Source organism: Vulpes lagopus, chromosome 3 (genome assembly GCF_018345385.1).
Source record: "Vulpes lagopus strain Blue_001 chromosome 3, ASM1834538v1, whole genome shotgun sequence".
NCBI lineage: Eukaryota > Metazoa > Chordata > Mammalia > Carnivora > Canidae > Vulpes > Vulpes lagopus.
This window is the reverse complement of record NC_054826.1, coordinates 132,980,055-133,556,770: the sequence shown is the minus strand read 5'-3', so window position 1 is coordinate 133,556,770 and position 576,716 is coordinate 132,980,055. Positions and strand designations below refer to the sequence as shown.

At 38.5% G+C, this 576,716-nt stretch overlaps 2 protein-coding genes and 1 pseudogene across 8 annotated transcripts; 2 read left to right on the top strand and 1 right to left on the bottom strand.

Moving 5' to 3' along the window:
- The first annotated feature begins 197,740 nt into the window (after positions 1-197,740).
- On the top strand, positions 197,741-200,504 carry PRMT6 (protein arginine methyltransferase 6). Its single transcript, XM_041749711.1, has one exon. It carries the CDS (start codon positions 197,757-197,759, stop codon positions 198,882-198,884), a length of 1,128 nt encoding a protein of 375 aa, XP_041605645.1. The 5' UTR covers positions 197,741-197,756; the 3' UTR covers positions 198,885-200,504.
- Positions 200,505-269,531: 69,027 nt separating this feature from the next.
- NTNG1 (netrin G1) lies at positions 269,532-576,315 on the top strand. Of its 7 annotated transcripts, none has more exons than XM_041749732.1 (9): positions 269,532-269,562; positions 278,490-279,243; positions 435,986-436,626; positions 495,586-495,758; positions 507,377-507,403; positions 518,355-518,420; positions 520,823-520,882; positions 533,931-534,065; positions 576,039-576,315. In XM_041749732.1, exons 2-9 carry the CDS (start codon positions 278,998-279,000, stop codon positions 576,275-576,277), a joined length of 1,587 nt encoding a protein of 528 aa, XP_041605666.1. In that variant the 5' UTR covers positions 269,532-269,562; positions 278,490-278,997; the 3' UTR covers positions 576,278-576,315. The 7 variants fall into 7 exon arrangements, with proteins under 7 accessions (XP_041605666.1, XP_041605665.1, XP_041605668.1 ...); XM_041749731.1 differs by lacking the exon at positions 269,532-269,562 and adding an exon at positions 270,848-271,558; XM_041749734.1 differs by lacking the exons at positions 269,532-269,562; positions 533,931-534,065 and adding an exon at positions 270,848-271,558.
- On the bottom strand, positions 302,888-303,161 carry LOC121487751 (annotated as a pseudogene).
- Positions 576,316-576,716: the final 401 nt, after the last annotated feature.

The following is a 576,716-nucleotide window of genomic DNA, read 5'->3' as shown; positions in this document are numbered from 1 at the left end:
TGGGATCCTTTAGCCAGGAAAGGGGAAGAAAGAAGTGATAGCTTTTGAAGAAGCAATGTACCCTGACTGCTACACTCATTCTGTTACTTCCCTGTGCAGGGACCGGGTGGGAGGGAGCACAAGAGGGAGAGAAGGGGAAGGAAAGGAAGAGAGAACTTCATAAACAGCTCCAAATTTATGTCTGTATTTATTTTTATATCACATATAATTAGAAATTCCAGATCTCAATTAGTCATCCAGGAAAGAAATTTGGCACTTTCACGAGATTGTTCCTTATTTTATTCTTCATTAATCCTTAAGTGCAGACTTTGTATGGTAACAACTGTTTCTCTTTCCAATATATTCCCTTGGATTTTGCTGCTAAGCAATGAAATTTGTGGCAGAAACTAGGTTTAAAAAGCTCAAACAACTGGTGAATTTATAATTCAATGTCTCTAAAATAATGAGAATAAGCAATATTGAAATTAGCATTTAATGTGTACTTTATATTTTCCATAATCTTTTTGAAATTCATTGTTAATACATCCAAAACTTGAAGGAACGTAAACTTTTTTTCCTCAAAAATGTGATTTTTTTCCATTATAGATTTTAGCTTTGTAGTTTTGTAATAGATTTCAAATTTGTAATAAATTTGAAAATAAATTTGTAGAGCAGTAAAGAACAAGTCCCATTCAACAGAAACTGGAAGGTAACAATTGAAGAACTTCATGTAGCAATGACTATAATTTTTTCCTTCTCTGCTTTTGAAGAAAGTGCTGGTTAAATGGCTGATTGAGAGTACTAGCAAAGCAAATAAAGGCCTTAGTGAAAGAGGAAAGTAAGTTATAAAATTCTCATCCTAGGACACAAAATCAAGCAAGTTGAGGGAAGCTAGTTTTAATTTCTGTGCACATTTCCATGATCCAGAAAGGCTTATTTTGCCCCTACATTAAAAGAAATTGGTGAGTTTCAAAGGAACATTCTCATTAGAGTCTAATAAGATTAGATTTGGACTAAGTAGGTAACAATTACAGATAATGAAAAAGGTATCTAATTGGACCTAGATGTTTGTTTTCTTCAAAATCTTCATCTCTTTGTATAATCTTTTAAAGATAGTGTTTAGGAATCTTCTTTAACATTTTGCTATTTTAATAAAGAGTTCTATTTTTGTATTAAATTACAAGTCTTAGAGTCTCTATTTGTTAACTCAATCTACTCTATGAAATCCAGTATGTGGAACACATGTTCAAAACCATTACTGAATCATTGGCAACTCAATGAGCTTCAAGCAAAATATCTGAATAGATTCCAGGACCTACAAATCAAAGGAAAATGTGGCAGGACTTTCTTTTCCTTCATGGAGAATTGGACCATATACCTAAGAGCACTAAAGAAAGAGAGAGGAGAAAAAGAAAGAATAATTGAGACTTCTGACAGTAAACACAGCACCAACAACTAAAAAATTAAGCCATATAATAGGACCAAAGTACATGGAGACTTGTATTTTGCTCAATGAACATGCAATGAATTTCATTCTTCAACTTTCATCTCCTACCCTTGGTAAGTTGCTCAAGGCAAATATAACATTTGAGCAGGGATTTGGAACAAAGATATGGAATGCCACTTAAGGTCCAGTGTGAAAACAACTTCATCTGTCTCAAATATGGTTTGAATTTGAACCAGTTATTTAGATGTCTTATTATTTTTTTGTAATTTGTTTATCCTTAATCAAATAATCTTGTTATTTTCTGTCATTTCTGGAATCCTTCCATTTTAAATTGTACAGGCTACAGCAGGGGTTTTATTTATTTTCAACTAGGCATTACAGAATTCTCTTGTTTATGTGGCTGGGAAAGTGGAAATTTGGGATGGAAGGTTTAATTAAGACAAGAGTCATTTTATAAAAAGATTTGGCAATGTTCTTTCCCTGAATGATGCTTCAGTAGAACTGCTTCACAAGCAATGAACATAGCAGACTGATTTGATTGTTGAAAAATGAACAAAATCTGCATCAAATCACTCCAGACCAATTCTGAGTTTGAGTCATTTTGCTTTCCTATAGAATTCTAATATTTAAAGATCAGTAAATTATAACTTGAGAGACTGAGATTTCTTTTTAAAGGAAACAAAAAAAAAGGCAGCATATTTTTCAAGTGTTTAAGTGAAATTTTCATTTGTGGGGCATTAGAGAAAGAGCAAAAGTCCTATCTGAGATTCTTTCCTCCAATAGGTTTGCCACTTGAAACCCATTTTAGGACATGGAAATAAAGTTTACAAAGGAAAGTAGCAGGCAGCCTCAAGGGAATTTTGTTTAGCTTCTCTTTCCTGCATTGTATACATAAGAAGTCAGAAGGAAAAATGTTTCTGTCATTGCTTTTGTTATTCTCTCCCTCTCTCTCTTCTCTGTCTCCCTCTTAATCTCAAAAAGCCTCTGGAGTAATCGTGTCTTTAAGTGGTAACACAGCACTCAGAATTCAATTTCTAGACCACAGTTTTATGCAGAAGCTATAGGCAGAAGTAGGAAAACCAAATCTCAGTGAGGAAGTCTCCAGTCAAGGGTTAAAGTAGTCGCCTTAGCTCCTTTTTTGTTCTTTGTTCTGCATCTCATAAGGACACAGAGGTCTGCCAATAGGAATTAATTACTTAATCATAGATAGTACATGAAAGTAGTCAATCACCACTTGTCAACAAATTTTCATTAAAGAAGTGCATTCACCAGGGAGAATGGAACTTGGAAATCCTGGGGAACCAAAAGACAATCAACAAGGATGAATACAAATTGATTAATGAAAGCCGCCACAATCGGTAATAACCTCAGTTTTAGAAGAATTTTTAAAAAGCTTTAAAATCTGACTTTTTGAATTTTGTTTTCTTTTGTCTGACTTTAACTCAATTCACAAAATCCCTCATGTCTTACTAACCTGTTAGGGACTTTTATCCCCCCAACTGAAACACTTCTTAGACTGAAAAATGAAAGATGTCTTTTTAAAGAATAAAGCCTTTAAAAGTACCTACATATAACTTAAGTCCATGCTTGCAGATCAAAGCAAAATGTTAATACCCTAATCATGGTGTTATGGAGTGAATATTTGTGTCTCTCAAAATTCATAGGTTGAATCCTTAATCCTCCACGTGATTGTATTTGAAGATGTAGCCTTTGGTAGGTAATGAGAGTTAGATGAGGTCATGAGGTTGAGGCTTTCCTGATAGGATTAGTTCCCTTATAGGAATAGACCTCTTGCAGAGCCTGGTATGTCTCCACTATGTAAGGGCACAAAGAGAAGGTGGCTATCCACAAGCCAGGAAGAGAGCCCTCATCAAGAACTGAATCAGACAGAAACTTGATCTGGCACTTCCCAGCCTCCAAAACTGTAAGAAAATTAATTCATTAATTTCTGTAGCCACCCAATCTGTTGTATTTTGCTGTAGAGTCCAAGCAGACTTACACACATGGTCTATAGGAAACTGACATTATGCAAAGACTTACTTAATGCAAAGGTCAGCCTGACCTTAGCTCTGTGTGACCTTGAGCAAGTCATTAACCTGTCTTAACTTATTTATTCACTCAAAAGATGGGGGTAAAATAATACTTGCCTTATTCAGTTGGATGAAAATACAAACGTGGTGAGATAAGTGGCTTCACAGAGTGTCTGGCAGGTAGCATCCCCATCACTTCTGTAGGAAGTCATAGCTCCTTTCAGTTGAAAGCACAGAATGTGACCTGATGAATCTCCTGCTATTTTTATAAAACCCCTGCCGATTCCATTCCTTATATCCACCAGTACTTCACTGCACATTAATAAATACTTCGCATTTCTTTTTTATGATGCCAACAAGTATTTCACCAAACAGCTCTTCCAAAGTGTATTATCACTTTGTGGGAATATGATGTTACCCTCTAAAATCTGGTTGTTTTCCAAAAGCCTTAAAACAAAAATCTAAACCCATCTGAATAATGTACCAATAATTCAATATAGTAAATATCTTTGAACACTTGATATACGCTGGAAAAAGCATTGTCTTGGGAGCTGTAGAGCAAGCACACAGAGTGGCTAAGACAGGGCCCTGTCCACAAAAAGCCCAGAATAGTGAAGGAAACAGATATAGAAATAAATGTCCTACAGTGTGATAAGTGCTTTCCTATGCACAACAATAAGACATGGTGAAGGCACCAAGGTTAGTTTTTCTTAGGGCAGACAGTAAAGCCTTCTTACAGATGGTAATGCAATCAAGCAGGTAGCTTTTTCAGTATTGCTTGAACTTCGTACCTTACTTCAGAGTCAAATGAATGAAGTGAACTTATGAGAAACCATTATTTGCAATGTGCATTCTTGATAAATCCACTTGTGTTTTTTTTTTTTTACCTATTCCAGGACCCAACACAAGATACCACATTTCCTTGAACAATACTGAACAATCACATTAGCAAATTATGACTATTATTACTACAACTGCTATTACGATTACCACCATCACCACCACCACCACCACTACAACTAACCTCTTCCATTTGTATAGTTCTCTTTCTTTGAGATTTTATTTGTTTATTCATGAGAGAGACAGAGAGAAAGGCAGAGATATCTGCAGAGAGAGAAGCAGTCTCCCTGCAGGGACCCCGATGTGGGACTCGATCCTAAGACCCCGGGATCACAACCCAGGCCAAAGGTAGATGCTCAACCACTGAGCCACCCAAGTGCCCCATTTAAAGTACTCTTTACAAAATACTTAACACATTTAATTCCAGTCCTTCTCTTTAGGGCTTAATTTAGTCCCAAATAAGGAAACTGGGGTGCAGACAAACTCAACATTTTGCAAAGTTAGGTTTTTTAGGTTTTAGGTTTTTAGGTTTAGGTTTTTTAATGAAGAATCGAAATAAACCACCAATAGCACTGGCACATCTTTCCCCAAAGTGAGGAAGCTAGAAAACAGGAAGCGAGTCTATACCCTCCAGATGCTCTACCCAACTAACGTCCAAGCTTCCACTATACTGCTTCTTAGCTACTTGAAAAAATTAGTTAACATTCTCATTTGCATCAATTAACATTCCGAGAATGCTAACAAATGCTGTTCATAAGCTGTGTTTATACTACATCGCTTTTCCTTTTTTCACATTTTTAATTATGAAAGTAAAATATGCTCATTATAGGCAATTGAAAACTATAGACAAATATTAAGGGGAGAAAGAATTAATCCATAACCTCAAACCCGGAGATATCCACAGTTCGTATTTAACGATATATTTCCTTCCAGCCTGTTTTCCTTTGTTTTTGTGTTTGGGCGTGTATTCTTACTAGGGATTATACTATGTAGATAAATATGTTCTCCTATTTTATTATTTCCATAACATTTTTTGAATAATTTGGGATTTACAGAATAGTCACAAAAATAGTACAGAGAGTTCCAGTAAACCCCTCACCCAGATTTCCCATTTTTTAAAAATGAAGAAATTAACTTAATCATTAACTAACCTACATACTTTCTTCTCTTTTCACTGGTTTTTCTGCCAGCATCTCTTTTCTGTTCTAAGGTGCAGTTCAGAGTATCGCACTGCTTTTGGTTGTCATGTCACGCCTCCTTGGTGTCCTCTGGTCTGTGACAGGTTCTCAGGCTTTCCTTATTTTTCATGGCCTTGACACTTTGAAGACTGCTGTCAGGTAGTCCATCGAACATCCCTCAATTTGGATTTTTAAATATGTTTTCTCATGATCAGTGCCCTTCTCATCACCTCATATCAGGAAGTACATGACATCAACATTATTTATCATTGGCGAAGTGAAACTTGATCTCCTGGTTAATGTGATGTCTGTCGGGTGTCTTCACTGTAAGGTTATCATTTTTCCCTTTCCAAACTCTGTTCGTTGGAAGTGAGTCACTAAGTGCCGCTCACCCTAAAGCCATGGGAGATGAAGTTAAACCTCCTAGAGGAGTAGTTATATAGATTATTTCAAAATTTTTTCTGAGGGCGATTTACCGGTTCTTCATTTATTTATCCCATTGTTTATTTATAGCAGGATGGACTCATGAATATTTATTTTATGCTTTGAGTTATACTATGTTATTTATTTTGTTGCTCAAATTGATCCCTATTTGGCCAGTAGGAGTTCTTTCAAGTTGGGTTTCATTCCTTTGAAATTCCTCAGTGGTACTTTGTGTTGCTTTTTGTTTTTCAGCATTTTCTTACCTTCTGGCACTACAAAATACTCCAGGCTTATCTTGTACATATCCTACCTCAGCCCTAGAGTCAGCTATTTCTCTAAGGAGTCCTGAATCCTTTTACTGAAGAATGGTGTTAAAAAACCAAGATCTGGATTCTAGGTGTTACCATTTAAGTGGAAACACATTATTCACCAAGTACATTATAATACAAGTGAATATGAAATAAAACAATCTATTATTTTATTTGACCTGCAGCTGATGCATCTCTAGTTTTCCTTCACCAAAATTATATTCTGCATAAGTAATATACTGGTTAAGAACCTGGCACCAAAATACCTAGGTTTATATGCTGGCTCTACCACCTACTTGCTGTGTGACCATGGGCAAATTACTTAACTTTTCTGTTTCTTAATTCTTGCAGCACAGTTCTAACATGCATACCTACCTCACAGGTTAATTGTAAGGCTTTGATTACATAAATTGATATTTACAAAGCACATGGATGCCTGGCATCATTAATCTTATCCATAAAGTATATCCTACTTCTAAATAACATATTTTCTTATTATTAATTATTAACTTAAATTTGCTTCAATGGGTATATTCTAAATAACATATTTTCTTATTATTAATTATTAACTTAAATTTGCTTCAATGGATATGTTTTAATCCATATTTTATTCTGTAAGTGTTTTTATTCAATTTCTCATAAAAACTTTACCTGATAGAGCATCCGTAAGATGGCCTCTATGGATTCCTTCCCTTATTGTAAATACATGCTACTGCTCACATCGTGAAGTAGAATCTAGCCCTCCTCACTTGAATTTAGGACTTTCTTGGTGACTCATTTAACCAATCAAATACAGCCAAAGTAATATTTTTGAACTTTTGAAACAAAGTCTTATAAATTTTGACACCTCATCTGGGTCTCTCGAAACTCTTATTTCAGGAATTGCCTATCTCAGAACAAAGCTGCCATAAGGGAAAAGCGTAAGCTGCATGGAGAGGCCAAATGTAAGCCCTCGGGTTGACAACTCCAGCAGAGTTAGAAGCTGACAGCGAGCATCCCCTGCCAGTTATCCTGGATACTCAGCTTAGTCAAATTGCAAATGACTATAGAGCCAGTTGACAACTGATGCCACTTTGTGCACGATGTACAGTCAGTACACAGAACTGTGAGCAGTAATAATAAATTATGGCTTTAAGCTTTATTAACAAATTAATAAAATTTTGGAGTGTTTTGCTATGTAGAAATAAGTAATGAAAACAGATGACCTCTTCATTTGTTTATGAACAACCATTGATGAGAAACTTTATTCACATAAGTAAAGGCAGCAAATGTTGGAAGATTGCTAATAGCTTTTTGACTCCTGGATGGAATTTTCCCCATTGCCAGAACTTAGATCGTTTACTTTCTCTAACTTTTATGTCATGACATTGAATAGCTCTTTTTTTTCCCATCCATTGACCAATGTAATTTTGAAAAACTTTGTGATAATATGCTTGGATTTCAAACCCAATATAACTTTTTCATATTAAGTATTCCAAATAATGGTAAGGCTTTTCCTTACATACAGCCAAGTATTGATCTACTGGATATTAATAATTCTTCATTAAGATTAAAATTTAACATCCACTAAATAGCATTATTAAAGTGTTTTTTGCTCCTTGTTTTTAAGATTTCATTTTCATTTTGAATCTGTAAACTCTGTGCATGCTAATGTTTTTATGGAATCCTTAGAGTTTTCAGAAAGTTCCTCTAGTGGCTGAATAATGTAAAGTTTAGCAAGCCACTAACTATGCTTCAAAAATATTCAACAGGGAATCATTCAGGAAAAAAATGTTTTTGATTCTTACAGCTTATTAATTTTTGACAGAAGTTTTTCTTTGGATGAGCAACACAATTCAGTATGAAACAGCAAAGACTGGCATCTGATCCCATTTCTTCACATAAAGCTGAAAATAGGATGGAGCTGCGTAGATTTTATTAGATTCACCATTTTGATAACATCATTTAATGTGGAATTCTGATCGATAGCAAATGTCTACATCTGAAAGCCTCGCTGTGAAGAAAATAATGTGTTTCTTAAATCTTAAGGTTTATAATATGAGCTGTACGTGAAAGCCTTTACAACTTTCTGCCATTGTTCCCGCACTATCAGGGCAAATTTATGTAGGGTTTCTATCTGGTGTGTATCAAAGCATTCACTTACCAATTTAAACATTTCATCTCCTGTAGGCTCTTTTGGTATTTTACAGAACAAATAAAGTTCTTCAAAGAGTTTCTCTTTAGAGCTTCTCACTAGCACTATTATTAAAGTACTATCCAATCTGTAATGAAACTTCTTTAATCTAAAAGTATTCTGGATTAGTGTGATCTCTGTTATCCAAAATGTCCTCAATGTGTCTACAAATTGCATTAATCAAGAAGTGGTACACTTCCTATTTCCTTTGCATCACTGATCCCATGTATTGCATTAGCAGTTTCAAGGCAGGCTATTAAAACAAAAACTCTACAGTTGATGGAGCCATTCTCTATTTGGGCATTAAAGAGCCTTGTAATTAGTTCTTAGAACATAAATTAATATTGTAAAAATGATCTCATGGAGCAAATTTGTTTCTTGGTCATTTATTTAGTAATCATTTATCTAAACCTTATTATATGACAAGCATGTATCTTTGTCAATGAACAAAATATGCAAAGATTCCTGCCCTTGAGATGATTACATTCCAACAAAGCAAGACACAGTAAACTATATAAAACTTAAATCCCCTAATATGTTAAAATATTTGTTTGCTGGGTCTACCATAACAAGGTACCATAAGTAAGGTGGCTTACACAACAAAAATTTATCGTCTGTTAAAGTCTGAATGCTAAAAATCTCTGATCAAGATGTAGGCCAGTGTTTTTCTCTCTTGAGGTCTGTGAGGAAAAATCTGTTTCATGCCTCTGTTCCAGCTTTTGCCAGAAATCTTTGGCATTCCTTGTTTGAAGACTCATCACCTTGATTTTTGACTCCATATTCACATGACATTCTTCTTGTCCATATCCTAATTTCTCCTCTTTATAAGGACACTAGTCATATTTGATTAGGGGTCCACTCTACTCAAATTTGACCTCATCTTAACTAATTATAACTGCAATGTCATATTCAGAGGTAGTAGGAGTTAGAACTTCAGCATGTGAATTTTCTTGGAGGGACACAATTCAATCCAAATGAATTGTGCTATATACCACTTTCGATAAAAGAAAGTGTAGATCAGAGTGAAGGAACGGAGGAGGGGGCCAGATTGGAATATGAAACAGGTTATACCTTTCCAAGACGGTTTAAGAGAGAATTGGAATAGTAGAGAAAGTTAGCCAAGCAGATATCTAGGGAAGACTCTTCTAGACAAATGAGAGAGCTATAGAAATGGCCCTTGGACCAGAAAGTCGGTGTGGTTGTAGTTGGAGCATGTGATGGAAGAGAGCAACAAAGAATAAAGAGCCAACTCATGTAGAGCTTCACAAGCCATTGTAAATTTTGGCTTCTACTCTGAGTGAAATGGAAAACCAAGGCAGATTTTGAACAGAGTAATGTGATTTGATTTCTATTTTATGGAGTCACTCTTGCTGCCATATAGAGAATAAAATTATGGTGAGTAAGAGTAAAAGTGGAATCACCTGTTAGGAAGCTCTTTCAGTAATCTAAACAAAGATGGTGGTATCTAGAGCTAAGATAATAGTAGTGGAGGTTTGTAGTTATTTTTGAAATAGAACTGACAAGCTTTCCTCACAGAATGGAGTGGCATTCAAGGATGACTCTGAGGTTTGGGATTGAACAACTAGAAAGAAGTGGTTGCTATCAACTGAGCAAAGGAAGAGTGTTGGTGAAGTGGGTTTTTGGCATACTCTGTTATAAAGTAGCCTCTAAACAGCAACTAATTACCCCTACTTCTTAGTATTCATGTTCTTGTATGACTCTTCCCTTCAGTGGATTTGTTTGAATAAATATATTACAGCAAAAGTATTGGAATGTCAATTTCTACATTAAGTTAAAGAAAAAAAGTGACTTCAGTCTTAGATACTTTCTTTCTCTTGTTCTCTCGCTCACTCACCCCTCTCAGGGCAGCCAGTTGTCATGATGTGAGCTGTCTTGTGGAGCATTCATTTGGTAAAGAATCGAGGGAGGCCTCTACCCAAGAGCCAGTGAGGAACTAACACCTTAGTCCAATAGCCTACAAGGAGTAGAACCTTCCAACAACCATAGGGATGGATTTAGTAGTGAATCTTTCTTCTGTCAAGCCTGCAGATGAGACCATAACCCTGTCCAAAAATTTGACTTCAAAGAAGCTCATGACTGACTTTAAGCCATAGCACCCAGCAAAGCCATGCCTGAATTTCTGACCCATAGAGATTTTGAGATAATAAATGTTAATTATTTTAAGCTATTAAGTACTGGGATAATTTCTTATATAGCAATAGATAAGTGAAACATTCTTTTAAGAAGTTCAGCACTTTTTGAGAAAAAGGTTCAAAATGTTTTGAAGTAAGATTTGTTTATAATGATTCATTGGTTCACTGGCTAATATTTTATGCAATATATATATCATATATATTTAAAGTGAAGAAGAAAAGAATTTTAAGGACTTTCAAATGTATACTTAGGAAATTCTCACTCAACTGCTTAATAAGGGCTTAGTATTTCACATCATTGGAATGGTCCTGGGAGTATGATAGCTTTCCAGCTTTAATCAAAAGTTTATCCATTAAGATGGGAAAACATGCCTGTAAAAACCATTTAAATAGAAAGTACTTTAAGGGATCATAGGCTATGAAACATTAAAAAAATGCATTTTGCAAAATATAAGTCTATATTCTCTGCATCCTTAAGAGAATTTAAAGACATATTTTCTTAAATATAAAGGATTAAATATGCATTATGCAAAGAATAAAATGTCAATTTACATTAATGTTTAAAATTCTGAAAATAATATATTACAAATGTTCTTTTTACAAATATTCAGTATTATTTGTTTTGAGGAAATAATTTTACTTTGAGAAAAAATAATTCATTACAAAACTTAAGCAGCATACTTTGATTCATTGTTCATATAAAAATAATAAAAGTAGTTATATAAGAAAAAACACATTTAGAAAAAATATTTAAATTAATTAGGTTTTTTATGTATACCTGATAATAATCATAATTATAATCATAATCATGATCTCTCCTATTTCCTGAGCATGAATGTATGTGTGTCAAGCATTGCTTTATCCACTTACGTGGTTTATTTAATCCTCACAATAACCACCTGAAGTAGGTATCAGCATTATCTCCATTTTATAAATGAGAAATCTGAGTAATAATTTTTATAATTTTGCCCACAGTCAGACAACACGTAATTAGTAAAGCAAAAGTTTGAAGTGAATTGGTATGGTTTCAGGACCCTGCTCTTAAAAAAAACAACACACACACTGAAAAATTAAACCAAAGGGAAGTGATTCAACAAAAAGGTATGAAGAAGGTGATATGGTGAGTATCTCTAGAGTCCTAAGGACTAACACCACAATTACTCTATTCAGCAACCTACCAGAGTTAGTTTCTGAATAATACTCAAATGTTCATAATAATTTTAAATGTTTTTATAATCTTTAATATATATTTTTAATGGTTTCAATGTTCTTTATTATAAAAGCTTTACCTTCACTGCTAATTTGCAGGATTTATGACACACCCATTGGGAAATTCAGGATAGGAAATATCCATTTCATGAAGCTGTGTTTCATAACAAGAACCATTTTGGACTAGATTTTAAACATTATTTTTATTTTTGTTTAAAACACTAATAGGGATTATAGGGCAGGGGTGGGGAAGTTATAGCTAATTCCCAATTCCACTCCTTGGTGACACAGCCACTAACTAGTGCAAGGATAAAGAAGTGAGAAAAAGTGGGAAGAATATATATATATATATATATATATCTGTGTTGTGTTTTTGTTTCGTTTCGTTTTGTTTTTTACGGTTTTTTTTATTCCGGTAAAGAGCTATCTCTCCAAACTATCAGCTCTTTAACTCTTTGCTTGTATTCTATTGAAGACATGATTCATGAGGCCTAGGAATCTGTGTTAGTTCAAGATGCTATGATGATATACCATATCCAGAGTGGCTTAGCAACAAACATTTATTTCTCATGATTCTGGAGGCTAGAAGATGAGGATCATGGTCAGATGCATGGTCAGGGTCTTGGTGAAGGCCCTACTCTTGGTTATGTACTTACATAGCCTTTACTTGGTCCATGCACAGAGACAGAGATCTCGTGTCTCTTCCTTTTTCTAGGGCATTAATCCCATCATGGGGATCTCACCTCATGATCTTATCTAAACCTAATCACTCCCACCTTCAAATGTCACTCCACTGGAAACTAAGAACTTCAATTTGTGAATTTTGAGGAGATACATTTATTCCATAGTAGAATCCAAAAATAACCAACATGGAAGAAGGAGGTAGAAACCTTTCAGTCTGAAGAATTATAGGAGATTATATTGATTATATGGCAACTATTAGGCCTGGGAAATAAAGAATGTTACCATATAAGTCTGTACTCAGAGAAAGAAAACAACAAAAGTAAGCCCCATTTCACAGCCGCATAACTATTCTGTTTCCACCAAAATTTGCACTCCAGAGTGGCTGGATTTTTCTCAGACAGATGCATGAAAACTGGAATAATCAAAACAGTTGCCAGAAAGAAAAAGGGATGAAAAGTCAGGAAAAGAGGTAGAAGTGTCTGGATTTGGGAGGAAAGAGGGATTCCCCTGAGAGTGTGAGCAACATAGAAGATCCAAACATCTTTTTGTTCAGTTTTGAACATCCTAATTCCTATGAATGTTAATTTTGTGTGCTATTACTGTTAAATTTTCCCTGACCCCTTACCTTGCTGAACCTCTCCTCAAAAGAAAGTCCTGGAAAAAATAGTCCTAACTTAAATGTTGAGGACTTGAAAATAGAATGCTGTACAGATCAAGAACAATAACTACAATGAGTGCATAAAAGAGAAGGAAGTAAAGAATAGATAAAAGTAGAACAATTCTAGACTGAAAGGAACGACTACACTTAAAGGTTCTGAACATTTTATTTTTAAAGAAAAATAAAATTAGTACAACATAATACTGTGCTTAAGAGATCAGAAAGGATAAACTTGAGAAGGGGTCATTGGATTTGAGATTAGAAGGAATGGGGAAAGTGGTAGGATTTTGAGAGTTATGGTGAAAGATACCCAAATTCATCAACCCTTGCAGTCAGCGTATTTGACAACAAACATTTTTTAAGATTTTATTTATTTATTCATGAGAGACACAGAGAGAGAGAGAGAGAGAGAGAGAGGCAGAGACACAGGCAGAGGGAGAAGCAGGCTCCCTGCGGGGAGCTTGATGCAGGACTCCATCCCAGAACTCCAGGATCATGACCTGAACCAAAGGCAGATGTTCAACCACTGAGCCACCCACGTGTCCCCGACAGCAAACTTTGATCGGGCTTTTTAAAGAAGAGACGCAGATTGAGAGAGTTTTCACCAAAAAAAAAAAATAATAATAATAATAATAAAGAAAAAGAATTTAAAAAAGAAAGTCTTCACAGTCAGGTAACCTTTGCTATTTATTATCTGGTTTCCATGGCACCAGCAGGATGGAGGAACAAAAGTCATGACATGGCTACTCAGTGCCACTTCCCAGCTTCTGGAGACAGTTTTTGGTTTTTAATTGTTCAACATGTTTTCATTCTAGGCCCAAGAAAAAAATCACTTACAAAGTACTCTCAGAAGGCTCATCACTTCAAGAGGGATGCGGCTCTATCTGGAAGGGAGAAAAGAAACGTATGGGAATGATTAAGAACTCTCAGGTGGTGTTTAGGACAGAGAGACAACAAGGAGGTGCAGTTCCCAGAATGTCAAGCACTCCCCACCCCCTCCCCGGATGTGAGCTATTTGAAATAAATGATATGTCAGTAATTAGGGTTCCCAAAAACATCATTTGCATCTCCACCTCTAACACAATTCCTCTGCTCATAGCTGTAAGACTCCGACCCATGATTTTGGTATCACTTAGTACAGGTGATATAGAAAAAAATAACCACTATTCAGTCATCATTGAGGAGTTACTGTTAAAATATTTTAAACAATATTTTTCATATAATGAGTGGGTGGAATGGTAGAAGGAAATTGTGTATTGTGATGGGAAAAAGTCTTTTCATAAGGGACAGGAAATATTCTAATTCATTGTTGAAGTTAAAAGCAGTTCACATTGTATCACTGCAAGTAGCAAATTCATGCAGCCTTGGAGCTTTGTATACCCACTCCCTTCTACAATCATTAATAACTTTGCCTAAAGATAAAAACTGATAAAAACTAATACATTGACCATGAGCACTGTTGTAATATTTATTAAATAACAGTTCGTAGAGGGAAACTTATCACTCTTCAATTAGTAATTTTTAAGTACTATTTTTATGTTAATCCGTGATTTTATCAAGTCAACTGGCTAGATAGACCCTTATCAGTGAAGGTATCGATATCTTAGGTAATGAAGTAAGCCGGTTTTCAAATTTAAAATCACCTTTTAGCAAAGGCTTTATTTGTGTAGTAGGGTGTACAGAGCATAAAAGGTGATTTATTTGTCCCAATACTTATTGTCACCTCAAAGTGCATTTAATGGAGACATGCTACATTAGCTGTTTCCCAGATTTCAATTCAAACAATTCAAACATTTCCTGAGTGACTTCAAAGGATAAGTCTTTATGCAAGGTACAGCACAATGCAAAAGTGAGTGAAATCCTTTCCCTAGCATTTCGCATTCCAGAGAGGAGCTAAGATGCATGCGCAAAGAACAATAATAAAAATAGAGTACAGGAATTGCTAAAAAGAAATATATGAACAGTTGTTATGGGATCATAGAAAGAATAGAGATTAATGGCTGCTAACCCCAGAGGAACATGATGGTGAGCCTAGTTGAGGAAGGAGAGGGCTCAGAACAGCTTTATTGAAAACAATGGATTTAAGTTGCAGGGGTGCATTTTCTAAGTCATACATCATTCTTCTTTAAATATAGTTGCATTGTGCCTGTATCTAATATTTATCTCACAGGTTTGGGATTCAAGGAGTTTTGCAAAGCCTAAATCATTACGAAGTCATAAAAGAGTAAAATTATTATTACATTATATTATTGCTATATCCACAGCGCTATGCCAGTCACTGTAAAGATTGCAAAAGCCCTGCAAATGCTGCTTTCAAGCATTCAGACAATGTAGGTAAAGACAATATACCCCATGACACACAAGGCAGACAATGTGAGACAACAGGTATTTGACTCCTCGTCGTGATTTTCTGCACTGCCCAGAGACTGGCCAGCAACCAGGGCCCCAGCCAGACTTCTGCATCAGAAGGCCCAGAATGCCAGCCAGGGGCCTCCATTTGTACTCTGGCTCCAGGTAGAAACAACAGCTATTAAGAATGGACCTGTCACCTGTTATGATGACCACGGGGTGTTGTATATAAATGATGAACCAGTGACTTCTACCCCTGAAACCAATATTGCACTGTATGTTAGCTAACTAGAATTTTAACAAAATTTTGAAAAAAAAGAAATGGGCTTGTTATCAATCTAAGGCTCATAAAATACTTGGAAGATTTCTTGTGACCCATCTTAAGAAGCAGGATTCCCAATATGCAATGCTGTGCGGGGTATTTTGAGGGAGGCTAGAAAAACGCCAGCAAAATACCAGATTTTGATATCTGGTTCATTTGATGCTCTCTAACAACGTCACCAGCTACTGCTTACCTGATAATTGTTAAATAAAGCATTTTACTTATATAAAACATCATCGACAATAAGGAGTCACCTCCACCTTCTTCCACAGCGTATTTGAAAATTCAAAAGCCCGGGTTGGACACCTATCATGGGCCATGCTACATGCCACATTAAACCTTTCTGTTCTTTCTTCCTGGGGCTTAGGATATCCTGGGAGGGCAACTCTGCTCCTCATTGACTTCTTTAAAAATGAAAACAGGCACTGAGAAGATTATCACCTACTCCCTGAAGCTACCTGTGTTGCCTCAAGACTAGAGGAGTGCTGGGGGAACGTGATGGCCTGGGAGGGGAAGCAAATGGAGTGAATACACCCAAATCACAAGCCCTAGTCATTTCCATGGTCTGCTTCCCTTTGACTAGCTGGAATTACACACAGTCATGCTCCAAAGAAGCAGAGTTCCCATAGCCAAGTCTACGGGGGAGATCTGCAGGATTTGTCTAAAAAAACAAAACAAAACAAAACTTTAACAAAACTTCGCCACTTCCTGAAAGGACTCCAGGGAGCTGTGTCAATTCAGGTGGCTGTGGTCACTCCCAGGGTATGAAAATAAGCAATCATAAAGTGGTAGCCGAAGGGCTAGAAAGAGTTAATGTAGCTTCCTCAAGTGCCAGACTCTTCCCAGAAAATATCCCAGGTACTCCCAACAGTGGGCCTCATGTGCAGGATTATATTCAGAAAACAAAGTGGGGGAAATTTTTTAAAAAGGAAAAAAAAGAATACCAGAAGATACACTTGAGTGAAATAATGTTTAACTTAATAAATAATGCACATCATAAAATATGTATTTATTTAGTAAACACCTCGTATACCACAGCATCAGTCATCACAACTGAATAATAAATATAGCACCTTAAAATATCTGGCTGCCAAGATGGATAAAAGAGGGAAGAAGCCAGCACATCCTGACCTCAGACTCCACAGCCTCCCCCTGCCTCTGGGGGAGAAGATACAGCGGCCACTGAGTGATTAGGCCATGGAGGTAGCAGCAGGCCCAGAGGCACTGAATAATGGATATCCTTGGAAGCCCTTGGTGGAGGCTGCAAGCTGCCATGGGAGGAGGGGAGAGTGTCGAAGAACCTCAAGGGTCTTGCAGAGACCAGAGGGAAACCAGGAGAGAAGAGCCTGGCAATAAATCTTTTAATACCCAAGCAAACAGGCCACCGGATAAAGGATTTTACCCATTTTAGTTGAAGAGCATTTGCTCCCTTGCTGTAATAGTCCCTCCTGTGAAATGAATGTATTAATGCCAGTAGGTCCAGGCTGAGACTGGCTGACCAAGATCACCCATTCGAAACCATTAGTTGTTTAACCCTGGCTTGCAGATTAGCACAGATTAATTGACAGGGCATACTTTGCCGGGAATTTTCAGAATGCTTTCCAAATGGTTAAACGGAGACACTTTCTTGACCATACAGGGTTCCTAGTGCAAACGAAGGAGTGCTGAGGTGGCACAACTGTCCACGATGGGTTGCAGTTTCCAGGGATAAACCTGCCGTCTCCTATCAAGCCTTCAGGCTGCCGTTGGCTGTGCAGCTGTTATCTTCACATGCTGACACATGTAATCTAGCATCCTCACTTTGCCACAGTCGGAGCAATTGCTTGACAATTTGATTACAGTTTCCTGTCAGCTCATGCACGGAATATTTCTGTGAGCTTTCAGCAATCGCAAAATATTTTGATTTTGCAATGATAGTAATCCATGGAGGATAATGTCTTCAAAAATATTGATTTCTGATAACAAATCAAGATCTGCATAAAGGAAATTGCTTTAAGTGTCTATGAATAAGGAGAAGTTGAAGTATGGAGCCCACGAGGGTGCAGGCTGTGATAACGCCACCAGACAGAGAAGGACTTGGATTGTGGGACTTGGATTGAAGGAGGCAGAGCTTGTGACAGAAGAGCCACCGTTGGTGTTCGGTGACCTGGTAGAGATAATTGAATCACCACTCTGCTGGACCAATAATGGGGGTTTGTCAATGTCTTTTCAAAAACACCCTTTGTCCTTCAAACAACTAAAGGTTGTTGGGCACGTATATTGGTAGAAATTCCATAAGACAGGGAAATAAAGAAGGAAACGTTGTCATTTAGAAGGCAAAATACCGGTTTAATAAATAATTTGCAGATGAACGTGTATTTAAATGAACTAATATTGAATGTTAAAGGTCATAGCTGTCTGTAAGGATTTTTGTCCCTTGTCATAAAATGGAGAGAGGTCTTTTTCAATATATGAGTATGACTGGCTCTTTGTGACCCCTTACTAGAGGTATGAAATAGGATTTGTCTTGAATTACTTATCTTTCCCCTGCAAAGAGAATGTGCCAAGAAAGACCTCCATATTCTTTTTTGCTCCCTCAGAAATCAGTCATTCAAAACAGTTACTTCCAGCATTTTAGACACTTCGACACAATGATAGTTGTCTACAGAGTAGGATAAAACTGAGCTTAGTTCCACAAATGAACAAGATAAAAATGGGCATATGATCAGATTGAAAAAAATCATGGAATTTTAAATGGAGGAAAATGCTCTGAAATGAAAACCTATTACGGTAGCCCTGGAGCTAAAGGTAATTTATAGGTAGACCAGTAAAACATGTGTTCCTCGATAATGCAATCAATCATTTTACCTGGAATCCAGCCACTCAGCAATGTAAGGCTCTAGCATGAAGCTAGAGTTTTTTCAAGCTGCTATTAGTCAAATAGCTTTAATGACTTTTACTTTCAGACAACAGTTAAGGCTATTTAAATCTATAATTTGTCCTACATTTCTTCTTAAACAGGCATGCAACCGTACATGCCGACATTGCTTATATTCAGAACAGCGAAAGCAAATGGTGGTAACACATGGACTTTGAAAGCATAAATTACACAGAAAGTCTCTGTCACTGACATTTCATTTTTGTGATAAAGCATAATTTACATAGAATAAAATTCATCCTTGTAGTGTACCACTTTGTGAGTTTTGACAAACACATATAGCCATGTAGCCACTATCACAATCAGGATGTAGAACAGTAGAACAGTTTGATAATCCTCCCAAATTTCCTCCTGCCCTTTGCAATCCACCCCTCCTACACCCCAGGCCCCTGGCACCCATGGTTCTATTTTCCATTCCTATATTTTTATGTTTTTCATAATATTATATCAATGGAATCATGCAGTTTATGATTTTTGCTTTTAAGTCTGGCGCCTTTATCCAGAAAAATGCAATTGTGACCCATTCCTGTTATCGTGATACCAGCATTTCATTCTTTTTATTGCCAGGTATGGATGTACCTCAGTTTGGACTGATTCCAGTTTTTAGTGATTACTAATAAGGCCTCTATTAATATTAACATACATGCTTTTCTGTGAACGTAAAATTGTATTTAGCTTGGGTAAATACTTAGGAATACAGTTGTTAGGTCATTTGGTAAGTATGTTTAACTTTACAAAAACGGCCCAACTGTTTTAAAAAGTGACTGCACTATTTTGAATTGCCAGAAGCAATATATGGGAGCTTCCGTTGCTCCACATCCTTGCCAGCCCTTGGTATTTTCAGTTATTTTGTGTGCTTGTTTAAGCTATTTTAATAGATGTGCTATGCTGTCATATTGTAGTTTTTATTTGCATTTTCTTAATAACTAATGATGTTAAGCATCTTTTCATGTGCTTATTTGCCATTCCTATAATTTCAAGTGTCTTTGTAAATCTTGTGCTCATTTCTCTTTTCACTGGGCTGATGGTTTTCTCATTACTGCCTTTTGAGGATTCTTATGTAAACTGGATTCAAGTCATTTTTCAAATATGTGATTTCAAATATTTCTCCTAGTCTGTGTCTTTTTATTTTCTTAATAATTCCATACATAGGCAAAAGTCTTCATTTTAATGCAATCCAGTTTATCAATCTTTTTTCTTTTATGTGTTGTGCTTTTGGTAATGTATCTAAGAAACCTCTGCTTAATCCAGGATTGCAAAAATTTTCTTTTATGTTTTCTTCTAGTCTATAAATCATTCACAACATAGTTTAAAATAGACCCAATATTAATGGAAAAAATGGGATAATTTTTTCTAATTCAGAAGAATCCAAACAGCCTTCAGTATTTTGTAGATTTAGAAATTTTGAAATCACAGTCTGTTCCCTAAAACATAACAAATCACACCAGTAATTCATTCATTCATTCATTCATTCATTCACTAAGTATTCATTAATGCCCCTACTATTTTCAACTTATTTTGCTAGATAGTGTTTCAAACATGGTTGGTCTCTTCCCTCAAGAATTTCACATGCTAATATAAGACAGATAGTAGAGAGAAAATTGTAGCACAGTGTGATAAGAGCAAGGATTAAGGTGGTCGCCAGCCACAATAGGAGTGAAAAGCAGGATACAACACAAAATGATAGTACAGCAACCCTGTGTAAGATAGGAGATAAAACTTGTGGCCCTCAGGAGCACATGTTTTTATGGAGGAGATGAAAATATAAATACATAAATAAGTATTTAATTACCAACATCCTAAGTGCTATGAAAGAAAGTTATAGGAAGTGAAGAGAATATATAAGAAGATATAATTTAGCCTAGGAGCCCCAGTGGAAGACATCCTTAAGAAACCAACATGTAAATTGGAAGGTTAGCATAATTAAAAATTCATCTCAGAACAAGAGTGAAAAATCCAACATTCCAGCCTGAGAAAATTGCACATTTAAAGACTTCAAAATAGAAATTAAGTGAACATATTTGAGAAACAGAGAAAAGGCTAGGCTAATAGGGAGTTGTGTAGTGATTTTCTAATTTAAGTTTAATGAGAATCATCCATGAAGCTTGCTTAAAATTAAGATTACCAGGCCCCACAAATAAAGTGTTTACTCAATAGTTCTAAAATAACAAGGTGATTATGATGTGATGTATCAACCACCATACTTTGATAAATTCTAGACTAGAAGGAGAGGGAGAGAGTGGTAGGTAAGGAGACAGGGAGTAAAAACCAAGTTATTCAGAGTCAGGATTGTTGAGCCAAGCTTTATCCTAAAAACCTTGAAAAGCCTTTAAAGGATATAAAATGGGAATAAGTCATGATCCAGTTTGCATTTTAAAAACATTTTAAAATGGGTCCCTGGGTGGCGCAGCGGTTTGGCGCCTGCCTTTGGCCCAGGGCGTGATCCTGGAGACCCGGGATCAAATCCCATATCAGGCTCCCGGTGCATGGAGTCTGCTTCTCCCTCCACCTGTGTCTCTGCCTCTCTCTCTCTCTCTCTCTGTGACTATCATAAATAAATAAAAAAAATTTAAAAAAAATAAAATAAAATAAAATAAATAAATAAATAAAATGACATAATAGAAATAGTGATGTGTATCATCCTTAATTTCTGTCCATCTCACAAAAAGACCACCTAGGAATTATCCATAAACAAGACACCATTACGGAGGTCTCGGAAAAATGAAGTGAAGCTGAAGGCCTCCCTTGGGCAGCAGAGACTGAGAAGAGCCCACTAGAAGAGGAAGGGGGAGAGCTTCACTCTGACCACGTCAACCACTCTCAGACTAGTACTTTGCCACCCCAAGAAGGCCCCCCAGGGCCTCCAGTTTCTCTAGTGATAAAAAGAGAAGCCAAGTGGACATTCGACTTCCCCAGAGTTGCAAGATGCTTCCCAGGAGGACTACTCAGCTCTCACCTCACAAGGATCACTGCAAGACTCTGACAAGCTCAACTGCTTTTAAACCCCTGGTTTCCCGCAACCAATGTTCAGTTCTTAGCAGCCTGCATCCCTGCTGACAGTGGCACCTGAGGCTCTGCCAACCATGGAAGCCCAACAGGTCACCTCATCGGGCTGGGGAGTCCAGTTGGCAGTTCTGCCTGGCTTGAATTATAAGCCACAGGGCCATACCAGCGGTGGAGCAGACCCCCCAGCACCCCCTGGCCGGGGAGCAGGTTTACTGCTCCAGCCTCCCCAGCTGCTGAACCTCATATCTGGTCCCACCACTCTGTAAAGCATAGCCACAACACCCAGCAGCCAGAGAACACATCCTACAACTTGCCCAGACAGGGAACCAAGCCAACAGTCCTTCCCATCTGCTGAGCATCACCTCTGGCCCTTCATGACCAGGAAGCTCAGATAGTGATCCTGAGGAGCTTTGGCATCCAGCCTATGGTATTGCCTAGAAGTGGAGCCGGCCTACAACCCCATTCAGTATGGAGTCCTTGTAAGATCCTGCCCCATAACTGAATAGCCTGTGGCCTCTCCTATACAGGGATCTCAGACCAATTGTGGAACAGGGCCTGCAGCCCCCCGCCACTCTCTGCCAACTAAGAATCAGAGTAGTGACCTTGCCCAACTGAGGAGCATGGTCATCAGTCCTGGTTTCAACAGTGGATAGGAGAGAGAAAGAAAAGAAAGAAAGAAAAGGAAAGAAAGAAAGAAAGAAAGAAAGAAAGAAAGAAAGAAAGAAAGAAAGAAAGAAAGAAAGAAAGAAAGAAAGAGAAAGAAAGAAAGAAAAAAGAAAGAAAGAAAGAAAGAAGAAAGAAAGAAGAAGAAAGAAAGAAAGAAAGAAAGAAAGAAGAAAGAAAGAAAGAAAGAAAGAAAGAAAGAAAGAAAAGAAAGAAAGAAAGAAGAAAGAAAAAAGAAAGAAAGAAAGAAGAAGAAGAAAGAAAGAAGAAGAAAGAAAGAAAGAAAGAAAGAAAGAAAGAAAGAAAGAAAAAAGAAAAAGAAAGAAGAAAGAAGAAAGAAAGAAAGAAAGAAAGAAAGAAAGAAAGAAAGAAAGAAAGAAAGAAAGAGTAGAGCAGGCTTGAACAACTACATACAAACCAAATATAACATGTATAAAACATTTCATTCAATATAGCAGCAAAATATGCATTCTTTTGAAATATACACTGAACATTTTCTAGAATAGATCACATGTTAGGCCACAAAATAATTCTCAATGAATTCAAGAAGACAGAAATATCAAGTATCTTTTCTGAAAACAATGGTATGAAACTAAAAATCAATAAAAGGAGGAAAGCTGGGAGGGAGGTTCACAAAAACGTGAAAATTAAATAACACACTCATGAACAACTAATGTATTAAAGAGGAAATCCTAAGTTAAATTAAAAAATATCTTGAGGGGGAGGGGCAAGATGGCGGCAGAGCAGGGTCTCCAGGTCACCTGTCCTCAGCAAATTACCTAGAAAACCATCCAATCATCCTGAAAACCTACGAATTCGGCCTGAGATTTAAAGAGAGACCAGCTGGAACGCTACAGTGAGAAGAGTTCGCGCTTCTATCAAGGTAGGAAGACGGGGAAAAAGAAATAAAGACACAAAAGGCCTCCAAGGGGGAGGGGCCCCGAGGAGCCGGGCTGAGGCCGGGGCGAGTGTCCCCAGGACAGGAGAGCCCCGTCCCGGAGGAGCAGGAGCTGCACCGACCTTCCCCGCGGAAAGGGGCTCCCCGGGAATTGGAGCAGGATCCCCAGAAAGGCGGGGACGCCCTCGGGCTCCCTGGGACAGTAACAGAGGAACTGCGCCCCGGGAGATGCGCCGAGCTCCCTAAGGGCTGCAGCGCTCGGCGGGACCCAGAGCAGCTCGAAGGGGCTCGGGCGGCGGCTCCGCGGAGGGGGCTGCGGGGCTCCGGGAACAGCTCGGAGGGGCTCGGGCGGCGGCTCCGCGGAGGGGGCTACAGGGCGGGAGCGCGAATCCAACAGCGCAGGCCCCGGAGCACAGGGCGCCGGGACACAGCCCAGGATCCGGCCTCCCCCGGGACAGGCAGAGGCCGGGAGGGCCCAGGACAGCAAGGACGCTCCTGCCTGGAGCTGAGCAGATCAGCGGCCCGCCCAGGAGCCCCCAGGCCCTGCAGACGGAGAGCCCCGGAGCTACTGCGGGAGCTGACTCCAGGGTCCCAGAGCTGCCCCCGCCACTGTGGCTTCCTCCCGGGGCCTCACGGGGTGAACAACCCCCACTGAGCCCTGCACCAGGCAGGGGCAGAGCAGCTCCCCCAAGTGCTAACACCTGAGAATCAGCACAGCAGGCCCCTCCCCCAGAAGACCAGCCACAGGGACCAGTTCCAAGGGAAGTCAAGGGACTTAAAGTACACAGAATCGGAAGATACTCCCCCGTGTTTTTTTGTTTTGTTTTGTTTTGTTTTTGTTTTTGTTTTGTTTTTGTTTTTGTTTTTGTTTTTGTTTTGTTTTGTTTTGTGCTTTTTTTTTTCTCTCTTTCTTCTTGATTTCTGATTGCTTCCCCCACCCCCCCTTTTTTTTCTTTTTTCTCCTTTCTTTCTTTTTCTTTCTTTTTCTTCTCTTTTTCCCCTTTTTTTTCTTCTTTCTCTTTTTTCTTTTTCTCTTTTCTTTCCTTCTCTCTCTTTTTCTCCTTTTCCCAATACAACTTGTTTTTGGCCACTCTGCCCTGAGCAAAATGACTAGAAGGAAAACCTCACCTCAAAAAAAAGAATCAGAAACAGCCCACTCTCCCACAGAGTTACAAAATATGGATTACAATTCAATGTCAGAAAGCCAATTCAGAAGCACTATTTTACAGCTACTGGTGGCTCTAGAAAAAACCATAAAGGACTCAAGAGACTTCATGACTGCAGAATTTAGATCCAATCAGGCAGAAATTAAAAATCAATTAAATGAGATGCAATCCGGGATCCCTGGGTGGCGCAGCGGTTTGGCGCCTGCCTTTGGCCCAGGGCGCGATCCTGGAGACCCGGGATCGAATCCCACGTCGGGCTCCCGGTGCATGGAGCCTGCTTCTCCCTCTGCCTGTGTCTCTGCCTCTCTCTCTCTCTGTGACTATCATAAATAAATAAAAATTTAAAAAATAATAATAATAAATGAGATGCAATCCAAGCTAGAAGTCCTAACGACGAGGCTTGACGAGGTGGAAGAACGAGTGAGTGACATAGAAGACAAGTTGATGGCAAAGAGGGAAACTGAGGAAAAAAGAGACAGGCAATTAAAAGACCATGAGGATAGATTAAGGGAAATAAATGATAGCCTGAGGAAGAAAAACCTACCTTTAATTGGGGTTCCTGAGGGCACGGAAAGGGCCACAGGGCCAGAATATGTATTTGAACAAATCCTAGCTGAAAACTTTCCGAATCTGGGAAGGGAAACAGGCGTTCAGATCCAGGAAATAGAGAGATTCCCCCCCTAAAATCAACAAAAACCGTTCAACACCTCGACATTTAATAGTGAAGCTTGCAAATTCCAAAGATGAGAAGATCCTTAAAGCAGCAAGAGAAAAAAAGTCCCTGACTTTTATGGGGAGGAATATTAGGGTAACAGCAGACCTCTCCACAGAGACCTGGCAGGCCAGAAAGGGCTGGCAGGATATATTCAGGGTCCTAAATGAAAAGAACATGCAACCAAGAATACTTTACCCAGCAAGGCTTTCATTCAAAATGGAAGGAGAGATAAAGAGCTTCCAAGACAGGCAGGAACTGAAAGAATATGTAACCTCCAAACCAGCTCTGCAAGAAATTTTAAGGGGGACTCTTAAAATTCCCCTTTAAGAAGAAGTTCAGTGGAACAATCCACAAAAACAAGGACTGAATATATATGATGACACTAAACTCATATCTATCAATAGTAACTCTGAATGTGAACGGGCTTAATGACCCCATCAAAAGGCGCAGGGTTTCAGACTGGATAAGCAGGACCCATCTATTTGCTGTCTACAAGAGACTCATTTTAGACAGAAGGACACCTACAACCTGAAAATAAAAGGTTGGAGAACCATTTACCATTCAAATGGTCCTCAAAAGAAAGCAGGGGTTGCCATCCTTATATCAGATAAATTAAAATTTACCCCGAAGACTATAGTGAGAGATGAAGAGGGACACTATCTCATACTCAAAGGATCTATCCAACAAGAGGACTTAACACTCCTCAATATATATGCCCCGAATGTGGGAGCTGCCAAATATTTAAACCAATTAATAACCAAACTCAAGAAATACCTTGATAATAATACACTTATACTTGGTGACTTCAATCTAGCTCTTTCTACCCTGGATAGGTCTTCTAAGCACAACATCTCCAAAGAAATGAGAGCTTTAAATGATACACTGGACCAGATGGATTTCACAGATATCTACAGAACTTTACATCCAAACTCAACTGAATACACATTCTTCTCAAGTGCACATGGAACTTTCTCCAGAATAGACCACATACTGGGTCACAAATCGGGTCTGAACCGATACCAAAAGATCGGGATAGTCCCCTGTATATTCTCAGACCATAATGCCTTGAAATTAGAACTTAATCACAACAAGAAGTATGGAAGGACCACAAACACGTGGAGGTTAAGGACCGTCCTGCTAAAAGATGAAAAGGTCAACCAGGAAATTAAGGAAGAATTAAAAAGATTCATGGAAACTAATGAAAATGAAGATACAACCGTTCAAAATCTTTGGGATGCAGCAAAAGCAGTCCTGAGGGGGAAATACATCGCAATACAAGCATCCATTCAAAAACTGGAAAGATCTCAAATTCAAAAGCTCACCTTACACATAAAGGAACTAGAGAAAAAGCAACAAATAGACCCCACCCCCAGCAGAAGAAGAGAGTTAATTAAAATTCGAGCAGAACTCAATGATATCGAGACCAAAAGAACTGTGGAACAGATCAACAGAACCAGGAGTTGTTTCTTTGAAAGAATTAATAAGATAGATAAACCATTAGCCAACCTTATTAAAAAGAAGAGAGAGAAGACTCAAATTAATAAAATCATGAATGAGAAAGGGGACATCACTACCAACACCAAGGAAATACAAACGATTTTAAAAACATATTATGAACAGCTGTACGCCAATAAATTAGGAAATCTAGAAGAAATGGACGCATTCCTGGAAAGCCACAAACTACCAAAACTGGAGCAGGAAGAAATAGAAAACCTGAACAGGCCAATAACCAGGGAGGAAATTGAAGCAGTCATCAAAAACCTCTCAAGACACAAGAGTCCAGGGCCAGATGGCTTCCCAGGGGAATTCTATCAAACGTTTAAAGAAGAAATCATACCTATTCTACTAAAGCTGTTTGGAAAGATAGAAAGAGATGGAGTACTTCCAAATTCGTTCTATGAGGCCAGCATCACCTTAATTCCGAAACCAGACAAAGACCCCACCAAAAAGGAGAATTACAGACCAATATCCCTGATGAACATGGATGCAAAAATTCTCAACAAGATACTAGCCAATAGGATCCAACAACACATTAAGAAAATTATTCACCATGACCAAGTAGGATTTATCCCTGGGACACAAGGCTGGTTCAACACTCGTAAAACCATCAATGTGATTCATCATATCAGCAAGAGAAAAACCAAGAACCATATGATACTCTCATTAGATGCAGAGAAAGCATTTGACAAAATACAGCATCCATTCCTGATCAAAACCCTTCAGAGTGTTGGGATAGAGAGAACTTCTGTCAACATCTTAAAAGCCATCTACGAAAAGCCCACAGCAAATATCATTCTCAATGGGGAAGCACTGGGAGCCTTTCCCCTAAGATCAGGAACAACACAGGGATGTCCACTCTCACCACTGCTGTTCAACATAGTTCTGGAAGTCCTCGCCTCAGCAATCAGACAACAAAAAGACATTAAAGGCATTCAAATTGGCAAAGAAGAAGTCAAACTCTCCCTCTTCGCCGATGACATGATACTCTACATAGAAAACCCAAAAGCCTCCACCCCAAGATTGCTAGAACTCATACAGCAATTCGGTAGTGTGGCAGGATACAAAATCAATGCCCAGAAATCAATGGCATTTCTATACACTAACAATGAGACTGAAGAAAGAGAAATTAAGGAGTCAATCCCATTTACAATTGCACCCAAAAGCATAAGATACCTAGGAATAAACCTAACCAAAGAGGTAAAAGATCTATACCCTAAAAACTATAGAACACTTCTGAAAGAAATTGAGGAAGACACAAAGAGATGGAAAAATATTCCATGCTCATGGATTGGCAGAATTAATATTGTAAAAATGTCAATGTTACCCAGGGCAATTTATACGTTTAATGCAATCCCTATCAAAATACCATGGACTTTCTTCAGAGAGTTAGAACAAATTATTTTAAGATTTGTGTGGAATCAGAAAAGACCCCGAATAGCCAGGGGAATTTTAAAAAAGAAAACCATAGCTGGGGGCATCACAATGCCAGATTTCAGGTTGTACTACAAAGCTGTGGTCATCAAGACAGTGTGGTACTGGCACAAAAACAGACACATAGATCAATGGAACAGAATAGAGAACCCAGAAGTGGACCCTGAAATGTACGGTCATCTAATATTCGATAAAGGAGGAAAGACTATCCATTGGAAGAAAGACAGTCTCTTCAATAAATGGTGCTGGGAAAATTGGACATCCACATGCAGAAGAATGAAACTGGACCACTCTCTTTCACCATACACAAAGATAAACTCAAAATGGATGAGAGATCTAAATGTGAGACAAGATTCCATCAAAATCCTAGAGGAGAACACAGGCAACACCCTTTTTGAACTTGGCCACAGTAACTTCTTGCAAGATACATCCACGAAGGCAAAAGAAACAAAAGCAAAAATGAACTATTGGGACTTCATCAAGATAAGAAGCTTTTGCACAGCAAAGGATACAGTCAACAAAACTAAAAGACAACCTACAGAATGGGAGAAGATATTTGCAAATGACATATCAGATAAAGGGCTAGTTTCCAAAACCTATAAAGAACTTATTAAACTCAACACCAAAGAAACAAACAATCCAATCATGAAATGGGCAAAAGACATGAAGAGAAATCTCACAGAGGAAGACATGGACATGGCCAACAAGCACATGAGAAAATGCTCTGCATCACTTGCCATCAGGGAAATACAAATCAAAACCACAATGAGATACCACCTCACACCAGTGAGAATGGGGAAAATTAACAAGGCAGGAAACAACAAATGTTGGAGAGGATGCGGAGAAAAGGGAACCCTCTTACACTGTTGGTGGGAATGTGAACTGGTGCAGCCTCTCTGGAAAACTGTGTGGAGGTTCCTCAAAGAGTTAAAAATAGACCTGCCCTACAGGTCTATTTTTAAATAGAATTTTAAGGAAGAATTAAAAAGATTCTGAATGTGAACGGGCTTAATGACCCCATCAAAAGGCGCAGGGTTTTGATATCAGTAATCAGTACGACCCAGCAATTGCACTGTTGGGGATTTACCCCAAAGATTCAGATGCAATGAAACGTCGGGACACCTGCACCCCGATGTTTCTATCAGCAATTGCCACAATAGCCAAACTGGAAGGAGCCTCGGTGTCCATCGAAAGATGAATGGATAAAGAAGATGTGGTTTATGTATACAATGGAATATTACTCAGCAATTAGAAACGACAAATACCCACCATTTGCTTCAACGTGGATGGAACTGGAGGGTATTATGCTGAGTGAAATAAGTCAATCGGAGAAGGACAAACAGTGTATGTTCTCATTCATTTGGGGAATATTAATAATAGTGAAAGGGAATATAAAGGAAGGGAAAAGAAATGTTGGGAAATATCAGGAAGGGAGACAGAACATAAAGACTCCTAACTCGGGGAAACGAACTAGGGGTGGTGGAAGGGGAGGAGGGCGGGTGTTGGAGGGGAATGGGTGACGGGCACTGAGGTGGACACTTGACGGGATGAGCACTGGGTGTTTTTCTGTATGTTGGTAAATTGAACACCAATAAAAGTTAATTAAAAAAAAAAAGAGCTTTAAAAAAAAAAATATCTTGAGACAGTGGAAATACGACATATCCAAACTCATGAGACACAGCAAAAAGCAGTTCTAAGAGGAGTTTATAGCTACAAATGCATATATCAGAGAAAAAAAAAAAGAAAGATCTCAAATAAACAACCTAACATTCTACCTCAAGAATGAGAATAAAAAAGAACAAACTAAAACCAAAGTTACCAAGAGGGAAATAATAAACATTAGAACAGAAAAAAAGGAAACTGAGAACAGAAAACAATAGTAAAAATTAGCAAAACTAAGAATTGGTTCTTTGTAAAGATAAGCAAAGTACACAAACCATTAGATATGCCAACAGAAAAAAAAAGAGAGGACTCAAATAAATTCATAAGTGAAAGAGGAGACATTACAACTGATACTGCAGAAATACAAAGTGATTAAACAATTGTATGACAAGAAATTGGAAATTGCGATTTATCAATGCCTAGAAACATACAAACTACCAAGAAATCACGAAGAAATAAAAAAATTTGAACAGACCAATAACAAGAAGAAAATTAAATCACTAATGAAAAAAATCTCCCAACAAAGTAAATCCCAAGGACAGAAGCTTCACAGGTGGATTTTACCAAACATTTAAAGAAGAATTAGTACCAATCCTTCTCAAAGTGTTCCAAAAAAATTAGAGGAAGGAACACTTCCAAACTCATTTTATGTGGCCACATTACCTGATAGCAAAGCCAGGCAAGGACCTTACAAGTAAAGAAAACTACAGAACAATATCTCTGATGAATATCCTTACAAAAATTCTCAATAAATTCTAGCAAATTGAATTCAGAGGCACATTAAAAGAATTATACACCATGAGCATTTGGGTTTAATTGCTGGGATACAACGATGGATCAAGAAATGCAAATTAATTAATGTGATACATCACATTAACAGAAAGGTAAAAATTATATAATCATCTCAATAGATTCAGAAAAAACATCTTCAAAAAAAGAGTAAAATTCAATACCCTTTAAGGATAAAAACTCTCAACTATTTGGGTATAGAAAGAACTCACCTCAGAATAATAAAGACCATAGATGACAAGCCCATAGCTAACACCATACTCAGTGGTGAAATGTTGAAAGCTTTTCCTCTAAGGCCAGGAATAAAGTTAGGGTGATTGTTCTCACTACTCCGATTCAATATGGCACTGTAAGTCCTAGACAGAAGAATTAGACTAAATAAATAACATCCAAATTAAAAAGCAGAAAGCAAAATTTTCTCTGTTTACAGATAATATGATCTTATATATAAAAATCCCTAGAGAATCTACCAGAAAACTGTTAGAATTTAAAAAAAAAAAGATTCAGTAAAGTTATAGGATACAAAATCAATAGGCAAAAATTGTGTTTCTACACACCACAGGGAATTATCTTGAAAATAAAGAAAACAGCCCCATTCAAAATAGAATAAAAAAATAAGTTTAGGAATAAATTTAACTGAGGTTGTAAAATATCTAAATACAATAACACATTGATGAAAGAAATTGAAGAAAAAATTTCATATCCATGAATTAGAAGAATTAGTAGTATTTAAATGTCCATACTACCCCCAAGCCATCCATAGATTCAATGCAATCCCCATCATCAGAATTCTAAAGGTATTTTTCACAGAAGTGAAAAACAATTCCAAAATTCGTATAGAACCACAAAAGACACTAAATAGCCAAAGCAATCTTGATAAAGAAGAACGAGGCTGGAGGCATCACACTTCCTGATTTCAAACTATACCATAAAGCTATGATATATAGTCACCAAAACAGTATAGTAGTGGCATAAAGACAGACACATAGACCAATGAAAACAAAATCAGGAGCCCAGAAATAAACCCACACACATACAGTCAACTAATGTTGGTCAAGGGAGTCAAGAATCCCCAGTGCAGAAAAGACTATCTCTTCGGTAAGTGGTATTGGGAAAACTGAATATCCTATTGAAAAGAATGAAAGAGACTCCTAGCTTACATCAGACACAACAATGAGCTCAAAATGGATTAAAGATTTACATTTAAGACCTGAAACAAAACTCCTAGAAGAAAACAAATAAAAAGTTCCTTGATATTGGTTTTGGCAATGGTTTTGGCATTGGTTTGGCAATTGGGTTTGATACCAAAAGCACAAACAACAAAAGCAAAAATAAACAAGTATGACTATATCAAACTAAAAATCTCTGCACAGCCAAAGAAATGATTACGAAATGAAAAGGCAACCTAAAGAATGGAGAAAATATTTGTAAATCATATGTATGATAAGGGGTTAATAACCATAATACATAGGTAACTATACATGATATCACTTAGTAGCAAAAACAAATTAATCCACTTTAAAAATGGGCAAAGGGACTTGAATAGATATTTATCCAAAACAGATACGTAAATGAGCAACAGGTCCATGAACAGGTGTTCAACATCACTAATCCTTAGGGAAATGCAAGTAAAACCACAAAGAAAAATCGCATCACAAAAGTTAGGATGGCTTATATATATATATATATATATATATATAATATATATATAATATATATTATATATATTATATATAATTTTATTTTTATATTATAATATAATTATTTTATAATTTTATTTTATATTATATATAATTTTATATTTATTTAATATATATATTAAAAAAACAAGACAAGAATTAACACTTGTAAGGATGTGGAGTAAAAGGAACCCCTGTTTACTGTTGGTGGGAATGTAGACCGTTAGAGCCACTATGGAAAAACACTACGGAGGTTCCTCAAAAAATTAAAAATAAAACTACTATATGATACAGCAATCCTTCTTCTGGGTATATATCCAAGGGGAATGAAATCATTATCTCCAAGAGACATCTGCTCCCCCCATGACCACAACAAAGTTCTTTACAATAGCCAAGGCATGGAAACAACCTTAGTTTCCATCAATGGATAAATGGATAAAGAAAATGGGACATATCGGGGATCCATGGGTGGCTCAGCAGTTTGGTGCCTGCCTTTGGCCCGGGGCGTGATCCCGTGGTCCTGGGATCAAGTCCCATATTGGGCTCCCGGCATGGGGCCTGCTTTGCCTATGTCTCTACCTCTGTGTGTGTGTGTGTGTGTCTTTCATGAATAAATAAATAAAATCTTTTTAAAAATTAAAAAAAAAAGAAAATGGGACATATATTTACAATGGAATAGTATTCAGATGTAAAAAATAAGGAAATCCTGCCATTTGACAACATGGATGAACCTTGAGGGCACTATACTAAGTGAAATAAATCAGATGGAGAAAGACAAACACCAAATGATCTTACTTACATGTGGAGTCAAAAGAAAAGAAAAGAAAAAAGAACTCCTGGGAGCAGAGGAGAGTAGATTGGTGGTTCTCAGGGACCAGAAGTGGGATAAGTGGATGAAGGTGGTCGAAGGGTACAAACTTAACAATTATAACATGAATAAGTTCTGAAAATCTAGAGGACAACATGGTGACTATAGTTAACAATATTGTATAACATACTTGAAAGGGGCTAAGACAGTAAATCTTAAAAGTCCTCACCTCACACACACACACACAAAAATGGCAACTATTTCAGGTAATGGATGGTTAACCTTATTGTGAGTAATCATTTTGCCATATGTACATATATCAACCATCACACTGTACACCTAAAACTTACTCAATATATGTCAATAAATCTGGAAAAATAGGGATCCCTGGGTGGCGCAGCGGTTTGGCGCCTGCCTTTGGCCCAGGGCGCGATCTTGGAGACCCGGGATCGAATCCCACATCGGGCTCCCGGTGCATGGAGCCTGCTTCTCCCTCCGTCTGTGTCTCTGCCTCTCTCTCTCTCTGTGACTATCATAAATAAATAAAAAATTAAAAAAAAAATAAAATAAAAATAAATTAAAAAAAGTAAAAAGATATAAAGATATAAAAATTATAGAAGAAAATTTAAAAAAATAAATAAATAAATAAATAAATAAATCTGGAAAAATACTTAAACAAAAATTACTTTGGGGGCCAGGCAGAGAAAAGATCAAAGGGCCACCAAGAGAAGATTGGAAAATCCATTAGGAGCTTGGACCTGACTCACCCAAGTGAGTTCTTGGACAACAGTGGCATGCAGAGATAAAAAGAAATTGACAAAATCCATGAGGCAACTAGTCACTAACTCATCCAGATACCGTGATCTGCTTCTCTTATCGTAGTGATACCAGCAGTCTAAGGAAAGGTAATGGCAAGCCCGAAACTTTTAGTCATTTATTAGCACGTTCCCGAGTCTCTGATCCTTGTCATTCCTGTCACACACGAGAGTGGTTAACCAAACATATTCAAAAGGCTTTTTCTCTGCTCTTCTCTATTTTCAAATTCAGAATTTGCTTTTAAAAAGAATATGTCGGGCATGCTCAAAAACAATAGCCTTCTTAAGAAACTTGATTTTAGAAAAAGATCTCTCAAGTCCTCTGACCTTCTTCATAAAGTGATAATACTAAGGTTTACCTGAAGCTCTTTCTACGGATACATAAGTACTGACACTTAGAATCCAGCCCTGAGCTTCTTCTCTCCTACTACCACGTATTCTTTCCTCACATCGACCCCCTTGCCCCAAATATCTTTGTCTGGTGACATTGCCTGAGAGTCATCAAAAAACATAAGCCCAACCGATATCCATTTTCCCTAATTGTAGAATTGTCTATGTGAGCATAGCTATGAAACAAAGCCATGATAGTGAAGCAGTTTGGGTAGTAAATGCATTTTTGTTTGTTTCTCTGCAGGCTATTTTACCTGACTATTCCATGTCCATGACTCTAGGACCTCTAAACATGCAATGCATAATTACTAAGTTTTGAATTCACTTTATTCGTAGGTCTCTGCTATTTGGAGACAAAAAGAGGAGTTGAAGAGGAAGGACACAAACCCTCTGCTGGATCCTTTCTTCTAATATTTCAAACATTATTACACTTGTGATCTTATCATTGCTCTAGTCTTTCCTCCTTGCCCTGGTCACCTCTCCAAATTATCAATTTCTTTTTTTTAAGATTTTATTTATTTATTCATGAAAGACACACACACACACACACAGAGAGAGAGAGAGGCAGAGACCCAGGCAGAGGGAGATGCAGGTTCCATGCAGGGAGCCCAATGTGGGACTCGATCCCAGGACCTCAGGATCACGACCCGAGCCGAAGGCAGACACTCAACCACTAAGCCACCCAGGCTTCCCAATTTATTTCTTGAGGCCAGCTCAAATCTTACAACTTCTCTGAAGACTTCATAAATGAAGCCATCCCAATTTCATCCATACATCCATTCGGTCAATCAGCAGATGTGTAGGAGGCAGGTGTTTATGTATTAATTGGAATGTCTAAATCCTTTCTTTAACCTCCAGTGCTTGGACATTTTCCTTTTGGCTCATAAAAACCTCATTTACCCTACTCATCTGACTCTTTCACTTGTTGAGGTCATTAACTTTTTAAAATGCATATACAGTATCTCTACATTTAAGTTGGTGGCTCCTTGATGACCTTTCACAGGCAAAGATATGAGGCAGTACTGATCTTCATAATGCTATTTGATCAGCCTAAAGGACCATACTTGATTATGAGATTACCTCCCTCTTGCTTTTTTGTGTTCATATATATTTCTGTTTTAAATACACTCAATGGCTGAAATCAAACAGCAACTCTCTGGCACTGCCAAATTTTCTTAAACCTCTAAGTTGTAAAATGTATGAGACTTTAGAACACTTTTGGTAAAGATAGTCACATTGTACCACTCTTCATCCCAAACAGCTCCTGTCAGAGCACTTCACACACACAGGACACTTACCAAATATCTTAACTGGTATGGTCATTTTTCTATGAATTGTTCTCATCAGAAATCAAAACACTATTCTTCACTTCCTTTGTCCTATGTTCATTGTTTTGGTTTTTTTTTTGACCTGAAGTAATTAATTACATTTATTTATTTTGTATGTGTGGATATTTTCATATTTTTGTATATTTTTTTATTGGAGTTCGATTTGCCAACATATAGCGTAACACCCAGTGCTCATCCCGTCAAGTGCCCCCCTCAGTGCTGTCTTATGTTCTAATAACTGAGTAAGTGATCAAGCATGTGCTAGGTGATCCTATAGGTGAATCAGTTTATTTCTACCACAGGCACAAACTCAAATTTAGTCAAATAAGTACATGTGCTCATAAAAGGATGAGAGAGAGAGAAGGAAGGAAAGAGAGAGCCCGAGAGACAAAGAATTACATAGCATATGAACATTTCAATTGCTATTCCACTCAGTGAGCATATGCCCCAGAGTGAGTGCGAGGTGCAAAATGGAAATCTACCTTTTTCTTTGGTGAATTCACATCCCTCATGTCCCTCTCTCAGTGACTACCTTGCTGCAGTTCTGAGTACCCTAGTTTTCAAAGATACTTATTACATTTAATATAATTCCTGAATTCAATGCAATTACTTCATCTGGGGCTCAACCAAAAGAGAAAAAAAAAGTCTATCTGTTCCAAAGCTAGAGAGAAAATTTGGCTGTACTGGATTTACTGAGAGACAGTATATCTGTTTCCAACTTGGCACCGTCCGAAGGGATGTTCAAGGGCATGCTTGCCTATACTTAACTTTTGCCTCACCTGCCGACTCTAGACGTGACCTTTACTCACGGTGCCACTCCAACGATATGGCACCCACTCTACCCTGGAAGGACTCTTTCTGACTTTGACATTTGATGTATTTTATGCAAGATGTTCTCTGTTCCTAACTGATTATTCAAAACATCGAAATCACCTGCATCAGTTTAAGCCTTTTAGAAGTACTATTCTAGATCACAAACAAATGTATGAAGAAAATCACACACACACACACACACACACACACACACACACACACACAAAAAGAAGAAAGCTTTAATACAAAGGTCACATACACAGGTTCCCAGAGGGGCCTGACAGGTAAGGAAGCAAGTGGAGAATCCTGGATTTTAGACACTGTAAGAGAAACAAGAGTCAGGAGAGCAGAACAGCAGGGGATACCCCGCCTGCTGTTTCAAGGCAGAAATGTGGGACCAGTGTTGCTGATTTTTCTTTTTTTCTTTTTTTTTAAGAGAAGTTGAAAATCCGGATTTATATGTGAAAGGCTACCAAGGAACTTTGAAAAGGAGAATCCTCTGGGTCAAGACCACGGGGCCTAACAAACAATATCAACAGGCCTGATGTAACACAGTGAGCATCCATTTCCAATCTCTGCACTACCATGTCTTTATCAAAATATAGGTGGCTTTTTTAAAGTAAAAATGCAACCATCTGAACCCGTCCAGTGCTTAATTAACATTCTGCAAATGGTGTGATGTGTAGGTTTTTTTCGTATGGAATTTTGCTGAGTCAGGGAAAAAACTGCACTTTTTAATTTGCTTGGAAAAAATGTTTAGTACCTCCCAACATATAAGGACATTATAGCATGTTGCCAAGTCTGTGCCTGGAGGTCTTTCTTTTGATTAATGAGAAGCCCTTGCAGTCACTGTTTACTGAGAAGTTAAGAAATAAAATAAATAGTTTCCTACCCCTGTAAGACAACTTGGTTTTATTCTTCATGGGATCACAGTGCTAGATTATCAGCATACACAACCATAAACACAATTTGCTGGTTTCTCTGTCTTAAAAAAAAATCCTATAGCCCCCAAATCAAGCCTTCAATATGAATCAAGGAATTCTCATTATAGGATGCATTTCTGACAGGGCAAGTCAGTACTTTACAATATAGTTGTTGGCAGAGAATTGTCTGACTTTGTGATATACACAGCATCTGAAGTCATAGCTTGGAGGTTGAACCCTCACATCATTACTCCACACATACCAAACCTCTTTGCTCATTTCTGTAATCGCTCACAGAGCACAGAAACCATCAGAGGGGAATAAGTCCAGGAAGGCAAATTGTGCTTCTTATGGCTATAAGGGATGTAGTGCTCAGTAGAGTGGAATTACTTTTCTGGCAAAATAAATCAGAGGGCTTCCAAAAATTTTTAAACCTCAAATCATGAGTGATGTTTACATTCCTTGTTGGTTTCTAGTTTTACATCCAACATATGGTGAGCAAAATATATCCAAACCCATTCCAGAAATGAAAGGCAAAAACGTCTTACAATTCGATGTGCCCCAAGTAATCTGGTTTCAGAGATTGTAAATCTGCCTCTTATTGTATCAGTCTTTCTGATGAGCATTTTTTAAAAGGCATGTTAAATAGTTCAATCAAAACTATCACTTGGTAATTACTGTCGAGTACTGTAAACTACCTATTGTGGAATGAATGTGAAAACTAATATGGGTTTAAATATAGGAAACTTCTCTTATAGAACTGGAATGAACGCTCACCTTATAGATAAAGGGATACCTGACTTCACATTAATCAAGCTGGGGCAATTCAATGAGTGGCAGGAAATATCTACCTATCATGGTCCTCCCCAAAATAATGCAGCAGAAATGCCCTATTTTTGCTTACCTAAAATGCAAGGGGAATTGACTGCCAATTGACTGGCCATGAGTTTCAAGATGATTGCTAACTCTGTGTTAGTGTCAAGGTCATGGGAAGAGTGATGTACACATACATGCCCAGTAACTTTATAGGAAACACTCTCTATCCCCAATCTTTAGGAGCAGCCATCTCTAACAAAGAAATGCTTAATATCTGCTCTATATTATATCTATTTTATTTTTAAAAAGATTTTCAAATGATTATTTATAGCTCAATGCAAGAGCTATTTGAACAAATGCCTGCATTTTAATTACACAAGTTCAGAGTTCTATGTTGTATTTTTTTAATCTTCAGAGATATATGATGCTGGTGGGTTTCAAAGGTACAAACTAATCCGCACAGTTGGGGTGCTATGTGGCATCCAAAGATCATGAAATTAATGAGGTCAACTTTAAAGGGGCCAAATTTTCTTGAACTGGTTTGATTCGAGCAAAAGGACTCATTTTCATGTAGTCTTAAAACGTTTTTATTAGAGCTATTTAATTTTATGACACTGGCCCAAAGAGTTTTCTGAAAGTCGGGGAAATCTCCTATATTTATCTATATTTCACACTCTCTCTCTCTCCTGTTCTCTTTATATTGAAATTTAGGATCTGACTTATTTATAATTTGCCGACAATCCCATTTCTATTAGAACATTCATATTTGAACATTCAGATATTTAAAGATTTAGGGTACATTTTGAATCTTCATATCAGCATGAAAACCCATGCAAACTCTGTATACATCTCTACAGGTTCATCTGCTTCCAAAACCTATTTTAGAAGCTCTTACTAAGTACGTATAAAATTTTCACCTCTCAATATTAAAGAACAACAAAAACAAACTATTATTCTGACTTAGATATCAAGATACAGGTTTTATTTTATTTATTTTATTTTATTTTATTTATTTTATGATTTTATTTATTCATGAGAGACACACACACACAGAGAGTCAGAGACACAGGCAGAGGGAGAAGCAGGCTCCACGCAGGGAGCCCGACATGGGACTCGATTCCAGCTCTCCAGGATCAGGCCCTGGGCTGAAGGCAGGCACTAAACCACTGAGCCACCCAGGGATCCCAAGATACAGGTTTTAAATTCATTTCCATGCACTGGGAGAGAAGATCGATTAAGTTCTCTTATTATTGATGTTGAGTTAGTCCTCCATGGAGGTTTAATGAAATTATTCATTAGAATACCATTTGAAACAATACAAAAGACAGATACATTTGTTACAAATATTTTAATTGTTACTACAAATAGTGATAGTAGAAGGGCACACCATCATAATCATGGCCTTTCACTTGCCTCTGTCCCTTGCTGGTTAAGATTCTACTGTTAAAATCAATACTTTATTCTTAGGTCTCCGCTATTTGGAAACAAAAGGAGGAGTTGAAGAAGAAAGACACAAACACTCTGCTGGATCCTACTGTAATTGTGGGCACTGGGAAATAAAGTAGTTGACATTGTTCTTACCCTGAGGTAACTTAAAATCTAGTTGGCAAGCTGCAACAACACACACACACACACACACACACACACACACTTTTAAAAAATCCCATTTGTCCTGAGGTCACCCTGGACAGATATGTTTCAGACATTATAACTCACTACATTCAAGTCATGAAACAGACCCTTCCACTCTTGTCTACAGAAGCCATAGGTATATCTATCTATACATATAACACTCTGGAAGTACAGACTAGGGCAGGACAGATGTGGAGCGACATTAGGACCAGGTATGTCTACAGAGAGACACATACAATAGGCCTATGCAAATAGGTGCAGACAGAGGAGGAGGTACAGATATGTTTGTGTACATATCTAAGTGACAAATATCAGAATTTTTCATCACTTGCAAACTTTGAACACATGGGTGTTGAAAATATGGGCCTCAAACTGAAGAAATTTAAAATCTGTCATCTCCCAGGATACACCAGAAATATTTGGGGAGAGAATTAAAAAACCAAGGAAATAAGCCACTGGCACCCAAAAAACAAATAACATACATGTGATTAAAAATCATAACTGATATAATATCTTGTATTGTGTGGAACAAACACTGTGTCACATGAGGAAGAGAATATTTTTAGCCAAGGATTGGCGAAAATTTCACAGCTTCATGGCATGGCCCTGATGTTTGGTAGAATGTTATTAAGTGTGGAATAGTACCTGCATATATACTGTGGAGGTGGGAGAGGGGGACTTACATTTCAGAAAGAGGAACCATGGCATCAAAAATACTAGACCGTACAAACCATTTTAAAAGGACAATGAGCAGATAGCTTGGCTGTGTCAGAAAGTCTGGAGCTAGGCCAAAGCTAAGAGATGTGGATTTTTATTTAGTGATTAATTAGAAATGTTGAAGAGTTTTTGTATGAGAGAATAGAAGGTACAAAGCTTAATTCTTGTATGTTTAATCTCTCTGTGTTAGAGAGGATATATTGGAGGACAGGGACCAAATTTTCACTTGCAATAGATTAAATATAAGGTGATTAAGAACTGAACCAGAATGGTAGGAATAGAAACAGGAAGAAGAGGAGTAGGAGAGGTGCTTTTATTTCAAAGGCATTTAATAATGATTGGATAGATAGGGTGAGGCTAAAGGAAAACACAGAGATGTCATGACTTAAAGGCTAGATACCATAGAGAATGCTCTGCTACTTATTAATTTATTCAAAAAGTGTATTATTTTAACAAATATTTATTGAGGGCACACTATTTGCCAAATTTTGTACAAATCCATGGGGATTCAGTAGAGTTCATAATCTTTAGAAGATAGAGAGATGGCCAGATATCAAATAACCAATATTTAAGTACAGTAATTATATGCACTTATGGAACAAATATTCTAAATGTTTGAACACATATACATATACTATATATTATATATTTGTTATTTAATAAATATTAAATATATATGTATTACATTATATATATAATCTTATATATACATATACACCCATACTCTTCTTCATGAGGTGAAGATTCATGTTATTCAAATAACCAATATATTAATCATAACCAAATAACAAATACATAATTACAAACTCTGATAGGGCTTATAAAGGAAAACAGAGGCAGCTATGAGTTCATGCAACAAGAGCACCTGGGTGAGGTGAGGTGGTATAAGGATGCTGTTCTGAGAGAGTGATGTTAACTAGGAAAATGATGGAAAGAAAAAAAAAAGAAAATGATGGAAAGAGTATTCCTGGGGACAGGAACAGTGTAGACCCAGGTTTGGAAGGGGAAATCATGAGTTCATTCCTAGAAAAATTGAGTTTGATATGTCTTTGAGACATCCCATTGGAAATGTTGAGTCAGAAGATAGAAACATGTGTCTGACACTCAGCAGAGCAGTCTAGGCTGCAGATCTAAATGTAGAAGTCCCCAGCAAACAGATGAGTCATAGGTATGGATGATATCCACTGTAAAGAAAGTTTACAGTGAGAGACTTAACAGAGCTTAGAGCAACCCTTGGAAATCTGCTGTATCTAGAAGTCGAATAGGGAGGATGCGCTGGCACAAGAGACTAGAGAGTTGAGTGTTAGAGTTAAAAATGAGGAAGATGTGCTGTGAGAAAATTAAGAAGGGGACTGTTTCTTACTGGAAGTGCTTAACAGTATTGAAGGCTGTTTAATGGACACAAAGGTTGAAGCCTAAAACACACCTGCTATTGGATCTAATTATGTGAAGGGTATTGGTGGCCTTGCTAAGAGTGGTTTAGACTGAGGGGAAGGGATAAAATCCAAATTATTGTCAGATAAGAATTGAGTGGGAGGTGAGGAACTAGAATGTTAACATAGACAGCTCCATCTGAAACATTTGGCAGTTAACAGACTTTAATAAACTTCCTTTTTGAAAGGAAGAATAAGGTTTTGTTGTTGTTCTCATTAGTTTGATGTGTGCGTGTCTGCGTGTGTTGTTTTTAAGAAAACTGATAAATCAGTTTTAACCAACTTGAGCTTGGGGAGATGGCAGTAACTTAAAATGAAAAGTTTCATGCACCTACACAGAAAAAACTATATAGAGCTCAGGAGAGAGGATGGATGGAGGAATGGATGAGATGACCATCTTCTTAGAGATAAAAGGATACTCTCTGTGGGCTTCAGTAGAAAGCGGGAACAGAGAAGAGCTAAAACCCAGGACTAGTCTTGATGAAATTCTACTTGTAGGAAAAAGGAGCTAGAGAAGCAGATGGAATCTGGAAATGACAAAGAATAACAGTCCATGAAGGAGACAGAATAATGAGGTTAAAACCCAAGGAGGGATGAATTTTAGGAAGTGAGACTTCTAAAGCAACATGTAGAAATTTTCAGATTGTGCTATTTGGCAGTCACCACAACTCAATAACTATTCATTCAAATCAAATAAAAGATTTTCTTATGTGAATGTTTGACAAATGAGAAAGACACCCTTTCAAAATCAGTGTGGGTTTTGAAAAACAAAAATCAGGATAAAAGTAAAAGGTCAATGTTGAAAAGATACAAAGTAAAATATTGTTCCAACTCTCCTCACCCAGAAATTAACTTTAGTTAAAATTTATTTCAGCCATCTCTTTATGTCTTTACATAGGCAGAAGGTAATAAGTAAGGATATATAAAATTAGAACTAGATGCCAGAGAATTTTTATCTAAAGAGACCTAGATGGCCAGATTCTTAGGCAACTAGGTATAGAAATATATAAGGCTTTTAGTAATAATTTTGGAGTAATGAAATCACATCATACAAACCGCTTGAATACAAATATGTAATTAAAATTTTTATTTGAGGGGTACCTGGGTGGCTCAGTGGTTGGGCATCTGCCTTTGGCTCAGGTCATGACCCTGGCATCCTGGGATCAAGACCCCCATCAGGCTGCCTGTGTGGAGCCTGATTCTCCCCCTGCCTATGTCTCTGCCTCTCTCTGTGTGTCTCTTGTGAATAAATAAGTAAAATATTTTAATTTTTTTTATTTTATTTGAATTTAAGAGAGGAAAAAAATCAAGTGGAAATAAAATTCTAGAATTCACATAAATGTTTCTTCAGCAGAGAGATATTAGTTCCTTAACTAGCTTTCTTACTAAAATGTCTAAAAGGTTGTAATCCAGTATTTTTAACTATAAGCTTCAAATACAGACAAATTCATTGAATGTCCATGTGATAGATGAATAAATTAGTCTTGGACTTTTTCCCATTTCCTTTCCTATACTATACATCCAGGATTTCCCTTTATTTTTTTCCATTTTATACTTGATACCACTTAAATTCCATCCTTTAGCTAAGTCACACTCTAGTTACAATTTTATATCAACAGATTCAGAGCTTACTGTTTCTTTCTTTCTTTCTTTCTTTCTTTTTACATTATTTCTCTATTTTTCAGGTTCATTTTGATTTATCTTCTGGTTGGCAAGATGCAGCCAGTAGTTTTCCTAAACATTTTTTTGTTTCATTGTTGTTGAATTCCCTAAGTTCCTCCACATATGAGATGGTCGGTCTATTGCCTTTTACACCTAAAGGACAGCTGGACTGGGTATAAAATCTTGGGCCACAGTAGCTTTCTCTCAAAACTTTTATCATTCTATATATTGTCTTCTGGCCTTGAGTTCTTTTATAAAAGTTTGAGGGCAGTCTGATTGTTAATCTATTTTCTTCCAGTTTGTTTATATGATTATTTATTTGATATTGAAATTTAGCAATTTTACTGAGTTTGGCATTGATAATTCTGTATCATCTTTTCCCATGACACAAATGTCTTTTAGAACTGTAAATAAAAGTCTTTTTTTTTTTGCAGGGACTTTTTCTTAATATATATATTCAAAAGCTTTTATCATTATTCCATCTGGTTTCTTCAGGAGCACTAAATATGCATGAGTGAGATTTCTTTTGCATTTTCTGTCATCTTATTGATTACTATTTTTGCATCTTTGTTATTTTCCATTTAATTTTGTGTGTTTTTCCCCATTCCACTGACCATATCTTTGGCTTTCAATCACTTTCATTATATTTTAAATTGCCTTATTATACGGTTTTATTTCCAGCATATTTTATTTGTTCCTTACTTTTTTTTTTTCCTGAGGACCAAAAGCTTACTTTTAACTTTTCTTCTATTACATAGAGTCTCCTATTTGGGCCCTTAAATTTGTCTTTTGACTTCTTTGAGAATAGAAGAAGCTATTTATTTAAATTCTCCCTGTGTGTTTTTAAGTAAGAATTCTTATGATAGATTTTACTACCACTTGCTTCTGTCTTCTTCCTCCATTAGGCCCACAGTTTATCTGTTGGTTTCTAAGTTTTACTCAAGTTTGGATGAAGTTAACTATCTGCCAAAAATAATGTAGAGGACTGAGGAGAATGAGTTCTAAGATAGGGAAATCCTGGGACACCTGGGTGGCTCAACGGTTGAGTGTCTGCCCTTGCTCAGGGCATGATCCCAGAGTCCCAGGATTGAGTCCCACATCAGGCTTCCTACATGGAGCCTGCTTCTCCCTCTGCCTATGTCTCTGCCTCTCTTTCTCAATCTCTCTCTCTCTCTCTCTCTCTCTCTCTCTCTCTCTCTCTCTATATATATATATATATATATATATATATATATATATATAAAATGAGTAAATAAATAAAATTAAAAGAAAAAAAGATAGGGAGGTCCAGAGACTAGGCTGAAATTTAATGTCTCAAACATTTTCACACCGCACCAGTCTTTCCCATTGTCCTGAATGCATGACTCTTTTCAGTGTGCAAGTAGTAATTGTTGACTCATAGAAAATCCTTTTATGTCAGATGTTCCCTGTGCTGCTGCTTCCACACCCTGCTTCACCCCTGGCACTCTTACAAAGAGTGTGAGGCTTTCTCAAGAGTAATAGTGAGTGCCAGTTGGGTTTCTACTTTAGTGCCACCTCCCCTGCCATTCTATGCTATTAAATTTCTATTCCACAGGGAAGTCCTGTAGTTTTCTGCACCACTATACCCCCTGGATGTTGTCATCTTTAATCAAAGAACCATTGGCCATGCCTTTCTGGATTATAACATTTACTTTTGAAAAATCAATATTCATCCATGTTCAAAAAGGAGTGCATTGGTTCTTAGCATTCGGCCCTCCTCTGGCCCAGATTTTATATCATTTGATAGGCATAGCATTACTTTGTCATTTGAGATTTTTGCCATTTCTTTTTTCATTTTAGCTAGTATTTTTTTCTTCTTAACCTCAACTCATTATTTTCAATAGATTTGAGAAAGAAGGAACAAAATTGTTGCAACTCTGCCATCTGAAACCTGAAGTTAGTGTGCATTAATTTTGCTTTTAGCATGCATTAATTTAAAAGTCCTGGGACAATGCACTTTGATAGTCATGTGGAGAGACATGACTCTTTTTCTTTTTCACTTCTCCAACAGATTTATTTGGAAAGGAATGGATTTTGAGGAGAAAAAACATGGGGCAGAAGTATGGAATAGAAAATAAATACAAATGTAAGCTGTTTTGCTAATTGTTTTATAACCACAACAAATTTGTACAGAGAATGCCCTGTACAAAACAGCACAATAAAGGTTCAAAGATTGAGGTGTTCCCCTAGGCAAGGCCGAAGATTTCAGTCTCTGATGTTTGGAATTTATTTTTATTTTTTAAATAACTTTTATTTTATTTTATTTTATTTTATTTTATTTTATTTTATTTTATTTTATTTTATTTTATTTATTCATGAGAGACACACACAGAGAGTGGCAGAGACACAGGCAGAGGGAGAAGCAGGCTCCATGCAGGGAGCCCGACGTGGGGCAAGCATGCCCTGGGCTGAAGGTGGCGCCAAACCGCTGAGCCACCTGGGCTGCCCTGGTGTTTGGAATTTAGGCTGCAGTCCTTGGTTTGGATGGATCACTGGATGTATGACACAGTTCATGCTTTTAACCAGATTTGAACAGCAGAATGGCCACTTGCTCCAGGTAGAAGTAAATGAAGTGTTTGGTTTCATGTGACATATAACTACCGAAGTTCCTCCCCACAATGCAGTGCCAGGGGGAGTTGTACTTCTTGTCAAACTCCTTCTTAATATGGGCCACAGTGTCCTTCTCTTCCTCAAAGAGCTTAATAGGTTCAAAAAAACTACAAACGCCAAAAAGGACACTCTTCCCTATGAAACCAGGACCTGTAAGGTACATGCAGAAAAACAAAGAGATTGACTTGGACTTAGAAGGAAAAAGTTATTTATCCTGGCGTCATTAAAACTAGAAGAACTTCAGATGGGAGTATTTCTAACATGATACCTGTGAACATAAAGTCTTGTACCCTTTGTCTACTTGATTTTAAGTGCTTATCCTAAACCTATTTCTTATTATGGGAAGAAAGTTTCCACCTAGAAGATTTTATCCCTTACAACCCATTCTCTTCCCCCAACCTGGCCCTGCAGTGAAGTCAAAATGACAGATTTGTGACATCATAATAATTTTTTTCTTCTCCAGGAACAAACTGTGAAGCCATTAACACAGGATGGTGACTTCACTGTAGGATCAACGGAGCAGCTGGCTAGAAAGGAAAGACGGAGCATTCTTATTCAAACACACATATATCTTCAATAATAACCAGGGAAATTGAGAAAATTACTGTCAAAGTAAATTGCATTTTGTATAAATGCCATCTCCTTTCAAGTTTGTCCCAGCATGATCATCCTTCTTTATTTAGTGGTGTTGCCCTTTTCTCCTTAGAGACCTTTAACAAAATCTCCTTTTTTATTTCATGTATCATTAAAATGACTTAAATGAGTAGGAATGGGGCATGCCTGGCATTTATTTTTAATTATTTACATAAATAAAGAGATGTTCTTATTTTACATCTACTGCAGTTCTGAAAATATATTTTTGCTAAGTGGATTTAATGCTCATGTTAGGATAAAGCACTGAACAGGTAATATCTATTCAGTAGTTAGTTCACCAGGCCAACGGTGTATATTTTGATCCAAAAGAAATCCCACAAGTTGATAATGACACTTCAGTAATTATTGTTCATATCTCTATTCAGATCTTTTCTCTGCATTTAAGAGACAAGGTTAATACATATGACAAATTAAACGATCATGCAAGGAAATATGACTAATGCTAAATGAGCAATGCAGACCCCATGCCAGGAGCTCAGAGGAGAATGTCATGACTGTGAAGGCTATGGGAACTGAGAATCCAGGCTCTGGAGTCAGACTATTTAAGGCTCAAATCTGAGCTCCATAATTTAACTGCTAGGTGACTTAATTTCTCCAGGCCATGATGGCCTCAGTTATTGAGGAGGAGAATTAAGCCTACTTCACAGGGTGATTGTGAAATGTAAATGCCTATCTATGGAAAGCACATAGCAAAGTGAAAGCTTGGGAAAAATGTAAACGAATACAAGCTGCCATTTTCAGATGGAAGTGATGAAGGAAGTCAGACTTTAGAATTTTAAGTAAAGACAAGATTAGAAGACAAATATAGGAAGAGAAAACCATTTAGACAGTTCTTGAAATGGAATTATTGAAGGGATGTACACAATATATTTGGGGACTAACTATAACTTATGATTCACAGAAAGGAATAAAGAAAGATAGGTTTAAAGAAGTAAATTGGGGTCAAATTGTGGAAAACATTAAATTCAAACTGCATTTAAAAAAAGATTCTACATTATTCATTCAACAGTTTTATTGAAATCTACTATTTACTAGTTACCTAATAACTGAGAATATAATAATAAGATGGATAAAGTCTCTATCTTTGTGGAGCTTACACTGAGCAAAGGAAAGATACTGCAGAAGGATAACAAATGAGGGCATGATGTGATATACTTTATATTTTGGAATATTAATTAGATGGACATAACCAGAGAAATGAAAGAATGCAGGGATCACAGTTTTCTTGTGGAATGTTATTACAATGACTCAAAAATGATAGGAAGAGATTCAGGATTAGACTAGAAGTAGTGAGGCTAGAAAGAAACACTTGGCAAAGACTGCAAAAGAAAAAAAATCCTAAGACTCTGAGATTAACTGAACATGAAAATGCTGAAGTTCAGAGATGAGCCTGTTATTCTAAATGCAGTCAAACATTCAAGTGAAAATTCACCAGATAAATTTCATGGGAGGTTAATGATTTTCTTTGTTTCTTTCTTTCTTTTTTGGAAGCTATTTTCTTAGCAATGATCGTTGGAGATGTGAGTCAATAAAATACTGAAAGGGGATGTTAAAAGATAAGAAGGAAAGGTGGAGAAAGCTATCACATCCTTAGATCTTCTAGAGAAGGAAGAAAATAAAGCCCAACAGGAAAGAGAAAAGACGTAAGAATACATACTTCAAAACATAGTATTGTCATAGACACCAGGGGCAAATGACAGAAGTGGTCAAATGCGTTAAATGTACCAAAACATCAATAAAATAAGGACAAAGAAAAGACTGTTGAAATTGACAAATGAAGACGTTGTCAGAAACCATTTCAGTGAGCAGACTCACCAGGTGGTGAAAGAAATCTTTAGGTTGCAGGAAATAGAAGCAATAAATACACCCAACTCATTTGGTAAGTTTGGCATTAAAAGATAAAAAGAAGTGTCTCAAGTGTCAGGCAGATGTTATACACTCCTCTTTCCTATTCCAGATGTTAACCATAATCCCAAACAACCATTTCAGAAGTGCCTGTTTTGGATTCCTGGGAAAACTGAGTAAACAAGTGTAAATGGCTTGATGCAGATTCACCAACGTTGCAGAAGAATGCATTCTGCTGATGTCCAGTGATTGCATTATCTTCACAATTGCAGCATGTCGCTGATTTTTAAAATACTACACAAAATTCTGAAGCCCTTAGAAGACAGGAACTATTTTTAAGAGAAAGTCAAAAGGAGAACTGCTGCTTCCTATGTCCCAAAATGCTCCTATCCGTACTGAATTCTAACAGAACGTCTCCTCTATCATAGACAGATTTATGGATGAGTTCCTTTATTACCACACATCTTTCCTTCTTGAAGATGACAGAAACCTACAGCTGTCAATCGCTAATAAGCGTAGTTTTCTTGCATTACAATCCACTCTACAATGTGTTTTCCTTGTAAAATCCCAAGGGTAAAAAAAAAAAAGATATATCTGCAGTCTTCAGCTGACTGCAGTCAAGCTGTCAAATATTTAAACTGATTTGTCTATCTCATGTCTGAATTAGCACATACAGTTCTGGGGTATTTATGTCTGCTAAGGTGAAACCAAAAGAGCACACCACTCTATCATTTCTTTCAACCCATATTATGACAAAAGTTACATCATAATGAAAAACGTAGGGATGTTTCAGATGTGGGAGAAGGCAAATTCTCAAAAAATATTGCATTATGGTAGTGTGATAAATGCCACATAGAATTGGTCCATTATGGCCATGGGTACACAAAAAGAACATTGTTAGGGAGACAGTCTGGGTAGAAAGGCAATCTGCTGTATAAAGAGTCTGAAGATGATTTAGAGTTCACTTGATAAAAATGCTTAATGTTTTTTAGAGAATTATCCAATTTACCACTTCTGAAGACTTTTTTTTTTTATGATTTCCTTCAATAATATCACTATTCCTCAATCTCGTTGCACATTAGAATCACTTGGGGAGATTTAAATACTATCAGTATCTCGGGTACAGAAATCGATACTTTTTAGACTTTTTTGTGGTATTCATTGTGTGCAGCCAAACTTGATTGCACTGTACCTACTGATGAACAAGAGAAGTGGGTATAGCGGGTACTATCTACTAACCATATCTATTTACATAAGAAAAATAAAGTCAAAAAGTTAATAATTTTATGGTTGAAATAAATTTGCTTAGCTATATCATGGCAGAGCCTGACAGGGAATCTCTGTGGTTGTAGAAGGGGTTTATACTGCTTTCTAACATTACAAACATCTTGAGTGTCAGGCCAACTTGTGAAAATAGTCTTTGATGAATCTAGTCCATGTGGGTAGTGCTAAGCAAGAAACACCTGTGAGCAGGAGTATCAGGTGGGAATCTACTAGATTATTCTGGGCACATAGGGGATGCTGTAGATCTACACAGGATGATTAACTCATAAGTAAGGACATAGACTGACTAGACAGCAATGTGAATTCATGGTAACATCTCCAAATTTCTAAGAAAAAAAATCTTAGAAAACCAAAAAAAAAAAAAACCCTACTATATTACTAGACTATTTAGCAATCTTTAGATTTGTAATTCTTTTAATTAGTGGCCAGCTTCAATTTGCTGGTGATGACTACAGAAATCAATCCTGAAAGCATTACTGTAGGTCAATGAGTTGTAATTAAATTTGAAATATCTCTGCCTTGTGATGAAAACACAATATCTCTGGTTGATTAGATACCTGAAAATGTCTGTTAGATAAAAATTCTGTCTCATAAATCACTAAGAAAAGAATGAGTCACACTTGCATGCATAAATATTGTTTAATCTCAGCACTTAACTGCATGTGCATTATTAATTAATAACATGTGTTGCTCATAAACTACTTTTAGTGCTTGTTACCAAGTATAATAGTTGACCTTGAACAGATCCCTCTTTTATAAAGTTTCAAATGGCATCATGCTTCTGAATGTAAATGAATTTGACAGATAAAAGGGTTGTATGTGTGCGTGTGTGTGTACATACTCTTAAAATTCTGAAAAACACAAAGATTTATATTAAGATTTTATCAAAAAATTCTTTATTCTGGTGGAAACTGAATTTGTATAATATTAAAATGCCATCCTTGGTCAGAGATTTAATCCTTTCATCTCAGAATTTAGTCCCTGATAGAAATAACAAAGAATGTCTTATGAAAGAGAACTGGTTGACCTTCTTGTCATTCACTTGAAATCATCCATAGCTTCTTTTAGAAAATTGTCCTGAATCTCTGAGCTATGATTTAAAATCTGAGGATCTGAAATATATAATTGTATTTGCCAGTGTGCAGCTATTTTTTATTATTATTTTGAATCTGTGTAAGTCTTCAGGGTAATGAGTTTTATTATTTCACCTAAGCTTGCTGCCTGCTGTGTCAAGCAGTGCTCCTATTTATTTAAAATGTTTGAAATGCTCTCAGTAATAATAGTTAATCATTTGATACATAAGGACAGATATCCAACGGAAACACCCAAAGTAAAGCAAGCTTAGAAAGCGATGTTGAACAAAACAGGCAAGGGACAAAAAGAGCTGAACATCTTCACTCTCTGGAATCTTGAAGGAATTAGTTATTATGAGCAGCTGAGTTTTCCAGGGAGCTAACATGTACTCCTTTAAGCAATAAAATAGTCTTAAGAGTTACAAGCCTAATACCCACAGGAGCCATGCAGATGGAGTATGGTATGGCTAAAGAAGATGGCAGCTATTCAGCTCCAGTTATTTGAGTTTGTTTTGCTCATTTTTATGCTGATAGTATGTGTTGGCACAAAAGGGATATACAGTAAAATACATGGCAGATGAGTATATGGTGTAATGTCAGCAAATGTATATAACCATCACCAAGATCAAAATAAATAATATTTCCCTTTCCAGTCAATTCCAGTTGCAATTCCTCTGCAATTCCCCCAAAGACAATCACTATTCTGATTCCTAGCATTGTAAGATCATTTTTCTTACTCTTAAACTTCATTATATATGAAGTCACACAGGGTGTACTTTTTTATGCCTGGCTATTTTTCTCCATATGATGGTTTTGAGATTCATCCATGTTGCTGTGTATCACTTACATGTTTTTGTTTTTAGGTTCCTTTTGGGTAGCATTCCAGTCAATGGCTGTACCACAACTTTTTAACACATTCTCCTATTGACAGCATTTGGGTTGTTTCCAGTTTGAAGCTATTATGACTAAAGTTGTTATGATCATTCTTATATTAAGTCTTTTTTGTGGATATATGCACTCATTTATCTAGGTTAAATGAGGAGTAGAATTTCTGGACCTACATGGTTAACTTTATGATAAATTTTCAAAATTTTCCAAAGTGGTGACTATGTTTTAGTCTCATTGGCAATATATGAGTATTCCCATATTGTTGATTGTTGAGAAGTAAGTACATGGGTTCATTATCACCATATCTTCTAATTTTTCCAAGAATTTGGGAGATGCCAATGTTTAGGTGAAAGTTTCTGATTTTTAAACATTGGCCAGTAAGTAATTCAATTGTTTTAAAGAAACTAACCTATTATATTCACCAAACCAGATTATTCTTGTAGGCCACCAATTTGACAATTCTGGTATATTACTTACTTTTCTAACTTCTTAAGCAGAGTAATGTAAACAGCTCCAAATATTTTTGATGACTTAGATTATATATAAATATCAATTATTAATCTGTATTATTACAATCTTGGATAATATCAGAATCTACTGAGGTACAAAAGAAGATCTGTCTCAGTACAAAATAGCCCCTGAAGGTTCTAGGATTTATTCTTTTAATTCTTTTACATCACTTCTGCCTTTTGAAATTTTCTTCTTTGTTGTCATCAGCCATTTGCTAAACTCTCAATGATATAGATATGATCACTCTTCCCATTTCTAATTTATTGCTTCCTAATCTCCTTCTCAGGAATCCAGATAATCACTTTTTCATAAAGAACTATGTGTAAAATGAGGACAGATAAAATTTGAGTGAATGTCTGAAAACTACCCCCTGTAAGGGAGTGTATAAAGAGTAAGAATATGCGGCATAGATTTTATGACATCTATTTTTTTTTTTTTTGGCCTAGAATGGCCTGTTTATTTCCTAGTGCTGAGCCATCTTCTAGAGAGGGTTTTCCAGAGAGCTGAATTTTTAGATAGCTAAAGTATTAGTCTTATGTTAATAAGGGTTTTCACCCAAGGAAGGACAAAGACCTGAATAAGGAACTAGTAGGCAAAAATATAAGATGTTCTCATTAACAAATTTCTTCAGGAAAAGAAAGTGCATCTCCAAATGCATTGGCCTTCCTTTAGACAACAGAGTAAGGTTTTATGGTATTTACTGTGAGTATTTATAAAGGCTGGTATCAACAATCGGTTCTCAAGTAATGCGTTAATTACTACATATTTTTTGGCAATGCAGAAACTATTCCCAATTTCTAGTTTAAGTTTGAAACAATAATAGCTAACAATAATTTATTGTTTATGTGGTTAGTACCATCTAAGCCATTTACATACATTGTTGTGTCTGATCCTCACGCCATGCAATGAGAGCAGTTATTATCAGACCCTTATGCCAGCGGAGGAACCTGTAACCCAGACACATTAGTAAGAAGACTAAATTGACTCAGCTAATAGATGGTGGGAGCAGAAATTGAATCCAGAAAGTTTTCTTACAGAGCCCATGATGTTATCCACAATTTCTGTGTATCCACACATTTCTGTGTCTACATCTTTTTTTTCTTCTAGGTTGAAATTTGAAGAAAATAATTTAATTAATGTCACATTTGCAATTACTTTAATAACTTGCAATAAATCATTGTCACAGTTCCCTACATTCTAACTGAAACTATCAGAAATCACTACTGAATGAGCAACATATTCTGAATAGCTACTTTTAACAAGCCTCTGTATTAAAGGAGAAATTGTTCAGCCGCAGTGCTTGCCTACATGATAGATGCCTTTGAGGTATTATAAAGAAGGCTATAAATGGTCTATTCCATTTACTTTCACAGCCGCATTTTCAATATATTCACAAGTAGGCACTGTCTATGTAAGTTAGTTTGACATACCACTTAGAAAATCAAGTGATTTGTATCCTAGGTGCTTAAAAAGAACAATTAGCATTCTATTAGAAAGAAAAGAATCTGTGCAATTGTACATAGACACAGTACAAGCTGCAGAGTGTTTCCTTGTGCTAAATAATTAATTACATATCTCTAAAAATGTTTCACTTTATTGATTTACTAGGAAGGCTTTTCCATGTTTGCTACTTAGTTCACAAAGGCCTAGCATTCTGACAGCTATAATTAGGAATGAGTAGGATTTCTAAATTTGAAATATTATTTGCTTGGCAATTAACATAACTTTTAATATAAATGTGTGAGTGGGTTTGAATAGGTTCTTAAAAGAAAAAACTCCTACAAGAATACAAAGCATGAGATCCTTGAATGTAGACATTCCCCACAATCTCACTGATCGTCACCCTTCTCCCACTTCTACTAGTATTGAAAAGGTCAGCCTGAGGGATGATCGTGGTTTGGAAAGGCAGCCTCTGCTCTTGGGCTTTCCACACTTATCTCAGGTCTACCAGGCCTTGACAGGAATGAGCTCATGGAGCAGCTGGGATCCCATTACTCATTCAGCTCTTCAGTAGGTCACTGCAAAGTGCCGAGGCATTGTTCTGGCTTCTTCAAATGCAAATATGAATAAAGAAAACATTTACTTTTTCCTAATGACTTAGCAACCTCTTCTCCCAACAGGAACTATTGTTTCTTCCAGATTGCTAAAAATACTAAACATTCTCTCTCTCTCTTTTTTTTTAACTTAAAAAATTAAACTACGAATAATAATGCAAGTGGAAGACTTTGAGTTTAGATATCAATTTTAAGCACGTTGTTTAAAACTTGCCCCAATAGTTCGGAGTAATAATCATTTTTATTTGGTTTTCCGTATAAGCTTTCAAATTATTGTTACACGGTGGAAGACTGAGTAGGGCTAAAAGATTCTAATAATAGCATCAGATGTTTCACAAAGAAGTAAATTTTACAAACGGATAAAATATTTAATGCAGGAGGACATCAGGCTCGAGTCCCGACCAACTTAGAAAAACCCCAATTCAGCTTCTGAATACTTCTCTTTCCGCCAAGATGGACGTATATAGGAACACAGAAGTCTTGACAGGTTCAGCTCATTCATTATCCAAAGCAACTGCCATTATTAGGAACAGCCTTTGAGGTTGTTCACTATATGACATTATGTTTTGACTAAGCGTTCAGTTTTAGGGATAATTAAGCAAATTTAAGCATATCAAAAGCTTTCAGAGCCACCAGGAGTTCCTTTAGTGTTTTAAAGACATCCCACTGAGAAAAGACAAGGCCCTCTTTTACTGTCTCAAACAGGTGCCATCAAATCCCCTTAGCAAAAATCCTGAGAAAATTGTATGTGAGCGATATTATAAGAACATGTTGGTACCATTTCGCTGGGAGATTAATAAGTTCTCTGTGGGGCGGCTCAAGTTTTTAAATGCATTGCATTTTTATGCAGATCATGGATGGCAGTCATCATTCTTCTCCTTAAGGACAAAACAAAAAGAAAATAGGAAAAGAATTAACACATAATGGTTGTATAACATATATAAAGAATAACTTCCTCAGAGAAGCAACTGATAATTATTGGAATATATTGCAGGAATCTGTTTCTCAAGAGGCAGCCAACTAGCAATCTGTGGACTGAATCTGGCCGTCAGACACATTCCTCTACCGGCACTGTATTTTTTAAAACATTAAGAGATGCCATGTGAAAATTCAGGTTTCGTGCTTCTATCAAATGATCAGGGAACACTGTGTTCCTATAACCTTCTGACTGTAATCAGGTGGAGCTGAGCAGGGGCTGTCTTTTACACACTGGACATGCTCTCTCCCATTTATCTTGGTCCTCTCGACTCCCCATTGCCTGCTTCTCTACCTACTTCATACAATGATTTTGCAAGTGTGACTCCCATAGGTAGGCAGCTGTTTTCAACCCCTGTTTCATTCAAGCACACTAGTCACCATGTACTATATTTATGCTCCTAATTTTCAAAAATATACTAGTTCCCTTTACTCCTCAATCTTGACTAAAGTCAGAGAATGAAGTAGCAATGCATTCAAAAGTTTCAGTCTCCAAAGAGATTAGAAGAGAGGCAACCCAAAGCAAACAGCTCCATATAGTCCAAAATCTCTGGGAACCCATAAGGGTTAAAATATTCAGGTTAAGAGCATTCAGTAAGCATCTCCTAAGAACAGCATATGGATAAGAAAATGCTTTCTCTATTTTCACCCTTATGTTAAGTGCTGGATGCAAATCAACACAGGGTGAAATCTCAGCATCTCTCAAGGTCAGATCTTCCTAAGTTCATGTCACTCTTGGGATGTAGTTAGAAAATGTCTTGTTTGAAAAAGGCAAGACATGAAATACTTCCGATAAATAATCCTTTCCAGGAACAATCGTAGGTCTACACATGGTAAATTCTAGACCTTTCTAGCAGTCAAGTTCAGTTGACCAAACTACCATCAGGAATAGAAAAGTGAATCACTATATTACACACCTGAAACTAATATATCACTGATATGTTAACTATGCTGGAATTTAAAATAAAATAATAAAATAAAATAAAATAAAGTATCTGGTACCAACTCAGCTTCTGAAGTATTCAAGGCATCTCTTAGAACTCTACTTTTCAAGCTTTATTTTGCAAATGAATTGTCTAGCGATTCTTATTCAATAGGTTCAGGACAGGGCCTAGGATTTGCATTTCTAACAAATTGTCAGATGATGCTGATATTTCTCACCCCAGAACACATAGTGAATATCCTTGGTCTAGAGCAATCTCATCTAATTTACCTTTTCCTTGATTCTTTCAGTACATCCAAAGGGCCTTGGATAATGTCACTGAATCATGATGGATTTGACCTGTTATCCCCTTCATCCGTTTGGACAGCTATAACAAAATACCATAAACTGGGTGGCTTATAAACAACAGAAACTTCTTTCTCACAGTTCTGGAGGCAAGACATCCAAGATAAGGGTGGCAGCATGGGCAGGTCCCGGCTGCAAACTGTCACCTTCTTGTTGTGTCTTCACATGGTGGGAGTGGGTAGAGAGCTCTGGGGCTCTCTTTTATAATATCAAAAATCCCGTTTATGAGGACCTCACTCTTGTAACTTAAGCACATCCCAAAGGCCCCATCCCCTAATAATCATCATTTTAGGCTTTAGGATTTCAACATACAAACTTTGAGGAGTCGTAAACATTTAGACATTTAGACCAAAGCAGCAGGTAAAGTGCCAGAGAGAAAGAAAGTGAAAAAGTGGGTGGTGGGATAAGCATAAGTCTGAGAAACCATTCATGCAATGGTTTAGGTTGTTTAGGTTGAACTTTCAAACATCACAATAGTTTATCACTAAGTAAGGTTACCAATACCTGATAATAATATTTCAGTTTCAAATTTATCTTTTGATTAAAGGTCATTTGTTTTAATTCCTAGTGATTGTCATAAATAAAAATCAGGTGATGCTAATAATTTCACAAGACTAGTCTGTGTTATTCTGATTGTGAATTAATTTTAATGATCATTGTAAGCGATTGTTAGTAAATCGCCTTTAGGTAATTGCTAATTTTAGATCATCCCAATGCTTTAAAAGTTCAAATTAATTTGCAGTTTATCAATATTTATATTTTAATAAAAATGCTAATTTTTCATACAATTGACATAGCACTTAAATAGATTCTTGACACTCCTCCAAGTTATATAGGTTAAAACAACTGATCGGTTCTAGATTTTTTGTGTGTGATAAATTCCATCTGGCTAATGCAATGGAGAGATTTCAAAGTCATTTTTTTGGTCCAGATTTAAGAATCAATCCTTTAGTATTCTTATGTCTTCCTTCCCTGCGAGGTAACCAATTTAAGTGAAATAAAGCGATTTTTAATGGAATAGACTGTTCAAATGACCCTATTTCCTGAAGAGGGCATTTTCATGAATATTTATTTAATCTCTTTTACTTTTCTCAGGTTTTGTTTTAAATTATGTTCACCAGTATAACCTCGGGAGTTGAAAAATCTATTTTTTCATGAAGGCATTGAATAATAAACATATACCTGTTGCATAAGTTTCTAAGAGATTTCTATAACTTGCTTTTAAAATATTCATGTAATGCCATCCAGCTACAAATAACAGATATACCTCCTATTTCCTTTAGATTTTTAAAAAGTAGGCTGAAAAAAGGGCACGTAGTACTGATATAACTAAAAGGTAAAACAAAATAATTATATTAGTTAGAAAGCTATTACAAATATGAAATATTGATATATTTGCAATGAAATGGAGAGATGTGCATATATACTGAATGCAAAATTTTATTTCTCTGAAATATATAAACAACACAAATAACTTACATTAAAAGTTTGCAGACTGATCGTCCCACAGAAGTTTGTGAAATTTTTTACACTAGTTTCTGCAAGAATAACTCATTATAAGTCTTCCTTACATCTGCTTTAATCAGAGTCATTAAAATCTTTATTTAAATTCTAATTTGGAAGTGTTTTGAGTAACAGAAAGTAATTAGTAAGTAAATTTGTTCCACAAAGATTCTTTTCCCAAAAAGATCACCATCATTTGAGTTAGTGGGAGAGAAAACATATATATATTTTTTCCAAAAGATATTCTATTACAATTCCGGCAAGTCCCAACAAAGAAAATAAAACACATGTAGCACTGGACTTGAGGAGACAGATTTTTTTAGTTACCTTTAGGTACACATGACTCTGGCCAAAGCCACTTTATCGTGCCCCTACAATTGCTGCCAGGGAAATCGCTTTCTTATGCATCCTGGGTTTAAAATCATTACCGCTCACCTTTCACAGAACCAGTGTTAAAAATGCTATTTAATCAGAGAACTTGGCCTGACAACTTTGAACCTCTTTGAGCTGCTCTTAATCATCACTGCATGCTTTTAACACTGGAAGTGCTCTGAGCTTTAAACAAGCTTAAAAAATTAGCACATAGGCTGTACACAGTTTGGAGACTCCTAAGTTAGTTAGCTTCTCCTCTTCTCAGTTTCTGTACTTTCTATGTTTTGGACAATGCGAAATGATGAATGAACAGTGTATAGCATCATGCCTAATATATAGCAATTGGCCCATAAAGTAAATGTTAATAAAACCACCTTTTTGCATGTCTCAGGGATTCCTAGAATAGGTCGTTGGGGAGAACAATGAGAAAGGAAGAAAAGAAATGTTTACTTTAAAGCATGAGGACAGGACCTTAGGCAGAAATAGCTGCCCTGGGGTCATGAGGAGGGGCCCATTATATACTTCCAAGTTTGGAGGGTTTTGGGAGAGCTTAAGCCTCCCAGGGATTTTTGGAAGCAAGATTTCCAGGACCTGGAGAAGACTAGCTATTGTTTGGAAAAGGTCATTTATTACTGTCTAATAAAATCTGAGTAATGAGACCCTTCAGATGTCTCTCGGTGGGTTATATGCTTGGGGTATGACTGCTAACACATATTTTGGGGTGTGGAGATAAAGGAAGTTTCTAAAGGAATTTTTATATGTTAAAGTAGACTTACAGGATACTGGGGGTCAGGCCTTTTGCCTTTTGCCCTTAGCAAAGTGTTAACCTTGAGGCAGCTGTGTTCCTAAAGGAATGTTACCCTACCTGTTTCAAGGACTTGTCAGTGGGCCATAGGTAGTAAGGAAATATGATTTTTCTTGTTGCCGTTGTTTCCCATATCAGTATATCTTTATATTAAATAGTTCACCCTTTAAATACAGATTTTAGAGCCAGAACACCCAAATGTGAATCTTAAGGCTGACACTATCTGTGTGACTCACAAATGTGCTGAGTGTAAAATAAGTAAAATAATAATCTCTACTCCGTGGAGCTGTTGTAAAAAATCAAATGAGGTAATGTATGCGAATGCGCTTTGTGAGCCAGTTCAGTTAACAATTATCATGAAAGCAAGCAAAAAGCTCATTCTAAATTGAAAAGTGGATAGCAACTTAAGCCCTCCTAGAATATCCAGTAATGTCAAAATAATAATAAAATAAAATTAAAATAAATAAAATAAAATAAAATAAATAAAATAAAATAAAATACAAAAGTAGCTCCTAAGCAAATTTCTGTCTTCATACATTTCTTTCTCCAGAAAACCAAATGCTGAGTGGAAAGGCAGCTCCAGCGCTATATAAAAAGCAGCACAGTGCCAGATCCATTTCAATGCAAAACTAAGAATCAAATTGCTATTTCTCACCTTGATATTCCATTCTCAGGGCTGTGGATAAAGGCCACAGGCATTAAGTCTGTTCACCTTGGAATTTCCCATCAACCTTCAAAAGGAACCAAAGCACAGCAAGGTCTGAGCTTATTTTGATTGTAGGTATGAGATCGCAAAGGAAGTGCCTTAACAGCTCTTCATGTGAAAACATCCTGGGGCTTTTAGTTGACTGTAAATTCAATATAATCTTACGCTGTGAGACATCTGAAAATAATACTAATAAAAGAATAACAATAATAATGATAATAGTTAATATTTGTTGAGAACTTAGAGTATACCTATTGTTCCAAGAGTTTCCCATCCACTAAGTTAGTCCTCCTTAGTATACTATGAGGTAGGCATGTATTATCTTTAGCACCATTTTCCAGGTAAGCAATTGACAATAACAGCTACCACTGACTGCAAGCTAGCCTAGATGCTTTATACACCTAATTTCATCAAATTCTCAATATAATTATGTGGCCAGTCTATAAGAAATGAAAGTCAATAATTCCTATTCTTCCTATCATACAATAAAACTCAAATGTCATAAGTGTTTTTCAACAGACAGGGACATTCAGAGTACTTCAGGATATTTACTATCCCTGGTCCTAACTGTTAAACGTCAGTAATGACCCTTCCCTAGACATTTGGACAACCTAAATATTTCTACCCACATGTCAGTCCTTTGTAGGGGACTATCATAGCCTTTTTTGAGAATGAAATTATAAGAAGAATGGCAAAATAGTTCCTTGGTTTTAACCAGGAATAGATTTTAAGTATTTGTTCATTCATCCAATAAATGTTTATCAGGCCTATTGTGTTTGGAAGGCAACTGACTAGATATCACCATGTCAGGAAGAAGGAACACGTATAATCCATGTCCTGGCTACAGCATAAAAGGGAAATAAAATAGGAATAGGAATAACTATTTAAAAGAAATAAAGTGACATGAAATATGAGCAAATGAAAATGTTGTTACATCTTAGGAAAGAACAGTCATTCTTAGCAGGGAAGATATATAGAAGGTTCCATGGAGAAGATATGCCTGGGACCTTGGCTTTTAAGGAAGGCAGGCTCAAGTAGAGCATGAAATGAAGAGCATTCTGAGCAAAAGAGCACACTGATTCAAGGTATAGATGTGACACAGTGTAGGGCATTTTGAGAGACTGTGATGATACCATCATGACTTAAGTAGCCTGAGAAGGGAAAGACAGGTAGGGGGAGGATAATAGGAGAAAAGGATGAGAAGATCAGAAGGAATATCACGAGGGTCAGACTAGAATGGTGAGGGAGAGTCACTGAGTAGAGAACCTTAACAACTGTCTTTTGGAGATATTTATCTGGAAGTTGAATTAAATGTGTTGAAGAGGGCACTGCATGGAGATATGAGTAGAATATGTCCACAAAAAAAAAACCCAATCCGAACCAACAAGCAAACAAGGAACTAGCAATAGAGGAAAAAAGAAGTGGATTCAGGAAATGTTGCAAAGGTAAGCTCAACTCCTTGGCCACTAATTTGATGTAAGTAGGGCAGCTTCATTTACAGTGAGGTTTGAGCTTACGTGAATTCATGGAGCTATTTATTCAACCCAAAATTATGGAATACTTATGCACAGCTGGGTGAAGTACTGTGCTAGGTACCGGATATACAGAGGTAAATGTTTCCCAGACTTCAATAGATGGAAGGTTTTATCAGGTCCAGAAGAAAAAAACAAAGTCAGGAAGTGAAGTAGATTTTAATGACAAAAATAGATACAGTTATGGAAATACTGAGTTTGAAAACCTGGCAAAATTTCCAGGTAGATGTAGCTAATAAGTAGATAAAACCTGTCACAATCCAGCTTTACCATCTCTTTTATAAAGTACTTTCCTGACTCATTTAACAAAATTTTTTTTTGAGTGCAGTCTATGTGCATATCACTGCACAAGGCTCTGAGGATACAAAAATCTAAGTACTATGGACTCTACTGGATTCATCTCTCTCTGATCTGCCCAACTTTCTTTATCACGCCGGTTACCTTAATTCAGGCCTCCATGTCGTCTCAACTCAGTTATTCTAATCAGCCCTCTCGCCTGCAGTTTTAGCCATCTACAAATCTATTCTCTGTACTGGAGCTTGAGTGGTTTTCAAAAACATAAATCTGATCATGACCCTCCCTTGCAAAACACCTTCCAAAACACATATTCCAGCTTGAAAAATAAAGTTCAAATTGTTCAACATGACCCACAACTCCTGACTCTTGCTCACCTCTCCAGAATTTTCTCTCATGATTCTCCCCTTTTGCTTGACTTTAGTCACACATTCAGATTTTCGACTATGCTGTTCTCTCTCTCACTGCCAAGTCTCTGAGAGTGCAGGTCCTTCTGTAGGCACTACCCTAGTTCCCTCTTCATCTGCCTGACCACATTTTATCTTTCAGTTCTCAGCTGAGACACCTCTCCCTATACCCTAGGTATAGATCAGATGTTCACATAAAGCACTTCCATAACAGTATATTTCTCCAATCATAGCTCCTATCACACCACATTTTAATTCCCTGTTAATTCTTAAGTGCCTGTCACCTACTAGTTAATATATCATGAACTCTTCAAAGATTACATTTTATAATTTCTGTAGATTCCAAGCTGACTTTAACATGGTAGGAGTTCAGTACGTTTTTGCCAAGCGAAAGAGTGAATAAAAGCCAGTGCTTTACATATGCTGTCACATCTAATTTTCCCAGCAACCTTGTTATATTAATAGATGATGTGTGTGATACTTTCTGCAGCTTATTAGAAAAGCCAAGTTTCTAAAATTCTACATAGATATAACAAATTCACGATAGCTTATATCATATACCTCCCCAAGATATTCACTTCCACCAATTCTTTCCCATGTTATTCTGATAGCTTAAAACAATTCCCCTTGGGCAGGACATAGGCCACCTTCCTGAGGGTGCTAGTTAAACATACAGATTTCTGAGCTCTACCCAGAACCCTTTAACCAAAATCTCTTAACTACCAAAGTCTGAGAAGTACTAGAATAAAAGAACTCTCATTTGAGCTGACCTGAAAGATTCATTTTCTGTAATGTAACAAAAATCCAAACTGTTGGCCTTGACAAAATTATAATCACATCTGTTCTCAGGAACCTCTATTTTAGGATCGAGGCATATTTCAATTACCAGTTAAAGAACAGAAAATTTAAAAACAACAACAACAACAACTGTATTTCTTGAGCACTTCTTACATAAACATTGTTCTGCCTTTATTCTCTAAGGCAATCAGGTCTTTGACATTATTTAGTAATGCATTGCCCCCTTGAAGGAGCATAATTGATCCTTTGATAGGACACAAAGCTTGTGCTGGGAAGAGGATGTATTTACTGTGTAAGTACATCCATATTTAGAAAGACGCAGCTGATGAGGCAAGTGCTGCCCAGATTAATAGTCACCAAAAAACAAGAAAACTTAGCTTATTCAGAGTTCTCTTAAGAAAGACCTTTGGATTTTTATTTTAAGCCCATCATTAAAAATGTAGTTAGTGCTACTGAATGATCAAATTCTCATGTTTTTATTAGTGTATATGTTTATAACAAAATATGACTATGGAACTGAGAAATTCTTTCATCATTAACAGGAGCTTCCCTATGTGAGAATATATCGTTTTGTTCTCTGAACAGCTTCTGAGGGAAACATATCATGGTGGTTGGAAATTCACAGATCACAAAGGCTTGCTGGACTACATTACAAACTTTAGTTCTGGTGACGCCATTTTGTCATTCCAGTTGTCTCACCTTTGGTATTAGTGAAGGTTCTTTTAACTACAAGCAATAAAAAGTAATTTATTGCTTGTAGTTATCTCAACAAAAAAAGAGTTTATTGAAAAGATATTAAGGTATCTCACAGATTTCAAGGAAGAGTTCAAAATTTTAAAAAGGCCTCTAAAGTTAAAGGATGGGAACAATTCATGGAATTTCAATAGCAGCTCATGCTGTCATCAATGTATCTCAAAAATCAACTTAGTCTTTTTGTCCCTATGTTCAACATTTTAAAATCTAGAGAAGCAGAGTAGTTTATTGACGCATTCCTCTTCCAGCATGATTGCTCTGAAGTGAATGATTTCTGGTCAACAAGAATACTCTATACAAAGTCAAGAAAGAAATGATAGAATGGGAAAAGATATTTTCAATGCCCAAAACTGATGAGGTATTTATGATCAGAATACACAAGAAACTCTTAAAAATTAGTCAAGAAAAAAAAAATAGAGAAAAAGATACAGGAAATGCAAAACAGAAAATCCAAAAGTTTATGAAGCACATGAAGAGATGCTAAAAGATTCTAGTAATCAAACTTGCAAATCAAAGTCAATCTAAACCTATTAGTTCAGCACAAATTAGAAAGGTGGTAATGCCAAGTGTTGGCAGTAACATGGGGCTGTAGGGACCTTCAGCATTATTGTTGGGAGTGTGAACCAGAACAGCTATTCTGGAGAACAATCTGGCTCTGCACAGTCAAAATAGTATGTGTACAATTTACCATTTCCAATTCTATTTTGGATGTATATCCCCAAGAAGCTTGTACAGAAGTCCAAAAGGGGACATGTACAAAGATATTCCCTGGAGTGTTATCAGTGGAAGCAAACTTGAGTGTCCATTACTGGAAGAGCCATAGGTAAAATGTTTTAAATAAATATCATGGGGTTTAATGCACAGTTAAAAGCAACAACTTTGATGTAATCATACCAACATGGATAGATTTAAAGACAGCCTCAGGGTGAAAAGCAGAGGCCGAATAAAGTATGTCATACAGTGCTATGTATGCTAATTAAAATTGCATACTAACAAAACAAAAATACGCATTTTGCAAGAATACATACAAACCAAAAGATACAGGTTGTGTACACTTGAAAATTTCCCTAATGCTGGAGAAAAGGAGGAAGGCAGGCGTTGGAACTGGAGATACACTGAAACCATTAAATAAATGAAACAAGGGAGGGATGTGTATAGACCAAAGATGATAATGAACCTTGAGATATGTTATTAACCAGACTACTCATCACTGGCCTATGTATTTACATATGTTTCATTACTGAAAATCTGGTTAAAGAAATACAAGCAGAAGTCCTTTTAAACATATTATCCTGTTATCTAAAGAAAAATCTAGGTTGAGGGGTAAAGAAGCTAGATATGAACAGAGATTAAAAGTGCCTTCTGTCAGCTTTTGGAAGATCCACAGTTCCTTTTACTATTCCAGCACATTTTACACTATTCTTACCTTATTACCACAATTTCCTAAAACCCCACAGAACCTAATTTAAATTGTACAAACTGTATAAGCATTTTCTTTTCGGCCTGATCTTTCCTTACATTTGTATTGACTTTTACGTCCCCATCATGGCACACTCAACTTTCAATGTCACTTTGTGGCACCTCCATGACTCAGCCAACAGCCTTCTCTACCCTGTAGCATTCACCCACAGGCTTTGCCATTTCTTAGACCTCATTGTCTCATGATTTTCTTCTTCATAGGTCTCTAATAACTTCTTTACAATGTATCCTGCCACCTCCCATTCATCAATCCAGCTACTTTCCACTGCCACTGGTACTTCAAAATCACGGGCATAAATTATTAAGAAACCTGATTACTATTGACACTTTTGATATCATAATCACCAAATTCTTTAATGTCTAAAATCTCACCACTTCTCTCTTAGCAGGTGGCCTCATTTCAGACTCTAGTAAGCATACTGAGCCCACTAGCCACTCTGCCGCTCAGTTTCCCAAATACTGATCATAATTTCTATTTACTCTTCCTATCTTTTTATCTACCTTCTCCACTTCAGTAATAAATTTCAAACCTTTCAATTCCTGAGAAGCTTTGCTCTGATTTTATCTCCTCTCCTGGTAGCTTCAGTTTCTCTGTCTTCATTGGGCCCTCTGTTTTTCTTGAAGTCTTCTCTCACCTTGAAAAAAATCTTTGTGCCGAAATTACCCTTCTATCCTAAACCTTTCCTTCCCTGATCCTATAGGATTGGCTATATTTCTTAAATGAGGCACTTAGACACATAGCATCTTGCATTGTAGCTTAATATCTTTTTTATTTTGGTAATTGTTTCACTGTACCTACCTCTCCCACCCACACATGAAGCCCAAGCATCCACATACAGGGGGACACATACAATTGATTTCTTAGACAGGATGTGAACTCTTCGTTGCAATGTTAAGAACATTGCTCACTCTGTAGACACATCTTTTCAATAGCAAAGACCTGGAAATATAAATTATTTACAACTCTTGCCTGGATAATTTTCACTGTTTCCCAACTGACTTCTTTGTTTCTGCTTCTCCCCACTCCAACTTTCTCTCTTTTTACAGTGCAAATATCTGTATTCCTCTATTGCCTGGAAAAAGATTGCCTTTATGCAATCCTCTAGCATAGCATATAATCGGTTTCAAAAGTGTACCCCAACTCTTCTCTCCACTTTCATCTTCTATCAGAACCCTATTTTTCTATGTGTTTCATGTAGTTCCTATATCAAACTAAGCATTTAGTAAAAACCAATCCTGCTACCTTTTTTTTATTATTATTTTCAAGCTTTCTAGATTCTGGTCTACTGACCTGCAATATCTGTTCTCATCTCTACATAGTAAACTTGTATTCAGCCTTTAAGATCCCTCTCTAATATCATCTTCCTTGTGATTTGCACAAGCATTAGATGAAGAGTCACATTGTTTCTGCCCCCATGGTCTTCTGTAGCACCCTGCAGTTCTGCTATCACAACACGCATCATATGTTATAATAATGACCTAAAGAATATCTGACTTAACTACCAGAGTGCAAGCAGAGACAACCTATCTTATTAATCACTGTATCATAGCATGTAAGTGATTGTCTATTATATAATAGATAATGTGTAAAAAGTCATTGGATGATTAGGAGAAGGAATGAATAAATTAGTCATATTTACCTTTGCATGTCTTCCACTCCACCCACTGCCCACAGAATTATTCCAAGAGTAAGAGTTAGTGCTCAATAAAAAGTTGTTAGGTGGATAAATAGATAAATGAATGAGTTTATTCCATTTTTATTTGCATAGACTTTATGAAACCACTCCTCTTCCCATCTGAAATTGTTATTAACCATTAAAATTCATAAGAAACTGATCTGTCTTAGTTTTATGGGTCCCTGATACATTAAAAATCTGTTAAATATTATATAAAATATATTTATGAATCTATTTTTGGAAGAGTTTACTTTTCATTGTTATTATATCAGGGGCAGAGGAATGGATTAATCATAATCCTTGGACATTATCATTATTGGTTATTAATGCCCTTTTGGATTTTGTTTATCTGTTTGCTTATTTACTGAATCAGTTCTAATAAACTCATCAAACCATCTAAGAATACAATATTGCCAGTGACTTATATCTATCTCTGTATTACTTCTTTTTTTAAAAATTTTTATTTATTTATGATAGTCACACAGAGAGAGAGAGAGAGAGGCAGAGACACAGGCAGAGGGAGAAGCAGGCTCCATGCACCAGAAGCCCGATGTGGGATTCGATCCCGGGTCTCCAGGATCGCGCCTTGGGCCAAAGGCAGGCGCCAAACCGCTGCGCCACCCAGGGATCCCATCTCTGTATTACTTCTTATTCCACACCTCCCCTTCCTGACTGTGCCAGAGTAACCTCCATATTGAATTTTCTTTTATAGTTCCCTTGTTGTTGTTTTTTTCTTTTCTCCTTTCTCACATATAGATGTACACTTAGCTATGGAACTGTATAAAAAGCATATCACATTGCATATATTCTTCGGGGAATTTCTTTATTTCCTGAGCATTACACTATGAAGAATGAGTCAATTTCTGTTTTTCCTATAGCAATATTTTTTTCTTCGGAATGATTAAAATCTATTGCATTATAATTACATTATTAGTTACAGGAGAGCAATGTCTCCTTTCTGAGAAGTCTGAGTCCTCTCAGACATGTGATTTCCAAGCACTTATACAGTGATAAAATTAGTATATTTTTAGATTGAGATTTAAAGGTTATATCTAAACTCTAAGCACATTGCTCATTGATTTATTTTTTAAATAAGACATAAAGTTTTAAGCATATGAGTCTGAAGCTAACTACCCAAATACATCTGGGATTACTCTAGGCTCACTAACAAGAACACAATCTCTTCTTGTCTAATTTGTACATTCAAGAAGTGTATTTTTAGCCTGCCTACTGTGCACCTGGCACTGATTATAATGCCAGGTATTCTTTTGTTTGGTCATTTTCTTGACTTATCTTTTACCAACCTCCCACATAAAGGATGAACTCTACTTATCAGTAACCCCATGTGCAGTGGTTGATATATAATTCCTACCAGCCAGTAGAAAATGATTTTAGCATGAGACAAAAGCAACAAAAGCAACAGAAAATTCTAATGTAGTACCATGAGATTGACTCTAAAGAAGTAGAAGGAAGCAGCACTTGGCTCTACCATTTTTTGACTGAATATTCTTGAGTGAATTACTTAACTTCTCTGTACCTCAGTTTGTTCATCTGAGACTAATGACAGGGTTGTCACAAATATGAGATGATTTAATATTTATGAAGTTCTTAGAAAAATGTCTGTTACATAATACAACCCAATAAGTATGTGATAGGTAAATAAATGATTTTACTGATATTTAATACTTGCTTCTAACTATCTGCATTTGGATTCCTTCTAAAAGAATAATAATAGCAGTCTGTTGGCATTGTATGAGGATCTTTTCTTTTGGAAACAATGATTCTTATCCAACATAACAACTCTGATAGAAGATCTTGTCCTTGATAATTATGGGTTGGAATTTAATTTTGCATATATGCAAATTTCAGGTAAGGCCACTGTGTTGACCTAACTCATTCATGCAGTTATGCAATGAATATTTATTGAGTTCTTAGTTTATGCAGAGAACTGTGCAAGTGCTTCAGTGAATATAAAGATAAATCATATATGGGACTTAACTTGGAGCTGCTTACAATCTAGTAGCACAGATGACATGTAGAGTCATATAAGAAGTAAAGATCAATTGTTATGGGACTCAGGAAAGGGAGATCTTTTACCCAGATAGAAGCACTAAGGATTTCTAAGGAGAATGCAATTCAGGAAGACCCTGAAGGGTGAGCAGAACATGCATAGGGAAAGTGTTTCCAGTGTGAGAGAACACAGGATTGTGTAGTTGGGCAGCAAGTCAGCCAAGTTTGGCTATAGAGGTAGTAAGAATAAACTAGGTTAAAAAGGTAAACTAAGGTTAGATTTTAATAGCTAACAATTATTAAGCATATATCATATCCCAGGCACTGTGCTAACTACTCTGAATATATTCTTGCATATAATTCTCGCAGTAACCTTGTGAGTAGGTACTAATATCATCCCATTTTATAAATGAGGATGCTTCAGGTCAAAGAGGTCAAGAAGATCTCTAATGTCTCAGACTAGCAAGTAGGAAATTTGGGTCTTGATTTAAGTGACTCAGAGACTGGTCTCAGCTGAAACAAATAAACATACTGCCTGAAATTAATTTTGAATTAATTTGTTTTTCATTTTTCATTTATGTTGTATTTCAACCCTTAAAAAAGGAAATATTTCTGTTCTAAATAAGTATCAAAATCTTTGCAGTACAAAGATGTACTATTTAGTAAAAGATGCCAAACCCATATAAAAGAATGTGTATCTGGGATGTTTTTATAGCCTTTAATTCCTTGCACTCCTGATGGAGATTGCCATGCAGGACATTCCTATAAAGGGAATATTCTGGGTATCAATACTTGTGGAAGGAAGAGGGAAAAAGCAGGATTGGGTGGAAGAAATTGTTCTATACAGATTCTCAACAAAGTCCTCAGCCCACCCTATAGAGTGCTTTGCTGTCAAAAATAGCTTTCAGTTTTATCCCTAGTTGAGTTTAGGGCACCATGAGTCTTTGCATCCACTGTTCACCAGTCATTAGATGGAATCCAGTCCTAGAAAAGAGTATGCCTTTGAACACACAAAACTCTTCAGTTCAGGTATTCTCAAGAGTGGCTGACAACTGGGGACTGTGTGCCAGTAGCACTCCCTAGAAATAAGTCCTTCATTCCTAAAGAAGAATCTTCTTGAAGAAGACTCATCAGAGATTCCACCACTGGTAACAGATTAACCCCCAAATCTCAAAGACTTAATCCAAAAGTTAATTTCTTGCTCATATAAAGTCCTATTGGCATTGGGAGTTGGGGGTTGCTCTGGTCATGCCATCATTCAAGAACCTAGGGTCATTCTATCTGCTGTTTCTCTCACCTTTAAGCCTTCAGACCTTTTATATTCTTCCAGAAGAAGGGGAAGAAAAGAAAAGAGAATCACTAGGAGATTTCCATAAGCCAAGCCTGGAAGTGACATACTTCAGTCTTGCCCATATTCCAAAGGGTGGAATGGAATTCAGTCACATGACCATACTTACTGAAAGTAAACTAGGAAATGTAGTTAATCTGTACACTCAGAAAGAAAGAGAAATATGTCCCGACACAACTAGCCAGTCTTTGCCAAAAGGACTTTCTCAATAATACTAATTTTTCTGTCCTTTTATTGTTCTAAGCAACACGCTTTCCAGGTCATACATCATGGAAGTTGGTGTCAATGGAATACCTTAGTAGTGAACGGCATCTTTGAGGTTAGGCAGACCTAGCAGCTGACCTAGACTTGGACAGAACTTAGAAAACCTGCAGGTGTATGAAATAAGGGTCAAAATGATTGGTCAGAAGTTCACCTTTGTTGTGCTTGTTTATCTCAAGTCTGGTTACCTTCCTCAATGTTCTCCCACCAAAAAATTATAATACAAAACACCTGGTTTATTTACACTGGTATTTTCTTGCAAAAATAATCATGTTTTTCTTCTTTTGGTTAGATTCTTTGTTTTTTTAAAAAAAAAGATTCTTTGTTTTTCTTTATTTCATTTTTTTTAGAATATTTTATTTATTTATTCATGAGAGACACACAGAGACAGGCAGAGGCACAGGCAGAGGGAGAAGCAGACTCGCTGAGCCTGATTAGGGATGCAGCCTCAGGACCCCAGGATCACATTCTGAGCCAAAGGCAGATGCTCAACCACTGAGCCACCCAGGCATCCCATGGTTAGACTCTTTAGAGTTCGGGTCCAGGAGTCAAGAGGAAATCACCAGTAGTGCTTACTGTTGGAAGCACTAAAATATACACTAGTGAAATTCTTCAGTAAGTAAAGGGCAAGTGGCAAGAACATAGTAAATACCACAATTCTGCATTCATAAAATTCCAAGTTTTTAATAAACATTTAGCCTAAACCTAGCAGGAAAAGGAACACATTCCTTACTTTTTGGACTTATCTCAAGCTCAGATGGGCTGGCATACAATAATATACCATGCTGGCATGCTTATTTCCTTGAGCTGTACTATACAGCCACTTCTCTCATTCACTTACATTGCTATATTTCTAAAATAACATCCTGTCACTTTTTATCCTCCATTTGTATCATTCCAGCACTTTCCTCTTCCAACTGTAGCATGAAATGTGTATTAACAAGTATAAGACATCCAGGGATTTTTTCATTCATGGGCACCAGCACTGCATTAAAAGCAACTTGAAAGACTCAGACTTGTTATCCTCCTCTTCCTGCCTGAAAAAGCTCGAGGGTCAGACTCTTTAGGTCCATCTGCTGCTACCTTCTAAATCGTATATGTAGTGGTAAGTCTTTTACCTTTACACTCTACAGTCTTCTCATCTTTAGGATGGGGGGGGGGTAATGATAACATGATATCGTGATTTATAATAAGAAATATATATTTGGCCCTTGTCTGTATTTCTGGCACAGAACTCATAAAACCATTGGAATTTCTAAAGTGCTAGGAGTTATAAGGGTGTCTTTTTTTTTAATATTTTATTTATTTATTCATGAGAGATACACAGAGAGAGGCAGAGAAAGGAGAAGCAGGCTCCATGCAAGGGGCCTGATGTGGGACTCGATCCTAGGACTCCAGGATCATGCCCTGAGCTGAAGACAGATGCTCAACCACTGAGCCACCCAGGCATCTCGGCAAGAGTGTCTTTTGGTTGGTTAATGAAGTGACTTTTGGAAAGCACCTAAGGATGGAGGCTAGTTACCAGGGGAGGGACCCAGCCTGTGATGAAAGGGTTGAGACTTTCAGTCACTCCCGCTGAACTCCTGAAAGGATACAGGGCCACAAGGTTGAATCAATTGCCAATGGCCAATGGTTTAATCATGCCTATGTGATGAAGCCTCCTAAAAATTCAAGAGTTCAGAGAACCTCCAGGTTGGTGAACATGTGGAGATGCAGGGAGATGCTCTTGGTGCATGGAAATATACCCTTTCCCTATACCTTGCCCTCTACGTCTCTTCCATCTTGGTTGTTCCTGAGTTATATCCTTTTATAATAAACCAGTGATTTCCCAAGTAAAATTTTTTCTGAGTTCTCTGATGTGCTCTAACAAATTAATCAAGCCCAAAGAGGGAGTTTTTGGAACTTTGGATCAGAAGCACAGGTGGCAACCTGGGGTGGGGTGGAGGACTGACCCTTCAACCTGTGGAATCTGATGCTATCTCTGGGTAGATAGTGTCAGAATTGAGTTGAATTGTAGGACATCTGTTGGCTCCAAGAATGCTAGTTGGTGTGGGGAAAAAAATTCTCCCATATATTGGATCGGGTGACCAGAACCTTTTAGTCCACCATCATACAGAGCTATTGGGGATCATTGGGAATTAACACTCATTTTGTGCCTTCTACTGTTCCTAGTGGTTTGCTTGTTTAATTCTTACATACCTAAAAGCATGAGGCGAAAGCAGTTATCCTCCTGTCTCTTGTTTTATAGATAAGAAGAATGAGGCATAGAAAATTTAAGAAACTTCCAAAGGTCTTACTGATTCTGGCAGGGCCACAATCCGAGTCCAGCCAGTCTGACTCCAGAAATTATACTTTCAACCAACACACTATATACTGAGAATTGAAGCTAATTGATTCGGGGTCACTTAAAATATCCTTGTTGGGCAAAAAAGCACTCTGTATTACAGAACGGGGACCTAAGTAACATCTATGACTTACTGGCTTCAGACCTCCGCTGTTGCTTGCTTCTCCAAGTTAATTCAGAAGTGGAGAATGTAAGTGTTCAAAATCCTTTGAATTCTCCAATGATAATAATGATAATAATCCATACAATTAGAAGTTTACCAGAAGACTCAGTTTACCCTCCTAGCAATTATTCTGTATGAATTCAACAGTTTTAAGATCGCTTTCTTTAAAATAGAAATAACTACAGTGGAAACTATATAGATATTAACATTATAGGGATAACAAGTGAAATCAATCATGGGTCATGACATGAGAAAATCTTCCAAGAACTAAAGTTTTGAATGAGGGAATTATATTTTTCCAAGTACAATTTCATTTTCAATGTGTTCTTTCTTTGTGGCTCCTAGGAAGTGAAAGATAAAGTCCAATTCTCCATTTAAAATTGTCACTTTTTAAAACATAAGAAACTGGAAGTGTCTTCTATTTTTGTTACTAAGTAAATCTTTCTTAAAAATAACTTCTCATATTTACATAGTTCACTTCTCTGAGAAACTCAAACTAAAGCACTCATTGTAACAAATTACCCATGAAATAAAACTTGAAAATGTAACATGACAAAGCATTTAAATTTAGAATTGCATTGGTAAAATACCTCAAAGACTCTAAAGGACTCCTGATTTGATGCTGGTTCTGAGAAAAACTGAAATGGAGTATTATACAATAGTGATGTGGAGGAAAGAAGCTATGGTTCTACTTGTTTTGAAGTCCTATATGCTACTTGGAACCCACTGCTCCGACCCCTAGGATTGGGACCAGGAATTTTAAGGGAGAATATCTAATCCTTTTGGGTGAGGTATAGTGACTCACCCCAAACCGTAACTACTGCTGTAAATGTTGGCCACAAAGAAGTTATTTTCCTGTCTTTAGATATCCTATAGGGTTTTCATTCTTCATATGAAAATTCTTAATGCATTCTACACTCTATCATTGTTCGTGAGCCTGTATCTTCCCTACTGGATTAGACATTCCTGAAGAATCACGCCTTATTTTGTTTTGTCTACACAATACTATGTAGATACCAAGTATTGGATAAATGAATGAATGTGAATAAGTGAATATGGATGGAAGGTCTGTGCATTCCTGTAGAGTAATAGTCCCTAGAATTCTACACCCATCATGTTACACATTCCTAATATGTATGGAGATAACATATGCAGGAGCTGGGGACCGTGAGCCTATACCTGATAATCTATCACTAGCTATCATTTACTGAGTAGCCACATGTGTCAGGCAATGTTTGGATAATCATCACATTTTTTAATCCTCACAAAAATCTTTCAAAATAAGAATATTATCCTCATTTTCCTAATGGAAAACAGATACAGAGAGGTTATGTACCTTGCTCAGTACAACTAGTAAACAACAAACCCTGGCCTAAATTCAAAGCCTGTGGTCTTAAAAAGGCACTTGAAAGGAAGTTTTTTTTCCTCAGAGTACATTATTAGTATTATCCTAATTTATAATGTAATAGACATAATGTGTGAAGGTTAATGCAGTGTCAGTGAACTACTTGCAGACAATAGGAAGATAAGTGTTGTATCTTCAAACCGTTCTTCCCTTGTTGGCAATTTTTTGTTCTTTGTTTCTTTAAAACCTTTATTTCTCAGAATTCAGGGTATCACTCACCACTCCTCCTTTCCAGAAATATAGGCAGAATTTTTACTAGTCACACGGGAAATAAAGTTCTAGCTTATCAAACTGTGTGGTATAAAGTCTTCTACAACTTGATAAGCTACGATGCATAAGAAGGCATGTAGGCCTGAGCCTGAAGTGGGATTTCCTGTTCCTCCCCTTAATGGAAAGTGGCAGGACTTAGCAGATAGGCCCAACCTGACTTACCTGCCACCTCCAACAGAGGCTGACACGCAGAGGGAATTGGAGGGAGGACTCTGGTGAGATGTACTCATTCCAACCAACCTAGAAAGGCTGCCATCCTCAGGCTCAGGTGGTGAGAGGGGTCTTGCGGAATCAATTTCCTGCCTTTAGGGACCACTCGTGATTGCTCCTACAAGTAAATTTTAGTCCAGTGAAATCCTTAATTCTTAGATCATGAGGAATCCAATAAATCACTCCTCTCCACTGCAGAGAGAAGAAAGTAGGGAACAGAGAGGGAGGTTGTAGGTTCTAGTTTCGGTTCTCTCCCTATGCATAAAGCAATGAGGGAAAGAGAGAGAGAGAGAGAAAGAGAGAGAGAGAGATTTCCTTCCCATCCACCCCTCATTGCTGTAATACTAACATATAGTGTCTGTTTTACAAAGCTGATCTCATTTATTTAGATGTCACCTGTTCTGTGTGGCCTTTCCTGAATACAAACTCTAAACCAGTTCTCCCTCCAGATCACTATCACATTGACCCATTTTATTTCCTTCATAGCGTTTTTTACTGACCAGAATTATTTTATTTTTTGCCCTGCCTACTATCTGATTTTTGCCATTAAAACATAACTTACAAAAGGAAGAATTTTTCTTCAGGGACTTAAACAGTGTCTGGCACCTAATGAGTATTCAGTAATTAATTTTTAAATGAAAAAAATGCAGCCTTAGTCGTATGCAAATACATTTGAGCTTATGACTGAGATTGCTTGTTGTTTTATGGGTAAGAGCCACGTCTTGTACTTCTGTTAACATACCCATAGAATTTGCCACTTGGTGAGAAGTTAATAAACATTTGCTCTTGTTGATATATTTGTTCAAGATTTTCTGACAATTTCTTTGATGGGCTCACAGTCTTTTTCCATTAACTACTAACCACTTTTCTCAATAAGAGAAATGTCTGATAATTTTCACTCAAACTGACAAGTGTGCAGTTAAATAATAAATTACTGGTAATAAATGGCTTTCACCAGGCCACACAAGTCTTCTGGGAAGAGGGACACTAATGAGCTTCTCTTAAGAGAATAAATAATACTTCATGACTCATCCTCACCTGTTATTATGAGACCATAGCCCTATGAGTTATCTCCCCCAACAAATGCAGATGATTCTAGAATGATAGAATCTAGGTGAATTTTTTTTTAATTAATAAACTTTATTTTTTAGAGCAGTTTTAGATTTATAGAAGAATTGGGAATGGAGAGTACAGAGTTTCCATATATTCCCTAGCCCCATCTTCCTGTACAGTTTGTCCTATTTGTCCTATTATGAACACCTTGCATTGGTGTGCTGCATTTGTCACAATTGATGAACCAATGTTGACACCGTTATTATTAACAAGACCCACAGTTTACATTAAGGTGCATTCTCTATGCTGTTTTGTTCGATGGGTTTCAGAAAATGCATACTATCATCTGTCCACTCTTACAGTGTCATACAGAATAGTTTCACTGCCCTAAAAATCCCCTGTGTTCCACTTATTCATCGCTCTCTCCTGGATAGAAGCAAGTTTTAAGGAATATTTGTTCATAAAAATCTATTGTAGGCTGCCATGTGACGGCTTCTTTTTTATTCTCCTGTTTCATCTTCTCTCAGGCAGGTCTGCGGTCACAAGCTGCCTCGTTTCAGAAAGATCTAGTGCCAACATGTGGCATCACCCTGCACCACAGAAGCTCCGCAGCCTGCCGCCTGCTGCATGCTGGAACTCAACAAAGTCCCAGTAATCTTTAGGAGAGAAAAGCCACCACATTTCAGGCCTCTGTCCTTTTCTTGTGCTATATTTGGTCGCATGTGGACAAAAGTGGTAGTCTTATCCCGCAGTATCTCAAGGAATCTTCAGTGAGATCACTTTTTTCAAGTATTATTCGCCACAGTTTCCCTCCCTACTACTGAAAGGCTAATTCCATGGGGCAGCTGATCCAGCGATGGTCCTTCAGGCCTTGGCCTGCTGAGTGGCCATGGGCTTGGTGCTGTGAGCCAGCTCAGCAGAAGTTTTCTATAAAGGGCCAGGTAGTAAATGCATCGGGCTTTGCACACCTCACGTGGCTGCTGTCACATAGTCTTTGTTTTCCTTTTGGTTTCTCTACAAAACCAAAAATGTATAAACATCCAAAATTTGAGGGTTATGTAAAAACAGACCACAGGCCAGATTTGGCCTGTAAGTGACCAAACCCTGCTCTAGAGTCAGAACATCCCAGGTGTGGTTCCATCTCTGCCACTCACTAAATATGTGACAGACATGCTTGATCTCCCTCAGTTCCCCTATTTCTAAAAGATGGATAAGGGTTACCACCTTAATAGGGCAAAATGGAGATTAAGCAAGATAATGCTTACAAAGAAGCTCTTAGTACCATGCCTGACATTTGGTAAGCACTCAATAAATGTTACCTCTCGATATTATCATTTGTCAGAAGGACATCTCCCTGACCGCTGGGTCTTTTTACTGAGCAACCTTGACTGACTTCATCTGCCTTTAGGATAAATTCTCTTCCAGGACTTGCCTTGTTCCCCTATGCAAATTGAATCTTTACGGACCTTCCCATCCATCTGCCAGATATGTCCAGATGTGTTTCCTTCCACTATGGAATGTGCTTGGACCTCGGCGAAGACTCCTCCTCCAAGACTGAAAGTAGATAGTAATAGATAAGATGGATATCGCCAATTAATACTTGTGTGGCAAATTACCCAATAACGAGCGGGCCGGGTCAGTTCCAAATGCCCCCTATGACACCTGAATGAACCAATTAGCATAAAAATCAGGATGAGTTAGAGCTAAATCTCATTATGTAATTTCTTGCAGAATTTAGCTACTACCCTGATCAGTTTCCAGTGATAAAAAGGCACATTTTTCTCGTTGGCACAAACTGCAGTTTTTCAATTCAACGAACATTTACTGGCCATCTATTTTGTGAGAAGCATTGATCTGGGCCTTGTAGGGGAAACAAAGATGAACAAGATACAGCTCTACCTTTCGGGAAGAAGGAAAGAGAAGGTGGGTGCACAGTCATGACAAAAAAAAATGTTTAAAGGGGGGACATCCCAGGTGGCCCAGCGGTTTAGCGCCACCTTAGGCCAGGGACGTGATCCTAGAGACCCGGGATCGAGGCCCACGTTGGGCTCCCTGCACGGAGCCTGCTTCTCCCTCTGCCTGTGTGTGTGTGTGTGTGTGTCTGTGTGTGTGTGTGTGTCTGTGTGTGTGTGTGTCTGTGTGTCTGTGTCTGTGCCTCTCATGAATAAATAAATGCAATCTTTAAAAAAAAAAAGATGTTGAAGGAGAAAATGAGGTGCACAGTGAGGCGTTTGCCTAGCGACTGTGAGCAGCGAGAAGGGCTCCGAGCAGCCTGTGGCCGTGTCTTAAACGACGGGTAGGATTTCAACAGGATAAATTCAGGGCGCAGGGACGGTGCAGGGTGGACGCCAGCGAGAGGTGCGGTTGGCCAAGCGCGGCCATCAGGCGCAGGTCGCTGATGCCGAGGCTGGGACGAGAACGACCTGAGAGCATGTGTGTGTTCTTTGAGTCCTAAATTCTTCGCTTGCACACGAGGAAACCAGATGGCAGAGGGATTAAGGGCCTTTGCGGTGCGGCACAGCTGGTGGCTGAGCCCCGGGGCCCCGCGGCCACGCAGCTTCCCAGGCCGCTTCAGGGCCCATGACTGACGGTGGGGGACAGACAGCAGCCGGCATGGACTGGCGGACGCTGCTTCCCGGCCTCCCCTCGGTTGGAGGGATTGACCCTGGAAGCCTTGGAGCCGCGGGGTGGGTGGGCGGCAGGGTGCGCCCGGGTCCAGCAGGGCGGCCAAGGGGAGCCCGAGCGGGAGAGTGTGGCGGCAGGGACGCGGGCAAAACGTGGGGCGCTCCCCGGAGGCCTGGCCGGTGCTGGTCCGGGTGCTGGTCCGGGTGCTGGCGGGTGCTGGTCCGGGTGCTGGCGGGTGCTGGTCCGGGTGCTGGCCCGGGTGCTGGCGGGTGCTGGCCCGGGTGCTGGCGGGTGCTGGCGGGTGCTGGCGGGTGCTGGCCCGGGTGCTGGCGGGTGCTGGTCCGGGTGCTGGCGGGTGCTGGTCCGGGTGCTGGCCCGGGTGCTGGTCCGGGTGCTGGCGGGTGCTGGCCCGGGTGCTGGCGGGTGCTGGCCCGGGTGCTGGCCCGGGTGCTGGTCCGGGTGCTGGCGGGTGCTGGTCCGGGTGCTGGCGGGTGCTGGTCCGGGTGCTGGCCCGGGTGCTGGCGGGTGCTGGCCCGGGTGCTGGCCCGGGTGCTGGCCCAGGTGCTGGCCCAGGTGCTGGTCCGGGTGCTGGCGGGTGCTGGCCCGGGTGCTGGCGGGTGCTGGCGGGTGCTGGCGGGTGCTGGCCCGGGTGCTGGCGGGTGCTGGTCCGGGTGCTGGCGGGTGCTGGTCCGGGTGCTGGCCCGGGTGCTGGTCCGGGTGCTGGCGGGTGCTGGCCCGGGTGCTGGCGGGTGCTGGCCCGGGTGCTGGCCCGGGTGCTGGTCCGGGTGCTGGCGGGTGCTGGTCCGGGTGCTGGCGGGTGCTGGTCCGGGTGCTGGCCTGGGTGCTGGCGGGTGCTGGCCCGGGTGCTGGCCCGGGTGCTGGCCCAGGTGCTGGCCCAGGTGCTGGTCCGGGTGCTGGCCGGTGCTGGTCCGGGTGCTGGCCCGGGTGCTGGCCCGGGTGCTGGCGGGTGCTGGCCCGGGTGCTGGTCCGGGTGCTGGCGGGTGCTGGCCTGGGTGCTGGCGGGTGCTGGTCCGGGTGCTGGCGGGTGCTGGCCCGGGTGCTGGCCCGGGTGCTGGCGGGTGCTGGCCCGGGTGCTGGCCCGGGTGCTGGCCCGGGTGCTGGTCCGGGTGCTGGCGGGTGCTGGTCCGGGTGCTGGCCCGGGTGCTGGTCCGGGTGCTGGTCCGGGTGCTGGCGGGTGCTGGTCCGGGTGCTGGCCCGGGTGCTGGTCCGGGTGCTGGTCCGGGTGCTGGCGGGTGCTGGCCCGGGGAAAGCGGGTGGAAGAGGCGCGCGCCGGGAGCCGGAGCACCTGGGAGGAGAGCGGCGCCGTCAGACGGGCCGTACCTGGGCGCAGACTGCACCTGTGGGGCCTCTGGTGCGTGAGCTCGGCCTCCCTCCGCGCCGATGGTGGGGCCTCACCCATCGCCCTTTTTTTATTTTTAAGATTTAATTTATTTATTCATGAGAAAGAGAGACAGAGAGAGAGAGAGGCGGGGGCCCAGGCAGGGGAGAAGCGGGCCCCACGCACGGAGCCCGACGCGGGACTCGATCCGGGCCCAGGGTCACCCCGGGCCGACGGCAGCGCCCAGCCCGAGCCCCCGGGCCTCGTCGCCCCTCCCCCAGGGGACACAGGCGCAGTGGGCGGGGCTCCGGGCGCCGCTGGCCCTGCTGGCGGCTCCGCACCGCTCGGGGAAAGCCCCTGCTCTGCCCTTTGCGCGTGGACCGCGTCGGGCGCCCCTCGGGCGGGCGGGAGGCTCGGAGCGCGGGAAGGAAGGAGCGCGGGAAGGAGCTCCCAGCAGTGCCCCCAGGGCCCCCCACGCTGAGGCCAGCAGCCAAGCCCGGAGGCGGCGGGCCCCGCGGGCAGGGGGCCCGGCTCAGCTGCCCAGGGGTCACCTGGCGCGGCCGCCCGGCTGGGGAGCCCGCCCCGACAGGAGGCTCTCGGGCCACCGCAGGGAAGAGCTCGGGGTCAGGGACCCGCGGCCTCAGCGCCGCCCCCCCCCCCGCACCTGCACGCACCTGCACGCACCTGCACGCACCTGCACGCACCTGCACGCACCTGCATGCACCTGCACCTGGGGAGCGAGCTCGCCTCGGGCCGGAGGGGATCCGGGAGCCAGGCCGCTCGGCTTACAAGAACCCCCGGGGTCAACAGGGGGGCGTGGAAGCGGGGCTCCTTCGCGCTTGAAGTCCTGACCACCCCCCCCCCCCCCGCCCCGCGCACTGTCCTTGTCAAGAGATATCCAGGAACAGATTCATCAGGAATAATGGCCAGATGTTTGCTTGTTAATGATAGTTCCATAATCAGAAATGCGATGACCATGGGACACTTAATCTTGTCAATTTTTGTGACAGAAAACACGCTTAATTTATCATCAGCTCTGAAGAAAACAGAGCTTTTGTTCGTCTAAACCCAACCGGGAAACAAAACGACCGGACTTCAGCCTCATTTGCACGAGAAGCCTACCACAACTTCGCGTAGGCTGCTCAAACTGCTTGTCCTCCTCGCAAACCCCATAACGTTAGTGTCGGCGCCCTGGCCAGGCGGCTCTGGGACGGCTCCCAGGTGGTGAGCGCCGCGGAGCTGAGCTGGGGACTGCATCGGCGCCTGTCTCACACCCGCACAGGAGGGCAGCCCCTCACCAGCTTCTGTCCTCTCCCCTCTCCTCTGGCACCCCCCTCAATGTGTGTGCGCATGGCGGGGGGGTGTGCTCCTGCACAGCCATTGCCACCATAGTGCACTTCTGTTCTCCAACTATGAACGTGCCCATAGTCTACACTCGACCTGGTCGTGCATGCAGGGTGGTCTGGCTATTTGATGTCCTGGGAAGCCAGCGGAACCAGGCAGGCCCTGAGTGAAAAGCTTTCTCATAAATCCCACACTTGATGAATTGGGTGGAAATGCAAAAATCCTCACAGAGGCAATAAGAGAAATATAAACAAGGACTTGGAATCAGAACTTGGAAATTAGAATTCAGTCTTCCACCAGTTGATACCTTCCACCAGTTGTATATCTGTGGGCAAATTATTTAACCTCTCTGAGCCCCAGGTTCATCACATATAAAACAAAGTTCTTGCAAGGCCCAAGGAAAACATGTAAAAAGCCTGGCAGAGTAAAGACTCAATAAATGTCTATTCCCGTTTCCTTTTTGAAAGATCCAGTGAAAAGACCAGAACCTAGAATCTCAGTGTCTCTCGCTTGGCCTCTGTCTAATTGGCCCACACAACCATGGTCACACGCGCTCCCGTGCTCAGTGTCCCACAAACACAATGCTCAGCAGTCAGGGCCTGTAGAAGAATAATCTGAAGGATAAAGAAACAACAGTGTTGAAACCAACAGCAAGGTAAAAAGGTCATGTTGGGTTTTTTTAATTGTATTTTTTGCTTGTTTGTTTGCTTTTAATTTGAGAGAGAGCAAGAGCACAAGCAGAGGGGGAGGGAGAAGCAGGCTCCCCACTGGGCAGGGAGCCCGACGTGAGGCTTGGTCCCAGGACCCAGGGATCATGACCTGAGCCCATGGCAGACGCCTAACTGGCTGAGCCACCCAGGCGCCCCTAAAAGGTCTTGTTTTAATAACCCTTCAATCCTCTCAGTTTAAAAGTAAGCAAATACACAAAAGTACTAGAGCCATGCTGACTTAGACTATTCAGGCTGCTGTAACAAAACACCACGGACTGGGAAACTTAGACAGCAAACGTTTATTTCTCCAAAGTTCTGGAGGCTGGAAGTTCGCAATCAGAGTGCCAGCATGTTGGGTTCTGCCTAGAGCCCACTTTCTGGCTTGTAGATAGCCACCTTGCAGTATCCTCACGTGGCCGAGAGAAAGATTCATGTCTCCTCCTCTTTTTATAAAGGCATTAATCCCATCGTGAGGGCCCCAATCAAATGACCTAATCTAACTCCAATTATCTCCCAAAGGACCTGTCTCCAAATACTGTCATATTGGGAATTAGTTCTTCAACATGTGGATTCTGGGGGGACACATTCAATCCATTGCAAATGCCATGGAAGTATTGCTCATAAAACTGCAAAATGTAGCCACCTCCTCAGGTTTCATGACCCTGAAAGTGTTACATGATTATTTTTAACAGTAAAATGTGGCTTCATTGGATTATTATTTATTAACATTATTAATAATATTTTATCATCAATAATTTAAAACAGAAATTATCTCTCCAACTCTTCATTTATAAACTAATATCGAGAGCTTTCTTTGCAGAGTCAAACAAGAGGTTGCCCTAATTTAGTTTTTAACTGAATTTGTGTTCCAAAAATAATAGATACACAACAGATAGAACAAAACAGCTTGAAATAGTAATGCAGCTCCATATCCCCCATTACCTTGGGTAATGATGTCAAAATACTTCAAAATGCTATAGTCACCACCAGGACAGCTCGAGTGAAGCAGCAGAAAAATACCATTTTACTCGATATTTGTTACTCTTGAGTATGAGATTATAGCAATGTCAGATGTCCTAGGGCTCTCTGACTTCTGGAACTGAGAGTCTCCTTTACTGTTCCCATTCAACTAACCCAGCAAGCTGTTGAGAAAGTCTCTTCTTCTCTTACCCACATTTAAGTGGCTGGTGTCTACACTTAACGGTAGACACCCTTTCTTATAGCATGGGTTTTATCCATCTTATTATTGTCTCACTTCAGACAGCTTTCCTGAAGATAAGCACCCATGATAAAGGACTACCTGCTGTGAGAGAGAAAGCGGGCAGAGAAGGAGGATAAGAAGAGGAATACAGAGGAATCCCTAAAAACCAAAAAATATTTGTATGTGTAAAATCCAGCAAAAACACCAGAAGTGCAGCAGGGCATACAAAAAAAAAAAAAAAAAAAAGGAACGGGCTTTTGCACTGGAAATCTATATATTGGCAACTTATTACAAAATGTCATTAGGGAATATTTGATTATGCCTTCCCAAATTTAAGATGACAATGCTTGCACCAAATGACACTAATGTACTTATGTAATAAAACAGCCAATCCTTAATGGCAATCTCTGAACCTCATCAACAGCAACGTTATTATGTGAATGAACTAGTCCATCAGGAATTGACATGTACATCTAACCACTTGCTTGAACCATGGCATCAGTGAGTCGTCCTTGAGCCTGCTCTCTTTCACCCCCATCACTCCAATGCACCACCGACTCCTCTCACTCGAACTCTCCAAACACGTCTCTAATCCAATCAATGTCCCTGTGTCTACACTCTTACCACCCTCTTCATTGCCCTTTACTGGGACATCTCCAGTGAAGGTCTACCTTCTTTCTGTACATCCATTCTTTCCTTGCCCTATCCATTCTCAAACAGTAGCCAGAATGATCTCTATAAAACACAAGTCTAATTTTGTCACTTTCTATGCTCCAATCCCTTTAACTGCCTCATGACATTTTATTAGGAAAAAAAAAAAAGTCAGAATGTCAATAAGAGCCTAGAAGTTTCTGCATGACCCGGCCGCTACTTGCCTCGGCAGCTTTCTCTCTTCACTCTCCCATCCCCTCTCTCACTCTCCTTCTTCTCATCGGCCTACTCTCTTTTCCTCAAATAGGCCAAGTTCATTACTGCATCAGCCCTTTGGTACACACTGTTCCCTCTATTTGAAGCACACACTACCAGCTCCAATCTCTTTTATCTGGCTAACTCCTACTGATCCTTCAAGTTTTGCTTTGAATGTTACCTTCTCAGGACGATCTTTCCTGACACCGGAGTCTGGTTTAGGGTCCCTATTATATTCTCTGTGGCATTAGTTATATTTTCTTTGAGTCACTTAGTATAATTGTACAGAACTGTTTGTGTGATTATTGATTGAATGACTGTCTCTCCCACTCTACCCGAAGCACCATGATAGCAGAGACTGGTTCTTTTGTTTGTCGTTACATCTCCAAGCCTAAACAGCATCTACATAGAGCAGCAGTACTTTGTTGAATTAATCCATTAATAAATTCCATTTACTTCTCCAAAACCCAGCAGCTGCATTTCCACATTTCTGTGCTGATCAATGGCTGACGCAGTTTGAGTGCTTGTGTGTCAGGCACTGGGCTAAGCAGGTCACATGCCTTACCTTTTTTTTTTTTAATTGAAGTATAGTTGAAAGTATAGTTGATACACAACGTTACGTGAGTTCCGCGGTCACCACATCGTGATTTGACAATTCTATGCATTTTGTTGTATGCACCACGCATGCCTCATCTTTATGGCAACTGTATAATGTGATGCGGTTATCATCCCTGTTTTATATATAGGAACCTGAATCATTTAAGGTCACAGATTAATAAAGCTGAGATTCAAAGCAAAGCCTTTGAAGGCCTAAAGGCCTGAAGGCTCCTCTGGCCCATATTCTTAAACGACTCTCTATACTGTTTGTTCCCTTGCAAGAGGAGGTCAGTCACACTTTGGGGGGTGGAAGAGCATCGGGAAGAGTGTGATTTGTTAGAGGTGGGTCTATCCATTGCTACTGTTTCACGCTGACCCAAGTACATTGTTTTTCTCTGTATTTGTAATTTCCGTTGACAATTCCCCCCACCATGCCATCCTGAAAGGGGAAAATGTGTTTCTAGTTTCTGCAGGACCCTGGGCGACAGACAGAAATAAATTGCAGCGTGTCTCTTTCATCTCTTCCAGCTGTTTCAGCTTGTTTGTTTGTTTTAAATAGGAATACGTAGGATTGCTCCTATACTGCCCTCTGCACTGGTTTCCCTGCTTGACATTCCTGCTGGTCAAAATTGTGGAGGACAGAAAGAGCAGCGTGCATGCAGCAGAATCCACACCAGAGTGAAGGAGGTAGGGGATATTTCCAAGGGAAATTTAATACACCCTGGTTTGGCTTTAATTAGAATGATGTTGTTTAATTACTTTTTTTAAGGGCTAACCAACTCTCTTATCATCGGATTATTGCAACCAGAAAACGTATCCATTAAAAAATCCTGGAAATAGCCAACTCCTCTGTCTTATAAATACCCCTTCAGCCTTTGCTCCTCCAAAACTGTTCCCTTGGTGACAAGTGTGTTCCCTGGGTGATAACTGATGGATTCCTTCCTCATGTCACTCAGACAATGACTTTAATCTGAAGAAAGACCTCAGCTCCTTCTGAGGCATTACAAACAGGACGTAATCATGGCTCTCCGGAGGATGAAAAATGGAACTTTCCTGTAAGCAAGGAAAAGGCCCAATCTGCTAAAACTTCAGGAAAATGCCAATAGAGATGCTTGAGAGAAACCCTTTCACGCTCTTGTCCATGTCGGCTGGTTCTGCCCTGTGTCTGGACTCTGAGCAAGAAGGAGTGAGATGTCTGCATTGCCCAGAAATGTCACTAGTGAGTACACTTTACTTAGCCTCCTCTCATCACTGAAGTGACAGACTTTTGCAATCCTGGAGGATCCTTAAGATAGCACATCCTGTTAAGCCAATTTATGGAAGAGGGTCTTATTTTTTCCATTAATCTATTTTGGTGGGAGGCTTCAACTGCAGTCAATAATACTCCTTGGCGCTTATTGTTTATTTATAAAAATGTTTATTCTCCATGTACTTTTTTCTGCCTATTAAATATCAGGTGTTTCAAAGGGAAAAATAAAGCAATTAAAAACTCTGAAGCCAGCCAAAATCATTTTTATAATACAATTATTTTTCTCTGATTTCCTGCAGATGATAAAATAGCCTAGTCCACAGGGGCGGGAAAGCAAAATTGATGTCCATCTAAGACTGCTTTATGTTTTTTTTTTTTTTACAGAAATTATTAGGAGACAAACAAAATATGCTAGTGCTAAATGTCCCTTTTGGTCCTCGTTCTGAGAATCCTGTATTATTTTTAGAGTGTTTTAGGTAGGACCGCACCTGGTACATATGTTAGCTTTCTAAATTAATTCCTTCAGATCACAGTTGAAGTTTTATTTTAACAGCCTCCTTTAGCTGCCTTGATATAACTTCACTTCGGTCATTGCTGCCATTAAAAACAGGATTTTGAGAGCTGACGTGTGACATGTTAAAATGCTAAATTTTGGTCATTACAAAACGGATAATCTTAAAGTCACAGATGGATATACCAATAGGCTACCAGAAAGAGGTTTGAATATTCCTGTTCCATTACATTTTAACACCCTTGACTCTTCCAGTTCCTTTTCAAAACTTTACTATTAGTAATCACCTGCCAACTTTCTCTTACTATCTTCTAAATGAATAGTCCAGGGGGACAAGAAAATACAGAGACATTGCCACATTAGTGGCAAGGGAAGTAGAACTGTAAATCCAGAGATGAAAAAGAGAAAAATCTAAATTCCAACCCAAATTCTGTTTCTTATTTCTTTGGTTGTTTTATTCTGAGCTCTCAGGTTGACTTTTCTCAGATTATGCTCTGATGTCCATAGCACTTTTTATTTTTAACCTTCTTAGTACTCGGAATATCCATGATGATAGAGTACTATGACTTTCTAATTGTGAAGACAGGGAATTAGAAGCAGCATTTTGCTAATCCCACATTATGAAGGGAGAATGTTTTCTCTCAGTTTTCAGTCTTATTGCTATTTCCCCAAGACACAACAGTTATTAAGAGACAAAAATGGTAAAGATGACCCAAGTAAGCCCTTCAGAGGCAGACGTTCTTTATCAGTTTTGCTTACCATTACTAGGCATATAATAGGTATTTAATAAAAACTTTATGAATGAGCATACAGTGGGTGACAGGAGGGAGAATGTGACATGAAACTCTAACCATACTACAGGAGTTTCTGCCTCCCAAGAGAGTGGCATAAATTCTGGAACACAGCAAAACACATTGATGAGCCATTTGGTTGTGGGAGAAAAATAAAGCTAGAAGGTAGAGGAGAGAAATGAGACTCAGAACTAAATTATTTCTCTGCATAATTAGCTGCAAATTTGGGTGTTTCCAGGAGGATTGGGAGAGTAGAGAGAGGTCTGCAGAGAGGAAGAGAAGTAAAGTACAGAGTGAAAATCAAGCCCTCTCTAGATGAGCCACGAAGAATGGCTGAAGGACTTTTTAGAATATGGTAAAATCTCAATTTTAAATGGTATATGGGTTGCAATGGAATCTGCTGCCCACAGGCTTCAGTGGATTACTGTTAATTACATAGCCTCGGGTCACTGATGCCTGGCATGAGAAGGATCAGACTGTCATCCAGTTGTGGGGAGCCATTAGAAATCAGTCGCACAACATATTTGCGGAATGAATCCAATGGTAACAGAAACCCAAAGCCAAGAGATGACCCACAGACGTAGAGAAAGACATCTCAAAAGTCAGGATACCCTCGCATATACCTCTGTTACCATGAGTGCAAATATTATTAACTTTTCACTGAAATATGTTTCCAGACTTCCAGATATTGATAACACGAGTGATACGTAAACAAAAAACATGAGAAGTAAGCCTATCCTACACAACATTTTGTCGGCTCTATCTATCTAATTCTGAGGGTTTGGGTGGTTGTTCAAAGTTTTTTTGTTTTCTTTTTTTGGGGGGGTAGATCTCATATATATCTTGAATTACATAAAAATAGCATTACGATCACATTTAATGCTCACATGAAGTATATATAGTAGATATCTATATCTCCATTTCACCAAAGAGAAAATTTAGGCTCAAAAGTTAAGTAACTTGTTCAAAGAGTCAGGAATTTAACTCATGCCTGGCTCAATGAGCCTGAACTCATCTAGCTGCAAGGCCTATGGGTATCCTATTTTTTTTAAAAAATAAGCTCAAAAGAAAGGAGATGTGTAATTCTGAAAAGAAAAATAAGGAAATCACCCACCCCCAAATCAACCCCCCTCCCAAATCAATCTCTGGTTCTGAGAAGAAGTTGGTCAATGAGAGGCCTTTGATTAGACCTGTCTTATGGGGAAAACTGTGAGTCCCAATAGGCTCAGAGATAAAGAAGAGAACTGAGTCTTTCTTGTAACACACAGGATACCCCAAACAAGTTGGGGTAGCCTTAATAGTGCAGGATAAGAAGGAATTTAGCAATGTCATTAAGATCACCTTGAGGTGCACAGTGAAGGCCTAGGTTCAGATCTCTCTGCAATATATACTTCTCTGTGCTTCTATTTCCTCATCTGAAAAATGGGTATTGTAATAATGTCTATACCCCCACAGTGGTTGTGTGGATTAAATGAGATAAAGCAGCTAGGTACTTGGCATATTCACATAATATAAGGCTATTGATAAAGATGATGATGTACAGCATCACCACTCCAGCTAAGATAAATAAAAGTATCTGAGTATTTGGGTTTTTTCTTTCTTTTAATTAAAATTCCTCCTTCTATACTGGATCAGGATTTTTTTTAAGTTTTTTTATTTATTTATGATGGACACAGAGAGAGAGAGAGAATGGCAGAGACACAGGCAGAGGCAGAAGCAGGCTCCATGCAGGGAGCCCAACATGGGACTCGATTGCAGGTCTCCAGGATTAGGCCCTGGGCTGAAGGAGGCGCCAAACCACTGAGCCACCCAGGCTGCCCTCTTTTTTTTTTTTTTTTATCTTTTTTTTTTTTATTTAATTTTATTTTATTCATGAGAGACACAGAGAGGCAGAGACACAGGCAGAGGGAGAAGCAGGCTCCATGCAGGAAGCCCGACATGGGACTCAATCCCCGGTCTCCAGGACCACACCCCGGACTGAAGGCGGTGCTAAACCACTAGGCCACTGGGGCTGCCCTGGATCAGGAGTTTTTATAAGGGGATCAAAGTCTTTCAAGTCAGACCTTTGTCTCAGTATTTTTGATGAGGGCTGAAGGCAAGAAAACTTAATATATAGATAAACTGAGTCCCTCATCTTATGTAGGTGTTGATGGCAAAAGAAGCAGGTTACTATAGCAGGCTATTTTCATTACATGGTAATTGGTTTGAATTGTAAAACAATTTGAACCATAATGCATTCTAAATATGGTAGACCCCGGAGGACCAAGGATATAGGAAGACATGTTTCCTGGGTGAGTAGCTTTGCTTTTGAGAGTTCTCCTTTGCTAACAGGAAAACCATAGCAAAATCCAAGCTAGTTAATATAAAATAAATAAATGAAAATCCTTATATAGGTCAGAAAGAAGATGAGAAAAATGACACCTATTCCCAATCTCACTGACAAAAACACTTTAAAAAAGAAACAAGCAGACACACTGCTGGCTTCTAGGTGTGTTTAACTAATTGGAAAAACACTGAATTTTGAACAGATCCCTCCGTCTGCCAAAGGCCACGTTTTGCCACCCAGTAAAATAGCTGCTAATGTGAATTCAAGCAGTGCGCTCAGAACCAGCTCAGTACCTTACAGAAAAGACACAGAACCATAGAAAGATGATGTGGCCTGTCTCTGACCAACGGATTCTCAGTTAGCCATCACATCGCCAAAGGGTTGACCACAGTGACATGTGGAAGGGGAAAACAAGCACTTGGGAAATAATCAATTTTCACTGCTGTATGGTACTTCTAAAAGGTTGCTACAGTAATAAAATTAGGATGCCACTTTATTATTGCAGTTAAAGTAATTTTATTTACTTTTTCAGTCAAAACATACACACACGGTGGTGAGAGCAATCAGCTGCTGCAGTTGTTAGCTTACTGATTAAATATGTTGTCACTGAACTCTGAACTAATTAAGGAAATTGAAGCTGCTTGTGCATTAGCCAACATGGTATTAACATTGTTAACTGAGGTTTCTGAGCTTGCTTACTCTTTGCTACGGTGTTTTAAATCACTTTTCTTTGTCACTAGCAATTTCACCTGTTCCCAAAACTCATTAGAGCTCTCTTTGAATCTTTAAGGTATATTATTGATAATGGCTATTCACATCTCTTGCCATTTGATTATGAAAGAAGCTCCAGATAAGAAGCACTAGAGAACTATAGAAGCCAAAAATGTCAAATTAATTTTTATAAGTTGTAACTATTTTTTTCCCTTACAGAATGACTCTTATTTGTGGGCGGATCTACAAATTTCATTAGAAGTAAGCCAATGAATGGGCTCAAGGAAGAGCATCAAGCAGCTGATCCTATGAAACCAACCTGAATCTTGAGAACTCTGGGACTCCACTCCCCAGGGCTTCTTTTAGCTGTCTGAAAGTATCCTGGCCAGTTGTATTGCCCCTGTCTAGGCCTTTATTTTTGATAACCCCCTAACCCAGCCATCCCAATACCCTAAAGTTGATTTGTCTATTTCCAAAAGCAGAAAGATGTCAGTAGGTTGTTTTTTCCTGAAATGCTAGCTGTGAAATATTTATTCATTGCTTTGCTTATTCCTTATGCTAGCAGAAAAGCAACTTCAAGGCTTCAGGGATCCGAAAGGGAAAACTCTTGAAGTGCTTCAAAGGAAAGGAAGGAAAGAAAGAAAGATCTAGAACAAAAGTTGAACTCTGTACTGTACCAAACCTGCTTCACCAAGGTTACTTTCCCAAATAAGAAAATACCAGTACTTTGTATTTGTATGATGCTTTTAACTTTTTCAAAGCACTTTTACCTGCATTATCCTGTGGAAACCAGAAGCTGACTTTTATAAATGGAAAGGACACACATAAGTGATCCTAGGGTGCTTCTAGAAGTTCCAAGCCAAAATAGCTATCGGGTTTAATGAAAAGAAAAGTGCCCGGAAGCGAATCAAACCAGTGCTAATCAAGCAGCATGCAGGTTATCAGCAGAAGACAAAGGCTGTCCGTTTAAATGGTTGAGAATTCAACAGTTTAAACAATGTAATAGCAAGTCTAAGCAGGACTAAATGTACAAGGATCAGCTGGAACCACTTTTAGCCAAGATTGATTGATTTGGTTTTTACAACACCAGTCAGCCAAACAAGTAAACAAAGGTTTTTCAACTCCAACTGATTATATTGACTTTAAACTCATTGTCTGTATTTTACTAGATTTTGAAAATTATGAACCCAGGAGATAGAAGATCTGGGACCACACTGGGGGATGGTGGTGGTAGATGCTTGTGGATTTTAAAACACACACACAAAAATAGGCTTCATACACAGCATGAAATAGCAGAAAATAAAATGAGTACAGACAGTGAGCAACACATGCACCCAATATATTAGATTCATTATTTTAAGAATTGCAAGTCTATGATTTAGAAGAAAGAGCTTGGGCAAGTCAGTGGACAGAGTTTTCCTCTAAGATCCCTTGCAGCATGAATAGATTATCACTTGGTGAAGAACACCTTGAAAACATGGTTCATCAGCATGTCTATCTCCATCCAGAGTAGCACGTAGTTGTTTACTTTCTCAGTTAATGGAATGATCATTTATGAAAGAAAGGAAGGAAGAAAAGAAGGAAAAAAGGAAGGGAGAAGGGAGGGAGGGAGGGAGAAAAAGAAAAGAAAGGAAGGAAGGGAAACTTCCTAGAGGCCATCAAATCTATTTCTATACTTTGTTTGGATATAAACTCTCTCAGAATGTTCTATGAGCTTCCAGACACAGTCCCAATACACTCTGGTGGCTGGCCCTTGTTAGCTGCCAACTTAATCCATCAACTGCTTTAACGGAAAGCCCTGGAGAGCTGAGGCAGCCAAAAGTATTGGCCTCTCCCAGCACAGCTGAGGAGACATCCCCTCAATAGCTACGGAGACATGGCCCAGGATTGCTTTTTCACTAAAAGGATGTAATTGCTAATGTAGTTATTGACTTGATGGATCTGTCCCAGCTTAGCTTATTTCATTAGGACTGTTTCCTCAGCCATTTTAGGATGAAATTTCCTAGGTATCTTACTACAAATAAGATGTCTGTCTTCCTTTCCTCCGTTTTTTCCAACATGTCATAATTGATTCATGTTGTCTAAGGCCTCACAATGTACTCAACACAATATAATACATGGTTGTGATCCCTTAGCAGTTTATATTCTAAATGTGAATACAAAAAAAAAAAAACAAAAAACAAAAAAAAACCCACAACAAAAAAACAGCCTCCATATTTGAAATCCCTGAGATGCCTGCGAAAAGCTTTGCTGCTTTCATGAGTCAGTTATTTTAGGGCCACTTATGGTTCATTGATCTTCTTAAACAGTTGCTTGATCATTTCCTTGTTCATCAAAATATGGGCAACGTTGCCAAAGAAACAGTTGTAGTCAAAAGCCTTGGATTTTTCTTTTGTAGGGCATGAGTTTTTGAAGTCATTTCTCAGTTGCAAGTTAGAAGACCAAATACCTTATTCTTCATCTGTTAGCCAAAGAAAGATCCCAGTGATAATAATCCAAAAACAGCTCATAAATCCCAGTCTGATGTTCGCTACAACAGCCTAGGAAGGTTGGTTAATTCAGAGATGGCAGATTGCTTTGATCCAAATCTGAGGAATGAAACCATTCATTATAACTCTAAAGATAGTATTTCTTGGAAGGGGCAAAGAAACCAAAATAAAATGGACCCTACGACTTCAAAATACACATTTTCATGATCGAATCACAAAGTCCACCTGTGTCTGAAGGAGAGTGTAATGTAAGTGAAGGAGTTAATGCAAGGCTTCTCACCCAGGCCCTTGCCACACTGTAATTAAAGTGGTGTCAGCCTTCCACTATAAACTAGCGGTATGATTTTCAGAGGTTTATGACTCAACCATAAAAATTCACTCTGGGCTGAAAACTGACACAAGGCAATGAAACTTGAGAACACAATTTTTGTAGAGAAAATTATTTCCACTCTTTTAAGGTTATAGAAACTTTTTTTAGTCTCCATTCTCACCTAATGAAAATAAATCTGCTTTATATATACAAATTTTCTATGGGTTTATTGAATTTCAATAATCTATGATGTTGGAAGCTCTAAAATATTTATTTTCATGCTCTTCATGGCCCTGAATAAAAGTTTCTGATGCAAGCAAGTATTGGGACTTTGCAGAATTTAAGTCAGGAGAAAGCATAGGAGGGCATCAGATCCAAACCCTCTTATCCATGCGGGCAATTTCCCTGACGGTGCTTCTTTTCTTCCCCTTATTTTCTTCTGCGCATTATTGATATGTTAAGACCAATTTCTTCCTTGGGTTTCTCAAAAATTCCTTTTTAAAAAAATATGTAACACTTCTAGGGAGATGGCAGTAGGCATCCTAGTTGGAAATAAAAAGGAATTCTATTTTTATAAACTGTCACTGGAAGAATCTATGGTTAGGAGGGTAATGTGATTGGTGCTTCAAAGGTCATTAATTAAAATAGCTGTTTGGGTTGTTCTGGATGGAAAAAGAAATATTCTCCCTTTGGGAGGAAAGGATCCACCCTAAAGCAATGGAATCAGAAGGACTGATGTATTTTTCAGGTATAGGATATATACAAACCTATTGTTACAGAAGTTTTGTAAGATAAAACCCTTATAGTCACCAATCATTAGTTCATTTGCATTATACAAGTTTTCACTTTAAGAAGATCTTAAAATCTATGAAGGTCCATTTATAAATTCAAGATTTTTCCCTTGAAAACAGCAAACAAGGATGATTAACCACAAAAAGAGAAATTCATTATTTAAGCATGTTGGTTTCTCTATTCCCGTAAAAACTGTAAACAAAGAAATTCAGATCTAAATCTGTTCTCTGATGAACTGTACATCTTTCTATATTAAACATGCTACTTTAATTCCACTGATATAAAACATTTTGAAAGGTGAAGGATATATTACAGAGATCCTTTGGAGAAAAAAATTTATTATTTTGATTATTTTAAAATATGGGCAAATTAGAAGAAATGAAATAAAGTTACTAGTTAATCAGCATCCATTATGTGTCAGGCAGTTTGCTAGGCATTTTACATTTACATATTACATCTGTTTACACAATGAAGGCAAAAAAAAAAAAAAAATCCAGTTGAAGCTGATGCTTTCTCAAAGAGATTAAAAGAGTCTAAATCTAGACAACAGGGGGAAAGCACCAGATCAAAGTAAATTTCAACATTGCCATTGAAGAATGTTTTTACATTCTTGTGCATACCCTAACATATGCACCAAGTCCAAGGCATAGATTGTCCTCAGAAAGCACATGGAAAAAATTAACCCCTACTCCAAATCCATCAAGCTGTAGATTTGCAGTGACTTAAACTCTCCAGATATTGCGAGGGCAATGAAGAAAAGTGATCTCACAATCTGGGTCCCTTTGCAAAAGCCCTGTCTCCAAATGGCGGAGTTCCACCCTGACTCATTTTTTAAAAGTTGAGCTTCTGCTCCCAAGAAAAGAATGGAATACTCCAAGGGATCAGGAGAATAACTAGAGGGAACTGAAGGAGATTTGGCTTGTGTGCAGCAGGCAAGAGAAATGTTTCCAATGACCCAATTTAAAGGACTATAACCTTGTAGGGCACAGAGAAGACACAGGAGCCTGCAGGACAAGTAGGAGTTCCTTGATCAGAGGTGAAACAATTCAGTTTGACATCACTCTCACTTTGAGGCCAAGACCACCAACAGAGCGCTCTTGGCAAGCTGCACTTAGAATACTTGCTCAAAGGACAGGCTGGACTGGAAACTGGAGTGTGCAAAAATTGCTGATTGGCCGCTGGGATTTTCAGCCACATCAGCACACATAGGAAGGAAGGAACACTGTCAACTTGGCCCTCTCTAAATGCAACGGGCAGGGATGGAAAATGAACATTGCTTTAAAAAATAGGGAAAAATCCTTCTGAGCAGATGGTTTTTGAATACCAAAATATTTTTCTCCTAAGTAGGACTTGGGCTTTTCTCTGTTGTTGTTGTTTAGGGTGCTCACATTAATTTGCCAAATGTGAATACAGACTTTACATTTTCCCTCTAATATTTTCTTTTCTAAAACAAAAAGGTACTTGATCAAAGGTTGTATTATGAGCACTTTTCAGCATTCCTTCCAATCTGAAAGTTTGGACAAAGAAGGATTGAGGTTACAGATATGGCCTCCTTACATTCTGAACTTTCTCATCATGCCAGAACTTATAGTTTCAAGTAAATTATTTGTGAGATGATTATGCACAAATGGATCAAAAACACTTTGATATCTCTTAAGGCCTTTTTTTTTAAAAGATTTTATTTATTTATTCATGAGAAATACAGAGAGGGAGAGAGAAGCAGAGACACAGGCAGAGGGAGAAGCTGGCTCCATGCAGGGAGCCTGACGTGGGACTCGATCCGGGACTCCAGGATCACGCTCTGGGCCAAAGGCAGGCGCTAAACTGCTGAGCCACCCAGGGATCCCTCTTAAGGCCTTTTCATTCATTAATCAATTTAGCTTTTGGACCATGCTTTATATTTTGATGTTTGAGTATTAGGACAGTTGTAGATTTGTGGATGAGCTCTGAACAGATTTTTTATAGATACAAGCAAAAAGAAATTATCATTTAATTATTTGTCCCTGAAACTGTTCAGTTCTCCTCAGCTGAAAAAGCTGCCCAAACTCTTAAACTATCGACTAACCCAATTTTCCCGAGGCTAATTCCTCCTCACCATTAATACTCACAATGTCTTGGAAGCTGGAAAGGAAAAGTGTGAAGTTATGAGCATGATACTTCCCTCTGCTCTCAGTGATATATGCAGTGTCCATCCATTGTCTATGCTGAGCATCAGACTTGTGTACTTCCCCTTTCCCATCATGGATAGCATACCCCCACAAGTCATTGCTCTGAATCCCTGGCATCAGATGGCTCATCTCAGTTTCCTTTTCTTGATTTTTCCTTCTAATCCTAATAAAAATTATTTTTTCTGGAAGCTGTGACCTTGGCAAAGACCAGATCAAGTAAATCATCATCTAGCTAACATTTGCCCTTCAGGTCTCTAATGAGATTCCATTCCAGAAGCCTTCCCTAAAATTTCAGATTGGATGAGCTCTTACTATTATATGCTTTAAAAACCTTGTCCTTTGCAGGACTCACCTCAACTATGATCCTATAAATATTTGTGTAATGTCTATCTTTCCTACTGTCCTATAAGCTGCCTAAGACAGGGAACGTGGCCTCCCTTGTTTTCTGCTTTGCCCTCAGCACCAGGCACACTGCCCAGAATAGTAGGCCCATGTGAAATACTCATTACTGCTGTTAATAGTCACTGGTAATTTCATATATTATTCTTCACATGGAATATTTGTCCTTTAAAAGGAGAGAGGGGAGGCATGTTTATTGGGTTCTTCAAGTGCCAGCACTATGATAGAATTGAGAGTCTTACCTCATTGGTCCACTCAATAACCCTGTGAGGAATGGATTTTTCCTTATTCAGAGTCACATAGTTAAGCTACTGTTTAAACCCAAGTCTGCCTGACTCCTAAATATTTTCACTACATCTTACTTCTTTTGTTCCCAAAGGAAATAATCACTATGATAGAATGCAAGAGGTTCCTTTTTGACTCTTCATTCACATTACAGAGGTGATCATTTATATTATTTATGGGCTTTTAACTGGTGTCTCATTGCACACCCTTCTGCCTTCTAAAATCCTTTGTCTATACAACAGCCGGAGTAATCTTCTTAAAACATAAATCAAGCATGTCACTCTCCTGCCTTAAATCTTCCAGGTTTTTCAATGTACCTAAAATAAAGTTCAAATTTCTCGCAATAGCCAATAAAGCCCTCTGTGATCTGGCCTCTGCCTACTTCTCAGATCTCAACTCCTACCACAAACCTTTTTAGTCACTATACCTCGGTCATACTCATATCCTTAATTCTCTTAGGCTCCACCAAGCTGTCTTTTGCACTCTTCTCTCCTTCTGAAATTCTGCTGTCCTTGCTTCATATATCTGGCTCCATCCTTTTTGCCAGTCAGGTCTCAACTCAAGTTTTACCCCATCAGGGAAACTCTTCTGACCCCCAATCTAAAACAGCACACATACCTTGATCCCTGTCACTCACACCATTCTACCCTGAGATGTTTTCTCACCTAGACAGATCAAATCCTCCCTTGGCTAATTCTTACTACCCAGGCTTCAGACTAATTATTACTTCCTTAGAGAAGTCATCCCTAAAACTCCAGAGAGGAGAGGTCTTCCAGGTGTAGGTTTTGTAGAATGGACCTTTTCCATGAAATTTTGAATGTAAGAAATAGATTTTAAGTAGTTACTTAAAGTAATTATAATTTTAAGTAATTATTTAAGTATTATTATTTATTATATAAATGTATAATTTTTGTTTATTATGACTATAATTATTTCAAGTATTTAAAATTTAAAGCAATACTTTTTAAAATAATTATTAAAATGTTCCAAATAGGGATCCCTGGGTGGCGCAGCGGTTTAGCGCCTGCCTTTGGCCCAGGGCGCGATCCTGGAGACCCGGGATCGAATCCCACGTCGGGCTCCCGGTGCATGGAGCCTGCTTCTCCCTCTGCCTATGTCTCTGCCTCTCTCTCTCTCTGTGACTATCAAAAATAAATAAAAATTAAAAAATAAATAAATAAAAAAAAAAATAAAATGTTCCAAATAAGTAATTTAAAGTGTGATGAGTATTACAAAAGGAAAGTCACAAAATTGAGAAATTACAAAAGAGACCTCTGGAGCATTAGAATATAAAGGCACCTATTCTAGTTTGGATAAAGGAGAGATCAAGGAAAGCCTTCTAATCAAGGTTTTCTAATTAACCTGAGACCTGAAATATGAGTAGGACTTAGTCAGGCATAGGGTAGAAAGTGTGATGGGACAGTGAGGGAAAAATGTAAGAATATTCCAGAAACACATATATATGTTCCAGGCATCCAGAAACACATATATATGCTACCCTCCACCCCAGACATCCACTCACTTTCTGTCCCATTGCCCTGCTCTCATAGAACTCACAACTACCTGAAAATACATTGCTTTCTTTGATTATGGTCTGTCCCTCTAAACTATTAAAAGAAAAATTTCCTGAGAGCAGGAACTTAGTCTGGCTTACCACCCTACTTGAGTGCCTAGAACGGTGGCTATCATTTAGGAAGTAAATGTTTAGAACGCAGTGTTCTAAACAAATGCGTGAAGGGCCTGAAGCAGTAAAGGCAAAAGCGAAGCACTACAAGAAAGGCACTATGGCTGTGCCATAAGATGGGAAGAGATGATGTCATAAGGTAATTTGGGGTTGGGGCAAATGGCTAAACATGGAGCAGAACTGGTTAAGGAAGTTGGACTTTACTGAAAAGTAATGAAAAGATGTAAATTTTAAGTAGCTGTGTTATATGACCAAATATGTGATTTTAAAACATTGCTCTAGCTAAAGTATAGAGACTGGAAAGAAGAGGAGCAAACCTCAAAGAAGAGCAGCCAGTACTGGAAAAAGTTACAGCTGTCCACATGAGAAATGATAGCCTCTTGGACTAGGGCGGAGGTCATGGCAATAGAGAAGAGCAGTAGGATTTAAAAAGTATTTGAGTGATAGGATTGAATTGACGTAATAGATAAGTGGATGTAGCAAGTAAAGGCAGAGAGGACTATGTTGATACCTAGCTCTGAGCCATAGATGAATGATGGAACCATTGCCTAAGGAGGAAAATCCCTGGAGATTGAGCACATTTGGTGCACAGGGTAAAGGTTCAGTGATTCTGTGGTTGGGGGGTGGAGGGGTGGACTCGGACTTTCTAGCGGATACGTCTAGTGGGAAAGTGTACATCCATGCTTAGATTCAGGCTAACGATAAACACATTTAGGAATGATCTGTATTATTGTTGGTTAGTTGGTTGGACTTGTTGTCACTGTATATTGATAAGAGTCTGGAATCAAACTATCTGAATTGGAATCCTAGGTCCACACCACTTTGTTGAGTGGTCTCGGCTGAGCTATTTGTTACCTGCAAGCCTCAGGTTTCTCATCTGCAAAATAAAGTTAGTAGAAGGATTCACCTCACAGGATTGTTTTGAAGGTGAAATGACATAAAGAGGTAATGTGCAAAAAACATAGCCTGGTATAATAGAGTGAGCTCTTAATAAATGTTAACGACTCTTAGCCATTATTAGTCATCTGGCATTATAAAGGCTACCAGATTCGTGGTTTTTTGTTAGATGTTACAGAGACAATGCAAAAGCAACAGAATCTCAAGGGTTAAATTTGTGTAGACCTCATCCAAATACAAAATCACATAGTTCAAATCTTCAACAATAGTGATACTTAAATTCCTACTTACAAGCTGATGCCTTTAGCTGATGCTTTTAATTCTCATGGCATGTACCGACACCATTTTTGACACAATCTATTCCATATTTATTCTGTTCTTCAGACTGTAATTTTGTCAGCTTTAGTAATCGCTTACTGGAATATGAATGTATATTTCTTTATTAAAGAAGCATCCATAGGAATTAAAGTTATATATCCTAAATTCTGGTTATATAATTATTTTTCCTGACCAATCAATAAAAACACATTCAAAATGTAATATTATGCTTCCCAGAGGTGCACAGTGAAATCTGCCACTGAATAAGTGGTTCCCTTTTTATCTATTATAGAGAATATATGTCTAAAAGTATAAGTAGCTTTATCAGCTTCCATGAGCTTGCTCCTTTCCTTCATCAAAAGATACTATGGATTGGAACAAAACACTAAGAGTAAATATAGGGATGGAGGTGTGAGTATGGATGTGTATACACACACACACACACACACGTATTGTCATACACATACCTATACACATATGTATGAAGTAGATTAAAATGGACTGTGAATCATAAAAACTGAGTAGTTTTTCAAAGGTAATGAATCTTCACCCTGGAAGGGTCCCTAAAAGACACATAGTCCAGTGGCCTTGTAACACACATACAGTATCTGAAGTCCACAGGACGGGGTACATTGTTTGAGTTCATGCAATAATCCATGGCAGGGTCACAATTGAGGGCTGGTCTCCTAGCTCCCAAGCTCAGGGCTTCTCCACTATACTGTGATTAACAGATTTACTGTTACATCTTACTTAACAATGATTCTGATGGAACCATAAATATATTTGTTGTGTTCAACATTCCATAGCTCTACTCTAGTAGCTAACCAGATTTAAAAGTTAACCAAAGGTAAATTGATTATCTATATCTCCTTTATTTAACCACGTATTACAATGTTAAAAATAAATAACCCAAGATACACAATTAAAAGATTCATACAGCAAGTCATTGTCTACAAAAGATTTGAAAATAAGGTTGACATCTGTTACAAAAAAGGATTAATTAGGTACTACTTTAAATGATGAATTCTGGCTCCATTTCCCATGAGAACAGTTGGTAAATGTACTATTCTAATTAGGGATTTGGATCAAAATATCATTTTATTCTAATCATGAAGCCTATTAAGATTTTTATTAATACTATCAGTTTTACTAACTATGTACATCACACATGTTTATATGACAAGCACAAATACTTTTTGTCTGGTGAAAAAAACAATCTTATAAATGGTGTAACATTTACAGTTGAGGGTTATTATTTTAGGGCTAAATTGCTAAATTATAATGGCCTTTCATCATAGCATGTTTTCTTCATGATTATGTTATTAAAGATATTATGCCCTTAAAATCTCATAAGATCCTATAAAATGAGTGATAGACAAAGCAAAGCTATACCAAGAGATTTAAATCATGGGTTTGTTTTCTGGGGGAAGGACTAGTTAGTTCCTCCAAAAAGTATTTTTAGAAGACACACGCCAGAGACTCTCATCTACTGTCTTCCCATTGCATCCAAATCCAGTCACGTGACTCACCCCAGCTCCTACCATGCAGCATTTGGAAGCACAGTGCAGATACTAAAAAGAACATAAAAATTTGAATGTGGAGTCCTGGGCTTAATTTGGGCCCTTTCACTTACTAGCTCTGTCACTGTAGGCTGGTTACTCAAGCCCCTCACCTCTTCCTATCTTTATTTGATGATACTATACCCATTTCTCAGGGGTTACTGTGAGAATTACATGAGATAATATATGGGTACAGAATACGGTGTTACTCATTTATTCAATATTTATCAAGTACCTCTCCTAGAATTTGTGAATAGCTGTTATACATTTTCCAAAAGTGAACTAAGCTACCAATAGGTTGGGAGCTTGGGAAGAATGGAGGAAGTTAAAATATAAATATGTGTATGTGTATAAATAAATATTAAACTGCTTGCTGATTTCTACTGATAACATGCTTATTTTTTAATGAATGTTTGATTATTTATTTATGGAGAAGAATTATCCTAATCTTACTTAGAACAATCACAGAAAATTACCTCTCTTTTTACATTTTTCATTATACTGGGCAGGTGGGTAAAACACCAAATCACACCATTAAATAATAGGCATTTGGAAATACTAGTTGCATGAGGAGGCCTGCTCTGTTGTAAATGCATCCTACTGCCACCACTGCATGCTGTCACTTCAAAGGACAAGGAGGTAATGGTGGCCAAGACAGAGGTCACAGTCAGGGCTTAGCTGGGAGAGAGGGTATCTGCTGGATGGATTTTCATAGACAGAAAGGAAGGAGCCTCAAAGAAGGAACATGTGTGTAGGAGGATAATTAGGTAGTGCATCTTTTAAAAAAATCTATCGAAAGTATTTGTTAAGGGAGAGTAGATTGTAAACAGGGAAATCTTATCCAAAAATGTTAAAAATTAGTTCCTTTACATGTGCACTCTAATCTAACTTACATTCATATTTAGACTCATATTTTTAAATTTCTTAAAGCTAATTTCACCCAGTAGGTCAAGTAATCATTTGTGATACCCAGTGATTAGGAAGTTTCCAGAAGCAACACTTTTAGAAATGTGTTCTAAGTGAAAGTGGCTGCCCCAAAGTCATTGCCCACTCACTCATCCCCTGAGCCTGTGGTTGTTCTTCACAGCCACCATGCCCTCAGTCTTAGTAATGAGCTAAGTCTTTGCATGAAGACCAACTTGGAATAAAATTTTGAAAAGGTGTTTACAAGACCCATTTTTAGAATTCAAAATGAAAATAATGTTTATAGAGATCCATAAAAATGCTTATTCTTACTTACTTACTTACTTGGCCGAAGAATGCCGAATGAGAAAAATTGGCACTACATTTTAGCTACTAAAATGTTCATGCCTAGATGTATTTCAGAAGTAGCAATAAAGAAACAGGTATTAGCCTTCAAATTGAATATACATCGCAGGACACATCTTGAAAGTAGTTAGGCCACATGCTGCTTACTGCTACAAATACCAAGTCTGCATCAGTCTATTTTTTTTTTTTTAAGATTTTATTTATTTATTATTCAGAGAGAGAGAGAGAGAGAGAGAGAGGCAGAGACACAGGCAGAGGGAGAAGCAGGCTCCGTGCACCAGGAGCCCGATGTGGGATTCGATCCCGGGTCTCCAGGATCACGCCCCGGGCCAAAGGCAGGCGCCAAACCGCTGCGCCACCCAGGGATCCTTTTTTTTTTTTTTTTTAAGATTTTATTTATTTATGCATCAGTCTATTACCAAAAGTCCCAAGCCCAACCTGCTATAAGCACCCCCTTGTAAATTGCCATCGTTGATCTCTCAATCTCATGAACTGCTCTGGCAAAACTCCACAGGGGATCAACCCAATTACCTGCCTCTAGGCTGCATCTTTGAAGCTGGGCATCAATGAAGAGATTCATGCAGCTGAGTAAATTTGTATCACCACATCTTTAGGATCAGTAACCACTTCTAACAAAGAGGCCCTCTGCTTCTTTTCTGAATCCTGGGCTCTCTCACCTTCTCAAGGAATTTACTTCTTCAGTTGTTTTTTCTCTCCCCTTCATCTTAAACCTCTGCTCTAATTGGATTGTTTCATTAACATATAAGCGTTTTCTACTACTTCTGGTCTTTAAAAAAGTTGTGTGTTTATTTGTTTGTTTTAAGCATCTCATCTTCCCACACTTACTGCTCTGTATTTCTTTCTGTTTGTATTTAAATCCTTTTTAAAAACTTTCCTCTGGCCTTGGCTCTATTTCTGAACCTTCTGTTTGCCTTTCCACTCGCTTGAATCTGGCATCTGCCTCCAACACTCCATCTAACTCATTGTTGCTAAAGTTGACACTGACCTCTATAACGGACTTTGAAGATTTGACCCAAGTGGCCACTATTTGTCAAAACCATGGGCTTCATTGATGCCTTGACACCACAGTTCCTCTTATATTTTTGGCAATTCTTTCTTAGTCTCCTTTGCTCGTTACTCTTTTTTTTTTCTTTTTAAAGATTTTATTTATTTATTCATGAGAATACACAGAGAGGAGAGAGAGAGGCAAAGACACAGGCAGAGGGAGAAGCAGGCTCCCTGTAGGGAGCCTGACGTGGGACTGGATCCTGGAACTCCAGGATCATGCCCTGGGCTGAAGGCAGCACTAAACTACTGAGCCACCTGGGCTGCCCTCGTTACTCTTTTTATCAACATCTCAATGTTGAAGTTCTTTGGGTTCTTTTCTTAGACTCTCAACCTAGTGGTCTCATTCATTCTCATGATTTTAAAAATACTGTCTGTGCTAATGATGTCCAAATTAATATTGCCAATCCTAACCCCCAGAATGACAGACTAATATCCAGTTAACTACTTGACTCAGCCACTTAAATGCCTCAGGGTCATTGCAAATAAATTTGTCCAATATGAAAAGGTTCCCTCTCCTATCCCTTTCAATGGCTTTGCTTTCTATTTCAGATAAAACCCAATCTCTTTAGCATGGCCCCAAACGATCTGCAGGATTTGGCTTCTGTCTAGATCTTAAAACTCCGTCTCATGTTTGCACATGACAACATCACTGAACGAGTTTCAAAAAGGTTCCTAGAGAACACGAACCTTGTGCCTGCCTCAGGTTTTACATGTTATTTTCTCCACTGATACAGCTCCTTCACATCTTCTCACCCATCCGTTAACAGTCTTCACTTAGCTAAAAGCAACTCATCTATTAAGATTCAGTTCAAATATTATACCCACCAATTCTCCAGTCCAACTTAGCTCCCACTCCCCAGCTGTTATTCTGTCTCTTAGGAGCCAGTTAATTTACTTCATAGAAGTTATCACAACATTTAATTATATAATTAAGTGAGTGTTTATGTCCAACTTTTCTAGTAGATGGTAGATGCCATGAAGCAGGGACATTTTCTGTTTTATTTACCATTGCAACATACTGTCTGGCTCAATATCCATGAGTTCCTGAACGAAACAAATAAAAGTTCATTATTAGCTACTTGAGCAGATTAAGCCATCTAATCTTTGTAACAATTATACATATAATGTTCTTGTGTATTAAAAATATAAAACATTTAGTATTTTTGTCTCATATAATATTCAAACAAGGTGTGTGACATGGCGTAACTACCTCCAAAGTTCTCCAGTTTACAGCATCTCTATTTTGTATTATTGCATTTGAAGTCCCAAACATCATTTCTGTTAGCATATAATGCACCTGAGGCTTAGAAACCTAAGAGATTAGTAAAATTCATATTTCTAGTAAGATGGCAGATCTTTAGATTGTCATGCCAAATGTTCCTTACCTTGCATTACGTTGCTTCAAGAATGTAATTGTATAACATTGCTTCTGGAATAAATTTTAGGGGCACCTGGGTGCTTGGTCAGTTAAGCATCTGACTCTTGATTTTGGCTCAGGTTGTGGTCTTATGGTTGTGAGATAGAGCCCCATGTCAGGCTCTGTGCTCAGAGGGGAGTCTGCTTGAGATTCTCTCCATCTCTCTTTGCCCCTGGCCCTGCTCACCCACACTATTTCTCTCTCACGTAAATAAATAAATCTTTAAAAAATGTACTTTTTAAGCCCTTAGAGAAGTGGGGCAGAAAAACAACTTTGACATTTTTTACCTTGAAAGACAATCACAAGAAACATAAACTTTGATGCCAATAATAAAATCGTATTACCAAATTCACTGCCTATACCCCTCCCACCAAGGATAATGCTAAATAATCTTGGCAGCAGAATAAAAGTGTTTAAAATGATTCTATCTAGGGACAAGCTATATCATTTTGATTTCCTGGTTCCATTCACTCATTAAGATAGGATAATGTGCTATGGGAGGAATCCCCCTAATTTTTAGGAGAGGAATATGATAAAAATTATAACTGGTTTGGCCTATTAAAACATTGTCATTGGAGGTGCCTGGATGGCTCAGTTAGTTAAGCAGCTGACTATTGATTTTGGTTCAGGTCAAGAACTTAGAGTCCTGGGATCGAGCCTCATGTCTGGCTCCACTTTTAGCCGGGAATCTGCTCCTTCTCCCTCTGCCCTCTCTTCTTCTCTCAAATAAATAAACAAATAAACAAATCTTTAAAAAATATGCTATCTCCCACATCCTATCCACTCATCAGGTAACCCACATATTTATTTGATAGTTATTTTCCAAGGTAAACATATAGGCAACGAAGTACAATTCGTAAGGTGACGCAGGCAGTTTCTGTGGCATTAGCAAGCAGACTCACATGAGCCATTTCTCAAAGAAGGATTGCTTTACATTGTTGTTAATATGAACAATAATAACAATAGATAACATTTGTTCAATACTAGTAATGGTCGAAGCACTATTCTAAGTTTGTTTTTAAGTGCTCCTTCACTTTATTCTCTAAACCCTACTTTGCTTTATTCTCAACCCACTCTATAAGATAGACATTTTTTTTTTTGCCATTTTGTTTATAGACTGAAGCTCATGGATCATGAAACTAGGCTTCACGATTGCTCAGCTGGTAGGTTATAGAGTTGGAATGTTAACTTAGGCTTATTTACTTAAAATTCATTTTCTTTACATGCTGGGAATAGTAGTCTTCCCTCATCCATGCGGGATAGTTTCCGAGACCCTCAGTGGATGCCTGAAACTGCAGATAATATCAAACCCAATGTACTCTGTTTTTTCCTCTACAGACACACCTATGATAAAGTTTATTTTATTTTATTTTTTTTAAATTTTTTTTTATGATAGTCACAGAGAGAGAGAGAGGCAGAGACATAGGCAGAGGGAGAAGCAGGCTCCATGCACCGGGAGCCCGATGTGGGATTCGATCCCGGGTCTCCAAGATCGCGCCCTGGGCCAAAGGCAGGCGCCAAACCGCTGCGCCACCCAGGGATCCCTATGATAAAGTTTAATGTATTAAACTTACTGGGTCTAATTAGCAGAGCAAGAGATCAATGATAATGATAATAAAATAGAACAAGTAGCTCAATATACTGTAAATAAAAGTTATGTGAAGATGGTCTCGCTCTCAAAATAATTTTGTACTATTCTCACCCTTGTTCTTGTGATGATGTGAGATGATTAAATGCCTAGAAGATGCGATGAAGAGAAGTGAGTGGCACAGGCATCGTGACATAGCATTAGGCTATACTACTGACCTGCTAACCATGCATCTCGAAGATCGTGTGCTTCTGGACCCCATTGACTGTGAGTGACTGCAACCACAGAAAGTGAAGCCACAGGTAATGGGAGACAGTCTACCATGTTGACCATTCTTTGTCCTTTTTGATTAGCTAACCTTGGAACCTGGGAATCTTTACTTAATTAGGAACCTTGGTCCCTTTACTTTCAAAGTAATGATTATGGTTCCTTTTCTGTGTATCTCATGTTTTCCCAGGAATTGTTTAAAACTTCCATTAAGAATGGGTCTGAATAACAATAACAAGCTGGCAATTATGTGAGGTACAGGATGCGCTAACTTTATTTTGGTAAATATTATGCATTACATATATATATCAAATCATCACATTGTACGACTTAAAATTCCACAATATTATATGTCAATTATATCTCAATAAATCTGCAGAAGGAAAAGAAAAAGAAATGGGTAAGAGATATGAGCTTGTGGTCAGACAGAAGGAAATCCAGTTTTTTCACTTACCAGCTGTAGATCTTGGCCACATTATCTTACTTCAGTAAGCCTCAATTTCCTTGACTATAAAATTAAGAATAAAAAATAATTATAATCTGCTTTACAGCTTCTCTTGAGAAATAAAGAGTATATGTCATGCACCAAATATGCTCTTCAGTCCATAGGAGATGCCCAATAGGTAACAGTTTATTATTACATTAAAAAATTTTTTCTTTCAATATCACTTTAGCACTTGTTAGCTGTGTAACTTTGAGAAGGTTACTTTACCTCCCTGGGCTCCATTTCTGTTTATCTAAAGTAGCAATTATATTATTATTACCTGCCCAATCATTCTGTCCAAAATCAATTTTTGTTCAAATGTATACTTTTGAGAATGAAAAAAGACATCAAAATAATTTAAGTAATATGACTTATGAAATAGTCACTAACATTGATTTTGTTTATACTGGTAGGCCTAGAAACTAGTTTTGTACAGAAATAGTTATAAAATGAAATTATTTCTAAAAAGCTAAATAATGTATATGTGCGTTCTTAAAGCAAAGTAAAATGGTTTTATCATAATATTACCTAGATGCATCCTCACAATGGCATCTTTTGGTCAATAGATTTGAAATTCTTGATACCCCTAATTGCTCTATGTAGAACATAATATTTGAGAAAATATTCTGTTTATAGCACTGAGGGCCATAGTCTGTTCAGAGCAAATTCTGCTAAGTGCAAGATAGTCTGAACTTTATTTTTTCATATTTAAATGGAAATATTTCATCTCAAATATTCTTTTGCTCCAAAGTAACAATGTTCAACAGTTTTACAGTTGGATCTTGTCAATGAGTTGACACTTTTTATTATTCTTTCGAATGTTTTGCCAAATTTGAATCCTCGAAAATCACTGATCCTCTCAATTTCATTTTACTGTGATACAGAAAATAAATGTATACAAATAAAAACCAGAGGCTCCATCAAAAGATTTTCTACCAGATGAGATGTTCCAAAATACAATTATAGGATTTTAAAACTAAATCATGTACAACATTTACATTCTTATTTAATTTGCTCAATTGCTTCCTTTGTAGGAATAAATTTTGATGACTACTTGTTTTCATGCTTTGTCTTCAGTAATTGTAGTTCCTTTCAAAGCTTCAAAAATTGAAATTCCACTCTAACACAGTTATTAAATACTTCTAATTGTTTTTTAACAACATGAAATATTAAGGAACTTGGCTACAAAAGAAATCAATATAACTGTAGGACAATTAGAATGACTTACCAAATTGGTCAGTTTAAGCTCAAACATATCTAAAATCGATGTTGTGATGTGTCATAAGAAGAGAAAATATATATTGCCATGATAATGTGTGTATGTTCGGTACTAGCTCTTTCAAAGAAATTTTGTAGCTGAGTTCTCTGTGTATGTACAGAATATTTGTAAATTTGGATAATGATAGCTTATATTTCAAAGGATAGAATACTATAGCTGGTTTGAATTTAAATTATGAGTGTACCTTAACAAATTTCCTGTACATGGCTCCTCCATAAATTTCTTAATTTATTAGGAAACCATTATTTTTAACCATAAATTATGCTACACAAAACTTGTAATCATATTATCTCCATGAAAACAGATACGTCTTTAGTGTTCACTTTTACAAATAAGTTAACAAAGATGTTCCAAATAATGATATATCACTTTCAATAAAATGAACTCCCAGGGCAGCCCAGGTGGCTCACTGGTTTAGCGCCGCCTTTGGCCTTGAACCTGGAGACCTGGGATCAAGTCCCACATTGGGCCCCCTGCATGGAGCCTGCTTCTCCCTCTCCCTGTGTCTCTGCCTCTCTCTCTCTGTGTCTCTCATGAATAAATAAATAAATAAAATCTTTAAAGATTAAAAAAAAAAAAACTCCCAAAAGTTTTACTTAAATTCTGTCAATTGGATTTAAAAGAAATCAAATCATTGCCAGAACATAACAATTTTTCAATTTGAAATTTGATAACTGATATAAATGCATATGAGCTTCTTCTACTATAGAAGTGACATATGTGTATGTTTAATGTGAATGAAATTCTTCTGTTATGAAAGCAACATGTGAATAGCTACCACTGCACACTTTATATATATATATATACAGGAAATCTTAGAATATCCACAGCAAAAATAATTTACAAAAATCATGGGATCTAGATGAAAACTCATGCTTCATAAAGTGATACATAAGTGCATCTTTTGTAGCTAAATATATTAAATCATATTTTGGTCCAGAGTTTGTAAATGAATATTAATTTGGGAGGTTATTTTTGTTGTCACATAATGTGTGTAACACAGGATTTACCATTTTAACTATTTCTAGGTATATGGTTTAGTGACATTAAGTACATTCATAATGTTCTGCAAACGTAGAATCCAATACTATCTGCTATCCAATACTTTTTGATCATCCTAAACAGAAATTCTGTGCCCATTGAACAATAACTCCCATTTTCCCTCCTCTGGGCCCCTGATACCTTCTATTCTACTCTTTGTTACTATGAATTTGCTTATTCTAGGTACCTCACATAAGTGGAATCACACAATATTTGTCTTTTGTATCTGGTTTATATCACTTAGATAATAAACTTAGAGTTTGTCCATGTTGTTGAATGTATCCAAATTCCATTTCATTTTAAGGCAGAATAATAATTACTAATACTAATTTTTGAAGTAACTACTGTTATTTCTGGTTTGTACATTTTTCCTATTGTCAATGACATCATCCACAGTGGCTGAAAAGTGACAGCAAATACTTGTGCAAGTTACATTTTCATCACCAACTTGAGAAATGGGAATTCAGGACTCAGTTTTTCACAATACGTGTTCATTCATCTTCCAGGAAGTGTGTATATGTATATATGTGTTGATGCCAGAATATTCTATCATCAAAAAGTTACCAAAAATAAAATATGTAAAAATTTGTGAATTCCAACTATTCTGTGAATAAAAAATACATTATGATAGGCAGACCAGGCCACTCTCTAATAATGTTTCCAAGTACTCAAATGATATTAACCTTTGGGATTAAGGAACTAGAAATAGGAATTCACAGTAATTTTCACAAAAATCTTAAATTTTCTGTATTTTTCATGAGATGTTATTTTTGTTTTCATTTATTTATTTATTTATTTATTTAAATTCAACAGTTTTCTATTTTATTCTCAGAAATATGCAACCATTATCACAGAGAGTTTAAGAGTTTCACCACCCCCCATCCTTTAGTTATCACTCTTTTATCCCTCTATTTCCCCTATCCCTGTCCCCAGACCTAAGCAACCAGGAATCTGCTCTTTATTTCTATAGAGTTGTCCATTATGGATATGCCAAATAAATGAAATAATATAATATGTGACTGGCTTCTTTCACATTGCATAGTCTTTCCAATATTCATTCATGTTGTAGCATGATCAGTAGTTTATTTTTCATGGCCAAATATTTTCTTGTATGAATAAGCCACATTTTGTTTATCCATTTGTCAGTTTTTGGGCATTGGGATGTTTTCAATTATTTGAGTGTACACTTAGGAGTAGAATTTCTGAGTTACATGGTAATTCTATCTCTAACCATATGAGGAACTGCCAGATACTACTTTATAAAGTAGCTGTATCATCTTGCATTCCCAATAGTGGGGTGTGAGATTCTAATTTCTCTACATCTTTGCTAGCACTAAGATTTTCCTTAAAAAAAAAAAACAAACAAAAGAAAACACAATAAAAAACCTAGTAGATGTAAAGTGTTATCCTATGGTTTTGATTTGCATTTCCTTAATGATTAGTAACATTGAAAATCTTTTTATTTGCTTTTTGGTCATTTGAATATCTTCTTTCAAAGAATGTCTTTGGGTTTTTTAAAAAGATATATATTTTTATTATTGAAGTTTGATTTGCCAACATATGGTATAACATCCAGTGCCCATCCGTCAAGTCCCCTCCTCATAACCCATCACCCAGTCATCCCAACCTCCTACCCACCTCCCCTTCCACTACCCCTTGTTCGATTCCCAGGGTTAGGAGTCTTTCATGGTTTGTCTCCCTCTCTAATTTTTCTCATTCAGTTCCCCTCCTTCCCTTATAATTCCTTTAACTATTTCTTATATTCCCCATATGAATGAAAACATATGACGATTGTCCTACTCCTATTGACTTACTTCACTCAGCATAATACCCTCCAGTTCCATCCATGTCAAAGCAAATGGTGGGTATTCGCCATTTCTAATGGCTGAGTAATATTCCATTGTATACATAGACCACATCTTCTTTATCCATCATCTGTCGATGGACACGGAGGCCCCTTCCACAGTATGGCTATTGTGGACATTGCTGCTATAAACATTGGGGTGCAGGTGTCCCGGCATTTCCCTGCATCTGTATCTTTGGGGTAAATCCCCAGCAGTGCAATTGCTGGGTCATAGGGCAGATCTATTTTTAACTCTTTGAGGAGCCTCCACACAGTTTTCCAGAGTGGCTGAACCAGTTCACATTTCCATCAACAGTGCAGGAGGTTTCCCCTTTCTCCACCTCCTCTCCAACATTTGTTGTTTCCTGTCTTGTTAATTTTCCCCATTCTCACTGGTATGAGGTGGTATCTCATTGTGGTTTTGATTTGTATTTCCCTGATGGCCAGTGATGCGGAGCATTTTATCATGTACTTATTGGCCATGTCTATGTCTTCCTCTGTGAGATTTCTGTTCTGTCTGTGCCCATTTCATGATTGGATTATTTGTTTCTTTGCTGTTGAGTTTGATAAGTTCTTTATAGATCTTGGATACTAGCCCTTTATCTGATATGCCATTTGCAAATATCTTCTCCCATTCTGTAGATTGTCTTTTAGATTTGTTGAGTGTTTCTTTTGCTGTGTAGAAATTTCTATTTGATGAAGTCCCAATAATTCATTTTTGCTTTTGTTTCTCTTGCCTCCATGGATGTATCTTGCAAGAAGTGGCTGTGGTCAAGTTCAGGAAGGGTGTTGCCTGTGTTCTCCTCTAGGATTTTGATGGATTCTTGTCTCACATTTAGATCTTTCAGCCATTTTGAATTTATCTTTGTGTCTGGTGTAAGACAATGGTCTAACTTCATTCTTCTGCACGTGTGCCATTTTCCCAGCACCATTTATTGAAGAGACTCTCCTTTTCCCAGTGGATATTCTTTCTTGCTTTGTCGAATATTAGTTGATCATAGAGTTGAGGGCCCATTTCTAGGTTCTCCATTCTGTTCCATTGATTTATGTGTCTGTTTTTGTGCCAGTACCACACTGTCTTGATGATCATAGCTTTGTAGTACAACTTGAATTCAGCATTGTGATGCCCCCAGTTTTGGTTTTCTTTTTCAATATTCCCCTGGCTTTTCGGGGTCTTTTCCAACTCCACACACATCTTAAGATGATTTGTTCCAACTCTCTGAAGAAAGTCCATGGTATTTTGATAGGGATTGCATTGAACATGTACATTGCCCTGGGTAGCATAGACATTTTCACAATATTAATTCTTCCAATCCATGAGCATGGAATATTTTTCCATCTCTTTGTGTTTTCCTCAACTTCTTTCAGAAGTGTTCTGTAGTTTTTAGGGTATAAATCATTTACCTCTTTGGTTAGGTTTATTCCTAGGTATCTTATGCTTTTGGGTGCAATTGTAAATGGGATTGACTCCTTACTTTCTCTTTCTTCCATCTCGTTGTTAGTGTATAGAAACGCCACTGATTTCTGTGCATTGATTTTGTATCCTGCCCCACTGCCGAATTGCTGTATGAGTTCTAGCAATCTTGAGGTAGAGTCTTTGGGTTTTCTATGTACAGTATCATGTCATCTGTAAAGATGGAGAGTTTGACTTCTTCTTTGCCAATTTGAATGCTTTTTATTTCCTGTTGTTATCTGATTGCTGAGGCCAGGACTTCTAGTACTATATGTTGAATAGCAGTGGTGAGAGTGGGCATCCCTTTCATGTTCCTGATCTTAGGGGAAGGGCTCTCAGTTTTTCCCCATTGAGAGTTATATTTACTGTAGGATTTTCATAGATGGCTTTTAAAATACTGAGGAATGTTCCCTATATCCCTACACTCTGAAGAGTTTTGATCAGGAATGGATGCTGTATTTTGTCAAATGCTTTCTCTGCATCTAAATAGAGAGGATCATATGGTTCTTGTTTTTTCTCTTGTTGATGTGATCTATCACACTGATTGCTTTATATGAGTGTTGAACCAACCTTGCATCCTGGAGATAAATCCCACTTGGTCATGGTGAATAATCTTCTTAATGTATTGTTGGATCCTATTGGCTAGTATCTTGTTGAGAATTTTTGTATCTGTGTTCATCAGGGATATTGGTCTCTAATTCTCCTTTTTGGTGGGGTCTTTGTCTGGTTTTGGAATTAAGGTAATACTGGCCTCATAGAACAAGTTTGGAAGTATTCCATCTCTTTCTATCTTTTGGAACAGCTTTAGTAAAATAGGTATTATTTCTTCTTTAAACGTTTGATAGAATTCCCCTGGGAAGCCATCTGGCCCTGGACTTTTGTGTCTTGGGAGGTTTTGATGTCTGCATCAATTTACTCACTGGTTATTGACGTGTTTAGGTTTTCTATTTCTTCCTGTTCCAGTTTTGGTAGTTTGTGGTTTTCCAGAAATGCATCCATTTCTTCCAGCTGCTCATAATGTTTTTAAAAATCATTTGTATTTCCTTGGTATTGATTGTGATCTCTCTTTCATTCATGACTTTATCAATTTGAGTCTTTTTTCTTTTTAATAAGGCTGGCTAATGGTTTATCTATCTTATTCTTTCAAAGAACCAACTCCTGGTTTTGTTGATCTGTTCTACAGTTCTTCTGGTCTCTATTTCATTGAGTTCTGTTCGAATCTTTATTATCTCTCTTCTTCTTCTGTTTGGTGTATGTTTTACTTGCTGTTCTTTCTCCAGTTCCTTTAGGTGCAAGGTTAGCTTGTGTATTTGAGTTTTTTCCAATTTTTTGAGGGAGGCTTGTATTATGATGTATTTCGCTCTTAGAACCACTTTTGCTGTATCCCAAAGATTTTGAACAGTTGTATCTTCATCTTCATTAGTTTCCATTACTCTTTTTAATTCTTCTCTAGTTTCCTGGTTGACCCTTCCATCTTTTAGCAGGATGGTCTTTCACCTCCACATGTTTGAGTTTCTTCCAAATTTCTTCTTGTTATTATGTTCTAGTTTCAAAGCATTGTGGTCTGAAAATATGCAGGGGACAATTCCAATCATTTGGTATCAGTTGAGACCTGATTTGTGACCCAGTATGTGGTTTATTCTGGAGAAAGTTCCATGTGCACTTGAAAAGAATGTGTATTCAGTTGCATTTGGATGGAAAGCTCTATATATGTCTGTGAAATCCATCTGGTCCAGTGCATCATTTAAAGCTCTTGTTTCTTTGGAGATGTTCTGCTTAGGAGATATGTCATTTGCAGAAAGTACCGTGTTGAAGTCTCCTACTATTAATGTATTATTATCTAATATGTCTTTACTTTGGTTATTAATTGATTGATATACTTGGCAGCTCCCACATTTGGGACATAAATATTGATGATTGTTAGGTCCTCTTGTAGGATAGATCCTTTAAGTATGATTTAGTGTCCCTCTTCATCTCTTACTACAGTCTTTGGGATAAACTTTAATTTATCTGATATGAGGATTGCTACCCAAGCTTTCTTTTGAGGACCATTTGAATGGTAAATGGTTCTCCACCCTTTCGTTTTCAGGCTGGAGGTGTCCTTAGGTCTAAAATAAGTCTCTTGTAGACAGCAAATAGATGGGTCTTGTTTTTATTATCCAGTCTGAAACCCTGCATCTCTTGATGGGATCATTTAGCCCATTCATGTTCAGAGTACCTATTGAAAGATATGAATTTCGTGTCATTGTAATACCTATTCTTTCCCTATTTTTGTGGATTATTTCTTTGGGCTTCCTCTTTCTTTTACAGAGTCCCCCTTAATATTTATTGTAGAGCCAGGTTGGTGGTCACATATTCTTTTCAGTTTCTGTCTATCTTGGAAGCTCTTTATCTCTCCTTCTATTCTGAATGACAGCCTTGCTGGATAAAGTATTCTTGGCTGCATGTTCTTCTCATTTAGGACCCTAAATATATCCTGCCAGCCCTTTCTGGTCTTCCAGGTCTCTGTGGAGAGGTCTGCTGTTAATATGATATTTCTCCCCATATAAGTTAGGGATCTCTTATCTCTCACTGCTTTAAAGGTTTTCTCTTTATCTTTGGAATTTGCAAGTTTCCCTATTAAATGTAGAGATGTTGAATGGCTTTTATTGATTTGGGGGGCACCTTTCTATCTCCTGGGTCTGAATGCCTGTTTCCCTCTCCAAATAAGGAAGTTATCATCTATGGTTTGTTCAGATATACTTTGTGGCCCTCTCTCCTTCTTGGCATCTTCTGGAATCCCAATTATACATAGATTCTTCCTTCTTTTTTAAAAAAAATATTTTATTTATTTATTTATTTATGAGATACACAGAGGGAGAGAGAGGCAGAGACACAGGCAGAGGGAGAAGCAGACTCCCTGCAAGGAGCCCGATATAGGACACAATCCTGGATCCCAGGATCACGCCCTGAGCCCAAGGCAGATGCTCAACCACTGAGCCACCCAGGTGTTCCTAGATTCTTCCTTCTGAGGCTGTCATTTATTTCCCTTAACTTTTCCTTGTGGTCTCTTGTTTTTCTCTTTTTTCCTAAGCTTCCTTCCTTACCATCAACTTGTCTTCTATGTTGCTCACTCTTTCTTCCACCTCATTAACCCTAGCTGTTATGACATCTACTTTGGATTGCATCTCACTAGTTTATTTTTAATTTCGGCCTGATTAGATCTCCATTTTGCAGTAACAAAGTCTCTAGAGTCCTTTATGCTTTTTTCCAGAGTCACCAATAGCTTTATAATTGTGCTTCTAAATTGGCTTTCTGATATCGAAATGAAAGCTCCAATACTGACCACCAAAACATATACAAGATAAAAGAAGGGGGCAGAATGGGAAGGAAGAGAGAATATAATCTCACAGAATGAACCAGCATGGTATTTCACTTGGTTCTGAGTGTATGTTAGTCATGTTTTAGACTGTGGGTCTAAACTGGGTATTAACTTCCACCATTGTAGAACAAAGAGAAAACAAAAAACACAAAACAAAAACACATATCTTGTATATTTCCCCAAATTAATTTGAATATGTTGAAGGGAATATGGAAGTGAAAAATATATCTAAGACATGTAATTGTAGAAATTTGAAAGTCAAAAAGGAAGAAACTTAAAAATGAAGAGTTGGTAAAATATTGTAGTTAAGGTGGGTAAAGGCAAAAAATATTGGAGATTTTTAGTCTGATATAAAAATGAGTTGTACAGAAAAAGGGGAAAAATTTTTAAAAAGAAAAGAAAGGAGGGGTACCCTCTAGTTCTATATACTATGTTCTCTCGATTTTCCCCTTGGTCCTGGAGCTTTCCAGCACTGCTGGGTCTAGAACTTGCTCTTCCCCTGTCCTTCCAGCGGGTCTTCTGGGGGAGGGGCTGCTGTGCTGATTCTCAGGGGTGTGCATCTGAGGGACCTGCCCCCCCACCCCTCCCCCACCGGGTGCTGGGCTCAGTGGGAGCTGTTGACCCCATGAGCCCCATGTTCTCTGGCGCCCCCCCACTCCCAGGCACAGGGTGACACCAGGAGAAACAACACCACTGGGGGCGGCCAGCTCTCCAGACCTGGAGTCAGCTCCTCCAGTAACTACCACGGTCTCCCCGTCCGCACTGGCCTAGGCGCAGGGCGGGGGAGGGTGCTGACCTGCACAGCTCAGGGGTGCGGGGGGTGGGCAGGAGCCTCCGCCGTCCTGTGCCCTCCCCTCCTCCACCCGGCCTGGGGGGCAGCACAGGATCCTGGGCTGTGTCCCCCCTCCCTGCCCTGGGATCCGGGCCTGCGGCTAGAATCGCGCTCCTGGAGGCAGATCCTGGAGGCCGCAGGCAGAGCGCCCCCTCCCGGAGCCCCCCGACCCCCGGCTGCTCCCCAGGCCCCGCCCGCTCCAGCCCGTTACCGAGCTCGCCGGTGTGGGTGCGCTCTCCCCGGGTGCCTGCTCTCCTAGTGGCCCCGGGAGGCTGGAGGCGCCCCTGCCCCCTGCGATCCTGCCCGGTTTCCCTGCTGAGCGCCTTTCCGTCGGGGAAGAATCGCGGATTTTGAAGGTTCCTGCTTCTCCGGCGGGGCTCTCCGGTCCCCGAGCCTCTGCCCCCTTAGCCCGGCTCCTCACGGCCCCTCCCACACTGGATTAGTTTTTATTTATTTTTTTCCTCCTTCCTACCTTGTTAGAAGCGAAAACCCTTCTCTCTGTAGCATCCGGCTATCCTCTCTTTACATCTCAGGTCGGATTCATAGGTTTTCAGGGTGGTTTGAAAGTTATCCAGGTGAGTTGGGGGGACCAGGTGAGGTGAGGACCCTGCTCCTCCGCCTTCTTGCCCCGCTTCTGGATTTTTGTTTTAAAATAATAATGAGTGTCCATAATAGAAAATTATTTTTCTGTGATAGGATTACACTAAAATTTTCAAAGATTTTCCGTGTTAAGAAACAATTAAAAATACATGGTTTTTATTATTACTATAATGCAATATATTATGATAAGGCTATATAATTCAATACCATGTAAAAATGACCTCTACCATATAGACATTTGTGAACAGAAACCTTAAATTAATATTAATTTTAACTATTATTTAGAAATTGAAAGATATGTGCTAGAAATATTTAAAATTTAAATTTATTATTTTTCCAACTCTTCTTAGATATAACTGATACATAACATTGAGTAAGTTTAAGATGTACAAGCTGATTTGGTATGCACAAATGTTGTGAAATGATTACTACAATAAGGTTACATCTCAGTTATATTTTTGTGTGTGGTGAGAACTTTAAAAACTTTAAAAATGTTTAAATTTCTTAGCAATTACAGGTATATAATACATGATTATTAAATATAGTCACCATGCTGTATATCACATTCCCAGAATTTATTCATCTGATAATAGGAATTTCATACTTTGACCACATTTACTCATCTCCCACACGCCCTTGCTCCAGTGACCACCAATCTACAATCTGTCTTTATGAGTTTCATTTTTTTAATATCCATATACAAGAGTATATAATATTTACCTCTCTCTATTTGACTTATTTCAGTTAGCACAATAACCTGAAGTTTTGTCCATATTGTTACAAATGACAAAGTTCCTTCTTTTTTATGGTCTAGTAACACACACACACACACACACACACACACACATCACATATTTATCCATTCATTGACAGACACTTTGGTTGTTCCGTGTCTTGGCTATTGTAAATAATGCCACAGTGAACATGAGGGTGCAGTCATTTCATTTCCTCATTTTCAAGACAGACATTTCATTTCCTCCATATTGTTTTCATAGTAGCTACATCATTTTACAAGCCCACCAGCAATGCACAAGGATCCTAATTTCTGTATCTCCTGGTCAACAGTGGTTCTTTTTTATTTGTTTACCTTGTAAAAAAACAAGTCATCCTAATGAGTGTGAAATATTAGCTCATTATGGTTTTCATTTGCATTTCTGAATAATGACTGATGAGTTAGTTATCTTTTCTTTACATCTTTCTACATATAAGATCATATCAGCTGCAAACAGAGCCAATTTTACTTCTTCCTTTTCAATTTGGATGTTGTTTATTTCTCTTTCTTGCCTCACTGCTCTGGCTAGGGCTTCCAGTAATAGGCTGGATGAGAGTGGTGATAGTAGGGCCCCTTTGTCTTAGCCTGGATCTTAGAAGGAAAGCTTTCAACTATTCACCACTGAATATGATGTTAGCTGTGGGTTTGTAACACAGGGCCCTCACTATGTTGAAGTGCACTCCATCTATACTCAATTTGTTGAGAATTTTTATCATCAAAGGATGTTGAATTTTGTCAAATGCTTTTCTGTATTTATTGAGATGATCATATGAGTTTTACCTTTTTTTTTCCATTAATGTGATCTATCACATTTGTTGATCTGTTGTTGATATGTTGAACCATCATTGTATCCTAGTGATGAAGTTCACTTGATCATGATGTATGATTCTTTTAATGTGCTGCTGAATTCAGTTTGCTGGTATTTTCTTGAGAATTTTTGCAAGGATATTCATCAGAGATATTGCTCTGTAGTTTTCCTGTGTCTTCACCTGGCTTTAGTATCTGGGTAATTTCACCACAGAAAATGAGTTTGGAAGAGTTTCCTCCTCTTCAATTTCAATGTTTTGGAGGAGTTTGGGAAGAATTGACATTAATTCTTCTTTAAATGTTTGGTAAAATCTACCTGTGAAGCCATCTGGTCCTGGGATTTTCTTTGTTGGGAGGTTTTTGATTAGTGACTTGATCTCCTTACTCACTATTAGTCTGTTCAGATTTTCTATTTCTTCATGATGTACTCTAGATACATTGTGTGCTTTTAGAAGTTTATCCATTTATTCTAGGCTGTCCAATTTGTGGTGTCAAATTTCTCATATTAGTTGTTTATGATCCTTTCTATTTATGTGGTATCAGTTGTATTGTCTCCTCTTACATTCATAATAGCTAAAGAATTGTTAATTTTGTTTATCTTTTCAAGGAGCCAAACTTGGGGGTTTTTTTTCTACATTTTCTATTGCTTTCATATTCTCCATTTCATTTATTTCTGCTCTGATTTTTATTTTCTTCCTTCTGTTAACATTGTGCTTAAGTTACTTTTCTTTTAGTTCCCTGAGGTGTAATGCTAGACTGTTTGCTTGAAACTTTTCTTTTTTCTTCATATATACATTTATAGCTATACTTTCTTCTAAGAACTGCTTTTGCTTTATCTCTGAAGTTTTGGTATGTTGTGTTTCCATGTTCATTTCCCTTAAGTTAATCTTTGTTCCTCTTTTCTTTTTTGATCCGTTGGTTGTTCAAGGGTGTGATGCTTATTTTCCATCTATTCAAGAATTGTCTGACTTTCTCCCCGTGATTGTTTTCCATTTTCATACCACGATGATCAGAAAAGATACCTAATATAATTTCAATCTTATTAAATGAACTGAGTCATTTTGTGGCTTAACACACAATCTATCTTAGAAAATGTTCCAACTCTCCTTGGAAGCATGTGTAATCTGCTGCTCTTGGATGGAATGTTCTGTAAATATCTGTTAAATTTTATTTGGTCCATAGCATTGTTCAAATCCACTGTTTTCTTATTGATTCTCTGTCTGAATGATCTATCCTTGTTGACAGTGTGTTATTAAAGTCACCAACTATTATTGTATTGACGTTTATTTCTCCTTTTAACTATGTTAGCATTTGTTTTATATATTTAGGTGCTTCTATATTAGGAGCATAAATACTTATAATCATTATATCTTCTTGAAGCATTGACCACCTTTGCATTATATAATGGTCTTCTTTATCACTTGTGATCATTTCAAGCTTAAAATCTATTTTGTCTGATATAAGTATTTATTACCCCTGCCTTCTTTTGGTTATCATTGGCTTAAAAGACTTTTCTCCACCTTTTTACTCTAAGCTTGTCTGCATCCTTAAAGCTAAACTGAGTTGCTTGTAGGCAGCATATTGATGGATCTTTTTTTTTTTCCTCCATTCTTCCATTCATTGTCTTTAACTGGAGATTTAATCTGTTTATATTTAAGGTAATTATTGGTGGGTAACAACTTACTATTGCCATTGTGTTCATTGTTTTCTGACTGCTTTGTAGATCCTTTATTACTTTCTTCCTTTCTTGTTCTCTTCCTTTATGAAATGATGACTTTTTGTGTTGTTATGCTTTAACTTGACTCTCTTGTCCTGATTTTTGTGTATCCTTTTTTTTAAGATTTTATTTATTTGTTCATTAGAGACACACAGAGAGGCAGAGACATAGAGGAGAAAGCAGGCTCCTCACAGGGAGCCGGATACAGGATTCGATCCCCCAAACCGGGATCATGTGCTGAGCCTAAGGCAGATGCTTAACTGCTGAGCCATCCAGGTGTCCCTGACTTTTGTGTATCTATTACAGGTTTTTCTTTTATGATTACCATGAGGTTTCATTAAAAATCTTACTGTTATAACATCCCACTTTAACCTGATAACAACTTAATTTCTATAGCATACAGAAAACATATACTTTTACTTCTTTCCTTCCCATCACATTGTAGGCTACTGATGTTACAATTTACATCCTTTGTATATTGTGTATGCAATAATAAATTATTGCAGTTACAACTGTAACTGCATTTTTAGTATGTTTATTCTTTTAACTTTCAAACTATAATTGTAAATGATTTACATACTATTACCAGTTAGAGAATCTGATTTAACGACATATTTACCTTTACTGATAACTTTTATGTTTGTTTTTCCAATGCTAATTAGCATCAATTCAATTTAACTAGTAGAACACTATTCAATATTTCTTATTTGGCAGACCTAATGATGATAAACTCCCTCAGTTTTATTTGTCTGGAAAAGAATTTTTCTCTCATTTCTGAAGGACAAGTTGGCTGGGTATACCATTCTTGGTTGATAGGACTTTTTTTCTTTTAATATTTTGAATAGGGGATCCCTGGGTGGCGCAGCGGTTTGGCGCCTGCCTTTGGCCCAGGGCGCGATCCTGGAGACCCGGGATCGAATCCCACGTCCGGCTCCCAGTGCATGGAGCCTGCTTCTCCCTCTGCCTGTGTGTCTGCCTCTCTCTCTCTCTCTCTCTCTCTCTCTCTGTGACTATCATAAATAAATAAAAATTTAAAAAAATATATTTTGAATAAATCATGTCACCTTCCCTGGCCTACAAAGTTTCTGTTGTTAAATTATCTGAAGGTGTATCTGTGTATGTTATCAGTTGTTTTTCTATTGTTTTTCTATTGCTTTCAATTTTTCTCTTTTTATTTGACTTTTGACAATTGACTTACAATATGTCTCAGTTTAGGCCTTTTAGGATTGAAACTTTTGGGAGTGTTTTGTGCCTCATAAATCTGGATGTGAATTTCTTTTCCAAAGTTTCAGAGTTTTTCCATTGAAAACTTAGTTTTCAATAGTTGAAATAGGTTCATTTCTCCTTTCCCCTTCTCTTCTCCCTCCAGGATTCCTATAATGCATAAATTTATTTTATTTTGCTGATGTCCCATAAGTTCTTTAGGCTCTCTTCACAGTGTTTCATTCTTTTTTTTTTCCCTTTGCTCTCCTGACTGGATAATTTCCAATAGGAATTGGAAATTGAATTTTCTTCTGCTTTTTGAAATCTGCTATTGAAGCTTTCTATTGAATTTTTCAGTTCAGTCATTGTGTTCTTAAGCTTTGGTATTTCCACTTAGCTTGTCTGATGATTTCTATTTCTTTGTTAAAGTTCTCATTTTGTTCATGAATCTTTTTCCTAATTTCATTTAGTTGTCTGTATATTCTTGTAGTTCACTGAATTTCCTTGAGACAATTTTCCTAAAGTTTTTTTTAAGAGTTGCTTTATTTTTTTTAAAGATTTTATTTATTTATTCATGAGAGACACAGAGAGAGAGTCAGGCAAAGACATAGGCAGAGGGAGAAGCAGATTCCCTCTGGGGAACCCAATGCAGGACTCGTCCCAGGACCCCGGGACCATGACCTGAGCCAACGGCAGACACTCAACTATTGAGCTACCCAGGTGCCCCTCTAAAATTTTTGTTAGACAGTTCAGTGGTTACATTTTAGGCTAAGTTATGGGAGCTTTATTTGATTCCATTGTAGTGTCATATGTACTTGATGCTTTGTGATCCTTCTATTCTTGGGTTGGCATCTGCCTTTGAGTAAACAGTCTCCTTGTTCAGATTCTGCAGTTTTTGTTTCAGCACAGAAAGACCTTCACCAGCCAGCTCAGCTTAGGGTACTCAGTCAGCTGGTAGCATCTGTGAGCAGATGGAGCTTGCCACTGGAGTCTCTAATTAGATTGGGCCACTGTCCCTGCTCTTGGGGAGGGGGTGGAGTTTGTCACTGGTTGAGTTGGCCTTCTGGCTGGACTCTGTGTTCAAGTAGTGCTGCTATGTGCACTACCTAGTTGGGCAAGTTTTCCATGTTTAGATGGTGCCATTCTCTGGGCTCTGCAGTCACCTCTGGTTGGGTAGGATTGCAGGCTATACTCCCCACAGGGCAATGCCACTGATGAAATATTGCAATAGGATAGGGTTTGGGGCTATACTCTGCAATCCTTCCTCTTCAGGTTTGGCCTCAGGTTGTCCCCACCAACTTGGGTGTTATCCCTGGCTTGACTCTCCATTTGGGCTGTGGGCTGGAATTCATGGTCAGATGGGACCTTAGTCTGTGCTCTGCAATTAGGGCAGCAGACCATGCCTCAAATTTGGGCAGGGCTACAGGCTGGCTTCACAATTCAGTAAGCTACTGGCCATGCTCCTCTGTTGGGAGAGGTTGCTGGCTGGGCTCTCTGATCAAGTGGGGCCTCTAACTATACCCCATGGCTAAGTGAGGCTGGTGACCATGCTCTGAAGCTGAGTAGGCTCACTGTCCTTGCTTCTCAGTCAGGTAGGGCTGCAGGATATGCTCTGTGATTGAGCAAGGTCACTGGATAAGCTCCGTGCTTGGGTCAGGACACAAGCTGTTTAGCCATCCGTTAAGGCCATATCATCTGCTTTACTACTGAGTAAGGTTATAGGCTGGGCTTGGCAGCTGGGTCATTACCATAGGTTGGGCTCCAAAGCTCCTCAGGAAGCTTGAGCCTCCCTGGCTATGTGGAGTAAGAGACTATGCTCAACAGATGGGCAAGGCTGCTGGCTTGGCTCCCTGCCAGGCAGAACCATGAGATATCTTCCACAGCTTCAGGGTTTTGTGGCCACTATTCCTGAAGAGTGGGTCTGGATGCTGTGCTTAGTAGTTGGGCAGAACTGTGAATTTCCTCTCCTGCTCAGGCAAGGCCAGAATATGTGCTTTACAGCTAATGTGGCCCTCTGGCTAGAGAACTAAATAAGGCTGAAATGCCAACCAAGCTTTCTGGCCTGACAGAGTCACTGGCTTCAGTCTGCTGATCTACAGAGATGCTGGCTGGGATCTCTGCTCAGGTGCCACTGCAAGCAGGAATAGGATCTGCCAAGATGTAAATACTAGTTCCTTTAAGCCCTGTCCCCCTTATCCGTCTCTATCTTAACCCCAGTAGTTGAACTCCACAGATTCTCCCCATGATCCCTGTGAGGGATGACCCAAGTAAGTCTCCTGGGAAGTATCCTACAATGCTGGGGAAATTGGATGTCGACCAGGAGGTGTGTGTGTGTGTGTGTGTGTCCTCTTTTTCTCATGGGAAAAAATCGTAGAGCCAGGAAGGCTCTCCTAGTAAGGTACAGTGCCCTCTCAGAAAGGGGGGATATGATTAAAGTGAAAGCACTTCTCTTACCTTTCAAATGCAGTCCTGCTCAGTCTCTGTTGTCCAGGGGAGGCCTACAGCCTCCTCCCTGGACTCTGCAGTTTCATAATGGTGTCCTGTCTGCATAGTGGCTAGTTGGTCTTCATATTAGGAAGATTGAAGTTAGGAACCAGGAACAATCTATGTCACCATCTTGATGATGTCATCTGGTCCTTTAGGCTATTATGCTTAAAATCAACTTTTTAAAATACATAAGGTAGTAATTCCTTGATAACTGTGACCTTTGTTTTGTAAAAAATATTCCAGATATAGAACACCTTTCATTTTGCATTTTTCATGACTGGATTTTTAAGAGTGGTTCCAAAAGTATCTTTAAGTTAGGCATTAGAATATATGCTGTTTCATATAAGTTCATTTCCTTTTTTAGAGGTGAAAATATCTTTTCTCCTTGCTCTGATTTTGGTTTTGCCATTGAAGTTAATATCGCTTTTGCTAATTTAGAGTTGTTGTTTTTTTTTTAATTCAGAGTTTAAATCAATTTCTGATTTCATTTAGAGTATTCCACACAACGTTCATATCTTTCTCTCTTCACATCCCCTCCTTTAAAGTATTTGCAAGAACTGTGGCCTACCACAAACAGACAAACATTGGGAAATGACAGTGAAAATTATTGAGTTGTATTCGAGTACTGGATTATTCAAATAACCTAGCAAAGCAACAGCACACATAGAAACACACGTCACAATTGCTGATTTAATAACTTACTTTGTTTTCAGAATTTGTTGTTTCTTAGAATGCCATTTACCTGTCTGGGAACACCACTCATAAGTTTTTGTATACTGTATTTTTTAAGTATAGATTTATGCTTTGGGATGCCTGGGTGGCTCAGGGGTTGAGCGTCTGCCTTTGAGTCAGGGCATGATCCCGGGGTCCGGGATCGAGTCCCACATCAGGCTTCTGCGGAGAGCCTGCTTCTCCCTCTGCCTATGTCTGCCTCTCTCTCTCTCTCTCTGTCTCTCATGAATAAATAAATAAAATCTTTAAAAATAAATAAATAAACTTATGCCTTTTTTTTTTTCAAGAATGACTCACCATTAACAGCAGACAAGGTCAAGACCATACACTTATAAAATGGCAGTAACTACAAGCATGACTGCCTGATGAGATCATGACTACTTCTTTCCATCATGTTCCTGTCTCTCTTCCCTTGGGCTGGGTGGCTGCCTTTCAAGTGTCCAGAATAGCTGATCTCTAACTTCCCTGGTTCTCAGGCTCTATGCTTGTCCATGACCCATGCCAGTTATCACATTACACAAATGCAAAAAAAAAAAAAAGTAGGCATGTGCTAACTTACCATCCTTCCTGAAACAGAGGATAAAATTATACATTTAATTATATATTTATTCCACTTTCAGAGTAGTTGAACCCTAGAAAAAAATTGTCTAGAGAGAATATTAGTCTATCTTGGAGGTTTGAAATATTGGATTAGGCCACCATTTGAATGTTTAAATATCACGTCAGGAAAAGTAAATCAGATGACCTTGAAGACACTTAGAGCTTTAAAATACTGCTAAGGTTTTGATGCCAGGGATTAGCCCATTAAGCCATTGCCACCGGCTGTAAGCATTATGATATTCTGAGGCTGGTGTGAGCGTCTGTACTGCTCAGGGCTTAGTTACTATGGAAAAAAGAAAAATCAGATTAAGCTGTCAGATCCCCAAATTAACATGTGCACCTAATTGGCTTAGTTTGTTATTATTATTATTCATACAATTACAATTTGTGTCTATAGAAAATGTGATCATTATTTTTAAATTGCTATTTCAGAAAGGCAAGTTATCAATATTAACATTGTGACAGAATTAAAGAAAATTCATAAAATGTACAGAAATACAGCTAAATCCAAAATGGGCATATCAGTACATAAGTAGGAACACATTTTCAAGTTCTTGATATGCTTGGCCTCTATCCCATACCACTAATTACTTCTCAGCTCAAATGGGCAAAATCGTTAGCAATTTGCTTGGCAATAGGTGAAAAGATATGTTTCTTTTTTTCTTTCCCTGTGGAAAATTGTCTGCATTGTACTGCAATGCTGAGCAAGTTATTCTTAGCAGCACGTCTCCTCAGACATTTTATGGCAGCTTGGGGAATATTAAATGTATGATGTATGATTAATAAATAATTACAACTGTGTGTCCAATCTTTAACTCCATATTCAAAAGGAGTTTTGACTGTGTGAAACATTTGCAAGGAGTTCTGAAAACAATATATTTATACATTTTAATTTAGATTTATTCCTGTGTTAAAGTACAAATATTTACATATTCCGTGCATATTTTACATATAGAATTATTTTAACCATTATCAGTATACAACTACCTCCAGGGAGAAATGCAGCAAGGAATTTAGCAGCAGGAAAACATAGTAAACAACAATTTAGGACAGAAGGTAAAGAGCATCGTAAACATGGAGAATCTGAAATTAGAGAAAGAATTTTTAATTAGGTGGAATGTAATCACTCAGCTGGAATTTGTCTACGTTACCAGAACAGGAGCGTTTTGTTATTGTTTTGGAAAGTGCTTTCAAGATATTTCATTAACAAACCAAGCAGAAAATCCCATTTCAGTCTTATTCACTGTTTCACTCTCTCTCTCTCTCTCTCTCTCTCTCTCTCTTTAAGAATACAGTGCAATATGAGCTTAGCTTATCTGTTATTGTGCAGTGATATGATATTGGAATGATTACGTCATTTGCAGCATGGTATAATCTTGGTGGGCTTAGGTCCTGAATTTTCTAGTAAAATCCCAAATTCCTACTTGATCAATTCTATGTGTCATCTTTAGATTCCAAAGTTATGGGCATTTGACTATGAAATAAAAAGCTGTAGCTGGTCAAAAGAACACTTCTAATTCCCACTAGACCACACAGTTTGTGCTCAAAAATGTTTCTTAAGCAATTTGTGTTGCAGTCCCTTCCCTTCCCCCCTCTTATGCAAAGGCATGAATGCTAGAATATCAAACAGCCTCATTCCACAGCTGAACTAGCTATTAGGCAGCATGGCTTAGCAGGTAAAAACAGTTCGGTATTTGTGTGCTTGAATTTGAATCCCAGCTTTGCTAATCCTAGCTCTGTGTGATGCTGGGCAAATGATTTAACCACTCTGTGCTTCAGCTTCCTCTCTTAAATAGACTTCACGATAATGACAATTTCTCATGGAGTTGTTATAGGAGGCTTTGACCAGTTGGCATGCATGATCATTTGGTATACATGACCAGTTGGTATATACAAAACACCCAATAAAGTACAGAATAGTAAATGTGATGTATGTATTGATGAAATAAACACAGGTGAGAAAGGGGAGCATATGAGTTCAAATTCTCTATTAACTCAGTTATTCAGCTGCAGTGCTCTCTTTGTAGTCCAGCTCATAAACCCTAAAAAATGGATTTTGTTCTGTATAAATATGAGAAAGCAAAGTATTGAAGTTGAGAAACTCGCCCATCGTCTCAGCTAGTGACTCCCAATCTTTAAATCTGGATTTCACATCTGTGCTATCTTAACTCTGCTTCCCTAAGGTACCCAGAGATTTTGCAAGCTGATTATTGTCCTATTATATCATGCCTTGACCCTAATTTCATTGTTTGCGAAACTATGTAGCAGGCATAATTTTTAGACATAGGTTGATTGAAAAGCAATGTTTGCCTTCTCACAATAAAGACTAGTGGCTACAGAACCAGATTCTAGAGCAGAAGAGCCTATGTTCATAATATCAGCTCCACCACTGCCTGAGTGACTGTGGGCTAAATCTCTGTGCCTCAGGGTCCTCTTTTGCTATGTGGGCATAATAGTACTTAATTCAGGTTATTTAAATTTTAAATTAATTAATAAAAATAAAGCACTAGAATAATGGCTGGCACATAGGAAGCACTACAGAAATGTTTCTTGTTAATACATTTATCATAACTACTACTGCTCAGGAGGCCTGGGAAGGGTTAGAGAAGAGACATTTAATGGTACTTCATTGATGTAACCATGGTCCCAAAGAAATAAGTAAATGTATTCCCAGCTTTCATTCAAATAGAAAGTCATTTTTCTTGTCAAAAGGGATTTAATCCTCCTTCCTCACAAACCCTTGCTTTAGTGTTAAGAAGGACATTGATCCACAAAGAAGAGACATTTAGAGATACAGCTCAGCTTAGAGATACAGACAGCTGGGGATTATACAGGCCCAACTAATAATAAACAAAAATGTTGAAAGGAGGCAAAGCTCTCCATAAAAACTGCTAAAGAGCCAGTGTCTAATAACTAGTCTTTGGTCAAGCACATAAACAAGAAAGTAAAAGGGAGTGGAAGGGGTCCAACTGACCTGGATGAATGAGAACAATGTCATGTGCAGGAGGTGGAGACTGGAAAAGAGGCATCCCCTTGGTCAAAGCCTATGGAAAGCAATGAGTGAAGAAGAAAAGAAAATTGATTTCAGAAATCTTGTATAGCCTTGAAAGTTGGTCATAGGTATGTACACAGTACATAGCTCTTAGTACAGAATGTAGTCTTAGTTGTTTTCTGTATTTGCAGAATTCTAAGTATAAAAGTCCTTTCAGGTCCTTTCGGTCCTTTTACAAAGAAAAGTTGCCTGAAGAGGCTGAACCCCACTCAGCTGTTTACTTGAGATTCTAGGGTTCATAGTGTACAAAATAAATAGCACTTACAATATTCTCTCTTAATAAGGCTTATTTCTGAGTGGGCTTTTCTTAGGCTTGCCTTGGTAGAGTTTTAGTTTCCCATTTGCTTTGTCTTTTGTTTTCGGGAGAGGAGAAAACTTGAACAGATTTGTTGAGAGACTCAGTGAATGGGTCACTAAGAGGATTGTAGATTTTAATAGACTCTTCTCTTGCCTTCCCACGCAGCTAGCTATTTCCTAAAATCCTAAGTTTGAAGGATTTGAAATAGAACTTTAAATATTATACAGCTGAATCATCAAAGGGTTTTAAACCTGCCACTGGATGAAGGGCAGAAAAAGGACCACCTGATCTAATGCTGTGAATTCTTAGCACTGAGGATGGTTCCCTGGAGCAGAACAGAGAAAAACAGGAAAGGAAATGCTTAATTGAACCAAAATAGGCTACTATGATATACATGGAAAGCAAAGCTTTAAAATGATAAATTAAAATAAAAGGTAAAGACAGTAAAGATGATGTTAACTTTCTTTCCTGGAAGCTGCTAACTTATCTAGGGCAATGGCTCTCAGAGGCTAGAAAAAGCACTGGTCCATAGTGATGTTTTCAATGACCCCCGACAAAGTGAGGACAAAATGGTAAGTTTTTTTCATTCTGTGTTTTTTTAAATTATTATTTAAAGGATTATTCCTTATTCTGGGAGTGTGTTTATTAGCATTTTTGTATTAAATATCCTTTAATTGGAAGAGATGGTGATAACATAAGGTAGTTTATTTTTTCATTTCAAAGCCTTTACTAATCAAAATTAAAGGTCAACACTATAAACCCCTCAATCAAAAAAAATCTGATTTGTGAAAAACAAAATCTGAGACCCAGTAATCTAAGTCAGTTCTTTTCCAGAGAATGAATTAGAATTACCTTAGAAGCAGTTTCAAAATAGACACATCCACTCCCCTCTGCTGTGAGCTCTCAGAAGGAAAGTGGAAAGAGGAGGAAGAGAGATATGTATTTTTATTTAAGATTCTGATACAGACCCTAATTGACATCCACAGTTCTCAAGAGAGAATGATCAACTATCATCCCTGGAAGATTCATATCTTCTTTACATTTGTATTTTTTTTTTTGAATTTATTCACCTCTGTGGACAGGAGACAAATAGTTTTCAATGAAGTTTCCTAAATGAGAAGAATAATATTTCGGGAAACAAGTTTCTCTGCTCCACATAAAAAGGATCTTTGAAGGGGAAGCTTCAAGCAAACGACAATTCTTTTCATAAAGAAATCATAATACAAAAACTCTAGGGATATAACAAATATATTCTTGACTGTGGTGGCAGGCTAAATAAAGTCCTTGAGCTAATTTTAATGGAAAAAGTTTCCACATACAAACTGAGTAAGTAGATATACTCTATAAATATATATTTCTTGTGCTCTAAAAAGCTACATGGGGGAATGCTAGAACAAATATTCAAATTGTGTAAGATGGGTGGAAGTGGAAAAGTAAACCCAGGTTCTTTAACACTGTGAAGCAAAATAAGATGTTTAAGATACTGAGTTCTTCTCTGTCCTTGAATAGATTAGTATCATTTTTTGGCTCCAATTTGGTTGATTTCTTCACTGGCCAAATATATCTATATATATTTATTTATATGTGTCCTTATTTATTAATTGATTTCCATGATGGGCTATGCTTCCTTTCACGTAATATTGCAACTGAAGCTGTATACCCTATTCCCTTCCCCCATCCCACCCTAACACTAGCATAAACTGTTTAAACTCCTATGCAAATCCTACTAATTCTCTGGTGCCTCTTCTGTTTACACAAACAGTGAACACTTAGTATGTGACCAGGCACTTGCAAGGCCCTAAATGGCAATGAAGGGCAATAATAACTTTTAAGCAAATTATGGTTTAGGTGTGAAATATGGCTTAGAAGTCTTGAATAGAAACAGGGAGTTTCATTAGGAGGCTAAGGCAATAGTCTAGGACAATGATTGTCAAAGTGTGGTCTTCAAATTGGCAAAAACAAAATCACCCAGCAACTTGTTAGACATGTAACAAGTTATAAATTTTTATCCCTCATTCCAGACCTACCACATCACAACTTATAGGCTGTGCCCCAGCAGTCTGCACTGTGACAAGCCTTCCAGGAGATGTTGATGTACACCAAAGTTTGTGAACCACTGACTTAGCAGAAGAGTGTTAGCAGACAAGATTACTGGCTGTGGATTGGAAAATAGAAAATACCTTCTACAGATGTTACTGAACTGAAAACATGATGACTGATAGGTGACAAGGAAGAAATGGAATAGCATTTGAAGTTTATGATTTGTGTGATTGGTGCCTAGTGGAGCCTTTCAGAGATAGAGAAATATAGGAAAATATCAGGTTTGAGGTGGTCAGTGTATAAAATAAATGCTTATTTCATGTTGGGATGTGTCAAATATGAAATATTGGACATTCAAGTGGAGATATCCAGAATGGTAGGATAATAGAGAGATTTAAACAAAGGTAAAGGGATTAAGGGTTTAAGGTGAAGGGATTAAGATAAAGGTGATATTAGGAGTGATTAAAGTTAAATAGCTAATAAAAAAACAGGAGGAAGATATGATTTTACTTATACATAGAATATTAAAAAGCTAAACAAATGGACAAACAAAAACTACAAATGAGATATCATCTCCCACCTACAGAATAGCTAAAATCAAAAGCACAAGAAATAACAAGTATTTCAAGGATGTGGACAAAAAGATATATTTGTGTTGGTGAAAATGTAAATTGGTGCAGCCACTGCGGAAAAGAGTAGGAGGTTCCTCAAAAAATTAAAAACAGAAATTCCATATGATGCAATAATTCCACTACTGAGTACTTACCTAAGAAAAACCAAAAACAGTATTTCAAAAAGATATGTGCATCCCTGTGCTTATTGCAGCATTTACAATTGCCAGATATGGAAACCACTTATGTACCCATTGATAGATAAAGATAAAAATGTATAAAGAAGTAGGGTATAGATATACAATGGAATATTACACATCCATAAAAAGGATGAGATCTTGCCATTTGTGACAATATGGATGGACCTAGAGGGTATGATTCAAAGCGAAATAAGTCAGACTTAGAAAGAAAAATATCATATGATTTCACTCATATGTGAAATCTGAAAAACTAAATGAATGAATAAACAAGTAAAAGGAAGACTCAAACCCATACACAGAGAACAAACCCATTGTTGTCAAAGGGAAGGAGGATGGACAGAATGGATGAAGGGTAATGGGAGATATAGGCTTCCAATTATGGAATGAACATGTCATGGGAATAAAAGGTACAGCATTGAGAACATAGTCAATGGTATTGTAATAGTGATAAACAGTAACATGTGGTAGCTACCCTTGTGGTGAGCATAGCATAACACATGGAGATCTTGAAGTGCTAATAAAATAACATTGTATGTCAACTAAACTAAAATAAACATTTGTTTTATAAAACCAGTCTCAAAAATGTAGAGAACAAACTGGTGGTTGCCAGAGAAAAGGTGGATAGGGGGAATGGGAAAAATAGATAAAGGGGATTAAGAGCCACAAACTTCCAGTTATGAAATAAATAAGTAACAGGGATGAAAAGTGAATCATAGGGAATGTAGTTAATAATATTATAATGATGTTGTATGATGACAAATGGTAACTACATTTATTGTAGTGAGCTTTCTGTAATGTATGGAACTGCCAAATCACTATGTTGTACACTCATAACTAATATAACATTCTATATTAATACTTCAATTTTAAAAAAGGTGGAAGTAACTCAAGGAGAATATGAGAAGTGACAGAAACTGAAGATGGAGCCTGGAAAACACGACATTTAAAGACTAGATAATAGCAGAACCTAGGAGAGGAAAAATATGGAATTTTAGAAATTCAATAGTTTCAAGAAGGAGGAATTAGTCCACAGTTATAAATGTCACAAAAAGGGGCACCTGGCTGGCTCAGTTGGAAGAATACATAACTCCATACTGAGTATAGAGAATACTTAAGTAAATAAAAACTTTAAAAAATAATAAATGTCACAAGAAGATTAGAATAAGGAGAGAAGGATACCTGGGTGGCTCAGCAGTTGAGCGTCTGCCTTTGGCTCAGAAAGTGATCCCGGGATCCAGGATCAAGTCTCGAATCGGGGTCTCTGTGGAGAGCCTGCTTCTCCCTCTGCCTGTGTGTGTGTCTCTCTCTCTTTCTCTGTGTCTCTCATGAATAAATGAATAAATCTTTTTAAAAAAAAAGAATAAGGAGATATCCATCACATTTAGAAATGAAGATAGTTGTGACTTTGCTAAGAGAAATTTCAGTAATAAAGAAATGAGAATATAGTAGGAGAAAAAAGGAATGAATCAGGACTTTTGGTTTCAACCCCAATATGTAAAAAGCTTAGAATTCATAACTTTTATCCTTACAACAAAAAAAGTTGGACAAACTAAAAATAAATGACTTTTGTTGGATTCATCAGAGAACTGAGGTTTCAGGGAAAATCATTACCTCAAAATTGGACAGAAGGGGAATCATTCAGTAAGAAAGGGATCAGATATATTTATCTGAAGTAGAAGCCATTGTTAGTCATAAACTGATAGGAACACTTAAAAAGTAATTTTGGAAAATTGCTGGAGGATGACAATGGACTAGAATAAGTGTGAGAAACCCCTGGGAACCTTCATAATATCATAGACACTTCTTCCAGGTGATGGTCTCAATAAAGTTTCTCCCAGAATGAAAAGACAAAGCAACCATCAGAACCAGGCTGTTGTTAGACATCAGTTGATGTGTACAACACAGATGTTAGAATTGTCACATGGGGAATTTTAAAAAATGAGTAATATGTTAAGGGTTCTAGTGGTAAAGTAAACAAACATCTGATAATATGAGAAATGAAAACTCTTAAGAAAGAACCAAAAGAAAATGTTAGAAATCAACAACATTGTAACAAAAAAGAAAGATGATTTTGATTGGCTCCTCAATAGATGCAACACAGGTGAGAAAATAACCAGCAACTGTGATGATAATTCATCAGAAACTTCCCAAACTGAAATACAAAGAAAATAAAAGAATTTAAAAAAATAAAACAGGCATCTAAGAAATACCAGAAAATTTCTAAAAGTGTAACGTGTGTAATTGGTATATCAGAAGAAGAAGAAAATAAAACAGTAATGGATTGTAACCCAGAGTATAAAATAAATACTCATGGGTCTATCATGATATAAATAGATGATTAAATAAATTACTAATGGGGGAAATGGATAAGATGTCCAGGCAGAAAAATTCCAAATAATTATATAGGTGCTTTACCCTAAAAAAAAAAAAAAAAAAAAGCATAATTTCTCCTTAAGAATTGGCTGTGCATTGGAACTTCCTTCCATTGCACAGGTGTCAGGAGGAAAATACAGACTTTTCTATGAATTATTTCAAATTGGATAATCATATGCATTAAAATAAATTTTGGTCCATGCCTTACACCATATAAAAATAATTCAAAATGGGTCATATACTTGAATGCAAAGTCTAAAACTAGAAAACTTTTAGAAGAAAACAAAGAAGAAAATCTTTGTGACATTCGACCAGGTAAGTTTTCTTAAATGTGACACCACTATCATAATCTTTAAAGTAAAAATTTAATCATTTTACATAAATCCAAATTAAGAACTAGTTTTTATAAAAATAGTGTTGAAAAATGGAAAAATAAGTCATTGATGGGGAGAAAGTACATGCAAATCACAGAAATGTTAAGGTACTTGTGTTCATAATATATAAAAACTTACAACTCAAGGTAAGAAAACAAACCAGTAGTGAAAACTGACAAAAGATCTGAATAATTTCTTCACCAAATTGGATATACAAATGACATGAAATAATGCTCAACATTATTAGTAATTAGGAAAATGCATTAAAACCACAAAAATACCCAAACACTCACTAGAATGAATATAATCAAAAAGGCATTCTATATGTTAGAAAGAATGTAGAGACACTGGAATTCTTATACACTACAGGTAGGAATGTAAAAATGGTATAAGCACTTTGGAAAAAGTTTGTTAGTTTCTTTAAAAAGTTAAGCATACACTTAGCATACAACACAAAAAATTTCACTCCCAGGTATCTCCCGAAGTAAATGAAAATATATGATCAGATAAAGACTTCTACATGAATTATTATAGAAGTATTATTTGTGATAGCCAAAACTTGGAAACCATCCAATTGTCTAAAAATAAATGAACCAACTCTGGTATATTTGCGTAATAAAATTCCACTCAGCAATAAAAAGAAACACACACACACACATATAAATGTAAAACACAAAAGAACCTCACAACACTATGCCATATGAGAAAACTTATATACAAAAACTACATATTGTACAAATCCAAATGTTTGAAATTTCTAGAAAAAATAAAACTATGAAGACAGAATCAAATCAGTGGTTGTCTGGTGCTGGGAGTGAGAATGGGGTTAATTCTAAAGGGCATGAAGGAAATTTTAGGGGTGATGGAAGTGTTCTAAAACCAGAATCTGATGACGGCTGCATACCTCAATATATTTACTAAGACTCATACAACTATATACTTAAAATAGGTAAAATTTCTGGCCTGTAAACTATATCTCAATAAAGATATTCTAAAACACAGTGAGTATTTGCTATAGGATACAGAGATTTTACTTACTTGAAAACTTGATTTTACTTACTTTTTTTTTATCTTAAGTAATTTTACTAAAAGTTATGATTCCTTTTGAACTGGCTGAAAGGTCATAAAGGAATTAACCACAAAAACAATTGTGAACATTTTAGAAAAAAATATATTAAGCCCTTCTACTTCCAAATAATCTGAATTCTTGAAATCTAAATAGGCTTCCTAAGATAAACCTAAAGGCTCAGATAGACAATAAATATTTAATGAGCAAATATTTGGACTCCTTTGAACTTGGTGTCAGCCATTGTTCAGTCTCTTTGGTGGGTTTTCTAAAAGTTCTTATTCTTACTCTCCAAATTTTAAGGAACTATATCTCTAGAGTACTTTAACCTCAGTCCATGCAAGGATCATATACTCAACTTCTTTTGCAGTCATGCTTCAATATCAAAGTCAGTACAGGGTGGTCTTTCAAAGTGTCCTGGGTGGGAGTTCGAGGAGAAAAAGGCAAAGCTCTCTAAGGAAGCAGCTGGGTGGCATCCTCAGGGTCAGTTTTCCTTGAAAGGAAAGACATAAGCTCAGATAGAAAGTAAATAGACTTGATGGAGATTTATTTTCCCCTATAAAACTGAGAAACCATTGAGCAAATGTAGTACAAAGAAGCCAGTAAAGAATAAGAGGTTAAAAACATGGCAAAGAGAGAAAATCATTAATAGATCTGGATCCTTGAAGAAACTTTCAAAAGCAAGTAGATTCACTTTAGGCAAAAAGGATTACCTCATCCTCTGCAATGGAGAGGAGTAGAAAAGACAGATGAAATTAAGGAAAACAAATGGTGGTGATGGGGCAAAAAGGCAGCAAGAGCTCTATCCTGGTGGTGTCACTTACTTAGAATTAAATGGAAAGAAAAATATATTTCTTAGTCATTCAGATTCTTCCTAATGGTTACAGACTCTTCAATTAGCTAGTGTGAATGCAGAGTGGTGTTCTTTCTAGCTGAAGTGAATTTATACCTGTAGTTATAACAATCCAACCTGGCAAAAATAATCTTCAGCATCAATCAAGGAGGAGAGGTGTGTACAGTTGGGGGTCTGAGTGCAGAAGAGTTTAGAAAAGCACCTGATTGCAACTGAAGAAAAAGCTGATTGGAATCTATAGGATTCCTGAGAACTTGACCTACAGCTGAGCTTGGAGGTAAGGAGTAAATAATTACCTCATTTCTCCTGTTGGGCATTTTCCTTCAGCTCTTCTCCATAGCACAGGGTGGATGAAAAAAAAGGCTGGTGGTTAGATGAATCCATTAATGCTCCAAGTATTTCCCAGAGGTTTCTCTAGCAACTGCTTTAACTCAACTTGATTGCTCTAGCATCCTATCTTTCTCTGCAACTAGTCCCTACATCAACCTACCACCTTCTAGTTCCATCTGCCACCATATTTTACCTCAAAGTCCTCTATAATTATTTCACTTGTGCATATCTCTTCTCTGTTAAGAGTATTATGTGCAGGGAAAACATTTCTTAGGATTTCTTGGAGTCCCACTTTAGTTCTGAGCAATTAGTAGCACTCAAGATTTGTTAAATTGAAAATAATTTAAAATTATCATGAAATAGCTACAAATAAGCTATTTGGAAACAAAATCTTTTCTAAAATATTACTGATAATTATGTGTGTCCAATCTAATTTCTAATTTATGTTCTGCCACCAAAGAGCTTGATGGCATTGGGCAAGTAATATAACTTCTGTGAACCTCCTTTTCTTAATCTTGGGTTGGCTTAGATAACTTAATGGGTTTGATTAGATAACTTAAAAAATTAGCAATGATTTGTTTTTCCAACTCTAAGTGAGCAAGGGGACTGATGCTAATTGTTTAAAAACCAAAAATAGGTAGATGACTGTAAGAAAGAAGAGAATCAGATTTGTTTATCCCTAGATTTACTATTATAATTTCATGGCACAGAGTATAAGACATATAACATTATTCTGTATTTAAATATTTGTCAAGAAATTAATTTGTTCGCAAATATTCACAGAAAATTTATTTATAATAGTCAAGAACTGGAAGCAATCCAAATGTCTAGTTACTTGTTAGTGGATAAACAAATTGTGGTGTATACGATGGAATACCTTTCAGCACTAACAAGGAATTAGTCACTGCTGCATACAATAATATGAATGAATCTCAAAATTTGTGCTGAGTAAATGAAGCTATGCACAAAGGCTATATTCCATGTATATGAAATTGTAAAGAATTTTAAATAGAAAAAGAAATATATGATATTTTACAGAACAGAAAGCAGATTCTTAGGTGTCAGTTATGGATGACAGAGATTGTCCAGAAAGGAGCCTAAAGGAATATTGTAAGTAATGGTATTTTCTTGTGTTGCATTGTAGTGGTAGATTTGTGCACGTAAATAATGTCAAATGAATGACTGGCAACTGACAGTTTTCAATGTCATATCCCACTCCTCCTGGGTAGGAAATAAAGCATATGAAGGAATGAAGGAATGATACATCCTTCATCTCAGTGGTGAGATTGAAGGTAACAACATGAGTTCATATTGCCCTCAAAAAAACCCCAAAACCCTAATTTGTCTGACTATACAAGATTGGGCGTAAAGAAAATGAATGTGGGGTTTATCTTCAATAGGAAAGCTCTGAAGTAGATAGTTGAGGGGATTAGAACACATCTACTATGGCTGATCATGGAATTCAGATAGTACAGACCAAAATAAAAACAGAGTATATTAGATGCAATGAAAATGAAAGGTCCAATGGAAAAGAAGGACTAGGTGAGCTATAGGTGCAGTAGAAAGGTACAGAAATACTGCCAAGTGATGACAGGGTTCCAAGTTTGTAGAAATGAAATTGAGATGTTCAGAGTAAGGACATTGACTACAGAATTTTGGAAGATACAAAAAGTGGAAGTTGAAGCTGCTAACATGTATTATAAAGAATGTGTGGGAAATGAACCTTTAAGTCAAATAATTACATATTTGAAAAAAGATTAAAGAATAGGTTGGTGAGTCTCCTCCACCCAACCTATAGCTCCATCTTGCTTTTTTATCCATTCAGTCACTCTATGTCTTGGGATTAGAGCATTTAGTTCATTTACATTTAAAGTAATTATTGATAGGTATGTACTTATTGCCATTTTGTTACTTGTTTTATGGTTGTTTTTGTGGCTTTTCTGTGTTCATTTCTCCTTCTCTTGCTCTCTTGTCTGTGGTTAGATGGCTTTCTTTAGTGTTATGCTTGGATTCCTTTCCTTTTACTTTTTCTGTATCTATTATAAGTTTTTGATTTGTGGTTACCATTAGGTTCCTATATAACATCTTATGTGTATAGTAAGAATTGATTTTTAATGAAAATTTTTGTTTTACTATTTAATGTTATCAAAAGAGAAAATAATTTCTAAGAAATGAAAGTTGGTTTTAAAAATAGATGCAGTGATAAAATATAGCACTGTGGAATTGAAAATGACTATTCAAAAATACAAATACATCAATATTAAGTAATTATGCCCGTGATAAATATCTATTTCACATACATGAAGAAAACATAATTTTAATATAATGTCTTTTTATTGCTCAATTTTGAGTCTTTTGGAGCTAGATTTAAGTTTGCTGTAATTTTCACTTGATGATGAAGCTAAAACCTATCTATGAAGTTAGGTTTTTTTTCTCTGAGAAAAGTTGACCCAGGATGGTAGTAAAAAAAAGGAAATCTTATCCATATTAAAAAAGGATTAAGTAAATCTAATGAATTGCTTGAAGAATGGATACTAAGCTATAGTGTAGATAAAAGTTGAGGTTATTGATTTGTTCAAAGTGGAATCTAAAGGCTGAAGTAGAAATCATGGATACATAGCATGAGCAATATTGCTTTCTAATCTGCCCTGCCCCACAATGAAGCACACCATTTCAAGAAGGCATTCAGCTTTGGTTCTCAGATGAGCTTGGGGAAAACAGCTGCAAGAGATACTTAAAAGGGATTCTCACTATAGAAAAGGAGTTCCAATTTCCCTTATAGAAGTCTTTGATTCATGATAAAGTCTATGACTAGGAGGTTAAGTAAAATCTAAGCATTTCATAAGGTTGTAATATATACTTTCCTTTTTGTAGCACTAAAAGCTAATCAACTGCTTCATCAAATAAATATTTAGTAATTATTTCCCAAAGAAAAGTGAATTCTTTTTTTTTTTTTTAATTTTATTTATTTTATGATAGGCACACAGTGAGAGAGAGAGAAGCAGAGACATAGGCAGAGGGAGAAGCAGGCTCCATGCACCGGGAGCCCGACGTGGGATTCGATCCCGGGTCTCCAGGATCGCGCCCCGGGCCAAAGGCAGGCGCCAAACCGCTGCGCCACCCAGGGATCCCAGAAAAGTGAATTCTTTATAAAGGTGTTACAAAGGGCAGACAATAACAGTATCTATTAAATCTTAACTCTTCACTGCTTGCCAAATAGTGTTCCAAGTGCTATGCATTTAGAACATCTAATTGACAAAAAACAAAAATTAAAATCTAAAAACCATTTAAGCTATTATGCTATTCCCATTTTATAGAAATAAAAATTGAGACACAAAGAGATATAAGAAGTTGACATGACTAATAAATGAAAAGGCCAGAATTTGAATACCAATGGTGTGATCATAGATCATAACTCCATTCATTATAGATACACTAGCCTTTTCATATGTATTTTTTACTGAAGTCATCTTTTTTCCACTGATGTATTTATTCTAACATGGTGAAAGTAGAAAAGGGAGCAGGACAAATTATCTCAGCATCTGGATCACTGTCTGCTTGCTCCTTTGACAACCTTCATCAATCTTTCAAAATCTTCCTCCTGGTTATAGGATTTTTCAATTAACTAGCATGAATACAGAGAACTGTCTTGACTAAATGAAGTTTATTTATACCTATAGTGTTACCATGCAGTATGGCAAAATGATCTTTAGCATCAATCAACTCCAACCCCACAAGATAAAATATTCCACCTACTAGGAGAGGCAGAAATAACTTTTACAAACAAAAGTTATCAGTTTCCTTTGTTTCTAACAAAGACTGAACTGGTAATTATCTACCTAAAAATCTGTTTTAAAGAAATAATCAGAATTGTGGACAAAAAATTTATGTAAAAATGTTATTTATAGTAGCGAAATTTCAAAACTATCTAAATGCCCCTACAGAAAAATAATGGTTAAATAAAGAATTGTGGATCTATAAATAGATTTTCATCCACCCACTGAAAATTATGCTTTGAAAAATAGTTAATGTCACCAAAAAATTATCATTATATAGTTATGAAGGGAAAGGATCTAAATACATACAAAAAATAAATTAGAAACATACATTCCAAAATATTACCAGTGATTATATCTTGGTGGTGTGATTATAGGTGCTTTTAATATTCTTTTTTTGTGCTTCTGTTTCCCAAATAACCTACAATATTCATTTTGTGGCTTTTATAATAAAAAAATCTATATTAAAATAGAATTTCATAATTGATTTTTGAACAATATGATATCTATACTTCATACATTGTCCTATAAATAATGCAGAGAGCTCTATATGCAAACATTTTAACATGCTATTTCATTTAATTATTAAAAGAAATCTATGACACTTCTGCTTCCAGTGAAGTTCACACAACATATTGGATTTAGCATCCTGCCTGAAGCAATAAAACAACTGGATAAAATACATGAAACAATGGTTTTAAAGATGCCAGACAACAGACATTGAAGGATATAATTCCTGAGAAATAGAACTTAAATGAGATGATCCTTAAGATTGTCCCAGCTTACTGATTTGAGAAATTTCTAAGACATGACACAGAGGGGTGAGGAGGAGCCCACACAGAAGATAATGATTCCCTGAGGCAAAAACAAGGATTTATGAGTCCAGGGCATCAAAAAAGCCACAATTCACAGGACAGAACACAAAGAAGAGCTACACAGATCAGGAACTCTGAAGATCCACAATATGCAAGGAAACTGAGGACCTAAAATCTAAGAAAGAGCCAGCCTAGACGGAATAATACAAAGCTTGCACAAGACTGGGAATAGTGCCTGTTCCCACAGTCAAACTGGAAAACATTACACTTAACAGGGCATTGGATGGAATCCTGGACTAAATGCTGGTCTGTTTCCATATGACAAATCTTAAAAACAAGATGAAATAGAAAGAAAAAAAAAAGAAAGAAGAAAGAAAGAAAGAGAGAGAGAGAGAGAGAGAGAAAGAAAGAAGAAAGAAAGAAAGAAGAAAGAAAGAAGAAAGAAAGAAAGAAAGAAAGAAAGAAAGAAAGAAAGAAACTGTTTCAAGCAATTTTATTGCATTTCAGAACACACCTCAAAAATATTTATAGCAATACAAAAATACCCAGCACACAGTGAGATAAGATCTACAATGTCGGGAATCAAATTGAAAAAAAAAAAAATAATAGGCTTGCAAAGAAGCCAGAGAAAATAGCTTACATTGAGGAGAAAATCGAAACTGATCTAGAACTGACACAAATGTTAGAATTAGGGGACAAGGGCATTAAAACAGTTATAATAATGGTAGTCCATTTGTTCAAAAAATTAAGTAGGGAATTAGGAAACATTTAAATGAATCAAAATAAACTTTTGGAGATGAAAACTACTCTACTGAGAAGAAAAATACCAGAAGTGTTAATTAGCAGATTAGAACATGGAGAAATAGCAATAAGGTACCCAAAATGAAACACACAGAGGAACAAAAGAACTAAAACGAATAAGCATGTGTTAACTAAATTGTGAAGATAGTTCACATAATGTAATATACCTATAACAGGAGTCCAAAAGCATAGGACAGAGAGGGAAAGTTATAAAAAAAAAATCACCCCCAAAAGCCCAAATTTTATAAATATTGTGAAACTGTAAACCCGCACATGTATATCAAGCACCAGAAATACGGACAAAACTACACAAGGCACCAACTCTAAACACAGCTTGAGAAAATAAAACATAATAATATATAAAAAGAAATACATCATGATGAAGTAGAGTAATCCCAGGAATGTAAGGTTAATTTCACTTTTGAAAGCAGTCAGTGTAATTCATCAGCAATTGATTTAAAAAAAAAAAACATCCATATGACCATTGTGATGAGCAGACTCTAGGATGGTCCCCATGATCCTGACCAGAAGATACTTCACACCTGTGTGTAATTCCCTACCTTTGAGTGTGAGAAGAATCTGGAGACTCGATTCTAATGGATAGAATACCACAAAAATGAAAGATATGTGACAATGTGTATGTGATTAAATCACATAAAATCAGTATTGTTAAAAACACCCTCCTGGCTGGCTTTAAAGAAGCAAAGTGCCACGTTGTTTGTTGCTATATGGAGAGGGTCACTCAGAGAGGTGTTTATGGTAGCTTTTAGCTAACAGCCAACAAGAACGTGAGGGCCTCAGTCTCCAATCTACAGGCAAATGAATACTTCCAGCAAACATTTGAATTTGGATCTGAGTTTGAATGCAATCCTTTCTGATTAAAGCCTCACATCAGACTGCAGCCCAGGCCAATACCTTGACTGTAGTCTTTTGAGATCCTGAAGTAGGAGACTAAGCTAAGTAAGCACCGTCCATACTCCTGATTCTCCAAAAGTGTGAGATAATAAATATGTATTGTTCTAAGCTGCTAAGTTTGTGAAGTTATTGTTAGATAGCAATAGATAAATAAAATGTCATCTCAACAGATGCAGAAAAAGCATTTGACAAAAATACAAAATCTATTTCTGATTTTTAAAATCTCAGAAAATTGAGAATAGAAGAGAACTTCCTCAGCATCTACAAAACACCTACAAACAACATCAGAGTTAATGGTGAAACATTGAAAGGCAAGAATGTCCACTCTAATTACTTCTATTCAAGATTGTACTGAGGTTCTATCCACTGCTGTAAGACAAGAAAAAAAATAATAAATGGCATTATGTAAGAAAGAAAAAAGTAAAACTATCTTTGTTAACAATCAACATGATCATCAACATAGAGACAATATTCTTTACATTAGCAATGCCAAATAAAATAGATTTCATTATAAACCTAACAAAATATGTACAAAATCCATATGAGGAAAACTATAAAACTCTGATTAAAAAAATCAATGAAAAACTAAGTAAATGAAGAGATAATTCACATTACAGATAAGAAGCCACAATACTGGGGGATCCCTGGGTGGCTCGGTGGTTTAGCGCCTGCCTTTGGCCCAGGGCACGATCCTGGAGTCCTGGGATCGAGTCCCACGTCAGGCTCCCTGCATGGAGCGTGCTTCTCCCTCCTCCTGTGTCTCTGCCTCTCTCTCTCTCTCTCTCTCTCTCTCTCCGTCTCTCTATGTCTATCTAAATAAGTAAATAAATAAATCTTTAAAAAATAGAAGACACAATACTGTCAAGATGTCAGTTATTCCTACATACTCTATAAATTAAATGTAATCCCAGTCAGAATCATGGCAAGTTATTTTGTAGAGATCAACAACAGGTTTCCATTCAAAGTTTATATGGAGAGGCAAAAGAGCCAGAATAGCCAACACAATTTTGAAAGAAAAGAACAAAGCTGGAAGACTGACACTACTCACCTTCAATATTTACTATAAAACCCAGTGATCAATATATAAGATTGTATTGACAAAAGAATTGACAAAATAGTTCCATGGAACAGATTAGAGGGCCTAGAAATAGACCCACACAAATACTGTCTTAATATCTGTCAGCTTTGACGAAGGAACAAAGGCAATATATTAGAGAAAAGACAGTTTTTTCAGTAAATGGTGCTTGAACAACTGGATACCCATATGCAAAAAAAAAAAAAAAGAAAGAAAGAAAGAAAGAAAGAAAAAAGAAAGAAAGAAAAAGAAAGAAAAAAGAAAAAAAACAATGAGTTTAGACACAGAACTTACACTCTGTAAAAATTAAGTCAAAATGGATCTTATGCTCAAATGTGAAATACAAAACTATGAAACTTCAAAAAGATAAGAAATGACTTATAGGATGTCAGTAAGTTCAAAACAACAATATTGAATGTCAATAAGTTCAACAATATTGTATGTTAAAAGTATGATAATGATGTTTTAGAAACTGAAAGAAAAAATTTTAGATGCATGAAAGAAAAAAATTAATAAGCTGAACGCCATTAACATTAAAAACTTCTGCTATGCAAAACATATTGTCAGAAGAATGAGAAGACAAGCTACATATTGGGAGAAAATATTTGTTCAAGATACATCTGATAAAGGACTCCTCTCCAAAATAGAGAAAGAACTCTTAAAACTTAACAATAAAAAAATAGGGTAACTGGGATGATTCAGTCAGTTGAGCATCTGACTCTTGATTTCAGCTCAGGTCAAGATTTCAAAGTCCTGGGATCAAGCCCTGCATCAGACTCTGTACTTAGCAGGGAGTCTGCTTGGGACTGTCTCCCTTTCCCTTCCAGAGACCTCTCTCTGTCTCTCAAATAAATAAGTCTTTTTTAAAAAAAGGCAAATAAACAACCCAACTAAAAAATGGGCAAATGTTTTAAACAGACATCTCACCAATGAAGAAGGCATATAGTATATGAAAACATATTCAACATAATAGATTCTTAGGGAATTAGAAATTACAATAACAGTAACATACCCCTGTACACCTATTAGAATAGCCCAAATCAAAAACACTGACAGCACCAATACTGTTGAGGATGTGCAGGAATAGGAGTTCTCATTCACTGCTGTTGGTAATGCCAAAAGGTCCAGCCACTTTGAAAGGCAGCTTGACAATTTCTTACAAAACTAAACATACTCTTACTATCCAACAAGTGTGCTTCTTGGCATTTATCTAGAGGAGTTAAAAACTTATCCATAAAAACTTGCAGTGGATGTTTATATCAGCTTTATTCATAATCGCCAAAACTTGGAAGCAACCAAGATGTGCATTAATAGGTGAGAAGATAATTGTGGTACATCCAAACAATGAAATATTATTTAGTGATAAGAATGAAATGAACTATTATTATTCTTTTATTCTATGTGAAGACCTAGAGGAATCTTAAGGGTATATTACTAAGTGAAATAAGCCAATCTGAGAAGTCTATATATGATTGTATGATTCCAACTACATGACATCCTGGAAAAGGCAAAAATATGGAAAGAGTTTAGAGGTTAGTGGTTGCCAGGAGGCGGGTGGTGAATAGGAAAGAATAGGCATCATGGCAGAACACAGATGATGTTTAGGGTGGGAAAATTAGTGTAAATGGTACTATAATAGCATACATGTGTCATTAGACATTTGCCAAAGCCCATAGAACATACACTATGAAGAGTGAACTGTAATGTAAACTAGGGGCTTTGGGTGATAAAGACATATCATATAGATCTGTCACTTAAAAAATACACCACTCTGGTGGGGGATGTTGATAATGGGGGAGGCTGTGCATTTGTCTGGGGAGGGAGTATACGGGAAATCTCTGTACCTTATGTTCAATTGTGCTGTGAACCTAAATTACTCTAAAAAATAAAATAAAAAATCCTCTTGCCCCAAATATAAAAGCATACTGATTGGCTTTTGTGTCTTTATAACATAGGTTCTGAGTTAATTTTAACATAGGATGAATGTACAAATTGGAAAACCTTCATCCCTTAATTTATACTAGGATACACTTATACTTGGGATCCCACTAAATTTCAATAATGTATACCCTCTACAATCAGAGTAGTCACCATGGACAAACAGGTAAGATTCACCAGAACTACTGCCATGCCTAAATTCTCTATAGCCATAGCATCCATTGCTCTAAAATATTCCACGATGGGCATAAGCACTCTGATCCAACAAGTAATAAATTTAAATAAAATTAATCTTTAGCACTAATGATTAGCTCAATAAAATGGGATTCCATGTACCCCCTGGTCAAAAATAATTAATATGGACCAACATAAATTAAAGCAGGGCCTTTAAGGATTAAAATTTGTTATGCAAGACCTATTTAGAAAAGAGGGAAAAGCACTCCTTTCACTTCTCATAATATACAATATTGAATAAGGCATTCAATAAAAATTTCACCTCTCTTACCAGCCTCAGGTTTCAGGCCTCATAAATGCCATACTGGCTTAAATAAGCTCATAATTAAATAAAATATTGCATATTTCAAATTTCAGTCAAATATCAAAGGTGTGGTTATATTAAGAGTTTGACTCTATTCTTTTATTTCTGGTTATTGGGAGCTTTCAAGTCCTACTCCACTCCCCCACCCACCCACCCACATACCTTCTCCTATTGTCCCATTTCTGGGCAAGCCCAGGTGCTCCCTCCTACAGTGCTTATTAAACCAGTCAAGCCTCAGTCTTTTGCAGGAGCCCTCACTCCAGCCCCACTCCCTAACCACAATAGAACTCAAAGCCCATTACCCCCTCCTTGCTCTCTAAAGCTATTTTCAGACTTGCTTGAGAGCTTGCTCTGCTTTCCTCAGAAAGAGCATGTAAATAACAAATCTCTTCATACCCTCTTGACACAATTGTGGCATTATTAGTCTCGACATTAAATCAAATTATGAGTAAGGAGTTGAGCCCATTTCCTATGGGAGGACCATAACATGCATCAAGCCAATATTCTTAAAATCAGTAAAAAGAAAGAATCAAACATTCATGCTGTCTTTTCTGTATCAACTGCATTCCAGAATAACAAAATGCAGAAGAAATAAAAGGATGAGAAATATCATACTGCAACTCTAATGGAATACAGGGTTTAGACAACAATCAACAATCATCTGTGAAAACCATTAGATAAAAGGTTGATGGGGAAGTTTGTAATAGATTAGGCTGGAACCATCTGAACTGAACTGATAACCTTAAGCTCTGAGATTCAACCAGTTATTATATGTATCCTGATGAATGCAATAGGAAGTATGCAGCACAATCTGTTCAGTATTCTTACTAAAATTATAAGAATATAATTAAGCTTTTAGATTTGATTATTAGCTAATAGAAAATGTAGTGAGTAGAAAAACTTGTTTAAATTTCACAAGACTGAAATTAGTGAAATATATGAAAATTCCATCAGAAAAATCAGCGTGTTTCTTACCAAAAAATGGCATTAAAAATAAGAAAGGGAACTATTATAGATAAGATAAACTAACCTATTGCAATGTGTGGACCTTGTTTGGCTCTGATTCAAGCAAGTCAACTTTACACTGTTTTGAGTTAATCAAAGAAATTTGTATACAGACCAGACATTAGATGATATTGAGAAATAATTATTAACTATGGTAGATATGATAATGGTATGATGATTATTTTTAAAGGGCTTATCTATTATACTCCAGACTATAGAGAAGGGAAAGTGATGTGAGGAAGACTGTTAGGGATACATGTTACTGGAAATTATTAATGTCTTACTTGAGACCTAATAAGTGGGTAGGAAGGGAAAGGAAAGGTACTCCACATGAAACAAATAGCACATGAGGAGCTGTGAATATCAGAAAAACCATAGTGTATCCAAGAAACTAAAAGGCACAGTATGGTTGTATTGTAGAGCTTGAAAGCAAAGAGGTAAGTGGAAACACTGAAAGGCAATTGGAATCTATGTCATAAAGGGCCTTGAATATTATGATTAGAAGCAATAAGAAACCATGGAGGATTTTAAGCAGGAGGATGACATAATGATTCTTTTTCTTTAGAAATATCACTTTAACTGTGTTATGAGGAGTGGATAGGTAGTGTGAAATTTAAGTCAAGGGGACAAAGAAGGCTTTTCAGTAGTACATATGTGGGAAAATGACTCTAGAGTTGATGAGAAATTTTTTAACAATATGAAGTAGAAAAAATTGGCAAGACTTAGTGATTGCATGTGAGGGATCTGAGGTTAAGGAAACAATATAGGGACGGATGATCTCAGATTTCTAGTTTGTGGAAATAAAAAGTGGCATTTTCTTTAAATAGAGATAGGGAACACAGAATAAAGAGCTGATTTTTGGAAGAAAGATCATTTGCAGCCTCATGGAATTTGAAATGTCTTCAACACACATAAGTAGAGAGTTATCTAGTAGTTGGTGGGACATATGAGTTGGAAACTCAGAGATAGATCTTTGACAATCATCAACACAATGTACTTAAAACCATAGGAGTTCATGAGAAGGCCTGGAATAGTGTACTTGGGAAGAAGAAAGCTGGTAAGCTAACCTCAAGAATATTATATAACTAAGAACTAAGGAGGAGGGAGTTTATTTTTAATCACCTGGTTCCAAGGTCTTGCACTTAAAAATGGCCACTGTTTTGTTAAGGTAACCAAGGGCAGATATTATGTCTTGTGTATTTGTGTTTGGTTGTTATTTTTAATTTATTATAAAATATGCAAAAAATTGCAAGATTATACTACTTTTTTATCTATTTTCTTGTCAGGTACCATTTGGTATTATAAACCATGCCACTATAAACATTCTTCCTCATGTCTCCTTGGGCACATACGCAATCGTTTCCTTATCTAGAAGTTGAGTACATGCGCAAGTTTCCTTAGGGTATGTATATAGATATGGAATTCATAGGTTGGAAGTGTTTTGGTCAGTGTTCAATCGTAGAAACAGAACAATTCAAATTATTTTAAGGAGAGAAGTATGTGATATAGAGTATTAAATGATTGCAAAAGGAATAACTCAGAACCATGCCACCCAAATGAGCCTAGCCAAAGAATTTTACCATGGCTACAACCAGGAAAATAGGAAGTCAGTAGGCCACTACTGGAACCATTAAACTGAAAAACAAACAACTACCACTGGGATCCCAGGAACAGGAAACCATAGCCTCAGAACTACAGTTATCTTTTAACTCTAATGAAACTAGTCACTTGCTATTCACTGCTGCAACAAAACAAAAAAAACAAAAACAGAACCAATGTCTGCATGACTTTGCCTGCCAACCAAAACAATACTTCAAAATTTGCCCCGTATCACCTCTACTCTCTAAATATTGCTCAACTATATCAGTTTACAAAACCTAGTGTGTTTCTAGAGCTCCAACTTGATAAGAGTCTGAGAAATGTTGATTTTAGCTCTCAAGCTTTACAGAACAGAATAGCACAGTACACCAACATGGAAATGAAATGTTATGGTATCTTCACTATATCCACCACATAGTATCTGTGCACCTTTTAAACAGGACCATACATTGTGAAATAGATCTCTGTCTAATAGTCAGTGTGAACTATCATAACAAAATACAATAGATTGGACAATTTTACAGCAGGAATTTATTTCTCACCATTCTGGAGGCTAGCAAGTCAAAGATGAAGGTGCCAACCTATTTGGCTCTTGGTGAGAGTTCTCTTCCTGTCTTGCAGATGTCCACCTTCTTGTTGTGACCTCATATGAGCAGAGCCCTTATATCTCTTCCTCTTCTTTTTTTTCTCTTCCTCCTCTTACAAGAACTTTAATCCTATAGGGTGGGGGAGGGGAGGGCATTTGCAGCATCTCATCTAGACCTAATTATTTCCCAAAAGGCCCCACCTCCAAATGCCACAGCTCTGGGGATTAGAGCTGCAACATATGAATTTGGAGGAAAACATTCAGTCCATAACAATCTCCTAAGTGGTTTATCAATAGGTATTCCTACTACTAGAACTGCTCCTGTTGTACAACATCCTCTCCAACACTTGGTATCTTCAAGGGTTTTTGTTTGTTTTTACCCATCTAATAAGTGCAAAATTGTATCTTATTCTGGTTTTAATTTGCATTTTTTGATTACTGGTTAGGCTGAACATATTTTCACATGTTTGTTGGACATTTTAATTCCAACAATTGGAATTTAAGTTTAGATACCTTGTCATGTTTTTGTATTGAGTTGTTAATCTTTATTTTAATGATTTATAGACAGCCTTTGTAAATTCTGCTTCCTAATTCTCTTCTGATCATATGCATTGAAATTATCTTCTAGTGTATGGCTTACGTTTATACTTCTGTTGTTATTATGGCATCTTTTCATGATGTACTTTTTAAAATTTTAATTTGTAATACTTGTTTTCTTTATAGTGTATTCTTTTGGGGTCCTATTTATTATATTCCACTCCTAGATTTATTAGACTATATTTTCTACTAGAGAAGTTCTTCATACCTTCTAAAAGATCTAAAGATTTAATTTGTACAGTAGGTTTTACTAATCTTCTCATATTAACCCTTGGTATGATGGGAGGTATGAATTCTATATATATTTTATTTCTTATGGGTGAATCATTCTTTGAGCACCTTTTTTTCTAACTAGGTCAACCTTTCCCTATTGATAGGAAATGCCACCTCTGTCATATGCCAGGTTTCTGAGTCTGATTCTGAAATCTCTATTTCATCTGTCTCTTCCAGTACCACACATAAATGTCTTAATAGCTTGATAACGTTTTACCTTAAAATCAGTTTTGTCTGAGTTTAACATACCATCCTCATTTTGCTTAATATTTGTCTGTTGTACCCTTTTTATTGTTTCAGTTGCAATTTTTCTGTTTAAGTATATTTTTTTAAAAAAACATAACTAGATTCTTTTCAAATTTGGCCATTTCTTCTTTAACTGGCAAGTTAATCTAGTCACATTTATTGTGCTTACAGATATCTTTCTAGATATATGTCTCATTTTGTTCTTATTTCTATACTTTGGTATTTGTCATTTTCTGCCTTCTTTTGGATTCATCAATTTTATTTTTTCATTATAACTTAGTTATTATTATTCCATTTCCCTCTGCCTCTTGTTTAAGAGTTACTCCCTTGGGGCAGCCCTGGTGGTGCAGCGGTTTAGCGCCGCCTGCAGCCCAGGGTGTGACCCTGGAGACCCAGGACCGAGTCCCATGTTGGGCTCCCTGCATGGAGCCTGAGCCTGCTTCTCCCTCTGCCTGTGTCACTGCCTCTCTCTCTCTCTCTCTCTCTCTGTCGTTCATGAATAAATAAATAAAATCTTCAAAAAAAAAAAAAAAGAGTTATTCCCTCCACTTCTATCATTCAGTGTTTAAAATCTCTTTTAAGCAGTTTCCCATGTGTAACCAATGGTTAAAATGAGACTTTCTCTCTTTAGTTTCAGCTTAAAAAATCTCAAGACCACAGCCAATAAATATGTTTTTCCATAATAAATTCTGTACATTTCTCAGTGCTCATCAAGATTCCCTTTTAATCCCCTTTTATCTATTTCACCTATACTCTCATCCACTTTCCCACTGGCAACCATCAATTCATCTTTATAGTCTGGGTTGTTTTTTGGTCTCTTTTTTTGCTTTGTTTCTTAAAGCCCACATATAAGTATAACTATGTGGTATTTGTCTTTCTTCAACTATTTCATTTAGTTTTGTATCCCCTAGGCCCATCCATGTTGTTGCAAATAACAAGATTTCATTCTTTTTCATTGGTAATATACCATGTATACCACATCTTCTTTAGCCATCTATTATGGACCCTTGGGTTGCATCCATATCTTGATTACTGTAACTAATGCTGCAATAAACATAGGGATGCATACATCTCTTTCAATTAGTGTTTTCATTTTTCTTGGGTAAATACCCAGTAGTGGAGTTACTAGACCATATGATAATTCTATTTTTAATTTTTTGAGGCATCTCCATACTGTTTTCCACAGTGGCTGTACCATTTTGTATTCCCACCAACAGTGCACAAATGCAATAGATGCTAGTACCTCAATATTTAAAAACAAGTATGTTAGAAAACTTATGAAGAATTTGCAAACCTTTTCTGCTATCTCTATAGGCTACCAACAAGCCATATGAGAGAAGGCTGGGGATTCATTAGCAGTAGATTAGAATTGGAAAGTTCATTGGAAGATGTTGTCTTTGCTGTGCTGTTCACTTTCCTTTTGCTCCATCTCCACCAAGCCAAGTGAGATGGAACTAGGGGCCACTTACAGAAATACTTGGAAAACTAACTTGTACTACTTGGAGTTTGTGGATCACAAAGCTGCTATAACCTGACTCTCCCTCTTGGAGAAGTCTGAAGTTGAGTGCTGCATGGAGCCACCCTGATAGCAGGGCATGTAGACTGGGCTATGGTGCAACAGGCTGCCATTTGGACTAACAGATCTGTGGAGAGCCAGACTTCCATGGCTTTTACGTGAACTCTTCTTACCCACAAGGCCCAAGAGAGGTAAAGCAACCCAACAGAGAAAAATCCTTGTGTAGGATGAACTACCAGAAGACAGAGCCTGAAGAGAGATACAACACCTCTCTTGTGGTGGAAGGCACATTTCCCACATTAAGGCTGAGGAAGAGGAGTTCTGCTCTGAGGAAAAGTCTCTGAAAAACCACAAAACAGCCGCATGAAAGAAAGGGCCAATATTTGTGTGTCTGCTAAACACATGACTAAACACTGGAACCTAAAAAATACTGGAACTAAAACTTAACTGTAATATTAAATGTTTATTACACTGAAGAGCAGCAATTCAATCTAGTCAACATAAACAATGTGGAACATCCATTAGAGTCTAATACTCCAACTATTTCTTACATTTTTCCCCTGTCCTCATAACCTTCCTCGGGATGTACCTTATAAGCTACAAACATCAAATGTTTGACAGATGATAAACAGGAAGTTGTCTGTTTGCCAGTGTATTTTTTTAAAGGCTCTGCCAAGACATGTTAAATCTGAAAGTTTGCACCCTCTTAAAAACTTTGTTCCCTTTCTCAGCAGAGGATCTGCTTGCCAGCCTGCCCTTGGACATTTCCTTGCTACTCCTACTTTTCAATTCCCAAGTTCTTGGATTTAACACCTGTGCCTATTGCCCAGAAATAAGTCCTTAAATGGTCAAGTTACCCTATTATGATAAGGCTATTATAGTGAAAGATTGTTATAGCTGATGATCAAGAGTTGACTGAATCTTTAGTTATTTATGTGATTGTGGATTGCAAGATATTTGAATAAAATAAATGGATAACTAAAGAGATGCTCTTTAAAAAAAATTTTTTTAAGTAGATGCTTTTTAAGAAGCCCTCAATTTCCTCTATATTTCTTAAATCATTAATGAAGTCTTTGATCTTCAACATGAAGACCAACCAAAGAGCTCAGAACACATGATGTTCTCTAGCACTACAAATTTTCACAAATTAAACATGTACGCTTGCATGATTAGACTGACACAGTGATGAAGGATAATGCAATTTGTGTAGCCATCACTTAGCAGCTGGCATTACCAGCCAGTCACCATCATTGCCAATGCTCTGTTTCTTCTTTTAAGCTCTTTTCTGAAATCTGAAACTCAATTGACATTTGCTAAAGTGTGAAGCTTCCAATAAGCCTTGGCTCATTTTGGTGTGAAATTAAACTCTTCAAATTGTGTGTGGATCTAGGCTAGATTCCAGCTTCTTATATTCCCTATCTCTATCCATCCTCAAGAATCCTCCTCACTACCACTGTCTCCTTTTGGGGAAATCCCTTTGGCTTGACTTACTCCTTCTTGCCTAATGTACAAAAGCCAGGTGGCCTTCTTCCCAGACTTAATTCATTTGCCAATTCTTTCCATCAACTTCTGAGGAGGACAAAATAGGGGAATCCTTTCCTCTTGTAACTTTGGAAATGTAAGATTTTGTTTTAAAGAACATTAAAGTGAAAATATCTGGGATCTCTAAATTTTCTGTCAGTCTTCTGATTGTCTCTATAATTAGTTGAAATCAACTGCTAAAATAGAAGTAAATCCTCTTACAAAACTTTTTAAAAACTAACAATGTAGCTTGTCTTTGAGGTTTCACATATGCATATGATAAAACAATAAACTTAAAAAGAAAGAGCCCCAATTAAGTATAAACTAAAAAAGTTTTAAACAAAATTTTCCTAACGTGTGATTTGCAATAAGAGTGAAGATTGATTTGAATTTTAAAAGAGTAAGAAAATCATTGCTTTAAGTTCCTAGCACACAGGAACAGGATTATAACAAAATAGACACAAAAGGTCATCATTGATTATGAGACTGTGATTGTTTGGGGACTCTTTCACACAGATATGTTAAACAAAAAAAAAATTAATTAAAGAAATTTAAACAGAAGCATTAAATACCAACACAGTGAAGCTCTTCTCTGAGAAATTTGCTGGGAAAATTGATTTCCATCTACAAACCAAAGGTTCAGACAAAATCTATCTTGCTTCCAAGGAAAACAATTTTTGCCTATAATGTTTCTGTAATACTCTGGGCACCTGGGTGGCTCAGTCCATTGAGCTTCTGACTCTTGGTTTTAGCTCAGGTCATGATCTTATGGGATTGAGCCCCCCTGTAGGGTTCCACACTTGGTGGGAATCTGCTTGAAGATTCTTTCCCTCTGCCCCTCCTCCCCACACTCTGTTTCTCTCTCTCTCTCTCAAATAAATAAAGTCCTTAAATGATCTATCTCTATTTAAAAAATAAAATAAAATATTTCTGTAATTCTCAAACTGAGCTCATTTCTACTCCATTCTACATCATTTATTTGGATGTGTCTGAATCAACACTTCTTCATTTTCATTTTCCAAACCCTTTAATGTTGACTGACATCTTATGCTAGGAGAGACCATGCTGCAGTTACAAATAACTTCTTATTCTGGTATAAGATCAAGATTGGCACAGTTCTCTTCCAAGCGATAACTCCGAGATCTAGGTTGCTCCCATTTTATAAGCACGTAATTCAGAACATGCAACCTCTGAGGTCACCATAATAGGAAAACATAAGACTGAAGTGGCTCATTGGCTCTTCTTCATCCTGCAAGGGGTACACTCACCTTTCATTGGCGAGAATCATATGTGCAAGAGAGGCTGGGAAGGAGAGAGGAGCACACGGTTAGCATGAGAGCTAATCATTTCTGATATAAGACTGAACTTCTGGAGATATGTTCTTGTTTTCTCTCTTTACCTGAGATTTCCTAATTGTATACCTTTCCTCACCATGAAGAACACTGTGTGTGTGTGTGTGTGTGTGTGTGTGTGTGTGTACATGTGTGTGGTTTTATTCCAGTCTTAGCATCTCTTGCTCTTAGAGTACATTGAATTTCTCAGTAACAATTTCTCTGTTCTCGGTAACAGAGTTTTTAGTAGAGTTTACTCTTTCCAAATAATTTGAGTTAGGCTGAAGATAGGGTGGGGGTGAGTGAGTAGCTTGTCAATAGAAACCTGGCTGCCAGACAGCCCAGGTGGCTCAGTAGTTTAGTGCCACCTTCAGCCCAGGGCATGATCCTAGAGACCCAGGAACGAGTCCCACATCAGGCTCCCTGCATGGAGCCTGCTTCTCCCTGTGCCTGTGTCTCTGCCTCTCTCTCTGTCTCTCATGAATAAATAAATAAAATCTTAAAAAAAAAAAAAGAAAAGAAAAGAAAGAAAGAAACCTGGCTGCCTCTCTTTACATGGACAAAGGAAATGAAATGTAGAGCTCAGGCATGGAGTGGTTCTTTTAATTTATCTAAAGAATTTATTAAGTAAGTCTAGTTCTATGGATACCAGAGAGTTAAAAAAGACAAAGTCCTGATGTATCCATTTAGAATGCACCACTGTAAATCTACTGCATGTTATTACTTGCCAACATATATTTTTCATGTTTTAATAAATCACAAGACAGCATTCACAGTCTGACTCACTTGGAAAAAGTAGAAAATAGTTATCATGTTCTTTCAGAGAATGAATTCTCATCAACTAGCCTAGAGACCAGCTTAAGCAAAAATGAATATGAAATTGCCAATACCGTAGAGGAGGAAATGTGTGCTGCTATATTAAAAACATCTTCATTTCATATGGTCAGCACACAGAACCACCAATGGATGATATTCAGCCTGAGTTAAAATGGATGCTAGCCCAGAATGGAGAGAATATGGTAAGAAAAAGAAAAACAATACCAGGAGTACCTGGGTGGCTCAGTCAATTAAGTATCCGACTCTAAATCTCAGCTCAGGTCTTGATCTCAGGGTCATGTTTTTAAGCCTCAGGTTGGGCTCCAGGCTAGGCAAAGAGCCTACTTTAAAAAAAAAAAACACACACACACACATAAGCTTTGGAGTGCCTGGGTGGCTCAGTCAGTTAAGTGTCTACCTCTTGATTTTAGTTCAGGTCATGATCTCAGGGTCAGGGATCGAGCCAGCATCAGGTTCCTCACTCAGCACAGAATCTGCTTGTTTCTTCCCTCATCTGAAAAGAAAGAAAAGAAAAGAAAGAAGAAAGAAGAAAGAAAAGAAAAGAAAAGAAAAGAAAAGAAAAGAAAAGAAATAGCAATAGCAATACAACAACTAAATGACTATAGTATGAAACTATAATGTTCCCCCAGCAGATTAGGACAGATAGTTTAACTATGCAGATCATCATCCTTGCAGACTTTGGTTCACATCTTAAAGATGAGCAAATTGATAAAGAATAAACCATAGTGGGATGTCTGGGTGGCTCAGTGGTTGAGCTTCTGCCTTCGGCTCAGGTCGTGATCCCGGGGTCTTGGGATCAAGTCCAGCATCAGGCTTCCATCAGGGAGCCTGCTTCTCTCTCTGCCTCTCTCTCTGTGCCTCTCATGAATAAATAAATAAAATCTGAATGAAAGAAAGAGAAAGAAGAAAGAAAAAGAAAGAAGAAAGAAAGAAAGAAAGAAAGAAAGAAAGAAAGAAAGAAGAAAGAAAGAAAGAAAGAAGAAAGAAAGAAAGAAGAAAGAAAGAAAGAAAGAAAGAAAGAAAGAAAGAAAGAAAGAAAGAAAGAAAGAAAGAAAGAAATAGTAAGGCCCTCCTGCTACATATGTAAAAGAATGAATGTAATTTGCTGAGCCCCAGGGGTCATATTAAATCACAACCCTGAACAATGTTTCAAAATATACTATGGCATCTAGATAGTCTAGTTTGGTTAAACACTGGAATTCTTGATGCCAGCCACATATACACACGTACACATACACACAGCAACACACAGATCCTGGGTCTCCAGGATCACGCCCTGGGCCGAAGGCAGGCATTAAACCACTGAGCCACCCAGGGATCCCCCAATTTTTTTCAATGCTGAATTTCCTATTTATCATTCTACAGTGAGCCCACAGTGTGGAAAGAATTCAAACATCAGGTGGTAACTTGCTTGATCAGAAACTGGGAAAAACAATTCCTCGTTATCCTGAGCTATCCTAAATATTGTAGGATTCCTATCATCTCTGTTCCCTGCTTGCTTAATCCCAGTAGGGCCCCTTCCATTCAGTCAAATTAACAATGAAAAATGCCCCAATACATTTTTAAATAACCCTGGCAGAGAACCACTTGACCAGGTGGTTTCTGGTAGTTTATTCTTATCTTTTGAGAGATCTCCCACATACCAAATTAAAAACAACAACAACAAAACAAGCAAACAAACTTTTCCTGATTCTTCCATTTCAATAAGACATGTTTTCTTAAAATAGAATCATCAATATTCCCAGACTTTTCTGTTGAAAAGATGTCATTTTATAGATATACTTGGGTTTTGATCAATTACACCAAAGTAAATTGAAGAGACAAAACAATAGACCATAACTAAAGTTCTAAGTGCAGCCAGTGGAACTGAATGCTTGTTAATAAATGTTGACATAGTGTGATTGGTAAGAGCATTTTCATAAATTTGACGTTTCTCTCTACTGTTATTATCTTGACTTTCTGCCTGATTGCCTCTAATTTCCAAGTCCTAAAGTAATTGCTATAAATAGCCAAAATTTCCTAATCTCTATGACATATTTTCTTACATTTGGTCAGGTGCATTATTGCCTAAAAAGTTACTTTTAGCAATACTGCTACAAGATATCATAACTACATTTTTTCACTATTCTGAGTAAAATACTGCATCAAAAAAATTTCATATTTTAAGGATTCAAATTTTATAGAATAGTAAAATAAAATTTTATTCCATGAAGAAGACATATTTTTCTTAGACAAATTGTAACCACATAGATTATTAGTGACCTTTAATTTATTTGATTAAGGTACAGTAAAATCCTTTCTAAGCTCATCATGTTGGTTACCATGGAAGGGAAGCCATTAATGGCAAAAAAATTCAAGCACCTAAATTGGGGTAATAGAAGTATATTGGGCTGAGATGAAGAGGAGACTACCTTAAGTTAGCTACTAGCAAAAGAGAAAGAAATGGTTTTTACAAAAATGAACTGTAACCAACTAAGTATCTACTTAAGCCTATAGCAGTAGCACATGACTAACAGAAAGTTAATTTAAGTCCAAAAAGACTTGGGATATTTTGAAGTCCACAGCTTTCCAGAGAAACAAGTTTGAATTCTTTTGAATATATAACACATCTAGCAGGTAAAATTAAAGGAAAAAACTACTTGATTCTTAGATTTAGAAACAATTTTACTGAGGACGGAACAATAGCTTTCTTTTAAAACCTTTTCTTATGGGAAATTTCAAATAGATAAAATAGTAAAGAGTATGTACATTGAACCCACAAGTATGTATTATCCAATTTCAACCATGGTTATCACAAACCCAATCTTGCTCTTTAAGTATGTTTTAATTTTGAGTAATGTCTATCTGAGTGGATGGATTTACAAAGAGCTTCCCAAGAAAGCCTGAACATAGCCTGGATAATCTCTGGATTTCCAGCTTCAGTCTCTAAAGAATAACTGCATAAAGATTAAGATCCCCAATAAAACATCAAGTTGCACACACCCAACTACTTTTTATTCCTTCAAAAACTCCACCCAAACAGCAATAACTAGATTTTTTTCCCTGACATTTTCCCATAGTAACTAGGAATACGAATAAAATCCTAGAAGTTTCCATAGAGGGGGCAGAAAAAGAAAGAGTTCTTATACAAAGGAACAGGCACCTGAGTAGCCTTGGATTCTCAACAGCAGTGTTCCTTAGCAGGTTGGGAGTGAAGGTGGGGTTGGGGGAGAGAGAGAGACAGAGAGTTATGTGTGTTTGTGTGATGGGAGCAAGAGAAGACACAACTAAACCTTTGCTTTGAATAGCTGGGAGTCCATATATAATGTCTAAAATTTAAAAATCAAAAAGTAACAATATAAGCATTTAGAAACAGCAGGTAAATACCTCATCTATTCACATACACACTCTCCAAGATAGACAGGATAGTTGGTAGATATAGATGATAGATAGATAGATAGATAGATAGATAGATAGATAGATAGATAGACAGACTTTTGCAAGTAATGGGAGTGATTTCTCTGTAAAGGGGGAAATGGACAAGAGAAAGAAGAGAAAGACTAATGCTTTCTATGTCAAATCTTATTCACTGAATTAGTTTATTTGACTCTTAGAATGATTCAATTAGATTAACACAAGGCTTATAATTTTGCTTACAATTTTAAAACTGCAACATTGACTTAAAAAAGAAAGCCTTGTTCAATGTCTTTGTGTTACTCGTATATTGATATGTGTTAATTTTATTTGGAGAGACTCCTCATATTATCCAATCCCCCATTTTCTAACACTGCTGAGTAGCCAGCAGTTTTCTGTGTACATGAGAAAGCTGCTACAGACTGACTTCAGAATGAGCTTTGACAAAAGTTATGAAAGTGAAACAGAAAACAACTGACCCACATAGTGTTTAATATGTCCACTGGGCACACGACATTTAATTAGCTGAAATGTGTTGACAAAGGAAGACCTTCTTGTTGGCTCGACAATTTTACATCAAAAGAAGATCCTACAAAACACTGACTGAGATAGTAAATTGCTGGATTGCTTACAAGCAGGTTCTGTCTACATGTGCTCTATGTTGGGAGGAGCTTAAAGAGCAATACGGAGCTCTAAAAACCACTCGCAGGCATTCAGGAGATGATGATTTTCAGCCACTGGAGACTTAACATGAAAGGACAGGACTGAGTTGGCTGCAGCCCTACTCTGAGTTATGTGCTGATAAGAAGCAGATCTCTGAACCCTTGGTGGCTAAATTAATTTCCTCTATCTCATTTTTTAAATTACTGACAATTACCAATGGCTCTAACCAGCTCCATCGGCACCAGTACCCATGCTCTCATTCTTCCACCACTACCAGAAGATACTAAAAATACAGACATTTAAAATACAATAAGGGATGCCTAGGTGGCTCAGCCGTTGAGCACCTGCCTTCGGCTCAGGGCGTGATCCTGGAGTCTCGGGATCGAGTCCCACTTCAGGGTCCCTGCATGGAGCCTGCTTTTCCCTCTGCATATGTCTCTACCTCTGTGTGTGTGTGTGTGTGTCTCATGAATAAATAAAATCTTTAAAAAAAAGCTTAAAATGAAATAAAAATACAGACATTTAGAGATGAGTAAACTGTGATATAAGTCATAGGGAAATAATGTAGCAATGTGAAGCATAGCTGTTTGTACTCCTTGCATCCCCTATTTTGGAATATGTCTGACAAGATGTGAGAACAGTATGTTCTTTTAAGTAGATTAATATTTAATATGTATAGAGGGCTCATAATAAATCATAAATATGCACACAGAAACTTCCCTGCAAATAGTTCAAAAGAAATGCAAAGATGTCTAAACTAAATGAATTAAAAACCAGGGCACAGAAGTAACAGAAGGATACCATTACTTATGATTTCTGTCACCAGTCATTCCAATCCTTAATATTACACTGGAATTAATCATCATCCTAAATTGTATCTTTATACTAATACTTACTGAAGTTAATACAATGAGAATCACTTCAAACAGTTTTATAATTATTGTAGTTCTCTTACTGCTGGTTGATTTCCTTTGGTCTTTTAGGGTATAGCAAGTTCTGAGCCATCAGCAGGAGGAAAAATGAAATAAAGTTCCAAAATGCACTCCTTTCAATTCTTTCGAGGCTTGTTTTTTTTTAAAAGGTAAGTTACTTATGTCCATCTAGTAATACTCTGGTATTACTAAAAGTAATACTCTTTTAACCACCATCTTTCTGTGAGGTCAGCGGCATGTCTGTGGTTTGATACATGTTTCTAATTCTCTCATCACTTAAAAACTGTAACAGAGTGATAATTAGTATTACCAAATTGTCTGACACTGGGTGGGTAGAGTGCTGGGCCCTTATACTCCTTATAGATCCAGGTAAAATAGGAATTGTCAAATAATCCACATAGGCTCCAAATGATTACAAGCTTATTTGACATATGCTCACAAAGTATTCTTTTCATAATTCATTTTAGAATCCTGTCCAGAGGCAGTAGGGGTAATAGAGTTGATCAATAAAATATCTTTACACTTACTTAAAATATAGATTATTTTTACATAGTTTTCATGATTCTTCTAAGATTTCTGACAGAGGGTCAGCTATATCATCTTCAAGTTTCCTGTTTCATGCAGAATAATTTGTCTGGATTTAGATTGCTGAAGCCCTCAGAGGCTGTACACAGGACATTTCAGAGATGCAGGGAAGCACGGCCATCATGCACAAACTCTTCCATCATTAGGTGAAGGCTTTCCCCGTGGAGATCAACTCAAACATGTCTGGAATGCCCCTTCCAGACTGAAAAGTCTCTAACTCTCCAAGGAATTTGGGTTTCAATCCCTGTCATTGATATTTGTTCTACACTTTTTATTAAAAATAAAGGTAGAGCAGCCCGGGTGGCTCAGCGGTTTAGTGCCGCCTTCAGCCCAGGGTGTGATCCTAGAGTCCTGAGATCGAGTCCCATGGGAGGCTCCCTGCATGGAGCCTGCCTCTCCCTCTGCCTGCATCTCTGCCTCTCTCTCTCTCTCTCTCTGTGTCTGTCATGAATAAATAAATAAAATCTTAAAAAAATAAAATAAAGGTAATTTTTCTTAGACAATAGAAGCAATTTAGCTGTTTCTTTGACATTGGAACTAATATTTCTCAGTTCTTTAATCATTCTGCCTTTAGGTTATAAGACAGTCATTTCAGTCATCTATAGCAATTTTCCTAAGCCTTAGTTCATTCTAGATTTTACAGTTCTTTGGTTTTTTCATATCCATTCTTACCTGGCTGTCCCTTATATCTTATCTTACCATGATTTTTTCCAAATCCCACCCAATCTGAGAAACACCCATCTTAGGTTGGGTCAGAATGCCAAGGAAGCTGACATGTTATACACACTCTTGTCAACTATCAGTGAAGCCTTCTACCAAAGAAATCAATTCTAAAAACATGTCTAGGCTGCCTCTTGTAGGCTGAGAACTCTCCATACTTTTCCTAAGAAAAGTCTCAAGCAAAGAGTTGCAGGGGTTTATGATAGAAAGCTCTTGGGTCAGGTCTGTAAGCACAGGAACTGTATGTGTTCAGTGGATATGAACCAGGATACTGACAGCATTTGCTACAACATGCTAAAATGGATTAATATGTCTTAGAAAGCAGCCATTATTTTTTTAAGATTTATTTTATTTATTTTAGAGAGAGAGCAGAGGGGAGGAGCAGAATGAGAGGAAGAGAGAATCTTAAGCAGATTCCACACTCTGCACAGAGCCCACCAGGGCTCCATCTCACCCCCTGAGCTGAAACCAACAGTAAGCCTGCTTACCTAACTGGGCCACCCAACCTTGAAAACAGCCACTCTTTAGTTCAATGAGATCATTTTCTAAATCATTGTTAGAATGTGTTTTTTGAGACTCCGAATGCTATAAGACATCCCCTGTTACAGCATCAGATCATAGAATCCACCACCTTTTCTTCCATTTTCTGAAAGTCATATCTCTAGTGTCTAGGGTAAACATTTGGGTGATTCAATTCTTCTTTTCCCATTACTCTAGCATAGTAAAGCCACCCCCTCCTAGTTTCAGGTAGCAGGTAAGAGTTTCAGTGTTCTCAACCATAACATGAGCATAATAGGAATATTTATTTACTAGGTTGCAAAGATTAAAGAGATTAATATAAGATATATATCATAGTTCCTATAAAATAGTAAACACACTAGCATTAGCTATTATATTATTACTATTATTAATTACTGCTTTCTCTAAAGATTTTTAAACTTCTACTTCTTTTCTGGGGCACCTGGGTAGCTCAGGAGGTTGAGCATCAGGCTCTTGATTTCTGTCCAGGTCATGATCTAAGGGTCCTGGGATTGGGGCTACCTTGGGCTCTGAATTCAGCGGGGAGTCTGTTTGGGATTCTCTCTCTGCCTCTGCCCCTTGACCCCATGAATACACTCTCTCTCTCTCAAATAAATATTTAAAAATAAATTGTAAAAAAAATAAAATAAACTTCTACTTTTCTCCTTCTTAGTCAAAATTATGCCTGAAAAGTAGTTCCCTTTATCTCTAAAACATTCTAGGACAGGTCTTCTCAGCTTGAGCACTATTGACACTTGGGGTTGGATCAATTTTTTGTCATGGGGAACCATCCTGTACATTACAGGTCACTTAGCAAGACACTTGCCTTCTACCTACTATATTCCAATAGCACCCTTGCCCCAAGTTCTGACAACTAAAAAATGTCTTCAGATGTCATCAAATGTCCACTGGGAGTGGGGCTCAAAAATGTGAGGACAAAAATAAAACATGACACACAAATAAGCAGTCAATAAGTATTTGTTGAAAGAAAGGAAATAAAGAGAAGTAATAAAAAGAGTGAAAAAGGAGGGAAAAGAGGGAAGAGTTAAAATAAGAGAAAAGATGGAAAGAGAGAGGCAGAGACAGAGAGATTCCTTGTGTATGGCAAGAGTTTATCTTATGTTTGCACTTAGCTAGTGAGAGTATCAGAAGATGATCTGATGGCTAAAGTCCCTAGTGCTGCTGCCATATACCGCCTCTGTGCCAGTCTCATGATCAGATTCAGGGATATACAATCTACATACTTGACCTGGGAATTCAGTCTTCTGTTACTTACACTCAATTTCCCCTTTACTCTGTACCCAGATACCCTCCAATCCACCTCAACTTTCAGGTTTATGAGCTCTAGGTAATGTTGTCCTAACAAATGACAATACTTGATCTCTTTTGCTTAGAGCTCTATTATTTTTGATCAATCATCTATAACTGCCTGGTCCAACATGGTAGCTCATAGTCAATATACTTAGTATTGTATAAATGCTGGTTAGTATTTTTTGTTTGATTACCTATTGAAATGATAATATTTTGGGCATATGGACTTTTTTTTTTTTACATTTTACTTCATTAATACGTACCCAGAATTAGCAAACTGTAAAGCTGAAGGCACAATCCTCCAGACTGACAAATGTGCCCAAGACTTCTGACACCAATTGCAAGGAGTTACAGTCCAACTAAACGTTAGGGAGAAAAGAGCCTTCACTTCAGGCATCAACTGCAAGTTCGTAGGGATTTCCTAAACCACTCTCAGTTTTGGTGGTTCACTAAAAGAGTTTGCAGAACTCCCTGAAAGCTATCATACTCATAGTTATGGTTTATTATATGGAAAAGATACAAAGTAAAATCAGTGAAGGAAAGAGGCTCATAGGGCAAAATCTAGGAAGTTTCACTGGTGTCAACATGCACCACCATCTCTTGGCATCAGCGTATAAACAATCACACAGGGTACTGCCGACCAGGAGAGCTCACCCAAACTTTCGTATCCAGTTTTTATTGTGCCTTTTTTACAAAGACAAGATTGATTGATTGACTTCCTACATGGTTGAACTAAGCCTCCAGGTAAACTGATACCCTATGACCCAAAGACTTCACCATAAATCACCTAGTTGATTTCTTCTGGCCTGGCCCGCCTCCACTCTCAGACTACTGGGTATGGCTGGTCCCACCTTTATATCTGCTGTGGCTGGCTCCCACTCTAAACAAAGACACTCCTCTCAGGTATGACATAAATTGACCCAAGAAGCAAGGACAAAAGCATCTCTTGGATAGAGGCCAAATTCTTTACTACACAATTTGGCTACTAGAAAATGTTAAATTTGATTGTGATTCACATTATAGTTCTATTAAATACTTATCTATACCTTTCTAAAGCTAAAATTCTTGTAGTCAATCCTATCATACTAAATCTCAGTAATATCGTTAGATTCATATCACCAAATTGTGTCATTTTCTGTCACCCTAAATATTTATCTTTTTTTTTTCCATTTCCAGTATGACCTATTCAGAAGTTTCTCCATGTTATTCCCTTCGAGATCAGTTTAGGGTAACAATATATTCACATATTTTAGAATCCCTTGTCTATTTTCAGCTGGTCCAGCTGGCAGATCTCTTAGCAAATGAATTTTCTCCATCCTTAGAGCTCCACTTTTCCAGTATGAGCTCATCATTTTGATAATCTTAAACCATTCCCTAGAAATGACATCATCTAGCAACCAAGTTCTTAATTGGACATATCCTTCTTTTCTGTAGTCCATAGCTTTCTAGGTCTTCTCAAGTTTTATTAATCCTTTAAAAGTTATAAAATTAGAATAATCTACAACTTTCACCATGTCCCTTGTGTGAATACTCCAAAGCCACAGCCCTCTTCCCAGTTAGCTGTTTCAGGATCACAGAGGACACTCTCTTGTTCAATACATTGACTATTCATCAGTCTGACATAAAGTTGTTTGATTCATGCACCATGAATACCTTCTTCAATACCTGTGGTATGATATTAAGCAAGAGTGCTAAAACGATGAAATAGAAGGTTTCTGCTTTCAGTGCCTTCTCTTCTTAGTCTGCAGTGGAAACTTAGCAAAAAAGCCTTACCTTACTTACCTGGTCAGTGCATTTTCAGGTTATGAACTCTATGGGATAGGCAATTTGAAGACAGACCAAAGCTGAACTGAGACTACAGACTCCCTGAGGAATTTATTTTATACTATTAATAATCTGCACTTTGTCATAAGAATTTTTTTCAAAAAAGTTGTTAGGTTTAATAAGACCTCAGTTAAGAAATATCCACGCTTGAGGAATGTGTGCTGCAGCAACTGGGTAAAAGCAACTCCATTAGCTGTGTCTTTGCAATTGGGATTCCTAAGTTCTGGGTCTTATGAAGCCAAAACAGTCCATTAATTGTGGGAGGTCCAGGTTTGTCTTCCTCTATCACTTTATTCTGTCGTGGGGCATACCAATTAAAATGTACACACATAGTTTTTATGAACACATTAAATATTCCACATTAAATGGAAATAACAATCACTAATGCAAAACTAAAACCACTAAGTTGTTCTGCTGTGATTAGCTGTGGAGGTGAGCATTGTCTGAGCCTCTGCAGCCTCGAGCAGATCTGTTGATGGCTTCCATTCCCTGGCAAAACCATGGAGGAGGACTCTAATAGATATTACATCAGCACATATGCTGCTGGTTGTCCTTCCTTCACGCTTATTCTGCCCTAAGTGACTTTGAACATCTGCTGTCATTTGGTGAATAATAATAATTATCCTTCTGCTATGTGTGATGCTTCAAGGCACAAACAAATAAAAAATCATTTAGGCAACTGAGATTGCAGAAATAATCACATGGTATCAAGGACCATCTCACCGTAACCATCTTGTGCCCGACCAGGAGTTTGGAAACCCAAGCCTTGATCTCATATTTCTCCTCCCGGGGCACCTGGGTGGCTCAGTGGTTGAGCCACTGCCTTTGGCTCAGGGCGTGATCCTGGGGTTCCAAGATGGAGTCCCACCTCGGGCTCCCTGTGGGAAGCCTGCTTCTCCCTCTGCCTGTGTCTCTGCCTCTCTCTCTGTGTTTCTCATGAATAAATAAATAAAATCTTTAAAAATAATAATATTTCTCTTCCCTTACTGAAAGCTCTTAGGGAAAGATATCTCTTAACTTTTCTGCCTCAAGCATTCATCTAAAGAGTGGGGATAGTGATATCCCCTGTCTTATTGCTTGAGAGTGGCTATAAACATTAACTGAGATTCTCTCTCTTTTTTTTAAGTACTTAAAAAGTCTCTCACAAGCCTTTAGGGACAGCATTTTCTAAGGTTTTGTTGACCACTGCCTCATTTTTTATATTCCTTAAATGACATGGTTTTCCAGAGCCCCACACAATTATTAGTGCCTTTCAAAGAACAGGTTTAAAATTCCTATTACTAGTTCATAAGCTTGAAGCTGTCTTCTGAAACAGAGATCATAATGTTTTGATCACTCATCAAAAGCTATTAAGGCAGCAGTTAGGAATCTTCTGAATGTGCACGCTAGTCGGAGAAACCTCAGAGCTTTGGCTGCAACTAAAGACCACAATTTCCGGAAACTCTTTATATTTCTTCTTCCTTGTTAACAGGTGGTTGTAGTTGTCTCTTCATTACTAAAGCATTGCCTGACAAAGCTGTATTGTCATTGAGTGGTAAAATAACTACCTTCTACCATTATTCTATGCCCATAGAAATGTCTTCTGCTGTTGACTCATTGCAAATCAACACAGTGGTGCTGAAATTGATCACTCACACTCTATTTAGAAAAAATAGGAACGTCATGGCTTTTTGGCATAGGTACCATGAGGAGCGCAACATAACTTTTGCATCACTAATAGTGCTCTATAATTGCCTTAATAGGTCTAATTAGTATATGGATTTTGTTTTCCAAGAGCTTGCATATTTTTAATGGGTTTCCTCTCTTGTTAAATGGTCTAAATGACTTTCTCTGAGGACCAACTTCCAACAGAGGCAGACTGCCTGTCAATAAAAAGACAACAAATCTTAGAATGTTTTTCCCAATGAATCTAAGTTCAAATACTTAGAATATATCACCAATAACAAGCAAATAAACTACAATAGTGAAATTTCAAATCTTTTAAGAACACTTTTCACGATTTTAAGGTTAAATATTTAGAAGTGAGCTTTCAGCAATATAAGTAAAAGTGCTCTGTTAAAAATAGAGCTAAAATGCTAATATAGGTTCAAGATATTTTATAAATTACTATCATCAAAATGTTAAACAATATCTTATAACTGAAAAGAACTTGACTGCTTTCATAAGCATTATTCATACTAATGAATCTCAAATGTTTCAATAAATGGTGGAATACTGATGCTTTAAAGATTTTTTTGATGCTTTAAAGATTCTTATGCAGAGATAAATATTCTCTTTGTTTCTTTTCAATGAACATTTTTACAATTCTTTACACATTGAGTAGAGTACAAAGATTGGTAGAAATTCTGACAATTTATTTCAGGAAATTATTGATTCCATATGTTGCTGCAGAAGAACCACCTAAGGAAAATACAATCAATGTATGAGTACTCTATTTCAAAGAAAGAAAGAAAAAATCAAGAGCTGCTTCTCTCATAGATCATGGATATTCTCTCACAGATATTTGGAACATGGCAAAGTGAAGGAAGAGAACTCACAAGCATTCGAACATTAAAAACTCAACACAATTAACAAATGTTTTTGGAGTGTCCATTAGGTGCCAGACTGCCTTAGGTTCTATCAATGCATTAGTAAACAAAAATAATCTGTAATAAAATGTAATTTATATTCAAATGGAAGGGCATCAATAAACAAATACACAATGTACTGTATGAGATGGTCCTACATTCACAAAGAAGAGCAAGATCTAGGGTTACAGAGTGAAGGAGACACTCTTGTAGAAAGTCCTGTGAAAAAGACTCCAGATAGTAAGAGATGAAAGAAATCCTGACCAAGGGGAGGAGAGTTGTGGCTATCTGAGCTCCTTGGGTTCCTGGACAAGGAAACTAATGTAGATGCCCTAAAGCAGGAGAGTCATTAGCATATTCAAGGCAAGGAATTGAGGTAATTATAGCTGTAACACAATGGGAAATCCGTCTTTTATTAGAATTCTTGTTACTGTGACTTTTAGTTTGCACCAGAGTTAAAACCCCATACCACCCAACACTGTGCAAAAAGAAAAAATAAAAAAAACTTGAACAAAAATGCATTAGCATACTGAGTAAAAATCAAAAATCTGAACAATATGTAGAACACATTCATGTCAATGAAAAAAACACTATTGTATGAGGGACGTGTGGGTGGTTCAGTGGTTGGGTGCCTGCCTTCTGTGCAGGGTGTGATGCCAGAGTTCTGGGATCAAGTCCGCATCAGGCTCCTTGTGTGGAGCCTGCTTCTCCCTCTGCCTATGTCTCTGCTTCTCTCTCTCTCTTTCTCTCTCTCTCTCTCTCATAAATAAATAAATAAATAAATAAATAAATAAATAAATAAATAAATAAATAAAAATCTTTCATGGGCACCCCGGGGGGCTCAGCAGTTTAGCGCCTTCTGCCCAGGGCCTGATCCTGGAGACCTCGATGGAGTCCCACGTCCGGCTCCCTGCATGGCGCCTGCTTCTCCCTCTGCCTGCCTCTCTGACTCTCTCTCTGTGTCTCTCATGAATAAATAAATGAAATATTTAAAAATAATAAAAATAGAAATAAAAAATATATAAGTATTTTTTAAAAATAAAAAATAAAAATCTTAAAAAAACTTAAAAAATAAAACAAAAATGAAGGCACTGGTTTTTCTTTTTCTGATGCCTTAGACTACTATTTAATTACATTTTCTCTGAAAAATTAAAATCCAAGTTATGTTTTATGTGAAAATGAAAACGAAATGCTTAAAAATTCACTCATTACTTGTGGGAAATCAGAATACAGACCTCACAATCTGATAAAACTGAACTTTTATCCTTAAATTCCCTTAAGCATTACTAATAAAGATGCTGTCTCTTGAGGTGTGTGTTTTATAAAAACCAGGTAAAAGGCACTCGATTATAGATTTTGTCATTGGGGCTTCCATAGTCCTGGATTTTATAAGGTTAAAGCATATACCTTTAAAAATAATTTTTAATATATATATATATTTTAAGATTTTATTTATTTATTCATGAGAGATAGAGAGAGAAAGAGAGGCAGAGACACAGGCAGAGGGAGAAGCAGGCTCCATGCAGGGAGCGGGAGGTGGGACTTGATCCGGTGTCTCCAGGATCACACTCTGGGCTGAAGGTGGCGCTAAAGCGCTGAGCCACCCGGGGTGCCCAATATATTTTACTTTATGTCTTTGCTATCTTTATAATAATGTATGTGAATTGATTCTACCATAGATGATAGATGGATGGGGGGAGGGAGGGATGGTTGGATAGATGATAGATAAATGGATTACAGATGGATTAAAGTATGTGTGCATTAAACACATTGAATGATAATGATAATTACTTATGCAAAATTAAAATAAGGTGTTATGTTATTTGCTTGGAAAGTTAGTCTTTTAGTGAGATTTTCTCTATCAATTATCTAAACTGGACATTATTTAGTAGTAAAGTGAGAAGAGAGAAAACAATTCTACTTCAGAGTAGACTTGTAGACACTATGTAGCCCTGGCTCTCCCATTTACCAGTGATGTGATTTCAGCAAGTGATTTCCATGAGCCTTACTATACTCTTCTGTAAAACCAAAATAATAATTTCTTACTGTTTTCAACATACACTATCAACATCTATGGCACAGTAACAAACATCTAATAAGGCACTCGAAAACTGACACCTATTTAATTAGTAGTAGTAGTAGTGGTGGTATTTTGTTTTTACTATCACTGTCACTACTACTAATCAACTGTAGTCTCACTCTGTTGATGGCAGCACAAAAAGACAATGGCCCAGGTAAAATTATAATACGGGACCCTGCCAGGATCTACTGGTTACTTCAGAGAAAGACTTGCTCACCTTGCATTATTCACTTACTTTATAGCAGATGGCAATTTGTGATAAGATTATTCCTGGGAGTTACTGGGAGTTACACTGTGTTGATATATCATTGTTTGTTGGTGAAGGCCATGCTAGCACAAAAGCAAACAGTGACCAACATCTGCAGGATTACAAGCTCAGTGAAGGAAAATAATGAAGAAGGTTGTTCTCATAACATTTTGGTAAACAATTTCTTTTAGAAAAAAAGAAATTTTAATGACTTAGCATTCCTCTCCAGCGAATAATAGTTGCATATTTTTAACACATCCCTTTTGAGAAAATCACATTAATAAAAGAGTTCTATAACTTAAATAATACTTCTTGAAGGACACTTATTTCATTAATCACAACTGTGAATCCAACAATACACATATACACAAAATCCAGGATATATATGGGAACTTATGTCAGAGTGCCTCTCACATCTGTGGGGGAAGATAGATAAAACTATCCAAGAAATGGTTTTGAACCAAGTTGGTAACTGTCTAGAACAAAATTTAAGTTGGTTCAACATTTCACACATTAAAATAGGATAAAATTTCCAAATAATCAAAAGTGAAGCAGCCAATATATTTTTTTATTTATTTTTTTATTTATTTATGATAGTCACAGAGAGAGAGAGAGAGAGAGAGGCAGACACACAGGCAGAAGGAGAAGCAGGCTCCATGCACCGGGAGCCCGACATGGGATTCGATCTCGGGTCTCCAGGATCGCGACCTGGGCCAAAGGCAGGCTCTAAACCACTGCGCCATCCAGGGATCCCTGAAGCAGCCAAATATTTAGTGTGACATTCTACTTCCCTAGTAGCCCCCAAGGCTATCAACATGGAGTCAAGATATAGCACATTCTGAATATAAGACCACCTTCACTCCATTTGAAGTCAAGAGCCTAACATCATACCTCCCAGGGCATCTATCCCTTTGATCAGAAACCCATCCACCCTATTCTCCAATCTAAACTCTTAAGTCCTGAGGGGGCCCCCTGCCTTAAATACTCTCAACTTACTCCATGATGTCCTGTATCTATATTTATGACTCTGACCACACCCAGAACCCCTCACTCTAGTGAGGGGTTTACAATAAGAATCCCCACATCCTCTTCTCAGTCTCATTCTCCCAGGCTATCTAATGGTGAAAACTCTTCTATTCAATCCTTTGAAATTCCTTGCTCCATTAGCAGCAAAATCCTCTTCCCTTCATCTTCTTCACTCAACTGAAACCTAGCTCTACCCAGTGAACCTGCTTTCCCTGCAGCTCTCTCAAGTGGTGGCTGTTTCTTAACCATAACTCCAGCACCCCTGGGCTGTAAGTAACCCAGTGATAGATGTCATCCTCAGTCCTTATTGCTGCTTTCAGACCATTCCTTCCCTAAAATACCCAGCTTTGAATCTACTGCCATCACACTAAATCACTAATTCCTCCCTATTTTTGCTGACATATATCATATGAACTGGGTCATTTTCCCCAACTTCTCAACAATTATTTTCCCTGATGTGATCCTTTTAAAATATGTCCTATATGTCATTCTGCTCAAAACTCTGCACTGATTCCTCATTTCACTCAAAGTAAAATTTTAAGTCTTTAGAAGAGTCTAGAAAGCTGTGGTTTCCTCTCCAACTATTTCTCCCTATTCATCATACTCTAGTCCCACTTGTTGGTTCGCAGGCATACTCTTGACTTAGGGCCTCAATCTGGCACTTTTTTCACCCAGAGATTTGCATGGAAGTTATTCACTTCCCTTCCTCACTTTGCTCAGATGATACCTTCTCAATGAGGTCTGCACCAATTACTTTATTTTTTATTTATTTATTTATTTAGGACTGTAGGGTTTTTATCTGATTTAATCTATCCATTTGATAGAGAGAGAGCAAGCATGAGGACGGGGCAGAGAGGGAGGCAAAAAGAAGGAGAAGCAGTATCCCAGCTGAGCGGGGAGCCCAACATGGGCCTTGATCCGGGACGCAAGAGCTGGGATCATGACCTGAGCCGAAGGCAGATGCTTAACCAATTGAGCCACCCAGGTGCCCCTCAATTACTTTATTTTAAATTGCAACTTATATCCGGCACTTGATATTCCAGTTCCTCTTAACAGAGTATATCTATTTTAATTTTAATAGCATTCATCACTTTCTGACATACTATATAATTTACTTCTTTTGTTGTTATCAACCTCCTTCCACTGGAATGCAAACTCTGCAAAGGCAAGGATATTTGTCTGTTTTGATCACTGACACATCCCAAGTACTTAAAGTAGATCCTAGTACATGAGAGACACTCGGTAAATATTTGATCAATGAATGGAGAACCAATGAAACAAAAATTTAAATGTTAAAAAACTGAAATTATAAAATACTAGAAGAAAATTTTGCATTAGGCTGAGGGTGGAAGGACAAGGGTTGCGTATGAAAGGACTACTTTCTATTGTATCTCAAAACCCTAAATCCACAAAAGGTAAATACATTTGAATGAATTAAAATGTAAAAAATAAGCAAACAAAACAAAACAACCTTTTGCACGCAAAAGGCCATAAGCCAAGAAAAATCTCAAACCACCAAAAAAACTACTTTACTTTTATATTACAGATAAATGTTAATCCTTGTCTAACAAATATGACAACCCAACAGAAAATACCTAAAGGTTATGAACATACAGGTCACACATAAATGGAAATAATCATGGTTTTAACCATAGGAAAAGTCCAACTACTCTCCTAATGCAAATTAAATCAGTCCTGGGATATACTACACTTACCCAACAAACTGATAAAATCCAAAAGCTTGATAAAGCTTTCTATAGGTGAGCGTTATAATAGCATTCTCTCACACTGTTGGTGAAAGCATAAATTGGTACAGCTCTGGAGGCAATTGCCCAGTATCTGACAAAATCACAAATGCACAGACCTTTGGACCTAGTTATTACCACTTCAGGGAATTTATCCTATAGAAATCTATTTGCATACGTGTGACATGAGGTGTGTAAGAGGGTTTTTTTTTTTTTTTTTTGTAATATGATGTGTCCTAGTAAAATCCTAGAAACAAAACAAATGTTTATCAGTAAGACTTTACTTAAGTAAATGACTTAAGTCATTTGCATCAAGTGGAGATGCACCACTTGCATCTCCATCAAATGAAATACTATTCAACCGTATAAAACAATATGGTAGGTTTACATTTCAATATGACAAAAGCTCCAAGATGTAATGTTAGGTGAAATGTGAAAGAAGTAGAACAACGGTATCCTATGTTTAAAAAACAGAGAAAGGAGACTATTAGTATTTGTATTTACTTTCATGTATATAAACAAAAACTGGAAGAATACATCAAAAATTAATAAAAGTTTTACCTATGGAGTTAGAAGGTAGGGATTGGGCAAAGGAAAGGAAAAGGTAGCAGTAAAACTTTTCCTGTGTATCTTTTTGCATTTTTTATATTATTTTTGAGCCACAAAAACATATTACCTAAAAATCAAGTGATGAAACATAGTTGCAGCTCATAGAAATAGCTCATAAGAAAATCATACCAGTACTACATCATTGAAATGCCAACTAACTTCATTTTGTAAACACCTTGATTGAACACTTTGTAGATATCAAATATGAAACCAGAGAGAAAAAACATTTCTCCATTTTGACTCCAGGAAGATTGTGGTGAGGGAGGAACAAGAACCTGTAAAGAATTCATTATTGTTATTTATTAGCTATTGTAGGCCAGCAAACATGTCAGGACTCTAAATAAAACAAGGCAAGAAGCAGTATTAGCATCAAAAACAACCACTGACAATGAGCAATACCACTTGCAGAATGAATAAACAGGTGTATAGCCACTTAAAGCTTAATTTCTCCATAATAGGAACAAATAGATAAATAAAAGAGAAGCCTTCCCACTGAGAGCAAGAGAAATTGGACCACAGAGCAGTAACACAGCACTACTGTTGAAATATCAATCAAGATAGTAGGTGATGAAAATAGAAGGAAAATGTAGAATTGGGGGAAAAAAACATCCTTATATTTAGCATCTCTTGATTCCTTTCTATATACAATTTAAGGCCCTCATGTGAAAATAAGTCTCAATGCCAATGCTCCCACCTTTGGGTCCAAAAGTTGATCGTCAAAAAGTGGTCCATTATGGCTCCACTAAAATCAATTTTACCAAAATCTGAGAAATCAAAGGATAATCAAATTAATTTCTTAAAAAAGTTATTTAAAAAGAATGGAGGAATGAATGTAATTGGGAATGTTTTGCCTAAAGAGGAGAGGGATCAGGGATCCCTGGGTGGCGCAGCAGTTTGGCGCCTGCCTTTGGCCCAGGGCGCAATCCTGGAGACCCGGGATCAAATCCCACGTCGGGCTCCCAGTGCATGGAGCCTGCTTCTCCCTCTGCCTGTGTCTCTGCCTCTCTCTCTCTCTCTGTGTGTGTGACTATCATAAATAAATAAAAATTAAAAAAAAAAAAAAGAGGAGAGGGATCAGAGAAAGAGCAAGTAGATTCAGCATCAACAAGAACATTTGATTACCAATCATTTTCAACCCTAGGAATCAGAGAATAAAAATAAGACATCATACCCTTCAAGGAGTTTAGGACATAAGATATATATATATATATATATATATATATATATATATATATATATATATAAACAAAATTTGTAAATTTGCTGTTTGTGAGTAGACTGGCTTAGAAATATATTATAGAATGCTATATCAATATTAGAAGTATTAGGCAATTAAAAAAAATCCTATGCAATTTCATATAAAAATCTGGATTTCCAACCTTTCTTTCAAATTTGGGACATAGAGGGTTACCAGGTGTTGAGAGGAGCAAGTTTTTCAGGTTCCATGGGGTATATTTTACACTGAGAACATAGGAATCTTAGAACAAGACAGAAAGCAAAGTTGAGGGGTCTATTGGCCAGTTCGGGCTGTCATAATAGAGTACCATGGACTGGATGACTTAAATACAGTAATTTTTCTTCATAGTTCTGGCAGCTGAGAGGCTGAGATCAGGGTAACCAGCATGGTCAGATTCTGGTTAGAGTTCTTGTCTTCACTTGCAAATCACCACATTCTGGCTGTAACCTCACATGAGGGAGAGATAGCCATCTGTCTGTCTCTGTCTCTCTTTCTTCTTGCAAGGCCACTAAGCCCATCATGAGATCTTCCCCAACCTAATTAATTAATGTAACCCTAATACTTCAAGAAGGCCCCATCTCCAAATACCTTTGCATCAGGGGTTAGGGCTTCAACAGGTAAACTTGGGAGGAGGATAAAAATCTTCTTTTCACATAAGCCAAGGTGCACTGCTTGCTGGATAAGAAGTTTGCATGGAAATTATGGAAGCCCTGTAGGAAGAGATATGATTTTTCAATTATCTCTTTTTATTCTTTGTATTTTTTAAAATGTTTTTAGAGAGAGAGAAAGAAAGAGCACAAAAGGGGGAGAGGCAGATGGATAGGGAAGGCAGGCTCCCCACTGACCAGAGGGCCTGACATGGGGCTCGATCCCAGGACCCTGAGGATCGAGCTGAAGGAAGGTGCCCAAACATCTGAGCCAGCCAGGCACCCCTAGTCTTTCATATTTTAAATTTGGTGTACAGAGCTTCCTCAACTTACAATGGGGTTGCATTCTGATAAGTTCTTCATAAGTCAAAAAAATCATATGTCAAAAGTGCATTTAATACACCTAACCTACCAAACATCACAGCTTAACCTAGCCTACCTTAAATGTGCTTGGAATATTTTTACATTGACCTACAGTTAAGCAAAATCACTTTACACAAAGCCTATTTGATAATAAAGTGATGAATATATAATGTAATTTATTGAATGCTGTACTGAAAGTGAGAAAGAGAATAACCATTCTGTGTGTGGCAACATGATCAGTTGTCAGTGTTGTTTACCCTTATGATCACGTGGCTGGCTGGAAGCTGTGGCTGCTGCTGCCCACCATCACAAGAGTATTATAGAGCATATTGCTAGCCTGGGAAAAGATCAAAATTCAAAATTTGAAGTATGATTTCTACTGAATGCCTACCACTTTTGCACCATTGTAAAGTGAAAACTCATAAGTTCAACCATCATAAGTTGAGGACCATCTATACATAAAAATGTTTTCTATTCCAAACTTCAACCTCCAATGTACAAATATAATATCCCCCAAAATCTCATTTTATAACTCTTCTTATTCCTGATCATCACTTACAGAAAAAGTAATGTATAATCCCTTCCATACCAGTTATATACATAAAACTATAAGATCGCTTCACAAACTACCTAAGAAAATTCGGCTTCTTGGGGTGCCTGGGTATATTAGTCAATTAAGCATCCGACTCTTGATTTTAGCTCAGGTCATAATGTCAGGGTCATGGGACTGAGCCCTGCATGGGGCCCCCCACTCAGTGGGGAGTCTGCTTGAGTTTCTCTCCTCCTACTACCTCCCTCCCCAACAAGCACAGATGTACTTGCTCTCTTTCAAATCAATCAATCAATCTCTTAAAAAAAAAAAAAAAAGAAAGAAAGAAAACTGGTCTTGTAAATTTATATTCACTTTCATTTAAAAATTTGGTTTTAGTGAGCAGGGGTTTAGAATCTAGACAATAATTTGACAGATGAGATTAGTTTTTAATTTAGTGATGCTAATACAGTCAAATGAGGCCACAAGTATTACTTTAAAATTAATTACCTGTGCATATTCTTCAGCAGTACGGAAGCATTTCACTTATTTTCCAAAACAGCTGTTAAATTTCTAATTTTTTAAAACATGCTGCTAAAAAATCTGCTTTTGCCCATAAAAGGCACCATATTTACATCTCTATTATTCTCCATTCCAGCGCCTTCTTTTGAAAGCAGGTGGCCTGCATTTCATAATTAGCAAAATACTAAAATAGACCATCAAAATGCAAACTTTGTCAAACTCCTAAAAGAATTTATGTCAGAAAACAGTCCGATCCATAGTGATGAAAGAGCTGATAAAAGCTCTCTACAGAACAGAGCCTCTCTAATGGCATTCCATGTTCAACCTTCCCTTCGGGGGTCCTGACTGTCATAATCCCCAGAGTGGGTTTGGGATCAGGGTTAACCCTGATAAGTGGCAGAAGGACCTTGTCCGTGATAGCAGTGCCTCAAAGCTATCCTATAATCCCATGTGAACCACTCCACAGATCTGAGAGCCACTTGGCCGACAGAGCTCTACTATTTGTTAGGTCTTTGGCCACTTAATCGCTCTGAAATTTAGTTCCCTCATCTGCGAAAGTAATACAATAATAATACTTGTTTCCTAGAATTGTTATTAGCTAAATTCTTAGCATAGGATCCTACAAAAGCAAGGCATTTAGGTGCAGGTCAAAGGGCAGACAGACCACAGGAATTTACTTTCTCCCCAGTCTGAAACCACATCATAATGGTGCTGTTTTAGTTTAGTTTTTTTTTTTTAAGATTTTATTTATTTATTCATGAGAAACAGAGAGAGAGGCAGACACACAGGCAGAAGCAGGTTCCCTGCAAAGAGCCCAATGCGGGACTCGACCCCAGGTCTCCAGGATCACACTCTGAGCCAAAGGCAGACACTGCTGAGCCACCCAGGCGTCCCATAATGGTGCTGTTTTATTCGTTTTAAGACACAAGGTTACAAAGACAAAGAGAACAGAAGAGTTAGAGAAAAGTAACAAACATTTTGAAGCCAGAAAGTAACTACCTGACTGATGGTAACTGAAGCCGACCAAGGAAGGCAAATTGCAAAGTAGGTAATGGGGCAAGTGGGAAGTGACCCTATGTATACCCTGCAACTTCACCCCTGCCCTCCCACCCCACCGCTGCCCCTGCCTGAGGTATAGGAGAAAATAAAGCCAAAATATGAACATTGATGAACCAGTTATCCCATCATTATCGAACCAGGTTAGCTGGGAGACCATTTCTCTCCAGTAAATGTTGACATGGTGACTCCTGAGACACCAGTGTTCTTACCCCTGCACTTCACAGAAGTTGAAAGTCGCATCTCTGTATCTCCATCCAGAAGGAGATTGCAAGAGCTTTCTTAGAACGATCTGATCTCTACCTTGAAAGAGAGGGACCAAAACAAACAACAATAAAAATGCTTCTCTGAAGAAACAGAAACTACACAGGGAAAAGAAATATTCAAAATATTGCTAAGAGCCTGGAAATACAGTAAAAGATAATGCATCTATGAGAAAGAAAGCAAAATACTACCAAAAAAGAAAAAAAAAAAGAACATCAGAGATCAAAGAGCTTCATGGTCTCCTCTCCAGGCAATAGAGTTAAGTAAAGACATCCATACCCCTTGATAAAGATTTCCAAAGTCAGCAAATGGCCATAGATGAGTGTCTTCTTGCTCTGATGCCCTGTTTTCATATCCCTTCTTTATACTCATCCTGACTCTCCATTCTGATTTAGATATCCCTTATCCTATATCCCTTATCCCTAAACATAACCTATACTCACATCTTTCATAGCAAATAAACAATATACCATAATATTTGTCTGTTTGTGTCTATATCCCATACTAGAGTGTGAAGTTTCTCCAGGGAAGGGACTGAACATCACTAACACATAGCTGAGTGTCAGGGATATGAGTAGGTGCTCGATAAATGTTTGTTAAATGGATAAATTAATGGATGAATAAACCACCATCACCTGTGTTGCTATGTCCCCAGAACTGGTAATTCTAAAAGTCCATTATTAGCTTTGGCTAAACTCATATATGCAAATTCCTTGAGGGGGGGGAACAGAAAAATATTTGGGTAGAAGAAGAAAGGATGTAAGAGATCCTTCCTTCAGTAGAAAACACTGATTTGAACAAATAATACCTAATACACAAGAGAAACAACTCTGTGGAGCACCCTTGGATTTTTGCTTCAATTGCAAAGTCAAATACTCTAGTACTAGAATTAAACTTTCAATGTCCATTTGATGCTTTAGAATATTAAAAGTGGTCATATTTGAAGTTATTTTGTTCCTTTTGCTTTTGCATTTTCTTATGTTTACACAGTGTACAGGTAGACTTGGATAATAAAAATTAATCATACGATAAAATATATAAAATAATATAAAGTCAAATGAATGTTTAAGCATATTTAACTTTTTTAATTCTCACTTCTTTACAAAATGTACTTTGAACCAAAAATGGTGAGGATTCTCAATTCTGTTCATGTATCATAAACCATTTTGTCGTGGCTCCTCCCAGATTTATAGACTCAAAATCTATGGGAGACCCAGGCATGTGTATTTCTCACAAGTTGTGAGAACCAGGTGATCCTGGTTCTCAGGCAGGTCTGAGAATCACCATTCATAGTACATGAAGCCTCATTAGAGATCCATGATCTTAATCCAAGGACTCCACCCAATAATTGCTTTCAGTGACTTCATTCATAATTTGTAACTGAGAAGATAATTATTAGTTCTGTAAGAAGACAGGAGAAGGAAAATATATAAAGAATAGGATTTCTCAGAGTGACTACTGAGAGCACAGTTTAATCCAGATCGAAAGTACCTATTAAATGAAGACAATGAGTAAGATAGGATTTATCAGGCTTATTTTAAGTTTATCTTGCTTTTCTGTATTTCTAATTGCTAAGGAGTAATTTCTTAGAGGATTACCTCCATTAAAACCCACCCTCTTATCCTTTTTTGCTAGTAATTCTTTCCAAAGTATATAAAAGCTTATTTCAGTTTTTAAGAAGCTAGAAATCAAATGGATATTCAAGTTCATTTGCCTGGTGTCCTCTGTTAAGAGTTGATATTGAAATAAGAGCTTATAGCCTGTGCATTTGAGCTATTAACCAGGTCTGCTAGCCATTTATCTTTTTTTTTTTTTCTAAACTCAAAAACTGAAATTCTGTTAGTCTGCCACTTTATTATTCTGCACCATATTACATTCAAATAGCATCACTATTATATTAATGTAACAGATCATCTCGGTAATTGAGTATGAATACTATCACTTTGCACCCTTCTAGAGCTATTAATTTCAGTGTATTCATTGTATTTTTGAATGTAGCTGCACAGTAAATAATGTAACACAAAGAGGCTTTAACCTATTCCCAAAGCCTGCAACAAGGATATAAAGCCAGTGGTGTATTAGCTTAAAAAATAGATCAATCTTATCTTGTAAAAAGAAGATAAAAGGTAGTTCTGTCAGAAAGGACAACCATGCTTGAGGCTGTAAACCATACTTGATAATATAAAGAGAAGCCTAGAAGCCTGTGTTAAATTTTGCTTCCTGTCCTTGGAAAAAGTCTTCAAGTCAATGGGCATTTTAAAAACAAGCAATGGATTCAATTATCCAAGTATTTCCTCATGTTGACTATGCTGAGAAAGCATAAGCTCAACAGTAACAACAGTAACAATTATATTGTCATTTCATAGCACTTTACAAAGGGCTTTAATATACATGAAAGTGAAAATTAAATGAATTCTTAAGTATGGTCATTACACTATCCAATGATAACCTGAGGCATGTAACACTAAGCAGAGAACATAACAGTTAATCATCAGAAGAGTAACAATAGTTCCTCAAAACATCAGCAAAGTACAGTGAAAATTAAATATCTGCAGAACCAGGTAGGAAAGATATTGGGATAATGCAAGAATTATCCTCATGTTTTTGAGAAAGGCACTCAGCATCATTTGCAAACCGTAGATAAGCCTGGGTTAAAGGACTGCAAAGTGGATTATGAGCTCTTTGTATTGTTGTTGGTTTGCACCCTTGGGAGCTTTTCAGGTGAAATCTGAAATCGGCCCAAATCTGAAATCGGCCCTCGTTCGTGGAGGGCTAAGAGACCGAAGAAATAGGCCGGCCACTCCAGATGGGTGGCAGGTGTAACAAGCAAGGGAACTTACAAAGCTTGTCTTGCACTCCCGGAAAATGAGTACATCTCCTCACCTGCTAGCCAAAATGTTGAAAGTTTCTATAGAGGCCTTAACCTAGTTACCCTCCAGATGCTCTCAACAACATATTGCTCAAGGATCTATCCTTTCAAAATGGCTCCAACTATGGGATCGGGTGGGTGAAATGGAGCATTCCAAAGACAGGAAGAGGTAGGAGACTCCCATTGTCAAGGTCCAGCTTCCTGGTCAATCAGCAGTCATCTCCTCTCAATGACCTTCTCCCATACTCCACTCCTCTAGAATGGCTCTTAGAATCTCATATGCCTCCATCTTCCATCTTCTGCAGTGTCCGGAGCAGGGAGGAAGGGGTTTCATTAGCATGGAGGTGGCTCCTTCGGTACCCATCTGGCTGCACAGAGGCAGATCCCACAGCAGCAGTACGGTCACACACAAGAGAAAACACAGATTAAGAGGACAATGATCTCCCAAATCAGGGACAACTTTTTCCATCAAGAGCCCCATGATCTGAACCATTGATTTACTAAGTCTCCTAGACTGGGGATAGGATCACTCAGGGTGTTCACTGTATCCACATATGTTTTAACAAAGATGACACATTAGCAGACTCATCAGATATGAACCCACAACCTTCTTCTTAGATAATGGTATTTATCCATGCACCTGTGGTGCTTATTTGCAAGGCAGTAGTAACGTCCAAAACCATCCTATTTTGGAAGACAGCTTTTCTCACTAAAGACATTTCAGCGTTCAGGGCACCTGAGTGGCTCAGTTGGTTAAGCATTTGCCTTCAGCTCAGGTCATGATCTCTTGAGTCATGGGATTGATCCCCACATTGGGCTCCTTACTCAGTAGGGAATCTGCTTCTCCCTCTTCCTCTGGCCTCCTACTCATGATCTCTCTCTGGCCCACTCTCTGTCTCTCTCTCTCTCTCTCTCAAATAAGTAAAATCTTAAAAAAAAAAAAAAAAAGACATTTCAGTGTTCAGGAAATACAGGCTTTGTTGGGTGAATGTGATAACGGCTTCTGTGTATTGGTCTTCCGGGTCATTAGAGGGGACAAAGATGGCAGCCAAATGATTATACCAGAATATGGTATAATCTGGAAAACAGAACATGCTCTTCTGGCCTTGAGAGAGGAAAGTTGGCAATTTTCACTACCATGGGGCAGATTCTCCTCTGTGCTCAGGGAAAACCTAGGTTACAGTGACCAACCAGCCAGGTGGAAACCATGGCCAAAGATTTGTGTCACACATCCATGGGGTCACAGTCAAGGCTACCCAATAAATACGCAGACAGTGTGACCAATCAGTGCCAAACTCATCACTACCCTTTATTTTTTTTTTTTTTATGATAGTCACAGAGAGAGAGAGAGAGGCAGAGACACAGGCAGAGGGAGAAACAGGCTCCATGCACCGGGAGCCCGACGTGGGATTCGATCCCGGGTCTCCAGGATCGCACCCTGGGCCAAAGGCAGGCGCTAAACCGCTGCGCCACCCAGGGATCCCCTCATCACTACTCTTTAATGTAACAGAATGACTACAAAGTTCCAGTGACATCCATCCCCATATTCCTGGTACAATTAGGTTAGTTATATTTAGAATGATTCTTCTGTTTCCAACATAGTGGGGTCCAGGTGCTCCAAGGCCCATAATCAAGGTAAGCCATGCTAACTCATTCCAAATATGACTAGCTACCCATGGCTCCACTGGTGGTATTTTTAGGACTCTCCTTAGCAATTTGATGGGCTGCCTGTAAAGTAGGAGTGACAGAAAAAAGAATGCCTACACTGTGTTACTGATAGCCACAGGCCAGGATTCTGCATCAGTATTGGTGGTATCAGCTGGATTAAGAGTACTAGATCTAGTTTATTCTTCCTTAATGTACTGCTTCAGGATTCTCTAATCCCTTCCATCGAGTGGTGATACCCACCATGGCAATCCCGAAAAACTAGAGAGGAGCGTCTTTTCCACATATCCAACAGTTGTATGGATTCCTTTGCCAGGCATATGAGTGAGCCCACTGCAGAAAGGTATTTCCATTGGTACACAGCTCATGCCCAGATACCACAAGGGCAAAAGAAGTCAAAGGTCAAAAAGGCAGATATTTAGTAGGAAATAGTATGGGAAGGTCTTCATCTTCTCTAGGAATTATACTTGTGGCTTGATATTTTTAGATTTTCATATGGCTGCAGCTTTAGGAGTTTGATCTAGTTGTACATACCATACACATGGTGGCTGGAGAAGGCAGCACTGGCAGTCATGAGAAGACAGAGTGGGGGTGGGATTTGCCAGACCAGGACCCCCACTATCTCCCCTCTTTCAATGGTGCATGTCCCATCTAGCTTGCAGCCAGACAGCAGGATTGGAAATTGAATAGTTCCGCCTCACCCAAGGATACAAAGTATCTCATCCATCCTGGTGGGATATACCATTGAAAATTCTAGTAGACAATGCCTTTCCTAGGCATCATAGGGTGTGGTGTTCCCAGCAGCATAGCATGTTGATCTATGGTGAGGGTCTGGGCAATGGATGTTTCTTGAGACTTCCATACCTTTACATTGTTGGATGCCTTGGCAGGGGTCCACATTCTGGCACATGAGGCAACAGGCCCTTTTGGTTAAGCATTCAAATGTATTGTAGCTTGGAGCAGTACTTTAATCCACCCAGCTAATGTGGTTTTACCTGTTAGTAATTTACTCTGCTGCTCTAATATTCCATTTGTCCTTTCTACCATCCCTACTGTTTACAGGTTAGAGGGGAGATGGAACCTCCATTCAATGTCTTTTGCCCAGTATTACATACTATGACCTTTGAAATGTGACCCTCAGTCATGGTCTATTTGATGAGGATATCCACAAATGGTACTTGGGCTGTATAATTCCTTAATGGGAACAGCCTGGTTTGCATGGGGAGAGGAGAAGCTTGGGTTCGGCCAAACAGTGTCCACACAAACCAAAGCGTGTTTGGAACCCTCACTCAGAGTAAGGGCACCAATATATTCCATTTGCCAGTCCCTCACCAGTTGAAAACTTCAGTAGGTAACCCCAGACTCATTGGCAGTTGTCTTGGGCACTGTTTAGAACACACGGGATGTGCTGTTACTGCGTTTACCAAGTCACTGTATTTTAAGGGCAATCCAGCATCCCTAGCAAATTGTCATTTCACCCAGGCACTACAGTAGCCACTCTTTCTCTGCACCCAACCTGCTGTCTATTGAAAGATCAGTTGCTAGAACTTGTACTGAGCTGGGGCATCAGCATCCTGATTGCTAGGGGAAGTCAGCACTTTATGAGTCAGGATATAAGAAAATTTTGAGGACTGCTTCAGGTTCTAAGAACCTGGGTCAGGCAGACCCAAATCTTTCCATACAAGCTGACGCCCCAAGGGCTTATTCATGGTCATCTATCCTTTAGCTTCCCACTATCTAAGCCATAGAGTTAGAATAGCCTGTCTGTGCAAAGGGTTAATGGCGAGGGCTTATGAGTGATCAACAGCCAAATGGCTCTGACTTGAGCCCACAGGCTGCTGTGGTCTGCTCCTGTTTCTATCCAGATGCCTGACTAGATCCATCTGTATCAATCAGTCAGAATTTCCCCTCCTCCTTTCTATGGCTACACAGGCCCACCAGAGGTAATTTGTGGGACATGTGGAGGATCTACACACTCTATGGAGCCCAGTATCACCCGAGTGTCTAGTCACAGTGGTGCACAAAGTGCTCCTCTTCTGTAAATGGGCTTGTCATTTAGTCTACATGGAAGTTTGAGCCATGACAGAGATGGGTTGACAGAACATATTTTTAATCCACCCCTTGATAGGAAGGAAGTTCTCACCATGATATGCTGTTACTTTGTGAGAGGATCTACCTGGAGGAATGCTGTGTACACCACCAGGAGCTGCTGCTCTATGGGAGTGTATCAGTTTTCTGCCCCTTTTCAGAGCTGGGACTAAAATCCTAGGAGTACTCTCTCCTTCGATTGCCTCTGTCATGGTGCCAAGCCCATGTCTTCCAGAGTCACAGACATAACTAACTCAAATGGTAGCCCTACTTGGGAGATGCTCAGAGCTTTAATCTGTTTTATCAGTATTTTTGTCTTCCCAAAGCCTGCTTGCTGCTCTGACCACCAGTCCCACATATACTTCTTCTTTACCAAGTGGTATGAGGGATGGCGACACTATACCAGGTGGAAAATAAAAGTCCCCCCAAACCTCCAAATCCCTACAAAGGCTTGGATATCTTTTGTGCTCACAGGGGTTAGGTAGGCGTGCATGTCATCAATCACAGTTTCCAGACAATGCATATCTCACCTGATCATATGATTCCTAAAAACTTTATGGTGGTGCCTTAGCCTTGAACTTTTTGGATTTCATGGCCTATCTTCTCCCTCCCGGATGTTCCAGCAGAGTCTGCACAATGTCCTATGGCAAAGCTAAGTCTTCATGTGCTAACACTATATCATCAGTGCAATGGTCCTATTTTATTGATGTGGAGAAAGAGAACAGGGATATTTCTCATGACATTATGAGGCTCTATCGGTTGACCTGGGAAAGCATCTGAAAGGTCCACTGTTAGGGCACTTGGGTGGTGCAGTGGGTTAGGTGTCTGACTCTTGGTTTCAGCTCAGGTCCTGATCTTGGTGTCGTGAATTCAAGCCTCGCATGTGGCTCTGCACTCAGCCAGTGCATACAGGGCTGCTTGACATCCTCTCTCCTTCTCCCTCTACTCCTCCTCCTTGTGAACACATTCTCTCTCTCTCAAATAAATAAATAAATCTTAAAAAAAAAAAAAAAAAGGAAAAGGAAAAAGAAAAGTCCATTGTTGTCCTTCCCATGTGAAGGCAAACTGATCTTGTGATTCATCAGCCAGGGGTATCATGAACATAGTATTTGTTAAGTCCAGTACAACATGGTGTACTCCTAGGACCACAGCCGAGTACCTCTGATGGTGGCAATGTTGGGCGCAACTTCATGGATGGGAGGCACTAGCTTGTTCAGTTCTCAGTAGTCCATAGTCCGACTTTTCATTGGCCATACGGGGCTATTGAAAGTCCTATAGGCAGAGTGCAGAGTACCCACTTGGGGTACAGTTTTTTGATAGTTTCTCCTATTTCCTTAGGCCCTGGGGCAATGTATATCATTTGACAGTTACCATTCTTCCCAGGGGCAGTAGACTGATGAGTCCCTAGTTGGTTTTTCTCTTCAGCACTGGCTTAATGACTCTAACCCAGAGGTAGATTTCACTGATAGAGGTTTGCAGATCTTGTGGAATACTATTGCCCAACATGTTCTCTAGTATTTGAGACATTATAGCCTCATATTTGGTCGGGGAGGGAATGCCTAACTTTGCTTTGTTAAAGCGAACTTCCTGACATAACCATTTATCTCTGTAACCACAGGAAGGGGCCAGAAAACTTCAAAGAATTACCATGTATTAGAGTACACTTGGTCGCAGTGTCAACCAGAGCCCTCACCTTTTGTTTATTTCTGGGGGATCAGTGAATGGTGAACCCAATATGAGGCCTCTGATCACCACCGCCCCGCCCCGCAATGGCCCTCACCTAGAGGCAATACTGGACTGCATCTTATATTTGGGGTGAGAGGCACCCATCCCAAAGAGGACTATTCCCCCAAGGCCTCTTCTGGAGCAGATGGGGGCATTGGGGATGGTAGGGGAGGAACAGGTTTGAACTGTTCAGGTTTTAAGGTTTTTTACAGGCTGACCAACGCAGCATTGGGTTGTCAGTCTGCCTTTTCAGGTGGAGTCCCAGCAGCCAGGAGGTCAAACCACATTTGCTTCCAGTTTACTTTTATAGGATCTTTATAGCTGACTGGGATAACTTTTGGTTTTTCAAGTTCCATCTCTGTCTCAAGTCTTTCCCCTAGCTGGTACTTTCCTGAGATTTGTCGGCACCCTCCAGATCAGCAGTGGATTGCCTAACATCATAAATATTCTATCCCATGACAGGATAGCATGGATATCAGCATCCCATCCCAGGTCCTGGGTTCAGACTGGACTATATCGGCTTCCATTCCTGCAGCAAATGTGGTCCGATCAGATACTTCAAAGGCAGATGGCCTGTCTCATTCCTGACTTCCTAAAACTTTGTTGCACCTCCTCTAAAGATGTCTAGCATTCCATTTGCCCAGAGACATCCCCCTTAATGGGTCAGGTCTCTTGCAGACTAGAACAACCCAATCTATAACAGACTGAGGACCTTGAACACCTGAGCACCATGCAGGTGCTGCCAGAAGGCAGCTGTGTGGTGATGTTGCTCATTTTCTGTGCCTCCTACCTGGTCAGAGAACTGTCATCACCCCTGCACACACACATCCCATAGCCACACTAACTATGCTGGAACACTTGCCCTGGCCTTTTGCTGGGACTTGGCAGCTAAATCAATAAACTCAGTGGGAGTATATTCTTTCATCATGATTGTATCCTAAATTGGGGACTGCCCTGCTGGCTGGGGTTGTTTTGGCTGTGCTGTGCTATTGTGTTTGTATTAGGGGTCAGATGGCATGGAACATTCTGTCTGTTTTACTGTCAATCACATCCTCTTCTTCCCTCTCCTTAGTTTCTCAGGGATTCCACCTCTTAGTGTCCCAATCAGGCTTTGTCACAAGAGCTTAGACCTTAATTCACAGCAGCCCACACCCTCCTCGCTTTGGTAAATAGCACACTAAGTTCTCCAACTTATTATCCTGCTCTCCCACCTTGTCTGCCAGCCCTGAAGCTGAGTAATGGACACTCACATGTCCTTTTTTAATCTCAGCTCTTTGTTCAGATTTCTAACTTGGCTTCTGTCTCAAGTTTGTCATTGCTAGCCAGCCAAACTGCCCACAGGAGAGGCCAGTCCACTGCAGCAACCACTCTCTTCCCGTCTTGGCACAGTGCACTATCTGTAGTTCCTCAGACAGGCGCATCAAACCAGCAGGCATTTTGAAGGCATCCCTGCGCTCATATGGAGGTCCAGAAGCATCTAACATACACACCACCATGTGATGGTGATGGCCAACTTGAGATTTCTCTTGCCCAAGATTCACTTCTCTGGTTTCTTGGCTGGCTTGCATTTGTTGGTTCAAAAATTTGGAAGCTTCTTGGGTAAAATCTGAAACTGGCCCCCATTCACAGAGGCTTTAAGGAGAGATTGAAGAAAGAAGCAGACTGCTCCAGGCTGGTTGTTGACAGGTTTGATAAGCAAGGGAACCTCTGAGCAAGGCTAGTGGACAATCACAAGACTAGTATACCTCTGTACTCACCCGCCAGGATCTTCTGAGTTTATAGAGGTCTTTTTTTTTTTTTTTTTTTTGAATTTATAGAGGTCTTAACTGAGTTCAGTTGCATGTAGTCCAGATGGTCTCAGCCACTCATTACTCTCTCAAGACTGCATTCGGAAGTAGCTCCAGCTTTGGGGATTGTGGGCTGAATACACATTCTAAGGACAAGAAGGGGTAAGAAGCCTCTGATTACCCTAATGCGGCTCAAGTGTCACCTGAGCTTCATAAATAATGTGAAATGTCTGCAAATAAGTGAATACTCTGAGAATGAAGCCAAGCAGAGCTGAGCCTAAGCGAACCCAGGAGAACCTACTAGATTGCAAGTCCCATCTCGTGGAAACAAGGAGCAAAAAACTTTTGTTTGTGACAAAAAACTTTTTTGTGGTGAGCTACTGAGATATTGGGGTTGTTGCTACAGCAAAACCGAACTGACATATACAGATATACTTTCAGAATGAATTATCATTATAGGACCACTACCCACGTCAAGACTAAAACACAACCAGTGCCAGAGGTGTCCCTGTGTCCCTCCCATCCTATACTTTTCCTCTTTCCTGAAGGTGTGTACCCTGATAATGCCGTAAGAAGATTCAGTGACCTGGTTTGTGAGCTTCAGAAACATGTGATCATGTGGTAAGTGTTCCCTCATGTCTAATTTCTTTTGCTCACCATCGTGGTTGTGAGATTCATCCAAGTGACTATATGTAGTAGTATTTTCCTCATTTTCATTGTTTTATAGTATTTCATCGTAGGAATATACCATAATTTGTTTAACCAGGTTTCTGCTGTTGTACAGATCCTCTGAGATGGAGATAATCATTCCTACTGGGAATTTTGTAGTGTTATTTTTTCCTGTAAAGCTCTTTTGACTCTTACTATTTTCTACTTTATATAAATTATTTTATTTTCATGTTATGTATTAAGTATCTAATAATAGCTAAAACATATTGTGTTTAGCATGTGGTAGGCATTGCCAAAATGTTTTATATGCATTATTAATTAATTAATTAATACAACAAATATTTACTGAACACCTGATAGTCTGTATCATAAATGTAGGGGTAAACAAAACAGATAAAAATTTCTGTTTTGATGGCGTTTAGATTTTAGAGAATAATTTCTAATTCTCAAAATCTATGGGATGTGTATTATTACCCGTATTTTCACAATTTGGGAAACCAAGGCACATAGCTGCTATATTCATTTCTTATTTCTTTTCTACTGGATTATAAACTACTTATAGTCAGGAACCAGTTCCCCATATACCCCCAAAGTGTCTAGTTGAGCAACATACATGTAATCATATTAATTATTTGATGGTGATTAACATTTATTTCGTGCTTTCTATATGCCAGAGACAATTCAGTTTTCACAAAACCTATGCGGTTGGCCTTATCATTAGCCCCATTTAGAAATCAGAAAATAGGCAAAAAAAGGAAAAAAAAAAGCTATATAGCCTTGTTTTGGGTCTAGATTCTTTTGCTCTACATTATGTGTGTTGAAATGGATCCATGTGTTGCATGTAACTGTCACTCCTTCATTTCGATTGCTGTATAGGATTTGATTCTGTTACCTCTAAAGCCACTACGGTATATGATATGCTCTTCCTATAAATGACTTCACATAGCGAAGGTAACTGAGCTCATTTCTTCCATCTGGGTTCTACAGCTACTCTATTTCTATACACCAAAGGAAGAAAGCATGATACATTTTACCTAATCTCTACATGTGTTTTATTGAGAAGACTTGTGATGTGGGGATTATTATGCTATAGATTGACTATATTTAAGAATCTTGGGGATCCCTGGGTGGTGCAGCGGTTTGGTGCCTGCCATTGGCCCAGGGCGCGATCCTGGAGACCCGGGATCAAATCCCACATCGGGCTCCTGGTGCATGGAGCCTGCTTCTCCCTCTGCCTGTGTCTCTGCCTCTCTCTCTCTCTGTGACCATCATAAAAAAGAAAAAAAAAATCTTGGTTTACTCACTTAACATTACTGTGCTTCTTCCACATACTTTGCACTGTGCTGGGCTCTAGGAAAGGAAAGAGAAAACAGTCTGTTTCCACCCTCAGGAGCTCCCAATTGTTGGAGGGGGGGGGGGTCATAGAAAGTGAACCCTGGTTGACTGGAACTCCTGGGTTCACTTAGGCTCAGCTCTGCATGGCTTCATTCTCAGAGTATTCACTTCTTGGACCCAGACTAGCAAAGTAGCCACTATTTGGAGTGTGTTGCTTCACATAGCAGGGTTCAGAAACTCAAACATGACAGGTAACCTGTGCAGCTAGCTGCGTTAAAATTTTCTGCTCAGATAGGGTCACAGCTTGTTCAGAACTCTGTTTCTGATCTATTTGGGGCAGTCATCTCCACAGGCCAGGAGCCACACCCCTAGTTCTCTGAGACATAGGCTTATTTGCAGACATTTCACAATATTCATGAAGCTTCAGTAGGAACACACCCACTCTTTATGCTGACTCATTTTCTCCAGCTGAAAGTATTTGGTTCCCTGATTGAAGCCCCCAATCGGTTGATTTTCAGTCAAAGGAAGATGGGGGGGTGGGAATAAGAGAATGATTTGGACTAGGGCCCTCCCCAAGGTCAGAAAGCTTCCTCCGCTGGCCTCGAAGAAGTAAGCTGTCAGGTTGTGAGAGAGCCGGGGCCAGAAGCCTCCCCAAGCTGAAAGTAGTCCCTACATGAGAATCAGGAAGAGGAGGAAAACCTCAGTCCTACCTCAGCAAGAACTGCCTTCTGCCAACCATGTGAGCTTGGTAGAGAACCCCAGGCTCCAAAAAAGGAATGCGGCCAGGCTGAATATTGTGATTACAGCCTTGCAGAGGACCCAGGGAAGCCATCCCTCAACTCCTGACCTATGGACATTAGGAGATTAAAAAAAAAAAAAAAAGAAAGAAAGAAAGAAAAGAAAGTAAGTTTGGCGCTTTAAGCTGCTAAATTTGTAGTCATTTGTTACACAGCAATAGGAAAAAATAAACAAAAAAATAATAGGCCTTCCGGCCCATAAACTCCACCTGGCCTCACCCTGGTTCTGATACACTTCAAATTGTCTGATGTGATCCTTCACAAATTTCAGCATGCACCAGAATTACCTGAAGGGCCGTTGGAACAAGGAAGACAGACCCCCTAGCCCAGGAGTTTCTAAATCATTACATAGAGAGTGAGGTTCATGCTTGTGTGATTCTAACAATTTCCCAGGTGATGCTAACACTGTGATCTAGAAACCACACTTTGGGAATCACAGGTCTATGGTGACTACATTTACGTCTCTGCACTTTAAATGTCCTCAGTAGCAAAATGCTATGAGATCATAAGCATCTGGTTGAAGCAACTGGCTGACTTTCTTTCATATTAAAGGTTTTCTTTAAAGAAAAAAGAGAGAGAGGAAGATCTTATTAAATGTTCATTAAGCTTAATACCTAATTTTCATTAAGCTATTCTCATTATTCCTGTGGCACTTGAGCAAATGCTAATCTCACAGATGTACTAATATGTTACTTCTCCCATATTATAATTTACATTCCCGGGATTTTAGTACTGTTTCCATTATAGTGGCATGATTTATAGTAGAAGTTGTTAAAATGTCATAACCAATATTTGTACTGGAATCTGTTAAGGTACCGCATTCTGTATTTTAAGAGGGCTCAATAAGTTTAAACCAAATTAATAATTATGGATTAAGTTCATAATATCTTTGTTGTGACTACCTAGACAATTCAATACAAACCTTTTTAAAAAGAATTAGACTTCTCACAATAACATCATCAGGGAGCTGTAAATTTGCTATTTGTCTGTTTTAGTAGTAGGTTGAATAGCTGGGCCAATACACCATGGAAAGACACTATACATCAAGAGAATAACATATATGTAGGCTTTTTATGTTTGATGTTCCAATTTGTTTAAATATAAAAACCACCACCTTTTGCCTTCATTTTCTACAAAGGATTTCTTTTTCTTTCTTTCTTTTTTTTTTTTTTTTTTTTTTTTTTTTTTTTTTTTTTAGGTAGAAGTGCTCCTTTCTACGCTGACAGCTTCCAAGTAACTACAGAATGGTAAGAACTACATCACTTAATGAATATTCATATCAAAGAGATATTTATAACGTTTTTCATGTCATTGCTCCCTTACCCTTCCCCAACACACACTTTGAGAATTACAATGACTTCTTGAAATCCTGAAGGAACTACCTTCAACTTTAATACAAAGCTTTAAAATACATTTTTAAACAGGCCTTCACATTAAAGAAGAAAGGAATTTGAAACAAGCATTTGTGGGAGGCAATTGCATCAGCAAACTCAAGATAAAATAATACAGGGGAGAGAGCTGAGAATTAAAAGTGATCTAATAATTCGCTTAAATAAGGCATCATAGAAATGATAAATAACATCATAATAACAAAAACTAAAGCTCTGTGAAGGTAGAGATTTTTTTTTTTGTTTATATCCTCTGTTTCTACAGTGTTTAGTGCAGAGTAGAAGCCCAGAATATTTATTGAATAAATACATAAATGTGTGTGATGTAGAAAATCATGGTTCTCCCAGTCATACAAAACACATCTATGATCCCACGTGCACTCAGGACCAACAATCAGGAATGTGGGAATGGTGCTGATTCCACCACAATGCAGTAGATTCTCAATATAAAAGTGAAAAATCCAAGATCTTGGTTTTCAAATATCCACCACCTGGCATGGAAAGGCCAGATGTGTAAGTGGCTGTGGTACAAAGGGGATAAGTGAAAAAAAAGAATTACATGTAAGTGTTGTCAGTCACAGACTGGTTGAAAAAGCTACAAATAAATAGTAACATTTGAGCATTCTCCAAAAATACAAGCCAGCGAGAGGACAAACCCAGAACAAAGTTACAGAAACGTACAAATTCACAGCAAGCTGTGGATGTCAAACTTTGGAACCATAACCTAGAGTAAGCAAGAAAAACATATGCAGTATACTTGACTGAAACCAGTGAGTATGGAAATAATACTCACCTTTTACTCATTTTATATATTTGATATTTTCTATTTCCTTTTGCTTAATGCTGGTGAAGATGTATTAAGTCAATTTCAAAATACAGTTGTTTGAAAAACATGGAGTTTGAGCATCAAATGGATGTGGTGAGTAGACTACTGAAATGGAAACACAAAGAATACCCTGACAGCTGAGCTCCAATTCTTCTCCCATCCACGTGGTTTGCTGGAGCTACACTCCTTAGAGGAGGACTATGATTTAAAGTCCTTTCCTACTTAAAGCAACTCAGTGCGGCAGAAAAGATGAGTAAAGAAATCTCTCTCTATACCAAGCCAAGGCGCAGGAAGGGAAAGTGCCACAGGGCATTTCTTCTTTACTTTGGGCATAATGTCTAGTACTTACCATTATTCTGTCTAGAAAGGTTAAGAGTGTTTGAAAATAAAACAACTCTCACATCTAGGAGCATCCTAAAATCAATCTGTATCTGGATTTCTCTCAGAGTTTACGAGAGTCAAATTGTTATACTGAACTGCAAAAAAACAAGACTCTTCTTCTTCCCCTGTGAATAGCTATTTCAGTGTTTCCACAACAGTCTTCCTTGAAGACTATTTACCGATCACTCTGTGTGTCAGGATCTGTTCTAGGCTAGGAAACTACAATAGTAGGGAAACAAAAGTCCAAGCTTCTTGGAGTTTATATTTTACAAAACAATAGATACACAAGTAAACACAGAAATTGTAAAAGCTATGAAAGAAATAAACAGTATCAGAAAACAATATATTTAAAGTAGTGAAGGAGAGCCCTTCTCAGAAGGTAATATTTATGCTGAGACCTAATGGATGAAAGAAAGCCCCTAAAGTCAAGTACTAAGGAAAAAAAAAAAAAAAAACAATGTTCCAGGCCCTAGAAGAGCATAAGTGAAGACATGAGCCAGAAAGGCCAGTATATCTTGAGCCTGAGGAGCTGGGAAGAGTAGCATGAGATGAGATGGGAAGCTACTTGACGCTACGAGATTGTTTCAGTACCTAGAATGGGAAGTTAGTGGAGAATGGCTTGGTCTAACTTGGGTTTTTTAAAGCTCATTCTTATAGCTATGTGGACAACAGAATAGATAGAGGTATGATTAGAAGCTAAGCCATGTCTTAGGGACTGATTTCCAGGCAAGCAAAGATGGAAGGTCAGACTAGGGTGCTGGCAGTGGAGGAGAAAAGGAGATGGACTCAAGATACATCTTGGAAGTAGAACCAACAAAACATATTCAGAATTCTCTTAAAAGAGACCATAAGTAAGTGAGTTGAAAACTGGTTGGAGGAGTGAGTGCATTTAAAAGGGGAAGGAAAAGCTTTTGAGGAAGGAAAGAATGGGAGAGGAGTGCACTGAGTAGCAGCTTAGAGGTGACGTATTAAAGCGATCACAGGGATCCCTGGGTGGCGCAGCGGTTTGGCGCCTGCCTTTGGCCCAGGGCGTGATCCTGGAGACCCGGGATCGAATCCCACATCGGGCTCCCGGTGCATGGAGCCTGCTTCTCCCTCTACCTGTGTCTCTGCCTCTCTCTCTCTCTGTATGACTATCATAAATTAAAAAAATAAATAAATAAAGCGATCGCATTTACTTACGACTCCAATCTCATGCCTGCTCTGCACCTCTGTTTTCTTAAAACAAGGAATCAAACTGGGCAGAAAGACAAACTGTTTTGAAGACTTTTAGCCTTAAATGGTTGAGCCCAGGCCACTGGGGGGGGGGGGGGGAGATAATTTACCCGATGAAAATAATGAAGCAAGATTTAACTAAGATCATTTTAGGGGGAAACAGTGGTTCTTACTCTGGCTGCACATTCAAATTCCCCAGGGAGCTTTTATTTTTATTTTTTATTTTTTATTTTTTTTCCCCAGGGAGCTTTTAAAACTTTATGCGCGGGCTCCCGTGAAGTGGTTCTGACTTAATTAGTTTGAGGGGAGACAGAGGCATAGGTAATTTTTAAGAGCTACACAGCTGACTGTGCTGAGGAGCAAGAAGAGAGCCCTCGAAGTACAGCTGAGGGTGTCGGGTCAATAAACGAGAGATTAATAGGGGGAAGAAAGGGGTGAAGGAACTTTAGTCCCCAGATACGGAACAGGCCCGTCGGTTAAATGGACATAATCCGAGACTACGAGAAAATAAAGTCAGTTTTTTTCAATGTCTTTTTTTTTTTTTTTTTTTAAAGCTGGGAGAGAATTTTATTCGCACAGTGCTGGGAACAGACACTCCCCGGACACCGCCCATACTTCAAAGTGTATTTTATTTGTATCGTGAACAACAGGGAGGGAAGAAATGAACCCCTGACAGTTGATGAAAGGGAAACAGAAGAGGAAAAATACCTCGTCCACGCAAGCGATCACGCGGGGAACAGGGCTGCCGTGGGGAAGCAACCGCGAGGGGCTCCGCGGCCCAGCGCCGCCTTCGGCCCGGGCGCGACCCCGAGTCCCGGGTCGAGCCCCGCGTGGGGCTCCCGCTGCGGCCTGCCGCTCCCTCTGCCGGGTCTCTCGCGAGTGGATAAACAGGGTCTTTAAAAAAGAAAAACCAAACAAGGCAGGAAGGGCTGAGCCGTGGAGTCCCAGCGGCGCCCGCCCCGTCACCTCGCGTCCCCGTCACCTCGCGTCCCCGCTGCGGCCTGAGGGAGCGGCGGCGTCGCCCGGCGGGGCGCGACCCGACTGCAGGGGGCTGCCGCCGCCTGGGGCTGGTCGCGGGGGCGCGCTCCTCGGCCGGCCCCGCCGCCCTTCCGTGGCCCGGGGTCTCCCCGCGGCCCAGGGCCGGTTCCCACCCGCAGGGCTTTCTCCGTGGCGCTCACACCGTGCGCACCGCCCCTCACCTCGGGGCGCGGCGGGAGCGGGCGGAGGCAGAGGGCAACGGAGGGGCTGAGGGAGAGGCTCGCGGAACTCGGGCGCGCGGCGCCGACGCGACCCCCCAGGCTCCGCGGCGCGGCGGGGGCCGCGAGGCTGCCAGCGCGGGGCCGCCCTCTGGACTTCTCCCCCGGAAGTGGGCGGTGCCAGCCGGCACTACAAGTCCCAGAAGCCCCCGCTGCCCGGAGCCCGCGCGGAGCCGCGCAAGGGTCGCCGGGAGTCAGCCGGGGCCGCCAAGATGTCGCAGCCCAAGAAAAGAAAGCTTGAGTCGGGGGGCGGCGGCGGAGGAGGGGAGGGAAGTGAGGAGGAAGATGGCGGAGCGCCGGAGGCGGCCCCGCTGCGACCCCGGAGGGCGCGGCGGGAGCGGGACCAGCTGTACTACGAGTGCTACGCGGACATCTCGGTGCACGAGGAGATGATCGCGGACCGCGTCCGCACCGACGCCTACCGCCTGGGCATCCTGCGGAACTGGGCCGGGCTGCGGGGCAAGACGGTGCTGGACGTGGGCGCGGGCACCGGCATCCTCAGCCTCTTCTGCGTGCAGGCGGGCGCCCGGCGCGTGTACGCCGTGGAGGCCAGCGCCATCTGGCAGCAGGCCCGCGACGTGGTGCGGCTCAACGGGCTGGAGGACCGCGTGCACGTGCTGCCGGGGCCGGTGGAGACGGTGGAGCTGCCCGAGCAGGTGGACGCCATCGTGAGCGAGTGGATGGGCTACGGGCTCCTGCACGAGTCCATGCTGCGCTCCGTGCTGCACGCGCGGGCCCGCTGGCTCAAGGAGGGCGGCCTGCTGCTGCCGGCGTCCGCCGAGCTCTTCGTGGCGCCCGTCAGCGACCAGATGCTGGAGCTGCGCCTGGGCTTCTGGAGCCAGGTGAAGCAGCTCTACGGCGTGGACATGAGCTGCCTGGAGAGCTTCGCCACGCGCTGCCTCATGGGCCACTCGGAGATCGTGGTGCAGGGCCTGTCCGGGGAGGACGTGCTGGCGCGGCCGCACTGCTTCGCGCGGCTGGAGCTGGCCCGCAGCGGCCTGGAGCAGGAGCTGGAGGCCGGCGTGGGCGGCCGCTTCCGCTTCAGCTGCTACGGCTCGGCGCCCATGCACGGCTTCGCCGTCTGGTTCCAGGTGACCTTCCCCGGCGGGGACGCGGAGAAGCCCCTGGTGCTGTCCACCTCGCCCTTCCACCCGGTCACGCACTGGAAGCAAGCGCTGCTCTACCTGAACGAGCCGGTGCCGGTGGAGCAGGACACGGACATTTCCGGAGAGATCACGCTGCTGCCCTCCCGGGACAACCACCGCCTCCTGCGCGTGCTGCTGCGCTACAAAGTGGGCGACCAGGAGGAAAAGACCAAAGACTTTGCCATGGAGGACTGAGCGCGGCCTCCTACTCCTCCGCCCCCCCCCCTCGGCGGCCCGGCCCGCGGGGCGGGGGAGCAGGGGGCCGGGGCCGCTGCGGAGCCCGGTGCGCAGGTGGGCGCAGCGCCTCCCCGCGCCCTCCCCGCGCCCGGTTCCCGGGAGGCAGGCCGACTGGAGTCTCCTCTTCCCAGGAGGTTCTCCCGGCGATATTTATTTAAAAAGTGAACCCCGAGGCCCCCAACGATGGAAACAGCTTGTTTATTACTGGGCCTCAAAAAGCATGTGGTACCAAGCACTTGTATTTCTGTTTCTTTTGTTTCGCGGGAAGGAAGCCAAACACAGAGGAAGGCTCCGTGCACATCCCTGAGGTCTCCCACCCAAACCTGAAGCCAGGGAGAAGGCTAACGGGGTTTACCTAGACTCCATAAATTTCCACTATGACTTAAATATTATCTCTCCAGAGCCATATTCTTTCATTCTCGAAATTCCCTCCTTTCCTAGGTGCCTCTAGGCTTCAGTGCTTCTTCCTCCTTGTTTTTTTAAATAAACTTTTGCTTCTGGTAATGAGAGGGAGGAGAGTGAGGAAGCAGTTTGAATTATCCTGTTCTTACACTTAACTACTTCCATAGGGTGCTAAAGTCGAACACATTTCTCCTTTTTGAGTAAAATAGGCCATATATAATTGTGCAGCATACCCCCCCAACATCAACAAGGTACATTTAGGAGAGAAACATCTGAAAGACAGTGAAGTAGTATGGGTTTTTTTTATTCTTGATTTTACTATTAAAATTTAACCAAGGCAGTGTTTCGTGTATGTTACATAATAAAGTTTTGTGTGACTTTTATTAAACCAGTTGGCAGAAGGCTTTCTGAACCTGACCCAAGGGGTTTGTTCATCATATTGGGTAAATTCTTTAGGCTCTTTAAATTAAGGAAAATCTTTTCCCAGCTAGAGAAATGCACTCACTTAAACTCTCATCACTTGGGGAGATCATGTGATCTGGCCTACTTACATCAATTGCAATTTCCTTTTTTAGTGTTGTTGAGTTGTTTTTTTTTTTTTCTTTTTAGCTCAGCCAAATGTGAAAGTTGTGAATTTCGGAAAATCATTTGTAATGAAGTGTGAGTCATGTTATCAAATTTATTTCACGGATGTTTCCCTCCTTATCCCTGTGGCAAATAAAACATTGGCATTCTATTTTTATAGATGAAGTAAAAAGTCTTGTGTACTGCGACTTAATAATGCTTTTGCCTTCTTAATATCGTCAGTTCTTAAGTGTTACAACTCTTTCGGAATATAGCTTCAGGGTAGTTTATGCTTAATGTATGTTTTTTCTTCATACTGGTGGCTTTTGTATGCTGATAGAAAACAGGTGTGAGAAGTGGTCTTTGAAGTAATTCAGCATAGTTTTGTTTATTGTAAATGAGTTTTCTCCTTTATTCATCGCATATTAAAGTACTGAAGTATTATAACCAATTTGCTAAAATGTGGTGTTAACACATGAGATCTTCCATTAGGAGGGGAAACATACAAAATCAATGACTTGACGAGATCCAAGCAATGACAGTGATAGTTGTCACCATTTTGATAGTTAACAGTCTGTGTAAATGGTGCATAGTAAAGTAGGCCTGATTTAAGCTGGAGGTATGAAATAAGTCCTTTTTATTTTTTAGAGTCAACTATATAAGATGAACGTTTATTTAGAATACTAATGCATGATTTTGGGTAGATTTCTGATACTTTTTTTGACTTCCTATAACAATCCATTTGCTATGTGGGCAAACAAAAACATTCTGAATTCCAGTTTTTGAAATCCCTTTTATAAATGTGCAGATACTATGGAGTTCTCATCACCAGTATAAGCATGTAAAGAGAACACCAGTTAAAACCCAGTAATTATAGAAGCAAAAAGTTGGTATTTCATAATGAGGCAAGTAAGCTTTAATATCCTTGTTAGTGTTTCCCAAAAGAAAAATGAATTCTCATAAAAATATAGCTATAAGAGCAATTAGTCAAGAGGCACCATAGCATATCGTTAAAAGCCAGACAGATCCTGGTGGAGCCTAGGCTTCACCACTGGAACCGTGTGACCTTGGGCAAAATACTTAACCTCTGTTTGTCTCCAGTGCTCTCGTGCAAAGGGTTTAACGATCACACCTGCTCCATAGAAATGTGATACGTGTGATACGGGGAATAGAGTAAATACATGTAGTTGATACACACAAGCACATAGTGCCTGGTACACAGTAAGATCTCAGTGATTCCTAGCTGTTGTAATTACAGAAAACTGCAAACCTGAAGCATTTGGACATGTGTAAAATGTGCTACGGAATAAATATTCAACATGTTGATTTTCTTACAGGTCTTGCTTGGCAGTATCAGCATGGCTGTGTACGATGAGCAGTGTATAACGATACCAGGTGATCCAAAGGAATCCCAAGCCCTTTGGAGTGACAACACCTCCAGAAGGACGGGAGTGTGACATGCTCCAATATCCAGGCACTGTCCCTTCTCTGTGAACTGGCTCTGCCTAGGGTCATTGGACCACGGGAAGAGCTGTCACCCCAAGGAGGGAAAAACATGGTGAAGTTCTGCTTGCTTTCTTCAGACAGCTTACATTTGTTTAGCACTGTGAAACTTTCCAAATACTTGCAATTCACTGGACCAATGGACATTTTATTGAGTATGCCAGGAAATAGTCATTGTGATAAGCACTTAGGATACAAACCAGTAAAACAGTTTTTGCTTCCAAGTGGGTATGTTCATAGGATAAACCAAAAAGGAAAATACATAAATAATAATGGGCTCCTGGGGATGCTGTAGGTGTTAGGAACGGCAGGTAATTTAATTACCCTTGCTTTACACACTTGGAAAAAAACACAGATATTGAAAGATTTGCCTAAGGTTACATAGCTAATTCTTAACAGTTGAACACAAGTATATCAGTTCCTACTCCCAAACAACCTCTTCATTTCAGCAAGTTCCATTGGAGATATAGGCCTCAAACAACCACCTTCAGTATATAGGATCTCAAGTTTGGCATTACTAGGCACTCATGAAATAGACCCTGAACCCATTTCCCTAACAGGGCTAGCCAAGCATGGCATTCTTTCTGAGGCCCCCTGGAAACAATGCTCAGTGTAGTAGCAATGAAATAGATGAACTTTTGCCATTCTGGCTATAGGTCCTAGCATCCAATAAAGCGTTCACTCTAATGATTTAATAAACAACTATCTAACAAGTAAGTTCTATGATAAATAATGAAATGTAACCCGCAACTGAGATATAGTAGGAGAATAAAATTACCTACATCAGTAGTTTGCATACATTCTTTAGCCTGGAAAGTAGATGTCAGTCCAACTAAATCTCACCTCTGCTAGAGCAAGGACAAGAAGCCAGCCCTTTAGTCAATTCTAACCTTAAAATTCCTCTCAAGCACAAAAGTGTTACTTATCACATAGATTATGAGATCCCCGGAGAGAAATGTGATGGTAAGGTGGAAGAAGATATAATGAGACTATTTCTCGAGATACTAGATTTGCTTCTAGGATAAGACATTTGAAAACAAAACAAAAATCTGGATCTAACTAAACACAATTTTTTTTTTTTTAAAGTAAGACATGACCAGTAACATTGGAATTGTGCTCCTTTGGGAGCTTTGATGATCACAGTCATTATTTCTGATAATACCTTGAAATGAAGACTGAAGATTTCAGTTGATTGGCTAGCCACCTTTTTAACTCTAAAAACAATCACTTATAACACACATTTAGAATACAGAGAGCTGTGAGAAAGGAAAATAGTCCTCCTTTCTCCAGTCTGTCCCCTGCACAAAAAGGAAGATGGGATGGAATTAAGTCCTTAAAGTGCTTTACAGGCATCCTTGCAATCACATGATGTACGTATTTGTGAAAATTCTATCACATTCTGCAATATGGTGCACTAAAAGTAAATGGGGGAACATTGGCTGGGTGGACAATCAAAACTTTGTAGCCAGGAATACTAAGAATACCAGTAAAAGTAGCAATTAAAGAAAGATGTTAATCCTAATAAACACTGTGGTAAATAAGGTAGTTTGATGGAAGAGCAAAAGGAAGAGTTACTGAGATAAAGCAAAATGCACCAAAATGGAGAGGAGGTGTAATAAACATTTCAAGATCCAGAGCCTAAAAAAAAAAAAAAAAAAGATCCAGAGCCTATGGCCAAATAGTGCCAGGAAGAAAAATGTAGGGTGTGAAACATTTCTTTTTGACGATTGCATTCAACTGTGTCAGTATACTTTCTGTTCAGTAGTCGTTGCCTGGTAGTATGGATAAACCAACCAACAAATAACCAATGTCAGACCTGTTCTGACATTGTCCCTCTACTTATCAATATCATTTGAGTTTATTCATTTACAGAAACATGCATGGCAGGAGAGCATTCTGTCCTTTGTTCCATAAATTAAAGGAATTCAAAAATTCCATTGGGTTTACAGATCTTTTCTTTTTTTTCAGATATTTTCTTTCTAATGCAGGTTTTCTTAAAAGGAAAGTGAGACGAAGGTGGGGCGGGTTACAGGTGGGCCAAAACCATCCTTCAGTATGATTCTATTTATCATATTCTTTTGATCACTGGAAAAGATCGACAGGAAAAGGGAATAGAAATCCTGACATGGGGAGTGAAAGGAAAATAGCTGAGTGTTCAGAAGACTTTCAGACAACGGGATTGAGGACAATAGATATTTCTCCAGAGTCCAAGGTACAGCAGAAAAAATATCTTGAGGTCAAAGAAAACTGAAGTTAGAGAAGAACATGAAGATTAAGATCCCTATGCATGCATTTTGCCCACATCACCATATCTTTGGGCACATTTTTTTCTGAGGTACTGGGCTCAGAACATAACTAAGAGTATTTTGATTGATTACAAATTACTGCTTATTTTGGTATTTATCCTTAACCTCTCATTTCAGCTTAATTTCTAGATTCATTCAAGGACTGTTCTATTTAAGAACTCTTTAATCCTTTCAAATTTGTGAACAAAACCTCCAACCTCCATTATCTCAAGCTATGTGCAGTTTAGTAATGGGTGGTATGGAATGGGATGACATTAGGCCTTTAAAAACAAGCCCTGGGATGCCTAGGTGGCTCAGCAGTTTGGCGCCTGCCTTTGGCCCAGGACGTGATCCTGGAGTGCCGGGATCGAGTCCCGCGTGGGGCTCCCAGCATGGAGCCTGCTTCTCCCTCCTCCTGTGTCTCTGCCTCTCTCTCTCTCTCTCTCTCTATGTTTATCATAAACAAATAAATAAATCTTTTTAAAAAATAAAAACAAGCCCCAAAACAAACAAAAAACCTTGCAGCTTTGTTCTTGATAAAATTATCATATTTAAGAACAAAACATAGAATTCTAACTATCAATGATGGTGGAGAATAGATTAAGATCCACAAATGGTTAAAACTTTCATTTTATGCATTCATTGGAATCAATCTTTTACTAGGAATTTCTATAAAAATAACAAACTGCTTATTTTAATGTGAGCTTCTCACTCTATCACTTATCATCTGGTGAATTATAAAAATAGGAAATATTTAAATGGTTACGAGTGTACAGTAAAAGACAATTAAAAAGAGAGGATTTGGAAAATCTACAGATTACACAGTCCTTGAATAATTGAGAATTTACTCTAGTTAGAATAATTAGAGGAAAACATAAAGAGAATGACAGCAATTACAAGGAGATTTTAACACAAAATGAAATTTAAAACTACCAGGAAATGTGCTCTTTGTAATAAATACAATTTAATATCAGCTAGCTTTGCTTGAACCCCAATCAGGGGGATTTTATAGAGCCCAGACATTATTATAAAGTTGGTTTGCATATAAAGTAATTCCATGGTATTGGGCCCAAGAAAAATTGGCTTTAGGATAGTAAGTTCTTAAATCGATAAGAGAACAGTTGAGTTACTCTAAGCAATCACTTAAGGTTCTTTAAAGGAAAACCAGACCAATAAAGGATGTGGTCATTGCACCATCCCCATAGTGGTATTAATGAAGACACCAAGGTGATATATTGTTCAGTACAAAAATATGAGATATAGTTGTAGGAAGATATCATTTTTCTTTTTTTGATTCATTATCTGATATATTTTATACCAGATGATAATGCATGCATAGAGACATATAGTGAAAATAGCATATGCTGAAACTTTATACCAAATGATATTCAAATGCAGCAGCTACTACTTCTCAGCATGTAGAATGTTTCTATGCAATAATGGCATATTAATCAAACTGTGCAAAGTCCCATTAAAATCAATGATGTATTAACTTTGTTTACTTCACATCAGTTATACATAATAAAATACTGTTCTTTCTCCTAAGGAAATCTCCATATCCATTATAAATTTTCGTTTAAAGGAAACTCCTCCTTTTGTTAGACATGCCACAGCATATATATAAAGCACCCTCATTAATTTTTGAATCATTATTGAGTGCCTTATGTGCTAGATGCATTTTAAGTACATTATCTTATTTATTGTTTGAAATAGCTCTATGAAGTAGTTCTATTATCAATCCCATCTTGCAGATGAGAAGACAAAGGCATGGACTTCGATGAATTTCCTAAGACCATATGGAAAGTAAGTGATAGAGCCTAGGACTCATCTCCTAAAATCTGAGCATCTAACCTACTACACTATCCTATCTATGATGCCTGAGTTCTCAGGAGTTAAGGCTTATCTACAGTCACTTAAAATACGCAGGTCATTGTCTTAGGCCAGGATCCCCATAAGCAGATCTTGAGACAAGGATACATATAGAAGTGTTCATCAAGAAGTGTTCCCAGAAAATGCTAGAATGGTAGTTGGAAAGCAGAACCAGAAGGGAAAGAGATGAGACTAGAGTATGATATTAAACCAAATCCTAAGAAAGGGAATTTTGGCTCAGTCCTGCAGAGATGCTCTGAAGACAGCACAAATCACATCTCAGAACGTCCCCAGTTAGGCAGTAAGGCAGCTAGAGCATTCATACCTTCTCACCCATCAGACATTGGTTAATGTCTACCCCTGGGGAGACACTTCTAGGCACTTCCTACCTCTCCTGGGTGGACACAGCAGTTTTCATGAACTAAGGACAGTCCCCCAGCTAAGGATTACCAGCGAAGGAATTTAAAAGTACAAGGGCACGTAGGTGGCTCAGTGTGTTAAGCATCTGCTTTCAGCTCAGGTCATGATCCTGGGAGTCCTGGGATGGAGCCCCACATCGGGCTCCCTGCTCAGCAGGGAGTCTGCTTCTCCCTCTCCCTCTGTGTGTCTCACCGTCTCAAATAAATAAATGAAATCTTAAAAAAAAAAATAAGTACAGCCGTGAACAGATAAACAAGAAAAAAAAAAAAAAGGTGAGGGATACCCAGTGACACATGAGGAATAAATGGAGCACTGGTAGGATATGGCTACTATCATAAATATACTTTCTGAGACTCCTTTACATCTTAAATAGTTAAATAGTTACAGACACTTTGTTTCATTTACATCCCTCTTTCACTAGTCTTTTAAAAGCTGCATGAATAAAGTATAAATATAATAAATGCATAGAAGGAAAAAGTTAATCTTCCATTTCTCACAGTTTAGAATGTATCTTTCTACTACATCTACTTATATACACGTTTATGTAGGGTTTTTTTTTAATAACTATGTGAACATATTATCCATGTTACTCTGAAAACTATTTTGGGGGTGTTAAATACATATACTAAATGTTCCATGAAGTCAATATATGTATCCATAATTTATTCTTGTTAATAGCAATATGAAAATGTATGGTATGCATAATCCATAATTTATCCAACCAATTTTCTATTAATAGTTGTTTGCAATTCTTTGCTACTACAAATTTTATTTACTTTTCTCTTTTTCAATTCTCCCCCTAACTAAGCTCAGCTTATCCAGTCCCATAACTTTAAGTAGTATACCAGCCATATGCCAATGACTCCCAAATTTATATTGTTAGCCTGGACATCTTTCCTGCATTTGAGATTCATATATATAACTGCTTAATTGTCATCTACACTTGAACCAAATAGCCATCTCAAACCTAACATAACCAAACTGGTTTATATAAATAATGTTATGCATATAATTATATACATAATTTTACCTTATATGTATATATCTCTAACCAGCATATTTTAAAGTTTTACTTGTTTTTTTCAAAACTAATATATATTTATTAAATATATTTTTAAATAGCCAGAATCTCAACCTTATACCCAACTCTATCTTTAGTCAAGAGTTAATACGCTTCTTGAAAACTTGACATCAGATTATGATCATGGGTGTTTATTGATTGTTTGTTGCATGAGACTACTGTTTGGTATTGGCATATCAAGAAGTATAGGACAAAGTCCTGGGCTGACTGAGTCTTAAGCAGAGAGCAAGCATCTCAACTTTTCAAAGGTAACTAGTGTTATAACACAACATATGTTCACTTCCAAATGAATCACAGACAAGTATGATTTTAAGGGTTTGGTCATTGCAAGGTGGGAAAATCAGAGCTGCTCATTGAAAATGGAGGAATGGAACTGAATCTTTCTGGTTCTCAATCATGACAATGTTCTCCACTGGGAACATCCTTTTCTTAGACTATTTCATTCTTTCTCTCTTTTCTTAAAGTTCTCTGTTTAAATGCCACCTCAGAGTGACATTTCCTTGACTACCATAATGAAAATAGTCCTCTTTCCCACAAGATACCATTTTCTCCTTGTTATCTGAAATTTAATTGTTTACTTGTTTAGTATCTTTCTCATAATATAAACCTTGTGAGAATAGGAATCTTGTCTCTGTTGTTCAACACTATCCATTGCCTAGAACATTACCTGGCACAAATTAGGTATTCTGTAGATATTTATTAAGTAGTTGGGCCTTGTAAACCAAATGGAACTTATGTAAGAGGGCAGGGTAGGTATTCTAGGCAAGGACAATGTTTTGAAAAACAAGTGCTTAGCTTTTTTCAATCACACTCTATGAATGGAAATTTCAGCGATACCTGGCATACCAAAAATATCACAGACGGACAGTGCAAATGATTGGGCTTGCCAGCACTAAAATAATCCCTAGTGAGTTTATAGCCTCACTATAAGTGAGTCTTCTCCTAGGTCTACCAATATTCCCTGAGCATACTGAATAAGTAGTCTTGTCAAAAAGGACTTGGTTGGATCTTTAGAAATAAAATTTTGGAAGGCATAAGAAAAATAAAGGTGTTGATAAGACTTTCAAAATGATTGCTTTGTTTTGGGGGATTTCCATGAACAAAAGAGAAAGATCAAAAACTATGACAAAGGTAAAAATTAAATGAAGGTATAATTTATTAAGGTCGATGAAATCTTTTTTCCGAGTTATATTTTAACAACTGGTTTACTCAGATTTGTCCTCAGTTACTCTTTGGAAGTAGGTGTCTCCAGTCTTCTCGACAAGGCCTGACTGGATGATAATCCACAAAATTTCCCAAAAGCCACTGAAGGAATTACAGATCTGTGTGTTCTTCATTCGTTGTCAGCCTCAGTGCTTAATTTATCCCTAAATGCTATGGACAAACACATTCTATGGACTTTTTCTGCACAGATACAGGTTTCCTTCAATGAGATTATAACCATGCATGAAATTCTCCAAACAAAAAGAGACAAATATCTTATATATACCGAGACATTTGGCTTGTGTTTGCAATGCCAATTTAAAAAATATATTGACATGGGGCACCTGGGTGGCTCAGTTGGTTCAGTGTCCAACTTCTGATTTCAGCTCAGGTCATGATGTCAGGGTCCTGAGATTAAGCCCCATGTCAGGCTTCATGCTGGGCATAGATCCTGCTTAAGATTCTCTATCTTCTTCCCTCTCTCTTTGCCTCTACTCCCTCACCTGTTGCTCTCTCTCTAAATAAATAAATAAAAATAACTAAATATATATATTTAGACTATATAAACACATTTTAAATACAGGCAATTTGTTGTGTGTTAAACAATAAACTATTTTAAGAATCTTGAGAGATGCCTGGGTATTCAGTGTTTGAGCATCTGTCTTTGGCTCAGGTCATGATCCTGGGGTCCCAGGATGGAGTCCCACATTGGGCTCCCTGCATGGAGCCTGCTTCTCCCTCTGTCTATGTCTCTGCCTCTCTCTCTCTCTCTCTCTCATGAATAAATGAATAAAATCTTTAAGAAAAACAAGAATCTTAAAAAAAAAAAAAAAACCAAGAATCTTGAAAAATTGTGTTTTTATGGTATCAGTGTTCTCTATATTAGACTGAAATAATTCTGCCCCGACAAGAAATAATCCATGAGCAAACTTCCCCCAAAATGATCATTTCTTTCTAGGATTCAATTTGGTCATCAAGGAATTTACCTTGTGGAGTCCATTTTGCATTTTTCTAATTTACCCTGTTAGTCAAATATGCACATGAGCGCACACATGTGCGTGCACACATGCATGCATGCACACACACTTTTTAGAAATTCTTGAAATAGACCAAGAGGCACAATCTGTTGTGCAAATGTGATTCAATCCCTGAGAAACGTGGTGGTATCATCCCAGTAAACATCATGCAATTCTCTAGCTCCCTTCCTCCATTCATGCTGCCACCCTTGCCTGTGTAGAATGCACATCTTCTCTCTTTTCCTTCCTTGTCCAGCTTTTAAGATCTGCTTAAATTCCACCCTCATACTAAGTATTTCCTCATCTCCCCTGGTGGAAGGAATTTCTTCACAACCTCACGTTATATTTTTCGTGCTTTACTCTTCGGGGCCTTATGGGATCTACTTGAGATCACTTGTACTGTCCTGTGAGGGCCGGGCACATCCCTTACTCATCTTCACATGCTCTATCTTACCCAACATATAGTATTTGATTGCTTTTATTCTGTAATACTCAGTGTGTATCTTCCTGTTCCTCATAAGGAAAGAGAGTGTTTTTGTAGTTTAAGGCAGAATTAATTCCTGGCTTAACTGATTTTACAAAAGGCCTTAGATGAACTTGGCATCCATATGTTAGAAAATTCTATTACTAAAAAAAAATCAAAATGCTGCATCCCAAACAAAAGATGGCATATTTTTAATTGAACAATAACTTTCAGGCTAAGTTTTGTCTAATAAAATACCTATTTATAAAATAAAATTGAACATGTTATTATTCCTAAAAAAAACTTAACCAATCTACAATTTCTGGTGGGAAGAAATTCATCTAAAACAATGCATATGCCAGTTTCTGCTATAATTAAAATAAATTATAATTAAAATTGCTTCAGTATAATGTTTACAGTCCATCCATATCTAATCAATACATATGAAACATGACATTACTATATAGTGTCATTATTTCCAGAAACCTTAAAATAAAAGTGTCTTTAATTGAACATTTGTCTCACAATATATTAACTGTAAGTCACTTTATCTCAGAAAAAAATAAGCAATATTTTAACTGAATCTTGACAAAAATGCATTAAATCTATTTTTTAAAATATTTTATTACTTGCAAGTTTCAGCCTGATGTGATTTTAAAATAGCCATGTTATAAACCGCTGAAAATTGGAGTTTCTAATGGAAATACTGACAGACCCTTAACTTTCAGAAGGACGAATGCCTTGCTGTAATAACATATGCTGATGCCGCCTCAGTCAGTGCAGCAACATGACCAGCTGCTAGATATGGGATTTCAAATAAAAAACTGGGTGAATACTTGCCGAACGATTTTCCTGTCTCTAAGAAAAGTAATTTCTTGTCTTGGGAACTCCTTTTCTCTAAAAAACTGTTGTAACAAACGAGTACAAAGGGCCCCCCTTTTGCTTTTCTCAACAATGTCTCCTTACCTATCATGTCCTCTCCCATTGCTGGTTTCTGCAAAGCGTTCCCATTTCAGTACACTGCATCGCCATCCACCAGTTGGTTATTTAAGCCAAAAAATTAAAGGTCAGTTGTAACTCATGTTACTTCTTCACCACATCTGATTAGTTGCAACTACTGAAGGTTTTACTGCCAAAATATATTTTGAAACCAGTTATTCTTTATCATCACTGCCATCACCTTAGTCCATGCCAATGAAAACTCAGGCCAAGCCCATCACAGTCGTCCCAGCCTCCTAACTTGCATCTCAGGATAACCAACAGTCAATGACGGGAAGTTCTTACTTATAGAATCCCAGCAAATGAAGTGGTAGGAATAATAGCATGAGAAAATCACCATTTCACAACCCATAATTAAATAATCTTTGCAATGATCGATCATTCATAGTTGCTAAAATCAGGAGGGGAGTGGTTAATGGAGAATTTTTCCTTTTAAAAAAAAAAAAAAAAGCTGGGTGGTGCAGCGGTTTAGCGCCTGCCTTTGGCCCAGGGCGTGATCCTGGAGACCCAGGATCGAATCCCACGTCGGGCTCCCGGTGCATGGAGCCTGCTTCTCCCTCTGCCTGTGTCTCTGCCTCTCTCTCACTGTGTGCCTATCATAAAAAATTAAAAAAAAAAAAAAGCTTTATTTATTTATTTTAGAGAGAAAGAAAGAGAGAGAATAGGAGGAGGGGCAGAGGGAAAGGAAGAGAGAGAGAAGCAAACTCCCTGCTGAGGGAGGAATCTGACAGGGCTCCATCTCAAGACCCTGAAATCCTGGCCTGAGCCAAAACCAAGAGCTGGTCTCTTAACCAAATGAGCCACCCAGGTGCCCCAATGGAGAATTTTCTAATGAAGAATCAAACTTCCATGCTCAGAACCCAACTGTGCTAATCACCGAAGTGGGAAAACCTGTTATTATGTCTTAAAACATGATGAATGCAACAGGAAGCATACTTGCCTAAAATATTGAACCTGAATCTAGTCAGGCCTCGAGATTTATGGGAAATATAGGGAATGAAGGAAAAAGTTAAACAATACCATGATGAAGCAATCAGCCAAATCCAGAATGTGAGAATTCTAAAGAAAAACAATAGCCTGATTCCTCCAACAAATCGGTGTTGTATAAAAGGTGGAGATGATGGGGGTGGTTTGTTATAACAATGAAATGCAACATGAGTACCTAATTGAGTCTAATATAAACAAACCATTTGTAAAACTCACACCTGAGGCAGTGAAGGAAATTCAAATATGGACTATATCAAAAATAAAGAAATTATTGTTAATTCTTTAGGTTTGAAAATGGCAATGAAATTGTTTTTAAAAATGTTTGTATCAGAGATACCTAATAAAATACTTGTGTATGAAATTACATGATAAAAAAAAAAGAAATTACATGATATTTGGGATTTTCTTTTTAAAAAAAAGTCCAGGAAAAAGAAGGAGAAGTGAAGAAGGAAGAAGAGCAACATATGTCAATAACTGTTATTAGAGCAGTTCATTGAACTATTTTCTTTTTTGTGTATATGAGAAGTTTTCTCAGAGAAATCATTATTAGAAGATCATTTAAGTTCTTTAGAAAAGAAATGAAAATGACCTTCCAAGGGTGTTCACAGTGGAGAGGGAGAGAAATATACACAATTGAGATATATTTTAAGTTAATAGGAATTGTTAATGATTGAAGGAGAAGGTGAAGGAAAAAGGAGGATTCAATGATGGTTCCTTGGTTGCTGATTTGAGCAACTGCCTAGATAATGGTGCAGTTTACTGAGTGCATTTAGACTGCAGAGGAATAGGTTGGGGATGGATTAAAAACCCAGTTTCAGATGTTGAGACCTGTTTTCCATTGATGCTGCAGGTAATTGCGACATCCTCAGTGGCATAAAGCAACACACATTTATTATTTTATAGTTCTGGAGGTCAGAAGTCCAAAATCAGTCTCACTGAGCTAATGTCAAAATGTCGGCATGGCTGGTTCCTTCTGGAGCCTCCAAGGGACAATCTGTTTCCTTTCCTTCTCCAGTTTCAAGAGGCTGTTCTCATTCCTTGGCTTCTGACCTCACATCCCACACCTTCTTTTCTGCCTGTGTTTCTTTGGTCACATCACCTTCTCTGGCTTTGACCTTCCTGACTATCTCTTATCCTTTTGATTATATTGGGCATATCAGGATAATAATCCAGGGTAAACTTCTTAAGTTAATCACACCTGCAAAGTCTCTTTTGCCATGTAAGGTCACATATTCACAGTTCTGAGGACTAGGACATAAACATCTTTGGTGGATTATTATTTACCTTGTCTCAAAGTCTAATATGTTTGAAGTGTTATCAGGTATCATAGTGAAGATGTCAGACAGTTAGAATGTCGAGGTTAGAAGAGAGAACTGAGTGACTAAGTTTGAGATCATTGGCATGCAGATAGGACCTAAAATCAAGTAATTGTTCAATCTGAGGACTTCCAAATTTAGAGGATGGGGCATCCCAGGTGACTTGAGAATGACAAGTCCAGAAAGCTAAGCAAGTGCTGCACCTGGAAAGCCAGGAAGACACAAAGGATGAACTGTGTTGAATGTGACTAAGGGATCAAACAAGAGAAAAAATATGCATTGTTTTTGGTCTCAAAAAAAAGTCAGTGGGGCACCTGGGCAGCTCAGTTGGTTAAGCATCCAACTCATGATTTTGGCTCAGGTCATGATCTCATGGTCCTGAGATCAAGCGCCCTTGGGGTTCCAGGCTCAGCAGGGAGTCTGTTTGAAATTCATTCCCTCTCCCTCTGCTCCTCTCCCCACTCATGCTCACTCTCTCTGTCTCTAATAAGTAAATAAATCTTTAAAAAATAAAAATAAAGTTAGTAATATTTATTTAGTTTTTATTTTATGCATCTGTTCAAGAAAGGGAGCAAACATAGAAGGGAAAGGCAGAGGGAGAGAGAATCCCAAGCTGACTCTGCACTGAACCCAGAGCCTACTCTGGGCTTAATTTCATGACCCTGAGATCAGACCTCAGCAGAAACCAAGAGTTGTCGCTCAACGAACTGTGCCACCCCGGCACCCCAAAGCTAGTAATTTTTATAAAAGAAGTTCTAACCTAACTGCCACGTCCTGAGGAATGAAATGGATCCAGCGAATGAAGGCAACGCATTTACAGAGCTTCACTGTGAAGAGCAGGGAATTCATGCGAAAGCAAGAGGACAATGTGGGTCAAGGTAGAGGTTATTTTCCTTTTCTCAGGACAGGAGATAATATATGTCTGCTTGGTGACAGAAATGATCTAGTGGAAAGAGAAGGATTAATAATGAAAGAGAAAGAAGGGGTAAACAAAGGAAGGACATCCTGGGCAGGATAACAGAGAGGTTCCACAGCAAAAGAGGAGGACTTTCATGGCAGCACAGCACTTCTCTGGACATGGAGAAGGGAAAACAGAAAAGATGGGTACCATCGGAGGCTGGCAGGTCAGCTTGCAGAGCTATCATGAAGCATACCTGCTTTAAAAGCTCTATTTCTGGGGATCCCTGGGTGGCGCAGCGGTTTGGCGCCTGCCTTTAGCCCAGGGCGTGATCCTGGAGACCCGGGATCGAATCCCACATCAGGCTCTCGGTGCATGGAGCCTGCTTCTCCCTCTGCCTGTGTCTCTGCCTCTCTCTCTCTATGTGACTATCATAAATAAATAAAAATTAAAAAAAAATAAATAAAAGCTCTATTTCCTTAGTTCTAAGAGCTGCAAGTAGACTTAGGGACTCAGCTGGTGAGGGAAGGTTTGAGAATTGATCCACCAAGGGAAATACTGGGAAATTCCTTTCATTTTTTACTTTTACTTATTTTTTTAGCTGGGGGGCAGGGGGCAGAGGGAGAGAGAGAGCATACAGCCTGACAGGGGCTCGATCTCACAACCCTGAAATCATGCCCTGAGCCTACACCAAGAGTCAGACACTTAACTGACTGAACCACCCAGGCGCCCCAATGTGAAATTCCTTTTAAAGGGCCAATCTGCCTGCTACCAAAAAGCAGGTGGGGCAGGGTGCAAAAAAGCCTTCCCCTTGTGATGAGAGGGATTGGGAGGCCAGTGTCATACATCTGATATTCATAGACACATTATTTTGGAGTGATAATTCAATTAGAGTCAAATATAACAAGTGAATTGATTGGAAGAAAATGTTTCCTTTGCGGTGATGCAATGGGAGTTATGCTGGCTGCTTGACATTCATTGCGCAGTAAGGATTTAAATGTTCAACATCTTTTAATGAGTTGTGAAGGAGTAGACTTCAAAGTATGTAAAAACGATAGACTCTTTCTATTGCCCTAGATGAGCATTTGTCCCTAAGCAGTGACATCAGTTAACACCCCAGAGCCTCATAAAAGTAGCTGCTTTATTCCAATTAAAACAGAACAGTCATTTCAACAGTCTTGCTTTACAGACAGAATAATATTTCGCCCATCATCTCCCAGGCCATAAGCACATGATATAGTGGCTGAAAGCTCAAGACTGCTTAGATTCACATTCTCACACAAACAGCAGAAGAGCAAAAATGTATTATCCCTCGACTAAAATCCTCCACCCCTCGCTTGAGGTTTAGGACTTAGGGTTGTAAGTAGCAGCAATGAAGAGTTGGTGTGCTTGAATTCTGTTTTGAGAGGAATGAGCCTTTAGGAGTATCTTTCAATGCAGAACCACAGTTTTATCGTAGACGTGGATATGTCTCAGTCTATTCCTTTCAGAAGGAAGGGGAGGTATGAAATAGTTATCTGGAGGGAAAATGACTTTACTGGGAAAGCATGATAGCACTGTTTATTAAAATACTATCAGTTAGGTTGCATTTTTCAAGAAATATTTTGGGGACTTTGATTAGATTCACAGAAGTAATCTGGGTTTTTTTTATTTGATCCAGAAAATAATTTGATTCAAGACTATCCCCTAAGGGGGAGGGAAGACTATTTCTAAAGGTAGTTAATATCAACTACATGTTGATTTTTTTTTTTACTAATTGTGTTTTGATAAGATAACACCTGATTATATCTCTAAATTGTGGGTGTGGTCTACTATGGTTGCCTGTGTACTGCAAATAATAACATTATTTTGCCTCTGAATAATGCAAAGCTCACGGATTTTTAAAAATTTATTCTTACAACCTTTCCTTTAGAAGAGACAAAGTTTACTATCCCCATTTTTCTGAAAAAGAGAATAAAGCACAGATATTAAAAAGCATTATCCCCAGATCTATCAGGTTTCTTTGTCTTACAGTTTAATTCTTATGCCACAAAATTTGTATGGGTAAGCATAAAAATGCAAGCTAAATGGAGCATTTAGGAGATCAATGAAAGGAGGTTCCAACAGCACCTACTGTCTTCTGAATTCATTTCCAGCAAGATTCACTTCAATTCAACAAGCATGGACTGAAGACCTACCATGTTTAAAGTATCCAGCACTTTATTAAAAGGCAAAAATGTCAATTAATGATCATGTGAAATAGAAACTTGGGCCCCAACCATACTAACTTTATTTAGTAGGTCTTATTTTTTAAAATTAAAAATGACAGATTGCTACCTATGTTGGTACCATTGGACTTGATAGTTTTATTCCTGCTGTTGTTTTGTTAATGAAAATTATAAATTTCTAACTCACTGATTTTTCAGTGCAACAGATAAGATTGTTCAAAATTCTTGTCCCATTCAAAGAAAACAAAACAAAACTGTAACTATGTGTTTCATACTTGACTCTAAATTGAGTAATCAGCTGTCATTCCCTTCCCAGTAGGAGGCCTCCGTCCTATACTTCTTGATATAGCTGGTTCTCCACTGATCCATGAAACTACATGGTTGCTAATTGAAATTTGATGCTTGTTCTGATTTTATTTTAGTACATCCCTAATTAGTTACTCCAGTTTCTCAGATATACTAGGGACTCAATAAATACTGATTACTTTTTGATTATCTAATTCTAACATTTCTGAATTATAGGAATGTTATATAAGAGCCTACACAATGTCTTATAATGTTATAATATTATGTTATATATAAGAGTTTGAATGTTTGAGTAGGCAATTAAGCCAGTTAAGGACCCAAGAGAGATTAGAAGGGATTTTTTGAACAAGATAGTTGAAGAGTTAAAAAAAAATGAAAGAAAAGAATACCTGGTCACTTTAAGAAAAATAACTGGATTACAGTTCCTCTTGTATTATCAGAGAGGGTTATGCCTTTGGCGGAAAATAGGCTTACAGTACTTTTTAGAAGTCCAAAACATCGAGGTCATTGGCTGAGTAAACAGAAAGGTAAGGCTAGTGACATTGGAGAGGAAACATATTTGTATCTCTATCTCTGTCTATCTATCTACTTACCTATCTTTCTGTTTGTCTATCTATCTCTGGAGAGAGGGAGAGGTAAGGCTCATGCAATTATGGAGGCTTGGAGAGTCCAAAATCTGAAGGAGTAAGCTGGCAGGTTGGAGACTCAGGGAAGAGGTGCAGTTCAAGTCCAAAGTCAGTTTGCTGGCAGAAATCCTTCTTGCTGGGGGTCAGTCAGTCTTGTTCTATTAAGGGCTTAACTGATTGGATGAGGCCCACTTACATTATAGAAGGTAATCTCATCCAAACAACACCTTCATGGGAAACATCCAAAATAATATTCAACCAAATATCAGGCCACTGTGGCCCAGCCAGGTTGACACACAAAAATAACCATCACAGGAAATAATTTTTATAGGTGTTCATATTTATAAAAGTAGGCTAAGTGGCAAATTTGGGTTATTGAAAGAGAAGATCCATCTTTTGGTGAGCCGTCTGTTTGTTTACTGTTAATGTGAACTGACTGGAATCATAGCTATTTTAAACCAGCATTATTACAACAAATTACAGGAACTGCATATGCTGAAAAAAAAAACTGGCCAGTAAAACATATTGATGAATAGCTATTGACAGCTTTTATACAGGCGTGCATTTGCAGAAGCAAGTCTATATTTTTGCAACAGGCATCCTTTTCACAAAATTGCGCAGGCCATAGTATGCATTTAGGCCAATCTTAGGGAAAACATGAACCAAATATGCAAGAATTGCTCCAATGTTCACAGAGAGCATCTGGAAAATTGGATCCATATTTTGATACAAGTATATAGTACAGAAAGAGGGATGCACACTTCTGTGGAAAGCATTTGCTTGGGGTGCTATAGTGTTATTTGTTGAAATGCTTAATTAATATAATGGTTTTTTCCCTAAAAGGAATTTAAAAATCATTTTTTCTTCTAGAAATATTTACTTCACATCCCTGCTTTTATTATTAATTTTTTTCTGTTTTATTTTCAGTTTGGGGAGTAACTCCACAGATACAGAATATTGGCTAACTGCATAACGTTCCGCATTTAGCAATGTCTTGAAACATCCTAAAGTTATTTCATCACTTTCCACTCAGGGGCATCCAATGCCAAAACTTGGCATTACAGAAGTTATTAATTTCCTCTCTATGTAAGAGAAGTATCCCTTAATTGACTGAAATAACTTTCTAGTTACTGCCAATAGGATCACTACTGGTTCTGATTTATTCACCTCTTTTATTTATTTATTTATTTAGCAAAATAACCACCATTAAAAAAAAAATCTATATTTGTTCTCATGCCATTTTTTGTCCCAGAAAAGTTTTTGCTTCTCAAGCCCTGCTTAAAAACATCCCTTAAAAAAAAAATCTGGAAAGGACTTTGCCTCCAATGGTTCCAGCTCAGGACCTCTGTCTTTGGGCCCACAGGTGTTCTCTGACGTTGTGTGTGTGTGCACAGAGGGTAGCAGGACCAAATAGATATTTGTGTCATGAATGACCATTGCCTTTGCTGGGCACTCAAAGGGAAAATGGATGTGCCATAAAAGATTTTCTTTAGGGCTTCAGGAGTAGGGTTTCAGAACTATATTCAGTCCATATAGTCCCTGGGCTCTAGCTCCAAGATGCTCTTCTTGATTGACAGATGACTGTCACGATGAACTGAAACCAAGCCCCAGGGAGGTTCTTCAACATCTGGTTCAGTGGTTCTCTGCTATGTCCACCCATCAAGTTCTTCCTTCTCTTGTCACCTTTTGAAAATTTTACTGGACTTCCTTTCTAAGCTTTAAGCACCTCATCTGTCAACTACTCCATTTCTGAAAACACAAACTTGTTTCTCTTCTCCAAAGTATGGTTCATGCCCCAGGTATTCTGTTCTTATCATCAGAATGGCTGTTCAAATAATCTTCTTCTTTACTAAAAGACATTGATGGTCCATTAAAATAAGACCTACAGTATGATAAAATAAGACCTGAAATCATTAGAAAGATGAATACAAGCTTATCTGAAACAGTCCCAGGATAGCAAAAAAAAAAAAAAAAAGAGGAAAAATGAAAGTGTTAACTTCCCACATTAACAGATTGAATGTTCTTATTCTGCTCTATCTATGCAGGAAAATCAAGAGACTCAATAAATGACATTTTCTTTGGAACTTTTGTAAATAAACATTTCTTTTCAAGTGGTTTCTCAGAATGCACCCAGCAGTACTTTTCTGTTAGCAGCTTCCTCTGTGTCCTCTCTAGCAGAAGCAATTTATCTTCCCATCTCCATCGATTGCTATGTGGCCAGGTTATGACACTCTGGCAGCACTGCCTGAACTCTGGATGGGACTCTTGGGTTCTGAGAAGGCTAGAGCAAGGCAAAAGGATGGCATATTTCCCTACCTTTCAAGGGTTGAAAGAGAGAGAGTGAGATGCTGTTGGCTCTCAAATCCTACTGGACTTATTATGGAAGAAAGAGGTAAATGAGAGAAGAAGAGGGTAGGGAAGATGAACAATAAGAAAGAAAGGAAAAAAGAAAGAGAAAAAAGAAAAGATGGAGAGAGGGAAGGAAAGAAAGAAAGAAAGAAAGAAAGAAAGAAAGAAAGAAAGAAAGAAATAGAAGAAAGAGAAAGAAAGAAGAAAGAAAGAAAGAAAGAAAGAAAGAAAGAAAGAAAGAAAGAAAGAAAGAAAGAAAGAAAGAAGGAAGGAAGGAAGAAAGGAAAGAAGGAAAGAGGGAAGGAAGAAGGAAGGAGGGAGGGAAGAAGGAAGGAGGGAGGGAAGGGAGGTTTCTCAGTCTTGGCACTATTCATATACCCTTGGCTGGACAATTCTTTGTTGTGGGGGCTGTCCTACATATTGTAGGGTATTTAGCACCATTTCTGGTTTGTACCCTATAGGTTCCAGAGGTATAATACCCTCAATCAAATTCTGACACCCCAAATTGTCTCTACACATTGCCAATGTCCCCTAGGGGCAAAAATGCCTCCAGTTTGAGACCCACTGACTTAGAGAAAACATATTTGACATATTCTCTAAAAGGAATTCAGAGTGAAGGTCATATACACATTTCTATAAAACTGATAATTAAGAATTTTAAGAATACATTCCATACAAAAAAAATCATGCATGGTATTACAAATAGAATAAGATGTTTTGTAGAATATACATATTAATAAATGAGATACTTACTACATGGAACAAAACCAGTGAAGAGTATGATGCTCCAAAAACTGTGCAGTGGTAAACCACATGTGCCATATTAACCATATGACTGTCTTTCTCGAGCTTATAGAAGAGATTTATACCTCCTTCCTTTTTATAGAATAATCTAGCTGCATATCCAGAGTGTTGAAGGCTTTTTATTTAGAAGATTGTTTTTATTAGCTATTAAAATTCTTATGGCATTTTTATTACCATAGTCAATGTTTGTTTATTGTAAGGCTAGTGAATGTTTTTGAGTTTGGTTGAGCTTTTCCAGTAGGATGGTTCAAGGATGATTTTGACAATTGAAGTTTACAAAGGGATTGTCATCATGTTGTCCAATTTTTCTGGGTATTTTGAATAACCGTCTTTAAAATTGCTGAGATATTATGCTCTAGAAAATGGGCTTGAGTGGTCTGCAATAACAGCTTTTTATTTGTGTTATGAGTCTTAATACTCACAGCATCAACTCTAGTAGCTTCAGAAATGCGATTATGAGCCATTTGGAATTTTAAAAGCATTCATAAATAAATGCATTCTAAAATAGTTCCAATTGGCTAGATAAGTAATGTACATTTAAAAAATTAAAATAAAATAATATCAAAATGCATACACACTTTGGTTAAATAGAGTAAGTGTCCTTTGAGTCATTCAAATACATTCTTTATCATATTGAGTGAACCGTTCAGATATGTTGCTTTTGCATTTTATAGCAAATAGCAAATAGTACACTAGAACCAGGAAATGCCAGGAATAGGAGTAAAGATTTCAAATAAAAAGAGATAATTACTTGACTATTTTCATGAAGAGTAAAAATCTCACACCGGTTGCTAGTTGGTTTTTAAGAAGCCTAATTTATGAAGGACTTTGAGGCAAAAAATACACAAAGCAAACAGAAACTTTTTTTATTATTTTGTGTTCAGCATGGTGGTATTTGGAAAGAACTGAATTAGATGACATAGACTGAAAATTGAGTAATCGTTATTTCTTTTCGTTTCTTATATATTCAGAAACTTTAGAACAGAAGAAGTAGCAAATGCCCTTATTTTCTGAAATCAAAAAATTTTAATTCCCATCCCCTCCTCCCACAATTCAAGAATCCTGAAGTTTGTGCGAACCATTCTGCCACTGCTTGCCCAGGTCTTTGTGGTCCTTTCCACGGCATGCACATGCTTTACTTCTGTGCCAGAGGGGATCATAGGAATAATCCACGTTGAGAATTCTAATTTCTAAATTTTTTTTTTTTTTTTTATGATAGTCACAGAGAGAGAGAATGAGGCAGAGACACAGGCAGAGGGAGAAGCAGGCTCCATGCACCGGGAGCCCGATGTGGGATTCGATCCCGGGTCTCCAGGATCGCGCCCTGGGCCAAAGGCAGGCGCCGAACCGCTGCGCCACCCAGGAATCCCGAGAATTCTAATTTCTGTTGGTACACAGGCAGCCTTCACTATCTGAGGTCCTACCTGGCCCTAGTGTGTTGGTCCAAATGGAAAACAAAACTCCTTTACTGATCTAGCAATACTTGTGTCCTCTTAGGCTCAGAGTCTGGCCAACCTCTGTTATCCTCTCAGATGCTCACTTCCATTCCTCCCCATCCTGAGCAGCCCCATCTTCTTCTCCAATAAACATCTTAAGATGGCTTCAGATAGATCTTAAAGTAGCTGTCAATTGCAGTGGGGCAAGCTGAGGCAAGAACCAAGAGGTTTAGCTTCTCTTTCATTCTTTCTATTCTCTCCTAACAGTGAGAATAAATCAATATTTTAATATATAAATCTTATATATTGCCTCTACCCATATTTCCTTATTCCTCACAAAACTCTCACAATGCACATTGCCAGTCTATAGACACAGAATGATGCCAAGAAGTCTTGTCTTGCTCAAGGTCACCACACTGGAAGAGCTGGGACGGAAACCCAACTCTGTGACTCAAGCTTCTCTGATTCAGTATAAGTGTTAGACTGAGTGAAAGAGCCAATGAAGGACAAGGTGCTATTGAATTTAACCGTTGATGTCCACAGAACAAGAATTTCATTCTCAGTATTTAGTGTTTATAGTAGGTAGAATAATGACACCACAAAGATGCCCACATCCTAATTCCCTGACCTGTCAATATGTTAGATGACAAGGTAAAAAGGAATTAAGGTTTCAGATGGAATTAAGGTTGCTAATCAGCTGACCCTGAGATGCGGAGATTATCCCAAATTACGCTGGCACATCCACATAATCACAAGAGTCCTTAACTGTGGATTGAGAAAGCAGAAAAGTGAGTGTTAGTATGATGTGATATGAGAAGGACTCACTCAGCCATTGCCGGCTGTGAAGATGGAAGGGGCAACAAACCAAAGGTGTACTCAGCTTTTAGAAAAGGCAAGAAAGGGGATTCCTGGGTGGCTCAGCAGTTGAGTGCCTGCCTTCGGCCCAAGGTATGATCCTGGAGTCCCAGGGTCGAGTCCCACATTAGGCTCCCTGCATGGAGCCTGGTAGCCTGCTTCTCCCTCTGCCTGTGTCTCTGCCCCTCTCTCTTAAAAAAAAAAAAAAAAAGAAAAGAAAGAAAGAAAGAAAGAAAGAAAGAAAGAAAGAAAGAAAGAAAAGAAAAAGGAAAGGCAAGAAAATGGAGGCTCCCCTAGAGTTTCTAGAACAGCATGACACTCTGCTGATACCTCAGTTTGGAGGTGAAATCTACTCTACACTTTGCAACTCCAGAACTATAAGATGATAACTTTGTGTTGTCTTTAACCACTAAGTTTATAATAATTTGTTATAGCAACCATAGAAAACTGTTACAGAGTCCATATCAATTTTGTTTTTAAGTATTATAACCCAAATTAGCAAATAATAAGAAAATACTCAAAGAGGTTAGTATTCTGTTATCATTAAGAAATATTCAGCCCAAAGGCTATGCTAAAAATATACAAAGTTTCCAAAGTTTTCTTTTTTATATTTATTTAGGCATATAATTATTTATGGAACACCTGTTATTAACATGGTGTTGAGGAGACGGTGGGGGGCAAAATAGATAAGTTTCCATTCTTCATAGATTTATGATCAGAAAAGCCTCAAAATTTAGTTCATTGAGTGTTATTTGATAAGAAAATTGGTCAAGTAGGATGAGAGTTCCAAAAGAAATTCACAGTAAAGTGAACTATGGATCAAAAGATGAGGGGGCACCTGGGTGGCTCAGTGGCTGAGCTTCTGCTTTCGGCTCAGGTCATGACTCGGGATCGAAGTCCCACGTCCGGCTCCCTGGGGGGAGCCTGCTTCTCCCTCTGCCTGTGTCTCTGCCTTTCTCTCATGAATAAATAAAATAAATTTTAAAAAAAATTTAAATGAGGTGCTGGGGGGACGCCTCGGTGGCTCAGCGGTTAAGCATCTGCCTTTGGCTCAGGGCTTGATCCTGGGGTCCCGGGATTGAGTCCCACGTCAGGATCCCTGCATAGAACCTGCTTTTCCCTCTGCCTGTGTCTCTGCTTCTCTCTCTCTCTCTCTCCATGAATAAATAAATAAAATATTTTTTTAAAAATGAGGTGCTGGAGAGGTGGGATCCACCCCAGAGCCTCTCTTCAGGTTCACCCTTCCAGCCGCAGAGCTCAGCAATTCTTCTGTTTTCTCTTTTCCAGACTCATCATGCAATCTCTTCCTCATTCCTCAAGGTGAGTCATACAGTGGATTTGGTCTTGACAGGCTTTCTTCTTCCTTGCTGCTTCAATGATCTTTTAATATTTTCACTGCTAACCACTGAATTACAATAGCATCAACAACAAAGCCAAGAGGTAAAATTTAAAAGCCTACAATGTTCTTACAACAGAGGCTTTGACTCATTTTCTAGAACTAAAGGCATTCCCCTGCTACTCTGAGAGGGGTTCAGATAGTAACTGTCGATATAATTAAGACCTAAATGTGGATTCAATGTAGAACAAAAGCTACCCTTTTGACCTCAAATGGGCAATTGTGTTTCTGTGGCTCTCCCAAGAGAGGACACTCCGATTCACTAGGGGGCTCAATAATTATGCCCTTTGGGCATTTTCTTTGTAGGACATCAATTAAAGGGCAATTCTAGGAGACTTAAGTCAAGAAGGTGTTTTCAAACTTATTTTGACCAGAACCCAGAGGAAAAAGTAGATTTTAATTTGTGATCTATCATGCACTCATAAATTGAAACAAAAGTTTCAAAAACAATACTTATCCCTTATACCAAACGATGTACTTTAATTTTCTAAATTCTATTTTATTTTAATAATGCTGGCTGATCACAACCTATAATTTTCAAAACACTGCAGCGAGCTAGTGTAGGGGCTGGTTACACAACGTAACAAACACAATCATCACCATCAGTAACTCTAGGTATGAGTCCTGGCCTCAACACCTTCTTAGGTGTGCAAGTTTGTTCAAGCTATTTAACATCTCTGATTGTCTTTCCTGTGATCCAATTTGTGAAGATTAATATTTCAGAGGGGAGTGGCAGGGTCCCCAGGTTAAACAGCGTAATGTACAATGTTAGCTTCATGAGGTCATGATTTTCGTGTATTTCGTTCACTGGTGTATTGAGGGGTGTGCTGTAGTCAGGTCGCACAAGCTCACAAGAGATGATTCTGTACGTCTTCTCCCAACTCTTCACTCATGGACATTCTGTTGATAACTTGAAATCAGCCATCATGAGAGTATTTACACCAGAGAAAACAGCAATTGCTACCAGTCAAGCCCCGCCACCCCAACCCCGGCCATTATTAAGCATTTGTTTGGACACACTTGCCTGTATCCAAGCACCTGTGACAGTGCTTGACCTAGTAGCTCTTAATAAGTAGTCACCAAATGGATAAATGGAAAAATGAATATAAAACACTTAAAACAACAAGTGATATCACCATCAGGAAATACACGTTAATAGAAATGGCCTTGGGGACTCCTTTGTTGAAAAAAGAGCCACGTAAGAAATTGCCTTAAGGAAGTCTTTCCAATAAAATAAATGGTGTCAAATGACCTCATTTCCTGTCCTGTCACTGTAGAACTAGTGAGTTAAATGGTGATTTAAAAAAAAAAAAAAAGCCATTATGAGTTTCTTTAGTAGCTTCCCCCTCCATTCCCACCTTTGTCTCAGCTGCAAGTCACTGACTTCTAAAATGTCAAAAATCAATCATGTTGCACAGCAGATAAACCCCATATATAATTTGTTCACATTTTCTTCCAATGGTGATGAGGAAATGGGAAGTTTGCAGACTAGGACTAACTCTTTAGGTGAGAAAAATGGAGAGATAAACACCATTACCATTCAGCAATACATATTAAAGGATTAAAAATAAAGTAGAAAATAACATCAAAACATTTTCTGATCCTTCCTTGTATCCCCTAAGACTTCCTTCTCACATATTATCACCTTCTCCAAGAAGATTTCTTTTTTTCCAGAGAAAGAATGAGTGTCCCTCTCCTGTGGGCTTCCATGGTATAATATATGGACTTGGGTGTATATACTATATATTTATTACCTAAAGCACAATATAGTTGCCTGTAATTAGCTGCTTGCCCCACACAACCAACTGAAGTTTAATGACTTTATAAAAAATTATAAACAAAAGAGTTTATAATTTGACACTCAGAGTAATGATTCTACCTTCTAAAGTGCCTGGCACATAATAGAAGTTCAGTAATGTTCACTGAATTCGTTATCAAATTATACATTCATCAGTTAGAATAGTGCTTTACACATTAAAGATAAACTTAAGACTTTGGGAAAACTAGACAACTAAAAAAGAAAGAAAGAAGGAAAGAAAAGAAAGGAAAGAGAAAGGGAGAGAGGGAGGGAGGGAGAGAAGGTGGGAGGAAGGATAAGGAAAGGAGATTATCTTTTTGAGCCCAAACCAATGCCCATTTCTCTTCAGACTTAATGAGGAGATGTATGATAGCCACAAGCTGTTGGGTGCTTGTTCCAAGGCAAGAGGAAGGACAAAGATTCTTTGCATAAACTAACCCTGGGGGAAAGTTCAATGGCAAAGGAGCAGAAATAGGTATGTCTTCCAATATCCACTGCATAGTCAAAGAGTTCTACTGAACAGATACCTGGTTGAGTTTCTTTAGAATCTCTACTGAAAAGTTATGTCCACCTGCTTAAATCTGGAGGACTCAGTAATGCTTGACTAAATCTCACTCAGAATCTGGTTACATCCATTTTCAATGTTTGAATACATTCACTCAGGATTGTTTAGACTCATTTATATTTAAACACAATTAGATACAATGAACAGGAAGGTCAAACAAATATGTTTTCACCAATATTTAGTTTAAATGATACATGCCGAGATTAAATGGCAAAACAAGGAACTAAGCAAAACACATCATTAAATTTCACACAGCAGAGTTGATTTGCTTTCCTTTGCACTTGCTTGAGTTTATGTTAAAGAAGTATAATTTTCTGTGCCCCTTGGATTCTGTTAAACCATAGCAGCCAATAGTCACATTAAATCAATGCATATTCTTCGTCTAAGTCCCTTAGGTGCTGTTGAATTGTAATAAATGCAACTCTCTACTTCAGTGAGCTGGGCTGCGGTCCAGGAGAAAGGAAAATCTTGAATTTAGAGTCTTGGCTTATCCACTGCTCGGGAAGACATTTCAAGTTTTAAAGAAGATGCAACTAACCAGTGCATGTAAATAACGAGACTGGAGTTTGTTTTCACGGGGCACGAGACACCATACTCAATTTGGGAAATAATTTTTTTTTTTGTCTTGTTACATTTCAGGTTGTTGTGCCATTACTTGGTTGTGCCTTTTATCATGTATCTTTGGACCAGTATTTTCTATTGAAGCTGCTTTGATTTTTACAAAAACTTACTTTCAAAGCCAATAATCTTTTGTATAATAACTATGAGCTTAGAAAATAAAATATATTCTCTGGTAGTAAAATTATTAGCTGAATGTTCATCACAAAGTGGAGCCTGAAAAAACTCACTTGGGCACATGGGCGGGGGGATTCCGTGAATGGACACAGGATTTTTTTGTTCTAAGGGTTTTTGTTTAGCACCAACAATTTGATCAGAGACTTTTAGATCAATGAGTCCTAGTTTTCATTCATTTAAAAATATAATTTTGGACTTCTGAAACATTTTATGATACAAGTTTAATTAGTTATTATCTTAAAATTATAGTTCACATTCATAGAGATAATTAAATAGTAAATGCTTTATCATAAAACTTCCTATAATTTTCCCTGTTACAGAAAAAGACTACCTCTTTGTGTTAACTAGTAAGACAACTGATACAAAACTTCATTAAATTTGAAAACACAATGGACACAGGAGAGGACAGTGAACATTTGAGGTCAGCCCATGAAAAAAAGCTGTTTCATTTCCAATTTCAAAACACTATACACTGAGATTTATTTTAGAAGTGAAAAAGAAGAATGGAGCCCATATCTTTAGCTTCACACAGACCAAGACTGTGATTGTCTCTTCTCAGCAGCTAGTGAGGACAGAGTTAAAATATCCTAAAGAGCAAGGATTGAGTTCTACTTTTTTTTTTCCCTCCCCCTAGCATCTCTTATTTATCCATTCTTCAAATATTGATTGGGTGTCTGGCTCTCTGCTAACCACTGATAATACTGGGGTGGACTGTATCTTCCAAAAATGGCAGCAGCACTATCTCCCTCCCCTGTGCTCTTCTGCAGTTTGACCTGGCTACTACTCTGCCTGAAGGTGGAGTCTGATTTCTCAATTGGGAATTAATTGGGCTCTTCAATTGGTCTAGCCTAGAACTTGCTCATAACTAATAGAAGGTAATAGAAATGAAGGTGAATGAACTTTGAGACCAGTCAAAGATGACAATGTATTTTCTCCCTTGTTCTCTGGAAACATTTGCTCCTCGGGAAACCAGCCAACATGTTAAGAAATCCAACTACCCTGAGGCTACCTGATGTAGAAACGCCCTGTAGGCAGGCATTCCAGTCAACTGTTTTTGCTGAGCACCGTCTTCCTGCCATGCTCACGAAAACATCAGATGTTCACTGAAACTGTCTGGGCCCCTCCAGACCAACTGGTTTTAGTCAGTGCTACAAGGAGTATGAAATTGTCCAGACTCTGCTTAGAATTCTGACCTACATAATTATGACACAATGAAATGGTGTAAACTTGGTGTAAACTACTAAGGTTTGGGATGGCTATGCTCCAAGAGGTAACTCTAACAACTGCTATTAATAATAGCTAGCATCTATTCAGCTCTTCTTATTTCTTAAGCAATTTTCAGATAAGCACTAACATTAATCCCCATTTTCTAGAGAGGCCAAAGTAAACTTGCACAAGATCACAGAGCCTGGAAGAGAGAAAGCTAGAACTAAATTGCAAGACCTGCATTCTGAACTTCTATGCTCTGCAAAATCCCTGCCCTCAAGGAGCTCCTAATCTAGTAGAGAAATGGGTCCATAAATAATTATAATAAAATGTGATAAGTATCATAATTTGGGCTTCATAAGATGTCATGAGAATTTGGAAGAGAGAGAATATAATTCTCTGTTGAGTGGGAAGGAGATGGGGTAGAGGAGAAAAGACTCAGACTTGGAAAAGGAAGGAGAATTTGATCATGTAGAGATCAGGTGCTTGAGTGAAAGAACATTGGGTTTCTTCTCTCTCTCTCTCTCTCTCTCTCTCTTTCTTGCTCCCTTCCTCTCTCCCTCCATCCCTTTAATGGCAGATAAATATGGCTGAAGCAAGAGAGACTGACAAGATAGAAAAAAAATTGTTGAAGAGGCAAATGAGGAAAGGTTAGCATGGACCATTTCATTCCAAGCTGAAACTTTTGTATTTGTTTTATAAGTGCTAAGGAATCGCAGGAGAAATTTCGATAAAGGAAGCAGCAAAAGAAACCTTGCATTTTTACAATATAATTCTGGTTGCAGTGTAGAAGATGAATTGGACTGAATTTAGAAATAGGTACTCAAATACATATTTTATATGAAAGAATAAATGGATTAATTTAAATTGTAATTTGGTTTCTCTCTCTCTTTTCACTGCCTTAAGCAATTTGCCTTATCACTCACAGCAAAACAATGCAGAACACACAAAGTAATACACAGCATTAGTAATAATGGAACTTTTATTGAACACTTATTATGTGTGCTGTCATTTAATCCTAACAACAAACTACAATGTAAGAATTATCACTATCTCCCTTTTTTGTGGAGGGTGAAACTGAGGAAGACTGTAGCCAAGATTGTATAGCTATTTGGTAGCAGAACTGGCATTCAAGCCAAGGCAGTTGGGTTCTAACTGATGTTACAGATTCTGGGACAGAGTTTAGTAATTGCAGACGCCAAAGCAGATATTTTCACCCTAATTTAGTAATGGTTAACATAGTGTCACAGATAGGCTGATGCTACTGTAATGGGCAGGGGCCCAGCTAAAATACAAAGTTAAAGGAAGGCTGTCTTGGGGAGACTGTACATGAGTGAATTTCAAAGGATGAGTTTGTCCTTCAAACATTCATTCATTAACTCATCAAATATTTTTGAGCAGCTTTGGTACCAGGCACTGTACCAAGAGACTAAGAGAATTAGTTTATTTACTTGCAGCATGTAGAGTCAACAGGCAAATAATTACATGTTAAAGCATGTTGTGAAGAAGTGTGATGTTCTGTATAAGCCCCTCAAAAAGGAATCCTTGCCTAATCTGAAAAGGCAAAGTCTAAACCAAGTGCTAAGGGATGAGTAAGAGTTATTCAGGTAAAGTGGGAGAATGTGATATAGCAAGGCTATTCCGGGCAGAGAGGTGGAAGAGCCTGAGGAACTGCATTACGTCAAGTCTGACGACAGCAAAGAGAGTGCTGAGCTGAATTCTGAGCGACAGCCAGGACCTAATACATGAAGAGTTTCATGATGTCATATGGTCTATGCAACCATCTGAAGGTATTTTTTTTTTTAGATTGTATTTATTTGAGAGAGAGAGAAAATGAGCATGAGAGAGAGAGAGAGAGAGAGATCACAAGCAGGGAGGAGGGGTAGAGGGAGAAGCAGACTCCCCACTTAGCAGAGAGAGCCCAATATGGGGCTCCATCCCAAGACCCTGGGATCATGACTGAGGCTAAGGCAGACTCTTAACTGACTGAACCACCCAGGCACTCTGAAAGTATTTTAAAATCTGGTTAAATTCACTCTGGCCACTGTGTAGGGAGGACACAAGAATGGCAGGGGGGCAACAGTGGGAAAATGTTAATATATTTTAAATGTATTTTGGAAATATCATTGATGAGATTTGGTCATTGATTACATTTCAAGATTTTTAAAAGAAAGGGCATTTTAAAGGGCAACTCACCCACTTACAGATTGTATGACTGGAGAGATGGTTGTACCGAATAGAGCACATGTCAGAAAACTGGACAAGGAACAGGGAGGATGCTGGGAGGACTGGAGGACATGAGTGGGGGATAGGAGAGATCCTGAGTTCAGTTTGGGCAAGCTTAGCTGGAATTACCGAAGGTGAGAATTAATATAGACATTTGGATTTAGGAATGATGTCTGGATTAAACATACAGATTTGAAAATTCTATATTGAAAAATAGACATATGGTAAATGAGGTTATGAAATTGCCCAGGAAAGGAGAGTAGAGTGACTAGAGGAGCTCCTCGGACAGAGAGCTAAAGAACGTTTCTGAGCTGAAGGTGTTAGGAGACAAAGGAAACAGGATTTCCTAGAGAGTTGGCAATTAAAACTGAACAAGAGAGTGTTTCAGAGAGAGCTTTGAGGTAGAAGTGGTTCATAATGTCAGTTAGCTGACATGGAAAAATGTAGAGAAAAGAATCAAGTGTTAAATTCAACCCCTAGGGTGACATTTGTTTTTAGTGGAATGTCAAGGACAGGCCACAGGGAGAAGGGAAGACAGCTCTGAAGAAATTTGGCTGTGAAGAAAATACGACAGTAACTAGGGTGAGATATGTGACCAAGCAAGATATTTTATTGTTTATTGTTTGGTTTTCTTTTCCTTTTTCCTTCTTTCTTTCTTTCTTTTTTTCTAGTGGAGGACTGACTCTAGGCAGTGTTGGAACATTCTAGTCAGAGTTCACCAAGCAGAGAAAGATGAGCGCTTGTACGTCACTTCTGTTCCTTCCACCAAGAAAAAGGAGTTGTTTCAAAGTATGAGATCAAAGACATAAAAGAGATCACAAAGATCAAAATTTGCTTGGAAGGTGAGAACATGACCAGAAAGTATATTGCTGCAATAATTTTGAGAAATCTTTCCCAGAGTCATTTTTTTTCCTCATTACTTCAAATAAATCTGTGGTCATTTCTACAGCCACTCATTCTTCCCCATGAGGATTGTGGTTCTTACTGTGGTTAATAGTGCTAATGTTTATTCAGAGTAGATATACATGTTAAATGTGCCCAATGAAAGTATATTTATTTTCAAGTCTGTATCTCCCAAATATCTAAACCCATTCCTACATTATAAACAAGAATTTGTCTTCTCAAAGTATTGATGAATTTCTAAGAAACACTAAGAACAGGCTGCTAGCTCCCTGTATTGAAATCCCACACTTGATGTGCCACAGAAGTAAGATGAAATTTCTCACTGAAAAACTAACAACAAAAAAGAATCCCTAGGTACATCGTTGTTGGCCCCTTCCCCACTGTGAAACAGGGAAAAGCATCTCTGGCCAGCACCTTAATAGAGGCAAAACAGAGTGGCATTCAAAGCCATGTAGGTTTAGCGGACCTGAGAAAGAGTACAGGCAGATTGTCCAGGTGCTGGACATTTCCTCCACCACAATTATTTCCTATCTCCTCCTGTCAACCCCCAGAGGGCCATGGTGAGGTTGGTACAAACATAAGCAACCTGGTTGTCCATTGCTGGGAGAATGGATAATTAATACGATGGACACACACTATGAAATACCACACCACAGTTAGAAGCAATGGATTAAATGTACATTCACAGACATGGACGAATGGTAACAGGCACCTGAGTTTTCATAAGTGTAAGAAACAGAAAGAGAACTATAATCTATAGTACAATACCATCTACCTATTAAAAAAAAAGATTCAAGACAACATCAATTTGTATATCCCACAAAGATAGGATATACAAATGAACAAGATCTTAAACAGAGCAGCGTCTTTAGTGCATAGAGGGGGCAGGAGAGGAAAGACTAGTGGCTGTAGAAGGAAGGGATCATTAATTACAATTTCAAAAAATAAGTACTGATGATGCTAGTGTGCCATGAACCCAGACCGGTGATTAAAAGAAGTCTCTGTACAGCCATCCAGAAAAGCTAAAAGCCATATAAGCCAGAAACAAATCTGAAACACTCTATAATGAACAGGCAAGGAGGTTTATTACTAACAGGCAAGTTAGTATGATTTGCAGAAGATTGAAACTGGCCCAAATGTAAACAGAGAGGGGAGTAGGCTTTCTGTTCCTGAGCCATTTCAGATGAAGAAGAAATTCAGCATCCGTTCCTCCAGGCTACTATTGATTCGTCAGACTCTCCCTAGTTCCAAAAGGCACACAGTGAAAAGGGTCATAGAGGTACAAAATAAGATTTTGAATGAAGTGACCATCTGGTGAAAGAATAGGAAATGTGGGAGAAGGGTTAAAAAAATCTCAGTAGGCTACTAAAAAACCTCAAGAGATTGATCAATTTTGTTAAGCTAGTTTTGAGATTGCCTTCGTATATTATAAAATATTTTTGAGAGACAGGCCTAAAGGCATTCACAATTAGTAAATACAGAAAATCTATATGCTGGAAAATTTTATTAAATTAATATTTTATACTTGTGTTGAATGTCAATCTTGACCCAAATGATGCCATGACTTTGAGTAGAACAAAAGAGGTTAAAAATGCCCTTCACATGAAAGTTTTATATTCTGACAGCACAAAGGAATGAAATACTTTCTCATCTGAAATAGCAGTTGTCTGGGAGGTTCTTTTATTCTTTCATTGGCACATAGTAAATTGAGTCTTTTCAACAGTAATGCAATTGGGAACTTTAAAGATAATTAAGAAACATAAAATATGTCAGTCTTCTCAAACAGTTGGAATATGAGTTTTAATCTCTCTCCTTCAAGAGCATTAGTATAAATTGAAGCCTATACTCTCATAATTTTTTAAAAAACTGTATCATTTTAAAGATATACCAAGAAAAATGTCTAATAACTGTGTACAGAAAAATAAAATGTGTTTTTTATAAATATCTAATGAGAGCTGTACTCGAAATATATTGCTTATACATGATCAGAAATATTTCTTAAATTTGTTGATATAATGTAGCAAAAAATACAAAAGAAGAGAAAGGAGATCTTCTAATACAAATTAGGTTTGATGACTGGCTCTGATACAAATGTAGGGATTCAGCTCTCTCCTTAATGTCTTGGAGGTCACAGGCAACATGAAAGGATAAGCATGGCTATCTGTCTCCTTCTTAGAATCTTAGCAGCTACACTGATGGCAGTAGAGTGTGACTGTGACACGTAGTCCTTGTAGTATTTGAGTCCCCATAAGACTTCCAAGAGTCATACCTGGTTTATGCAATTTAATAAAAAAAAAAAAAAAACTCTGTGCTTCACAAACAACTTGGGAATAGATGATGCATGTCTCAACTCCACTTCAAAAGAGTAAATTTTTTGGAAGTTCATAGAGGTAAATCTGTATGTGTTGCAATCTCATTTATAAACCACTCTCAGAGTAGCCTTTACTTATTTCCTCTATAATCAGTAACCACATATTACAATATTTGGTCTGTAATCATGGAAACTATTACTCTCAATTCAGAGGTATAGATCCTCATAAGTATATTTATTTCTCCCTTAAAGGATCTTGATACATTAGGGATATAGACCTTCAAGCAATCAACAGTTGACAATCTCCACTTGGACCAGTGTGCTATCAACCTTTTATTGTCAGAGTTCCTGTTCGGTTGCCATAGTGTTCTCCTCCTCAGTATCCATCATCAATACAAAAGTTGAACACCAAGATTACATGGGTCCTACATAGGACACATGGAAATTAAGAGTTCACTTATTGCGAAGCGTCTGGCTGGCTCAGTAGGTTGTGTCTGACTCTTGGTTTTGGCTCTGGTACTGATTGCAGGGTCTTGAGATCGAGCACTGCATCAGGCTCTGCAATCAGTGGGGAGTCGGCTTGAGATTTTTTCCTTCTCCCTCTGCCCCTTCCCACCTCTGCTTGCACACTCTATTTCTCTCTCAAATAAATAAATAAATCTTTTTTTTATAAAAGAGCATACTTATTATGATAAATATCTTATTTTTAAACGTTTCCAACACAGGAATTTTTTGGTATGCCAATTTAAATATTTCAAGCATGAAATAGAGAGCATGTCACTAGATGTCACATACTCAGAATACTATTCACCCTTCAGGCTTACAAAGCCAAGGCAGTTCTCACCATTGACACATTAAGAGAAAGAACGAGTTTTCATTTTGTAGAACTCTATGGAGGATGAGGAGGGCCGCCCTTCTTGGGCATTTGAGCTCTCTTTTCTCTCAAACCAGAAATGTATCATACAGGGTCTCATTTGAGAAAACACCTCCTTGGAGCCATAGCCCGGCATAGCTGAATGGAGAGCTGTATTTTAATTCTACCTTTGCCAATAATTGGTTATGTGAAGTCAGAAGAAAATCTTTAACTCTGTATTCCTCAGTTTGCAAATTTATAAACTAAGAAGCTTATATTAGATTATTTCTTCATATCTCTCGTTTTTACCTATTTCCTTATCCTAAATTAAATTTAATGATTTTTTTCATTTATGTAATAAATGTATCTTAAATATCTAGAGAATGCTAAGTATATGCTAAATATTAAAATACAAAGCCAAAAATTGATAACATACATTTTATAAACCTATCAAAATACCTATATAATATGAGAGACACTATGTTGGCAGCATAGAAAAAATATTTTAAAGATAAGAACAAGAATGAACTCAATCTTTGTGGGATGTAAAGAAAAAAATCTCAGTGAAGGGATCCCTGGGTGGCGCAGCGGTTTGGCGCCTGCCTTTGGCCCAGGGCGCGATCCTGGAGACCCAGGATCGAATCCCACGTCAGGCTCTCGGTGCATGGAGCCTGCTTCTCCCTCTGCCTGTGTCTCTGCCTCTCTCTCTCTCTCTCTGTGACTATCATAAAAAAAAAAAAAAAATCTCAGTGAAAGTATCGAGTTAGACCTTTTTACAGATTTGGGTGGTCAAGGATGCCCTCTCCAAGCCCCTTCACATACTATGATTTAAAAAAAAAAAAAATCACCGAGATCTTGACCATCAAATATACTGAACAAAGCAATATTACCTTTACTAAAAATAATGAAAATCTTAATGTGCAGCTATTTTGTAGTTACAAACTTGCAACTCTGAAGTTACTAGATCACCACAAATATAGTCAAAGGTGAGGCATTTAACGTTTAAGCTCCTTTTTTTTTCACGTGCATTTGTTCAGAACTTTTGGTGGCAAGTGACAGAAACCCAATTTGAAATACGTTATGTAATAGCAGGAATGCAGCTACACTCCAGGGGCAGTGGAAGCCTAGCCTTGGACAATAGAGTCTCCCTACACTCCCTAAGTCACTGATCATGGTTTCATTCTCGTAGTCTGGCTTCCTTCATTTGATGGAAAACATTGCCGCCAGTAGCACCTAAGACTCTTGAGTATCCTCTACGTCCTCCTTCTGTTCCTCCACTCCTCCCCACCTCCTCATTCCTGTAATTCTTCCTTAGTTCCAGTTTGGAAAAGACATTCCTGGCTTGGGTCATGTGGATCCCTTGAGGACAGTCAGTTGAGGTTTGGGGTATGATAATATCATTGGGCCAGTCTGTGCTGGTAACCACCACAGAAGAAGCCCTGGCACCAGGAGGAGATGGTGATATAACAACATGTTGGGGCCCCACTGTTTACTGACTCTGCCATGTTGGAAGACTAACTTAACCTCTCTACGTCTCCATTTCCTCATCTGAAATGTGGAGGAAATACTAGTAATTAATGTACCCAAAGCAATTAGCACAGTATCTGGTACATATTAAAGGCTCAATAAAATAGTAAATACTTACCTTAAAATTCTCATCACCACCACCACCATCATTGTCATCATCATAGAGGTTCCCATTAGAATTACATCATCGGAAAGAAAAAAGGTACATTCCTCAGAAGAACAGAAAGTATTGAATGAGCCAAATAATATTTGTTATTTGCACTGCTACTAGAACATCTTATTCTGAAAATCATTTTGGAACAAGAACATAAAAATAGTTAAATGGAAAAATAAAAGGACTAAACATATGTTTAAAGGAGGAAAGAAGAACAGGGCAATTAGAACAAACTTACAGATAACTAAGAAGAAAACACTTAAGTCTTTTTCATACCATAGCAGTTGAAGAAACCTCTATCCTGTATTTTTCCTTTGGTAATTTAAATGCATTGGAGCTGTACATTTGCTCACAGTACACTTCAAATGCCTTCCTCTGGGGCCACAGCCACAGATGTGGAATAGGTGAAGATGGAGGAAAATAAACCAAATGAACCAAATGTGCATATCCATTTAAAGTTTTGCCCAATTATAGAATCCATATATAATTTATATAAATTACATAATCTAGTATATGGAATGTTTGGGTAGGGTCCAGCTTCTCTTGGGTAAAAATAATCAGGGATTCAGAACCCTCTCCTTGTTTCTCTCCCTTAAATATTGTGGGGACGTGGTTGGAGTTGGAAGAGGGAATGTCCTTGTGGAATTGGCAGGGAAAGTAAGGTGTCTGCATGCAAGTCTAGCTCTGGACCTGCCAACAAGGGATATGCCGGCCCCATTGACATTTGGGGATTCAGTTTCTGCCTGTATTGTCCATGATTTAGTCTCTCTGGTTTGGTCATACCCTGGTAGCCCCGCCTGATTTCTCAATTTCACTGTGATTTCCCAACAACTGAAGACACTTTGGTGTCCCCCAGACCCTTCATCCAGCCCGGGCTAGTGGTTGTCCTGCAGCCCCTGACTTAGTGGGTCTCGGAGCAAGCCGGTGGGCTCTCGGATCAGCTCTCACATCCCTCGGGAACGCCACCTTTCAGAAATCCATGTGTTGTGTTCCCTCATCTCCTTTGGGTTATTACTCAAGCGTCGCTTTTTAGTGAGGCCCATATAAAATTGCATCCCCCACAATACTTCTTATTCCTCTTCCTGTCTAGCACTCACGTCATCTCACATGTAATATATTTTATTTTTGTTAAGTATCTGTCTTTCTCCCATTAGAATATAATTTCCACGGGGGTAGAGATTTTCGTCTTTGGTTAATACCATATAATCAGTGTCTAGAACATAGCCTAGCACAAAATAAGTGGTCAGCACACATTTGTGGAGTGAATAAATGAATAAATAGAAACTGAGAAATGCTTCCGAGTTCCAACTCTCACGTTCTCTGTGCATGTACTGTTTTATTCTCCTAATTCGTCGGGATCCTGCACACAGCAGGCGAGTGAATAGCATAGGCTTGCCATTAGTCTGCCCCTCACTCTTTGCTGTGGCTCAGCTGCTGTGGTTATCAGCTCGCCCTTTGGTCCATCTCTAGGGTTTGATTTTATTCCTCAACTATTACTTGATATTTTTTCTTCCATGCTTTTGATTCCAATTTACTTGTCTGCGATCTGATGCAGCATCCTCCTTATAATGTGTCCTTGAAGATTCTGTATCTTTCATCCCTGCTCCATCCCAATCTGTCTAACCTTGTGCCTGCTCATAAGAAAAATTCCTGCCTTGATAGCTCTTCACTCTCCCTACCTGGCTTTAGGCTGTTAGATTATCAGCTTATTAGCTTTATGCTTAACTCTGGATGTCCCTGTTCATCTCATTTGGACCTTCAGGGAACCATGAACTCATTTGACCCAATCTGAAGTTTCTTTACGTCATCATACTGTATCTAAAAATTGTGGGTCCTTGCTCCATTAAAAGACCAAACTATTATGGATCTACATTCTATAAGCATACTTTGAATATTGCAAGGTTATATAAGCTTGCAACTTTAAAAATAGCAGACATTTATTGAGCTTTTATTATGTGCCAGACACTATGCTAAGCATTTTCTAGATCTTACTGCGTCTTGTTTTCACATAACTTCAAGAATAGAGACTATTGTTTTAGCCCCATTTTATAGACAAAGAAACTAAGATCCAGACAGCCTAAGAAATTTGCCCACGATCACACATTTAGTAAGTAGCAGAGTTGAAGTTCACAGCCAGTTGCGTTTGTCATCAAGGCTTCTATTCTGCAGGACCACACCAAATAGCCTTTATTATTCGTGGCTACCAAAGAGGAATTTTACCACAATTCATTTATCAAATAAGTGAACTGTGTAAATTCAGAAGCAAGCATTCTTTTAATTTATAACAGAGAACAGAAAAGAGCATTTTTTTTTTTTGTCATCAGAAATATCTTATGATTTGGTAAATTCCCAGATGAGTACTAAGATCGGAAACAAATAAATGGATTTCAATGAGGCAGAAATATCTCCCCCCCCCCTTTTTTTTTTTTACCAATATCATCTTTCCTTTACTCATTTTTCATGCTGTATTTCATTCATTCATATCTCACTGATTAGAAAAGACAGCACAGAACTATTTCTCTAACACTCTCTCATAGCCCTTTACATAATGACTTTGGCTTTTAAGCCACCAGGCTGTATGTGTTTTATTTGGCAATGGTTACAGTCCTAATTAGTAGCTTAAATAAATGCAATGGCAACTGACAATAAAGTGCTAGACTACATTAGAGCTTGCAACTCACATGTTGTTTACTAGGCTTATAATGTTCTAATTACCAATATGGTCAGGGACAAAATGCCATTTTCTCCCCCTTTTTACATGGCTCAGCATGGGTAAGCTGAGAAATGTATTAGAAAACAATGTTTCTAATGATTTTATTTCAAAATATGTTTCAGATTTTTCATGCTGAGAAAGTTGCCCTCTGCATTCTTAAACTGCTGAGATGAGCTGAAAACTTAGAATTCTCCTGTGATCATTTCTGAAACCTCTACAATGAGGGAAAGCTTCAAAACACAAATTGCTTAATGACCCAAGCCCCTCCCACTTTGTGTTTCCATGGGGTTGCATTTCTTTCTATGGCTTCATACATGAATGTTTTATTCCTAAAATAGGAGTAGTCAGAAAAGATAGTCAGGCTTTAAGATAAAAGTTAGAGGAATAGATTGTGGCTGCCCCGGGGACTACAGCCACTGCAGTTTACAGCTAAATTTCCTCCATATCAAATCACTCAAGCATTGTTACAAAGTCTATACACACTCTTGCTTTCTCTTTCAGCAAATAGGGTCTTTCATGCCTCTTTCAGAGCAGCGACTACTTTTGTCAACAACCAAAGCAGCTCACCGCTGTGAAAATAACTTGGAGTAAAAACCAACCAACCAAATAAAAAAATATATTTGTTCCTCAAAATTGAAGTGGGACGGAAAATACCTGGGGATATATATTCGAAGAAATATGGTAAGGAGGCTTGCAACACAAAGCCAGGAGCCTTGTTGGAAATACAGTTCTGGAGTTAGAAATTCCTGCTGGATGGAGGCTATTCAGGCACCCCCCGACATTGAATCTGGGATGAATCTTCCAGATGCTGTTGTGCTTTGATAGTTTGGTTGATTCAAGAACAGAGTTCACAGGGAGCAGAGAAGGGGCCCACATGTTTTACTCTGCAATCCCCAGCATAAATGCTTCTCAAGCTCCCTGTTTCCTGGAGTCCAGCATACAACCAGGAATTTATTACACAATTTTAATCATAGTTAGACTGACTGATTGAAGCGATGAAAAGAGGCTGTTATGAAAGGAGAGGTGAAACGTGGAATACATCTGCTTCTGGTTTGAGGACAGAAAGCCCTAGAAGCCCATTAAAGCAGATGTCTGAAGTTTGAACACGTAAGTATTAAGTGACAAAAATAAGTTGTTTACATAAATCCTGAGATAAAATTAGGATATTTGTAAAGTGGTGGTGAAGCTGAGATTACACTAGCCTGCCTCATTTATTCACCATAATCACAGATAAAGTCCTGAAACAAGGGCCCCAGGGCAGGTTCAGAGCCTCTTTCATCCTGGGTGCTTGGTGCATTCACATGGCCTTTGCTGGATTACCTCGAGATGTTTCAGATTTACTGACACTGAAAAATGCTGCTGCATATTCATTATATTAGTGAGATTTTGATCTCACTATCTCATTACAGTAATTACATGATGTCACAAAAAGTCACATTTATTATTGTTTACAGATCTAAATATTCAGTCTTCAGCAGACTTGAAGAAAACAGTCCCTTTCTTTCAGGCCAAGGGATAGCACAAAATGTGTTCTTATCAGAAAGAAACATTCTCAAAGAAATTCCATTTTGATTTTTTTTCCCTTTCTATTGAATGATCAGTTTTTCTAGTTTCTTCCATAGAATGCCTCACATAGAAAATCCCCAATATAAAACAGATTTTCCTAGAGGTCCTATTGCAGCCGTTTGTTTGAAATATAGAAAACATCTTCCTAACACTTGGTATTATTGAACTAATTAGATTCACCCAAGCTACAGTGCCAATTTAGCAAACAAATAGCAGCCTATTTAAATTAACACACATTGTTCTGGTGAAAAAACGCTTACTAGATCCTACTGGGAAAGTATCTTTTTTGATCTTAGTGGTAATCTGACCTTCGTGGCAATTAGTCCAAAAGCCTTTTTCCAAAAGTAAGTCTCTTCTCCAGTGGTTTAAGGATATGATTCTTTTTAGAAAGTAACACTTTAATTTCCTTGTAACCACTTATATTTACACCTTCATTAGGATCCAATAAAAAAGCAGAATTATCAGGATACTAGAGATGATAGAGATAGATACATGTGCAGAGAAATAGTTAGATACAGAGCTTTGTTTTAAGGATTTGACCTTATGTAATTTGAAAACTTGAGTTGGTCAGGTAGTCTCTGGAGGGCTGTTGCCTTGCATCTGATACTAAAACATTGAATAGTAGTGACCTATGTCCCCTTAAGTGGAGTTCTCAAACCCACCAGCCAGCAGAATAACCCTCTTCTTTGCCTGTTAATTCAAAGCCCTAAAGAAACCAGTGTCCAAGCAGCAGTTGGAATGGAATCATTTTTGTGCGGCCAGCAGATCATGGGCATGGGAAACAAAACCTTTTTCCTAGTAGATCACTTAGGGTACAGTGAAAGGATCACATCTACCTCTGCCCTTAGATTCCTGCATACACGGGTCCTGGTTACAGGAAAACAGCATTATCGGACGCCAACTAGGAGCACATACCAATCTGAGAAGACATTACACTAGTCCCCCCAGGTGTTGTTGTTACCCTACTAGCAAAGTTTTCAAATCCTGACCAATCACGCCAGCTGCTTTGAGATAATGGGGAACAAGTTCAGACCCACGGATTCCATGAACACGAACCCATTGCCACATGTCATCTTCTGTAAAATGATTCCCTTGGTCAGAAGTGATGTTGTGTAGACTACCACTAAGGTAGATACGGCATCGTGAAGTCTAGGGCCGAGTGTTTGGGCAGAAGCATTAGGGAAGGCAAATCTACACCCAATGTAAGTATCTATTTTAGTAAGAAATAAATACTGCCTTCTTCATAATGGAAGTTTCCTAATGTAAACAACCTGCCATAGTTTGCTGACCCCGCAGGGGAACAGGGTCCCATCAGGAGTTTATGTTGGTTTCTGCAGCAGTTCTCCGCTAAGACCACGCATTCATCAGTGGGGGCAGCCAAGTCAGCTTTGGTGAGACAAAGTCCACAATGCTGAGCCCTGTGTGACCTCCATTTCTGCTGTCATGGCCATTTATCCCCGAGCCCAAAAGGCAAGGACAAGAGCGGCTGGAGAGGTAAGCTAACTTTATCCACAGAGTGAGTCATCCTATCCACCTGATTATAAAAATCATTTTCTACTATCGTCACTATTTGATGAGCATTCACATAGGACAAATCTTCAACCTCCCTGCTTATTTGGAATGGTCTGCCGCACAACTTTTTCTCAGAACTCCTAATAATCAACTTTTCAATCAGTTCCTTTGAAGTCCCTGACCATCCAGTCAAACCATTTGCTATACTTCACAAATCTGTATAGATTTATACATCATGTCATCCTTTCATCCACAAAAAAATGAAATGTTCAGAGGCACTTCTTGAAGCTCTGCCCACTGGGAGGATTTCTTACATTATAATCCTTCAGGGTCATCACAGAGTAGGGCTGTAGTGCTCTAACTATTTTCCTATGGGTTTTGCCTGCAAATCATGAAGAACTACCTATAAAACAAACCCAGGATGTCTCTTCCTTGGTCAACTGGTTGCGTGGACCTCGCTATGAGACCACAAGTGCTTGTCAAAAAAGAGACAAAGGGCACCTGAGTTCATATAACTTACTTGGCTTCAGGACCAGCTTGGACAAGACCTTGTATGTATTTTTTCTGTTTAATAATGGAGTGTAGCTGTGCACACTCAGCTCCATGGTTTGGTGAACAAGGCATCACATGCAGTTCTTGATGGGTCACAGGTAAGTTGGTGGTCCATGGTCAAGTGATCAGTCTCTCTACTAAAAGACTGTAGCAATGTAAAAGCTGTTTCTTAAAAGAGAAATTATCATCAAAGAACAGAATGGCTTTGTTCCAAAATCTAAAGGGTATTCACTGTGATAAAGCTCTGCCAAAAGCTTTACATAGTATCCCTATTAGCCACTGGCACTTCAAGTACCATAGGATCTGCTGGCCCATGTGGCCTAAGGGCCACAGCAGCTGGCATGTCAGTCTTGACTTGTCCCAGAGCCTTCTCTTGTGAGGTGTTTCACTCAGTACTGGGAGCTTTGTGGACCACTCAATACCGGGGTCAGAGTAGCATGCCCAAATGGGGCTAGGTGTTGCTTCAAAATCCAAAGTGGTTTCTAGGTGATATGCTACTTTCTTAGTGGCCAGATACAGTAACTTTTTCTTCACTTGCAAGGGATAGCTTAATATATACTCCAAGCCATCATACCTTTAGAAATTTCACCAAGGTTACAGTTCCCTGAATTTTCATAGGTTTCATTCCCTATCCTCTCACATGCAAGTATCTTAGCAACTTTGCCTGGGTGGTTGCTACTTTCTGCCTACCAGGCCCAACAAACATAACTTTATCAATGTAATGGATCAGTTCGATGTCCTGTGAAGAGAATGATGATCATATTCTGCAGATATTAAATTGTGACATAGGGCTGGTACACCACTCAGATAGAATAACTAAGGTATATAGCTGGCCTTGTTAGTTGCAATAAAACTGCTTCTTTACTGGTCTTTGCTATCAAGTATAAAGAAAAAAAGAATATTCACCAGATCAATAGCTGCATGCCAGGGGGTATGTTGGTTTGGTCCAGAAAAAAGAAAAAAAAAATTGCAATAGCAGGTGCAATTGGAGTCACTCTCTGATTAAGTTTATAATAATCCACTGTTATTCTCCAAAATCCATCTGTCTTCTTCATCGCAAGTGGAATGGGAAGTCCTTGATTGTGCCGCTAATCTCCACAATTATCTCCAGCAATGCAGTATTACTTCTGGTTTTCCATTTTCATAAGTAGAGACAGTAATAATGGCTTCTCTTTGGACTTTCCTATCATAATAGTTTTAACTCCATAGGTCAGGGAAACACTGTGGGGATCCTTCCTATCACTAAATATGCATATTCCAATTATGCATTCTACAACAAAGATAATAAACACAGAGTTTGTTTGGAGATCCCCGTGTTTCATTGTGAGAAGGTCCTAAACCAAAGGACCCACTTTATTGATTATTTGATCTCCGTAAGACCAAACTCTAGGGACGCCTGGATGGCTCAGAGGTTGAGCATCTACCTTTGGCTCAGGTCGTGATCCTGGATCCTGGGATTGAGTCCCGCATCAGGCTCCTTGTGAAGAGCCTGATTCTCCCTCTGCCTGTGTCTCTGCCTCTCTCTCTGTGTCTCTCACGAATAAATAAATAAAATCCTTTAAAAAAAAAAAAAAAGACCAAACTCCAACTGATGGACCACAGTAATGTTTTAAGTATATAGAAGTTAGTATTAGTTCTAAGCCAGTCTCTATTAATATCCATAAAATCCAATTATTTTTCCCTCACATTTTATAGCCATATTGCAAAAATGGTACCAGATACCCCTGGGGGAATTCTGGGGAAAAAAGTAATGGTATAAATTATTGCCAGTGTACCAGGGTCTTTCCTCAAAGGATTCTTGTCATGTGAACTGGCTCAAGTCTGAGAATCAATGGAGGAGTTATGACTCTGTTTTGGTAATTCAACTCAGATTTCTGTTGGCTAGAACTTTTCCAGTTATAAAGATTAAGTAAGACTCTATGAGGCTACACATCATTTTCAGTTCTAGGGACACCATGAAAACCTGGCCAACCTGTGAGTTAGTCCATGCGAATGGCTGCATTGGCTCCAGTGTTCATTATAGTAACCTGCCACCTGCTTGTTTTGGGAGTTTAATGCTGCTACTTAGTCCCAGTGATGCCATCAAACCCATTGCACACAGCATCCCAGTTTTATGGGAGTAGTTCTGTCATTTCTGACCCAAGAAGAAGAGCTACCACAAAACTCTTCAAAGATGCTATTGTCGGGCAGCCCTGGTGGCTCAGCGGTTTAGCGCCTGCCTTTCAGCCAAGGGTATGATCCTGGAGACCCCGGATCGAGTCCCATGTCAGGCTCCCTGCATGGAGCCTGCTTCTCCCTCTGCCTGTGTCTTTGCCTCTCTGTGTGTGTGTGTCTCTCATGAATAAAAAAAACAAAAAAAAAAAAACAAAAACAAAAAAAAACTTAAAAAAAAAACCGATGCTATGGTCTCCTTACAAATTTATTTCTCAGAACTTCATGAAAAATATGTTCTCTGAACCCTCCAGAGGTGAAAGAGTGGGTCTTAGATAAGAAAAGCACTTTAATATTCTAATCACCCTGTGCTTTTGGATACCTTCCTCTGCAGTATTCCAAGAAACAAACTTATAGCATTTTAACTTATTTGGCATAGGATATTTTGGACCAATATTTCAACCAATCTCCAAAAAAAAAAAAAAAAAAAGAAAGAAAAGTTAGGGCCATTTCCAGCTCCTCTGCTTAAAGCATTAAATCTAGAATCTCTCTTAGTAGACTTATAGCAATATTATAGGTCTGAACAACTTTATATGCCTTCTACCTTGATTCCATACCTGTAATGTCTATTCTTACACATATCCTTCAGGTTTCTGACAAAATAAATTAGCAAATCATACAATTCTCTTGATGAATATTGTGCTTTTTCACAGGTCATGATTTGTACCTTACCCTTTGGGCCCGCTGGAACTTGAGTCTGGCTATATATCTGGAAGGGTGGCAAGGCTAGGTCGAGAGGGTAATCAGCAGTGCATCGCAAGGCAACTGTATCAGGGGTAGTGGGGCATTACAGGTTCCTTGGGAAAGACTAACTTCCATAGGAAGGGACGGAAGGGCTACTTCCACCAGCAAGGAGGACTCAAAAGATTTTAGGATATCGGGTCATCAGAATCTGCCCATATGTCCCATCCTCATTTTTAGGATCTCATTCCTTCCCAATCAATGGTATTACTTTCAGAAAACAGACTCTTCAAGGTTGATAACTCAATTTGCATTATAGTTTAGGCACCTACAGGATTAGACTTCAGGTTTGGTTTTCAGAAATCTTAGTCCCACTGTTACAGCAAACAGAAGTTTTCCTTGAAATAGTCATACAATGTCCTCTATGCAGACCTTGAGATGAGAATTTAAAGCATTGTGAGTTCATTATTTTCTTGCTTCAAGTTCTCCAGCACAGTTAGAAGCAACCAACCAACTCCTTTATACTCTATATTTTTACTATATTATTTTAATATATATTTTTACTATTTTAAAAATATTTTTATTATAATATTTTTGCTGTATTTTTACTATAATATTTTAAAGCTACAATATTTGATGACCCAGAACATTGCCTTCTAAAGGCACTTGATTACAGGTATCTACAGATGATAAATGGAGTCACTGTGATGCCTATGTTATCTGTGATTACCAGTGCCCCCTATATCATGACATACAAGAGCATCACTGTATCTAAATGTAATCACATCAGACAATCAATTCCAGAAAGCCTAGAACCAATATAAAGAACTCATCTTTAAGATTTTGTTTATTTGGAGCCACTTCGCTTCCAGTACCAAATTCTGAATCAAGTCAGGATATCATCAGAGGAATAGAACTGCTAGAGGATGATAGATGATAGATAGATGATAGATAAAGATTTGTCACAGGGAATTGATCTCATGCAGATGTGGAAACTGGAGTTGTTTAAGCAATTTCTGTGAAGCTTTATTCCTCACATTTGATGCTAGAACCTTAAGTCCACAGGACAAGTAGAGTCAGGAAGGAAAGATGGATGAGAAGTGGGGAAGGACAAGAGTAAGATGGAACCCATACGCATGAGCTAAACTCATGAGGATAAGTTTTATCTCCAGGTCACCCACTTGTCCCAGGAGTCAGAGAAGCAGAAGGGAGACCCAGGAACAGTTGGACCCGTTGCACACCAAGCTATTGCCTTAGGCCAGTGTGGTGCGTCAGCAGATCCAGGATGTGTGTCAACTACAAGATGGCTGCCGTCTCATTTATGGCCTCTAGGTCTTGCAAAGGAATCTCTCTTGGGTGCGTTGTAACTGGAACCTTGTAGCAAAGAGAATTCTGGGAAATGTAGTTCAGCCTAACCAATCTGACCCATTATAAAGCCTCCATACACCCTGGGGAGAAGTGTTCCATCAAACATTTTCTGAAGAAGTTTTTGACAGTTGATAGGAAGTAAAGGATGTAAAGCAGTGCTGAGTGACTAAGAGGATATAATGGTAAATAGCAAAAACCTTAATGGAGAAAGTAAACAGCGAAAGAATCTCCTGTGTACCGTGATGGAAATTGAAATTCATCCACCTTATGCTACTATACAGGCTTCTGATTTCCTCTATTGATACTTTACCCACAAGGATGCTGTTTGTTTGTTTCTCATGGATTGTGGTAAAGGTTTCTCTTTCTCATGGGAAGTAGATGTGGGTGGGATATGAGATTCCTGTGGTTAAAAATTCAGACTTTGGCTTCTGCCTCTTTCACTCCTTTGAGCTAATCCTATGTAACTATGTTTCTTCACTTGCAAAAACAATAACAAGCTTATCTATATATCATAAAATTGCTGAGTTTATTAAGCATATAATGGTTGCAAAGTGTTATATCAATACTTAAAAGTTGAATTAATCATTAATATAACTAGATAATAATTGAAAAGTAAATTAACAATAATTATGGCCAGATTATTATGTTCTTGCAGCATTATTTATGGCTTTCATTTCCATGGTAGATTATAAAATTGCAATGTTTTTATGGTACTAATATCTTTACTAATGACATCAGGATAAAAAAAAATTGTTTAAAAAGATTAAACTTTCTAAGTCATTTGCATTTTTGGTAGAGAAAGTAGCCATGATATCTACTGCCCCAATTTCGAACTTCCCACTTAGAAAAGTAAGTTGTGGCATCGAAAGGATGACACACCTCACCTCTGAGTCTGCGCTGATTCCAGGTGCTGTGATGTGTTTTTCAAATGCCCTCTCCGGCTTGTAGGACCTATTCTCCCAGATGTTGGGGGTGTTCCAGCCCAGAAGCCCCTCCAAGAAATGAATTACATCAGTGATTCTCAATGTACGAGCCCTTGAGCGGCAGTATCTGCATCCCTTGGATCACTGGCACCACTTGAGAGAGATGCAAGTTCTCAGGCCACATTCCAGACCTAACCAGAAACTCAAGAATCTATTTTATAAGCTTTTTGGTTTCTGATTCTAATATACACTAAAGTTTGAGAGCCATTGACCTACACTAGTAAGAATTGCCTTGACCTAAGTGCCATTCCTCCCCACCCCTCTATCCCAACTCAGAACAACCCTAAAGGGCTACCCCTAGTTCAAATCTTTACTGAGACTGCCCTGCATTGTGGTCCAAATTCTCCCTTTCCCCAGTTATGCTTGTTTTCTTTCTGGCACGGTGTTTATCCTGCATGCTAATCTTCGATTCACATTCTGTTCCTTGGGAAATCAACTGGCCATAGCTGATTCCAGGAGTAGCCAGAAAGTGCAGACACTGAGATGGGACATTGGAGCTTGATCACCTATCAGTCCCCTGCATTGTGGACCCTATTACTGATGGTAGATGGAGCACCTGGCACAGGGTTGCTGTGAAACTGTTAAATTGCTTCCTGGTGGTGAATGGGGTTGGTATAACAGAAGTAAAGACACTAGTGGGTGCAATGTATCAGGTGTTTGGAAAGTATTAATTATTGTAGTTATAAGGATAATGGAATTATCTGGTTATTGATGAGAACAACTGCTGTTTTGAAAAAGGTTATAAAATTCTGAGTAATTAAGGGATAGCTATGAAAACCTGATGTCCTTTTTGACAGCATATAAAGAGATTCTCGTCTCTTGGTGTTGGCTGGTTAAAACAAACAAACAAACAAATTAACAAATAAACAGCTAGGAACTAAAAGAAGACTGAATTCTCAACCTAAGCAAGTCTACTACGTCAAGGTTAGCACCTTAACTGGAGAAGAATGAGATCCTGACATAAAAGGTTGCACTTGAAATTCTTAAATCTCTAGTTTCCTGTGAACCCTCTGGATTTGCAGAAGTTGCCCACATTTCCCTCTCTGAGGACAGCATGGCACAGAAGCTGGGGTATTAGGAGACAACATATGCATGCTCCCTTGATCTAACCTGGCTTCCAGAACAATAATTAAGGTTGAAATCACATAAATTGAAACATAACCTGGCCAGGGAAATACTAGATCTCAGCACTAAGGGAGGGAAAGCAATATCAAAGAAGATGCAGGACCTGGTCAACATGTACTGGAGGGAACAGGAAGCGTATGCCTGGATACTGATGTTAAGGACCTGGATCAGGGAAAGCAGACTATAAAGTGAAATAAGGACGAATGTATTGTTGTGAGATCATTCCCCTGCAATACGGGACTTGGCATCCTGGCAAGGACCTTCAGGAAAAAAGGCTAACATGCTTGGGGAATGCAATGGCCCATGAAAGGCGCATTGCCATGGCAGTTGGTAAAAGAAGGAAATGAGGGCTCTGAGAAGCGAGCGTGTAAAAGTGGATATAGTGGATATATTACATAAAGTCTAGAAACCCACCCACCACCTATTTATGAGATACCCTATTTACCAAAGTAATAAGGAATGCACTGATCAGCAGCAGCAGGAGATGTTCAGTGCGGGCTCCTCTTTATAAGACAGGCTGGAGGTGTGGTTCTAGAAGCAGGCTCTCATATAGCAATACAAAGACAAGATCTTAAAATGGTCAATGCAAAGTGCTGGTTTCACTAGGCTGCATATTACTAGCTGATCTCACCTTGAGATCTGAGCCAGGGCCTCGAAGAAAAACGCAGGTCACTCTAGGTTGGTAGGTGGCAGTTTGGTAAACAAGGGAACTTACGTATCGGTTTGTCTCAGGTGGCTGCAAGATGAGTGGATCTCTCTCTCTCTACACTCACGCTCCCAATCTTAAGTTTATATAGAGGCCTTAAAAGAGTTCAGTCATGTGTACTGTCTGATGATGGGCACCAACCAGATGGTGTCAACACTACATCACTATCTCAAGTCCGTGTCGTTGGGGCAGCTTCTGTGCGCTGGGAAGGTGAGCAGTGTGCAAGTTCCAAGGACACGGGAGGGGATGGGAAGCCTCTGATTTTTGGGGGTCCAGCTCACAGGTCACTGGAGGTCATGTCCTCTAGATGACCTCCCTCAACAAATAATGCACCATTATAGACATTCAGTTAGTTAAAATATTGAAATGTTTTTGCAACTGGTTGGTAAACAGCCATTGTAGTGAGCACTCTGAAGCTCCCAACTCCCAATATCCCATTTCTCTACACCTAAAGTTTTCATTGTTGGCATAGCACTAAGCAGGAGCTCACGTTGGTTCTGTTTGGTAAGGACCTGAGCTATACAGATTGTTTAGCACTCTGATAGTTTGGAGGGTCTCAGTTTATTAAGCCCATGATGAATATTTGGAAAAAAATGCTCAAATATTCCTTTTATCATGTATATTATGCATGTTCATATTACCAACTCTTAAAAATCACATTGCATCTTTTTTATATTATGATATATTTACAATATTTATTTAAGAAACGTGCACCAGAATGGTGTGGGGGCTATGGTGTTGTGGGAAAAGTGGGGCAGAGGATGGAAGGAAAAAAATAAATCACATGTTCCCTGGTTACAGCCTATGCTGAGAATATCAAATACACAAGCAGTATGTAATTATCCACCTTATTTACATTAATTCACGACTAAGAAACAGTTCTGCTTTTGCAGAACATTTCAGTGTTATATTAGAGCATCCTTTTAAATCCAAAATATTTTTAAACTTTCAATAAAACATGTATTTAAATCCCTTCATTTGCTGACCTATTATTGAAAATCATTGTAGGCAATGAAAATGCTTTTTAATAATCCTCCCAAATCAAACAGACCCCAGCCAAATATTCCCCAAAGTGTAAAACAACAAAGTCAATAGATGAAAATGAATCAGTGATGTTGTCTGGAATTTTAGCTTAATTTTTTGCAGTTGCTCAAATATTAATAACTTGGAGATCTGATCTTTTTAAACCCGCAAAACCTACTTAAGCTTTTAAAAAATAAAAATCTAAACAGAGACTTAGCCCCATGCAGTAGGGAGCTGTCCCAATTTGGCAGAAGAACAAACTAGACAATTGCAAGACGTGGAGGATTGTTATATGGGTGCATTCCTAGAGGGTATGTCCTATATGGGGTCGCTGTAAAGAAACTGATTCTGCATGCTACAGATTCTGGACTGTGCATGCACCCTCTTATTACCCAGTCAGACACTAACATAAATCATTGAGTGAGTGGATCACAATGGTGGGTATCTTGCCACAGGTCTCAGTAGACAGAAGCAAAATGTAAATCAACGAAAAGCAGGAACTGTTTTATTGTCATAGTTAGGAGAGCATTTTCAAAGGCCGAGAAACAAGCATTGAATTCTTAATTAGGAAATGATTGTAATTTTGTTTTTTTGCTTTTCAAAGTGTGCAGTAGGGAGCAAAAAATCCTCAGAACTCTGCTTGTGATCGAAACTTAAACTGCTATCCTACTAATGTTAGAAGTACAAATGGAGGCATATGAATATCATTTTTCTTATTAAAACTATGGTGTAGGGGATCCCCGGGTGGCTCAGCGGTTTAGCGCCACCTTCAGCCCAGGGCTTCATTCTGGAGTCCCGGGATTGAGTCCCACATCGGGCTCCCAGCATGGAGCCTGCTTCTCCCTCTGCCTGTGTCTCTGCCTCTCTCTCTCTCTCTGTGTCTCTCATGAATAAATAAATAAAATCTTAAAAAAAAAAAAAAACACTATGGTGTAGGGATCCCTGGGTGGCACAGCGGTTTAGCGCCTGCCTTTGGCCCAGGGCGCGATCCTGGAGACTCGGGATCGAATCCCACGTCGGGCTCCCGGTGCATGGAGCCTGCTTCTCCCTCTGCCTATGTCTCTGCTCCCCCCCCCCGTGACTATCATAAATAAATAAAAATTTTTTAAAAAAGCTTACCTTCTTCTTCTATTTAAAAAAAAAACAAAAAACAAAAAAACTATGGTGTAGCTCACCACCTCCTGAATTTCTTTTCTTGGTTGGAATTTGCTCTATGGCTAATTTTCTTTATCTGTGCAATGGGAATTATAATGGTAACTACCTTATAAATTTGGGAGGAGTTAATATATACCAAAATATGGAAAATACCGCCTGGTAGGTTCTAAAGTACTAAATAAATGTTGGCTGTCATTATTTTGTCAAATATTGTTATTTTGTCAAATGAAAAGTGTAGTACTTTCTGTACAATAGTTTTGCTACCTTGTAGGAAAAATAGGGTTTTGGGGCCCTGGAACTTAACCAATTTTTATAATGCTGACTCTATGGGAACACGCATTCTCCATCCAGAATTGAGGCATAGGTGTGCACAGTAGCTGGAGACCGTATGAACCAGGCAGTTGGTGATGAGTGCCCAAGGACAGGTGATTACGGCTAGCATTTTCTATATTGGGTCTTATCCTTGGGAAGCAGTTCAGATGACAAGATGCTCACCTTCCCTACCTTCCTTAATTTAATAAGGAGAACAAGAGGCAAAGTGTTGTGAGATCAATCTGGCTAGGTAGTCACCTGTAGGTAAATTCCTTACAGGTCATGTTAAGGCTCTAGTTTTCATCTCAGGAATAACGGAAAGCTACCGAGGGTATAAAGCAGAAACACGGCACATGATTAGATATGTTTATCACATATTAGATTAGATGCTGGATGAGGTATGTTTATAACATACATAATTAGACATGTTTCTAACACGTTGGCTGCCTTGCAGAGAAGCAACTGGTGGGAGCTTAGGAATTGCGCAATGTGAATGCCAGGCTAGGTAGTTACTGTGGAGGTGGGGCGAAAAAGGCTGTTTGAACCAATTGTGCTTATAGTAGACAGGGAGAGCAGACAAAAGTACATGAGATTTTCTTCCTGAGAATTGTATTCAAATGTAGAGTGTTGTACTAACATTTTGGAGCCGATTTCTACATGTGTAAGGCAGGGAAATGGTAGTTAGAGCCCACATAGTGGTTGTGAAGATTACGGGAAACGTGGAAACAGAGAGGCAACAAGGCGACACAGCTAGAGCTAAGATGAAATTCGAGCCATGTGACCCTCACAGGTTCTCCCTGCATGGGGCTGCCATAAGAATTAAATGAGAAGATGCTCATAAAATGCTGAGAATCACACTTGGCCTGGTGTAAGTTCCCACTAAGTGTGACCTACTGTTGTGATTGTTAAATAAAAATCCTTTGTAAATTTCCAAACATCATGCCGACCAAGTTATAATGTGATCCTTCCAACAAATCATATGCCTGGGTGTCCATCACACTTATTACAGGGTCGTTTTAAAGTCCAGTGGCAATTATTTGACCGTGGTTTTTAAAGAGAAAGGGCACAGAGGCAGCAGCCCACATGGGAATGATTTTCCTGAACTCTCTGTGTGTGTCCCCCTCGTTGGTTGCCATGGTGGTTTTGAGAGGGGGCATCGAGAAGGGTGAAATTGGGCTTCAAAGCCCTAATCTGAACAAACAGGATGTGGACATCGGCAGCTCCCTTCCTGACCAGATCCATCCCCAGATGAGAGTCCTCCATCCTCACTCATCCACTGAGAAGGAAACAGCCCCCAGAATGTTGACCCACTACTTTGCAATATTCTTGTTAAGGGCCTAGACTAAAGGAAATAGCTCTTACACCACGGAGGACCAAGCCCTAGGCCAGATTGGGGCCATTGGAGGGCACATTTACCTGGCTCAGATCGTGCTCAGAGACCCTCTATCATCGAAAAATAAACAAAGCAAAGGAAGTTGGGAGCCCAGCACCAATGTTACATCCCAGGGAGATCCCTGACGTCACAGGTTGTGGTCTTCACAGCTCCTGGTGACATCCACCTGCCTGGGTGGTGAGAGCCACCTCAGTGGAAGCAGGAGTGGCTGGCTAGGGGAAGAGAAGCCGTGTCTTTTCTAGCCTTCCCTTCTTGTTCCCATGCTCCTTAATGCAACTTTGTTTTTTGTTTTGTCTTTGTTTTTGTTTTTTGGGTTTTTTTTTTTGTATTTTTTTAAGCACCAGGTGTTAAAGACTGTTTAATTAGGCCAAAACTTGGGAGTAGGCTAGAGAGAATTGAAGTGGGCTGCCTCTAAATCAACCCTAGAAGCCATCCTACAGTATTTATACCCTTGCACACAGTACACATCCAAAACATATTTGTGGGGCTGATGAATTGCCACATTTGGAAGGGGGGTAAGGGGCCCTGCAATTCCATTTCCAGGGGAGAGTTGAGTCATTTGTCCTTGCCTGAAGTTCACATCGCACTTGACACCAGTGGAAACCTCATGTGCATGAAAATCACGCATTGTGCCACAGAGGTTCAGGTGGCAATAAAATCTGGAATGCAGAATCAAAGCGGTGAATTTTAAATTGGCAAAAACAAAAAACCAAAAAAACGGTCCATAAAGGGAGTCAGCTAGAGTGTCTCGTTAATAATACAGTTAAAGAAACTGCAGTGAAATGGGCCAGGTTACATTTCCACAGAGCATCTGCCTCTGAGGCCGTGACCTCCACACCTCTGTCACTTTGCCTAAATGCCCATTCCATCATGAATCTGCCTCTATAGCTTATTGAATAATTGAGAAAATGTGCTCTGCCTCTTTTTTAAAATACCTTTAATTCCTAGCCGCTTGCGATATTACTGTATTATGAACTCAAGCAAAATGCAAATTTGAATATTTCATAAAAGCGCAGACTTGATGATGATAAAGGAAAGAAAAGAGTATCCTCCCACTATTGTTCAAAGAAGTACACAAAGAACAATGAATAGAAATAATAAATCTCAACCAAATGCAACATTTCTTGGTGACCCAGAAGGAGGCTTACCGATTATGACTGAGGCAGATATATCCATTAAATATAAAACTGAATTTGCCACTCGAAGGGTATTATAATGGAGCTTTAGCACAGCCCTGCAAAATCTCCCCAGAACTGGCCTTGCTATTTGACAGAAAAGAAATAAAGCATTATGATACCAAAGAAGGCAAGGATTTTTTTTTTCTAAATCAGTGTGAGACTGACATCTTCAAATTTAAAATGTGTGTGACAAATGAAGGGAGCTAAGTGTTAGATACTGTTGTGATGACCTCCCAGCCAACCTAGGAAGACTAAAATGGAGTTAAGCTAATAATGTAGGGGCTTTTCGACATAATCTTTTGTATCCTGGTTCCTTCAGCCGTAACATGTCTATAACTGCATCTCCTGTTGGGCTCAATTGTACCTATGGAAACCCCTTCTTCTTTGAACACAGCATGGATTCTGAATTGTTTCGTTTGTGTTCTGTTGTATAATCAGAATTTTAAAAAATAAGAGTATTTAGATTTTAAATAGCAATCTCCTGAAAAATGATGTCTCCAACAAGTGATAAGTACCTAATTCTTTACTCCTTACCTCCAATTATATATATTTACTCATTCTACATCTCCTGCATTAAAAAATGACTACCATACTGAGGCAAATATAGTGTGAACATTTATTGCAGAAGACATTAAGTCTTTAAAAAGCTTAGTAAGTTTTATATTCCTGCATTCAAAGTAAAGAGCATGGAGATATAGGATTTGAGCATATAAGGAACTTTAGAGAACATCCACCCCCCAGCATTTTGCAGAGGAAAGAAAGAATCTCAGTTAGGTCTAAGAAGTAGAATTCTATAGCAAAAGAGGCAGGGCTTCAAGTCCAGAGAGTGCTGGGTTCAGTTCACGACTTCATAATTATGAATAGGTTACTTAGGGCTTGGTATCTTCACCTGGAACGGATAGAAGAGTGCCTACATCACAGGCCCCTTTTAAGGATGAAATCAAGTAATGACACCAAGTGCCTAGCAAATGACAAGGTGCGTGCTAAGCATTCAATACATATTCTTTGCCCCTCTTCCCTGGCCTTGGGACACACCCCTAGCCGGTGGCCGAATGGGAATGAAAATATACGTCTGTGGACTCCCACTTATACAACATCCCATCTTTGATGAGCTGGACCGAGCTGTGGCTGAGCAACTCATAGACACCCTTTGTCACAGAAGCTCAAGCAGCTGGAGACATTTGTCTCAAATCCACCAAAAGGTAACAAGATAGAGTGGGGAAGGGGGAGAGCAGCAGAGCACAACTGCAGCACATCCGAAAGTGCAGAGTTGCTTTTTCTCCATTCCCAGTGGACTTCATTCTAATTCAGCTCCAACCAACTTTCAAAGGAGGTTCCAACTATAGAAGAGGCTGCTGAGCAAAGCCAGAAATATCCCCCAGCACCAGCAATAGGCAAATACACTAAGTCCTAAGAAACAAGGGTCACATATGGTCATGGTCACATATGGTCATTATGTCAGAACACTCTAGTAGGGGGAAGGGGTTAACATTTATTGAACACCTACCAGGAATGAAGCACTGCTTTCAGTCAGACAGTGAAATAGGTGTTATTACCCCTGTTTACAAACATAGGCTCAGGGAAGTCAAGGAAATAACCCAGGGGAAATAGGGTAATAAGTGTCCATGTCAGAATTTACAGCAGGCATATCTGACTTCAAAGCTTGAGCTGGTTTCACTGCACTCACAGCCTTCTAGAATTGTTCACTTTAACACACATTGGCTAAGCCTGTTCAAATGAAGCCTTAAGTATGAGTAGTTGGGATTATCATAATCTGATCATAAATCAGTGAGACAGGCCACTGTGTTTGAAGATAGGCTGTTTGGACATCACGCAGATACAGTACTGACCAGAAGTTACCCTTAACTAGAGAAAGACAAAATAGCAAGTCAATGAGTAGGAAGCATTTAGTTAATTAACTAAGTTTTATAGGAAAACATGTTCTTTAACCAATTTTTAAAACTCACTTGTCAGGGGCACCTGTGAGGCTCAGCAGTTGAGCATCTGCCTTCAGTCCAGGTCGTGATCCAGGGGTCCTGGGATCAAGTCCTGCATTGGGCTCCCTGCATGGAGTCTGCTTCTCCTTCTGCCTGTATCTCTGCCTCTTTCTGTGTCTCTCATGGATAAATAAATAAAATCTTTTTAAAAAGTAAAAATAAAACTCACTGGTCAAAGAGTCTAGAGTATGTTCACTAGGAAAAGATGTAACAGTTTCCCCTTAATTCTTTATCATATGAAACTAAATATGTAAGTATTTAAAAAGTGAGACACTCAGGATGGAAAAAAAATTGAGTATTTGGAAAGAAAAAGAACAAATCGAATAACCATGTAGGTTCGAAGATCCAAATAGTGGAATAAATATAAGATATTTAAATGAATTGTTATTTATTTAAAAAGTAATTTTGCTGGAATACTTGAAATGTATTTGGTGTCGTTCAGATGAGTGGTGATTGTTCTGTTGTGAATCATACATGTTCTGTGCTGATGTCAAAGAAGCTCTATTCATTAAGGTACAGTTTGGCCATTGGAAGGAGACCCAGAATAATCCCATATAATCATCAGAGCATAACAGTCCAGGGCTCATACGGTGGTGAGTTTTGTCAGGAAGCCAGGACCATTTATCCTTTGCTCTGCAGCCCTCGACACCTGGTGTCTATGTCATGGTTCAAGATGTTATTCCGGCTCTGACCTTCACACTGCCTTCAAAAAAGAAGGGAGGAAAGGGGAAAGTAGGATAGCTACTTCCCAGTAAGGGTATTTCCTGGAAGTTTTACGTACCATTTGAGTAAGGCTGGGAATGTCCTCAGCTACAATTTTATTACAAGGACAAAAAGAAATACTAGGTAATGGGGACAACCACTATAGTGGCTCAATCTCTTATCCACAGTGTGGATCTTCACGGGGGCAATTTGAAAATTACTCTGTCAGAGACTATTTCAAGTTGTGAAAATTTCGCAAATTTTATAGGACATACTCATTTACTACTGGGCGAGACGTACTCTGGATGTGCACATAGAAAGAAAAATGTGATAAGGTGAGGCAGACCTAGAGCAAATAGATGACCCTGGTGGGTCCTTGCAAGTGAGCAATGACAGTAGCTCTGGCTTAGTTTCTTTGGAACCCGTTATAACCAATAATTTATAAAGATCAGAGACTTCCCAATAAGCAAGGTTGTTTTAAAGGATTATTACATGATGCTTTTTAAGAAGAAAACCAATACTGCAAATGACATGATGATTTATAAGCACATGCAATAATTATTTTGTGATAGTAAATATTTAAGGCTTACATAGTGTTTTATTACACTGAATAAACATTCCAATATAAGTGTCACTATTACACTTACAAATGTCCTATGTCTTTTAACAATCTAAAGTGATGAAAGCTAAATAATATATTGTCTATTTGATTTGCCTCTATATATATGTTAAAAAACATTATAACCCGCATGGATCATTTCATTGAATCCTTTTTGTATCTGTTACGAGTTATGTATTATCCCCTTTTTCTCCATAAAAAAACTGTCAGAGAGGATGAGGCCACTTGTGAGGATCACACCGGTAGGTTTTAAGTAGAAGAGCCGGAGATCACAATGGAGTACTCTGCCTCCAGAGACGAAGATCATCCCCTATAAGAAAGTCCAAACTCAAGGCATAGTCCGTAATGACAGCCCTGGGAGTTTTAAAGCCAGTAGGGACCCTCATGTCACACTTTTAACCAGTGAAAGAAAATTAAAGTGAGATGTGGCTCCAAGTAGGAGACTGTCGCCTCTTCCTCTTTCCCCTCTCCTGATTCCTTTTAATCACTTAGGATAAACACCTTCCCTCCCTCCACCTTCTAACATATCATGGTGACAAATTAATGCCATCACAAGGCCCTGGCAAAGTGCAAAATTTGTTGCAAGATTGTTTTCCCTTTTCTTGTACCCTTTATTAATCTATGGCCAAAGAATGGGAGTTCAAGTCGTGATCTGAGCTGATAACTGAAAATGATCTTATTGAAGTTAGAACGATATGAGCTGGTATTTCATTGAATGTGATTACTCTTATTTTCAATTTCAGATCAATACAGCTTTTGGATGCTCATGCTATTTGATAATATGTTTTTGAAGGGCAGACTAAAGGGTGAGAAAATATTTTCTTAGGTGCTCCCAGACTAGCTGCAGAAAAATCTTTAATTTCTACTTCTTTCTCTCTAAGTTCTGTAAGGACGAACTGATTCTGAGATGATGAATGGTCAAATTAATTATGAATGCTGTTTGGGGTCAAGTTATATTGTTTAAACTAGCCTATCAGAACTATGAGTATAATATGATTAACTTACAGGAAATACCTTTATATATAACAAAAGCAGTCTTTTATTTACAACTTGAAATCACAATTAAGCCTTATTGTTTAGTGTTACAAAACTGTTGGCTGTTGCTGCCCTTTACTGGTTTGTAGTGGTACCACAAATCACAGCTCATGGTTAGTTGTCAAAGGCGTGAAGATCTCCACATCTCATGCATTATTTCAGATAACTCGTATTTGTGAAGATCCGCCAGGGAGCCATCTGAGATGACTCTCTTTCCTTCCCCCGGGTCTCACAGAAACTGTGCACTGCTTCCTCTGTGTGGTCATCCCCCCCTCTTGAAATCAGGTTCATCAGATTTTCCCACTTGTTCTTTCTGTATTACCTCACCTACTCAAGCGGTCATCTGTGTCCTCATTATGGTCAGTGAGCAGAGATTTGCACAAACGTCTAACACATGAATTATAAGTAAGAGATGAGGGTGAGGTAAACATGACAAAGCATGACAAATATGTAAGGGCCATCACATCAAATGCATCCTCTGATACCACTGACACTATTTTCTACTACCTCAAAACGACATTTGAGAGCTTATCAGTGGGTAGGGTGTCTTAATTTGTGATTTTTATTTTAATGCTGCCCTGCAGCAGCTCTAGAGCTACTGATACCATTTTCTGATTATTCTGAAGCATTAACATGTACTCCTTCCTGGTCATACACATGAATGGCACTTAGTATTTTCCCACAATCCCAAATTTAACAGATTTGGGAAAATTGGACCATGAGACAAGGAAGTGTTCCAATTTACCCTTGGTTGTAACGTTGTGGCTTCTAGCCTCTGGGGTACTCAGTTCAGGAGCTTGTCAGCATCAGACAAAATCTTCCAGCCTCTTGTTCCTTGGCATTTCTATAAAGATGTGCAACAAAACTAGAAATCCCATCCCAGTTTCCCTCCTTTTATTTCAGGATCTTAATATGGAACAAGGGACAGAGATGTAATTTGTAGCATCTGTAAACATGTAGTTATGTGACATCCTAAGTGAGAAAATGAGATTCTTTTTTTGATAAAACAAATATTATTTCATGTGCATCCCCCACCTTTCCTAGAGGTGCTCAAGATAATCAACTGAAGCCTTGAATTAAATTGCCTTTTCTGTGAAACATTTTCTTCCTCTCTATTAGTATCTTTGGGAAAATGTTGTAAAAACTGTTGTTTCATCACACATACTCTCTGTCTCCGTATATTTTTCTCTTTCAAAGATAGTAGATAATTTACTTACAGCGCTCGGGCCTATTTCCCCTGCCCCCAAACTAGAATATAAGGCTCATGAGTCTAATCTCTATTTGGTTCACCGCAGAATCACAAACTTCTAGGGAAGATGCATGACTGGTCTTATTAAAAAGAACAGTTATATTTCTCTATGGTATATTTAGGTTTTTTAAAAATCTCATAGATAGGATAAATTAAATTATAAGATTTTTCTGTTTTTGTTGTTGTTGTTTAAGTAAGGGCCCAAACTCACAACAATCCTGAAGTCAAGACCCAAGCTGAGATCAAGAGTCGGACACTTAACTGACTGTGCCCCTAAGATTTTCCTGTTTTTATTGTCTTCTAGTCAGCTTAAGGAAAACCTCGGGTGACACAGACATCCGGCTGCACATTTTAGGCCTTATTCCTTAGTCATCTCTTTCTGCTCCTATTAGGGGGTCATACTTCGTGTCTTCTTATAGGCTGCCTAAAATCCTTTCTGAAATATGGTGGTAGCACAAATTTAGAAATGGGCAAAGGAGTTTAAAAACGACTTCCCAGAAAGCTACAGAAATGAAATCTCCATATAGAAATCAATGATATTAGTAAAAAATAATAATGGTCCCTGACATCAAGTATGAAAAGCATTGTTCTCCATGCTCTAAATATATATAATTTTCCACAAAGGCTCCAAATTGCTGTATGGAGGGTTGTATGACACATTAAAAACAGTAAAATTTGGTTATGTCTCAAAGAGTCACAAAAACATGCATTAATGTGATTCGCTGCAAATTGGTCAAACTTTAGAAAAACAAAATCCTAGATTTCTCGTCATGCTGGCCTCTTCCAACAAGCCAGGGTGGCGGTGAAGGTCTTTTGCAAGGGTTGCTTCCTCCTCCTGAAGCATTATCCCTCCAACTATCTGCAGCACTAGTTCTCTTTCCTCCTTAAACCCTTTGCTCTGTGAGGTCTACACTGACCACTCGATTCCACTGCAATCCACACTCAACATTATCACTCTCATGTTCTGTTCTACTTTTTCTGTCTCCATATATTTTTTTCTTTCAAAGATAGTAGATGCTTTACTTATTGTGCTCGGTCCTATTTCCCCTGTCCCCCAAACTAGAATATAAGGCTTATGAGTCTAATCTTTATTTGGTTCACCGCTGAATCCCAAACTTCTCAAACGATGCCCATGTTATACGTTCAATACATATCTGATTAAATAAAAGAAAGGCATATGCATTTTGAAGGTTTGAAGAAAAAAGAAAATTTAAGAGCTCTGTTGGATTATTTTCATCACCTAATTCAAAATAAGCAGATCAAAGTTATTTTTATGAATAAATTCTGTTGATAATCTCACCATTGTCTCACGTATTTACTTTTTCCTTTTCTATTTCAACAACTACCAAATTATTGTCTGCCTGACTTCAGCCAATAGCCGCTCAGTTGTTCTCCCTGTTTCTAGTACCTCCCTTCTCTGATTCATTGAACATTATTTACAGATAAATATATATATATAAATATATATCCCCACTACATTATCCTTCCCTGCTCAGAACTTTTGATTGCTGTATAACATCTCTTGGATACGTTTCAAACTCTTCACTGGGGATTCAGGGAACATTGACCTTTGGCCCATCCACCTAAATTCTAAACATATATCCATAATTCCCTCAAATGATACCTTATTTCCAGATAATTTGTTTCCCCACCATTTCCTGATAATGGCTTGAGTCTCCTGGCTCAGCTGTCTTTGCTCTGCTCAGTCCCCTGCCGAAATTCCCTCCATCATTTGCCCATCCAAACCCTAAAAGTTCTTTTTAAAAGAATCCTTAAAGGTCATTTTACCCTAAAAGGGTACAAGGTCTTCCTCTGTTCTACCTCCTTCCATCAAACACTCCTTGATCTTTTAAGACCAATTATATTCATTTTTAGTCAGTTTTTAAAATTTGTATTTCGGTTTTTAACCTTCACTCTGTGATAATGCTATAAAATCCTCAGCTAAAATCTCAGTGCTGTAGGCACAGAAATTGCAGCTTATGTTTCTTCTGTATTATTTTCCCAAGAATCTGCTACAGGGTTAGAAGCATGAAAGATGGCATCCAAAAAAATCTTGTTTAATAAATAAATAGGTAAATTTATGCTGACATGAATAATGGAGGGGTTCAATACCATAATACGGGAAGTAAATAATAGTTACTATTTACAAAACATGTTTTTTTTTAACCAAATATTTTATCTATTCTTCACAATAATCTACTCAGCATTATTCCCATTTTCCAGCTGAGAAAAGAGAGGCCTGGAAAGATTAAGCCAGTACCTAAGGCCATGCATTCGTTAAGCACGTATTAAGGACTTGAACTCGGGTCTTCAGGGATTCACCAATACATCTTATGTCATTTCAGAATGACTTTGACTCAAATACATAGAATATATATGTATATATATATATATATATATATATGTTATATATATATATATGCATGTATTTATATAATGGTTGATAAGTTTTTAATCTAAGATGTTTTAGAAGTTCTGACATTTATGAAAGTCTGTAATAACTCGCTAAGGCATTTTGCATACATATATTAGTAAAGAAAGTCCAATAGTCACTGACTGATTTTGAAGAAACTTGGCCATAATAAAATGTTTAAAAAAAGCTTTTAACACCTTATGACTGGATCTTATGGTAAGTGTCAAAGAACTGGTGTTTACAAGTTGAGTAAAATACTTCTAGGAGAGATTTATGGCAGCTTATAGCTAATACATATGTTCCAGAAATTGGGCCTCAGTAAGCATGGTTACAAATGAACTGTATTATGTAGCAAATGCTTGATTTTTTTTCCTTTCTTAAAAATATGGTTTCAATGTCCTTGGCTTTCATTCCATCTAATCTTTCAGGGAATCAAACATATATCCCACTTAATTCTAATACATAGAAATTTATATAGAAGCATAAAAAATATATTTTAGATATCAAAGTTCCTATTCTATTATCCAAGAACATGAAGGATGCATTTATTTTTGTCTCAGCTTTCATTTAAATTAATCCCAACCTCAAAGCAAGACTCAAAATGCAAAACCTGGAAGAAACCTTAGGCTAATGATCTTCGAAATTTAATATGCTTAAATAAAAATCACCTGTGGAGGTGCTGATTCAGGAACCTGCTTTATAGCAGCAAGCCCCAAGGCTATTGTAAGGCAGGAAGTCCATGAACCCCGCTTTTATAACTACTCCCTTAGATTTATCTAAATCAACCCCTTTGTTTTACAGGTTAGGTAGTTAAGGCCCAGAGAAGTGAAGTGACTTATGCCAATTCACACAGCAAGAAAGTATCTTAACAAGGTTTTGGTCTCTTGGCTCCTAGTGCAACGCTATACTATAGCTTAATGGATTTTCTGAAAAAATTCATTTGGAGGATCCATACATATAATAATTTCAAGCTAAATTTACATTTAGGTCAGTCTCAGATTTTCTATGGCTAAAGTCTGGGGTTCTGCTTCTCAATGCTTAAATGAACTATGGGCAGTCAACTCTCCTTGTCTGTCAATTAATTCTTAATATGAGGATAATTGCAATATCTTAACAGTGATACATATACCATGATATACAGTAACTGATAGTCTAGCTCTCTTCCTTCACTGCACACTCAGCCTTCAGACTACTGGTGGGGACAGATATCATTTCAGGGAAGTGGCTGAAGAGAGGGATAGTTATTCCTAAGTCTCATTTTATATGGATATCAAGAAAATGAAGACTGATAAATGTAGACAGCGGCTGGGTATATGTGGGGAGGATAAGTAAAAATACAAAAATAGTTTATTCATTTTTTCCTCCTCATCAATAACAGCTCCTGACTGTCTAGTCATAAATAGTCAAAAGCTTGATTAACTGTCCTATCTTCACCAAAAAGAGAAAAAAAAAAAACCTGAATTCCACTTTGATTTAGAGAAGTACTAGTTCATGTAAACAACAATTTGTTGCTCTTTCCTTCCATTATGCATGATTCCTGAATTTCTTGAATTTTAGCACCTTTTTCTAGCTTGTTTTATTTTCTTCCCTTTGCTTTTTGAAAATAGTTATTCTCCAACAGGAGTTTGAAACACATTGGTTTAGGATTGCAAAAATGTAAGTCATGGTGCAATGATTGGGGGCTGGTTCTTTCATCTAAGGCTTAATTGGTATCTATAATTACTAATTACTCAACTCTCCATTATTCATGTGTGGCTTATTCCTGGTTAAATGGTTGAACTTTGGATTTCCTGGTGACCAGTCTGCTCTGTAGCCCTGTTCTCCTGCTGTCAGTGCTTACTCAGGGAAATCCGACTAATTTTAATACCAATCTAAGCACAAAACCTCATTAGGAAAGTGTATCTCTTGCCAAAAGAAGGCATATAATACATTCCAAAAGCAAATATAGAAATTTTAAAAGTTATTTTCTGTTTTAAATTACTCTCTTCTCTTCACAGGGATTACTGAGAACTGAATGGGCGGTTCTTGATCCTATCAGGTTGAGACATAAAATTGCCATTTCTGTGGTCAGTAATGGTAAATTATTGGCATGTTCATATGCCTCAACCTAAATAGCATAGGAAACTTCCATTCATTTGATTTTCTCCATTGCTCTCAATTCTTGTTACAGATTTGCAGTGTCAAAAGCTTGGAAGCATTCACCTCAAAGGCTATCTGTATGGAACTATGGGCTTCAATCATACCAAACTACTGCCAAAATATGCCCTATTGGATTAGGGCTCCTGACTTTGCCTTCTGCCCTGCGTTTCCTGATCAGAAGGCTCTTTGTTCCTTTGCCTACTGGGTGAACACTACTCATCTTTTGGGGTGTATTGTAGATCATTTACCACTTCATCTAGCCAACTTTTCCCAGGATTCTCCAAGGAGAATCATACATCGTTTCCTTTGGGGTTCACCCAGTCCCTGTGGTTTCTGTCTTGGCTCCTACAACAACATCACATTGGATGTTTACAAATTTGCTTCCTCTTATCAATTGTAAACTCTATGACAGAGACTGCCTTACTCATTTTATTATTTCTTTTTTTAAAAAATATTTTATTTACTTATTGGGGGGAGCAGAGAGGGAGAGCGCGGGCACGGGAGTGGGGGCACAGGGGCAAGCAGACTCTCCACTGAGCAGGGAGCCTGACAGGAGCTTGATCCCAGGACCCTGAGATCATGACCTGAACATAAGGTAGACCCTTAACCGACTGAGCCACCTAGGTGCCCTCCATTTTATTATTTCTGATGTAGTCCCTAGCACATAGGGGGTGTTTGAGAATAAGGGAAAAGGAGGGGAGAGGGGAACAAGAAATAGTTTTTATGATATCACAGCAATCTTACAATTGCGTTATTTCCTATGGGATTTCACAGTATGGAAAACTGATACTTGAGTTTTTTCCTGGCTCATTGGAGTAAGAAGAGAATTCACAACGCCTCTGATTTCATTCTTCTCCATTACAAATTGAGGTAGAATTGAAGAGAATTAGTCATTTTCTGTAGGAGAGGGAGCCTTCTTGCCAAAGGAGATGGCAGCCCACTGGGAAGTAAAGGCCACTTGGCACAAACTCATCTTACTCACTAGAAGCCAACACCAACTTAAATCCACTGCCTCCATTCAGCATAGAAGCTAAAGGATGGGAGCCATAGATAGAGCTGATAAAAACAGCAGCCACAGTAATAATTTCAGAACAGTAAACCTCAAACTGAACCCAGAAGCAGAGTTAAGAAAAGCAGGGAGAAACGTCTGGATAGAGTATGATTCAAACCAATGGTACTCTGGGATCTTAGATTTCTCTTCTGTCTCTACTATTTTTTGATTCTTGGAATTTCTTTCATCATGGATATTTTCGCTGCAGTGGCTCACAGAATTTTAGTGTAGCCCTTGTTGCATTCTATCCCACTTTTATAGGATAGTACAAGAACCTCTTGCAGTGGCCGCTAAAGCACAGAGTTGACGCTCTATTATAGTTTGGGCCAATGGCCTGATGGTGATTGCTAAAGCCATCGACTGAGTTGTACGCATTTTTGTCCCATCTTGGGTACAAAAGGAGTCTCTAGACTTGACCATTACAACTACATTTTCCTTAAGCCATCTCCAGGATGACATTAAAAATGTACATTACAGTTAGTACAGCTCTCTTTTCCCAACATGATAGTGTACACTCTGACTTGAGAGCTTTGCATTGCCTCCAGCACCTAATACAGTTCCTGGCAGGCGGTGTGGGTTCCATCAATATTTATTGAATTGGAGAGAAGAACCATTGGGATGGAATTGATGGAAAGATCTCTAAATTAGACGAAGGGCGTTACTCAATCTTCCTCCATATATTTTCCTTCTCCATTGGGAAAGGATGCTGATTTTGTTGTTGAAGAAGAAGAATTGAAAATATGAAAATTACATTTGAAGAAATCTACACAGCTGTTAATTTTGAAGATGAATTCTTTTCACCCAACACACTAGATTAACCGCAAGATCTCCTTTTTTCAAGAAATAAGTTTATGATCTTAGGCAAACTAAGTGCAACAGAATACAAGCTGGTGGACAATGAGTTTGTTCAGACTACAGCATTATCCGAACCTGCTAGTGGGATGCCTCTTTTTGTAGCCTCAGAAAAAAGACAAAATGTTAAACAGATACTCTCAGTGTTCTGAGTCTCAAAAACACTGAAATAGTTTTTTTTTAACAAAAGCTCAGGGTGTCATGATTTTGACAGGTTTTACTGGTTGGATAAAAACATCTAATGTCACATGCTCTGAAAGCATAACAATTAAGAAGTGATTTCTGTTTATCTCTTATGGTTGAGATAAGGTAAACAGAAATAAGAAAAGTATTCTCCCTCAAATACTTCTAGGGCTGTAAAGTTAGAATAGAAAAAAAGACATAAAATATTTGACTAAAAACGGTCATCATTTTTAGAATGCTTTCTCCTAAGAAATGATCAGACTCTACATTTTGTTAAATTGTTTATGTTATTTTAACCAAGCAGCTTGTTTTATTATTTCCAAACTGTTTTGCACAGCGCCATATATTAGAAAGCACATGGATGCCAAAGGTCATGTTCCCTGCACCAGTCATTAACTATCAATAGCTTATACCATCTGCTATTCTTCACATTCGAGAATCAGTAGCACCGTAAATGCATGCATTTTCTTATATTAAAGAAGACATCCTTTGATCTACTATCAGTCCTCAGAGACATGAAATGAGATTGCTGATATACCTATGTTGGGCGTGCTCGACACTGGATACTTTGGGCTAGTAAATTTAAAGTTCGAAGATAAGTGGACTTGGAACACCTACAACAGAAGGAAAATGCCAATACAGTCTAGTGATAGAGCCCAGGCCAGATGGTTAGGGCTTGTGAGAGGTTTAAATGTCAAAATATTTAAGCATTAAAAAATCCTGTTAGGTAAGGAACTTCAAAACCTGTCAAAACTACGCTGCTAATGGCTCTGTAATAAAACATGTCCCCCAGCACAGAGTGGAGGCAAGAAAGAGCTAAAGGTTTTACAACTGCGAGGAAGGATGTTTCTACTGGGACACAAGCAGCGGCTATAAAAAGCATCTATCACATAGTATACAACTGGCCAAACAGAACTTGTCCCTGATTTGGATATTTCAGACATGGAAGTCTTAATTTAACATAGTGGGAGTTCTTGTTACCAAGGAGGCTGTAACTGGAATCCTGGAAATGGGCAAAGATTATCCACACCTACAATGAACATTGATCTTATACCTACTTTGTTAAGTACTTTACAGTATTTCTAAGACACATATCTTTTTGGACCAGATTTGTTGCAAATACACCACCTCTACCAGTTCAGCGGATTGACATTACGAGTATTTGAACAGCCTTGCCAAATCTCTAAAAAGAAGGTTTTTAAGCAATTAATAACCTAGGAAAATGAACAATAGTTAGAGACATAACAGGATTACAAACAAATGAAAATCTAAGTTGAAGAAGAATGAGGAATGCATGGAAACCTGCCAGAGATCTGAAGCTGGAGAACTGAAAGATCAAACAATTCTTTTCTAAAAGGAGAGAGAGAAAAAGAAGTAGAGTCGAAAGGTTAAATAAAAACAGAAAAATCGTTCTTTCCAAAGAAGTTAAATATATATATTTGGAGAAGGCAAAAGATGATAGGAAAAGTAAGTATGCCCTAACTTACTTTCTCTGATGCCAAGAAAATATCTAAAGTAAATTTCTGATTGCTGTGTATTATATAAACAACTGTGCAAAGATACATTCAGGAAAGCAAGTCTAATATATAAATTGACGGCTTCTCTGTCCGAGGGAGTATAGCGGATCCACCCAAAGTGGTTTTTTTGGAGATAAGGTTCTTCCCACCCCAGCCCCACTGGAGGAGGGATCATAATCTGGAGAGAAAGGGATTTTAATGCTGAAAAGTCTCCTCTGGGTGATTCTGATATCCTGGCCAAAGTTTAGATCCACATGTTTATTGGTGATTTACCAAGTCTGTGAAAAGATCAGAGCAGCTGTTTGGGGGGGAAAAAATCACCTCTGGAAGACTCTCTCACTCCAGGAGCGTGAGAAGCTACCTAACTGCAAAGGATCCCCTTTCCCATAGCAGACTTGTTTGGGACTGGTGTCTGCCTCATAGTCAAAGGAGCCCAGGCAGTGAGGGAGGGTCTTAGTAAAGGAAGAGGGGAAGGAGGTTAGTTCTAAGACTTGGGCAGCTGGAAGGGAACATTCCTCCAGGGTGGGAGCCAATATCCCAAAGATCTTGGTATATTCCGGGAAGGAATTTCTCAGTCTCTGCATAGATATCTTTTCTTTACTTTTTCCCGGAAAAGGACCTGCAACACTCAAAGCTGAGAATGGAAACTCAGAAGGGTTTCCTTGGCTTGAGCCAAAATGGAGAGAAAGCTCCCTGTGACAGGGAGAGGTTAAGACTGAGAGCCCTTCATATTCAGCATTGGGGCGTGGGGGGGGCAGGGGTGGGGGCGGCAATGAGAAGTGAGAGGACCAATGTGGGTGTTGTTTCTTAAGCCCTGTTGGCTCCCCTGGGGGTTCTAGGCTGTGGAGCCCGGGAGGGAAGGTTAGGTGGTGAGTGACATCTCCCTACAATCAGTAGATTTCAACCTGGTGGAGCATAACCGGCGCTGAATGAACACAGTCTAAGCATGCCCTCAGAGAGTTTCACCCTTTAGGTAGGTCTTTTTTTTTTTTTTTTTTTGCAATGTCAGTGCTTAAGCAAAGAGACGGGGAGGTGGAAAGCAAGGAGATCACAGCTTGCAGCACTGGAGAAAGTCAAGGTAAGGATTTGCTGTGGCTTCTCCGTGTTGAAGGGTCTAGGGACTGGATGCCTCCTTCCTGGCTCCTTGGGGGCCAAAGAGGGTCTGGCTGTAGGCTCAGTGCAACAACCTTCTCCCCCAAACACCCTTCTGACAGCACCCCCACCTCCAGTCATTGCAGAAGGGACCCCTCTGCGCTTCCTCCGCGCCTCTCGGGTGGGGTGCGTAGGCAGGGAGTGTGGACGGCTGCCCCTGTGTGCCTTCCGCGTTGCCTGGACCAACCTGGAGTCGGGCTTCTCTCCTCCCTCCTCAACCCTGGATGCCGGCTTGCCGGAAAGTCTGAGCAAGCGCTAAAATGCAGAACGGGGCTCCTTGTCAGCTTATTCCCCAGATCCGCGGACCACAGAGACGCGTCCCCTGTGGAACCCCGCAGGGCAGTCGTGCCCTCCTCCGTCTACTCCTCGCATCTGTCCAACTTTCCCTTCCTGCGCATTCCCCTTACACAGACAAGCTTTTTTTTTTTTTTTTTGGTTTGGTTTTGAGATGCTTACAGATTTCTGAGATCAGAGCTCTCCCTCTCCCTATTGCAATAGTCTTTCTAATTAAAGTCTCTCCCTATCTAAGGCTGGATTTTTTTAAATTTTAATTTTTATTTTTTTATTTTTTGACGTTAGCGTGTAGCTAAGAGTGATTCCAGGTAAGTCTGAGCCCCCGCCGGTGGGGAATGCAGCCTCGGGGCCGGGGCATTTGTGTGCTTCTTTGGGAAGAGCAAGGAGCCATGGCGTGCCCAGCTCTCCTGAACTTCAACTTTGCGCAGGAGAACGGGTGTCTGGAGCAGGAGGCTCAGGCCGGCGCGGGGGGCGGCTCGCGGGGCGGGAGTTGCGGGCGGAGGAGCCGCGTGAGGCTCGCGGCTGGGGGCGGGGGGCGGGGGGCGCGGGGGGCAGGCGCCTGGGCGCGGAGGCGCGGCGCCCTGCTGGTGGGGCGGCGGCACCTGCGTCGGGAGCCGCGGCAGCCGGCGCGAGCCGGACGGAGTTAGGACCGCTCGGAGCGCGCGGGTCTCGGGGTGGCTGGGGTCTGCGATCCTTCCCCTCGCAGTTGCCGCGGAGGAGCCGCTTTGAAGTGAGACGCTGGTGCCGCCCCGCGAGCCGCGCCTGGGCGGGCTGCTGGGGCTCCGCGGCGGCCGGGCCCCGCTCACTCCGCGCCGCGCGCGTCCCTAAGTTTGCCGCGAGCTCGGCGGCCGCGGCGCGGGTCGGGCGGGCGCCGCGGGCGGGGGCGCGGGCGCGGGCGCGGGCGGGGGCGGGGCGGGGGCCGGGAGCCGCCGTCCGGAAGCGGCGCGGGCCATGCATATTTCATCAAACGGACTTGGGGCGCGTCGCGGCTCGCAGCCTTCAGCGCTCCGTGCGGTGACAGCTCTGACTTGAGCGGAGGAATGCGCGCAGGAAGCCCGGGCGAGAGTGTCGCCAGAGGACCTTCTTGGCGCCAACGCTAATTGTCCTGATTTATGTCCCTCCTGACCCAGCTCCGCGTCTTCGCCTGAACTAAAATGCGAGCCGTGCCCAGCGAGGTGGAGCCGCCCGGCCTCCGGTTCTGAGCCCCGGGACGCAGGAAATCGTCCTGCAGCTTAAAAATAAACACATATAGGGGAGGAAAGAAAGAAAAACAGGAGGGGGAGGAAAAAATAGAAACAGAGGGAAGAAAAAATCCCCCAGCAAAAGTTTAAGGCGAGAAGTGGCAGAGGCAGCGGCGCGAGGAGCGCGGAGGACCGGCCGCGGGCGCCGGGCGGGCGACCTCCGAGGGCGGCGGCACCACCGTCCGGCCCGCGGGCCCCGGAGGAGACGCACCTTCCCGGCGCCGCTTCCTCCCCGCCCGCCCGCCCCCCGCCCCGCGGCTACCTGTCAAAGTCACTGATCTTTTGCATTTCGGGAGAGGACGTCAACGGGAAGGAATCCCCCCTCCCGGCGAGGGCTCCGAGAGGGGGCGACGCGCTGGAGGCTCCCCCTCCGGGCCCGCGACCCAGGTAACGCGGCGGCGGCGGCGGCGGCGGGCGGGCGCGGGGCTGCGGGGCGCGGGGCTGCGGGGCGCGGGGCGCGGGGCTGCGGGGCGCGGGGCGCGGGGCCTCTCCCGGCCGCGGGCCGGGCGGGCGGGACCCGGGGCGGAGGGACCGGGCGGCGGGACCCGGGCGGCGGCGGCGGCTGCAGCGGCGGCCCGCGTCCGCGCCCGGCCCCGCGCCCCCGCGCCCCCGCGCCCCCGCGCCCCGCCGACGCTCGGCCGAGGCCCCCGGGCTGGGCAGGGCCCCCCCGCGCCGTCGGGCGGCTCCCGGGGGCGCAGGGGCCAGCGGGCCCCGCGGGGAGTGCGGCCCCCCGCGCCGGCCGTCCGGGCCCGGCCCCCCGGCTCCCTGCCCCCGCGAGCCACAGGCGGGAGGGAGCCTGGGGGGGGGGTGAGGAACTTTGTGAAGCGCCCGGAGGAGGCGGCGCGGAGCCGCGGCGCGCACCCCCCGCACGCGCTCACACCCACCCGCGCGCCTTCCTGGGTGTGCGCCCGAGCGCGGGGCGCGGGGTGCGGTGGGCGCCCGGGGGGTGCGCGGTGCGGGGTGCGCGCGGTGGGTGCGCGGGGTGCGGGGTGTGGGGTGCGGTGGGCGCGGTGGGCGCGGTGGGCGCGCGGTGCCCCCCCGGGAGCCCGGCCGCCGCCCCCGCAGCCCCGGGCGCCCCCCGCCCCCGCCCCCGCCCGCCCAGCGCGGGGGGCTCTTCGCGCCTCTTGCCGGTGGCCTTGGCCCTGGAGAAAACCCGCCGAGCCCGTGCCCCCGGCGGCCCCGCGGAGCCGGCGGGCGCCCAGAGCGGGGTCCCCTGGGTCTAAGGCCGGTGCCCCGCGCCGCGCGGGAGCAGGACGGCGAGGGCTGCGCGGGGCCTCGGGGCGCTGCCTGGACCGGGTGACGGGCTCGGCTGGGACGTCGGGTTCCGGTCCTCTGTGGGTCCGAGCATATCTATATGTAATACAAATAATCCCGAATATTAGTGGGCCCAAAATAACCAATTAAGTGATTCATACCCGGGAAAAGTTAGATAAAAAAAGAAAGTGCGCCCTCTGCCGTTTCTTCCAGCGACGGACCGGGACCGCCCGCCGGCGCCCCCCGCCCCCCTGCGCCCCCGCCCCCCTGCGCCCCCCGCCCCCGCCCCCGCCCCCCGCCCGCCGCTCCGGCGTCGTCCTCCCGCGGGCCTCGCCTCGCGGGGAGATTCCCAGCGGGGATCCTAAAGCAACTTGATTGGGAAGAGTCGGTAGACGCGTTCCCACCGTCGCATCAGGTATAGATTTGCGGAGGGCGGAGGCCTTGGTCGCCCAGCAGCTTCTCCCTGCTTCTCCCCTCCGAATGCAGAGCTGCCGCTCCTTATCCGAACAGTTTGTCAGTCTTCCGAATGGAAAATTCTAAGATTCAGAATTCCACTAAACATATGGCGTGACTGGCAGTAGATTTGCTCTAGAAATAAGGCCCTGTTTTATGACTGAACATACTAAAAGCTATCTATCAGAAACGGGGGGAAATTAACCAGAAAGATCCTCCAACAAAATCATTTATTCCAATTTACTTAATGGTTAAGCTTGTTAGAAGAAAAGTTTCCCGGAAATTCTCTTTTTCAGCGAAGGGGTAAGGTGTTTTTTTTCCCCCTGATTTGTCTAGCCCTTGAGAGCCTCTCTAACCTGTGGAGAATGGACAGCCCCAGATTTCATTAGGTATTTTGCGTCACTTTGAAAGTCTTGCCCACCCATCCCCCCTTCTCTTTTGCAAAGGAAAGGCAGCTCAGTAACTGTCCAAGATTCTTTTGGAAGATATGCAGCTTTCAGTTTTTCATTAAGACAAAATTTGGGTATTTGCACGTGGATGAGGATGCAAAGAAAAAAAAATGCATCAAGTGTTTTGCACCTCATGTTGTCCCAGCTTACATATGTAAGGGATATATTTCCTTTTCTCTTCTGGATGCGGTGAAATGACATATATTTCACCACTAAAGATCAATATGAAGGCATTCGGAATTCCATATATGGCTATTAATGTGGTTATACTCCTTACTGTGAAATTTAAGAGAGATCATCTTAAAATTTTGTATGAAAACAGTTTATATTATTTGCACACAAAGCTTTTTCTTCTATTGAGATTTTTGTTTTGTCAGCTTTCACGGGGCATGTGTGTTAAAGTGAATCGGGTTAGTTTTTTTAGGATGAGCTTAATGTATTTTGCAGTTTCCTTTTGTATATTTGCAATTGGCACAACTACTTGTCTGCCTCCATTATTATATTCCAAAACAAAAACAAAAACAAAAACCCCAGGTAATATGTCAAAAAAATTTAAGCCATTACACATTTAGTTGTTATGCTTTTCTAAGAGTTGTTAAGATGTGAAGAGTTTTAGAGTTACCAGGCATCAAGTCGCTTGGAAAGAAATAAAATTTCATGCAACTCAGAAAGTCAAATATTACATTTTTTAAAAAAAATGTGTGTGTGTGTGTGTGTGTGTGTGTGTGTGTGTTGTAGGTCAGTAAGAGATATAGCATACTTTAAGAATGATTTTATCTTCACAATCCAGAGCTTTGTTTCAAAACTTCAGGTGGGTGTATATTTTCTTAAATGTGTGTTTGGAACCTTGGCTGTCTGAACTTTCCTACACAAGAAGGAGAGATTTGTTGTTCTATGGTAATGAAATGCCAGATTTCTTCCAGGCTTAACTGATTCTGAACTAATTTTATATATTATCCCATCCCCAAACATCCTGCTAAGTATATGCTGTCTGATTCCTCTAATCATTCTTCTCTCAGTGAAAACCGAGGTCTGTCAAATGCTAAGGTGTGCTATTTGGTTTTATTAAGAATCTCATGATAGGCAGTTGCTCATAATACCCAATCAAGCACGAGTAAAATATGCCAATGATGTTGCAGCACATGTTAAATTCCTTATATTCCAGAAGACAGTTAACAAAAGGGTAGAAGCAAATGTTTCCCGTTAAGGTGGCTAGAAAATGCTTTCCTCACAATAATAAATAAATGCAAAAAGCATTCAGTATATCTTAATTATATCAATCTCATTATGACAGTGTTGGAATCTGCTAATTTTGGTGGGTTATAGAATTTGGGTATGTCTTTATCTCTTTATACTTTTCATTCAATGAGATATGATTATAGTCAGTGTTCTTTTTGTTCCTTCCCATTCAGAAACATGCATATTTATAAAATTCTTAATGTCTATGAGGGATGAGTCAATAGCTGTCTATTTCAGGTGCTCCTGAAGAGCTGAGTATTTATGGAATAAATAGCCTACTACTACCACTCCCACCTCCTAGTGAGATTATATAATAAAACAAATGAGCTAGAGTTAATGGTTTTACTGTCAATATTTTCCTCTCAGTTGATGAAATTGGCAGTTGTTTTTAGAATATGATTGTCTATCATTTTGACCATTATTACTCCTGTGTACTACTTTGGGAGGCTTCCTTTCTGATGAGAGAAAGGGCCTGTGAAATACTTTCCCCCAAGTTATTCACAGGTGGAAGGGAATTAGCTTCAGAATCCTGGAAAAAGATGTCCTGTGGATGCAGAGCCATGTTATAGCCCCTTTTAGTCCAGATCAATAGCATCTATCAACCTGAGGACATAATTTTATATTTTCACATAGGCTCTGCAAATTGATATACCAGGGAGAGTCTGTGGAGTTCTCATAGCATATTAATGGGTATTTTCATCAAAGAGGACTTCTCAGCACTTTAGTGCATAGGTAGAGATGATGGCATTATTTGAAAACAATCAGTTCCCAAGGCTGGCAAAGCAAAGAACTAGAACCGTGACTGCCCAGAGCCCTTCTGAAGCTGCTCACATTAGGTGATACGGACACCTGGGACAAATTGAGAGCCCCCATTACTTGGCAATTAGTTCAGTTATGGGCCAGAAGGGGTTGGTTTTGTATATTAAATCCCCAAATATGTCGTTGACTGTCTTTCCCACCATCCGTTTGCCTAGCTATTTGCTGTGATGACGTAGCTTTTAAGAAGCTGTTGATGATTTTAACCTGGTTGAAAGCATAGCCAGATGGGAACCGGTGCCAGTAGGCAATAGAGGTTAGGGGGTAAATACTATTCTACTTTCATATTGTTTTATTTTCTTTGAAAACTCCATAATGATACTTTAAAAGCAAATTCCCGAGTTTTGACAGAGGCTTCCTTTCCACTGTGTGCCATGGAAATTCAGATTTAATTTCTTATTAATTTTAAAACAAGAGGATTTTCTTTGAACTGTATGTGGCGCTGAAAAAAGTAACGAGTGAAGAATACATAGTAGCATACATGCTACAAATATAAAAATTAGGATGAAATTAAGCAATTATGTTAAAGAACAGCTTAGTGACCCTCTGCTCCTGATCTGTAATATGCCGTGGTCAATATCTTTTTCTATGTCAATCGGAGCTCATTAAATGTAAATTCTGCAGACTAACCGAGCCATGCCATATTAGTGCTTGCCAAAGCTTGACATTTTTAATACATTAATAATATGTCTGTAATGTAATGGAAAACTATTAATCACAACTGGTTATGTGCCAGAAATTTAAGCTATAATTGGCTGCTTCTTGTCAAGAATGTCTGTCGCACAGTCCTGCAACTGCCTAATATTCAAATATCCTGCACTCCTCTGCATTTTTCCTTGTCAGTTCTCTAAATTCGATCAATGGTGTAGTCCATAATTCTGTGTAATGACCATCATTATAATTCTGCTATACTTTAATGAGAATTCGTTATATTGGGATTGCTGTCGCGTCAAGTAACAGGTTCACATACATTTCCTTGGTGTCCAAATTTTTCACATATGTCTATCTGGTCATCCTTTATTTTGTCGTTGCCATAAGGCAGAAGGTGGATAAAGACAGAGTTACAAATAAATAAATGTTAGGTTTATTTAAAAAAAAGTGAAGGTTAATGTCAGGGAGCATTCGAATACACACTTAAGGTCACGTTGTAAAAACAGTATTAAAAATTAACTCATAATTTTCACTCACTTCAAACAGAGCAGTCCATTCCCAGTCTTCCAGATTATATTATTTTTGAAAAATAAGTTGCTGTGTATTTGAAACTAAGAGTTGAAGTTAATAATTTCTAGTCTCGTAGATTTTACACCACTTCTGCTATAATGCCCAGCTCCCCCACACCCCATGAAAGTGTGTGTTCTTGTTAGACTGAAGTAGTAACCAGTTGAAAACTGCATCTAGAAAATGTACATTTGTGTTATTTTGACACCTTTTCAGATTTTTAATTCTCAAATTGTCGGCTGTTTCTGAAAATATCGGCTTAAAATTGCCATTGAATCTGAAAAAGCAGAGGGCTGTAGTAGCCACAACACATGCTTCTCTGTGATTTCTTTGTTTTTAGCTTCAGAAATCAAAATATCAAAATGTGCCCAACACATCTATATGTTGCTAGGAGGAGGCAGATTCAAATCTGCAGTTTATACATGTTTAGACAAACTGCTAATTATTGCTTCGTAGGAACTTAAATATTCAACACTTTTCCTAATAGAAAATATCACAAATTGCAGCTGTATGATAACATTTTATGAATTGAATATAATGAAAATTGCACTTGCATCCATAAAGCAATTATTATAAATTACTTTGCTATGGAAACACTATTCAGCCATCCGTTGGCATTTCATAGTCTCTGTGGCTTAGTTCATTTTAAGATGGTGCATTACTTAAGTATATTGAATTCCTTTTCTAAGATTGTTTGAAGATAGTGAACTTCCCTATTTAAACCGCCTATGTGAATTAAAGGCTCTATAATGGCATTTTTTGTCCTGTAGGCTTTTTTGTCCTTTTTCAGGTGTTTAAAAAAATAATTACTGGGACTTTGACTGTATGAACCAACCAATCACACAAATGCCTGTTTTTTACACCTTGGATTCCAAATATTAATGTTTGGTTAGACTTGGACAGCAGTCTCTAAAGAGAAAAGTTGCCATTTCAACTCACCAGTGACTAGTACGCGTAGTCAGGGAGGCTGCATTATCAGTTAACCCAAAGTACTTTTAAGCAGTAATTTTTATTTTCTCTTAGAATTAGTGCCATATTATTCTGCTTCATGGCCTGTTAACTCACCCTCAGCTATTTTTATGTGTGCATTTTAAATTGTGCGTTTTACTACAGAGCTTTTAGTTTTTAAAGCAGCATATAATATTCGCCTTTGGGACAAATTCTCTTCTTCTGTTACAGAAAGTAAGTGCAAATGCAGATGTAACGGCTATAAAAAGATGTAAGAAAATAGAAGATTCTTGTGAAAAGAAAATTTGCTCCTTTGGTTTTATTTTTGAGTATTTTTTTCAGAGAGCCAAGTTATCTTTATCACTAAATGCAACTAAACAAAAGAGGCTAAGTTCTTCCAATATAATGAGCAAATCCAAAGGGACGGCCTTGTGTGAACAATGCCGGTTTTCACTCCAGCTAACAAAAGCTAAGAAATGTACAAGGAATTTAGAGATTTTTAGGGTCTCTTTGCCAACAGACAAAAGGCATACAAGTAGTTGTCACTTTTTTGTCATTGTTATAAAAGCATTCATTTCCCCCATTGTTCTCCTGGTGGAAGATTTTCTAGCACTGCAATCCATGAGAAATGTTTAAATCTAGCTGCTTGCTCTCAGTTTTGTCAAGATGGAAATACAATTTTTGAAGTGAAAACCTGTACCTCACCTGGAACATGCACATCTGTCTTTGTTATGGAAGAGTTAAATCCTTCATATCAAAATTCTCCCCAATGTGAATGATTTCTGTGGTTTGCTCATTCTAGCAAAACAGCGGAGTAAAGGTTATCCATATTACACCAATTTGCTTTATATTGCATCAAACCTCCCAAATGTCAACATATCATACGGTTTGTAATGCATTGATTCTGGGGCAATAACTCTTACTCTTATTGTTTCTTAAAGGGTGTTGGTGCCAGAAGGAAAGAATGATTGATGAGAAACAGACACCTGGCTATAGACACTCATCCTTTTGCTTCAGATACTGAAATCCTACTGAGTCTGAGCATCTTGTGTGAGCCGTGAGCACCAAGGATCACCCAGGGTTATTGGATGTACAACAGGAGAGCCATCACTTTGCAAAGTCATTCTCTGCTACTGGACATCTTTTACAAAACCAAACTACACTCCAGTCTAATAGATATGTTCTAGGACCATGAGGAAGCTGCAAGTTGTTGTCAACGCCTAACGCACAAGTATGTTAGGCTCCCACCAAAGTCCTCAATATACCTGAACACCCACAGTATCAGCCCTTCACTTTTAGATTTGGGATCTACGTTGAGGTTTCATCCTCTTTTTTAAAAAAAAAAAAATACAGACCTGCCTACATATAGACCTATATGTATATGTAAAATAGAGATCACCGATAACCACACTCTGCTTTATTTCCACGAAGACTGCCAAGAATTTAGAGATGTATTTGTCAAGATTCCTGTCAATTCACGCCCTTTGGGTTACAGTGTCCTCAGTGATGCAGCCCTACCCTTTGGTATGGGGACATTATGATGTGTGTAAGACTCAGATTTATACAGAAGAAGGGAAAGTTTGGGATTACATGGCCTGTCAGCCGGAATCCACGGACATGACCAAATATCTGAAAGTAAAACTGGATCCTCCGGACATTACCTGTGGAGACCCTCCTGAGACATTCTGTGCAATGGTGAGGCAACCCTTTTGAATAGAGTATTTCATATTACGTGGGGGCATGTCATCTATGTGTACAAATGCTGGGAGTGTAAAGACTCATGCGCTGAATCTGTGGGTGGCAGATTTGTGCTAACAGGCTAGCTTCCTTCTCAATGAAGGCCTGCTTGCAGGCCCTGGAAGTACAAGTTGCAGTGTGATCGATGCACTGGAATGTACCTTCTGCCTTCCTGCAAACCAAAGATTCCACCGAGACACGTGTATTGTGTATAGATTATAAAAGACAAAGTTCAGCTGAAGGTTAATTTCACGTTGGAGACTGGGAATAGGATTAGGTCATATGCATTATGGTAAAGGATGAAAATCCATTGGTAAACCACTTTAACAACACAAAGGTTTCTTCACATACCTGTGTGAGGCCATCCCCGAATTTCATTGTTTAAGGCTAGATTAGAGTTCATGGTTTTCCTCATCTGGAAACTGCTGTAACGTGGAAGTCCTTGGTTAGATCAGTGAGAAGAGAAGCAAAGGAGAGAGGAGCTAATGCCTCAAGAATAGGCTCGTTTGTCAACTTATGCAGGCCCTTATTTTCAAGGGTCATGGTTTTCTATGAGTATTTTAAATATGACCTTTGGAATATTGAAAACATATTTGCTGGAGAGTAATGGCCTGGGCATACAAATTCAGATGCCGTCCTTTTGATAAACAGAATTACAGAATTTGTTGTTTTTACTTGTGGTATCCATAAGTCTTTTTCTGGGCGGAAAGTTAAATCCTGTGTGAAAAGATAACGTTGGGGTGATGCGTTGAATTTTCACCAAGGACGTGGCTGAAAGTTTACCTATAAGGTATTAGTAAAGAGTTCAGTGATTAACATGATGTAAATCAATGTGCTAAAGAATTCAGACAGTGTGTTCATTTGGTTTATGTCATTTTTTTTTTATCATAGGTGGTCTTTATTTGATCCTGAAATTGTGATCTCGTTTTTCTTCCCATAACAGATATAATCACATGGCAGATTTTAATAGTATTCTTACCTGACTTTATTATCTTGAACCTGGCCTGGCATTTTCAGGATAGTGAAACTATTAATCAAAGTAGCATCTGTTCACAGTCCCCAGTGAGTTAAATTAGCATAAGATCATCTTAGACCTAGCACTGTGGAAAAGGTTTTGTAACAGGAAACAATTTTGAGCAATAAAGAGTGTTTTTACCTAAAACCTAACGGCTTGCCTTTTTTCAGAAGTGCCTTTGGGGACTGGTTTGAATTATAGTCTAAACCTGATTTTGTGGAGAGTCAGAAAAAGAGCTTGGCTATTAGGTGTCACTATGACTAAAGTGCCCTGAAAGACTAAATATTTCAAAGAGAGGACCCGTCTTTCTGGGGAACAGGTATGTGCTTTGCCAAAAAAAAAAAAAAAAAAAAAGCAAGCTACATTTTAGAAACCAGAGACTTCCAGAAGAGCTTTATTCAAACACGTTAGCAAAACTATAATAAGTCTGTAAAAGAGCAGGGACATTTGTTAGCTATATACCAGGTGTTTGATAATCTCTCATAAAAGGTCAAATTTAAGGGGCGCTTGAGAGGCTCAGTGGTTGAGCGTCTGCTTTTGGCTTTGGCTGCTTTATCCTGGGATCCCAAGATCAAGTCCCATGTTGGGCTCCCCGCATGAAGCCTGCTTCTCCCTCTGCCTGTGTCTCTGTCCCTCTCTCTGTGTCTCTCGTGAATAAATAAATAAATAAAAGTCTTTTTTTAAAAAAAGATCAAATTTAAGATCTCATTGCAAATCTGGGGTGCACTTGTGGTGCAGGTGATAGGTCATGTAGTCTTCCACCCCTCGTAACAGAGAACGAGTTCTGGGCCAACTCTTCATATTATGGAGAACACTCTAGCTCTGTCTTCTGGTTTGCATGACACTGGTAGCAATATGCCTCTTCTGGAATTGTTTCATAATTTACAGATCTAAGTAAAATAGCAGGTCTCCTTCAGAGTGCCGTTTCCATTCGCATCAGCCCTGGATGGTGTGTACAGCTTTCCTGACCTCAGCCCCTGGCAAGAGAATGCTAACTGAGCCCTGATCCTGTCCTCCTATGGAAGGGCTTCCTTGCTGTCTTCAGCGTGCCTCTCTTTCTGCTCATGAGTGGGAAAGGGCACTTTACAAAACTTCTCATGACCGCCTTTCATGGGGACATGGTCTCAAGCCTTTAAACAAGTCAGTTCCCTCCCAGTTCACTACCTATGTGATGTTAGAAACCAAAAGAGGAAAAAAGAATTAGTGTTATCCCTTAGCTTTCTCAAGTGCAGTGATGCATACACTTTATATATTTACCCCCAAATCCTACATCTTAGTATGATGTAGATATTTGGAAGCCTTGGTTGCATTTAAGCTCGTCACTGGGCCGAATGGTTTTCCAAGGGACAGAGTCAGATTTGTGGGATGTTCCCTATTGATGCTCAGTTTGGAGTCCTTAATATGCATATGATTGTCATAACAGATTTAATAATGTATCCTTTAAACGCATACTTTGGGACCATTTGTGTACACATTCTCTGCCAAGTCAATGATAATGGCCTCGTACAGCAACATGTCTTCTCTGTAGTTTGGGTTTTCCATAAAACTCTTTAGTGGAAGGGTTCTTGACACACGGCTGTACAGCTGTGTAGGATGCTGTCCTTTCAGACCTGTTTAGGTGCTCCTGAGTCCAAGGTCTAATGGGAATCCATCAAGTCATTTGTGTTCTGACTTTCTCGTTCTTTCCTCCTTGACACCAGCACCCATACCTGCTTCCACAGGGTCGTTATGACCCATTACATCAGGGCAGCTGCCACACAAGCACAATCACCACTTAACCCTTATATGTAAATGTTTGCTGCAAAATGGTTTCAGAAATCACCTACTCGGTTGGTTAGCGAGTACACCCTTATTAGCTGCGAGTATAACAATTCTGAGCACTAAGGGGACATTTGGTGAGAGAAATAACCTGAAATCAGCTGTGGGCAGCTGATTTATTTTATATAAAGTTGAAGTTCACTGGCAATGCATTAGGAGTTCCCTTTGCTGCCTTTTGCAAAGGCATTGCTCCATCATTTCATGGCAGTGGCCATCCAGGAATGCAGCATATAGTTTATTGTGAAGTTTTAGGAAAAAGGGCTACATGATTCCATTTGCCAGTAGATCTCTGCTTACTAACCTGGATGGCCTATTTAATAATTCTTTAATGTATAGTGATTTTAAATTGTTGTATATTAATCCTACCAGCATGCATGAATGTTAGTTTTATGGGAGCACGCTGACGTTTTTATTTATGAGCATAGAATAGAGGAAACAGAACACATACATACACATATTTGAGTTGTGTATATTGAGACCATACATTTTCTTTTTAATTAAATATATTCCTTGTAAGTTATTGATGGCTCAAGAAGTATCTTTGTTAAGGAGGAAGAATCTGAGGGGTACAAGAAGACTAAACATTTTTTTTTAAGGCTGGGTTAATATTTTAGTATAGATCATGTCCTTCTTCCAGCCATATAAAAGCTTCACGTAGCACAGCTTTGTCAGAAAACACAGATCATCTAGTGACTACAATTTGTTTCAATTTGCATAAAGAGCAAATAGGATGATCTGAACCTGTGTGTAAAGCTGAAGTGACAACACAAAGCTATGACTTGTTCTTGTGTTTAGACAAACTTAGCTGTCATATCTCCACGCAACACCCCAGTGGCTTAAAAATGGCAAAATTATCTGCAATTATCTCCAGCCTGCAGCTAATTTTCTGGATAAGTTAAACAGAAGCTTTGAAAAGAAGCCTGCAGACGGAAGAAGTCATGTGCGTTTGTACAATTGATGGTGCAGAAGTGCTGATGACTGTGGAAATGTGAACCCTTGAGAGCTGCTGTGGATTTCAGAGCCAATCAAAACTAAATTAGGAAACAAAGATTATTAAAAAGTCTTCTGTGCATGTAATTTTGGCATAATATTATGAGGTGGACATTAAGTGTTTCCCTTGGAGACCCTTGGCATCATTAATGCAGTGTGCCTTTAATTACAAGTAGACTCATATTACAAAAAAAAAAAAAAAAAAAGGAGAAAATAAAGTACTCTGAGGTGTAGTTAGCAATACCCTCATTATGTTTACTGAAATAATTAAAATAAAGGGTGCAATTTTTCTAAATAAAATGTCAGAATTTGAAATGAAAATGGATTTTCTTTAGGAAATTTACTACTGTGTACCCGTGCTCTTGATGGGCATTTATTCAAGTACCATAACAGGGCTATTAACGATCATTCCATATTGTGCTATTTCTAGATAGACTCCTATTAAGAAAAAAATAACTTTAATTATTGCAAGCATTTTGGATAGAACATATTTCGTTCAAATGGAATTTAGGGAAATAGTAGAAAGCCTTTGTGTTTTATGATTTTAAAGGAACCCAGTGGAACGAGTGAGTGGTAATGCAGTCATAGGGCCATCAATAACTTAAATTTTGAATTTGACGTCAGTGCAGGTTGCCATCTGGTGGCTATCAGGTGGCCTTTGAGAAATTAATTTGATAAACTCAGTTACATTTTCAGTGACAAGGCATTAATATCAATTTTCCAAAAACTGGAAATGACATTGACTTATATGATAATCAAATGATCTTAAAATACACTGTTCACATGAAACATAATTCAATAAATGAAGTTTTAATAACAGTGACATCTTTCATTTGAACTGATTTATCCCTTAATTATCCCAGAATGGAATTTTTTAGCAAAATATTCAGTTCCTTCATTATTAACGCTTCATTGTTATTTAGTTCATTATTTGGACTTATTTCTTAGAAAAGTTTAATTCGTGTTTGCAATGAATTAAGTTTCATGGAGATCAATCTTTTTGATATACCCTTGTACCAAGTATTTCCTTATTGAGGAGCCCATAAGAGCTCCTTATTATCTGTTGCATCAAGTCTAAAGTACTCTATTTGAGTACTCTAAAACTCTACTTGGTTTTTAAATCTGGTTACACTCAACCTTATTTCCCATTACATCCCATTAGGACTCTGTGGCACCTCCAGGGGACTAGCGATCTGATTGGCAGGGGACTACCGCATTTGGGTTGAAGCTCATTGACATAGCATGCACAGTATATGGGGGTGGGGTGCTTGGGAGGGAGCTGGGAAAGATTATTGTGGGGCTGATAAAACTTAAAACCACATCGTGTCACTAAATGTTCAGATAGCGTTCTCTATGTGTACAAGTGTCTCAGTCTCTCATGGGCCGATGCTTCACCAATTATCCAGGCTACTGAATGCAGGGGGAAGTGGACAGAACATATATAGCACATGCAAAACCAAGAGGTGGTAGTGAGGATCAAAGTCAAATAACACGTGTTTCCTGCCTCCATTGGAAGTGAAGAAGAGTCCTAAGCCAAATGAATACAAAGTAGTGTGTACTCAGAGGGTGGGGGAGCAGAGAAGCAAAGCCAGCACTCAGAATTTAAAGATGAAACAATATTTTGCTGCATATCAAAGGGCCACTTGGAGAATAATATGTGGTAGCCAAGTGCCTAATGCTACACAGTGTCTGAAAAAGACAGAAAAAGGCTGGGTGGGGCAGATTCAAGCACAGGGTTTAGATGACAGCCTCGTGGCCTGGTTAATGGTAGAATGACCTTATATCTGGCAGGGTGGAAGAGGAGCAAAAAACCATAGAACCTGATGAGTTCGACCTATATATGTGTGCATGTATATTATATATAATGTCTTCTAGTATATCTTATATATAATAAATATATCTGTATGTATATTTTTTTTGAACTTAATCGATGGTGGAGTATGCTGAGTAAGATAAGCATGGCTCATCTACTTGGAGCTCCAATTTTGCACAAAGATTAGGGGAAGCATTTAACTGAATGCACACATGCAAGATTTTTAAACATGAGAAAATAATAAATGCCTTGCAGTGGATCACTTTGAATTACCTTCTCTTGTTGCCCAAGGAGTAATCTTGTTTGTTCTCAATCAGGAGAATATCACTTGAAAGGTATAAGAAGCAATCTCCTGAAAATACTATAGCCCTCAGGCGTATTGTCCAGACTTTGGTTGGGGGAGGGGCTTGCTCTTCCAGCTTTGGGACTGTACATGGGTCTTAGGCTGACATCTTGATCCTCTGACTTTGAGGACTAGTGTCATCACACAGGAAGTCCCTCATCTCATGTGTTTTTTCCGCAAGGACAAGCAGAGGACGTTCCTCTTGGTTGGAATAGTTTGTGCTTCTCTCCACTTATCTTGATTCCACCCATCCTTCAAGGTCTATTTGAAGTTGGTTTCTCTACATATGCTTTCTGCCAATTTCAGCTCATACCATTTTCTTGACTGTCTGTATGTTAGCCCTGCTTATGTACTGCACTATATGGCATCATTTAGCACTTACTACATCCAATTGATTAATAACCCACATGCACATTTGTTTCATGTGTTTATTTATCCCAACTCTTTATCTGCATCACTACTCTTTTCTTAAATGATTTTATTTATTTATTTATTTATTTATTTATTTATTTATTTATTCATTCATTCATTCATTCATTTATTTAGAGAGGAAAAGAACAAGAGCGCACGCAGGGGAAGGAGCAGAGAGGGAGGGAGGGAGATGAAGAGGAAAAGAATCCCAAGCAAACTCATGCTGAGCAGAGAGGTCTCCTCTCGGCTGGATTTATTGCTTTTCTACCTCCATAGCATTTACCAGATTCCTAGGCAATAAATAAATAATAACATGTTTTTAATTGATTAATTGATCAGTTGATTGAATACAGTATTTTTCTAGAATGTTTTCTATTTCTTGAGAACTTTTTAAATGAATGTGTTTTTTTCCTCTTCAAATTAAGAGACAACTAGAAAAATTTAGCTACTGCACTTGGGCAACTAATGATGTTCTCAAGAGAGATGGGAGAGGCAAAATCTACTCAGTGTTCTAACACTGGAAGTGTACATGAGGGATTTTCAAATTCCATTTCTAATTGAATCTTTTAAATGTATTTTCCCAAATAGAAAATTTGGAAAAAATAGAAGAGGTTAACACACAACATTGAAATAATTTTGCCATATTTCTTACAAATTTTTCTCTCTAAATGTATATATTTTATTTTACAAAATTAGGATCATATGACATGCATTTTTTCTTTTTTTCATTTACTACTCCAGTTTTAGCATTTACTTATATCATGTATTCTTAGAACATACGATTTTTATAGCTATAAAAATCCTATTATGTGGATATACAATATTTTTATTTAATTATCCTCTCACCTTGACAGCTTGTTTATTCTTCGCTTTTTGTTTCTATTGGTTATATGCGTGATGAATAGATATCAGCATGTAGTCTTTTTTTATCAAACGTATCCTCCTTCTCTCACATTTGAAACCTCCCATATTAAACACACATGTTTTTAGATTGTTGAGCTCATTGTAATGTACTTAGCTGAGGCTAAAGAGTAGGGCTATATTCTTGTGTTCTCAAGGATGGAATCATTACTGAATGAAATGGACGTTCTATATGTAAGTCATGGGGATTGAAATGAGCATGTGTGACTTAGGTAGGTCCCTCTCTCTGGGCCTTGCTTGCTTTTGTGTGTACTTGAAGAGCTTCTAGATACAGAAGGAAGACAGCTTCAGCCACAGAGTAGAGAGCAAAGTCAGGGGACCTCTTTAGGAGTAACAAGCTAAAGATGAGCAAATCACACCTTGTAAACTGTGTTTGTGGCTTTAAAACTTGCTTTAAATTGATCCACAGCAAGAAAAATATTTTATATTGCAACTCATTAAACACACACTATCCACATACACAACCAATACAAAAAGCTTCACAAAAAAGTACTTACCCTTCCTATGTGCTATGCTCTGTGATACTTTTTTCCTCCTTTATTTTTCATCTTTAACAAATAATTGAAAATTATATATTGATGGTGATGTATAGATTTTAAGTAGGATTGTTTTTGAAATTTTGAATACAAGAATAATGATAAAATTATCCTTATTGCCGCCACCTTTTCTGCTAAGGTGATAACTTCTAACATTTTGCGTTGAGAAACCAAGATATTGGAAGGTGAAATGACACTGAATTTTTCAAAGATGTATTTTTTGGTTTTTTACTAAATAGATTTTTAATATGCTTCTTGGCCATTTACATTTTCTTATTCCTGAGACACCTGGGTGGCTCAGTGGTTGAATGGCTGCCTTTAGCTCAGGTCATGATCCCAGGACACCCCACCCCCGCCACCCACTCCCCCCCCCCCCCTCCTGCAGAGAGCCTGCTTCTCCCTCTGCCTGTGACTCTGCCTCTCTCTCTGTCTCTCATGAATTTTAAAAATAATTAATAAACAAACAAATAACTTTTATTATTCCTAATTGTAGTTGTTTTTGCAATTTTTGCCTTTTTTTCTAATTTTTCTGTTGAAACATTTACATAAAGTATGTTAATTTGAGCCTTTTAAAGAGACACTATTTTTTGACAGTTGATTAAGTTAAAATATGAGTATCTTTTTTTTCCAGAAGACAGTCTTGTTTCAGAGATTTTTGTACGCCCTTCATTTTGTGGAAACTTTATGTATTCTTGCATAGAATTTTGGTGGCAGGGAGCCATCATCTAAGGGCTGAGAAAAATTCATCAAAGTGCCCCCTCACATCTTTTGTTCCTAATGTAAGAACTTGGAAAAGTTATCATTTGCCCTAAGTCAAACACCCATTTTCACTTTAAAATAAGCTCTTTGGAAACAGTTGCATACTGAAACGTTCATTGTATAAAGTGGCTGGTATGAAATCTGCTTTGGTTTTAATTTACCAAACCAATGGGCAGACCAATTTTTCATGTGCCATTTTTAGGTTTCAGAATTTCTTTTCTTACAAAAGGGGAAAGTGATGAAAGTTGTTTCACACGCATAATATTGGAAAAGAACTTACTGAGATTGGCAGGTTGTAAGTTTCTTCTCATCTTTCTGGGAATAGATAGATTCACATAGTATCAGTTCCATGAAAATTAAAGATGTGAGCTAAGGAAGAAGCCAGAATTGGTTTTCATTCTTTGACCTACTTTGAAACTGACTTCTAAAATATTAAATGAAGAATTGAGCTGGATATTGCTTCAGTACAAAGAAATAGCCCCTGTCCTTCCAGAAGGTTGACGTCCATTGAGAGGTCTAGCAGCTCACATTATAATCAGGTCATGTCTGAATGGTGATTTTTCACCATTCCATGTAACTTTTTGTTTCTTTCCTGTTATTTTCTTTTCTTCTCGGAAATGATAAGATGAAGAAATCAAATATGTTCCTGATCAGCTGTGTCTCAGGGGAGAGGAGAATTCAATGTTCATGGTCAGGTCAACGTAAGTTGCATAAGAAGCTGTGTGCGTGATAGAGAAAGTGAGCTAGTGGGCAATCTGAGGTTGGCTTTGATGCCTGGACCACTCCATATGGATTTTGATTTCAAAAATTTGAAGACTAAACATATCCACGAGGTTGGGGAGCATCATCAATGTGTCTACTGTCTGACTCGGGATAGCATTCTGTTTAGCTATCACTGGAGTCAGTGCTTTACTAGTGCCTAGCACAGTGTGAAGCATATAGGAGTACTTACTACATGCTTATTGAACTCAACCTGTGCTATATTTTTACAAATAATGTTTGTAGTTGATATTTACCAAGAACTTACATGGTGCTGTGCACCTTACTAAACACTTAGTCTTTGTTCGTTCATGTCTTTAGTCATATCATTATCCTTATTTAACAGGTGGAGTAATAGAGGCAAGAAGTTAAATAACTTTTCCAACTAAGTAGTGAGAACAGGATATAAACCCAGGCAGTCTGACATGCATGTCCTACTCTTAAACCATTCCATAAATTCCACCCTAATTTCATTTGCAGTATGTGGGATAAAACCATCACAAAAACCTTTTTAAAAATCACATTTATGATTTGGACTATGAGCACAATACTATGATTTTGTTATTTAAAAAGCCTTTTATCTGAAATAACCTCAGAAAATTGGATTCTGTAAACAGTGTGTGGAATGTTGGAAATACACATTATGTGATGAGTGTCTTCATTCAGGGATAAGAGAACCAATCAACAGTGTTTGTTTCCATTCCTGCTTTCTTTTCCATTAACGTGTTCATATAAATGGAAATAAGCTGTTAGAAATCATACAGAGCGGAGTACATATTGTGTTCACCATCTAAAACCAGAATAATAAGTCAGCAACTGTTGGCTAGTTAACAAAACCATATTCTTGTGGGGGAGGTGTTGAGAAAAGTAGTTAGCATGATGCTTCTGATTTTTTTTAACAGTATCAATAACAACTGTTATATAGCCAACTGCCTCTATGCTGTCTCCACTCGGTTGTCTAGTAGGCATTTTAAACCTAACACATTTATTATAGAACTCTTGATTTCTTCTCCCCAAATGGATTTTGCCTGTAGTCTTTCCCATATCTATAAACAGCAGCTTATATTTATCTAGTTGCTCATGACAAAAAAGTCTAGGAATCCTCTTTAACTCCTTTATGTCCCTCACAACATATTTCAACAAGTCCTGCTAGCCACACCTTCAAAAATCTATCCCAAATCAGATTACTTTCACCTTCTCTACTGCTGACAGCCAGGTCCCAACCAGCTTTATATCTAGGCTAGACCCCTGCAGTATTTCCTCACTGATCTCCTTGCTTCCAAACTCTTGCCCTGTTACTAAGTTCACGTATATTTTATAATATTTTAACATAGCTCATAATATGCATATAATATAGAAATACACATATAAATATGTTATACAAATATAAAATATATAATTAAATATTATCTAATTATACAATATGATTATATAATATACGTATAAAATTTTTAGTGTCTGAACCAGTCAAGTCCCTTCCTTGTTCAACTTCTTCTCCGATTGTTGCATCCCATTGAGAATTAAATCTGAACTCTTACTACTGCCTGAAAGGTCCTATATAATCTGGCCCTTGAAAGCCTCTTTGATGTCCACTCTGATCACTCCCACCTTGCTCAGACCAGTCTGCCTGCAACATCTTGGTGTTCCACATAAAACTGAGTTTATTTTTGCCTTGTTTGGATCCACATTCTCAAAATCTTCCCACAGCTCCTTCCCACCTTTTATTCAAGTCTCTGCTTAAAAAAACCTTTGTAAAGAAGCCTGTCTGACCACCTTATTTAAATAGCATCTCTTTCACACTCTTTATTCCGTTAGCCTGCTTAATTTTTCTTCATTGAACTTATGGTAGAAGGTGATATTCAAACTATTGAACTACTGGGATAGCCTCAACACAACACAATCAGAAAAAACATCAATGGGTATGCCTTACTGGGTACCATCTGACTAACCTCAGTTCTAATGATTAGCTATTTATTGTATTATATACCGCTCATTTATTTATGTCTCTTTTGTCCTCTGCAATATAAAATCCAGAGGGCAGGAGCTTTGCCTTGTGTCTGTGCATCTTAAGGCTTAACAAATATTTATTGAATGAATGAATGAGGTGCTAAAACAGAGATATGTTAATTTTATGACAGCATTCATATCAAAGATTATTGCTTTAATACACACATGGTCTTTACGCTATTTAGGCTATACTGGAGAACCTTAATCTTGAAAGTATCATAAGCATTTTTTTTTTACTTTTTTAAACTAAAAGTATATAAAAAATAACAAATATATATACAATCACCACTTAAAATTAACAATGATGATGTTATATTGTTTTCATTAGGATTTTAAAAAATAAATAAACATTACTGACTGAGTGGATACATCTTGTGTCCATCACCTGGTCCTTTTCTTGTCTCCCTTTTCAGAGGGAACCAGTATCATAAATGTGGCATATTTCCTTATAGTCTATATTTTTATATTTTTTATATGAAGCTTATATATTCATAAACAACTTATAGTTTTGACTTTGGATTTTTTAATGTTGCCATCTTGAAAAAAACTGTAACTTTTTCATTCAGCTTTATTTTTGTAAATTATCTGTTTGATCTCTATGATCTAGTTCCTTCATATTAAAATGCTATCTATCCCATTGGATAAATATATTCTTCAATTGCGGGAATTCAGCAAGTTTTGTTTGTTTTTAGTTTTTTGTAATTATAAGCCACTCCATAAGAAACATCTTTGTACCGAGATCTTGGTGCCTGTAAGCAAGAGGTTTTTTTTTTTTTTTTTGTATATCTGGGTGCCAAGTGTGCACCCAGAAGCCAATCCATGGGCTATAGAGTATGGGCATTTTCATCAAATGTAGTTGCACCACTTTGCATTCCTACCAACAGATTATAAGAGTTCTTTAGAGTCTTGTGTTGTGTTGTTTACTCATGTGTTTCCTCTTGTTATGTAATGAAATATATTTAAGAAATTGTAGTGTTTTTTTTGAAATTTATTTATCTATATGAGAGAAAGCGCGAGTGGGTTGGGGGTGGGATGTGGGAGGGGGAGGGGAATAGGGAGAGGAGGAGAGAGAATCTCAAGCAGACTACATGCCCAGCATGGAGCCTGATGCAGGGCTCAATTTCTTGACACTGAGATCATGACCTCACTGAAACCAAGAGTCTGTTGCTCAATTGCCTGAGCCACCCAGGTGCCCCTAGAAATCGGTTCTTTTATTGCCTTAGTTGTCAGGACACTCATAGTTGTATTTTATGATATATCATAGCAACCATAGTTAACTCAGGATTTTTGATAAAATTATACATTTCATGGCTCTTAATCTCTCATCTTTGTTTTAATTATTTAATAATTTAATAATAGTTTAATTATTTAATAGATAAAAAGTCACTTGGAAGTTGTATGAACATCACTAATGAATATTTATAACGGCGAATTGACAGGAGGAAGTGTGAAATTTGCAGTAGTAAATATTGAGTTAAACTATAAACAAACTTCTTTGACTAGATCTTTTTTACAGAAACTTAAACAAATTTTAAGAGTAATATCTTGCATCTCGCCACCTAAATTGAAAGGTATAGTTTGACCTGTACAACTTATACAAAAAAAGTCACAGCTTAAAAATTATTTGTAATATTTGTATGTATGTGATCTTTTTTCCAAAATCACTGTTTTCATTACTGGAGTATAACAATAGCTGATGGTGCTTTTAAACTGGAAGTCTCCTTGCTTACTTTGCAAGATGATATATAAATATTGCCTCATCCATCACCAGAATGACTTGTCTCCTAGATGAAAACCTGAGGGTGATGTGTAACTGTAATAAATTTGGGCAGCAAGAGAAGGGTTCCATTTCCAATTAAAACCACAGCCAGGAAGTTTCCATTTATACTGACAATATAGTACACTTTGGGTACATATTTTATACATTTGCTTGTTTGTTTGGGACAAATTGGCATGGTTTTAGGAGTAGTAACTGTACTGTAAAGGAGTAGCTTTACACTTCTTTATGTCCTCCCAAGCAAGAGTCAATTGCCCCTTCTAGACAGGACGTTTCTGGGAACCGTGGGTCTTAGACATTTAGAACCAAGTATTCAGAAAACCAGTTATCTAACTTGGGAAAGTGCATGCCTTTAGAGATATTTTATTGGATTCAAACAGTCTGTACAAGTTCTAACTTAATCAAGTTATTTCACTTTTTTGTTTTGAGGGACAGTAAAATAATCATGTACTTAGCAAAGTGCCTGGCACATAGGATATCTCAAGATATTAATCATCTTTATCATTGTGATTATCATTTCTGTTGATAAAAAAGTTAAAGGCATTATGATTCTCATTTTCTACTTTGAAGGGATCTTCTGAATGTTTTCCTTTTAGTTCCCATTTCTGTGAACTGTCTGGTCTTTCCTGATGTTACTAATGGTATCTAATAACTAACTGCTTATGAGGTTCTGGCTCTAAGCCAGGTATTTAAAATCAAAATAATTTCACAACTATGGTTTTAAAATAAATGATATGTATTCTAAATAACACAGTATTAAAATAATCATTCATGGATGCCGTGGCATTTGCATTGAGATTATAATGGATCAGTGTTTTAACAAATGCACTAAACAAGTCTAATGACAACATGACTGTCTAAAAACAAAAAGAAAATGTCAATAAAATAAATAACTATATGAAAATAAAATTTTATTTTATTTTATTTATTTTTTTAGAGAGAAAGATAGCATGCGTGAACAGGAGGAAGGGCAGAGGGAGAGGAAGAGAAAGAATCTTGAGCAGGCTCCAAGCCCAGTGCAGAACCTGACACGGGGCTTGATCTCACAACCCTTAGATCATGACCTGAGCCAAAACCAAGAGTCAGATGCCCAACTTATTGAGCATCCCAGGTCCCTTTGAAAGCTCATTTTATTAATCAGCTACTAGAATGGGCACAATGTGTTGTCTCTTATGGATGTTTTGAAACAAAAGAGAGAAATGAAGTATGGGAAATGAAAATGCTGGATCCCAAATCAATTTTGTGGTTGCTGTATTATCCGCATTATCCCCTTCCTCAAAAGCCACCAGCAGATCTCTACCTCCAACCCAGTCCTGATCAACAAAATGAAACATTATTAATTGCAGCCTTATTTACAGTAGCCAAGATATGGAAGCAACGTAAATATATAACACTGGGTAGATAAATGTGAGATATATAATGGAATGTTTTCCAGCCATAAAGAAGAATGAATCTGGGATCCCTGGGTGGCGCAGCAGTTTGGCGCCTGCCTTTGGCCCAGGGCGCGATCCTGGAGACCCGGGATCGAGTCCCATGTCGGGCTCCCAGTGCATGGAGCCTGCTTCTCCCTCTGCCTTTATCTCTGCCTTGTCTCTGCCTCTCTCTATATATATCACTATCATAAATAAATAGTAAAAAAAAAAAAAAATTAAAAAAAAAGAATGAATCTTGTGATTTGTGACAACATAGATAAACCTTAGCGATCTTATACTAATAAAATGAGTGAAGCAGAGAAAGACAAATATCGTATGATCTTTCTCACATGGAGAATCTAAAAGAGAAAGAAAACGAAAAAAAAAAGTCTGTAGAAATAGAGAATAGATTGCCAGAGACTAGGAATGGGGGAAGGGTAAAATGGATGAAGGGGGTCAATGGTACATAAAACTATATACATAAATATACATTATAATGTATATTTATATTATAAATATAGTTAGTTGCATGGCAACTATAATGAATAATACTGTATCACATGCATGAAATTTGCTAAGAGAGTAGATCTTAAAAGTTCTCACCATAAGAAAAAAAGTTCTGTAACTATGTACAGTGACAGATGTTAACTAGACTTATTGTGGTGATCCTTTTGCAGGATATATAAATATCGATTTATTATGTTGCACACCTGAAATTAATATAAGGTTATATGTCAATTATACATCTATTAAAAATAACATTATTAAGTGAAAGCTAGATCTGTAATTTGTACTTGCTCCCATCATATTTTAGTACACATGGTCCTTGGATACAGTGTGTTAAATTAGGGCAACCAGCAAGTTGTGTTACCAAAGCTATGGACTGCGAATTAGGAAGAGGTCCTGTTTCCAAGGAATTCATCCTTGCACCATGGCTTAAAAGGGAGAAAATAGGTTATATGTTAGCCGCCGTCTACTACTTGGCATGGCTTCTCTGTGACGGGCACAACCTGCCCAGCTGTGTTTGCTAGTTTTGGGCGTTATGCACATTTCACAGTTATAATCTGATCTTGTTTGTTTGTTTGATCTCACACTGCATTTTGGAATGAACACCACACATTGCGGAATAAGCTGTTGCAAGCCATAGGGAAACTTTATTTTATGGTATTGGGTGGCAGAAGTAACAAGTGTTAGTAATTTACCCAATTTATCAAATACTTATTGAGCATCAGTTATGCACAAGGTACTGAGCTAGGGTTGTAAAGATGAGCAAGACAGACACCTTTTCCCAACCCTGTGAAGCTCATGAACAAAGGGAGGAAGAGACGCATGAGCCCAGGTTACCAATAATTACTACTGTGATGAATTAAAGTCCCTGTGAGGGCATGTAATCATAATGCTGGGGGTGATAGGAAACTAAAACTGATTCTTCTTCAAGAAAGTCTGGATGTTGTCAAGTGTTGGATTTGCTCAATGATGTTATACGTTTAGCTTATATATTCTTAGGCCTAATAAGCATAGAACTTTATCATTGAAACTCCTACAGTAAAATGACATCATCATCGCAAGACTAGAAATTTAACCTCGGCCTCATTTCCTCGTATTTTTAGTACAGTTTAAACACAAGATTTTTTAGACTTGGAACTGCCACGTGGTAGTAGGCAGTTTTCTTTAATGATGCATTTAGCACTTTATTTTGTAATTATCGGTCATTTGACTGTCTTCCACAGTGGATCAGAAACTTCTTGAAGAACAGGGACAGAGCCTTGTTTTCTTTTATATCCCCAGCAATCAGTTTAGTGCCTGATATGTAGGGTGCCCTTAATACATAACCATGGAGTGAAGCCTCTTTCTAACAGCGTGCTTTCCTAAATCTCTGCTCTGTCCATTTTTTTTTTTGTCCCTCAATCATCTTTTCTACCATGTTGACTCGTCTTTCTACTGTCCTTGCTATTATATTTATGATATCAAAGTAGCCTCATGCAGAATCTGGCAGGAGATGACCCTTGGGGGATATTTTGTAGGAATATTTAGTATTTTAAATAGTGGCATTCCCTCCAGTTCATTCAGTACTGCCCTGTGGTGGGCAAAAATGGGAGCTAATGACGACAAGCTAGCCTCTGCCTTCAAGAAGCAAATAACTGTTTAACAGTTATTTCCAAAGAAGAGGAAAATAAGTGCTGTACAAGAGCTACATATAAAGAGCTGTGGGAACACAGAGGGAAGCAATTCATTCCAAACTCAGAGGGCTCAGTGGTAACTTCCTAGAGGAGATGGCCTTTGAGCGGAGCTATGAAGGAAGAGTAAACTGCTCTGAGAAGGAAGAAGAGAAGAGCATCACAGCCTAAGGAGACAAGCAAAGCCTTGTCTTTAGCTTTCCTTTTCAGTAATTTCCTTTGTGGATCTGTCTCAACAGTAACAAATGTTATGACTGTATCACCCATGAATTAATCTAAATCCTGCTCAGCTGTCCTTACATTTCTCAGGACATAATACTGTAACATCATTTCTTACACTTGGCTTATTCCCCCACTCTCTAAGATATCAATCATTAAGCACAATTATGTAGGTGAAGGCACTTTATAACATGCAAAGTACTATATAAAATAGGGGAAAGTGCTATACAAGGCACTATAACTCTTATTATGTTATTTGCAAGCTCAGTGATCACAAATCATAGGTACTTAACAGATGATGCAGAGATTCAATTCAATAAATATTTATTGAAGCCTAACCAAGTAATTTTGGACAGGTTACCTATTTAAGCCTTCAGAGATCCAGGTTATTTAGCCTGTTTTTTTAGCATGAAGATTGACATAATTAATTTTGAAACCCGTAAAATACAATATAAGAAAAAGTCACTATTAATACGTACCAGACCGTTGGTTGGACTCAGGCCTTTGTCTACCAAAACCTTTGCTGGAGAGATGAGACTTACATATTTGAGATCTATAATAATACACAGTACGGCAGCCTGGATGGCTCAGCGGTTTAGCGCCTCCTTCAGCCCAGGGCCTGATCCTGGAGACCTGGGATCGAGTCCCACATCGGGCTCCCTGCATGGAGCCTGCTTCTCCCTCTGCCTGTGTCTCTGCCTCTCTCTCTCTCTCTCTCTCTCTCTCTCCCCCCATGTTTCTCACAAATAAATAAATAAATAAAATCTTTAAAAAATACATAACAATAGATGATTACATATCAAAGGCATGGATACTGTCATTAAGTATCCTGGGTTTGTGTCCTTATTCAGATGTAGGAAGAGTCAGAAAGATCACAGTGAACGTAGAATTCAAATACAAGCAACTTAACCTTGCTTATGTCCATCAGCTCTGAGATAGAGAGGGTCTTCTGTAATCCTAGCCCAAACCTCAGTGTTCCTTCTTCTCCTCAAGTACTCATTTAAGACTCTATGACGTGTTCACTGGCACACTGGGCTATTGGTTTTACCATTGTTTTCCAGTTAGAGACATTCATAAAACTGCTTAAATGCCTTTTTAAAATTTGCTTCAGAATGTTCCAGAACAAATCTTCATAACTTCATGAGTCTGCCTACAGCCATCCTTAAAGTGACATGAATTTATGCATGATCGCCGAGAAGAACTTTATTCTGAAGGAATCTATCTGTAAATGGATAGATCAGTGTTACATTTTTCCCAGTTTATCTAACATTTGCAAAATACAGTATTATTACATATAATTGATTATAATCAGTGTTAAATTCCTAAAGTGTCTGAAGTTCAAGTCCCAGGTTAATCATACTCAAAATTTATATTTGTATGAAAAATAACTTAAAAATGGTCTCATGCCTCTTGAGTAATGTTAATGCTCATATCCAGGTGGGAAAGCCCCATTTTGTAAATGCGAAAGCTGAGATTTGAAAAGGTGAATGACTTGCTCTAAGTCACAATAACTAATAAATAATCGCTGTTGAGTTATCACAGATTTGTAAAGTTAATAGTAATTTTTATTGAGCTTTCTTTACCAGGCGTTGTATAAGTATGTAACGTGTAAATTTAATCTTTGATTGAAAGCTTGAGTAGATTTAGGAAGGATGTAAATATTTTGCCCTTCAGTTTTCATCAGAGTTTTTCAAAGCCATACTTTTTCTTTTAATGGAAATATCTTTTGTTCGTTAAGTAAGCACTTGGCGATAGAACTTTGCAGTCATTATTGATGCTCCTTAGCTTGGGTTGTCATAAAGCCTATGAAAGGCTTTCACAGAAATAATGCTGGAACAGATTCCTCTGGGCTCCGTAGGATCAGAGGCATTGGGCTATTGACAAATTGATACCAGAAAAGAACTTTGAGATCTCTGGAGAAAGGGTAGCCTGCAATTTCACAGTATAACTAATGGGAGCTTTACTGTGAAAATAGAAGATTATGCATATAGTTGTAGTCTGAAATGAGGAAAGCAGTTCTCGAACATTGCTTCTGCTGGATTTTCTTTCCTTCTTTTCTTGAATGGAAGTCCACAATTATCATCAGAAATTATGGGTAAAGTTCTCATTTCCCTTTTAGAATAATGTCAAAAGGCCTCAATACTAGATTCTAATATAAATAATTTTAGGAAGCTCTAAATTCATGTTTATAGTTTAGTAGTTACTAATCTAGAAAATAGATGTTCGGGAGATACATCCAATCTCTATGTTCGGGAGATAAATGCAAATCATATTCCTCGTTAATATTCTGGACAGCATTAAATGTTTCTCTCTCTATAGAAACGTGCAGTATCTTTACTTTAACTTGACCACCTGCTTCTGCCATCACCTGCTCATGAGCAGCTTTGCTCCCTTGAGGAAAATAGAAGTGGAACGACATTGAGGTGACATCTGCCAGGGTCAAAAAATAAACTCAGTAGTAAACCTATTTTAAAATCATTCTCTTTTGAATTTCAGCCTGGATGAATATAAGAATAAGCACATTATATAATCCTCCCCCCCCCCCATATTTATAGCAATATCTTTGCTCTCTGCACTGTCTCCCTGAATCCTCCAATCTTGGTACAGGTCTGTCAGTCTCTCAACCATAGGAGGGCTGATTGTAGAAACGACCAGCAACAAAATCGTTAGAAATATCTTAAATACAAAAGTAACCAAATGAACTAATTTTAAAGATGCATCATGTTTTTGCTAGCTCAAACTTGCCAAAACCATCATGAGGTCCTCCATATATTCAGGCAGACCTTTCTTCCTTCCAAACCCATACCCACATTTATTGGTATAGCAAAAATAAAATTAACCATTTCAAAGAATTTGATCTAGACGTGTATTCTTTGACCCCGTAGTTTGTGTATCAACTCTGTTTTCTTGAGTTGGGTAGATTTCATAGAGTATTTTAGAGCTTTTAATTAAAGTATAATTCATGTACATTGTCATATTAGTTTCAGGTGTACAATATTATTCAACAAGTCTATATATTTCTCAATATATATCAAGATAAGTGTACTTTTAATCCCTTGTATCTATTTTACCCATCTCTCACCCACCTGCCCTCTAGCAACCACAGTTTGTCTTCTGTGTTTGAGTCTGGCTTTTGTTTATTATTTTTCCTTTTGTTGTTTTTTACTTTCCACAGTGTGTGAAATCATATGGTATTTATCTTTGTCTAACATGTCTCAGCTTTATACCCTATAAGTCCATCCATGTTTTGTAAATGGAAGATTTCATTCTTTATTATGGCTGAATAATATTCCATAATATATATATATATATAATATTCCATATATATATACACACACACACACACACACATATATACCACTTTTTTATACACACCACATCTTTATTCATCTATCAGTAGATGCCCTGGTTACTTTCATATTGTAAATTTTTTATTGTAAATTAAAAAAGCTATTGTAAATAATGCTGCAATAAACATAGGAGAGCATATATCTTTTTGAATTAGTGTCCTCATTGTTTTTTGGGCTGTTTTTTGGGGGGTTGGCTAAATACCCAGTAGTAGAATTATTGGATTATATAATAGTTCTATTTTTAATTTTTTAAGGAACTTCCAAACTGGTTTTCACTTTGGCTATGCTAATTTGCATTCCCACCAATAATGCTTGAGGGTTCCTTTTTCTACACATCCTCACCAATACTTGTTGTTTCTTGTGTTGTTTTTTTATTTTAGCCATTCTGACAGACGTAAAGTGATTTGTCATTGTGGTTTTAATTTGCATTTTCCTGATGATTAGTGATGTTGAACATCTTTTCATGTGGCTATTGGCCATCTGTATGTCTTTGGAAAAATGTCTATTCAAGTCTCTGCCCATTTTAAATTGGAATTTGTGTATGTCTGTGTTGAATTGTGTAGGTTCTTTATGCATTTTGGATATTAACCCCTTATCAGATGTATCATTTGCAAATATATTTCCCAATACAGTAGGTTGTCTTTTTGTTTTGTTGATAGTTTCCTTTGCTGTGCAAAAGCTTTTATTTTAGTGTAGTCCCAGTAGTTTAAATTTGCTTTTGTTTCCCTTGCCTAAGGAGACATACCTAGAAAATGTTTCTATGGACAATGTCAAAGAAACACTACCCAATTTTTCCTAAGTTTTATGGTCTCAGGTCTCACATTTACATCTTTAATCTGTTGTGAGTTTATTTTTGCATATGGTATGAGAAAATATGTCTAATTTCATTCTTTTGCATGCAACTGTCCAGTATTCCCAGTAACATTTGACGCTGTCTTTTCTCCATTGTATACTTTTGCTTCCTTTCTTATAGATTAACTTACCGTAAGACAGGTTTTTTTCTGGACTCTCTATTCTGTTCCATTGATCTATGTGTCAAAAATGTGTGATTTTTGTACCATTACCATACTGTTGTGTTTACTACAGATTTGTAGTGTCTGTTGAAATCTTGAACTGTGATAATTCCAGCTTTGTTCTTTCCCAAAATTGCTTTGGCTATTCATGGTTCTTTGTGGTTCCATATAAATTTTAGGATTATTTGTTCTGGTTCTATGAAAAATGTTGAATTTTGATCGAGATTACATTAAATCTGTAGATTGCTTTGTGTAGTATGGATGTTTTAATAATATTTATTCTCCCAATCCATGAGCATGAAATATATTTGCATTTGTTTGTGTCATCTATAGTTTATTTCATCAGTGTTTCATAGTTTTCAGAATATAGTTCTTTTTCACATTTTTGGTTAAGTTTCTTCCTAGGATTCTTTGGTGTTACTGTAAGTGGGATGTTTTCTTAATTTCTCTTTCTGCTTCTTCGGTATTGGTGTATGAAAATGCAACAGATTTCTCTACATTAATTTTGCATCTTGCAACTTTACTGATTTCACTTATCAGTTCTTTTCAGTGAAGTCTTTTGGGTTTTTTATATAGAGTATCATGTCATCTGCAAATAGTGAAAATTTTATTCCTTTTTTTTTTTTTTTTTTTTGCCAATTTGGATGTCTTTAACTTTTTTTTTCCTATCTGATTGCTGTGGTTAGGACTTCCAGTACAGTGTTGAATAAAAGTGGCCAAAGTAGACTTGTCTTGTTCCTAATTTTAGAGGAAAATCTCTCAGTCTTTCACCATTCAACATATTAGCTGTGGGCTTTATATATATGGCCTTTATTATGTTGAGATATGTTCCCTCTAAACCTACTCTATTGCAAATGTTTATCGTGAATAGATGTTGTGTTTTATCAAATGCTTTTTCTGCATCTGTTAAAATGATCATATGGTTTTTCTCCTTTCTCTTATTAATGTCATGTAACGCATTGATTTGAAAGTATTGAACCATGCTATATCCCTGGAATGAATCCCACTCGATTGTGGTGAATGATTTTTTTTAATGTATTGTTGGATTTGGCTTGCTAATATTTTGTTCAGGATATTTGCCCCTGTGTTCATCAGCAATATTGTTCTCTATTTTTCTTTTATTGCAGTGTCTTTATTTGGTTTTAGTATCAAAGTAATGCTGGCTTCATAGAACAAATTTTGAGGTTTTCCTTCCTCTTCTATTTTTTCAATAGTTTGAGAAAAGTAGGTATTAAGTCTTTAAATGCTAGGACAGTGCACCTATGAAGCCACCTGGTCTTAGACTTTTATTTGTTGGGAGTTTTTTTTTTTTATTATTATTATAGACTCAGTCTCATTGCAGTGATCAGTCTGTTCTATTTCCTCCTGTTGGTTTTGGAAGATTATATATTTCTAGGCATTTATCCATTTCCTCTAAATTGTCCAATTTGTTGACATACAATTTTTCATAATATTTTATTATCCTTTGTATTTCTGTGATATCTGCTATTTTTTCCTCTTCCATTTCTGATTTTATTTGATTTCTTTCTCTCTCTCCCTCCCTCCTTCCCTCCTTCTCCTTTTGATGAGTGTGGCTAAAAGTTTATCAATTTTGTTTATTTTTTCAAAGAACCAGATTTTGTTTTCATTGTTTTTATAGTTTCTATTTCATTTGTTTCTGCTATAATCTTTATTATTTCCCTCCTTCTACTAGTTCTGGATTTTGTTTGTTCTTTTTCTAGCTCCTTTAGGTGTAAGGTTATGTTGTTTGAAATTTTTCTTGCTTCTTTAGAAAGGCCTGTAATGCTGTAATATTACCTCTTAGAACAGCCTTTGCCGTGTCCCAAAGATTTTGGACCATTGTGTTTTCATTTTAATTTGTCTCCATGTATTTTTTTTTTTTTTTGGTGGGGAGACAGTTCTGTTTATTGTCAATGAGGAAACAAAGTGTGGAGGTGCTCTATATAAGTGGTGATGAGATACAAAAGAGGGGTAGGTTGGAGAGAAAGTATAATACACAGCATTATTCTGAGTGAGCCCCAGCTCTTCATTCTAACACTTGAACCAGGAAAAGAGAGCCATCATTTTTCACTAAGGCTGCAGAAGCATAGAAACCTGACTCAATTTATCAGCTCCTACAGGGTAGGCAGAGAAAGAGGCTATTCTAATACATCTTGAGTACATCTTACATCACACAATGGTGATGTAAGAGGCCAGTTGTGGTTTGTTGGGAGTCCTCAAGTCCAGAGCATAATGAGTGCTGAGGACGGTCCACAGTTGCAGTGGTGGCTGGTCCCAGCTCCTTAGGTGCTGGGCTTCTCTTGATTCTCAATGATAAATTGGTCAGTCAAATACAGTTGCCAATGTGGACCTGTCAATGAACTATTCCAAGGTCTCTTTTGGCTTTTTTCACTAAGGTTTGAATTTCTGCAGTATCCTTTACTTTTTATTTTCTCTGAAGCCATGTCTTATCCCCCTGACAGCATAAATTCTGCAACTGTAGGTGATGAAATGCTTGTTCTCTCTCAGCATTGCCTAGTACAGATCTAATACTTGTGTGCCGATGGAGGCTGCCATTTTGGAAGAAAAGTAAATAAAGAAATGGATCCTCTTTGAGGTGGTCCGAGTTTAACCTAACTCACAAAACTTCAGTCTATGCAACACCATAAATGAAATAAAATAAAAAGAAACGGGGCTCAGTTTTTATAGCAGGCAGGGCCTCAGCCTTGGTGAGGACTGATCCTCCATGAATTGTTTTATTTCTTTTTTGATTTCTTGGTTGATACACATTCATTGTTTAGTAGCATGTTATTTAGTCTCCATGTATTTGTATTTTTTCCAGATTTTTTTCCAGAGTTTCTTGAAATGTGGTGAGATTGTCTTTATAATAATGGAATCTTAAGGGGTGTACATTTCTGTAAGGTCTTTCCTTCCTGGAAGAAGGCAAGTTTATAACTGAGCAGGAATCTATGATAATTTGAATGGAACAATACTAGTTCTGACAGGATTGACCCTTGGGCAAACTAACTGGGGGTAGGAACAGTTCCAATTGCTGCTTATTCTTTTGCCTGGTCCTTACGACCATCCTTCATAGGATTCACCCTCTTAGTGCCTAAAGTGAGAATTGGGAACCTCTAAGGGATAAGGTCTTAATAGAAATAGTTTATGCTGCTACCTCTTCTATAAATATCTACATTTTTATAGGATCACATAAAGAAGTGAATTACTATCTAATAAAATTTTAAATGGTGAGCTGTCCATTTTAGGTCAAGGAGTACTTTTTACTCTCTCTTCTTTCTGATACAACACCCAAGCCACTTTATAATAGCCTGTTGTATCAAAGTCCAACTGGAGAAGCAGAACTAGTAGTAGATATATATTAAGAAAAGTATTACAAAGAATTGGTCTATGTGATTATAGAGGCTAGCTAAGCAAGTCGGGAATTATAAGGCAGACTGTCAGAAAGGGCAGACTTGAACTCTCAGGCATGTTCTGAAGTTACTTTCCATAGACACAACTTCTTCAAGAAAGCTTTGCCTCTGGTCTTACAGCCTTTCTGCTGACTGAATTAGGCCCATCCAGACTATCTAGAATAATTCCCTTACTTAAAAGTCAACTGATGGTGGACTTTGATCACATCTATAAAATACCTCCATTAGCAACATCTAAATTAATGTTTGAATAACTGGTGACTGTAGCTTAGTGAGTTGACACTTCAAAAAGACTATTACATTTGCTTTTTAAGAAAACTGTTTCCAAAGCATTTAGCTATTTAGATTTCTTAGGTAAAAATATACTCTAAGATATAAAAAAAAGTACGTTAAAGGGATATTGGAGCCTAGAGAACATAAATAAATCATTTCTCTTTTTTGGGCGCTCTCTCTTTTGGGGGCCATGTCTATGTCATAATTCAAAAATTCATGTTAATGACAAATTTCAGTACCCATGCAACATTATATTTATCTTTATGATCATCTTCTATGATAATTTAATAGATAATTTAGCAGCCTTAATGAATGACAAATCAACTAATTACAAGCAAAAATTATTGTTACTGATGATGTTGGTAAAAAAAAGTAATTACTTAAATGGCAGATAGAGTATCATTAAGGTTAATAACCAGATACAAACTGAACATAATTATTGATGCTGAAAATCAAAACCAGTTGGAAATGAATTAATTGGATGTACCATTTGCTATTATTTATGTTTTGTTTTAAAAACAGCAATTATAGGTCAGGTTTAGAAAACAAATTATAATTTATCAAGTAACCTTTGCTGACCCCAAAATAAAATAATAAGCAACTGTTTTTCACATTATGAAATATACCTAGGCTCTTAATTCCTATTTCTTTTTTCTTGGAACTTTTTAATAAGAATAGATAATTAATAATGGGACCATTATTACTTGTTGCATCATACAAATATTGAGTGTCTTCACCCACATTTTAATAAGACAAAATTTCATTATGTTGAAATGTAGCCTTTAGTATGTGAATAAAGTCAGATTGACTGGTCTTATTTTGTCAGTTTAAAACCAGATACATTTTTTAGCATGACATTTCTGTATTTTCAAATCAATACCATACTCTGTGCCCTTTTTAATATTTAAAAATATAAATGGCTGAGTTATTGATGTTTGAAAATGCTCAGCAAATATTTAAATTTTTTTTCTCATTATGTACATGTTTAACTACACCACTTCCTAATTTTCTCTATCCGTTCTGTACCAGCTCAGAGTTTTGGACTTAGATTCCTTCTATCTTGTGGCAAACACCTCTTTCTCTTCCCTTCTGGGCTTTCACAGTCTTCTCAAAATCATTGGCAGAAGGCCCTAAAAGGAGGTTTAAGATTTGGGATTAAGTTTTTTCTTCCCTCAAGGTATCTGGCTGCCTCAAAGACGCTGGGTTGGTTTTGAGTCTCTGTACCTTGCTTTGGTCTGCCATTGTGTGCCCTAGCAGGGCTGTTCTCTGGCTGTTCTTTGCCAAGCTTCTGTGGGACTCTGCGACTGCCGTAGTGCTCAGCGTTAGTCACTACACACCTGCTGCATCTATCACTTTAAACTCCATTACCCTGCCCCTGATAGACAAAAGTGACCACCCGCCCTCTGAAGACTACAGTATTTCCAGAGACTCTAACGTGACAGTGATTAACCTTGTCCAAGTCAGTATGGTTGCCCAAGGCTGACTATACTCATCACTGATTTTCTAGTCTCACATTCACATAGGGACATAGAAATACTTTTATTAACAGCCTGGATTTTTCTGGGGAAGTGGATAAGGGAGGGGAAATGGTGAATGAGAGACCCAGGACTCTTTAGAACCAGATTTTAACTTATTCTTCAGTCTCTTGCTTTCCTTCCTTTACCAACTTGACAATCTAGTATACATGCTGTTTATTTGCTTTAGTGGTTATATGTTCTTTAGATGGCCATGTGACTGCTCAGCAAGAATTTTGCTTGTTTAATTCTCAGACGATTATGTGGTAGGTATTATTTTCCTTATTTGCATCTTGAGAACACTGAGACTCCAAGAAGTCAAATAGCTTTGTGTGTCATCACAAAGCTAGTACAGACTGAGGTGGGATTCATCCCTAATTCCAAAACCTATATTCTTCCAAGAGAATTCTTGGGGACTTTGCAGTAATATATTAAAAGCTAACTTATAATGAATGATGACTGTTTTTGAGGCACTATTGTAAGAACTTTTAATGTGCTAACTCATAACAGCTCCAATAATTAGGTAATATGTTAGCTCCATTTTTCAAATGAGGAGGGTGAAGCAGAGAGAAGTTATGTTATCGCCCAAAGCCACACAATTAGCAAAAATCTTGGCAGTCTGGTTTAAACTTTTATGTTTAAGTTGTATGCTCTGGCATAATTAATGAAGTCAAAATTCCAGAATCCAAGACTTAAAATTGTTTTGACTATACTGTCACTAGGAAAGAAAAGTGACCAGGCATTTGGTTCAGCCATTCTTGGAATGTGACAACCATTGGCTTTGCTTTTAACACTTGTCTTAAGAGGAAATGGAATTTTTGTAAAATCAATTTGATTAAGGGTTTGCCTTGAATTATAGACTGCTTTTTCCATATCCTCTCACTGGGGATCTCATAAACATAAATTCACTAGTTGATGCTTAAAAACAAACCAAAAACCCCAAAAAACAAAACAAAAGAACCCACAAACAAACAAAAAAACTAGCATTTTAAAAAGCAGTAGGTCCTTGATAGAATATTTATGGTATGTGAAAGTAATTTTTCTTGAAAACTCTTAAGCCAGAGAACTTGGTATTATCTTTCTTCAATCTATATGCTATGAACTTGACTTTTGAGAACAGCTGACTTTCTAGAGAAATCACTCATTCAGTAGAGAAGTCTTTCCTGTTTCCAGATTGGTATGAAATTGGTATAGGAGAGCTCAGTAATAAATTAACTGGTCCACAAGAACATCATAATGGCTCTGTAGTAGGAATTGAAATTATACTTCACTTCTAAGCCACTATATGATATTTATCAAAGAATAAAAGTAGCAATGCTTCAAAGATTTACTGAGATATATCCAGCCAGGATGCTTTTTTTCCAGTGCACCTTAAAAAATCTCCTCAAATTCACTATACTAAGAGTCTTTTTCATTTTCTATTTTGTTCCTTTACCCCCCTATGCTCTTTTATTTTATTTTTCTAGAATTGGATACAGTATAGTCTAGAATATAGAAAGACTTGGGATTCTTTAGAAATACTAATTTCCAAGCCCTGGTTGAAAGGGATTGGTGTTTCTCTTTTTCAGTAATAGGTAAATTAAATATCCTATACTTCTGTTTATTTGTTTTTCTTTGCTTGTTTGTTTGAGTCAATGTTTCTTTGACAACAAAATATGACCTGCAACAGTGCTTTTCCTGAAACCCACATCTTTCAATAATGCTTCTGCACACCTGCTACCTTGGGAGTAAAGGTTTTATAGCTCTCTGGATGTTAAGGAAGACCATACCTACCTAGTGAAAGTAGTATGAGGTGTTTAAGTTTATTTAGAGCAATGAGATAAAATGGAAAACAATCATAGCCTTTATTCTTGCCCACCATTCTAAGATAGATAAGCAAATCTTAAGCATCAAAAGACTTCATTTTCAGATTGTTTATTCTTAGTCCTGGAAGAGAGATTTGAGTTTTAGAATTCCATTTCTGTAGAAATTAAATCCCATTTTAATTCCTTCAGAATTTTCTGATCTTGATGAATCAGTGTATTACACTAGTCAATACTACTGTTAGGGGAGGAAAATTGAGTCCTGTTCAGGATTAATGTGGCATAAAAAGTAGTGTGTACCATATCTCACTGCAGAAGGATGTCAGGATTGTTTTTGTTTGATCTTGAGATTTCAGTCTTCTAAACAAACAGTAATTTTAATGCAATCACTACAATAATATATAGATCTATATTTGAATCATCTCTGTCTATTTAATGATGGCATTTATTGAGTGTTTCATGCTACATTTTCTGTTCTTTATAATAACTCTGTAAGGTGCCTATCACTTTCCTCAACTTATAAATGAATAAAAGGATCAAAGAAGTTCAGTAACTTGTCCAGGGACACACTGCTGCTGTTTGAGCTGAATTCCCTGAATTTCTACTGTGGAATCCAGCAATTTCGTTGGATGTTTGCCTTTAGTTTTTTGTACTAAAATATATGTCTTCTTGCTTATTTTCTTAATTCTTTGCTTTTTCATCTCTCTCCTTCTTTTTCTGACCTTTCTTAGAAGGATTTTTGTTTTGCTGTAGATGCCATAGTGAGCTATAGTCTATTTTTATTGCTAAAGCTTTCCTTGACCACCCCCTTGCTCCTGTCCTTGGCTGATTTTTATGGCCTTCCAAAGTGTTCCCAAAACATCCTATCTATGCTGTGATAGCACTTACTACACTATACTGTGATCTCCTATTTGTTTATGTAGTCACCTATTAGAGCAAGGACCTCACTCTCTGCAGGGGTGTTTTTAAGAAATGCCAATGTTTGAATCCTACAGAAGTTATTAAACTAGCTTGGACTTTCACTGCCAAAAATTAATGGCTAACTGTGACTCAAAGCCAAATATATGATTCCAAACACTGTTTTCTTAACCATTATATTCTGCTGCTTTGCAGATATTTTTGAAAAATGTAAATACTAAAAATCAATCATTTAAATGAATTTGGATATTCTGTTTTGCAACAAGCTTCTTTTATTTTTAATTTTGTATTTAATATTTCTATTTTTTTTTATTTATGATAGTCACAGAGAGAGAGAGAGAGAGGCAAAGACACAGGCGGAGGGAGAAGCAGGCTCCATGCACCAGGAGCCTGATGTGGGATTCGATCCTGGGTCTCCAGGATCGCGCCCTGGGCCAAAGGCAGGCGCCAAACTGCTGCACCACCCAGGGATCCCCTAATATTTCTATTAATTAGAAACTTGTACAGTATAGGTGAAATGGAAGTAAATTTAAGCCTATTTCCCTTGAAGTGACTAAGTTTCATAGATGATACTTTCACAAAATAAAAAGCACTTGAAAAAAATATATATATTGAAAAATATATTAAACATATTAAAACAATATTTTAAAGAAAGAAATACCAGTGTTTGGGACCTGCCTTTGGAGGTGAAGTTCACGGATTGTTTGATTGCTCAAGTAGTTTTAATACAAATTCAGAGTCGAGAATGAAATATTAGCCTATACATTTTTCTTTTATTTATTTATTTATTTATTTATTTATTTATTTATGATAGTCACAGAGAGAGAGAGAGAGGCAGAGACACAGGCGGAGGGAGAAGCAGGCTCCATGCACCGGGAGCCTGATGTGGGATTCGATCCCGGGTCTCCAGGATCGCGCCCTGGGCCAAAGGCAGGCGCCAAACCGCTGCGCCACCCAGGGATCCCAGCCTATACATTTTTCAAGGGCAAGGATAATTCAGCCATATTTATGGAATTTAGTACCATCCCTGATACATAACAGATAATAAATAGCGGTTGCTTGAATGAGTGAATGAATGAACTTCAAAATGATGACCTATGTTGTTGCAATATAAATAGTTTATTTATTTCCTTGATTAATGTATGGTTGATGAATGCATGAATGCTGGAATACCATTAAGTAATCAAGAGCATTTATAATACTAACTTTCAATTCAGCTAGTGCTTTCTGAATTTTGTAACTAAACTGTTACTTGTCCGGCAGTAGTTCTAGGATGCTTCATTAAAAACTCTAAACTCAAGAAGAAGCAGTTTATTGGGATGAATGAGGTATAGCAATACTGTAAGCAGAATATAAGGTTTCTTTTTGAGTCCATCCTGGGTTTTTGAAGGATCTTTACATACTGATATGTTGTATCCTGCTCAGTTTGTGTTGGAAAGCAAAAGGCATTATAGAATTCAGCAATCTGCCAAGGGATCCTGGCACTAGCACATACCCAGCTACTGCCTTGGGCAACTTAATAGGAGAAATTGATTGTTACCCTAGGTAGCCATCAGGATATTACTAGATTTCTTAGAGCCCTAAGAACATTAAGTGGGGTTTTCAGAACTATAATATATCCTTTAGGTCTCATTTCAATGGCAATCAATGCTCAGAGTCCCCCTTTCAAAGCACTAGAAAACATACTGGTATAATTAATGTCACTGATGTATTGTTTTTCCTTTTCCTTTCTGTTTGTTGTGTTTTTTTGTCCTAAGAGAGTTAGCCAAGTTACAAGACAGATGTCTTCTATGAAAAACTATTACGTAATTTGAAACAAAACACCAGTCTCTAATTATAGTGAGGTACTGGGGACATTGAGTAAATTTGCTTGAATGAGATCAATCATAGAAATTCTCTAGGGCACCATATTTCAACTTGGCATGCAAATTCCAAACTCATTTACAATAGGCATGGTGAGAACCACAAGAAGTTCTAAGGCCAGTTGGGAAAGATTCATAACTTTGTCAGTTGGTTATGTTCTGCATAGGATCATAAGTAATTTTAGTGTTGACAAGTACAGATTCTTGCTGGGGGCAGTTTGGAATTAAATTCAGCAATTCAGGACAAATCAATAGCTACTTATTGAGGACCCTCTATTTTCAAGGCCAGGCATTGAGAGAGAAAGGAAGTTGAGGAAGACAAGGTTCCTACCCTCAAAGAACTTTCTGTGGCATTAGAAAGCTGCAGCTTTTGATTCTAAAATAAAGCCTTGATGCAAAGAAACTAATGGCTTATAGAGTAGCATGATGGTAGGGGAGATTGATTTAGGGGAAGTCAAATGGTTGCCCATTCCCTGTGGATACTCTCTTTCCCCATTAACTGGAGTCAGCAACTTATTTGATACGGGAGATACTGGAGTCCCTCCTTATCTGTGGGGGGATATGTTCCAAGACCTCCAGTGGATACCTAAAACCATAGATAGCACTGAACCCAATGGTTTTTCCTAAACATATGTAGCTATGATAAAGTTAAATTTATAAATTAGTAACAGTAAGAGATTAACAATAATTCAAATAAAATAGAACAATTACAACAATATACCATAATAAAAGTTATGTGAATGTGTTTTTTCTCTCTCAAAATATCTTATTTTACTGTACTTACCTTCATTCTTGTGATCATGAGAGATGATAAAATGCCTATGTGATGAGATGAAGTGAGGGGAATGTCGTAGACATCGTGACATAGCATTAGGCTACTGTTGACCTTCTGATGATATGTCAGAAGGGAGACGGCATCTGCTTCCAAACTGCAGTTGGCCGAGGGTAACCAAAACCTCAGAAAGCAAAACCATCCCCCCACCAACCCCCCTTCTGGTAACCGTCAGTTCTCTATTCTTAAGAGTCTGTTTATTTCTTGTGATAAGAACTTTGAGATCCATTTTATTAGCAACTTCTGAATATACAACACAGTATTACTAACTATAGTTACACACTGTGCATTAGATCTTGTGAGTTTTTGCTTTGTTTCTTGCATTATATATATATTTCACCATATCCTCACATTTATCATGCTGCTCTCTTACATGCCCGACTCATGCTTAGCACTTCTTTTCGTTGTTTTCCTAGATTGACCCACAGTATCCTAAATTCCATATCTTTGTAATTTTTGTTTTATCTTCATTTTGCTAGAGTATAGGTTCAAATAACTAGCAAATAAAAAGTGTATTGTGTGTTTAAAACTTTCCCTCTTCTACCTTCACTGTGATTGATAGGTTGACCATAAAACTCTAAGTTAAAAATATTTTTGTTTATAATTCTAAGGGCATAGTTAGACCCAGGGCTGCTAAAAGGGATACTTTTTTTTCTTTTCTTCACATATTTTTTCTCTCTTGTATTTGGTGGCACTAAGTTAGGCCATGATAACATACAATACCAAAATCTCAGTAGGTTGTCACATGTTAGCTGTGATATCTCTGTCTTGGCCTCATTTGTCTTCTAAGTATGGGATTTACATTAAAGAAGTAGTCACTTCCAGAGAAAGCTCAACTCTTGACAAGAGAAAGGAATTATGATAGAACTAAATGTTGACACTTAAAGTTCCTTCTTATGTTATTTCCACTCACATTCAAGCCAGTCACATGTCCAAGCCTGACACCAGTGGAGCAGGAATCACTCCCTCCAACAGTCTTCCTTTAGCATCCCACTCCCCATCCCATAGGAAGGAGCTTGAGGAAAGGGCCCTGAAGGATGGGCCACATGGAGAGGGAGAGTGAGTAGGAACAATAATATACTGCATTTTAGAGTTTTAGAACTTTCTTTTTATGCTTAGAGTTCTGAAATATTACAATTATGTATTGAGATGGTTATTTTATCCATCCATTATGCTGGGAACTTGGTGGATACAAAGACTCATATCCTTCTGTGGGAAAGATTCCTCGATTATTTCTTTAATAAATTCTTCCTGTTTTTCACTCATTCTTCCTAGAAGTTGAACCACCTGACTTGCTTTTATATGTATCTTTTAATCTTTTTTTAGTTTTTAGACATACGTCCCATTATTTTATCTTTTGCCTTAAGACATTTTTCTTTCTTTTTTTAAAGATTTTTATTTATTTATTCATGAGAGACCAAGAGAGAGAGTCAGAGACACAGGCAGAGGGAGGAACAGGCTTCCTGCCCAGATTCTGATGCGGATTCAATCCCAGGACCCCGGGGGTCATGACCTGAGCCAAAGACAGACACTCAACCACTGAGCCACTCAGGTGCCCCTGCCTTATACATTTTTTGAGGCATTTATTTTCAATTGATCTTTAAAAAATTTGACAATAATAAATCATTGTTCTGATTTTTATTTTCTCAAAATATTCTGTTATTGTTTTACAAATATAAAATTTTCTTGAATCTCTGAGTGGATGAATTTGATTATTTTAACATCCTTTTATATTTCCTGAATTATCTCCATTTCTCTATATGTACTTCTTGCTTGTTTATCTTGATTCTCTTTAACAGAATTTCTGACTAGAACCACTGTGAGGGAATAGGCCTAGTTTGGCTTTAGGAAATAGCATGTCTGGTGATGACTGTCTGATACACAAGAATACCAAGGCTCCACCGTGAGACTGCAGTATCCACACAGAAGCCTTACCTTTGCCTGGACAGTTACCTCAAGTTTTTCTAACTCTTACCAGCTACAATCCAGACAGTGTCATATATTTTCCTTTCCAAAGACATAAACATGGATTAATACCCATGCTTGGGAGCAAGATAGGAAATGCAATGAAGTGCCTGCTTCTTTTTGAAGATCCCATTAAGAAATGAAAATGTAAAAAAAAAAAAAAAAAAATGAAAATGTATTTGCATTTCTATAAGGTTGGGAATTTTACAAAGCTTGTATTTTATACTGGTGTGGGAGACTCAATCAACCCTTTGACTTAGGAAGCATAATAATTAGGCTGGTCTGCTTCTCTATGCTCTTTCTCAATGTCAGTATGAATGTTAGATGATTTGATGAAGGGCCCTAAAGCACAGCTTTCACATTTTTTTTAATCTAAAATTAATGGTAATGCATTTTACATTAAGACTCAGTAAACACATATAAACATAAATATGCATTTAACAGAAATAAAAATTCACAAAATGCCATAGTATATACAAACCAATTTTATATTTTCTTTTCTATTTCAGATATTAAAATTCTGATCAAGACTTACTAAATGAGTTTTATGTCTCACAAATAATTTTATAGTATATAAAACAGTACCATAGAAATCCTGTGAAGTAAATAAAAATGTTCTCTGGCTTTTCAAATAAATGTCACAAATTCCCTACTCTAAAGATACTTTATAAACATTATTTTAAAACTTGGAGTCCTGTTAAGTGTGTTTAACATAACAATTCTTAGCAAGCTTTGTTATCTGGGTATTTTCGCCAAAATTCAAACTTAGAAGAAAACCTATAAAACTAAAGTTCAGAACTGACTCAATGATTGTTTAGTATACTGATGGATATATGGGGTCATCGTCTCAACCTAAGGTATTGTGTGGTCACTATTGCTTGTTTTGGGAGTCATGGGATTCACAACATCTGTCAAACAATTTTCATCAAAAAGATTCAAGCATAGTTGCTCGATTTTGGTCCACTTCTCTATGTGGAGGTAACCCTAAGGATAGGTAGAACTAGCCCAAGGACTGTGCTGCAGGTTTCCCCTGCCAAGTGGCTGTTTGTGCCTAAAGCTCTCCTAAATATTTTGATTAAGAAAAAAAAGTGTATTGCATTTGAGCAAGATTAGTCAAACACTCTTTAAGACTGATTAAAATCTAGGACTAGCAGAACAAACGATTCAGCAGAAAACATGAGGCTGTGTAGTTATGTTATACAAGGAAAGTAACTCTGTATTCAGGACAGCTTTCTTAGAAAACCAGAGACAATGGCAGTGAATTCTAAATCAAAAATATGTTGAAGTGAAATAACCCATGACTGAAAAGGAACTGTGAGCACACCCATGGTTAACACCGATTGATTATATGTTGAGTAAATGAGGGTCTGTTTTCAATTGTTATTTTGGGAATTGAGTACCTTTCAAGTAGCAAGAAAGTTGCGTAAAGTGCACAGTTTTAAGTGGATTTTGTCATGCTCCTGAAAAATCTTAAGTGTTGGTGAACTTTAATATAAAAGTATAAAAGAGAAGGTAAAATACTTTTAGGGTTTTTTTTTTCCCACTACTGGAGGTTAGGAAGATAATGGCTTTTTAAAGTTTTCCAGAACCCTCCCAAAGAAGTGTTGTCGCAGATTCTTTTAAGTAAGAGCCACACAAATAATCACAGATTACGGTGTCATACAACCCCATTAACTAGGTGAAGGGGGAATTTTAATGAGATGTCAGCTCCCTCCCTTGCTGTACCATGCATCTTAATGTCCTTGCTGTCTACACTGACTTGGGGCTCCAAGGCTCTGTCATTACTTGGAAATTCCTTTCTCTAATTTCTTGTGACACACGGTGCTTAAATCCACAAGAAATGTGAGGTGAGGCAGAGAGAATTCCTGCAGACTGACTTGCTATATGCAGAACGCTCATTTGCATTATTCATTAGATAAGAGCACTGATTTGCATCTCATTCTGGTTGTCTCCTTTAGGTAAAAAAATACTGGAGAACTCTCCATATTCCCCCAATTTTTATATTAATAATAATTATTAGGGGAATTATGCTTGATTGCTGTCCTAGATTTTGTCCTGCACCACTTGCAATTCCTCTTAAAAAAAATCCTGAACACCCCCAAATCCCCAAACCAATGTGATTTTCCCCTTTGTGTTTAAAATATTTAAAGCTTTAACATTTGATGAAAGATCTGAATACATAAATACATTTTATTGAAATGCAAAATGAGACATTTATTTATGATCTATATCTAACATTAGGAATGAGAAGGAGGAGGGAGTGGAAAAAAAAATACAGGCAGAAGTACAGCATTTGAGACTCCCTAAATCTCATTTTAGAGAAATTTCCTAGCAACAGAACATGCCACAGATTAGAAGACACCACTGGTAATAAATTCTTCCCCTCTTGATGGTCAAATCCAAGTGATGAAATTTTGCTTCGCATTTTCTCTTCAGAAGCAAAGAGCAATTAAGATTATATTTTCTTAAAAGCTTTAGCCCCATCATTATCAAAAAATATATATCTATATGTGTTGAAATATATATATATATATATATATATATATATATATATATATATATATGTCCTACTGTGGGTAGTCTGTGCTGGCCTCTTGGGTTCTTGGGATAGGTACGAGAAAAGCAATAAAATATCCTCTCCTTGGCCTATAGTCTCAGCATCGCATAGTCATAGCAGTCTTCTAAGTGTTCACCATTTCCTTGGCACAGGGGCTGTAGGGATTTATTTGTGTACTTGAGCAATTCTCTGGTATTCTGAGGAACAAGCTGCACTGGAGACTCCGATCCGCAATCTCACCTTCAGCTGGAACCACTGGTGCAGTGATAGAGAGAAGCAGGACGTGTTGTGATGGCAGCCTTTGGCCTTCTCGGGAGAGAAAGGAGCAGAGGAGTCGGAGACTTATTCTCCCTCCTGCTGATTTGTTCCTGTTCAGTTGCCCCCTGAATAAATGATGGCATTCTGTTGAAGGTTACAGTGAATCTAGTGTCATGGATCAATCACAACATCCAAAATGAAGTGGGATTTCTGCAGTATCAAGGTGACTTGTAACCAGAAGCATGGTGTCTGGCAGGCTGGGATGGTTTGTTTCTGAGTAAAGGTCTCATACAAATTGCACATTGTTTCATCAACACAGGTAACAGAAGATTGAATCGATTCTTTTGCTCTACTTTTTCGTATCTTTTAAGACCTTTAATTCACTGGTGGAAGAGGTTATCACAGCCATTTATTATCCTTGTTCATGGGGCACCCCCTCACCCAACCGCTGTTTATTCTTGTCTGGTTCCTGTGATTAATGCTGTGAAGCCAAGCAGCTACTCCTGTTCTTGGTGGCTGTGTCTGGCATACCGCAGAGTTTAAGGTGTTTGGGCGTCCCCTCAAGGAATACCATTTTTGAATAGCCCTCGTTTACATCCGACTGAAACTGGAATCCTGTCCAAGATTTGACTTTTGGCCAGTGACCAGTTAGGTCAACTTCAAATTGTGTTTTTCTTGAAAGTGTGATTGCTTAAAGATATTTTACCACTTCAAACACGCAAACATTTTCAAGTAATAAAGTCCTTTTCACTTATGTAATTAGGCCCAAATGGTGACCTTTCAAGTAACAAACATTAATATTAAAAATTTGAGGCAGCTTCTGCTTAGTTGTGTTGTCAGTTTTGGAAGATTATGTCATTTGGACGACATCAATCTTTTATTTTTGTTAATGTCATAATAGGCTAGTAGTGCCATGCTTCATAAAAATGTCACTGGCGAGCTATTTCTACTATAGAAACATTACTGTGGTTTCAGAATCCCGAATGAACTAAAGAGACTACATTTGAATGTCTCATACGCATTTCAAAAATAGCATACCCAAAAGACAACTGTGATTTACCATTCTGCTCACTTCCCTTCCCCTCACTCAAAAACCATTACAGACCATCTCAGCAAGTGGTATTGCCATTCTCCCGTTTGCATAAGCCAGAGATCTAGTGGGCATCCTTGATCCCCTCTTTCTCTCATTCTTATGATCTGGGTCCTCTTGCTGTATGAGAAATCACCTCTAAGTCAGTAGCACAAGGTAAAGAGGAGATGAAAGATGCTGGTTTTGGTAAATACTATCAGCCACTGTCTACCCTCTGTCCACAACTATTCGCATCCTTTCCACATGCGGAAGACATCTGATCCCTCCCTCAAAATTCCCAAAGTCTCATCTGAATGCTTGAAGTCCAGGATGCAGTCATCCAAATCCATTCCAGGTGCCAATGAGGCGCTTTGCATGCAGTTTTTCTAGCATGGTTCTTTTCAGTCTCGAAGAGCTCTGAGTAAAAGACTCCAATGATCTTCCTCCCATATACCCAGCATGTGGTGGGGGCCAGGCATAACACAACCACTATAAATATTCTTATTTTAAAAGGGAAGGAGGAACAGGAGGCGCACAGAGTCACTGTCCAACAGAAATTCTGAAATTCAGTTGAGCATATCTTGCCAGTTCTTGATATGACCTCAGATCTACTTCTTAGCGGCTGTTTTCCGCAGCTGCTGGATCCATCTCAGACAGCTTTTGGTTGCACTCCCTGAGTTATTCTGCTTTCCATTGCAAATGGCCCACATTTGCAGCTGAGTAGTTTTTTCATCCTTCTTCCTGCTCAAAGTAGTTCCTGGGTCAAAAGACCAAACACCTTTCATTTTATGGTGTATCTACTCCCTTCAGTTCCAAGCTGATACAGTTCCTTTAAAATTTGGGGGCTTCCGATGTATCAATACAGAAATCCACTGAGTAGACAGAAGACATGCCCAGAGATCTCTTCAGTTAATGCCTTTTTCTGCCATAGACTCCCTGTGAAACTGCTGTAAAACAAACCTTTAAGAGCCTAGGTGCCTAAGCTTAAAAAGGCAGACCCTTAAATCCAGAAGGCTCTGTATATATTTGAAAGGTTTATGAGGTACCATCTTATATCCTTCTGAAGTTTTAATGAAAAATTTTACAGTCACGCTCTTGTCTTTATCTTCGTGATGAGACATTTTCCTAGCAGGTCTTGATTTGGTCTTTGTACTGAAGCCCCTTCTCACTTGGACAATCTTCTGTGGGGAGACCCTGAGTGAACAAGCTTTTGGGTCTTGGTTTTGTTTTTTTTTTTTCAAACCCAGCAAGGCTTTTTATATTTTCTTCAAAGTTTGCTTAAAAGTTGGCTAGTACCTTTTTTCCTTATAGCTTTGTATCTGTGCCTTACATATGGCTAAAAGAAACAGACTGGCACTTGCAGCATCCTGCCTGAGAAATATCCTTGGACAAATTCACCAGTTTATTAGGCTCATTTCTTATTTTTCATGTCACTATGGGCAATGGGGTCGCCAAACTTCTGCCGCTAGACAGGAGAGGTCAGTTTTTCCCTGGCCTCCAGTAACAGTTTCCTCCCCTGTCATCCCAGCTGTCACTAAACTCTCCTTAAGGTCTTTCTAACTTCTACTGGCTTCACTAGCTTTCATTTACTCCAACTAACTGTCTTCTTAAGGTCCTTCCAGCTTCTGCTCACTGCCCAATCCCAAATGTCTTAAGCTTTTGTTACGGCGGAGCTCAATTCTGGTGTGAAAATTCTGTGTCATTCGCTATCCCTGCATTAGAAACCACCACATACCGTAGGGGCACTAATTATCCTTAAACAGCTTGTGGATCAGGAATCTGGACAGGATACAATAAAGGTGGCTTGTCGATTTCATAATATCTAGGATCTCAGCTGGGAGACCTCAGTAGCTGGGGGCAACTTGAGAGCTGGGGCTGGAATCGTTTTGAGGTGTCTCGACTCACATGCCTGGCAGTGGATGCGGGCGATCAGTAGGGACCTCAGCTTGGGCCGTTGGCTGAAGCACCTTCAGGCGATCTCTCCGTGTGGCCTGGACTTTCTTGCTGCACGGCGGACGTGGAGTAGTTGAACTTACTACATCAAAGCTCAGAGCTTCAGATGTGAGTGTCATAGCCAACGAAGTGTGTACTAGTTTCCTAAGGCTGGTGTAACAAAACGCCACAAAATGGTTGGTTTAAGACCGAAGTTTATGCTTGCACTTCTGAAGGCTGGATGTCAGAAACCAAAACGTTGGCAAGGCTGGCTGTACTCCTCCTGACGTCTCTAGGAAAGACTGCTGTGCCTCTTCCTGGTTTCTGGTAATCGCTGGCAGGCCTTGGTGTTCCTTGGCTTGCAGCTGCACCACGTCAGTCTCTGCTTCCCTTGCCACATGGCCGTCTTCCCTCTGCGTGTTTCTGTGTCTTCTTCTCATTCTCGAAGGAGGCCACCATATTGAAATTAAGGCCCACCATAATCCATGATATCCTCATCTTGACTAATTATATCTGCAAAGACTATTTCTGAATAAGATCTCATCCTGAAGTTCCAGTTGGACGTGAATTTTTGTGTGACACTATTCAATCCAGGACGAGTTGGAATTATTCTGTTTCCGTAACCTAGTCTTGAAAGTCACACAGCATCATTTGTGCTGTTCTCCAGTTGATTGGCACAGTGACAATCGTGCTTGCTTAGGCCGAAAGGGAAAAGACTTAGACTTTACTTATTAATGAGAGACTTCCAGGACCACGTTGTAGAAGAATGCAGGGCACGAGGTGTCATTCTGCTCATCTTTGAAAGATGCAATCTGCTTCATCCTCATCTAGTGCATGACCAAAGTCCATTGATTCTTCCCACAAAACGTACCCCAAATCTGTCTGCTTTCCTCCCTTGCCCCTCACTCCTGTGAAGCAGCATAGTCTCCCATCTGAATTATTGCAGTAGATTCCTATCTGATCTTTCTGCTCCTACTTGTGCTCTTCTAACCCACTCACCACCACGATGCAAGAGGAGAGATATTAAAACTATAAATTGGTTCATGTCATTCTCTTTTTAAATCTCCTTGGAGGCTTCCTGTTGCATGCACAATAAAATCCTAGGGTCCTATGAGGCTCTGCATGATCTTTCCCTAACCTGTCTTTCCAAGTGCTTTAGTGAAAAGGAACGCCACCTTCTTCTTCCCTAAGTACTGTCTCCAGCAACCCAGGCCTTTTAACCGTCCTTGGACCAAACCACCTACATTTGCACCTCAAAGTCTCTGCACAGGTACTTTCGTCTGCCTGAAAATCTCTTTCTTTGGTTCTTCATTAGGCTGACATTTTGCACCCTCTGAGTTTCATATTAAATGTAACCTCTTCAGACAATAAGGATAATAATAACTATAGCTGACATTCTTTTGAGTTATCGCAAAACATTTGCCAGAACTTGGCACTAGTCATTCTATCTGAATTCTCTGTTTCAATCTTTATAGCACCCTATGAATGATGATGTCCTATTATCATTCTTATTTTGCAGATAAGGAAACCAACATTTAGTTTAAAACTTTAAGCAATGTTCCCAGAGTCATGCTGGCATATGCTGTGTAACATATACCAGGTATTATAGAGTTTAGAATTATACCCAGGACTGTCTGACTCCAGAGGCTGCTCTCCACCACTAGACCCTGCTGCCTTTCCAGAAAGAGGCATCCCTTATTTTATTCTCAGACATAGCACCTATTTATTTTCTTCATTTCGTCGATCGCTCTGTGTAGTTTTTTAAGTATGCAGTTATTTATTTATTTCCTATCTTTCTCACTGATATTGAAGAATTTTTGTTGTTCATAGTTCATCCCAGCACCCAGCACAGTGCATGGCACATAGTGCATACTCACTAAGTATTTGATAAATAAGTGTGGCATTGTGTTGCCAAATATTTAACCAGCAGTTCTGGTTAATAACTCAGTTCTGGCTGTAACTCAGTCCCCGACCCTCCCCCCCGCCCCAGTAGTAGTAGTTTCATACTCAAAGTACGAAACTTTGAGTTTTCGTATTGCCACCACAGAGTCGATTTCAGGGAACAGTTTAACAACTGACTCACAAGATCCCTGAAAATTAAGCACTGAATGAATGAATCAATGTTGAAAAGAACATGGTAGCGCACCTATTGTAAATGGTTTTGGGGGAGGTGGGGTGGGCGGGAGTCCTTCTCTCCTTCTCTCCACAAGCCCCTGTGGCTATAGCTCCAAACACATCAGGCGCGTTGGTGAGGTTTCAGAACACAGCTGTGATCAAAACTGCACGAGGACAATGAAGAGTTAATGCTGTATCTGAGATACTAAATATCTCTGCAACAACGTAGTGAGAAACACTGAGACCAGATACTGTCATTTCTTCATCTTTTTTCATTGCCTCAGGTGTTGGCGAGGACACATATGATTCAGAACCAAGGGCAGGATGACTTTGTTTTATCCTTTATAGAGAAAGGATAGCAGGGGTTGGAGCAAGAAGGAATGGAAAAAAAAGGAGAAGGGGAAAAAAGCCATTAATATTTCACATTAGACGTAAAAATGCTCAGTTATAGCTTTGGCTAGGAAGAAAAATCTCCTTAAGAATATTTGTTAGATTTCTATGCTGGATGATCACACAAAAGACTGATTTATGATTGGTCCAATTATTTATCTGTACATATAATATGGAATGACATAGGCATTGTTTTTTAAATAACTATATGCTATTCAGCATTGCTGACAATATTTTTTTTTTTTTGCTGACAATATTTTTTTTGACAGTTCTTAATTTAAAAAGCAATAGTTGACTTTTTTTTTTTTCTTGGTTGTTGTTGTTGTTTGATCAGCAGCCCCACACTGGTGAGAATCTGGCAATAGATCTCAATGAATTCATAGGACTTGGTAGGATTTCATTTATCACATTGGGTATGAAAGTCCTGACATACCACATTAGCTGATTGCAAGGGTGGTAAGACAAAGGGTGGTCCTTAGATGTCTTGTCTCAGTCGTGGGCAGAGTGTAATGTGTCTTTTATGTAACTGACAGGTCTATCCCTTGGCACTGTATGCTGCAGTCCATTCACACCCTGCAGGGGTAATACCTCCTAATTATGCACATTCATTCTGGGGTTTTGAATGAATATATCCTAAAATGCTTTCCTTGCCAGCTCTAGGATCCAGTTTTAAAAGTGCATGAGTAATTAATTTTGTTTTAGAATTTTGAATTAATATCAAGAGAAATGCTTTGCTCTTTATTAATTTCCAGGTGTGAGTCTAAAGAAAACAGCAACCACTTTTCTTGAAATCACATGAATAATATTGGAGCAAGACTGTCTCAGTTGGAGACAAAAACATTATATTTATGTCTCATGGTAATCTATCCGTTGGTTAATGGACCCAGAACCCTCTAGACAGTTCACAAATCCACATAACAGAGCAGATTTTTGCATTAGGATTCCTGACTTAGCTGAAAAATGTGAAAAATCAGATGCAGCCACAGAGTTCCCTATTGATTACAAATGTGAGGATCAAGGGTAAGTTATTCCATCTAAGGCAGCATCCATTTAAATTTAAAATGGTCCTTTCTGGTAATCTCATTTTGGTTAGTGGCATACGAATCAATGAGATTTTTAAGAGTATTAATTCCATCCCATGTGCAGGGCTTCCTATGACAGAATGGACATTGACACCCAGTCCCTAACAGTGTGAATGAATTTAGAAATGTAAATGGAGTTTAAAGACAAAATTGTAAGTAATTCTTTGTTTTTATACAAGAACATAAACTAGTAGTCTCTGACGATAGAAATGGGAGTCAAATTTCCCACCCCTGTCAAATTACTCTTTGTTGCTCAGATATCATTTTTTTGCCTCTACCATTTGAGCATAGTACTCTAATTGTATAGGTAGCTTCATAAAATGTTTTAATATTGTACACTTTGTAAAAGAACCTTGTAGGTATATAATTCATCAATTGTCCAGCTTCATATCTGGTATAAAAATTTCCTGTATACTACCCTGGGCAGATAGACAGTTCCAGCTTGAACACATCCAAAAATGGAAAGTTCTTAATGTCCTAAGACAGTTGGAATGAACACCTATGACCTAGCAGGTACATGCGAGTCAAAACTTAGAAAACAAAGTGCCTTAGTCGAACGGGTTTTTGTGTACCAATATTCACAATAGGTAAAAGTGGAAACACCCCAAATGACCACCGACAGAAATGAATAAACAAAAGGTGTTCTATACATACAATGGACTATTACTCAGAAAGGCATGAAATTCTGATATGTGCTACTACATTGATGAACTTTGAAGATATTTTGCTGAGTAAAGTCAGCCGGACACAAAAGGACAAACATCATAGAATTCCACTTATGTGAGGCATCTAGAATAGTTAAATTCATAGGGACTGAAAAGTAGAATGGTAGTTGGCAGGAGCTGGGAGCAGGGGGGGAATGGGGAGCTACTGTTTAATGGAGAGAGAGCTTCAGCTTGGGAAGATAAGAGTTTTGGAGGTGGGTAGTGGTGATGGTTGCACAAACAGCATATGTGTACTTAATTTCATTGAATTGTACACTCAGAAATGGTTAAAATGGTAAATTTTGTATTATGCATATTTCACTACATTGAAAACAACAACAGGTGCCTTGGAAGAAGTCAGGATCCACAAGCACCCTTCTGTACTTTCTCACTCTACCTTGTCTGTGCCCCTCGTGTCCAAATCCTACTTTGTGTCACTAGCCTCCTTTTCACACATCGATCCTGGATTGATAAGCTCACTTGCTGTTTTCTAAGAGGAAAGTGAATGGACTTTGTTCAAAAGCCTTATCCTAAGGGATGACTTCAGGTCCGGTGTGTCTCACTGTATTTTTCCCAGAAGTCCTCATAACCCCTGAGCCCCAGATTCCAACTGTTAGCCCAAAATGTCAGTGTCTGGAGGTTAGCCCTGCCTTCTTTCTTCCAATTTGGGGGCCCTAGAGACATACTAGCCTGTAATCTCCCTCTCTTTTCTTGTATTTACTGTTTTCCTGGCACATCTTCCCCTGTCTTGTTTTCCTTTTATTTCCAAAGTGTGCATTTAGTTTTAAAGTTTAGGATACAATTGCTATTCCTGGACGGATGAAATGGTCTTTGTTACAATTGCTATTCCATATGTGTGAGTACATTTTGCGTGCTCCGAAATTACCGTGATGCCATGGGATTTGGTTCTAATGTTTGCTTTAATTCTGTGGCTCACATTATACAATAAAATCTGACTAATTCTGAATAATGAGAGTTAGACTATTAGTGGGTTCCTGAAAAATGAGAACTGCTGACTATTTTTTAAAAGAATTACATTTTCTTCCTTTTAAATTCCATGTGTCTCATAAATAAACAGATTAATAGGTAAAATAAGACCTGGTGTAGGAGACTTATAGTTTAGAATATGCTGGATTTAGAATGGAAAGCAAATGCCCTCAAACATATATTGTTTTGTTGTTATAATCAGAAATTAAAAGTACTTTGATGGGTGGCCAAATTGTTTTTTTCCTTTGTTGGTAGGATAACTTTCCTGAATGGTGGGATGATTTTCTCTCCTGCTATTCTTCTTATCTCTCTGAGAACTTCTTGCACAGCATCTTCAGTGTGGTTGACTCTCAGTATTAAATTCCCTACTCTGTTCTACTCCCTTCTCAGTCTTTCTGATATTTCAGGTTTTGCCGAGTTGCTGTCATTCCTTCAACCTCAACCTTTTTGTGCTCTCCAAGCACATAGTATCTAGTATGATTGAGCACTTACTATATGTCAGGTACGTTTATACCAAATAGCTGTTGGAAGTGTATTTAATTATAACCTCAGTTTACAGCTGAAGAAATATCCTCTGAGTGCAATGAAGCACCTTGCCTAAGAGCTCCAAGCGAAGACTCTGGCATTAAGATGACATGGCTCACATCTCCAGTGCTGCGTTTTGCCAATAGTCACTAAGTCCTATGACACTGTAATGTCTCTTGAATATATCTCTCTTTTATATTTCCTCTCTACTACCTTAGTTCAAGTTATCAAAATTTCACCTGGAATATTCCAGCTCTTAATATGCCTTCAGTTTCACCTCTTAGATTCATTGTCTTTACTGCTACTAGGCCTTCCTTCCTTCCTTCCTTCCTTCCTTCCTTCCTTCCTTCCTTCCTTCCTCCCTCCCTCCCTCCCTCCCTCCCTCTTCCTTTCTTCCTTTGTCTTTATTGACAGATTTAAAAAAAAAAGAGTAATCGTATCTCTCTCTTGCTTAAATTTAAACTTTTCAGAGGCTACACCTTGACTCTTCAATCAAGTTCAGACTCCTTAGCCCTTTATGGTCAGGTCCCCACAGTCCTGCCCACGATTGTGTCTTACTGCTTATTTTCTTATGCATCACTTCCGGGATACTGAACTGCTTGAGGTTGTCAGTGAATCACACATTCTGGTCTTTGCGCCTTTGCACACACTTCTTCCTTTGCCCAGAAATCCTCTCTTCCTGGCTAACTACTATCATTCTTCAACTCAGGCTGAATGTCACTCCTCTGGGATGGCTAGTCCCCTCAACTTGTCATGCACCCCCACCCCACCCTCTGTTTCTGTGATACTCTGAGCTTCTCTAAGCCTGCTTGGGACAATAACTGATTGTTCCTGGATGATGATGTCAGGTGGCAACCAGTGCAAGGAATGCTCTGATTTGAATTCTCTCCCCCTGTGGCATTCACAGCAATGATAAAAAAAAAAAAAAAAAAAAAGCCCATTCCTTAGTTAATTTCATCTTAAATCAAAGCCTGCTTACAGAAACACAAATATATATCAGTCCTCTTTTCTTCTAAAACTCTTTCCAGTTAACTTGGGCACATGAGGGAATACTTGTCAGCTTTCTTGTTCTTTCTTTCTCTCTTCCCTTCGTGTCTTTTCATCTGAATCAAGACACAGCCCCAGTTCCAGTCCATATATGCAAGTCAACATCTGCATCCAAGAAAAGAAAATCTAAAGTGTTGAAAAGTGACATTGGCACAGCATACCAGCAGCATCTATCTGCAATGTGTTTAAAAATTTCTAGTAGACCATTTCAAGTCTCCACAGTATTTCCATTACCTTCTCCTCTGTCTCAGCCCGACTTTCTTTACCTCCTACATCGCTATTAAAAATAAATAAGAATATATTTCCTATTAATTTACATTTATTAATTATTAATATGGCAACATACTGAGCTTCTAGCATATTTTTAATTAAGAATATCTACGGTGATTTAGCTGGAATATGGGTTACACAGACTTTTATAGGTTGACCTGGAAACTAATAAACATTTGTCAGAGTTTCTGTGGGAAAGATGCTTTCCAAATTCTAAATAGCTGCCTTATAGACTTTGAGACTTAGCTCTTATGCAAGCTGTGGTCTTCTTGCATTTGAATTTGTTGAAGTTTCTTTTGCATATTTACAGAAAATTTAAATTGTTTTCCATAGGTGCTTAGGGAACAATGAAAATGTACTGAAAAATGCATGTGTTTTAGAATTAGGCAGATCTGAATTTGAATTCCATTGCCATCATTTATTTTTCTGTATTAATGGATAGTTTTCTTAAGCCTCTATCTTCTCATCTGTAAAATGCAGATAAATCCTCCCAAGTGCATGGGTCAGAGGCTTAGGGTTGCCAGGTAAAATACAGAACGTATAGTTAAATTTGAATTCCATGCAAACAATGGATATTTTTAGTGTAAAGTTTTTTAGTAAATAAAATTTTAGTATGAAATTATTCATTACCTATCTGAAACTTAAATTTACCCGAGCGTGCTGAATTTTCATTGCTAAATCCGGCAAACCTGTAGGGGGCACAAGTATATTTGTGTGATAAAGGAAATATGATGAGATTCCTTCTGCAGCTCTTAGCTACAGTGGTCAACTATGCTGAAACTAAGTAGGTCTCGGCTTGCTTAGTGCTACTCCCAAATGCTCCCCTCTGCCTCAGCAAGCTACGTAGTCATAGACTCCCCACCATTAAACCGTCTAATGAGAAATCATAATAGTCATCGCTTTGGGGTTTTGTTATTCACAAACAGTTTGATAAATGAAGTGACTTTTCAACATTCTATTTAATAATGTGATGGTATCTTTGAAGTTCAGCACAACATATAGGAATAAGTCAATGATACTGAAAATCATCAGCTATTATACATGGAAGAGACTTTAGAGGTCACCTTCACTACTCCTATTTCTTTCTAGTCATAGGAAGCCTGACCTCCAGGGAGTTCAACTCAGATTTGCACACAACTACATCCTGGCTGAGCTCAGGCTGGACTTTCAGCCCCCTGATTCCAACTTCAGCCGGTTTTTCTCCTGCAGAGTTTCTCCTGCAGTGTACCCTAACTAATCCCTGCCATGACTTGTTAGAATACATTTGCATGCAGTGACAGGGTAGGATCTGTTTCATTTTCTCTGCATGGCACTTTGCCCGGGATCATTTGGATTTGTGGACATAATTGATAATTTGGTGCACCATAGTGCGTAAACATTGCCATCAGTTTGGCCACTGCATTTTTAATCATATACTCATCTCTATTAAAATCCTCTTCTATGCATTAAATTGGATCACTGAAAGTGATTAATACAAAAATGATGACCTTATTCCCAGACCTGTATAATACATGTTTTCCCTATTCTTCAGGATGCAGTGATGCACTATGGCTACCAAAGGTAGATTCTATTGTGATTTTTGTGACTACAACTTATTTGGTGATTCTTTGTTTTCAGTAATTTAGTAAAATTTAAATTATTCTTGGTTCAAAACAAATTCTAAAAATGATATCTATGACAAGTGGAGATTTGAACATTAGCTTTAAAGAGATATTAAAATTATTAGAAATTCTGTAGTTACATTTAGAGACACGTGCTGATATACTTATGAATGTGCTCTTGGATTTGCTTCAAAATTATACTGCGGGAAGAAGCAGGATTTGGTGGGAAATAGCTAAAACCTGATTGGTCATGAGATCATTTCTGAAGGTGGATGATGGGTACATGGAGCTTTCATTATACTATCCTGTCTGTTTTTATCTATATTTGAAATTTTCCATAATAAAAATTAAAAACTAGATTCCTGATTCCCAACTCTAGTCTGATTATACAGAAATTAAATAAAATTATATCATGAAATAAAAGCTTTTTAATGCCTATGTTTAGAGGACAGAAATAACATTTGCCTTAATGTCCAAAACTTGTTTACTTTTTCCCCCCCTTGGTATTCATTTGGGAGAGTCACATGTAACAGAACTTAGAACTGGGAACTCAAGAGAGTTAAAATCTGACAGGTCTCTCTGCCTTTTGTCAGTTGTGTGACCTCAAGCAAGATACTTAATCTCTTAGGGCCTCAGTTTTTTCCTTATGTAAAATGAGAACATTATACTCTGGTCTCATAGGGCGTTCAGCTCTAAAATTGTTTGGCTTGATGATATCACACACAGGCTTTCCAAGGCTACCATTAAGTTGGCTCATGGTGTGTTTGACCTCTATTCTGTTCTCATTAATGGAGCAATCGGCTCTATTCTGGGAACAACCGTTTTTAACTTAAAGATACTAGGAATATGGTACCAAAATGTTATATGCTACCTATGGATCTCTTGTACATGAATTTATTTTTTAAGTCCTGCTGAAATTGGTTGATATTTTTTTTATCACTGTTATCTAGTCAACAAGTTACAGAAATTGTTTTCAACTTTGAAAAGTTGAACAATACCCTTGGTGTGGTGCTAAAATACGCTCTTTCAAAATTCAAAGGGTGTACCCTCATTTTAGGATTCCAGGATTTTCTTAATAATTCCATATTTACTCTGTCTGTATCATTTTATTACATTCAGTTATATTCCTGGCCTTTTTGATAAAATCTTTGATATATTCTTATGTAGCAGGACATTGTCCTCTTCACCAATATTATTTTCTCTTTTGTGAACTGCTCCTAGGTCCAGAGTTTGGCATACATTATGCATGTCGTGTTTATGTCATTTTTTTTCAAACAAAGGTGAGATTTTTGAATATGTGAAGTGCAACCCTAACTCACTGCAAACCTGTGTGTTTGTAACTTCTACCCAAGGATTCAATTTCATGGCAGTCCTATAATCATTGCAAAACATCTGCGTATGAAAAATGTGCACTGGGTACTACTTTGTAGTAATGCTAAAAGTACTAAAAGTATTATCTCAATGTCACATCAAAATTCATCCATTCCACAAATGTTTAATGAATGTCTTCTAGGTGTGTTAATTTTGAAAAGGGATCTCACAGGAAAGAAGGCTTAGAACAAATTACCAGAGGACACTGATTTCCAATTTTAAACTGATTTATTCATCAGAAAATGTTACTAAGAGACACTTACTTATTCATACACACAGTCTTCCTCTTGCACAGATACTTCAGAATTACCATAATTAATTCAGAGTCCCAACTCTGGCCCTCATAAAGTGAAGTGACTATTTCAGTGAAGCCGTAATGGAATATCTTTATGAAATCCATTTTTGGTTTTCAAAACAAATGCTCTCTGCTTACTCAGTATCTTTGTGATAATACATTTTATCAATCAATAACCTTCTGGACCAGGATTTGTGTGTTTGGTCTCTGTTAAATGATGGTACTTTTATCCAGAGTCTTTCAGGCCAGCTTCTCTTTGATCTTGCTGGAATCATGGGCTCTTCCATCAACCTGTTAAAAGTACCTGACATGACAAGTCATATGATCCTTTCCTTTTTTAGTCAAGTATGTACTCCAGTACCCTATTGGGTTCTTAGACACCATTTTGTAACCATTTCTTTCTTTCACTCCTGTCTCTGACACATTAGTGTGGCTCCTTTGTCAGCTAACTCATTCATGTATGCACACATTCATTCGTCCAATAGACATTTTTTTGACAAATTTTTCTTTAATTTGCTGTGTGCTAAGTAAGTTCAGAAGTGACTCAGATAAGCTCAGCAATCTCCGCTTCCAAAATAACATATTTTGAAATCATAATCCTTGATAGCGTTTCTACAAATCATATGCTGTGTGGTTGAGTTAGAACAGTCTGCACGGTGGTACTGTGTCTTCGGGTTTTTTTTTTTTTTTTTTTTTTTTTTTTCTGAGGGTACTTACATGAGGATTATTCTCAGGAGGATTCCCATCAGTACATTAGGGGAAGGTGTGTCCAGGGGAGAATTTTGGCCAAATCATTCTCCATTCTTTCTGACCCAACCCTTTGAAGACTCTTTTGTTTCATGGTCTTTTTAATACTCTTCCATGAGGAAAGTTTCCAAAGTTTTTTTAAGTTAAAATAATTGAGGGCCACTGGTTGTCCCTTGTTCTAGTAGTTCTCTGCTTCTTCAGATAACTTGTGGATATGAAGGAGGGCTTGATTTCTCATTTCAAAAATCAGCTGTCCTTCCCCCATGAGCCCTTCCAATTACCATCTAAGGTGACAAATCTGTTTTCTGTCTCAAATGTTTTCTTTTTTGTGTATAAATGGAATAATACAAAATATAATACTTTGAGACTGACTTCTTTCACTTAGAATAATGACTTTTGTGGAGATATGTGAAGATACATCAAATGTGTCTTAATTGCAAAAATTTCAATCCAAATTTAAAATGTCTACACTAGTTTTAAATGAAAAAGATCTTAGATTCCTACATTCTGACCCTCCATTTCCTTTTTTTTTTTTTTGCTACCCTTGTCTAGAAGTTTTATTCTATAGTTTAAAACATAGTAATGTTTCTTTGATTTGTAGGTAATTATATTTAGCAAGAGTTTGCCAATTCCTTTGATTAGTCATATTCATTTTTGCATCATTCTATTCCTCCACGTTTGCTATTTTTTAAGACTAAAATGCATTCCTTAATCATTCTTTCAACAAGGATCTATGAGTACTAATTTTCCTCAGCCTTTGTATGAATACGTCTTTTCTCCCCGTTTCTTTAGAATAGCCATATATCCAAAGAGAGAATTCCAGTTTGACACTTACTTTCCATCCATCTTAAAGAATATTTTCTATTGTTTCCTGATACCTATTGCTACTAATACAATTTTATTGCAAATTTTATCAGTCTTGAGGGAGTTTTTTAGATAGATAATATTTTTTTTCCTATGGAGTGTGTGTGTGTATAGCCCTATAGTTATATATAGCTATATATTCTATAGTTTTATTTTTAGTTTTTCAGGTTAGCCTTTGCTATATACTTTCAATATGAGAGTGTTTGCTTTTGTTCAGTTTTGGACATTTTTATCCATTCTTTTTATTCTGTGCTTTGAATTCTTTTTTGTAGTAGACTTGAGAGTCTCGACTGATCTATATCTCTTAATTGTTTTTTCATATATTTTTAAAGTATTTTTGTCTTTCTGCATTGCATTTTGGGTGAATTTCTTAATACCATATTGCAGTTCACTAATTCTTATCATTGACTATCTAAAGTTTATTCTACTAAACAAGCCTTTGGGGTGCCTGGCTGGCTCAGTTGGTAGAGCATGCGACTCAATCTTGGGTTGTGACTTTGAGTGCCACGTTGGGTAGAGATTACTTAAAAAAATTTTTTTAATTAAAAAATTAAACAAGCTTTATATCTACAAAGTTTAATATCTCTATTGTTGATATTCAAGAGTTCTAATCTACATACTCTTCTTAGCTATTGTGGTTGTGTTTTGTGATATAATTTTCATTTTATTGATGCTATCATCCTGTATCTTTTTGAAAATACTAAACATTTGTATGTTGAAGTTATCGTATGTTCTTATTGTTTTCATTTCATCTGGAACACACTTTATACCCTCACTTGTTGACTTCTTTGGTTGGAATTTTAATCATTAATTGCATTAATTGTTTTAGAGTTTTGGATTGAGGATGATGGTGAATTAAAGATGGTCACAATGTACCTGACATTCCTTTCACCAAGTGGTGTATCCATAGCTCTCCTTTAATTGAGTGGGATCTGCCTGTAACTATTTTGACAAAGATGAAATGGGGGTGATGTTGAGCCAGTTTCTGGGTAACTTCCCACCTCTTAGAACAGTCCCTTTCAGCCCTGAGCCTTTATGTAAAAAGTCCAACTACCATACTAATGACCATGTGGAAGGGCGCTGAGACTATATGGGAAGGGAGAAGACTCAGAGATATCCTAGTCTTCTCTCTGTCTCTCCTAATGAACAAAGCAAGTGAACAAAGCTGTCTCTGACCCTCTTATTACCTTAGCCACCATCTGAATATTATCAAGTGACCATAATTGACACCAGGTAGAGCAGAAGAATTGCCCAGCTGAGGTCTGCTCAAATTCCAGACCCTCCAAATTATGAGATATAATAAAATAGCAGTTGGTTTAAGCCAGGGTTTTAGAGTACTTTGTTGCACAGCAATTGACGATGGAAACATGACCTTATCTGTTTTCCTGCCTAATACCCACTGTCCCATAATCTCTGTACACACTCATCCTGGTTTTCGAGTATTCCACGACATTTCCCCACACCACCATCTGAATCTGATTCTGATGTTTCCTTTTTCTGTCCAGACTGTGTTTTGCCTTGCCTGTTGGTATGCTTTGTGTTTTGTTGTTGTTATTGAAAGCCAGATTTGATGCATTGCATAAGAACTGAGATAAAAAGGCCTTCAGTGTGAGTATTAACTCACTCAGTATTTGTATTAACCTGGCTAGGACTTGAGCTGTGTTTAATGTTTTCTATAGCAGTAGGTACTAGAGGCTTCAGATTTCTTTAGTATTCTTATTTTTGTTTCTCTCTTGATTTTGGGCTTCCCTAACTACTCCTTCTCAGAAAGAAACTGAATCTCGGAGCTCTTTCAACCACGATTCAACTGTTTTTATACAGCAGCACTGTTCTGATTGCAAGGTGTCAGGAAGAAGGAGTTTATGATCTTCCCTTCTCCTACCAGAGTCAGAGGAATCTTTAGAATGAGAACCTGGTAGGATTCCTGGAGTAAAGCTTATGGAATAGTGGGGACCTCACTAAGGCCCTGGTCCGCAGAAATGTCTCACTCAGGCTAGTCCACACTCAGCCTCCAGCCATCCATCAGTAATCCCTTTTATGTGTTCCTATCTGGTTTCTGCCCCAGGTATGTGAATCTAAGCAGTGTCTCTCGGGATGTGACTGTCTCCTGAAATTTCAGTATGGTGGTTTCTAATGCAACAACAGTTCTCTGACAGACCCAAGAAAAGTCAAAGGTTTTTATTTATTCAGTTTTTCCTTTTGTAAAGATGGGAGTGATAACTTCTAAGCTCTTTACATGTGAGAGCTAAAACCACAGGTTGGTCATTCCTTTTTTATTTAAAAATTTTATAATAATTTGCATAATGTATCTGTTATTGTTCAGTATTTGGACTGGGATACTGAGCCTCAAAATGTGAAATTATAATGTCCCCTTGACTATAGATCCTGAATACTTTCTTTAAAATTCTCTTTCAGTATATAAAGCAGGCTTTTTGCTAAACTGTTTTCATCAGTCTAATATATACAGAAATACATACAAATCATATACAGAACAATGAATTTTCACAAACAGAAAGTCATCTGTACAACTACCACCCAGATGAAGAAACAGAATGTTATCTCTATGCCCAGAATACCTTTCACGCCCCATTCAGTTGCCTTTTACACTTTTCTAATTGCTCTCAGTCCCTGAAGTAACTACAGTCCTGAATTCGTACAGGATAAACTACTTTGGCTTCTTTGGAACTTCATATAAGTGGACTCCTTCAATATGTGAACTTTTATATCTGACTTATTTGGTTTAAAATTATGTGTTTTTAGATTTAACTGCCTTATTGTGTGTAGATTATTCATTCTTATTGCTCATTTGGTGATTACATGACAATTTATTTGTCCATTCTACAGTTAATATGGAGTTGGATGATTTTTCCAGGGGTGTTGGAACTTTCTAATACATATATATATATGTATAATATATAATACATATATACATGTAGTACATATACATATAATACATATATATGTTTTTCATATATATAAATGTATATGGGTTTTTTTGGTGGACATCTATATATGTTTCTCTTAGGTATATATGGTATATACCTAGGAGTGTAATTGCTTGGTCATAACTTACTCTTATTTCTGGCTTTCCTAGACACTGACAGGTAGTTTTCTAGAGTGGCCACACCTGTCCTCCTTCATCACCCATGCCACCACACCACCCAGCAATGCACGAAAATTCTGGGTGCTCCATATCCATACCAACATTCAATATCTCACATCTTTTTTCACTTTTGCTATTCTATAGTTTATCTAGATTATATTCTACTGTATATCTAGATAGTTTGCTGTAGTTTTAACTTTCCTCTCTCTGATGGGTAATAAAATTGAGCATTTCATGTTTTCTGGCTATTTGAAGGTGCCATTTATTATGACAAACTTTAATCAAGTCTGTGTTCCTGGTTAAACTCTGAATTCTGTTGAGGTAGGGCTCATATCATTCACTTTTGCCTCAAATCTGCCACGAGGTTTTTCTCCTAATGTGCTTTTAACGAGATGTTATATGAATGTCTGCTTAAAGGAATGAATGTGGGGCTTTTGGCTTCTAGACCGGAAGTTGTACCTGGTAACCATCTCAGATGTTGTTCATGGAGAATTAAGTATATAAGTTTTGGGTTTTAGGCATTTGTAAAAATCTTAATAACCATTTGTTCAGCACCTACTCTCTACTGGGTCCCATGTAAGGCTGGGTTGCAGGAGATCATACTAGTGAATCAGAGATAATCTCTTTACTTAGGGAGCTTTTAGTTTGTGTACCAGTCTATCTTAAGTACTGACTTCAGATGAGCTTTCCTTAAATAGAAGCCCTTGGCTCTGTTCTCCCACCTTTCGAGTGCAGCTGGATGAGCAGAAGCTGATATTTAGGACTTTAAGCATATGAATATGGAGGCCATTTTGAAATTTGGTCTTGAGAGATTTCTGCCTTGTAATTTTTCTAGAAAGAATTTTTTTCATTGACATTTTTTTTTCCAAAAGTGGTGTGGAACGTGTTTTGGAGATGAAAACATCCAATTACTTGGTTCCCAATTTCTCAGGTGTCCTGACCAGTCATAAGTGTCAATGTGAAAAAAATCCTCTTTTCTGTCCGACACAGCTTTATTATTCTCTATAATAGTAGTTTTGTGGCCTCCATCTGAAGAGACACTCTTCCTAGCAGTAGCTATGATACCTAGAGATTTCATTTTGCTTCAGACACTTTCCCATTTTCCTCCTGTATCTGTGAAAAATTCCTCTATGGAATCACGTACTTTGTGCATTAGGTATGCATGCTGAAGAAATGACTTCACATTGTGAATAACCACCAGAAGAATCCTGTAACTATGAAGGAGGAGATGGTGTGAAGCCAATTTTTTATGAGACTTAGTGAGAGATCTCTTTATGTAGTTCTTTACTTATTTTTAAGACTCGATTCTGTTTTTTCTTTTTCATCAGCTTCTGCTTCAGAAATTAAGCACAAAAGTGAACTCTTCCATGGAGAAGCTATACGTATGTTTAGTGTCGGGGTTATAAATGTTAGCCGTTTTAATTTTTTTAAATATTCAAGATGGCTCAAAACTCGTTGCCCACTGAAGATGAGGTGACAAGAGTATTGGCAGTTATGATACTGGTCCCAGTGACTCTGCTGCCATTGCCTCCGGGGTCCACAGGAGAATGGTTTCTGCAGGGCACCGCACTGCCCACCTCCTCACCTTGACAGTGGGGCCACAGAGCTGATGCTGACGTCCTGAAGATGCCATGGGACTGTGTGTTCTCTAGAGACCTCAAAGCATTAAAGTTACACTCTGACTCATGCGGAAGTGGCAGTAGTGCTTCTTCCCTCACCTCAGTGGTAACCTTTAGTATATATGTTCCCAAGCAACACAGTGAGGGGACTTTTCCATTTTCCACCTGCTTCCCAGAGAGCTGGCCCTGAGGCCTGTGAGTGACCAGCAGGACGCGGCACGCAGATCCTTCTCCCTCTTCCACTCACCCAGGCTTTCTTTCCTGGATTAGGCTTGTCGGCTTTACTTCGCCTTCCCTTGGGCTGTCTCCCTCCTAGAAGGTGCTTTAGCCTCTCAGCCAGATGGTCTTTGGTGGGTTACCCTCCAGTTCTTCTGACAGACTGGCCGCTCCTGCAGGCTGTTTCCAGAACTCCACCACCACCACTGCCCCCACACCCCTGCCCGCATGCCACAGCACTTATTTGTGAGATTCTTATTCTAGCCAGTAAAAACAACTAGTTAAGGAAAAATAGAAAACACTCCCAGTTATTCAGGATCCAAACAAATAAAGCTAAAATTTTATATTTTGTGTTTGTAAGCTTCTTTTTGTGATATCACAAGCTCTTCTGTTACTTTTTATCTTACAACCTTCTGCTTGCCTGTTAGTCTTTGCAGCATTCCATTTCTCCTCACTGTGTTCAACTGCAGATGCCCTTATGGCATTAGGCCCATGTCCTTGAGTCCCTACTCAGGCCTGGCCCTTTTGAAACTTCACCTACTGCCTTGATTACCACTACATGCTAATTAACTCATTCTTTTTTGATTGGTCACAAAATTTGACATTTTGGTCCATTATGCCAACTTGCAGTCATGTGTGTATACCCACATGAAGGGGACAGAAAAGGAACCCCATTGTGATGTAATGGTGATTTATGGGAGGATGTAAAAGATGTGAATGGAGCGTCTGTGGGAGTGACTTGTCCCGGACAGGTAAGAAAGTCTTCTTGTGCTGGCCATTGTTTCTCTTTTGCTCAGCACTCATTCTTTCATCATCTTCTCCTGGCAGCAGCCTGTGACACATAACCTTGCCAATTAGTGCACACCATCTCACTTCCCACATAGTAGTAATAGGTCAAGGAATAGACACATGACCTACGTTGGGCCAACTGGAGACATTTCCCTGGAAGTCTCCTTAGAATTCTCTTTTCTCCCTGATCAAAAAGTGCTTGCTTTCAGCCATGTCACTGCTGCCTGAAGAAAGCCTGCCTGTAGGGGCAAGAAATGAAGCCATTACATTGGGAGACAGGGCAGGAGTCCAGGGTCCAGAGAGAGATCTGAGAAGAGGTGCGTCATCAGATCGGACAGTTCCTGAGCTCTACTCCCTGGTTGTCCTTTTTCTCAATACACCCCTCTTTCTTGTGTAAGTTGGTTAAGCTTTTAAGTTGGATATGTTAGGATTTTAGTCAATTGCAACTAAAAAATGTGTGATTTAAATATTTTCTAAAGGAGGTGATGCCAGAGTTTCATGTTGAAGGAGGAGGAGAGAACATTCCAGGAAGGAGAAACACTTTGAGCAAAGGCTGCAATAATATATAAACATGAACAGTGGGGACGTTCCTGATTTGGGGGTGGTGTCGGGGGAATCGGTTGAGAGGCTGTGAGAGAAGCAGTCAAGCACAGGAGTTTGGAGTTTTACTCTGAAGACAATAAGATAATGCATTTTAGAGAGACGATTTGATGAGCATACTTAATAATACCATACTGAACTCCAGAAATGTGCTAAGAGTGGGTTGTTTCAGGTACACTCATGACAAAAATATAGTAACTGTGTGAGCAGAGGACCTGTTCATTAGCTTGACTGTTCATTTTGCTACGTGTACAGATTCTCAAATCATCATTTTGTACACATTCAATATATATAGTTTTTACTGAAAAATATATTTTTTAAAAAAGAAATATGGCTCGGGCACCCTAATCTTGTTTCACTCATGGTCACCTGGAGAATGATCTGGTGGGAAAAAAACAAAGACAAGGAGAGAAGGTAAACCTCTCCTGGGGCACTTCAGTCAGAAATGATGAAGCCTTGAATTAAGGTAGTGGCCCTGGGGACAGAGGAAATGGGGGATATATATATATATATAGAAGGGGGAATAATGAGATAAAATTTCCAGGATGAGGTTATTGTGTAGATGTGAGCAGGTAGGGGGGAGGGAGGCCCGGGGCCACCCAAGGGTGGAGGTGCCCCTCGGCTGAGTCGGGGAATGCAGGAGGCAGACAAGGTCTGGAGGGAGATGAGGCACTCACTTGGAGTGCCCAGGAACTGAAGCTGCCCTGTGTCACTGCCAGATGAATCTTAATAAAATACTATTTTCAGTATAGTTCTTCATCTGTGAAAAGGTTGTGTGGGGAGGATAGGTTTAGATTAGTTGATCTTTAAGATTTCTTCAAGTGATTTTTTTTAAAAAAGAATTGATTATATGTCACTGCCAAGGAATCCACACAAAAGGTTCAAATTTTAACCTCTCTTCCTGACTCTTAAGCTTTCCATTTTAATTTGGCCCCCTGTGCCTCCCTAATCTTGTGTGTAGTTGCTTCCCATGCCACACTCTGTTCTAGAGAGAGCTGTACCTTCCATGCCCCGGAATTCCATGCCCCTGAAGATACTAAGTTCACAATGCTGTCTGTTCTCGAATGCTCTCTCCCATTTCTCTGCTTATCTAGTGGCTTAGCTCAGCTCACCCTCCTTCCTTTGGACTATACTCTGTTCTGTAGCCATTTGTATCTTTTCCAAACATCCACTTGTACTCAACTGTCAACTATGTAATGCAATCACACATATTCTCTATTTTTCAGAGCCTTAATTATTTCATATATGTTAGTTTGCTTTGTCAACTGAGCCTAGAGCTCCTACTTAAAGATTTCTGGGGTCTGGAACAGGGCTGGGTGAGTTGTAGAAGGATCATATAAACCAGTTATATGTGGTTTTCACCTCTGCTGGAATCCTGTCCCACTCCCACTTTGTCCAAAATCCACGAGTACATTCTCAAAGTTGCAGTTTAAATTTTGTCTCCTCTAAGGACCAGACTGAATTAGTAGTCACCTTCTTTTCATATATACATAGAGAAAATATGCAATACATATAACAGATAAGACCTATTTGAGCACTTATATGAATACATATTTGAGTATATGAGCATATTTCAGTGACATTATTTCTCAAATAATTTGAATCAGCATCTCGAATAATACACAAAAGAGACACACCAGTTCATTTTAATATCTTCAAATCACCACACCCAGTGCCATTACTACCTGACCCTTGAAAAGATTTTCATGGACAAGAGGATCTCATATCCAAATCCATGGAGTCCCATTGGCACATTGCAGCATGACAAGACTGCTGAGCTTGTCCAGGGAATAAGCCCATCAGGTGACAGAAGGCAGGTGATGAGATCTCTCACCAGATTAAAAAGGGAAGGGCAGCAACTCATTAGGAAACACAGAGATGTCTGCTTAATTACTTGAAAAATGTCTGAGCCAGTACATTTTATGACACCTGGAGGGTATAAACATGCCCATAAATTTAATTAATTTTCTTTCTTCTTTCATTGCACCTGTATGGCCTAAAGGAAAAGAAGTCTAATGAAAGTACAATCAAGCACTTCTGCTGGACTTCCACAATTCATTTGGGCAATATTCAGAAAATGAAATACTGAATTTCCCATCAGTTTATGGGGAGAAATGTATTTGGAAAAATGCAGCCCAGCAGTGAAATTATGCCCATGTCAAATTCTGATCAATGGCTCCCTCAGCTTTATTTCCAAAAAGAGCTTAAATCTCTTTATAGATATATTAAAATATATTTAATACTCATAAATCTCTAAGGAGAAAATCAGCACAAGATATTATTGTTTTCCTGGAGGAAAGCATTATGTGAGAACTAGAGGTTTAAGGGTTGGTCAACCCCTGAGACCAAGTGATCCCATTTCTTCTCTATTGCAGTGACATAACCCACACCTTTTTTTGTTAAGAAATTTAAACTCTGTGATATTGTTGTTTTATCAATTATGAAGTCAGTAGTAAGAATATTTTTAAATACCCATTGTGATAATATGAGCATTTCATGAGTGCTATTTGCCAGAGACTATACTAGTACTTTACATTAATTTTATCTTGAATCCTCATAACACTGCAAGGAAAGGATTATCCCTTTCATAATGACTCCCAGGCAGATTAAGGGTCTTACTCAAGGTCACATAACTAGTAAATTGTTGAAATCCAGATTCAAACCCAGTTCCTTTTGTGTCTAAAATCTGTGCTCATTTACTTTTGCTCTGTGAACCGTAATGTCAGGCCACTTTTCTCTTTGCTAATTCAATGTCACTGAACGTATGAAAAGTCCATAGACATATCTTGTTTTCTTAAAAGAAAATCTTGACATTATTGAGCTGTGGGTAGTGAATTATTCATGGAAGCTTCTGGATTTAGCCCGAACAATCTCCTACCCAAGAATTTACAGAAGAAAACTCCACCTGTGTATGATTCCATTTAACCTGACATATACTTGTTTGTGTCCAGTAGTTTCTACTGAAAGCAGAGAAGGGCTTCTTAGCTTCCATGGTATAGGGCAAAGAAGAAAGAAAACATTGCATATTGAGCACTGGCTCTGTGCCCCTTACATGCTTGGCATTTCACACATATTAACTCACTTGAGAATCACGTGAGTGATGAAGGTGACCATTCAGAGGCAGTGCCCACTGGGACCACTCCAGGATAATGTTCCCTCTTACCCTCTTGGATGCTTTTTTTTTTTTTTAAGATTTTTAATTTATTTCTTCATGAGAGACAGAGACAGAGAGAGAGAGAGAGAGAGAGGCAGAGACACAGGCAGAGGGAGAAGCAGGCTCCACGCAGGGAGCCTGACGTGGGACTCGATCCTAGGACCCCAGGATCATGCCATGGGCCTAAGGCAGATGCTAAACCGCTGGGCCACCTGGAGATCCCCAACCTTGGATGCTTTTAAAAGACATGGTGGTGAATGCCAAGCTTCGTAGTGGAACATATTCCAGAATGATTTGAAAATTGCTGCTAGATAAAGTGAAATAAAATGTTTTCAGTTTAGCTGTTAAATTCCTTATTCTGTCATGAAATACTGTAGTTAGTGCTGTTTTTAGTTTTAATCTCTTGTAAACTCATTGGCTGTTAATGTTTAGTGGGCTCATTAATTTGAATCGGTCTGATTTTGCACAATCAAGCCCATTACACTTGTTTCAATTTTTTGCATCATGGCTCTAACATCTGGAAGCTATGAAAAGCACAACAGCTTGTCTAAAGAGACTGCCACAAGAAATCATGTTTAAGGACATATATTAAGACTTGGCTAACCATAGGCAATAAAACTTCAGCCACGATTTCTCTGTTTTCATACTCCACATCTCAGACAGAAATACAGACCGAAAGCTGGAGCTCCTAAAGCCCCACTTCAGCATTGCTTTTTCCCCCAAACAGGTTCTTTTCAAGGTACCTACTAAGGCCTCCCTTCCCTTCACCCTGCCTGATTTATCCTCCTGGGCCATTTACTAAATTAGCTATGACTAGTTTCTCAATGACATTTTTGGACCTAATTAGGTCTAGCTGATAACTTCCGTATTCAAGATTCCCAATCATCATGCGTGCCTCAGTATGACTCTTATCCTTTATGTCTTTTCTAATCATTTTTCTTTGAAGACGCTAGTAAACAAGTAATTTTGCCTTTGAAACTGGAATATCTTAAAAAGAGGCAGCCTGTGATTTTATGCCAGCCATAGCAAGGGAGAATTAAAGTACCAAATTCATTCACATTTTTGCATGCATTTTAAACCTTGATTTAGATTAACAGATGTTTGTGTTTCTTGCCATTTAAAATATATCCTTTATATATGGTGTGGGCTCTTGTGCATATGCATGGCATAAAGGTGGAGAGAATGGTATTTGTGGTCAGACTCCCCTTTAGTCCTGGCCCCCCCAACTGTATGCCCTTGGGCAAAGTTCTCTACCCTCTTGGCTTCAAGTCTCCTCACTTGTCCAATGGTCTCATAGCACTGTTGTGAACATTAAATGGTTTAAAGGATTTAGAGCAGTGCTTGGCACAAGGCAAGCACTGAATAAAATAAAATCATTATTATAACCATGCATTCTTTTAAGTTATTTTAATAGAATTCTTATTCACAATCAGGCACTATATTTCTCCTCTGGAAAACAGAAAAATATGGAGAATGAGTGAAAACAGCATATATTTCCCTTACTCCCACCAGTAAGAGACAATTTATGTTACCATTTTGATCTGCTTCATTCTCATCAGTTTTTAACTTAGTTAAATGCTTCCACTTATTATCAACGTAATCTTGAGCAAATCAGTTACCTTCTCTAAGCTTTAGTAACCTTGTCTGTAAAATGAAGATGGTCGTAGCATCTACTTCATAGGGCTGTTGTGAGGATTAATTGAGATATCACATGCCAACTGCTTAACTCATTACTTGGTCTGTATTTAGATTTAACCACATGAAGTTGCCAATATTCACCATATTTGACCTATGAAAAAGGCAGTTTTTCATACAGTCAGAGCAATGAGAAGAGCTCAATACATATTAGCTTTGATGATAAGGCTGTGCAGGGCTCTGATGGTTCATCAATGAATTCCGGATTACCCTGGGGTCTTAGCCCCCAGGGAAAGCCACAATCTTAAAAGCAAGAGAAAACATTCTTTTAAAAAGAAACAGGAAAACAAAAAGCTATCAAACAAAACTGATACACGTCCTAACAAAGACACAGGTTAAGTGGTGGGTGATTCCAGCAGAGGAGGATCACCACTGTCTGGAAGGATCCAGGGTGTCCATGTGCTGGGCTCTGGGGTATGCCTAATGTCTACTTATCAAAATGCAAGGAAAGGGCTTTTTAGGTAGAGAGAACATTTGGAGCAAAGAAAGAGTGGGAGGAATGTACAGAGTGTGTAATTTGTTTGGTTAAAACATAGGATGCATGGGAAGTGGAGGTGGAAGGTAAAATGCAAAGCCTGTGTCTGACACTCAGCACAGTACCTGGCCCGTGGCTGGCACCTGGAACTCTCTTGAACTCATGTGCACTTGAGCTTGTGCATACTGTCAGTCAGGTTCCCACTAAGCTCTCTAGCCTCATCGCTCACCTTTTCTTCTCCCCTTCCCCTGCCTCCACCCACTTCCCCCCACTAAGGTCTAACTGTGCTAAACTTACTTCAGTTCCTGCAACTTACTAAGCTTTTCCTTGTGTCTCAAGCCTTTATACCAGTAGTTGCTGAAGTCCCGATTATCCTTCTTCTCACCACTAGCTAACTGCTGCTCATTGTTCATCTTGGTTGATGCATCACCTCTTGCAAGAAGCCTTCTCTGACTGCTTATCATCCACCAAGTCTGCATCATGTCTCTCCAGAGTACTCCCATATTTCCCACATTCTAACACTTCCTACACTTCATTTTACATGCCTGATTCTCTGTGTTTGCCTCTTAACCACTCCAAAATGAAAGCTCTGGCAGAGGGAGGACTATATAACCTATTGGTCTGTATAACCTAGTGTAATCTATATAGTCCCTCAAAGTAGAGATTGAGAGGTACATGTAAATCTTCTGAATCCTAGTATTTGCCATTTAGTACTTTAGTGACATTGGACAGGTTACCTTAGCTACCTGGCTCTCAGCATCTTTATCTATATAATGGGGATAATAAAAAAAGCCTAATTTAAAGTCCTTAGCACAGGGCTTGTAACATAATAAAAACATCATAAGCACTCATCAAAACTTTGCTTGGTAGTGACAGTCGTACCCCCAGGTCCCTACACCATACACGACCATGCACATAATAAGTGCACCATGTATTTTCAGATGACTGAAACAATGCCTGTGGAAATGAAGATGTTGTGGGTGTAACTGAGGACTGAAAAACAAATTCTCAATTTTATCTTGACACATGTGAGAACTTCCTTGGGATAGAAAGATTTTATCTGCCTGGATAAACACCAATGTCACGTTCCCATATATAGAAAAATAGAACTAACATATCGATTGCTCACTGCCTGCCATGCTCTCTGCTAATTTGCTTTCAGCATCTAAATTAATTCCCACAGAAGGAGGAAGATCTCGTTTACATACCGTTACATATCTTGCTCAAGGGCTATCAGCTGGTAAAGTGATTTAGCTGGGATTCAAACCCAGATCTATTTACTTCCAAAGTCGTGTTTGAACCCTTAATCCATGTTGTCTTAACTTCCCCCCAACAAAGCTTGCTCTGGTGTATTTATGTGTTTTCACACAGAATATATCACTAAACACAGGCAAGATTTGTTTGTTTCCTAATTTGCACTCCATTTTCCTTTGTCACGTATATGGGATCTTCTCACCTCCTTTGACCAGATTAGATGAGTACCTGCTGATCCTAGAAATGCCCCTGAGGACCCATTTCCAAAGTCCAGCGGTTATCCAGAATCTTGGGCAACTAAAGGAAATTGCTAATTCTTCCTCTCTCATCCCATCTGAATCTTATATTTTGGTTAAATGGCAGATTAGTATTTCCCTTGTGACAATCTTATCTTCTTAAAGGGATTCTTCGGGTATACGGACTAAGAGTAATCGTAACAGTAATCACTAACATTTATAAAACATTTACAATTTGCTAGGTACTAGTAAACTGGTAAATATGCATTATTTCATTTACTACTCAGTATAGCCTTGTAAGGGAAGGGACTGTTATACAGCAGATGAGAAACTGAGCCATAGTCTCAGAGCTAATGATTTGCAGAAGTGGGTCTCAAGCTGGATTCTGTTTGACATAAACATCCATACTTTTAAGTGCTATAGATTTCTCCTCAGTTGTAAAATGGGAACTAAGATGCGATTTAATTTCTCATTATTCCTGCATAATTAAATGAACACACTGCAGTCCTGCAGCTTCTGTTAAATACCACGCCGTACCTCAGAAGAAAAAAGCAGACAGTAATCCAGTAGGGAGCACTTAAATCTGCAGCATTCCAGGCAGGAAAACTGAATCAAATCTCATTTAGTAAAATCTTTTGGGACCAACAAATGTCTGACCAGAAAAGCTTCCCAAATAGCTGCTTCTCTGGGGACTTTTCTCCACGATCCTCTTGATGAGTTCTCTGTTTGGGGATGCTTTGTAGAGAGGATGAAAAAGTCTAAATATTCAGGAAACTGAGATTCATAACAATGGAAATGATATCCTAAATCACCAGCCTTCAGAATCAGTGACCAGTATACCTAAGAGTCTACATAAGCATCAGTTTTCTGGAAGATAAGTTCCTTAGATCTGGGCAAACATTTGATGGCAATCTTTTTTCAGGGAGAGCAACCCCCCAAATTGTGAGCCTTGGTGTGTGGCTTTATATCCTTAAACCCAGACTCATCAGATCTTTAGGTAAGATTTGTTGCCTTGTCAGACTGAAGCACATTAACAGTGGATACTGGGCATCTTTCCACATAACAGGCGGGTGATATTAGGGGAAATTATTTAGTCTATAGAAACAGGGAGAAGTGGGCACCTGGGTGGCTCAGCAGTTGAGCATCTGCCTTCAGCCCAGGGTGTGATCCTGGGGTCCTGGGATCCAGTCCCACATCGGGCTCCCTGCATGGAGCCTGCTTCTCCCTCTGCCTGTGTCTCTGCCTCTCTCTCTCTCTGGGTCTCTCATGAATAAATAAATAAAATCTTAAAAAAAAAAGAAAAAAGAAACAGGAGAAGTTAATTGGCCCATCACAGGATCAAATCCATAACTTTGTTCTCTAAAAAGAGTGTCTTAAAACAACCAAACCAACCTTTTTAAAATGTGGATATAAATAATGCCTTTCTTCTGCAAGCTATCATTCATATTTCCCTCCCCAGTCCTTCAGAAGATGACTCTCTTCTCTGTTCCAAGGGTCACTACTTAATCTGACACAATTCCAAATTGATTGTTCCAGGATGTTATCTCTAGCTCACTCAGCCTCTGCCTTGCCTAAAAGCTACAGAAATGTTCTCTGATCTTAGGGGAAAAAAAAAAAAAAAAAAAAAAAAGCCCTTCTTTTAGTCCCCTTACCTCAGAGATACCAAACTTTCTCACTCAGTACACTATTCAATAGAAATGTTCATTATTTTACTTTTGTAATGAAACCAATATGTTAAAGCAAAAGGGTGGAATTATCGCCATACTGCAACTAGTTAGATGTAATCTACTTATTATCTTAGAATATATTCCTCTATCTTTTATCTGTGTGTACAGAAATGTTTTTGTTTAAAAACATTTGATTTAAACATGGTGATTTATACTCTATTTTACTTAAAAGCATTTAATAATCTTTCTCCATGTCATTAAATATTCTTATATTCTTGAAATAGTAAGGGACACTCATTCCCTTACTCTCAAACCCCTCCCTGTGGACCCAGTACCATTCCAAGCCCCTGGCAACTAATGTCTGGGACAAACTTCCCATTAATGCTATGGGGAAGACAAATATCATATGTACCTATGGGCAAGTAAACTGAAACTCAGATACATAAAGCATCTTGCCCAAAGTGACCCAGCTTGCGAGAGAAAACAGAATTTGAACTGGAGTCTGTTGTCTTTAAAAACCACTTTTTACCAAGTGTTAATGCTGTGGGATACATAAGTGTCATATATTATGACTATATTGTAGAACAACAGCAGAACCCCCATGATGTCCCGGTGAACTCTGAGAGTCTCAATTTGACTGAATTGGTCCCAGATGTTAAATGCTGAATGCGATGCACTGTTTTAGGTCCTTCCCCCCCTGCTAGTCAAATACAATCATTAACACAGTCAGGAAGTAAAATGTTGCATCTGAGCTAAATGCCATGTTCATGTTCTCTTTTTTGTAGTCTCTCCTTGTGTAAGAGACAAATTTTGTCATTAATGTGACAAAGGTTTTATTTCTCAGGAATAAAACACGGGTAGACCCTCATGCCTCCGGGGCACTTGTGTGCTGATGTGGAGCTCAGCACCCAGCAGGCACACAAATGGCAGTTTCTTCCCCAGCTCTATTTCTAGTGACCTCACTTGCCTTTTCACCTAAAGCGGTTTCTCCAGGATTCTGCAGCCTAAAGGGGAGGTTAAGTGTTGGGACAAAACAGTATTCCTTGGTGTATCTGCCCATTCGCTGTTGTGAGTCCTCCGTCCGGACGTGAAGATCCCCTCAGCCACCCCAAGGGCTCGGCCCCCTCTGGTGCTAGAGCCTGCCAGCTGGCTTCCCCCTCACATGTTCCGACTTCCCGAAGCCACAGCTCGGTGGAGGCCCGGGATTCTCTGAGGCTGCCTCCCTTCTTGGGGCCTCCACGCTAACGTCTCGAGTCCTAAGAGCACTATGGGGCCCAGCCGCTGATGATTCAATCCAATTGATTGAATTGAGAAAGTGGGGAGGACAAGAGCAGAGGCAGAGGGAGAGAGAATGTCAAGCAGACTCCTTGCTCAGCACCAGTGGTGTCCTGCGTTCTCTGGAATTACTGGACATCTCAACACCACTTCTGTATGTTTTGGGTAATGGAGGAAACCCAGTTCTCCACTTGAAGACTTTGTTCCCTAAATGGTAGATCGGAGTAGAGGTGTGGGCTCAGACTCCTCCGTCCCGCGGTCTGAGTTTCAGCCCTTCTGTCAAGTTGTTATGACTGTGGACAAGTACTTAATCTCTCTCTGCCTGGGTTTCTCCATCTGGGTTTTGTTCTCCTTCACTTCATAAAGCAGGGCTGACAGTGGTCCTTACCTCCTGGGGCTGCGCTAGTCCAAAGTGAGGCTCAGTACGTGTTGCCCACTGGTACATAACTAGACAGGCTCGGGCTTCCAGAACAGTGCAGAGATTTTAATTTGCTGCTTCACTTCATGCTGGTAACTCCTCTCCCCGGACTCAGCAATGAGCTGGAAGATGCTATGAGTAGTAAGCCCTTGGCTTTATTAAGAAATGGCCTGCTCAGGGGCACTGGGGGGCTCAGAGGTTGAGCGTCTGCCTTCGGCTCAGGTCGTGATCCTGGGGTCCTGGGATCGAGTCCTGCATCAGGTTCCAAAAGGGAAGCCTGCTTCTCCCTCTGCCTATGCCTCCGCCTCTATCTGTGTCTCTCTCATGAGTAAATAAAAATCTTTTTTTAAAAAATGCCCTACTTTCCAACTCTGTGGCACTGACCTTAAATTATGTTTCTCCATCTTGCTACTCCTTCCTCAGGATTCTCCCTTGCTCACTAGCTCCCCAGTCCTTTGAGCACATCAGTCCTATTAAGACTATCCCAGCAAGCATCCAGATAAACCAAGAAAAGTCTTCATTTTTTACGTCTTGGCTAAAGTTACTTTTGGTTCACACGGGTAACAAGCTTTCTCTCCCCCCACCAGTCTCATATACAAACAAGGACTTACATTCATTCAGCATCAGAAACCTTCCATTATCATTTGCTTCTAAAACCAGCTTTGTTTAGCTGACTTCTTTTTTTGAAAGATTGATTGATTGATTGATTGAATTGAGAAAGTGGGGAGGACAAGAGCAGAGGCAGAGGGAGAGAGAATGTCAAGCAGACTCCTTGCTCAGCACAGAGCCCAAAGCAGGGCTCAGTATCATCACCCCAAGAGATCAGGAACCCAGCCCAAACCAAGAGTCAAAAGCTCAACTGACAGAAACACCCAGATACCCCTTAGCTTCTTCTTAAATCTCTCTCTCTTTTTTCTTTTAAAGATTGTATTCATTTATTTGACAGAGAAAGAGTGAGCATAGGCAAGGGGAGAGGCAGAGGGAGAGGGAGAAGGAGAAGCTGGCTCCCCACTGAGCAGGGAGCACGATGCGGGGTTCCATCTCAAGACCCTGGGATCGTGACCTGAGCTGAAGGCAGACGCTTAACCCACTGAGCCACCCAGGCGTCCCTCAAGCCTCTTTCAAAGCTATTTATTATTGAAGTTTCAACAGAACGTCACTGTGAGATGGTAGTCTCTTACAGGAAACCTCCCAAATAATATTTCAGTGTTGTCAGTTGGTTCTCCTTGAATTACTTAAGGCCAGAGTTCAAGACTAATGAAAACATTTACTTCATTTGTTTATTAAGAAACACTTATTTATATGACCTCTAGATAGTAGATCATCTATGCTTCTTCTGTTCTTATTCAAGTATCAGGTAATCCACATTACCTAAACTTGTATCAACTTTAAAAGATTTAATTAGGGATCCCTGGGTGGCTCAGCGGTTTAGTGCCTGCCTTTGGCCCAGGGTGTGATCCTGGAGTTCCGGGATCAAATCCTGAATCAGGCTCCCTGCATGGAGCCTGCTTCTCCCTCTGCCTGTATCTCTGCCTCTCTCTCTCTCTCTGTGTCTATCATGAATAAATAAATAAAATCTTTAAAATAAATAAATAAAAGATTTAATTATTATTATTACTATTATTTTGCTAGGTAAAACCTAGCACAAGGATTCTGTTCTAGGGGTTAAGTTGAAGCCATGCCTCCAAGACAAAAACAACATTAACCCCTTCACCAATAATTCATTTGAACCTAGGTATTAATCTCTTTCCCTTCTCTCTTTCTTACTTTCTTGATCTTGCTTACTATTGAGAAAGCACTATTTCAGTGCTTGCTTTATACATACTAGGAATTTTAAATCTGTGAGATCAGACTCCATTGTTATCTTGTGAACTATAAAATCTCTTTATACAATCTCTTTTGACTAACACATCAGTGAAAATTCCCATCTCATAGGAGAGCTTCTTGCATGTTTGTAAAAAATCAAATACTCTTGTGAAAATATGGCTATAGTTTCCATGTGAAGTTATCCCAGACACTTGGAAGCAGCATAATCTCTTAGAAACTGAGACACAACAATAATAATAATTACTGAGTGACTACTCCATTTGCAACCCAGTGGGCCAAGTAGTTTACAATAACCTCACAATAAACTAATGAAGCCTGAGTGGCTCAGTGGTTGAGCGTCTGCCTTCCACTCAGGTTGTGATCTCGGGGTCCTGGGATCGAGTCCCACATTGGGCTCCCCACAGGAAAGCCTGATTCTCCCTCTGCCTACGTCTCTGCCTCTCCCTCTGTGTCTGTCATGAATAAATAAAATTAAATGAAAAAATAAGCTAGTGAGGCAGGTAGTATTATTTCAATTTTATAGATAAGGAAACAGGTTTAAGGAAGTTAAATATGGCACTGGCGGGGCTTCACATCTAGATAGTAATAGTGTTTTCTGATTCTGATGAAGCTGTGAGGCCTAGAGCAACTACAAACATCACTGTTGTGAGGAGTCTCATTCGGTGTCGCGGATACATAACCATAGTGGCCAGACTACGTTGTAATGCACGTGGCCTTGTGCCCTGGTCAGCACATCAGGCACAGAAGCATTGCTGCCCCAATGCACCTTTTGTGGGCTGATCAAGTCTCATGATCTGCAATGACCACTCTGAGTGGAGCAAGGACCTCCTGTGAAGCAGGAAATTGGTAAAAATGCTAAAAATGCAGTGAAACCAAACCTTCGACTGGCTGTACCCTAGATGAAAGGAAGGAGAGCTGCACAACAGCTTTGCAAGGGACCAGACAGATTGGAACTGCTCCTATTGAGCAGACTTTGGTGTGGCAGCAAGTCTAGGAAGTGGAAATGTTACAAACCAAGACGGGATCTTTGGATGGCAGCCTCATTTGAGATGAGCAGTCTCCCACTAATTGATTGAAGGGCAATCAATTCTGTGCTCAATGGGAGCATGTCCTCAGTTGATCCCGGGTCGGCCTTTTCAGCCACATCTGTAGACACTTGATGTCATTTTCTCATCAAGTATGCCTTCTTGGAAAATAGAAGATAGCGAGCAATACAAAAGCTGGAATGAAAGGATTCCTTTGCTGGCTCTGCAGGCTCTTAATCCTGCCTGTCCGGAGCGACTTATTTATACTGCAGGAACTTATGATGTGTTTAGTACATTGCAAAGTTGTTTTCATTTATTTTTAAATGAGAATTTCTGAAAAGGATTCTGCTCTGAAGGAAGAAACAATTGGAAAAAGGCTTAGAGGTGGAGATACTGGTGTGTTAGTCGGCTCTGTGGGGAGTGGGGGAAGCTGAGCCCTGTAATATCTTACACCCTCCCTTCCATTTCTAAAAAGTTTGCTCTGCAATGACAGTTTGCAGGAACTTTTCAAGATTTTTTTTTTGGCTTAAAAATATTCTTTTTAAAATCCCAAGTGATTCTTTCACTTAAATCATATTGTTGTGTATTTCTGCATTTACTGTGAATTCTATTGGAAATGACGACAATCCTCTGAGAGGGGGCTGGGGAAAAATGTGGTTTCTCTCTTAGAAGAAGGAAATGCATTTTCCCTTAGAGCTACTCTGCTCTGCAGACCCAGGGGAATATGTTAATGACCCTGAAAAGTGAATTTGTTTCTGAAGAAACACAGTTCAGTGGTCTCTGGGAATTTGGTTTATTTGTGAAAATGGCAAGACTGGTCCTAGAATTCATCACGAAGGCCAAATATGGAATATAAATTAAGGAAACTGAGTATGAAATATATGTGATAATGTGTACTAATCCCATTATGTATAGTTTCTTCTTTTTCTCTTTCTTCTTATTTGTTGGTTTATTATACCTGTTTATTGTACTAGTTTTATAAGCCCTAATAAACTGATTTATGAAAACTCAAATCCTTAAGAAATAGTGACATCATAAAACATTTCTATATCTGGACATTCCTAGGCATCACAATGCTATAAGGAGCCAGTGTTACTACAGGAAGAAAAGAGAACTGTGGTGCCCTTAATTTCAGGTTCTTATCAGTCACTGAGGGAGAGTCCTAGAAAGTCTCCAGTCCTTGAACAGTTCGCTTCATGTGGAGGACTAGAGAGGGCTCTAGGAGAATGAGCAGACTGAAGAATGGGTACAGGGTAGCTGGAGGTTGGACATTCTTAAGACTCAGGAATGATTGGGTCAGTAAAGTTGAACTGAGTATTGACTCTGTATGTATAAGCTAAGCAAAGGCTCTAAAATCCTATGTCCTCACTTTTTCCCCCTTTTTATTTTTGCCTTGAGAATGTTTCTTTATATTTAAAATGGGGATATCAGTAATGATATCGTGTGATTATACTATGTAATTATGTAATAACATTATTAATAAAAATTGATGAACTTTTGTGATCTTCAAGCCATACATTTTACAAGAATGTGGTTTTTAAACTATATCAGAAAAATGCATTGTTATTCCTAGGTCTGCCAAAAACTGAACACATACTAGCTTATGTTCAGAATCTGGAAATGTAGAGTAGTTAACATTTAACTCACTAGCTGGCCTTGGTAGATAACATAGCATCATGGTACAATTACTAATCAACTTTCAGGATCAGTGAGTTTAACTTTCCTTGTACCATATAGGATGCTTCTAGTGTGGATAGCTTTTAATGTGTTATCCATATTTTGACTTTTAATGGATGAAAGGTGTATTTAGAGTCACTAGACTCTAGGTGTATTAGAGTATTTAGGATGAAAGGAACTTTCGAGTCACTAGAGTTTGGACTTTGGAGTCAAATAAAAATGGGTGTAAAGCCAGGTTTTTGTAATTATTGAATGTATGTCAAACTACTTGACCCTCAGGACCTCAGTTTCCTCACTTGTAGAATAAAGGTAGCTATCCCTATCTTCCAGATTGCTTAAAGAGATAATGCACATAAACTACCTGTAAAATAAAAGATAAATACAATGACCATGATGGTCATGATGGTGACCATAAAAGTTCATCCTCTTTACTTAAGCTCAGATGCTGGCATAAATAACCCGAGGTGCCCACCACTGCACCCCACTGGCAGGCTCTTTGTCTACACAAGACATCTCAGGACATCTTCCAGGACATCTCAGAATGCAAACGTTAAGTGAATAGGCTTTTGGCTGATGCATTTTGACTCCTGATTTCCACTTATTTATTACTGGTAAATGGTGGTTAATTCAGGTAAATTATTTATGTTGAATACATTTACAACAGATTTCATACTTTTTTCTAGGACTATTCATTGTATCTTGAGGCTAATTCATCTCAAATGGCTAAACATTAATTCCTTGTGATATTAGTTCACTAAGTTATCATTTATTTCCAAATTAATTATAATTCTGAGAACTTCATCTCTTGTTAAATTACAGTGCCTTACGCAGAAGGACAGGTGAATAAACAGAATAACCCCTGGGTAGTACCTCCAGTTCAAGTTCAGGCCAGTGAGCTGTGCAGATTAAAGCAGGTCAAATTCCTAATATCTCTTAGTTGATCTCAATGACATCTGTTCCTTCTTTACCATTTTGGACCATAGACTGCTAGAACCTGGAAGGCATACTGCTGCCAAAGAGGATGAGATAAAATTAATATAAGTCTATAGTAGAAGAAACACATTTGGTCCATAGATTGACCCTTCCCTTAGGGAGCCTTAATGGAACTCAATCTAAAGATTCACCAGGCATTTCACATATATTTGTGGGTAATTTGAACTTTGGACAGTTTTCATATAGAAGGAAAGAATAAAGGCCTCTTGATTCAGAAATTATGGATAACAGCCTGATATTGAACATTCAAGAGACTGAATTTCAGGGTTAGTCTCATCTAGTCTTCATTGCCAGTCAAGGTGAATGGAATAAAGGGCTACCAGATGTAACCTTCTTCATTTCTTAGCTACTAAAACATTTTAAGATCATATTCCTTTTACTATAAGAATATATTTTTAAGTGAAGCCAAGTACAGATCTAGAAAAACAACACATAAAGGATACTTAATGTAGAACGAGTTCTTTATAAGTGAAAAAAAAAAAGTCAAAAAAATGTTGGTTGTACCCCATTCTTAGAGAAAACCCTGAATGATCTACTGAAACCAGTTCTTCTCTGAAGATCTTCTCCTACTTCTGTAGAAACCAGAAGACTTGGGTCTGGTGCTTTTTCTTGGTTTCTCCCTTTTCTTTTAATAAATACTCCTTGTTTTTCCTCACCCACTAATTAGTGTCACCATGTGCCTATATTTCTAACAGTTTAAAGAGAGCAGTTCTTTTGAAAATATAATCTCCTTTTAAATGCATCATCATTTTGAAGTGGTCTCATAAATTTTGTTGCTGATTTGGGATCTTAAACGGTATATTTATTTATATTAAAGTCTGCCTGCTGTTCATCTTGACGATATTATATTTGTATAGTTAACAGAAGTGATGAGCCAAATTTAATTTTCTTTCTACTCTAGAATGCTTTGCATCTTGTAATCACCATTGATTGCCTACTTACTAGTCAGAATCAATAAAAGGAGTAGATGTAAAATTGCCCAATCTCATGTTTTATAATATAATAGTCTAGTCAAAATGGAGGGTACTAATAGCATTCAGCTGCATAGACATTATCTGATAATGACAGTGTGTATAGCTCAGATTACAGAGGAGCAAATTAAGGTTGGAAGCTCAAATATTGGACTTTATTTTATTTAGGATAAAGTTTATGCACAACTCATCAGAATATGTGTTTTTACTGTTTTATAGATAATAATAATATAATTTTTATTATCTTTTTATCATTTTAATTTCATTTCCCTTCAGGGACCACTAATACTGTTTTACCTTTGTCTCAAAATTTTCTTTGATATGACTGATGTATTTGCCTAAAATTAATCAGTATGAGGTTATGAAAACATTAAAGCATAGACCTGTGTTGAGAACAACAGCTTTTAATTTCAGGTTTGTATAAATCAGCAAAACCTTGGAGATAAAAGATAAGAAATATTACCAGGCAGTTGGGGATGTAGTCAACTACTTTTTAAGCATTTGCACTTCCTATTTATTGTGCTTTATGGGTCCCTGAAAAAATATTTCATTGGGCTTAAATATTTCTAAAATGATTATTGTTTTATATGAAGTCTATTAAACTCTGGTATCCCACTGAAAGTAGCCTTTGGATCATTTAATGGCATTCAAAACTTTAGGTCCTTAAGCAAGCATCCTTGATTACGGGTTTGAAAAAGAAATGCAAATGGGTATAATTTCAAAGCCCATCCAAAAAGGAGTCGTACTGAGAAAATCAATCTTAACAATGGATAAAATACATCCTCTATTGGAAAAGAAATGTGCTTATGGCATTTTGGGAAATGTTAAGCATGGTAGTCAAATTCTTTTAGGTGCTCCCTGACAATCATAGTCTTTTACTATTTCCTACATCTAGAAACAAGAATTCCTCCCTAGACAGCTTTCAAATACACTGGTTAGGGAGTGTACTTATTTGTAGATTGTGATTATGGATTAATTACCTAATAGTCTCTTGCCTATTCAGCTCAGACAATGGATATGAGCAGCAGGTTGTTGACATTTTTCCCATTCTTTTGCTCCCTTTTATATTAAGTTCTAACTGCTGGATGCCATCAAATGAGAACCACTTTTCCATCTCACATACTCATCTTCACTGGTGCATACTCCAAAGAAGTACAAGATTTTTGTTTCAGAGTGAGAGGTGCATTAGATCAAAGGGCAAAGGACTACCTGTGCTAACTTTGGCCTGTGCTGTTCTGTCACCCTATGCTCTGGAGATGGGCCTTTTAGGTAATTGATTTTTACCTTTATGTGGGATGAAAGTTTGTAATAGAGAAGGAATAGCTTGTAAATTTAATAACATAATGAAATAATAGTCCAGGGATGTTAAGAGATGCTCAAGAAAGCTTTTTTGCTTTTTTTCAGACATACATGGTCAATGAAAATCATATTTAATTCTTATTGAGTTCTTACTCGGTTCTAAATGCTGTATGGGTTACATCTTTTGATCCGCAGTGCTATTCCATAAAGTAGGCTCTATTTCCACCCTGTTGTACAGACAAGAAAACTGGTACACAGAAGGGTTAAGTAACATGCCTAAGGTGATATAACTGAAAATGACAGAGGAAACGTTTGGATCTCTTCTCTACCTACCTACCTACTCTCCTACCTACACTAATTCCCAGGGAAGCCCAAGGTCAGCTGGGTTCCATAGACAAAACACTGATAGTCAGGAATTACTATCTTCCATTGGATAAAAGCCAATGATTGAAATGAGGACACTACTACTGAACTCACAGCTTCCAAATTTGTCAGTACTGAAATTGCTCATGCAGTATCAAGCCTCATGTGTGGGACAAAGAGGCAGGATGCAGGGAGGTGGGGTAAGGACTCCAGCAAAGGATCGTGGGTAAGCACAAATGAAAGCTGCCCTTGGGAAATAACACCAGCTAACTTTTATTGAGCAATTCTGTGTGCTAGACCCAATTGCAATGCAATTCCTTATTTAATGTTAGCTTCTTATAATTATTCCAATTTTATCAATGCAGCAACTGGGGTTTAAAATGGTTAGGCAGTTTTCCCAAGGTTGTATAGCTGCTGAAAGACAATAGCAGAACTCAAACTCAATTTGTCTTAATTCAAAGGGCTTTGCTCTAGGACTTCTGGTTTAACCCTGACAGGTAAAGAGTTTGGAATCATCACCTCTGTCCTTACAAGAAAAATTTGGACAAAGTGAAAATCAATTGGTTTCCTTAGACCCATAAGAGATGAAGTTACAAGGCAAATTGTTACCCCAAAATAGAGGAATACAGACTTATTCAGAGAGAAAGATCTGCATACCTGCAGCAGAAGCCAGTGGAGCCATAAGCTGGTAGGAACACTTAAATGATAATTTTGATGAATTACTGGATGCTGACTATGGACTGGCATGAGTGTGAGAAATTCTGGGGAAGGTCAGTCTCAAAAAGTCCCCCAGAGATCCAATAGATTTTACCTCCAGAAATCCCATGGGACTCTCATAGTGAACATTCCAACATTGCTTTGGCAGGGAGTAATTATTATGAAATATGCCCAGAGCTTTCTCCATAACAGTGGCTCTTATCTGTGGCTCAGCTAAGGAAAGGGCATTCCAGATCCATCTAGCCTTCCAACATTGTCTAAGGGGTAGCAGGCGGTTGTTTACCAGGGTCAAGTCTTCAAGGAACTATGTTGAGAGCACTGCAACCAAGATAAGATGTAGGGAAAGGGGGAGAAAATAAGCTATGCTACTAGAATGCCACAGCCCAAGTGGGAAGGGCCCACTAAAAAAAAGGAGATGTAACTGAATGTTACAGAACGTTCCTCCTCCCCCATACCTTGTCACCACACCAACCAGTTTTATGATCATGGATTGTAAGTGAAAAATCTGCAAGACATAGACTCACAAAGTCAAGAAGAGGGAGCACCAAAACAAGGACACTTACATATTTTACTCCCATGCACACACCTATAGAAAACATTAAACAAAGACCAACTTCCAGCCAAATTAACATAAATCCTCTCACTAAAGGTTGATTTACATCAGTTCCCATTTTTGATACAACATATCCCAACTTTCAGCAAAAAAATTACAAGGTATACCAAAAAGCAAGAACAAATAGTCTGAAGAGACAATGTAGTCATCAGAACCAGACTCAGATATGACACAGGTATTAGAATTATTAAACAAGGAATTTAAAATAACCGTGATTAATATGTGAAGTGCTGTGATTAATATGTGAAGTGCTCTAATGGAAAAGGTATATAACATGCAAGAACAGATGGTTAGAAGAAGCAGAATAATGCCCTCCTTTCATGCCAGTGTGTCAACAGCCTAATTCCCAGAAGGTATGGACATATTATCTTAAATGTCAGAATGAATTTTGAAGATGTCATTAAGTCAAGAGCCTTGAAATAGATTATCCCAGATTATCCAGGCAGGTCCAGTATGCTCAGGAGGGTCCTTAAAAGTGAAAGAGGGAGGCAAAAGAGGAAATCAGCATGATGCAGGGTGAGGACTCAACCTCCACTACTAATTTTAAAAATGGAGGAAAGAGATGGTGAGCCAAGGAATGCAGACAGCTTCTAGAAGCTGGAAAAGGCAAGAAAAGGGGGTTATTCTCTTGAACCTCCAGAAGATACTACAGCATTTCCTGCATCTTGATTGTAGCCCTGTGAGACCTGTCTTGTACTCCTCACTTACAGAAGTGCCCAATAATAAATTTGTGTTGTCTTTAGTAACTAAGTTTAATATACTTTGTTAAAGCAACCATGGAATACTAATGCAGATGGGTAATGTAAGCAGAGGGATGGAAACTTTAAGAAAGAACCAAAGGAAAGACTGGAAATAAAAACACTACAACCTAAGTGAAGAACGCTTCTGATGGGCTTGTATGTAGACTTGAGGAATCAGTGAACTTGAAGATAGATCAATAAAACCTTCCCAAACTGAAATGCAAAGAACTAAAATGGAATGACAGAAAAAGAAGGAAAAAAAAATCAAAAGAAATATTTGAAGTAGTAATGGCTGTGCATGTTCCAAAAGTATCAACACACAATTGACCCAGGAATCTGAGAACACCAAGTAGAATAAATACCAAACACACACATATCTAGGCATATTTTGTTCAAACTACAATGATTCAAAGACAAAAAAATCATGGAAAAAGACAGAAAGGAGAAGTACTTTATTTCTACTTATAAAGGAATAAGTACAAGAATTGCAGTGGTCTTCTGATCAGAAATCATGTAAGCCAGAAGAGTACAGAGTGAAAGAAAAAAAAAATCCACCAACCTAGAATTCTATATCCTCCAAAAATATCCTTCAAAAGTGTAGGAGAAATACACACTTTCTCAGACAAACAAAAACCGAGAGAACTTATCACCAACTGATTTGCCCTGCAGGATATATAAAAGAAGTTCTTCAGGCAGAAGGAAAATGATACAGGTCAGAAGCTTCATTCTACATAAAGAAGGCTAGAGCATTGAAGAATGAATATTTAAAGGTGAAATAAAGATTTTTGGTTCTTATTCTTAATATAAAAGATAACTTTAAGGTAATAATAGTAAGAATGTTTTAAGTGTATTAAGTGCTTATAGTGTATGGATCAGTGAAATGAAAACAGCAATGTTACCAGAGATAAGAGGGAAGAATTTGGAAAACTTAATAAGATAGGTACCACACTATCTACGAAACTAGGTATACGCAGTATTATTTGAAGATGTACAACACTAGAAGAAAATTTTAAAACAAGTATAACTGATAAGCTAGGAGAATAGAAAATAGAAAAAGATGGGATGAAGAAGTATGAGGCAGGGTTAAAGGTATGTTCTCATCATTTAAGTGAGGTCTCTGCTTTGTTTTCCCTAAAAATTCAAAATTAAGGTAGAGCTAAGATTCTGAGCTCAATAAAATATAGACGTATTCAAAGAGGACTAGGCAAATACACTTATATCTTTTAACCATGATTAGTTACCCAAAGTCCAAGAAGTAGTTGCTTGATAAATACTTATGAATGAGGCCTGACAGTGGGTTCGCAAGCAGATAGGCAAACAGACCAAGACATTCAAACTATTAAATATTTGGGCAGAGAATCAGAAACCAGGGCATGGAAAGCACAGAAAACAGAGTAAAGCATGCAGATGATAGTCCAGACAGTTAGGGCTTGAAAAACCTAGTTAGATTGTAATTGGAACAGGGAAGAGTGTTGGAAGCCCTACAATGTCCTTTAGGTTCAAAAGACGATTTCTAATGCTATGTTCCAGGCACTGTTTATATTGTGTATAAAAAGGTGAATCCGTATGGTCCAAACATTTAGGAAGCTAGAGTCAAGCAATGAATAACTACCACCTAAGTTCATTTATTTGTTCAGCATATGTTTTCAGAATACCTACTCTATACCAAGCAATGTAATAATTGCCAGAATGAAGTATAGAAAGTTTTTATATGTGAGAGAGCAAATAGTCATGTCTAGGATTGTGAAGGAAGGCTCCATGAGATTTAGGATTGGGAAGAGGAATCAAACATGTCAGGTAAGAACCTGAACAGGCAACATGAATGGCAGACATGGAGCATTTGCAATTTCTGCCTTAGCAAATTTTATGAATGTTTCATATTCTGTCTCAAGTCAGTCCCAAGGATTATGTAGCTTGGGGCCCACTGGCCAGAGCAGACAATAAGAAACACTAGATCAGAATAGAAATTAAAGAGTAGGACAGGTCCTGACATCTCATTTTGAGTTTAAATAACATGACCTACCTATGTTGATACTACCATTTAAAAAAAAACATTAACACCTGAGATGGAAACAATTTAATATTCTTGATCCTGGAATCAGAAGTCTATTTTGTGGAGGCACATTAATTCTTGGCCAGGCAGTGAGCCCTATTCTTCTGAAAACCATAGTCAGGATAAATAATCCCTCAGTTGTTTGAATGAAGTTCAACCAAATGAGAGTTTATCTGTTATTAGGTCCATTAGACCAGAGACTAATATGGGTGTGTGACCTTCCGAGCTTGTTGTTTTGTGGGACAAGAGAGAGAAAGAGAGAGAGAGAGAGAGAGTCAGAGTCAGTCCACCAATGACATGGTGTTCAAGTTGGGTTAGAGTTGAGATGGGATGGGCACTCTAGATTCAGATCTGTTTATTTAAACCTACTTAAGGGATAGATGGTTAAAGGGCAAAAATTATATTTGATTTTGTGGAGGAGGACCTCAATATGAGGGGAATCATGAGGGAAATTGAGTCCAGCCCATGCAGCACTAGGCTTTCTAGAACTGTGCTGTCCAAAACCATGGTCACTAGCTATTTCAATTTAAATTTGAGTTAATTGAAATCACATAGAATTACTGAATCACTATATTGTACACCTGAAACTAATATAATACTGTGTGTTAGCTATACTGGAATTAAAATTAAAAACTTAATAAATTTTTTAAATGTTACATAAAATTAAATACTCAGATCCTCAGTTGCACTAGTCACATTTCAAGTGCTCAATAGTTTCATGTGTCCAGTGGCCATGATGTTGAACAGCACAGAAAACTCAAGCATTTCCTTTAACGCAGGAAGTTCTTCAGATAGCAGTGTTCTGAAGTGTGTGAGTTGTAATGATACAACAGAGAAATGCAATTTATTATCTTCCCAAAACAACTACAAAACAACTTTTAAAAAAACTTTTTATGTTGGCAGTGAGGGGTAAAGCTTTAGCAAAGCTCTTACAGCATAATTATCAACTTTGCAGACAAATGTCTGTAAGGGTATTTGCCCCTTTCAAGTGGAATGAAATACCCTAATTTTTACAGATGAGGAAATTTAGTTTTAGTGAAGTCAAGGCACTTGACACTAGTAGCAAATGGCAGAATCAGGAGTCAAAGTCAGGATGTTGAACTCCAAAGTTTGTTCACTTGACCTTTAGACTCGACAGAGCCCTAGGGCCATTTCCAGGACTGAGAGGCTCCCCCTGAGCGGGGGGTGGAGTTGGGGGGGCGGGCCCCTCTGGCTGTTTACAGCCTGCGTTGGAGCTTCGTAGGGCAGGTGGCCATTCTGCTGCGGCACCAGCCGTTGTTAGGTATTTTGTAATACCACTTTTGCCAAAAATATGTGGATATTTCTCCCCAAAAAATGTGGCCATTCATGTCACTTTTGGATCTTTGCAAAATGTTACGTGCATTTAATGCTTTTCATTCATACAGAGCGAAACATTTGGTTCTCACGAGTCTGATTTGCTTTTCATTGTTCAGTTAGTGAAAAAAGATGAGAAAACTCTCTATGTACAGTATAAAAACACTGGTTTTCTCCTCAATAACGGAAACTGATGTATGTTTGACCAATTAAAATATGTTTTTTTTAAATAAATTTACTATCATACACTGGGGAAATTCCTCTGTTTCTCACTTATTTAGAAGTTACATGAAGTGCCTTTATTTTCACCTGCCTCTGTGTTTTAATTTCTTTTCTGGGGAGATAAGCAGTTCAAAATAAATATCCTTAAAGTCACCTTGGTTTGTTTGTTTTTTTAAAGAACAAATTATACTGCATTGTTTTTCTCCTAGCAGTCTCCTACTTTGCTTTTAATTTGCTTCAAAGATTTTGGGAACTACTATTGAGAGCTCTTTTTTTTAAAAAAAATTCTTTATCTCATCAACAAAATAAAAGCAACTCTTTACTAAATCTTTTGGGACTGGGGAATTTCAGTTAAAGTTTGATAGCTTTCAGGCTATGAGATGGACCTTCGACTCTCATATGCTCAAATATTTTGGAAAGCTTTGGATCATTTGTGACTGACAGTTCAAAAATACAGTGATCTGTTGTGTCTGGCCCATGTCCTGCTGGAGAATACTAAATCAATAATAATGCTATCAGAACCAGAAATCAAATGCAAAGTAGTTCCCTTGGCTTCCTGCATAATGACATTTGCTCTTTTGGTAAATTAATGGGGTTCTTGGATAGGAGACCTTCTGGAACAGCCGAACCTGGGTATAAATGGAAAGGGTGAAGCAGTGATGTTTATTATGCAGAAAAAAATTGCCTTCCGTGAATGTTCTACACAAAGAATGTCCAAATATAATTGACTCTCACATTGTGATAGGATATCGGTAAGGAGGCAGGAACAAGAAAACCGTAAACCACGGTCTCTGAGCTGTACTAAAAGTGATCTGGAGAGCCTCACAATAAACCCTGCATTCTGTAACTAGAACAGCTCAAGCAGGGCAGAGCACTGCAGTGAGCAAAGCAACAACATATCAATAATATACCGCATTTCTCCTGGGAAGACCCAGGGAAATTCAGTGATTGACTCAAGAGCATCATTACCACACCTTCAGTAGATTTGACTGATTACTCAGCTGGGGGAATCATTTGATGCCTTGAACATGTTTTAGGGCCAAAAGGGGAAGGGGTTCCTCTAATTGTCTTCTGAAGTCTGAACTGGCTTAAAGAACTTTTGACCACCTGTGCCATAGTAGTTGTGGATTTGTATATGCATAAAGGTGTAAAGAAAAAAATACTATGAAAAATATCCAAATAACACCCAACTCAAAGGCTTTAGAAATTTGTGGCAAGAAACAGTCTATCACATGATTGTATTAAATCTATGGCAAATGCAGATCAGCCTCTGGGTTTTACAGAATGCCGAAGAGCATTGTGTAGGATACGTTAACTAAAACTATGAACTGGCCTGTGCTTCCTGTGTATGTGGTCTGCAAAGTGAACACATCTTGGCCTTCGGATTCTCTCTGACCCTAACCTTGCTCTGGACTCACAAGGTGGTTGCTGTATTTTTATGTTGAAAATGAATAAAAGTAGGACTTGCTTGCTGCAGCAAACAAAACATCTTTACCTTTTGCCACTTGACCACCTCATCATCTACTTAATGTTGTGACTGAATCTTACTGAGCTACTTATGTGAACATTTGTGCTTCAAAACTACTTTTGTTTTGTTGGATTTCCAAATTAAAGGGGAAAAAATGTTCTAGTGAGGGATTAAATGCAACCAGGGAACAAAATAATGAAAAGCCTTATTTGAGAAGAAATAACTCTTTGGAATAAGAGGTTACCATATGTCAATATGTCATATAGAGGGAAAGTGAGCTTTTGATTACTTAGAACTGAGGTTGCCAGAGGGTTTCTGATTTAAATTTCTAAGGCTTGATCAGAGCATCAAGGGGTTTGTTGAAAATCCTCATAACTTGTGAACTTGACTTTTATTCCTTTGAAAAATTATACAAAATATTTTTTGCTCACATTTATATTCCATGTGGTATGTTTCTCCTTGTAGCTTTGCAGCTATTCTTGGGCAGGCTTTATACTTGTTGTAACATCAGAATTGAATCTGAGCATTTCTAGAAAAAGCAGTAAGTTTTGGAAATGGAAAAGTGACCCCAAAACTTGGCTCTAAAAATGCTGAAGCTCAAAAAAGACTGAGAATAACCTAAATGAACATGAATTGGGACTACTTAAATAAATTATGGTGCATTCTTAAAAATGGAATTCTATTTACCAGTTTAAAAGAGCAGAACAATCTCCAAGACATAATGAATGAAGGAAAAAAAAGCCGTCCTTCACTGTTAAGTACCTTGATTTTTTCACTCGATATTTTCATGTACATATGTGTAAAATCTATTTAGAATAATTACATAATAACTCGGTAGCACTGCTTTTGAGCAAGAGAAAGATGCTTGGGCTCAAGTGATTGAGAGATTTTTTTTCTCGCTGTATGACCCTTTGTATTGAATGATTTTAATATAAAGATGGATAGATAGATAGGTAAAAGAAAGAATTATTCAATTCCTTACACTTCCTTCACTCTTTTTTTTAAGAAGATGTATTTATTTTAGAGAGACAGAAAGCAGAAACATGAGGGGCAGAGGGAGAAAGAATCTCAAGCAGACTCTGCGTTGAACGTGGAGCCCACTCAGAGCTCGATCTCATGACCCTGAGATCATGATGTGAGCCAAAACCAAGAGTTGTACACTCAACCGACTGCACCACCCAGATGCCCCACTCTTCATGTTTGAATATATTATTTATGTTCCAAATTTCATGAAAACTTGGCATTTTGTTCAGTAAAGTTAAAGTATGGCTGTGTAACAACTTAGGAAGGTTTTGTTTTATTTTGAAAAGGAAAAATAAATTGCTAACTTCCACTTTGGAAACATCTTGGAGGTAGCTTAACTATTCAACATTTTTCAATACATGGCAATAATTACTGAAAGATAAAAATAGGTTGATACAATAAATAAACTAGAAAGATATAGCTATTACTGCAGCTAGGGTGTAGGTTAATAACTTCATAGATGAAGTTGTCTATTTTTAAATATATGCTTTATGTAAGTACAAATCTGTAAAAAAGAGCCTTAGTGTTATCTACATTTAGTTAACCTGTGGAGACAAAAGTACTAGTTAAAGAAATAAAACTTTAAGAAATCTGAACTATCTTTTCTTTTGTGTTGCTTGTCATTGTCATTGTAATTTTCACGATTCTGAAAAATTAAAGTGTTGACTATGTGGTTTTCCCTCCACACCCCCATCATTTTAACTTGTTCTGAAATGTGCCACGTGAGGTATCTTGTATTATGTCCCCACATCTGCTGTTCCATATAAGCCAATACTGCTGCCTTAGAAATAATAGGCCCCCTTTTATTCTCTAATACAGACAATGCCATTATGTGTGATTGTTTTACATTTTTCCACTCTGTGTTTTTGTTTTCCGCTTCCCTTATGGAATAAGTGATCCTTTATTTCAGTAATTTTGTACATAGCTATATATTGGGGTTCTGTTCTCTTTTACCCCTCTCCTCTTTCCTTCTTCCCTCTCCTGCCTGCTGGTTCATTCTCTTTGTCTCTGTCTCTGTCAGTCTCTGTCATGCGTGCGTGCACTGACACATGCTGTTCATAGATCTTCTGAATAAGGTGAAGGGTGTGCAGCAGGCAGCAGGACTTTTAAGCATGGCACATGCCAGGCTGTGCATCCCATGCTGGAAAATTTAGCTGTCACTTTGGAATCTGCTGGAACTAGTATGCAATTCACATACCCCAAGTACTGAAAGGGAAACTGCATCTGGTGTCAGCGAAGTTTCCTGATAAGATTTTATCTTTTCTCCTGCTGATACTGATAGAGCCATAGCCAGGTGGGCAGTAAATAAAGAAGATTTATTATGAGCTGGATTTGTTAGCTGACAGTACTTTCTCAGAACTATATCAAAAAAGACCCAGAAGTGTTCATCATTCACATCCATGGAGCTCAAGAATGAATTGTGGGGTGGGGGAGGGGCAGCTGCAGGAATTTATTCATCCAATTTGTTTTAAACAGTGAACATTTCTTACACAATCAGCCTAATCTGAATAGATGACTAAAAATCCAGAGGTTGATAAATTATCATCATGGCACCTGCATCTTATGCCTCAAGAACCTTAAGCAAACCCAGGGCTGTACTTGCGGATTAATTGAGCATGCATAATTTACCACTGCAGTTTACATAAGTGTAAGTATTTTTCTCATTCTGGTAAATAGGCATTTCCAGCTTCAGGAGAAAAATCAGAATATTGCTGCACAATGAAATGAGCCATCAGCCTATTCGGCTATTCTAAGGGAAAAAAAAAATCTCTGCTCATAACACCACTGCTTAGTTTTTTAAATTGAAATGATTTTTCAAGTTTAATTTGCTTTTCACCATTTATGTATATTTCTTTTTGCTCACATTTATTGTGTTGATTTTTACCCATGCTTGTAATCAATACTATTTTCTTGTTCTGGTTTGATGCTGTTGTGTATCAAATGATTTGAATGATTCAGAGAATGCTAATCTAGGAAAACATTTTCAATACGTTTAGGTAGACATGGGCCAGGAACAAATGAGTAGGGAATGATGGTGACGGAAACCCCCCATCAGGGTTTGAATGGTTTGTCACAGGTGATTATTTCTCATGGGCTTTTGGGTAAATTAGTCATTAATACTAAATTACTATTTTCTCATCTAAGAATGGGAATAATACCTATCCCACAAGTGGTTGTGTTAAATTTTATAATGAATGTAGTGAGCCTAACTTAGAGCTGGGCATATGCTAGGTATTCAATAAATGATATGTATTTTTCATATTATCTTATTAAAACAAAATTTATTTTATAGACCTAATGGTAAATTCTAAATCTCTTAAATTGGTAATTTAAAACATTTGTTTCTAAATGGGAGTTTATTGAACTCTCAGTAGTAGGCCCAAAGTATTTAGAAATACTGGTTATGTAATGATTATTTGTTTAATTATGGTTTTATAGCAAAGTTATGCAAATCTGTGTGTAGGTAGATAAGCCAGGGGCATGTTAGGTGTGTTCAACATGTTTATGTCTTAATGTCTACATTAGAGTTGTTTTATTTTGTTTGGCTTTATTTAAGCCAAAAAAGGCCCATTTGAGAAATGAAAGCCTAAATAAATGCAATTGTTCATAAAGAAATACTATTACAAATGTATTAATCCCTGTTTTACAGTAGGGGAGGATATCTAAACCTCAGTTCACAGAGTAGGCATGATCTTGAGAGGCTGAGTTCAAATTTGACTTTTCTCATCTACTCCCATTTCCAATTATAGTGTACATTATGATTTTTTTAAATTTTTTTTAATTTTTTTTATTTATTTATGATAGGCACACAGTGAGAGAGAGAGAGAGGCAGAGACATAGTCAGAGGGAGAAGCAGGCTCCATGCACCGGGAGCCTGACGTGGGATTCGATCCCGGGTCTCCAGGATCGTGCCCTGGGCCAAAGGCAGGCGCTAAACCGCTGCGCCACCCAGGGATCCCTACATTATGATTTTTAAAGTATTCTTTTTATTTATGCTAAAAGTTTTACTGCAGTAGCAGCTAGTGCTAAAATCTTAAATTTTACTATCTAAGGGCCCCTGTGAACTAAGCTATACAAAGCACATTGAACTATAATAGAGAAAGTGGCTACTTAAAGGAGCTTTGGAGCAGATCTTATAAAATCCAAGATCCCAAATGTATTTGCACAGTAAGTTTAATTTTTCATAATACAGAACACCAACACATCAGTTGTAAAATCCATTGTGTGCTTCTTTCTTGGTGAGAATTACAGCTTTCAGCCAGGCAGTGGGCTATTCCTAGAAAGGCATGTCACATTCTCTGCCACTTCTCCATGGCTTTACTGATGCAGCTGTCACCCTAGAAGCCCAGTGAATTCGGAGATGAGGCTGCCTCTCTGCTTGATTTTTCACCGAGGTGCGTTTCAGGAGACCACTGTGAGACTCTGGTGGAAGAAGCTGAACACGGTGATTGTGCCTAAGGAGAGTCTTGTACCTCTGAGGCTCGTGGGCACAAACCCACCGGTTGTTTCCTGAATACGAAATGGGAAGTGTCGTGCCATCACTCACACTGCAATAGCACCCTCGGTCCTACCAGAAATCATCATTACTTAATCAGCCAGTCTTTTCTTTGTCTTTCTCTCTTTCTCTCTCAGTCATAGATTTCAGATGAGGTCACAGAGCCATGAATGGGGGAGGAATGAGTTAAAGAGATCATTAATTGCCAGGGCAGGGCTTGGAGTCAAGACAGGCAAGGCCATTGACTTCAAGTACCTAAGACTCAGTTTTTTCTGAAATATGGGTGTAATAGTAACAGCCACCTAATCTGACTGTTGGGAGGATGAAATCAGATGATATTTACAGTTGTAAGCATGGTGCCTTTCAGTGTGTTTGATGATTTCTAGACAGATCTATACTTTGAAGCATGGACCTGCTCTTCTAATTTCTACCTGGACACCATGGGATTAAGTCCCAGTGTTAGAACTTTATCTTTACCCTTCCCTTCAGATCACGTGGTCAGCTTTTCTCTCTTGGCTTCCCGAATGTCAAAGTTGCAATGCCAACCATCTGCTACTGAAGGGGATCTTAATTACTTCTATCAAATGACATCTTGTGAGAAAACCAGTATTAGTGTCAAGTGAAGCGAGGGTCTCGGCGGTGGGCTCCATCAACCAGCCAGGCCTTGAGGAGCGTTGCGGTTCTCTGCTCAGTTAATAGGTATCTGGCACCCACCTTTTCAAGTGGAGCCAAACAAGGAAGTCAGCAGCTAGAGCTCCAGAGGTGAGGTTGAGACACAACCTCAACTACCAGATGTTACTTTATTTAGGTCATAGTATAGGTTTCTGTAGAGCTTGGGGTTGTCTCTCAAAATGGTCTCTGAGCACCTTGGTGAATTTTTGTTAATTTTTTGCCTTTTACTGCCAATGTGCCTTTCTATTTAAAGGGAATATACTGCTTTGTACAGTACTCTGAGTACAGAAGTCAAGAAAGGAAAAGGAAACTTTTCAGGGCCTCTTGGTGACTAGGGCTCAGTCATATGGCCATGACTTGGCCAATCAGATGCTTCTGTTTGAGGCCTTGCCTCCAGAAGACGAATGGTGGGGATTCATTCATGATTACTTGAGTGACAATCCATAGCAGCATCACGTACTTACTGAGGTGTTCAAGTATGTAATATGGTGACGTCTTCAGTTGCTAGGAGGAGAGTAACAAGTGGTGAAGCTAGCTTTTGGTTTGGGAAACTCCGGGATTTTTAGCTGACATTACAAATTTGGTACTACAGCAGACATGAGAGGTAGCAAGGAGTTAATCTTACCAAGGAACTAAGATTATATATGCATACTCACTATCCACTTGTCCTCAAGTCTTCTGTGATTTAAAACAAGCATTTTTCATTGCTTGTGGCTATCAAATTGAGTTCACTGAATCTATAATGACGATCACAATATAAGCGATTTTATTAACCTGTCAATTATTATTCAGTTTTCTTATTCTGGTCACATCCCAAGTCCAGGAGTGTGTTAAAAATGGAAGACAGTGTGTCTTCATATTCAAAGTGCTGAATTTCATATTTTCCTTTCATGAATGAGAATTGGGGGTGGTTGTGCATATATCTCATAAAATTTTAAGAATGTTCCCAGTTTACTTCATCCAAGGTTTAGATATTATATTGATTGAAATTAAAAAGTTAGTTTGGGGAGCTATGTATGTATTTGTACTTTATCTCATAAGACATTACTGCTTTAATTTTTCTATGAGATTTAAGTTCTCAAAATGTGTTATTTCGATGAGACTACCCTAAAAAAAGAGGTCTGTGGTCAGGTAAATTTAATTTTTTTCACTACATAAAATATCTCCCTCTTGAAAATCCACACTACCTGTAAGCTCATATATATTATTAATTCATATATATAATAAATATATTTTACATCATCTGACCTGTGGTTTTCCAAATATGTCCGACTGCCACGATCTTTCCTATAAAATAATTGTTAAGAGCATCTCCTAGAACTAATAGACTATGTAAGTGTAACATATTAAGAGATAAACTTTGGGAAACGTTGCTATCATTTATGTTTCTAAATTGTGTTTCTTTGCATTACCTGCTTTTAACAACAGATGCATTGGGCTTATCTGCCTCTGTGTCTCATTTCTGCCTATTTAATGAGGATTCGTTGCCGGTAAAATGGGGATAATAGCATCTGTGTCAGAGGATATTAGGAGGATGAAATGATTCATATTATGTAAATGCTTAGAAGTGTACCTGACTTGTAGTAACCATTCTATGGATATTGGCTATTATTACTGTGGTTTTTTTTTTTTTTTCGTTCTTCCCTGAAATCCCTTTTTGTGTGAATCATTTACTGAAGCTCCATAACACACTGTTCTTTTTGAACCGAGCAACTGATTTGCTACTTGCTAATTGTATGCCTGGTCCCAGATTTTTCTATTTGGTGATTCGTTTCTGTTCTAATTCAAGAAATGTTATATTGAAAGTCACAGAAACCAATGCATGTAAACATGGTATTCACTGAATAGATCCAACAGGCAATCACACCAACATCTAAAAACAGGAAATTACAGACAGCTAGACCATATGGGGTTAGACTGAAATGAGACTTCTTCTAGTTCTGGAGCATTTCATGCTGTTTTGGTCTACTCCTGGGCCCTTTGTTTTCTTAGCAGACCGATTTTCTCTGTTTGTTCGATTTTGCTGTTTCCCAATATTCTTGCACATGGGTGGGCTCAGTTTGCTAAGGCACTGATTTATATCTAGACACCACTTGGCTTCACGTCAGGGATCCGAACAGCTAACAAGCTCAATCTCCCAGTGTCAGAATTTAAAATTCTTACAAAAAGAATTAATGGCTCCGATCAGACTGTGGTCTGGTTCCCTTTCTCAAGTGTCCACTTTTGTTTTAGTTAGCTATAGTCAAAGCTGAGAGGTACAAACATGACCACTTAGGACATCCTCCTGTAGGGGTAGTGGTGGAGGGCAAGATATCCTCAATACCGGAGATGGGCATAGGTGCTATGGACATCACAAAATAGCCATATATCCTGTTACCATCTTTGCTGTAGGAAGATAAGTCTTAGTGTTTTCTTCTAAAACACCTCCTTTCTTCACGCCCTTTCTCACCAAGAAGAACTAAAAGTTGCCAGGGAAAATGTTTTATAACCAAACATTTGAAATCCCAAATCCCAGTTTAATGGAAATTTCCTTAAAAAGGCCTACAAATCTGAAGGTGGTTTCACTCAGCTTTCATAGGTTAAAAACAGTCTTGAGAAAGCCCCTGTTACTCAGTAGGGTCTGACCTAAAATGAGACTGAATACCATTATCTATTACAGTCCCAGGCCAGGGACCCCCGGGTTGCTCAGGGGTTGAGTGCCTGCCTTCAGCCCAGGGCATGATCCTGGAGACCCGGGATCGAGTCCTACATTGGGCTCCCTGCGTGGGGCCTGGTGCTCCCTTTGCCTGTGTCTCTGCCTCTGTGTGTGTGTGTCTCTCATGAATAAATAAACAAAATCTTAAAAAAAAAAAAAAAAAAAAAACAGTGCCTAGCCAACTGTCATAAATACCATCTGGTGGCTCCTTTTAATTCTTGCAACAGCCACCCTGCAACAAAGGTTTCATCTTCATGACATAAAGTGAAGTTCAATGATAAGAGGTAGCTGAGAGCATTTGATTTGATTAAATTCAGGATCCGAAAAAGGAAGCAACGAATAAGGGATTCTAAATGATCAGAATTAGTTTGCATGCAGCCCATTTTTTCCTAGAAAAATCAACCAACTCTTCTTCCCAATTTATGTGTCACAGATCTTAGAGAAAGGGATTCTTTGGGCTCTCCGTATTTTTTATTCCATTTCATTTCAGTTTCATTCATCAAGAGATTATCATAATTAAATTTACCTGTCCTTACCCAGGAGGCAATTATTGGTGTAGATCATATTATAATTTTCTCAGCTCTTTAATGGCTTGCCTGATGTTTGGTGGTGTCGCTCCTGTTTCCTTATTTTATTTTAAAGCATTTGTCCCTTTTGTTTTAGTCTGACAGTGATCTGTGTTGTTCCTCTCTGCAAACAAAGGAATGAACATCCCACACTGCATAAACATTTGTGTCACACTTTCCTTCTGAAATTAGTATTCTTTTAAACTGGTTAACACATTTGTACTGTCTCTGACACCTTTAACTATGACAACTATGAAACAAAATAGTGTACAGTGAACAAACACATCATTTGGAGCCGATTAGATTAATTACTATTCAGGACAGTGCCTAGATTAATTATTTTGTTTGTGTAGTATGTTCGTTAAGTGGTTGCCTGATTGCCGCTCAGAAGATTGATTACTTGTTGCATTTACCTTGTGGTTTCTGTGGGGAAAACATCTTTTAGGATTCATCACTTCTAAAAGCCCAGGAGGCTTGGTTGACATGAAAATGCTCCAGTAAAGCTGTAAAATGGAGAATAGGTTGTGGGGGGAAAAAAAGTGTTCTTTAAATAAACACCTACAGTGGTGGCTAGGGTAGCCATCAGATTTGTTTAACATCAGGAGAAACAATCAATGATAAAATAGAGTTAATACAGATTATACAATCTGAAAACTCAGCACACTACTTGGACAGTCAAATTGAGGGGAATAAGCACTTCCCAGGATTTTCTTGGTCTCCCGGTAAGCTAAAACAAACAAACTCTGATTTTGTTTTCATTTTACCTCATGTACCTCATACACCTCACTTCCCAGTGGCAGCCCCATGGTGACTGCCACTGCTCTGCTGCTTGAGCCTGCCCTCGCGGTGGGGCCTAAGGGCCACCAGAGTTCCTTCTGAAGGACCCACACTGCAGCCCTTTCGAGGGCCTGTCTCGCTGTAGGAAGCTACATGGGGTTATGTGATGCATAAGAACACACATTATCTGCTGTGTTCAAGGGGCGACTGCAAGCACTAGGGAAGGATTTACGATAATAGGATTTTGTTGCAATGGGGGATCGTAACAAATTTAAATAGAAAAGTACTTTTGAAAGAAGCAAATGAGTTAAGGATTAAAAATAGAGCAGCCTTTTGTTTAGTGAAAGGCTGGACTAATCTCTCTATTTGGGGACCAAAAAATACATTGCTTCAACATAATTGTATATTATACCTATCTGTGACTTGGAATGCCGATGGCTGTATTAGAAAAACAATTTTAGGACTCAAAGAGGCTTCGTATATTTCTGCTGAATTTACCATACCTTTCCCCAGAAGAGAAAGCCTCAAAATCTTACTCTCTTTCCTACTCTTTGACTTTATTATTTAGGCCTATTGATTAGAGTCATAAGTGACTACAACAGTAACACAGAATACTTAGAAATAAGTCTCTGCAAGTACTTATGACCTCTGATATTATGGATTAAAACTAAGCAGGCATTTTAACTAACATACGTCCCAGTAATTAGAAGAAAATAGTAAAATAATGAAAATGAAATAAAACTTGCCTCACAATTTAATCAGTTTTCCCATTACGGCTTGAGATTTCAGAAGGTAAGCCATTTGCAAAGGCAATGTGTTTTAGAGTTTAAGACCACTTTGAATTTAAATGATTAACCATCAGAATCATTATGTCATTATGGCAAAGATGGTTTTCCTGCATAAGGTAGAGGAATTACCAAAGGAGAAATGGCCAGGAGTGTAGGTATGGAGACACTGAAAAATGAGGAGATGATGAGAGATGGGCAGTTGTTTTGGGGTTGGTTGGCTTTCTACAGTGGTGCAGAGACTAGAAATAAGAGGAAATGCATTAGCCCAGCTGAAAATATATTTAGGGCCTTTTTGATTAAATTCTTCTTTTCCTCTGTGACTTGAAAACTGGAACTAGACGGGAATTAATTTTTTAAAACATTTTCCTTTCTCGTTGACTGCCCTCTTGTTTCTTTATGGGTACGTTCTTGAGTCCAGTAGGAAATTCTAGTAATTCAAGTTTTCAGCCCCTAAATCCCTCAGTTCTGACAGACTGCCATCTTGGGAAGCGGGGCTGAGACTATTATGGGACTAAAGTTGCTTTAAAACAAATTATCATGGTTTGAAACTCTAAGTTCAGCATGTTTAGAAATAGCCTGGGATCCTAAAAAATGAACCCTGTTTTTCAAAGCATCCCCAATACCTTCCTCTGTTGTCTTTTTCATACATCATTGTAGCTTTTACAACTCAGACCTATTCTAACAAATAAGTTGCTTATATTATTGAACTATTAAACTCTTTGATAAAATGGGAAATGTGTACTTGGAACTTCACTGGAGTGTTTTAGCTTTTGTCTTAATTGTAAAAGCAGCATGTTAAATCTATCTGTAAGAGTGTGAGAATATGTTAATGAAGCTAGTTTCCATGTATTGTTTACTAAAATAACTTCATTACTTTATGGTCTCACCTCAAATATTTAAAGGCCCTTGTAATTATTTGATGGTTAAATGTGGTTGTCCTTTTAAAACAAAAAATGGCCTTATCGATCCATTCTTACTCTTGACCCACAATTTGGTTTAATTGCCTTTTCTCCTTTATGGACAATGACCTCTCATCAATTTCATCCTGTAACCAAAGCTATCTCTTGGGAGACACTGAGGAGTACTGGGTCATTCTCTGGGGCGACATTTACTTATTCACTCAATCAATCAGTCACTCAGTCAATGAATAAATGTATTAAAAACTTACTAGATTCCAATACCCACGCTTTTATTTTCTGTATGAATGAAAGTCATAATCCCTACCTTCAAAGAACTCAGGGTTTTGTGAGCGCACCTGCAAAGGAACAAGCAATTACAATAAAGGGTGTTTGAAATGAGGCTCACAGCACCCACAGAGGTTACGGAGAGCATCCTTGGGGAGAACCTGTAAGAGCTCTGGGAGGGGAAGGGCCGAAGGAAGGGTGGCCAGGCAGAGGGGGCTGCACTTGCTGGGAATGAAGACAGAACCCTGTTTCTGACGCCCCTCAAGCCTGGAGGGTCAGGAAAACGGACAGGAGATGGGAGAGGAAGGTAGGGCAACACTGGGAAGGTCTTAGAAGCCATGCATTTGGTTTTGATCCTGCAGAAACTGGAGAGCAAATGAAGGATTTAATCAAGGGAATGACTTCTGTCCAATTAGTATCATATTCTAACTGAATTAATCAGCCATACTTTATGCCTTTTCTTCACCTGTCAAAATGTCCAAATCGGTTTTGTTTTTTATTTTTTATTGTCCAAACTGAGCTGGCTTCCATTTCTGACAGATTTGACTTTGAAATGTTTTTGCTTATCTGAAAGATAGAAAGGTTTTTCTTTCTGGCTTGAATTTCTAAATTCTGTCTTCCTTCCTCGGCTACCTGTTTGAGATCTTTCACCGGGCAAAATTAGGAAGGTAAATCTACTTCAAGATATAATTATATAGGATTTTTTAAAAGAGGATATGCTGTTCCTATGATATTAAGTTCCTGCTTTTATAATTATTTGGATTGAATAAGCCAGTTTAGAAACTAATGTAGGTCATAATTTATAAAATTGAAAACAGAAGATATTTTATTTTTAATTTTTTTTTTAATTTTTTTTTTTAATTTGTTTATGATAGTCACAGAGAGAGAAAGAGAGAGAGGCAGAGACATAGGCAGAGGGAGAAGCAGGCTCCATGCACCGGGAGCCCGATGTGGGATTCGATCCCGGTCTCCAGGATCGCGCCCTGGGCCAAAGGCAGGCGCCAAACCGCTGCGCCACCCAGGGATCCCAACAGAAGATATTTTAGCTGCTACCTGAGAATATCGCTGAAATCCACTTTTGTTGAAATTTCCCTAAGACTAGAGAACAGCTAGGTCTACAGAAATATTTGAGAAAATTCTGCATTTTGATATGTGTCCATTTCAGATACTTATTTTGTAGTTTAGCTGTAGATGGGGAAATACAAATCTGCATTTAAGGAATGCATCCCATCTAACAGTTGTCCCTGTCAACTCTTCAGAGAGTTGATAAGAGAATTTTGCCCCCTTTTTACCTAAAACAATAAAAGGACCAAAACCCATCAATACAGTAATTTTGGACCTCTTCATGATGAAATGGAGTTGCTACACAGCTATAGTAGTCACTTGATTTGGAAATGATTGTGAATATATTCAAACAGACTAGCTCAACTGTACACAGCCAGTCAGCGTGCCCTGCACATTGACATGCTCTAGGGACAGTGGTAGATTTCAGATCGGGGAGGATTAGAGCCCTCTTTGTGGGGCTCTGCCGAAAGAACCCTTCCCACGCATTAGTTATGGAGACATATAGCAAGGAGGGAAACAAGCTTTATGACAAATGTCCTGTGGAGCAGAGCGGCAAGCAAAGATGTAGATGCAGCTTGCTGGATTTTTCATGAATCAAATATCTTATTCCCTCAATGACCTTAGCAGAGAGAAAGTATCTTACATTTCCACCTTAATAATCTAGCATCCTTCCCCTGCTTCATCTGTTTCAGTAGCCTCAGGCCTATGATAACCCAAAGAGCCTTTTACCCCAAGATATTTCATTATTTAGGATGTTGTCAGTGATAATAGGACCTCCATTGCCATTTTCCAATTTTGGACAAGTGGGATTAAAGCATTATATGAAAGACATTGTCAGACTAATCCCTGACTCCACTGTGACATTGTCCCTGTTGCCCTATATAGATAGGATCATACACATTTGGGTTTATAGGATGACTCTCATTAAATTGAATGCTCTTACTGGGATTGTATGCTCCTTTATTTAATGCTTTGCTCAGGGCTACTCATATTAAGTGTTTTAATGGCTCTATGAGGCATTTTTGCTTTTGTTTTTTACTTTAATAGTAGGCTGAGAGAAAAAAATCCACATGATACTGCTGGGAAAATTGTCACTACTGGAATATAATACAGGTTCATCTCTCTGAATTAAAACCTGTTACTTTGGGGTGCCTGGGTGGCTCAGAGAGTTGGGCATCTACATTTGGCTCAGGTCATGATCCTGGAGTCCTGGGTCGAGCCCTGCATCAGGCTTTCTGCTCAGTGGGGAGTCTTCTCCCTCTGCCCCTCACCCCATTCCTGCTCTCTCTCACTTTCTCTCAAATAAATAAAATCTTAAAAAATAAATAAAACATGTTACTTCGTCTACTCCCTAGACAAAATAATTTTTAAAAAGTGAATGAAATTAAAAACAAAAAAACCCTCCATAGTGGACTTTCTTTTTATTTAGAAAAGAAAAACAATTGGAGTGTCAACTTAGATTTTTTTTTTAGGGTATGCATAAACAGATACAGTTTATAACAGCAAAGACTCACATGGCACTGTAATGTGCCAAACACTCTTCCAAGCATTTCTTTCTTGACAAAAACTTTCTTTAAAGTGGCTATTGGGACAACCGGGTGGTCAGTGGTTGAGTGTCATGCCTTACATAGCATGCTCCCATATTTTTCTGGTAAATTACTGTTTTTGCCAATGGCATTTTGAGTTTCTGTCCTTGAATCTAAAAGAGCCCTGACTTCTGTCTTCAGTTCAGGGCCTGATCCTGGAGACCTGGGATCGAGTCCCATGTCGGGCTCCCTACATGGAGCCTGCTTCTCCCTCTGCCTGTGTCTCTGCCTCTCTCTCTCTGTGTCTCTCATGAATAAATAAATAAAATCTTAAAAAAAAAATAAAGTGGCTATTATTCTATCCTTATTTTCCAATGAGGAAACAGGCACAGAAACTGCCAAGTAGCAGAGTAGGATTATAGCTCTGGGGTTCACCTCCACAGGGTACAAAAGGCCACTTCACTGAGTGCCTGTTGCCTGGAGGGAAAGTTTGTGTTCCTCATAGTGGGCACACTTTGACAATCCAAGTCTACAGAGGAGAAGGCTATGATTTGATAGTGTGACCACTTCAGACAAAGAAAGTAAGCCATTTTGCTGTTGCTGCTGCTACTTTTATTGTTGTTATTGTTTATTTTAATCCTTGGAATGGAGGAAGGAAAAAAATAGGAATCAGGGAACAAAAATGTGTCATTTGAAGAACCCAATGGGAAAATGGGAAGTATACTATATAAAGGAATACTTCAAAGGGGTCCTAAAAACTAATCAGCACTGCAACAGAGGTGGCCAAAATTTGATTGGAATTAGGGACAGGAAATAGAAATCATTTAGGAAGCTCTGGTCTTAAAAAATGCACTATAAAAATGGTTGGGTTTTCAAAACCAGAAAACCATTAATATTGCAAACATTTGTTCCTGAGGAAACCAATAATTTTTATCCTCGCCTTATTGCCATTTTCTTTCTGTTTTTTTTTTTTTCTTTTTCCCCATTTCCTGGTATATTTCAATTGCACCAAAACTCCAAAGCTGACTGCAATTTAAAAGCCTCTGATTGGGGGCACCTGGGTGGCTCAGTGGTTGAGCATCTGCCTTCTGCTCAGGTCGTGATCCTGGATCCTGGGATTGAGTCCTACATCGGGCTCCCTGTGAGGAGCCTGCTTCTCCCTCTGCCTGTGTCTCTGCCCTTCTCTCTCTCTCTGTGTGTCTCTCATGAATAAATAAAATCTTAAAAAAAAAAAAAAACCTTCTGTTTGCCTGTGCAACACTGGCCCTTGTCACACTAAAGTTCTCATTGGGTCAAGGTTGCAAATATGCTCACCTATAAACCTCCAGTGTTATTCCACAACAGGAATCCATTGACGAGGGTCCTTGAAAGGATCATCAATATTAGGAATCATATTGCATAAGGCATACAATGTATGACAGCTTTGATTTACTAACCCATACGCATTAAAATCAGACACAGAAAGCACTTTTAAAGTCATTTTGCCTAACTTTGATCTTGTTGTTTTGGGTGATTTTCATAGATATAAATCCAGAACCTGTTAGAACTCATTTCTAGGTCTTTTCCCTCAAGCTCTACTTTTTATTTTCCCTCTCTAAAATATTATTCTGCTGATAATGAATAATTTATATCTGCTGCTTCTGTGTTACCCTCATTATATGTTCCTCCCCCACAAGATAAAAACCTCAATCTTGCTGTTTGCTTCATTCAAGTATCAATCAACGGTCTCTCTCTAGTGTGTGTGCCATAGATGCCACAGGGTTTTTTTGCAGACTGATTTCTTTTTATTAGATCTGTATTTTTTTAATGATGATTAAAATTTTTGAAATTCTTTTAATATCTTGAGTCAGAAATAAATGTGAAATTCTGTTATTTTAATTATGATCCTGTTAACTCAAGCTCCAAAATAAGGACAATTTGTTCTTAAACTATGCTAGGTGAGAGGGACACCACAGAACTATGATTGTGTGAATGTTTCATTCTCTTCTTTGGGGTACAAATTATAGGTCATTGAAACGTAACACTGGAATGCAGAAGAAGACATACATTGCAAATTAAAATTTTGGCCATGCCTCCATGATAGTAAACAATAGTCAAAAAGTGAAAATGCTCATTTGTTCACCTCACAATAGTTGTTTTCTGAGAAAACATCATGTAAAAATGAAAGAAGATTGAAAGAAGAAGAAGATTGACCTTCCCAGCTCTCAAGATAGCCTACTTGAGTTGGCCCATTACAAGAGCAATTTCTTGTTTCTTTTTACAAACAATAAAGAGGCTTTGTGGGATGGGGACAATATGATCCAATTCTTGTTGGATAGTTTTGGGAGGCTGCTTTGAGATCTCTTTTCAGAGTCACTTCAAAAGCTAAATGCGGGAACAAGAAGATCCCCATTTCACCCTGACATTCTTCAGTGGGTAGAGGGTCTATCCTGCCTCCAGTAGCTGTAGTAGCAACAAGAGCCTTCACAGTAGGAAGCTCAGTTGGAGCATCAGAATAAGACTAAAGTAAACTACAGCTAGTGATAGACCCACAGAAGCATCTTACTTTTGAACAGAACTTTCTGCAGTGATCACTACCGTCATTTCTGGAACCCATTACTTCTGAGAATACCAGAGCTGACGTAACCCCTGTTTTGACACCCTCCTGTCTAGCTTTTCTAGGCCCCAAACTAAGAACAGATCCACCATTTGTCACCAGGCAATACTGTTGTCAAGATGCTGACGATTAGGGATCCCCAGAAATCAGGTGAAATTTCCCCTTCCCACCCACATACACATTGCTCTGTTTTCTTCTGTTGGCATTTCTGCTGCGTCTGCTGCCTGACACCTGGGAATTCAAAGTCACTGATTAAAAGCCATTATTTTACATAGAGAAAGGAGGTCCCTGCTGGTACTTCTTAGTTCACGGGGAGGGTAAAAGAGAGGCAAGTGGTCTAGAGAACCTGATGAATTATAGCTTCAGCCCAGATAAGTACATCTGAAGAGCTGTAGTTATGATGGATCAGAGTCTAAAGAAATAGGTGTGCTGATGATACTAGTTGTTCTTTAACTCATTCCATGTTTTTAAAGTTATTTATTCCTAATTCATTGACCCCACACATATTTACCAAGATCCTGCATGTACCAAGCACTGTTCTAAGTACTGGAGATGCAGAAACAAATAAGGTACACGTAGCCCCTGGCTTCATAGAGTGGGAAAATAAAGACATTAGACAAATAAATACACAAAGGGTTAATTAATCACATATGTGATAAATGCCACATAAACATCAAAGATTTTGTCAAAGCACCAGACAATTTGCAGAAACCAGTTTGACAATAATAAATTGATTCATTAACACCATGTAAGAACTGCTGGAAATTTAAAATTTTTTCTTCCATTTGCACATTTTGCAGTATTAAAAAAAGCCTCATAAAAATTCCAATAAATACTATAATTAATATTTTATTTTCACATCTGTTGTTGTAGATAGAAAATTTATTATGTAAAAAGATAAACTTATTATAATGTATCATTTGTTGGTGCAACATTTCTTATATAAGGGGAACACAAGATTTGTGTAAAGTACTCTGGCTAAGCACTGTGAACTATAGAAAAGCTACATTCTAGGGGTTTGCTCTCATGAAAGAGCAATAAGATACACAGTAAAATAACAGCACAATAAAGAATATGAGATAAGGCCCATAAGAGTTAATGTACATAGTAAGTGCTATTTATATGTTTTGAAGTGAAAAACTATAATGTATGGACTAATACTTTTGCCCCAACTGATAAATTTACATAAAAGTTTTATTAAGGTTTTTTGTTTCTTTATTTGTTTTTAGAAAGGGAGGATTAGGGAGGCACAGAGAGAGGGAGAGAGAGAAAATCTTAAGCAGACTCCACGCCCAGGGCAGAGTCCGACATGGGGCTCCATCTCACAGCCCTGAGATCATACCTGAGCTGAAACTGAGTTGGATGCTTAAGTGACTGAGCCACTCAGGTGCCCCTTATTAAGGTATTTCTTAAAAGCAACTACACATAAAGTAATATAAACAGTAAATCAGATAAAAATCTCAAAGACTCCAGGAAGTGAGGAATATGTAAGTGAAGATGCGGAGGGGGACTAGATTCGTTAGCAAAAGCCAAATGGGCAAACCAATTTATAAGGAGATGAGGTAATGAGTGTAGTTCAGGGGAGAGATACAATAGAAAGTTTTTTTTTTTTTTTTTTTTTTTTTAAGATTTTACTTATTTATTCATGAGAGAGAGAGACGCACAGGCAGAGGGAGAAGCAGGCTCCATGCAGAGAGCCTGATGCGAGACTTGATCCCGGGACTCCAGGGTCATGCCCTGGGCCGAAGGCAGGTGCTAAACCACTAAACCACCTAGGGATCCCCTAGAATGTATTTTATAATAAAAATTCGAGGTATGCCTGGAGACAAGCAGGAGGCCAGTCGGCTAAAATAGAGATTTACTTTATTGTTTTTTTCCTTTGTTTTTTTGTTTTATTGTTATAGAAAAGACCATAGAGTTAGATTGGACCCTAACTGCAGTGAACTTTGAATGCCCAATAAAAGAGTTTAGATTTTATCTGATAGTTTATGCCATTAAACAATGATTTGGAGGCAGGAAAGTGTTATGATCAAAGTAGAAAAATCAATCTGGATGCAACGCACATAACAGGGGTGACATTGTATATTTTAATTACTCAAGGTTAGTAGCTGAGAATTGAGGAATAAATACATGAATTAGAAGATCTGAAAAATCACTTATGTTGACTTGAGTATATGGTATGCACATTTCTCAGAAGCATATTGACCTTATTTTTTAAAAAAATGAAGAATTTCTTCCTTCACCTCTAAAAGGAGGGAGGTAAAAAAAATAAAGGGCTATTTGTAAGTCCACTTGTTGGTAGTAAACAGAGTTGAAACTGCTTGGGTGCACAACTTTAATCATGGCTGTGAATGTTCGTAATTAGAAGTGCTGTAGAAATGACTGGATTGAGAGTCAGCCCATGTAGAGGATATGGTGGCAAAGGACTAGAAACTGTTACATCGCACAAATAATGCAAAGGTGGCCATTCACAGTATGTGTGAGTTACTGTTGCAAACACTTTTGATCAAGGAAGGGGAAAAGCCATGGAATTGATGTCTTTATTGCAAAGGAGAATGGGATTACACGTAATTTAAAGCTTGGGCAAATCCCAATGTGTTTTCAGCCCAAGTATGTGGCTGCATGGCCACGGCTCCTAGGAGAATGGGTGTATGGAGATGAGAGGGAGGGTGGCTGTGGGGAAAGTGAATAACACCTCTAGGTTAGCTTTCTTTTTCTTTTTTTCTTTTCTTTTTTTTTTAATTTTCCTAAAAACTTTAAGATAGACAGCCTTACACCTTTGAGGCCTGTACTAATTTTTGAGGTGCATTTTTACTCTTTCCATTTAGGCATTAATCAGGAAGTCGGTCTTTTCGAAGTGTGAATCATGAATAGTGACTATGAAACCTTTTAAGAATGTAGTAGGAAAGATATTAGCACTTTGGGGATGGCTGCTTAGTGGAGTGAGAGAGCTAATGAATGCTCTAAGTTATCTAGCTCTTTTTATCTATGGTAATTAGCTTTAACAAGGCAAGTTAAAAAAAATTCTTCCCAAGTCTTGTACAGTGTAACTTCCCACTTAGCATTTCTTGTCTCCTTACAAGCCTTATAACCTGAGGCAGTCTCAGATATTCCCTATGGGAAAGATGTATTTGAGAGTTATGCTTACGGCACTTGCCTTTATTAATTTTTTGGAAAAAAAAAACATTTTAACATTCATTTTAATGTTTGAGAATTCAAGACTTTGAGGGTTGGATTTAAGGCTTATTTTTGTAATTTTATAAAAAAAAATAGAAATAAGGTATAATGACAATAAATCATGAACCAAACACATCTCAATTAAATATTGTGAATCTCCATACCTTTTTAAAAAATATATACGATTTCTCATAGGAGTCTTATCATAATTTGTCAAAACATTCCAAGGCATTATAGATACTAAAAACTATCTTGTTTGATAGCTTCTCAATAGATAATAGGAGATTAGTCTAGAATCCCAGTTCTCTCTTTGTTGTTTGAATAGATCCAAAGCACCTTCCTTCCCTCTGCATGGAGAATACACACACACCCTTCTGCTTTTCAGAATTCTTAACCACACCCCTCACCTCCAAAATCATTTTTCCACCCAGTTACACAGTTCTGTAGCCAGTGTCTCCTTAAGGTGACATTGAGAGAGACTATTTATTGATTATCTTACCTCCCACACAATTTATTGGAGGTTGACACCCTCCTTCCCATTTTTTTTCTTTGTGATGGTTGAACGAGCCATTCATTACAGAGATGGCTTCATTTAAAAAGTAACCCTAAAGTTCTAGTGGATTGAGCCATTTACCTACAGAGTAAAACCCTTTGCAATCCTATGGTAATTGATGCTCCCCTCATCCTTTCCATTTAAAGTTAAAAAAAAAAAAAACTGTATGTGGATTTTCCTTTCATTTCTTTGTAACTGTTCTTTGGACTCTTCTATCACTCTGTATTCTTTGAGCAGAATTCCTGGCTATAGTTCTTTGTTCTTCTTTATATATTGGCACACTTAAAAATAGAAATCATTTTGCATCTATTTGGCTGATCTCGAAATTTTCTCTATTTACATTAGTTTAAGGCATCTCTGGGTCACTTCCTTCTCATTTTTTTGGCTTGATCGCTGTGTTTGGCCACATTTGTGATAAGGGAGGGCTGAGGCAGAAGCTGAGTCCAGACTTCGGTCCCTTTGTGCACCTGTGAAATTCCCTGGAGAAGTTCTGCACGTTACCCATGGCTGCCTCCACTGAAATAAAGGCTTTGATGAAATATTCAGGCAGGACGTTTTGTATGTCTTGGGTGCAGTGAGGATTTTGCCTCTTTGTCTCCTTCACAAGATGACGAACACCTTGACTGTGTCTGAACTCACCTTGACTGTGTCTGCACTCACCTCTCCAGTGTCCTGCACAGGAGCATCAACAAATATTTGCTGAATGAATGAATGTGCAAATGAATGAGTTCCCATGAAGGACTAATCCTGGGGTGGTGATTATAGCTTGTTTTCCCATTATTCCAATATTCTACTTCACTGTCCTGTCTCAGGGGACTACCTCCTTGAGTTCCCTGAGGAATTACAGAAGAGTAGGACTGATAAAAACATATAACAAATCAATGTGGAGCAAGGAAAGGAACCCTGTACACTGGTACACTGTTATAAATTCATCCCTCTCGGCTCTATAAATTACTTTTGAAGAAATTAGAGGATTTTCCTTAATAAAAATTCAAATACAGCACTTCTCCATCATTGATTTTATTAAATTTGGCAGTGGATTGGAATGGTGAGAGTCTGGAAGTGGGAGGATTTCCTGAAAGGGAGTCAACCAAATAGTCAAATAACTATAACAGAATTTTCATAGGCAATGAAAATCCTATGTCATGAGGTAAGATTTTTCAGGGCTGCAAGCCTAGACAGTGAGATGAATGTCACATGGAGACTTCTGAAGAGCAGTGAGCTCTTTCCAATAGGTGATTTGGTTGGTCAGTACCCATAGTTATTTTGAATCACTTGTTTATAACTCACTCTAAATCAGATGGTTTTCAGTTAAATTTTCAATATTAGGAGTAAGAAATATAAGCCCCAAAGGTGTCTTATTTTAAGATTTTCAATCATTCCCTTCTATTGCTAGAAGTAGAAGAAATTATTCTTTAAGAAATATATAAGAAAATAAAAGAGCTATGAAAACATAGCAAAAAAAAAAAATTGAGCATTATCGTTTGTGTTCTGATTGGTCCACTACCAGTGGGTTCTTTAATTCAGTATCTGGTAACGATCAATATATTTGAGAATGCATCTTGGAATGAATGAACAAATTGAAAATTCCTCCATTTCTCTTCCTCTTACCCCAAGCAAAATTAATCTTTCCAATCTCTGTGCTTCTGTGATATTTTGTACATAATTCTAATTGTGTATGTCACATTTCAGAATGATATTTTAACCACTTCTCTTTTCCCTTGGCTGGAATGTGATGTTCTGCATCTCATTAATCTTTCCTCCCTCCGCCCCCCATAAATGTACAGTATGTGTTAGCTGGAAGGGGACCACTGAGAAGTATCAGTTGATGGTGATTTGGAGAAAAAATGGTATATCAAAAAAGTGTACTGGATGTGCAGTTATTCCAAGTTAATTTTTTGTCACATGATCAAAGTTTAACCTTCTGAACTCCAGTTTCCTCCTTTGTAAGATGATAAAAGTTACAAAGAAGAATCAAAAGAAAGATGATGTGTGAACTGCTTTCAGATCTTTAACTGTCTATTCAATTGACATGATAATCATGTTAGCCAATGGGAACGCACTTTAGGTCTTCCTAACCCTCCCTGAACACATTTCATTGAAAATTACTGATTTTACCTAAAGTTTTGAGATTAGGGTCTCATCCACAAATACCCTTCACTTGATGTTGACATTTATTGACTTCCTAGTATATTCAAAGTGCTATGAAGGGTTAAAGAGACATTGTTGGCACCTTCATAAACTACAGTCTGATTATAGTCATGACATGTTGTAGTACAATGTACCACAAATAGAATAGAAGTTCACTACTTTTTTTTACCAAGTCAGCATGGATTTGGGAGACATGTAGACCTTTGTTAAAATGTCCACACTCAGCCTTCATTTTTTTTTCCCTCTGTAAAAACGATAACAAGACCTGCCTCATTAGGCTGTAATAGGGATGGGTGGGAAATGCATATTAAACACCAAGGGTGCCAATAGGAGCAATTTTGGTCATTATTCAAGGAAGAGAAAAGTCACTGTGGGCTTGAAGAATAAGAGGTGGGATTTGTCAGGGACTTTGAGCATACTGAGATGCAAAAGCAGAAGCCAAGTTGGCATGAATGAGGCTCAGAGATAACTGAATTAATATCATCAACATAAACCCAGTACTCAAGCTAGAAACCTGGCTGTCAACTATAGTTCCTTTCTTCCCCGCATACTTATCCCTAATACTCAAGTCACTGCCAAGTCCTATCAATTCTGACTTGCAAATGTTTCTCAAACTTACATAATTCTCACAATTCTTACTATACCTCTCCATTCCTAGCACCTCTCTCCAACCACGATCCCCTTGCTATGCTCAGTCCCAAGTGTGCCCCACTGTCTTGCCTCAGGGGCATTGAACATGGTATTTGTTTAACATAGAACATTTAGTCCCCAGCCACCCTTCCTTCCCCACACTGAGTACACACTAAGCACACACATACTTGTGTCTAGAAGCTTTTCCTCCAATAAGTCCTTACCATAACATTGGTTGCCTGTTTATCTCTCTCTGTCCTTTACTACAATGTAAGCAAAAAAGGCATCTGCTAGGGGTGTCTGGGTGGTTCAGTCGGTTAAGCATGTGACTCTTGATTTCAGCTCACGTCATGATCTCAGGGTTGTGAGATTGAGCCCCATGACAGGCTACAAACTCAGTGCAGAGACTTCTTGAGATTCTCCCTCTCCCTCTACCCCTCCTTTCCTCACCCCCTGCCTATGCTTGTAGGCCTTTTTTCTTTCTCTTTAAAATAAATAAATACATCTTGAAAAAAAAAAAAAAAGAGGCACTCTGCCAACCATCACAGAAGCCCAATTTCCACAAGTTCCCAGTGCCATGTCTAAAAATATCCCTGTATCCACCCCCCAAACTTTGTGTTTCTTTCCATTTCTGTGGGTGAGTTGATTCCCATTCTATCTGTCATGAACTTCTCTCTGCATGTATAGATCCCATCCCTTCTCACCAAAGGAAGGACATTGTGTCAAATGTTCTATATTTTCTCCCACATCATCACTTTTCCTCTCTTAACATTATGTATGCAAATACACTAAAATAGATCCCATCTTAAAAAAAATATTACGTTAGCTTAATGTCTCACCCTTCTAGCATCGCCCTATTTGAACAAGTTGTCTGTACTGGCTTTCTCGACTATGTCTTACTCCATTCTGTCTCTGATCACACTGACGAGGCTTTTGTCCCCACCATTTTGACAAATCAGTTCTTACCCATATCACCACTGATCTCCACATTCCCAAATTCAATGATGAGATCTCAGACTTCATCTTTCTTGATTTTTTGACACAGTGGATTCAGTTGATTACTTCCCCCTTCTTGAAACTCTTTCTTCACTTGGTTATTGGGTCCCCTACCTCAGTTCTGTTATCACTCTTTCTCATGCTCCTTTGCTGATTTTGCCCCATCCTGACCTCTCAAGGTACAATCTATTCTCCTCTATCTCTACTTGTATCTCTGAGGAAACAAGTCTCTGAGCTTGAAATGTCAACTGAATGCTTATAAGCCCCAACAGCTCAAATCTTGACCTCTCCACTGAACTCCAGACCTACTGCCTGTTTCTTGTTGCTCAGTTTCTAGCAAGCATTTCGAACTTAGACAAAACTCTGATTCCCACTTCCTGCCCCAAAACACTCCAGTCACAGACATCTCCAGTTCAACACAGTTCCATTCTGCCAGTTTCTTAGCCCTCACATTTCAGAGTTCTTCTTTATCACCTCTCCTCATCACTTCCAAAACCTTGGTGTCTTCTCATCCAGTTTATTAGCAAATACATCTAGAATCCAACCATCCCAGCCACTGTTTTCTCCCACGTGGATAATCACACTAACCTCCCATCTGGTCTCACTGTGTCCACTCTCAGTCCATATAGTCTTTTATTAAGGAGGCATCCAGAGCAATTCTTTTAAAATATAAGACATAATGTGGTGCCATTCCTCTATTAAAATATTTTCCAGTTTTTCTGCTAACAAGTAAGAGTCAAAGTTAAACTCTTTATCGTGGCCCTAAAACTCTCCTACTAGTCTCTCCCTTAGTTTGCAACCCCATCAGCCTCTTTTTGGCCTTTATTACACACTCAAACATACCTCTACCTCAGGGTCTTTGTGCTTGCTACTCTTTCTATTTGAAATTTTTTTACCCTCCTAAATCTACGTGAGTCGCTCTTATTTACCTCAATTTTCTGCTCACTTGTCACCTTTTCAGTGAAATTTTATTTCGTCACTCCTATCCTTACCCTTGGCATATCCAATTCTGTTTGCCATACTTTATTATTACTATTTTTATAGCATTTACTGCTTCATGATATATTTATTTGCTTGTTTATTGTCGGCCTGTATCCACATGAAGGCAACACTATGATGACAGGACCTTTATAGTGCCCATCCCCACCCCCATTTATCATTATCCGCAACACCTAGAAAAACACCTGATATGTGGAATGTACTCAAAGAAATATCTGCTGAATGAACAAAATATTTGTTAAATGAGGCCCTTAATTGACCGTAGGAGACTAGCATGTCAGCCACTCCTTCTAGCTCTGCTGCACAGATGTGCTAGCATGGACATCCTCTTGTGCACATTACATTTAATGTCTTTAAAATACTTAATAGTTTCTCTGAGTTCTTTTTACACATTTTTTTTCTTTTCTTTTCTTGTTCAGACTTCTGTCTTGAAATACCATCAATTTAACTAAGCATGTAGACATCAGCAGCCTTACAGCTGAATTATATTAATGCCTTCACAATGGTGGTCTAAGCAATTGTTTTGCTTTTAGGATGGCTGGCTCTGTCCTTTCTATTCATGTTCCAAATGCCATTGAAAAGCCCCTGAATATTACACAAAGTATGCCAATATGAAAAAATATCAACTGCCATTTTATTTCAAGCTGGGCTTCTGCACAGTAAACTGTTCCAAATGTGGTGAAAACCAAATCCAAGTCACCTTAAACAGGAAGACAAATGTAAAACAGCAGATAACCTTCTAAAACAGAAAAGAAACCCTGTATTCAGCCAGTTAGAACCACATATTATTGTATTATTTTTTAACATTTTGACCTGCCATTTGTATTGATTTTTTTCATGCTTTAATCAGAACCATTTTATCATTTTTTGCAAATAATTTTGTAAGATATGAAAATCCCATGGTAGATTGCTATAGTTGGCTTATTTGCTCATTTACTATTGTGATTTCAAAGCTCAGGCTTTGTAATCAAGCAGAACTCAGCTCGAAACTAAGCTCTTTGAATTCTCATCTCAGCAAAGTCCTGAGATTATTTAACATTTTAAAGATTCAGTTTCCTCATTTATGAAATGGGAAGAATAAGTCTGTCATGATTATGGAAATAAACAAATTATATATGGCATTTACTAGTATTCAACATGCATTTCCTAGTATTTCTGTCGTTGATTATACTGTCAGAAAGATTATCTATTAAAAGCTCATAATTTGAAGCTGGATTCATCTCCAAAATATAAACTTTTGCTCCTTTCCTAAATGAAGCTTATTAGTCTGAATGCATTGACTTGACCCCCTAAAATGCAGTGTCTACTCCTCTCTTCTTGTCAAAGCCTGACATATTTTTTTGAAATTAAGAATTAAGTTTCTCAGTGATAGTGTATTCTCTGAAAAGAAGACAAGTTAGCATGCTTCTGGGTTTTCCTCGCTTGCCTAAATATGATTTATTTTAAGAGAACCCTTCATAGAGCTAATGTGCCCTTTATCCATAAAAAAAATACAATGTATAGAATGAATCTAATAACGAGGAAGTGGACTACATGACAAGTGATGAAGAACTTACTATTTTTTTAAATTTTATTTATTTATCATAAGAGACACACAAAGAGAGGCAGAGATCTAGGTAGAGGAAGAAACAGGCTCTCCGCAGTGAGCTCGGGTATGGGACTTGATCCCAGGACCTCGGATCATGCCCTGAGCCAAAGGCAGATGCTCAACCACTGAGCCACCCAGGAAACCCAGTGCTGAAGAACTTATCAAGCAACAGACGTTCTGCAGATTCAACCAAAAGGATTTGGAAGACAAATCACTTACCATAAAAAGTAGGCCACAATATTTGAATATAAGTCTAAAACTAAGAAAATTTAAATAGTTACAACAACTTTGTTTATATAAACACAGATTATGAGCTTAGTCTCTAGGTAACACAAATCAATTCAAAATATATTTTAGTTGAGACTGTAAGCATGATTATCAGATAAAACCAGTTAGAAATCAACAAGTTGGATCTAAACACATTTTTCCTCTTCAAGCGTTTATTACTTTTGTTTAAACCTCCAAATTTCCCTTTTCCATTTTATTACAGATTGAGCTTATGAATAATGAACACCAGATACTCTGCAGTTGTGTTTAAAACAACAAAAACATATTTTGGTAACTGGCAGACACCAAATACCTCAAGAAATCCAACTTGCACATGAATAAGAATCCTAAATAATTATAATATCAAACTGATATATTCCACTGACACAGTTATTTTGGTACAGATGGATATTTAATGAAAAATAGGTAATAGAGATCAAGTTAACATGTACAAGGACATGACACAGAGAAGCATTCTTAATCTTCCTGAGTCTGGTTAAATAGACCTTTCCCCTAAGGACACCTGGGTGTCTCAATGGTTGAGCATCCGAGTTTGGCTAAACTGGTAATCCCGAGGTCCTGGGATTGAGTCCCCCATCGGGTTCCCCACGGGGAGCCTGCTTCTCTCTCTGCCTGTGTCCCTGCCTCTCTCTGTGTGTCTCTCATGAATAAATAAAGAAAATCTTTAAAAATAAATAAATAAATAAATAAATAAATAAATAAATAGACATTTCCCCATCTTTGGGTCAAAAAAGTGCTACTAATCTGAGACCAGAACGTGATAAGGTATTGAGCTTTGCAGGATAACACTCCAATCATGTTGGCTCATGAATATATATTAGTGACTTCAGAATCTAGGGCATGCACTGTCTCTTAAATGCATTGAAAAAATGACATTAATGAAAAGAAGGAATTATGGGGAAGTAAGACCTTGTTCTGTCAAGTTTAGTACCTGTTCTAAAAACAATGATTCAGAGTTTTAAGCTCAAATCGTCTCTTCTAGTTAAAATTCCCTCCTGACCAAATAGTGATGCGGAGAACTTTTCAAAGTCACATGGAAATCAGTTTCAGTAAAATACCCTTGGTATTTTTAAGTGACTCTCCAACAAATATTTATTGAGCGCCTCCTCGTGTCAATACTGTGCCTTTACAAATGACCTACTTACTACCGTCAACAATAGTCTTGTCCAGCTTTTTGAATAATACCACTAATAATACTAATATCACTAATATACTAATAATGCTAACTGTTTAAAAACAGTTTTTAAAACAGAAGGAAACAAAGTGTTTCCTTCTCTGTAGCTCCTTTCAGAACACAGTATAATGGGCATTGTTTCTTCCCTGAGGAGTTTATATTATACACGAATGACTCTCTGCATTTGCTTCACAACTTTTTAGCTCTCTGCTGGGCTGATCTAAGCATCAGAGTCCTCAGTAGCTAATAAATGAGCATTTTACAAAAAAAAAAAAAAAATTCCACTGGGAAATGGTATTCAAATCAGCCCTCCAGGGCATTTTGTTACGGTGAATTCCCATAGATACATGGAGCAAAATGACGAAGTTCACCCCTGGGAAGGTATTTATGTGCTCCAGTTTGGCTCCGTGGAATACCTGCAAACGCTCAGAGGCAGCCATAAACCCCCAGAAAGCCACCATTCTCCGCATAGGTACATGTTTGAGCAAGTTAAAGTTAATATGCATTTAAGGAAAAGTTGTGGAGGCGTGATGTTGAGGTTCAATAGTGTTCACAAAGCACTTGGAAAACTAATCTTTAAAAGTGATGCGTAATGTATAAATTTGACTTTCAGTCCATTGTATTAAGAGAGCAGGCATTACCATCATACCACTATTAAGTATAAATGCTTAAGCAGTTTAAAACACTAAAGTCGGAAGCACTTAAAAGATCTAGTAAAATTGTCTGTAGTACACAACTAATCTACAGCATCATAAATATTTAAATATTGCTTAGTATATTCCTTACTATGATAGTATTTCAAGCAGCTTGCTTTTTGTATGATGATAAGAAGTAAAGATCAATAATTCCCTATTTCTTAGTAAAGGAATGAAGTGCTTATCTATTTTCCCCTTCTATAAAGGTCATTGCTTTTTATTCTCTCTCTCTCTCTCCTCTTCTTCTTCCTCCTCCTCCTCCCCCTCCTCCTCCCCTTCCTCCTCCTCCTCCTCCTCCCCTTCCTCCTCCTCCTCCTCCTCCTCCTCCTTCTCCTTCTTCTTCTTCTTTTCTCCTTCTTCTTCTTCTTCTTCTTCTTCTTCTTCTTCTTCTTCTTCTTCTTCTTCTTCTTCTTCTTCTTCTTCTTCTTCTTCTTCTTCTTCTTCTTCTTCTTCTTCTTCTTCTTCTTCTTTTCTTCTTCTCCCCCTCCACCTCCCCTTTCTTCTCTTTCTTTCTCTTCTTCTGAACAGTATCCAGCCTTGGTAAATGTTGGGGGTTAACCAGAGCTGACAGATTTCAAGACAAGCAAGTCCTGAAAAGGTCGGGAAGGTGTGAGATCCCCAAGGAAATAGAGCAGCTGAGGGATGTAGAAGAAAATGTGTAGAATGGGAGGGACAACTTGAACTCAGACATCAGGAGGTTTGAATCCTGGTGAAAGAATGTATTGGTTTGTGAATTAGGGAAAGGTTTAAGCTCTTTAAAGTTATCATGAGCTCACACTCTCCTCTTAAGAATTTTTCAGGACTTACATGAGAGATGCCTTTGGAAATGGAAAATATAAAGCTACATAGTTCTTTTTTATTGGTGGTTTTTGTCTTTTGTTATTGTTTTAATTTGGTTTGGTTTTTTTTGGTGGCAGAGGGGATGGGTTTGCTCTGATTTGTGTTTTGAAATACAAAAACCAAGAAACTGGAATAGCAGCCATTCTCACCGTCTTCCCCTTGCATCTTCCATGAAGGCTCCATGGGAGTGCCTCCCACCAGTGACTAACAGGTGTTAAATCAGTATTTGAGAAATGAGTAAAGTTTTCTTTTTCTCACAATTCTGAATTTTTTTCAATTTGGAATGTGAATTACATACCTCCTTGTAATAGTTTTCTGTTCACTTGTGCCATCTCATCTGTCCGTTTGAGGGGCTCTTAGTGATGGCATGTCATCACTGTCACGTCATCCAGAGTGCCTGTTTGTGCTCACTGTACATGTTCACTGAACTGAATACATGAAGTATAAAGCCACCAAGCTTTGGCATTTTACATCTCAATGACTTCTTTTTTTTTTTCTAATGCTTTCTCCTTCTCCCAAATGTTATCATTACAACAATTTATTGTTATCGTCCAGTAACTAGACCAGGTGGTGGGAATCTGAGAATTCAGGCACACTCTGGTACTCGGGACTTACAGTTTATCAATATCAAACATTTAGTGAGCTCTTATGTGCCAGCCAACCTGTTAGACTTCAGATATACTTTTCCACTTGGGTTGTGCAAGAACCCATGGAGGCAGGTATTATTATTATCATTCACAATTTACAAACAAGGGAAATGAGGCTTGAGGAGTAACTTTACCAAAGACACAGGAGATGGTGCTGGGATTCTAACCCCAGCAGGCTACCTTCAGGCCCATTCAGGGAAAACAAGTAACACTACAAGGTATTATATGCTAAGTGTCCACAGGGATTTTTAAAGTGCCATCAGATTTCAGAAAACTGAAATGCCTCTATGGGCATGCTATTTGTATAGACTTGGTGGCGTGGGTAGCACTTGGGTTTGAACCCTAAGTAAGCGCAATAGTAACAATTTGAAACACTTACATGGCACTTACCAGAGACCATTTATTCATAATTAACTTATTTATGCCTCACAATAGCTCTATGAGATAGGCACCTAATATTCCCATTTTGCAAGTAAGGAAACTAAAGCACAGTTACATAACTTGCCCAGGTCTCCCAGCCCGTGAACGAAGGGTTTAGAGAAACAGCAAAGAGTAGGGACAGATTGTCCCAATGAAAGCCATATCTAAGAAGTTAAGAAATAATGGCATACAGTCTGCCATATGAGGGCTTTCTCTGGGTAATGAGTAGGAAAGCACTTAAGACAAGTTCTCTTACCACTGACAAATTGTGGAGGGCATTAGATACATCGGATAAGAAACTTACACTAGATTTTATGCAAGTATCAGAGTACCGTTAAAACTATTCTGAACATTTATTATTTAGCATTTCATTATATGTAGAAGTTACTGCGCTAAGGCTCAACTTAGACACTTTCTCTGGAAAGCTTCCTGACCACCTTCCATCAACCACTCCTACCATCGCCCACGCCTAACCACTCCTACAGAGGGGACAGATGCCCTTCTGTTCCTTGAGGACCCAGTAGTCCTCATTCTCATAGTCTACTATGTCTTTGTATTTCCTTTCATCCTTCTGCCCACAAAGGATGAGCTCTAATGACGGAAGAGGAGAGCTTCTCTTTAATTTTTCTATGAATAAATTGCCCAAGCACTTAGTATAGAGCTTAGAATATTGAAAGTGTTAACTATAATCATGTTAGTCACATGAAATATTTTCTGGACAAAAGAAGATATAGATATTAACTATAATATCTATAATTAATATAGGTATTATAATTTTGTTTCGCTCTCCGGTTATCTTGAGTGTATATATTTAATACATCCCTATAAAGTCTCATGCACATCGAGGGTGGGAATCAGACCTTTTTCTTTGTGCCTCTCACAGTTTCTACTATAAATATTCTATATTAAGGAGACTCTATACACATTGATGACATCCTCTCTTGTGTGAGGAGGAAAACAGTACATCAGGGCGTTTATTTACTAGGCTTCAGCATCATGATCAGTCATTGTGTCATCATAGCATCAGTTTCTCCTTTCTCAGTTCTAGTGCCCTCTCAAACACTCCTCTAAGTTCTGGCCACACCTGCTCTTCACCACTTCTTGCATATCCCATGAATGAGCTTAGTTTCCTGCCTTTGCTTATGCCATACCTTCTGATTGGGAACTTCTCTTCTTGCCTTCTCCACTTGGTGAATGCCTACTCAAAACCAAGGCTCAGATTTTTGAACCTTCACCCTCAACCTTTCTCTTGTTGGAAGAATCCAATTGTGTCCTCGTATAAGTTCCCATAACACTGTATATCCACTTCCATTAGGATTTATCCAGGGTGTATTGCCTTCTTTGCCAGTCAGTGCAATTGTAGGGGGTAAAGACTAGGTCCTAGTTGTCTCTGCATTCCAAGCACCTAGTACTGTACCTGACACAGTAAGTAATCAATAATTGTTGGATGAATAAATTAATGCATATAATATAGCTGTTGACAATGATAATCATTACCTAATATTCCCTGACCTTCCCTAGGACACTTAAATTTCTTTTTCTGTCTTGTTGAAAAGATAGGATATTCTTAAGATGTGATTTTTAATTTTGTATTAGTTCAGTCTTCCAAGTAGCAGATATTATGATTAGATATGCAAAAGATTTATCGGGAGAACTTGCATGAGGAAAAAAGGAGAGAAAACTAAGGAAAGCTGGGAAAGTTGTCACATCACCACGTTAAGTGCACTATGGAGGAAAGAGAGAAGAAAGGAAGGTTGGGAAGGAAAAGTTTTAGAGAATGGTGCAGTTCTAAGAAAGTTTTAACAAAGCCAGTGGGGAATCTTTGAGCCAATAGTCATCCATCAGAAGAGCCCTTACATCTCCTAGGAACGAAATGCCTTACTGTCCCTCTTTGTTCAGTTGTTGTCTGAGAGCACATCTTGGGAAGTGTAGACTCTCTGGTCAAACCCAAAGATGGTTTTTAGAGTCTAGCAGCTGAAGCCCAGCAATCACACCCCGTCCAGTTGGAGATAAGAGGGGCCACGTTTTCATAGTGACCACAACAGCTTGGAACTCATGATGCAGTAGGGTTGGTTCTTTATCTCTTCTACAGATTTGCAGCGAAACATATTTTAAATACATGAAACACATTTGAAATAATGGAACAATAGACAATGCGCTGGGAATCTTAAATACATTTCAAGTTACTTAGTCTTGGGTAAGCTTTGTTTATTAGGTAATTCTGACATTTTAGAGGAAAATAAAATTCTTAATAAACTTAAAATACTACAGGAAATTGTTTCAGAGAAAAATCAAAAGAATTATTTTACATGCAGTTTCTAGTGAACAGACGTTTGACTAAGGTCATAGTTTGCTGGATTGTAGAGGTTAAATTCAAAAGACTTCCTCAGAAGAATCACATTTAACAAATTGTTGATGCTGCATATCTTGTGAGAAAGAACATGTAAAAGTTTGTTGTGTAGAATAGAGCATATCTAATTTATAGAGGTTTTAAATGACAAGCCTTTTCTAAATTCCAGAAAGCTTTTTCAATTTGCATTCTTATAAATAAACCAGTCTCTCTTAGAAGCAACCTCAAGTCTAATAAATAAATAAAACCCAACTGTTATTTCATATAACATTTTTTTCACACCAGAAAGAAGTGACTCAAGATAATATATAGTAGAACTTCTAGAAAGCAGTGCTATTAAAACTACACGATGCAGTTTCTCTGCTCAGTATCTATTCTACTTATCATCCCTTGCACTCAACCACATGTTCACTACTTTTTTTAATCTCAATTTTTTTCTCATGGGTTTCATCTTGCTGAAAAGTGCCTTCTTATTCCTTCCCCAACCATATGCATCCATTACTTCCTTGAAGATACCTTGAGCTGATAGACTACCTTCTTTCATAAAGTCTTTCTTAAAGAACTGTTCTCTCAATGGTCTCTTAGAAGCTACAAAAATAAGAGGAAATGATGTCACTAGGTACTTGTATCCCTTTAATTCCTATACAAGGAATTAAAGGTAGATTTTACTCCATACTAGACACTTGCTCACACGTTTCCTTTTCCTAAGGTTGTTTTATGTCTTATCTCATGTAGTAGATTGGAAACTCTTCAGGGAAACCGATTACTCTTTTGTTCCCTCAGTATTTCCATTCATGCAGCAGAGCCTCAACAAATGCTTTTATTGTGTTTGTTCCATTACCTTTTTAAAATCCAAATAAGTGTTTATGACAAGAAAACCCCAGTTTGAGGGTTGTTTTTTTTTTTTTAATTGGAGTTCCATTTGCCAACATATAGCATAACACCCAGTGCTCATCCCATCAAGTAGTTTGAGGGTTTTTCAAATTCACTTAATCTCATAACCTACCTAGTGACAACTTCTTTTAATTATTTCTATTTTTATTTTTTTGGTGGGCTTACCTCCATAACTAAAATGCACCTCTTTTCCTAGATTAGAAGTTTTAGACAATATTTACTGATTCCCCATTATGAAATATGAAGATCTAATAGTAACATGTCATTATTCTACTAATTGCTCCCCCTTTTCCATTATTTGATACTGATTTTATTAATTTAAGTCTTTTGTTGATTATCTTTGTAACTTTATTTTTTAATTTTTGTAACTTTAAAAGAAGTATGTAAAAAAATACAAGGAGTATGTTAATAAAATAAAAATAAAATAAAATAATAAAAATGAAAATAAGTATGTATATCTTGGTTATATATTCTTATTCCATCTTGGTTTCTTATTCCATCAACTTTAGTAAGCACCTTGGTTAACCCTATGTGAGACTTTTAATGCTCTGAAACTTTACTCTACTTTTCCTTCTCTTATTCCATTGATCACCTTCCAATCATTATTTTTTTATATTGTCAGGATTCTAAAAATTTACATTTTGCACTGTAACCATAACCAAGGCTTTCATGCTTGACCCCTAGTTGATTCTAAAAGTTAGAATTCAAGTAGATTGGGGTTACTGTGGCTGAGTTGATTTTAGTCATGGATTAACTGAGTGCTGTGATTACATTTCCTTCTCTAAAGCACTGATGCTATGACCCTTCAGTCACTCAAAAAAGAGGATTTCTACTAAAAAGTCAAATAGATTATTTTAAAATTATTTCTAATTGTTTAAAACTATACCACATTATCTTTTTGGCTTATATCTGCTTTATATCAAATTTCCACCCTTTCTTTTATAGCTTTTCCTTTACCTCTTTGTTTTCTTATTGATAGTGGAATATATGTTTATTGTAGTCTGAAGATTTTCATCTACTCCATTATAAAATCTGTTGCATATTACCATCTTTTTTCCTGTTGACCTCCCTCTTAGATGCACCTTGGAGTCAAATTATTTTAACAACTAACATGATATCATTATTGACCAATCAAGGAAGAGGTTATTCATAAACCACCAACTGGGGCATTCTTGTGTGCATGGGCTAACGGCCCTCCTCACCAACCTTAGTGTGAACGATTGATTTTCCAGGCAGCAGCACATCCATCACAGTAGAATTCCTCTTCTCTGTTCTCCTTTTGTACTTCTCTGACTTCTGTTTCTCTTTCACTTTTCTAGATTACATCTTTAGCTTCTTCAGGCGAGAAATTTGGGAATTAACTTTATATGAATGAAAAGTCTTTATTTTATCTTTATTCTGGATTGATCATTTGGCTGAGAATGTAATTCTGGGTTCTAAATAATATTTCCTTAGAATTTTGAAAGCATTACTTCATTGGCTTTTGACCTCTCCTGTTGCTGATGAAAGAAGTCTGGTGCTTTCTGAATTCTTGTTCCTTTGTAGAAATGTGTGTGTGTGTGTGTGTGTGTGTGTGTGTGTGTTTCTTTTTTAACCTGAAAACTTTGTAGATGATCTTTTTAGCCTTGATTCTCCTAGATTTCTTAAATATGTGCTGATATATTATGGTGTTGGACTTTTTACTCATTGTTTGGGTTTTTTTGGGAGGGCAGTCTTTGAGATCTCTCAATATGAAGACTAATTTATTTCTTTTGTTATGGGAATTTTCCTTTTTTATTTCTAATAATTTCTTACGTTTTGATGATTTCTAAATGTTTTCTGTTCTCTCCTTTTGCAACTCTACTAGATATACTTTGGATATTCTGGGTTGAATCTCTGTATCATTTACCTCTTCTCTCTCTCTCATATGTATGTGTCTTTCCTTTTACTCAATGTTCTGAGAAATTTTCTCAGCTTTATATCCAGTCCTTCTGTTGACTTTATTTTTATTATATATCTTTAAAACACAGGGGCTCTTTATTATATCCCACTTATTCCTTTTTCTTTGTAGTCTGTTCTTGTGGCATGGATGTAGAAAAGATATAGAATCAGTTTGGGCATATTAATTAGGTTTTGTGGCTAATCTCCCTAATGAAAAGAAAAATGCATTTGTTTGCTGTTTTTTAACCTCTGTGAAACATAGTGGTTATGTCCGCATTTTCAAAATAATTGAGAAACTTGGACCACTTAACAAATGTTTTAAGAGTTGTGGAATTTTCACATTGTTGGCATAGGACTGAGGAAATGGAAATAAAAATTTGTATTGCCATGCATTTTTTTTCAATTCAATTTGACTAATTTACTTGGCTAAATGGGATAATCTATACAAATCAAGCCTACCTAAAATGTTGTTTATGGATTACTATATGTCTATGAGTTATTTGTTATCTGCCCATAACAAGATAAGAAACTTGTTCCAGAATGTAGATCGGTTAAGGTACTAACATAGTCATAGTTAGCTGACCTTATTTCCTAGCAAAGTTTTCCAGTGAAAGAAGTGGTACATTGATTAACATTTCAGCAAAAGCTGCTTATCCTATCACAGGCAGGTAATAGCCTATAGATCAGCACCAGTCTTTGGATCACACTTTGAGAGACTGGTAGAAATCACTTAGAGCAGTGCCTGGCAGATAAGGCATTAAAGAAATGTTGAATCTGACACATATTTTCCTGGCATGAAGTTTGAAAACTATCATGGTCATTCACAGATAGAATAATTGGTTATTTATCTCATTAATAAAACAATAAGGGAACTCTGCTAATTTCTCACAGTCCAAGTTTTGTTATTTTTCAGTTTGGCAAAATCCCATAAACTTATTTGGTTTATTCAATAGAAAACAACCCATTGAAGTTGCCAATGAGACAATAGCCAAAACCGTTGTAGACTCTTACTTGTTGCCAACCCCTGCCTGTCCTAGCTGTCTTCCTGAGAGCCCCCATCCTGATGCTTCATGCCAGTCAATGGTAACTAATACTCTGAAATCTACAAACCATTTTGTATTTTGATATTGATAGTGAGATGGGTAATGAGTTATATATAAATATATGTCTTCCATTGTAAGTCTCCCCAAACTTTGGAAATAATCTCTCCATCTCTGCTCACTGATGAAAGGCAACACTTTTTTGCAATGTTGTTGAGTAGGTACTAGATCCTGAAAACACACTGTAGCATAACCAGGCGCTGGTCAGCCCCTTTCTGTAGGCACTCAGAGTTCCATAGTTCTCTTTCTGAACACTTTTTTTCTCCTGAGAACAAAGCCCACTCAAACCCTAGCTGGCTGTCTATTCACCACTGGTTCCAGCTAGCTCTAGGTTCCAGAGATCATGTTATCACCCTGTCCCTCGGTTTCATTCCAGACCATCTCAGAATGACCTAGTTTCTAAATGGAGCTCTTACCATCTTAACACTCTACTCCTAGAATACCATGTAATCCTTCCCTGTGGAGGTCATCATCCCTCAGACTTCTACCACTCAGTTCAAATAAGACTAGTTAGGCTACGCTCTAGTTTAACTTGGTTAGAGTCTCTGTGACCTCAGTCATCACAGCTGTGTCCCCTCTTGCGACCTACCTGCTCTTCTTTACCAGGATGTCATGTTGGTGTAGGGCACTGCTTGGGACAACTTCATAGAGCCTGTTTCAGTCCTGAAAATCTTCAATCTGTAAGCTCTGCCTTGCCTAATTGCTGTGATAAGGAGTGCCAAACACACATGAATTATGTGAATAACTCCTTTAGTTTGTCATTTATTCACTTTTAATATTCCAAATTCTTATGGTAATATTATTCCTTTGCATTTAACAATTGTGTTGGAATGAGTAGGTCAGATCATTTGCTTTCTTGCCATTTCCAATGAGTTCACTTTGTCAGACTTGGGTTATTTCAATAGATCTGACCTAAAGATCTTGTTACTTTTACTCTGATCAATCCAATTTACACACTACTACTGTATTAACTTTCTTAATTTGCTGTATGAATCCTCATATGTGCTGAAGAACCTATAGTGGCTCCCTATGGCATAACAGATGGAGTCCAAGAACCATTGCCTGATGATTAAGCTATATCATTAACTCAGCCACTGATTCCTACAGTCTAGGCTCATTCAGTTACTTAGTCACATGCCCTTAATTATTGTGTTTAATTTTGCTCATATTGTTATATGTCTTCTCCTTTTCTATTTTGTTTTGTTTTGTTTTTCTTTTTTTTCTCTCTCTCTCTTTTTCTATTGATTCAGTTTTTATGCACCCTCCAAAGCTCAGTTCAGATGTTCTCTCTTGAGGACAACCCTACTTGATTATATCTGCCCAATGTGATCTTTCCCTCTTTTGAACTCCTACTTTATTTACTGTCATTTTCTTTTATTTATTAGTGTGCTTATCTCCTCTCTTGTTGGTATTAGCTCTTTGAGGGCAGGGGTTGCCTCTTCATGCATCAGTATTCACTCATGGTGGCTAACATAGTATCTTTCATATGGAAGATAGTCAGTAGATAGTAAGTGAATTAATTATTGATTATTATATTCTAAGAAAGAACCAAGGAAGTAACTGTTAAGATGGTCACTTAATGAAGTAGGTTTGTAAGTGTTTGAACTAAGGCAAGGAGTGAAATGGACCACTCTTGATGAATAGAATCTAAGTATTATGAAACTGAACAACAGGCTTGAACATCTCCCCTTTCAAAAATTTATCTTAAAGTATGTATTTACAGATATCTTTCAGATGCCTTTAATATATGCATGAAAATGAGGGTATTTGGACTGAAGAAAATTAGAAATACTTGTTTTATCTCTGAATCTTTAGCAAATCTATGCTTAATACAGGTGACCTAATAATTGATTCACATTGTGGTCAATTTTATCACCATTAAAAATTATACTTCATAGTTTGCAAAAACATGAAGAATGTTCACATAATGCAAGTTAAAAAAAAGTAGAATAAAAATTATATACATAGTTTAATTGTGATTTTTTTAAATATGCAAAGAAAAGATTTGAGAGAAAGATAGGAACACTAATAATATGTTAATGGTTAGTGTGGTGGCATAATGATGGGTACTTTTTCCTCTGTTATAGTACTTTGCATATTCTAAGTTTTCTTCAGTGGATATACAAGACTTTACTGTATTTGAAAAATGGACCAGGGATGCCTGGGTGGCTCAACAGTTGAGCGTCTGCCTTTGGCTCAGGGCATGATCCTGGAGTTCCAGGATCGAGTCCCATATCAGGCTCCTTGCATGGAGCCTGCTTCTCCTGTCTCTGCCTCTCTCTCTGCCTCTGTCTCTCATGAATAAGTAAATAAATTTTTAAAAATAAATATATAAATAAAAATTAAAAATGGATCAAAAAGGAAAGAAAAATACCTAATAGAAATCTAATTCATTGATAACTATTATGACCCTGATTAGTCTGCTGACTTGGCAGAGAATGGTATCCCTCAGAGAGGAGTATAATATTTTCCCTTAAATCTAGTTTTCCTTATATTAGTCACAGAGACATCTCAATAAGCAATTTGTATCTCATTGACTGTCACTCATATGTATAAAAAACATTTTGACATATGTAAGGTTTTTGCGATATAGTTAGGAAATACTGAGTTCTCCCAAAAATTGAGGTAATAACTACTGGATGCTATAGAAAAATATGAATTAAATTCAGAAACAATTTTGCATGACTAGAATAATTTGAAGTAGAGTGAATAAGTGAATCACTCCTGTATAGAGAGTTATGCTGTATGATTTGAGAATATAAGAAAGCCTAAATCCAACCCATGCTAGGGAAATGTACTTTACTTTGTTGAGGTCCAGCTTTCAAATGTGCTCTCTTATAGGTTTTAGATTACATAGTTGATTCATCATAGGAAAAATGTACAGCTAAAGAGTCAATGCACCTTTCTAGAAAAGGGAAAGGAAATTAAGTCCCACTTATGATTGTCATTTTTATTTATGCTAACTTTCTCCTTCCCTTTCAAAGACTTGTATTCACACAAGGGTTATTGAGAGCTAAAAAGTACATGTAAGAATGATCAAATACAGCAGAAGTGAGTGCTGAATTTTATGGCAAGAATAAGGCAGCTTTTTAATATATGAAAATAGTGTTTCTGCATACGATCAGCAATTCTAATTGTGGTGCTTGACATTCAGTGTTAATCCACCAGCTCTAAAGCTTATTAAAAATGGCAGCAGACATATTGGCAGCATAGAAACAGGTCAGAAATTGTCGAAAACAATGAGAGCTTTATGATCAGCCACAAAATTGTGGTTGTTTTAGAAATCTGACTTGTGCATGGAATCCACAGGTATGGAATCAATAGTCCACAAATAGTGCTCACAATTGCAGACAATCCCAGCAGTATGTTTCAAAGATCCCAAGTGAACCTTCATTTGTTGTTTTTGCCTTTGTTCTCTTTTTCATCTGGATCTGAGGAGCATCTCCCTACTATCCAGTGAAATTAGCAATGGGATTCACAATAAAGAATAAATGTCAGCTTTTCCTCCTAAAAGAAGGAAACACATTGAAGAAACTAGGCAATCACTTTGTCATTGGTGAAGGTGTTTGCTGTAAATTCCCTTATGGAAGGGTATAAGGCCATAGGAGTTATTTATGTTTTCACTTCTGTATCTAGATTCATCTAGGAGCCGCCCCCAAACTAATTCCTTAATTATCCAAAGGCCTATGGGAAAATGAGAAATACTCAATGGTGTAGAAGTGGCTCAAGGTGTAAGAAGGATTATCTAATTTGATATGGCAATTTTCTTCTCCTACTCACTAAGTAAATGGGACCTGAGGACCTCATTCATGTTTCTCAGTTATAACCCTAAGCTTCTTAACATGTCCTTTCTGACAAGAGAGTCATTTCACTCCTGCCACCATTGGTGAGGTAACTTAGTAATACCTATGCCTTCTGCCGAAGAAATAGGAACCATCCAAGAGAAAATTAGTAAACTAAAGCTGACAGTACCTTGTCACAAGGACCCATTAGTGAACACCATGGAGGATTGCCTGCTTCTCATTCATTGTCTTTCTGTAATTTATATCTGATTTCCCACAGATTATGCAGCAGTGTTGTATGAATATTTGTTGTAGCTACATATTTTGAGAAGCAAATAGGATTTTATAATAAATAGGTGGAAGTAAGAAGAGAGAAATGAATTGTAAATTCACTTCCTTAGGGTGAATATTTCAAGAGTAAGTGCCTTTGTAAATATGCTATCTTTTGTCTGCTAATAGCGGTTTTCTTTGTATAGAAAGGCCTACAGATTAATATTAATTCCTGGTTATTGATGTGATTCATTGTGACATCCATAATCTCTCTTATTCCAATTTCAGAGATTTTGCCAAGAAAGTGTAAATCTCAGTATCCAAACGAAAATTTTAATAGACTTTTCAGGCCAAAAAAGATTTGGAGTATTCGAACATCACTAAACAGTATACCCTCCACACATATGTACCATGATGCTTATCCATTTATAAAAACTTTTATAAAAAGTTATAACATCTGTACAGTTACTTTTAACATCTGTACAGTTACTTACAGCTGCATTTGTTTTTCTATAGCATGTAGGAGGCTCATTCCTCTTGTGCATGTAGAATTTTTATTGATACAAAGGAGCAATAGGTGTATTCATTTATAAAGGAAGAATAAGTTCTCCCAGATGTGGGAGCTGAAGCCCAACAAAACGTGCACCATATGTGTATTGCTTTACTGAAAGGATTATAATAATTATTTACCATCTTTTAAAATATCCCCTCAAATAAAAAAAGGTAAAGGTAATATACTATTCAAAATATTTGGCTTAAAGTATGACCAGTTCACCTCTACTTCCTCCATCAGATGCAGCGTAGAATACTTAAGTTTCATAGTCCTTGGTTAATTACTACATGTTCTTCGGGTAATTAGCACCTCAAAGGTTTTCCACTGTTTGATATCCCTGCCAGAAATGTAGTTCAACTCATTGAAGTTGGGAAGAGTGATGGTAGAACAAAAGGATGAAGATGTATATTTGAGACATATCTTGAAGACCTTGAATGTGAACCAGGGAATTGACATTTACTTTATTCTCCAGGTAACAGGGCAAGGGCTAGGAGCAGAGAATTAAAGTTAACCAGAGGCTTTGTCTGAATTCTGGCCTGACTATTAATTAGGCTCTATGATCTGCAGTACTCTCACCTATAAAATGGGGGCAATACTCTTTTTAGGTTGTGATGAGGAGGATAAATAATATAAGGTAATATAAAGGAAGCTTTGAAAACCGGCACTCAGGAAGAGCTTGATAAGTGACAGCTATCACTAATGAAAAGCCATAGGAGAATTCTGAGCATTGAAGTAAGATGATTACACCTGTAATTTAGGAAATCATTCTGGTGATGTCTGGTTAAAAAAAAATTATATATATATATATACAGAATTATATATTTTTATATATAAGAATTATATATATATAATTTATATATATAATAAATATATATATACACACACACACACACACATATTTCTGTTGAGTGATGTTGATAGTAGAAGAGGCTATAAATGTAGGGGACGGGGTTTATGGGTTGTCTCTATATCTCCTTCTCAATTTTGTTATAAACTTAAAACTTGTCCAAAAATAAATAAATAAAATCTTAAAAATCAATTAGGGCAATTCAAGATAGCAGAAAAGAAGAGAGTTTCAAGGATATAAAATTCTGAGGAAAGATGGTATAGGATGATGCCAAAGAATTGTCATCTCAATCAGCTATATCCTTGAAAACTTCAATTGTCTTGCAAGGGGTTGAGGAATGAGTTGGGAGTGAACAAAAGAAACAAATATGAAATATTGTTTCAAGAGGTTTGGTAGTGAATGGAAGTCCAGAAATGTTTATATTCTGAGGAGGCTTGGTTTATTTATTTTATGGGAAGTTTATACATTCAGCCTCATTGGATTTGTTGTTTTGATGTGTCTTTTGAATCAGTCAGTGATTTTCCCTGTATTATTTTTTTTCTCCCTTATTTCTTAGATAACTTTTATAGATGAAAGTCAAGGTAAATTTGTTTAATACAGGTAGGCACACAAGAGGCCTCATGTCATCTCTCCCATTGACCCCAGTGATTATTTCAAAGTCTCTGCATTCCTCCAGCTTCCTCTTCCTTCTCTTCACTCCCATCAGGCAATCTACTTAGGTGAGAAAACACAACCAATCCTAGATACTGAATCTTTCCCTTTCCGCCATCAAATCAAAAATCTTTTGTGCCTTTGAGTCTCCTGGTTATTCTATTCCCCTTTCACAAGGAAGCAGACTGACCCATGTACCTGCTGTGCTGGATTTCTCTCCTGCCTCCTTCTCAAGAACCTGTGCTAGGAGTCATCTGCTCACCTCTCAACTTTGACCCCTTTATATCAGTCATCAGGCAAACTCAGGTCTCAACCAAATTTTTTTTAAAGCCCCCTCCCTTTACTCTTTATATCCCTCTAGTTCCTTTTATAGAGAAGTTTATTTTAATTCTATAATTTCATAAAGTTTGGCCGACTTTTCACACATAACACAACTCCTTGCCTTCTGTCTTTGTTTAAAATGTCCATGCTTAGAATGTTCATTCCTGCCCCCAATTTGTCAACCCCCTCAAGCTTCTTTATACTCATCTTTTCAGCCTTAAATATCACTTCTTCAGAAGAGTCTTCTTAACCATAGCTTCAGAGCTTTGCTTTATTATACCTACTACACTTTTAATTACTTCTTCTGTCCTAAGGGATTGTAAATTTCACAAAGGAGGGGCACTATGTCCTGTAATGAACGCTGCATAGAGCCTGACTTAGAGCAAGCATTCAGAAAAATTTTGTTGAGTATTCCTTGTAGATTCTCATTAACAGATTCCTCGGTACATATATTATAATGTAATTTATCAAAAGAATAGATTTAGGATGTCTGGGTGGCTCAGCGGTTGAGTGCCTGCCTTCCTGGAGTCCCTGGATTGAGTCCCACATTGGGCTCCTGCATGGAGCTTGCTTCTCCCTCAGCCTGTGTCTCTGCCTCTCTCTCTCTGGGTCTCTCATGAATAAATAAATAAATAAAATCTTTAAAAAAAAAAAGAATAGATTTAGATCCATTTGATTTTTACATTAATTGATTTTTATACATTCGTTTTAGGAGTAAAGCAAGGAATATTTTCATATGAAGTTATTTTTCTTGCTAAGCACAATTATAATTTCAAATATGTTTCCACTGAAAAAGTGTTGACCTAAATATGTGATATAATAATCATCCTTAATATTTCTATATTTACTTTAACAAGCATTATCTCTGCCATATGTATTTAATTTTTCAGTTTGTGTATTTAATTCTCCTATGCCACTAATAACTTAGTCAACCAGACACATAATGCCTACATAAACACATATTAAGATATAGAACAGAATCATTTCACAATCCACAAGAGTTTCCTCATTATTTGACACTCACTCACAGCTTTTGAGAGCCACTGACTGTCTTCATGCCAAGATTTATAGGAGAGCAGCTCATCTAGAAAAAGCAAGCAAAATGCCAGGAAAAAAACCAAGAGTGCAGTGACAGAAGGGGCCCTTAAGGTGACAACAAAAGACCAGGGTCCTGATCCTAACATGGTCATTGGTTAGCTGTATGATCCTGGATAAGTCTTTTGACTACTTTGAATCTGCTTCACTTGCAATATTAGTGTAAGTTATTTCCACTTAATCGAGAGTAAATCTATCTCAAAAGTTTACTGTGCATATAAACCTACATTTCTTAAGCATTGTAAGGAGTACTTAGAAGATAAGCACACTCTTGCCAAAAACAGTTTATCTTCTTCATATGGACCCAAACCAAAACAGTCTAAGATTAAATAAGACATGCTGTTGTACTTGAGATGATTAAGTGCCTAATGAACAGAAGAGACCATCAGTGCTAAAGAGTTTAGAGAAAAGTAGAACTTCTCATTAAATGGTAAGATCTCTTCTCTGTCAATACAATAATAATGAGATTGAGTTTAAAGCATCTAATTATGTGCTTACATGTAAAATATATTCATGAATATGTGTTGAATAAATAAATGAAAGACTAGATGGGCGAATCAATGAATCAGAGTGCTTAAAATATTGATTACACTTGCAGAAATATTTCCAGGTGTTTTATATGTATATGTATGTATTTATGTATGTGGTTATGTATACATATACTTACACAATTGTTTGTGTATGCGTGTGTATGGGCCTTAAATACAAAACTGGAATTTCACATGGGGAGAAAATAAATTTTTTGTGAAATATTGCTGACTTAATTTAACTACTTGAAATATATTAGAGTTTTTATATTATATCCTGCACCAAAATATGTTCCAAATGATTTAAAGATTAAATGATGCCATAAATAAAAGAAAATATAGGTGGATATTTATATTTAGTGCAGTGAGAATATATTTTCTAAATTGTATCCAAAACCAAAGATAAACACCATAAAGGAAAATCGTGATAGACATGACCATATTAAAATTTAAAATGCACTATATAAAAAACTTTCACAAGAAGTATGCAAAAGTATGCAAATGAAAAACTGGGGACATTTTGCAATAGATTTGACAGAGCTAATAGTTTTAATATAAAAAAAACTCTTTCAGGTAAATAATTAAAAAGAGACTTGCAAGCTAAAGATGTTTTTTAAAGTAAAGGTAAAGATATCAATTTAAAAATTTACAAGAAAAAAGGAAAGAGGAAAGAATTAGGTCAATAAATATGTGCAAAGCTGTTCTACTTCATCAGCTCTTAAAAATGCAGATAGAAACAAAATATTTTGTGTTGGTAAGGGTGTGAAAAAATGGTCACTTACACTCCTTGCTAGTGGGAGTATTATTGTGATCTTTTTGGCAGATAATTTAGCAACAATGTAAATACTAACAGATTTTAAAATGTGTGTCCCATTGACCCAGCAATCCCACCATTAGAAATGTAACTTAAAGAAATAATCAGGATTGTAGGGGAAGGTAAATGTACAAAGATAGTCACCTAGGATTTATTTATAATTAGGAAAAATCAGAAATGGCTACCGTAGCATTTTGGCCAGAGCAGATGAAAAAAGCATGCAGAAATTTTTATAATCTTTTGTTAAAAGTAAGTTGGTAATGTGCATGAAGAATTATATTTTTAAATATTTATACTTTGACATATTGATTAATTTTCTAGGAATTCCTCCTAGAGAAATCATTGGAAACATAGATAAAGCTAAATTGATGAAGATATTGCAACACTAGAGCAATTTATAACCCATTGTTGGATTATAAGCATTGGGTAAGCAAATGGTAGAGTTCTAAAGTAAAAGACTATGCGGCCGTTATACATGTTATTTACAAAACGTTTTCAACATCTTGGAAATACACATATATCAAATGTTAAAGTGAGACAAGAGATTGTGTTTCAGGGTTCAAACCAGCACTTCCCCACTGTCTACTATGACTTCTCTAAGCTTCAATTTTTTAATTTATAAAAAGGGACATACTTGTGCCTTCCTTACAGGAATGCTGTGAGGATTAAAGGAAATAATGAGTATAAAGTACTTAGCGCAATGCACATACCACTCAATGAAAACTATTATTTTTTTTTAATGGGGCATACAATTCCATAAAAGGACAGTTGTAACTGTCTGAATATACAGTGAAAGTAATTTACTGCGGCATTAATAGTAGTTATCTTGGAATGTTGCAATTATGTGATTTTTTTTCTTCTTTCAAAATTTTTTCTACTTTCATAATTTTTAAAGTATATTGATTTTGTGTTTTGTTTTGGTTTTGTTTCCAAATGGTAGAAAGCAGACAAAGGATTCTGAAAAGAAAATGTAAATCAGACAGGCAGCAGCAGCAGCAGCAGCAACCAGGACGTGGGCCACCAGGACAGAGCTACATCAGCCAGCACCATCTGTCACGCAGCGAGTAGTCAGAGTCCTGGCTGTTGCGGTGTAGCCTGGTGGCCAGAGCAGTGGTTCTGCAGTTGTGATGTGTGTCTGAGGACAGCAGAAATGCCAGAGCCCCACCTCCAGAGATTTTAATTTGCCAGGACGGAGGTGGGATCCAAGTGGTTGAATTTTTAATAACTATTCCACCTGTGATTCTAACTCCCACCGAAATTTGAGAACCCTTGGACTAGAGCATGGTGTTAATAAGGCCGCAGTTCCAGACAGCATCCCCAGGGGGCTTCTGTAGTTAGCGTTCGTGTGCCTGCAGGCTGCACGCCCATTTGTTGCCATATGTCTAACCAAGGCTGGGCCAGTTGGGAACATGAATGGAAAGGAGCAGATTATCCCCTCTCTTCTCTCTTCACTCCACTCCACTCCTCCACTCCACTCCACTCCACTCCACACTCTCTTAAAGAAATAACCCTGAACGTACGCCCTATTACTGGTGAGTCAATAATAGCACCTTTGCTAGGTGGTCAGAGGGCATACTTGAAGGAGGAATAAGACCTTGACTGCTGCATATGGGGGTCGATGAAAATTAGATGAAGCAGGTGATCTGAAAAAGTCCTCAGTTTGATGGGGTCATGTTTAAGAGGGCGGGATACTTTTGCTTTCCCAACAGGCTTCTAGAGATTAGTTGAGAGTTCGTGGTTGTTTAGTGTTTATTTGGAATTCCTCCGCGTTTTCCTTATGTTTTCACTGTATCATTTCTTTATCCACTCTGTTGTAACATTACCTTAAAACATAATGTGCTATGGGTCTGAGTTCATCTGAAGTTCAGGGTGTTCCAACGTATAAGATGAAGCTGACCCCATGGGAGTCCGAGTTCTTTCATCCAAAATAGTATCAACCTAAGTGCACCCAATAAGTGAAATCTTTGCAACACTCAGGTATCCGATTTTTACTTGCCCTTTTGCAAAATCCGTTTGTGTTTGCTTTTGAAAATAACTTTTAATTAAAATCATCCTGTGGATTTTACACTGTGTTCGGTTTTCAGTTCAGGAAGCAGTTGTGCAATTTACATTACAGTTCTTTGGGATGCAGGAGGAATCATTTGTGCCCTTGCCTTTTTAAAATGGAGCCCAGTGGAGTGAGCTATGTCACTTTGATTTTCCTGCAGCTCTCACTCAACCTTGTTTCTTTTCCTCTGGTTCCTTTTAGATGTGATTATTTTAAGCTTCGTTGCCTGTACCTTTGTTCCATTCTTTCTGTTCGTTCATTGAGGATGTGGATATCCCCATCTTTACTTTGCTTCATATTAGCAGATCCTCTTCTTCTGTAATGGATTAAATAATCCAGGTTCTTCCATGGGGTGGAAACATCAAATAACCTGGCTGTTTGTCACTAGTTTTCCTGTGCCAAAATGAAGATACATCTGATGGCACTGGGCTTATGCAGTTGAAACCTTAAGGGAGCAGTGGGTTTGCGGTGTTAAGTACAAAGAGAACAGGCCTCAATATCTGCCCAACTTAGCTTTTTCTCCCCCTGTTCTTTGAATTACAGTATGGGAGCACTCTGTTTCTTCATCCTTAAAATGGAGATGAGAATATGGATTTTGCAGGTTTGTTTGTAAATTAAAGAATAATTTTTATAAAAGGATAAACCTTTATAAAAGGTTTATAACCAAGGATATAGTGAGCACTTAATGAATTATATTTATTAGTGTGGATGTATTTAAAGTAGCTGCGGGGGGATCCCTGGGTGGCGCAGCGGTTTAGCACCTGCCTTTGGCCCAGGGCGCAATCCTGGAGACCCGGGATCGAATCCCACGTCGTGCTCCCGGTGCATGGAGCTTGCTTCTTTCTCCCTCTGCCTGTGTCTCTGCCTCTCTCTCTCTCTCTCTCTCTCTCTCTCTCTCTGTGTGTGTGTGTGTGTGTGACTATCATAAATAAATAAAAATTAAAAAAATAAAAATAAAGTAGCTGCGAATGTACAAAGTGTGTAGAAGAGACAAAGCAGAAAAAACTAGCTAATATGAGTAATGACAGAACCGAGATTCACACTTTTTCAGCAAGTTTTGCATTTAGTAAGTACACGAGATACAGTATTCAATTTCAGTCTCCAAAGTGGGCTACAAGTTGCCTAATTCAGAAGATACTTTAACATCTTTGTTCTGCTGTACTTTACTGCAGAATCTGTCCCTATCAAGCACTTTTGCCCTCTCAGAACTTCCTACTCTCTTGACTCATTTTCTCCTTACCCATTTGGCTCATCCATCTCTCTCATTTATGTTCTTACTTGTTTTACTTCATCCTCTCAATGGTCCTATTACCTAGGTTTTATCTTCAACCTTCTGATCTTCCCACCATGTAGAATATGCTTCCATGGATTTGACTATTAATTCATTGGTGAGCACCAGATTCACAATCCATTTGCTAAGCATCACCCAGTAATCCTATAACAACATTCTAAAAGAAAAACTGTTGACTTTTCATAAAACTTCTGCCGTTAGTGAACCATCTTGCCTCCCACCACCAAGTGCCATCTTGGTGAACGGTATCACTATTTACTCAGACATACAAACCAGAAATCTAGACAATTCAAATCTACTTACTGCCCATAATCCTTTGATTTCTTGATCCTTCTTGATCCTTGATCCTTCCCTTGCCTCATCCATAGTGAGTGCCTGTCATGATTTCTACCTGGATTTCAGTGAACACTTCACTGGACTCCCCTGGCTCCTAACCACACTGCTCTCAAACCTGCTGTCAAAGTTGAGTGTAGATTAGATTTTGAGGTAGAGACTCCTCTATACAGGTTAGATACACCTGTATTTGCCAGTTCCATCTCTGACAGGCAAATTATTCAACCCATTGTAGATGGCTATGAAATAGGGATAACAATGTGCATATCATCAGCTTGTTGACACATTACATTTGGAAATATATGTGATAGGCAGGAACGTTAGTAAAATTTATCTACTGTTACTATCTTTCCATGCAAATTTGACTGTGCCACTTTCCCTCTCATGATGCCCAATAATAGTTTCTTCTGCTTAGTTGACCTGTTCTCTGATGGCCTGGCCCAGCTTCAGACTCTTCTTTTTATCATTGTCCATCTCACACCCTACACAGTACACTAAGCTATGTGTACATTTCTAAGCTATGTTCTGGACTCATAACCATCTTAGGTTTCTCACATGTCTCTGTCCTTATATAGGTTCTTTCTGCACTTGGAAGACACTCTTTCCCGGTGACTGTGTTCTCTCCCATCAGAACTCATAGTTCACCTGACTTATAAAGATTTCTTTGGCCTAATCTAGGTGGCCATCCATTCTGGTTTATCAAGGATAGTCTTCGTTTATAGCTGTTGTTTCCCTGTGATTAATATTAGGACTGCCTTTCAATCTTGAGGCATGAGATGATATATTATAGGGTCACCCTACCTAAAATCTTCTTGTTCCCAGGCCAAGCTAAGCGTGCCCTGTTTTCTGTTTCTGCACTCCCTTCTGTGTTAGATTTATCACAGTATCTCACAAAGTCTCATTATTTTATAAATTTTCACTCATCTCTCTGCCACCGGGCCATGAGGTCCTTGAAAACATGGATTTCATCTCATTTGTTTTCACATCATTTACTCCTAGCACAATGCCTGGAAAACACAAAGTATTGTATATTAAGTATGGCACTCTACCTTCCTCACTCCACTTAAACTAACTGTGAAGCACTAAATAAGGAAAAATGCTTTGGCAGCATGTGTAAAAATTAATGAGAATTAAGTTGGGTCTCTGTTGTGCTTGAAACACTAATGGGACAGGTATGAAAACCATGGAGAATTATATTCATTGACCGTGTTGCCCTTCCTGGCCCTGCTTTGTTTCGTGCTATAGAACCAATCACCCACTTCTCCATTCAGCTCTCTCTCCTGCACTTACACTCTCCCACCTACCATTAAACTGCATTAAATCACAAAAGGACATATAAATGCTAATTAGTTTTTCTTTTTGTTTTCAGTCACTGACCTGGCATCCAAACTTTAATAATAGTTAAAATTAAATTAATAAAAAAATAAATTAAATTAATAGTGTCCCACTGAATAATTATAACAATAGGTAGCATTTATTGAAAGTTTATCCATATGCTAGGTCAATTTAAGCACATTTTATATACTATATCACTTAATAGCATGAGGGGTAAATTGAGTATCGTTTGTGCTATAGGCCATTCTAAACTGATGGTTCCTTCTCCGAGCATCCCTGGACTTTGTTCTTTGACTCAGATCCTTAATTGACCTTTCTCTATCCATCTCCATCAGGGGTAGAAGAGGAACATTGTTTAACTGATCTTCTTGTGTTGCAAACCAGACCATTTCACTTTTGGAAGGGATCTTATGCCAACATCTCATCCAGGCTCTAAAGGATAGGTATCAAAAATAACTGCTCCAACATGAGTGATATAACCAAATGCAATCTACGCACATTTTTGAGATCTGATGCCACAAACTAACTGTGAAAGACATCTTTTTAATCATAAGAGGAAATCTGAATACAATCATGCGATGTGAGATATTAGAGAATTACTGTTAATTTCATTAAATGAGTTAATGTCATTGTAGTTATGTGTTTAAAAAAAGTTCTGCATTTGCAGATATAAAAGTGAAATAACCTGGGATCCCTGGGTGGCGCAACGGTTTGGCGCCTGCCTTTGGCCCAGGGCACAATCCTGGAGACCCGGGATTGAGTCCCACATCGGGCTCCCGGTGCATGGAGCCTGCTTCTCCCTCTGCCTATGTCTCTGCCTCTCTCTCTCTCTCTGTGTGTGACTATCATAAAAAAAAAAAAATACTCTAAAAGACTTTTAAAAAAAAAAGTGAAATAACCTGATATATGTTAAATGTAAACTAGTGTAGGAAAAATCATAAAAATCAAAACAAAAACAAAAAAGATGAGGATGCCTGTGGTAGAAGACACAAGATGAGCAAACTACTGATGTTTGCTGTGGTTGGATGATGTAAACAGGGTTGTTTACTATACTACTCTTCTATTTTAGTGTATGTTTGAAAATGGCATGTTAAGCATTTAACAAAGGACAGTTCTTGGCACCCCACTTCAGTCATGTCAAATCAAGATCACTGGGAGTAAAAGCCTTGGGATCTGCATTCTTAGAAAGCTCTCCAGGTAAATCTTGTGTCACTGGTTGATATTTAAGATGGCAGGATCCTATCTATCTCTTCCCCAAACAATAATTGCTACCTCAAGACATCTGAAGAAAACCTTAACTTCCATGATGGAAATATCAACACATCAATCTCAAAGATGAATAACCATACCAGCAATTCTGCCTACAGACAGAGCCACATTACAGAGGTTTAAAAATAAATCTGATCTCTTTCATGAAATAGAAGACATGGTTTTAGAAATTACCTACTTTTTATTCCTAATGAAATAAAAGAGGACATTGTCTCTATTGAGGAAAAGCAGGCCTGGGTAAGAAGAGCACACTACATGATGAAAATGACAATAACTGAAATAAAAATCTTATTTGAAAGTAGTAAAAAGCAGACCTGACATTGCAGATAATCAAATCAGCCATACCCAGAATACTGAGAAAATGAAATCATGGGTTTAAAAGATGAGACAGACTATAATGGGCATAGAGGTCAGTCATGAAGATAAAACTTATAGACTCAAAAAATGGATCAAAATTGATCATTAAAGATATAATAACGTGTATTTTAAAATTCGGGGTGGGGGGAGGAGAGCGGAAGAGACCCAAAATAGCAGCTGAAAAGAGTTTATCATGGCTCAGGTATCCTAGTAAGTAGGATAATGGCACAAACTGTTTCTTGTTATAATCTTTAAATTGTAGAAGATGGTAATGATGAATTCCCTAAGGTTCAGAGCAGAAAAGTTAGATTTCATCAATAGGAGTTATTGGTATCTTTCGTCATGGGCCTCACCTACATTTTCATGGGTGTGAAGATGATGGAAGAACTCTAATATTCCTGCAGAGAAATCATGAATTGTTCATATTAAAAGGCATCCTCAGATATGCAATATAACAGAGAGCATGTCTCCCAAAAACACGTTTTGCCAAAGTTGCTAACAAAGAGTTAAAGTCACCAAAGAGAAATCAAGAAAAGGCTCTTCTATCCTGTGGGTCACATTTTATGAGAACATTCTACTGCATCAAACTGAAGTTGCACTTTTCCTCCCTCATTTCAACATCTCTGAAGTCAGGATGGATCTTCTAATCAATGATATCCTACAATTGCTGCATGACAGGTGGCAGTGGTGACATATCTGTCATTTCCTGCCCTTGCACAAACCTGGCTGAGATTCCTATTGACATGTTTGAATGAGGGTAGCCCATTGATGTCTCAAAAAATGAACCCTTTCAGAGCAATAGGAGGAAAGAATTCGAGTTCCAATTCTTGCCTGAAAAGCTTCTATTTGCATCTTCTAGAAAGATCAAGGAAATATAAGCTTCAAAAGTTGCAAAATAGATGTTAGTGACTTGGGAGAAAAATCTGCAGATGGTAAAAGCATTCTGTGAAGAGTGTTGCCTTAAGTTATGGGTATACCGGGGTTCATTGTTCTCTCTACTAATATGCATCTTGGAATTTTTTTGAAATTGGAAGTCATCACAAATCAGAAGAAGGAGAAAGAGCAGGAAGGCGAGGGATAGGAGATAATGGATTCCCAGTGTTCCTCATTGCTCAGAAGATGATAGTGGGTAGAAAAGGTCTGCTATGGATAGCTCAGAGTTTCAAAGTGATTCAGCAAAGTCAGTCTAACCAATTACATGTATATTTCTCTTTCTATATATGCACAAGTGTAGCAGGTGATGCAAAAAAAAGTCCTAAAGACCTTTTTTTAATTAAGTTTTAATTAATGAAAACTCTAATAAGAAAGCATTATGTCACAATTTTATTTGAAGTGACTTTTTTCTTCTTTAATGGTGCATGCAATGGCATTTCTTAGATTCCATGAACAATAGAAATAACTATTACTTATTAAGCATTTGCTATGTTCGGGACACTATTTCAGTGGCATTACATATCTTATTCCTTCAAAGTAAGATTTTCTTATCCTCATTTTTCAGAGGAGGAAACTGAAACACAGGGAAGGTAAATAACATGATACATATCTCATTGCTAGTAAATGGCAGAGCCAAGATTCAAATCCAGGCAGTCTGACTCCAGTGGCCAAGGCCACAATTACTGTCACTGCCTCTGAATGACTTAAGGATGAAGAGTGTCCTGTACTCACTTTACATTTGTTCAGAAAAGAAACAGACCTAGAGGTCTTACTTATCTTAGCAAGAAGCATGTAATACCCTAGTGATAGATTATAGTCCAATCTTAGTCTATATTCTTTTTACCTTGTATGCCTCAGTAATCACAAAAAACAGCATTGTGCATATTCTGATCCTTCACACACACAACCCCACAAAATTCCCTTTACCGCCAACATTGGCAGGAATTAAAACAAAAGGAAGATAGTTGATATTAAAGGACAGTCAGGCCAGTGGCCTGTTAACGTCATTTAATCACCACCACAGGGCTTCATTAGCAATTTCTTGTGTAACAGCTAAAGAAATAATGTCTTGGAGACAATAGGTAACTTGTACCAAGTACCAGAACTATTATATGGCAAAATAAGAATGCAGACTTAAATATAGCTGAGTCCAAAGCCGATGGTCTTTGAGTTTTCCAAAGATAATTCAATACAGTTACTAATTGCCGAAAGGAAGCAAGTTATCACAGCAGAGGTTACACACTGGCAGCTTGCATTTCAGTTTTGACTATACGTGTGGTTGCTTTGTCATGTGCAATGTTTCTTTTAAAAACTGTGTCAAATTGAAATACTGAGAGATCGCCTAAAATCTGGTCCTGGGGCAGAACCAGATCTGAATTCTTAAATGGAAGCCATCAGCTGGACCTGAATAGCAATTACTCCCATTCTCCAGTTCACTGAGACCCCAACACTCAATTCCTTTTGCACATAGTGCACTTCATGGGTTGACTCTGCCTGCCTGGACCCTATGGGCTTTGGATCTGTGACCTTGAATCTAAATGATTGTGATAATTCAGATGGCTATTTACTCAGAAAAGTAACCTGTGACAGATTATAAGCTCTAAATTTTAAGTTAAAAGCAGTGGTTACATCTGTTTTGTGATGTTCAGAATTATATTGGTAATTTTTTCTAAAGATCTATTTTTATTTCAGAGAGAGAGAGAGAGAGCATGAGTGGGGTGGAGGGACAGAGGGAGAGAGAGATTCTCAAGCAGGCTCCGTGCTGAGCACTGAGCCCAGTGCAAGGCTCCATCTCAGGACCCTGAGATTGGGACCTGAGCTGAAACCAAGCATTGCCATTTAACCACCTGGGCCACCCAGGAATCCCAGTTGTTGTTGTTGTTGTTGTTGTTTTAATGGATCCAGATCAAGCAAGTGCACCATCTCTTCTTTTTAAATTAGAAGTTATATTTGTGTCTCAGAAATTAACAGATTTTTATATTCTACTTTCACATTTTGTTGGTACCCTGAAGGCGGTACATTAAAATGTTAAGATTTAGTAACTAGTTACAGTTGGATATTTAAAGGTTAATAATATTCTTGCAAATCCAGATTGTATTTTTAAAATATACATCAGCAAACTTACTGAGGGAATTTTAAAGGCTTTGGGAGAAGGCGCTTTTTGTTAGTCCAAATAACTATAGTAGCTGAATGGATTTCTTTTCTTTTTCATCTTTTCTACCTAAAAGCTGGGGGCTTTTGAAATAGGTATTTTAAAAAAAAGTTTTCTTAGCTTATTAAAATCCCATATTAGACCCTCAGTAGTTATCAATATTAGAAAGAGAAGAAGTAATTCTACTGATTCCTACTCAGAAGACCTATCATTCTTTCTTTTGAAAAGTGAAATAACAATAAAATGCCATGTCACGTTCAGATTTGCTTGCATATTTACTCTAAGGGGGCAAAAATTCTTATCTTTGAAAGTATCATTTAAGTTGATATAGCCACTCATTACTAACAGCTTTCAGTGGCTGACAGTGGTACTCGAGGCTGGAATTCATCCTGGATAAACAGTAAAAGAGATAGAAGCAGAGGAAGAATGAGGATTGGCTTCCCCGTCTGTATAGACGATGGTTGCATTCTGGGTAGGGAACATCCATCTGAAAAGTGGTCTCATTCCTCTCCTGCTTGTCTCCAAGTCCATTTGGTGTGCACTTCATCAGTAAGAAGTAGGGAACATGTGCCCTTAATAGGTATACACCTATATGCTTAAAAATGAAGTTCATGTGCTACTGCACTAATACATTTTGTACATTATGAAACATATCAAAATAAGAAATTCTAAAGGATGAGATAACACCAGTAGAAATAGATGTTCCAGTATTTTCTTCAGCTCCCCTAATGGGCCACTTTCTGCCCTCTTCTTAATTGTGTCCATTTCAGCATTTCCCAAAGTCTCTTCTTTGCGACATCGGCTCAATGTCGTTTTAATAAGAATAAGAAATGATTTTATTTTCAAGTAAGTTTGGGAAATACTAGGTTAAAATGAGATGTTTCCTTGCCATGTGACTTCACGTCTTTAATATGAATGACTCCTTGTGAACCTTTACAAAGGAGAGCAACTGTAGGGCTGATATTCCAACAGGATTCCTTTGGGAAACCCCCTTCTATTCAAGTTTCCTGAAGATCGTTCCCGAAGATCGTCATTGCCTGCTGTTTGCCAATTATTTCCATAGGATTTCCATATAAACCTAAAAAGATCCTGGTCGCCAATCCTCAACTTCTTTTTTTCTTTTTATTTTTTTTTATTGGAGTTCAATTTGCCAGCGTATAGCATAACACCCAGTGCTCATTCCAACCTTTTTATATTACAAACCTTTCACCTCCCTGATTCTCTCCTTCTTTCCTAGGACGATGCTTTCCCCTGAGCACCGGAAGTTAATATCCTTTTGAATAAGCCTGCTTGATTTTAAACTCACTCCTCCCCACTCCCTGCTTCACTTCCAGTTTCTAGGATGAATCTTGGTGTTAGTTAAAGGGATTTAAAATAGATCTACTCCACAATTTGGGACTCAACACAAATTTACTTTTCCTGCTTCATCTTGATCATGTACAGGAACACCTATTTTGATGATCTTCTTATTCCTAGGACCCAGTCCCTACTCCATTGATCATAACCAGGAGACTGCTAACCTGCCTGGCACCCGAAAATTTCAAGAAAAATATTTTAAACTCTTACTATACTGGGCATATGAGTATCAGGAACTCAAACAAGATAAAATATAAGTTAGGTTCTGTTCAGGAACTACTGTACCAGTATTTTGGTTATTAAAAAAGAAAAAACTGAGGATTGCTGGAGGGGAAGAGGATGGGCTTGATGGGCAATGGGCATTAAGGAGGACACCTGTCATGATGAGCACTGAGTGTCATATGTCAGTGATGAATCACTAAATTCTACCCCTGAAACTAATACACACTCTATGTTAACTAACTAGAATTTAAATAAAAACAAAAACAAAAACATTAGATTTGGTGTATCCACATTCTGCACTAGTAGCCCTCGAATCTTGGCAGGCCACCTGTGTCCCAGTTCCATCATCAGCAAAATTAGAATACCTTGTATATTCCTCAAAGGTTTGGTTTATTTGTTTTGAGAATCGAATGGCTTTTAATGCACATAGAGTATTTAGAATGATCCTGGCACTTAGCAGCTCCACAAAAATATTAACTTTTATTGTTGTTTTAAACAATTGCACTAGGTATTTTTCTAAAGAAACTTGGACTTTTTTTTGCAGTTCAATGAAAATTGGATATTTGTGTTCCATTTGAGTGTCTAAAATTGCATGTTTTCTTTCTGCTTTCAGTGTTTTTAAGTATTTCTTAATACTGATTATTTTTAATATATGTCATAATAGTACAGTTGAAAAGTAGCATTGACCCATTTTGGTTTTAAAGTTTGACTCCTCATAATATCTTACTACTTGCTTGTGTTTACCACCCTTTTTTTATGGTGCCAACATACCAGACTATTCTGTATCTCTTGGCAAAATGCTTCTTTTGAAGGCAACACTACAAATGACTCACAAACATATTCATTACTTCTTTAGGTTAGCCTGCTGTTTGTTTCATTTTGTTTGATATTTCTTTTGCAACAATAGTAAAATATGATTTGGCCATCAGATATTAATAACAGTGCATTTAAAGTTTGGCAACATCTATTTTAATGCTTAGGCTGTCCACCATTTAGTAAGTAGTATAAATATTTTCCCTCACCCTGTAGGCTCATGAGCCATCAAATACCGTACTAAAACAATACTGATCCTGCAGCAAGATAAAAAAGAAGGCTAGCAATAAGGACAATGTGATTTTACACTTTAATATCTAATATTAGATCCAAAGTCCAATATAAAATAATCTAATATTTAAAATTCAATATCTTCTGACTTCCCAGTTCTGAAATCACTTGAGTAGACCAGTGCAATCCATCCAGGACAAGTAAATTTTCTGCTGATAACGGTTCTGAACTAATATTGAGGAAGATCTGAAATTGCTTAAAATCAATGCTTATATTGGTTCCTGTTAGCAAGAGTTAACCACAGCAGATTAATGAAATTAGAAGGTGGGGAACAAAGGAGACATTCATCCAATAATTTTAGTTGTAGAGCATCCTGGCTACTAACTGAAAAGATTTAGTCAATAAATAATTTTTTTGCATTGAGAATACATTCTTTGTTTCAAAAATTACAATGTAGATACTAGCAACTTGGTTTTACACTTAGTCTTTCTTCCCTTTTCCACTACATTTCTTTGCCCTTTGTCAACAAACACTGATCATTCTTTTTTTCTTTAACACTGATAATTCTTAAAAGTGAGTTACTTAATTCTCTCCCACATATAAGCTGTCTCATTTTGCTTGCTTTCATTTTCAGACTTCTCCAATGAGTGTTTTAAACTCTCTTCCTCCCTTTTTGTTTTTAGCTTTCACACTCTCTAGTAGAATGGATCTGCCTCAACACTGTATCATAACAAGTACTTCCAAGGTCACGGACAACCATTTTCAAGACAAATAAAAAGACTTTTCTTGATCCGTATCTTCTCTTGAGTATCTGGCACTATTGACCACACTTTTTTTTTCTTTCTGACATTTTAAAGATTTTTTTTTTTTTTTGTATTCTCTAGGATATCAAATTGCCTTTTCATTTTCTGGGAGGTCAAATTAAATTTTTATTTCTCTCCTACACACATTCAAATATCTAGAGAGCCCTGACTTATACTTATTAACTCAAATATAGATTATAAGCTGCCAATAAAACCGTCTTAACTAAATGATATTTTCACATTTATGGACAAACGCATGGACTCTTCCTTCTTCTAGCAGAGTTGATCAATAGCCTACGTGGTGGGTCCAGAAGAGGTTCCTCCAGAAAGAATAATTCCATCCTTTACTTCTAAATTCTGGAATAACTTATTGATATTGGACTTGAAGAATTTCTGGTTACCTTTCTAGAGGCACATAAATGCATTTTTGTTGCAGTTTGATTTTTAGCATCCAGGTCATATTCTTTTCATGTAACTTTTAAAGATGTTTTTGGTCCTTTTGGCTGATCTCTCTTTGGTCTTCCCAATCATGAAAAACACAAGGCTCAGACAATTTTTCAAAGGCTCATTTTTCTCATCTGTTTCTCATCTGAAGCTTTGTTTCCACCAGGCTTGTGCTTTCCATTCCCTTTCATACTCATGTTGCTTTATTATTATTATTATCAATATTTTAAAGATTTTATTTATTTATTCATGAGAGACACAGAGAGAGAGAGAGAGACAGAGACACAGGCAGAGGGAGAAGCAGGCTCCCTGCAGGGAGCCTGATGCAGGACCCCATCCCAGGACCCTGGGATCATGACCTGAGCCAAAGGCAGACATTCAACCATTGAGCCACCCAGGTGCCACTAATTATCAATATTATTTTGGAGAGGTGCTTATTCCCATTCCTGGATGTCTGCCCAAAAGAGACCTCAAGTGCTTACTGGCATCAATGACAAAAGTCATTTCAAACTAGGCTATGAGCAGTAGAAAGGACCAATATGAGCATTCACTTGATTTGTTTCCTCATCACATCTGGTTGGTTATTCAAACCAGTATTGCCTGATAGAAATATAATGTATCCATATAGGTGATTTTTAATTTAGCAAAGGTAAAAAGAAATAGGTAAAAATGATCTTAATATATTTTTTCTAACCTTATATATCCAAAATAATTGTCATTTTAACATGTATCAGTGTGAAATTATTAATAAGGTATGTTACATTCTTTTCTTGTTGTACTATGTCTTTGAAATCCAGTGTGTAATTTATACTTATATCACATCTCATTTTGGACTTTCTACTGGCTACATTTCAAATGCTTAATAAGCACACGGGGTTCCTGGCTATCATATTGAAAAACATAGGTGCGAACCATTAAAAAGAAGAGTGGATGGAAGTGGAAGAAAATGAATCTCTATTGCCAGCTTTATTTCAGTTTCTATGTTGTGTGTGTGTGTGTGTTTAATGCTTTGGATACTTTAATCTTTACCTAGGAGTAAGAGGTAGTCTCTAATGTATACCTGAGCAAACAGAGGCTCAAAAAAGTTAGATAATTTCCCCGAGTTTATTCTGCTAATAAATTCAAGAGTGTGGATTCCGTCTCAGGCTTGTTCTCTTCCAACCTAGGTTTGAATTATACTGAATTCTGAGTTGGCTGTCAGGATGGGAGGATTCTGGATTTGCTTTACATTGACCATAGCTACTACAACTAGTTTGATTCTGAGAGGTCGTGTTCAGTAAAAGCCATCTGGGGATGTTTTTATATTTGTCACAAAGGGCACTATGAGACCTTGTACAGTTACACCATAAATAACTCTCACACCTCCATTTTATTAGCCCACTTCGAAGAACTGAGTGCTGAATTATCTGGTGGCACAATAGACCCTGAAAAAGAGGTTTTTATGAGAGGACAAGGTGTAAGGGTCACAGAGGATAATAGAAATGATAATGATGGCAATGAAGATGATAATAATAATTACAGACATGTACTGAGGTCTTACTAGGGCCAAATGCCATCTTAAGCTCTTTCTACATATTAGCTCATTAAGTCCTCACAAAAATGCTATGAAAGTATACCCTTCTTTCTTTCTTTTTTCTTTCTTTCTTTTTTTCTTCCTTTCTTTTTTTCTTTCTTTCTTTCTTTCTTTCTTTCTTTCTTTCTTTCTTTCTTTCTTTCTTCTTTCTTTCTTTTTTCTTTCTTTCTTTCTTTCTTTCTTTCTTCTTCTTTCTTTCTTCTTTCTTTTAATATTCTATTTATTTACTTGAGAAAGAGAGAGACCATGAGCAGGGAGAGAAGCAGAGAAAGAAGGAAAAGTGGACTCCCCGCTGAGCACAGAAGGGCTGGATCCCAGGACCCCTGAGATCAGGGGTCCAGACTTGAGCCATAGTCAGCTGCTTAACCAACAGAGCCACCCAGGTGCCTCACCCTTATTATTCTTATTACACATGCATATCTTCACTACAGGAAGGAGGCACTGATAATCCTTGACAAGAGTAACTACTTGTTCCAATTATCCAGGTTTGCAAATGATGATTCTTTTTCCAGTGCTAATAACCCCATGCCTTAATACTTTGCAGCTAACAAGGCTCATCTTTAAGTTATTACTCCTATTTGTACTGGTTTCTATCAACTTTCTTACACTTAGCCCTGTTTGCTCTCCACTCAAGTTCCTTCCACTTGGCACTTGCACTTTTCCTTCTACTCTTTTGTAGACTACTTTGGGGAGGATAACATACCTTGTTCATTCCTCAGCTTGTAATTTCCAGCTCTAGCTTCTTGTCGAAAATATAGCTGGGTCCACTTAGCTCCTGAATAATATTCACGACTTCTTACACTGGCTCCTGAGGGCTCTATTTTGCCCTAGGCTCTTGGGCTTTTGTTTTCTAAACTAGAGTAATATGTAGGAGCCTAGCTGGATGTGAAATAAAATAGGCAGCAACTAAAAGAGGATAAAGAGAGGAAGGATTCGAAAACAAGAGGGATGATGAAGTCTGTGCAGACCAAGTTTGGGACCAAGTTGATAGGAGCTTGAAGTTAGGTAGGAAAAATTTGGAGCTCAGTAAGTACACATGTGGACTATTTTTTAGAGAAAGATGAGGATGGAGAATATTTTGTTGTACACTATGAATGGCATTTCTGTGCCATTTTCTTGTCAGTAGCATTGGATGTCACACTAACATTTTGCAAATGGAACTTTGCTGGGACAAGGCAATAAGAGTCTGAACCTTATACTAGTTTCAGTCGAAAACTTGATCACCACTATTTTTGTTGTCTGCAGGCATTAAACTTGGTGTCACCACTGATTCTTTCTTTTCCTTTGTTCTCCACTTCCAATCAATCTAATTTCTGCTGACTCTTCAATTACCTTTCTGCTCAGTTCAATTCAGCTCCTTGTTCTCACACCTACATTATCAAAGCTACCTCCTAGCTTCCTCCCTTATCTCCAATCTATCCCCCTTTCATTATATCCTGCACTGCAGTTATTGTGACATTCCACTCTTTCTGAAGATGCCTCAGTCCCTATCCTAGACTTAAGCAGAAATAGCACCAGACCCTAAGTCAGCTCTGGACCCTTTCTGGCTCCGCAATGAATCTCTTGATTTATAAGTGAAATATAAACTGGCTTTTGAGATTTGGGCAGTATCTCTTTAAATAGAGAGAAAAATGAAAGATCATGCTTCTTCTTACCTGATGTCCCAGAAGTGATTCATGCAGCAGGTAGTTGAATTAGAAGACATATAATTACTTCTTCAGTTTTGAGATTTTCTTATTTTGTTACACAGAAAAGCTAGTTACAGAAACAGCTTGTTTTACATTCATTTGTATAGTCCTCTTATATTGACTATCTACTGTGTGCCAGGAATTGTGCTGGATACAAAGATAATAAGGTATGTCAGAGTTGTGTGCCCACTCTGAGAATTCTAACTATTGCTTTTTGATTCTTCTTCATGATTCAATTGAGATAACTCTTAATATTGGACTCAACTTGAACATTTGGTTACTCTAGAAAGCAACCTAGCAAACTAATGAAGACAGCTGTGTATGGGTCACTAGCTCTAAAGACTAAAGACCACCAATGACTTTTTCTTCTCCAACTGGTCAAACACTAAAATTTTCTACCCAAATTTTAGTGCCCTCTAAAATCAACATTATATTGGATATTTAAAATTCTTTCCTACCACCTCCCAACCTCCCAAACAGTAGATTCATCTTCATCTTTACAGACAGACTTATACCATTTATCTTGAATAGACTCCATGACATTTCTAGACCTCACTTTCTTCATCTGCCTCATAGGTAGTGGTGAGGATTAAATAAGAGGACAAATATAAAGCCCCTCTTACATCTTAACCATAAAAGCTGTTCAATGATCATTGATCCTTTCTCCATTCCAAAAACAGAATGTCTTCCTCACATATGCAAATCTGAGACATCTTTGAAAACCAAGACTCTAACTCTTTCATCGTGACTTCCTGGCTTTTACACTTCTTTTAAAAATACATTTTTGCATGTATTATCTGAATATTAGAGTATTATTAGCTACTACTTCATTCCTATATGACCTACCCAAAATAGCTCTCTATAATATATTTTCTGATTTTCAAACTGACATGTCTTTCTCAATTTTATCTTGCTACTACGTTATTGCTGGTAAGGAAGAAATCAACCTTATTATAAACTAATCTATAAGATCTAACATAATGCTTGGCACATGATAGCTGCTTGATATTGTTTGTCTTTTAATTTACTTTGGTTCATGATGGTGGCTCTGGTAGGCTAAAAGTCACTTCAGCCTTACAAATAAATGAAGATTATATTTATTGTTGATAAAACACTAAGAGTGTTGTCAATAGAGTAAATATTAGTGTGTTTTATACACACACACACACACACGTACACACTCCTCAGGTATGAACTTGGGTAAGGAAATTTAGAGAAAAATTTATTTCAAGATTGGAAATGCTGAGAAAAGAACATCTTAGAGGAGAAAAGAGAAGGAAATCCATTGAAAAGCAGAAATAGGAAGGAAGGGAGAAGAGTCGTTTTAGTTCAATGAGCCCCCAAATATATGCCTATTTCCCATACCATGGGAAGACCAAGTTTCATGAACCTGGAGCCTATACAGTTCTGGGGATTCCCTTTTAAAAAGAGGAATGCAAAACATCAGATACAAAATTAGGTACAAGCCTAAGAAGCACCAGGTATAATTGAGTGGCTCTGAGGTATAAGCTTCATTAGCTTCTTAATGAATCAGCCTCTGGAGCCAGGTAGGATTTTCAGGACCTCTGTGATTAGGGGAGCCATTTAGCTGTTCTGCTTCCTTGTTCTTCACCCATTTCCACTCAGCACATCTTACATTTTCCAGGGATTTGTACCACTAAGGCACTTCTATGTGTAGGTGTTGTAAAAGTCATGGCCTCCTCAATCACTGCTTCTTCCCTCCACTTTTATTTTATTCTCCATAACTGTCTGAGAACAACACTTGATAGTCAGCCACAACTGCAAACTCAGAAGGATGCTGTGGGTTGGAGAAGTGAGGTAAGATGGGATGAGGAAAAGAGATCTTCAGCCTAAAGCCACTAGAAGAAAGCACTGCTGTGACTGATGGAGAAAAATGAGATGAAATGAACACCAGGAAAAGACTGGGACATAATTGTAGTCATGCCATTTGTCTTAGTCCTTCAACTTCCCCAGAAGTCCTAGTAACTATATCAATAACACACATGGCACTCTGCACTCTGAGTTGAACTTCTTGGGTTTTGTTTGGTTTTGTTTTACCCAGTATGTGACATCCTACCAATCACCTACAACTTAGGATGTGAGATAGTTCTTTAAGCTTGGTGATCTGTTTGATCCCCAGTCACTAACCTATGGGCAAGTCCCTCCCTTCTTATTCCATACTGTCAAACCTACTTAATTTATCCTGCTTTTATCCTGTCTTCCTGTCTTTCTGCTTTCTTTATTTTTCTTATACTCATAAATTTTGGTTGTGTACTTATTATGTGCTAGTTCTTCTCATAGAACTCTGGCTGGGGAGACATAAAAATAAACAATTAGAATTTAATGTGATGAATTGTATGATAATGCATATGGTACACTGTATGGTGCATATTATGTATAAACACTCGGATTGCTGTGATTGAATCATAAGGTGTAAGCACAAGTGAGTAAAAAAGAATAAAAGTACAGAGGCCAAATCTTGAAGGACTCTACAAGCTAGGCTAAGGAATTTGAATTATATTCCTGAAGGTAATGTGAAACCCATTAAAGAGCTTTAAGAATGAGGCGTGACAGGATTAGATTTGGATTTCAGAAAGGACACTGCAGAAGCTATGCCGAGAATAGATTGTAAGACGGTAGTAAAATATGGAGAGAGTTCATTTAAAATGCTGCTATAGTAATTCAGAAGAAAAATATTTAAAATATTAAAAAACTAAGGCAAACATTGACAATGTGAACAGAGCTGTGGTGACGAGTCGCATCTATTACTTGACTGGTAAACAGATTGAAGAAAAAGAAGGAAAAAAAGATTATTCCCGTGTTTCCTTCTTAAGACATGGAGGAATTTGATATCATTCTCAGAGTCAAGAAATACAGAAAGAGGAGCATTTTTAATACTAACCACTAATTATTGAGCACTGACAGCATGCCAAGGAGATGCTACACACTTAATATGCATTATGTCATTTTTTTTCTCAAGGTGATATCATGAAGTACATATTATTATATTGAATTTAAAGAAAAAGAAATCAAGGTTCAAAAAAGCCAATTTTCTTGTCCAAAATTACATAATAACTAAGTAGTAGAGCTGGAATTTAAACCTAGGCAGATCTAACTCAGAGCCATGGTTCTTAGAAACACTACACCAATGTTTCATAAAGTGTGGTCCAGCAGTGATCTGCAACAAATTTATCCAGGGTAATTGTCATATTAGGCTCTTGGGTCGAGCCCAGTCTATTGAGGTGGCATTCCTGGCTGGGGACTGGACACACCAGGTATTTCTTATGCACCTTGAAGTTTACACAACTACTGCAGTATAAACTGTATGTTACAACTTGGTGGAGGGAGAATGGCAGATTTTTTTATATGGTAGAGTATGGAAAAACGCCACCCAGATTGCCATAGGGGTGGAGCACAGCAAATATTTTCAGGATGGAATTTGATGCTGGGATGGTTTAAATCAGGATTCTCAGTGTTGGTAAAGCTACTTTTGCCGCAGTGTCTCCAAGGTGGTTTGGATGAATTATCATATGCAGGAAAGGTGATGGAATGGAATAAATTGTCACTGAGCTGAACCACCCTCCAGCTTCCCCCCTTTTCTTGTTTAGTGGTTTTGGCACATCCTTCCAAATTTGCCCCAAGCATGAAATGTTTTTATGTGTTTTCCTAAAAATACTTGCAAATACTTTTTGCATTTCATTCCATAAATTGTCTGTTTTTAATAGAAATATATGTTTAATTATGTGGCAAGGGGTGGAATGGACTCTCCAGGAAGTTGCACAGTATTGTTGGTGACTCTGTTTACCCTCAAGAACACCCAGTGCTCTCTCTAGGAGCAGGAGTAACCAACTGGAGGAATGTGTGATTGTTGCTTGTATAGATCTGGTCTCCATTAGTGAATTGCAAACATTTTCTTGTATGAGTTCTGTGTTCTTCACGATGTTTTTAACATAGTAGGCACCCACTAAACAGCTAATGAATTTGGGAGAGAGGAGTTTGAAAGAAATCAGGAGTGTGAGAAATCAGAATCGACTCACCAGAAACCAGTCATATTTAAGAAGTGCCACATTAGGAAGTTCTATTCGTGCCTCTCATGGTTAAGTGATCACTTCAACAGAAGATGCTTTGGTCTTCCTAAACTCTCTTACAGAAAAGCTGGGGGCTTTCAGAAAATGGACTTCAAGTGGGCCTTGGACTTGTTTTCTCCTATGAGAGAAGAAGGAACCATTTTTGAGAATTAAGTTAGAACTTTCCAGATTCAAAATGTTCAAACCAGCTCCCACAGCACATGATAGTATCAGGCTCAGAACATTCCCACCTTTGTGATATTTTAATTCCCCTCAAGTTACTGTAACTCAAAATTCCACTTCAGCTTTGTGTTATTAACATCTAAGTGTCTGTTTCAAGATTATCTATAAAGGCAAAACATTGTACCAAAGATTTTTAAGAATATTCTTTAAGACAAATTTTAAAAGGCAGTGTTGCAACCAATTATAAAAGTGTCACCTTTCTACAGTGTTTTTCTCTAGACGTTCACTTTCAAACTAGCCTGATTTCATTAATATTTATGTCTTCTTCAGCCCATGCAAAATAATGATTTGGACTGCTATATAAGAACCCATTTTTGTGGCTCCTTTGACTTGAGAATGTATTTGGCTCCTTCTTAGAAACTTGGTCATCTTGATCTGTGCAGCCTTCACCAGTTTGAGGATCCTGACCATAATCCTCTGTGGGGATTTAGACATGTGTCTATTATGGCCCATAATCTGTGATACGGCCTCTAGTATTCTTGTTGCAGAAAGGTTAAGCCCTCCCGTCTTTATTCCTGAGTAAAAACGTCCACATGGTATTAGTATCGTCAGGGAGCAGATTGAAACAAGCAACAACTTCAATCAGGTCTTAAGCCTGTGTCTATGCCAGGAAGAAATCTTTGTGATGAGCAAGGGGCTCCATTAGAAAACAGAGCAGTTGGTTTTTCACTCAGGAGTTACAAAAAGAAAACTCTTGATCCCCTATTATTCTTAGAGTGGCCATATTTCCCAAAGTAAAAATTTGGCCCTCATGGTCTGACAAATGTATAGGTACCTTTGTCACCGTACTTTCAAAATATCTAAAGTTAAGACAGTCCCATAATATTCAGGCTACATTGTTAACATGTGTATACTCCACTTTGGGACCCAACATGCCAATTAACAGGGCGGGTTACAAGTGAGATTGCACTCTGATTTGTAGAGATCGCTGCCCTTTATTTACAAAGGGATAATGAACAACTGGAAACATGTCGCCTTGTGGACCTACTGGAAGACATGAAGAGTTTATCCTTATAGCTGTAAGTCTAAGTCATCAAGGCCTGTCAGTACTGGTGGTGCTGACACTTATCTTTTGGATTTCTGGAGAAGGTATCCGCCATCTTGAATCATACACACCTCTGGTTCTGATTTCTCTCTGCTCTTTCTATCACCAGTAACAAAGCTATAAGACCTGGAGAGGACACCTCAGCCTGAGCAATGAGCATCAGCTCTCAGACTCAGAGTAGCCTGAGTATCTTCAGAAGAGTCTGAAGATGAGGAGCCTTCCTGTGTTATAGCCAGGCAAGAATCTGGACTTAGGGAAAGGAGTGAGCAAGAAGTTCCAAAAAGGGACTGGGCGCAGGGTTTCCTAACCACCAAAAATTACACCAATGAAAGAGAAGAAAAGGCATCCATCACCTCAAGATGATAGCCTACCCCAACAGTTAAAACGTGTGCTCATAGGTCATCTCTCTGAGAGATGAACAGTGGACTATGCTACCTGTTTCTTCACCCTTTTAAAACCTTGCCTTGGCAGAGACCTAGCGATACCTATTTCAAAGTCACGTTGGAAACAGGTTGGGAGAGCTATCCCAGAATACTGTTTCTGCTCCCTTTACTTAAGTGTCTTTTTTTTTTTTTTAATGTCACCTAGTGAGCAAATAAGCAAGGATGTGCCAGATGCAGATGGGTGTGAGGCAGCCCTGTCTTACTGTTTTTCACAATTGGTGTGTTAACCCAAATGCTTCTCACCACCACTTGTAAGTACATGCCTGCTTGGCATTTAGCACCATACACTTGAGTAGTGTACATCTTATGATGATTCCAGACATTTCCAACTGTCGTTCCCAGTTGTTTGCCCATAAGGTAAAGCTTGGAAGGGGAAGTTCAAAATGATAGGAACCACAAGTATTGCCTTAATATTGCTTACATGGGATTTTCTTTTTTAACTCTGAAAGGTCTAGCACATCCCAGTTGAAAGGAGAGTCTTGTCAAAGTATCTCTTGCCAGAAGGAAGGTAATTTTATCAATAGACACAATAAAAACATGTCTCAAATTTTATTTATCCTTTTAAGTTCTGAAAGCGCATTAAGTAACTTAATTTCAGTTCTCCCAGAGGTAAAATATTAACATTTTTTAAATGAAATTAAGCATCACAATCTTCATCTTCTAATTGTTACAAAGAACATTTAGCAGTAATATCTGTTTAATTATTTAGGCATCTCTTAATGGTGTAAATATTATCAGTGCAGTCATAAATATTTTCTGCTTTGTCCATAGACAATCAGTTAAGAATCTGTTGCTTGTAGGACTTAAATTAAGATCTATTTAAAGCTGCCTGCTGGCCACAAAATAATTACTTACACTTGCTAATGCTTGAATCTGTTAGATTTAGCAGCAAGAAGTGTTCTTTGCTTTCACAAGTAGGGGAAAGTTATATTTCTTATATAAATTTCATTGTTAATGGTATTAGGGAGGATTAGGGTGGGGTTGAAGTAGTTGAAAATTTAATTAATATAATCCTTTTAACAGCAATTGTTTTCATATTGATAATTCTCTGTAACAACAGTATTACAGATCACACCCATGTGAAATATTTACATGAAATATTTGTGTATAATCTCTCCTCTAGCTTTCTCTTTCTAGAATAGTAAGGTTTTCAGCTTCTTCGGCTGTCTCTCTCTCTCTCTCTCTCTTTTTTTTTTTTTTCATTCTCTCTCACCACAAATGTAGGCTTTTTTTTCTTAGGGAACCAGAATGAAACCTTTCTCTTTTTCCTACTAATTTTCTCTCAATATCATCATCTCTTAGGAAGTTACATTAATGGTCATCAAATCATGAATCTTCTAAAAGAGCATGAGGGCTATGAAATAATTATGGTTCAAATTGATTTTTTTTTTTTGGATCTATAGCCATTGGTGTAGATTCTCATTAGAAATGATTTGTTTACTCATCCATTTCAATAAATTGCTATGCTGGTGAAATTATCACTAAGAGTAGAGTCAGATGAAGGACGAAACTATCATTCTGGTCAAACTCTGATCATCTCCGGTGTAAATAAGGAATCGTTCTTAATCTGCTCAAATGTCATGTTATCTAGGAGAAGCTTTCTCTGACCTCCCTATAAATTTACAGTCAGTATCCGTCCTCCAACACCATGCTTTCCTTTAATTGGTTTTATTTTTCCCCATAGCAGTTATCACCAACTAACATTATAGAACATTATGTATTTGTTTAGTGCATCTCCCCCAACTAAAACGGAAGCTCTACTGAAAGTCAGGACTTGGATTTGTTTACTACTGCATCTTGAAAGCCAAGACAAGTACCTTAAATATAGGAGTATAGTAGGCAATCAATAAATAATTATTGCATGCATGAAACTTTTTCCCCATTTTTCAGGTACCTTAAAGCACCAGATCAGTGCCAAGCAATAAAATTGTCTTCTTGTCCTGGCATGCATTTTGATGGCTGACAATTTAATGTAAATGTAAGCATTTATCCTGAGCTGGCTGTCCTGCTGAGCCCCAGTGGAAGGGTGTCTTTGCAGAACAAAAGCAGAGACCGAGTGCTTTGTGTGGTCATGTCTTCATTAAAGGACTAAAACTGGGTTATACTGTGCTATCTGGCATCCACACGTTTACAATTTTAAGAGTAATATAAAGCAGAGAATCTCAAAGGATGTTCTCCAGGACACTACTTCTACGGCATATAAGTAGGGGTTACTAAAGCGAAAAGGTGCTCCATAGTGAAATAAAGTTTCTCAAAGTAGGTATTGTTACATGAAGCTAAGGAAGATTCATAACTTGAAGACATCTTAGATGTATGATAATGCTCATTAGGGCTCTCTAGGGCAAGATCTGAGGCTGTGTTTCCCAAATTAATTTGACCTTAGACTCTTCCTTTCTACTACCAACCCTGTTTCTAAGACTGGGTTGCATCATGGATAACACCATTGACTTGGAACTGACAAGGGGAGGGCAAGAGATGTGGGTCTTGGCTTTGCCTCTTACTCACTTTGTTATATGACATTGGGCAAATTACGAAACACTTGCGTATGACTCAGTTTTCTCCTCTGTAAAGCAGTAGTGGACAGGATTGCCCAGGATAATGTATGTAAAGTGTCTGACTCATAAGTGCTACATAAGTGGTGGTTATTGTCAACACCTTTTATCGAATGTAGGAATGAATGCTTTTTAGATAGATATCCTCAAGTATATTTCCTAAGATGCATTTGCTAGGGTAGACTCAGACCCCAGAATCAGCCCGCTGTGCCTCGCTCTCTGTCTCTGCACCCTATCCCCATCTGAGAAGATGTGCACATCTATGCTGAAGTCGAAGAAATGCTGTCTTTCAACATGACTTAATCCGGATCTCTGATAACTCACTTTGGTATATCCTGCAGAGTTGATTTCCTGTGTTTTGATACCCTTGACCTCAGATGAGGATGCTTTTGTCAGGAGGAAGGTGGTAGCATCCAAGTTAATGATTGTGCAGATGGCTACATGCTGGTAGATTTTGAAGTGACCATATTTTTTCAGTAAATTTCAAACGAAGGTGTGATTTGTGTAAATCTGACCCCTTCCAGTAAATTGTGCATTTACATATATTTAGAATTTATAAACCTTGACAGATTCCACAATATTTATAGCCCTCCAGAAAAAGCCTTTGCCAGTTTGCAGAGCTTTGCATTTGGCTCTCTGGTATGCTTAAGAGAGTTTAAATAATAATAAATTTGGTGATATATTCCACCTGGAACAGAAACTTATTTTCCCCCCTTGGCTCGTTTTGAAGGGGATACTATAAATAGTGCCACAGACGCTGGGATCAGGAATAGGGAATTGAAATTCGAGAGAGAAGTACAGAAACATTTCCATTATCACTGATGCCTTGAATGTATTTTTAAAACAGATCTGTTCCTCAAATAATGTACCTTCTCTCCTTTCTCCTGCCCCATCTCAATTATACTTGAGTCCCCCAAACCTGTTGCCAGCTTTAGGATTCAGTTGCACTAATGGGAAAGAGAGAGTGAAAGTATTAGCTGACTAGGTAGGAGAAATTGCCTCTAGGGAGACCAAAGCAATTCTCCAGTGTTCATCTTACATTTCACGGGAGTCAGCTGGTAACTGAGCGTCGGGGTCTAAAATGTAAATTCATTATTTGAGACCCAGCTCATGCATCCTGCAGGTATGATGAAAAGCTCTCAGTCCATGAAAAAAGGGGGGAAAAATCTAATTGTAATTACAAGAGAAAGCCTAAGGACAATGTGAGAGGGTCGATTCTTTCACCCATCCATGTTTATAATTACCCAGTAGAGGATTAGGGAGAAATGCCTGAATAGTTGACTCCAAATGATACCATTTATTTTCTTAAACACAAAATAAACAAAAATCAGGGAGCCAGCTGTTTGCCATGGAATCATCTGATGAAAACTGAAGGCAGTCATTAAGTGTAGCGTAAGTGGCATTATAACTTGTGATTGATACAAGATTTATTTCCAGCTTCTTGTTTGAGTGGACTGTGAAGGAAACAAGCCTTTGTCAGGAGGGAAAAAATAGTCGTGGCTAACATCCCCGGACAGCTGACTATGGGCCAGTACAGAGTACCACACCGGGTAGCTGTGGCTCACGCTTCTCATTAGGTACCGGACGCTCCTATCCTCAGAACTTGGAGCACGCCTCTGCCCCAAGTCTTTGCTGTGCGATCCCCTTGCCTCGAGCTAATAGGATGGCAGATGTTTGGATCAAGCCCCAGAGCCTGTAGTATACCACATTTTAATGATTTGTGGTGAACAAAGTAAATGCTTTAAGAGCAGGTTTTATGAAGCAGGGACCTAGTTAAGTGTGATGGATTTGAGGCAATGCAAGAAGAAGCTGAATGTTGGATGGGGGGTATTGTTTCCCAAACAGGACACAGGTATCTACAGTTCATTGCTAATTCTAAAGGTTTCCTTGAAAAATGACTTTTTCAAGAACTGTGCTCTTGAAGAACGTCCTTGAGGCCTGGAGGTATTTCCTTGCTTTTCTATACCATCTTTCTAAGAGGACGCAGAGGTATTGAGCTGTTAGACAGTTGCTCCGTATCTTTGTGCTTCTGGGACCGCATTATGGGTCTAACACATATGGGATAAATAAACTGTTTCATTTCTTAAAGCCCATGGAAGGAAACAAGACAAGAAAATTACCATATTGTTTCATTTAAAAAAAAAAAAAACGATTAAAGAGGAGAATCCAGTTAGAGCAAATAAAAATGATTACTGCAAACAGGGTTCTCCCCCCCCCCCACTTTCTTTCTCTCCTAGTCTTTTACTCAGCAATGGCAATCTGCCAAGACTTGTGTCAAACCAGTGTTTTGATGCACCCTCTTTTGTTCTTCTTCCATAGGGCAACCCCTACATGTGCAATAATGAGTGTGATGCAAGTACCCCTGAACTGGCGCATCCGCCTGAGCTGATGTTTGATTTTGAAGGAAGACATCCCTCCACATTTTGGCAGTCTGCTACTTGGAAGGAATATCCCAAGCCTCTCCAGGTTAACATCACTCTGTCTTGGAGCAAAACCATTGAGCTCACAGACAACATAGTTATTACCTTTGAATCGGGGCGTCCAGACCAAATGATCCTGGAGAAATCTCTCGATTATGGACGAACATGGCAGCCCTATCAGTATTATGCCACAGACTGCTTAGATGCTTTTCACATGGATCCCAAATCTGTGAAGGATTTATCACAGCATACAGTCTTAGAAATCATTTGCACCGAAGAGTACTCTACAGGGTACATGACGAATAGCAAAATAATCCACTTTGAAATCAAAGACAGGTTTGCGTTTTTTGCTGGACCATGGCTGCGCAATATGGCTTCTCTCTACGGACAGCTGGATACAACCAAGAAACTCAGAGATTTCTTTACAGTCACAGACCTGAGGATAAGGCTTTTGAGACCAGCAGTTGGGGAAATATTTGTAGATGAGCTACACTTGGCACGCTACTTTTACGCGATCTCAGACATAAAGGTGCACGGAAGGTAAGAAAACATCTGTCTGACTTGAATGAAAGTGGTTGTCCAAAGAAAATGCCAGTGTGGTGGTCCCACTGCTGTAGAGTCACATTTGTCACTTCCTACTACAGCATTTTCTCAGGAACACCAGTCTAGAGCTGGGTTCAGAGAAATTCGAGGCCCCTCTGACTCAGCAGTAATTTGTGATTCCAGACTCACTGTCACTGAACCTGAACCTGGCAGGATTTCTTAGAATTTAAGCAGAAGAAAAAAAAAAAAGCAGCAACTTATTTGAATCCAAGGAACTCCCTAGATCAGGGGGTGGTTTAAGTCTTTAAGGCAATGAAGCCAGGGAGAACAAAGCCAGCTGCTCTAGAAAGGATACTGAAAAACAAGAAATACATCTTTCCATTGTTTTTAAATGCCAGACAGGGTTTCTACATGGTACAGCTCTCTGCTTATGTTTCATTGCATTGCACACAAAAAAAAGTTTCTAAACTGCAACTATATCCCTTTAAATTTATTAAATCAGAACCAAAAGCATTTAAGAAGCACGATGCATTTGTTAAAAAGGAGGGAGCCCTGCTTTTCAGAGTTTTGGTGGTTATTGACTTAAAAAGATAGGCTGCCATTTAAATATGGTCCTGAGAGGCAGGCTCCCTTCATTTTGGGGGCCAGTTACACATGGACCAGAGTTTAAACCCCTTAATGGTCAACAGGCTGACATATCTTTGATTTTGATACTACATCAGAGACATACTTGAGCAAGTTTCCAAGAATTTTGAGGATGTTTTAATGAAAAACTCAAGTAATAAAAAAAAAAAAAAACTCAAGTAATAAGAACCAGGGACTCTAAGGTAGAGCTGTTCAACCAGATTTCTAACTGTGGTATGGTTGGTATCCACATAACCAACTGATGGGAGTTGAAGCATGAGGTAATTAGTTGGGAAAACTAAAGATGAGTGAGGTATACTGCAAAATGGAAAAAAGAGATAGCAAAGCAACAACCATCCTAAAAATGCCAAGACAGATTTAAGTCAGAATATATGAGGTTAAGAATATAAACAGTCCATAAATCATGGAGCTTTCACTAAGCAATCATAAAATTTAAATAAATACAGCAGGCTGCATTAAGTTTACTGGCTTCCAGCATCCCTTAGGGCAGCCCAGGCCTCAGAAACTGGAGAAGTGTTGAGACTCCCTGGTCTTTCCAAGAGTTGACTCAGTCTATCTTTTGATGATAGTGTTGTTGTATATATACACTAGAAGGAAGGAGAGGTCACTGATGTTAAGGTAAAGGCCATAGAGGGCACACAGAGTGGAGTGGTGGGCATGACCTCAGTATGGTAGTAGAGGTTTCAGAATTTTAACTGTGGGAAGTGGTAGGAACAGGTGGCCACCTACTCTCAACTTTGTTCTAGTTTCAAGTTCCTTCTTGAAGAGTCAGGAGTCTTTAGCAATGGAGCCTCTTTAAAAACTTTTAACTAAGGTCTTGGTAACATATGATGAAGATATCTTTAAAGCAAAATAATATTCCTGAGAGCCATATGCACTGGTACAATATTGAGCTTGCGGGTTCCAGGGTGTAGAAGAAAGTTCGTGCATTAGCAGGGCGCCACGAGAGGGCAATCTGGAACTGTTGCCTGAAATGTGAATATGCTATTTATAGTAAAATGTTGCCATTTGACTCATAAACATTTTAGCAAGAGATAATGAGCTTCCAGTTCTTATTCTTGGGGACTATAATATATAAAAATAATTGATGTTGATATGATTAACAATAGCATTCTACAACAAAGTAACAAGCGTTCTGTACCTCTACAAGAATAAATGTCAAAATTCATAAACTTAGATTTGAATTTGAATCCTAGTGTTATTTACACTGTTAGATAAAATCATCTCATTCCGTTCTCTTGCAATTTGATCAATATTTAGTCCAAGCCCAAATCCATAAGACTCCAACTTCTGCAAACACTATCATATTCTACTTGTAAAGAAGACAATCTTGTGAAGCTTTTGGTTGGGAAGTAATCATTGATGGGGCTTATTTCTGTTAATGCACATTCATTTTTGTTTCCCCTTATTATTTAAGAAAGAGAGTTGTAAATACGCTTTAAAGCGACAGGCATTTTCATGCATTGTCTTTTGGGGTCAGACATACTATCCCCTAAAAGTGGCATGTTAGAAATGTAGATTCCCACCAGATTTACCACTTTTCTTTCATCCCTGATCCTACCAGTATCCTCCAACTGCATTTCAGTGGCTCTGGGGAGTTTGCAGGAACCATCCTCCCTTCTCTGGATCTCACCTCTGCAGTCTTTCCCTGTTCATCAGTCAACTGTAAGCTAGGGCGGAAGCAGCTGGGCAAGAGAGAAAGGTCCAGTAAAGGTGAGCTCCTTCCATAAGGTCCCTCTCTGTCACCTCTAAACCCTGTCCAAATTCCTCAGGGCAAAACTGATGCTGGCGTGTACTGTGCTAGGCACCAGATGGCTGGGGTATTTTTAGTCTTAGGGGAGGGACTAAGGAAACAAGGCCTGATGGCTCCGGCGTGTCTCCAGCTTTTAAGTTATATAAGGGAAATGGAGGTATTAAAGGGAGCTCCTGAGCTGCCACTGGTGCATGGGCCTCTCAGCACAGAAGCTGATACATACATTTTACCCTGGAAAACTTCAGTAGGGTTAACGGTCTAGGTCGTCTTTTTCTTAGATAGCAAAACATCTATAGAAGGATTGAATATTAATTGATGATGATGATGTCCAAAAGAAACTTCTGAGGGTTCGTTTTCAGAGACACCATCAGTATAAACTTTCCACAATACGACCAGGTCTTTGTTTCCCTCAACCCTCTCTTCACCATCCATGAAACAACTGCACCATTTAACATGCCATTACATGTCTATATCTGGTCATCATAATAATACTTTTTGAGTTGTCACTCTACTACCACCCACGACATAAGGTGGGAATTGGCATGAATTATCTGGGGAGAGTGGGCAGGTATCCATAAAATAGTGGACAGGCAATACAAGATTTTTCAGCTGTGAAACAAACACGGGTGGAGAGTCTTTGAATTGCCTCTGAATTCCGGTTCTCAACTTTCCATGCACATGTGCACATGGCCTTTATGTTTTATACTGGCTAGGACTGTTTGGTGTAAAAGTGATGTTTTGATTGTTATTAGACTAATGTAGCATTTGTGTTCCTTTTAGCATGCGACACATCTCATACCTATTTTACTGGTGACAAAAACTGTAATTCCATCTTAAAACTGTTATGCCTCTTTGGCTGCATACTTATTTTGCTTCCATTTACTCCCTCTCACTGTGTATTTATTAATGGAGGGAAAAGAGGAAACATGGCTGTTGGCAATCTCAGCGACTCCATAGTACTTACATTGTTCAATAAACCTAATAATCTTCATGGACTAATTCTGACTTATGGATGTCCTACTTCAGTAAATCAGGGTGATTTTCTCTAGTGAATAATAGACGAGTGCAGTGTGCCAGTACCTTAATTAAAGAGTGGCTCTCTTAGTCTTGATCTCATTTTAATTTACAGGGTAATACTACAATAATATCACTAATGGAAGGTACATTAAAGGGCATCAAGTAGTATTAACTGTATTAAATTATGGTACTTGTGTTAATTAACTGCTGAAGCAAGATGGTTCTAATGGCCAAAAAGGTCGTCTAATGCATAAATAAAATCTACCCAGATGAGGGGTGAGAGGAGGGGTGAAGAGTAGATATTTGTTCTAAACCCTTTTTTTATACAGATAGGAAGTTCAGTTATAGGCTATTAGATATAGATAATGTCCAAAGTGTTTTCTTACATATTTAGAAATTCTGATTTTGAATTTTTTTGGAAATTATAATTTTTGAATGTTTTGTTTCCTTCTAAGTGTTCCACAATTAATTGAAAAGTTGAACATTATATTTGTCAGATGCATAGGTTTTATAGACTGTTAACTCAGTATTATTTATTGTTTCTTTGAGCTGAGCAGTTTCAAGGAAGTAATGTGATTGTAATAATTGTTAAATCTGAAAGACAAATGAACATTTGATAATGTGCTCATCTATCTGTAAGATGTGCTACTAGCAATGTATTAGGGTACTGATTTGAGACATACGATAATAGAAAATCTTTTTCGACTTCAAAAACCTTAGAAGAGAATTGTCAGAACTTTTCTTGGTGGCCTAGAAAAATCTTACCCACATCTCCATTACTTGCCTTGCTACACAATATTTCTAAACATAATAATCAATCATTTTTTCTCCATGGTGTATATTCATTACTTACCCCTTGCAGTGCCTACCCAAGCACCTCACAGGTAGTCAGTTGGCTGTCCCTTACTCTACAGAATGGATTTTGCCTTCTGTGCCCTCATTGTTTACCTTCAAGAAAGAAGTCAGGGGGCCCTAGCTCAGAAGTTACACTTCTCCACTCTTGTGTCCTCTGCCTCACTACTGCCCCAGCTCAGAACCACACCCTCCCTGCCTGATACCAGGATCTGCAAAGCTAATGGGGACAGGGACAAAACCACTCTGCGTAGGTGTCTAGAGTGAGGAAGGCCCCCTACACTCTCGCCCTTGGGAGGAATCAGATATATTTGTAAATGCTCACTGTTTAAATGTCACTCCCCAGTATTTGCTGTAATTAGGACAAAATGAGGTTGAAATTTGCTTTCTTGAAGCTAGGCATTCAGATTGCTATGGAAAAATATGTGATGTTAGATAAGCAAGAACATTGGGGAAGTTTAAAAGTATCAAAACAGTAGGGTATTTCTTGAAATTTTCTCAAATAATTTGGAAAAAATCATGTAATGTGAAAGTGCTCTGTTACCAGACGCTTACCAGTTACCCTGCAAGTTCTCTAACCACAGGTTTTTCCTAGCCACAATGTGAATAAATTTACCAAAATATTTACTTTTCACCTACCCTGTGAGAGGCGTCCTGCAAGGCGCTTTTAAAGCACTGGACCTGGCATTCGTTCATTCTGCTCAATTAGTCCTAATTATTGAGGTTGGGCTGTACTACTGCTTAACAGATTCTGCTTTTATAACACCTTCCCTCTTTCTGTCACCAAAAAAAAAAAAAAACTTATTTTCCACCCTGGGACAGATTCTGGGCTAGACAGTGGGTATATAGAGGTATACAAGGCATAGCCAATGCTCTCAAGGAGCCAAAAGCAGATGGGCACAGGCACGTAAACAAAAACCTATGACAATGTGGGGTAAGTGCTTTGACCATGGGAATGGGTGACGTGCGCTGATGACGTGGAAGGGTACACTCATTTAATCTGAGAATCCCAGGAAGAACTTTGATGAGCAAGCGACATTTGCATGGTAACTTGAAATCTGTGCTTTAGAATGCCAAGCAGCCAGGGCAGAAGGGATATTCTCGGTGACAAATGATGCTTACGAACAGCATAGCATGTTAAGGAAATCCAAATAGCTGGGAAGCAGTGAAGTGGACAAATCCTGGGAGATGCTCTTCCATCTTCATCGTCTCTCCATGGACCTTCAGCACCTCCAAGAAGCATTGAAGGATTCCTGCATCTGGGCTTCTGAGCCCCCCATGTCCTAGGGAATCTAAAATGATATGGGTTCTCATCTATCAACAAAAGACAGGTAAGAAGCATTGTAAGGTAGTGTGTGAGAGGATATTTCAGTGCAGCTGTGATGGGCGAGGAACTGCAGGAGAGACAAGGAGAGCGGTAACACGGCTCAGTAGTGGAGCAGCTGTAACTCCAAGTCCTGATGCCCAAATGGGAAGTCCAGAAAAGCTCTCTAAATCCCACGGAAGCCATCATCACATAAGGGTTTGAGAGCTGCTTACAAAGTCAATAGGACTTGGTGACCAATCAGATTTTGACAAAGGAAGGACTGGAGGCAAGACTTTGGTGGGATTCCAAGTGGAGAGTTCAATCAAGGATTTTAAAATACTGCTCTGGGGTTGCAGAGAGAGGTTGGAGCTGGAAACAAAGGTTTGAAGATTATCACCTTACATGTGATGGTTGGAGTTTAGGGAATGGATGACTATGGTAGGGTATTTTCCCTTACAATTATAAAAGACTATGGTCACTTACAGAACATTTTCAGAACATTTAAAGACAGTGGTAGACTACGTTTAAAATGTAGTTTCTGAAGGAAATTGAGAAATAATATGAAAAATAGGAGGAAATCAGAAAAGGAGGAATGAATTAAGGTCATTCTAATAGAGTCCATCAACATTTAAGTAATAATCTACATTTGTATGGCATTCAGGTTGCAAAGTTCTTGTCAGGTACCTTCTTTCTTTGAATCCTCCCAAGAAACTTCTGAGGCAGGTATTATTTAACCCCATTTTTCAGACGAGGAAACTGAGGACCAGAGAAGTTCATGACTTTTGTTTTAAACACCTCACACATAATAAAGTGAGAAAATCATGTTGCTTATTACAAACCTCATGCTGTCTACTTTATGCTGTTCCAGCCACACTGTCCTGGAGTGAGTTCAATCCATATGGGAGATGTAGTATATTTTCAAAGTAGCCATCTCTCTCGACAGCAACAATGAACCAGTGAGTCTTGTGGCTCTGCCCTTCTTGGAATGTTCTGGGAGTCACCCTCTCTGTCTTGGCTCTGTATTTCACTATACCAGATCACTGTGTGTTTATCTGAACTCTAACTTCTTAACTCATTTTTATCAATTTTATAATGTGTGGTTCGGCTAACTCATCATATTGTGTTAGATTTAGGTGCTTCACTGCTAAAATAAAATTCTGACGTTTCTTGTTTTCTGAGGGGAGAAAAAGTAAAGAAATTAACTGAATTTTCTAAGTGTTAATCTTCCCCCTATATTTTCCCATAAACTTTCAACACCTGCAACCACTTCTGCTTAATGGGCATCACCAAACACAAAACAAACCGCAGATATTAATGGTTAACCTTGGAAATGACCAACCACCCTCGCTTATTTTAAGAGAGTTACCTTTCATTTGAGAATAATCTACTTTTCCTATTTACTCCCCTTTATTAGTCCACATTCTCTCTTCTGCGACTATAGTGAATAAGTGTACTACCTCTTTCATATAGTAACATTTCATAGATTTGCAGTCAAGGATCCTATCAAGTCCTTTTTTTCAAATTAAATGAATATTTAACCATTTTTCCATCCAAATTTTTAAAATTTAATTTCTTCTGCTTTTAAAATGAGAATGAAGTTCTGTAAATAAAAGCATTCAAATTAAAAGTTTAGTGACCATAATTAAAAATAAAAAAAAAACACAAAGCATTGCTACTTAACTCCACTGGAAATGCTTAGAATAAAGATTTGTGGTATGAATCCATTCTAAGTGGACAACTGAGTGCCTTTCTGATTTGGAACATATTTCTTAAGTCCTTGAGGATTTTTTGAATTACAAGGAGAATATATGCATAAGCAGCTCATTTTCCTCTGAGGTTTGCACCATTATAAGGAGAAAATATATCTAATAATTCCTCCAATTAAATTATAAACTTCATTAGTGTGCAGAAAAACAACCCAGTTTAAAAGCTTGTCTCCTTATCCTGAATTCCCCAGTGCCATAGATTTTTTTAAACTAGTGGGTCATTAAAGGAAAGATGTCTCCTTTTTAAGAAACAAAAGGATAGTTAGGCAAAATACCACATAATTAAAAAGTGAAATAATTTCCTCCCTCACTTAATTTAACATTTGTATAAGAAGCTACATTCTGGCTACATCTATATGCCCAAACAATGGAAAACAGAGATGCCCTCAGCTCTTGTGTCCAACTTCTGAAGCCATGCTTCTAAATCTGATTCAGTGGCAGACATGTTTAGAAGATCTTGCTGTTTCTTTGTCTCTAGGACCAGTGGTATTCCTGACAAATTAGGAGGTCATGGCCATTGGTTTAAATTTATGTAAGAGTTTTTGTGGGTATATGGAATCAGTGGTTCAGTAGAGACGCCATTTCCATTCATTCTAAGAGCAAATGTATTCATGTCATATGCTTTTTCAAAGTAATGGGTTTATCGTAGTAATTTGATTGTGTGAATATGTTGATCTCATTGCAACATAGGTCTATATTTCAAGTAAGTAACTTTCAGAACTATATATTTTAGTTTAACAAGAATGAACTGCATTGCATATAAGATGGTTGCTACTTCTACCTCTGTTTTATAAATAAGAAAACTATCTGAATAAGGTCATTGAGTCAGTGGCAAAGGGGAAAGGAACATTTTAAAATACTTGTTTTGGGAAATGAATTTTCTCCTGAAATTCCACTTGAAAATCATTGGGTGAATGGATAGACTAGGTTTTAAATCTACATATAGGAGCCTCACAAATCCCATTGGTCCACAGAACCTCATACAGAATATTGTTCAGTTAGGATAGCTATTGTATCAGCTCTTCTTACTTTGTGACTGGTACCTAAGACAACTGATATTGGGTTAGGAATGTATTGAGAAGACAGAGAGCAAAAAATTAGGACCTCAAATCATTGTCTTACTTTAGAAGGAAACATTGGCTAGGAGTCAAGAGAAATAGGTTCTAGCTCCAGCTCTGCTAATAATTCTGTGAGCTCAAAGCAAGTCCCAACCATTGTGAGTATAGTCTCCTCACCTACAAAGTGAGAATGTTACACTACATTAGTTTTTGAAAATTACTCTTCAAATAAAGGCCGTAATGGTCAAACACATTCAAACACATTTGGGAAATGTTTGCAGTATTTCTTTCTAGAAGAATCACAATATATATTAACAGATTAAAGTCCCTGAGATACCCTACAATAAAGAAACATTTCCATTTTATTTACCCAGAACCTCGCAAACTTAGCCAAAAAAAACATCTATTACTACCCCCATATAAATAGCATCAATAGAATTCATGTAGGGTAACAAAATCCCTTTACTTCAGTCTCTAATATTATTGGACTTTTCATATGATTTAAGAAAATAAATTAAAACAACCTGTGTGTATGTGCATGTGCATGTGTGTGTGTGTGTGTGTGTGTGTGTGTGTGTGTTTGAACTATTTGCAGTGCTAAGAACAGATTGATACTTCACAGTGGGGTCTAATTTTAGCTATCATCTTTTCTATATTGTTGCTACATTGGGTAAAAAAAAATGAGACTATCTTAAGGAAAGTATGGCCTTGATAGGGAGTACCTTTCTTTTTTTAACTGTTGCTCTTATTTTTTGAACCTTAGGGAGTACTGTGTATCTTTCTTTAAGAATTATAGGAAATTAAGTACAGTATTGGAATAGATAGGGATATTTTTGTTTTGTTTTTAAGCTTGAGAAATTGTGATGGAAGATGCAAAGATGTAAAAAATGAAATGCCAAGTGGTACAATCTGGTCTGTTTCAGAGATAAATAGAGATGTTGGAAGATTTCTATTTCTCTCGAATATAAGCTTTTCAAACTCTAATTACAGCAATAAACTAAAATCATGTATTTAAAGGAAAATAAGATTAACTCATATTTAATATATTCTTTTTTATTTTTTTTCATTTGCTTTGGAAGATATTCTTGAAACCACAGGCTGATTTTAGTTAAGTACGTGTTGCCTTTCTTTTGCTCCCTTAGGAGTGCTAATGAATAACAAATGAGAGCCCCACAAAACCAAAAATAGTATACAGCTAAGGGATATCACCTTGTCTAGGAACTGTGTTTTTGCCCTGGCTGCTTTTACTCATTTTGTCTTAGTGGAATATCAGGGAAGTGAAGCTATTACCATATATTGGTGATATCCATGAGTCATTATAAATCTTCCAGTGTTGCTAGGAACAGAAAACAGGGCGGAGAGGGAGTCAAGAGATGATGGGAGGGGTAAGTCTAAGAGGTCAGCAATTTGTCAGGGTAGGAATAGACAGCATCATGAATTCCTGTACTGGAATTACATAGGCAGCTTATATGCCAAATAGAATTAGAGCATTGCAAAATCATTTCTTTTAGAACTGAAAGAAACTATGACATAATGTAATCTAACTCTCTCTTTTTCGGATGTGAAATAAGAGTGGTTAAACCAACTAGCCAAGGGTGATACTGTTACAGAAAATAGACTCAGATGGAACTTGTTGTATTTTACTCACTGACCTGTCTACTGCACCTAGAACTGGGCCCGGCCCATAGTAGGGAAAAGTGTTTATTGATGGGGTGAGTGAATGTCTGTGGAATATCCTTTGGAGCATCATGTAAACCAACAATTCTAAGTATCTTATACTCTTTTCACTTCTTATTCTGTGAACACCTTTGTATATTACTTACATAAGACTGCAAGGGAACTGGAGATAAAGCCAATATTTTTGGTAATGCCACTTCATCTGAAATACTAAAATTGCAAAGCTTCAGGCTTCAACCAATTGTCCAAAGATAGAGAATACAGCTTATCTACTTCAGATATCAGAGTCATGTATCTATTCATGTAAATGAGTATCACTCTATCCAGACAGACATTATTTATTTTATTATTGTTTGATTGGTGCTTTCAGATCAAAAATTGTAACTCATAATTTCTTTTCTGGGTGAGAACAAGTCCATGAAAAGAATCAGACTCTTCTTCCCACTCTCAAAATATATTTAGTAAAATCACAATAGCACTGTATGTCCCAAACCTGTCTTCAAGTGACATTTGTCTCTTGGGTTCAGCAACAAAGGAGTTAAAAATATATATAACAGCCATCTTACAATTTGTAAATGAGGCCTTTAAATATTGATAGAGCCAGTTTTGGGTTTCAAAAAATTTGAGATGAGGAGACAAGGAAACAGGCAGTGACCTTTTATGAACATATGTCTTAACTAAAATAATTCAAGTTCATTATATACTCTTAAGTAGGAAAAGAGAACTAAAAATATTAATAGTTATGAGAAGAAGGTAGAAAGAAAATGAAAGAACATAATGCATGGCTAGCTCAGAGTGGTGAAATTATGGATAATTTTATTTCTTTGTAATTGTATGTAGTTTTCACATTTTATTCATTGAACATATCATTGAATAAAATCAATTTTTTTGAATAAAATTAATTTTTAAAATAAAGTTAAAATTTAGTAAGGTTACAGGATACAAAATCAACACACAAAAGTCAGTTGTGTTTCTATACACAAACAATGATCCAAAAAGGAAATTAAGAAAACAATTCCAGGGATCCCTGGGTGGCACAGCGGTTTGGCGCCTGCCTTTGGCCCAGGGCGCGATCCTGGAGACCCGGGATCGAATCCCACGTCGGGCTCCCGGTGCATGGAGCCTGCTTCTCCCTCTGCCTATGTCTCTGCCTCTCTCTCTCTCTCTCTCTGTATGACTATCATAAATAAATAATTTTAAAAAAAATTAAAAAAAAAAGAAAACAATTCCATTTACAACAGCATCAAAAAGAATAAATACTTAGGAATACACTTAACCAAAAAGGCAAAATATTTGTACACTAAAAACTATAAAACATTGCTGAGATATTGAAGGAGACTATAAATGAAGAGAAATCTCCTGTTCATGAGTTGGAAGACATTAAGATGTCAGTTCTACCCAAAATGATCTATAGAATCAATGCAATCTCTATCAAAACCCCAGTGACACTTTTTGCAGAAGTAAAAAAATCCATCATAAAATTCATATGGCATCTCAACTCCACATAGCCAAAGCAATCTTGAAAAAGGGGAATGAAGTTGACAGTTTTATGCTTTTATTATTTCAAAAATTACAACAAAGCTATAGTAATCAAAACAGTACGTATCTGTATATAGACTATAGAGCAATAAAATATAATAGAGTCCCAAAATAAACCCTTGCATATTATCACTAAATGATTTTTGAGAAGGGTGCCAATACCACTCAAAGAGAAAAGAGAATCTTAAACAAATGGTATTAGGAAAACTAGATACACACATGCAAAAAAAAAAAGTAGAACCTTATCTTATACCATATCAAATATTAACTCAAAATGGATCAAAGACCTAAATATAAGAGCTATAACTATGAAACTTTTAGGAGAAAGCATGAGGGAAAACTTCATGATATTGGATTTGGCAATGATTTCTGGAATGTGACACCAAAAGCACAGGCAACTAAAGAAAAAAATGGGTAGGGTGAACTTCATCAAAATTAGAACCTTTTTACACATTAAAGGATACTATCAAGAGTGGAAGGCAGCCCACAAAATGGAAGAAAATATTGCCAACTCATATGTCTGATAAGGAATTGTTATCTAGAACATATAAAAAACTTACAAGTCAACAACAAATGTGGATGTTGCACAACAATGAAAATATACTTCATGTCTCAAAACCATGCACTTCAAAATAGTTAAAATGGTAAATTATGTTTTGTGTATTTACCAAATAAAAAGTAAATAAAATTAAGTAGCAAAAAAAAGTAATACTTCTTGTCTCAACAAAGTAAAACACAGAAATTCTAAGATGTTTAACATTCCTAGTCTTTTCCTATTTTTCACTTTGAGATGAAGAAAGTTGTTGAGAAGGGCCTTGAGTTTGGAAGGGACTTCCATGCTAGTTGGGGGAAATCATAGTTTGTCAAGCAGATAGTTAATGCACAGAGGGGATTGTCTGTGTGGAGAAGAGATGAGAAGTTTGAGAAGTGGGCTTCAACGACACCTATCATAATAGTAGAAGAGGATTTTTTCATATTAGACTGAATTTTGATTTCATACTAGAGGTAAGCAATGAGGAACAACTGTAGATCTGTGTGGGGTATTATATGTTGAGGAAGATGACAATTAAAAAAAACCCACTAAGACAATTATACTACTGTCTGTGTATAAAAGGGATTGAAAGAAGGACCTTATTGATTGTTTCAGTAACCATCATGAAAGGTGATGGCTGTGAATATAGAAAGGAAGGAATAAATCTGAAAAAGCAGGTTTTGATAATACAGAGAAGCATAGCACCTGGGTGGCTCAATTGGTTAAAAGTCTGACTTCAGGTCCAGGCATGATCTCAGGGTCCCGGGACCAACCCCCGTGTCAGGCTCCCCGCTTAACATGCAGTCTTTTTGCCCCTCTCCCTCTCCTTCTCCCTCTGCCCTTCCCTTTGCTTATGATCTCTCTCTTCACAAATAAGTAAAAATAAAGTCTTAAAAAATAATAATACAGAGAAGCAAGACTGTCCCTAATATTTGCACGGTGGGAAAAGAATACAAATGAAAGCCCACATACTATATGCCTAAATAATTATAGGTTATACATTGAACTGCACCCCTGACTGGTCCACTTTCCCCACCCTGGACCCCATAGCCCACCCCCCAGGGTGTGGTTAAAAGAGCCATCATCTCAACTCAGCCAGGTCTGCTGTGTGAAAGACTGATAGCAATGTGGCACTCCTGGAGAAAGGGAGACACTGCTTCCTGGGCCTAATGCTCATAAGTAGTGACTGATCTGCCTGAACCTGTAATGGAAACCTACCCATGCAAGCATCTAAAGGGCAAGGCAAGATAGTTATTTTCTCAATACTTCACTTCTCCATTCTAAGATTTCCAGGGAGTTCTAAGCATTTCCCCAAACTATACCAAGTGCTCTGCTAGTAATGGCCAAGCATTTCCTATTATGCAAACTCTCCTGCCAATAACATCTACAAACTCTGGACTAAAAGTAGAAGCATTTGAAGATTCTAGAGAGGGATGAAGAGTAGGGAGATACTGGAAAGGAGTCAATGCTTGCAAGAAAGAAGGGCATTGAGTGATTGCCCCCCTTTTTCAGTTTTTGCTGTAAAGACAGGCCTCAGTCTCTGCCACACATTATGGCGGAGTGGATGCAATTAAAACTCAGATGGAAAATCCTCTTCTTTTATTGACTTGAACAACCAGAGGACAAGAGGCCACCACAACAACCAGAATGTCAAGAGAGAAAAGAGAAAGCGAAAGAGGAAGAAACCTCAAATATTGTGTGTAAATTCTACCTACGTCTCTGGGAGCCCCTGTATCATTAATGTGTGGAACAGCCTTCAAGCAGCCTACCTAAAGCTAAAAGAACTGAACTAAGATTTTTGGCTGCTATTGAAGAGGAGACAGTTTACAGTGTGCAGTTTGAATTTAGTCACAGTCACGGCCCACTAAACAAACAAAGTCAATTCTTTTCAGAAGAACATAACAGAATCGAGAGTCTCTACAAAGTATCACTTGTAATATCCATATACAATTTAAAAATTACTCAATATATGAAGAAAACAGAAAAAGATAACCCATATTCTAAAGAAAAGACAACTGAGACCATACTCAACATGACAAAGGTATTAGGATTTTAAAGCAGTTGTAACAATACTGAAAGATGTAAGAAAATGTGATGTTAATAAATGATGCTATGACATATTATAGGAAAATGAAGACTATAAAAAGTAACCAGATAGAAACTATAGTACTAAAAAAGTATATTTTCCTATAAAATTTTACTAGATGTACTTAACAGTAGATTGGAACTGATAGAAGAAAGAGTCAATGAACTTGATAATAGATTTGTAGAAATTATCCAACACAGAAAACAGCAAGAAAGAGGCAGGGGGAAACATGAAGGAAATTTCAGAGACCTTTAGGACAATATCAAAAGGACTAATAGATGTGTAATGGGAGTCTCAGAAAGATAAAAGAAAATGGGGCAGTAACAGTATTTGAGGAAGTTATATCCAAAATTTGCCCAGAGACATAAAGTTAGAGTGAACCCTGAGCAAGATGACAATCAGGAAAGCAGCCTGTAAGCAGATCATATGCAAACTACTGAAATCAAATGATAAGGAGAAAATCTTGAAAGGAGAAAGAGTTTAAAAAAGACGTATTACATATAAGCAAACAGCAATTCAAATGACCATCAAAATTCTCATCAGAAACAATCAAGACCAGAGGACAGTGGGATATTTTCTCAGAGCGCTGAGAGAAAAAAGAAGTAAGGGGGAAAGAAATCCCCTATCATCCCAGAAGTCTATATCCAGTGAAAATATCTCTTACAAATGAAGGTTTATTAAAGGAATTTTCAGATAAAAGAAAACCAAGAGAATGCATTGCCAGCAGGCCTGTACCAGAAGAAATGCTAGAAGAAGCTTCTCAGACCAAAAGGAAGTGAAAATAGATAAAAACTTAAAACTTCAAGAAGCAGAGAACATGGAAATTGAAAATACATACATATTTTCCCTCTTTATTTCTTTAAAATACATATAGTTGTTTAAAATATTTTATAGTATTTTATTATGAGATGTATAATGTATGTAGATATAATACATATGATAACTAGAGCATAAACTACAGCATAAAGCATAGGAAGAGGGGATAAATGGATCTATATGATTGCAAGTTCTTACATTTGACATGAACTAGTATGATATTAGCTCGAAGTAGGTGGTAAAAAACTAAGAATATATATTATAATTAAAGATTATAATCTTTAGGGGACTTATAAATAATAATTATTCAATGATTCAATAATTAAATAATAGCTTTCCTAATTTCAATATCTCAAAAGCCAATAGGCAAATCGAAATGGAGATCTTATGGAATATATAATCAAGCCAAAACTATACCACCGAAGATCAGGAAAGGGAGGAAGCACAGTTATCTGGGAGCCTATTTGCCTAGACATCCACTTTGGGTAATTTGGGGTGCCCAAAATTTTTTAAAAGTAAAACACACACACAAGCCAATGCTTAAATTTTCATCCCACCCCCCCCCCTCATTCCTCCTATCACCCATCATACTCACTTGAGTTCTCTCAGCCATGAATCTTCTGGTGAGATACTGGTGAGGTTCAGCCAAGTCTCCCTCCATAATTCCTAATTGCTTAGTCTGTTACCAAACTTTCAGAAACTTTTAAGAGAACAAAAAGAAAAAAATAATGTTTCTATTTTAGTGATATAAAGGTCCTTCTAAATCAGAGTGCAGAGCAGTGACCCTTTTTGTCAGGGCCTGAGGGTATCAGTGGGGGAGGGTAGAGAGAGATACAGGTATCTACAATGTATGACCAGATTTTTCATCCTAGGGAGCCAGAAGTGTCATGGTGCCATTGATAATGCTTTCTAAATTGAGAGGGACACCTATTAAAGACTACAGTGAGCTCATATTTTAACTTAACTTAAAAGTGGTAATGGCCTATAGGAAATAGGAATCATGAGGCTGCTAAGAGAATGAGACAGGAGACATAGATATGATAAGTATTTCATAGTTGATATATGAGCAAGTTGGCCTACTGATGACCTACAAATAAAATAAATTGCTTTTTTCCATTTTAAAATTTCCAACCACGTACAGAGATTTTTTTTTAGAAGCAAACAGATGGCAATAATTATTATCTTTGTTGATTGCAGCCTGGTAATTCTGAATGACACCAGAATACCTAGAAAATATTCTTTCCCTATATATAACCCTGAATCCATTCAGACCATTAATAACTGGTATTAGAGAACAATGGTTTGACTCTTCAATGAGTTTTCCAGCTCAGCTGAAAAATATACCAATAATATAAATATAAAGAATAGGATTTGGATGGAAAGTGTATTACAAAAATATCTTGGGAATGTTTTCTTTCCTTTGGGAAAAAAAATTAAGAAAAAAGATTATTGGGGTTTCTCAGGAAATCTGAAACTTGCAAGAGAAGTCTTTAACAGCATGTTGCATTTTTCTGCATTTCTACCTGGGATGAGCAGATCAGTTGGGAAATCCCATCCACATTCACTGCAGAGGCACTTTTTATAGCCCACCTTCATGGCTGATTACAGATCAAAGAGAATAAAGGGTAGGGCACATGCCCTTCTTGGTTCAGAAGTATGTCTCCAACTCACCAGAGCCATTCAAATGCTCTGTGTTTCTCCCAGCTCCGCCCACCTCTCTAGCCAGGGTGAGACTGGGAAGTCAGCAGATCACAATCTAGAAGTTGGAGCCTTTTCTGTGTTCCAGAGGAGGAGATAAAGCATGTTGAAAAGTATGTAGTGTTAATATCAAAGGAGAGCATGACAATCACCTGCTTAACCTCAGCACTACAGAGAATGCAAAATGTACAAAATCCCATAATGTATAATAAAAACTTTAAATAGCCCAGAGAATGTAAAAATGTACTATAATTTATTTTTTAAAAGATTTTATTTATTTATACATGAGAGACACAGGCAGAGGGAGAAGCAGGCTCCATGCAGGGAATCCGATGTGGGACTCGATCCTGGAACTCCAGGATCACGCCCTGGGCCAAAGGCAGGCGCCAAACCTCTGAGCCACCCAGGGATCCCCATATACTATAATTTAAAAAGGAAAGGAGTCCTTTTTGGAAATAGCGGCAACCATTTGATTAAACATGTTAATGCAATGCAGACATTTTGCAATTTCAATAATTTGTGTCTTTAAAATGAATAGTCATGTTTAGTTAAATAAAAATGAGGCTATAAATTTTTTTGAGAACATGGCAATATGTAAGAATAAAAAGGGGTAAAACGTCATTTATTTGAGACTCAAATCACCTAGACTCGAATTCCAGCACAGTAACAGGAGAAATAATAATACCTACCATACCTCCCTTCCAAGAATTGGAAAAAAAATGCAAAATGCAATACAAATAAACAAAAGCACTTAGATGTTTAGTGCTTAGTAGTTGCTGGCAGTGTGCCAATTGCTAGAGATATAATAATAAAAAGCCATGGCCCCTGTCTTCAAGTTGATACCATCTGGATGAATTGATAGACATTTCACAAGGAAAATTCTAAGGCAATGAGATCTGTGCAGTGATAAGGATATAGATAAGATTGCTATAGTAACACCAGGGAGGAGGAGGAAGATGGGAAGGAGGAAGATGGGATGGGGGACGGTTTCTAGAGTACTGTCTGATAGTCTTTTTTTATCATGGTTATTTCCAAACAATTGCCTCTATATGTTAGGTTAGACCATAAGAAATTGTTGTTAATAATCAATTAAAAATGGTTGAATATGATCTAGTGGTTGAAGATGTCCTATTTTAGAACCAGTACACACTTAGAAAGGCATGTTTTCCTTCTTCTTTCCCTAATATAGGCATATCCAGAAAATTTATTCACAGTAGAGTTACTTCTAGACACCCAGGAATATTGAGTAAAATGCGGATTTGCAACACTGCATGTTGTTTAATCAGACTGAATGACAGGCTCAATTTTCAATACAAAGTTAATCCTGTTTTCATTAAATATAAATGTTATTTATGGAAAACAAGAGTCCTGCAGAAGCAAAAAGATATCTCTCAGGGTTACACATCTTATATTTGCTTAGCATTGATGAGTTTAAACCAAGAGTCTTCTTTGCAATCTGATTATTTGCTCCTTTCCTTGATATTGATTATTCTATTAGATTTTGCTACTAACAACAGCATATGAAAAGATTCCAATATCATTTTACTGCCAAAATAAGATGCCAAAGGAAATTACATACTATAGTTGAGTTTTTGATACAAACTAGAATAAGAAAATATTAAGTTGAGGCATATGCTTCTGGTTTACATGGAGAAGCAGCAGAGGTGACTTGAAGTAGGACAGACCTGGGATCAAATCCAAGCTCCACCACTTGCAACTGGATAGACTTCAGAAAAATTGCCTAACCTAAATATCTCAGAGTCTTAGTCCCCCTCATCTATAAAATGGAAAAAACGCTACCCACATAGATGAGTTACTTTAACGATCACTAAGGTATATAAAATGCAACTACATGTTAAATAATGGAGATTATTATCATGGGCCCAGGATGGTATCTACAATTGAGTGTTAGGACTCTGAGAACAGTTTTGCTTTGTTTTCAATTATTTTTTATTAGTCTCACTATAACATATTGGCCTTATCAACATTAACCATTAATATTTTTTGTCTACTAACTTTCCACTTTCTTATATTGCTGGACTGTTTATACTAATATATAATTCATACTCTATCATACCTTCATTAGTGCACTTACGTTATCTGTCTTTATTGCTTTGAATACGTAAACAGGTTAAATTTATCTTTACAGTGTTTCTAGGGTTCTCCATCAGTAGAGATCACCATGAAAATTAAAACTGGGAATTGTAAAAAGAGCAGAGCAAGTTCAGGTTTCCTAAGGTTGGCTCCTTGAGTTCTGGGTAGATGTGGTTATATTATACCCCCTTTCTTCTAGGTTGCAGACATGCATTTATCCTCCCTGATGATGGATGGCCTACTTTGACATTTTGCATGGATAACTCTTGGGAATGAACACTGCAGTTATAAAAGATTCATTGGTTCATCCAACAGTTCTAACCCGGTCACCTTGACACATAGTGACAGTGTTGTAATGTCCATTGACACAGTCGGTCAGCAAAAAGGAGAAGAAAGTATCTCAGGATCATCTAAGACAGCAAAAGAGTTTGGGGTTTCTTTTCCATGGAATGTAATGACTAATGCAATTTGTAGTTCTATTTTTCCTCTGGCTTCAGGGAATCTGCTTTTAAGAGGCAGCAAAATCCCTTATGTCCTGGGGAAGTTCAGGGATTGCCAATTTAAGAACCACATCCAGTTTAGAGGCAACTCCATGGATTGTGAGGGAATTGGAGCAGGGATTTAGCAGGTGGAGTTAAAAATTTATGTGAGCACACAATAGTGGACAATTTAGTGGAAAATAAATGACACTCAAATCCATTTAAAACTAGTCACTTTTTGTAAATCATCCTTTTTGATTAGGAGTCCTATTTCATCTCTAGTATATACTATCTATTTTAAAGGCAAAGTGGACTTCTTAAAATACACATTTTGGTGAATTTGGGAATAACTTACAAGCATTCTAACATTTAACAATAAAATGTGACTCACCAATCAGTCCCAAGGGAAATTCTGACGTAGAAATCTTAACCACTCCCCCCCAAAAGTATGACCAAAGCATTAATAGAACCACGATAACACTATTACCATAACTGAAAGATGAATGTCATAGTTCATATTTAAGTGCTTTACACAAATAAAACACTGAACTATGAAAAATGAAAAACATAGAGGAAGGCTCTGTACATTGAGATATGTGTCTTTACACTCAACTAATTAGTCGCTACTGAATGTTTTTGCTTTGCTCAGTGGGCATGTGGTACATAAATCATTGCAATATGTTCAATGCAAATGGTTGTTAATAGAGGAACCATCTGCTCTGTGCTGGAGAGTTTGTTAAAAAGAATGTGGTGAACCTACTTTGGATGATGTTGAAAAACTCAAATACCAAATTTCTAAAATGAGCTGCCTCCGTTAACCCCAACATTACTAATGCTCTTCTGGCCTTTTGAATTCTACAAATTCATCACTAATCCACTAGTAACACAGTCTGTGCTGTTTTAAAGCAACCCATTGTACACTTCTAAAGACTGAATATCATACAGAGGCTTCACAGCGCATGGAGACCCACGGTGTCCTAAAATTGTGCTCAGGGATTTAGAACGACCAATAAATAATGAGACGATTCTCTCTAGAACATCTTTGCTCACATGAATAAGATAGACTCTCCATCCCTGTCCCTCCTGGAAGCTGTTCCTTTAGAGCTGTAGATCACTGGCAAGTTGCAGGCTGATGATGAATTGCCATGGGTTATCATCAGTGTTTGCAACCTCCACCTCCCATAATCCACAATACTGTATTTCTCCAAAAGATCATCAGTGCAAAAGGGAGCCATGATTTCTCTCCCAACATACTTTATTAGATGCTGTCACACAGCTTCCTAATAATGTCTGCCGGACTCACCAGTGACAGTGTAAAACATGGGAAAATTAGTAATAGGACAGGAATCAGAGCCATCAAGTTTCCAATGTCGTGCTCCACTTTCTGGCAAAAAGGGAATACTCCTTAATCCTGCCCTTTCTAATCAGTTCCTGGTCAAGGTTGCTATCGGTATATTTAAGAGCCAGCTGCCATGATGATCTATTACATTAATATCCATTGGAGGTGTGCTCAAATGATACAATACTCAAAATAGAACTTTGGCCATGAAAGAACAAGCTTAGAAATTAACTATGTGGATGAAAATCTTCAAGTACACAACTTCACTAAAGCCAGATGCAAGGTATGATTATTGGCCTACTGCTAACTTGGCTTTCTCTACTCTACTTTTTTTTTTTTCCTTCCTTCCCCCCACTCCTCTCTCTTTTGGCTTTTACAGTATCTGATTTAAGACTGTGCTTTTGGGGATTCGCCTGCGGGAGAAGAGGCTGCAGGAGAGCTCATTAGCCCAGCAGATGCTCTATCCCTGGATGAATTATACAATGAAAAGCTTGCTTCTGAGGGCCACCAAAAAGAGCCAGGGCTTTGTGGAGGTGGGCAGCCCTGCAGTGCAATACAAGCTTTTATTTGTTAAAAAGGGATTTTGTACTAAAAACATTTCCCTTTGTTTGTTCTCCTGAAAAGAGGAGCCTCCTGAAGGCTGCATGCATTTGATGACTCCATTTCAAAATGAACACTTGTCAGTTTCCAAAGGGGGCTGCTGCACTTGAAAGTGACACAAAACCATTAGGAGATTGGGAGACTGGCAGGATAATCAGACAGGCAATGCCTTAAAGGCAAAGTGTGCTGGCTGGGAATTTGAGAAGCTCGAATATTGAAGTGGATTCTAACAATGATCCTGAGCCTTTACAAAGCCCATACTTTAGATTTGGAGCCTTGGAAAGAAAAAAAATCTTAGGTTGTCTAATTACATTAGTTTATTGAGCTGTAGTACCACTTTGGTTCCCAGAACACCACTTTAATTTAATTTCGATTTTGTTACTTCTTCCCCTCCAAAAGGAAAACTTCACCATGGAGGCATATTTATTGTTTTTAATGTTTATGTTTGGAAACATTCACTAATTCATTTTCCCACTTAATTACAGGAAACAGGAAGATTGATTCTTTAAAACTACAGATGAAAAAAAAAAAAACTACAGATGATATTTACCAAAAGTTTTTTTTTTCCCTTTTTTTAATAGAAGTATAAATGGAAAGTTTCTTTGATCCAAAAGTACAGTCTGATTTTCTGTTTTATTTATTTATTTATTTATTTATTTATTTATTTATTTATTTTTTATTTTTTTAGAGGAAAGGGCACCCAGGGAAATATGAAGAGCCAACAAAAGCCAGCTGCAGAGACATGGCATTCATCAACCTTGAGTCTTTTGTGTGGGGAAGTGCATTTGGGTCATTGCTGCTTCCCTTCTTGGCAGGATCCTATGGGGCCTCCCCAGTATACTCTGTTGATATTCAGTGACACACGCACCAGCAGGGAGGGCATTCAGACACATCCCATCTGTTGGTGGTTTAATTTTTTTCAAGTCCACTTGATGAGGTGTTTGTCAGCAAACTTGTCAGTCTGTTGCATTTTTGAGGTTTGGCCCTCTTCGAGGACCCAGAGATATCTAAGCGACGTGAAGCAGAATTTCATAACCCTCTCTCAAATACTTTTTTATACTGACGATGTCCTCAATTCCGAAACACTTACCTCACTTCTGTTCTGAAAACTCCTCGGGGTTGTAAAGTTCAAGTTGTCTAGTTAGGTGAAGGCAGGCATTTATTCTCCATAATAAGGGTAATTTTTAAAACCTTGCCGTGTCCTTCACAATGTGATAGTCTGCTTTAAAATAGTAGGAAATGTTGATTAGTGAATAAGATATCTAGTTAAAACAGATCGAAACAATATATTTTGTTTTACTATCAGGAAGAGCAGTCTCAAACCATTCAAACCTTGATATTCATAGAGTAGCTCCAAAATGTCGCTTCTGATATTTTTTTCCTAAGGATAAGACTCAGTAATTCCAGGAGAGAGTAGGGATCATGTTGTGTTGATTTGATCATGAAAATCTCTCCAAATGTTTGAGTTAGTCTCATTTATTTATCTGGGAATTAAAATCCAGTGTTCAAAAGCTGTATGGAAGACCTGGGTAGTATCAGGTACCTCTGTGCTGCTTGATGTCAGAATTAGTTATTAAAATAGAGGGGAGCTAACATTTTTAAAATAGGTTATTAGCAGGAAGTACTTCTTGTTATGTAATGTTCAGAATAACCAACACTTCTTGTTCTTTGTGTGAACCCAAAGAGCCCAGAGGGTGATCTTCAAAGTTCTGTATAGTTCCTGCTGGAAGGCAGCAGGCTCAGCAGGTCACCGGACAGGTGTGGGCTGCCGTGGCATTGGAGTCACGAACACAGCAGCAAGGGGAATCAAGTTACTTTGGCTTTATCCTTTGAAATGGCATTTTTTCTGGGATGAGAATGTCAGATGGCATTTCATATTATTCATGATGGCAACCCTTCAGCCCAGAACCATTGTTCTAGAAAACTCACCTGCAGACCGATAACTATCTTCGTAGCCAACAGTCTGAATGCAGCCTTTTAAGTACCTCGGAGACTCTTTTCCCCCAACCAGTCCCCACAGGGGAAGTGTGCCGCCTGCCCTAGATTTGTGCTATTCTTTCTTTTTCTTTTAAAAACTTTCTGAATTGAAAGCTTTTCATTTTAAGATTGGGTATCTGACATGGCAAGCAACACCCTATTCCCACTTCAGACTAAGGGTATGTAGAGTCTTCTTAAAATTGAGGATGCTCATTAGTTCATGTGGCATACATTGCACACTTTGCTCCTCTGTTTTCTGAGAAGGGGTTTCCTGCAGCTGCTCAGCCCCCAAAACATCAGGGAAATACAGTTGTAGCGACCAGGAACAAACAAAACAGGCACATTTGAGAAACCTGGATTTGGTCTGGGGTCTGGAGTCTCTCTGTCCATGTGGTTGAGATGTCACACTCTGACTTGCCCAGACAGTGCAATTTCCATAGGCTTCGAAAAGAAGAAAAGTCTCAGGCTAAGAAATGCTCAACTACAGCCAACCTGAAGTGACTGAAGGTATTCTCCATCACTAATACAACTCCAGGAGAAGATTGCTCCCTGGACACACCAGCCCTGTGAAGAAACTGCATTTCTTGGCTCCAAGTATGAATTTAGTATAGTTGGCTGGCCAGGGGCAAAATGGGGCTTACGGAAGCCATTTTGGCACCCTTGGGGGTTGCAGGCTACGAAAATGACCAGCCATTCAAGAGCAACCCAGCTGTCGAGTGAGTTTACCCTGAAAGTGTGTTTCAGACAGCAGCACAGGCACAGCCTGTGGCCCCTTCTTTGGAAAACAGCTTGACTACATGGGTTGGGGTGGCTGTTCTGGATACAGAATACATTTCTCTCAAGGTGCACTCACAAATACGTTATATATTTAGATTTTTTTTTGGCAAGTTTTAAAAAAAATCTTCAGAGATGTCAAAACAAGTGAAAAATTTATATCCAAGATAAAATGTTCAGTGCCTGGTTTAAAAAGATGCTTTGATCAGGCTTAGGAGACCAGAATAGCATTTGGAAGTTATTGCGAGGCAATCTTTATTTAACACATTCCTTCAAAATTGCTTAACTATGTCTTTAATCTTGCCCCATAATGGCCAGGACTTTCTTATCTTGTATTTTCGTATGTAAAGAACTGACACATAGTAGGAATTCAAAAACAGCAGTCCCATCTTAGTCCCCTATTCCTGCCATCATCTCTTTCCTGCCCTGGGGGGAAAAAAGGTTCCTTTCTTTAGGGGTGCAGTGACTCTGGGAAGTGAGGTACAGGAAGCGGCTACAGCAAATGCTAGGGATAGAAGGCAAAAGAAAGTAAAAAAGAACCAGACAGAGCAAGCAGGAAGAGCAGACTTCCAGAGTAAGAACGGAATGCTCACACTTAATGGTCATCTTTGTAGTTGGACAGACTGGGTTCACAGCCATTTCTCCCATCATTTACACTCTCTGTAATGTGGGCAAATGCCTTGCATCTCTAAGCTGTATTTTCCACAGCTTAAATGGGAATAGTAATAGTAAGCTCTATTTCCCACAGTAAAATGGGAATAATAACTGGCCTTGTGGAGTTCTTGGAAGAATTAGTGTATAACATCCATCCTTTCCTTTGGGTATGTAATGCTACTTCTGTCTTATATTGGATTTCTCTCTAGATAAAACTCTCATTAAATTTACTTTGTGAGCATATCTTTTATTTCTAAAATTGTGTTTAGTTTTTTATTTTTCCAACCTACCTGAACACTTTTTTGATAGTCTCTTGTTCTCAACTTCTGTTTTCAATTTTCTCTTTATTTCTTAAGGCTATTGAACATACTTATTTTGTATTTGATCTGATTATTCCAATCTCTTTTTTTTTCACTTACAAGGAGTTTTATTTAGAGAATCATCCCATATCAGCTCAAATATAATTATGTCAGAATAACCAATATAGTAAAAACTTACTCAGCAGTGCTGAATGCAGCAGGAAATGGAGTAATAGGAAAAGACAAACATTCCAAAGACTTCCAGACCATATTTATCGTGTTGCGCCTCTTCTCAGGGCCAATAGGAGGTGATTTGGTCACACCTAATAGAATTGATTTTCTGGCATGTCAGATCTATCAATATTAGAAAGTTAATAAATCCACTAATATAGTTTAGTAAATCATGTAGAAAATATACAGTATTGGGCACCTGCGTGGCTCAGTCGATTAAGCGTCTGCCTCCAGCTCAGCTCATGATCCCAGAATCCTGGGATTGACCCCTACATCAGGCTCTCTGCTCAGAGGGGAGTCTACTTCTCCCTCTCCCTCTACCTGCCACCCTGCCTACTTGTGCTCTCTCAAATAAATAAATAAAATCTTAAAAAATATATATACAGTATATCACATAGATATCAAATAACATTAATATTAATTTCATTTTTGATTAAAATAATATAAAACAAGTTGATATCATCTGTTATTAAGAAATTAAAGTATGAATTAAAGAAATATTACATTATCAATATAATTGAAAATATTTATTCTTACATCAATAGGCAATATTACTTAAGCATCTCACAGACTGTGCCACAGAACACCAAAAACTAGTATACTAGAGTATCCTGAAATAGATAAATCAGCCTTGTTAGAACTGGACTCATTCCATTTCCCATCGATACTTGTAAGAATTCCTTTCAAAAGCTGACTGTTTCAGTTTGGCTCAGAATCAATCTCCAATTTCTTCTTTTTCTTTGATGGAGCTATTTTTAATTTTTAAAATGTATTTATTTATATATTTGTATTGAGGTATAATTGACATACGTTACATTAGTTTTAGGTGTGCAACATTATGGTTTCATATTTGTATATATTTCAAAATAATCACCACAGTAAGTCTAGTTAACATCCATTTCCAAACATAGTTACAGATTTTTTTTCTTGAGGTAAGAATTTTTAAGATCTACTCTTTTAGCAACTTTCATATATACAGTATTATTAACTGTAGTCACTATTACTGTACATTATACCCCATGACTTATATATTTTATAACTGAAAATTTGTACCTTTTGACTTTCTTCACCCATTTCACCTATCTCCCACCCCCTGCCTCTGGCAACCATCATGTGTTCTCTGCATATGAGCTTGTTTTTTGTTTGTTTGTTTGTTTATTTGTGATTGGGTTTTTTTTTTTTCAGATTTCACATACAAGTGAGATCATTATTTATCTTTCTCTATCTGATTTATTTCACTTAGCATAATGCCCTGGAGGTCCATCCATATTGTTGCAAATGGCAAGATTTCCTACTTTTTTTGGCTGAATAAAATTCCATTACATATATACGTGCACACATTAACTTACCTTTTCCTGCAAAACTCCAATCCTTCATGGATTCCATCTTTATTTAGGGTAGTATTTTTAGATCTTATATTATAAGAAGGTTTTAGTATGTTCTAGATTGCCATAATGGAACAAACAAAAGTCTATAAATATTTCAGGCTGTTTCTTTCACAAGTACAAGTACAATTCCATTGTGTGGAATATATATATTCCACATATATAGTTGTATATATGGTGTGTATATGTATATATATATGTATATATATAGATGTGTATACACACAGTACATTTTCCTTATCTACTTATTTATTGGCGGACACTTAGGATTTTTCCATATCCTGGCTATTGTAAGTAGCACTTTAGTGAGCATAGGTGTACATATATCTTTTTGAGTTAATGTTTCCATTTCCTTTGGATCATACTGGAAATACTGGACCATGTGGAGTAGCTCTATTTTTAGTTTTTGAGGAAACTCCATACTGTTTTTCACAGTGGTGGAAAACAATTCAAGATTATATAACATCTGTTTGGATACCTCAGTCCTAATATCTGTTTGTCAAAATCTTGGGCCCCAGAATCTTCACACAGATATAGAAGCTTAGCCAATTTTAAATTTTAACTACTTCATTTCTTTTACAGACATCTCACGGTTTCTTAATGGTCAAATAAAGACTGGTCTAATAGAAATAGTTGAGAAATGCCAGAAATTCCACATCACAAAGTTAATGTTGAAAGAAAGAGGATGGGCTGGTTTTAAAAGCTAAAAGAAAGGAGAGAAACTGGGGGGGTGGGGGGGATATGTGTTTTTTTTACATAAAAAGATAAACATAATGTTTTTGTCAGTGGTATTTAACAGTTTGTTTTTCACAGTGACAACTAAATTATTTACAACAGGCTATCTGGTCTTAAGCTTTTCAATTATATGTGCTTATAATGGTGAGTTAATATGAAATGAAGGAAAATATTGATCAGAAACATTTGAAATATAGATGAAGTCTTCGTTGGAGAGAATATTGAAGCTGTGCTTTATTTCATACATCTAAGGGACATTTAGAAACTAATAGAATCTATGGCGTTATATCTTACTCAACCGTGTAGGTCAAATTACTTCTTTTAAATTTCTGACTAGTCTTAAAGAATGGATTATTTCATTGAAATATAGCATTAAGATTTTGAGATATACTGACTTTTAAGTGAACTATTCTTACGAACTCCATTTTAATCACCGTGAGAAAATATGAATGCAGTCGAGATTTTAAGTACAACAATATGCAAAATCCAAAAATAAATATCAAAATATGGCTTTTCTATCTTTATGGGAGGAAATTGGGAGAAAATATTGCTCTCTTGACTAAGGGAGCACCTCAATTCTACTTACTTTGAAAGTTTAGTTTATCAAGCCTTCTCAATAAAGATGATACTCCAGAGTTGAGCATTGTAAAATAGATGGGTGTGAGAAGAGTATGTAATTTGTTTTTCTTGATGTCTGTGATTTTCTCTTTGAAGAAGCTGGAATTAATCAATAGCAAGCGGCTGTTTGCACATAGGTTTGGTCACTAGTGGGGCTTTCTGTTCTTTTGTTCTGGATAAGTCTGTCAACAGTAACACTCTCCTTTATCTCCAGCTCATCTGCTATATTCCTAGGGTTGCTCTATCCCACTGAAAATTTGGTCATCTTTTTCCAATGTAATATCTTATGATATTAGAATATCTGTTTTGAAAGTAATGAATTCTAGAGTACACCTTGAGATGGTAATCAAATCATTCCAGGAAAAAAGGGCAGAGAGTTTAACAATATCCACAAGCTGAGGTTGCTTGAAAATACACAATTTGAACTGAAATTTGAGCATATTTCTACCCTTTAGACATTATAAACTTGCCATAACTCCCTGCTGTGAGGACAGCTTTGGTGCCCCAGAAGTAAAAGGGTTTATCTGTGATTAAAGGATTGAGGTCTGTGCCTTGAAGTGACAGATTCATTTTTGCTAGGCTTTCCCTGTTAATTCTAAGCTTGACAGCCCCACCATAAATTAATCTAAATGATGGCAACCTACCACAAGGCTGATCATTGTCTTGCAAAAAATCATAAAGTACCATTGAAAATGCAGACATCTCTATCATAGAATACTTTCGCATTTGGTAGAAACCTGAACAAGGCAACTAAAACCACAGGAAATTGCAGCTCCCTCAATACTGGTGGGGAAATAGAGATGTGGACATGCAAACAGAGCTAATAGGAAGAATGTGCCTGGCTTCTGTGGTCTCTGCTGTGATCCTCCGTGTCTGTCTTCTAGAAGCTCATGACAACGCAATTACATCCTGCCTGCCCACTTTTTCTCATAACTCAGGTTGATAAATATAAACCACAGTTTATGATTGTGAATCACAGCCTGAAGCAATGTGGCATGGACATTGATTGCAGAGAAATATGAACAGCAGATGATAACAGATTGATTGACTCAATCTGAACCCTATCACAGTCCAGTTAAGACATCAGGAAATCCGAGCACCATCTGAAATCAATCTTAGATTCTACAAATACAGAGTGGACAGGTCCAATCGTCAAATAAAGGCTTTATAGCCTCATGAGCCTTACTCATACTTTTATAAGATGATCATTCCTCTGGGAATTCCTCTGCAGACCTGAGAGTAGGTACCAGAAGTTAGAGGTGGCATTTTCTATTTTCTGTCTTTGGCAAGCCCCCTCCCTTTTCATTTTTATAATTGACCCTGCGTTCTTGAGTTTGGAACTTCCCATTTTCTGTGATTAAAAAACCTAGAGATATTGTGGCACCTGGGTGGTTCAGTCGGTCAGGTGGTTGACTCTTGGTTTCAGTCATGATCTCAGAGTCAAATAAATCCTTAAAAAAAAAAAAAAACTAGAGATGTTTTCATTCATAGTCACTACTCATTAAGTCACTGAATAGTCAAGAATTAAACACATGAAGTCTGCTAATTTACCTTCAGATCTTAATGAAAAATGCGAAGGTAGAGAAGACTAAAAAAGGGAAGAAGAGAAATGGGAATACATTATTATTAGGAACAATATTTTTCTCCAAAACCAACTACCTTTTCGTGATGATTGCTATTTATGAATTTGTATATTATGTAAAGTTAAAGAGGTCAGGTCCAACCTTGTCCTCAGATGTATTTTATTTGGTCAACACAGTGTTCTGGTTTTCTTTCTTTCTTTCTTTCTTTCTTTCTTTCTTTCTTTCTTTCTTTCTTTCTTTCTTTCTTTCCCCTTTTGTGGAGCCTATAACTTTCCAGGTAGTTGTATCTCCCACAACACCTTGTTATCTTGCACTGGGTGTGTTTACTTGCCTGATAGCTGAAGGCAATTGAATTGTGACCCCCTTGGTCTAACACCACCCAGGAGATTGCATTGAAGTTTTGAGGGAAATGTTAACTGGGTACTTACTACATGCCAGGTACTGAATTTGACATAAACAAAGCAAAAGATTTTGTCATTTCAGGCAGTAATACATACCGTGAAGAAAATTAAATTTGGTTAAGGGAAAGAGAATGAGAAGACAGCCATTTCAGAGTGATCTAAGAAGGCTTCTCTGAGAGCAGGATATCAAAACAAGAGTTAAGTGATGCGAAGGAGCCAGCCTTGTAAAGATCTGGGGGAAGAACTTTCTAGAAGGAGGAATAGCAAGTGTAAACATCCTGAAGAGAAACAGGAAGTAGACCACTGGAGGTCGAAAGTGATACACACTGGAGGTGAAGCACTAAGCAAGTGCCAGATTGCTTAGGTCTTATAAAGCTACTTCAAGACAAGGGAAAGCCACTGGAAGATTTTTAGCAAGGAAATCAAGTAATTTAATTTATATGGTAATGAATAGATAATTTGTATTCATAAGTAGCACACAAATATTTCAACTTATTTTAAATTCGTAAAATATTTGCAAAATTAAATAATGCTCCTGACGTTTTATCTGTATTCTTAATCCACTTAGCTAATTACGATATGTTAGGAAACATCTATTGAGCTCCTACTGTGTGCAAAGTCCTAGTCTAAGCTCTGTTTGCAGCATAAAGATCACTTAATACGTGGTCCCTGGCTCAAAAAGCTCAGACACCATTTTCTAACATCCATCCACCAGTTAACCGAGTATTTTCTGCTATGTCTCCAAAACAGATTTGTTACCATTTTTATTCCTATTATTATTAAAAAGCGAATTAAGAACCTTCGTTTTGTTATTGATCAAGGACTATGACACATAAGTCTCTTCTAATGGAACTCCTGTTACTCCTTTAACTCTTTTATTAATTACCTTGATTTTTAAAAAGCATACTGCAATATGAATGTTCACAGCTTCCAGAAAAAAGGCAAAAGATCTTTGAACTGAGTTTGAGAAAACAAATCTTTTAATCACTGCTAGCTCTCCTCATCCTGCTGAAAGCTGGTATCATTTTAGACACTGAGAAAATGATTTCTGTATGGAAGAAATGAGGAACCAGTCTGCGTCCTACTGCAGTAACCCAATGAAAGACGGTGACTGCTATTTCAGTCCTGAGGATCACTTCATAATTGTAGAGTTGTATCAAATTAGCATCATGGTTTCTCTTATCCTATTTTGTAGAATCCTAAAGTGTGACTGGCAGGGTCTATGGAACACTGAGCAAGAACAGGCTGATTTAAATATGACAGAGATGAGGACAGGGACAGGGAAAACCCTTAACAAAGTTGTAGAGTCATCTCACACCCATGCCTTATGTATACAGTGCTCTTGTACAACCATAAGGAATTTCTTGAGCACTGCACGAAGCATCCACCCCCAAAACCCATCCATCAGAGTTACTCTGACCTCTATCCACTTTCCATAGAGTCTTCTCTCTCAGAAATCTCTCCAAGTCTGTGTGCCATGGTATTTCCATCCAATAACATAATTTTTTTTTAAAAGGTGTGCTCATATCTTACCTAATGGAATAACTTGAATGGTGGAAATTCTAGATGCAGTAGCAGACAGCACAAGTTACGGACAAGAGGTCTCTTGTTCCCCACCACCATTTGATGTCATCTGTGTGGTTTGGGGGTACATGTTACCACCTAACACCCTGGCTGGATATGGCAGGTGCTTTGTAGTTCTACTACTTTCATTACCAAAGCCTGAATATTCATCCGTTAATCCTCATTTTAGCTACCTCGATAGTGCAGCAGGATCTAAGGAAAATAAATTTGTCTGCACATTATCCCAGCCAACATGAAGCCAAAGATCACAGGCACATGATGTGGCACCGTGGAAAGAATCTTTGGAGTTCAGGGACCTAGATGTGCCCTCCATCCCCACTGCTTGTGGAAGGAGAGGTGTGGGGCGAGTCACTGAGTCTCCGAGACTCTTATGTCATCTCTAAAATCCCAGAATTGTTGTGAAACTTAAACACAGAATATATGTTAAAACACTTTGTAAACTGTAAAGCGCTAGGCAAATGCTGCTATTTTCATTTTAAGCAAAAATAGAATAAGGGCAGATGAAGATTTCAGGATCTTCTTTGAGATTTTTCTTTTTTAAGTTTCTCCACCTTTTTAAACAATCTGTGTTTATTATGGCTGATTATTTGAAGAGGCGCTCAGGAGACCTTTCTGAATAAATGCATGAGTCTTGTCTGGTTGCCCTTCCGCAACCCCCTACCCCTGCCCCTTCTATGTCTTGGCATTTCTTCTGGTCTTTCTCTGGTCAGACAGGAAGCTGGCCGCAAGTGTTCCTGAGTAGCCCTCTGTGTATCTTGTCAAGTTAACTGCCACTGTTCCATCACTTTGTTTCTTCTCTTAAAAAATTACTCAGACTTAAAGTTAATTTTTTTTAATTTTGTAACTATGAATTAGTTTGATTATGCTTTTTAAAATAAAGCCTATTCTTATATGAATTTCATCCATGTATAAAACAGTAAAGGCAGGGCTTATATTTTGGATTGTTTTCTGGAGGACACAAAGGAAAAGAGCCCCATTTCAAGCGCAGATGTAGTAGAGCAGCATCCTGACATAATCCTACAAAGGGAGTGTAAGATTGCATAGTCTTTGCGTCAGAAACCTGCAGAGGGTTTATCAGCACAGAATTTCTTAATCGTGAAAGACGTATGGAGGACCATCCAAACCAACTTGACCATGATTTGGAATACACAGGATGCATGATTTAATCTGCAACGTACCCTGCTTTCCATATCATGCCTAATTTGATGGCTCCTCATCTGAACCATAGTTTGCACTTAATAAATATTAGCTAAGTAAAATGAAAACTATCCCACTCTCCTTTCCCTGTCAAAAAAAGAAACTTGCTAATATCATCAGTCTGTTTTCTCATTAACTCCATTTACATCATGCTTTTATTCACTTTCTCCCCTTTTAAAACATGGATCCTCTCTTTTCATTTATACAGTGACTGCCTGTCCTTTAAACTTCAGCTCCAAGGGACACCTGGGTGGCTCAGTGGTTGAGCGTCTGCCTTTGGCTCAGGGCGCGATCCTGGGGTCCTGGGATCGAATCCCATATCAGATTCCCTACATGGAGCGTGATTTTTCCCTCTGCCTGTGTCTCTGCTTCTCTGTCTCTCTCCGTGTCTCTCATGAATAAATAAATAAAATTAATAAAAAAATAAACTTCAGCTCCAAGGTAATCTCCACCAAGAGAAACCATCTTGCATTGATCATCTTCCTTCTTACTTGAACTCAATTCAATTTAGTACTTAATCATATTATATCTATATAGATACAGATACATAATTTCTGAGATACTGTACACAATGCTTTGATTATTAAATAAGACAAAATAAGACACAATGACATGTCTATCTTACATTTTTCGTTTTTGTTTTGACTATGTTATTCCGTAAAGAACTGTCCCTTTTTTTTTTTTTTTTTTTTGGATTGCTCCCCTGTGACCAGTGAAGGGAAGAACATAGAAGAGATGCTAAGCAATCTTTATGCTTGGCTGAACAATAAAAATGAATGAGTATTTATGTAATAAATTGTTTACACTTCTTTTATTGAAAATGTGATATAATGATATTAAATAGTAGCATAAGTCACTTCAGTCTAATACAATTATTTCTACTTTTGCAAATTACCTTTCAAGCCTTTCCCACATCTCTATGTATTTTATATAGTCATTATCAGAATGCTCTTACCATTTTGTATTCTGAATTTTCATTTGTATTTGGCATAATCACTTCAGCAATTTTACATAATCTTCATGATTATCATGTTAACTGCATAAAAATATACGGCATAATATTCCCTTGTAGGAGAGAACCATAGTTTTATTAAGCTATTCACTCATTATTAAACTTTTGACCTTTTCCCATTTATTTTTCATAAGTAACACTTCAGTGAAGACCTTTGTAATAAAGGTTTCTTATTGTTGTTGTTTCACTTGAATTATTTCATTCAAATATAGTCTAGGAATGAGTTGACTTGGTAAGAAGACACATTTAATATTCTTATTAAATGTTACATATTGCTTCACAAGGGGCTTCTACAACCATTTACAGTATGTCCAGGACAGTATAGAGTATTCTCAAGTGAAGCTCCTAGAGTAGTGGTCACAACTATACCCTTTGGTTCCCAATCAAGAAAGCATGACGGTCGTCTTATTCCTAGAATTTATTGAGCAACTGTTCTGTGCTGAGCCATGTTCTTTTCTTAAAGATTCATTTATTTATTTATTTATTTATTTATTTATTTATTTATTTATTTATTTTATTTATTTTTATTTATTTTTATTCATGAGACACACAGAGAAAGGCAGAGACATAGGCAGAGGGAGAAGCAGGATCCATGCAGGGAGCCCGATGCAGGACTCGATCCCAGGACCCTGGGATCACATCCTGAGCCAAAGGCAGATGCTCAACCACTGAGCCAGCCAGGTGTCCCTGGGCAATGTTCTAAGTACTTTGAATCCTTATTGTTTATCTAATCTGAATCAAGTATTATTATTCTCCTTTTACAGGTGAGAGTAGCCCAGAGCACTAAATTCCTGCCCAACATCAATTATATAGTCAAATATAGAACCTGGAACCCCAATTCAGATTTGTCTGTTACACACCTAATAATCTCCCTACTTTTTGTCACCCACACCCCTCATTATTTAAAAACATATTTTCCAAAATATAACACCTACAGTAGTGATGCGAAGCAAAAAATTTTTACATGATGCACTTATACATACATTTTGATGAGTATTAGGAAAAAATATTGAAATAGTCATGTTTTGAATGTTATTGGTTAAATATACAATTAAAATTAATTTTACCTGTTGCTTTTTACTGTTTTTGAATGTGGCTAGCTAGAAATTTTAAGTTATATATGTGATTTGCTTATGTGACTCACATCACATTTTTATTACAAAGTGCTGACCTAGAAAATGGTTGAGATCTGGTATATCGGCTGGGACTAGGAAGCATAGTTCTTCTCTTGAAAGACTTCATTCAGAATGGCCAAAGTCAACCCTAGGATCTTATCTTCATTTGCACTATAACTGCTAACTGGAGCTTGTGATAGGAATTGTCCCTCCACCCATCCAAAAAAAAAAAAACTGATGATCCCTACCAATATACCAATAAAAAACAGTGAAAGGGCCATCAGTGGAGTGAATGATTTACTGATGCTACACATTAATCCTTCTTGGCACTCCAGAGCCCATAAGAAACAAGTGGATTTTAGCCCCATTTTTGGGAAGTTAAACTATATAAAAAAAAAAATCACACACATGAAGGAATATATTTACTCATTTGCATATAGGTAAACCAATAAAATTTTATATATATATATTTTACCACCACTTACCATATGTGATGTAATGATGTCTATAAATTAAAAAGTTCGAATTCAGCCATATATAAAATAGAATCTTCAATGACACATAATCATATTTTTGCATATTTTTTCTATATGCCACTTGGCATAAGATATGATTTGTAAGAACTACTTAACATAATCCCTCAGGATCTGAATTCATAAGAATTTAAAATGTATTTTAAAGGTCTAAAACTACATTGAGTTTGTTTTGCTTGGGGGAGGGCAGATTTTAAGCATACCACTGTTACGCTCAAGCATTATTTTATTTTACATTCTTTCAAGGCTATATTAAACAGTATGAAATTAACCTCTCTTATTTCTCCAGCAGCAGTAAACAATTCAACAGAAACTCAATTTGTTCTCAGTTCATAAATGTACTATATTCTCGACTGTGTCAAAGTACCTTCTCTACTTTGCCTCTTCAGTGAGCTGATGGCAGATAAAGATTCTGCTACCCGTGTCTGTTCCAGGCAACAATGGCAGTTGACATAGATCTGTAACTACTCACCTGGGTAGCTCTACTGGGGGGTGAGGTGGGGGAGGGAGTGGATAAAAACATAGCCGAGAGTTAAGTAAGATTTTTGAATGGTATCATAACCATGTCCACTCAGATGATAATTTAATCTCCGCGATTTTAGATCTCCCACACAACAAATTATTCCCTTTCAGTGGCACAGTAGGGAGAAAAGTGCAGGATACCAGCTGGCAGTTTCTGCTATGGAATACTACCTACAAATATAGATCGGAAGCTGTGGGTCATCACTCACATCTCAGAAGGACTTTTATAGGATAGCTACTGAGCAGATGTAAGGGCACTTTTAATTAAATATAGACCCAAAAATCTGTCTCAAAGTAAAGTTTGTTGTGACACATTCTCTCCGGAGACCTGGAAATTCATAGCTAAAATTAACTTTAGAACAAGAAGGTTTAGAGTCAAGGATGGTATTCCAGTGGGTCACAAAATGCCAACCTAGATGTATAGATCTTAGGCAAAAGCTCCTATAAAGCTGTGTGTGTGTGTTTATATTTAAAGGCACTCAAAATGAAAGGATAAAGTCAGATTTCAAATCTTTTCCAAGTTATTAACATATAAGCTACTGGGATAATATAAGATCTTCCACACTTTATATCTAGATTGAAATGATGCAGAATTAATTCATCTTATCTACTGGGGATTTAAGATGTTTTCTAATTTTTAATTTTTTTCTGGGAAATTAGGGTAAATTGTATGGAATAATTTTGACATATCCATTTCACGATGTTTTCTATTCATTTTGTCCACAAGAGGTGTAGACCTTTAAATTTTTAGTCACTGAGAATCCGGTTTTGTAATCCAAGAAGCCTAGGATTCTCTGTCAGTGTTACTGTACAACATCTTGATTAAATATTTATAAATTTCTTAAAATGTATGTTGCTTGCTTGATCTATTGAATAAGCATATACTCATTAGTATTCTTTTACAAAGGGCCTCTAAACAGGAACAATGTCTTTTATCTGTTTTCTGTGTGTCTCGCACACTATGGGTGCTTAATAAATGTTTAATGACATTAAGCTATATGATGAATCACTGCTGTCCTACAGATATAATTGGAAAAGGGGCTGCATCTTGAATGGGTACTAGGGCATTTTAAACATGTTCCTGCCAAAAGCAGGAAGTGTAGATCTTAATAGTTGCCCCAAATTGATTTCTTTTTTAATACAGGACCCTAAGAAATGGAGATAGAAGTAGAAACATGCAGATTTGAAATTCTTTGGAGAAGGGCATTGAATCTTCTAGATATCGAACACCAGTATGCCCAGTTCATATCAGATGCCTAGCAAATAGTTGTTGAGTGTTGTTGTTGTTGTTGTTGTTATAGTCTAACAAACTTAATTTGCTACTGTGATCAGATTTACCCTCAGGAAAATGTTTTTCCTGTGTGATTCTTAAGCCATTTGATATCATTGTGCATATAGATTCCTGTTGACTCACAAGCCAGGAAAGTCAATGACATTTTTTTTTCTTGTAATACAAGCAAGTTTACAATTATAAATTATAAATATATTTTGTTATATATTTATATTCATTAACATATTAATGTAAGTGTATAAATTATAAAATAATAAACAAAATATATTACCAATATATGAGACATGTAAATATCCCCTAGTTCCTAGCCTACTAGCATTATTCTATCCTAAGATCTTTAAATGAAAATGGCTGAGACATCCATCCAACACAAAGTAGGAAACCCTTAATTCTATTTGGCTCAAACCCCATTGTTTTTAGGGCTCTTGGAGAATTTTTCTATCTCCTCATTACTCTTTGTTACATTTTCCTACTTCAGTGGTCTTCGTGGTGTCTCTCCTCCCTTACCGGGTCACTGTGTCTCTCCTCTGTCTTCCTTTCCCTGCCCTCCCCACCACAGGAACATGGGGTGTGCGACGGGGGTGAATACACATGGGTGAATCTCAGTCCACAATCTCAGGTGTGCAAAATACCACATTTACTTCCTTTACCTAAAGAAAAAAATGGATGATGGAATTCTTTAGTACTTGTTGCTCATTTCAGCTGCGTTCATAACATTCCTGTGTGGCAAGTACCGATGCTACTACCCCCATTGCACACTTAGGGATACTGCGGCTGAGAGAAGGTAACTGACTTTTCTAAAGTTTAACAGCTGGTAAGGAAAAGTGCAGGGTTGTATTTAAAATTCCTATTCCTGGGTGACTCAGTCGGTTAGGCGTCTGCCTTTGGCTCAGGTCATGATCCCCGGGTCCTGGGATGAAGCCCCACTTCAGGTCCCCCGCTTAGCAGGGAGTCTGCTTCTCCCTCTCCCTCCGCACCCCCCACCCGCACTCATGTTCTCTTTCTCACTCTCTCCCAAATAAATACATGAAAACTTTTTTTAAAAAAAGACTCCTGTGTTTGACTTCTCAGTCTGCTCGGATTCGTCACCTCCTTCATTAGAGCTACTACATAAGTGATATGCTAACAGTGAGCACTCCCTGAGCACTGTGTAACAACATGCTTCTGAGTCCTTCCCGTGTATTATTTTGTCTGATATTAACATAGCATTTCAGTTTCCTTTTGATTAGTATTAACAGGATATATCGTTTTCTTTCCTTTTGTAGGCAGCATATAGTTGCTCTTGCTTTTTGATCTGTATCTTAATTGGGTGTTTGTATTTAGATTTAATGTGATTATTGATATGGTTAGGTTGAAGTCTAACATCGTGGATATTTTCCATTTGTCCATTCATTTTGTTCCCTTTCTTCTTTTTCTGCGTTTGGCCATTAATCAGTGGCTCCTAGTTCATCTCTGCCTAGAAAGTAATAATAGTAACAGCAATGGTGAACATGTGTTAAGTATAACACATGCATAAGCACTTACTCTTACTAACTCATTTAATGATCACAACATCCATATAATATTATTATTATGCCCATTTTACAAATGGGGAAACTGAGGCAAATTGTCCAAGATCACATCACTAGTTAAAAGGGCAAAGGCCAGCATTCCAACAGGAAACCCCACCCCAGTGCCCACGATCCAACCCACTCTGCTGTGCTACTTTTGTTCTGCCCAGACCCTCTGAACTCTGGATTTTACACCTGCCCTGAATTCTGGTTTTTTATTTTTCCCCTAAGTTTCTGGCATGCTTTGCTCTGAATTTCAGTTTGTATGATGAGGTGATTTCTAACCTGGTTGCTGATAAATTAATTTTATTAAATAATTTCTTGGCTTTCTTGGTCCCAAGCCCCAGTCTTCTCCTGCTGCTCCCCAGCTATCAATCCAGGCACGTGTAAGTGCCCATTCTTCACGTTCTTTCCCTACACTTCATATTCACAGCTCTGTTCACTCAGAGCTATTTGAGTAATACCCCTTCCTCAATTAAATAATACCTCTTCTTTTCTCACTTATTCACTAGTTTCACAGCAGAGCCTCATTTAGAATAACACTGAGGCAGACAGAGCAAGGAGATGCAGCTCTGCCAAGGGAAGATTGAAGTCCCCTGAGCTGATATATGTGGCTCTGGCGTCCCTCCGACCCGTCTCACCTGCTTATAAGGGGCTAGTCGGATGCTTGCTACCTACCTGTTTTCCCCAATTGTGGACACCGTCTTCCTTAAAACAAGGTTGCTAAATTTAACAACACTCCATGGAAGGTTTGGGGGACGCTGAAGAATTGCATGGAGAGTGGATGACTAGTTTTAGAGTCTCACATTCAATCTTAAGCAACTCCTAACACTCAAAATGTATTACTCAATGGGATATTTCTTCAAGTCTAATCCTCCATAACATCATCTTTGTGGCACCAAAATCCAGTCCATGCTGGGTGTGCTAACCTTTGTCCCATTCCTCTTCATGGCGTTTTCCCCCAAGACAGGAAGAAATCAGACCACCACATTCCTCTTGTGTCATACGCTTACCTAATTTCCCGCGAGCAAATGCTTGGGCAAAAGGATGTGTGCGTCTCCCAGGGGCAAGTGAGTCGTATCAAGGATGGGATAGCATGAGTCATGATTTAGTGAAGAATTTCCTCAGAGGCTTGGGTCTGCAAACAACACACCAAATTTACATCATTAACCAGAAACCTTACCATATCAAGCTGAAGCTTCTGCATTGGAGTTAATTTAACAGGATCAAGGCTTTCCCAAGAACAGTGGGTAGGTACATGCATTACTGTGCATGAATGAAAAAGCTCACCCAAGTGTGTTTTCCAGATTTTGCCACATAGATGTAATCTACTGCAGATGTTTCTAGCAGAGGCCCCAAGTGACAGCTTTGAAGTTTCAATACATATTAAAATACATTTTGTACTAAATATCTTCATTTAATGTAAGTACTTATTTCTTTAAAGATGAAAAATGAGATATCGAATGTTTATAATGTGAAAAACTGAAGCTCAGAGAATTTAAACCTCTCTAAAGCCACACAACTTCTTAAATGGTTGCCAATAAACACAATGCTTCCCAAGGTAAAACACAGGTGCTTCCCATGCCAGGTCATGGGGAGCACCTGTGTCAACAACAGAAGCACACCCTCCTCCCATTCTCAGCACATTGCCTGTGACCCTTAAGAATATTTCTGATGAGGTGAAAAACTGAGGGCATAGCTAAGGGGAGAAGCTCAATCCAGAGACATACCCATGTGACTGCTTTAGGAGAAAGAGCACATCCTAAAGAACAAGGGTGTTGGAAGTGATCAGAATGAAAAAATCAGGGCCAGACACTCCAAATCAAATCATCAACAAATGCAGAAATCAGGATGCATGCATAGTAATCCTGGTTAAATGTGGAGATTAGAATCTCAGGTACAGAAGGAGGGGGATGGAGTCACAGCCCCGGGAATTGGGAACCAGGCTGTTAACCCGAATGCACCAATGCAGGAATGCAGGGGTGTGTGCACAGCCAACGGCAGGAGCACCAGAGGAATACTGGGAAAGGAGAAAAGCAAAGGTACAGGGTCACAGATCAGGACTGACTAGAGACAGGGAGGCTAGCCTGGCACAGCTGAGTGTCTTGACAGCCTTAAATCCCTAGAGCCATCGCTGAGGCACCTGTTCCTCTTGGCTCTGTCTGGCGGGTTGTGGGGCCAGCCTGCTTGCTTCCCGGCAGGGTCCTGACACCAATCAATGGTGACCGCTCGGTCCCACACAGACACCTTCATCGAACAGAGGGCACTCTGTCGGGCAGATTCACTGTCAGCTCCGTATCTTACTCCCTGTCATAAAGCTTTTGTGTTTACCAGTGCATTAAATATACCCCTGCAATAGAAAACCCTCATTTTCATGCTTGAAATATATTATCTAATGGCATATCTATTTGACTTTTACTACATGCCTTTCATTCCTCTAAGTGAGGTAATTGACCTTTACTTTGCTACCCTGTGGATTAAAAGGCTGCACCACACTCTGCATTTGATATTTTCAGTCCTGCAGGAGAAGCAATTTTGATTTGCTTTTGTTGCAGAGCTGCTCTTTGGGCGGGCCCTCAAATGAAGAGAAACCTCAAGGCCTGAGACTGCATTGTGGCAGTTATTGTCACCATCATGTGGCATTTATTAGAAAAAGCATAGGTCACTTCATTTCTATGGCCATCTGTACGGAATCGAAGGCCTGTGGGCCTGTAAGACTTCCAGAACCTTCCACCTCAGTTTCAGAGGACATATCGTCACTCCCTGCCTCCAATGATGTTGTTTAGGGATCAACAGCATTCTTCAGATTTGGTGCAAGCACCGGAAAGTTTAAAATCGTGTCCAAACTACACAATTTGTGTGAGAGAGGAGAAACTTCTCTTAGAGCTTCAGCTCTCTCTCAACCACTTACGCCCAGAAATCTTTTGTGTGATACTTTAGCATGAGTGTTATATAGACCTCTACATATCAAGAATTTGGATGCCTTGGCTTTCTCTGGTGCCCCTTTACCTTCCCTTCCCACAACCCAAATGATGACAAGAATGATGAAGACCATGATGATGATGACGGGGATGGCGGTAATGACAGCCAGCATTTACTATGTGCCAGATACTGTTTTTTAAATGCTTCAAAGATTATAGTTTGTTATTCTTAATAACAACCTTATGAGTCAGGGGCACCTGGGTGGCTCGGTGGTTGAGCCTTTGGTTCAGGTCATGATCCCGGGATCCTGAGACCGAGTCCCACATTGGATCCCTGCATGGAGCCTACTTCTCCTTCTGCCTATGTCTCTGCCTCTGTGTGTGTGTGTGTGTGTGTGTGATGAATAAATAAATAAAATATTTTTTAAAAATCTTGAGTCAAGTACTATTATCATCCAGTTTTACAGATGAGGAAACAGAGGCATATATGAGTTTAGTAACCTGCCCAGGGTCACACTACAAGCAAGTAGTAGAGCCAGAATCCAAATTGAGGCATTTTGGACTTGAGAGATAGAAGATCCTACTATAAGTTTGGATCCTAATGCATTTGGACAAGTTGTATACGCAATGAGGGTATTTTTACTCATTAGCATCTTAGTTCTAAAGAGTTTGCAGGCTAGATCAGTTAACCTCTGGAGGTATAGGATTCCTTCCTGGATACCCCAGGAGGGATTTAGAACCCCAGGGAAAGGCAGGCAATCAGTGAAAGCCTGTTACATAAGGAACAAAACTCGTTCCCGTGTGCTAACAAAGGATCAATAGACACGGTCAATGTGTACAGGGAGCTTCTTACTTGGAAGGCAGTGAGTGATGGTCGAGGTCTTTGACTTAATGATCTCATAGTGTTCCTTCCTATGGCTCCTCTAGCAGTCTACTAATGCGTCTCTGTCTTCCTAGTTCTGGGTCCCCCAAGACAAAGATCTGGATGCCAATGATATACCTGGGAAATAATTCCGGAAAGCACTGTGAGAGAATGGGAAACAAATGGAGCAGGGAGGAAAAGTCAATCAGGGTGCTGTTCCCAGAACTATCTTCCTAAGAGGCAAGGAAACTGGAGTATTTATCCTCAAACATCCATTTCTTCATTGGTAGGGGGTTGCTCCTGGAAGTTAATTCACCTCTACCTTGTTCAAGCCAAGCACCAAGTATGCCGAGGCAAGAAACCAGGATCACTCCAGGGGCCATGATGCTTCTGCTACGTATGTTTTTATCTTTTCATACACTAAGTCCTATTTCGCTCTCTGTACCTTCCTGTCAAGTGACTTTGATAACCTGTTAAAACCAGAGCCAAAATCTTTAGCAACAAAAGCAGGTTAGAAAGAACTTTGAAGAAAAAGGTATTGGCTTACTCTGTTTACAGTATCCGTAATGGGACTTAGAAGGGAAGACAGGGAGGTGTGGGGGAAAAAAAAACTAAACCAGTATGTCTCCATATTAAAAAAACATTTGGGGGGCAGCCTGGGTGGCTCAGCGGTTGAGCTCCTGCCTTTGGCCCAGGGCGTGATCCTGGAGACCCGGGATAGAGTCTCACGTCTGCTTCTCTCTCTGCCTGTGTCTCTGCCTGTGTCTCTGCCTCTCTCTCTGTGTCTCTCATGAATAAATAATTAAAATCTTAAAAAAAAAAAAAACAAGTTTGGTTTTCTATCTTACTACATGTAAACCCTCTAGGTTTGAGTTTTATCTTTATAAAATGAGGATAGTGATTACTGCTGACCTCTCTCTCACAAAGTTGCTATATAGATGAAATAACACATTGCTGGAAAATGATATTCTTATGAATGCACCTTTAAACACAGAACAAGTGGGGTGCGTGGGTGGCTCAGTCCGTTAAGTGATTGACTCTTGATTTTGGCTCAGGTCATGGTCTCAGGGTTGTGGGATCAAGCTCCAGCACAGGCTCCTCACTCAGCGGGTGTCTGCTGGAGGGTTCTCTCTTACCCTATCTCTCTCCCCCCCCCCACTTCTCTCTCTTTCTCTCTTTTTCTCTCTCTCTCTCTCTCAAACATGACCACAAAACAAGCTCAAAAAAGGCCAGCTAATTTATTACTTTATTGTTATTATTGCTGTTATTATTTCTTTGAACCTGTGTTTCCCACATTTCCACAGCGAAGACTTCTTTCAGTTAATATTTACAAAGAGCCTATTCTGTACCAAGCACCATGGAAGGTCCTGTTCAGGAACTAGGGGTTCACTCTGCCCACTGCCTGACCTCATGATGTCCACAGTCCTGATCCCATTCCTTCACACTTTGGTGCCTCACACACACTAAAGTTTCTTCTCATTCTTTTGTTAAATTTAAAACAAAAATTAGAAGATTTCATGACCCCAGAGTAGTTAACAGGTGCCTTCCTTCTGTGGATTATCGTTCTGAGATTGTTCAGAAATAGTAAAATCTTAACCACAGGATCTTCTGTATTGTGTTTAACAAATATTTCATAATGATCGATGATGGCAGATCAGGTGGGAACTAAAACTGATCAAGTGGACCTATTTATGAACTGTTCGTGGTGGCAGTTGACTGCTAGCTCATTCAAAAGCTAAAATAAAGCCTAATGAAATCATTGACTATCATCTCTATTTTATAGATGAGGAATAAGCCTGAGGTCAAACAAGTTAAAAGTGATCGTAGAGATATTCAAATTTAGGTCTTTAGTAACTCCAGAGCACAGCACTTTTCACCTTAACTTAAAAAGTCAGTTCATTCTACAAAAACAAAAATAAAACCCCAAAAAACTCACCACTTTTTATAAAAATCATGTTAAGGTTAGAACCAGCATACTTTGAAATCATGCAGCATATTCTAATGCCCACCTCCTAATGAAAACATATGTCTATTTCCAAGTCTAAATCTTTGGCAGAAAAATCTGGTTGACCCGATTTTTTGAGCCAGGCTGTACATTTTGGGTTGTTGAACCATTTATGTAATGACTGCTTTTGGGTGGTACATCCAGTCTAGTTCAGCCTGGGAGGTGGTAGAACCATAAAGAAGTAACACGGTGTATTGTTTTAGGATCTTTTGGTAGCTAGTGACCAAAAAAAAAAAATCACACACAATTCAAACTAGTTGAAACAAAATAGAGACTATTTTGGCTCACATATCTGGGAATCTGGGACGCAGTTAGATTCAGACTAGCTGGCAGCATGGGCTACACAAAGTTGTCAGGATGTGTCTCTATCTCTTGGCTTTGCTCCCCTCTGACTTGGCTTTATTCTAGGCCGAGATTCTCTATGTTGTGGACAAGATGGCCATGAGCAGTTCCAGGCCACCTGCGACCAAGTTAGCAGTACCATAAGGAATAGGACCTCTCATCCTCACAATCTCAGCAAAGGCCTCAGGGTCGATTTTCATAAGGATTAGGTCCTCTTCCCGTCCTCAAACAAGTCACTGTGTCCAAGAAAACAGAATGGATTGGCAGGCTGAGCAAAGCCTCTCTGCTCATCCTGGACACTGCGGGTTGGAGTCCCTCACCCCAACCTCGCAACTTGAGGATGGAGAGGGGCGATCCCACAAAGGTTGTTATGGAAGGAAGAAGAAGGAATCGAGGGGGTACTAACACTGCAACATGCACACTGCCAGAAGGTGAGGTCAGTCACCCAGCCAGTGTAGGACATTTTTCAAACACAGACCAAACCCTTTACATGTCAAAGAAATTAGCCTTGAAAGGCGGTGTAATCCCCCCAAAGTGACTGAGCAGGTTAATCATTAAGCCCAGGTCTCTTGATCATATATCACTTGACTCTAAAATATGAACATGGGCCATATTAAATTATGTGAAATTCCACTTAATGACACTTCACTTCTTACATATTTGGGGCAACCCCACCTCTAAATCTGTAATCATATAGATGGAGAGACTTTGATGACAACAGTATTGATAAACCTCATAGCTAACTACCATCTAGTTATTTTTTCCCTGACCTTATTCTATCCGTTGGATCTTTTGAGAGCTCATTGCCGTTCTTCATTTCTATTCTCAGGGTTCTTTGTTTCTTTGCTTTAGAGTCTTTGTTTCCAATCTTAAGTGACACACAGTTCGGGTCATCGGTCACAGCAAGTGAGATCAGCCTCTTTTAACAGATGGGTCTTTTTCCTTCCCTTCTTTCTCTCTCTCTCTTCTTTCTTTTTTACTTTTTTTTTTTTTTTATCTTTACACTTCAACTTTCCAAGGCTTGCTAGCAAAAGTAGGCCACCAAATAAGGGGAAAAAAACAAAAGCTTTGCTAGGTACTGTCTTCTCTATTGGATATTATTTTATTTTTCAGAAAAGGGAGAATTAGAAGAAAGCTATTTCCCCCAATTTTCCATACCACCCATGGGAATCTAATTCAATTTCCTCTCAAATTCTGTAGTGAAAAGTAAAAATATAGAATCAGGTTGCTCTATTGTCTTCTTTTGCACAGGTGTGGCTTTATTTTTTATTCCTAGTCATAAAACTGTTTTTTCAGGCTGAGTCATTTTTAATCAGACTCTAATATAACTATTTGAGGAAATAAGACCTTTTTTGAATGGATAAGTTTTACATATTTAAAAGATTCCAAAACATACCTGACAATCTAACCTGATGGAATCCTACAGTGTCAGATGGCTCTCAGCTCTGTAGCCAGAGCCTCACTGAACTCTGTAGCTTTGCAGAGCATGAAAGAACTTTAGGTTTATTCCTGCCCTATTTTTCTTTTGTTTTGTCCCAGTTTCTCCCAGAAAAAAAAAAAGAGGAATTATATTTTTTTATCCCAAGAAATATATCAGAAATTGTCATAGTATAGTTCACATCAATTGGAAGTAAAAAAAAAAAAAAAAATAGATGAAAAAAGTATTTCACTTATGTGGTTCTATGAGAGAAAAAAAAGAAATCTAACTTGGCAGTTGTTTACTGTAAACCATAAAATGGACACGTATGTGTGAAAATGACTTGAATACATCAACAATCTTCATTGTTGCTTCTTATGTCAGTAATATATTCCATTTCTAAAAACAAGAAAGCCTTCTTAAACAGAGTGGAGCTTGTTTTCGTCAAGGAAGAGCACACAGGGAGGTCGGCAGGCCCTGGCTTGGTGTGTAAGAACACCACCAGGCCTAGCTTCCTTCTAGCTCCTAGCTTGCCCTACATTAAATGGAGCTTCTATTCTTACAGCTATAAAGCCTGAAGTCCCTCTAGCATTTCTGTCTGGATCCCAGATAAGAAAAAGGAAGAAACGGCAAAATGAGAAAGGTTAAACAAAAGCGGAGGAATGATTCCTTGTAAGCTGCCACTTTTAAAAAACTTTCCAGAACATCCCACCTAGTGACTTCTGGCCATATCTCATTGGCTAGACTATATGACATGCCAACCTTAGAGGCAGGGAAGCCTAGGAAATGAGTGTTTTAGTTTTCCCATGTGTTTTATAGAGAGTCAAGTGAGAAAAGGATGGTAAAAGACTTTTAGGTAGCCAAGCCATGAATTTGCCATCTCTCTCCCTAATTATAGCTAACACTTTTTGAGTACTTACTATCTAGCAGAATTTGTGATACATCCTTACATGGATTATTTTATTTAATCTTCATAGCAAACCTATGTTATTGGTATGAGTAACAGTCCATACTATAGGTAAGGAAACTGAGACTTAAATGGAGCCACCCACCAGGTTCATGCTAGAGCTAGGACTTGAACTCAGACCCTTTGTCTCCAGGGTCCAAGCTTTTAACATCATGTTGTCCTATCTCTCTTATAGAATCTGTTTCCTTGAACAATGATTATCTCTATTTCTGGGACAGAAGACCCCTCAATTTTACATTTTCTCAAAAAGAATTAAAATGTGAAGGTTCACCATGCATATCTGAAATATCTTGGGTCGTCTATTAGTTGCTAATTGGCCTTGGATTAGTTTAGTTTTAATTTAACAACCTCTTTACCTCCCAATCTCCAGATTGATTACTTGTGCAGAGAACAGTGGCAGTCTCAGTTGCTATAATTATCTTGCTATGTCTTTTATCTTTCAACACCTCTTATCTAACCAGATTCCTCGTGAGTGTAATAAACAGGTCACAGAGCACCATCGTATACCTACTCCAATCTTGGACAATGCATTATCTCAAATTTATAAGCTCCTATTTTTATTTTATTTTATAATCATGGTACTCCAGTCTCCCTGGCAAACTTTAGAAGTAGAAAAGGGCTATTTTCAATATTATCCAAAAGAATCAGTAGTTTCGTAAGTCATGTAATCTGAAGCTTCACTATGGGTAAGTTTAGGGTTTTCAATAAGATTTAAGTGGAACTTCTACAGGATTTCTTAAGTACCATAAGGTGTCTAAGTCATTCATTGCTTAAGTGTACAAGAAGGACTTCTAGTCACTGCCCCACCAATTTTTGGAGCAAATAAGTTATATATATATTTTAAAAGATGGTAAGATCTCAATGTCTGTGAAGAAGTGCTAAAGATCTCAAGCTTTATGTTATACTCCCAGAGGAAACTGCATAACGATATATTTCTTTGCTCAAAAAAAAAAAATCTAGGCCCATCACTTTTCAAAAATAATTTTTCTAAGAAAGAGTTCAGGAGAGGAAAGCCCCCATCAACCAGGGGCCATATTAGGTATTCAGTATATTGTGAAAGAACACAAAAGTTATGTAGAAACCTGCCCTCTGGGTTTGCAAGGCAGATACCTGGAGTCCTAGCACCCCTCTTTCTTGTATGCTTCTGCTATAATACAGGAATGCAAAGACAAATTAAACCTCCAGACTCTTTGTTGGTCTGTTAAGTGTGCGGCTGCTTTCCCAAAATTGTTATAAGTATATATCTATTTCACACTGAACTTTGGCCATCACATAGTTTATAAAACTAAATCTTCTGAAAACATCTTTGCTTACCAGTGGTAACTACTGTCAGACTCCAGGTTTTATTAATGAAGGAAGGAGTAGGAGAATGCTGGAAAGATTAGAGCCCTTTGTTCCTCATGGGGTCAGGATTAGACCAGACCCATTTGATAGTTGAAGATCTGGTCTTTTGCTGTGAGACGGAAGTGATAATAGCGATAGCTTACTAAATTATTAAGTGCTTACTATATACCAGGTGCTGTGTTCAACTGTAAGTTCAGATGTGTAAGAGAGACTCGCATTAACAGTGCCTCAAACAAACTAGAAGTTTACTTCCATCTCCTTTCTGTTGGGCGGTAGGTGCTCCGCAGCTGGAATAGTGACTCCATCTGGACCCGCCTTCCCCTGACTTGTAGTGAAGTGGCCCGATTCCACTATTTGTGGTTACTGCCGTAGCCCATGTAGTCCAGGGTGGCTTAAAACCATGTTCATGTGTTCATGGTCCATGAGTAAATTAAAGACAGAGGACGGAGTGCAGCCCAACAGGAGTGTCACAGACCTCACTCTCACTAAGGTGTCAATGGTGGGACATAGTCACATGGCCACCCCTGGCTCAGGGAGGTACCAGGAGATGTAGTCGTTACACATGTAGACTGTGCACCCAATTAAGACTGTGGTGGTGTGGGAAAAGGAAAATTTCATGCATCAGCAGTCTCAGCTACCTTGTTCTGTATCATTTAAGGCTCCCCTAAACCCCTAAGGGTAGATATTTTATTATCCTCATTTTACAGAGGAGTAAGCTGAGCTTAAGGAACTTGCCTAACTTCCTGCTAAAGCCAGACTACTTGACCTCAGACCCCAAACTCTTATCCACTGTTTTTCTGCCATCTGTTTTAGATAAATACCATATTTCTTTTAGTTTATTTTTGCATTCATTGAATGTACAATTGAGTGGTTTTTAGTATATTCAAAAAGTGGCGCAGCCCTCACCATTATCAAATTCCTGAACACTATTATCACTCTAAAAGAAAACCCCATCCTTCAGCAGTCACTCCCTGTTTGCCCCTCTCCCCAGCTCCTGGAAATCATTCATCTACTTTCCATCTGTACAGATTCACCAATTCTGAGTATTTTCTATAAAGGAAGGCATACATTATGTAGCCTTTTATACCTGGCTTTTTTGATTTAGCCAAATGTCTTCAAGGTTTATCTATACTGTAGCATGTACCGGTACCTCACCACTTTTTCCCCCAAAATAATATTCCATTATATGAGTATACTACTGCCTTCTTTTTATCCATTCATTAGTTGATGGATGTTTGGGTTGTTTCCACTTTTTGACTGTTATGAATAATACCACTATCAACATTTGTGTGCAGGTTTTTGTGGGGTCATGTTTTCGATTCTCTTGGGTAAAGACCTAGAAATGGAATTGTTGAATCATATGATAACTTTATGCTTACCTTCTTGAAGAACTGCCACATTGTTTTCCAAAGTGGCTGCACAAGTTTACATTCCTACCGACAATATGTGAGAGTTCCAATTTCTCCACGTTATTGTCAACATTTCCTGTTGTCCATCTTTTTAAATTATAACCATCCTAGTGGATGTGAAGTAGTATTTCGTTGAGGTTTTATTTTTTTTTTTTTCGTTGAGGTTTTAATTTGCACTTCCCTAATGACTCATGATGCTGAGCATCTTTTCATGTGCATATTGGTCATTTGTATATATCTTCTTTGGAGAAATATCTTTTAAGATCCTTCACTCATTTTCTTACTGGGTTTTTTTTGTTCCACTTATTATTGTAGTTGTAACAGTTCCTTGTATATTTTGGAAATATATACCATTTTTACTACTAAGTGTAAACAGTTTTTAACATAGTTAAATTATTCAATTAATATATGAAATATGAATCTGCAGATCAGTGGACTTGACATAATTTACAAACAAGATGGTCGATTAGGTTTGTGAGTACAGCTAGCACCTTAGTGCTGGTCAGGTTTAGGACAAAGATCGCCAAACAGAATACAGGTGGAAGAGGAGTTTGCATGAGGATCACACCCGTGATTTTAGTTTTCCTGTTCGTCAGGATTTTGACACACTGGTGACTCAGCAGTGCTTCTCAACCCTTACTCTGCACATGAATCATCTGGTAATCTGGTTAAAATGCAGATTCTCCTTCAGCAAGTCTGGGGAAAGCCTGAGATTTTTATCAAGGCTTGCGGGGTGGGGGGGGGGGGGGTCCTGAAACTGCTGGTCCAGGGACCACTATTTAGGTAGCAAGTGTTCGAGTATCAATATCACTGTTTAGAACCACTAGTCTAATTCTCCCGAGAACCAGTTTGCTTTGTTCTGCCTCAACGAGTGTGATGTCCTAGAATGAACCTGGCCTTTGGAATTGACTCTTGATTACCACTCACCAGAAGTGTTTCTTTGAGCAAATCACTTTACTGCTCTTTGCCACACTTTCCACATCTGTAAATTATAGACACTTATACCGCCTGCTCCCAGGGGTAATGAGGATGGGGTGAAGCAGCACACATAAGGCACACAGTGGCAGGGTATTAAGCGTTTTCCTCTTCCCCCCACCTTCAGAGGTAGGAGCTGTCCCTAGGACTGTTCAGTGCAAATACAGCATCAGTGGAGAGACAACTCAGTGTTACCACCCTACTTCCCTACATTGTCATAATTAGATAGAATATTGTTCCAGGAGTTGAGATCTTGGGTCCCACAATGGTAGAAACGAGGCCAGACCAAAGGTCAAAGGCACAGGCTTTTGGGGGGCCACAGCTCAAGCTGCATGGAGACACAGCAGCAACACCCAGCACTTGGCCGAGCCTTACCGCACAAACAGGAGGCCCTGCTTGTACAAAGGTCCCCTGGGAAGTTCCCACTCAGGTCCGTTATGCTGAAAAGGGCTAGAAAAGTACCTTGTCCTGATTGGCTGATTTTGGCAGGCAACTCACACAGCTTGTTGGTGCTTTTTGGAGCGGGAGTCTATCAGGTTGGTGGAGCCTGTTTGCTTCTCTTCCTATAGGATGGAGCGGCGGCCGTTGTTTTTGAGTTAGGCTTCTTGGAGATTAGAACTCTATGTCATCTTCTGGTGTTGAATCCCATGGGCCTTCTCACGACACTATCCAGAGAATATGTTATTAATTAAGGCTTACAGAATGAATCAGTCCATTTCAGTCATCTATTATAGAAATAATAATACTTGAAAATAACACTTGTCAAGAACTTTGTATCAGATGCTGTCCTAAGGGCATGCATACATTTTCTATTCAATACCCCAAACCGTTCTTTGAAACCCATCCATTTATTGTCTCTGTTTTACAGACGAGGCAGCTGAGGCCTAGCCATACTTAGAAAGACAGCATTCCACTTTTGGTGGTAAAAGCAGAGCTCTGGAGGCTGGCTGCCCACGGTCTAAATCCCGGTTCCATCTCATCCTAGCTGGGAGAGGTGGGTTCCTTAGCCCGTCAATATGCAAATGCTTCATCTATAATTAGTGCCAATCCCACAGTACTATTGTGAGGTTTGTACGAAATAACGTGTGAAATATGCAAAAGCACTTAGCACAATCTCAGGTACTTGGAAGTATTCAGTCAACATTAGTTCTGTTTGTGTGTTTGTGAGGTCACTTACCCAGTGCCCTCACAAGTAAGTGGTGAAGGTGGGATTTGAACCCGGGCTGTCTGATTTCATAATGAATAGCACATAATTTTTAAATGGTGTTGCCACAGGTCTCCTATTGCAAATAACATGTTGAGGTGGAAACCAGAAATTCATGTGTCGGAGTGAAAAGAGAAAGGTCAAGGGGCTGCGGAGGCAGAAAAAGTATGTGAGAGGCATTTTATAATTTATCATCTTTTGAAAAAGACAACTTTGAGGCTCCAGTGTTTGTGCTAACTCACTTTCTAAAAGCATTTGTGTAGCTGCCAGTCCAAGGCAGGTTGTGCAACCAGAGACTGATCTAGGTTTTGTGAGGCCTGAAACTTACCTTCACTAATTTTTAAAAATGCAAAAATATCTTATTTGTGAGAATTATGCAAAAGCACACGACCACATGAACATATTGGTAGGTCTTCCTCGAGGCCCTGAATGGGCCATGATGCTAAACTCCATTCGCTGCGTGGTGAATCCTCCCTTGGCACCAAAGTAGCCAAATCTCCGACTTGCAGGGCAGCAAGCCTGGCTTCCCTTCCTGTTTTGCTTCAGAAAGGGCCAGTTTCAAACTTCTCTGTCTTGGTACCTCTAGTTGAAACACTAGTAATAGATGATATATATAGACCTCTAACTCACAGGAAATTCGGGTGGATAACATGCTTCCCAGAATAAATATATTAAATTATGTTTAAGAAAAAAACAGGCAGACTGTATGGGTTTTTCATACCTACTGGCAGGTGGCACAGATCTAAACGTTGGAGCCTTTTTATAAGCCAGATTAAATTGACTCATGACAGCTGGTCACTAAACTACAGGAAGTGCAGACCTGGTTGAAAGCAAGAAGATGCTGGTTCTCATCACTTGCACCGCAGCCTGGAGCTCACTTTTTTGGAAGTTCATCTTACCAGTGCCGTTATTTGACAACACGTACGGCTTGTCACTTAGACACAAGCAGATCTCCGAAGTACAAGCAAGTCCATTCTGTCTGCAGTGTCTTGGTGTGAGGTGTGTGTGTGTGAACAGGATCGGGGAATAGGCTGAGCTCTCCAGAACATCAGATAGCTCCCTCCTCGCAGAGCCTGGTAGCTCTCGGCTTGGGCAATGTGCTGGTAGACGTTGGAGCCAGATGCCCATGGAAGTGGATAATGAACCTGTCAGAGACAAGGGGATGCCACAGAAATGTGCCATCCACCCTATCACGAGGCGGGAGGTCATGGCCCTAGGGATTGAGAGCAGTCTCTCACCATTGTGACATCCCTTTCTTTTCTTTTTTCTTTTCTTTTCTTTTCTTTTCTTTTCTTTTTTTTTTCTTTTCTTTTCTTTTCTTTTCTTTTCTTTTCTTTCTCTTTTCTCTTTTCTTCTTTTTCTTTTCTCTTTTCTATTTCTTTTCTTTTTTCTTTTTCTCTTTTCTTTTCTTTTCTTTTCTTTTCTTTCTTTTTTTTTTTTTTTTCTGGAGGAAAAGCCACTCTGGCAGGGACTCTACATAAAGAATTTCAGCATCTGATTGGAATGGGGTGATGCAAACAGACTGAGCTGTGGATAACGAAAGGGAATCATTTTCCAAAACCGACCCGTGTTGGGATACCTCAGCATCCACTGTCACGGGCTCAGCCCAGGCACGAGAGTTGTCGCAAGGACAGAGAAAAGACAGCCCAGGAGCTGGGCTAGGTCAGCAGATTTACTGCTGGGCAAGTTCCGGTTCCTGCCAGTGCCCAAGCAACATTGCCCAAACACCTGAACCTGGGGGGGTCATCCCTGCAAGAGAAATGGAAGCCAAAAGATGCATATTCCAGAATAACTATGTTATGCAAATTATTTGGGGTGTTTTTTCTTTTTTCTCCTCTAAACTGTGTTATTTTCCTAAGTCTTTCAGGCATTTTTTTTTTCAGGCATTTTCTTCTTGTGTTAGGTTTTAGGCGTCTGGCAAATTCTCTGGAGTTTAAATTAAATAGTCTTACCAATTTTATAAAGTTCCCTTTGCCCATTATAAAAGCCAATGATAAGGGCATGTGGCAGTTTTCAGCACATGTCATGGAGTGTTCGATCTAATACGATGCCTATTGATTCTCTATTTTCAGCCCATCACCAGGCTAGACATAGTAGGACAGACCCATGCACTTCCTGCGCTCAGAGAGTTTACTTGCTTATTAATCACTTATTTATCTTTCAAATATTTTTTAAGTACTTATTATATGCCAAGCACCTTAACACACACTGGGGATGTTGCAATAAATAAGGCAAGCGTGACTGTTGCCTCCGGGAGTTTGCACTCCAGTGCAAGGTGATAGAAGAAGCAATGACAACACAGTCTCTGTCTAAGACAGAGATAGTGTGGGCTTTATCAAGTGACTGGCCTTGCCAGTGTCACAGGAGCACATAGGAAAGGCATGCTGGTGGGTCAGAGAAGCCCTCAGATAGTTGGCCAGTGGATGTTTTTTGAATGTCATTTAGGAGCCAGGCACGGAAATTTACAAGTTGACACCTGAATGATGAGAATTTGGCAGGTAAATGAGGTAGAGGTAGTTGAGTAGAATGTTCTAGGCAAAATGAACAGTTTATAAGATTACCTAAAGGCAGGGACACCTGGGTGGCTCAGCGGTTGAGCATCTATCTTTGGCTCAGGTCTTGATTCCGGAGTCCCAGGATCAAGTCCCACATCGAGCTCCCTGCAGAGGGAGCCTGCTTCTCCCTCTGCCTGTGTCTCTGCCTCTCTCTCTGTCTCTCATGAATAAATACATAAAATCTTTAAAAAAAAAAAAAAAAAGATTACCTGAAGGCAAAGTTTGAAGAACTGAGTAGTATTACCAGTGGTGCAGATGAGACTGGAAAAGGGAAGAGACACAAGCTTTGAAGGGACTTGGAGGCCACGTTACAGAGTGTGAACTCTACTCTGAGAATTGTGACAAGTCTTACAATGATTCGAAGCCAAGATGACTCTGATATTTTTGTGTAAAGGATTATGTTGACTGTTGTGTTGAGACTGAGCTGGGAGAACCATGACTGGAGGCAATAAGGTCTGTTCAGAGGCCATTGTAATAGAGCAGATCGAAGGTGATGGCAATCTCAACTAGGGCAGTGGCAATGGCTAGAACTATACTACGTGTTTGAGAGTTATCAAGGAGAAGGGATCTTAGAACTTGGTGAGAGACGGAACAATGACAAGTTAGTTATGATAGGAAAGAAAGAGGGAGGCATTCTCAACTAACTGCCTGAAAGGTGATGCAATTTACTGACACAGTAACCCCAGAAGGAGGAGTGGGTAGGAGAGGGAAACCCCAGAATTCAATATGGGATCTGTTGAGTTTAACATACCCAAGAAAGAGATCCATGAGGGAGATATCGATCGATCCAGGATTTATCAACATGTCGATCAGATAATCCTCACTGGGAATAATGGAAAGAGGGTTCTATGGATCCCTATGGGTAACAGAATCTCTGAATCTCCTAAAATGTTTTCAAATGTTTAAGCTTATTTTGTATATGCTTATTATTTCAGGGTAGAGGAAGATTATGCAAGTTTTCTTTAAAATGCAAGTTTGCTATAACTCAAAGCCATTAAGGACTGCAGAGGAAACTGAAGAGACAATCTGTGTTAAGAGTATTCAAAGAGGGTGTCTGGGTGGCGTAGTTGGTTCAGCATCTGCCTTCAGCTCAGGTCATGATCCCAGAGTCCTGGGATCAAACCACACATCTGGCTCCCTGCTTGGCGGGGAGTCTGCTTCTCCATCTCCCTCTTCCCCACCCCCAGCTTGTGTTTTCTCTCTCTCTCTCTCTCTCTGTCTCTCTCGAATAAATAAATAAAATCTGAAAAAAAAAAAAAGAGTGTTCAAAGAGAGTCACTTAGGCTGACAGTGCTCACAGGCCAGAACTCCAAGAACAGCACATAAAGAGAACACAAATAAGAAGAGGGTTCTGAATATGAGCTTGAGAATCCAACAAGGACAAAGCATCAGAAGAAAGGGAGTAGCCCACAGATTCAAATACTACTGGGAGGTCAAATAAGGCAAAGAAAATTATCCATTGGATTTTCAACAAAGAGATTATAGATGACATTGGCAAGAGAGGCTGCGTTTGGTGAGAAAGAGAAAGTGAGTGGGGGATGAAAGAATGGAAAATGCAGATATAGGAAACTCAAGAAGAGAGGAGAGTGTTAAAGAGGTAACTGGAAAAGAAGACCAGGGGTACAAGGTGAGTATTTCTCCCCTTAAGATGGGAGAGATTTATGCAATGAGTCAACGTGTTCTAAAAGCTCAAAGAGCCTTAAGTAACAACCAACCCAACCAAATACACAGAAGCATTTAACGAAATCAGAAGATAGAGCTCAGGGTGTCTGCAGTGAGCAGGATAGATAACTGGGAAGAGTTTGAATTGAATTGAGCCTTGAATGATTGGGTTTTGGACAGGTGAGGATGCACCATGAATTGGAAGAAATCTGAGGGAAATGAGACTAAATAGTCATCTATTTTTCTTTCACCTTCTTTTGTTATTTAAAGAATATTTTCTCAGCAAATATAAAGTCTTGAGAATGGAAATTGTCTGTAACTCAGAAAGGGACTACAAGTATGAAAGTATTAGCAGCTAAAAGATATTTAATCCAGTTTACAGTTACTACTTGTGTTCTTGATCTTCCATATGAAACACGCATATTCTTTGGGGTCATATTGTTCATTTCCTCCTTTGGATTTTTTAACACCAGATAGGGTGCTAAATTGGTATAAGTTGGTGCTTCTATCACTTAGGTTTCTAACATCTTCCATATTTAAAAAAAAACACACCCATAAATAAAGGTGCTAATGTTGGAAGGAGAAAGATCCTTTTATAAGCAACTAACACAAGTGACTCCCTGCATAGAGGAGACTGTTACGAGACCTAACTCATGATTAAACACTGTCTATTTCACTTAACTGAATCATGTTTTTCTCATCTTTTTAGAACACTGTACATCTGTTAATTTTAAAGGTTCTTTTTATGTATCTAAGTTGAATAGGTATTGTTTAAGTAGTAAACTTCCAGCTTTTTACCATTTATAACTATACAGAGGGCAGAGTATAGCTGTAAGTATTGCAAATTATAGTAGACCCTTGATAAAGCAGACGTGTGGTCTTATCCAGGGAGGTTTGGGTGGCGAGGGGTGGGTATTATTTCAGGGGCTACACCTTTGAGTTAGAAGAGAGCCCAACAGTTCTCAGTAACAATCTTAGCCACTCCTTCACTTTCTTGCCATGAGGAAGGGTCGGTGTTCCAAACATCATCTGCACACAAGAAACTTGGATGTTGCTTACAGATGTCAGAGAAACCAACATCAGTTCTTTTTTTTCTTTAAAGATTGTTATTTATTTATTCATGAGAGACACAGAGGGAGAGGCAGAGACATAGGCAGATGCAGACTCTCTGCGGGAAGTCCGATGTGGGATCCCAGGACTCTGGGATCACAACCTGAGCTGAAGGCAAGCACTCAACCACTGAGCCACCCAGGCATCCCAACATCAGTTCTGAAAGAATCTTCTTTTCCTACTAAGAAAGACTACTGTTAACTTTTTCCAATTCACGACATACCCCGCAAAGGAAAGCAAATGTAAAACACTATAATCTTTCTTTGTCTTCATGAAGTTCGGCTTTCTATATTTTTGTCCTACTTCCTAGAAGAGGCCAGACTAGTTTAAAAACACACACACATCTACACACAAACACACATACATAACATTTTCAGATGCTGGCCGTAACAGATCTTGATCCTTTATGCCCCGTCACGGATGTCCTAGTTCTCCCCTCTATGTGGACACATTGCTTCCTGCCTACTCTGTCCTGGCCCCTGGGTCATGGTCATCCTGGCAACCTTGGTTTTACTTTTCCAGAGGATGCAGAGTGCTTGGGATGTTACAATTTATAACCTGCTACATCAACAAATATCCAGTTGGCCTTTGAGATTTTATAGTGCAAGACTTTGGATAGGGGAAAGTGTTTTTGTGGAACCTGCATATTCCATTGTTGCCTCTCATATATCACAGCTCTCTTCACAGGCACCAGAGGCAAGGCATTTGCAAATGACCTCAGACCCCTGCCACATAGTTTTATTTTATTTTATTTATTTTATTTTATTTTATTATTTTATTTTATTTTCTAGGCTTCTAAGCATCTTTTATCTGAGTCATCTGACCCATTTCTGAGAGACCTTTGTAATTACCTTATTTGCTGTGAGTGAGAAATCTAAGGACCACTCGGATTGATTAGAGGCCTTGGTGGGAAAAATTTCTGATCTGGGATAATGTCGTTTTAGACAATCAGGAATACCTAATTTTGATATCCATAGGTCTATATAACAAGTCTGAATAGCAAATTGTCTTAATGGTCATCGTTTCTTTTAAACAAGTAAGAATTGTCGTTCTGGTTTAAGGAAAAAACAGAAGATAACATTGCTTTTCAAACCCAGATGAAATTGTCATAGATTTGATAATATAATAAGATCACTGCTCATTGGTGACAATATTTTGAATACCTGTTGAGAAACCCTTGATTTTGTAGCACAGTTGTCTTACGGGACCTTCAGGCCCCCACTGAACAGACAGACTAGTATTAGGATTCCTCAAAGTGTGGTATGAGATAGACTGTATCCTAACCCTACCCTCTGTCCCTTGTTGAGAAGATTCTGAAGGTGGGGACTGCAGATCTACATTTTGCCCAGAGCCTCTATGTAGCTCAAGCACTGCAGGGTGTCAGAGCCACCACCCCAGGAGATAGATGGGTAAAGCCTCCATGATCACCTGACTTACAATGAACTCTTATCTCTCTTCTGTTTAGGTGCAAATGTAATCTCCACGCCACAGTGTGCGTGTATGACAACAGCAAACTGACCTGTGAATGTGAGCACAACACTACAGGTCCAGACTGTGGGAAATGCAAGAAGAATTATCAGGGCCGACCTTGGAGTCCAGGCTCCTATCTCCCCATCCCCAAAGGCACTGCAAATACCTGTGAGTAACTTTGCTCTGTAACACTGGATTTTGTGCACAATGAGCTGATAGTTCCCTCAGTTTCACTTGCAATTGTGCTTTTACTCTCACGGTTATCTTGTTCCTCTTCGAAATGCGGCTAAAGCTTTAGTCTCTATTTTACGACTTGTAAGCACATTTTCACACTCGGATCATCTGTTAAATTCAGTCTTCCAACATTCACATCAAATGTGTTGGGAGATGATGGAAATCAGGAGACATTTTTTCTAAGTGGATGAAACAGGAGATGTTTGTTTTCTTGCCCCAGATTACTTTCCTATTAAAATGACAATAGCCTATTGTGTTGTTTAATAGGTTGCTTAACCTATTAAAACTCCCAACTGTAACTTAATTTTAACCATAAACAACTCCAGAAATTCTCTACATGGTTATAATCCCATTTCCCTTACTGGGTGACTTGAGTGATGCTTTTTCTGGAAGATGCTTCCCTGTCCTATTTTAGCTGCAGCCTAATTTTGCCTAGTGAAATAATTGGCTTTTTCCAAATTTCAGCACTTGAGGTCATGCTTGGCATGGATCCTACAAGGAGAAGCCACCTTTTGCTACAGAGCGTGACTATAGGTACTGCATTAAGAAAAGGAATGTCTGAGCGCGTGTGTTTACAGGAACCATGAGAGATGCCTCATTACCACTCATGCGTATACCCCACTAAAATCCCTGAACATCTACAGGAAGACATGCCCTGACATGCTCAGGGAGAGAAATGATTACTTCCAGAATAAACTCCCCAATTCCATGGATGGACTGAATTAGCCACTTGCAAAAGCCCCAGGTTCCCCCTCTTTCAAAAATAGAGGAGGGGTGAGGTTGGGAAGACACTCACGAAGTGAGAAGTAACAGAAATAGCAGGACAGTGAGCAGTGGGGGAATGAGGGCTTGAAAAGCCACTGGCTCTCTGTGAGGCTAAGAATGTTATCAGGTACTTCAAAGCAGCAGCTGTGAGAAACCAAAACCTAAAAACTAATATCACAGGAACCAGGACCTTATCAAGTTAAATGTAAGACTAATGGAGCGAGTAACAAGCCATGAAGTATGGGGGCATGAAATTATGATAAAATTTCTATGAAGCAGAAAAAAATATTCTTCAAAAGATTTAAAAAAGCATCCCTATTTGTAAGGGTGTTCGGTTTCTTTCTGTGTTAAAGAAAAAAATGGACAGTCTAGCTCCTAAAATTAATACATAAAGCTCTGTTAAGCAGAAATGTTGGCTTTTCAAGGCAATTTTATTAGCAGAGACTCTGTTGGCTGTCCTCAATTGTTCAGGGCCATAGACTCACAAATTTGGAAGGCATCATGAGGGTATTTGTTTATGAGACCCTGTGGCTGGCAACCAACAATCCCTATCACCACACTTGTCATATTTACTTTAAAGGTCTCCCAAAATGAAAGTGGCTCAGATTCCATTTTCAGTGTCTGCTGCTGCTTTAGTGGGACAGGATGGAGCAGAGGAAGGCTCACCAGCACTTGCTAGCGTTCTGGCTCAACCTCAGGGCCGGCCAACTTGTCAGAACTATCCCAGAAAGGCAGGTGGCCTGAGCTGCTGCGTTGGCTTCTATGCTAGCATGACTGGTCTTTACTTCAAGACATTTTCACTGGGAACACCTTCTTGTGCCAGCCAAGCTTTTTCACTGAAATGGATTTTTTGTACATTCTCCATGGAAATGATGTACATACCCCTCATCTTTTGCATATTGCAGGAGATCACCAATCACTCCCTGACCAAAGGAATGCGACCTCTTTTGATTTTCTTTGTGGACTCCATTGCCAATCTGTCCCTTAGTTTTTACCGGCCTTCTCTAGACTTTTAGACTTTTTCCCATCTTTCTTAAAATATGAAGGTGACAGGGGTACACAACCCCCAAGGAGGCTCCATTCAATGTTTCAGTCTTCCATATGGCAGAAATTAGGTGGAAGATTTTAGAGATTACTGCAGTGGTTCAGTCTTGGAATGGAAAAGCCTTACAATGGCAAGAACCCCTTAAGCTGAATTTCTGACACATCAGACTGTGCTTTAAAACATCTAAGGATGGAAATAAGCAATTCAGTGGGTTAGTACACAAGTCCCAGGATCAAATACAGTTCATATATTCACTAGCTGTGTGACCTTGGAAAAGTAAACTAACCTCTCCAACACTCAGTTTCCCATCTATGATGTGAAAGTAGTAACCAGTTCTTACGTCATAGGAATTTTGAGAGACTTGAAAAGCTACTGCATGTAATGTGTTCAGCATAACACCAGACACAAAATAAGTGTTCAAAACTAATTTTAATTTTAGGATTTTTTTCATAAGGTATACTTGTTCATTATTGACACCTTTGATTGTTATAAAACTTATTTCTCAATGCTATTTTTGAGTATGTCCTAATTTCCAATTATTTTTTTCTCTTTAAGTAGTAAAAGAGCTATATGGATGCCAGTTTCTTTTCTTCTCCAGATTAACATCATCAAATTCTATTTCATATAATAAGATTTTCATGTCTCCTGCTGGGTTGCTTGCCCTAGAGGCCCTCTAATTTTTTAGTGTCGAAATGTCAGCCAAACACAGGACTTTTGCCAGTCCTGTGATTCTTATTTCATATCGGCTTTTTCTTATATACATGCATACATGCTTGTGTGTGTGTGCACACATACACACATATACACACACGACTCTATGTGGTGCACCATGAGTCAGTTATTTAAGAGGAACACTTAGGATATGCCATATCCTAATACAAGAATACGAAACCTAAGAAGTATAAAAAGAATAGCTACAGTCTCTGAACCCTCAACATCAACTCTTCAATGGCCTAGAAACACCATGCATCTTGGATAATCTCTTGATTTAGCAGAATCTCAGCAGCCAGGATCATTTTTTAATAGGAAGGTCAGTTCCTGCCTACTCTTAGCAAAAGAACTAAAAGAACTTTGTTAAACCATGAAATTATAAGATCTCCCTTCACAGACAGTTAACCCATCATTCAGAGGACCCTAAACCAGGACTTTGCTCGGAAGCATATGACTTTGGAAGTCCTGAATTCTGGAGCATCACCAAGTCCACGTTTATAAGGAGCACATAGAGCCAGGAGAGAAGAATACAGAGCCCCAGCATTCTAAAACAGAGCTGTCCCTATAATGTGCGAGACACATCACGTTTCCCTTTGCTCATCACTACAACAGACTCGGTGGAAGCAGAAGTAATGACTCTTGTGATTACACTTTATTCACCACGCTTTATTCACCAACAGACTCAGTGTGTTTTCTTGGGATATATATATATATATAATTATATATAATATATATATATAATTATATATATATAATCTCAAAATGTTTTCCTTATTTTTCTACAAAGCTTGTGTTTTCTCTGTAAGACATCTTTCTTCTTCTCCCTGTTGATCTGCATTCTATTTTTGATAGTATTCCCAGTATCCTTTGAAGTTCTTTTCCATCTTCCAAGTAGATAGCAACTCTGTCCAACTTTGTGCTTCCTTATGATTCACTTGATTGTTATTGTCCAGCTCGTGAATAAAAGTATTAAGTAAAACCTCTTTAAATTTCTGATCCGATCCCTATGGATTAACACACAATATTTTTTATAGCAAGATGCTGAAATCTCAACAGTCAACCTTTAGGAACTATAACTCTAAGAAAGATACAATATCGTCTATGCCTCTGCTTCCTGAGGTGGGTTCTGTGACCCTTTACAGAATTTCATGGCCAAATAAGTTTGGAAAATGCTGTAAACTATAATGACTCTAAGATACTCATATTACCTTATTAAAAACATTTGAGAATCCTATAGTAAAGTACTATATTTTGCCCTGTGTTTCCCAAACTTAACTGTTCATGGAACACTTAATAACTTTCTATAAAACACTCTTTCGGGGACCGACTACTCGAAGCAATTTCTACAGCCTAGTGATAACAAATGTCATGAAGAAAGACTTAGAAAGCCCATCCAGTTTCTCTGTATACAATCTTTCACTTTCTTCTTACCTACACAGTCTAATATTCTTCAAAGAGAGAAAATTAAATTGTTCTGACATTGACATTATTTGTTTGCTCAGAAATCCAACTTCAATTGTTACACAATATCTAGGGCTCCTCTGAGTAATGGAAAGTAATTTGGTGATCATTCTATTATTTTCTCTAGGATTAAATTCACATTGACCAATTTATATTTTCCCAGGTGTGCACATGTGTGTATCATTATCCAGACAGTTTCCTAAGTGCTTTACATGCATTTAGTTCGTTCTTAACTCACAACACTCTTATAAAGTAGATGCTATTAGTTTCATTTTATAGATATGGAATCTGCTGACTGCTGAGGGCAGATATCTTGTTTAAGGTTTCTAAGACTAGTCGGGGTGAGAGGGAGGATTTAAACCCACGTATGTCTTGACTCCAGGGACTGCACATTGCACTATATTGCTTCTCAGGTTAAAGTTCAGTGACTTCCTCTATTCTCCACGGGGCTAGGAACATTTTGACACCTGTTCAAATAAGCCAGTCTTATCCAAAGACTCCACTTCTGCCCTTGCCTTAAATTTTTCGAGCTCTCCACCCCACCTCTTCTCAGTCTATGGTTTTCCCCTTGTCATTTCCATCTATTCCTGTGGTTTTAGTTCTCACTGATACTGGTTTAATAGTAATCAGTCAATTACAGCCTGGCATCCTTCTAATGAATCCAGACTGATTTTTCCAGCTGTCTACGAAGATCTCGAAGTCAACATGCTAGATACTAGATTTATTCCTTTCTCTAATTGCCCTTCTCTCATCTTTATTTTAATTCTCCTTTTTCAAGGCTGCCCCTTAAGGCCAACTTCTCTCTGCAGCTCACCTAGATCCTCCCAGGAAAAATCAATTGCTCTTTGCACTTTAGATTCTTGAGAGTGTATGTCCACTTACAATTGGTTGACTTTCTATAACCAAAATTGTAATAATAATAATGGCCACTTCTATCAAGTTTGCCATTGACTTTTATAGTTTGTGAAGGGCTTTAAGTGCATTCTTATGTTAAATCCTTATACTAGTCATCATGGGGTATGTACTATTTTTATCCACATTTGACAAATAAGGAACCACAACCACACAAAGATTAATAAGTAAGTTGTCCCAAGGTCCCACAGTGAATGCATTACAGAACAAGACTTAAACTCAGATCTATCTGACTTAGAAGCTAAAATGTTAGCAATTTAAGAATAAGACCATACTGTATTCCTGGCCTTTATAAATATTTGTAGAATCAACTATTTGGTGAATGAGTAGGTAAACCTAAATAATGCTGTAATGTGCACATGGGTACATTGACCTCCCATCCATCTTCCCATGTCTCCTGGAATGTGTGGTCTTCACAGCTCAGCAGCTTTAACACAATGGTCTTCAATCTCCTACAGGAAAAGTCAGCTATCTTGGAGGAAATAAAATGGGAAAATGACTCACATTTTTTTCATGAGTGTTCATGGCCCATCCAGCCATCTAGAGATGGCACATTGGCTGACTGATCTTCACAGACCTCCCCCATGGCATTCATGGCCTCAGTGACTTGAGCATTCTCAGGCTCTGTCCACCAGCCTTTCAGGCTCAGAACCCCGATTCTATCAGCACCTTAAGAGAGTACTTTCCTCTCAGAGCCTTATTTGTGTGAACCAAGCTGCTGGCCCAATATCTAAAACCAGAATACCAAATTATTCTTGTATAAGCATTAATCCACAATCCTTATCAGAAGCTCACGGGACCAAATATGATTTGAAATTCAAAATTGTTAGGATCCTAAAGGTAGTACATATATTATAGACATATATTATGTCCATACCCATAGCACAATGTAAGGTAGCACCATTTAATCAAACATTTTAATATTTCAGCAGCAAACCCATGATTATTCTCACCTCATACCCCTTCCAGTCAGGTTTGGCCACTAAATTAGCTCAGAGCACGTTATGTTGTGCTGCCGGTGATTTTTTGGGGGGGAAAAAACTTTTAGTTTTTTGTTTTTGTTTTTTGAAGATTGGACAGAAATACAACAAATTAAGAGATTATATAGTATGGAGTAGTTGTTAGAGGCACAAGCTCTGAAACCTGGACCTCTGGATTCAGATCTCAGTTTCCTTCCCAACGGGTAGAAACGATCTTGGGCAAGCTTTTTGTGTTTGGATTTCCCCCCTCTGAAAAATAAACCTGAGTGCTGACCTCAGAGGATTGTAATAAAAATTAAATGGATTAATACACATAAGGTATTTAGAACAGAGGCAGGCACATAGTAAGCACACAACAAAGTGAGATGCTACTGTCATTATAATTTCACTGAGATCTAACACGTCGACTCATCCCAGCCTGATGAGTAAATTCTCCCTGTGGAGACAGCAACTATATAGGGAGATAAATTGTGTCCAAAACCCAATTTATGCATCCAGATTATGAGATAACTGTGATGGTATTCAGAATATTTAAGTCCTTATGACCAGTGTATTCTCTGCCTCGTAATTAAGACTCTTTGCAGAGCCAGATAATAATCAGAAGGTTGTTTGGTGAGCATGGGATCAGGAAATTTAAATGACTTTAATGCTAATAACATGAGGCTGAGACATCCTGACGCATCCATCTTGCCACAGAGTCAGCCTGCCTAATGCCAACAGAACACTGAAGGTCTGAAAGCTTTCAGGTCACCCTTCCCTCTTCCTGAGACAATGCTGGGCCAGCAGTGCTACCATATGCCTCAAAATGCTCCTCATTCTAGGCTTCTCCCTTCTGATTGGCTGTTCTCCCATTCTTCAGATATGTCAAGAGGCTACATCAGGTTGAGGTCACCTCTGCCAAGTCTGTCACATACACTCAGGTCCTAGACCCTTCTGCTCTTGTAAGATGAGTGTACCTAACTTTGATTGGATCATTTATATGATGGTTTCATGGCACAGTTCTGTGAAGGCAACTTTACTTCCTTCACCTTTGAGCTCCTAGTAGACAGCTCACTGTACCTCCTCTCAACACAGTGGGCTTCTGTGTTGACCAGGGCTAGAAGGACATTGGAAGCAATTCCTCCAGGATACAAGTGAGGCTGCAGAATGGTTTCTCCCTCATCACTCACTTCTTATTCAACTGGGTTTTTGGAGTTATAGCTTGTGATGGCTGCAACCTGGCTTCTTCTGAAGATCCAGTCATCTGCTTGATAGGCTTTTTTCAAGCTATCTATCACAACAGTGGCAATATTTCCTCTCAATCTGAGGCATGCCAAATCTGTGTCCCTTCTGATTTCCTCGATGAAAAGCTGCTGACTTTGCATTGATTCTCAGAAGGAGTTACGACTTTTGGCACTGCATTAGTCTGCTTCAAAAGATTAGGGTGTTTGTTTTGTGGCCTAGCTATGCCCCCTTTAGCCCTTTACTTGGGAGGGTTAGAAAAATCACAGGAAGAAGGAGAAGGAGAAAATAATTAAATAATTCTACTAAGTGCTCACCCTTGCAGCAGATTCCCTTTAAAACGAACGTTAAAATAAATATAGGAGTGGGGAGGGCTAGTTAAGGAGTCAAGTGCCTACAAGCCGAGCACCTTCTAATTTTTTTAGCACATGAAGCTCTTCAGCTTATTCAACATGTATGTGTATCTCTGACTGAAGCAGCATTTCTCTTCTAGAAGAAGCAACAGTATTAACTCATAGACCATGTATTGAAGAACCTTCTGGTGAAGTTCATGCATACCTGTGCTTCATTTCCTCAGTGAAAGCTTAGCAGTGTTTCAGTAAACAAGAATTAGGAATTACCAGTTCCAATGTTGAATATAAAGGTGTCAGCTTGGACAAGGCTCTTGCTTCTCTTTGTGCCTTCAGTTTCTTCTTTTGTAAAGTGAAAGGCTCCATGAGATTATTTCGTAACTCCCTTTCTGCTCTTCATTTTTAAGTTACTTTTTCTAAATCAGCTTACCTGGTCTCATGCTTCCTTTCTGTCTACCTATCATGTATTTATCTTTTGCAAGTATTTTTGAGGTTGTTTCATAGATGGATTTGCCCTAATGAAGCTTAAATTTCAGGATTCCTCACTAGAATCCTTCTAAGCTTTTAAAAAAAATGACTTTCATATATAATTTTGTATTTTAAAGTTAATATTCCTTTTCTCTCAGATTTGACTATGCTTTAGATCCACAACATCTGGATTTGCCCCTGGGTGGCTTAGGGAAAAAGGCAGATACAAATAAGAGTATCCAAATAGGAGTATAAAAGGAGATGTAAGAGAAGGAATAGAAGGAAAAGAGCCAAATATGAAATGAGTTTACCCAGTTGAGCACCAGGTTGCATTTTGAGCCTCTGCTCCACTTTCTGGAAGGCAGAGTCGTGAGGGGCATCTGTATATTGTATAACTCTGGCTACCAGAATGGAGGAAATGTCCAGAAAGAACAAAAATTTCCATTAATACTGAACTCTGAGAAATGTTTCCGTGGAACATTTTATATGGGCCAAGATCATACTATGACCAAAAAGTATTTTCACTGTGATAGAAACCTTCTTGGAAATAAGTGACAAAGTTTTGATCAAATATACATTGAACAGCTTTTCTGTATTAGACATTGTCCTGAGCAGATTCCAGAAATACAGACAGGAATGAGGTGTGATGATTGTCCCTCAGACCTCTCAGGCAAAGACACAAACAATTACAAATAGAAGTTGGTCAGTTTCTCAGGGAGGACTCTACAAGGGGTGTGCAATCACAGGGAGTGGCTAATCCACATCAGAGAGATGAAGAGGAAGGGGAGAAATAACTTCCAAGCTCAATTTTAAAGGTAAAAAAGATATATTCTTTACATAATGCTTGTCACTTCACAGGGAATGTTAACTGCCAACATGTGTCTAGACAATCTTCCTGAGAGTAATGTGACTCTCCTTCCCATGGTTTACAGGCACTGTCTCTGTTTTAAGATGGAATTGTGTTCATTGATTCATCCCTTAGAGACCCCAAAGAAACCCAGCCTTTCACGAAATGAATTATAGCCTTGTCTTATTCCAGAGGCATTTGGAAGACTTCTCCTGGCTTGCCTGTAGCCTTTGTAATGGATGTAATAGGTTTATTAAAATCTTTAGTTGTCTGTAGGGAATCAAAAACAAGGTGTTTGGACATTATAATAAGGAACATTTGGAAAAACCATAACATTTGAAAATATGCTAATGGACATCCCCTGGTGTTCAGTTATTTGCCACTTCAAAAATCTTTATCCTGATGAAAAGTTTAAAAATCTTTTCAGCAATTGCCATTTTATAGCAATGGAATAGAAAGTGACTCACCTGGCAACACCTCAAAACACTGTGAACCACAAAAATGAGGAAGAGGCTGAATTTTAAGCATCCAAAATGTTAGGTAATAGAAAACATCTTCATGAGGAAAATAGGATCGTATAATGGCCCTGCTTGGCGAGCTTTGTATAGCTGCAGTGAACATTCCTCCCTGTACTGGCATCCCCAAAGGAATTGAGACATTTCTACATCTTTCTAAAGTATTCAGCTGCAGCAAGTACTGCATCAAATAGTCTTGCAGGTTTGCTCTCCATTGTGTCTGGCCAAACACCCTGAGAACTTCGCCTTGCATTATGCATGGCCCTCTAGCTCCGTGTAAGTTTGAAAATACCAAAAAAGTCTCTTCCTGCCACCCTAACTTCCATCCTCTTTGACGGATTACAAAAGGCAAGCGGTTCCAATAGAGCAGGATTTTTGATCATGGGGAAATTTGGAGCTTCTGCAATTGATACTAAAATTATGATGCTGCCATCATACCTCACTCAACAGGGGATTTACAAAGGGGGAAAAAAAAGGAAAGATTCGGTACCAAGTCACTGTCACGCTGCAGCAAAGACAGTCTGCTGACGTGTTGGGTCAGGAATTCAGCAGTCCTTTGAAGAGATTGCATTCAGCTTGAAATGCAGTTCAGAGGGCAGAGCTAAAACACAGAAATGGAAATTCAGATTTCCAGTTTTAGTTGAAGAATGATCGTAATTAAGCTGAAGCACTATAAACTCTGTGCTTTAAAATCAAGAGATTTTTAAATGTATTTAGTAACTAAAGATAAAATTTTATTCCTTCCAAGGTTTAAAAAAAATCATGGTAAGCTTTAATTCCTCTTTAAAGCCCTCCCTTTAAAGAAATAGGAAAGTAGCTCTTGGTTTTAAAGAACACACCTAGAAATCTCTGAGTAAGGTACAATGATTAAACAAGTTATATTAAATGTTAAATGTTAAAACAAGCAGAGGGCAGTTGTTTGAAGATAAATACGAAAATAGAAGTTTAATGATTCCTACGTTTACCACCTGTTAGGAGTACACTCCAGTGATGTGGAGAACAGACCTGAACAGCTCATTAACAGCTATCACTTATTAGCTATGTACCATGTGTCAGACATTTTTATGGATTATTTCATTCAATCCCCCCAGCAGCCCTATGCAGTAGATATTATTAACCCCTTTCAGGTGAGGAAATAAGCATAGAGAGGCAAGGAACTTGCCCCAAATCACCTAGCTAGTCAGTAACCAAGCAGGACTCTCACCTGGTCCTGTCTGAGTCCCATCTCCTGCCCTCCTTGGCACCACTACCCAAATTTAGTGAAGAAGATGTAAATCTCAGACTATTAATCAGCGATATCTATCATAGTGTTGCTTGCTTGGTGAACCAACTATATCAATAATGGTAATCTGCAGCAAAGATGGGTATAGTACACACTACCTGCCAAGCAGCAGTTTGAGTGCTTTGCATTCATCAATTTGTGTAGTCCTTGCAATAACCCTCAGAGGTAGAAAATCAAGCTACGGAGAGCATAAGCAACTTGCCCCAGGTCGCACAGTCAGTGAGTCTAGGAGCAAAGTTTCAAATCCAGACAGCCTGGCTTCTGTGCCCCTGCTCTTGGCTAGGAGTTTTCAGGGGACAGACTAAATTCCTGTCCACATTTGAACCAAGTCCACTGCATTCTAAAATGATCCCACCACCTTAGCACAACCTGTAAATTAAAGTGGAAGCTGGGAAAATGGATGAAGTCCATGATCGATATGAACAACCTAATGTATTCTTGAATTATTCTGCTCAATTAAGTTTCTATTACACAGTTTAATTCACATATCTGACAAGTAAAAGAGGACTAAAAATGATGGTGATGTGAAATTAATCAAATAAAGGTCCAAATGACTTTCAGCAGCCAACCTATGCATCTCATAACACATTTAAAGAGATCTAGTGCGTATGTGGGTATATTTGCACAGGTCCACTTAGTGTATATTTGGCACTCCATGCCCAGAACATAAGCCTTGCTTAAAATCTGTTTTGCACCACACACAAACGTCCGTTAACTTTACAGGCAGGCACAAAATGTTTGATGTCATGAAGTTGTCTTGAACCAGCTGTTGAAGTGGAGCATTAGTCTTCCAGCCCTGATAAGTTCAGGAGTTCTAGAATAAAAGCAAAATGGTTTTGATGGATGAATACATATCTTGCTTTTTCTGTGCATATTTCCTAATGATTTGAATGCTATTAAGTGTTAAGTTTCTGAGATTTGTATTTTAAGTTAAAGATGGCATGTATTAATAACTGTCTAACAGTTTTTCTTTATTGTTTTCTTTCTCTCTGCAGGTATCCCCAGTATTTCCAGTATTGGTAGTAAGTAAAAAAAAAAAAAAAAAAAAGAAAAAAGAAAAGAAAAAAAGAAAAAGAAAAACCACCAAACCAAGTCTAGGCTAGCTTTGTTTTCTTGTTGAGCTCCTAAGATCTATTTTCCCAGTGTCCATTTCTGATGTAAGAGGGTATTTTCTTTGTGGATTGAACTGTTGTTCTCTGCACAGATATAGTCAAAGCACAGATAAAATAGTCATCGCTGTGTAACCTCGCTGGGGACATGCCCAGCACCACAGCTCCCCCGACTGCTTTTGACCAATGAAGCCACCTCTCCAGAGGTGCGATTGCTTAGGAAACCAATTCTCATTTAGCAGACATATAAGCCGTCCTATTTAGTAACCCATACTTAGTAACCCACAACAAATTGAACTTTCTCCTTAGGACTGGATGGATTTCTACCGTAATTTTTAAAAGCAGAGAATGAATACCAATGAATGCTTTAGGCATATTCATTAGAACCCAGTGAAAACGCCATGAAACCAGAGGGAGGGAATTTTAGTAATTTATTACATGCCAGTTTTTGTGAAGGCCTGAAAGAGGCAGGTTGGTGATCATTAGTCTTTCTGGGGGAACGAAGGGAAAAAAAAAAACAAACCTCGGTATGTACATTTCTCCCTATGAAAATACAGTGATTCATCTTTTCCTGACCACTTAGGCTTAAGTTTGATAGAGAATAGGGTATAGAAAATATATACAAAATTTAGGAATCCAACTAACCAGAAATTCCTGCAAGAAATCTTTTAGGAGAAATAGAAGCAGTTGAAAGAGAAGTCCCTCTTCAAGCTTCTATGGAACATTTCTCCAGTCTCATTGCAGTGTCCCTTCTTCACCCATAAAACAATGACACTCCAACACCAAGCCTGAGGTGCTCATTCAGGAAATGCCCCCCACAGCTTTGCAGAGCAGCATCTCAAGTTTCTGTATTTCCCACCGTGTCTCTCTGATGGCTAAGTCCTTCGCAGGCTGCTGAATCACCCATTCAAACAAAGAGCTGAGGAGGCAGAGATTACACCCTGTAAGTGATCGCTGTGGTCACCCCTCGCAGCCCTCGTCATCGTGGGTGCTGTGGCACCCAGGGTGACTGCGTGCGAACAGCCGTTGAATACCCAACATCCATCCTCAAAGCAATACTTGATCATTTGGATAAAACAGCTTCCCACTTCGTATAAATGCACCGTCATGTCTTCCACTTTGTAAATCAAGCCAGTTTACTTAAGCTCGCCAACAGGCCTGGACGCAGATTTGTTAAGCACGAGCTGTGTGTTAAATGTCATGAAAATCAGCGGCTCTGTCAATAGACGTAGCGTTCACAACCCTTTAGATACCAGCCTAATGCTACCAGCCTGGCCTTTCTGGTCTTGTCGAAATGGCACCAGTTCTGCAAACTGGCAAGTGAACCTTCAGCTCTCATAGTGTCTATGTTCTGCTTTAGTATTTCCCTGGCATTTGCCTAAGTGTGTGTGTGTATACACACACGCACGCACACGCACACACACACATGCAAGCGGCCCACAGCGGGCTCCTTTCAGGCCTTGACAATCTCATTTATGTATATGCATTTTAGGACGAAAGGGAACCAAATGGTAGCCAGCAGAGACAGCTCATTGGAGGCCGCGATGGCCGTCTGACCTGTCAGATTGTCAGAAATGGATGGATGGAAAGTAGTTCTTGGGCGCTGGGTGTGTTTCTGTTCGGAGTGTCAGTCGTGTGTTGCATGGACCCTCTGACTGTACCGCTCACTCCCCATCTCATCCGGCCGCCTCCACCACATGCCCCATGTCTGAGCATCAGCAGATGTTGACCTTTTACACACTGATTCAGGAAATTCCAGTTTTGTTTTGCTTTGTTTTATTTTGAAATCAGTGGTGACCTGAAAGGATGCTGTGTTGTGCCTCTAGGAAAATTTAACTCCTTAATACCTCACCAAACCTTCTGACGAATAACGTCCTAGTTTGTGACCTGCCTTCCTTATGCCTCTGGCTGCTCTGCTAGGATGGCAGTGGGTGTCCCCTCAGATTTCTCCAGCAAATAGGACATAAAAGCTGCCAGGAGGTTCCCAACATCCCACACAACTGGCTTGCCTATTGCTGGCTTTAAAGTCGAGAGATTTACGATCAAACCATCCAACACGAGAGTATCTTCTGGGCTGCTTAAACAGCATTCGCACGTTCCTTCTTTGTGGGCTCATAAGGTGCTTGTTGTATGCACTAGTGGATTCCTTTCCTCTCCAAAGGGCCAGAATTCATGCTAGATGACTCGCTGCCTATTCCAGAGGGCGCAGGAATGGGCTTCCAAGGTATGAGCCAAAGAAGAGGGAGTCGCTTGGATTTTTAACTAAGTTTGGGGGTTCACCAGGGCTTCTTCCTTTATCCCAAAGAAGGAATCAATGAGCATAACTTCACCAAGTATATAGACAATGCCATTTTAACAGTTGTAACACCCCCGAGGTTCCTATCATCAAAGCATACCGCAAGGAAAGTGAATGATACATACTTTTGATGTAAATTATTGATGTATGTAACCATAAGTTGACATACATATACTATATACACAATAACTGAGGACTTCGGAGCCCTAGGAGATTTCAGTATAGATCTCCAACTGTCAACACTGTAAATTAAGGTTCAAATGCATGGACAGAGTGGTCATCCTTTCCGATCATCTGCTAAAAATTTTTTTGAAACAGATTTCCCATTAAGGTCATTTGTACCTGCTGTTGTCTATTTATTAGGAAATGGGTTTCCCAATCATTTCTAAGGTACTTGATTTAAAACTTGGTCATTTTGATGTGCTTTGGCCGTGGCTGAAAAAATACTGGTGATATTGTCAGCAATTAATGAATCCCAAAATAGATCTATAGTCATTTGAGCCTTGTGATCTCTGTTTTTACCTAATGTGGCAGTAATTCATTCAGGCTTCATTTTTTTTATATATATAAAATGCATCACACACTTAGAAGTAAACATTCATGATTTTATCCAAGTGAACATTTGTTGATGTTGATGATGCAAATTAATAGTCGGTTTGGTGTGGATGTTTTTGCTAGAGTGATAAACTAATCATTACCTTCTAGCATATGTTATCTGATCCTTAGTCCCGAAAAGCAAGTGATTTCACTAATTATGTTAAACAGTATATTTTAAAGACCATAATAGGAAGACAAACTGGCCTAACGTGCAAATAGCTTTGTGTGGATGCTTATCACTTAAGAAAGCAGGTGACAGAGGAGTCAGAGATGAGGGGTAGGCCAGCCACTGAAACGAAAGATCACATCAGGAAACACCATTTCAAAAAACTTGGCATTTTTTTTAAGTAAATAAAAGTATGTCTTGGAATAGCAACAAAAGAAGAGAAATGTAAACATTCTGTGAACCCACATATGCATTATTTCTTTAAATTCCTTTGAAGTGATTGAGGTCATGATACATAAAGCATAGAATATTGATGGAGGTGTTTGGCTGTCCCCTCCTGTCTACCTCATTCCATGAGAAAGAGTGGTTCACTTCAGGGAAGTATTCCATTTTCCTGTTTTCCCTTATAATGAGCATTGCCTTCATCTTGGAGTTAAAACTTCATCTCTAATTTGATTTAATTGACAGGGCTGTTAAACAAGGGAAATGCTACCCACAGGGATCCATCAGCCTGTCGAGAAAGCCCAGAGATGTTTTCTTGAAAATATTTGATGCCAGTTGGAGACCTTGTAAAGGTTGTTTTCCATACAGCATCCAAATATTTTTGTTCAGTGCCCATTTACTGTAGGAACCTGGATCGTGAGGAAAATAACAAGGTTAATCATTTCCCCACCCAAGGGTTATTAATAATCATGTTGATGCTATCCAGAGAGCTGCTGGGTTTGTTTGTTTTTTTCCCTTTGCTTTAATACTTCTAAATCCCCCCAAATAAAAGTTTCATTTGAGTTGCCCTTTAACTAATTAGGTTTTATATAATGAGGGAAAAAATGATCAGGCTAGTGTAGCTATATAGCAAATTGCATGGTGTGCTACATTAATTTTGAACTGTTTGCTGATGTTCTGGAAGGAAATCTCAGGTCCCAGGTGAAATGCCTTTGGGACTTCTATTATATCATGTGCCCAGTATCCTCATCACAGATCCATTTCATATTTGTGTAACTAGCATTTCACATTCACGAAACCTTTGTGGTTATCCTAAAACTGAATGAACATTAGGACATAGCTACTGCTTTAATCCTGAAGAATAAATAAAATATTACAGTGAAGGAGAGGTAAAGATCCTCTACCTAAAAAGGGAGAAAAAGATGTTTAGTAATGTTATCAACAATTGCTCACCTTGAGCAAATTGACTTTTTTCATATGTTAACCTCTTCCCAGGTGAATTTAGAATGCCAAGCCACTTTTTAAGTGTGAGCTGCTATCTGTACCTTTGCTGTTATCTCTGTGGGGGGCAACTGGAAATTCCTAGCCAAGGCCTTTGAAAGACCCCATGATGAACCTTCAAACATGTAACTGTGAACTCCCGCACTAAGTGTGTGGGTATCATTGACATCTTCTTGGAATATAAATAAGGAGCTGGCCAACTAAGTGCTTCACTTCCTGGGAAGAATTAGACAGAGCTTTTGCTCAGAACTGGAGGGAGATGTTCCCATATGTCTATAGAATTCCATTTTACAAATGGTGAATCTGAGGCTCGGAGTGGCCTAGTAACTTGACCAATATAATATGATGAGAAAGGCCCATTTGACTTCACAAGAGTTATAACGTTATACCAAATAGAAGAGGTTAGAAAGAAAAATTCTAGATTTTATTTACTCTTACTGCAGACTCTTTCCAGTCCACCACACTGCACCTTAGGCCTGTTGATCCTCGAATTGATCCATTTTTGTGCACAAAAATTTAGTGTCCTGGAGAAAAATGGTTTATTTTCTGGTATCTCACTGTGTTGTCAACAGAAGTTTCAAACATCTTGTGTGAAGAGAGGAAGTAGGGGACTGCGACCCTCCACCACACTAATATATGCCCTTCCTCTACCACTACACATCCTCAGTACTCAGAGGAAGAGGTAGAAATGGAGGGATATCAAGTATATTATAGAACATGAGACAGTTCATAAAATTTGCTATGCAAATTGTGAAACGTTTGTGCATATTGTATAACAGTAAAAATCTAATTTTTTTTCTTTATTGAAATAGCCACCTACAGCAAAAATAAAACACTGTGTGCCATCTCAAGGACAGGCCTATCGGTATCACATTAAACTATATCTTCCCCACCAGTTTAATGACACTGTATTTCTGAGGGTAGGCAGCTTGCTTGTAACGATGGTAAGATTACCTCCAAGGTCCTAGGGACTTCTTCTGGAGAGCTTTAGGATTTTCTATAGATTCCTTTCTAGGTATCAATAATGTTTCTGGATTCCCTGAGTAACAGCAGCAGTAGCTATATAAACCCAAAGGGACTTTGTGACTTTGCTTCCATCTGATGTTTTCCTCACTCATTCCCAGAAGACGGATGTTTCAGGAAGGTTCACTAACATCCCCTCAGCAATGGCCTTTCATACCCATGGTGGCACCCAGTTTCCCACTATGTTTTAGAACCAAAAAATTATGTAAAAATTAGTATTTTGAGGAAATGTCAAGAGTACCCATCCAACATCATCCTTTTACAGATAAGGCGACTGAAACTTAAATGAATTGTCTAAGTCATCTGGACAGTGGCCAAGGCAGGATTCCAGCTCAATGTCTGATATCCAAAATAGGACTTCACATTCTACCATGATAATAGAATTCACCTACCTTCTCATTTGATGAAACTTTACTACTTAATAGACACGTTCATTTTGACCAGGTCTGCAGCTTCCGTTAGCAATGTATTTCCTTTCCCTAAAACACAATACTTGCTTTATTTGCTCAATTTTGTGAGTCCTTTTCAATTTAGATGATTGTAAGACTCAAGAAGATCATTTTTTTATCTTGTTCAAGCTGTGCCTGCGAACTTGTCGTTTAATAAATACAGGCAACCCTCAGCCAAAAAAAAAAAAAAATCCCTTTCTAAAAAAAAATATTTTTTTGGAAGACATGGTCACAATTTACTCTGTTTTTAAAGGGTGCCCACAAAGTGAGTTAAAAGCCTCTACAGTTCATGCGAAGGGGGTGCCATGGATGATAGAAGACAACTTAATATTCTAAAACAACCTTACCTCTAAAGCTTTCTTGATGTGAATAAAATTTTAGCCTTCCGCTTCAAACTTGCTTTCTAGTTGATCACTATGGCGTCAGCGATAGATAATTTCAGCAATTCCAACATAGTTCTCTCCAACATACAGCATTGTTTTCCCTGGGGCACAGAGGAGAAACATTTCCTTCCAAAGTTTCACTTTCATAACTGGAATCTCAGTGCTTCTGATACATGAAAATGAGTTTGAAGTGCCACAACCAAACTGTCATACAACAGTCTTCTGAATTCTCTCCCTTGTGAAAAGCAAAATTCAGATAAGACATATTTGATTCATAGTTGAAACGATGTGCTTCTAACAGAAAGAAACTTGCAAATTAACATGCTATCTTTAAATATTAAAAATAAAACCTCTTCCACAGTATCCCAAAATAACTTATCTTGCTTTCTGAGCAATAGTATTAATCAATGGAGGCCCTAAAACTGGATTATCCCCTAAAGTAAACTATTATCTTAAGTGAGCTTTTTTCCATATCAGAATAATTCAGGTTTGGGAATAATTAAGACTGCAACACATAGAGGGAGCACATTAGTTTCTCTGCTCCAATTCAGCAAGAACTGTTAATACTACAGGGGCACCTGGGTAGCTCAGCCAGTTCAGAATCTGCCTTCAGCTCGGGACATGATCCTGGGTCCAGGAGGGAGCCCCGCCTTGGGTCCCAGCTCAGCAGAGAATCTGCTTCTCCCTCTCCCTCTGCCCCTCCCCACCACTCGTTCTCTCTCTCTTTCTCAAATAAATAAAAATCTTTTTTTTAAAAAAAAAAAAAAAGAACCGTTAATACTCTAGTAAGCTGATTTTTATTAGAACAGCAGCCACAAATGGGAAGAAAAGAGCTACACTTACTGACTGCTCACTACAGTGTCAAGCAGATACTAACTCACTGAGTCTTGAGAGCAACCAGCAGCTAATGTCATCATCCCCATCTCACAGATGAGAAAGACCAAGAGAAGTTAAGGAATTTGTCCAAGTGATAGAATTCAGCTTGACTTCTACTTACATTCACCATATCTTTTAAAAATCTCCTCAAAATAGATATTTTCTAAACTTCCCATGGTTGTGCTTTGAAAATTCAACAGTGACAATAGTGTAATAGCATCTGATGGACATTCCAGATATTTTGTTTCTTTTTTTAGGGAGAGAGTTATGGAGAATGTGATTATGGTCCCTGTACTCCTCGAGCCAGTCAAGGAGGTCCTTGTGATGAGTCTAGTCCATTTTCCCAGATGTACTGTGCTAGCATCCTTAAGAAATAGGGATTTCCATAAAAGGCTATTCTTGAATGACTGACCATTTATAACCCCCACTGGACACAGTGGGGAGCCCTCCTCTGGAATAATAATTTCTCAACTCCAGTTTGGGTTTCACTATGACAGTCAAAATATCCATTCTCAAAACATGGAGCAATAATTTTCCCTTCCCTCTCAGTCCCATAGATTCTCCAAAGAACAATAGGCTCCATCCTTCCATGAACTTGAGTGGGACCCTGCTAGATCGTGGGAGAACCACTAGAGTGATGATGGAACTTAACAGCTGAGGGAAACCCTAGAGATCTTTTAGTCCAGTACCTTTATTTACAGATAAGAAACTGAAGTCCGGAGAAATTAACAGCCAGATGGGTCCTCAGTACTAAAACTGGGACCAAACCCTATTTTTCTGATATATATATATATATATATCCTGATTAGTCCATGAGAAAATGAAATTAATAAATTCTTCCACAGTTTTCCCAAAGAGGAAATACAAATACCTTTAATGCAGTATAATTTTTGTCTTCTATTTGTAACTTCCACTTACTCGAAACAAGTGGCCCACTGGCTAAAAATTCTCAGAGGCTATACATTACACAAAGATTTTCATTAGAATTGGGTATGATAACATAGAATTTATCTCAATTGTACTATTGATATCACCTCCAATGTGCCTGGTTTACTCTTTGTAATTAAACATCTGTTAGTAATATTGATTAAATATTGATTTGAGCCAGGATCTTAGAGTAACAGGAGTAAACGGAGAATAACTGCCTAATTTTAAGTTGTTTTCTTACGTGGCCTTGCAATTATAAGAAAAATAAACTTTTTAAGAAGTAAGGTGAGGGCCACCTGGGTGGTTCGGTCAGTTAAGCATCCATCTCTTGATCTCAGTTCAGGTCTTGATCTCAGAGTTGTGAGTTCAAGCCCTCCATTGGGCTCTACACTGAGTGTGTGGAGCCTACTTAAATATTAAAAAAAAAAAAAAAGATGAGATACCATATTAAAGATCTCATGATGGCCAAATATTGAAACATGTATGCAACAGACAGTTACGTGCCATAGGAGTTTAGGGAGAGGCCACACATTTCAGTATCTTTTTTTTTTTTCAGGACATTTTTTCCTCCTAAGGAATAAACAGCACATAAAATTTTGTTCCACCAGCGATATGTATAGATTAGATTAGGAGTTCCACATGGTATGACTGCTGGTGGTTCTGAGTTTTGATTGTTCAGAAAGTTAGGCAGCCTACATAATGGAAATTATTTGGGGGAAAAATGTCTAATTATATTCCCAGATGAATACAAGGGCTACCTTCCTCTACTCCTGCAAGAAACCATCTTAAATACACAATAATATTCTAGGTAGGGATCAGACCATAACTGAGGTATCTATCTGGACTATTCCATACATTCAGGTAGTTAACAATTCAAAAGCAGAATGACCTATGTTAACTTTTTATACATATAAGAAGATTCTTAAAGTGGAACCTGAGCATCCTAGGGAAAAATTATAAAACATTAGGTAAACAATAGGCTAAAAATAGGCATAAACAAATATTTAACATATTGGAATATGGACTATAGTTTAACCTATGAAGCTAATTTTCAGACTCACTTTAAATTGATTTGGTATAAATTTATGTCTTAAATTTCTTGGCAAAGCTTATTAACAAAATAATCATACTACTTAATCTCATTCAAGACAAACAAATCACTGAATATCTAACATTGAATTTATAAACAGTACCCCTACTTATGACTTGTATTTGTCCATCCTACAAGGATGGAGAGAACAACTTCAACAAACTAAAATATTCATAAATTGAAGCTAATAATATAAATAAATATATTTTCTATATACAACCAGAATTTTTCTAAATAATATCTAGAAATCATATTCTACATATGATTTTCTGGATGAAAATCATTTCTCAAAAGTGATCGCCACAGTTGGAGTAGGCTTGTCTGTTAGTTCAATACCTACCCAGCACCAAGATGCTCAAGTGAAAAGCAACTCAGTCAATAGCTTGAATATTTTGCCCATATGTTACTGAGTATCTTATTTAGTAACACTAGGATACAAAAATGGAAAGTATTATTACATTCTTTTTTCATTCTTTAATTTTAATAGATACAGTAATCCCAATATTCAGATTTTGTCTGCCTTTGTGTACACATGCACACACACACACACACAGAGCAACAGTGGATCAGCTTTTCTAACAAATACTTAAAAACCAAAGTTATAGTGAAAGTACCACGTCCTGCAAGAATGTTATTTGTTATAATCTAATTATGGCGGAAACAATCTGATAATACCTGTTTACAGTAGCCTAGCCACTTGATATCAATTACTCAATATTAGATATTTACTGAGGCCTCTGCTAGGCTTTGCCCTTCCTCAAAGAGATCCAATCTAATTACAGAGACAAGAAATAGACCTATGAATTTTAAACTAACAACATTAAAACTCATGCCTTATCCACATTGATATTAGACTTATTTCTTACTGATGTAAGAAATCAGGAGCACAGACACATGCTATAGGAGTTTAGAGGTGAGAGCTGTTTTTGTGGACTTGGATGGTCCCAAAGGATGACGCAAAGGTTGTAGTTTTGAGCTGATCTGAATGGGTGGTAGATTGGAGTCATGAAGTGACTGCTTGAATAGTTATGCACCTTGGCAAAAGTCATTTAAAGCATCCAATACTAAACCTGGCTGTTCTGTTTTTTCACAGTTATGTGTACACTGGTGAATCTCAGAAAGAAAAAGAACATCAATTCTCAAATTAACAATGTTTATAATTACTTCCGAGTCGGAACCAAAAACTCTAGAAACATAGGTTGAGGTAAAAAAAAAAAAAATCACGAAGTCCTATATACATCCATACCCACAAACCCTAGCTATGATCAGAAGCACCTTGCATTATTTTCTTTAAGCCAGAACCACCAGTATTCCCTTTCTTTCTCTGAGAAATTGCATAAATAAAAATAGGAAATAAATCCACTTCTTTGCAGAGATAATGGCTCACACTTAAAACACACCCCAAAGAATCTCTCATGAAAGACTAATGCAACCAGTTCATATCTGTAAATATAAATTGCAGAGAATGGAATCCTCAAGTGAGAAATTATTTCTTTCGTGTTATCTTCTAGTTTCAGGCACCAGCTTTATATAACAGTTGGAAATGCTGAAGTCCCTATTTGGTTATTTGTAAGAACACTCTAGTTCATTGCAAAAGTAAGTGGATATGGCTTTGTTAGCGAAGGGGCTATATATTTAATGTCCATTCAATGTTTTGGGAATCATCAATTGCTTGCTCTTGTTTGGTGCGGGAGTCATGTTATGTTAAGTGCATCCACAACCAAGTTGAAGAGCAGATGTGTGGTTTGTGTCTTTGTCCATATAATTTTCTGTTTAGACCAAATGATATTATAGCTGAAAATAACATACCCTGATTTTTCCTGATGCGTGCAGCTCCTCCAAAGTTTAATAGGATATGGCCGAATATTTCTTCCCTTGAGGTTTCTAACCCCAAACAAGGTAGGAGCATGTAAAATTCCTACTGATATAAACTCCCACATGGTTAGGGGGAAAATCCCATGTACTGTTGCTCAGCACTAAACACAAGCATTATCATGAATGCCGTGTCTTTGAAAGAATCATGAATCAAGTATTATTTCTAATATGGAGAGTGTCCTGGAACTATTGTAGCGAAAGATACAGGAAGAAATTAAATGGCATAGAGGAAAAAAAATAAAATAAAAAAAAAATAAGTGACATCGAGGTTATAAGCACTTTATCAAATTTAGGTCGAATGGCATTCAGTCCCAAGAGAAGCCTAGAGTTTTGTTGCCATCACAATTTGGAATATGAATAAAAAGCCTTAAAACCTTGTGAGTTGGTACAGGCATCTTCCCACCGCCTCCCCCCCGCCCTTTCCTCCTCTTAACTAAACTGACCAGTACATCAGTTGATTGAAGGTTGGGGATGAAAATTCATAAAGGCAGTATTGTAACCCCTAAGAGAGCCGTTTTCTTTTACTGTTGCTCCATATTGACTGGCAGAAATTCGAATCTCTCTCTGTCTCCCTCTCTCTGTCTCTGTCTCTCTCTCTGTCTCTCTCTCTCTTCCACATCACAGTATACTTTCTCTGTTGGGGCTTCCCCTTTGAATCCTCTATGAATGAACAATTATTCCTATAGCATCAAGGGCAAACTGCTTTCCATCTGTCCTTAGAGCAGTAATTGTTTTCTGACTTCAAACATCAAAAAAAAAAAAAAAAAGTAAATAAATAAAGGAGACACCGACCGCAGTGTGATTACACTGGAAGGAATAGAACTTTTAAAAGCTGGACAGTGAAATCCATCAGATGCAGTGCAGTGTTAGATCCCCGTTAACATTAGCATCTAGCTGATAGATATACATAGATAGACATGTATAAATAGGAGTTTATTTTAATAGAAAATTGTATTCTTTTACCTTCTTTCTTCTCAAAACAAAAAGGCACATTTTTGGCTTCCACCTTTCTTCATTACATACAGGATGTTCCTTTTAAACTCTAATGAATACAGATGGAGGAGGAAATGAGCAAAAGGAGGAACCAGGAAATAGCTGCTAAGCAAAACAAAATATATTAGCAATTTGTTGGGGAGTCAAATTGGAAGGGCTGCATTTTCAGTCCTTGATCAGAGTGATGAAATCGAGACTGTCCTAGATACATATATTAGTAGCAAATAGAATTATCTTAATCATCTGCTCCAAATGAATTTTTTCAAGTTTCTGCATACATATGTGAAAGAAGAAATACAGATCAAGCTCACCCCTATTAGTATAATTCTGTGAGGATTCGGGGGAGGTTTAGTGGCTTTATTCCTTGGCAAGTTCAATGAGAGCATCCTCAGTGAAATGTCACTCAGTATTTCCCATTGAATTTCGTAGCTCGACAAATTATACAAGACAGGATCTAAGACTTAACACTTCTCCACAGTGAGTTTTGAGATGAACAAGATTATGCATTGTTCGAAACCTGAAACAGACCTAACTTAATTATTTTGCTATGTTTTCTGTCAGTGTCCCAGTACTGAAAAACTTTCAGAAATCTCCAGCTACTACCAGGTGCAGTTTTTTAGAATGTGGATAATGAGTTCAAATGAATTTGAGAGACAGCACAGTTAAATAAAGTGCTTAAATTCGAAATTTTAGCTAAAGGTGCACTTTCTAACAGAGGCCAGTTCTCTGCAGCCGTAATTTATCTTGTCAACATCTGCAAAGAGCATCAGGCTCTCCCCGGCTTTTGCTATTTTCACAAACAACTCATCATGAATAATTGGAAAAGAAATGGCAGGCAACTTAGAGAGATATCTCTGCCATTTGCAAGCCGATATCATCACAAAGGTAATACATGTTGAGATGATGATGACATTTTTTAAAGGTAGACAGATTCAAGGTGACTCTGAGCCTGAGTCCAGCTGGTTGATCATTGTGATTATGTTCTGTGATGTCTCATCAGTTCAACAAAAATAATCTGACTGGCTTATATGCCAATGAGCTTTTGGTTACCCAGAGAGAATGACATAGTGAATTGGGGCAATGATACCAGGAATTACCTCAACACAACTACTCTTTTAGGAAAGGGACAGTAGGGGATCCTAATATCCATATTGTTACTGGAATAATCCTTGCATAACTGGATTCTTAAATGGTGATTTTTTTTTTTTTTTGCCTCTGAAAATAAACCTCTAAACTTTATTACTGACAATGTTAAACAGTTTTCAGCCAAATACGAGACATCCTTTGTGGCTGAAAGCATCTCCCAGAAATGACCTATACAAATAGTCTTGTCATTCAGGGCTACTTTTCGAGTGGGTTAATGATAAGTTATTATAGTCTGAACGTTTCACTATTGTTTCTAATGTGCTGTTCATTCTTTTAAACCTATCCAGTTGCTCCCAAATTAGCTTTGTCAACAGTTTCTTCTGTTCAAGTTGCAAACCACAAGAGAGGTAGGAATTCTTGGATTCATACAGTGATTTCATGGTGTTATGTGTTGTGAAACATTGCACTGTATGAATCTGGAATATCTGTGAAGTGTACCCATCAGCTTATTGGTGAGGCATGTTGACTGATTCCAATCAATGCATCACACAGTACTAAGAATGTCATCTGTTAGAGAAAAGAAAGCTTCACTCAGAAGTTTGACTGTTGTAAGTTAAAAATGCTGCAACATTTGTTTTCTGAAAGATTAATGTGTGAATAAGCATTAAAACAGTTTAGGATCCTGTTTCGAACATGAATGTTAGAGTATTAACATTGTTGCTCATTGGCATTGAAAATAAGGAAACCCACTTACAGTGAGTTTCAAGGATGCTTTTCATGAGAACAGAATGGCAGGTTCCATGTTTTGTGCCCATTTAACTTTGTGACAAATGAAAGACCTTGTAATTTCTATTTCGACTGTTTGGAATGAATTTGAACAAATACCAGTGAATCTGCACTGGGTTCAGCATTGATTATGACCTGAAAATAATAGTTATATTACTTTCTTTAAATGAAAGCAAACAATATCTCATCTGTGACTCATGAATAGCCCATTCCAGCTAGCATCTGTCATTCACAGAATGAAGATTTTTCAGGAAACATAAAGACTCTTGTTTTGATTTTACCATTTTCCTTTAAATGTCCTATGTGACAGGTGTGTCTTGTTTTCCATCCTTGACTGTTGGGCTTATGTCATGATTTTGGTTGGGTTTTTTGTTTTTTTGTTTGTTTGTTTGTTTTTTTCATGAAACACCTCTTACAAAGAAATATATTTATTAGCAAAATTGAATTTAGATTGACCCACTTGGTGGAAATGACCATAATAGTTTCTTTATTCCTTATTGAATAGAGTCAAATCATTTTCCAGATTTCAATTAATGTTGAGTTGATCCTTCTGTGGTGTATAGAACAAAAGATGAAACTGTTCCGAAGATGGGAAGGGGAAACTGACAGTATCCTGTCTTCAACTTTCCTTACAATGTACTTTCACATGTTAAACATTGAAGGAACCCTTTTGAGGGGAATGCAGATGGATTTGAAATTTGGGGACTGGAAGTTCTTTAGGAACAGAACAGCTACAGGTTCATAGGGTCTCAAGCTTGCTTGGGTATGAATGCACATCATAAAGCAGTCCTTGAAGGCACAGGAGGGAGATCTCTCTTTATCTCCCAAATGCAAATCTACACAAAGAAACCAAGGAAGTGGAGGAGAAAAGGAAGAAATAGGGACTTCCACAGATTCCATCTCATTTATGTCATGTCAAGCACACAGGAAATACAAGAGGCCTCTTGACCTGGAATTGGACCCTGCATCGTTGAATCTCGAGTTTCTTGGGGTCACAGCACTAATGAGGTTTGAATACATCTCCAGAGACAGGAAGAAGCCACCTAATGACTTATATAAAAAAAATCCATATCATCATCAAATGATGTATGTGGAAGAACTTCAAAAGCTACATAAGGTTGCAAGATAGGGTAGGGGGTGGGGTAAGGACCAGCAAAATGCTACAGCCACTTTATTGCCACCCCTGGAGGAGGCCCCTCAGAGGCACACTGACTCTGTGAATATAGTAAGGGGGAAATATTTTTCAAGAGTTTTCATTCCTTCACTTTCTATCTAAACTCTTTTTCCCAAAGCATCCTTCTTCTTCTTCTTCTTCTTTTTTTTTTTTTTTTTTTGAGTGACTAAAATGAATTTTCATCAGCTTTCCTCATTTGGCCAAGAAAGAAAAAAACAACCTGGGCCATTCAGAGTACTGATCTCATATTTCCATAGGCAATGTAACATATGATTAGAGGCAACATGGGAAGAGTCAGGAAGAAGACACCAAAGGGAAATTTAACCCCTCCTCTTCTGACATTCCACTCTTTCTCTCTCCAACCTCTTGTTTCTGGAAACTCCTCCTTTCCTGGTCTTCCCTCCAGCCAGGGTCAATCAGAAAGAACCTTTACCTGAGAAGATGGGGTCTTTCCTGATCTAGAAAGCCAACTTTGAACTCTCCTTCTAAAACATCCCTAGCTTTTATTGGTCTTGACTAGCCAGTCACTAAGTACCATATTATCATAACTGCTTTATATGTTCTCATACAAGTCACATATAAAATCCCCCATAGAAGATTTCCCACCACCACCACCCCCAGGGGACTTTGGTTGTCACAGCTCAGAAGTTGCTACTGCATCTAGTAGGCAGAGGTGAAGGATGCTTCTGAATATCCACCAGTATATAGGAAAACAAAGAACTATTTGGCCCAAAATGTAAATAGTGCCAAGGTTGAGGAACGGCACTAGACTCTACATGGCTGGTTCATGTTGTCCCTTGGCACCAGGTGATTCTCAGGAAATATGTGTTGCCAGTGCTTGCATGCCACACCATGGAAATATGTTGTAGAGGACCCCAAGAGTTTGTCTACACAACAGCAATTAAAACTTGTCTACAATGTAATTTGAGTTTGAAAAACTATAAAAAGCCATAGCAATGTTTACAAATCTCTTTTTTTCTGCCAAAACAGATCTTCATAGACATATAGACAGCTCTCAGCTAAAATATTCACTAACTCAGTTATATCTTGTTGTGTGGCTGTTGTTTTTCTAAGCTCTTTAATATATGGATATAGCCAGACTCTTATGGAATTCAAATGGGGAGAAATGAATTTAAACATCATTTTCTTCTTGTGTCTTCCTCTGTTTTGCAAAGGAAGGCACCCCAGAATCATCACTGGTTCATTGATATGTTCATTTGACAACATTTTTTGAGTGCTTAGTATGTGCTAGGAGATGTTTTGAGTTTCATGTTTCCATGGTGAACAAAACAGATACAGTCTACCACTCATGCAATTATGCTCAGAGCATGGGGGAGAAAATTGTTTTAAATATACTTTTCAGATACTACAAATTCTACAAAAAAATTAAATAGGCTTAGAAAACTGGGGAGTAGTATGTTTAGGCCAGGAGCTGTTATTGAGTGAGTGGTCACAGAATATTCTTTGAGCAGAAACCTAAAAAACAAAGTGAAGAAGGAAGTCATAGGGATGTCCAGGGGAAGAGAATTCTACATGGAAATAACAGCAATAACCCAGGTGCCTTTAACTAAAGATGAAATAGTAAGAGGTGGTGAGATTCAGAATGTATTTTAAAAGCATAGTCAAGAAGATCTGCTGATTGATTGATTGTCGAGGATGAGGGAAAAAAAGAGACACCAAGAACAACTCCAAGAATTTTAAGCTAAGCAACTGGAGGAATGGAATTGCCATTTACTGAGATAGGGTGAGCTGCCTGGGTGAGTAGCAGGTTTGGGAAGGTAACTTAAGAGCTCAGCTATGAACATGTTGAAGTTGAGGTATCCGTTGAATGTCCAAGTGGAGACTAAGAATGCAGTTGAGAAGGTCAGGCTGGAGGAAGTCTCACGAGCTGATCTAGGCTGAAATAACTGTTTTGGAAAGGTCAGTATAGAGGTGGTATATAAAGTCACGAGGCTGGGTAAAGAGCCCTGGCTCTTGGGTGAGTCTAAAGAGCAAGAAGTTCCAAGAACTAAGCCCTGAGACATTTGAGGAGAAAGGACAAAAAGGAAAAGAGAGGGGAAAACAATGGTGAGTAGGGAAGAAGAAGCAAGAGTGAGTGGGTGGCTCCAAAGCTCCCTGTTTCAGGAAGGGTTGCCTGGCAGCCTTAAAGGTCCCTTTGAGGTTTATGGTCATGAACTTAAAGTGAGACTTGTTTCAAAATAGTTGGAGAAATGATCCAACTACATTTTAGCCGCTGGGGTGTAGGCATGGAGAGATGGGGAATTGGATTTAAGCAGGATCAGGTTTTCCCAGGAGACTATGATGGGATGGGCACTAGAAGGGCAAGGGAGATGAGAATGAATGAAAGGAAGTCACCGTAAGGATGGACCACAGACTCCATACTCTGTAAGAAGGGAAAGGAGGACATGGTAGCTGAATGAATTAGAAGATCAAAGAATTATTGAACTATTAATATCATCACTGCAGGGTCTTAATATGTTAATGTAGCTCAGACCACATCATTAATGATCATTCAAGGATTCTGTGCCTATGTGGAAAGACCAGTTCTTAAAGAGTGGAAGATTAACAGAATACTAAAATATAATACAGCTGCCTGATAATTACATTTGAGGTGTCCTCTCATGTTTTTCAAAGATCTTTATCTCATTTTACATTCTTAAATATGTCATGGCCAGAGAAGACAGCTTTATTGAAGTCTCAAAGGAGTCTTAGAAGTCTTAAAAGAATTAAATTGCTACCCCATTTCCTAGATTATAAGACATATAGATATCCACTTACCTTCTAAAATACATTTATTAATATTGGGTGTGTAACTGATAGGTTCTATATATAATTACTTATACAACTTATATTATTCGCCTTTTCCTATTGAAATTGATAAGTCGGTTCTCAAACAAGACACAGAAACAAATCATCTTATCACGAAAATGTATACTATTCATTGAATTCAAACAATAGTAGATGTTAGTGTGACATTTGACATGTCCATGGAGACTCATGGGCTGGGTCCTGAAAGTGTCGAACTTGGATATCTACGAATATGTTTTCTTTCTTGGATAAAACTGTCAGATGGAGCTTAGCATGTAGCTCTGGCCATTGGGCGATCTTACGGAACCCTTCAAACACCCACAAAGGAACTCTATTAAGAAACTTCTCCAGCCTTATTCTCTACAGTTACCCCAGCTTCATATGTGTGCATGCTCTGTTCCTTTCTCATCTGAAGTGCCCATCCCCCACCCCCATCCTCCCTTTTTTTTCCTAATATACCCTACCTGCCCTCACAGAAGATTCAGTGTTAAGTCCATTGTTAAGTTGGTTTTTCCTCTTTTTTTTTTTAAGATTTTATTTATTTATTCATGAGTGACACAGAGAGAGAGGTAGAGACACAGGCAGAGGGAGAAGCAGGCTCTCCACAGGGACTGATGTGGGACTCGATCCTAGGACTCCAAGATCATGACCCAAGCCAAAAGCAGTCACTCAACCACTGAGCCACCCAGGCATCGCAAGTTAGTTTTTCCTAATTCTCCTCGAGTTATTTGAATTTCTCCTTAGATTGCTTTGTGTCACTGTTTAATTTTCTTAGCATATGCTCTTTTGTTTTCTATTCTAAGCATGTGTTTGTCTTACCCACAAAGCAAGCTTTTTGACAACAAGGACTTTTGTGTGGCTCCAAAAAGTTTCTGGGACAAATTTATGCACATAGAGGATACCTTTGGGAAAAAGCTGGTTAAATTATATTAGGTGAACCAAGGGCTGGCCTGGGGTCGTGAATGTGAAGAACAACCTCCACCAAGGAACCTGTTCCAGAGGAGGAGAGTCAGAGGACAGGGCTGTAGGTACCCACTCCTCAGCAATTCCAGACAGCTCTGAAGAAGTCCTGAGGAAGCAATTAGATTTGGCAGTTGGGTCTCCTTCCTGCAACCTCTACTCTTGGATGGCTCTAGCCCAGAAAGGTTCTCCGTATTTCAAATCCTCAACCAAGGAAGGTTCTAGAGGTCTTTTTAGAGTTCCTAGGAAGTCAGAAATGCCAGCATAAACAAGGTGTAACTCGAAGTAAAGTGTATTGGAGCGAAATATTTGTTTTTTAAGAAAATTTAATTTGGTGATCTGTAATTGTACTACTTTTGTTGCTATTATTTTGTTATTATTAATTTGGCATGCCTTAACAACTGAATTTATACAGATATGTTCTTACCCCATCTCCCACATCCGAGTCCCAAGGCCTCCTTCCCACTCTGTTCTCCTTCTCCCTCTGCTTCATCCCCAGCCCCAACACCCAGCACACTTACACACATGACAAAGTTAGCCTCCTCTAAAGAAAGTGGCTTGCCTTCAGGAGCCTCCCTCTTCTTGCTTCTCTTTTAAGCATCGAGAATCCCCAAGGTGTTCACCCTATTTCTGGTGTCTTCCACTCTTCACCATTCCCAGTGTCCTCCTCTACTTTTTCTATCCAAATTTGACTTTATTCTCTCAGGACCTTGACCTCAGCTGTCTGTAGAATAACTGGCTCTGCTCTAAATGAGTCCACACCATTCTGATGAGTAGCAGCATTTTAAAAAAAAAATCTAGTCGCTCTTTTTTATTCCTCCTTATTCATTTTGACAGTGATTATTCATTTTTACTCTGCTCATCAAATGCAATACTTCCAAAATTTATCTAGGCCAAAAAGAGTAATTCAGCCCCTTGCATAGTGCCTGGCAAATGGTAGATCAACCCAATATAATATTTATTGAATGAATGATTGAATGAATGGGCTCAAATAGTGGTTGTGTTTGGCTTCCTAGTGAGGTAAAATAAAAGCTAGACATTAATAAGAGGAGTATTTTTAGATTAGATAAACAAAGTTTACAGGATCACGGTTGACTTTCCTCATAAATGTCCAGCTAGGCCTATCCCCATATTTTGAGAAGGCAAATTAGCTTCCTTTCCTACTTATTTCTTCCACCTCTTTTTTCTGTCTGATTTGATCATTATTGCCACCAAAAAAGGCTTTGTCTTTACAACTTCTTGAAAAACGTTGAATTAGATGAACAACTTCTTGCTTCACTGAGATGCAACAGAAAGAAAATCGAGTCACTCTCCACCCTTCCCCTGTGCTCTCCTCCTCTTCCCTCATCTCCTTGTCTAGTTCTTCCCACTATCATGCCTTGGCCTCAGAGGCTCCTTCTGGGGAAACAAATAAAAGGAAATCTGGGGTACTGCCCAATCATTAGCTACCTAATTCTTCTTTTGTAGTGGACTAGCTTGAAACTTGGGTGAAAAGGAAATCTTAAGAGCATGTTTCCCATATAAATCATCTCCCTGCTTTTTATATTTTCTCTCACACATAAACAAACTTCAGATTTGGCCTGACGAAAGGCTCACAAAAGCTGTCTTCCCTCTTAGCATTTGGAAAAAACAAAAATAGAGAATTGTTTAGTTGTCTCGACCCTTATTAAATTTGCCACCATTTCTGGGAAACCCTGACCAAGTTACCATCTTGACGCAAATGATAATGAGACTCAAAACAAAGGAGTCATGGGTGGATGGCAGGCTCAGGCTCCAGATGTTCACATACTTCCCTCCCTCTTTTTAAGAGTGCAAATATGAAGAATAAATGAGGGAAATGACAAAGACAGTAAAGCTCTCGATGTGCAAAAATTAGAACTTTGCATCAATGGCAACTGAGCCTTCCCAAATTTTAAAAGGTGTACACCTGCAAATGCTTCTGTTCATATTGTATGCCAATAATTAACACTCTCCAATCATGTTCTGAATGTCCAACCTTTCTATCCTGCTTGAAACAGATGCTACTTCCATGCCAGTCACAACCACCTGTGGTCGCCATGTGTCATGTTGCATCGCATAGATGTAATGCCATCCCGCCATCTTTTCTCCACTCTTCATTTTATCCAAGCATGTAGTGTGCTAGTACTCTGCTACTGTATACACTCTGTATACATTTCTGTTCTTCCTTGCAAGATTGTGAATGCTTCGGCCACTCCAATCGATGCAGTTATATCGATCTGCTAAATACAGTCATTTGCGTGAGCTGTAAACACAACACTAGAGGGCAGCACTGTGAGTTATGCAGGCTGGGCTACTTCAGAAATGCTTCTGCACAGCTGGACGATGAGAATGTGTGCATAGGTCAGTTCCATTATAATTTCAGCTATTGTTCTGTGCCTTTCGAGGTATGGGGAGCTATTTAAGGTGAAGAGGCTGTTGATTTGCATCATGGCTGAATCAGAATGAACTTTCTCAATAGAGAGAACATCCTTGTGGTAGACTTAAAATTCTCTTGTGCTGGTTGAATTGGGGGATATATTCTGAATCCTTATGTTATTGTTGCCTTAAAGATGATGAGCAGAAAGTCATGTTTAGAAGATGAAGAATTTTCTATTATTCTTTCTCCCTTCCTTTTTTTTTTTTTTTTTGCATGAAATCTTAAACTCTGGTAATATCGAACTGATCATAAAGTCTTAAGTTGTAAATTCAACTTTTAAAATGGAAGCTAACTATATGGAATTTAATTATAGATATGAGAAATTAGGACAAACTCTTGCATATAATTGGTAGCCAACAAATATTGATTAAATACTGCCATTTGGAATTGAAAGCCATTACCAGTTGGTAATATAGAAGTTTGCCAGACTCTTCCATCCATAGTAATGAAATTCCATTTATTTAATTTTCCTTTAGCCTCTAAAAGGAGAAGGAATTTCTCAAAGCTATTCTAGGCAACTAATTCTCTTAGTTTCCAAGGTAAATAAGCTCTGGAACACTGGGTCTACAGAGTTTTCTCCAGCACTCTCCCCCAACCACCATGACTACTGCTTGTAGTCAACTGGAGAGAACCTGCCCTTCCCACCCAAAAGAAGTTTCTCCTACCTTTTGCACAGTAGTATCTGTTGTTAAGAATGGGAGCTGATGGAAAAATAAGAAACAATAAATGGAATTTCACTCCACGATTTACTATGAAGAAATGGCATATATTTAAAATGGTCAAGTGTATGTGCATACCTGTTACCTCTCTGGCAGATAACTATGCAGGCAACTAATTTTAAAAGTAGAATTTCTCACATAGAGATTAATTTAAATAGAAAACACATGCTGAAAAATGACAGTCTTTTCATCAAAAAAAGAAATCTAATTAATCGACATTTCTGGGATCATTGTTTTCTGATCAGAGTATCAAGGTCATATAGCTACTTGCCCAGGATCACCTAAGATAGCCGTGTGAGTTATTTTGAAGTCAGTTAGGCCGAGTTTACATAATACTATTTATTTCTACAGTATGTTCTATTTTTCAAAGTGCCTCCTTATTTATTATTATTTGTGAATTAGTGGAAAAATCACTGGACTTAGAGACCGGAGAGCTGGGTTCAAATCCCAGTTTGCTTTTTAATAGCTGTATGCTTTAGGTAAGTCATTTCAGAATTCCTGGTCAAACTGGGATCATATGGGATGCACAGGAAACACTTGGTAAACTGTGGAGTGACTTGCAATTTTTTTTTTTTTTACTTAATCCTCATTAACAAAACTATGGGGGTAAGTATTCCACTGATAATTTCCTCTACTTTTTAGTTGAGAAAAGTAAGGCAAATTGACCCAAATCATACAGCTTCAGCAAAGAGTTAGTTTCCTGACTTCAAAGCTTGAACACCGTCTCCCAACTATCCTGACATAATTAGCAAAACTAAGCTTGTCAGACTTCTACTTATGGTACGTGTTTTGGATGACAGTAGCAATTCCACTGTGAGCTTGCGAACAGAAGTTCAATTGCCTTTATAACTAATGGGGTTACAAAGATTTGAGGTTATTAATAACCCAAAAGACATGTAGCTGTTGGAATTTTGAATGCAGAGTTACATTTCAATGATGTCATTTGTAAAAATATATAAATGTCATACTATAAATATGAAAACAGAGAAAAAGTAAAATAAATAAGGACATAGGAATAAAAATCATTTATATAAAATACCTGAGATTAAAATATTTTACAGTGTTAATTTCATATTATTTTAAGTAAATCAAAGAAAAAGCCCTAAATGAAAAGATTTTATTCCATATCATCTCTATTAGCAGGTAACTTAGCAATATACAATGTTTTACTCAGAATTTTCTATTCTTATGAACTTTGGCCTTTTTCCAGTCCTCAAGTAATCTTATAGACTATAAAATCTGTGCTTCCTATTCAATTTTAAGAGGTATAGTTCTGCTGTAAATCTATGTTTGATTACCTTCAGACAGGAAGACCGCCTGTTTAACTTTTGTCTTTTAAATTGTAACATAAACTAGAGACGAAATATACATTTTCCCTACTTAAAAAAAATTTGAAAATAGTGGTTTTCTCATTTCTAGAAAGTTTGTTCATTAAAGTTATAAACCTTTGGGGAATTTTATTTTATTGAGGCAAACGTGTTTCTATTCAGTATTTTATACTCTTTAAACCAAGTAAATTGGCAAGCCGAAAGATGAGAATTTTTAGGTACCATTGAAATTAGCTATAATATTCACCCACATCCAAAATTCCTTAAATTGCTGCCCTTTTCCTAAGAGGTAAGATTATTTATAGAGAATGAGTTGAAAAATGTGGCTAGCTGGTACATGCTACAGTTTATCTTTTGTTTTTAGTCTATATATGCATACAATGAATCAGTAACAATTTTCTAAAAAAGCTATGGATCTGCTTTTCCTGCTTGAGGGGCCAAGGGTTGAGATATCAGCGCTGCCTCACTCACCAGGCTAAGGCTGGAGTTTGCTCTCCAAGGGCCACTGGTAGTCTATGGCTCCCTATTGCCAAGGTTTGCCATATGGAAAAGTATGAACCGACACCCTCTTTTCCACAGTTCAGCTCCCCAAAGGGCTTGAGGCAGAACTGAGAATTAAATTTAAGAACATACACTGCAAGTAATTGAGAGTTTTTAATACCTTTTTGTATAGAAAGCACAAATGAAAATGAATGGATATGTACCCAATTCACTTTCACAGAATTAAGCACCAGTCTGGCCCCCTGCCATTTCTTTAACAAATGACAGTGAAACCCACCACACTGGTTATAAGGGAACAGACCCTATCTGTAGACTGCATTGAAATCGATGTCACAAACTATTTGCATCATTTTATATTATAGCAAATATAAAATGCAGGCTATTCCGTGTTGCCACAGTGATTGCTGCTTTGTGACTACTGAGGAACTTACCCATTTTCATATAAATTCCAAGCACAGTCATATCTCCAAAGATGCATGTAATTACCCTGTATGACGCAGCAATTACATGAAGATGACACTCTTGCATGCTTCTGTCTCATATAAACTCAAGCATTTAGCAGGAAGCTAGAGGATATGTGGTTCATGACCTTGAGTAATCACTGCTAATAATCTCTGATAACAAGCTTGACATCAGAATGAAAAACAAGGCTCAGCAGTTACCACTAAACATATCTCAAATTATGCTGTATTATTTTTTAGACCCCTTGAAACCCAAGATGAGATAACCAAAGGTACCTTCTATAGACAAGACTCTTCTAACACCTATAAATCAATTGTAGTATAACTTTTTAATCAAACCTCCAAAAATATGTCATGTTGTTTTCAGCCTAACAGTCCTGCATAATTCTTCTTAATTTCATGAAATAAAATATAATACTCCAAGACCATCACCAGTATCTACCATTGACCATGGTCTCACAAGTGTTATTTTTTTTAAAACTAAGTTATTTGTACATAAAGTTGCGTGTAGACCACACCTCTCCTTGTCATTTCTTTTCATTACCGTTGGAATAACACTACACTTAATCACTTTTTCCTATGACAACCACTGGGATGTCTTATGGTTTAAATGCTCCACATTTTTTAAAAATTGTGTTTACTTTTTTTGCATCTAGACCCTTATATTAATATAATTGCTATGAGCTAATTAACTAGAGAATCTATGAAATCAGCTTGGCCAGATATAATTCTACTCCCTGGTTTATGAAATGTTGGTGATTCATTGTCAACCTATACACTTTAAATAGTAAGAAACATAGGTACATACTTACATATATGCACATACAACATTTTTAAAGCCACAACAAAATTACTATTTTAAAAACAACTCCCATATACATACACATTAAAATTTAAAAATGCCCACTTAAAATAAAACTCTAGCTATTAATCACAAAGTAAGTCAGGCAAGGAGGGAGCATCTTAGTTTATTTAGTTTTACTTTTACCTACATATGTCACTATTAGTCTTAGAAACACTTGTATCACAACAATGCTGAACTCAAAAATTGACTTAGTCAACATGAAATAAGTCATAATTCTAAGACCTTCTACATTCTTAGAAGAACCTGTCTAATTAATTCCAATGACAAAAACAGAGCCAAATCTCCGGACCTTTCATAAAGTTAAATCTTGAGTCTCTGTTGCCAATCTAAAATGCTAAACTTGATGCTAAGAAGGTGAAGTTATCAGGGCTTGTCCTGATTGGTTGGTGGTTGGTTGGTTGGTCAGTACAGTTTTATCTGGTTTTTAAAAAGAAAACCTCTGAACAGGGCATTTTAATATAAAAGAAACAGAGAGGCTTGCCCAAGATCATACAATAGGATAACACAGAAAGGGACTTTGGCTCCCAAATTCCAAAAGCTGCAAACTAACTATTGTTGCCTTTCAAATGGAAATCTAAGGAATATTTCATTTTAGGTTCAGCCTTTCAGCAAAATAGAGCTTCAGAAGCAAAAATATCCTATATAAGAATATGTAAGGAATCAAGAAAATATTCCATTTCCTTTTTACTAGACAAAGTTGTATTGTCCTTCCAATAGACATTATAATGAAAAATGTATGTCTCAAATTATGCCTATGTTGAAATTTACTTGGGATGACAAACTCCTTTTCTTTCATGATTGTTCATCTAGGCTGCATAAAAACTGTACTAATGTGCCTAGTATCTAAACAACATGTGCAGGCTCCCCACAAAACAGTGTGTGTGTGTGTATATATATATATATATATATATATATATATATATATTAAAGTGCTCTCCCAAATCATAAGTAAAAATGCCTTTGAATGAGCAAAGTGCATTTATATTACGCTTTAAAAATGTTCAGCAGTTCTCAAATATTGAATGTAACAGATAAGGCCATTTGAATAATTTAAAACAGATTTTACACTGATGGCATATTGATTTATACTTGATATACAAACTTCTCGTGGTGTTCATTAAACCATCTAAAAATGCCCTAACAAATGGAATCTCTATTATGATCTGTTAGCCATGAAGAGCGTGATGTCTTATTTCCTCGAAAGTTTTCAGTTAATTTCCTCCCATATCATAAAAATGGCACCATAGAAGGCTGAGCAAATAAATAAACGAGCCCGAAATAGCCATACTTGCCAAAGCATTTCATTAGTGGACATCTTTCTCTAAGTAAGTGATGCATTTAAGTGACGCTCCTGTGTTGATAACCTCTAAGCCATGCAGACTTGTTTCCAGCCTGTGTGTTGTCTTGTTTCTACAGAGTGTTATTGTAACCCTTTGGGCTCAGTCCATGATCGTTGTAATGGCTCAGGATTTTGTGAGTGTAAGACGGGAACGACAGGGCCTAAGTGTGATGAGTGTCTGCCGGGAAATTCCTGGCACTACGGCTGTCAACGTAAGTAACTCTGGGAGCTGCCCTCTGCCTGCTGCAGCATGGCTGGTTCTGCTTGTCCAGGCTGGTGTGTGCAGCTTCTCAGAGCAGAAAAAGACCCAAACCACTGACAAGCTTTGAAAGCTACTTAAGGCCCCAGCCTATGTGTAGGAGAGAGAGCAATCTATCAGCTGTCCAGCTGGCTTCTTTGAAGCCCATCTTCTTCCCCTCTGAATGCTGGAGCAACTTATATTGAAATATTGTGCTCAGATCCAGGTACCTGGCCAGACCATAAATTAAGTGGCACAATAGGGACCCCGCTTGGAAATTCTCACCACAAAATGAAGGGTGTTGTGGATGTGGTTAATATATTTCTTGAACTGAAAGCTACCCCGGAGCTCCAGAGTTCATAAATTAAATGATATCTACATAACTTATTACCACCCGTGCTATCACACCCATCACTGAATCTTAACCAAAAACCTAAAGGTAATAAATCTAAGGGATATTTAAATGCCAGGGTAAAATAAATGACAAAAATCAATATTGATTTTAAGCCTCTGAGGTTAGGCACCATGCAGTGAGCCTTAGACAGATGCCATTTGGTTCAGCCTCATTTCTCTGAGGATTATCAGACCTTCTTAAAAGCTTGTCAGGCAGGTGGCATGTCGGTGTATTCAGGGAACAGAAATTTAAAAATCTGAGCAGAAGTGTCCTCCTGTCATTCATAACCTTTTCTGCTTTTTTCATTATGCACTAACTTTCCCGGCTTATCTGTACACATTTAGCTTACTAATATTAAAGAGCCACCAGGCAAATCCTCTAGAGCAGTGCGGTCCAATAGCAAATTGTGCAAGCCACATATGGAATTTTAAATGTTTTGTTATCCACATTTAAAAGTAAAGATAAATAGAAGAAATTGATTTTTACCGCATATTTAACCCAAATATCTCAAATAGTGTCGTTCAACATATAATCAACATCAAAACTATTAAAGATACATCTTACATTGTCTTCATACTATATTTGAAATCAAGTATGTGTTTTATACTTACTGAACATCTCAATTAGGACTGACCATATTGCAAGGCTTAATAGCTACATGTGTCTACCGTATTGGACAGCACAGCTCTAGACCTTCTTTTGCTTACTTTTCACTCGAAAACAATGTCAGCATGCAGGAACTGTCTAAAGCCAATTCCAAGGCTACACAGAGTATGTCACCCACTACTTGTGGAATTAGAGTTCTCTCTAAGCTACTCTTCTACATAATGTAAAGCCAAAGTGAGATTTACTGCCATACTATTGCCATAGGCAGCAAAGAACTATGGTGATCGGTTGAGAAATCTGGCATTGAGTATGCTACGCCAAGGTTAAGATGGGATCCAGGAGCTGGAGGTGAGCGTCTCCAGCCACGCTGGAGAGGAACATTAAAAGACAAATAGGTAGCACACCTCCACATAAGTTCTGCACAAGGCCATAGTTTAAAAGTCCTGCTTGCCATAGACTCCTAGAAAACACCTTAGGGGTACGGATGACTTGGTGGATCCCAAGCACCATATGAGAGGCCAGAATTCAAAGGCCAGTCATTGATCCTGGAACATCTGGATGTGGCCTCCAGCAGTCAAAAGAAGAGAAGGAGGGACAGAGGAAGGACCCAAACCAGCCCAAGACTCAAGGCGTACGTTATAATGAAACTTTATGATTAAGATAGTCTTCTCAAAAAGAAAAGCTCATGTAAACTTCCTGATGCAGCAGACCTAATGAATAGGTATAATCAGGGAAAGATATTAAAGAGGAAAGCTAATCTAGCTTTAGCAGAGATATATCCCAAAAAGATCATAACTTGATTTTTTGTATTAAATATTGGAGTATTATTTTTAAAAAGTGCAATGTCACCAGATTTTCCCTTCTGGAATTGGAAGGCTGGATTACACATGGCCCTACCACATAAGGGCTGTGCAATGTACAAAACCCTCTGTATCTCAGCCCCAGCACCTCACATCCTGGGTATGTCTAGATCGGTGAGATTAGACAAGTAGATGCTTTATCCTCTTGAGTATTTCTTGAGTATCTACTATGAATTAGGCATTGAGCTAACAGTAGAGGCTACAAGGATGAAATAAGACAGCTGCTGTGGACATACGGGTATGGAGTTCACAATCTGAGGTGAGAGGCTGACAAACAACCCAAAAGTTTTGAAAGAAGGTAATCAGAACTAAGAAAGAGCAATGTATGTACCTTTAGTGAAGCCCTGATGGAAGTAAGGCTTCCCAGAGAAGTGATGTTTGGTTCAGTTCTGAAGGATTAGTAGGAGCTCTCCAGGATGGAACTTCTTGAGCAAAAGTACATGAGCTAACACACTATGTTCCAGAAATATCAAGTGATTTTGATATGATGGAAGGATAAGGGGTGTGTGTGTGTGTGTGTGTGTGTGTGTGTGTGCACGTGGGGAGGGACGGAAGATGTTCAAAAGGCAACCAGCAACCAGATCACATGGTTTCCTGAACCAAGCTGAGGAGTTTCTTCTCATCAGGAAGGAGACAGACAAGGGATCCATCATACAGTTTTAGACAGAGGAATGAAATGGTCATAGTTTGTTTTCTAAAGATTACTCTGGCTGCTAAAGGAAGGACTGGAACAGGATGAGACTGAATGTGCTATATCAACTTAACATATTTCAGATACACCTTTGAGTATGCATGCAATAGCTTTATCTCACTCCGAAATCTTTTTTCCTTCCCTCAGATCCACCTATATTGGACTGATATTCTGTGCAAAAATATAGAAATTCTGCTGTCAGTTGATAAATGGCTATAGCAAAAGGATCCCTAAGTGCCTTCCCCTGGGATCTCTCAGACTACCCCCAAGAGCCAACAACTAATGGGGTACACCTGTCATGGTAGGGTGCCTCCAGCACCAGTGTTATAACAGATATTCATTCTAATTAGTTGTTAATTACAGGTTGACAAGTATTTTTCATATTACTCCTGTCTGCACACACATGAATGCCCTCAAAAATGCCCTTCAAAAAATGCCCTTAAAGTCAATCTCTCTCTCTTCTCTCTACCCCTCCCCCAACACACACACACACACACACACACACACACACACACTTCTATTGAGTTGAACACATCCTTGGGTTAGCCGCATTATCAGTGGCAGTGATTAACCCCGACAACAACAACAACAACAAAAACAGTGGTCAGAAAGCAGTGGTCAATAGAGCTGGCAATGGTGCTGGCAGTGAGCCATGAGCTTCAGTAAGCAGACACTCTTAGGCCTTGGGCATGAATTGCCTCTCCACTTCTTACTACCTGCAAGACATAGAGGAAAACCTGTGGCCTGAGTCCAATTTTTTATCTTTTAATGGGAGGTAATACTAGGACATGACACATCTGGTAATCATAAAGATTCAAGGAAAATAATGAATGTGGACCTCATGGTACATATTAAGCCCTCAATTGTTACTTATTCCAAGCACATGTTGATATGTCAAAATGCTAGGAAAAAACTTGTGTTTGAAAGTTATTGTACAGTGATAGTGCAGAACATGCAGCAGGATCAGCCACTGTTGGAATTCCAAATTGTTGACCTAGGAACTTCTAAAAAGCCCTTCCTTGATTATAATCAAGGCAAGGCCGATTTTTAAGAGACTGAAGTGAAGCTGATCCGCAAATCAACAATGTGGCTTCAGCAGGGGAAGTGAAGAGCTCCAGGCTCATAAATGAGCCTTCTGCTTCAGGAGGCCATCAGTTGTGTGCTCCATAAGCGTAAGCTGGTCTCTCTGACATAAAAGGTGAAAACCATCAGAATGAATGGGCATTAGACAGCCTGGGGCGCACCCAATCCAGGAAACAAAGCAGAAATAAAAAGGTTTCAAGGAGACCAAGCTGAATCAAAATTAGTGTCGAGGTTACTAATAGAATAATCAAACAGCGAGGAGAAGACAGGTTTGTTTGGTTGATGTTTTTTTCCATGTCTCTTCGAAATTAGTGAAGAGAGTTGAGCCATATCCCAAAGAATAAAGCTAAGTCTTCCCAAAGGGAAGGGTTCCATGCTTCACATAAAATATGGAGGGTTAGTATGTATTGGGAAGTGATGAAAAACTTGTCACCAGCACCAAGGAGATTGGACAAGGGAAGGTTTGGAAATTTTGGTTTGGAAAATGGAATGGAAATAGCCACACATAGAACCAATGAGGCTGAAGAGGAGGTATGTGGTTTTCCTGGAGGATGTAGAAGATACATTAGAAATCATGCAATGTCTATTAAAGCTAATGATCATTCTCCATTTTTATCTAGTTTATATGAATACTACTGGTGCTTTCAAAAGAACTTATAGTCTGAATATTTGAGTTAAAGTCAAAAGAGTTGGTGACATAGTTCAGTGTTATGATTTTGGAAGATAACAAAGCATATGGGAATTAAGAATTAAGTACACGTAGCAAAGGGAACATGGAGATTCAATTGTTGGACCGTGGCCTATATATCCTAATAATCCTAGAAAATGGGTTTTTGGAAAGGATCAGCACATATATTACTGAGAACAGAAGAACAAGTGTTTAGTACAAGGCTCAATGGCCTGATCAAGAAGATCCTTAATTCAGTTTGAGTCAAATATTGTGAAAATACCCTTATAAAACCGTAAAACCAGACAGTGTGGCAAACCACAGAGTTTGAAAGAAAAAAAAAGACAACAGTTATTCTCAGGAGAAGAATAAGGAAAGGTTTGTGGAAAAAACTCTATGGTTTAGATGTTTTCCTTCCCAGAGAATGCACAATAACTATATTCATTTTCTACTGCTGCTCTAGTAAACTGCCACAAACTCAGTGGCTCAAAGCTATAAGAATGTATTTCTTACAGTCCTGTATTTAGGAGTCCAAAGAGGATATCACTGGGCTAAGATCAAGCTGTTGGCAGAGCTGTGTGCCCTTCTGGAGGCTCTAGGGGAAAATCTGTTTCCTTGCCCTTTTTTAGCTTCTAGAAGCTACCTACATTCCTTTGCTTATGGCCCATGTCCTCTACCTTCAGAGCCAGAAACTTTCCATCTCACTGTGTCTTTCTTCCATCATTATATCTTTCTCTGACCACAGCTGGGATAAGATCTTCATTTTAAGAACTCATTTGATAGGCTTGGGCACATACAGATAATCCAGGATAATCTCTCTACCTCAAGGTCCTTAATGTAATCTCTATAAACTCCCCTTTTATATGTAAAAGAACAGGTTGCAAGGATCAAGATGTAGACATCTTTGGAAAGAACGTTGCCACTGCCTACCACAATAATCATTGAGAATGGCAACTTTTAATGTCGACCATAAATATGCCAGTATCGTGGAGATAGAAAGTAACTCATGCTTGGAATAAAGATATGCAAAAGAAAAACTCACTTGAAAGAAATACATAATAGAACAGAAAAGAGGGCCATATGTAAAGAAGGTATAGACTTGCATTGTCAATTAGAAGGTAGAAACAGTGAAATATTTTTCAGTCAAGAGCAAAGAACTTATCAAAAAGATATTGTGAGTGTGTATTGCAGACCACACAACCATTCAGAAGATAAATATAAGCCAAATTAGAAAATCTCAATACTCTGGAATCTCAAAAAGCCAAACTAGAAAATCTCAATACTCTGGAAATCTTCCAAAATGGAGGTATTCCATTTCAAAGCCAAATTAGAAAATCTCAATACTTTGGAATCTTCCAAATGGAGGTATTCAAATATCAAGACATTCACTGAGAGATGTGTTCTGCTAATTGCTGACTTGAACTGACAAGAATTTCCTTGCTCAAAAGAGTGTAAAAAGCAGTCAGGAAACTGGTATTACCACTCTGGGGTGGCACAGAGATGCTAGTATCACCTAAGAGAAGAAATGTTAATGAAAACCTTTAAGGGACATTGTCCCAAACCTTAAGAAAAATTCAAAATATCATTAGGGGATAAAAAGTAAGATCTTAGATACTTTTAAACACACATACACACATACACACACACGCGCGCGCGCGCACACACACACACACACACACACACACACATTGATTTTTTTTAAGAAATAAAAGCACAAATTCTTCCCAATAGGCTACATAGAGAAAATAGGAGACTTCTAAAATAAACATAGCTATGCAAGGGCTCCCAATGGAGTTTTGACAAACATTTATTTAGTCCCTACTATGTGCTAGACACTGCTGCAAATTAAGGCTAAAAAATAAAAATTGCAAAAATGCAAGATGGCTTGAAGTTGTGTTCACAGTTGTCCAGGTGACAAAGATGTGGCAATCTCAGTCCACTTTCAAGCTCAATTCTAGAGAGCAGTATGTCATGAGTAGCAAAGAAACTAACACAATTTCAGGCTGAACAAAGACCAAAAGTAGTTACAGTCCTCTGACATGTGCCCTGAGCAGCCCACATCAAGAGTCTAGAGCTTGGAGACCACATTCTAAGGCAGCAGACAGTGATGTAGGAGAGTTCTGTCTTTGATGAAGGGATTTTCATAAAGCCAGCTGAAGCAGGTCAGGAAGCATATGACTTGACACATTACAGGTGTCGACCAGGGTTCGGAGGGCTCTTGTGTACCAAGTGGACATGTTGGCTCAGAGAGAGAGAATGGACACCAGTGGGTAAAAGGGAGCTGGGTTTCAGCTCAGCATTTTCCAACAATGATTCCTTCCAGCTGTCTAAGAAAATACAGTAGAGTGCCTTGAATAACGATAAATCCTCAGACTCTGAAAAACTTCAAAGTGAAGCTGGACAGGCTCCTATGAGTGATGCTTTTTGGCGAGTTCCTGCTTAAATAAACAGTTGAGTGAAAGACCTCTAGGACCTCTCCAGCTTCTTGGCTCCTTCAGAGCAATCTCATGGGCCAACGGAAGGTGTAGTAAGATATTCAGTTCAAGTTGTATTAAGAACTAATTTGGCCACTTAGCTGTCCTCTGTGCTCACCTCTCTTTTCCAATGGGTAAACTCTCGTACCTCCCACCAGCGCTGTTCTCAGTCCTCACTTTTGGTTTCCAAGAGTCAGGCTTCGAACTTCCATAAATCCTTTTTTGGTTCTTATCAAAGCTTTTCTACTACTATAGATCAGAAGGCTTTCTTTTTTTCCTCTTCTTCTTCTTCTTTTTTTTTTTATTTTTTGGTATGAGATTAATGTCTACAGGCCTGACAACTTGTGATTATTAAGATGATGCTTCCAAATGCTTCTCTGAGATGAAGATTATACCTTCCTGGACAAATGCCTTGAATCAAACTTGTAGCTTTTCAATTACCTCCGGTTGTAGTCTCCTGCTATTTGCTGTGTTACATTAAAATGTCCAGTTTACATTTCACCAATTGACCTCACATTTTGAATCCATTGACAGGTGGCATGTCACTTAAACAAGGATGTCTGTAATGCTTCAGAGCATTTGCAGTCCCAGACACGATTTTACTCGTTTGGCTTTTATATCTTTATCACTGAACATGAATGGCATCACTGAATCCAAGTTTTTAATTTCCTTGCTAGCAACTTGAACAACAGTCTCATTTCCCTTGCTGAGTACCACATACATAACAGTGATGAAAAATAAATAGTTGGAAGGGCCCTTGATGTTACTGTTGTTCAACTCCTAAGGGTGGGAAGGAAGTGCTCGTTAAACAGAACCAATAGGAGCCTCCCTAAGGTAATTTAAAAAGGAAAATATTAGGAAGACAGAAGATAGAAAGTGGCAATTTGTAGGCATTACAAATGTGTTGGGTAGTCCTCCTGGGGGGAAAGAAGGCTCGTTTTGTCAGCTAGAAGAGCAAACCCCAGGGTTACTGCCAGTTGTGAAATTTCTCCTGATTCAGCAGGACGAGGCCGAAGCACTCAGTCATGCTAATAGCCATCACTTTCTAGTTCCAGTCCTTTTCCCTTCCATTCTTAACCTAACTCTAATTTGAGATTGGTAGAAAAAGCCTCCCAACCTCCTGTACATCAGGGACCTGATACCTCCTGTGAGCAGGAGAGTCCAGGGCTTAGAGTCACGCCATAGAAAGTGCTTTAACTCTTCACACCACTAATGGCTCCATTTGGAGCGACCCTAAGAGGCAAAGGCGGGAGCAGCTTGAGAGGAGTGAGTTGTTCGGAATGCCCTTCACAATTGGGTCATATCCTAAACACATTTAAAACCTGACGTTCTTGAATTGTTGGAGTTTGGTATAAGACACACAGAGATAGTGGGTATACTGTCCACCGGATATAATAGCATTCTAGATCACTTCCTGACAGCCCGAGGTTTGCCTGCTACCCAGCTGCCCTGTGCCCAGTTCAGAGAGGGGTCTCAGTTCTGACCCCGGTGAGAAGCTTTCCATATTTACTTGGTTATCTGTACTGTTTCCCCATTTATTTGAAGACAATTGTGAAAATGACAAGGATGCCCAAACTTTACCATTTCCCACCACAGAACCATACAAGTTTAACAGTGAAAGGGGTGTGAGATGCCAAGATAGGGAGAGATGCAGGTACAACTTTATCTCCTAGTAGCTCAGAGTCAAAGCCACAGCCTGGTCCTGTCTGTTCATAGGATGATCAAGAGGCCAGGCAGAGATACATTACATGAAGTCCTTTCCTTACTTCAGCAATATGTACCTGGCGTGTCACCCTGAGCCACTCTTTACACACTAGTGAGTGTGGGTGTGGGTGTGTATGTGAGACAGAGAGACAATCTCCATCTTCTGAAGCTGCATACATGAAGATAATGCCTAAGCATGTCAGCCCAATTGGAAAAGGACTGCTCCATTTGAGATTTGTGGGAGATAAATATTTAAGTGAAGACTCAGTCCTCTGTCTCCATCAGAATGGAATTCTGGGGCAGAGGAGCCACAGATAAACCAGGGTGGCAGGTCTCCTGATGACTAGATTCTAGGAGTCAATGCAGTGAAATTGGGGATCCTGATTCTGGCTGGGATCGTTACCAGCTCTCCAAGAAATGTTCATGTAACACTACAGCCTCTTGTGTGCATCTCCTATGAAGTCCTAGACAGGGCTTGGGTGTTCTCAGGCTCCTTGTTGGTCTGAAATTCTTTGATCCCAAAAGCTCACAAACGGTTTGACCTCCTTGCATATGGACCAAGTGCTGAGGAATAATCATTATTTTAGAATAATAAAAATTGTTATTTATTGTGCACTTTCTGTGGTCAGGAATGTGTATGCATTAGCCCCATTCTACAAGGGAGGTAGCAACTATTTTCCATATTTTAGAAACAGAAAAATTGAAATTTAAAGAAGGTAATTCCCCCAACTCGAATGTCTGAAAATGGCAAACCAGTTATTAGGAAATATTTATTTATTGAGTTTGCTGCAGCATTTTATAGGATTTTATCATTTTTAATAGTAAGATGGAGGTTTTGGTGATTTATTCCAGGGATCAGCAAACTTTTTCCATGAAAGGTCAGATAGTAATTATTTCAGGCTTCCTGGGCTATACAGTTTCTGTTGCAGCTATTTCAGCTCTGCTATTGTAGCCACAAATCAGCCCATGATGACATTGAAATGAATGAACGTGTTTATGTTCCTTTAAGACTTTATTTTTGGGGATGCCTTTAAAAAAAAGACTATTTATGGACAGTGAAATTTAAATTTCATGTATTTTTTAAAGATTGTATTTATTTATTCATGAGAAACAAGAGAGAGAGGCAGAGACACAGGCAGAGGGAGAAGCAGGCTCCTCGCAGGGAGCCCAATGCAGGACTAGATCCCAGGACCCAGGATCACGCCCTGAGCCCAAGGCAGATGCTCAGCTGCTGAGCCACCCAGGCGTCCCAAATTTCACATAATTTTCATATGCCATAAAATATTATTCTCCATTTGATTCTGTTTCAAGCACTTAAAAATATAAAAATCTTTCTTTGTTCAAAGGCCATCGTAAAGAGGAGGCAGGCTCCTGTTTATTTATGTCAAAGTCACACAGCAGTTAGAAAGGAAGAAACAGAGGACCTGGTTAATACAGTGGAGAGAACACGAAGCAGAAGACAGAAGAGAACATTAAGAAAACACACACACGTGCCACTTTTCATTAAAGTGTGTCTTCTATCCTGATGTAGGTATCACAAGGGGTTGGTCTAGCTGATTCATATTTACCAGGCCCTAATTGACCCTAAGAAAAATGTTAGGTTTTCCAGAAACATGAAGGCTGTGACCATATAATTTCCAGGACAAGATCACAGGCATAGTCAGTGCCAGGTGTTTAAAGGCTTACGAGCTGGCCAAGTCAATTTAGCATCAATTTAGTACAATCAGCAACTAATGAAAGAGAAGTCAGGGTGGCCATAATCCAATCAGGGTTGCTCATGTTGGTGCGAGGAATCATTCTGTCGCACTCTGCAAGAACAACCCATCACCTTGAATATCAGCAAAAAGCTCTACTAAGAATTATAGTAATAATATCAGCTACAACACCAAGGGCACAAGAAAAAAAATACATACAGAACCTGTCGAGAATTTTTTTTTAACCTCAGCTTCGATATCAGAGGTAATTATTCTAAATAAAGTGTATGTCAGTGCCATGAACCTCTGCCTTTTCTGTCCAATACTCTTTTGAATGTAACTACATCTATTGAACCCAGGGCGTTCTGGATCATGTGGCTCTATCTGCAGGAATAGAATTATGTCATGACCATCTCTACTTAAGGGCTGTGTGCTCTTCATCCCATCTTTGTCAAATTTTTTGTTTTTAAAAATTATACTCAACCTTCAATTTTCTATTGCTGCAAGGTGGGAAGGAGAGGTATGCATTAGTACAAAATGATTACCTTTTTTGTATATGAATGATTTTTTCCTTTTTTAAAATTTGAATTCAATTAACACATAATGTATTACTAGTTTCAGAGGTAGAAGTCAATGATTCATCAGTCTTACATAAGACCCAGTGCTCATTACATCACGTGCCCTCCTTAATGCCCATCACCCAGTTACTCGATTGACTCGGTTGATGTAAATTCCTATAAAGTTCGATTTCACCTAGAAGAGGCACATACACATAGAAATTCAGGCCCACACACGATTCATCTGCTCTGCATCCAACTTCAATCACAGACTCATCCTCCTAGTTAGCAGTCAAGATCATCCAGACATCGCTGGATGCTTTAAAACAGAAACAGTGGCTAAAATGTATTTTTTACAAAATCCCTCCCCATATTCTGCAAGAGTGTAGCATAAGTATTATGCATTGCAGTTCCCTCTTCTGAGCTACAACTCTCTGGGGAAAATGGGCGTATGTCTCAGAGACAAAAACTACAAAAATAATGAAATCCTGATGTAATTATTTTTAAGAATCACATTTAGACCTCATTTTAATTAGTATTTTGACCCTATGGACTTAGTCTTACTTAGTTAATCTGTATTCTTTATCATGAAGATCAATAATATGGACAAACTACATTGTTCACATAATTTTGAGTACAAAAAGACAAAGTTTGGGAGTTTGTAGGAGGGCTTGTTACCAGGATAATCTGGCAGTTTATTAGTGATGTAATGTCACAATCACTGCATTTTCAGTTTTAACAAATGCCCATGTGGAAGATATTTGGTTGTCTTATGAGGTCTTTACTGAGATATCACATCCCTCTTCTTTCTAATTAAAATATTAAAGTTGCTGATTTTGCACCAAGGATGCTAAACTACATATAGGCATTTGGATATGAGCTATGAACCATATCTGATCATATCAGGCCTTGAAATTTCTGAAGTCACATTTTTACTAAAGACTGTCTAGAGTCTTGAGATGGAGGAGTTTGTGTTTCACCTGTTGATAGGCCTAACAAAACATGATTAAATCAATCGTGGTCAGTATGTTCCTTCAAATACAACAAATGAGGTCAGATCATAGCATACTCTATGGGAAATCTGGACCTTCAGGTTCATCTTTGGTTACTAAATTCAATTTAACCAAGGTGATGGAAGAGCTTCTTAACAGAGTCTTGGAAAATCTTTTGAATTCTCCCCCCCTGGCAAACTGGGCTGCCTAGAGGTTTGTCTGATTCATGCACTTATTCATGCAATCATTCATTTATTCATTTCCTCATTCATTCACTCATACTGTCATCCTTTTTAAAATATGGAAGCCCAACTGTGTGCCAGGAATTGTGCTAAATTTTAGTACCAAAGACAACTAAAATGTGACCCCTGCCCTCAAAGGGCTAGCATTCAGAAAGGTCTCAAATCAGAGTCCTTCACTCTTGTTGGAATCTGAGAAGACCAATCTCCAGCACTACTTTTCGAGCTCATTTTTCTGTTCACAGAAATCTCTGCTCCAGCCTATAATCTTCGAATCTTATATATGAGTTCGAGTCTTAGGCATATTCTAGTTTAGCACTTATTTTAAGCCATAGGTGAAAACTGTCTAGGGCTCTCCTTATGGCAATTAATAATGAAGATAATGGCGACAATTAAGAGCTTGCCATGTGCCAGGAACCATGCCAGGCCATTTACAGTGACTTGTCTAATCTGTATAAAACCCCATTAGCAGTTATTCCCACTTTATAGGTAAGTGAACTGAGGCTCAAAGAGGCCAACTAACCTGCACGTGGTCATCTAGATTCTTGCAACCTTAAATGTGATCCTTTAACTAATTAGCATCAGCATCACTTGGGAATTTGTTAGAGATGAAAATGTCAGGCCCTACCCTGGTTTTCCTGATCTGCATTTTAACAAGATTTCCAGGTGAATCATGTGTATATTTGCATTAAAAATTGAGAATTTAGAGGGTGACATGGAAAGTGTAGATTTTAACCTTGAGGTAGGCTGATTCCAAAGCCCAGGTGTTTTGTTTATTTGTTTTTATTACTTAGTGTTCACAGAATGTTGGTGGCTGGGAAACCAAGGGCAAACCTATGCCTTGGTAAAAATTATGCAAGGGGCAGGAACTCGTAGAGTATCTCATGTCATCAGTTTTTACCAGCATGTATTCTACAAATCCAAATCCTATTAAAATAAGGAGAATCATGAAAACTTAAGCAAGTAGCCTATTTGTTTTCTTTCATCCATATAATTTAAAAGTGGTTAATATTTGATAGGTTAATAATAAATATTTTAATATAGTATATTGCATTTGGTTATGAATATATCAAAAGGAAATACAAAGTGAGTTCCAAAAGATAAACTTTTATTGAGCACATGAAATAGAACATAAAATTTGATGGCAATTGCCGTTTAATCTATTCATGTTTGGAAACGTATTGAAAGAGAAACTCATAACTCAGTTAATTGTTATGAATTATTAATTGCTCATTTGAAAAGCGATGAGCAGAACTGCTCTTGTTGAAAAACTTTCCTTCTCAGTGGCTTTAACCTTTGTGTCATTGGTTTTATGAGAACAAAAGGGAAAGAATGACAGCAAGATTCTAATCGTCCAAAACTAGGAACTGACAAGACTGTGAACATCTCAGTGACTATATAAAGGTTAATTGAGATTGAAATGAAATAGTTATCGCTGGCCCCACTCTAGCATACTTAAGTATGATTCTCTGGGGGGTAGGGGGAAACACATCTGTATTTTATAAAAATCCCCAGGCAATAACAAGACGCAGCCAGGATTGAGGACTACATTCTCAGTAACTGCACGTTGTCAGAGAGATTTCAGCCAGTCATGAATTTGCCTCGATATTCTGAACCCCAAGTGAATGCAAGGTGGGCTCCAATTTGCCACTCCTCGTTAGAGTCTGAGGTAAGAGGGCACTCAACCAAGGCCAGAAACACTGGAAACCATGGGCAACTTTATGAAGACATATTCCCTAGATGGCAAGTGATTTCTAATCCATACAGGCTAAGATCAAGAATATATCTGGATTCAAAGATAACCTCATATAAATAGCCCCTTCTTTCTCAAAAAAATCAATGTTATGAGTTTCTTCTGTTGGATTAAAAAAAAAAAACCTTCAAAACGTTGAAGGCTTTTTTTATTAACTAAATCCAGGGATTTATTGTTTAGTGTCAGCAGCGTAACTGCTTTATAATTGATTTTTCTAAAGAGAACTGAAAACCTAAGCTACTTTAATTTCCTTTATCTTGACACACATGATTAGCATTACTCTGAAGTATATTTTATCAGGTTCCCAATTACCATTTTTAAAAATCAACTTCCTCATGCATACTTGTCTTGATAAAATATTTCTAAGACAGAGAGTAAGAAAGTGTATAAAGATAAAAATATGGCTGCTTTATTCCTATTGATAGCTTTATCCTTTTTCTTCAAAAATTATGTTTATATTCAGTTATGCTTTTTTTAAATGAGTGGGATTATTAAAATACATTATACCTGTTAATTTTTAAAGTCTTGGGATAAAGTAGTAAGAACATTTGGGCAATGGCAGAAATTTACAGATAATGAAAGAAAATGTAAATTTGCAACCTAGGCCAATGCGCCTAGATTCTTGTAGAGGCAATCAAATATTTGGTATGAGACGGTTACAGTCCTGTACTACTAGTCAGCCTTACTCAGCCTCCATTTGCTCTTGTAAAATGACAATAAGAATCAGATCTGCCTCACTATCTGTGAGAATTAAATAACATGATGATATTTAACCCAGTTTCTGTCACACAGGAAGGACACATGGTGAGTTAATAAAACTGTAAGCGATGGTACCTGCCTTCAGAGTTTCATTAAAAATGGTAGGGATGGATCAACAAATTTAAGAAAGCAATCCAAACAAATGACATGATAAAAATGGAAGTGATCATAGTCCCGGCTGCTTCCTGGAAAAATTTTTAAAAAGACTAAAAAATGAATGGGATTTCATACTCATTGTGTCATCTTCTTCTGGATGTTTCAAGTCTTAATTGCCATCTGCAGATGCAAAATTTTAGTTAACATTTTGTCTAAGAGTAGTACCTCTTAGTTCTGCAGTTTCCAAATAGAGAAATAAAGCCCTCACTATAAACTTTTATCCATTAAATTCACCTGACCCTTAGCAGCACTTCTTTGTCAATTTTAGGATCATCTTAAATCCTGGAAATTACCCTGTAATGCTAAAATGCCTGCCTGCTAGCCAGGTCTTGAAGTATGGCGACCTCCTAAACAAACCAAAGCAGACTGGGTTCTGTACTTGGACATAAACCAGTTTCTCAGGAGTGATGATGATTAGACACTTACAATCTGTTGTGCCATCACCAGACCCATCAGATACTTGACGATTTTCAGCTTGGTGACTGTTGACACCCTTAGGGATTTGTATGTCAGAAATGCATTCAGAGCCCCTTGTTTTTTTTTTTTTTTTCATTTTTGGGGTTTTTTTAGAACTCCTCAGGAGACTTTTTTTTTTTTGCTATTCTTAGCAAATTCCTGTTATGTGCTATTTTTCAGCAAAGTTCAGATTTCTCTTCTTACAGTACAAAGATGCTCAAATTGAGATTCTTACTTTGAAGGGAATAAGGTTGTTTTTTCCTACAGAAGATTAAAAGAAATAATATGAGTAACAATTTAACCACATGTCATACCGCCCTTGAAGAAGGAAGGCTGAATTTTTAAGGTGAACCAAAGGCACCGAGGAGCAGAAGATGAGTTAATACTTCCTCAACCCTAGCAGTGTCACTACAAAATGTGAAAATGAGAAGGAAACAAAACCTCCAAAGAGTAAGGAGAGCATGAGGGAAATGTTAGTGTCGCTCACAGCAGGATCACAGGGGACTCACTGCCAGGGTCAGACAATCTGGGTTTAGTCTGTGCCTTTGAAATGTGTTGTCCCTCTGTACACTATATTGGCATATTAGTTTATGTTTTAAATTAATGTACTGGAGTAGTTGAGGAAGAATTTATCAGGGCAGGGAGAAAGGGTGTAAGAAGTACCAAGCTCTAAAGAAGCAGGGTAGGAGGAAAGACCCTCGGTTGAGGGATTCATCAGCACATAACCAAACATTTACTGACCTTTTGCTATGAAGCCTGCATCATGATAGGTGCTATATAAGATGTTAAGCAAGTTTTATACAGCCTGTGCCCTTCAAGAGGCTACTAAATTTAAGTTTTGGGTAAAGCACATAAAATCATGGGGTGAAGCCAAGTTTCCTGTCCAGAGTACTCAGCACCCTCCTAAAGAGTCTGGTTTTAAAGAAAACTGGAAACTACTCTAGGTCTACTTTAGCTGGGTGGCTCTGTCTTGAATAGTGATTGGAATCCTGGCCCCGCCTCATCCTGTGTTGAGCAAATTATATAACCTCTCTGACCGAAGATTGTGCTTCTCTGAAAAAGAGATGATTCCGTCTCATAGAGTTGTCAGGAAACCAAAGGCAATGCTTGTGAATTACTGAGCCCAGTTCCTGGGGTGCAGTAAGCTCTACAGCTGATCACTGTTATTGGTATTTCTCCACTATGAGCAAATTGCAGTAAGTAATTGCAATTGATAAAGAGCTTGGGAGGATTTGCAACCATCAATGAGCCATTAAACCTGTAAGTGGAGATTCCAATCATAAGTGTGATTTTTAAACAATATTTGACAAGACAATTAATTATGTGTGCTCAGAAGTCATCAGGAGAAAGTGGGAAGTGTCTGGGTGTTGGGCAGGGAACTTTACATGGATTCTCTGATGTTCTGAAATTCCCTGGGGGAGGGAGCTGTGGGAAAGATAAGTAGTTGAAAGTGTGTCCTAACATCACAGGTCTGCTCCTCTGGTCCCGGGGAAGTGACCAAGTTCTATGAAATGCCTGAATCTCCCCACCTTGCTCAGAATTCTTGAATAGTCTCCTTTGGCCCTTGAGTGAGGGGATGGAGCTTCCATTCACTGTGGCTCACTTCTCCAGCATGAGGTTAGCCTCTCCAAACATTAGCATCTGTATGGTAGAAGAAAGAGTTCTCTTTTGTGTCCAATTTCAAATTAGAATTTTATTGTTTTGTGGGACAGCACAGTCAACTTCAAATTTGTTAATAAATCTGAAGGTAGAGGTAATCTTGTACTTTTTAAACAAGATGGCAAGGCACTCCCTTTTCTCACTCCAAATTTAACATTAGGACAGAAAATAATGTTCCTTTAGAGCACGGCTCTCTTTCTAAAAAATTTCATCAGGAAACTGACAGTCAAAAAGGACACTGAAAACACATTTCTTTTCAAGAGCAGACGGGAGTTCACGGGGGATTTTTTCTTTCCCTCAGGAGGTGCCTAGTTTCCAGCTACAAGAGTATGCATTACTCACTGAAAAATGTGTTTGAAAACACAAGTAGAGATCATGACTAACACCCTCAGGGGCTCTCCTCAGGCCAACAGAAGTCCAATTCTGCTCCTGCAATGTAGTTAAGCTTTCCTGCTGACTGTGTCCTTCTTTTCAAACTGCAATGACTTACAAATAAATACACCAGTATTAAGACCTCATGATTAAATTGCATTCAAAAATATTTCAGTAATAAACACACCATGTGCTGTAAGCATGCTTGAACACTTTGTGCATATTATTTCAATTCTTTTTCCCTATAGCATACCCATTTTAGAGATGAGAAAACTAAGGCTCAGAGAGTTTAAGTCGTTCGAGCAATTGGTAAGGCAGTGGAGCTATTATGAAATCAAGATAAAGATCTGACCCCTGGTCCCATATGCCATGCAGACTCATTGCTTTGCCTCCAAAATAGACACACTCGTCAGCCCAATCCTCCTTTGGAACTAGGAGGGTAATAGGAGCTTGTTGCAGTGTTCTAGTCTTGGACCATAGCCCAGCCCCAGGGTCAGTTTGCTTTTGGTGAGATGGAAAGAAGCCTCAGTATTCATTAATAGGAGTGTTTATGAACACAAACACCACCACACAACAGAGAAAGAGCCTTCTGGACAGAAACAAGCATCGACTGACAAAGGTTACTGACTGTCTTCCACTATCAGCTTATCATTTGCTAACAGAAGCAGTTGTTTATTTACTGCCCTCTATGTGCAGTGAATTTGTTTCTCAGAATCAGCAGCTGGTCCACGTTCACTTGGGACAAGCAAGCTATGCTGTTAGACTCCCAGCTCTTGAGGCTGGTGTCTAGAAGGACACAGAGAGGCCCTGCTGTGAAGAGGTTGCATCTCGCGTAGGGTAGGGTGTTAACAAATGAGATGGGCTCTCATTGTAAGGCTGCAAATCATTTAATTCAAGCCAAAAATCCTGTGTTGTTTAACGCAGAAAAATCACCCAAGCTGGTCATGGAAAGACTCTCTGACCAATTCCTCAAGCCAGTCAGAAATTCAAATAAAGACATCAAACTGTAGCCCACTGTAGCCCACCCCATGTCACTTCACAGGTTAATACTTCAAAGAAGGAAACAGCATACATAAACAGCTGTCAGATACTTAGTGCCCGGATCAGATATGACAACAGAAATAATCTTATCCCAACATCATCATCATGACAAGCACTTTACATCATCCTGTTTAATCTTCACAGCATTCCTGTAACAGAATATATCACTTTCTGAGTTTTACAGACTTAGAGAGGTAAAACAAACTGTCTAGGTCACAAAATTAAAAGAGAAAAGGAGGAGGCCAAACCCAGTTCTCTTCTTTTCCAGGCCACCAACATGTATTCACTGTCAGGTGCTGCACACAGAGCACTGAGCTACAGCAGCTCAGGGGTGAGCCTCTCAGGGAAGGCGAGGGGAGAAATGAGATGTAACGAGGAAGACTGTTGAACATCAAACACTTGCAAGATGATTTTTAGAAGCAATAAAAAGTCATTATTCACAGTGTTGTCCATTAACCTAGGTTGGTGCTCCTCGGGATCAAATGAAACAGAGTGTTGGATGCTGGAGACAGCAAGGTGCCCATCTTCTCTAAAGCAGCAGGCTTATTCTTCACCAGCTGTGTTAGCACTTGTGAAAAGTAATAAATGCCTGATTCACTTTACGGGTCCAATATTCTCAGATGGGCAGGGCCAGTAACTGCTGTTGCATTGCAGCCGCTCCAGTGAAATAAGGTGACAGTATTAGGAAGCATGGCAGGAAGGATATGCAGACAAGCCTTGATTGTGGTAGCAACTGTTTCATGATGTCATGTCAGGACTACATGGTCAGGCTCTTTCTGTTGCCCTGGAGACAAGGAATGGCAAGAATTCTCTTCATCATCAAATCATTAGCCCCTGGTGGCAGACACTGTCTCTGCTCTCGTGTCCTGTGCCTGTCATCTCTTTGGAAGGATGCATGAGAAAAATGCAGATGGCTTGATATAGTGGCTGCAAATGCTCTAAACAGGATTTTTTAAAACATGAGTAGGTGTCATGGAATCACCTCCGATCAGGTTTGGAAAGATGCACCCATTTTTAGAAGAGATGAGAATGTTACCCAGACCTGAACACAGTGACCCATCATGATGGGAGACAGGTCATTTCACTTCAAAAACTGAAAACCATCTCATGAAAAGGGAGGTGAGCAAGGAAGGACAAAGAAAAGTAAGTAGTATAGTGGAAGACATCCTAAAATCAGTTGAGGCCAGAAGTGGAGTGATCTGCTAAGTCATAGGCTCACTCAGCTGCCTGGGTTTAACAAAATGAAAACCCATTGGACACCAAGCAGATATCCATATGTCTGTTTTCAAACTTTAGGCGAAGGGGTGGGATTTTTTTTAAGATTTTATTTATTTATTCATGAGTGACACAGAGAGAGAGGCAGAGACATAGGGAAGTTGGAGGAGAAGCAGGTTCCCTGCAGGAAACCCGATTCAGGACTCCATCCCAGGACCCCTGGATCATGCTCTGAGCCAAAGGCAGACGCTCAACCAATTAGCCACCCCGGTGTCCCGAGGAAGAGTGGGATTTAGACACAGTGGACACAAGCAAGTCCTGTCTCACTCAGACTGGCTTTGGAATCTGTCCTAAGTCCATGCCTCCTCCCAAAGGCCCTGGTATCATAAAATCTCTCTTGAGGAAATGAATCAACAAAGCTTTTTTAAGAGCTCCCACCAGAAACAAGTAGACCCACCCAGGAGCCTAGCCTGTTTGCTTACTGGGACTCCTAGCTGGATTTTATTTTATTTTTTTAAAGATTTATTTATTTATTTATTTATTTATTTATTTATTTATTTATTCATGAGAGACACACACAGGGAGAGAGAGAGAGAGAGAGGCAGAGACACAGGCAGAGGGAGAAGCAGGCTCCATGCAGGGAGCCCCACGCGGGACTCGATCCTGGGACTCCAAGATCACGTCCTGGGCTGAAGGTGGCGCTAAACTGCTGGGCCACTGGGGCTGCCCTCCTGGCTGGATTTTAGACTAGCCTTCGATGTATCTACAGATACCACACTGCACTTCATCGACTCCTTGTGCCCAAAACAGATTACCAACCAAGAAATCCTATAGCCCAGGATTAGAAGTTCCATTTGGTTTCATATTGGTCTGCAAACACCTCTGTCTGCCTACACACTCAGCATGGAGTCTGCCCGAGGTTCTCTTCCTCTTCCTCTGCTCCTCCCCTCGCTCGCATGCACACTCGCACTCTCTATCTCTCAAAAAGAAAGAAGAAATAAACAAACAAAGAAGGAAAAGGAAGAAGAGCATTCTTGGAGGAAACTAAAGTCCAGTAGGCAGCATCCAGATTGAAAGGAAACACCATACATCCGTCACTCAGCTATTTTCCAGTATGCATTTCTGGTTCTTTTAGTACCAAATCCTCTATCCAACACTTTAACTATGAAGAACAGCACATATTTGGAAAAGTCTGGTAGCAATGCATTTGAATTCCATTTGCACGTTTCTCATTTCTCCATGTTCATGGCACTCTGCTCAGTGCTGTAGAAACACACAGACACGAGCACCCATTCAACATGGTTACTTTTAATGTGTTATGCTCAATTAGCAGGGAATTTGGGAATATTGTTGAATATTGTGCTTAGTTAATGACATACATGTGTCTATCAGATATTCATGTAACATTCTAAGAGGCAAATAGATTACTTTGTTTGGGGGTTTATCTAACAATAATTTATCTTTTATTGAGTTTTTTGTAACAAGAAAATTGCAACATTCTTTTATAAATATTGCGATTTGAGTCATACATAAGCTGCCAGAATAAATTATTTATATCAGTAGACTTATGAGTTTGTAGTGTGAGGATATTTTCGCCTCCTAAGGTATTAGGAAATTATGAATCTAATACTTTACCATAATATCTAAGGAAGCAGAACAGAACATTCATTTCTTGGATTTTTGTGTTATGAGTAGTGTAAAGAGATTTTTCTGAAGACTTTTTTTTATTTATATATTCCAGACTCCTTAGTGATATTAGACAATGAGCCCATCCCCAGGATGGTATGTTTTTATCCATAATATTCAAGGAAAAGACTCAGTTTACTTTTAAAAATTGATCTCACTTGCTCCAATAGCCCAAAAACAGGTATATTCAATTCTAGTCTGTCCTCATATGAAAGTTTGGGAGCGTTATTCACTATATGTCTAATGTCAAATATTAAAAAACACAGTATAATAAAAATCTAGTTCAAAATCCCCTTACTTTCAATCTATTAGATTAATGGGGATGGCACATTGGTTCCACTGTTATACCACTCCAGTGGCAATCTTCTAAAATTAGGAACTGCCAATCTGGGGGAAGCAAAAGAACCCTATATCATTTTAAATTTAACTTTAGCCTGCTCTGAAGCCATTAGAGACGATTAAAGGAGATCTCCAGCCATTATATTCAGCCCAGTAGTCTTCAAGTTCAAAAGGTAAAAAGCACTTTTCCCTATAAATAAACTGAGAGACAAAATTATTTTCAATGAAGTTTCAATTTCAGTGAAAATAAAGTAGGTAATTACATTGGCTATTACTGAGGTCACTGCCTTCATTGACCATCTGGCTCAAAACTAAAAAATAGGTATCATTTGTGACATGGACAGAAATGAGCAAAGTGTCCACAGCTTCCTCCTTAAAAGACCTGCAAATTCAGTTAATTCACATATTAACAGTCTTCATGAAACAGCTACCAAAAAAAATAACCTGATGGCCTTTTTGAACCTGAACAACTCACAGCATAAGAAAGAAAAGAAATGAAAGCTGTGATATCTTACCATGACCATTACTATAGTTATAGTTTCTATACGATAAGTTCTTGCATAATATTTTTGTTTGCCAAAAACCAGTGGGCCAGACTTACCACTCTGATTTCTGACTTTCCTACATCTATGGAATCCTATTTGTTGGATGTGAACTTTATTTTCAAGTTGGAAGTGTTATCCCCTATTAAGGAATATAATTTAATTTTTGCCTAATTTTTCTCTACTTTCTATAGTTTCAAAAGGCATCAAAACAGTTCAGGAAGTTGGACGGATGCTGTTTTAAAGTCATTCTCAATGCATATTGCTTATTTTTACTAATCTCTTTTACTTCTAAAAAAAAGGCATTATTGGATTTTTGTATAGCATTGGCTCACATACCTATTATTACCTGAAGTGTATTGAAGAGAAAAAAAAGTTTATTGCCTTTTTTTAGGCAGCTTTGCAAAGATATAAATATATTGTTCAAGAAGAGTGAGTTAGAAATTGGATTAATTTGCTCTGAGTCTTAAACTTAGGATAACTTTATTCCTATATCCTTTGTAAAACCCAAAACTTTGTTAAAAAAAAAAAAAAAACCAGGTTCTGTGGTGATGTGTTTTGTTTTCCTAACACAGAGGCCACTAGCTTCAGGTTATGCTATTCATTCAGCTTCAAAATAGAATATATACTTTCTGAAGATCCCATTCTCTGCATTCATTGCTGCTGGAGAGTCTTCGCAAATACCCTTGCCAGTAGACATAGCTGTCAGCCTGAGAAAAGGAAAGGAATGGTGAGGGCGGGAACAAGGCAGGAGTGGAAAATAAGTTGCCAAGAGAAAAAAGCTGTACTTTCAATTCTCAAATTGAAAGTTATTTCTATTCAGTCAAGTCTTGTGAAATTATTCATAGTAAAGATTAATGATTCCTTACAGATAGGGGTAGGCCTTAGCCTCCCCACTAGTTTCTCCTGACAAAATCCATTATGCAGAGATGCTAGTGGGAAGCCAGCAGGGGCGAGCTTGTTGAAACACCTTTGGGATGGAGAGCTTTAACCTAGAACCTGGCACAAAGGAGCTGTTCCAATACACAGCTTTGGAATGTTGGAGAAAAGGGTTCACAGCAGCATTTTCAGATGCAGCCAACCAGGTACCCAGAGCAAATTATTTGCTTGTGGATTTACCAGTGGGGAGATGGAAAACCACAAATAGGGATCCCTCCCTGCCCTCATCTAGCCAGATGTACAAATGCATTAATGGGTTCAAGTGCAGTGGTGGCTAATCCATTCTCATTTTGCTCTTTGTCCATCTCTGTTTCTTTAGAACACTGAGAGTAGAAAACAATTTGCTTTGCCAGGAGAGAAAAACCTCAAAACATAGTTCTCAGCACAATCAGTGTGCAGGCTGAGACCCATCTCGGTGTCACAGATGGCTAGTCCTGGTTCTCGTCATGATGCTCGTCTCTTTGCCCAGTGCCATGCCACTAAGCCATGCCCTTGCACAGTGCCAAGCTGGCAACTCACCAGGAGCTCACTCTTGGGTCATTAGCAGCCTCTTTTACTATGACATCGCTCCTCTGCTCTCTTACTTAGAGGTGAGCTGAAAATTTATTAGGCAGGACAGATTTTACAATTTGGAATAACTTTGGCAATTAAATCTCCCAAAGAAATCCAATAGTTCCTGTTTGGGATATGAAATTATTTCCTCTATGGCCCATGGTTCAATATTGACTTCTTACGAATATTTATATTCCTAGCATCTTAGCTTCACTGCCAGCAAGAACGGCAGTTCTATTGAAATAATAGCTGTAATTATTTGATAGTTTCTTTCTTTTTTTTTTTTTTTGAAAGCAGTACATTCTTCAGCTTTCACTTTTATACTACATTAGAAATTAGGAAGTAGCCTAGCTGTGGAAACCGATGCTAGAAATTGTCCATCCATGATGAGGAATGATCTTTTCTCTGAGGGGATTTTTCTACTGGATTGCCAAGTGCATAATATTCCCCTGGAGTGAGGCTGCATAAAACACCACCACTGTGACACAGCTCATGATATTTAACTCTCGAGGGCCTGGCGGCCTGATGCACAGGGGTGCTAATTGTGCTCTATAGTTATCATCGTGTCTTCAAGCCCAGAAGGTCGGAAGAGCTTATCTAATCCTGGGGTAGAGGAGCAATTAAAATCCATCCCAGCCAGGAGAGCTTCCACAAAATCCATTATTCCTGACATACTTTTAGGTCCTCCAAGGAAGGATGCTGGATGAAATAAGCCATAGAAGCCTGCACTGTATTCCAGAAATGTATTGAGCACGAATTCTGTGCCAGGTGCTCTTCTGGAAATTGAGGATATGGTAATAGGAAGAGAAACACAGACCCTGCTCTCAAGAACTCACTTGCTGGTGGGAGGCAGATGGGAATTAAGGGAGGGGGTAAACAGTGGGTGGAAACCATTTTAGACTGGTAGTTAGCCAGGCCTTTCTGAGAAGGTAACACTTCGGTGAGACCTAAGTATCAAGGAAGAGCCACACCTGTGGAAAGTTCTGAGGGAAGAGTATTCTAGGTAGAGGAAACACGTCTTGCAGAAGCCAGAAGGCAGGAAGGAATTTGGCCAGTCCAAAAAATGGGAAGAAGAACGTGTAGGTGGCACATTGAATCAGAGGGAGAGGGGCTGAGATAGGTAGGAGAGGGAGATGGGCAACAGATCACCTGTCCCTTCAGGCCAGGACAAGAGGTGTGGATTTTCTTCTAAGTGTAGTGGATATTAAGCAGTAGAGTGGCATGATATGGGGGTTTCAATTAAAAAATAATAATTCTGGAAAAGAAATATAATAATAATAATAACAATAATAATAATGATTCTGGCTACTGTGTAGACAATGAGTGGTAGGGGGGCAAGAAGGGGAAGGCAAGATTAGAACTAACAAGCGGACAGTTAAGTAGGCCAGGCTAAAGGTTGTCATGGCTTGGACTCGACAGCGAGCAGGTAATGCAAATGCATGGATTCGGGACCTGTTGTAGTCGGTGCTTGCCCTCGCTGAGAAACTCAGCATTAAATCTGGATGTTGAGGTCACCTGCAACCGAGATGTGCATACTCTGTTTTCTGTTGCCCTCACCACCTGGATGCCTTGTAATTGGTTTGTACTGGTTTTGTTTAGTAGAGGAGGAAACAGGGGCAGAAGTAGTAGCAGTGATAGCATTCCAGCATAGGAGTGTAAAGCAGAGCAGCCAAACAAAGTGGCCAAGTCCCCAGAACTGGGTGGGATCCCAGGCTCTACCACCCACTACCTATGTGACTTTAGACTCATTATTTTCCTTCCCTGGGTGTTTATTTCTTAATCTATAATAAGACTATTAGGATAAGAATACCTATCTTATAAGATTGTTAAAAGGATTAAATAAATTGATGCATAATGCCTGGCACAGATTAAGTGCTCAATAAATAAATGTTAGCTTTTGTCATTATTGTGGTTCAACTAAACCCCCTTCTCTACCCCACCCCATCCCTTCTGCACCAAGTGACACATAAAATGACATATCAACATGTGCTTTTCCTTTTAGTTACCAAACAGGAAAAGGGACTACATAGAGATTTTTTTTTTAATTTCTTAAAAGGAGAAGAGGAACTAACATTTAGGAAACTCTTGCCACTGGACAGATGTTTCATAGACAATTGTATCTCATTTAGACCTCTCTGTAATCAAAATAGTTACCATTTATTGGTAAGCTTTTTATATGCAGTACCCAATTGCACCTTCAGAAGTACTCTGCTAGGAACATGTGCCTGTTTTACAGATGTGGAAAGTTGAGGGGAGGAAATTGCCCCGCCAAGTTCTCACACCTAGTGAGTTCAAGAGCCAAGATTTGAGCCAGCTTTGTATGACATCACAGCCTTTCCTCTTTCTCCTAAAGAGTGGGTTAGAGACAAACTTTACCAGGTGACTTCTGGTTATCTTTCAGATCCATTAAAAAAAAAAAAAGGAAATCAAGTTTCACTCTCACTTTCCCTCATGCCAGCCAGCTCAGGTCTTCATTTATTCTTCGACTAGTCTCCAGTCCAGAAGGTCCTGAGCTAAATTCCCAACCCAGTTAGCTTGCATTGATCATTCATTTTGATGTCATCAGGCAAGGGCCCATCATCAATGTGAATTCATTATGTGATTCTTAGAAAGTAAACTAATGAAGGTTGGAAATCACTGAATATCTTTTGCTTCTTCATGTGGTCAGTCTTTTCACATTATTCTCATAGTATTGCTCTTGGCAGTATAGCTAAGGATCCATTGATGGTAGCATCAATAAATCTATATCTAAGTAAAATAAATCTATATCATCTAATTTATAACTTGATCATACAAACTCATTTATCTTGATATTTGGGCATAATTCTTCTTCATCATAAACTTTCATCTTATTAGTTATTCTTTTTCTAATACTAGAAAATAGACAATTTCAGTTCATGGTACCTTTGTTTCTTTTGGTGGTTTTCTTTTTTATATTTATTCCCACAAAATAGAATTGATGAATTAAAATAAAATAGTATTATAATAATCCTTAATATTAAGACATTTTTAGATATTTAAGCATTATATTAAAAGAAAATCTAAGAGATTTTCTCATTGAAAAATTATTAAATTGTCAGAAAACCTCTGTTGCCCACTTCTTACCCTTGTGAATCTTATCTTTCTTTGCAATCTGTGAATAAACTGCCCTGTTTTGTCTTGCTGAAGCCAAGCCAGCCATAGGCATACAAAGGTATTAGAGCATTTAAACATTGTAGGGGGATCTGACAAGCATAAAGATTTATAACCAACAACATCATTAGCACAAAGGAATTGCCTGATTGAACAGGTCGGAGACCTGCCTGAAACATCCTAATAGGCTGGAGTGATATTCAGAAGATGTGACTAGTTAAGGGCACCTAATATAGAAAGCAAGCAATCCATGGAAATGAGTGACTTGAACACAGATGAAAGGTCTAATGTAGCAATGACAGGTAGCAGGAATCCAGGGAAAGGGGGGGTGGATGGGAGCAAAGGACTTTAGATTAACCAAGAGACCTACATGGATCAACTGGTACAACACAATTAAAACCCTGGAAGATAAAAAGAGATAGAGTGATCCATATAGGATCACACAGCATACCAAGCAACACAGCCGGTGACAAGAAACGTGTTTGTTTGAGTCAGAGTCTTAGCTTTGGCCTCAGGAGAAGTCAGAAAAGTTGAATTTGTAGAGTGCAAAACCCTGTTCACCCTTTTGCACACTCTTTTATAGGGAATACATGAGATTTATTCATCCTCTGGTCCTTGGAATAAAATAGCATGATAGAAGCTAAATCTAAGATATAGTTTTAATTTAAGATTTTGAAGGCTTTAAACTTCAAATGTGGTCTGTACTACCAAACAAGCAGAGCTGAAGACCTTCCAACCCCTTCCCTGAGAAGCACCAGCACAGCATCTCTGGAGAGCTCTATGTGTATAGTTCTCTCTAGATCAACCAAACCCCACAATTCCCTTGCCCCTCTCTCCTCGCTGTCCCCCTTTTCTCCAAAGAATTAAAAGAAACAGAAACAAAAGGTATTAAAAGCTACTAAGGTAAGGGACATGACTAAAACTACTACTTGGAGTCAGTAATGAAACTCAGATTATTTTCAATTATAGTCTCAGGAATGATTTAACTCTTGCATCATCTTAGGAATGCACAGATCGCTTCGGAGAAAACCACCCTGAAGAATCTCCTGGTATGTGGCAGGCAATAGAATAGACGTTTACAACACAAAGATAAAAGAGATGTCAGAAGATACAAAGATAAGAGATGCCCACCACCCTCAAGAAGTAATGTTTAGAGACTGCCCACTCTGAACAAAGCACCATGCTACTTAGTGCAGATGATGAAAAGAGGCAAGCCACTGCCTTCCCCTCAAATTTCAAGTTTTCATGTTTTCATGGAGGAGACAAAAAAATGCATATGGAGAAGGGGTGTCTGTGGTAGGTTTTGAAGAGTCACATAAACTTTTACATTTACTGAAGGACTTTCTGTGTGTCAGGCACCATTGTGGTTGCCTTGTATGTACTAATCTATTTAATCTATGTAACAGTCCTCTGAAGTGGATACCAGGTATTAAATGAGCTGGATTTTTACGGCTAAGTGGGGAGTTTAGGGAAGGACACACCAGGAACAGGGGCTCTGATTCAGGGAGCAGTATATAGCAGCTAAAGGGCACGAAGGCAGAATGGACCAATGGTACTTGGGGTCAGAGAAGCCCAAGTTCTAGTCCTGCCTTTGCTGCTGGTAGGGCTTTGGTAAAATCCACGCATCTCCCACAAAAAGGAAATAATAATAATATCTGTCCTGCCAGGTTAGTGGAAATATTTGGCAAGATGACACATGCAAAGGTATCTTAGTGATACTTTTATTTGTGTGCGTATGTGTGTGCGCACATGTTTAACACCGTTGAGTAGATTAGCCAAGATTGGAAAGTTTATGTTGTGCAGTAAAAGCAGACAATGAGGAGATTCTCAGCACGTCGTGGGGGATTCTGACTACAAAATTATCCAATGAGTGAGAGGTATTGTATAAGCTCTGTGAGAAACTCAATCTGACCATTCCTGCGCATTTGATTTGGGGAGAGAGAAAAGACACAATGGGAAGGTATTTTAGAAGTAGAAAGGAAGCAATGAGTATGAAATATGTGATTCTTTTCTATAAAATTCATGTCTTCATTCCCTCAAGAATGCTCAGATATTCATTGACTACAATCTGGTACCAGGCCCTGTTGTAGGCATTGCACTGCAGCAAGGAACGAAACAGCCCAGATCCTTATCTTTGTGGGGTTTATATCCTAGAATAACTCATTAATATAAAAACATGTGTATTCAAAAATAAGAAAAAGGAATGTTGAAGAAAGTGAAATGTGTTAGAGCAAGATATTTCAAAGCCAGTTGTGCAATTTCTCTTTAACCAGCCCACCCAAATCTTGTTCATGCCTGCCTGGTCTAACCTTGGGTACACCTTAGTGAGCTTCAAAGAGGAGGGCTAACATCTTTTCACTGTGTTTTAAATAATGTTCACAGCCTCCCAATTGCATCCGAACCAATTCCTACTTGTTTTTTCTTTCTGCCGCTGGATCTGAAAGCCCCGGGAGGCACAGCTTCTATACGTTGTTCACTAGCCTCTTGCTTTTGGGCTGACTAGCTCACCTCTCTCCCAAGACACAACAGCTGTGCTTTTCTTAGGAGAAGCCTTAAAACATCCTTCTCTATGCCTGCAGTGACTCTGTTCCCCCTCTTCAGGTCACCTACTCTGGATTTGTTCTCATTCCTACACCATTTTCTTAACCAATTAGAAAAAGTTCCTTTGGATATTAAAAAAGAACTAAGTACCTTTTCCTTCTGCTTCATGTTTGAAGTCTAGTCTTAGTAAAAGCTGTGTTGCATAAAATTATTTAAGTCACTCATGAGCTTGTCTAGCATCCCTGTCTTAGCTAAATGTTTTCCTCAATAAGCGGCTTTTATGTTTTTCCTCTTCATTAAAGAAAAATGAGTAAATAGATCTTCTTTCCGACAGGTAAGCAGTTGTTTTTCCTATGTAAGGAACCTTAAGTGTGAAAGAGGATTGTTTTTAAAATTGGCAAGTATTTATTAAGCCCCAAAGAAGCTAGAAATTATTAACAATGAAGGTGAACCAGAAGACACAAGAGCATACCCTGTGTGAAGTTATGTTCTCCAAGGAGACGTAAATTCATGAACATAAACACCATTTCTGTGGCTCTCCCAGTCTGGCTTTTTATCGCAGGACTCTGAGCAGTGCCCACACTTACAGCACTCTTAATAATAATCATTGAGCTGAATGATCCCTCATGCTCACGACATCTCTGAGATGGCCTCTGTTACAGATGAAAAAAGAGAGACTCAAATTCAGCCATGAGTGGTGATGTCAGTATTTGAACCCAGGCTCCTAGACACCACCACGGTAAGCAGTAAAACACCACATCTTGCAGTTCAAATATTGGATGTCTCAGGAATGTATCGATGAGAAAGGACAATGTGAGTTGCAATGGGTCGCCATCGACTTTATTGAAAAGGTAGGCCTTATGACTTGTCCCTCCTGAACCTTGCTGATGTATTTTGGAGCACTTAATCAAGTGTTTGGTCCCTGGTGCAGTAGCGAATACATTTTTGAAAATTAGCAGTCATTTTTACTTGGAGTTTGGCATCCCTAAATGACTCGTCATCATTTTGCACATTCTCTTGATTCCATAATGTTGTTTTCCTCACCTTGAATTTATTGACACCGATTCATTTTGCCTTGACATTGGCATTAACAGGGAAATGGCTTTGCTTCATCCTATTATAAAATCACCTCCCAAGACTTGGTTCGACATTGTCAGGAGGTAGTTGTGGTGACAGCAAGGCCACAACAGACAAGAGTGAATTACAGTGATTCCCGGGGAAAAAAAATCATTAAGAAAAGTTACTGCTGTGTGATTTCAGAAACTATTTGTCATAACTTAAATATCCCTGCTGTTTAAAAATCCTAAGAGGGCTTAGACCATATTTAGAACACTCCTGCCAAGTATATATAGGAAAAATTAAGTCTCTAAGGAGACATTTTAGCTATAGCTTGACAAACAGGAACCTCAAATTATATTTTAGCTTTCCACGGTTCTCCAAGCCATTGAAATTCTGTCTCAAAAAAAAAAAAAAAAAAAAAAGCATGTGAATTAATGACACAATTATCTCCTTTCAGTCACAGGTACTCAGATTCCTAAGGCCAAGTATCAAAGGCCTGTAGTATTGCTCTCCCTCCCTCCCCCTCAGAATGTGGCCTGTTTCACAGATTTGCCTTCGGCTACATGGACTGTCACTCATGAGTCCCACGTCATGTCAAAGAACACCAACTCTTTCTACCTGCATTCTTCTTTGGTGGTCTTTCGCCTCCATCCTGATTCCATCTGGATTTTTCCTTTAGCCTATGTTCTGAATTTAACTGGTTAAAAAAAAGTCACTAGTCTTCTTCAGGGCCCGGTCTTTTCCACCTCCCTGTGGCCGACATGCCAAGAGTATAAGAGCTAATACATTTTGCCTGATGAAAAATGGAGAGGGTGCTTCTGGTCCCCTGGCTCAGCTGGCCCCTTTTGCTTCTTCCCCTCCCTGCCCCCCTTCCCCAGGTACATAGTGTATCGTTGAAGGAAGAAACCCAGCCAAGTCCCCGTTCCCTTCCTGCTGGAGCTCCCCGTGGGGAGAGCAGGCATGGAAGGCCTGACAAGCCTTGGTGGAGGAGCTGGGCTGCTGTAGCCTGGTGGCCGCCACTCCTTCCCGTGTCCCCTCTTAGCTTCCTCTCCCTTTCCTTACCAGGCATTTCACCCCTGCCCTCAGGATCTCACCTTACCTCCGCCTCCTCGTGCTCAGGAGTGAGATGAGGCCATCGAGGGACTGCTCCCTCACTTCCCACTCTCCAGCCTGTCCATGTGTGTCCATTCCCACCTACCGACCTCCTGGACCATCTGCAAGTAATAGGCATATGCCCACTGTTCAGAAAAAGGCAGAGAACAAAAGACGTATTTTATCTGCATGTTGAGTGAATAATTTATTTGGGTATCAGTTTGGTCCTAGGGACAGTTCTCAGTAGGACTCTACAGCCACGATGAGCAGGTCGGACGCGGCACAGGCACGTAGGGTCTCCTGCAGACTCGAGCTGCTTGCAGTGGGTTCTCTCAGGGCAGTGAGGCCAGCCTCAGAGCCCCTACGGGAATGGTGGGCAGAAATTCCAGCCCAGTCCTCCTGGGACCTGCCGGTGTAAGACGTCCATCCTCCCCGCATCCTCTCTACCAGTTAAGACTAGGCGGGCCCTCAGAGTACGAATCCCTTTAGCTCAGAGGCTCTGCTGCTTCCAGCCACACCTGACGCTGGGCAGTCTTCCGTAAGGCAAGGAGTCCCAGTGTCTGGGGCTTCCTCAGGATTACAGGATTGTGCAGGAACTCTTCTGTCTTTCCTGAGATTGTGAGTGTGTGTGTGTGGCGGGGGGTGGGTGTGTGGTTTCAAGTTTTTCTTTAAATCCCAGTTAGGGAACATACTCGGGGATCATTTTTGTAGACATTTAAGATAACTGGGAGTTTGACTAGTAATATATATGAATGGCACAAATACTGAAAGATGGTAAAATTTGGTCACATGGATCATTTCTTACTTGCATCACCTTGACCATCTCGGTAAACACGCCTTTTATTTTCTCAAGTAACAACAGTTCTTTTTACTGACATTTTTAATATCTTCAAAGGGCTACCTATTTATTCTTGGCCATTTGGAAAAAGTAAAAAGCATAAAGATGGAAATTAAAATTACTAAGACCACCTGCACTCCCACCAGCCAGAGCTCAACACTGGTGGCATTTGCGTGCGGTTGTTCCAGCACTTCCCAGGTCTGTATGGCATGAGGCATGCATGGAGGTGCGTGTCTGTACTTTGGGGGATCGTGCTGGATAAACACTTGGGCTGCTTTTCCTCCTGATATAGTATCATACACACTGAAACACTGACTGATACCTTGTGTGTGCTGCATCGTGTGTGACTAAGCCTTCCAACGAGCACCATCTTTCACCTCGGGCAAAAGAGTAAAGGCCGCACCTGTTTATTAAACTAGACAAGTGCATTTTCTGATACCAGATGAGAAACTCCGTGATTCCTCAGCACCGTTTTTATGAGCACCTTGCCTGTGCCTGTGTCGGAAGGTTTTGACCTTAATAGGATTTCAATACATCACTAATGATCGCTTTGGGAAAAGATGCCCAGCCTTTGGCTGTGTGGGATTCTCGGTGAATTCATCCTTTCTCAACATAAGCAAAGGCTTTGTTTTAAGGTTGCAAAAGCTGAAAACTTTGGAGTATTTGGGCACTGCTTTCCTGTCCCTTCATTTGAGCCACCTGTCATTTCTCTCAGGCTAGCTGGGTTTCTGCCTACTGCAAACATAGGCTCCTTCAAAATGAACGTGGCTTTGTTTTTAATGACGTTTCGAGTAGTGTTTCCTTTGACTGGACAAGAGCAAGTGTCACTCCCATAATCAGTGCTTTGAGAATAGAGGAATATGAATAGAATGGCTTCTCTCTTGTCAGAACTGCTGTACTTGATTACTCACACGTGTCTGACCACCCAGCTGACAGCTCCCACATTGTTCCCTACAGCCCCTTCAGCTCTGCTCCTTGGCCTCATTACACTGACACCAAGTCGGCTGGATGCTGTCACACGGGAATCATGCCACCAGCACCACTTTCCCCAGATGGATATAGACACAGACAGCAGCATAGCTTGAGAGCAGGAGGGCAAGGATGTTTCCAACTGATGGCTTCCAAGTTGCAGTCTAGATCCTGTTTGCCTCTGTACCTCTGCCCTGCCTCACCAAAGCAGGAGCTAAAGCGGGGCTGCGGGGTAGTGCTCCCCACCCCCACTACCCTGAGTGCACACCTTCTGTCCCCTGATCGGTAAAGGAGAATGCACACTGAGTGAGAGGACACGAGTCACCTTTGAGAAGACAGGCGCTGCCTATCCAAGCCAACCTTGCAAAACCTTGTGGAGGACACGACAGCTGAATACAAATATTCAAGCACTGCGTGTTTGACCCCATGCCACCTCAAGATTCGTACCCGCAGAGGACATACACAGATGCTGTCTTTGAGGGAGGACATTGGCCTCCATTTTCACTTGAGCACCTTGAATTGGATAGATAGTGATGAATTCCTTGTCTGGCAGGGTTAGAAACAAGAACCTCACTCTTCCGCCCTGGGCTTCTAGCACTGGGGTCTGGGGGGAGGTGTTGAACATTAGCAAAGTACACTTAGGTTGTATTTTCTATTTTTTAAAACACCTCCACCTAATTCATCTTGAGGTGCCCAATAACTGCAGGACAGGCATTACTATTCTTGCTTCAGAAGTAAGGAAAGAGAGGCACAAAGAGGTGAAAGGATTTCCCCAAGTTCATGGAGACCATGAACTACAGAGACCCGACTTGAGTCACAAGTTCTCTTCACCTCATTCCCTTGACATCACCTCATACTTTTAGTACAAGTCAGGCGAAAAACTATGCTCCATGGGGCACCAGGTAAGACTGCTGGGCAAAACCGGCCAAGGCAAAACGGCCACCTGAGTCATCACCAGGACTCATGATACTCATCACGTATTTGATGACAAAGAGGAGGAATGCCTCATTCTTTGCCTCTTAAGACAATAAGCTCTCCATGAAAAACATGCACAAGAATTGTAAAGTCCAAGAGAACTTTAGAAAATACCTACTTCCAACTCTTTCCCTGTCTAGCTGTCTTTAGAATGCGAGGTCCACAGAAGCGGCTGCACTGTCTGCCTGGCTCCCACTACGTGCCCATCGTCTAAGGACACTGCCTGCTTGCATGGCGGAGGGACAGATCAGCAGATGCTAACAAGTGGCTGCGTGACATGCCCAAGGCCTTACAGCAAAGCAACGGCTGGTCAGAACAAGAACCCAGGTTTCATGACTCGTAATCAGTGTTTTCTCCACTGTTCCATGTCATGAGTCACGGCCAGACATAAGTGAGAAAAGATGGGGGGAAATGCAGTTAGTGTACCCAGAATTCAAAAAAGGCAATTAGACACCGGTCCTCAAAGAGTCTTCCGTACCCCGGGAGCTAACCTGTAGGCTCGGTTTCATATCTCACGGCTCACAACCAGGGCTGAATAAATGGGTCATAATCATAGCTCTTTATCTCCCTGCCACAAAATCTCAAATGCCAAAATCAGAACTGAATGTTGCACACATGCCTTTGTTATTAGCCTGTTTGGTAGAGGTTATTCACTCTTTGACGTTTCTTTGAAAAGGACGGGAACAATTTGGAACATCTTTCTCCTGGCAATCCTGGGCTTGTTTCAGGTGGTGAAGGTAGAGGTCACTTTATTAATACAACCATCAAGGAAGGCTGTCATGGCAACGCATTGCATCGATCCCTTGAAGTGCCTGAGACAAAGCCAAAAAGAGAAACTTTCAAGTCTATAAATACAGACCCAGCATTGCTCAAGCATAGCAGCTCACTGACAGGGCGAACCCGAATGTATGGCTTTGAACGAGACCCAAACACAGAAAAGAAAACTTCCCTTTTGTAATGTCATGGATCATCGTGACCATAATGGAAATAAGTGACCCTTCAGGTCACCAAAGAAAAAAAGAAGAGAACAATCAGCAACACTAAGTTCTGGCTGGTGCCCATTTTGAGCACAGGGGTCCCCGCCTTTATCCACCTTTCCATACCTTACAGAAAGGACGAACAGAGGGAAAGGGGAATCAAGGCCCCATCATTCACATTTTGATAAGAGATTGCAGCTTGGGAAGAGGGAACTTGTATGACAATCAAGGAACCTACAAAAAAAACAGTTAGAGAATTGAATAATTTAGCTACATCCCTGTGGCTCATTATTGAAGCCAGAGGAAAGACAAGAAGTGAAACAGGGAGGAAGAAATGCTGCTCATTCCTATTTTTTACTTTGAAAATTCTGAGTGTTTTTATAAACTCATAGCAACTACGGAAGCTTATTTATCTACTATTGTGGCTTGCTTACTGAAGCTGTGATCGGAGCTATTATAACACCTTGCCAAATACAGCCTTTCCACCAGGATTCCACACTTCATCTTTTAGCCGCATAACTGTTTGGGTCTAACATTAATACTCTAACCTTGTCTATCAGGGGCCACAGATCATTTCGGTCGCTCCATTTGAAAGCATTTCTAATATTGAAGCTTCGGGGGGCTATAGGTTATATGGTGTGATATTGGACACATCGTGAGTGAATTATTTTTATCAATGGTAAAAGTATCCTGTTAGAATATGGCCAGGCTAGTACCAAAGTGGGATCAGCATTTCTGGTATCTAAGGATATTTTATCATAATAAAAATAATAGCGTCTAGCAAATAACAATTTGCATCCGATACAAGGTCAAGCATTGCAGAAGGGAGCTAAAGACAAACCTTCCCTGTTTGCTGAGATAGCACACTCTTAGGTTGTCAATAGCAATGAAGAAAGAATAAGGACATGTTTAATGTAAACACTTCCCCGAATAAGGTCAGAGCTTCCAGTTTGAGATGAATCCACACAGAAGGAAGTTAAGGAGGTGATAACGGCAAGGTGTGTGTTGGGTAGCAATCCCTGGTTGGATTTTTAACCTGCAGTGACCTGCCAGATGACATGGGGTTAGGGCCAGGATTGTAAGTGGTGTTTATCCCCGTGCTGGTTCTATCAGCTGGTGGAGGATGCCTGAAACCTTCCGCTGCAGAGCAATCCTGAAGGCGATCCATGGCACCCCAATCCATGACTGCCGTGGTAGGTAGCTGTGCCTTCTGCCTTGGGGAGGGGGACGGACAGCTTATCCAACACATTCGCTATTCACAACCTGGGCCTTTGGCGTTTGGGGTCACATCTTCTGCATGAGCTGATGGGTATTTAGAGCTCCGCCCAAATGCAGTAGAAGTCTGGAAGATGGGAGACTTGATGCTACCGACACATACGGCTCCGTCACAGGGCGGTATGCAGGCCGACGAGCCAGCCAGGACACCCGGCAACCCGCCAAGGACTGAGGACGTGGCCTGTAGCGTCTTGAGGAGCCTGGGATGCACACTGCACCCCTCCGTTTCCTGGGTTTCTCTGAATGAGTCTCCTATGTAAAGAGCACTAATCTGTAAATCAGGAGCCCTGACTCTAGCCCACGTTCTTCCCTAAATTGTTTTCAGTTTCCTCATCTAGAACTCATCTAGTTTCTGGAGTTTCCCCAAGCCCTGATTTTACTGTTCTTCACAGAGCAAGGTAGAGCAAATTACACGGCGAGGGTGGTTTTGGTGGTTTTGGTTCCTCCCTCCTATTCTTTGGTTCTTAGCAGTGCTAACAGGTGTGTCTTAAATCCCACCCTTCTGTAGTTCTTCCGCTCCAAGGATACTCACTCCACTCTTCTATTTCAACTTCAAGGACTTACAGTTGCCTCTGATTCCCATGGCTCTGCACCAAAAAACACTACCTCTCTGTGATCTGCAATCACCAAGACATCTTCAGTGCCCTTTGCCCAGTATACATAAGGACAATTGTTCCTCTTCATTGTTATGGCTGCTGACACCCTGATCCAGAACGTCATCATTTTGCCATCAACATTAATTGAAGAGGGATTATTCTTTGCTATAGGAGGCTGTCCTGTGCATTGCAGGATATTTAGCAGCATCCCTGGCTTCTGTCTACCAGAAGCCAATAGCATGCCCTCCCCTGAGGTGTGACAACCAAATGTCTGCAGACATGGTCAAATGTCCCCTGGGAGACAAAAACATCCACTGTTGAAAAGTGCTACCTTAGACTGACAACCAAAGACCTCTGTTAAATGTTTATTCCTTAAATTTCTCCAAACCTTGTTTTAACTATTCCAAAATCCCTTCTGTCAGATTCAGTCAAGAACATGTAATGCCTATTTTGTAATTTCCTTCACCCAACTCCATGTGCCACCCTTCCTCTCACACTCTCCCAGTCTGTTTATTTATCCCTAGATACAGTCACCCACTGCAGGAAGACTTCTAGGACTGATTTTATCCCCTCATATGATCACTGTATCTTGTTGATACCTTTTCTTCTCAGGACCCTTCATGAGGGCTTTTCATTCACTTCCAGTGGCCTAAATGCTGACATTCTTCAGTGTTCTATCTGGAGCCTTCATTTGTCCTTACTCTATATTCTACCAAGACTTGGGTCTTCTGTACTCTTCACTTCACTTTTTGTAACAACGACCAACATCACTCCTGCTCCAAACCCACATCTCCACGATGACCTACCTCCTGAATGATTAACTAGTTTTTCTAACTAAGAAAAAGAGCCCAGAAGAAGAGCCTATGGACCCCTCAAAGTCATTAGGTCCAAAAAGGTGCATTTTCTTCCCTGATCAAAGTCTTCCTCCAACTACTTTTCTTAATAAATTATATTTTGATGGATCCAAATACTGAAAACAGGAACCTCAGAATCTCTTGTATCCACTTCAAACCACCTCCATCCAAATCTATCCCCTCTCTCTCCCCATTGCTCTAACCAGACCAAGCCCATTCTGTTGAAGCATCCAGGCTCCTCGCCTCCAGTCTGTCCTTCCTCTGGCCAAGCCTCACCTGTTTTTCTCCCCATTAAAACACCACCCCACACATAGGTCTCTGGCCACTTCCCGTTGCCTATTGTCCAAATAAACTCTGTGGTGTGTGTTATGTAGAACCTACATAACCAGACGGCAGTCTGCCTCTCTGGTCTCCATTTGCCCTGTTGCACATCCAATGCTCCAGCCACACCACTCCACTTGCTAGTGTGTTCCATGTGTCTCTCCCTCAGGCCCTTGTCAGAAAACCTGAGAGAGCAATTAAGCAGGTGTTTTGGAATTTAGAAATGATAAGAGGACACTGTAGTCCCTCTTGTAGAGTTAGTAACTGTGTAAGCAGGGAGCAGCACTACTCCTGGGCAGAGGGAAAACAGGAAAGAGGATGGGTGATTAGAAACTAACAGGACGGAGGGGAGACCCCACAGATATGGGACCTGCATCTCTGAGAAGACATAGTGCCAGGGTGCTGGCTGGTACCTCTGAAACTTGGGCAGGGCCCTTCAGAGCTGAGCTTGAACATCCAGGGAAGGAATGCTGCTGAGTTGGCGTAGGAAGGAACCTTCCAAGGGTGGGAATAAAGCTGGTTCTGAATAAAGCTACACATGGGGACCAAATGCTGCTATACTGCCATCATCGAGTGACACATGGGTAAAAGGAAATCCTTTCACCATCTCTTGTGCCTCTAGTGGCCCCTGTCAGTGGAAGCCAGGAGCCAGCTTGCAGAAGGAAGGGTGGATTGAGAGTTGAGAGACAGTGGCATAATAAGCAGCACTCTGCCCCTGCACGTCTCTTTGTCTGTGCTCATACAGTCTCCCCTACCATGACGCCTCTTCTACCAGTATCTGCCTGGAGTGCACCATTGTTCAAACACAATCTCCTTCCCATCGTCTTTTCTAATCTTCCCCCAAATGATTATTTACACCAGCATCTCAGTCCCCCTAGCATTTTGCAAATACGTCTTTTATTCTCTTTTTTTGCATCACAGTTATTTCTGCATGTTCGCTCTTTTTGTTTTCTGCCAAACTGTGAGCTCCTTCAGGGCAGGTAGAGTTACAGCCATACAATCAAGCAGGGTGCCCGGCACACAACAGATGTTGGCTGAGGTGGATGGAATTGATAAAGGCATGCTAATGAAATTACTATTAGATCATTTCTTGCATATATTTTATCTTGCCAACAGGCTTGAACTCCATAAGAGCAGAGATCATGCTTTACCATTTGTTATTTGTTCACGGTGTTTAGTACAAAGCTTCATATGCTGAAGAAGAGCTCAGTGATATTTGTTAGTCACCTAGTTTATTCAATAAGCACCACAAATCTGGTTCAAAAAGACATGAAGACGGAGGATGAATTCATGAATAGAAGGTAGGATCCGTAGCTAGGTTCAGATGTGCTTCTAGCACATAAGCCCAACAGAACGCTGTACATACAGGGAAGTTCTGTGTTTGTTGAATAGCACAATCAGGAGTCTAAATGTAGAAAGTCTTATAGTGAATTCTAAATAATGAAATATATTCTAGATTTGATTTTTCTGTTTATTTCTTGCAGAAAAAGTGTAGTTCTCCAATCCATGATATTATTAATCCTTTTGTTACATCTGTTCCTTGCATAGTTAATGAATTTCTCACAGTCACCAATATCAACCAGCAGATTATCTAAATGTAGGAAAGGTATTGGATTTTAACTTAATCACCAGTTTCTTGGAAAAAAAAAAGAAAGAAAGAAAGAAAGAGAAAGCTCTGTTCAACAACTGATTTACATTCAAGTCCAAGAAGAAAAATAGCTTTTTTTTTAAAAAAGGGGGAGCAATATTTAATTAACTATTGATTTCTTCTCAATTATTCAAGGCAAGCAATTATCAATATTGATAGAACAGATATTTTCCTACCTCTAGTGCCCAAATGAAAGGAAATATCCCATTCAGCAATGTGCTGCCTGGAACAAGAAATGCTGAGAATCTTTAACTGTAAATGGGAACAGTTATTTGGATCTAGTTATTCCATGTTACCCCAATTAAGCATATTTCCTGAAGTGTAAGCAAAACAAAATATGCTGAAAACCTATATATGTCTCTCAAATTAACAACAACCGGTTTTGACCAGGAGTTTAACCACTCTACACTTGGAGATTTTGCCTCACAGCTACAGCTCTTGACATTTTTAACCATGATGCATAAAATACTATAATTTGGGTCTAATATTCAAGATTTCTACCACCCACTGAGAGACAGCTTATATAATCATTAGAACCTCTGGAACACCACCTTGTATGTCAATATTTGGAGCCTGAAGGATGTAGTAGGCCTCAATAGTCACTTCTGACATTTACAGACAGCAAGTGTGGGTACTTTTGAAAATTGTACCAATACATTATGCAGCTGTCTTAGAGGTCGCCAAGGAATTACTGTGGAAGAAGGTAAAACAAGGCCCCGTTTAGGGCACTTTGTTATTAACTCTGGGATCGTCCACTACCATCTTTCCTCAGCTCATTTGCACGCAGGGCATTAGCACGTTTGTGTCTAGGAAGTGTCTTTTGAAGGTGACATGACTACTGAACATGATTAATGGACAAGTAACATTCTCTATTGAATTACTACTTGGGAGATTTTTTTAATACTTTGCACCTTGATAGTAATATTAAGTGTGTGTGTGTGCACGTGTGTATGTGTGTGTGTGTGTTTAATTCATGTGGTACCCCTGGGGAAGTTTGACCATGACATCCTTTAAAAATGAAAAACGTTATAATTTATAAAAATCTACCTTTTCTGCTCTGCCCCTACCCCTCATTCCAGAGTGTGGTTCTATATATTAAGTGCTTAAGCAGCATATGTTGCTGGGAAGTGTTCTTGGCTCTTTTACTCTTTGTTGTTATTTTAATTTCCCTGGGTTCTATTTAACATTCTGCTAAATCAGTGAAACCTTGATTATCTAAAAGAATAGGAGACATGGACTTAATGAGGATAACCAGAACTTTGAAATAAGTAATTATTAGAGATGAAAATTAGATGACAGGGACCATGAATGAATTTTAGTATCTGGAATTGCTTGCTTGATTTATTCAAACCGATTCTATTAATTGACGGACATAGTGAAATTCTGGTAATCAGGGTCTCATCACCGCATTGTTTATTATTCTGGGAAATCAAGGTAACCTTGGACTCGACTTCCCACATTTACAAGGCAATGAATATCCTGATAGGCTTGTCAGGGGCAAATGTGACTGAGTGCTCGTCCTCACTCTCCTCCCATGGAACCACTTTCTCTCTTCTGATGTGGCTGCGCCTGCCTGGAGCATGCTGCCCGCCCCCCCCCCCAGTCCCCCTACCCTCCCCTCACCCCCCCCCCCCCGTCCTCCCTCTACCCCCTCCCGCCCCCCTGCCCCCCCCCCGTCCTCCCAGCCCCCTTCCCGCCCTTCTGCCCCCTACCACCGCCCCCCACCGCCCCTCATGCTTCCCCCTTGGCTCTGCCTTCCCGCATGCACCTGCAGGGAGAATGGCCCGCCCCTTCCGAGGTTCTTGGTCATTTTAGCAATACTGCTTTGCGTGGGAACTACCATCCATCTGGCTTTAAGACTCCGCATTCTTGGAGCGGGCACTTGTCCTGTAAAGAAGCAGGAGGCCCCAACGGGCCCCACTTCCACGGAGGAAGGACACCTGGCCGCTCAGGGCTTCCCATTCCCTTGTGCCCGGTGGCCCGAAACGGGCGACGACAGCGTCCAAGGTCGCAGCCAGAATGTCTACGAAAGGGACAAATGTGATCAAAGCAGCGTAAAAATAAGCCACAAAGGCAGCAAACTACATTGGCTTGGAAATTGGGAGTCACGGGCTTAGTTGGGGCGGGGGGGCGGGGGGGACAGCGGCCCCCCTGAGATCTTGTTTTTTAAGCTGGAACCGTGATGTACCGGGTGACCTGAAATTGCTTCTGCTTGTCCTCCCCGCGGCCCGGCCCTGCAGCGAACGTCTGCGACAACGAGCTCCTGCACTGCCAGAACGGGGGGACGTGCCACAACAACGTGCGCTGCCTGTGCCCCGCCGCCTACACCGGCGTCCTGTGCGAGAAGCCGCGCTGCCAGGACGCGGGATGCGGCTCCCGCGCCGGCCTCGCCGCCCGCCCGCCCCGCGGCCCCGCGCCCCCGCTGCTGCTGCTGCTGCTGGCCGCGCTGCTCCGCGCCGCCGGGCCCCGGCTGCTGTGAGCCGCCCCCCGGACCCCCGCCCCGGACCCGGATCCAGAGACCCGCCCCCCGGACCAGGACCACCCCCCGGATCTCCCCCACCCCGGACCCCATCCACCCCCGACCTGCCCCGGACCCCGCCCCGCCCCGGACCCCCCCACCCGGACCCAGAGACCCGGACCCAGAGACCCGCCCCCCAGCCCCGGACCACCCCCCGGACCCCCCCCACCCCCACCCAGGACCCGGACCCAGAGACCCGGACCCGAACCCGGACCCCACCCCACCCCGGACCCCCTCACTCCCACCCCGGACCCAGAGACCCGGACCCGAACCCGGACCCCACCCCACCCCGGACCCCCTCACTCCCACCCCGGACCCAGACCCGCACCCCCCACCTCGACCCCACCCCACCCCCGGACCCAGACCCGGACCCACCACCCCCTCTGGACCCACCCCGGAG

What these genes read in the sequence shown, in the direction of transcription:
- PRMT6 (XM_041749711.1), top strand. Translation starts at nt 197,757, where the DNA reads ATGTCGCAGCCCAAGAAAAGAAAGCTTGAGTCGGGGGGCGGCGGCGGA.
- NTNG1 (XM_041749732.1), top strand. Translation starts at nt 278,998, where the DNA reads ATGTATTTGTCAAGATTCCTGTCAATTCACGCCCTTTGGGTTACAGTG. An exon ending in CAAAGGCACTGCAAATACCT is followed by an intron (nt 495,759 to 507,376) that starts GTGAGTAACTTT and finishes TTCTCTCTGCAG; the next exon opens with GTATCCCCAGTATTTCCAGT. An exon ending in CAGTATTTCCAGTATTGGTA is followed by an intron (nt 507,404 to 518,354) that starts GTAAGTAAAAAA and finishes TGATGCGTGCAG; the next exon opens with CTCCTCCAAAGTTTAATAGG.